This window comes from Podarcis filfolensis, assembly GCF_964270895.1.
Source record: "Podarcis filfolensis genome assembly, chromosome: 6".
Lineage (NCBI taxonomy): Eukaryota > Metazoa > Chordata > Lepidosauria > Squamata > Lacertidae > Podarcis > Podarcis filfolensis.
In genome coordinates this window covers 30,264,242-30,722,025 of record NC_139609.1, presented here as the reverse complement: position 1 = coordinate 30,722,025, position 457,784 = coordinate 30,264,242, and the positions used below count along the sequence as shown (strand labels likewise).

At 42.7% G+C, this 457,784-nt stretch overlaps 6 protein-coding genes and 1 long non-coding RNA gene across 12 annotated transcripts; 2 read left to right on the top strand and 5 right to left on the bottom strand.

The window, feature by feature from the left end:
• Positions 1–18,642: 18,642 nt before the first annotated feature.
• LOC310765580 (UPF0690 protein C1orf52 homolog) lies at positions 18,643–23,513 on the bottom strand. The gene is made up of 3 exons (XM_083620768.1): positions 22,893–23,513; positions 21,029–21,239; positions 18,643–19,219 (listed from the first exon to the last, which is right to left on the bottom strand). The coding sequence occupies exons 1-3, from the start codon at positions 23,181–23,183 to the stop codon at positions 19,140–19,142; spliced, it is 582 nt and encodes a 193-aa protein (XP_083476894.1). The 5' UTR covers positions 23,184–23,513; the 3' UTR covers positions 18,643–19,139.
• A 2,256-nt stretch (positions 23,514–25,769) lies between these two features.
• Positions 25,770–33,790, bottom strand: BCL10 (BCL10 immune signaling adaptor). 2 transcript variants are annotated; one of them, XM_083620761.1, is made up of 3 exons: positions 33,442–33,790; positions 30,854–31,142; positions 25,770–29,166 (listed from the first exon to the last, which is right to left on the bottom strand). In XM_083620761.1, the coding sequence occupies exons 1-3, from the start codon at positions 33,511–33,513 to the stop codon at positions 28,808–28,810; spliced, it is 720 nt and encodes a 239-aa protein (XP_083476887.1). In that variant the 5' UTR covers positions 33,514–33,790; the 3' UTR covers positions 25,770–28,807. The 2 variants fall into 2 exon arrangements, with proteins under 2 accessions (XP_083476887.1, XP_083476888.1); XM_083620762.1 differs by having other exon boundaries at positions 33,454–33,708.
• Positions 33,791–41,831: 8,041 nt separating this feature from the next.
• On the bottom strand, positions 41,832–169,705 carry DDAH1 (dimethylarginine dimethylaminohydrolase 1). Of its 5 annotated transcripts, none has more exons than XM_083620742.1 (8): positions 169,608–169,705; positions 162,644–162,741; positions 107,789–107,980; positions 67,023–67,122; positions 65,639–65,712; positions 63,450–63,569; positions 48,855–48,998; positions 41,832–47,894 (listed from the first exon to the last, which is right to left on the bottom strand). In XM_083620742.1, the coding sequence occupies exons 4-8, from the start codon at positions 67,111–67,113 to the stop codon at positions 47,778–47,780; spliced, it is 546 nt and encodes a 181-aa protein (XP_083476868.1). In that variant the 5' UTR covers positions 67,114–67,122; positions 107,789–107,980; positions 162,644–162,741; positions 169,608–169,705; the 3' UTR covers positions 41,832–47,777. The 5 variants fall into 5 exon arrangements, with proteins under 5 accessions (XP_083476868.1, XP_083476867.1, XP_083476869.1 ...); XM_083620741.1 differs by lacking the exon at positions 169,608–169,705 and adding an exon at positions 168,856–169,177; XM_083620743.1 differs by lacking the exon at positions 169,608–169,705 and adding an exon at positions 168,856–169,010 and having other exon boundaries at positions 107,789–107,974.
• On the top strand, positions 76,572–80,285 carry LOC310765607. Its single transcript, XR_014549669.1, has 2 exons — positions 76,572–77,468; positions 79,985–80,285. It is a non-coding gene; the product is annotated as an uncharacterized lncRNA (long non-coding RNA).
• A 587-nt stretch (positions 169,706–170,292) lies between the features above and the next one.
• CCN1 (cellular communication network factor 1) lies at positions 170,293–174,399 on the top strand. Its single transcript, XM_083620075.1, has 5 exons — positions 170,293–171,638; positions 172,000–172,216; positions 172,597–172,944; positions 173,148–173,350; positions 173,470–174,399. The coding sequence occupies exons 1-5, from the start codon at positions 171,576–171,578 to the stop codon at positions 173,767–173,769; spliced, it is 1,131 nt and encodes a 376-aa protein (XP_083476201.1). The 5' UTR covers positions 170,293–171,575; the 3' UTR covers positions 173,770–174,399.
• A 19,088-nt stretch (positions 174,400–193,487) lies between these two features.
• Positions 193,488–235,361, bottom strand: ZNHIT6 (zinc finger HIT-type containing 6). The gene is made up of 10 exons (XM_083620747.1): positions 235,208–235,361; positions 233,013–233,078; positions 232,811–232,917; positions 231,112–231,197; positions 227,138–227,241; positions 221,020–221,088; positions 220,160–220,240; positions 219,886–219,966; positions 198,673–198,797; positions 193,488–193,889 (listed from the first exon to the last, which is right to left on the bottom strand). Exons 1-10 carry the CDS (start codon positions 235,270–235,272, stop codon positions 193,825–193,827), a joined length of 849 nt encoding a protein of 282 aa, XP_083476873.1. The 5' UTR covers positions 235,273–235,361; the 3' UTR covers positions 193,488–193,824.
• A 4,463-nt stretch (positions 235,362–239,824) lies between these two features.
• COL24A1 (collagen type XXIV alpha 1 chain) lies at positions 239,825–407,909 on the bottom strand. The gene is made up of 60 exons (XM_083620538.1): positions 407,296–407,909; positions 391,434–391,498; positions 382,766–384,060; positions 379,044–379,097; positions 375,204–375,257; positions 371,865–371,918; positions 370,962–371,015; positions 365,415–365,459; positions 363,120–363,173; positions 358,957–359,001; positions 357,019–357,072; positions 355,752–355,796; positions 351,760–351,813; positions 348,216–348,260; positions 344,274–344,327; positions 344,123–344,167; positions 343,587–343,640; positions 342,419–342,472; positions 340,664–340,717; positions 336,279–336,332; positions 327,779–327,832; positions 326,920–326,964; positions 319,672–319,725; positions 317,942–317,986; positions 300,018–300,071; positions 297,114–297,167; positions 296,442–296,495; positions 295,232–295,285; positions 290,414–290,467; positions 289,694–289,738; positions 289,529–289,573; positions 286,990–287,043; positions 282,876–282,929; positions 282,014–282,067; positions 281,089–281,142; positions 278,557–278,610; positions 277,798–277,905; positions 273,258–273,311; positions 272,945–273,052; positions 271,856–271,909; positions 270,924–270,977; positions 267,187–267,243; positions 266,036–266,089; positions 264,660–264,713; positions 264,451–264,504; positions 261,176–261,229; positions 259,904–260,011; positions 257,731–257,838; positions 255,613–255,720; positions 255,470–255,523; positions 254,940–255,002; positions 253,667–253,720; positions 253,125–253,160; positions 248,843–248,878; positions 248,725–248,751; positions 246,891–246,956; positions 245,520–245,688; positions 244,628–244,737; positions 243,071–243,286; positions 239,825–240,952 (listed from the first exon to the last, which is right to left on the bottom strand). The coding sequence occupies exons 1-60, from the start codon at positions 407,349–407,351 to the stop codon at positions 240,806–240,808; spliced, it is 5,070 nt and encodes a 1,689-aa protein (XP_083476664.1). The 5' UTR covers positions 407,352–407,909; the 3' UTR covers positions 239,825–240,805.
• Between the last annotated feature and the right edge of the window lie 49,875 nt (positions 407,910–457,784).

Genomic DNA, 457,784 nt, shown 5'->3' with positions numbered 1-457,784 from the left:
AAAATACTGCATATTGAAGAAAAGGTAGCACAGATCAAAAGGGTTTCACAAGCCAGGATGTAGCCCAGAACCTATTTTCAGTGGCGGGACTGGAATACTTGATACAGCAACAAAGAAAAAAGTGCCTCTAAGCAAATAAAAAATATTTGCCATTCACATCTGAATAGCTACGATCGGTATTTTAGTTTTCGGCGTGGTGTTAGTTGAGGCAAATGAACAAAGTGGGATCAAGGAGAAAGGGGGATCCAATGCACAATAATTATTTTATAACTAGGGCGGGAAACAGTGTGGTATCTTGCTTTGCATAGCCAGTGCTTTCAACATGAGCTGGAGTCCAGCCTTGGAACACACGGCGCAAAACCAAGGAGGACCCGAGAGCATTATTTATGTGTCATTCAATGTCTTGCCTGCCTTCACCAGAATCTCACAGGGTGGGTTACAACAATTTTTAAATGCAATATTAAAATCAGTGGCTGGAATTCAGCGCCACGCTATGACAGATGCTCCATCTGCGCAAGCACAGCAGCTTGCCAGACAAAATGATCTGTTCTGCACACTGTTCTGGGGTTCTCCTGATATCCCCCACCTCAGAGCAGACATATGGCACATTCCTTCACTTAACTGAAGACAGTGGGAACAAATGACATGTTACTTCTTTTGCATCACTAGAGCATCAAGATATCACTTTACGATGATTTGGCATTAAACAAAATTTGAAAACCTTGTTGTGCAACCAATAGTCAATTGCTACCAATAGATAGCAACAAATGATTATTAAGAAATGATCCCATTGCAATAAAATGGAACTTCCCAGTAAGTTTGTTCAGCTATGGACTTTTTACATGGGCACAGGACAACAAGTGGTAACTTCAGTTTGCAAGCACAGCTTAATTTATAGGAGCATGATCCAAACACAAACATGTTTAAGTCCCTTTGATTCCAGTTGGAGAGTTCTGCAATCCTCTACACACCTGCCTGAGACGGAGAGCAAGTTTCATTGAATTCAGTGCAATTTACTTCTGAGTAGACATGAACAGGATTCCTTTGTGTAGCCTATGTTTATGAACTTTCATAGGATCGCTCTGTGACTTAGCAGATTGCTTCCAGCAAACTGGTGATAGCAGAAAACACTTAAAAAAATCACTACCCTATATTTGCAAATAAATTTAATTTTTAAAAAAATCAGATCCCATTGAGGTCCTGTGTTGAATGGACTGAAGCCAAGTATTCTAGAACTGTGTTAGTGTTTCCTTGTACAGGAACTGTAAAAATTAGGCTTCCAACAGCAATCTAGGAAATAATGCTTGCCCATTCTGAAATTCATCTCAGGACCTTGTGTTTTGATTCACTCATCGTTACGTTAAAATAATGCTGCTAAATGCCTCAGTACAGATTCAATCACATACTTCTCTAATAAGATGCAAGTAAGATTTCAGTCCCCGCTCGCTTGCATTTTTTGGGCGCCTCAGCTATCAGATATGGCACCAACGAAGTGAGAATATTAATGACTGCCATAGGCCTGAAATTCAAGACGCTTGCAGTGATAAAAGTCTTCGGCAAAGCACAACTCTGTGGCAAAGGAAGAACAACAAAAAGCTCACACGCAAACTGGTTTAAGTCTCTCGACCCACTGGCTTTGCTTCATTCCCAGCTGTAGGAATTACTCCAGCGTAAGTGGTTTTAAGTCCTGCAGCTGATATTGAACAGAAAGCAAGCACACCTGCCTGAGGGCTAATTTTGATTGAGGTAAGGAAAAATTAAAGTGGCTTGTTCAAGACGGCTGACAAACAACTCTGAGTGACCTTGCTTCTCCTTTTCCAGGGTCAATTCTGTCTCAGCATATTCCCTTATGCAAACTGAGCCTTTTTGAACTGGTGCACAACAACGAAATTTCAATGACACTGGTGTTCTGCTCTGTTTTTAAATTGATCTTGATTTTAAAATCACCCGTTGTGCTTTACTCAGCTATCTACAGCATATTACATTTAAAATAAAAATAGAAATTCTGCATACTATTAACAATGCCCCTGTATTTGCTGACCAGATTATAGTCAATATTAAATGGCCTTGGGACAAAAAGAGCAGGTTGTTGAAGGTTGATTCTCATATCTACTCAACCAGGTATGTGAGCTTGGCTGGCTGCCGATTCTTAGCTGGAGTTTTGCTTTTTAAGGTTTTCGCCGGTGCTGTTGCATTTAACCCAGAGTAGGGACATAGGAAGCTGCTTGAAAGCAGGTCGGGATGGAGAAGAGTCCTGCCTGAAACCCTGAAGAGCTAGCTTAGTATTATGTGCATCAGGAGTGGAGGACATTTTTTAGCCCACAGGTTGGCGCTGTGGGTTAAGCCACAGAGCCTAGGACTTGCCGATCAGTAGGTCAGCGGTTCGAATCCACATGACGGGGTGAGCTCCTGTTGCTCGGTCCCTGCTCCTGCCAACCTAGCAGTTCGAAAGCACGTCAAAGTGCAAGTAGATGAATAGGTACCGCTCCTGCGGGAAGGTAAACGGCGTTTCCATGTGCTGCTCTGGTTCGCCAGAAGCGGCTTAGTCATGCTGGCCACATGACCCGGAAGCTGTACGCCGGCTCCCTCGGCCAATAAAGCGAGATGAGCGCCGCAACCCCAGAGTCGGCCATGACTGGACCTAATGGTCAGGGGTCCCTTTACCTATCCTTCCAGGAACTGCATTCCAGTGATGGGAGGAGCCAACAGAAAAAGTGGGTGGGACCAAAACAGGAAGGACTGGAGCTGGCACGCATAGAGCAAACACCCCATGTACCCCCACTTTTTATATATACAGTGGATGCCCGGGTTGTGAATGTGATCCATGCAGAATGCACGTTCGCAACCCACAGCATTCACAACCTGCAGCGGCGCATCTGCGCACGCGCGGGTTGCAATTAGGCAATTTCGGTGGGTCCGTAACCCGTAAAAACGCAACCTGAAGCATCTGTAGCCCAAGGTTTGGCTGTATATATATAAAAAGTACCAAGGAGCTTGTACACCAGCAGTGACTGTGGATGCATACAAGGCTCTCTTGACTTCTCAGATTACCTTACTGAGCAATTTGGAATATGTTTATTCAGAAATAGGTCTTGCTAGGTGCAATGGCCTTTATTCCAACATTAGCATGTTCAGACCGGTAGCACTGGTGTCATTTACGCTTGCCTGTCTCCAAATCATCGTCATCAGTTTTTATTGGTCAGCCAAATACAGGTTATAGCAAGCAAGCAAACAAACAAAGAAACAAACAAACACAGACAGGTCTCAAAAACATATTATAGAATATGTGGTTCAAAATACATATATATAATACATATCACAGATATACACAAATAGTGGAAAACTCAGGGCGCAAGAAAGGATTCTTGGGCTTTCCTGAATTGAGAGTCTGTATTAAACATAACTGGTCTGTTTGAGGTATTACCACCATACCTTTTTAAAAATAGATTGATTTGAGGGGGAGCTCCTGCAACAAAATGTTGCAGTGCAGAGTGCTCCCAGGTTCCAGCCAACCACGGCCTTTTCTACCCTGCTCCCCCTTGTTTTCTGCGCTCACTCCTAAGAGTCAGCCAGCCTTCCATGGCCACTGAGCACGCAGAGTCCTCATTAGGATGTACTTGGGGTTCCTCCTGCCATGTTTTTCCTTTTCAAGTTTTGTGTAATTCTGGGGGGAGGGGGTTTCCCAAACCTATTGTGTGTGGATGGTGGTGCCATTTTGATTACATAAAGATAGGTACTTCGAGAGTGGATTCATTCTTAGGCTGCATATACACCATATATTGAAAGCACATTATTTCCTCAACAGAATCCTGGGAACTGTAGTTTCTTAAGGGTGTTGTAGATTCTAGCTCTGTGAGGAGCAAACTACAATTCCCAGAATTCTTCTCTCTCTCTCTCTCTCTCTCTGTGTGTGTGTGTGTGTGTGTGTTGGGGGGGGGGTTAACATGCTTCCAATGTGCTTTAAATGTATGATGTATGTGCAGCCTTAGTAGAAACTAGCTGGCAGACCACAACACAGTATTGCACTATATTCCTGCCATAGGAAGGGGTGTTACCTGAGCCTGTGGTTGGGGGCGGGGGATTAGCATCAAGGACAGGAGGCCCCTGCTCTAACTTGGATGTTAAGCCGTGTACAAAATGTATTTTTTATTTTATTTTTAAGGTTTTGACCGGTTAAAAGAGCAAGCAGTTTGCACGCAAGTCAACAGAGCCTGAGGTTTCAGCATGCAGCCTGAGGAGGCAATTTAAGTAACCTGACCTTTGCTGCAACCTGAGAGGTGTGGGGTGTTTTTTGACTGGGAATCCAAATCAGCCTCAGCTCCACCTCTGACCTGCAGCGTTAACAGTGGAGCGCAGTTGCCTGGCTAGTGGAAGCTACTTGCGGCACAGGCCTCCAGCCTGCCACAGGGGTGTAACAATAAACCGCCCTGCTGGATTGATGCACACTGGCTCAACGTGCAGCATGGGGATAAAAAAACAGCGGACAGCATTGCCAGATTTCTGGATTCTCCCAGTTTCTGCCCAACCTGCAACAGGGTACTGCAGAGTAACACTGCCAGGGTATTGTAAAGCACTCAGCATCTGCCCTGCAGTATTCAGTGTGAACTACACGGTTCGGGGTGGATAATGAACTGTATTTGCTTTGAAATGTGCATTAGCGAGGTTAAAAAAAAAAGAAATAACATTAAATAATCAGCGAGTTCGAAAAAGCAGGATTTTTACCCCTTTTGCTGCTACCTTAAGTTTTCGTTTAGTTTTGATTTATGAGGGGATGGGGGATACACACTGGGGCCCAATCCTGGGTACATCAATTTCTCAATTGATTTGTATGGACAGTTCTCGTTTCCATCCCCAGTGGCGTAGCGTGGGTTGTCAGCACCCGGGGCAAGGCAAGTAATTTGCGCCCCCTAACCTGTGGATTTGCTCCCCCTAACCCGTGGATTTGCGCCCCCTAACCCGTGGATTTGCGCCCCCTAACCCTAACCCCCAGATGTTGCGCCCGGTGCGGCCGGCCCCCCCTGCACCCCCCACGCTACGCCACTGTCCATCCCTCAGGACATTTGAAAACAACTTTTCACTGTGAGCCAGGAAACAATCTATTAGTAGAGATGGAGAGGGGGGGTGGTCATTCCACACTTTCTATCATCATCTCTTCCTTCTTCCGATCATCCCAGTCACTTCATTCTATTCCCACTTCAACCCAGATACCAGCTTTCCCTCCCCTACAGACATTATATTTATCCATATGGGGATGTTTTGGGATTCTAGCCCCAATTTATACTTTTTTCTCCTTATTTTGTGTCCCTACAAACTTTGGGCCTCCCCCAAATTTACTAATACCTCTCACTTCTGCACGGGTAACGTTTTTGCCCTATTCTTGTGTGTTTTTTAGTCTTGCACCCCGTGAGATGTGCATGACCACACAAACACACATTTGCTTGTCATAAAATCACAGAGTTTAGAGTTGCAAGGATCAACCCAGCAGATCAACTAGTCCAACCCCTTGCAATGCAGGGATATGCAGCTGTCCCATACAGGGACTGAACCTGCAACCTTGGCATTTATCATTACCACACACTAATCAACTGAGCTCTCCAGGCTTAGTTCTGTTTAATAAACAAAAAAGTAATTCAAAGCTGAACAAGAGAATGTAGCTATGGCGGCGAGAGCATCGCCTGGAGCATTTATACCGCCAAAAACCATATGCTGCTCTCTCTCTGTTTAGGTTAATGAGAAGGGTTATACTGCGGTATGAGCCAGAACAAGTCGTCGCCATCATCATCACCATGTTTCCAACCCCCCTCCCTTAAAAAAAAAAAAGTTTGTAAAAGTTGTACAAAAGACTGTGGGTTTTTCTTCGCAGTTTTATACGAGAGCTTGAAGGGGGAACCATTTCTGTGGCTGTATGTATTTCGTCATTTGCTAATTAGGGAGTATATTCATGAGCTGCATATGGGCAGTTTCAGTAATATACATCGAAAGGCTGTAAAGCCAACAGAAAGAGAGGAAGAGGCAGAGAGAAAAGAGAGAGAGAGAGAGAGAGAGAGAGAGAGAGAGAGAGAGAGAGAAGTAAAAAGCTAGCAAGCAAGCAAAGTCCAAAGCTTAAACTCAGACTGCCTGGAGGCATATGGAATTCTACGTCTGTTTACTCTGCCATGCAATTAAACAAATGAAATATTTCACATATGAGTCACAGCTATGTTAGACATACACATAGTGGTTTTAAAGCGGGGGGGGGGGGGAGTATTTCTTTACCGAAACCAGAATGGGCGGGGGGAACCCTTTATGAGCACATAAGTTCATTCCTTGCATATGCAATGCCAGTGCTTCTGTGCCACAGCAAAGGGCTGGAAAAGCATTTTCGGTATCAGAGTATAAATAGTTGCACAGAAAGTCTTTTGTGTGTGCAGCAGGGTAGCTTCTAAGAACAGATAGCCATTTGTATTGTACCTTTTTAGGGAGTTCACAGCTCTTCAAATACATTATCTCAGCTCTCTTTACGACAGCCCTGTCAGTAGGCCAATGTTATCACCTCCGTATCACAGAAGAGAAGCTACGAATGATAAAACATTTTGCTGCCAATACGGCCACCTTCTGAAGTGATGGCACAGTTGAGATTTGCAGTGGGGCTTCAGAGTAGGGTTAAAAGAGGACAGTGCTGACTTTATTAGTTTATGGCACGTGGCTCATTTGTGCTGACCTTTGAGGGGTTTGCTAAGGCTAGGTCTCTGCTACTGAGTTGCCAAATACAACACCGGAGAGTGTTCATGTGCTTTTGAAAGCTGCATTTAAAGGAAAAGACTGAACAGGGAAGCTTCTCCCATCACAGTGCCGCAGTGCTTTGCAAAGCAGCACCTGTCAGAAGTCTCCTCTTTGCAACCATTAAAAGCAATTGAGCTCCTGCTTCTTTTACTGAACCCCGTTACCCTAACACATGGCAATCAACTACCGGCAATTAAAGAGTTTCTGCCTAAGCAGCTCTCAAATCATAGAAATAAAAGAGTCACAATAGAACCACGCACACACACATTTCCCTTCCAACATTTCTTGGATGAAAATAGGGACATCCTATTAAACAACAACCATCACAACAACAATGGTGTTATTATTTATACCCTGTCCATGTGACTGGGTTGTCCCAGCCACTCTGGGCAGCTTCCAACATATATAAAAACAAAATGAAACATGAAATATTAAAAATTTCCCTATACAGGGCTGCCTTTGGATGTCTTTGAAAGGTTGTATAGTTAATTATCTCCTTGGGGGTTGAAAAACTCTCCAACATTTCTCTGGTAGAAATAGGGATATCCTAAGGACATTCCGGGATCAAATCAGAAACCGGGACGTCTTCTGTAAATCCGGGACTGTTCCTGGAAAATAGGACATTTGGAGGGTCTGCATGAGAAGCATGAAGCAACGACATTAAGATTTTCCATCCTGGATAAATATATTTAGCTGACTCTGTTGTATACATGCAATCAGGTCTGCAAAGCGTTCTGTACCCCCCGCCCCACCCTAACCTCACAGTAAGCCTGGTCTTCCGATGGTGATTGCTGTTGAGAATTTTTAGAGGTCAAAGATATTCAAAATATATGCATTCCTCCGATGGATAAAAGCACTGGTTTATTCTAATCTCTGCTCTAATAGTTTGATTTCCCAGACATCTCTCTTGGCATAATCTTTCCTATTCATTCCTAAAGCACTGGCAACATTTCAATAATTTTGGGGGTGGGGTGGGGAGGCAGGGAAATACCACATATGCACTAATCTCTGTTTATAAACTCATATGCCGTTTGGAAGATTAGGGTTGGAGTCCAGAAACCGCAAGCTCACAAACGGTCCACTTTGCCTCGCTGCTGAATAGCTTGTTTCAGGCTTGCAACAGCTGGAATATTTTTAGAACGTCTATTAATACTAATAATTAAAATCCATTTCTTAAGTTTTTCAAAAAAGCAGTTCTCCCTTTCTGCCAAAGATGGAAACAGATGGGTTAGGAAACGCTGACGGTCGTTTTTGAAAAATGGTTTGTCATCTGTGATCTGGAGTGCATATGGTTGCTTCTAGTGCTGTTTAACCCTTCAGCAGGCAGTGTATAATGCTGAACACAAACACGGTTCCACTGTATTGCCATTTGAGGAGGTGGTGGGGTGAAGCATTGCTTGATCTGAAAGCAAATAGAAACCCTAAGATACAGGAAACCTTCAGACTGAAGAATGCACCTGGGAATCACCCAGGGGTGTGGGTGTAAATTTCGCCCTGTAGGGACCCCCAACCAGCCACTTGCCTTCTTAATTTGCCCAAAGTCCTTTAAGTACTGTAGCAACACCCCTGCCTGTAACAGAAAATCATTTGCATGTTTGCTATAACTTGATCATGGATGTGGGTGCAAGAGATGTCCTGATCCCAAGACTGGCCTCTACGTTTGCTGACCACATCACCTTGTGGAGCATAGGAATGGGAAGGCTGGTCTTAAAAAAAAAATGCAATTACAGTGGTACCTCAGGTTAAGAACTTAATTCATTCTGGAGGTCAGTCCTTAACCTGAAACTGTTCTTAACCTGAGGTACCACTTTCGCTAATGGGGCCTCCTGCTGCCGCTGCACGATTTCTGTTCTCTTCCTGAAGCAAAGTTCTTAACCCGAGGTATTATTTCTGGGTTAGCGGAGTCTGTAACCTGAAGCGTCTGTAACCCGAGGTACCACTGTAGAGGATAGCATTACGGAAGGAAATCCCAAATGGAATCTGGGTGATACTTGTGACCTGAAGTCACAAAAGGAAAAGAATGTCACATAGGCCACTGTGGCACAAAACCTGATTTTTATTTTTATTTTTACTAAGGGTTGTCCCAGCTGCCTTTTTGTTTAGGAAGTTCAAAAAAACTTGCTGGGATGGAGCGCAGGTAAGAGCAGAGGCATGATACAAGAGAAATCAGAAGCTGCCTGGTTCTCCAAGAATGAGGGGGTGTTCTTAACACATCAGGTGTGTGTGTGTATTGGGCATCAGGTCTGAGAATTCCTGCAGTTTACAGAGCCGTAAGAAAAATACAGAACTCATTATATAATGTATATTGGGATATATCAGGCTTCCTCAACCTCGACCCTCCAGATGTTCTGGGACTACAACTCCCATGATCCCTACCTAGCAGGACCAGTGGTCAGGGATGATGGGAATTGTAGTCTCAAAACATCTGGCGGTCCGAGGTTGAGGAAGCCTGGGATATATGATATATTATGAGAATATAACTCTTTATATGATGTATACTGAAATTAAAAAGATTTTCAAGCTGATGATTCCCAAGAAACCCAAAGCTTTTCTTTTAGGAATTATAGATAACGATGTAGTAAAAAAGTTGGTTAATTTATTCATGTATATAATGACAGCGGCATGAATACTGTATGCCCAAAGAAAGGTGGACGGAGAAGTTGCAACAAAGAAAGACTGGCTTTTGACAAGGATGGAGTTCACGGAACTGGCAAGGTTAACAGCAGAGACCCAAATGATGAAAAATTCCTTGAGGACTAGAGACCTTTTATTGTGCATTTAAAGAACTACTATGGTGAGATGGGACCATAGGGGGACGCGGGTGGCGCTGTGGGTAAAACCTCAGCGCCTAGGACTTGCCGATCGTATGGTCGGCGGTTCGAATCCCCGCGGCGGGGTGAGCTCCCGTCTTTCGGTCCCAGCTCCTGCCCACCTAGCAGTTCGAAAGCACCCTTAAGTGCAAGTAGATAAATAGGTACCGCTTTATAGCGGGAAGGTAAACGGCGTTCCGTGTGCTGCGCTGGCTCGCCAGATGCAGCTTGTCACGCTGGCCACATGACCCGGAAGTGTCTGCGGACAGCGCTGGCTCCCGGCCTCTAGAGTGAGATGAGCGCACAACCCTAGAGTCGGACACGACTGGCCCGTACGGGCAGGGGTACCTTTACCTTTTATGGTGAGATGAAAACACGAGCAGGACTTGAAATATGAGCAATAGTGTGAATTATTAAGACAATTTGGTTAAATAGTACATGTGAAATATGCAGCATTCAAGGGTAATAAATATGGAAAGGGAGGATGGGAAGTCAATTGATAATGTAATTTACAGTCTATGTTAAAAAAGGGGGGGGGGAGACAAAGAAAAATACAGAACTTATTCCACGCTTGCCAGTTCTTGGGTTAACAACTCTAAACATGTTGTTCTAAGCATATTCCAGTTGTGTCACACAGGCTGAACTGTGCGATAAAAGAGGCAATCCCTACATTGCAAGTCTTTCTGACTTGATGTTGTTGCATATTTGTGTGATGGATAGGTCCCTGTTTGGGCACCTATTAGCAGGTCAAAGCCTGCAGGCCTTGAAAGGAAGAATCTTGGGAGACACACACAGACACACACAACTGTCTTAGGCAGCTGTAACCTGCCGGGCCTGTTTGGTAGCTTCCCTCCTCCTAACTGTTAGAGCAAGCAGAGAAAACTCCCCAGGAGAAGCCAACCACCTATGTCAACAACAAAAATCCCTGAAATAGTAAGTGTGGCTTTCGAAAACCTTTAAGCAACTGCCAGTTATTTATTTTTATTTTTTAAATGGCATATGTTCTAGGCAAATCCCTGCGGTGGTTTGAGGGGAAATGATATTGATAAACCATATCCCCCACCCCAAATGATTTGCTTTCAGCTGAAGAACACTCAGAGCAAGGAAACCATTTTATTTTTTTACAACTGACTCAGGCATGGTTTTCCAAGAATAAGGTTGCTCCTGCAACGATCTTCGGATAAACACATTACGCAAACGGATTCCCTAACAAGCCACACTCTCTTTTATCAGCCTGAGATTTGCTGATAAGAAGAAAGTGGTAAAGATAAATTTATTCTGCATAGAAATGTCCATTATGGGATATAGTCAGGCATTTTACAGGGCTTCAGGTAAAATGCAACATGCACACTGGCTCCTATTGCCATGTGAGCTGCTCTTTGACAGTAATAAATTATCTATCTATCTATCTATCTATCTATCTATCTATCTATCTATCTATCTGGCTCCTACTGCCAAAGGTTATATCATCCCTGCCCTGAAGGCAGAATCCAGCCTTCAGCAACCCAGTGTTACACCATACAATATGCCACATTGCCATGAGGACAGAGATGGGGTGGGTGGGAATCAATCATTAAACCCATCAAACTGCAGCATGCCAGAATCCAAAGAAAACCAGCGCTGTCTCATGCCAGAGAAGTAACACAATGCAATTCAAGGAGCAGCCACATGCTCGAAGAGAAGATGACAAGGGGATGGGTTTTTTTGTCACCCAAGCCAACCAGGGGAAGATGCCTTTATTATCCGACATTGTGATGAGTGTGGAGCGAAACTCTTCCGTGCCACAGAGAATCTTCTAGAGCAGCCTTCTCCAACCTGGGATCTTACAGATGTTTGGGGCTACAACTCACGACCACCAGCCTTAGCTGTGCTACGTGAGACGGACGGCAGTCGTAGTCCCAAAAAAGATCTGAAGAGTGTGAGGTTGGGGAAGGTGGCCTTAGAACAAATATTTTGAGGGCCTCTTGCATTCTACAACGTCCATATCTCATCTCAGAGGCTCTCTCAACCTCTTACTGCCAGAGATAAGAGGTAAACCAACCTAATACTAAGATGTTAACAGGGGGAGAAGAATCCTTCTTGGTATCAGGGAGACACCGATGAAAATGGAACCATAGCCATCACCTGTCCCAGTTCTGTATATATTGAAGGCTCTCTGCTTCTGTGACATCACCACTGTTCAGAAACCTCTTCCTATTCTCCACCTGAAGCTTATGAATGGACGGCTTGAAGTTACCATTTCCCATACCAATGTTCTTCATTCATACTGAGTGTTCTCTCCACTCTACTGAGTTTACAGAGTGCCGTCATGACCCTCTCTTTCTAATCAAACCCACTTGTTCCGCGCAAATAATTTATTTCAAGCATTGCCCTCCCTGTTCCACACCGTGATTCTGAAACAACCGAGAATAATCCAATGCACCTTCCAGGCTCTCAAGAAGCGAGCAAACACTATGGTCTTTTCTGGGCAATAAATGCTGATACAAATATGCAAAAATGCAGCGACACAGAAGTGGGGCTTAAGAGCATGATGTCCTGGTTATAATATTAATCCCAAGAGTAATTATACAAAGAAAACAATAGGAATAAGTCACCTCCCAAGAACTCTCAGCACCCTTGGCAAACTACAGTTCCCAGGATTCTTTGAGGGTAGCCTGCTTAAAGTGGTAGGATATGTATTTAGATGTTTAGTGATGGGGGGACCATACAGTTTTACTGTTTCTTCTTGAGGTGGGGAATCTTTCTTCCACAAAGGGGCAGGGAAGTGGTCAGCGGGGGGGGTACAAAGCCAGAACTCATTCACATATACATACGTGTGTCATGCCTCATTCTCTGACTCTCTCTCTCTCTAAACGCCCGCCCCCCCTTAGAGTACACAAACAGCTGCAGAAAAACTCAGTGAGGCTTCAAGTGGAGAGTTCACCTACACTAAGCATACACATGGTATTTCCTGTTTATCTTCTTTCTGGCCCACAGAGAGACTTGCAATTTTTCAATTCCCCGAATCCCACTAGCTTCCACTGTCTGGGTGAGGACTATCAGTCAAGTGAGAGGAGTGGAAGTTCTTTCCTCCCCTTGTATCCCAGTTCCCTCAACTTTTGATACTTCTCCCAAATTCCTTTCCCTCAGACCTCCCACCACAGACAGAAGACGTCTATAACTGCTTTCGGCCAAGTTTATCTTGTTCCAAGACTGCTCAAATAGCCCGACAGGGAATGCTTTGCGAGGGCAGTAGAAAGGGAACAAAAAGAGGCAGCGACTTGTTCATACTCTCTCCCTCAGGGCAGACACAGAGGGGACCATCATTACCATACTGTAATCACAGTGAAGTCTCTATATGTTGAGAAATGTGGAAAAGCGGTGCTGGAATCTAACGCAGAACACATAGCCTTGTGCTGATTGACAAAACCAAATGGACCCTTCGAGTTTTCCTGACGAATGCTGAAAAACAATTATCTCAACCTAGTGAGGACCTTTATGGGTCTTTATCTTTAAACTCAACTTGGACTCGGCAGCCCTTTAAACAGGGGACTGTCCTCTGTAAAACAGGACACATGGACACCCCACCAGTTAGTAGAGAGCCAGGAGGGGAAATAGAATTGAACACAGGAAAAAGGCTGGATGTCAAGAAGCAGGGCTTTCAGATATCAAACTGAAGCAACTATTTGGCTGAAAGCTTCTACTGTTGTTTCTGAAACTTCTGAAAACTGTATGGCAAATTCCCTACTCCCACAAAGAACTGAGAGGGCCAAAAAGACAACACATCCCAATTTAGTTTTAAATATAGATTCTGACTATATATATATACATACATGACAGCTTGGGCAACCAAATAAGTAATTGCCTGAATGAGAATATCCTTATGGATTTCTCAAGACACAGCATCCACTTCCCCATAAAGAATGAATCCAAGTTCTGTATGATAAAATATCTGTAGTATTCCCTGTAAGTTGCCCTCGGACAAAAAATAAAACAGTACAGTATTAAGGGTATTTTTATTGCCTGAAGTAAAAAAAGAGTCCCCTTGGAGGAACAGCAAGCTACGTCTAACTGTTAAATCCTTCACTCTTCAGAACAAATGGAGGGAAAGAATGCCCTGAGGTAGAACGAAGACTGCCACCGCAAGTGGAAGAGACTGGCAGATTTCCAGATATGGATGGACCACAGTTTATTTGCATAAAAATTAAGTCACTTCCAGCTGTCCTCCTCTTCGGTGGTGCAGGTGCAGACTCAGCATGCAGCCGCCTTTGATGAGCTCAATCAATGGCAATGGAGGTTTTCAAGGACTGGGAACTGTAAACTCTCCCAACAAAAATCAGATCAGGGCACCATGCGAAGGAACTGCAGAGTCATGTTTCTCAGATACAGAAAACAGTTTCAAAGCATCTGGGAGTCAAGGGAATTCCTGTCGCTGTGCACCTAGAGCACTGTTTGGGTGTGGACGCTTCATGTCTGAACCTCTGCTCACTTTGTGGCCTCGTCTCTCAGCCTAACCTACCCCTGAAGACCTTCAACTTGTCTGGGTAGCGCATTGGCGGCCAGTGCAGTTCTTTCGGCAGTGGCGTTGCACATTGTTCAAAGGACCACCGCTTCTGCGATCTCATTGCACCCTTCTGCATTGGCTGCAGCTTCCAGATCAGCCGCAAGGAGAGTCACACACAGTGTCCTGGGTGGAGGTAGATGTGCAGTTCTGCCCTAGAAAACTCCCAGCATGCTCGCTGCCCGCACACACCTGACTTCTGCAGGTTCTTAGGCTGTCCTGCACGCTGTACCAGGGTAACATCCTAGATGCTGGGATCGCAAGCCATGTCACTGTACCAGCCGCTGCAGCTGGTAACATTTGGCTTGTGGATGAGGCCGGACCATCCCAGGACGAGAGTATCTTGTGAGACCCAGGTAGTAGGATGTAGTTGGGAGCACGTGACCAGAAAACCAAGGACCCAGCATCAAAAACCAATTCCGCAGCCGGCGCCTGGTGCAATGACAGCGGAAAAGTAACTCGTCATGTTTTAAAAAGGAAATAATATGTACTAGGACACAGGATATGGTTCACCCCAAACCTCAATGTCCAGTAATCAAACCATGGTTATAATCAGATCGCCTCCTCTCTGCCATTTAATGAAATCATCAACAACATTGCTGAAATTTTAACGGTTGCATTTTCGTTGTGTTTACAAGCCGCCAAACAGCGAGAGAGGTGCAGAATAAAAATGCTCAGTTAATGAATGGATTTCTTTAGTCCTGACTTGTTTACATGAACCTCAGTACCTAAACCCATATGACTCAAATAACCTGATTAGAATTAAGTGCTAGTTTTATGGACTTTAAAAGGAAGCAGACCGGCTTAAATCTAAATCTAGTTCATGGTTCAGGAACATGCATAGATTTATCTAACATTCCACAGTTGCTTCCTGGGACATCTGGTGATGAGACATTTGCCCCGGGGGGGGGGTGAACTGCTTTGGTTAACCTTTGGCCTTTTAAGTAATAACACAGAGGCAATTTCTCTCATGCACATTTCTTCACATCGAGTGAGGCAATTTTACTCCAGGGTGAGAGAACCAGAATGTGCCAACTAAACATGCACAGCTGAGACACTGAGGAGGGGTGCTGCAGGAAATGCCCAAAAGAACAAAATTTGGAGCAAATATTTTGAAACAGTATAACAACAACTCTGAATTTAAAGCTATCCACAAATAGAATGTACCGTATTTTTTGCTCTATAAGACGCTCCAGACCACAAGACGCACCTAGTTTTTGGAGGAGGAAAACAAGGAAAAAAATATTTTGAATCTCAGAAGCCAGAACAGCAAGAGGTATCACTGTGCAGTGAAAGCAGCAATCCCTCTTGCTGTTCTGGCTTCTGGGATAGCTGCGCAGCCTGCATTCGCTCCATAAGACGCACACACATTTCCCCTTACTTTTTAGGAGGGAAAAAGTGAGTCTTATAGAGCAAAAAATGCGGTACGTTTCTATCTGGTATTTGCTCCACTTCAAACTTTGGATGCTCCAGTTGCACAAATAGTTTGTGCAGGACAAATTGTCAAGAGTGATACTTTGTGTGTGCGCCTCTTCTTTCCCCCCAGTGTTGGTTTTATGAGCCCCCAGCTGTGCCCTGACACTAAATAGAAGATGTAAATAAGGAGTTCAGGTCTGAAGCCCCAAAACACAGTTTTCAACCTCCACAAGTAGCCATAACTTAAGGCTGACATGGCTATTTAAACATATTTATTGGGTGAAGAAATACAAACACAGCCGCTTGAGACACACAAAAGCCATTTCAAGCAACTGGCTAGAGCAAACAAAAAAAACGGAACGTTGCAAAGACCGTTAAGCAGAAACAAAAGCTCCAGGTCAGAGGGAGCACAGATTCAAGACAGCAGGTGTGCAACCTTCAACAAGGAGTTAGTTGAGTGGAAAGTTATTTTCCTCCCCTCAGTCAAAACAAATTCCTGCCCTATTAAAAGCACCCCGCTTCAAATGGAAAAACATCAATTTAGCACCTCCTAGTGGACTCTCAAGGAAATGCAGAATTGTTTTCCTGGCCAAACTATTGATGATGATGATGATTATGATAACAACCACCCACCCTTCATCCAAAGGTCCCAGAGCATGTGATAGCAATTTAAAATGAAACATTAAAAAAAGAAACAGTTCAAAACAACTTAAACTCATGAAAATAGGGTGGGTCCTCCAATACATACCTCTCAGGGCCAGGTAAGTGGTACATCTTCAGCATTTGACAAAAACTGCATAGTGAAGTTGCTAGACTGACTTCTGTGGGGAAAGAGTTCTACAACTTAGGGGCTGTTTTTATTAGTCGCTTTTTTTCAGAAAGGTTTGCTTATTCAGTTCTCATATTTAATTGGGTGACTTGGTCTGCAACTTGCATCGTTATAACTCAAAGAGGATGATGCTTCAACACGCTACAATACATACTGCAGTCAGAACTGCAACAGGGAACAAGGGCTGAGGCCTCTGCCTTCTGCCAAGTGCGAAAATGGCTTATTTAGCTCAGAAAGTTAAAGGAACCCTGGACAGTTAAGACCAGCCAAATCTGTCTATGGGGTGTGGCGCTTGTCTCTGCTTTCAGGCCGAGGGAGCCGGCGTTAGTCCACAGACAGTTTTTCCAGGTCAAGTGGCCAGCATGACTAAACTGCTTCTGGCACAACAGGACACCGTGACGAGTGCCAGAGCGCACGGAAACACCATTTACCTTCCCGCCACAGTGGTACCTATTCATATACTTGCGCTGGTGTGCTTTCCAACTACTAGGTTGGCAGGAGCTGGGACAAAGCAATGGGAGCTCACTCCGTAGCAGGGATTCGAAGCACCAACCTTACGATCTGCAATCCCAAGAGGCTCAGTGGTTTAGACCACGGCACCACCCTCGTCCCCATAGAATTGTCTACTACTCAGAAGGAGAAAAACTCTCCAGGGCTTCAGATAGATTTCTCTGTTGGTTGTACCTGGAGATGCTGAGGACTGAACCTGGGACCTTTGGTAGGCAACTTTTGTCCAGAGCCTCCTTTTTGTGTCTGTGAGGGGAGAGACGTCTGCTTTCGAAGCTGATTGGTGATTCTCATTTGATGCCTGAAAGCACACAAGGATCTGGGTTATTTACTACACTCATTGTTCTCCGAGAACACAGACTGCTCCAGGAGAACATCTGTCACTTGCAAACACACTGAGCACAAGCAGTCAGCACTTTTTTGTGTAGGCGAAAGCTCCCAAGTTAGCTCTTAAAAGTCAGACCAACTTTTATCTATCCTTTTAGCCAGGGCATATGCTGCATGAATAAGCAGCACCTCTTAAGACAGGCTCCCAATTAGCATTTCTTCTTACTCCTGGATACCAGATGGAGGAGCAATTGTGGGTTCATCCTAACAAATGCTTGCAAGAAACTGCAACTCAAGTGAAGAATTTTAAAGTGTTAAAATGTCATAGGTACTAAGCAATAACCAAAAATAAAATAAAAATATTCAGAGCTTGCAGCTAAGTCTCTTGAAAAGACAAACTGGAGGAACGGTTTCCTGTCACTTTTTCTTCAAACCAAGGCCACAAGAGTAGAACATGGTCAGAATTGGCTTTCTGTTGGATCAGGGCCATCTCCTTGTCAATCTCCTGATGCTGTATGACACCAGGAGATTTTTATTTCAATCCGAAGCAGACAAAGCTTGAATGGAAATGAACTCAAGTGCCAAATTGGGAAGGTGGTGACTTCAAGCCATGGCTGCCAAAGAAGACTATTTCCTTTTGAATTCAGCTTCACCGTAGCTTTACCTATTCCGCACCTGAGATCAGGTGATGAGACAGGTAGGTGTGGCTTGGCCAAAGCAGCCTCGTGAGCCAAATGTGGAGGCCTAGCGGCTAGAGGTTCTCCACCACTGTACTACAAAGTATTATTTTTTATTCACTTTATCATCTTGTGTTAAAAAAAAATCCTTTAAAATCTGAATGACTGAGAGATGACAGAAATCTAAATACAAAAGGGTCATTGCTTTTTAAATGGTCCCTACACTACTCAGGATAAAGTGTAACTATTGTCTGATTCATATAATCTGCTTCACTTTCCTCGCTGTTCTCAGAAAAAAATATGCAGACATGTTATAAAAAAATTTGCTGCTGCTGCTGCAGAGATGCTTGATGGCTCTCAAAAGCTTGCAACACCATTTAAGGCAACTAGTTGGTTAAATTCAAAGAAAGCAAGGCGGGGCTAGACTTACAATTAGGCAGAGTGAGGCAACAGAGTTTGAGATAGCAAATGTCAGATATTTTGTGTTTGTCAAACATTCTGCTGTTTTCTTGCTTGCGTCCCAACAATGGCTTCTTGTAGACAAAGTCCTTTTCTGAGTCTGAGGAAGAAAAGTCAGATGGCACATCTATGGTGGTAAAAACAAAAAATGGCTAGAAAAGTACAACTCACCAGGGGGCAGGGGCATGGCGAAATCCTATCAAAAACATATACAAAGCTTTGTGTGACTCAACACAGATATTCTTGATTTATAGGGAATTATGGAGTTTTTTATTATGCGCATTTTTGTCAGTTTTGGAGTAAGGATACCAGATACACTTCCAAACATATAGTTTTATTTCAGTGACCTATTTACATATTTTACATACATTTCAAAATAGCATCACTATCATCACCACAATACATTGTTGAAAACTTCACCCCTTTAAAATGTCATTTCTTGATTTTAGAAACAAATATCTTCTACCCCAATGGTAGTTCAGTAAACAATTCTCACATTTTTTTCCAGTTTCATGAATGAACAGAACACTCTGAAATTCCATAGCCCGCACAAATATTTACCACAATATTCTAAAAGGTTGTGTTTTAATTAAAAGGGTTCTAATTGAAACATTGTGGGTTTATAGACATGACATCTAAAACAATACCAATCAATGCATTCTGTAATTTCGTGTATAATAATAGAGTCCATAAATGTGCTGTATGGTTGGCAATGCCTTTTGTTCCCTGGTCCAGTGGTGAAATAAAGGTTCAGCAGACGCTCTACGTGTTCAAGAACAACATTGTCAGCAGTCAAACTTTTGTTCAATTCATCACTGCTTCTTTTTTCTCATCTGCTCCTCAGGGTCTAGCTTGCGTTTCTTAAACGAAGCGGGTTCATCTTTTTCATCATCTTCAAATAAAAAAGTATTTATAAATGCAAATATATGCATAAGATGGAGGTTTTTAAAGCCCCATTTACAAAAGCTTGGCTTCAATTCATCTGGCATAATGTGTCCAGTTTTTGGCAACACACTTTGGAAGAAGGATATACAGTGGTACCTCGGGTTAAGTACTTAATTCGTTCCGGAGGTCCGTACTTAACCTGAAACTGTTCTTAAGCTGAAGCACCACTTTAGCTATTGGGGCCTCCTGCTGCTGCCGCGCCGCCGGAGCACGATTTCTGTTCTCATCCTGAAGCAAAGTTCTTAACCTGAAGCAATATTTCTGTAACCTGAAGCGTATGTAACCCGAGGTACCACTGTAGAATGGTTCAGAAGGTGGCAACAAAAATTATCAGGAGTATAGAAAAAAGTCCTATAAGGAAAGGTTGAGTGAAGGAATTTTATATTTTTAACCTGGAAAAAATTGAGGAGGGACTTGATATTCCTTGAAGTGTGTCTTTTCTGATTTAGCAGACTGTAGGATTACATCCAATGGGCTTAACTTACAGGAAAGTATATAGTTGAACATCAAGTGGGTATTAATGGTAAGAGCAGTTCAACAATTTTTAAAAATGAAGTGTTTGGTACAGGGACGATTGTGCTGGCACATCTCTGTGGCCAGTAACGGTCTACAGTCTAGTAGTTTCTGCTTGTGAGCATCACCCATTAAGCATGGGGTAGAATGGAGGTATATTTTTATATATTAAACATTCTAGTCAAAGCTTGCATCTTTAATAGGAATAGCAGTCAAACAAAAAGCACACACGGAAACAAGGGTCCAAAAGAAATCTAAAATAGCAAGTTAAAACATTTATTAGAAGCAGCAATATCCTCCAGTGATTTAAGCGATGAAAAACTCAGAGTTAGTATCAAAATATTCAGAGATTGTCCTGAAGAAGAAACTACTTAAAATACCTCAGAACATGAGACACACCTTCATTATCAAAACAGAGAGTCCCGCGCATCAGTAAAAGCCAACAGACAAAAGTGGCTTTGAACGTTAGGAAAGCGAAGGAGGAAGAAGAGAAATAGATATTATACAGTGGTACCTCAGGTTAAGAACTTAATTCGTTCCGGAGGTCTGTTCTTAACCCGAAACTGTTCTTAACCTGAAGCACCACTTTAGCTGATGGGGCCTCCCACTGATGCTCTGCTGTGCCACTGCTGCGAGATTTCTGTTCTCATCCTGAAGCAAAGTTCTTAACCCGAGGTACTATTTCTGGGTAAGCGGAGTCTGTAACCTGAAGAATCTGTAACCTGAAGCATATGCAACCCGAGATACCACTGTAGCCTGAAAATACATGAAGATACAGCCTTGCTGATGCTAAGCAAGTCTGGATCTGCTGCCTTGTGACTACCTGGAAACCACATGTATGCCATCTTGGATTCCATGATAATAGAAGAAAAGTTGGACATAAACATAATGAAAATGAATGTCTTGCACTCCCCCACCCTGTTTTTTCCTGCACTATTCAATCCCCATCTTGAGGGGGAGATGCAAAGATTCTGTTCTGGGTAAGCATGCAAAAACAGGAAGTGCCTTGTACTTCCTGTGCCCCCGCATTCCATGACAAACAACCCAAACTACTTTCAGGTGTAAAATTGTAACAGGAAAACTATGCTACTTTTACTATTACATCGCAGAAAAAGCCAAGGGATGTATTGCTGGCTAAAAGTATGCCTGGATTCAAAACTATGCTACACAAATTAGCATTGATGGAAGTATCTAACTGGCATGGGGGAGATTTAAATCAAATTATTTATATACAAAGGGTTACCTGATTCTATGTGCTCTTGCTCCTCTTCTGCTGGTAAGAAGTTAACTTTGTTTGGATTCCTTGGAGCATCATCACCATTATCTTCATACATATTGGACCATTTGATTGCCATATCGAGCTCAGGAGGTGGCGGCGGCTTTGTTTCCTTGACACTATAAGTTTCAGGGGGCGGAACAGCATGTGTCGTCCATGCCTTGAACTCCTTTGGAGGCTGTTGGAGGGAACACATTGGATTAAAATACTGTGCTGTCAGAAGACCAAGTGCAGGGACTACGTATCTTGTAATACATTTTAAAGGGATAGGTGCAATCATGGGCACAAGCTGTTTTGCTCTCACATCTGAAAATATACCCAACATCTAATGAATGAGCAGTATCACTGATGAATGAATAAAGCAGCAACATAGTATCATCAATGCCACAGCCGTTTAGAAATCAAAGTGGTTTAAGCAAATAAGCCAAGCCACTCATTACAAGGATAAATGGAGGAGGAATACAACAACATGTAACCCTGATCTAGGAGAAAGACTCCATCTTCATCCCAAACAGGATAAATAAGTTCCATATTTTGGATACAAACAAGAAAGCAAACCCCACTGACCAAGGAGTTCCGTATCTTTAATGCTAGGCTTTAAAGCAGCCTCTGGCTCTAGGGAAGGATTGGGGACCTGAAGCTCTCCAGATGTTCTTCGGTGTCAACTCCAACCAGCTCCAGACACCATGGCTAATGGTCAGGGACGATGGGAGCTGGAGTCCAATGTATCTGGAGGTCCACAGAATCCCCATCCCTTCCCCTAGAAGGATGGAAGGACCAACAAAGGATTTTCATTAACAAAATTAATTATTTTTATAATTAATTATAAAAAAATTAAAATATTTAACACTGAGAAATTGTAAAGAGACAAGTGCTGCTGGGGCAATTGCTATTGCCATAGGCTGGACCTTCAATGACAGCCCTTTCTGTTTCCAGACGAATAGTCAATACCAGAATATCTAGATCTGTGGTTCCCAACATGCGGCACACGCCCCACAGGGGGGCAATTTGAGAATGAGTTAAACCAAGTTAATGGCCTTTTAGGCTTCCTCCACATGAATAGGAGTTCACTTTTTGAATAATAAGAATTACCGTATATGTCACAGGATTTTAGAGATGCTTAGGTGGGGCACAGCCAAAAAAAGGTTGGGAACCACTGATCTAGATACTATATTTATGCATAGCCATGGATTATAATGTAATTAACATTACACACAACTTTTCAGCATTCCATATGCACCTGAAACTCAGGATAACACATATTTGATTAAGAAAACCAACACTTAAGATAGACAGATGTGTGTCCATGTGTGTCTATGCTCTAGGTAACTATAATGGGTCCTAAAAGTCTCAAATACCCTCTCCAGCCAGGGTCTCCAATAGCCCTAAACCAACCTTTTTAGGCCACAAGCCACCCCAATAAAATAAATTTAGGACACAAGAAACACAAATATAGACTGCCAGGGGCACACGCAGACAGAAAAGCTACAGGCCCCTGCAGCAAGCCACACGTAGGAGCCAACTCCTAGGGGCCAAAGTCCCTTCAGCCACCCCAATAAAATATGTGACCCCCCCTCCCAAGTTGCCTTTCAAATAGTGTGCGTTTATGCACTGTCTTGTGGTCAGTTATGGGGGGGGGTTTACCTGCCCCTCCAAAACATTTTATTTACCCCTGGATGCACATCATGTGTGTGTCCCTCCCGTATACAACTCCGCCCTTTAGGAATATATGATGTTAGGTCTTCCCAGCGTGGTCCTCCCCCCGTCGCCCGGCTCTTGCTGCTGCAGGAGAGCGACACCCTCCCCAGCCCCCCGCTTCTTCCCCACCCACCTCCTCGGGAGCTCGCAGGACCCGGCTCTCCCAGTCGATCTCCTTGTGCAGCGGGTTATAGAGGAAGGCCGGCCGGTGGACGCTGCGGAACAGCTCGTCGGGCCCGGGCAAGCGCGGCCTGCCCTCGGGGCTCCCCCTCGGCAGAGGAGGCGGCCCTTTGGCCTCCCCGCCGCGGCCCGAGCCGGGCCCTTCGTCGCCTTCCGAGTCCGAGCCCGCGCTGTCCGAGCTGTCGTCGCTGGCCCCGTAAGCGGCGAAAAAGCCCAGCGGATCCTTCCCTTCCGCAGCTGCCATGGCGGGGGACCGGTGCGGCAGAAACACCCGCCCGCGGAAACGGAGGCGCGAGGAGAGGGAAGTTCCGGAGAAGGGGGGGGCAAAACACCACCCCTCGCCCTCTCAGGCCTGGGGAAGGGAAGAGAGGGGACGGCCGAACTCAAGCTGCCACCTCGGCTGGGAAAGAACTCTCCTCCTCTCTGCTGCTGCCCCATTTGGGGGAAATATATACAGTATATATACGCAGTGTTAACATATAACTTGGGTTGAGGTCGATGGGGGCTCTCACGCCCAAATGAACGTGTAAGGGATTGCAGACCCTCCAAGTGTTCCTATTTTCCAGGGGCATCCCTGATTCAGAGAAGCTGTCCCGGTTTCTGATTTGATCCACTTTTCCTTAGGATGTCCCTACCTTTACCTTGGAAAAATGTTGGAGGGGATGGAATAGGACCTCCCTATTGTCGTTGGAGAAATGTTGGAGGGTATGGAGTTTATGCGACTCCCCCCCCCCCCCAGCGGTCTGAAGGCAATCCTGTATAGGCAAGTTGGTTTTTTAAAATGTTTTTATATATGTTGGAAGCTGCCCAGAGTAGCTAGGGCAACCCAGTAAGATGTGTGGGGCATAAATAGTAAAATTATTATGGGATGGAACACCCCTATTTTCATCGGAGAAATGTTGGAGGGTATGGGATTGTAGTCTAGGGAGTCACATCCACGCATTTAAAGCACATGGGCCCCCCTCCCCCAAATCCTGGGAACTTTAGTTTGTTAAAGGCACTAGGAATCGTTGCTGAGTGTGGAGTAAAATAGAGTTCCCAGGACTCTTTGGTGGCCGGGAACCATGTGCTTTAAATGCTTCCTTTATGGGCTGATGTTAATATGTGTTGAATTATTCGAAGTAGTTCTACTGGGCAGTGAAGTTGAGGATGCAATGGCAGAGAAAGTGGGTTGCTTTGCCGGTGACTGCTACACAATAGGCATGGTAACATGCTCAAAGGCATGTTCACTCTCCTTTGTAACAGATCTTGTCATGGGCATAGCCGGGGGGGGGGGGGGAGTGGGGGCAGCTGCCCCCCCAAATCAATAAAAATCAGTAGCCGAGGTTCTGCCCCCCTAACAAAAGGCATGCCCCCCCAACAAAAACCTGCTTACACCCATGGGTCCTGTATTATCAGCAAGCATTCTAGCTATTGTACATCTTGCTTCATTGCTCACAGCTACCTAGTTTTCCATGGCATTGTGATCTCTACTATGTTGGAGAGGGTGCTCAGCAGCAATAGCATTGATGTCCTATCACATCTCACCTCTCCACAGTGAGAGAAGGGCCTCAACACTTATCACCAGTTCTCCACTGCAGGAGAGTCTGCAGAAGACCATGCAGAAGACCTTGCTTCCAATCCCAAAGGGGGAACAGTCACAATGAGTCAAAACTTCACCAGGTAGTTAGCTGAAAGTTGTTTGGAATCTCCCTGCTGCATTCAGACCACTCACCTCTGCCCCTGCAGCAAAGGCCAAATCCAAAGTTGTCTCATTCTGTGCATTGGGTCCCTGACAGTCCCAAAGTTGCCACAAAGGCCAAGAGGTCCTACGGAAGCCTAGAATAGGCTCTTCTAATGCTCCTTCCAATGTAATCTCTGCCAATTTCGTCAGGGAGGCTGTAGTGCAGCAGGGTGGATGGTACACTGCAGGCATCCCCAATCTGCCTCTTTGGGCCAGGGGTCAGCAAACCTTTTCAGCAGGGGGCCAGTCCACTGTCCCTCAGACCTTGTGGGGGGCTGGACTATATTTGGGGGAGGGAAATGAACAAATTCCTATGCCCCACAAGTAACCTAGAGATGCATTTTAAATAAAAGCACACATTCTATTCATGTAAAAACACCAGGCAGGCCCCACAAATAACCCAGAGAAGCATTTTAAATAAAAGGACACATTCTACTCATGTAAAAACATGCTGATTCCCGGACTGTCTGCGGGCTCGATTTAGAAGGCGATTGGGCTGGATCCGGCCCCTGGGCCTTAGTTTGCCTACCCATGATCTAGGCCCACTCCAAGATACAGGGGTTTCTTTGTGATGGGAGTCTCTATGGACCACAGCAATGCCTCATCACACCAGTCTGTATTAGTATAGCACCAAGTACCTGGCTGAGCAGAACTACACTCAGCACAGCTCACAATGCTTTATAAAAACACATGCCAACCAAGGATCACACTGCATGCATCTGATGAAATGGGCTCTGGTCCACAACGGCTTGTGCTGTAATGAATTTGATGTGTAAAATGCTACAAGACTTTGCTATTCTGTGTGCAACAGGATATAAAAAGAGCACAGACCTGGTTACTCAAAATCCTGTAGTTAAAGGAAAAACTAAGCTTCAAAGAGCAGCACATTACTGGAGGCTTATAAAGCCTTGTACTAGCCATGTGGTCCAAAGTTATCCCAAAGCCTCTCTTTTCCAGCAACCATCAACAGCTGAGATTTTACTCTGGTCATCTATAGCAGATCCAAGCTTTGGCAGCCATCAATTTTCCAAAGCAACCACACATTCAAACACTAATATCTTCCACCCAAATATTTCTCACCTTATATTCCAACAGAGAAAGGCAGAGTATGGTCAAAACATTATTTCATTTTAAATTCATTCTTACATAATTGACTGCAAGGACAACAAAAGCCATTACAGGGAAGGAAGAAAATATTTTAACACTCACTGCCAAATTCATTGATGACCTATCCCAACAAGTATTCTGGTGCAAAATATATTTACAAACACATTAAATAACCTTTGAGTTAATGCCTTATGTAGCCATTTGGCCTTACTTGGATATAAAGCTTTTGTTATTTTATACCCTTGCATTACCATAACAATCTGCTAGAATGCATTTGTTAAGGCATTTGGCTAGCATCAACTGTGGTTTCTATAGTATTCATGAAAAGTTACAATGTTAGAATGAATTGTGACCAAACCAATGTCAGCCCACTCCTAAGAGTAATACCTTAGGCCGATAGTTATGGATAGAATTAAGCAGAAACAAATTATTATATTAGAAGAAAAATATTTTGCCCAGGGCACCAAAACATTAAGAATTGTGTGAGACCAGGGTCTCTCCTTCCAGCACTTTTTCCAACAGCAGGCAGCCAGATTCTTCCCAGAGGTCTATAAGCCAAGTATGAAAACAACTAGCCTATTGCTGTACACACACAAGCCTCTAATATGCAGAATACATGGGTTCTGAACATGGATGTTCCTTTTCATTATCATGGCTAATGTATCAGAGCCTAGTGCTGTAAAGGAACCTGTTGAAGGCTACAATGATCCTCCAATTCTGAAATACCACAAAGATATAACCTGCTCTAAATGTATTTTATTGTCAGGTGTCAACAAAGTCAAAATGGCAAAGCCATTAAGAACACAGCTGCCACTCAATAGAAAGCAAGCTTAGCACATGTGAGGTGTACTTTAAAAAAAAAAACCCCACCTAATGACAATTTATTATAAATTAATGCTTCTCAGATTGCTTGTTTCAAAAGTTAAACTCTACAAGAGAAATATTTTTGAAAAGTTGAGTTTAGAGTTTCCAAACAATTTTTTCAGTTCCGTATTGTTTTATACTGGTTGTACCTTTTTGGGAGGGGCGTAATACAGCAGTTGTGAACAGTCCACAATTTACATAGTAGAACACATTATGGTCAGAAATAGTCACAGAAATAACGGCAATTTCCACACAAGTAAATTTTGGTATATGGGATCACATGCTTGGGAGAGGAATAAACCCTAGTGCAATTTCAAAATCTAGAAAGCCATAAAGCTTTTCAGGGGAAAACATCACACAATATTAAATGTTAAGTTCACAGTTGTGTGAATACAAGGTTTTGTTTAACACAGCAACATCTAGAGTAGGTAATCATATAAAGGAACTTAATGCCCTGTAAATCACCAGCATGGAAGTTTGAGTTCAGGCAAGCTACATGACAAGCAAGTACTTAATACACTACGACAGAAACACCACCAGATCAGTTTGTGCTTAAGATCTACTGTGTTCTGCAGACAGTGACCAGTGTAATTGACCCATTACCATCAGATCAAATGTTCTTAAAATATTTGCCTGTAATTCTAATACAGTGGGACTTACTTCTGAGTGAACATGCATAGGAGCAGGCTGTAAATTAGTGTAATTTATTGCACGTTTTAATCCAAGGGCTTGTGAAAGAAAGATGCAGGCACATTTCAATACGTTGGTATTTCTGAGACAACTTTTTTTTGACTGGATATAAAAAAGGCACTGCTTCCCTGAGGTTTAGAGCAGACATACAGTTACTACAGAAGACAGCAAAAAACACACTACATCCCCGATAATGCCCAGAGCGCAAATACTTTTTAAAGTGTATACATCTGGAATTTAAAAGAATATCATGTTCGTTTACTTGTACGTTCACAAATGTTGAGAAGTACGCATCTTTAGTAAAGCTAAGCAACAATAGTATTAGAACAGAAAAGAGGTTTAGAAAAAATAGTATTACGAGTAGAAAAGAGGTTTAGAAAAAAGTTTAAAAATGGCAAATCCTGGAAGTTCACAGGAAAGCAAGGCCCCTCTTTACTGCCATTTTCTTTTGCTGCATCTTTCCCCTGTTATTTAGCAACAATAAATCCCTTTAGTAGCTTGCAGGGAATTCATATTCGTGACAACCTGTTTCACTTTGAGTAATTAAGCTGCTAATTTTAGATATATATTCAGTATTGTAAAGGAGCCCAGGGCATATATACTAAAACGAAGTAAAATGCCTAGAAAGTTAATGTTTTGATAGTGAATAAAAATGAATTTGATTTGTGAAGTGCACACTTAATTGCTTTTGAAGATCAGCAGCAATAGAGTATTACTCAGGTCTTACTCCAAAAGAAGGCACTTAACCCTACAGCCAGGAATTTGTTCATGTCACACAAAAACTGGATAAGGCAGGCACCCCATGATACATTACAAAACAATCATATACTTGGGTTGCAAACCAAAGAATACGTCTCCCTATGTTCCAAGGCTTCTTTACTTCCTGTCAATAGTAACCAAGCAGAACTTACCAATGTAATGCCAACACCAGTGAGATGTAAGACTCACCACCCTCATTCATGACTACTATGTTCATCTCAAAACTTTCCTCGGTGCAAGCTTCCCTCCTCATGACACTTCATCAGCACGAATTGATGTAAATTGGGAGAAAACAAGGAAGTTCTCAGGAATCAGCAAGCCCCCAAAAATCACCAGATTAAATTGCTCTTACGATGCAGAAGAGGATCAAATTATGCTTTCTCGGTATGAATTTTATGCAGACAGTGCATGTAGAAAACATTAGGAAAAACCTCCTTAAAATGTTCAATTGAGCATCATTTTGCCTATATTGTTTTTGAATAGAAAATACCATTTAAAAGTTTTTACACTGCAAAAAAAATCAATAAAAGCATACAAACGAACATTTAAAATATGAATTAATGGGGGAAACAGTTCAGATTTTTTTTAATAAAAAAAACTTATAAGATGCAGTGAGCTGTCAAGCTATTTCTTGATCTATTGTGACTTTACAGTTAGACACTTTCCCCCCACCACCCAAAACTGTTCAAGGCATCCAGCATGATAGTACTCAAGGAAAAATATTGCTACGGAAGAAGAGAGCGGGATCTTAAAGGAAGGAAAGGACTGTCACTCGAAGTCGTACATGTTTCCTCTTGTTCATTTTGCAATTGTGGCGGAAGAGGTGGGGCTCCAGAATCTCCAGGGCCGGGAAGCGTGGCTGAGAAAACAGAGTTTTCCGTACTTCCAACCTCAGTAATCGGCAAATTCATTGAATGAAGAGAAGCAGCGGATACAAAAGCAGATGTACTAAACTCTTCCGGATGAAGGTAGGTGGTTTCTCTGTCTTTTTGTTTCTCAAAGAGATTAGATTCATTCGACTGTGATCTAGAGAGATTGTTCGATTGGTCATACCCTGAAGCCATGCAGTTGCTACAGTTCAAGCCTGTAATAAAGACATAAAATGTATCATTTGCATACAATTTACATAGTGTGGTGGTTTGTTTGTTTTTTTAAGTCTACAACACTGCCTCTTGAGTCCATGCATGAGGTGTTACGAGTACTGGTTCTTACTTTTAAAAACTGGTGTTACATTGACCACTTTCCAATCCTCAAGTATAGAGGCATGTAGTTGACCACTGTGAGAACAGGATGCTGCAGTAGATGGGCCCTTGGCCTGATACAGCAGGTTCTTAAGAGGTAAAATTAAAAGGCAGAAACCAATTACCGTATTTTTCGCTCTATAGGACGCACTTTTCCCCTTCAAAAATGAAGGGAAAATGTGTGTGCGTCCTATGGAGCGAAGACGCCACAGCCCTGCGACCCTCTCCCGGCTGGAGAGGTGTCGCGCGGCTATGGCAGGAGCCTCCATAGCCGCGTGTCACCTCTCCACCCGGGAGAGCGTGCGCAGGGCTAAAGCAACCCCCCGCGACCCTCTCCCGGCTGGAGAGGTGACGCGCGCCTATGGCAGGAGCCTCCATAGGCGCGCGCCACCTCGCCACCCGGGAGAGCGCGAGCGGGGCTAAAGCAGCCCCCCGCGACCCTCTCCCGGCTGGAGAGGTGACGCGCGCCTATGGCAGGAGCCTCCATAGGCGCGCGTCACCTCTCCACCCGGGAGAGCGCGCGCGGGGCTAAAGCAGCCCCCCGCGATCCTCTCCCGGCTGGAGAGGTGACGCGCGCCTATGGCAGGAGCCTCCATAGGCGCGCGTCACCTCTCCACCCGGGAGAGCGCGCGCGGGGCTAAAGCAGCCCCCCGCGACCCTCTCCCGGCTGGAGAGGTGACGCGCGCCTATGGCAGGAGCCTCCATAGGCGCGCGTCACCTCTCCACAGAGCGCGCGCGGGGCTAAAGAAGCCATAGCCCCGCGACCCTCTCCCAGCTGGAGAAGTGACGCGTGACTATGGCAGCAGCCTCTCCGCTGCGCCTTTCCGCTGCTCCCTGACCTGCTCTTTGGGGCTGGTGGTGGGCTTCCCCCCGCCAGCCCCAAAGCGCAGGTCGAAAGGAACCTGAAGCCTGGAGAGCGAGAGGGGTCGGTGCGCACCGACCCCTCTCGCTCTCCAGGCTTCCAAGGTAGCCGCCTGAACGCACCTTAAACGGCACCTTGTTTTAGAGCGGGAAAACAAGAGGGGGGAAATTCTCCCACTCTCTGCGCAGCGCCTCCTGCCACTTCGCTGAAGGGGCGCTGGGCAGAGAGCGGAATAATTTTTTTCCCTTGTTCTCCCCCCTCTAAAACAAGGTGCGTCCTATTGTCCGGTGCGTCCTATGGTGCGAAAAATACGGTACCAATATAATCCAATGCAACTACCCAGGCCAGACATGAAACACTCAAATAGAAACATATTAAGTTCTTCCACATATCCCCTTTCCAAAGGACACCCCCACCCACACCCTAATGCTATCACCTGACTTTAACCAAACTAATTCTGGTCAGTAGCTTGTGCCTTAGGTTTATTCATCTTAAGTACGAAAAGAGGACCAAAACCCACGGCTGACAAATGAAGTTTTACCTGGCATAAGTCCCCCGAAATCAGTGGAGCACATTTTTGAGCAAACACGCACAGAAGCAGGTTGCATGAAAATTAATTTTTTACAAAACCTTTTGGAATAGATTCAAATGCATGTTATTCCATTTACCTTTGAGGCTTTCCAGTTTTTCATTTTTTGCCTTCAAGACAGCATCGGTTATCTTTTCTAACAGGAAGTTCTGTGTTTTTTCCCATCTAATAGATTCTATTAGTGCATCCAGTCCTTTGGGATGTTCTGCTAAGTAATCCAGCAGCTTCCCAGCTTTCTTCCTACTTGAAGATCGACAAGAGATTTCTTCAGTGTCCTCTCTGCTGAGTATTTTTTTTGAACGTAGATAATCAAAGTGTCTTTCTGCAATTATTTTGTCACACAGATAGCGGCGCAATCGTTCCAAAACCTAGCAAGAAGAAATGACAAAGTTAGCAACAGATGAATTTTTCATCTTGTATGTTGTGCTATGAATATATGTGTGGTAGTTCTTGGTGCACATTCAAATACTCATCCTAGCTTTCAAATTGTAACAAATTTCATTAATCGCTATCATTGACCAACACACACACACCAGAAAGGAATCAGATGTTTCAAGTTAAGGTAAAGTATCTGTATGTTGACTACAGAAACAAAAAGGAAATTGCCAGCAAGGGGTTACCAAAGGTGTTTCAGCTATTTCTCTCTTTAGTATTCTAGAGCTCCCCAATCAGCATGAAAGGGGATTTTTTTAGCCACTGAGAAGAGGTCTTCTCGCCCTTTGTGCACACTGGAGCCAATCCAATTGAAAGGAGGAAAGTCAGCCTGTGAAGATTGGCTCCTAGGGTCACTGGGTGAAGGTCCATGGAAATAAAGCTGAGGCGTATACTCCAAAGCTTAGCATTTAGGAACACTGAAAACACAAAGTGCTTCAGGTTCAAGAGAATGGTGCTTAAATTCTGTTAAGTACAATGGAACTTGGAGGAACGTCACTGTAAAATAAAATATTGCAGCACTGCAATCATTTATTTGTATACATGCACAGAAAAAATTGTATCTAGCTGAAAAGCAACAAATGGAGATCTGCATTGATGATTGCAATGCATCCCAAATTATTACTATATAATTACGTATATTATGGTGCAATCTAAGAAGAGGAGTGGCTGCGACATCATGAAGGGACCTGCACTTCCTAAATTTGTCATTACACTACAGCTGTGAACATAAACTGTTATTACCCTCTGGCCCAGCATAAAGTAATAACGTACTGAGAGAGATTTATGGTTCTGAACAAACATCGTATATTCCACACACAGTATGTGGACTTCATAGCAGGAAAAAATAGAACTAGCAAGAACTACTTTTATTGACTCATACATGTGTCAAGCTCAGAAACAAAAGAGGGGAATTCCTATAAACACTCCAAGAGAAACGCCTACGTAGAAATTTACAAACGGGGGCAGAATGCATGCGATTTAGTGGACCTCCCTCCCTCCTTTTTACTGTTCTTCTAGGACACGAAAGGGCACTCACCTAGAGACTTTTCTGCAATTCAGAGAACAACCTCCCCTGCCCCCCAACAGTGACATACCTGTGAGAACATGCCCCACTGCTAGGAACTGCGATTGTCATTACTCACAGCTCTCACCTAGTACAGTATATTTTACGTTCTAATACAGCCCTTCCGATGCAGGTTGAGCAGTGGGGTGGGTGCACAGAAGCAACCAACTCAAAGGGGCTGGGGTCTCTTCGCCCCTCCCCCAATAAAATATTTGAGGGGGCCAGCCCCCGCCAAGTTGATGGACATGGCCATTCAAGCAGTGTGTGAGACCACATCATGCGATCCATTGTGTGGGGGCGAGGCTTACCTGGCTCCCCCCACCTATTATTTTATTCAAGTCGGCCCCCCTCGGTGGGTGGTGCACTGGGGACCAAGAGTAGAAGGGTGGCGAAAGGAATACAGAAACCTCCATTATGCTTATTATTATTATTAACTGAATTTATATACCACACTATACCCAGAGGTCTCAGGGACAGGTGGTTCACAGAATAAAATCCAAAACTGCAAAATACACAATCAAAATAAAAACAACCCAATAACTACCCCACCCAAAAAAACCCCACATTTTAAAAGGGCATATGATCTTCACACTATTACCCCAGGACAATATCCATCTTACAGGCCAGAGCCAGGATCTTATCCAAGGCACCCGCAGGTATGCATTTCCTCCTTCTCACCCTCTTGCTACAGAGCATGGGGTTTTTGTTGGGAGTAGTGGGGGGGCAGACTTTGGTTAGTGGGGGTGGAGCAGGCCCTCCATGAGTTAAGTATTTATATTTATTTTTACTGATCTGGTGGCGGAGGGGGGAGGGGGGAGAGCAGCAGCTACTACGCCCATCCTACAGAGGCAGGAAAAGGCATCTCCCCTTTTCCAGGAGAGAAACAAACAAACAAAAAGGCGGGAATATTTGCACAGAGGAGCCATAAACAACCCAGCGCTTTTTGCTTTTAGAGAACACGGCAGCCTCGGCATTCACTGCATTATAAACAAGCACCCCGCCACACGACCCCTCCCCAAAAGCTTTACCCCTCCCCACCGCTCTCCCCATTTCCCACGACACGCTTTTCCATTCACACGATACGAACACCCCCCCCCCGTCCCGCTTTCCCTCCCGCCCCGCGTGTCTGGAGGGGCAGAGGCTCCTCTCTGCGTTCTCGCGGTCCTTACTTCCTTCTTCACCTCCGCCATTTCGTCGTCGGTGAGTGGCCGCCCGGCAGCCGGGAGCCCAGAGTCGGCCATGGCGGAAACGGCTTCGGAAGGCGACGGTGAGAGGGCGAGAGAGGGAAAGGAAGAAAGGGAGGGAGGGAGGAAGGAGGGGAAGAGAAGGGAGCCGCTGCCCCCCTCTTCCTCAGCGGCCCTTCAAGCCCGACTCCCCCGGGGAGATGCCGAAGCTTCCGGCGCCGGGGTGGGGAGAAGCCCCGCCCACCTCTCTCGAGGCCACGCCCACTCTCCGCCGGCCGTGGCGAGAGACCGCGCACAAGGCTTACAGTTGGCGCAGGCGCGCGCGCCCTTCCGGACGCTGCGGTCTTCCTCCCAAATCGCAGGATCATACCATTCGAAGGGACCGCCAGGGGCCATCCAAGTCCAACCCCCTGCAAACGCAGGAATCTTTTTGCCCGACGTGGATTTCGAGCCCATAACGCTGAGATAAAAGAGGCAACGCTGAGCTCTTAATCTTATCTATCTAGGCAACTGCCCCCCCTCCAAAAAAGTAAATCAATAAAAAATAATTAGCTGAAGTTCCGCTCCCTAGCATTAATCGTGGCAGCGCTCTTTAACTATTGCTAATCGTTTCTGCTTGGTCTTTTTGTGCTTATTTTGGCTGCGTTATTAATATTGTTGTTATTCTTCTTTCTATAGTTATCTACATCTCGCTTTTCTCACAGAACCAGGAAGGTTCTGTTTTACAATTTAGAATACTCATTTAAACATCCTTAAAATACTAGTGACTTCCCTTCTTCTCTTTCCATGGTTCATTTTGCACATCATGAATCCCTGCATATTTTACACAAACTAAGCCATTCAGTATTCCATTATGACATCCATCAAAACTTACACTGTTGAATTTATCTTAATGCTGCCAACGTTTTCAATCCCCCCCAGTCGGAACCAGGATTCAAGGTGGCTCAAAACAAATCTAGAGATAGAACACGCATAGCTTAAAACATATAAGGTTGTGGTTAACCATTGTTAACTTAAAAATGTAAAAAAAATAAATAAAAATCATTTGTTAATTTATTCACCATTAGTTTATATCTACATCAGGCTTCCTCAACCTCCAGATGTTTTTGGCCTACAACTCCCATGATCCCTAGCTAGCTGGACCAATGGTCAGGGATGATGGGAATTGTAGTCTCAAAAACATCTGGAGGGCCGAGGTTGAGGAAGCCTGATCTACATCCATAGACTTGCACAGTACAATCATGGATGTGCTGCTTTATGGCACAAAAACGTGAACCCAAGGCATAAATCCCTAAGAATTTGTGTTTGACAGACACACCCTCTGTATCAAACTGCATAATATACATGGACGCAGATGTGCTCTGTGATTTGATGGTGGTTTGCCGGAATCACATATAAAAATTCGGAGGATGTGTGAGGATCTGTCCTTAAGCTCCATACTGGTGCCATAGTGTTATTTTTACTGTACAGTCCGAGGACACAGGTGTAACCTTTTTCTTCACTCAGGTTTGGGGAGATGCCAGGAGAAAATCCCAAGTATTCCGTGAGGATCCACGCCCTGTAATCATGTTTTTGCACCATGACGGTGCCAGGAACCTGTGCCACACCTGTGATTTTCCCAGTCTGGTCTATCGATATGGAAACGACCTCTAATTTTATAGTGGTTTTGCTGGGAATCTGAACAAAATCATGCAAATTCTTTGGGATGCATGTCTTAGATTCGTGTTTTTGGGTGCAGTGAATCTCGGTAGTGGCACCCGCCCTGTGGAACGCCCTCCCACCAGATGTCAAAGAGAAAAACAACTAGTCATACCTCTTGTTACGTTTGGTTCAGGTTACATCTTTTCAGATTGCGTCTTGCGGTGACCCGGAAGTACCAGAAAGGGTTACTTCCGGGTTTTGCTGCTCACACATGCACACACACGCAAAATGACATCACGCGCATGCGCAGAAGTGGCAAATCACGACCTGTGTGTGCGCAGACGCGGGTTGCGTTCCTTTCAGGTTGCGAACAGGGCTCCGGAAAGGATCCCGTTCGCAACCAGAGGTACCACTGTACCAGACTTTTAGAAGGCATCTGAAGGTAGCCCTGTTTAGGGAGGCTTTTAATGTTTAATAGACTATTGTATTTTAATATTCTGTTGGAAGCCACCCAGAGTGGCTGGGGAAACCCAGCCAGATGGGCGGGGTATAAATAAATTATTATTATTATTATTATTATTATTATTATTATTATTATTATACAGTCCACAGGTACAAGCATGAACTATAATTTGAAGGTAATTTTAATAGGATCCCTTGTAAAAAATCTGTAAGAATTGTACTGTACTGTACGTACTTCATTCCACCTGAGACAACAAATCTCACAGACAACTCTCATCCCTCTGGCAGCAAATATACAACAATAAATTACATTATGAATTAAATACTGTAGCTAACCTTTTGTGACACCATCACACTTTATGCCTCTTATGGTTGATCTAGCCAGGCCCTGAAGCCATTTTTAAGAGAGACGTGTTTTTTAGTTTCTTCTTTCTTTGTTTCTTTCCTCCCTTTTTTACAGTCACATTCTATCATTCTATCAAAGTAATCACTTGTGAAAAGACCCTTTAAATAGATGTTCATTTTAGCTAGCTAATGTTAACAGATATGGGAAACACAGAACTACCTGAGGAAACTATTGTGGGATTTCCCTTTGTATGCCTACTTGTAAGGCCTTAATCCTGTATCCATTTAAGTCAGTTAGACTTATTTTTGAATAGTCATGTGAGTAGAATTGCACTGGTAATAATACTTTCTTCACTATAGTCTGAGGCTAGCAGTAATAATATAATATTGTCATATTATTATATTACAGTGAGTGAAAAAAGTATTTTAACCCCTGCTAAATTTGCCCGTTTGCCCCCTGACGAAGAAATGACCAGTCCATAATTTTAATGGTAGGTTTAGTGTAGCTGTGAGAGACAGAATAACAACAGGAAAAACCCCAGAAACCATTTTTTTAGTAGATGGTGGAGATTGTTTTTTCCACAAAAGTAAAACATGTTTTTGATAATGTCAACCTTCCTTCAAAATACTGACCGTTATACTAAACTATGGGAGATACAATGCTGAAGCAAATTTGAGGCAGTGCTAATTATTGAGTGCCCACTAGAGGTCTCTGCTGTTTAACACTTTCACCCCAACAAATCTCTCCCCCCCCCCCCAAATCATTTCCAGCATTACTTTAAATTCTTATAATTTATAGCTACTAGATTGAAATTTCCACCTACATTGTAGAGAAAGAGGCAACGGGATAGAAGTGTATGCATGGAGAAAGTGGCTAGAGAAGTTTCTCTCTCTCCTAGCACTGGAAGAAGAAGAAGAAGAGGAGTTTGGATTTGATATCCCGCCTTTCACTCCCCTTCAGGAGTCTCAAAGCGGCTAACATTCTCCTTTCCCTTCCTCCCCCACAACAAACACTCTGTGGGGTGAGTGGGGCTGAGAGACTTCAAAGAAGTGTGACTGGCCCAAGGTCACCCAGCAGCTGCATGTGGAGGAGCGGAGACGCGAACCCGGTTCACCAGATTACGAGACTACCGCTCTTAACCACTACACCACACTGGCTCTCACCACACTGGAACTCGTGGACATCATGAGTTCAAGTCCCAGGTTGGGCAAAAGATTCCTGCATTGCAGGACATCGGACTAGATGACCCCAGTGTCCTTTCCAACTCTACAGTTCTATGAATCCATGGCACAAAAACAAGTCTGGGGGTAGGAGACAACGCTGAAAGAGATATCCTCTCAAGTCATCATGTTCATGATTTGGTGCTGCTTGTGTTGTGTACCTCTGTGTTGAGTAAGGAACTAGGAACCAGGAACCACGTTCAGTCTTGTAACACACAGCCTCCCCCTGCCCCCTCCTTTGATACCATATCTGAGAAACTCTTTCTCTGTGTAAGCTGTCAGTTGATGAAATCAGTTTTCCTTATCAGGAAGAGGAAGATTTCTCTTCCTTCTGAAAGATCTCTGAAAGGAGATCGCTCAGAATGATTGCTGTATCCAGGTCATCTACATGTGACGTTCATAGCTCTTGACTCTTCAGCTCTCTTCCCAGCTCTCTCTGCTGTGCAGGTAGTGGTTTTATTACCACTCCTTTCCTCTTGCAGTCGCATGATTAATCCTTGACAATCTGAACTTCTGTTGGCTCGCAATCATCAAAGGTCACCTTGAAATAGGTGGCAGACTTTTAAGGAAAAAACACAGCATGCATGCAAATGTCTTCCTAAATGCATGTCACATTTATTACCTTTTACTGTTCTGCCAGAGATGTTTTCTTGGACATGTGGCAACAGCACTCATCCCTGCTTTTGCCATGGCTGTTGTCTGGTTCCTTCCACATTTAACTCGGCTTCTGCATCGTGAAATGGACCTTCTGTTTTTTATTTACTCCCTAATGCAAAACTCATCTTTCCACAAGGGAATTGTCTTTAGGCTTATGCATCTCCACAGGCCAAGATGGGAATTTGCAGAAAGTAATTTTGCAATCTTTTACCTCTCACCTTTTACCTTCTTCTTTACAATGTTATAGCGAACCCAGTAGAAGCCTCCTTGGCATAAGACTGCTTCATATGTTCTTATCAGTGGAAGAATGATACCTCACAGGTTGAGCCTGCCTAGATCAATCTCATCGATCAGACTGCATTGTGGCAGAGAACAGTTGCCATGCAGAAAAATGCTTGCAGGGCACCTCTCTCCAGGAAAGCCAAACCCATGTATTACTGCAGTGGTTAGGCCAGGATCTCTGGTCAGTTGGGATAAAATTTTGTTCCCTCCTTTAAATACCATTCTTAAATTGAGCAAAAAACCCTGCATATTGGATGGCAAGGGAACATGGCAATATACCAGTCCCCAACTGAAATCACCAATCTCCAAGTGTTTTTAGTTGTAGAGGGCAAAAACATTGCACCTGTGCAATATTAGCTGCAGTACTGCAGTCCCAATCCAACATATACATACCCAGCTACTATTTAACTTTAAAAAAATATATATGTGGGAGGTTCTGATCATGGGCCCTGTGTGTTACACCTGTTTGTGCCTTACATATTCATAAAACTGTGCCAAATTAGCTAAAATCACACATACGGTCAATCCATTGCATAGTGGTTAGAACAGAGCTTTCCAAACTTTACATGTTGGTGACACACTTTTTAGACATGCATCATTTCACGACACAGTAATTCAGTTTTACTAGCAAACCGGAGGTTAAACTAACCCCTTTCCAGCCCCAAGAGGAGCGTTCACGCAACACACCTACACACTGCAGCTGACACACTAATGTGTCGCGACACACAGTTTGGAAAGCTCTGGGTTAGCATTAAGGCTGGCAGACAGGATTAAAAAAACTACCATTCTGCCATGAAGCTAAAGTGATTAATTGATAAATAAATCTAAATATGAATAAAGCAGACATGAGAATAGCCTGCTGGATCAGGCCAGTGGCCCAGCTAATCCACATCCTGTTCTCACAACGGCCAACTAGATGCTTGTGAGAAACCCACAAGCAGGACCCAAGCACAAGAGCACTCTGCCCTCCTGCAGTTTCCAACAAATAGTTAATGCAACCTTTACTGTAATATATCAACTATTTGTATATGTGTCTCTGTGTATAGATAGATAGATGGACGGATAAATTCATTCATTCACACACACACACACACACACACACACACACACACACACACACACAAAATAAATACAAATTTATATATTGTATTACATAATGTGATTTATACTATAGTAAATGTTACATGTAATGTAGACTTTAATGTTGCATGTTAATAGTCATACCAGCCTCCAGCTGTCACTAGATGGTACTACACTGCTGTGAAAAACTCTTCTCTCTAAATATATCCTCTATATGCTGTTCTTTTTTAGACACACACACACACACACACGTTTTAATATTATCATATATAATCAAATGCAGGTATAAAAATATAAGCAATATACGTAGAACAATAATATAATTATTCTTTCTGTAACCTAAATGGTTTTGCTATTTTAAAAAATGTAAGAGCATTATCCTCTCTTTAAAGAAGCAATCCTACACACAGAGTAAGTTCAATCAATCACAGTGGGATTTACCTCCAAGTCAATATTTGTAGAGCTGAGCTGCAAAGTTCTCTGCACTTAGCACGAGATGCTGTCTCAGTTCAAAAGATATCACATGAAATCAAGCCACAGGGAAGCTGATGCTGACGAAACATTGCGACTTTAGGGCACCTCTTCATGGATGTTTCTCCTTCTCGACTCTCTGCTTCACAAGAGCTCCAGTTAGGTTCAAGTACTTACAAATGACACACCAGTGATTAGTGGTGGCCCACCTAGCAGTTCAAAAGCACGTCAAAGTGCAAGTAGATAAATAGGTACCACTCCGGCGGGAAGGTAAACTGCATTTCAGTGCGCTGCTCTGATTCACCAGAAGCGGCTTAGTCATGCTGGCCACATGACCCAGAAGTTGTCTGCGGACAAACGCTGGCTCCCTTGGCCAATAAAGCGAGATGAGCGCCGCAACCCCAGAGTCGTCCACAACTGGATCTAACCTTTTTAAAGTGTTAGAATAACTGGAAACAGGAGATGCGCAGGATCTGGGGATGAGGTGCTCATCATGATCTTGCAAATTATCTCCATCTGAGCACACCAAGGAAGATACAGTAGCCAGTTATTTCTGCTTTGCATTTTCCATATTGACCTGTGTTTTTTCTTTATTGAAAACAACAGCATTCACATTTATGTACTATTTTATATCAAAATATGATTCTAAGCTGCATTTTGCTCTGTTGTTTTAAATTAAGCACTGTGTTGCATAATTCAGAGAATGTGAAAACCAAAGGTAATAAATAATAATAATAATAATAATAATAATAATATAATATACCCCAGCCACTCTTGGTGGCTATGTTCTCTTCTGTACAGGTACAAGTCTGGGAGGCGCTGATCAAGTCAGTTCATAATCAGAATCTGAAATAATTCAAATTTATCAAACATCCCTACCTGCACCCTCACCTACAATAATAACACAGACCCATCTTACAGGATAGTTGTTAAGGACTGCAATAATGGTTTATTAAAGTAGTGTGGACATTGCTATATAAGCATTAAGTACTCAAATCATCTAAATAGCATTACTACTATAATAGTTGGGAATATTTTGCTTTTATGAACTATGGGTTGGGTCCATTGTTTGTTAGACTTAGGGAACCATCCTAACCCATCAAAGCTGATGGCCGGGGGGAGTTTAGGATGTAGTGCAGTCCACTCTCCACTGGTGGAGCAGATTGCTACTGATTCATGAGGACTCTGACCTCTCTCCAAATAGTTTGGAGGCTACCAAATGGTCCAAGCAAAGCTAAGCTAAGCTGGATCCTATGTTGGCCCCATTGCCAGGTGAGGGGGGCAATATGTTATATCAGCCTGGAGCTGGTGCAGGAAAACAACAACAACAAACCAAGAAAACCACCACCCCATTCTGCCTTGAGAAACTTCTGACGCAATGGTGGTTCTGCCACTCTGATCACCCCTGCCCTGCTCCATGCAGGGTTAGGATTGCTCTGCCCAGCGATCCTGTACAAACTTAATTTGGGACTAGGTGCTAATGAGCTCAAACAGACTCGATTCTGTATAGGACAGAGCCAGCCCTACTGTTGGGAGAGTGAGGCAATTGTATCAGGCAGCTAGTGCTGGGTGGGGGGCAACAGGAATGAACCTCCTCCTGGGTCATACCATCCTATTAAAGGACAGAGCTTTGTATGCCATATGGCCTGTTCTGCACCCCCTATAAGTAGACCATTACCTTCAGGTGCATTATTCCATTGCAATTATTGAAATAAGTTTCCATCGCCATTCTAGTCAGCTTCTGAATATAGAATTGGGGTGGAATCTTGTCCTTTGCCTCAGGCAGCCAAATTATTTGGGTCTCCCCTAGAGTAGACATATATAGAACTGCACTGCTAGCTCCCATTAAAATTAATGAGACTTAAGTCATGACTAATTTTTTCACATTGATTTCACTGTGACCTAAGACACAAATGAGATTTGTCAGTATGTTTTTTTTTAATGTTTCAGTTACGTTTATATCATGATGTTCTGTTATGTGTTTTTAATGTTGTACACTGCCTTGGGATCTTCTGATAAGAGGTGGTATATTATTATTATTATTATTATTATTATTATTATTATTATTATATCCAACCGAATGTTAAAAAGCAATGTCTGTTACTAAACTCCACTTCTCTAATTAGGCTGCATGGCTGGCAAAATAATGCAAACTTTTGTGTAAACCCAAACTAAGCAGAAAATTCAAGTCGTCTGCTGGAACAAAACACACATGGTCCAGGTACAACTGACACTTTATTCCATAGTGATATGTGTACATGAAGTACTGAAACTGCAGAAGACGAAACAAAATGGAAAATCTGGATCAACTTTTTCCAGTGTTAACAGACTATGGAATGCGTGGATGTTTGGCACAAAAAAGTGGGCAACAATATACTGGATTGTAATAAAGGTCTCTCAAAGGTAATAGAGTCTAAAATACTGTGGTAATTTAGTAGTCATATCTGTACATAGTAAAGCAACACAATGCACTTGATTCAAAGTAGATCTCATACAAGCTACACCATCAAGCATCCAGTGTCAAGCTTTCTGGGAGTTCAAGTAAGGTCCCTGATATTTTGCTCACAGCTTCTAACAGATGAAAAAATGCTCTTCAAAAAACAACAACACAGTCTCTCTTTTGTATGGATATGTACCAACTCCTGAGAAACATTTGATTACAGTATTACTCAAATGGATTCTGCCCTGCCTATATTTAAATAAGTGCCAAAGTTGTACCAGAGTTTGCTTTCAGTGAGGGAGAAGACAGGGAGGGGGAGATTTTGACAGTTCTTCACTAAGCTGAACATGATGTTCTGCCTGAGTTATGATCCCATCTTATGGGACTGCTGTGTTTCGCCTGTCCTTAACAAAAAAATGCCACAGTACACTTCTAAAACAGGGCATATCTGTGAAATATTTCAACTGAGTGTATACTTTGTGGTGTGGGTGGGAGTGGAAAAATGCCAAGTGTAGCAATGTAAGGTACATCATGTATACAAACTTCTTGTTGGCATAAGGAGGGGAACCTTAGATGACACCGATCACATTTTGTCCAACAAGGAAACCCACAAGTTGCATCACTTTATTCAGCCCCAAAATAAACTAAACAACACAAGGATAAAAAGGAATGAAATGGGAGAGCTTATCTGGGGCTTCCAATTTTGTAACCACCAAAGTGTTTGGGGGGAAAGTGTAAAGGTCTGGGCAGGTCATGGATGACAGAGGAAACAGTGGGACAAAGTAAGTTTCAGAATACAACAGTGCTAGGCTTGCCATCTTTTAATTTAAGCAGTTCCGAACATTGAATTGGGTAGTGCAAGGGAGGTCATTTTAGATTTTATCAGAAGTTAAGGGCCAGTTTATGTCGCTTTGTCCCAGCTCCTGCCAACCTAGCAGTTTGAACGCATACCAGCGTGAGAAAATACCTAGGTACCACTGCAGCGGGGAGATAAACGGCGTTTCCATGTGCTCTAGCTTCCGGCACGGTGTCCTGCTGCGCCAGAAGTGGTTTAGTCATGCTGGCTACATGACCCGAAAAAGCTGTCTGTAGACAGATGGCAGCTCCCTCAGCCTGAAAGCAGAGATGAACACCGTACCCCATAGTCAAATTTAACTGGACTAAACTGTCCAGGGGTCCTTTACTTTTACTTTACCAGCTGAATCAACAGGTAGTAAATGGACTCTTACCAATCTAGACTACACTTCAGGGAAAGGGTGTTGCATTTTTTTTTTTAAATGCCCCCAACATACACGCTGAAGAATTTTATAACATATCAGGACTGAGAGGAGGCCAGGCTGAACTACCCTCAATGGAAATAGCAGTTTTCTAAATACATGGTTATTTTCTATAATGGAATATTCAATAACAAAGTTCGAAGCAGTGGTGTGTAAGAAAGGTCTTACCATTTGAGTCTACTGATTGTACAACGGGCAATCAGATTGTACAACTGCCAAACACAGGCTTAAATAATTATTTAGATAAAGTTTCAGTGCTTCAGGCCAAAATTAGGAAGATGCGGGCAGTAGCTGAAAGCAACAGCTCCATACCCTTTTTCCTTTTCCCCAACCCCACCCATAACATATAAGGATACTCATTGTGATTATGTTACAAACCTCTAGATATTGAAGGGGAGAATTGGCTTTGGCAATAGCTCTGCATTAACTGTAGAGTTTAGTTCCAGCCTCAGAAAGAATTTGCTATGCTACAAAGTTGAACTGCAAACATTGATTCTGGAGCATAGATTTCCAAGTGTTTACATATGCTTCCATGTGGCACACAATAACAGAAGGGAAATGTACCTGCTGGAAGAATACAAAGTATGCACACATATAAAGATCTAAATGAGTCTCTCTCACTCTACATTAACACCCTTCAAATTCTGAAAATCCCCCCATTGTGGAGCGATGTTTCTTGATACTGGGGTGATAGTAATTTCCTGGACCATAATGATAAAAATCAGGAAAGCTGGCAATCCTAGAACTGTTGCATAATCAGGCATAGCAATCCATTTTTGTTTGTTTGTTTCGGAAACAATACAGAAACTGGTTTTGGAGTGCAACATACGAATTTATCCATAAATAAAATTAATTAAACTATGTGCCCAAAAAGCCTTCAATGAACTATCAAAAGCTCGGCAGAGGCAACCCATCACACAAATTTATACATAAAAAGCAGATGAGAAACATAATCTACAAGTCTTCAATTAGAAAGATATATGCCTGGCGTACTGACAACACAGCTGTGAAGCTGGAATGCAAGGCAAAAGAAAGCATCAAAGATGAAGACCCTTTCACAAGAATTTGCAGATTTTACTTCCATGGCAAGTGGTCCCTGCATGCCAGTAAAGGAGACTGATTGATTGACTGATTGACAGGGCGTCCACTGAAACATAACCGAGCGGAACTCTCATCCTTTGGGCTGTGGGGCTTGTGTTTGGGGAAGATGACTTCATAACTCTTCCTCTTTCCTCCTTCAGCTGGAGAGATGATGACTTCTTGAAGAGTGGGTTTCTGCAGCTGTTTTTATTTCATTTTTCCTTGCAGGGATATATTGTCACAAAAATCACTGCAATTCTTCCACCATTTTCTCTCTCTCTTATAAACTGAATTCCAAATGGTGAAAGAAATGCATTGCTTTCATATTAATTCCCTTTACCGCATAAAACCCTTCCCATATGAATCAGCTCTGCCTCTTTCATGAATGTTTATTTCACTTCACAAATTTCATGTAAACTCATTCTAAGGCTTCTGGCTTGATGGAACATGAGCAATACCTGACAAGTGAATAAGACGCAGTATAATTTCTCATCAAAAGGGAGAAATGAAAGGGCAAAAGAATCACGAACCAGAGAGTTTTTAAGTATACTTAATCCTTCTAAAAGGCAACAGGATGGTATTGGTAGCATTTTCCAGTTTACATTTCTTGGATTCCCTACATGGTTAAATAGTTTCAGAGATTCTTTCCTTATTACTTGGCTACCCAGTCTTCCTTCCTTCTATGACACCTCAGCAACTAGACAGAATTAGCATTGGAGAATAGTGGCCTTAACCAGGAAGTTGATAAAATACTCAGACCGTATGTCAGCCCTTGGAGAGTTCCTACCGCCACTTGAGCTAGATAGTATCTCCATACTTTGAAATGACATAACAGGTTTCAAGACAATGCAATTGTCTATATTCTTTGTGTGTGTGGTGAAAAAACATATGACTAAGGCCTTAAGCGTGTTGCAGAATTTACCATAAGAAATATTTCTTTCAGCTGAATTCCATAGTAAACAGTCACACAATTAAAAGTTAGAAAAATCATCCAAGATATTCATTGTTCCGAGCACAACAACCTGAAAGCTTAGACAGAGTAGTCATGGCAGCCTGCTGGAAGACAACTCTCTTCCTTATTTGAAGGAATACACCACAGTAAAAACCAAAGCAAAACTTCTGCAGCTAGAACTCCCGCAATCTCTTTCTCACTACCGAAACTTCCCAGGAAGTTCACTGTTGGCTCTCAGAAGAACTCTGATCAAATGAAAATTCAAAACAAAACAAAATTCCATGAAAAGTAAAGCAAAATAGGTGAAGGTGAGATGAAGAAGAAATTTGTTAACATCATTTGTTAAGACCGACTGTACGGATGTCAGAACATTAAGTTTGAGATTCACAAAAACACGTGGATTATTCTTAGAACAAGATTGATATAAGATTTATTTATGAGCTATCTGCCTATCCAGTGGATAAACAAAGAGACCATTGTCTCAGCTTCTAGGATACACTAGGATAAACTTACTAGTGGTTTAAGCCTTGCTGAAATTCAAGACTATCAGAATGAAATCCCCCTGAGAATCCTCCTCTGCAGTAACACTTTTTTCCCTCGGTGCCACCCGCCGTTTGCAATAGATTCTGCTCACGATTCTCTTCTAATGCACTTCCATGGCATGAGCAGCAACACAATACTGTGGAATAATAAAACACAGTACATTTCACACTGCAGCTGGTACTCTAAAAAGGACTACACAGAAGCCCAGGTTCATGATGCTATCGAATTTCTTTTGTTTTAGTTACCTATAATAGAGATTTCTGGAAGAGAGAAGACAAGAGAAATGGAGGCAAAGGTAGAAGGGGAAGGAGAAGGAGAAGAAAAAACGGGACACAGAACAAAAGAGAAAAAGTCAGGGATGAATAAAACCGAGGCTGATTTCTGCATTACTCTTAATGAGCACAGACGTCAGAACCAATGTCAGCTATAGATGTTCATTAGAGGCCTCTGCAACATGAGTATTGCGGCCAATGTAGATTTCACATTTACATTAAAAATGGATTGAAGCAAGAACTAATATAAGCCTCATGCGTGATGGCACGCTATGTAAATTTCAATCCCAACAGATGCCTTCAGCAAAGCACAAAAGCAACCCACCTAACACAGGCGCAAAGATCTTGCTTTAATGAGAAAGCATCCCAAAATTCAAGGGGAAATGACTAGAGGCCACCGAAGTGTAACAGTCTGATTTGAGGGCATGAAATCCATCTTAATGCATCCCCAGTTAAAGGCATTGGTATTACTCTGAGCCCTTTATGTCCCAGCTATCGCTCAAGCCTGAGGTTATAGAAGTTACATGGCAGAAGTTACATGGCAGTCACATGTAGTCCTTTTGTAAAGAAAAACAGCTGTGGATCTCTTCAAGTCCAAGTGGAGGAATAAGCAGGGGAGGGGTTGCTAAAGCCTTTCACATCTAACCATTCCCCTCCCCAAATCCTCCTCAAGCTCCTTTTTTACACACGGGAGAAAATATGCAGTACCATAACTTTTCCCCAGTAGGTAGAAAAGATGCTTGAAGACCAATATTTAGTTAAAAAGTGGTCAGGAGGGAGAAGAGATAATTAGCCCCTTCCTTCTGCCATATCTCTTTTCTAACAAGAAGATAACCCGTAGCTTTGTTGTTATTTCTAAAGGTCATTTTTTTGACCATGAATACCTGGGATGGAAGGTAGGCAGATCAATGGGGAAAGAAGACGAGAAAGCCCTTATGGGAACAAATTGGAAATTCCCATGACGAAGTCAACATCAGCAGAAGCAAAAAGTTGGACCATCAGCCCCTAACCCCTGTATTACATTGGGGTACAAGGTAGGCAGTCATCAGCATACTGCTGGACACAATACAACAATAAAGCTGGCTTGTGTGAAGGGAGGCTAAATTCTAAAAGTTATACTTTCTCTAGCACCTGTCCATATGTGCCGTTAAGGGGACTTGACTTGGTTCATACATTTGGAATCCTGCACCTAAAGCATGCCTTGGGAGTGAAATGTACACAATATGCACCTGAGCACTCTATAAAGTAGCATTTAAGACCTGGGTCATAAGGTTTGTGTCAGTTAAAAGTAATGTTAGATGTGGCCCCCTACGTCTGCTTTCTAGATCAGTTTCACACCAACTATATAAACCACTAATCATCATAATGGTCTTCAGTTAAGTCCAGACAAACATGCAGCAGAGTCCTTTTACATCAGAAAAAAGCAGATATATATATACACACACGCCTTAATTACCACCTGAAAGGGCACCATTGTAAACAAAGGTTAGTAGCACAGTGGTACAGTAGATTGTCAAGGGAACCAATAAAAAGTGGGTACAGATTTGTCTGCCTTGCATGTACGTTATTGCCAGTTACAAGGGAGGAAGTCTGTAAACTCATAATTGTGAAGTTTTATTAATAAGGACAGAACAACAAGTGAGCGCCCCATCTATTTTTTCAAGCTCTGTGTTCGCTATAGGGATCAACATGTGGTCCTTCAGTTTTTCGAAGACCTATTTAGGGGGGGAAAGAAACAAGAGGGAAAAGGTGTTATATTTGCAAATTTCTTACTCTCACAGAAACAGTTTCTAAGTATTTAAATAAGAGGTTGCGCTACTAAAATTGTGCTTTGGTTCCATATTCACTTATGCCTTCCCCCTCCCCCCCCCCCCGCTGTTCTGACTTGGAAATCTCTCTCTCTCACACACAAGTCTACAGCTCCCAGATCACACTGGGAGCACATATTTCAGTCTGACGAGGGCTAAAAAGAGGCCTTTAGGGGGAGCGCTTTCTGGAGGCCTGGTTAAAAACCTCTCTTGGTCCAACGAACTGTTAAAACTGGAAAGGGGATACAGGGAAATGATTCATCAGAGCAAAAAATGCAAGTGCGCTAATGGCGCAAACCAAGGAAAGACCTGCACAACTATCAGGTGGTTAAAAATCGCAGCATGTGTCGGCATCACTTATAGAACTGATTAAACCAAACAGTACTACAGTAGCAGCAAGTATCCCAAACCTGCACTCTGAATCCTTTACAGAGCAGAGATGATGGAAAACTTACAAGACCGATGAAGGATCAACTTAAGCATCAGGAGCTGTGACCAGGTCTCCTATGCTTAGTTATGAAAACACATGTGAATGATACAAAAATGCTCTGCACTCAGGTACATCCTTGGAAATGGCAACCTTTGTGCCATCACCTGGAGCAGCTAAGAAAAGCTGTTGGAATTCACAGCACAAGACCCATTGCTTAATTTTTTTTGCTAGCATCATGCACATAAAACTTTCACATTTCCACTCCTTTTTTCCTCTTTAACACACAGAAGCATTTCGGTGCAAGGGGGAGTGGAAATGGCTAGTATTTGAAGGCACGGCTAAAGTAACGTTCCGCACCTTCCCTTACACAGCCACTATTAGTTTAGCATTGATCGGCACCTTATAAGAAGGAGCTTTTATTCTATTTGCTTTTTTACCTTTGCACTTTCTGGATATTCCTCAGGGGCTCGGTGCAACAAGATGTGACCTTTGCCAGGAATGTTTAAATATATACAGTTTGCTGCAGCGTCATCAGGAACTGTAAGCTTGTCGTAGCGGTGGTCACTCATCTGCTGCATCGTCTGTTATGGAAAGTTAAGGTGGAGACCTTTAGAGCAAGATTTCATCAGCTGTAAGGGGGGGCTCTTCTGGGGGAGGGGATTACAAGAAATAATTGCACAAAGGTACTGTTTCCGCAGAGAGGTCTCTAATGCAAACCATGCACTTCCAAGTCCCAAACGTATTAGCACAAAGCAAAGTCACAATGAATTCCATTTGTACAATTTAGGACTGCATACTTTCCAAGATGGCGGAAGGATTTCTTAAAGCAAGTCTCTGAAAGTAAAGCCTGCTATTGTCTCTTGTGCATTTCCATCAGTTTCTAGGAAAGAGCTATGGCATTTACAGGGCAAGTCTGCTGTACATATTTACTCAGAAGTAAACCAGCTGAGTTCAGTGAGATTTACCAGTAGCTAAGTGTGTATAGGATTGCAGTTGACAATAGCGCATGCCCTCTATGGAAGTTTCAACCCTCAATTTCAGTTACTCAGAATGAAGTGATAAACTAAGCTGGTAGAAATTCTGGACTGTTTCACTTCAGACTGCAGGCAGAAGCAGTGATACTTTTGATTGCCACAGAGGGAGCAGGAGTATATGGTTGAGCACTATAGGATAGGGAACAGTGAACTAGATGATCCTTGCAACAGATTCATGCTCTTATATGCATTTAGCACCAATTAAATAGATAAATCTCAAGATCAAACAGGTGGCAGGAGGATGAGTTCTTTTGCAAATACTTTGCACAATATCTGGATTACCTTGGTTGAGAATTAATTTAGTTTGTGCTAGATCTGTTCATAGTAAACCTGTCTAGGTTCCATTTAAGGTATATAATTTATCATAGCATCATCTTCCTGGTATCAGTGCAAAAAGAACCTGTGATTGGATATGATCTGACACAAATTGGGTGCCTCACTCTTGAAGGGAAAAGGGAGATAAATCCCTGCTATTGTACTTTTTTATGGAAGCAGTTGCTCAGCTCTCAGGAATGTATTTTGAGTCAGTTGCAAACAATCATTTAAACAGAAGGCACAGAAACCAAACACCTTTTGATTTTGTTTACAGTATGCAACGAATCCTTGGAATATGTAATCTTATACTGAGCGATACTTTCTGAGAGATGTAAGACCCCCAAGTGAGACAGCAAATTAAACCAAGACCAAACTCTGGAATAACAGAAGGCATTTGGAAATCACATAGTAGATTACAAAACCAAAGATGTGAACCAAACACAAATATAGAAACAGCAAAGTCAATCTCTTGTGTTGTATACTATCCCATAGTTTGTGCACATAGTGTCTGTGGAAGAATATCAAACGAACCATTTTAAGCTCTTTTATTTACCTCAATAGTCTAAGTCAGAGGTTTTCAACCTTTTTGAGTCCACAGATCCCTTGCCCAACTACATTCTTTCTTCGGCACCCCTGTGGGGCTCAGGAGCTCAGATATGTCACCCCTTGCTTGCAGAGCTGGCAGCCTCTTACCCTTTTTATAAACACCATCCTTTGTGGAGTGTTCCCCCAGCCTCCTCTCCCCTCTCCTTGGGAGTCCTCCAGGCAGCCACTGCTGCTGCCCCTGGTCTCTGAGCTGCCCCCCTGCCACAAAGAGAGGTGCCTCCTCACACTGCCCTACAGGGGCCTGGGACTTTTCTGTCCATTCCCAACAGCAAGGGCTGGTGGAATGGCTGGCTGGGCTCCCTCGCCTGCTTGCTGACTCCGAGGCCACCTCTGCTCCTGGCAACCAGCACCCCCTGGCCAGCCCCAGAGGCACCATTTGCCTGGTGAGCTTGTAGCAGGGCTACTGCAACAAACAGCTGTGCAAGCCTTTGGGAGGCAGAGACGCGAGAGGACATCAGAGGAAGGGAGGGAAGGAAAGAGGGACAGAGGCCAATGTTGGTCCGTGGCACCCCTGACCATCATTCAAGGCACCCCAGGGTGCCACGACACATTGGTCTAAGTAACTAACATTTAAAAAGAGGGTATAAGGATGGGCCCACAGCTGTGATTTGAGGAATCACATAGGGACAATGGAATCTGACTTATACCAGATCACATTATTTCTCCATCCATACCCTCCGACATTCGTTAGATGAAAATAGGCCCAATAGAAAGAGACGAAACACTTTAGAATGACAAAATAGCAGTATTTTGTCTCTAATGTGACAACCTACAGGTCTATGCAAGAGGAGTCATAGCCATGTGGTGCAGGGATGGCTCTGCATTTGAAGTCAGCAATGAGCCAACTCCCATCAGCTTGACTGGGAATCAACCAGCAATTTAAAGCATTATTGGAGAATCTCTCTCTCTCTCTCTCTCTCTCTCTCTCTCTCTCTCGTGTTTATGTGTGTGTGTGTAATAGCTATTAATATTTATATTCATATAGTCTCAGGATACTTTTTTCATGTGACCCTCTATACAAGAAAGTTTAAAAGATACATGCATGTTCTTCAACACCATTAAGTGTGGGGGACAGAAAAGTCAGCACGGTCTCTGGCAAGAGGCTTCCCTCAGCCATACTGCCCACCTGCACACAAGCCCACCTGCATCTATTCCTTGCTCGTCTATTATTTGCTAAGATTGGGCTGCATGCAGGACATGTATGTTCTTGAGGCATACATGACTTTTTCAAACTTGGAAATTCCAGGTGCAGTTGACTGCTCACAACTGGAGCCAAGGTATTGCTCTGTAAATTACATTTCCATTTTTTAAAGTTTTAGTCTATAAACCAGAGTGCCATCAAGATAAGGATCAAAGCAATTATCTTCTGAACATGTACCAACATCGCTGCTGGCTTTGAGTGCCTAACCTAATGAATGTAAGACTGCACAAGCACAAACCTGGCACATAAACTCATAATACTTTTCATTTAAATTCAATGTAGACAAAGGATTTCAGGACAAGTGAGATCTTCTTGGAATACATCTGGGAACTGTGAGCTGGGAAAATGCATATTCAGAACCTTTAATTTTTTCAAATTTCAGCAGTATCAGTGATGCTGACAAAGTGCTCCAAACGAGACATCTTCTATAATGTATTGATAGCACAGCAAATTGCAAATTTATGCAGATAACTGAGAGAACCGTCTGATGAAATGCTGTTTCGTGGTGCCATAAAACTGCAAAACAAGTAGGATTTCATTCTGGGGCTACAAATGGGAAGAAGCTGCTCCATTTACCATTTAGATGCAAACCAGTTTTCACCACAATGCACCAAAAGGTCTTCCTGGAGCAAATGAAACCCTTCTCTTCCTAAACCTCTCTTTCAGCTAGCAGTTAAAAGATGGTAGTGATGGATTGGATTTTGCTGCAGAAAGGCCTTCTGAATATAAGATGATACAAGCATACAGTGGTACCTCGAGTTACAAATGCCTCAGGTTACAAACACTTCAGGTTACAAACTCTGCTAACCTGGAAGAGTTACCTCGAGTTGAGAACTTTGCCCCAGGATGAGAATGGAAATCGTGTGCAGCAGCAGCAAGAGGCCCCATTAGCGAAAGCACGCCTCTAGTTAAGAACAGTTTCAGGTTAAGAACGGACCTCCGGAACGAAATAAGTTTGTAACTAGAGGTACCACTGTATTTAACTCATTGCAAATGTCTGTATTATAGAAAATTTTACATCCATTTCGCCAGTGTGTGCTGTGTTTAAGATGTAGTACAGGGGGAAACTTCATTATTGACAAAGATTAAAACAGTCACAAATTCAGTATGTGTGAATCTGGATTCCTGCCCAGAAACCTTTGCATGGCCATCTACACTAAGAGCCTGGCATTTCCTTCATGCATAATTTTTCTGGGAATTCTGTCCTTCCTGTGCAGGGCAATTTTTGGTCCGCATTCTCCAAAGCCTGAGTCACGCTTTCCTGATGTCAAACAAAGAAATTTCCAAAGCCCCCAATCTCATTTTTTCCAGTTGTGTTTTACAAGGCATACTTTGCCAACTGAAGTCTAGGATAACAAGTATTGCAATTAAATGTGCCCAGCAAAGACCCTAAACAGACTGAGTATTCTTCATTCACATGCTGTCATCTCAGCTCTCATTGTTCCATTGTGCCTCGAACCCCATTCCAGTCAAATCTCTATATATTATTTTTTAATTTTTAAATGAGACATCACATATTTAGTTTGTTGTTCCTTTCAACTGCTGGAGACCTTATTTTAAACAGATGGTGTTCAGGGAAAGAGTGAATACAGAACAGCTAACTTAATATGTGGTAGATATGGGGAAGGCTTATTATGGGTGGCTAACCTTTCCCAGCAGGGACACGGGTGTCGCTGTGGGTTAAACCACAGAGCCTAGGACTTGCCGATCAGAAGGTCGGCGTTTTGAATCCCCGTGATGGGGTGGGCTCCCGTTGCTCGGTCCCTGCTTCTGTCAACCGAGCAGTTCGAAAGCATGTCAAAGTGCAAGTAGATAAATGGGTACCGCTCCGGCGGGAAGGTAAACGGCGTTTCCGTGCGCTGCTCTGGTTTGCCAGAAGCGGCTTAGTCATGCAGGCCACATGACCCGGAAGATGTATGCCGGCTCCCTCGGCCAGTAAAGCGAGATGAGTGCCGCAACCCCAGAGTCGGTCACGACTGGACCTAATGGTCAGGGGTCCCTTTCCCTTTACCTAACCTTTCCCAGCAGGCTTCCATCACTCGCACCCACATGTGCGTTCATCACACATACGGCAAATATACACTCACACCAGCACTATGCATGTTGCACACAACAAACACATATACAGCATGCACACTGACCACACATGCAGGCACAAGGCACACTCTCTTTAGCGCACCTCACCACCACCACTGCTTCCCCACCCCCGCAAGAAAACAGGTGTCGGAACTCACCATTAAGTTGTTACAGTAAGTCGCCAGGCTACTGGGGCAGCCCTGAACAGATGCCGGTTTGACAACAGCTGCATTCACCACTCACGGAGGTGCTAAAAACTACAGCTAGCTGGTTTAGGGGTTGCCCCTGATTCTGGTGTAGGTCGAATAAATGCACTCCCTCCTCATTCATTCTCTTAGATTCAGGCAGATGGCTAGGGCAGCTCGGAAGGGCCCTCGCGCAAACGTGCGCATGGGAAATGTTGGAGGCCTGGCCGAAAAGCTTAAAGCCTGCCGCCACTACATGGGAGACGGGTTGAAGAAAAGGAAATACAAATTGGCCCCTATCCGTAGGTTTACCAGTCACAGCTAGGAGTGGCTAGCAGCTAGGTGGAGTAATGGATATTAAAGAACACGCTGGCCAGTTGCGATTTTGACTTGAAATGTTCATCTGGGGCTTCTCAGAAGTATGTAAAGTCAAGAAGTGGCGGGGGGGGGGATGGAGTGCTGGCCTACAATGGCGCCAACCTGAGAGGTGCTGGAACTGCACTCTGGTGCGTTCTGGCTGAAAAAAAGCACAGGATACTCCCGCCATTATTTTACTTTGGCCTTTCAGAGGCAGTTAGGAATCTAACTGATTACCAGGCTGTAGATTTGCACTACTCTTGACATGGTGTCCCTGAGCTACTCTGCTGCGTCTTCTGATATAACCTTGAAACAAGACGGCACTGGGGGCATAGCTTCAGCCATTGCATAGGAACTCCTGCAGAAAGCAAAAAACATGTCCAGGAAATGGCTCAAACTGCTGTTGCATTCAAGAAATTTTGGAGAATGAACATCCTGTCTTTTGGAACACGAGCAGGGGAAGAGAAGGGAAGTTGGTCCTCAGAAAAGCAAAGGAAAGCAAACAAGAACAATAACAAGGGAAGCCAAGTTCCTATTTACGTAAGCCAAGCGGACAGCTTCCCCAGTCACAAGAGCTGGAAAGCTCCGGGTGGCCAGAGGTACATGATTAGAGGAGTCCCAAACTTTTAACACACATTTGTTTACTAGCTTAATTTCTCTGCTAACTTTTCTTTGCTATGGTTAATTGCTGTACTCTCAGCATTTCTGTGGTTAGCTGAACTCTTTCGCAATCACAGATTCGCCCAGTTTATTATGCAACAGCAGCAAAAGAGAGAGAGAAATCTGAAAAAAAAGTTTCAGAAAATGTATAAGGGGACAGCACTTCAGTGCCTGCTAGATGCTGGCGTAGCGAGGCAGCAACCTGGCTCACCCAGTAAAAATGGACCCCAAAGCCTGCCTAAAGTGACCTGCAGCTTAATAAACAATATCTCTGTGCTTGTGGTAGAATAGTGGAGAAAGGCAGAACTGATAACATGAGGTTTCAGCATACTTTAAAAGCTGAAGGTTCTAGGAATGCTGCAAGCTCTGAAAACAGCACCAGCCTTCATTAGCTGACTTAATTGTTTCAGGAGTTGTTGGAACTTTCAAATATTTTGATCCTAATACTGTCCACCCAACCAAAAGTGTTATACCGGTATATGTATGCTCTAGGGTTGCCCAATTCGGGAGATTAAGACCTTCAGCAGGTCTCCAATGTTCGATAATTGCCAAAAAATAAGCATGATGATACAAATTCCAGATCTGGAATTCCAAATCCGCCTTCCTTAATCTGCAATTGCATTTTCTGCAACAATATTCTCGGTACATCTGAACCCCCAAATACATTTCCTAAACAGGGAGTTTATCTCCTTCCAAGGAAGCCCCAATAACATTGGCAATGCTGACTAACGCAGCGAAGGGGAAGTTATTGCAACAACATTCATCATTTAAAGAGGAACTTAAAAGATTGCTGGGTGACAACGCTAGACAACAAGCCAGACGATCTGAGCAAGTGTGTGGATTCAGTCAAAAGCAACAACACTGAAATAGTGGAGAAGGTCAACCTGGCAGGAGAACAAATTAAACAAAAAACCTAGAATAACTTCATTTGAATAATAAACTTAAGCTGCAGGAACACAGTAGTAGACCAGGAGATCAAACCTGAGAATTCAAGGGGTGGAAGACAAATGGCTGACAATTCTCCAATAGCCCCAGGAGATGTGGAGCAGGTGCACTGAGCCGTGGGCCCAAGAAGGGCAGAAGATTCAGGTCCATGAGATGCTGTGTTGCATTTTAGCAGGTTCTCAGAAAAGGTGCAGCTTGGTCTTGGAAGCCAGGTGGGGGAAGCCTAGAGAGCCTAATTATGCATGAGTGCCAGTAGTTCTCCACACTCGCACTAAACTTTGGCTTGTTAGCTTGCTCCTAATTGCCCTTCTTAGAAAAGCAAACCTCAAGTCAGGGTACACTGTCACTCTTGGTTATACATACCTATGTGTGTTCCATCAGTGTGTATGTCTTGCATACACATATGTAGACAAGGACACATTGTGCCATCCTTGACTCTTTGTGGTTATACCCAATGCTAGTCGTACTCAGAGGACACCCACAGATGTTAATGAACATGACTAACTTAGGTTCACTCATTTCAATAGGTCTACTCTCAGCAGGACTAACATTGGATACAGCTCTCTATGTCTTGGGTTGTTGGGCTCGTACCCAATTGCCATCAGCACCAGTGCTAAAATTATTAAATGGCTGCTGTGCTCTCTCCTACAGTCAGAATGCTCTTGAGAAATTGTGCTAATTTGCTCTTTACAGATATACTTGCAGCTAATTAGTGTTATTTCAATTACTTTGATATCCCATGACAAATGTCTCACTAGGAGAGTAATGTGTCAACTACAGCTATGCAATTAACGATCAGCATTCACTATGCTGAAGTAGTAGAAAACTACCATTACTTCCAAAATTAACACAGCAATATGTTGGGAATACATATGAAACCCAAGATGAAAAGCATTTTCACCACATGCCATTTAGAACAGCATTTCCAAATGTTTCAGAGCACAATTCAAAGTGTTGGTGCTGACCTCTGAAGCCCTAAATGGCTTCAGCCCTGTATAGCTGAAGGAGTGTCTCCACCCCCATTATTCAGTCCGGACACTGAGATCCAGCTCTGAGGGCCTTCTGGCGGTTCCCTCCCTGAGAGAAGTGAGGTTACAGGCAGAGGGCTTTCTCGGTAGTGGCACCAACCTTGTGGAACACCCTCCTATCAGATGTCAAGGAGATGAGTAACTATAACCATAACCTTTAGAAGACACCTGAAGGCAGCCCTGCATTGGGAAGTTTATAAATATTTAATGTTTTATTATGTTTTTGTATATGCTGGAAGCTGCCCAGAGTGACTGGGGCAACTCAGTCTGATGGGTGGAGTACAAATAATAAAATTATTATTATCAAAAGCCAAACCATTTAGATCTCTGTGTAGCAGTCCTCACAGAATCTACCCAGGAAATGTTATATGGCTGTACCTATTTACTCCATTCTAATACCCTCAGATAGGGTTTTAGATGCTAGAGAAATCTGCAAGCTGCTGCAGTTCCACCAAACCTGTGGCTATCTGTGCCCCTTGCCGACCCTCCCTCCATCTCCCTCTCTCGCAGCTGCCGAACACACTAAGTTCTGTCCAATATACATCTGCACCAAGAACCCAACCCAATCAAGAGGAGAATTCAGTGGCACACAATGATCAGCACCAGCCAGAAGTCTCGAGTGTAAAGCATGTTACCTCTTCATTTCTCTGTAAACTCAGCAATTAGTGAACTGGAAAATAACTAGTATATAATATTCCAGAAAATATGCACAAAGTTTTGTGTTGTTTTTTTTTTTTGCTGGCGCATATGCAATAGTACTTAAGCCTGAATGGGAATACAGATTGTCATGTACAAAAGCCTTTTGGAACTAAGGGGAAAGCTCTGAAGTGCCTGAAAATGACAGATGGCTTGAAGCAGGACTCGATATTGAATAAGTCAGAGCCTCTGTCCACCTACGGCAAGCAGCACAGAAGTACGTTGCCTGGTAAAGTTGATACAAGCTCTAGAGGATTAGACAGAGCCTGGTAGCTGGACATTCATGTTTGCCCAGCCAGCTAAGTAAACAAGCAGAATCTTGGGATTTACATTTGAAGGAAGGGATGAGAAGGAGAGCATAATAGGAATAAAGTGGGTTTTTGTTCTTCCAGTAATTCCTAGTGGTGATTTTGTCTAGCCTGTGTCCCCAGGGCTAATGAAACTTTAACTGAATTACATCAGAAATAGGCATCCGTTCAAGTATTGCCTCAGCAGGACTCTAAGGGCTGCTAAAAAGTGACTCGAGAAACAAAACACAGGATAGTGAGGCCATTTAAAGCATAATACTTAGATAGATATCTATTGGCTGACGTGGAAATCTAAGTTACACGGAGCATGCTCCAGACTTCTCAGAGCTAAAGTTCCTGATGGAAGTCAGAAGCACTACTGGCCTACTGGAAGAGGATTTAGGAAGGGAGTGCAAGTTACCTCATTTTCTTTCTTTCTTTCTTTCTTTCTTTGTAACAACCAGCATTAGCCACTAAAATAAATCTTGGACGAAAGACCGTTACTTACTGATCCTATTAAACACTCTGTAGATGTTGGAAGACATGGATATTTATCGGGGCCAGACCATGCCATTTTGCTGTCTGAGGCAAAAGACAACATGTCATCCCTATTTTTTTAATCCTGTGCATTCCACCCCACTCCATTCCAGCTGGACAGATCATTGAATCTTACTTCAGCACTGGGGGCAGGAGCCTAGCCTAGCGGTGCAGGGCAGGCCACATGGAGTCCACAGCTCTGTCCTCTGGTGCTTCATTGTGGCCACCCTGTCCCCAGCATCTGCCACCTGAGGCAGCTGCTTCACTCTGCCCAATGGTAGCGCCAGCCCTTAACGTTCTCTCTCTTCTCTCTCTCTCTCTCTCTCTCGACTTTGGGTCTTAGTTTTGGATCCCATCCAGAAGAGGAAGAACTACTAGTTCTACCAGCAACCTGCATCAAGCAAGATGAATATTAAACTAAGCCTAGCAGCACCATCCTATGCATGATCAGTCAGAAATAAGTCCCAACCCATTCAATGGCACTTATACTTTTCCACAGGATTGCGGTCTAATAAATCTTAAAGAGTCTTACTACACCAGGAATGGGGAACCTATGACCATTCAGATGTTGCTAGACTACATCTCCTGTCGTATCTGACCACTGGTTATACTGGTGGAGGCTTAGTGGAGTCCAGCAACATCTGCAGAACCACATGTCCCCCATTCCTCTTCTATACCTTATGCAAAATAAGGTAGTAGATTCTGTACTATACCTCCTCAAGTCTTCAGTTTTCTCTCTTACCATCACAACCCATGTCGTTAAACCAGCAGATCAAGGAATTTGGGGGTAAAAACATTTCAAACAAACAAACAAACAAACAAACAAGTACAAACAATCTGAGCTACACAAAACCTCAGCAATTATAAACAGGAGGAAAAAGCAAAACAAGAGCCATTCACAATAGCCTTATTCAGTTTGATTCCCCCAGAAGCATCTGCTCATCTTAATATAAACCATTTTTCTCTTCTGTTTTCAAACAGAGAAAACGAGGAGGAAATCCTCTGGATCTTGCTAGGAAGTCACTAGATGGAGCTCTAGGTAGTAGATCCGATTTCAGTTACAGGCTGAGATGCAGTGTAACCTTTGCATCCTTAGGACCAAACTTCATTTCACTGAAAAGAGCTATTATTCAAGCCCTTTGGGTACAGCTTCTGCTCTGCTGTACATCAAAAGCAGCAAAAGAAAAACAGAACCTACTCAGGCTACAATGGGGGAATTCTACAAAGGGATCTAGTGTCAGAAATCTGGCCGTGACATCACCCTGATGATTGCAAACCTTTCAAGAAGCCCATGTCATGTAAGTGATGAAATGGACTCTTAGTCCGTGAAAGCGTACATCACAATATACTTGATAGTCCTTTAGGTGCCACATACTAATTCCACATACTAATACTTGATAGTCCTTTAGGTGCCACATACTAATTCCAGAATTTTTTAGTTTCCAGAATTTGTGGAGTGATTGCAAATTTAAGCCTGGGTTTCTTCATGCCCTGGGATATTCCTGTTATTCTTTTTCCCCTATCGTGGCAGGGAATGCAGTAATTAGGCCATATTTTCATCTTCCTTGCTTCTTCTTAGATGAGTTCAGAGCTCCCCAAAGGGTATCCACTTAAGTTTGCGTTTTCAGCAATGTCATTTGTCCTGATGTTAATTATGTGAATGCAATGAAGGTGTGTGTTTTTTGTTATGTAAAATAGAGGTCGCAGGGAAGCCTGAATCACCTTTGGCACACCCATTCTCTCTTCTATGGTTTGGACAAAACAAAACAAAAACCCCTGCTATTTGTGCTTCAGGTGAAGCCTCCGTTGGCTAGTCCCACCCAGAATGAAGGCTTTTTAATTTATTTATCTTTGATCATTCATGAAGTTTCTGATCAAATATATGGGGCAGCAAGACACATGCTTGGAGATGCACCTGATAGTTCTTGGTATCCCCTGGAGTCCTTCCTAGTCCTATGCTAGTCCTGTAGGAAAACTTTTTCTACTACAGCATAGGAGACAGAAACAAGTCTCCCCAGCTCAATAGATTTGCTAATCCAAAGCAGGCCAAAGCAGGGTAAAAAACAGAAACATTTACCGTATTTTTCGCCCCATAGGGCTCACCGGCCCATAGGGCGCACCTAGTTTTGGGGTGGGGAAATAAAGAAAAGAGCTTCCTCCGACCCCAACCCCCAGAACAGGCTGCTATCCGCAAGCCTAGGGAGCCCGGCGGGAAGTCACGCCGGTGCTTGCGGATATCTGCCCGAAGCCCGGGGCTTCGGGATGCAGGCTGCTGTCCGCAAGCCTTGGGAGCCCGGCGGGAACTCCCGCCGGGCTCCCAAGGCTTGCAGATAGCTTCCTGAAGCCTGGAGAGTGAGAGGGGTCGGTGCGCACCGACCCCTCTAGCTCTCCAGGCTTCAGCGAAAGCCTGCATTCGCCCCATAGGATGCACACACATTTCCCCTTCATTTTTGGAGGGGAAAAAGTGTGTCCTATAGGGCGAAAAATATAGTATATTAAAACTGTAATGAGGTAGAAGGAAGTCAACAATACAACAATGGAAAAGGGATTCAACCCAAAACGAATGTTATAATGCTGAATGTTATAATGTACAAAAAACATTAATATGGGTTCAAATTATATCAGGTATTACTTATCAATAGACAGGTATTTTTATTTTCTAAGTAGTTAAAATGATTTAATCCGGTTTTTTGTTTTTCTTTTTTACTTTTGTTTGTATTAGTATACAAATATTAGACTTCTAAATAATTTCACTATATATAAAGCCGGAGTTATATTTAAGTACAAACACTGAAAGACTATCTTATCATTTTCGATTTTCTTTTTTATGCATGTTTTTCTTTACTGTTTGTTTGTTTTTGTGTATTTTGTATGTATGTTTTTGCTAATAAAAGAGTTTTAAAAAAAGTCTTTCCGTACATAAAAACTGATGACATTTTGAAGAAATTTAATTAAGGCAACAATTTCTTCCAGTTAACACAGACAAATATGTAGTTATTGGTTGGGGAGGGTCAAATCATTCTTACTTAACACATTTCCTAAACCAAGAGATAAACATAACATTTACAACTCCCTCAGCAACAACAGTTATATTTTTAAAGTAGGCTGCTAACCATAGCACCGAGAGAAGGCATCTGCCAAAACAAAAGATCAGTAATTATGAGGGCATGCTCAACCAGAGGGAGTATTTTAAGCCATGTGTTTTCAAAAAACAGGTCGGGTGTAACAATAACTCAGGAAATGTTCAGTCTTTTACTACCCATGTAAGTTTTTGTACACAACCTCCTCCTTCAAGCTCACACCTCAGTACCAGAGGGCTCAAAATGTATGCAGTGGAATCCTGAATGTATGATTTATCTGTCCTCTGGGATTCTTGGTGTTGGCTGGATTCAAGTGATAGCAGCTAAAACTGCAGAATACCAAGTTGCCTTCAGGGAAGCCGTTCTATTGCTGGTTCAGTAACGCTCTCTCTCTTTTTCTCGCACACACTCAGCATATGAGGCACCCAAATTAAGTGACATAAAGTGATGGCAAAGATCCAAACAAGAGTCACCAACTTTCTCTGGACCTTCTTTCCAGCTTCCCTTACACTCTTTGCTGAACAGGTCCCCAGCGGACGAGAGCACACAGGAATTTGGAAAGAGATGCCACTGCTATTCTGATAAGGAATAGAAGCCACATTCCAGTCTTATTCTGAGTAATATACACTCCGTGACGGTGAGAGGGACTTTCAACCAATACCGCTTGTACCACTGAGCAAAATGCACTATAGCCAGATGAGCCCGTACAACACACCCCATAAACAGGTTAGTTAATTTACTTGAATAATAGCAAGGACCCGAAGATTTCTGACAAGGATGCCAACATTCCTACTTGCTTGCTCTCAAAAATCATAGCAGCACCCTTCCCCCCACCCCCAAACCTGATGAATACTTTAGCATGTGCATTTTGGCCTGGGTTCAGATATTATAACTGAACACAATGGCGGCCTGCAACTTATGCAGTGACTGGGAAGAACGATGAGCAGGGGAGTACGGAACAATAAGCATAAAGGTAAAGGTAAAAGGACCCCTGACCATTAGGTCCAGTCGTGGCCGACTCTGGGGTTGCGGCGCTCATCTCGCTTTATTGGCCGAGGGAGCCGGCGTACAGCTTCCGAGTCATGTGGCCAGCATGACTAAGCAGCTTCTGGCGAACCAGAGGAGCGCACGGAAATGCCGTTTACCTTCCCGCTGGAGTGGTACCTATTTATCTACTTGCACTTTGACGTGCTTTTGAACTGCTAGGTTAGCAGAAGCTGGGACCGAGCAACGGGAGCTCACCCTGTCGCGGGGATTCGAACCGCTGATTGGCAAGTCCTAGGCTCTGTGGTTTAACCCACAGCGCCACCCGCATCCCACTAACAATAAGCATAAAAAAGGTAAAGGTACCCCTGCCCGTACGTGTCCGACTCTAGGGTTGCGTGCTCATTTCGCTCTAGAGGCCGTGAGCCAGCGCCGTCCGAAGACACTTCCGGGTCATGTGGCCAGCGTGACGAAACAATAAGCATGCATAACTGCTATTTCCTTCTTAAAACACTGCTTACTTCACTTTTGGTTTCTGCTACATCTCTAACACAAGTGGGACCTGTAATAATAAAATGCTGCAGTGCAGAAGTGCAGTGCAGTGCAGTACAGTGTTCCAGTTAGCAGGCAATGCCTAGTTTAAGATACTCCATTTAATTCAGCTCCCCACAGTTTCCCGTTACCCCCATCTCTTAACATACATGCTGCTTATTTTACTCCATGTAAATGATAGCTGGGGGGGGGGGGCAGATTCTCTGCAGCACCAAAGAGGAGGAAAGTGTTAATTTGCTCCTGCACTTCTGCTGTGATCCCCAAAACTATCAACCCCTCAAGCTGACGTTACTGGCACTTTTTTTTTAAAGTGAATAACAAAGATGTATTTAATATCACAGCTGGAACGGTTCTTTATTTTGAAGTTGCTGAGGCTGTTGATGCTTGCAGCTTGCATAGGCCGGATTCCCCCTTACACGGAGTCTATAAGGAAACACGGAGTCTAAAAGCAATGTTTTTTAAGCACAGGCTATTTTTAGCATGCTTTACCTTGAGGGCTTTCTGTGCAGCTTCACTTGAACCAATAGCAATGAGGTTTGGCCCAGCCATACTGCAGAAACTCTTCAGATGCAAGGAGTCAGAAACAGGGACTGTAGAAACGGCATAATCCTGTACAGAAATTAGGCATTTGCAAAGGAAATGCATTAGATTGGTAATCTCGTAAACTAGCACAATTATAAATTGCATCCCCCACCCCCGTGCATTAATGAATTCATGTGTCTTGAAGATATATGTAGAGTTAACTCTTAGAACCACAGCAATTTTCTATGGAGAGTTTTGGGTCGTTCCGTGGACTTCAGTGCCATCATTGTTTCAGGAAACAAGTAGATAAAAAAATGCTTCATTAACATGCAAAAGAAGCCTCCATAAAATCGACAGTTTGACTTCAAGAGCCTCTAAAAAAAGAAATGTTGAGTGGCTAAGAGACACAACAGTTTCCTAGTAACAAGCACCCTTCTCCTGAATACTTTCCATGGAAGCAGGTTATGCTGAAGCCAGCGGATTGCCATTCTTACAATGTGGTTTGGATGGGAAATAATGCTCAAAATAATATTTCAATTATGATTTCAGAAGTTATTGATTTATTATACTTCACTCCATTCTTCCTCCAAAGAGCTTGAACATCTGATGTATGGCTCCTTGGAAGTCTCCCATCTAGGCTAGATAGTGGCGCCCTCCCATTAGATGTCAAAGAAATAAACAACTATCGGACTTTTAGAAGACATCTGAAGGCAGCCCTGTTTAGGGAAGCTTTTAATACTGGATGAATCATTGTATTTTAATATTCTGCTGGAAGCCGCCCAGAGTGGCTAGGGAAACCCAGCCAGATGGGTGGTATAAATAATAATATATTATTATTATTATTATTATTATTATTATTATTATTATTATTATTATTATTATTATCTGCTCCAAACATCCATGATCATTGGTCATACTGGCTAGAGCGGATGGAAGTTAATCTAATGACATCATTGGGGTTGCTCTGCGTTGGATCTGCTTAGCACCACTAATAGAACTGTTTCATGTGTAGGGACAGGATGGATCAGTTTATTCCCAGTCCATGTTAATTTTTCCATGTGTTTAGACCTAAGCCTCCTCCCATCCCATTTCCACACTGATCTGCAATTTACAACTTTCACCACCACCCATGCAAGAATTTGTATTCCAATACTCATGATTATTTAAATATGTAAATTATCACAAAATAAGTGTACTGTATATTATACAAAATAATTATTTAAAATAAGCATTTCTAAAATAGTCAATTAAAAAACAGCAACTTTGGAATGTTTCTGGATTGCAAAATTCAGAGCAGTCTGGAAATTAGAAGTATAATAATGTTCTAATTAGTTTATTAATCTGGGATGTGCAAATTAGGTCAGTCGGCTTAAAAATGCAGATTGAACAAAATTCTCTTTATTCCTTGTATGTATCTTCAAAACATTTTCCATCCATACTTTAAGGATGTTCAGTCAAAGAAGAAATATTGAAACATCAACTTTTCGGGAATGCCGACCACTTTTTAAATCAAAATGAAATCAAAATCAAAATCAAAGATGAGCTGTAACCTGCAAATCTTATGCATGTTTATTTGGACTTAAGTCCCACACTCCCAGTACCTTGTGCATATGATTGCAGCATAAGACATGTTTTTCAATTATATATTTTTTCTCACGTTTTCTCCAAGTTCTCATGGAACCATGCCTTGTCATCATGACTCACCAGAACCCAGTGAGTTTCATGGTGCGGTGGACCTTTGAACCCAGGTCACAGCAATTTAAGACAAGCACTCTGTCCTCTTTCCTACATTGACACTGTGTGCCTCAGCAGAATTTTATTTATAGTGTAAAAATGAAGTAAGAAAAGATGAACAATCCATTTTCCAGCCTCACATCCTCAGAATCAGGTAAGGTACAACATCATTCAGGCAATGTTGCCTCCCCCCCAAAAAAAATTGAAAGTGACTAACAAAAAATAAATATGTTATTATAGCACCGAACTGTAGTAATCTCTCTCATTTGTTTTTAGTTCTTGCACTGTGTTAATGCCTTGAATTCTCCACAGAAGATGCCTCAGTACTGGCATATATCTTGGCTCCTTCCTTTTACACAGTGTGCAAAACTTTACCACGCATTGGATCCCCCATCCGAAGGTCAATCTGCAACTCTGCTAACCTTAAAGGTGTCTGCCAGAATTTCTGCACCACGTCGATTGGTCCGCTTTGAAAGACCAACGAAAAATTCCCTGCCTGAGAAAAGAAAATATTAATAGGCGTGATTGAGTTCGTATGCAATAAGATAATCTACTGTTTTCGTCCAATCTTGTTGAAGTTAACATCATTTGAATACGTAAACTGAACAAAGAAATGTCCTTTGAAAACATGCACACACAATCTCGCAACATCAAGTTTAATTATAGTTATAATTTTTTTAGAAATAGTAACTTACAAGTATAACATCATCACCTCCTTCAGATAGACAAAGGAATAACTCCTACATAGAAATAAACACTGAACCCTTTGAATAGTACTATTGTTCTTGCCTGGTCTCCTGTCCTTTTGAGATCAGCACAGTAACCTATGCTACACCTAGGTTGTGTGGGCGCGATCATCTCAATGAGCTACTCATCTCAGAGTGAAGCCAATTTTTTCCCATCACTTTTGCTGCCCATTCACTTGACTCTCCCTCCGTGCCCTATCAGCATAATCTCCCAGTGATAGCAACTGAGAGAGAGCAAGGTTTCTGGAGGTTCCCATTCCTTCTTGTTCACCATCTCACTGCTCCCTAGCTCAAAAAGGGCAGGTGAACAAGCAGCAACGGCAATGAGAAGGAGCAGCGGGGCCTGGATAATTGACCTTTGATACAATCTTAATACAGTCGTACCTCGGAAGTCGAACAGAATCCATTCCAGAAGTTCGTTCAACTTCCAAAACATTTGGGAACCAAGGTGCGGCTTCCGATTGGCTGCAGCCAATTGGAAGTCGCAACAGACATTTGGGTTCCAAAGAATGTTTGCAAACCGGAACAATCACTTCCAGGTTTGCGGAGTTCGGGAGCCAAAACGTTCATCTCACAAGTCTTTCAAGGTATGACTGTACTAACATTATTTTTTCCAAGCAACCTATGAAATAAAGCAGACTGATAAACACATACAAAAACTCAGGGTACCTGTGTGATATGAGCAACTCCTGTTGATAGCACTTTAAAATTGTTTTTAGATACTATTAACGCTCTTATTTTGTTTGTAATTGTGTTGTCTTGCTGCTTTGCCATCTCAGACCCCTTTGGGAGGAAGGATGGGATAGAAATGAAATAAACAACAACAACAAACTTAGTTTACTTCTCCTAATTCACTTGTTATTCTGATGTCAGGAAATTTATTGCATTAGGAAATGATTTCCTGTGTTCAAAGTCTCATGTTACTGTTGGACAAGCAAATTAACTAATGAAAATGTAAAGAGAAACGGGAAATGGGTTTTTTAAATCAGTACCTTACCATCAAGCTGTCTGTGCAGCCGAAACATTAAGTGGCAAAATTTCGTATTTTATTTTACTGTACCTGTAAATAAAACATCTCCTCCATCTAAGGTTGCATGTTCATCTGTCATCTCTACAATATTCAGGTTAAGGCTTTCAAGCGCTCTCTTCATTACTTCAACCTGTTTGGAAAAGGACACATTTTAGAATTTCATTTAAAGGCTGAAGCCCTAGGCATAGTTTTTAACCATGCATATTGTTCAGCTTTGTATCTGCTGTACTGGAACATCCACAAATCAAACCAAAAAGAGATGTCTGGAAATTTATTTAAAGGTGATATGCTTTTTTAGCCAAGTTTAGAGAACCAACTTTCAATCTGGCATAATCACACTGATGGTTGGTGTTATTAGGAAAGTCTACTTATTTTTGTGAAGGTTGATTCAAATGAAAGACAAGCCCCACCTCAGCCGCCCCCCAAATCAATCAGTTGGGAGGGGTTAACCAAATAAAATATTTCAAGATTTAATGAACAGCTTGGACTTGTGAGTACCTCATTTGCTTTGTGATACTGGAAGAGTCCCCAAAATGCATTTCAAAGGCAGCACTTTGACATTAGTCATGCATGCCCTGCGAGACTGAATGTAAGTTTCTGGGAATCTGTTGTAAAGTCTTCTGGGCATCCACATAAAAGCACTTCAAGCATCTTAACTACAGCACCACTGCTGAACTAGAATACTTCTGTGCCCAGAAGCCGTCTTTAATCTTACAATTAAAAGTTGTCAATTGTGCTAATGCATGGGGGGGCAGGAAGTCCGCTCCACTTCATTGTGGGGAGGAGTTGCGGTGGATCGTGTGGCCACTCACTCACCTCCGGGGTGGGGGACAAAGTCCCGCGTTGCCCGGGGGATCCTGGCCACATCAATGAGCAGCCAGCCAATCCTCTGGCTAGTGGGGGCGTGGCCATTGAGGGGTCTGGTAGGAATTTTTCTACTTGGCAAAATTGGCATGGGGCCATTTGGTTTTCACCTACCTCGTAGCAATTGTCACAACTTTGTATGGTTTTGCGGTTAGGCATTGTTTGTCCTTATGATGGGGGAGGGGAGGTGTGGCCATCACCTGCTCCTCCAAGCTTAAGGGTATTCTGTTAAAGGAATCCGGGAGGTGTGGATCTTGTTCGAAGTCCGGCTGGGCTAGGGCCATGCCACGACCCCATCAGGAACACCTGGGGGAGCTCGAGTTGGTCTGCATCGACGGGGCTCCCCCTTCTGGTGGTTTACCCTTACCAAACTCCCTGCGCAACACAGGAGTCAGATACAGTCCGGTTCATTCAATGCCTAAGCCAATACCGCTCACATTCTGTAATCAATAAAGTTGTGGCCAAAATTTGCCCAATAACATTAACCTAATATTTGTGTCCTGTGTGTTTATTCTTCAACGAGGGGGTGGTTGCGGGGTCTTGACACGCAAATAGACCACCATAGTAAATTAACAACTTGGGTATTCTGAGTTTTCCACTCCTTGACAAACTTGCAATTGCTCTGCTCTGATTTCTACACTTATTCCTTGATAGACATTAAATATCTAATCTGGTGTGCCATGGGCATTTCCTATGCAAAAGTTGGCGTGATTGCGCACAGCTAACAAAATAGTCCTTGCTTGTTTGTAGCAAGTAGTTCAGGTGTTGGCAGTACAACTCTGTGTTACAAACGTGTCTGCAAAAGTGACATGCAGGCTGGGAACATTAACCCCGCCATATGGGAATCCCTTGCAGATGATCTCAGTGCCTGGGGACAGACAGTCAGGTTGTTTATCCACAGGAGTGACCAGAGAAGGAAAGACAGTTGGGAGAAGCGCAGAGAGAACACACACCATGGTGCACTTGTGGCAGCAAAACTGAATGCCACATCTAACTGCCCCATCTGCAATAAAACATGTCTCTCCCGTATTGGTCTCTACAGCCACAGCAAGCACTTCAACTCTCCAACGGTTTGACTTCACCCCTAAAGGCATGCTCTTTCATTTGTCTCCCGACGGATGCCAACAAAAATACTTTTAGACACCATAAGTCTAGCAATTTCACTGACCATTCTGAATCATGGATCTTGCTGCCGTTGCAAAATTCAAGTTACTGGTTCACTGCCATATGAGCTGCCCTCATGTGCGAAGACAAAACAAGTCACAAAGGTAACATGAGAACTGGTTGTAAGGTTCCATTGATTTTTCTGGATAACACTCAGTATACAGAACTCGCTGCCATGGGAAGAGGTCACATCAATATGATAAGGCAGGTGGAAGCAAAGCAAAAGGCAGGTTCTTAGGAGTACCGAGGCTTATGCCAGCCACAAAGAAAGCAAATGTCTCCGCTGCCTGTGATGGCATAGCAATACCAAGTGAATTGGCTGAGCTAAAGTGGAGATTCGTTTAACCTCGTGGTACAGAAGAGATGAGACAGATGAATTTAAGTAGTGAGAGAACTCATAAGCTAGGTCATAATTTCTTAAAAAATCTATTCGCCTGCAAGTGTCAAAGCTTAAATATTGAAGCAATATGAATCAGACTTAAAAATTATTTCACCCGTAAAAAAAAATGAGTGTAGTGGTACAAAACAGTGAATTCATTTAAAGAAACCATGAAGTCATGACCTGAGTTGATCATATTAGTTCAATGCCCATTAATAATATTATGAACTGTTTCAAACTTTAAAATCTCTCTCTCTCTTTCTGGGTGAAAGCTAGGTGCAGCACTGAGTAACTGTGACCAGATATAGATAGATAGATAGATAGATAGATAGATAGATGATAAATAGATAGATAGTAGATAGATAGATATGAAGAAGGTTAATTATTTCCTCCCTGCACCACTTCTTTCCTCTCAAAATGATCACCCCCAGTTGCCAATGGGCATAATGTAACCCCATTATACTTGTCTCCCCCCCCAACTGCCTGCAGTGGACTATTAGCATCTCCGGGGGGTTGGGAGAAGATTTCAACAGGAAAACCTCCATGACCTCAGATTCCAGCAGTGTCACAGCCAGAACAGAGTATTACCGAGAAGGCATTGAACCTGAGCCCTTTAACTGAGCCTGAACTTAACTTAGGTCCCCCTGTGCCCAGATCCAATATTGAAGCCCTTGAGTCAATTTAGCCTTCCTTAGAAGCATATAATCATAGAACTGTAGAGTCGGAAGGTAAGTCCAACCCTCTTATTTTATTTTATTTTATTTTTTTATTGTATAAAGGCTTGCTAAACTATTCGAGGAATTTTGTGATCGGTGCAGTGGGGAATGGGCTTATAATATCAGAAGCTCCGAACATCAGGTGCTCTCCACTGGTGTTCTGATGTCCGCTAAATTATATTATGTTAGACGTTCACAACTGTGTTTTTAAGCTCGCCCTAGAAAGCAAGTTGTATGTTTGCTTACAGAAGAAGAGAAAATGGCCTACATTTGTACACATGCCCTTTGAAAAAGAAAGATGCATGTAGAGTCAATTTTAAGTTTAACAGCACACAACAGAAGGCTTTTATAATAACTGCTACCCATTAATATATCAAGTGGCTGAATGCTTAAGCCTTTATTGCTCTGTGCTGCGATTCCCCCACCCCAAATAAGCACATTCCTGTTGTGAGATGGAATGCATCTAATCCATAATAAATCTGGTCGAGAGACTCTGGGCTTAAGCCAGCTGAGCTACGTTTGAAGAAAAAGGATATTAAATGTGTTTGATGGCATTTATAAGAATCCTATTTCCTTGGCCCCACCACTTTAAAATGGAACTCATTAGTCTTTGCATAGATGCAGTCCATCAACTGCCTCAGCTGCTATATGCAAAATATCTATCCCTTCCACAGTTGTGCCAATGTGCTTTAAATGAAAGCCATTTCTTAAAAAGTTATTTATTGGCACTTGGTTATCTCAACTCTGGCAACAAAACAAATGTTTTCAAAATGAGAACAGAAATGACAGATTGATGAGCAGAATGGAGGGAGGGAAAAGAAACAGGGAGACGAACCCTTTATTTTCTTAGCTGCCCGGTGCAAACAGCGTACAACATTTTATAAAATTGGCTTGAAAGCTGAAAACGCTGAACAAACGCCTGGATCTGTGTCAGGCATAGGCAAACTCGGCCCTCTGTATGTTTTGGGACTACAACTCCCATCATCCCCGACCACTGGTCCTGTTAGCTAGGGATGATGGGAGTTGTAGTCCCAAAACATATGGAGGGCTGAGTTTGCCTATGCCTGATCTATGTCAAAAAAAAAGCGCCATGGCTCTGTTGGTCTTTGCATACCCTCTAGAAAATGGCCAGCAAAGAAGTATTCTTAACTTAACCCAACACAGGAGCTGAAATGTCATTCGGTGGGAGCTGAATTTCTCCCACTGTGAATGCCTTGTTCAGAACTTGGTTCTATAGACTACATGAAAGTATGTAAAAATACACCCTTGTCCCCTAAACCCTGTTCTTTGAGAACAAATGGCAATGCTGAACAAGCCTATTAGCACCACCTCTAAAGAAATACCTGATGATATTAGTGAAACAAGCAAGCCAGCGGTACTGGATATCCTGAAGGCCCCATCACTGCTTTCCACAGGGATGCCCATTCCTTACTGCTCCAGGTCAAACAGATGTCCAAGCAACTCTGCGAGTTATGTTTTCAAGCTCTAAACATGAGCTTGCAGCATGCATCCAAATCTTAATTTCTTTCTCGTTTGTAAGTGAAACTCTTAATTTTCCTATGTGAGTGTTCAACTGTTTGCTTCTTCTTCTTCTTCTTCTTCTTCATCATATTATTTATACCCTGCCCATCTGGCTGGGTTGCTTCCATGAACAAAGCATGTTTGTGTACACATAACATTCAGGTGTTCTGCTTGGTTTAATTGACATATCTCTCTCCTTCAACCAATCCTAAGCATAAAGTCATAAGGATTCACAGTTCTGCTCACCACATCAGTTTCACTATCAGCAGCCCCCACCCCCACATGCTACAGTTTTTGACTGTTCCTTTAATTTGAAAAGCGCTTAATGCAAGAGCTATAAAACAGGCATGTGAAGGGCTCTTTAAACAACATCGTCACTTAGGTATACGTGTGTGCTATTTTTAGCCTGTGTGAATATTACATTAATGGATTACAGCTTTATACATGCATATTATTTAGAACAAGGGTAAAATTTTATTTTTAAAAAGTCTGAGGGCTAACGGTGAAGGAGGGTTAAGGGAGGGAGAATTCTGGTCAAAATGTACATGATGAAATACGGGAATAAGTTGCGGAGGCATGGAAAACTTTTGCCGATAATTAGCTGCAAAATACCAGTAAATATTTGGTTGGATAGAGACGATGACAGAAAATGTAAATCTTAGACAAGTATGCTGAGAAAGCAACATTCTAAATACTTTTCTGCTCACAATTACAAAATGGTCAATTGTTAGATGCTGGACTGAGAGAGGCACAGTCTATTCTGCCGGGACCTGCACGGTAGGCCAAGAATGCACCTGCATAAGCGAAGCATTCATTATCTTTGAGACACCCAATATCCCATAATACCCAGACTGACTGCTAGTTCCAAGTCCACCATTGACCACACGCCATGTGCCCCATTTCCCCCCTCCTTTTTTTTTGCAATGAAAAGTATTTAAAATTCATGAAGCTTGCTGAAAGCTCAGCTGTCACATTCTACTCATTCCAAAGTGCATGGGAAAAAGAGAGTATAATGGACATTTCAGCTGGAGCTACTATTGCCCTTGAATAACCAATATTCCATTAAATTGCTAATAAACCCACTTGAAGATGTAGATAACAATCAAGCCATACAGGAGCATTCCTTTCCCCTAACACTGAGATGTCAGATTTCACTTTGTACAGTACTGCTGTTTCTGTGCTATTTGTTCAGGGCTTGACGCAAGGTATTCAGAACGCTTGCTCCATTCCAGAGATCACAAGCTGCTCTGTTTTAAAGGGCCCAGAATATGCTTTAGGTGTAGATTACTGCCGAGTCCCTCCTTTTAATTATCATGGTTTTTGTTTTTTAAAAAGCACCTAAAATGAACGAGGTACTCTACAAAAATAGTTTAAAGAAAATATAAAAGGCTTTGCCTGAAGCCTTACTATCAAATTAATTAAAATACAAAGTGAGAAAGGAGGAGAATTAAATAATAATATAACAGCGAGAATGATGTGATTCTTCTTGCTTCATATACAGTATGAAAAGTTGGAAATGTAATGGCAATGTTTATTTAATATCGCAGGAGAAAAGGCAGCTTATATGGACTTGTGTGTATGTATGCCTGCAGGAATACCAAGAGTATTAGAGCAAGACTAAATGCTGTAAGTCTTATATTGGGGCCTCTTCAAATTGCCATCTAGACTCCATGTTTCCTAAAACATTTTTGCCCTAAACCAGAGTTTGAGAACCTTTGGCCACCCACTTGCTGTTGGACTACAGTGCCCATCATGCCTGGCCATTGGCTTTGCTGGCTGGGGCTGATGGGACTTGGGAGACTAACAACCTCTGGGAGACCTCAGGCTCTCCATCCCAGCTCTAAACTTTTTGAAATGTTCCTAACTTCTTCTGAATACATTAGTCTCCAAAAGGCTTCAGTTGGTCTGCCACAGTCCATATGCTTTGGGTTGACAATTCGAATCTGTGTGACAGGGTGAGCTCCCATTGCTCTGTCCCAGCTTCTGCCAACCTAGCAGTTCGAAAGCACACAGTGCAAGTAGATAAATAGGTACATGTTGTTGTTTTTTTAAAACACACATACACACACATTTTTTTAAAAAAACTTTCCTTTCTCAGTCCTTTACAACTCCCATTGCTGTACCATGGTGTTGAACAGGAATGGAAATGTTGCAAATTATGAAATCACACAAAGCAGAAAACAATAGCATCATGGAAAACTAGTAAATTCATTCAAGATGTGCAACAAACTAAACATGTGGTTATTACAAGGGGCATTTTTACAATGAAAGAAGCACTGGAATCCTCCATCCTTGAGAAAACCTAATGTTTTATATTTGCAGCCTTCACATAAGAAGGGACTGAAAGCAAAGCAACCAATGGCTCCAATAAGCATTTCATTCATTCTTTCAGAAACCTTCTCTCCGACATGCCGAACACTTCTAAGCGTGGGTTGGTGAGACCACCAGGGCAGAAGGTTCTGGGAATGGTTTTCACTCTGCCATCCCATCAGGCTGCAGACTCTTACCTGCATGGGCTGGCCAGGCCTGTGGACATTTTCTATCATCTTCTTTCTAAGTTCCAAGCTCTTACAGCAGCCTTATGCAAGCCCAATGGATAATCCACAGCAGACAACCACTGATGGAAGGGAAGGGCCAAGGTAGAGCCACAAGGTGTTGTTATCGTTCATTTATAAAGTGTCTAAAATTATTAGGGGCAGTTGAATATGAAAGCAGGCTCTGTTCATAGTCTAGATTTCAAGACATGGCACATCAGAAAGGAATGGAAAAGAATGGTCCTGTCTTCTATGTGTTCTTTCCTGCATGTTCCATTCATCATCTGCGACTTTGGTCCAGATTCCTCAGCCACAAGAGGCTCAGCAGGGACCAACAAGGAGTAAGACCTGGTTGGTGGTGACAACCACCCCTTTTAGTGGTTGTCCACTAAAGCCCCCCAGCACTACACAGCTTTAAGTATTTACCAAAACCTGGTTAAGAAGGCATTTAGCTGAAAAGAACACATTATCTCCTCATTATGAGTATGTTAAGGCTGTTTTGCTTTTTCTGTGCCTTCACATTGTTTTGGGGAGGTATTGTTTTTCTGATGTTGATATTTTCTGGTGGTAGTTTAGTGTGTTTTGTTGATTTGATTACATTGTATGTACAGGTGACTCCTCATTTATGCAGAGGTTATGTTCTGGCCCCCTGCACACATAAACAAGGAGCACACCACAGCCCCTCTGGCTTGCGAGGAGAACCTTCCAGGAGTGGGAAGAGGACTCCCCCTTTGGGCTTTAGGGAGAGTCTCCTTATAAGCTGGGGGTGCCGTGGGACTTCCTTGAAGCTTTTCAGGTTTCTTCCCCCACTTCTGGGTTTTTGGCACTGCACGTATGCGCAGTGGTACATGACTTGAATGCGTGTAAATGAAGGGAAGCCTGTATATTTTATTGTTGCCACTTTGAGTTTCTTTTGGGGGGATCTAAGTGGGATATGTTTTATAAATAAACAGCTGGTGATATCCTGCAATGATTATTCCCCTTACAAGAAAGAGGCTTTTTTTCTCAGGTACGCTGACTAGTTCTGACAATAAAAACAGTGCAAAGGAAACAAGACAACTACCTAACTACAGCAGAATCTTTACAGCACAAAAACATGACTGGCATCGTTCACCTCCACTATTGTGCGCACTAAAGCAAAGAGCGGCTTCAAACAAGTACATAGTAGAGATTGATAAGGACACTTGGATAGTGATTTAGTACTCTCAATTTAAGCTATACCCTGGCTCATGCTGTTCAAAGAGCATGAAAGGCAAGACCAGAATAACAGATATGTACATAATATACTTCCCATCTTTGTATCCCAATGGTTTGCAAGGGAGCAGAAGAACTGGAAAGAATATCTACATCTATACACCTTCATACCACTTGCTATTAGAGAATAATGTGTGATACCTTTTCACTGAGATTCCAGTGAACCTTTTGCTTTTTATCAATGGAAGCCAAGATTAAGTTCGAATAGCTTATTGCTAATTTAAATAATCTGGGACACGGGTGGTGCTGTGGTCTAAACCACTGAGCCTAGGGCTTACCGATCAGAAGGTCGGCGGTTCAAATCCCCACGACGGGGTGAGCTCCTGTTGCTTGGTCCCAGCTCCTGCCAACCTAGCAGTTTGAAAGCACACCAGTGCAAGTAGATAAATAGGTACCGCTCCGGCAGGAAGGTAAATGGCGTTTCTGTGCGCTGCTCTGGTTTCGCCAGAAGTGGTTTAGTCATGCTGGCCACATGACCCGGAAAAGCTGTCTGCAGAAGCGGACAAACGCTGGCTCCCTCAGCCTATAAAGTGAGATGAGAACCGCAACCCCAGAGTAGTTTGCAACTGGACTTAACTGTCAGGCGTCCTTTACCTTTTTAAAAAATTTAAATAAACACATGTAGGGAGGCTGCTAGAAACTTAACAAAAGGAAGGAAGGAGACACGGCAGGAAGCCTAAGGGTGGACTATAGTACTTTTCCCTATAGCACTTTCCCTTCTAAACATATATCAATAACCCCAAAGCTGTGTATTTTCATAAAACTTTTATTAAAGAAAATAGTGTGTGTTGTATAAAGTAAACCTAGACCTCTGCGTAAAGATGTGGGTTGTGGTGTGTCCCCCCCCCCCCAGCATTGAAGATAGCAAATTATTCTGTTGGCAACTTAGACAGATGCAAGCATAGTCCTGGCTTATTCAGAACGAAATTCTACTGGTTTCAATGTTGCATTTTCCTTTCTGTGTTTTAAGACTGTAGTCTAAATCTGCTTCTGTTACTATGTAGACGACCTCCCTGGTTAATGACAGATTTGGACACAGGAACATGGTTGCATTGGGTAGGGTAAAAAGTAGACCAACACAAGTTGTTCACAACCACCCATGAAAAATAGAAGGAACCAAAACCAGTCACGCTGGATGACGGGAGGGGTTGGCATTCTCTGACCAAAGCAAAACAAACAAAAAGGACTAACGGAGAAAAACTGCTTTTCCTTCGTTAAGGAGACTGTATTCATTTCAAGGGGCTATAGGGCTCTATAAAGAGGTTTCATTCTTTCCTACTATGATATACTCAGCTGTAATAAAAAAGGCAGTGGGGGAAAAATCTGATCAACACAGCAACAATTTCATATAGCTTTTAAGAGAAAGTCCAGGTTAGACACACTCTACACTGGAACTGCTACAGAAGCTCCTGTGAGTGGGAAGTGATGTCACAAGTGAAATAAATACTTCTGGTTGTGTGTCTAGACAATCTGATTCACAGTGACGTTTTCCAAAACGTGTGGCCTAGGGCAGCTTCAGGTGGCTTACGTGTAGCTTTTTAAAAAATGGTTGCGTTAATTTTTCTCCTCCCTAGCAAATCGTGAACTGTGAATCCCATGTAGCAAGAAATATCCCTGTTTGCCTATTTAATTAGCGACTTCGCTTTCCCCAACAGTTCAGCTTATAACAACAGAAAGGGAGTTGTTTGTTTAGAAAATAGGTGAAAAATCTTTCAGTTTTTACACATCTATCCTTCCTTGGAGCAAACACAGTCTTAAGCTTTTGTGAACATTTGATAAATCTCTTAGCAACTAGTCACTAGAGTGGATTCAGCCAACAATGGATGATTCACAGTTTTTAGCACAGGGTTGTCTGCCAAACGGCCTGAATAAACTCATTTTGCTAGACACTACGGCAAAATGTACCCTGATCTCTTCGAAACTATTATATCAGAGGAAAGCTAAGCTGCGTACATTCCTCCAACTCGGTTGACGCCTGGAGAAAAAACAAATGCCTTCTAATCCTACGTCTCTCTTCTCAATGCCTCATAGGACTTACACCCAGGTAACTCTTCTAAATCTTGCTTTTTTGACAAAGTAGTGATCTCTGTTCTTAATTAGAACAACTGTACTTCTGGCTGAAAATGCTTCAAAACTACTCTATGCAAATCGGGGAGTAGAATAAAATAAGGGTTCTGAAAGTGAGTCGTGAGATTGCAATGGAGACAGCCTTAAGGACCTGTTTATATGACAGGCACTGTAGTCATGAGATAGACAGGACTGCCATGTAACATGGAATGAAATAGTCATTCGAATGCTGATGCCAGATGCAGAATTCAGAGGAAACAGGGGCTTGCATTATTTATTTATTTTTGGATGCCATTATGAACACTCATTAAAGCTGCTCTCACAGCAGAATGCAAAAAAAAAGGCTGACTCATCCTCATTTTGCCAGTAGTGTCGCATTTCCAGAAGCGTCTCCATGAATGGCAACTGCAACTGGAAGTCAATGTGCAATGACTCAAAACGCAGACAGCTTTCCAGGTCATGTGGCCAGCATGAGTAAACCACTTCCGGCGCAACAGAAGCCAGAGCGCATGGAAACTCCGCTTACCATCCCAGCATGGCAATACCTATTTATCTACTTGCACTGGTGTACTTCTGAACCGCTAGGTTGGCAGGAGCTGGAACAGAGCAAAGGGATCTCACCTCATCACGCGGATTTGAACTGCCAACCTTGGAAATTCTAATCATTAAAAAAAATGTTGAGGGGGTGTGGGGAATAGCTACCTAATGAGATGATGCACTGAGAGTACAGATAATCACTCAGAGACGCTGCTTCATATCTTGACTGGGATCCCTTGTTGATATTTGCATGGGGGGCGGGAAATAACCTGCATTCCACAAAGCAGTAAATTTTGCCTTCACGGGCATGAGTGATTTCATTGGAAAATGCAGGCTAGCCTTAAATGATCTTACCTTCACATCTAGCTCTCTTCCAGATGTTATTCCTTTTACAAATATTGCAGCAACTTAATCTTAACTATGTCCCTTTAAAGAAAGAAGTTTGCATGGCCACCGGTAGATCTGGATGATCCGAGTGCAAATCGGCCAGGATTTTATTGGGCAAGCTGCTAACTTTTATTCTAATCTACATAAATGCAGATAATTTACACAACTGTTTCCTGTCCAATGCTTTAGGGATGTGGTATGTTGTATATCTAAAGAAAACCCATCAGAGGAAAAATGGGCTCAGCAGAATGGAGAGTGGCCTGTAGTTATGATGGGGTCCAATCCGTAGGTTTTTTAAAATGTTATTTGATACATACAAGATATATTGTGTTCTCTCTCAATGAATACAAACAAGAACTTTGGCTCAAAACAATGGTCTGGTTTGGATACACCCACCCCACAAAACAAATAATGGTTGCATTGTGGAAGGTAATGAAATTAAGTATGCCATTGGAAGCCTTTTGAGGAAGAGTAGGTGTTCAATTCAGAATGAATCTTGCTTATACAGATACCATTGGTGCCAAATAATATAATGCATTTGTAGTACCCACCTTTGTGGCTCAGCAAGACACGTTTGAAGTTGCTCCTAGCTCACTAGCTCTTTAATTGGTTGCCTCCTCCTTCCATCTTTTCTTCTGACGTGACTTTTGCTTCTTGGATTAATATCCTGATCAGTATTCTGGATTAATACCCTGATTAGTTAAGTAATGTAACATCCATGTGGGGTGTAGTGGGGAACTCTGGCTTTAAAACAAAGCAGGATCTCTGTACCAATGTGTCACGTGAGAGGGGAGGAGAGAGCGAGAACACAAGTCTGATGCTTGTTCCTGGCTTCACAAACCAGGTTTCTCATAAGCAACGACATTACTCCAAACCAGACCATTGTTTTGAGCCAAAGTTCAGTCTTTCATAATGGGACGTGGGTGGTGCTGTGGTCTAAACCACAGAGCCTAGGGCTTGCCGATCAGAAGGTCGGCAGTTCAAATCCCCGCGACGGGGTGAGCTCCCGTTGCTCGGTCCCCCTCAAGTGCAAGTAGATAAATAGGTACCGCTCCGGCAGGAAGGTAAATGGCGTTTCTGTGCGCTGCTCTGGTTCTCCAGAAGCGGCTTAGTCATGCTGGCCACATGACCCGGAAGCTGTCTGCAGACAAATGCCGTTTCCCTCAGCCTATAGAGCAAAATAAGCGCCGCAAACCCAGAGTTGTCCACAACTGGACTTAACGGTCAGGGGTTCTTTACTTTTACTCAGTCTTTCATAGATCATCTTGCAATATCAACAAGCCATGCTTAAAACAGTACCCCAATGTAATCCATTAATTTCAAAGCATGAACTGTTACTTTCGGGGTGGGGTCCTAAGCATTACAGGTTTGGGCTACGGCACACACCATAAACATGTTACACAATTAAAGAAACTTAATATGTGCTGCAAAAGTGGTAGATTTAAATGCTGATGAAATACTAGGAGCAGTTATACAGAGCAGGAAGAACCATTTACCTTTTCCTTAAACCTTTTAAGGGCATCGGAGGATAATTCTGTGAACCTGTCTCTTCACACATATTTCTTGCAGCTGCTGAGATGACTTCATAGCCAAACTCCGAATTTGGATTCCTACATGTTGTGATAATCAGCTGGGGTTTGGAAAATCATTCAAAAAATCAAAACGTTCTGGCAACTTAACAAGGCTTCTGAAAAAACAACAGTTTAACATCTGGAACTAACATTCTTCATGGAAGCTGAGATTTACAAAGCACAGAACATTTTCTCTTATAGTAACTTTTAGTTCAATAAACCTAATTGAACTTAAAGTATAAAACCACGACTGTTTGTATACAGATGTTGAAATGTTTCAATTAAAATAAAATATGCAACATGAGAGCTCCAGAGCTGTTTTATAATCTGAATGGGCAAGGACACTGAAAAGGAGCTTACAGACTTCATGTTTAGTTCCACCACATGAATTTCTTCTAAGAGTTCTTTAATACCACAGCCAAAGAACTGGCTGATTTATTTAATTCAAGATGTGAAATTCAGTCCCACCTTCCTTTTTAGCATTTGCCTTCTCCACCCATTTATCAGAGCCCCCCTTCGGCTTCTGTTTCTCAATCTGTTGTTTACTGTGAACCCTTGCTTCTGCCACCTTGCCTCACCGGGCAACCTGCCCCATAGCTCCCCTATTTTTCAGCATCTATTTCAAGCTCTCAGACAGCCCAATGAAATTTCTGCTACACCTAAAGTCTATGTATGGTTTTACTGTGAGTAAAACCATACATAGACCTTAGGTATAGCAGAAATTTCTGTTCCCTCGCAGATATTTTGCTAAGCACTCAGAATGGTCATGTACATTCTACAGCACCAGACCAGGCCAACCAATCAGAGGCTTCTTTGCTACAAGCACAATCAGGCACTTCCCTGTTGTTTCTTATTTTATTTGATAAGGCCTTTGACAGGGCTTGGATATACCCTAATTCAAAATGTGACAGCACCTGTTGGAATCAATTATAAACTTCTGTTAATTGTAACTAACTTGCTTCATCAATTTCAATAGTACTTACAGAAAACCAACTTCCCACTGTATTTTATTGCTTGGACACTATACCAATAACTAGCTGGCTATAATTAAAAGCTGTCATACGGCATCAATGCTAGAAAAAAATATTACAACAATGTTACATCTACCATTCCTTGGCATCTTCCTACTTAATTTTATTAGAACAAAAGAAGCAGTGGAGAAAAAAGACTGACAGCACTGTCAATCAGCAAAACAGCACAGCATCACAAAATAATGTTATATCATGGTTTTAGGAATGTTGCAATGGCAATAGCAATCAACATAAATGTTTAAGATCACTAGTCACTTGAGTAGGGCTCTCTCCAAGCCGAATATATTCCTGACCCCCACAAACCTGTTTTTAGGACTACCTTGGAGAAGTTATCTGGTCACTTCTGTTTCCTGCTCCCAGTCCGCTTCCCATAGTGGGGGAGAAATAGAGAAACACTACACTTTGCCATGGGATATATACGAAAACACATATAGCTTGAAGATGAAGTTGGAAAGGGTATTACTTCCAAATTTGTCCTTCACCTCTATGTGCTTTTCAATGGAAGGTAACCCCCACACCCACCTGTTGACCAAGGAGCCACTGAGGGAAGGATCAGAGCCTCTGTGGGCAACCAGGGGAAGAATGCCTATACGTGTCATTCTGGAAATTCCTACACAGTATGGGCTTTGGTGCTGCAGGAAGTGGTTATTAAATGAAGGATTCTGAGCAATATTCCTTCAGCAGAGGCAGTCTGGGAGACATAATTTTTTTAAAAAAGGGTTTGCCATAGCCTTCTGATAAACTGCATAACATAGTAACTCAAGAGGTATCAACCTGCCCCCAGTCTAAGCTAACACTCCATGTACATCACTGATGAAGAGTGTGGCACACCAAATCATGAGCATAAATGTGCTTTGTCCAGTGCCCATTTCCCCTATGGTTTCTCCTTTCCCATATATCCAGCTTCTGTGATGTAGTTTTGTATAATGTCTCCTGTGAAAATGCTCAGAAATAAAATGAAATCCCACTGGACAATTGTGTCACAGCTGCAGTTTTCGTACAAAACAAAAATTAATTCTGCTAATCTAATCCTTCTCAAGACACCATACCCTCCAACATTTCTCTGATGAAAATGGGGATGTCATATTCAATTATTATTAATATTAATAAATTATACCATGCCCATCTGACTGGGTTTCCCCAGCTGCTCTGGGCAGCTTCCAACATATATAAAAACATAATTAAACATTAAAAAAACCTTCCCTATACAGGGCTGACTTCAGATGGCTTGAGGGTCGGATAACTTCATAGCCTCCAACATTTATCTGATGAAAATAGGGACATCCTAAGGAAAAGCAGGACATTCTGGGATAAAATCAGAAACCAGGACAGCTTCTGTAAATCAGGGACTGTCACTGGAAAGCAGGGACATTTGGAGGGTCTGAGACACAAGTAGCATTTCAATCCCCATTGTTGTCCAACATTTAACATACAACACATCACATCCAGATTAAAATGTCCTACAAACAGGAGAGGAAGGAACAAGTGAAGTGGCTGCAGGATAAACAGTAGACGTTTTAATAAAACAAAGCCAGATGGCTCAGAACAAGCAAGCTGTGCCACATGCTATAGGGGAAAGCAAAAACCTAGAGGCCATTTCCTTAAAAATGCAAAAAAGATGTCCAGCGACCCACTGCTTTTTACATCTTCAGAGATGCTGCATTCAGCTACATTCCTTGCTCTCTAATAACTAGCAACAGGCAAGCCTCAGAGCTGGCTGACAATCTCAGGAGACAGGATCTTGCAAGAATTTCCTGCTTCTGGTTAGGCCAGACAACAGCAGACACTCTTGTGGTATTTTGGCACTTTCGTTCTGCTCCTTATTTGTCCAGGCCAAAACTCAGTTTCAGTGGAAAATTAAATAGCTTAATTTTTAGGATATTAGAATTTGCTTTCTTCTGCTCTTTTAGCCTTACTGGTTTACAATGTTATTAAAGGCTACTGTGTTATTAAATTTATGATTTCTGTTTATCATTAAAGACCAGGGAGATGTGTCGCTCGGAGTGCAAAAACACGGCAAATGTTACATAACTGTTATCCTGAATGAAGATACACCATGAGCTCTCAAAGCAAGATTTCTTAGACTTCAGTTAAAGTTAGTTATTTAAAGTTATTTAAATTTATTATTTATTTATTATTTAAATTTATTATTTAAAGTTATTTAAATTTAAATTTAAAGTTATTTACTTAAAGTTAGCTATTGGAACAAGTTAGTCATGACTACCTTAGGTTCCATTGCTTTCAGTGGGACTTCAGTCATAATTAACTTTTGCTGAATTGGGATCTAATGTATCTGAACCATACATTAGCACCTCCAACTACAGATGCCCTGGTCCGTATGCGTTTTTACAAACAGGCGTGAGATGCACTCTGTATAAGATCTTTGGCAGCAAGTAAAAGCGTTTTCTGCATATATATGCATTTGGCAAGGAAGCTAAACCATCAAAGATGGTTTTGTGTGCTGAAAACCCTTCAAAATGAACCACAGCCAGCACACACTCAGCATTCTTTATGTAATGGGAGCATCAGCAATGCAGATAACTTCCCTCCTATCTTCTGCTGTGGACATGATGTGATTCTGGGTCCGTTTGTGACCTCAATGTTTTGAGGACATGTGCATGCATGAAAGGGTGTGAGTGAGCATTTCTGTCTGGGATCCGGAAAAGAAATGCACATTGGGTGTTTTCTAAGTACTTAATTTGTTGACCATAGAATGCATATTGTGAACAGTTTCACTGATGGATCAACACCTGGTTAGGTGCTGCCACCTGCCCAGGTACCATAATTTCACTCTTCAAGAACTGGTGATGCTATACCAGCTATTTCTGGCAAGGGAAGGGAGAAAATCTGTATCAGAGGATGGGAACTGGAGGGAGCACACATCCTCAAGGATAGCAACTGCTCTGTAAAGCATCATTTGTAGGGAGTTATATGTAAGTGCCCACCAAAGGGAGTCGTCTGCCACGCTGCCAGCCCCAGGCTTCACTCCCCTCTCTGGGATATCTTGAAGAGCAGGAGCCATCCTTACCTAAAGCTTTGCAATCTTTTCCATGCTGGTTTTCCTAAGTGAATTAATTGGCAACTGAAGTGAGAGGGATGTAGGCTTTGATTTCATGTGTTTCTGGTTCTGAAAGTTCTAGCAACTTGCCTACTAGGGTCTGGCCTGGTCCACAGTCCAAGACATTGGGCCCTGAAAGTGTTCCTACAAGTTGGTGCCCTTTGTCATGTCTTGCATACCCTCCCAAACCCCGCTGTGATCAAAATTGGGACGTTTGTTATTTGGTCCTCAGCCAACTGATTCATGAGAGGCAAAAAATTGCAGCTTTTGGTTGGGTGCTCTGGCGCGAGCCACCTGACTCATACCAGAATGCCCAAACACCCAAACAGAGGGACATTCCAGAATCCAATCAGAAGCCAGGATGGCTTCTGCAATTCTGGAATGTCCCACTCAAATCAGGACTGTTAAGAGGTATGGGCTTGGGGCCGCCAGGGTCACATCACTAGAGCTTGCACAATTACAGAGGGAAGAGTATTCTATGCACACATTGTGTAAATGTAGTTTATTTATTCTTTTCCTATACATGAGGAAAGAGCTAAGAGGTCCCTCTTCCTTCCCCCCACCCCCATTCTACTCTTCTGCTTCAAACTGCAACTTCAGCGACCTGGTGTTTCGTAGTCTGGAACATTTGGATGTGATTTTCCAGCACAAAGTCCCAAAGCATTGCTTGTTTTATAATGCAGTAGCAATCATTAACAAAACGAACTTTGAATCTTGAATTAGGGTTGCCTTATTTCAAAATGTGAAAAGCCGGACACAAAAGTTTTTGAGCCAAAGATCTGCCCTTCGCCTAAATCTACACTTCCGGCATGGGATTTTCCTGGACATTCAGCGATTTCCGCCCGGACACAGTTTCTGACAGCCAAATTCCGGCTGTGTCCAGGAAATTCCGGATGTATGGCAACCCTACCTGAATACAACAGATTTGCAGATAGCAATGAGAATTAGGTGCAAACATTATAACAGACTCCTTTAAACATATTTCATACATCACTCTGGAAGGCATAATAATGTTTTATTTAAAATCATATCCCCGTTCTTAGTTTTTCCATTTCAGGTCTCAGGCAAAATGAGTAAGGATATGTTTGTTTTGTTTCCTCCCCCGCCCCCCAATCAGGGTCTTCTGTTGCCCCCTCCACAAGCTTTCACTTATCTAGCTCCCTTTTTTTGTAGAGATTGGTTATGCAAAGCTTTGCCACAGTCAAATGTCCCATAGCTTTTGTTAGATCAATGTTTTATGAAGAAACCCTTGGACATCTAATAAAATATTTAACATTATGCCAGAAAGCATAATTAACATGGTTACTTGTACAAATTATTTTCTTTCCTCCACAAACATGACAGAAACTCATTACTTAATTACCTTTTTAAAAAGCTTCTGGCTCAGGCAGCTCCATTTTTGCTGAATTTTCCCTTTCTCCTGAATGCTAGTCTTTCACTTCATACCAGAGATTCAACCACAAAATAGGCCTGATATCTGATGACACATTTTCTTAAGCAGATAACCTTGAGCGCCCCGAGGTTAGTAACCTTGATTGCGCTATTCATATAGTCCATTGTCAAAACGCCTTGCCAAATGTTCATATTTCATGGGTGAATAAATACAGGCTAACTTAGAAGGGTGAAATGGCTAATAGACTGTATCATGTTAACCATATTCTTGCTACTTTTTCTTCTTCTTTACAAGGTGCTCAAAATGCAATTTTTAACACAATAAACAGTTACTTCTCAGTCACATTTTTAAAAGGTGCACAGCCCACTCAGTACAAAATTCAGGATGTCATCAATCACATACTACCTTTAAAAAATAAAATAAAACCTCTTGCCTAAAATCTTTGTTACAAAACCAAACTAGATAAGGCATATGTCGTCATGTTAAGTCTGCAATCTTCAAATCAAATTAATGGTATACTCAATCAACTATTGATTTAAACATAGATTAACCTCCTACACAGTAATTACAGGAGCTGAGAACAAGTGGACTTGTAGCATCAAACTTTGCAAGCTACATGGCCAGTTGTACTACCTTCATTGCACCAAACTGGATGAGAAGAAACTCAAAGACAACACATTTTCTGAGAATGAACCGCATTGAATTCAGCAGGACTTACTCCTGGGTAGACTTGGTTAGGATTATATATATAGGCAGCATAGCTCTATCAGTCTAGAATGGCATTGGACCAGTGCACTTAGGTCCAAATTACATCGCAGAAGGCCTGGATATGGGTTTCAGTTGACATGTTTACTGAAAGCTGGATGTTATTTATTATGCACTGGAAGAGTAAATGTTAGAATAAGGTGAAATCCGATGTTCTCTTTTCCATGCTATAGCTACTCTTTCCTGCATATTTTCCTTCTGTATTATTATTGAACAACAATGGATAGAATTCATTGTACTGTAGCACTATGACAATCACTCCATCAATGCAAGAAATTCAGCTTGCAACAATGTCTCTTCTTCTCCTTCCTGCTGTAGTGGGGGTTCCCCCACCCTGAGCCAATTTTTTGGGGGCGCATGGGGAGGATAGGGTGGAAACCTTGTTGCTCTGGTGACTAGTCCTTGTGCAAGTTTCCACCAGTGGGGCTTGTTAGTTTAATGGGTTCAACATACAAAGCCACACACCTATTTTGTTTCCAATTTCAACAGCTCTGCTCACAAAGACCAACGAACAAAAAAACTTTATGTAGAAAATCTCAGTTTCACCATGTATGATGGCCTGAGAATGCTCACAGTTCGTTAAAGTAATTATAATTACGTTGGCCTTCTCTGAGAGAAGAGCAGAAGAAACATTGCTTCAAAATCAGGTTGCATATCAATGAGCTGTTCTTCATTTTCCCTTTTTGTATCCAGGGATTCATAGCACGTTATCAAAAAAACCAACCCCACGTACCTTGTCAAATGTGATGAGTGTGTGTATGTAGAATTAGGTGTGCAAAAAAATATCAGCTGGGCTTTGTGGAGACAGGTACCTAATTCTACACACACACACACACACACACACACACACACACACACACACACTGCATCCAAAAGGATGCACCATAGGTATACATATTCAAGTACAAAAATAAAGGGAACCAACCAAGTAAATATTAGATGGAAGACACATAGATATTCAAGCACATCACTGTTTCCACTGTTCTAAACAAAAAACAAAAAACCCATCATCCCACTGCAGCTATTTAGCACTTTTCCTTCTACGCTTTATCTCCAAGCTCCTGGCATGTGCTACTTAACAACCGGTGTCCAAACTCTCTTTCCTGCAGCTGTCCTTTGACACACAGCCCTTCAAAATAGCTTTTCACCCCTGCACCCCACAAAAAACTGCCCTCATGGAAATTACAGAGGATCTGTTCATCTGTTCACCATAAGCCATAAGCCCCTGGTAGTGGGGACCTATGATACTTGTTCTTTCTAAAGAGAGAATATAGATGATGCTATGTAAATGCAAACAAGTGAATTAGACACTCAGTCCTCCCTTGCTATGAATGAACAACACTCAAACACAAACCTGCGCAAAACACACACAGGATCAATAACTCCCATAAGGACAAATAAGAGATACAAAGCCTGAAGGAAGTGTGAAGCAAGCCCAAAGACCAATAAGGGAGACAGAGTTCAGTTAACACATGGATAGGCAAACTAAGGCCTCAGGGCTGGATCCGGCCCAATCACCTTCTAAATCCGGCCCGCAGATGGTCCGGGAATCTGAGTGCTTTTACATGAGTAGAATGTGTCCTTTTATTTAAAATGCATCTCTGGGTTATTTGTGGGGCATAGGAATTGGTTCATTTTTTCCCAAAATATAGTCTGGCCCACCACAAAGTCTGAGGGACAGTGGACTAGCTCCCCTGCTGAAAAAGTCTGCTGACTCTGATGTTAATAATTAGTTAGCCAGAGCCAACAGCCACATAGCACAAAGGCATTGTTCTAGCATTCGGTTGCTAGAGAGGAAGGCTTTTAAGCCTGAGGAGTGGCGGAGCTTCATGCTCTGGCACTGGGGGGGGGGCGGAGAGCAGGTGGGGGCGGGGCTGGCGCGAATCCTGGGGGTGGGGCATGCCGCCCGCAGGGGTGTGGCACGTTGCCTGTGGGAGCGGGGCACCCAGCACGGGCGGGAGGGAAGCCGCGATGGCACCCTGTCGTGATCATGCTGCTGGGGGCAGGGCACTCCCCCCACACTCTTCTTCATCCACCAGTGAGCCTGAGCCTCTCCAGCCCCACACAGAACATAGCTGTAAGGCCATCAATGTTACCTCAGGAATTGGTCTACTTGTCAGGGATAGCTTACGTACAGGTATCCTTTTCTCCATGCAGAGGACTTCTGCATCTTGTAGGTTGAGGGGAAAGTGAGACTCTGTTACACTCCTGATTATATCATAGGGAGTGTGACAGGGTCTGAATTGGATTTGGAATGAACTGAGCTATTTTCCAAGGTTCCCTCTGCCTTGCAGGTTTTTCTAGGCTGGTATGTTCCATTACTGCTTTTTAAATGGTTTTAGAAGCCTGCCTCCTAGCTGAGACAGGGAAAAGAGCAAAAGCAAATGCAACAGAGGGGAAAATGGAGACACACACATTCCACCAAGTGTACATACTGGTATACTTAAGCTTGGACATAAATACTGCAAAGTGATAATAGAAAATTTCAGCCTGAGTTTGCATCTCTTGGGTTTGATCTACTGTAAAGTGCTAATTCCCCATGGAACTACTGATGGACCACAGCCAATTGTGCAGCAGAGAGTCTATTTTAAATGATCTGCCAGTGACTGGAGTTACTGCTGCTACTAATGTGCAATGTAAAGAAGTTAATTATTCTAATTAATGATATGGAAGTTAGCATATGGCCAACACTTTCATTAGTTTTTTTTTCTTATTAACAACCTTATTCTTATTCATTTCTTGGCACAGAGCTTTCAGGACATATGATAAATTTCACAAACTGCATCACACGTATCACAGTTCTGAGTAGTACTACTTAATCTATTTAAAGCTGTCCTCAGAATGGATGCTTCCTAGTACAACATCAAAAGAAAGGCTGCAGAGCCTGAGTGAGGTGCTTGGGTGCACTTCTTCTTCTCTTTTCCTTCATGGGACCCTACTAGCACTCAAAAAAACCCTAAATGTTAAAGGCACACGCAATTTAAGCTTGCAGCTCACCTAAGAATCTCCATCTTCAGTAAAGGCTAATAGAACAGAAACAGAGCACCCTGGTCCCACCAGGTGAGTTCAAATCTGGAACCAGTTTATCTGGACCTGCAGCCTCAAAAGGATTGAAGTTAGGTGGGACCTGATGAGATCTGCCTCTCAAATTACATAAACGATCATGTAAAACTTATAATCTGCATTATATTGAACTGTTTTCTTTAGAACATGTTATAATACAAATTATGTTAACACCATCCACTTGAAGTCAACTCTACTGTTTCCCCCCTCTTTGCACCCCTCTTCTTCACAAAACCAGGTAAGAAGTCCAACACATTATGGGGGAAAGGAGGAAAAAACCCCATGTTTTTAGCAGTCACCCAATGTTTCAAATAACATATCCAGTTATACAATACAAATAATGTGTGTATATAGCAGGATAATGAAATTGTCATCTACCAATTCGGGTCTCTCACCCAGAATCGCTTAATACATTGTTTGTGTCACACTTAAATAAGGTTTGCTATATTTCAAAAAGTAAAAACCAGGACACCCCGAAAGTTGTTGAGCATTTTTAAGGAGCTTTTCTTTAGACAAACCCCAAAGCTTCTCTCTCTCTCTTTCTTTTTTACAAAAATGCCCCCCCCCCCCACGATTTTTTGATTGACTATCCTAAGATTCAGGACAAAGCACCACCTTTTGGAAATCCCGCCCCCCGCCTCAAACGTCAAGTCCGCCTTTGAAATCCCAGTGTTGTAACCACAGGCAGACTAACTTGAGAGTAAGCACCACTGAACTCAATAGGCCTTGCTTCTGAGTAGGATCAGGCTGTAAAAGTGTTAACAGCATGGGGGCTGGGCTTCAACCCTTTGGAGTGCTTAGCTTTTCCATAGGTTATTGGACATTTTGGAATTGGGCTGCTGTTCAAATTAACAGAGAACCAAAGGTGTAACAGTGCATATATGATGGAAACAGAATATCCTGTTTCCTTTTTTAGTGAGACTCCTTGATATTGAACTGATATTGCATCTGTATATACGGTACATATACAGAGCTGCCAACCAATCACAGAATTTTAAGCTGATAAATCATCTTCCTTGAAACAGATTAAATCAACTGATTTCATTTAAAATAAAATCTGCAGATTTCAGAACTCAAAAACATAGACAAATTTTTACAGGAATTGCTGTAAAATTGCTGCCTTTGATCAACATGACAACCTAAACCACAGGACTCATCAGGGTTTGGCTCCAAGCTGGACTATCTGTTGTCTATCCCAAGAACTATCAATTAATTCATTTACTTTAAATATTTATACCTGCCTTTTGACCAAATAATCTCCAAGTGGCTTAAACAATGCCAAAACTCCTCTGTGGACTGGACTCTTTTTCTTTTACATCACCCCTCACCATCACTATAGTTGTTGCTCTCTCCAGTTGCAACGGTTGAAAACAAGACCTTCAGTCTCAGTACTACAGCAGAATTGTCATGAATTGTGGGTAAAAAACCCCTTGGTGTAAATTCAGACAAACAGATTTCCCTTTCTCCAATGGACACAGACTATTTATATTGTCCAGACAACCTGTTTCCACTAGAATCGTTCAGCTTGGTGATTGCAACCTGTGTCCCACTGTGGGCAAAATGTTTGTTTGAGAATGCCCTAAGGAAAGCAGGTGGGTGCTTCTGTCGCAAGCACAAACTGAATTTCAGCACACCCTCCATTCAACCTTCTTTGCAGAGCAAGTTTCTATTGTCAACTGTTTCACAGATGAGAAGGTAAGTAGAATGGAGACAGCAACATTCCCAAATAACTCTGACCCAAGAAAATGCTTAAAAGGGATTTTGAAGCCTTTGATTTCTAGGTCCAAGTCCATCACTTGGTCCGATGAATACGCTTTAGCACTTAGCCAGCAGTTTGCTTTCCATTAATTTATTACCTAAAAGTTAGCCTTTAAAAGAAAGCAGCAACTTCACTAACTGAACTTGTTACACACTGAACTTTATGCATGTTACTATTTGCGTGGTTCTTTTCAATTTGTTACCAACATCTCCCTTCTCCACTGGACACCCATAAGCAGTGGGAAGTTTCAGGAGATATATGAGGGAACTGAGAGAGATCTATCGCCAAGCAGGTTTGGCAAAAGCCAAATGCCAGATAAGATTTAAAGTTTTAAATCAGTCGTTTCCGAACATAAGGCTCCCACTGCAACAATAAATCTCTTGCAACTGTTTATTAAATACCAGTCTGATAATAATAATTAAAAAAAAAGTCTCATTTCCCCACTGTGCAGGAACTTGGTGGGATGCAGAACGGACTGAAATACCCTTGAATATCCTAGTTGCGCTAATCTAATCAAACATAAATCTAATACTCCTAATTTACATTTTAAACATGAAAAATAATGAATCTCTTACTACAATATATGCATGTTCTGCTATCTTACAAAGAAACTAGGTTAATATATTACAGCAATTTAATTACAGGAAGGTTATTCTTAATGCTCTGGAAAACTCATTGCTCCTCCCTCCTTTTCACTCGCTTCGCTCTGGTTTGTGGCAACAATAGGCGAGAAGAGGGAGCCACAATTTTTTTGTTGTTGCTTCTCTTTGCTGCTCAGTTATAAGCACCACTGTCCAACTTATTCCCTAGTATTGTTTGAGTTGCTGTTGTTGTTACATTTATATCCTAGCTTTTCTCCAAAGAGCTCAAGGTGGCACATACACAATTCTCCCCACTTCCATTTTTCTCCTCACAACAACTCTGAGGTAGGTTAGGCTGAGAGAGAGAGAGAGAGACTGACTGACTGGCTAACGTCACCCAGTGAGCTTCACAGCTGAGTGGGGATTTGAACCCTGGTCTCCCAGGTCCTAGTCCAGCACTCTAACCACTACACCACACCGGTGAGTAGACGAGGGAGGTCAGTAACAGATACAGGAAATCTGCACCCTTTAACAGATCTTACATGCTCCAGAGAACTATATCCAAACCTACGATGGAATCCAGTGCTTCCTGAAAATTCTCAGATCTGAGGAAAACTTTCTGACCTGTTATTGGATGCAGATTCTTTACCCCCACACCTAAAAATGTTTACATTTAGTATGTTGATGAGTGAACATAGTAAAGGTAAAGGGACCCCTGACCATTAGGTCCAGTCGTGACTGACTCTGGGGTTGCGGTGCTCATCTCGCTTTATTGGGCGAGGGAGCCGGCATACAGCTTCCGGGTCATGTGGCCAGCATGACTAAGCCGCTTCTGGCGAACCAGAGCAGCGCACGGAAACGCCATTTACCTTCCCGCCGGAGCGGTACCTATTTATCTACTTGCACTTTGATGTGCTTTCGAACTGCTAGGTTGGCAGGAGCAGGGACCGAGCAACAGGAGCTCATCCTGTCACAGGGATTCGAACCGCTGACCTTCTGATTGGCAAGTCCTAGGCTCTGTGGTTTAACCCACAGCACCACCCACATCCGATGAGTGAACATATCCCACCTTAAATGGAGTTAATCTAACCTTCGCATTTCTGCATGAATCACATTTCTGGGGTACCTGCTGATCGGAAGAAGGAAAACCCAAGATCAGTGACTCATGCAGAGGTGTAGCAGGCAGCCCCTCATGGCAATGAGAATTCTACCACTTTGTGCTTTAGTAGTGAATGAATGACCCAATATGATATGGCAAAATTACCTACTCCTAGTGGAGGCTGTTGGAATATAGGCAAGCAAAGAACAGAAATGCAGCGGACAGCATTGTATGTGTTGGGGGCTGTTGTTGTGGTGGTGGTGTATTTTGGGTTCAGAGGAGCATTTAATTATATAATTAATGTATTTCTCACTGCAACTACTTCCTTTTATTTATTTATTCCAAGCAGTCTCCTGAAACATATTGCTATGCACCAGGACACAGTTTGGAAATTACTGATATAACCACATCCTACTAAAATCACAGACACATTCATGCAAATATGTGCTGAAGATTTCCATAGTACCTAAGCGCATTTAACTTCATACATGCAATACATTTATTTCCCAATATACAGTAATCAGTACTCCATGGTAGATTTTTGTTGCATTTAGCAGCCTGGTTCCACCCCCCCCCCCCTTTAGCTGCTAATCCATTTCAGCCATTTCCCAAATCAGACTCTGCTGACTGCTTTTATTTCATTTTCTGGCTCACTGATCTTATCCCTGCCTGTCTGAATGGATTGCAGAGGTGGTTCTTGACATGACTGTCTTCCGTCCTGGAAACCAATTACAACTCATGGGCTATATGAGAAAATTTAACAGGGCAGAATATAATGTACTTGGATTTCATGTTAATAAAACATTGCTGAAAACAAAAGCAAACTTTAGGTCGCGTATTATCATCATCATTTAAAACTTAGAACTCAGGTTCTGCCCAAACTGTCTACTCCAGTGGCTCTGAAACTGAGGTCTAAAAATCACACATCTCCACAAGATTATGGAAGAAGAAATGGAAATATGTATTTGTATATACAAACAAATCAACAAAGCTTATATAGAGGGGGGCGCAGTTTGTAAATATATATATCTCAATAGTTTGAGCATTCTTCCTATATAAAGTGCAAATATACATTTGAAGATTACACATTGGAAGAACACTGACTTTTTCTTTGTTTGTGGCTAAGGTAGAGGAAAGAGACTGGGAGAGAAAAAAATATTGCCAGCCCCCACACTTGGGCTCCCAATAGTCTCTCATCTGTCTGCAAAGTTCTACAGCTGCAGCAGAACCAGCTGGAAGCGTGGTGGTGGTGGCTGAGAGGGCTCTGGGCAGCCAAGCACCATCTGCCCATAGATCTAAAAAAAGCAAGATTGCTGCAGTGCAGTGAACGGCACCGCAGGAAAACACCAAAGAGGTCCGTCCCTTTTGGATTTCCACTTCAGAGTCCTCACACCTGCTTATTTATTCAGTGTTCCTGAGGCATTGTTAAAAGAGATTTGTCTTTGTTTTTGTCTGGCTGATAGGGATGCTCTCTGTGAAGTGGTGAGCATCAAGAGTGTTGGTGGCTGCATCTGCCTCCCTACTGGGTGAGCATCTGCCTGTGGGAAGGGATTGGGCTCTCTAGGTTAAGAAGGTGGCAAAGAGTGTTTGTATTGCTCCAGGTGAGAGATGGGGTTGAAATGTGTAAGTTATTAGTTTGCTTTTTTCTGCTGTTATTGCGCTGTTCTTATTGAGTGGACCTAATTCTTTGCACAGGACTCTTGGTGAGTTGAAGGTTGGGAGGGTTTTTTTAATTTATTGAAGTGTGAATTGAATGGATAGAATGATGTTGGGGTTGTTACATGGTTGATGAGTTATTGGATATGTGGAGGTTGTATGGTTAGATTAGCGTTGTGTAATTACTGTGCAGGTGAATAATTTTGGAGACTGTGGGATGGATTCAACTAACCCGGTACACTAGTGGATGTCAGTTGCAAGGTCTTCCTCGATGGCAATGGGGCTTTCCTCCCCTCTCCCACGCTGGAAGGTCAGGAGAACCCCCAGAAGAGTATGCAGGAAGGAGAGGAAGGATCATTCTAACAGCAGCAGAAATGCCAAAACAACGAGAAGTGTGTGCTGCTGAAATCCTCCCAGTACAGTGGTACCTTGGGTTACAGACGCTTCAGGTTACAGACTCTGCTAACCCAGAAGTAGTACCTCGGGTTAAGAACTTTACTTCAGGATGAGAACAGAAATCGCATGCCGGTGGCGCGGCAGCAGTGGGAGGCCCCATTAGCTAAAGTGGTACCTCAGGTTAAGAACAGTTTCAGGTTAAGAACGGACCTCCAGAACAAATTAAGTTCTTAACCAGAGGTACCACTGTATTATTTTGTATTACCATTCAAATTTTCTAGACAATACATGCTGCAATTAAGTTTCATAAATAATTTACTTTTGTGATTATTTATTCATGCATATAGTTTTATTTGTTGTTGCTTAATTATGTTATTTAAAATGTGGGATTATTATTATTAGTGGTAGCTGCAGGATGGTTTAGATTTGAATGTGGACTATATACCGGGGCATTTTACACCAATACTTTTTTGTTGGGATATGTTGAAATAGCAAACTGTATGTAAAGTAGAGAGCAACTGAAACTATTGCTGAGCTGGTAGAGAGAAGGTTGGATTAGGTGGAGATATACCCTTGCTCAGCTTTCTTTAATGAACTGGCCTTCTGCCACGTCACGACTGTGAAGGTGAGTGGAAGAGTTGTCAGTGGACAAAAGACCCCAAAACGGGACATTTCAAAGGTGGGGAGAGATGGGACTGAGCTGGCCCAGGATCCACTGGATTCCCAAGCCAGTCTCACCACCATTGGGCAATGCCATCAGGTCCACATCAGGCTTGGTCATCTTGCCCCTGACCTTCTGCTGCTGGTTATGTGAGCTGTAGAGCTGCAGATGCAGCAATAGCTCTGCCGCTTTGCAAAGCCCTGGCAGCACGATGTGCATGTGCGAGTTTGGATTGTGCCCTAAATAAAAACGGATGGAACTTATGCATGGAATGTGGAATGTTTACATGTGGAATTCACCACTTTGTCCAGGATAAATTCAATTTCTATTAGAGTCTTTTCGCAACAGAAAGAAATGTCCAAGAGCTTGTGGTCTCTCACCTGAAAGAGAGCAGAACATGGCAGCCCTGCACTCACCTGAGAGCAAGACCCACTGAACACAATGGGACTCTCTCCAAAGTAATCATGCGCTGACTTGTGCTGTAAGATGCCATTTAAATTACCAGTTAAACCTGTTGGGAAAACTGCACCAAGCTACAGATTTTTAGGAAGAAACACCAAAAGGAAATATATACTGGTGTGGAAGACTAAGCAACTGTTCACCTAATGAAGTGAATGGGGATATTTTGCTCCCCACAAAGATGCCTATACATCAATGTGAAAGATGTCGTCTACATTCTGCTGTTCTTCCAAAGGCACATGCACCTGTGCTTTAAATAACCTACTCGGAATACAAAGATATCTCTTCAAGCAATATTCATGGCCAACTTTTCCACAGTGCATGGAAGTGTACCTTTTATTCCTTGCATCTGTGAAGTTTCCTGTGGTTGCTGTTTCTAATTATTCCTGGCAAACGTGATGAGCATCACTCTTGATCTGGCTTCATTAAAAAGAAACCTGCTGTGGTTTCATTTGGAGCCATTACTACTTCCGAAAAGAACCTGCCCATGTATAAAAGAAAAAAAAGCTGTCCCTTCTAAAATTGCGGGCAGGGTAGAAGACACAAAGAAAGGAACGAGATTATCTTTTCAGTCCAGCCCAGCCAATTATTTCTAAAGCAAGCACCCTGCCAGAACGCATGTGTGCCCCACGACTGAAAACTGATTCATGCCTCCCCCCCAAAAAAAAACCTCATTCAGATCTACTTTTTCTCCCAATCTGCAATATTGTGCTGGCTTGGTGAAAGACGGGCGAGGATGGGAAGATGGGAAGGCTTCAGAGTTCACGAGGAACGAGAGAGGAGACTGCCTTGGTGCTGAGCATCTTCTTCCTCCAGCATCTCTCCCTCCTCCCAGCACAGCCGGCCACGCCTTACAGTACCGCACTCCCCACACCCAGCGCGCGCGGAGGCGGCGGCGGCAGCAGCAGCAGCAGCAGCAGCCTGCTGAGCCCAGGAGCCCCTCGCTCCTCTCAGGGAGCGCTTCCCACCCCGACCTTCCCCTTCAGGTCCGGCTGAGAGGAAAGCGTAGCCTGCCAACGCTCTGCCGGCCCATCCCAAGATGCTGCCGCCCCCACCAAGGCGCTTCTTCTCCCACCCAACCGGCTTTCCCGCTCTCCACACTCCTTCGGCCACGGTGGGAAGTTGCAGCGGCCCCCGCCCTAGAGGTGGCGGTGGCGTGGGGGAGTCACACTCACACATACACGGGGAGAGAGAGAGAGAGAGAGGCGCCCCCTCCCTCCTCAGTCGCCCCCTCACAGCGGGCCCCGCCCCGGTACCTCTTTCCTCCTGCTGGGCGCGCCCGGGCGCGTGAGGAGAGCCGTCTCCTCGCACACGACGGCCACGTCCTCGACGAAGACGCAGTCGGGCAGGCTCTCGTCGGCGGGCAGCTCGAGCACCTGCAGCCCCAGCTTGCTCTTCAGCACCCCGACGTAGAGCTGGTGCTCGCGCTCGGCGCGCGCCAAGTCCACCTCCTTGCCCTTCTCGCGCCTCAGCGCCTGCTGGCACAGGGACTCGGGCAGAGCCCGCACCAAGGCGTGCGTGCAGCGCCCGAAGGCGGAGGCTCCGCCGCCGCCGCTGCCCAGCCCTGCCATGTTGGGGAGAGAGAGGAAGAGGAGGAAGAAGAGGGCAGCCGCGGCAAGAGCAGGAGGCACCACCACAGCCCGCCTTCTCGTCTGGCTCCGGCGCTGCCAAGCTTCCCCCACCTCTCCTCCGCTTTCCCTCCCACCACCAGCTGAAGCGCCCTCCCCACCGCCTCAGAATAGGAGGAGGTGGGCGAGCGCCAGTAGCCGAAACCGCTTCGGATTGGCCACGCTAGCCTCATCGCAGTCCTGCATCCCGGGGACCGTCCATTGGCTGGGCGCTTTGGTCGGGGCATCCGATTGGCTCGAGGCGGCAGAAATTACCTGTGCGCTGATTTACAACCTTGGGGAAACCTTGGCCTTGGACATACCCGCCAACCGCCTCTGTCCAAGGGATCCGTTCTTAACACCAGCAACAGCAATAAGAGAGTGTGAGCGCGGAATAAGCTTCTACCTGATAACCGGGTACAGAATGCAGAAAACGTTAGGTATGTTTTCCCCACCAAGTTTTCACATAGGTTCTCCAGCAGAAGACAGCTTAGGCTGGAACCAGACTTAGTAGTGTTCTGCTTCTTCTCTCTGAGGGCTGCAGGTGAGTTGAGAAGAAGGCAGTTTCTTGTGATGCCTGCACACACCTCACTTTCCCTCTAGTAAGGAGAGTCTGGTGATTAGGTTGAGCTAAAATAAATTTGCTCTGCAAAGTGGGATGAAGTAACTTTCAAGATTTTCTAGGTGATCTTTCCTCTTTATAAAATTCTATGGCAGAGGATGTCAGCTAACAGATACCCCATAATTCTAGCATCTGGCTCTCTAGTCCCTCAGTGTAAGAGAACTTTTCTTTCACATAATGCAAAACAAAATACACCTATTTTCAACTGAGGGATGATGAAAAATATATGTCCTACAGTATGGCTGGCTACAAGTTATGCATAACTGGACTTGTGACTGTTGAGTCCCCTAGCTCATAAAGGTGTTTCAGTGCATGCCTTTTTAAGGGATGTTGGTGGTGGTATTGCCTAGCTAGAAAAGAGGTGAAAGAAAGTTGATAAGTGTGTTTCAATATATAAAATATTGCAGAAGAGACCTTTTGCACTGTGACTAGAAGAAAATGATTTCAATTGTGGGGGACAATTGGATCTCACAACTTCCTTGCACATTGACCTCAACGATCTGCAGTATCGCCTCCTGGATAAAGTGTTAGGCTTTGTTATATTAGCCACAATCCATATGTATCCTGCAGCTGTCTGATATGCTTTCCTTGAAACCTGTTTCCATCCAATTAGAAAATGGAAGCCCCAGTTAAGCTGAGGTGTGTACATTTCAGTCAGGCATTGCACATGTGCAGGAGAGTCAGGTAAGGGACATGAGTACAGCAATGTAAGAATGCAACTTGAAACACAACGGGGGGTCAGGGGTGGGATGAGCTCATCTCATTTCAAGCTGCTAATGTGCACATAGTCTTAAATACGGGCTGGAGAGACGTGGATTGACCATTTACCCAAAGCCATGGACTCTGGACTCAGAGGATGGGTTTGACAAAGCCTGAACTTCATGTCCCCATGTGTAAACACATAATAATTATTTTGTTCCAAAGTGCCTGCATTAATTAGACACCGTAATAAGGAGTGACCTAATTCAGAGAGTTGGTGAGAGTAAGAACTGCAAGCACTCTGCACAGCAAATAAGTTAAAACAAAGTGCATATTGTGACTTCCATTGGCTGTGAACAAGTAGATTTCATTCATTAATTCAACCATTCATTCATTCATTCATTCAGCAATCTATGAAATCTCCCCCTCCTGCAGATTTAAATTTGAAAACAAATGTTTAGAATTTTGTCAAGGAGCTGCCCGGGTACAAGAGTTTAAAGCTTGGATGTGAGATTTCAAGTTATACTTTACAGGCTACTTTCTAACTTTGGATATCTAAGGAGATAGCCATGCTATCTGTGTATTAGACAAACAGTCTGACTTAAAAGCAAAGGTGAGGAGCACCAATTCTTATATCAAAAGGCCAAGCAAGACATCATGTTGGAAACATGCATTTTCCAATCCTATGATTCCTTCATAACCATATTGTGGGGACTGAGGGGGGCACTTGCAGAGATGAACCAGTAGGTGAGAGGAGGTGCTCAACCCTCCCCCCACAATGCCCTTTCAGTATTCAATTATTTTCCCCAAACTGAGCTTTTCAGAAATGGGGGGGGGGGTAATTGCTTGAAAGAACAACTTATAGAAAATTCGCAGCTGAGTTTTCTACTGCAAGTGACCCCAAAGATAATGCACAGTTTCCTTTGGGCTGCAAAGGCAGCCTTGTTACTTAGAATCCCAGTTATGGTTTAAATATATGTGAGATCCATGACTAAGATTTCCCAAGTTTCTTTCAAAACATTGGTATCAGGAAAGAAGACCCTCCCCCAACTAAAATCAGGACTAGGTAGAGGGATAGTTTAACTCTTTCTACTGTATAATTTTTATGTTTGAAAACCACACACCCACAGCACTGGTAACCTGCTGTTTGCCCTACATGAACTTTGCATGAATTATGGTGCAACCTCAAACAATCACTTCTTTCTCCCAAAATTAGTGGGACAACATATTCCCACCACCATTTAATCCCAGATAGGCAGCATAGATGAAATAATAATTGCCTGTGTGAGCAGTCTTAAATATCCCCACATTTATGCTCATGAGGGCAGACAGAATGTGTGGACCAAGTAATCCTGGACAATCACAACAGAAGCTGGAAGCAACACAAGCACAACCATGGGCATGGCCATTACCTACAAACAAATGTGGACAGTTAACATTGCTGTCTGAACCAGCTCCCAGATATTACAGATTGAAGCTGGAAGATCCTTCAGGAAGAACTGAAACTATCACCGCAACTAGAAACTGTCTGTCATTCTGTGGCACAGCCATTTCTAGGCGCACTTCCAGGCAGAAATAATTTGCAAGTGTCACATTACAGAATCAGCTTTACTATCACCTTCAAATGATATAGTGGATCTGCATTCCAATTGTTTCCAGTTCAAATGAACTTGCAGGATCAAAGCTACCACCCTAGCACCAGCCTTCCTCTGAGGCGCACCCTGTTCACCTTCCTGTTCTAACAATTCAGGTGATAAAAAGTTGTCACATGAAAAGATCCTTGGAAGATGCATGGGGTATGTCTATGTCACCCAATGCGGTTAAATTAACCTGGCATTTTGTCTGCCGCCGTTTTCTACATTCAGATGAATAGCAGTGTCAGCAAAACTGACAGCTAGGCAGAGAAGAAGGGGAGGGGGACCGGCTGCCAATGGTGATTGTTTAGAAACCAGTTTTGACAGCAAATCCTGTGTATCCTATGTAACTAGAGAGAACAGGCAATGTTCAGAGGCACTGTGAATGCACAGAGTCTAGCACGATAAGATATACTTATATTCCAAATGTGGCTTGGCATGATGTTGTCATCTAAGGCTTTGTATGTATTTCCACAAATCTCTTCAAAGGCGCAATAACTCTTGGAAGTTTTGTTTTCAATCCCTTTCCCAAATATTTCCAAGGCTGAATTCGACATTTTTACCGCAGCAGGAAACTAACCTGACACTGTCAATAAGCTTTCTGCTATGACTGACTCTTTTTAAACAGACCTCACCTGACACATGAGGGGAAAGTAATATTTATTCCTCTTGAACGGTCCACCTTGGAAAATGTTGATTTATTTCCTGAAAATTGCTAATGACTAAATCCCAACTAAACGTGTTGCACAGCGAATCCCAACAAAACGTGTTGCACAGCAAAGAGTCAACCTTTTCTGCAGGCGAAGTAGAAAGGAAAAATCTAGTGGACGGCAAGATGTCAGCCAACTCTGAAACACTGCTTTGTTTGTGCTTGCTTGCCATGACAAATATGGATTTCTAATGGTTAGTATGAGCCTGTTCTGGTCACTTGGTAAGACATGGAGTCAGAACCAAGTTGCTCTTTATTTACTTAAAAATATGTATATCCTATAGCAGCACAAGGTGGCTTACAACCGCAGTTAAAATCATAGCAACCATCAGTAATAAAAACAAATTTTCAAACAAGAAAAAAGTCCAAACGGCTGACAAATTCAGCTCACAAATTCATTTATCAGGGATGCACTTTAATAAGCGTCCAAGAAGTCATTCCATAGCCCCATTGCCATCACCAAAAACCCTTGCTCCTTGCCAAGGTCAGCTTACCTTAAACAAGGGTGTAAATAATTTTCCCCCACATTTGTAACCACCCTTCCATTACCCTTGATTCATCCCCATCCTTTGTAAGCTTTAAAATGGGACTGATAAGGAATTAACACCTTCTGTGCCACCAGATTTTGGTGGAAAAAGAAGAAGAAGAGTTTGGATTTGATATCCCACTTTATCACTACCCGAAGGAGTCTCAAAGTGGCTAACATTCTCCTTTCCCTTCCTCCCCCACAACAAACACACTGTGAGGTGAGTGGGGCTGAGACTTCAGAGAAGTGTGACTAGCCCAAGGTCACCCAGCAGCTGCATGTGGGGGAGCGGAGACGCGAACCCGGTTCACCAGATTACGAGTCTACTGCTCTTAACCACTACACCACGCTGGAAGCAGACACCAGACCTGGAGTGAGCAATGGGCTGGACCTTACTATTGGGACTGTGACAATGAATAAAGTGGTACCTCTGGTTGCGAACGGGATCCATTCCGGAGCCCCGTTCGCAACCAGAAAGGAACGCAACCCGCATCTGTGCACACACGGGTCGCAATTCGCTGCTTCTGCACATGTGTGTGACATCATTTTGTTCATCTGCGCATGCACGAGTGGCGAAACCTGGAAGTAACGCTTTCCGGTACTTTCGGGTCGCCGCAGGACGCAACCTGAAAAAACGTACAGTGGTACCTCGAGTTAGGTATGCTTCAGGTTACAGACTCCGCTAACCCAGAAATAGTACCTCGGGTTAAGAACTTTGCTTCAGGATGAGAACAGAAATCGTGCTCTGGCTGCGCGGCAGCAGCGGGAGGCCGCATTAGCTAAAGTGGTGCTTCAGGTTAAGAACATTTTCAGGTTAAGAACGGACCTCCGGAACAAATTAAGTACTTAACCCGAGGTGCCACTGTATCATGAAGCAAACGTAACAAGAGGTTTGACTGTACTAAACCTAGACTGAGCCCTTAGCAGATGTGTTTTCTGCGAGAGAGTTATGAGTTCTTGAGAAGCCATTACATTTTGACACAAATCTGAAATAAATAAAATGTTACTTGAAAAATGTAAACCATCCCAGTATATCCTCAATTTGTGCTTGCTGTTTTCACAGGCAAGTGTGTGGGTGAGCAAGGGAAAGGATCATTGGACAAATCAGTCAATTCACAACTAAGCTGATAAAAAAACCCAAACTACCTCCCTTCAGTAATACACAACTTTTTGATTACATTTCGTTTCAGTGGGCCAATTTGGGAGAATCTTGAGTGAAAATAGTTTGTTTAACTGATGGTTTCTCAGATAACTAGAATGAATAACAGTATGGTTTTTATTCTCCCAAATATTTGGTGTTCTTCAGCAGGGCCAGCAATACCATTCGGCAGAGTGAGATAACTGCTTCAGGTGGCTCTTCCTCCTGAACTCTCAACCATTCCCCTTGGGCCACATGGTTTCTCCTGGGCCCCCTAATCTGGCCCTCTACCTCAGGTACAGTGGTGTGGGGATTACTGGGTTGCCTTTTTAATTTTTTTATTATGTATTTAGTGTTTTTCATATTGTGATTTTATGTTGTGAACCCCTTGAGATCTATGCGTATAGGGTGGTATACAAATTTAATAAAGAATAATAAAAAATAAATATCCCATTACAGCAAGATTCAGCTGCCAGTCCAGTCAGCTTCTGTATATAGCATGGGGAGGGAGCACCATTTTGTCTTTCACCTCAAGCAGCAAAAGCCCTATACACTTCAGCTGTGATATGAAATATATCACATATTAATATGTTAATGCTGCTGCTGAAACCTTTTTCCAGATCACTGTTACAGTACCGTGGTACCTCTGGTTAAGAACTTAATTCGTTCTGGAGGTCCGTTCTTAACCTGTTCTTAACCTGAAGCACCACTTTAGCTAATGGGGCCTCCCGCTGCTCCCGTGCCGCCGCACGATTTCTGTTCTCATCCTGAAGCAAAGTTCTTAACCCGAAGTACTATTTCTGGGTTAACGGAGTCTGTAACCTGAAGAGTCTGTAACCTGAAGCTTATGTAACCCGAGGTACCACTATATAATTAGGAAACACAGTGGTTATTTTCTGTTTTGGCTCCATATTTCTTCGCTCAATTTGCAGCAACCTTCTAAAGCACAAAAGGGTAATTATTCTTTTCCTGATTAACTAGAATTAAGCTTAGTTTCTAATAATTGGACTGATTAAGCTGCTAAAGACTGCATCGCTATTTCAGTGAAATTAATAGTACTTATTTCACTGTTAATATGTTTTGGACGATGGCTGTTGGTTAAGTTAAATGAAAGTCAATTCTAAACGTGTTTATGAGTAATGCAATTATTTTCCCAGGATAAAGTCCCCACCCCCCACCCCAGTTAGTTACTTCCTACAATATTTTCCTACTAGGCTGCTTTACTCAAGACCTGTACTATATTTCAGTACCTGCCCCTGATAAATCCTTACACTGGCTATCTTCACACAAACAAATCAAATAATGAAGGTGGGGCGTTGTGTGTTTTGAGCCAGTTTCAAACTAAAAGGTGAGATGAGAAGAGGCAAGTGGATAGCAATGCAGGGGGGACCTGCAGGAAACTTTACTGTTCAAGAAGCTCTACTGGAATCCTTCTTTCCTCTGATCTCTGCCTGAAATCTCACTTGCAGCAGAAAAAGGGAGTTAGATTTGTGTGGGCTGTACCCCACGATAAGACACATTTTTGAGTGTTCCCTGCCAAACAACAACAAACAAACCAATAACCTAGCCTATCCAGGTGCACAGCTTTCAGCTCAGCCAACTGATCGTTGTGCTGCTTTTCTGTTTTTCAGGTTTTAACATTTGAGGAGAGATTTCAAAAATAGAACAACCCAATTTCTGTAGTCTGAAGCAGGACATCACATACCTCGGGGCCCTGATACCTCGGTTTCCATTCCATTCTGCTCCAGTGCAAACTACTGCTCTTGCAGTGTTAAGCTGGCACCATGCACACTCCTCCTCCACTCCTTTCACAGCCTCTAAAAGCCTTCGGGGAATGCATGTGCTGCACAAGGGCTCCCCCCCCCCCAGAGCTTGTACATAATTTCCCGTGGCTCCTGCTGCTACCCTGGTGCAAGGGGAGAGAGATCAGCTCTCAGCGCTAAAGCATGTGGATGAGGTTTGTTCCTCTGTGCCACTGCTGGGAGCGCAGCATCAAAGCAAAAACAAAGAACCGAAACACTCAAGCAAATAAACAGAAGGCTCATCTGCCCCAGCTTACTGTTGCATGACAGGACAATTAATTCAGCTGTACGAGTGAACACATTTTCAGTTTTGTACAATGTGCAGTTTTACGCAGGAGAGACAATCAGCCATACTCAGTGGACTCTAGGTGTCTTCATTGCCTTTAAAATTGTATCCAGTACAGTCTGTTTAACCACAGGCTTAAATGTTAAGGATCTACAGAACTTCTGTTTCCCCTCTTCATCTGACTTTAATCCAGGTAAGATTGTAATTATTTATAATTCCTGCAGCACTCTGGGCACTCAGATTGTTATAGAAACAAGAACAGGACCTTCATTCCTAATCACAACTGTATTAAGCAAGGTAAGTTTCAGTAAAGTCAACGAGACTTTCTTTTGTGCATGAGACTTCTCTAGAACAAATAGGGATGTCCTATTCATCAATAATCATAATTTTACTATTTATACCCCACCCATCTGACTGGGTTGCCTCAGTCGCTCTGGGTTGCTTCCAGCATATATAAAAACATAATAAAACATTAAACATTAAAAAAGCTTGCCTATTCAGGGCTGCCTTCAGATGGCTCAGGGGTCAGATAATTCCATACCCTCCATTTCTCAGATGAAAACAGGGACGTCCTAAGGGAAAGCGGGTCATTCCGAGGTAAAATTAGAAACTGGGATGGCTTCTGTAAATTTGGGCTTTCCCTAGAAAATAGGGACACTTGGAGAGTCTGTAGTACAATACCAGGGGACAGGCCTGGTTCACAGGACTTGAGCAAGAAAACATTGCTTTGCTCCCTTTGCTCTATTGGAACCCCTGGCGCCAGATCTTGTGTCCCACAGACAGTGCAGAGCAGAAGACAGAAAGGTTCTGACCAAGCCCCTGAGTGTTATTCTGCAAACCAGATTCTATCAAGCACAGCTTAATGGAAGACCAACAAGAGCACTGGATTTCCTGACTAAATTATTCAAACGATCCCTCTAGATTAGAAGCTGAAAGTCAAAACTGGCAGCAGCACCAAAAACTGATAGGTTTGCCAGAAATGTGGAAGATTATCTGTATTATTTTCTGCAAAGCAAACACCACTCTCTGTGGAGGCAGAAGCAAAAAATAAATTATGGTCTCTGTCAGCTGGTGTTAATGGCTTCCAGTAACACTACTACAGTGACTTTGGCCAAGGTGACGCCATTCTGAATAAGCCTAGAATCCATTGTGAATTAGTTAATTTGTCTAAAGCTCTCTGGAGACGAAAGCCACTAAAAGCGAGGAATTATTTAAATGTCATGGAGATTAAAGTAATGTGAGAAAGTAAATTTGCACATTCATATTTTTTTTTAAAAAAAAGCCTATCCAAATTTCAGGGAATCAGTCTTATGTTTTTACCAGTAACGTTTTCCAGAGCCATGTTCGTCTGGTGCAACAAAACAGGAGACTTGTGGCACCTTAAAGACTAACCAATTTATTGTGGCGTAAACAGGGCTGGATTAAACATTAAGCAAAATGAGCATGTGCTTAGGGCGTCAAGGAAAGGGGGACACCACAGAAATTTTCCATTGCCAGATTTTTAACATTAATGTTCACAAATTGCTCAGCTGAGCGTGCATTTTCTCAGTTGAAGTATATTTAAAATCCGAATAGGAGAACTATGCAACAAGGCACCACAGAGCAGCAGTGCCGGCAGCAAGAGATATGGTAGGTAGCAGAGGCAGGGCAAGGTGTCCCTTCCCATTTCACCTCAAGCAGTGAAACAGAACACACCACCCCTGAATTATGATGGATACGAATAGTTGAGAGTGAATTTTCTATGAGGGAGAGTGCTAAGGATGTGTTTGGCAGGTGTTACTGAGTGGGGGGGGGATAGTGGGGGTGCACCTTCTACCTTAATTATTTTGTTTAACCACTAATGATGTGGGGGTCTTTTTTATTGCATTTCTAAGTTTGAGTCTTATTCACATTTTAAAAAAAATATACAGTATATGTTTGTTTTCTTGTTAATAATGCTGCTTTAAATGTGGGTCTTTGTTGTATTTTGTAATGTTTCACATTGATATATTTTAATGTTTCATTTCATGTTTCAATTTATGTTGTAAACCGCTTGGAGATATAGGTAGGTGTGTGTGTGTGTGTGTGTGTGTGTGTGAGAGAGAGAGAGAGAGAGAGAGAGAGAGAAATGTACCATATTTTTCCATGTATAAGACTAGTTCCCCCCCTAAAAAATAATGTCCAAAATTCGGGGGCGTCTTATGCATGGGGGCCATCTCTCCCCATTTTCTTAAATTGGAGTCCCCAAAAGTATGGGGCTTCTTATACATAGGGGGCATCTTATAGATGGATAAATACGGTAAGTTGCTACTGAAATGGTCTAGATCAGGGTTTCCCAAACTTGGGTCTCCAGCTGTTTTTGGACTACAATTCCCATCATCCTGACCACTGGTCCTGCTAACTAGGGATGATGGGAGTTGTAGTCCAAAAACTGCTAAAGACCCACGTTTGGGAAACCCTGGTCTAAATAAATTATCACAATTAAAGAAACCAGCCACCCCTGACTACTGGCCATGCTGGCTGGGGCTGATGGGAGTTAAGAGTCCAACAATAATTGCAGGGCCTCTGATTCCCCATCCTTCCCCTTCCTCTTTGTATACCAAACACTTTGAATCGCTCTTCATGTAAATGAGACCAGACTCACGGCTGACAAGAAGAAAGGCTCGTCAGGGAGAAACTGTCTGGTATACTTACAAAATGTTACTAATTGCAACAAAAATAAGTAAGCGGGGGAGGGGGGAATCACACGCAAAGAGTTATTCAAAGGAAACATGTGGGCATTCACATCCAGAGAGAACGACGCCATCTGTTCGACACCACCATCATTTTTTTAATGTTCTGTCTTAATAACACCTCTCAAAATAGGTATAGAAGATTACCTTTCACAATGTGCAGTATGTCTTCATCTATGTTGGTGAAGCACTGCAGATTTTAATCTACGATGTTCTATGGAAGTTCCACAGTCATTTCCAAGAGCTGGTTTCGGGCGGTTAATTCTGGCATTTGCAAGCAAATAGAGGCTTCGGGATAGAGTGCGATGCAAATCCTGTTTGGCGTTCCATGACCTAAAACTTAAAGGAAAAGTGGAGGGAACTCAATTGCTTAGGCATTTCAGTTAAAACAAACAATGGCATTAGGTATTTTTCGGCCCTCTTGGCAAGGGGCTACACGTGTTGCTTTATTTTTGCCCGATTTAATGCTTTAGTCACAGTAAGTACTATTACTGGCATTTTGCGCTGCTTAAAATATCTCAGCAATATTTATCTGAGGGTGGGCTGTTGCTAAGTGTACAATCCTATCTCCTGGCCGGCAGCAGAGCAGATTTACAGAGTGGTGGAGCCACCACTTGCACCCGCAGCTCCTCTGATTCCACTGTCCAGGGTGGAAGGTGAGAAGGCAGGAGAGGTCTACAAGTTTGCAGTGAAAGTTCCAGGCTGATACAGGAAACAAGCCTGAATTGGGCCCCTTGCCACAGCTTGCAGGTACCTGGACTGGCTTAGGATCCAGCAGACCCTTGGCTAGCACAACTGCACCCACTCCCCACTCTGAAAACAGCTAATAGGACCTTGACTCCTTCTGTTCTCTTTGAATGCATAAACACTTGGGACATCAGAATTTGATACACCAGTCTTCTTCCTCTGCATGCACCAGGAACTTCCAAGCAACAGAGTCCAGGATTAAGGCAATCAAGATGGGGCTGTGCAGACAGGAGTTATGCAGAGCTCGCTAAGATGGCGGGCAAGAGCTGAATAGGACTGCAGAAAGGAAGCAGCGGATGCAGGTGAATCAGGCAATGAGTAGAAGCAACAGTCATAGAATTACAGAATTGTAGAGTTGTAAGGGATGAAGGTCATCTGGTCCAAACACGGGTGGCACTGTGGGTTAAACCACAGAGCCTAGGGCTTGCTGATCAGAAGGTCAGCGGTTCGAATCCCCACGACGGGGTGAGCTCCCATTGCTCAGTCCCTGCTCCTGCCCACCTAGCAGTTCGAAAGCCCGTCAAGTGCATGTAGATAAATAGGCAGGAAGGTAAGCGGTGTAGAGTTCCTTGCGCTGCTCTGGTTCACCAGAAGTGGCTTAGTCATGCTGACCACACGACCTGGAAGCTGTACGCCGGCTCCCTCGGCCAGTAAAGCGATACGAGCACCACAACTCCAGAGTCATCCACGACTGGACCTAATGGTCAGGGGTCCCTTTACCTTTACCTAAGGGTCATCTAGTCCAAACTTTTGCCCAACGTGGGTCTCAAACCCACAACCCTGAGATTAAGAGTCCCATGCTCTACCAACAGAGCTATTCAAGCTCATTTTCCAAAGTGATCTTAACCTGGTACCATGGAGGGGCAAGAGATCTGGGGCCAGTGCAGCTGGAGAAGGAAGTAGACGTCATTACCCAAAAACCCACTCAGCCACTGTGCAGCCTTATGGCTATGCTTCCATGCACATTCCCACCATTTGCTGGGCATCTTGCTTTCTCAGAAACTTAGCCGGGCTGTTCTCAGCACAAAGCACTTCCTGAATTGCTATGCATGTCCAGGCTTCCGCTAGGAAATCTTTTCACATCTAGAATGCCTCATTTTGGGCTTGCATATGAAGCCCACACTGCTAAAGAGAAAGACAAAAGAGGGGGGAAAGAGTGCAGTATTTTCTGCTCCCCTTCTTTCCACCAAACAAGTTTGTTTTGGTTATACGTACGCAAGGGCAAAAGGTACAAAAAGTCATAAAAGGAGCGAATAATTTGTATCTCATTTAAGGGACTGTTCTTTCGTTAGTTGGACTACTTTAGTAAGTTTCAGAGCCTTGCATAAATTCTGTCACAAAGGTTTACTTAAGAGCCAAACTCATTTGCTTTAGCCACAACGCACAACGGATTTTCTCCAGAACAGCCTAATTAAAGCAATTGGGCCTGATCCAAAGTTAATGGGTTGCAATTCTATTGCACCCTTTTCACCTGCACAGACACTGTATTTATGTGGTACTTACTCCATTGTAAATTCGGTAATTGCCATCTGTCCCCAGTGACATTTTAGGCAAGCTGCAGTCAACCTCTGGCTGATCCTCTCTCACTTGTAGCAAATCCCCTTTCACTTTTGGCAAGACACTCAAGAGAGTGGTACGTAATGAGTGTGATCCAAAGCTGTGCACGTGAGCAGAACTCGCACCGTCGACTCTGGAATGCGAGAGCCCCACAGGAACACAGATAGCATAACTGGCCATAAATGAGCATAGAGAAAGCTGTCACTCCCAGCTGCCTTCCTCTTTGTTAGATCATCATGGCAATGTTTGGAACTAGCTCAAGTGATGTAACTAAGACAGTTATGCCAAGTCAGACCATTGGTCCATCTAGGTCATGAACTGACAGTGGGTCTCCGGGGTCTCAGGCAGGATCCTATTTGAGTCCTACCTGAAGATGTCAGAAACTAAACATGGAACCTTGCTCTTCCACTGAATGACCCCAAATCTTAGTATTATGAGAGAGGAAGTGCAAGGGATGCTTATCTCCACATTCTCCATGCCATGCACAATTCGACAAACACCTCTTGCATCTCCCACATCATCATCATCATCATCATCATTATTATTATTAAACCTAAAGAGCCCCAAATGCTTTTCCTTGCAGGGAAGTTGCTCCTGGGTCTCTTGTCCTGCAGCTTTTCCAACTCTACAATGCTGACACTTGAACTTTGGGCTAAAAAATGTGGCACTGAGAATCTCCCCCTTTTATTAATTAAGCTTTTTAACAACAACAAACAACAACAACTTGACCAAATATTTGGGAAATATCTGTGACTATTCAGGGCATGTGTGTTTACCACAAAATTTGCATGTGAGAAGCGTAAGAATGAACATGTCCGAGCAATGTTGTACTAGAGTGCACAACAAGCTATGTTCGAATCAGGAACCAAGGTGTCGAATCAGGAACCAAGGTGATCTCTCTCTCTCTTTCTCATACACACACACACACACAGAGAGAGAGAGAGAGAGAGAGAGAGAGAGAGAGAGATTAGATCTCTAAATATCTTGCAAGGTCATTTAACATAACAAAAAAACTAACGCAACGCAATATGAGAAAAACAGAGGGAAACTTCTGAAACAGAAGCTCAGCTAGGAAGGAAGAGTAGGAATTATCCACTGCCCAAGCTAATGGGAGAGAAGCAGCCGGTATGATGCAGACAATTGGCAAAGTTCCTAAGAAAAGGTTTCTTCCTATACACAGGAAAGTGAAATGTAATTTGGCAGAGATTTATGAAAATTTTGATTTTGAAGGGGGCTTACTTCAACAGTTCCAAAGCAAATGAATATCGTCCAAAGCATTTTTTTTTAACTTGCTCAGGGTACATAAGGGTAAAAAAAGGTAAAGGACCCCTGGATGGTTAAGTCCAGTCAAATTCGACTATGGGGTGCTGTTGGTTTTGCCATCATTCCAAAATCCAAAGCAACATGCTTCTCTTTCAGTCCTCATCCTGTCCTGAAATTGGCACACTCCATCACTGGACATGGAAAACAGAAAAAGAGTAGCTGATAGATTTTCCTTTCCTTTCCTCCCTCTTTTACATGTGTGATGTAAAAAGTAACTATCAATTTTGATTCTGAAAGCATGCTCATGTTTAGGAATATGGATGAGAAATTACCATTTTCCTGAGCATTAATGATTACCGCTGTTTGCTGCTGAACACACATTCAGTAATACGCAGTTTCAAGCTGATGACTCACAGCCCCACTCTCAAAGCTTTATCGAGCACAAGAGTAGTTCAGTGCAACACAGGTGATTCATTAACATAATTGTGGGGCTACAAATAAAACAAATGGTGGTTAAATTCCTTAAGTGTTCGCAGATATACAGTATTTGGCTTTCTGTATTATTGTGCCAAATGGGAGGAAACAGAGCTAATTCAACAGAAACAACTACATTGCAAGAGTCAGGGCTGCGACGTTTCCAAGCTTGCTATCATGTACTTAATGCAACGTCTTCTGCCTCTACACAAAACATATAGTATTTCAAGTCATTTTGGAGAAGCTGAATCCAGTTTTCTTTCTTTTCAGAACAGAATGCCCAAGTTTACAATTGGCATTTCATTAAATTTACTGCCGTAGTCTGATGACGTAAGCCCTTGATTTTAATTTAATATAATATATATCCCCACCTCCACTGCCTTTATGGGAGAGAAAAGGGGATACAGATTTTTGGTCCTAATTCTCAGCCATGATTTTTGAAAGTGTGGCACTGGGACAAATGTAGGATTCTGGAGGTGCCCCCCCTGCAACTAAAGGCAGTTTGGTGGGGGGCATAAGCAGCTAAGGGGAGATGGAATGCAGCATGCAAACAACGCTTTTCCTAAATCATCTTCTCAGCTGAATCACATAATCAGACTAACCCACATGGCTTTTTAAAAGTCATCTTTTAAACTGCCCACAGTGTATCTAAAAGGATAGCGCCACCATCCTTCATAAAAGTGCCCCCAATAACATTTTTCTCACACTCCAGTTTATACAAGATCACACCTTATGAATATGGATCTAGCCTGTTATTCTAATTACTTGGTAGAGCTTAGAATGATCAATTCACTTATAGATTATCTATTAAAAGTATGTTAAAAAAAATATATCCCTACGTGGGTGAACTTAATTAAGCACAACGGGATGATTAATAGAAAGCTAAGTTAAGACCAAGGGGAATTCAAAAGACCATGTTGGGCTTTTGTTGGGCTTCCAACAAGCTCCTCTGTTGACTGCTGTTCACCTTCTTGTATACCTCACTGTTCTCTGGAGCTGCCCCCTGGCTGAAGATCTGTAGCATGGACAACCACACGCCTATGTTTTTCCTTTGTGCATCAGGTTGCCTACTAGGGGCAATTGCAGACTGTCACTATTTTGCAGGTAAGATTCAATCGCATACTGTTGCATCTAGGTAAAGGTAAAGGGACCCCTGACCATTAGGTCCAGTCGTGGCCGACTCTGGGGTTGCAGCGCTCATATCGCTTTATTGGCTGAGGGAGCCGGCTTGCATCTTCCGGGTCATGTGGCCAGCATGACTAAGCCGCTTCTGGCGAACCAGAGCAGTGCACGGAAACGCCGTTTACCTTCCCGCTGGAGCGGTACCTATTTATCTACTTGCACTTTGATGTGCTTTCAAACTGCTAGGGAGCTGGGACAGAGCAACGGGAGCTCACCCCGTCGCGGGGATTCAAACCGCTGATCTTCTGATCGGCAAGTCCTAGGCTCAGTGGTTTAGACCACAGCGCCACCCGCGTCCCTCATAAAAGAGTACCAGACTGCAAAATAAAATAAAAATAAATCCTTTGGTTTTGCTTTCCCCCTTAAAAGTAAAAAAAGCCAGTTTTTCTGCCATGAAGACATTCCAGATTCTATGGAGCCATCCTTCAAATGTAAAGTTACTCCCAGTTCCCAGTGCTTAGCTATCTCTAGTCTAGCTGCCATTAGTTCTTGCCCCTTCCTAAGCAGGATTAAGAAATTGCAAATCCTGAAGGTTTTCCTGCAATGGACTTCCGGTTAGCGCCAGCGCTTAATGGTGGATCTCACCCGGAGCTCCGGGAGAGATCTGCTTCGTGGGTTCGGGTCCTGTCAGCTACGGCGGAGCGGGGACCCTCAAAAATCACAGGCGCGTTGCCTGTGAACCGGAGACTCGGCGGGCACCTTTGCGCCCCCCCCGACGCTGTGAAATAGCCTTTTTAAAGGCTGCGGATCAGCGGAGGGGTTTTGGAGCGGTGCTGAGAGTCGTCTTCACCCAGCCTGCGAAGCGAAGCCGCGTCGCCATTAGCGGAGAGCGCTGATTTCTTCCGGTGAAATTGGATTAAAAGAACAACTACCCGTGAGTAGGATTGACCGCTAAAATATAATTGGACACTAAAAGTAAAGAAATTGGGCACCGAGACGGACAAGCACTAAAAAGGAAGTCTGCTTTCCGTTCTGTAGCAAGATCAAAGCGAAAGGCACTCTAGCTGTAACTGCTTGAGAGGAAATTTGTGGGAATTAAGAAATCCACCACCAAAGCAAAGAACTCCCTCCCCGAAGGCAGGAGGGGGGGAAAGAAGATTTTAAAGTGTTTTCCTGCCAATTTAAAAGAACTGAGTTAAGTACCGCTGCTCTTATACCTGGGATCGGACTGCCGGAGAAAAGGAACCGGCTAAGGACTGTTGCTATAAGAAGGTTAAAAAGTATCTTTAATTGACTTTGGCTACTCCCAACTTGAAACATTTATTTTGTTGCATTGTAAAGTTACTTACAGGACATTATTGACTGGGATCCCCTAGAAAGAGAAAAGAATAATTGGAAGGGACTAGGAAAACTTTTGTTTATTTTTTGAAGAGTGTGGGACTATTTTGAGAAGTAAAGAATTGACTCTACGCCCTCTAGAGGACTTACAAATTGTTTCAGCAACAAGTGGAGTTTAAAATCTGAGAACTTTTGTCTGATAGCTCAAGAGTGTGGGAATGACCTTGACTAAAAGACTTTGTTATGGCAGATGGTAAAGAGAAAGGGGATTCACAAGAAACAACCTTGAGATCTGGCAGACAATACAAAATTGACCCTTCCATGCAAAGAAGGGCTTCTGTAACAGGAGCCTCTGGAACTACAGTTGTCGCAAAGGCAAAAGTGAAAACAATGTCTACAGAAGAATCATTTGCTAAGGTACTGGAGAAAATAAATGACTCTTTGGAGGAACTAAAAAAGCAAGGTGCAGAAACTAAAGTACAAGTTGCAGAAACTAAAGTACAAGTTGCTGAAACAAATAAAAAAATTGAAGAAATCTCTGGGAAAATTGACTTAAATACAAAAAGTATAACTGACCTTGGGAACAAAGTGAACTCAAATGCAGAAGCAATTGGGAAATTATTGGAAGATTCATCTACAACACGAAAGATAGCCGAGGAAGCTAAGGAAATTGCAACTGCTGCGGAGGAAAAATTTCCACCAGTTTACAAGAAACTAGATGAGTATGAGCTGGCACTCTCTATGCAGGATATGCAACGTAAGGAGAGGAATCTAAGGATTAGACTTGTGCCGGAAAAGGAAGGAGACAACCTGGTGGACTATTTGACAAAAGAATTTTCTGATTTTTGGAAGCAGGAGTTGGAGAAAGAAGATTTTAAGATAGAAAGTGCATTTAGATTGGGAACAAGGCAGAGGAGGAATCGACCCAGAGATTGTCTTATAACTCTAAGATCAAAGGAGGAGCGAGATAAAATATTGAACCTGCATTACCAAACAACCCTTCGAATTGAAGACTTTCATATTGAGATCTTCAAAGACATTCCTAAGAGTATTTTGGACGCAAGAGGACACTATAAGGACCTGGTGATATTGCTGAAAAGGAACTACATACCATTCAGGTGGGAGTTTCCCCAAGGCTTGTCTTTTAAATACAAGGGGAAGAAGAGAAGAATAAAGACTGTGAGTGATAAAGACAAGTTCCTGGGAGAACACGAAGAAGACCTACAGAAAGAGACATTTCCAGGACAAGGGCATCCGTCACTGGACACGGACACGGTACCACCGACAGACGAGGAACAAAAACAGGGAGCTGTAGGAGGAAGGAGTAAATAATCCCATCATGGTTCTGAAACTTCTAACCTGGAATTGTAACGGTTTGAACATTCCCAGAAAGAGAAAAAATATATTTCACGCTTTAAAGAAAGACCAATTGGACTTGATTTGTCTACAAGAGACTCATGTGACAAGAGCACATAGAAAATTATTAATAAACAAAAGATTGGGACAGGAATTTATATCTTCAGACAGAGTAAAAAAGAGAGGAGTGGTGATCTATGCAAAAGAAAAGTTGCAACCGAAACAAATTTTTAAAGATGATCAAGGAAGATATTTGGCAATTGAAATCCAATCCCAAGGAGAGAAGTATCTGATAGTGGGAATCTATGCACCAAATGAAGGGAAAGCTGAATTTTTTAAGAAGTTGCATGAAATTTTGATGGACCATATGGACTACAATTTAATTTTGATGGGAGATATGAATGGAGTAGTTTCAACAAATATGGACAAAGCACAAAGACAGGTAATAACAAAAGATGGAAGACTTTGGTAAAGACTTTTTTCGAAATGACTGACAATATGGACTTGATTGACATTTGGAGAACAAAACACCCATTAGAAAGAGAGGGAACCTTCTTTTCTGAAGCCAAAATGACATGGACAAGGATTGACCAAATTTGGGTGACTAGCAGTATGGCGCCGAACATAAAGAAAGTAGAAATCTGCCCAAAAACTTTCTCCGACCACAATGCAGTAAAGATGGTGATGAGGCAAACAACAACTGGTTACTTCAGATGGAGAATGAATGACACCTTATTCAGAGATGAGGAGATTTGCAAGAAGGCCCAAAAAACTTTGAAAGACTACTTTGAAATCAACTTAAGGTCTAAAGTAGAAAAAAGAATAGTATGGGACGCAAGCAAAGCCGTGATGAGAGGGTTTTTGATTCAGCAAAATACATTAAAGAAAAGAAAGCAAAACGAGAGGAAGGAGAGAATTTTGGAAAAGATAAAAGAAGGGGAAAAACAATTAAGATCGAAGCCAAAATCCCAAGAGATTTTAAGAGAAATTAAATTTCATCAAACACAATATATGGAACTGATGAATCAAGAATTAGAGTGGAAAATTAAACAAATGAGACAAAAGACTTTTGAATCTGCTGATAAATGTGGTAAGTTATTGGCTTGGCAAATAAAGAAGAGACAAAAACTCAACACGGTAACAAATATAGAGGTGGAAGGAAAGAATATAAGCAACCCAGCGGAAATTAGGAACTGTTTTCAGAACTACTTTAGACAACTCTACACACAAGGGCCGCAGAAAGAAATGGATATACAACAATTCCTCGAGAAAAATGGGCTGAAAAAGGTTTCGCAGGAAAGTAAAACAATTTTGAACCAGGAGATATCAGCACAAGAAATAGAAGATGCCATTCAAGGCATGACGCTGGGCAAATCCCCCGGGCCGGATGGATTGACTTCTAAATATTATAAAGTTTTGAAGGAAGGACTGATACAACCTTTGAAGGAAGTCTGTAATGAGATTATGGAGGGGAGAAGGGCACCTGATACGTGGAGTGAGGCCTATATCACACTTATACCAAAGACAGAGACTGAAAAGACTCAACTTAAAAACTACCGACCCATCTCGTTATTGAATGTGGATTATAAAATCTTTGCTGATATTTTAGCAAAGAGACTGAAAAGAGTTTTGATGGAGGAGATTCATGGGGACCAAGCGGGCTTTCTCCCGAAAAGGCATTTGTCGGACAATGTAAGGAATATAATTGACATTTTGGAAAAGTTGGAAGTGAATATAAACACTAAGGCGGTTTTGATTTTTGTGGACGCCGAGAAAGCCTTTGATAACATTTCTTGGAGTTTTATGTTGAAGAACCTCCGGGGGATGGGGGTAGGCCAAGGGTTTGAGAATGGTATAGGTGCAATATACTCTGAACAGAAAGCAAAATTAATTGTAAATAATGTGGTTACAGAAGAGTTCAAGATTGAAAAAGGGACACGTCAGGGGTGCCCTATCTCCCCACTACTTTTTATATCGGTCCTGGAGGTTTTGCTTAATATGATTAGGAGGGACCAGTTGGTTAAAGGGATTCAGGTCGGAGCTAAACAATATAAATTGAGAGCATTTGCAGATGATTTAGTACTTACATTGCAAGAGCCAGAAGCTAGCACGAAAAGAGTTTTGGAAATAATTCAAGAGTTTGGTCAAATGGCAGGATTTAAATTGAATAAGTCAAAGACAAAGGTTTTGGAGAAAAACTTGACACAGGTAGAAAAAGAAAGGTTTCAGAACGAGACAGGGTTGACTGTGGTTAAAAAAGTGAAATATTTGGGTATAAATATGACAGCTAAAAATGTGAATCTGTTTAAAGATAATTATGAAAAAACTTGGAGAGAAGTGAAAAAAGATTTGGAGATTTGGTCCAATTTAAAGCTTTCCTTGTTAGGCCGAATTGCAGTTATAAAAATGAATGTATTGCCAAGAATGTTGTTTTTGTTCCAAGCATTGCAAATAATGGATAAAATGGATTGTTTCAAGAAGTGGCAAAAAGACATATCTAAATTTGTCTGGCAGGGCAAAAAGCCCAGAATTAAATTTAAGATATTAACGGATTCAAAGGAAAGAGGGGGGTTTGCCCTGCCAGACTTTAAATTGTACTATGAAGCGGCAGCTTTCTGCTGGCTGAAAGAATGGCTGCTTCTTGAAAACACAGACATTTTGGATTTGGAAGGTTTTAACAATATTTTTGGGTGGCATGCATATTTGTGGTATGACAAGGTTAAAGCACACAAAAGTTTTAAAAATCATATTGTCAGAAAAGCACTATTAAATGTCTGGGTTAGATATAAAGACTTGCTGGAAAATAAAACTCCAAGGTGGCTGTCGCCAATGGAAGCTAAGGCAGTTAAAAAGTTAAATATGGAGTCCAAGTGGCCAAGATACTGGGAAATTTTGGAAAAGGAAGGGGACAAACTGAGATTGCAGAGCTTTGAGAAATTAAAAGGGAAGGTGAGAGATTGGTTGCACTATCATCAAATAAGTGAAGCGTTTAAACTGGACAGTAAAATTGGCTTCCAGGTGGAAAAATCAAAATTGGAGACAGAACTGTTAGAACCCAGTACTAAGAACTTGTCAAAAATGTACAATTTGCTGCTGAAATGGAATACACAAGATGAAACGGTTAAATCAGCCATGATTAAATGGGCTCAGGACATTGGTCATAATATTTTGTTTGCTGATTGGGAAAAGTTGTGGACCATCGGGATGAAATTTACGGCATGTAATGCCTTAAGAGAAAATATTATGAAAATGATATATAGGTGGTACATAACCCCAGTCAAGCTTGCAAAGATTTACCATGCCTGACAATAAATGTTGGAAATGTAAAGAAACTGAAGGTACATTTTTTCATCTTTGGTGGACTTGCCCGAAGATTAAGGCATTCTGGGAAATGATCTATAATGAACTTAAAAAGGTATTTAAATATACTTTCTCCAAGAAACCAGAGGCCTTTCTCTTGGGTATTGTCGGCCAAGGGGTGTTAAAGACGAATATAACTTTCTTTATGTATGCTACAACAGCAGCTAGAATACTCATTGCGAAGTACTGGAAGACGCAAGAGCTACCCACACTGGAAGAATGGCAGATGAAGGTGATAGACTACATGGGCTTGGCAGAAATGACGAGCAGAATCCGAAACCAGGGAAGAGAAGCAGCGCAAGAAGAATGGAAAAAATTCAAGGACTATTTAAAGAAATATTACAAAGTTAATGAAAGTTAGAAGGATGTTGGACTGGAAAGTAAATGGTTACTATTAGCAATGGTTAAGACAAGGAGAATAAGGAAGATTAGTTTAAATCTAAATTAAAATAAGGGAAGATTTGCTGAGTAATCGATAAGAATTTGGAATACAGAAAAGGGAGGCATGAGGAAGTCGGGGAAGAAAGGTACAAGAAATTAGGATATGAAATGGTACATGTTTTTTTGTTTTGTTTTTGTCTTTGTATGTTTATGTATGTTATGTTTATATGGAAAAAATTCTCGAATAAAAATATTTAAAAAAAAAAAAGGTTTTCCTGCAATGCAGCAGTCGTAAGATCTTTCTATAGTGTGGCTCTGCAAACTTTAGAAAAAAAACACCACCACCCATATCTGTCGCAGAACAAGTGGTTCAAAAATCCCCCCTCCCCACTCACTCTCCTCCCTTGCATAACCTCACAGTTCATTACTAGGAAGGTAGAGAATGGAACATCCCCCCACCCCAACCCCCGCAAGGAAAAAAAAAGTCAAATGTCAAAAGGACATGCTGTTTTCCAGAATGGAAACTCCAAGAGTTGGACTGAAATAACTGAAAAGTTGCTGAAACAGGAGACTTGCAGTTAATCCTGAAGATGGAGCTAAACCTTCCTGGAAAAGCTACTGCACTTGGTATTCTGCACTGTGGTAAACCAGAGTATTCAAGGGTCATTACTAATTACCATAACATCCCACCACTTACTGTGTCATGCACACAACCCATTCAACAAAAGCCACACTTAAAGGCCGAATGTTTAGCTTTAAGTTTTAAGTAGTTTGAAATACATTTTCCAACCACCAGTTCATTGCGAGTTGTTTTTCCCGCAAACTACCTTCCAGTCCAACACTAAAAATAAAAAATATATATAAATACCCCAACCGGCCACCTTATATAATTTCAGGTTGGATAAGAAAGGACCTGTGCTTTGACTGTTACATACATTTTTTTTTTATTTAAATGAGGCATTTCATTCAGCTTGCTACTTCCCAATCTAAGGACATGCTTCTTTATTCCACTTTCCACAATTCTGATTTTCTCTGGTTATGCAAACAGCTCTTGGGAATAGTGTTAGAACTAACGTTAGCTAACCAGTTACCAGTTAGGACCAAGCTGCTGGTACAGGAGCTTGCATTCATCCTGTGCAGCAAAGTCATTTCCGATAAACCAGCCAAACTAGGCTATATATTCTGGTGCGCACACCTCTCTACCAGAATATTTCTACCACCACCTCATGCACCCATTCAAGGGAAGTGCATTCTGTTTCGCAGACAAAATAGGAAATGCTGCCCCACCCACCCCCGCCACGCCTCCCTTGCCAGAGGGTCTCTTATTTAGGTTGTGTGGCAGCAGCAGCTTCCAGTGAGATCTCTTGAGGTTTGGGTGAGATCTCACCAGAATTAGGCACCAGTGCTGGCACCGCTTCTCCATCAACAGCAGAGGCAGTGGGGTGTCTCAGGGTGGGGTGGGGCAGGTCTTCTACCTCCTGAGCAGGCTGCTTCGCTCCGTCCCATGGGTGGGCCGGCCTTGCATCCACTTACCCAGAAACATCATACAAGTTGGGCATAAGAAGCCAAATTCTGGAACAGGCCAAATTCTGATCTAGTCCAACATTCTGTTCTCATAGTGGCCACCCACATTATTGTTGTTGTTGTTGTTGTTGTTGTTGTTGTTGTTGTTGTTATATTTATACCCCACCCATCTGGCTCAGTTTCCCCAGCCACTCTGCGCAGCCTACAGCATATACGAAAACACAGTAAAACATCAAACATTAAAAACTTCCTGATTGAGCTGCATTCAACACAGCACTCCACTACCCCACCCACAAGCCCCTAAATCTCCAGGGCAGGTTTTGGGACAGCACAGAGTATTGCCGTAGCCCCCAAACAGAATGTAAGAGTCTCTGAGATACGCTTGCCTGGAGACAGATTCAGCACACAAAGTTAGGTCCGTTTCGAGGGTTGGGCCAACAGCAATCCACATAGTCAGACAACCCGGAGGGGTCAGGGAATCCGATGATCATGAAGCCAAGGGACCAGATGGGAAACAGGAAGCAGCAAGGTAGGGCTGGGAACCACAGGCATTGTTTCCAGCATCTCAATGTTGCTGAGAGCTCTTTTTAAAGTTGAAGCCAGCTTGGTTCTCATCAGTGCCTTCTTCTCAGTGTCCTTGAAAGCTGATCAGCTGCAGGTGGTCCCTCTGCCTTCTCCCCCTTCAGGCTGCTGTTCAGCAGGTAAAGATGACTCTTGGCCCATGACAAGTATATGCAGGGGAAGGGGGGAATCGCTCTGTAGTATCGCTAGCCCTTGCACTGCTGCAGGAACTTAAATACAACCCAATCTTCCCATACAATGTGACACAGGAAATGAGCAGAGTATGCCCAACTGACTGATCCTTGCAATACTTTCACCACTTAACATGGGGCTAGGGAACCTGTGGCCTTGGAGAAACCCTCACATGCCAACTTCCCTTAGCCACAGCTAGTGTTGCCAAAAGTCAGGGGGTTGAATCCAGCATCTGGAGAGCCACAGGTTTCTTAGCTCTGTCTTCAAAGATGCAAGCACAGTATATTTGTGAAGACATGCGTGTCCAAGTTCTCATTAAACACAGAGAGAAACAGCGGTTGCATCTGGCTTGATCATAACATTGCTTAATAAACTGAGATACGAATGAGCCTCCTGCGCCTGCATGTGCCCTTTGTGCAAGCGAGAAAACAAGCCAGGAAGCTGCAGTTGATCATAGCTTCCTGCTACATCCAAACCAGGAAACTGTGGTTAATGGCTTCCACACAAGCCAGGATATTAAGCCAACTTGAAATCATGACTTTATATCCTGCCTTGTATGGAAGCCATTAACTGTAATGTAGGTGCGGGAGGCTCATTCGTATATCCGTTTAACGGGCAGCCATTGTTCATTGCTGCTTCCTGGCTTGTTTACCTGCCCAAATGAAGGGGAGGAGCAAAACCATTGTATGCGGTTGCATGAAGCTCATTTGTATTTTGGCTTATCAAACTGAAATACGATCATCCGAATGCTGCCAGTGGGAAGAGTGTGCAAGTTCAATGTGACAGCCCAATTCATTATCCATTAGGCATATGCCCAGTGTCAGGGGGACAATCTGTCCTGAACGATACGCTAAGTATTTGCAAAACGGGTGGTTGGTGTCAGGAGCTCATCCTACTCTCGAGTAGGACCCTGGCAGAGACACATGCCCAACTGGCATGTTGCCTCCCTCCTGGTCGATCGTTCGGGAGCTTCAAAAGCTTTCTTTTGACCGAACATCACAGCGACCGATGCCAACAGACATCAGTACACTTTGGGATCTGCAGAGTCTTTGCAGTTGCATGACAGACCTCAGCAACTCAGCATTTGGGCTAATCTACTTTGTTTACATATAAACACACACGGAGTACTGCAACATGGCTCCCTCTCTCTCTAGCATCAGACAGCAAAGAGAAAAAGAACAAAGGACAATAGTCCCACTTCACGGAACACAGTACACAAACATCCTGTCTCCGTCACTTCCCACTCTGTGGAGTCAAAACACACACCATCATGTGATAGACAAAAATCCCATGGCTGCAATCATGGAGCAGGAATTCTAATAGTTGGATGGGTTGGTGGGCAAAGGAGACACTGAGGCACCATGCAGAAAGTGGTGACTTGTGAAGTGTAATCCAATAGGTGGATTCTCAGTCAAGAGAAGAATTCCATTGGTGAGTCATCTTGGAGAAATATCTTGACAACCACAAACTTTAGATGGCAAATGGAATAGAGTATCTGTTTGTGGCCACATTCCTCTCCAAAGTCACTTTGTCATTGCCACTAGTATGAGCGACAACAAAGCACGCCTGTCCAAACAAGGTTATGTGCTGAGACCCAAAGAGTTATTTTTAAATAAGGTAAAGGTAAAGGTACCCCTGCCCGTATGGGCCAGTCGTGTCCGACTCTAGGGTTGTGCGCCCATCTCACTTAAGAGGCCGGGGGCCAGCGCTCTCCGGAGACACTTCCGGGTCACGTGGCCAGTGTGACGAAGCTGCTCTGGTGAGCCAGCACCAGCGCAGCACACGGAAATGCCGTTTACCTTCCCGCTATAAAGCGGTACCTATTTATCTACTTGCACTTAAGGGTGCTTTCGAACTGCTAGGTGGGCAGGAGCTGGGACCGAAAGACGGGAGCTCACCCCGCCGTGGGGATTCGAACTGCCGACCATGCGATCGGCAAGCCCTAGGCACTGAGGTTTTACCCACAGCGCCACCCGCGTCCCTTATTTTTTTTTAAAATTTTTTTTAAAGTATTTTTAAATACTTGTGCACAAATACCAAACTTCATGTGCTGGATGGACACCTGCCACCTCCTCCTCAACTGTGTCCACCTCCCATTTAGAGTGGTACCTTGGTTCTCAAACAACTTGGTTCTCAAATGCTGAAAACCCGGAAGTGTTCCGGTTTTCAAACGATTTTCGGAAACCAAACATTAGATGCGGCTGTCGGCTATTGTTTCCGGGGCACCTGCACCAATCAGAAGCTGCGCCTTGGTTTTCGAACATTTTGGAAGTCAAACAGGCTTCTGGAACGGATTAAGTTTGGTGCTTTTGTTTTTGCTATTTATTTTGCATTTTTGTTTTTGAGGTTTTTTTCGGTTAATTTGTTTTTGTGACTGTGTGGAACCCAGTTCAGCTACTGATTGATTGATTGATTGATTGATTGATTGATTGTGTGACTGTGGAAATGGATAAAAGCCCCCCATCCAAACAGTGACTATTATCAGTGCAGCTAAAAAAAAAATTACTTTCAATTTTTATCATCTACAATACTGCTTTATTTATTTTATAGTACAGTACATTGCTTTCATTTCATGGCTCAATGGTCTCGTTAGATAGTAAAATTCATGTTAAATTGCTGTTTTAGGGGTTGTTTTCAAAAGTCTACAATGGATTGATCCGTTTTGCATTACTTTCTATGGGAAAGCGCACCTTGGTTTTGGAATGCTTTGGTTTTGGGACGGATTAAGTTTGAGAACCAAGGTACCACTGTACTCGACTCTGCCAGGCTCCATCAGCACCAACTCCTAGAGGAAGAAGGCAAGGTTGGTGGAGATTATTGCTCCTCCTCCTCGCTTCTCCTACTGCTCTCTTGCTCAGAGAGGGCAGGTAAACAGGCAACAAAAACAAGGAGGGGGACCAAAAGAGCCAGGAGGCTCCAAGAATTGGCAGTGCCCCACCCTTTTAGAGGCACCTCGGCCTGGAGATCAAACGCAGCCTTCCCAGAAGTCTCCTCAGGCCACACCTTTTCTCCTCAGCCTACACTCTTGTTAATAAGTGCATCTGCCTTGAAATGGTGTATTATAGAAAAGTGACAAATGCGGGGGGAAATTGTATGTGAACTCAAGTGTACTTTGGGAAAAGACAGATTGTCTCAATCAACAAATGGCAGACAAATCGTGTAATAGTTAAACTAAACTTTAGCAGAACGTATGCCGGAAATAAACTGTTTCCAGCCCTGCCTTGTCATATAGCACAACTCAACAATCCAAAATTGAATCCTGACCTACACAAAAAAGGTGTGTGGCTTGACTATTCATCTTTTCACCACTTACTGCAAAATTACTCCTTTCAGTACATAAATTAGCCCATTAATTTTTTTTCACACCTCCCTCCCCCCTTTTGTTTATATATTTACATTTTTAATCCATTTAAAACATGTATATACTGCATATACAACATATTCTATATAAAGTTCAACAACAAATTAGTTAGTATAAAACAGTAATCCACTCTGACAGGTTACATCTTATGTTTTTTTGTTTCTCAGGGTTCAGAAATGAACCCATTCCCCTTGCCATCCAAATTGTGTTAATTTGGTATGGAGCACCCCTGTATCTCTGATCTGACCAAATCTCCAAATCTATACCCATAGCTTTAGAAAAACAGGCAGAGGGTGTTGCTTGGGTAAAAGGAAAGCAACACAGTCACCAAATGACCCATGCAGTGTGCTGAATAGATAATTGGAGGGTGTCTTCTCACATTTTGTACTCAAGTAAAAATATACCAGTACAAAATATGTGTTCTCCACAACAGTTGCCAAGGGCACACAAGCATTTTTCCATTTGAAATACACAGAAGTTGCCTCCAGCTTTCTGATTCCAGCATACTTGTAAGTCTTGGTCGCATTGATCTATGTGGGGCTCTGATATTTTGTGTGGATCGGCACTGGCAGGTGATAGAGGCCTTATGAAACAGCTTTCTATCTTAGATGAACATTATCCATCTTATTACTCAGGACACGTGCCATGTCTCCTCAGACATCCACAATGGTTTCCCATTCCCTTCCACACCAGCGCTTTGCCTCAGACTTTTTTACTGTCACTTATTTTCTGTTATATCTATGGCCTCAGGTCACCAACTCTGCCATCCTCAGTTGTCCAACTACCTCAGCCTTGTCTCTTTCTCTGTACTTAGAATTACATCCCAGAACATCTACGGAGATACATCTCTCTTGTTTAAAATTCCTCCTCAAATCCTACCTCTTCCAGGAAGGATCTGACTTAACCATTGAACCCTCACTACCCCAACTGAAACGAAACGTGGATAGCTCAGCCGGTAGAGTGTGAGACTCTTAATCTCAGGGCGGTGGGTTCGAGTCCCATGTTGGGCAAAAGATTCCCGCATTGCAGGGGGTTGGACTAGATGACCCCCGCGGTACCTTCCAGCTCTCTAGTTCTATTCTGTGATCTGTACTGATTCACATGGTGAAAACACAGCTAGTAGTTTACTGTGAATGCACCAAACTGGGTTCTTTTGCACCTCCCTGATAGTATGCAGGAGAAACAAACCATGATCCCTGGCTTAGCATTGCGTCCAAATGAGGAATTGTGGTTTGCTTTGCTTAAAAAAAAACTCCATGATGATAAACTATGGAACTCACTCCCACAGGAGACGATGGTGGCCACTAACTTGGTTGGTTTTAAAATAGAATTAGACAGATTCATGGAGAATAAGCCTATCAATGGCTACTAGCCAACTGGGCAACGCTCTGTCTCCCTGCCCATATATTTCTGAACACCACTTGCTGGAAACCACAGGAGGAGGGGGGATGCTCTTGTGTTTGGCTCTTGCTTGTGGGCATCTGCTTGGCCAATGTGGAAGCAGGATGCTGGACAAAATGGGTCATTGGTCTGATCCAGCATGCTCCTCTTATGTTCTTAGAATAACACATCTTACTTGCTAGAACTGAAGGTGGCAATTAGGAGATGTATGGAAATCTTTAAATTTCAGTACGGCTGGAATTTAGCCTACTGTACAAAGCAAGATTCACATCCATCCATTCCTCTTCCCACTTTTGTCCTTGCCCGTCACTGGCCTATGGATTGTTCTAAGAAGGGTTCCCCACCATGCTGGGAAAATGCTGCACTTGCATCTCTATCCCTCCCTTCAGTTCATCCCCTTAGTTTTCTTCTCCACTATCCAATTTCTGTGTACATTGATGATGCTGTCTTATTAATGATTCTTAATCAATTTAAAAAAACAAAGACTTTATCAAGAAGAGTACAGTGGTACCTCGGGTTAAGAACTTAATTCGTTCTGGAGGTCTGTTCTTAACCTGAAACTGTTCTTAACCTGAAGCACCACTTTAGCTAATGGGGCCTCCCGCTGCCACGCGATTTCTGTTCTCGCCCTGAAGCAAAGTTCTTAACCCAAGGTACTATTTCTGGGTTAGCGGAATCTGTAACCTGAAGCGTCTGTAACCTGAAGCGTCTGTAACCCGAGGTACCACTGTAAAGGGATCCGGTGCTAATCTGTAAACAGAATATCTAAACTGGTTTTGCTCCGGTTTAGGCTATGTTTCCACTTCAGTGAGGTAAGTGAATAGTGTTAATAGCTCTAATCAAACGAGGGGTTATTGGGTGCAAATGCATTAGCCAGAAAGGGGCTCAAAGTGCACGCTACTTCCAGAAATCAGTTCTGCAACAATCACATTTATTTTTGGAAACTTTATAGTGTGTGGTACTTTCTCCAGCTGAGGTGGTTTCTATTTTAAGCCTCTAAGTGGCTGGTCAGGATGAGCCAGAGCGATGAGCTCAAAACACTGTATCGTGCACATCCCCATCTTAAGTTAGCGGCTGGTGATGCTGTCAAGCAGCCATTAGTCATCTGCATCATTTTTGCAAGCATGACCTGTCCCTGGCCAGCTGCATGTCTGATGAGCAAACCAATCCTGACTTGACAGACACATATGGTGAATTTTGGAGACCACACACGCATATTTAGCCCAACAGACTCTGTCACATATCACATTTTGATTTCTTATAAATTACTATAAATCTTGCAAATTACAGCTCTGTTACTGTGTAACAACAGAGCTACATGTTTTTGAAATATTACTGAAAATGCTCATTTGTTGGAGCATGAAGGAAGACCATGAACTGGAAAAGGCTAGGCAACTTGCTTTTGTTTTCCAAATAAATTATATCGTATGATGGTCCAAGAAACTAAAGATTCAGAAACACACCCACCACATGTTCCACCCTGCCTTCTTCTCCCTAACCCCTGCTCTTTTTTTCTTTTTCTTTTGATTGTTTTGCATGTGATGTATGTATTATTGAAAAATTATGTGAAATATGGATTTTGTTGTTTTGATGGCAGAACTGTTTCTTTTTTAAAGACTTCTGAGACTGGCAATGTTGCTGTTCTGCTTGTGAAGCAGACTTTCACTTGTGCAATGGAACTTCTCTCTCCTCTCCTCTCCTGTGAAGCCCCCTCTGCACCCTCAAAATCTGCTCTAGAAAGTTGGAAGACCCCCCCTGGAGCAGATTTTAAAGGCACACAGCAAGAGGAAGGGAAAGGAAAGTCCTGTTGTGCAAGCGGAATTTCATATGTGGAGCAGTGGATACAATCCAATTTCTTTACTGTTTTCAATTCTTAATGTATGGCTTACATTAGACATGGTACGGTCCTGGATACCACTGAAGAAAGGTGGAGTATAAATATAACAAGTAAGTAAATGAAGAGAATTAAAGTGTTAAGTGAAATTAAACTAGGCATGTTTACAGATTCATTCGCTTAAGAATGGGGAAATGGGGGTGCGAACAGATATAACAATATACCCAAATAAGGCAACCCACAGTTTGTCCACATGTCAGAACTGGAAACTGTATTCAAGCTGTAGTTGCAAACCACAGTTTCCCCAGTTTGGATGTGACAGCAAACAATGGTTTTGCTGTGAACTAAGAGGTCAGGGAGAGAACCAGACCTCCCTGTGAGAAGAAGAGAGGAGGAAGTGTGAAACTGAGGCCAGACAGCCAAACCATTGTTTGATTGTTATATCCGAACCAGCTGTGTTGACAGTATTTTTACTCTTGCTATTGTAAGGTTTAAACAAAAGTTTACACAATATAAGTTGATATAGTGCATTACTCCTTCGCAATTTTATCCTGCATATATCCAAGAGCAGCCCTTCAAGGCTAAACTTCACATGCACTGAAATTTCTTTGCCCACCCAACAGAAATTGGAGCTGGATTCCTTAAGCCAACATGGGACTGTGGTGCTGTGTTCCTTTAAGTGATACTGCCATGGTTGGTAGGAACAGTGCCAGCTTCCAAAAGCCTGCCTCACATGTTTATTGTTATTGCAGAGTCTACAGAGGCCAGGAGGAGGCACCCTTGGGGTAGGGATGGGCGGATCAGTCGGTTTTTGATCTGTGTTGTGTTCATTCCTAACCGTGTTCTGTCCTGGTTCCACATTAGTCCGTGCTTTTTAAAATTTGTATGAAAATCTGTATGTATATAAAAAAATACTAAAATGTGCATTGATCTACACCTGCACATCAAGGCCAAGTTGCAACTATGGGCAGCCCTACCTATGACCACAGCATCTGCTTTGCATGCATGCAGAAGGTCCCAGGTTCCATTCTTGACATCTCCAGGTAGAGATGGGAATAATATCATCCGAAACCTGGACATCCACTGCCATGCAGTGTTATAACACTGAACTACATGGGCCAATAGCCCAACTCACTATAAGGCATATTCCTGTGTACTTATACCCAGTCTAGACCTGGAGGGTATGATCCCCAGCTGAGGATCCCAGGAGCTTACTTCAAAGGACAGAAATTTTGTCCCATTGATCCGGCCGGGCTCCCAGTATTTCAACCAGACCTGGCCAATTCAGAGGCTGCATAGTACCAGCCAATTACAGGTACTGGTGTTACACACGCGGCTCCATTCTGTCACTCAAGAACATGACCTCGGTCCAGTATACCTGAAGGAACGTCTCCACCTCCATTGTTCTACCCGGACACTGAAGTCGAGTGCCGAGGGCCTTTTGGTGGCTCCCTCGCTGTGAGAAGCCAAGTTACAGGGATCCAGGCAAAGGGCCTTCTCGGTAGTGGCGCCCGCCCTGTGGAACGCCCTCCCACCAGATCTCAAAGAGAAAAATAACTACCAAACTTTTAGAAGACATCTGAAGGCAGCCCTGTTTAGGGAAGCTTTTAATGTTTAATAGGTTATTGTATTTGAGTGTTTTATTGGAAGCCGCCCAGAGTGGCTGGGGAATCCCAGCCAGATGGGCGGGGTATAAATAATAAATTATTATTATTATTATTATTATTATTAGAGGCTTGACAGAAGGCTACCAAGGTAGGCTAAAGATACAGACCGTGTGGCATGCTGCTTGAGCCCCTGCCAGCACAATATAATCTGAACTGGACATCATAGCTCAGCTGGTAGAGCATGAGACTCTTTAATCTCAGGGTCGTGGGTTTGAGCCCCCTATTGGGCAAAATATTCCTGCATCATGGGAGATTGGACTAGATGACCCTGGTGGCTCCTTCCAATCCTGTACAATTCTGCGGTCGTCATCCTGCATGGAACACATCTGCAGCAGAATCCATGCACAGTTGTTGCATCGTGATCCCTTGTAAATTTTGCTCCGTCCATAGCCGTGCACGAAGAATAACGGTCAACTAGTAAAGCCACACTTTGTCCTTCCAGTATTTTTAGGCACTTTCAAAATTTATAGTGACAACAACAGACGTGGGTCAGGGTAACCATTCTTAACAGGGCTTTGTTATTACAGCTTGCAGGACTTGACCCAAATCCCTAGCCAAGAGGTTCACCCGATATAGTGAGACCTTGAGCTGAGTTCTTGTGTTACTTGAGAAGACGCTGTTCTTGGCTGCATTTTATGGGATGGAAGGGGAAGGTGCAAAGGGGAAAGATTCCAGACAAGTTAACATCCTTGCTGTCATCAAAGGCTTCTGCTCTGACCATGAAAAGCTCAAGAATGTGAAGGACTTCAGCTGTATATGGAAGAAATTTTTATTTCCTCTTCCATGGGAAATAATGGTGCTGCTATGTGCCAAGGCTATTTCCTTCCCTTCCTCTTGCAACGATTTGTGTCCCACCAACCATAAAATGTACTGAAAATAAGGTGCACAATCTCCTTTGTGGAACATCATCATCATCAACAACAACAACATTATTATTATTCTCTGGGTGACTTCCAATCAATATAAAAGCATAAAACATCAAACATTAAAAACTTCCCAAGACAGGGCTGCCTTCCAATGTCTTCTAAAAGTTGTAGTGTTATTTATCTCCTTGACATCTGATGGGAGGGCGTTCCACGGGGCGGGTGCCACTACCTAGAAGGCCCTCTGCCTGGTTCTCTGCCATTTCATTTCTCACAGTGAAGGAGCTGCCAGAAGGCCCTTGGAGCTGGGCCTCAGTGTCCAGGCTGAATGATGGGGGTGGAGACGCTCCTTCAGGTATCTTGGGCCAAGGCCATTTAGGGCTTTAAAGGTCAGCATCAACACTTTGAATTGTGCTTGGAAATGTACTGGGAGCCAGTGTAGATCCTTAAGGACCAGTGTTATATGGTCCCGGTGGCCGCTCCCAGTCAACAGCTTAGCTGCCGCATTCTGGATTAGTTGTAGTTTCTGAGTCACCTTCAAAGGTAGCTCCACTTGAAGCGCATTCACCCCGCTCTGATTTGACTGTGGTGTTTTCTGCATGATCAACTAAATATTTTAGCTTTCAAACCACACTCTTGAATATCACTTATTGAGACATGGCATACAATGAATGGGGATGGGTGAAGAAAGTGTTCTGCTGGGATGGAAGAAGAGACTTGAGCTGTCAGCCAAGACTGACAGCATCACTTAAAGGCCTGTCACTGGATATACTGAAGATTAAACAGGAAAGAGTGATGTCTTTCAGGAGCATTCGTATCCCGCATAATAAACACGTGCTTCTGAGGAATTATCGTATGTGGGTCAGGGGTGGACTTCTTCACCTGCCTCAAACAGCATTCCTAGTAATGAAAGATGGCCTGTTTAAAGTTTTCACATTGTTCAGAAGTTTCTAGCTAGTCCAATCCATTCTTCACATTCTGGGTAAGTATATGGAGCTTACTCCTGTCAAACTCAACCTAAAGCAGATGTAGCAGTCAGTGCTAGCTCCAGGTTGGAGGAAACTGCCTTCTGTCTTTCTCAGTATTATCCACAATGACCGGAGAGCCAGTGTGGTGTAGTGGTTAAGAGCAGTAGACTTGTAATCTGGGGAACCGGGTTCGATTCCCTGCTCCTCCACATGCAGCTGCTGGGTGACCTTGGGCTAGTCACACTTCTCTGAAGTCTCTCAGCCCCACTCACCTCACAGGGTGTTTGTTGTGGGAGAGGAAGGGAAAAGGAGAATGTTAGGCGCTTTGAGACTCCTTCAGGTAGTGATAAAGTGGGATATCGAATCCAAACCCTTCTTCTTCTTCTTCCTCTAGGGCTTCAGTGAAGGGGCGTTCCCAGCCTTATCTGGACTTGCCGGGGATTGAACCTGAGACCTTCTGCATGCCAAGCAGACACTCTGCCCCTGAACTACAGCACTTTCAGATGCCAGCTGTCCTAGCCGGCCCTTTTCCAGGAGGCAAACCTCACCCTCACTGCTGTTGCCACTGCCCATTTGCCTGCCCCTTCCTTTGGAGCTCAGTCCAGATAGAGAAAGAGAGACACGAAATGAGCCAAGGACGCCTCAGGCGGCAAAAGGGGATGCGTCACTCAGGGGCGGCGCATCCCCTTTTGCCGCCTGAGGCGAAACAGGAAGTGCCACACTGCCCTGTGCTGCCTGGCCCAAGACCTGCATGGCTGCTGGAGAAGTCAGTGCCGATTTCGGGTGAGATCTCTCACTTTCCATAAGATCTTACCCCAAATCAGTGCTGATGTCAGTGGTGGGGCATGTAAGGCACCACAAGGGATGTCGGCTCGGGGGGCTTCTGCTCCTGAGGCAGAGTCCTCACCCCGTTTAATGGCCGCGCCAGCCCTGCTGTCACTGTTTACTTGCTTAGAGGTGCCAAGTGAGCATTCTGCAACAGCAAGAAGAAGTGGCAGAGCCACAGGGCATCAGGAATTGGCAGTGACCCACCTGCTAGGGCTTGAGCCTTGGCACAGGCCCCATTGTGCTGATTCCTGCTTCTGGCCATGAACTAAGCCCACAACCCCTTACTCTCCAACCCTGGCCACAAGTTATCCCATTTCAAAAAGTCCTCCGTTTAAAGTGCTAAGAAGGATGCTCCAGAATTGGGTCATGAGAAAAGAGCTCATGGTCGTGGAGAAGCTGCTAAAAATGTTTCTCTTCGCATTGCTATCTGAACATGATTTAGCATTTTCCAATAAAATGTTATGCGTATATTTTGCTTATGGAACAACAAGCACAACAACAAAAACCCTTGATTGCCATTTTCTTCCTCTTGCATATCAATGTTTGACCCAAAGTGCTCTTGAAGTCTCAGGTTTGTCCCCAGCTTTGCCCAGACAAGCATGCTTCAGACGCTTACACTGCAAGCTATTTGGTCTGCGTTTTTAGTATTATTATTATTATTATTACGTCTTGACCTCTCAGAGTTCCCATTTGACATGCATTTTTGCACAGCGGAAGAACTCATCTCAACAGAGGCAGCTCTGCAGGCGTCCAGTTCAGTAATGTACCCCGCAAATGGGACAGCATAGCATCACATATCAGCCGTCAGGGGGGGAAAGATGGCTTTGTGATAACGAAACTCTCACACACATCTGGTATTATGCTTCAAAGAGAAAAGAAAAATACTTTTTTGTGGGGTGGGCGGGGGAGACACGAACTCCCAACTAGTACTTGCAACCTTTTGTCAAGTTTTGCCAACCTTGTGATTATTAAAATATGTCAGCACAGTCATACCTTGGTTCTCAAACGGAATCCATTCCAGAAGTCCATTTGGCTTCCGAAAACGTTAGAAAACCAAGGTGCGGCTTCCGATTGGCTGCAGGAGCTTCCTGCACTAAATCAGAAGCCGCGTCAGACATTCAGCTTCCAAAAAACGTTCGGAAACTAGAACACTCACTTCCGGGTTTGCAGCGTTTGGGAGCCAAAATGTTCAAGTCACAAGGCGTTCAAGAGCCAAGGTATGACTGTACTAAAATGTCAGTACCACTTTTGCATGCCAAAAACCACAAGTGGCTACAGTGCATATTATGCTGCCCCAAATGCTATTTTCAAGAAGAAGCATCATTGAAGAGGAGGAAACTTTGAGTGAAAAGCTATCAACACTCCCCCTTGCCCACTGTTGCTCTGCTCAAAATTAACCACCCCAGCGGGTTCAAAATGCAGCAAAGCACAGTTGCCGGGGGTCATTGGAGAGGGAAATTAGGAAAAGAAAAACGCCAGAAGGGGAAAGAATTAAGCACTCCCTTCCTAAGCTATCCCTTTCCATCATCACCACCACCGCCATTTAACACAGGGGTCAGCAAACTTTTTCAGCAGGGGGCTGGTCCACTGTCCCTCAGACCTTGTGGGGGGCCGGACTATATTTGGGGGGGGATTAACGAATTCCTATGCCCCACAAATAACCCATTTTAAATAAAACCACGCATTCTACTCATGTAAATACACGCCGATTCCCGGACCGTCTGCGTGCCGGATTTAGAAGGCGATTGGGCCGGATCCTGCCCCCGGGCCTTAGTTTGCCCATGATTTAACATCTGTACAGCACTTCCAAGTGTTCAAAGCACTTTGCGTACTTTATCTAGCTGTAATCCTTACCAGCAACCCTGTAAGCGAAGTCAGGATTATCATCCCCATAATGCAGGCTGAGAGAGCGTGCTTTGCTGAAGGCCACCTGAAGGCCACAAAAACAGAAGAAGCACTGGGTATCATTACATGCATTTGCATGTATTATTTAGTTGGCCTTTGAGAAATGATAACAGCACCATGTACATACAGAGTAGATTTCCCTCAGCACCGATTCACTCCAGGTCACTGGCCATGTGTCAAAACAGGGCTTCCACGTCAGATGCTGCAGCTGACAGAGAAGTCTGAGCTCACAAATTATCCTTTTAGAAACTAATATTTTGCTTCCCCCACCCCCACCCCGAACAGGACAGAAATTATACATGGCACATTACCCAGAGTGCTAGGATTGTTCTGTCCATGTCCTATATTTCAGCCCCGGCTTCAGTCTCAGATGCTGCCTCTGTGGCATCCTTCATTGTATAAGGCAATTCACAGTTGTTTCCAAGGCCCTTCCCTTGGCAAAGGCCCACCTGCTAGTACAATCAATGTCTCCTGAAATGCATTCAGGAGGGCAACTGAGAAGTGGGCAGGGCAGCTCTTACGCTTGGAGATGGGGGTTTGTTCATCTGAATTGTCAGTGGCTGAACAAAGCCAAATATTCCCCCCAAACAAATGCTTCTCTTTTTCAGTTAACAAATGGTGGGAACCAAGTAGAAATCTGAAGAGATTCAAGAAGTGACGCCTTCTGCTGCTAGCCTGCTTGTCTAGTGAATTCATAAGCTCCCTCTGGTGACATAGATTTGTCCTGGCAAGTGGGGACTTGTGTTAATTGTGCTGCTGTGGAAACCTACCTAGGGTTGCCATATTTCAAAAAGTGAAATTCCTGACACCCGCAAAGTTGTTGAGCTTTTTTGGGGAAACCTCCCTCCAAAATAGTGATTTTAAGTTTTTTGAGCTGTTTCCACTACTATTTCCATCGCGTTACCATACATCCGGGTTTTCCATGACATTTTGCCATTTCGGCAAAATTCTCCCCAACACCATTTTTACGCATAAAAACCAGGACATGTCAGGAATTTTTCTGATGTATGGCAAGCCTAACATAACCTAGTCAGTGCTGTTTATATTCCATGATTACACATTTGCAGAAAAAGTAATTTATTTGATAACGGGCACAGAAGTCTGCATTTTAAGAACCTTCCTTCCTTCCTTCCTTCCTTCCTTCCTTCCTTCCTTCCTTCCTTCCAAAAAAGCAAGTTTTTAGCCCTTAGGACTACCAAAAAGGGTTTGAAAGCGTTTGGGCAATGCCAGGTAAAATCCCTAGAGCCAGATGCCTCATGGACATGTCTCTGTTCTTCCCCATTAATAGCAGACGAGGGATAAGTTATGCAAAATGTATACGAAGCAATACATTTGCATAATGTATACCAGCTGTATAATTTTATTTTTCTTGGCACATACAACCAGCTGGGCTGCTGAATGTATCATAGAACTCTCAAAAAACACTTGCCATCTTTTAAAGATTTCCCCAGCACTTTATAACCCATTTGCTTTCTCAGTAGAGTGGCATTACAGTATACCTATAGGGCAGCATACAAAACTTGCTCTAAGCAATGTAACTCGCCCCGTGTAAGTTCCCCACTCCTAAGACCGGCATTGTAGTTTATACATATTCCACCTTTCTTCCGTCATGAACTCAAGAAAATGTACATGTTTTTTCTCAGGTGGTTACCCAACCCAGGCATTGCCCAGCCCCAGACTGGCTTAGCTGTTGCAAGGTAGTGGTCTCATGGGTCTTGCTAACTTGCTAACTGTTGTGGTCAGGCTCCCTGGAGCTCTAGGTATTGTATGCACACCCTACCCCAGTAGTGCTGTTTATACACTTGCAAAGCGTTGAGTAGCTTCGGTGAAATGTCTCTGGATTTGAAACGAAGTGAGAGAATGATGAAGCCCTTGTGCCAGCTCCCCAGGGTCATAGAATTTCAGTTGTCCTCAGCCTCAGGGGTTCATGGCTATACAGTAGTACCTCGGGTTACAGACGCTTCAGGTTACATACGCTTCAAGTTACAGACTCCGCTAACCCAGAAATAGTACCTCTGGTTAAGAACTTTGCTTCAGGATGAGAACAGAAATTGTGCAGCGGCGGCACAGTGGCAGTGGGAGGCCCCATTAGCTAAAGTGGTGCTTCAGGTTAAGAACAGTTTCAGGTTAAGAACGGACCTCTGGAACGAATTAAGTTCTTAACCCGAGGTACCACAAGTAGCAGCATAGAGGATTTCACTCATCAGGCTTCCGAGACACAAGAAACAAAGGAACATGGGGAACTGCCCTACTCTTGAGTCAGATTATTGGACCATCTGGTTTAGGATTGCCCACACACTCAAGTTTTCAGATAGAGGACACCCCCAGCCTGTCTTGAAGATGCTAAGGACTGAACCTGGGACCGAATACTCTCTACCACTCAGCTACAGCCTTCCCTTAGGAGGAAGGTATGCTGGGTGCCATAGGCACCAGCTCTATAGGGCTGAGGCATTTTCAGCCTCCCAATGTTTGTTGGGGTGGGGCTGAGCCCCCTCCAATCTTGAGGAGGCAGAGCCCTTCCTCGCCCACCAGCCTCCTCCAGCCTCCCTTTGTCCACTGTCCTCTGCCATCTTGGGAGATGCTGTTTCAGACAGGTGTGGCTTGGCCACCCCACCTGTCGCAGCCCTCCCAAGTGTCTGTGGTGTGTCTCCCAATGCTGCATGGCCCCAGGTGACCTTGCGGCGTTGGGAGACACAGCACAGACACTTGGGAGGGCTGCGACAGTCGTGCAACATCGCAACGCGTGTGATGTCGTGTGTGTGACGTCACACACACAAGGGATTGAGCTACCTAATGTTGGGTGCAACTCATTGCTTCTGCCAGGTGCCTATGGAGTCTCATATTTGCACCCTGCAAGATGCTTGGCTCATTATTTGAAAGTTTCAACTTGTATTTTATTTCACCCCTGAAGCTGTTGGGAAAAAAGAAAAGCAATTGCAGCCGAGTTACTGTTTAAATGAAACTTACTAACAAAGCCATTGTTATCAAAGTATTGCTACAGGATATATAGATCTAGATATAGTGCTTTTTTCTAAAAAAAAAAATGTTTAGGGGTACTCTCATTTTCCTACTCATATTGAAATATTGCCCCTCAGTGAGGCCAAACTTAGATTCACAAAATGTTTAGGGGTATGCGTACCCCTGTGTCCCCCCAGAAAAAAGCACTAGATACAGATATATTCATAAACTTAAAAAGAATCCTAGTGTCTTGTTCACAGAACTGAAATCATTATTCTCCTCTACAAGTGACCATTAAGGATTGTTTGAGTCAATCCACACCCAGCGGCTGAGCATGTGAAAGGCAAATGTCACCGCAGAACCACATAAATTGGCAGAAGATTTAGGAACACCTGAATATCTTTTTATTTCTATTCACAGGCAGGTATTCCAAACTGATGCGACCTTTTAGTTCTCATAAAGACAGCAACAAAAGTCCTGTAGCGCCTTAAAGCCTATTTTATGATGGGCTAGAGCTTTTGTCGACTGCTGGAGACCATTTGATCAGAGCCCAGGCAATCTTGAAAGAAAGATAAGGCAGGTGGGGGACATGTGTGGCCCAGAAATTGCCTACAACGGCTCAGAAGGCAGGTAGCCAGAAATGAAGGTTCCCAGAGTTCCTCAAGTGCTAGCCATGGAGGATTGAATCCAATGCTACTCCCACTAAGAGTAGGACATGTTACAGATAGGTAGCCGTGTTGGTCTGCCATAGTCAAAACAAAACAAAATTTCAGAAATAGACTGGAAAGAGAAGCTGCTGAATTGCAACTCATTGCCAAACTTAAAACCATGGAGAGACCTGGTCTGAACAAAGACATTGGATTCTTATCTCATTATACATGACAAAGCCATTTTTCACCTTCTCACCCCTTGCTTTTTCCTGTAAGACCTATTGCAGTCGTTAAGAGTCGTCAACAGGCTCATCACAGCTATCTGCCAATCACCCATTCCCACCACCCTTCTGAGTAATACCCCTCCCCACCTTCTCACTATATAGAAGGATCTGGCTACTTCTGTTTCAGTGTATATGAAGAAGTGTGCATGCACACGAAAGCTCATACCAAGAACTAACTTAGTTGGTCTTTAAGGTGCTACTGGAAGGAAATTTTTTTTGTTTTGTTTTAAGAGTAGGACATGTTGAAGATGAAATGCAACAGGTCTACTGTGACCAGGACTAGCATTGCATACAAGCTGGAGCTTGGAGAGAAGGAGAAGGCATCTGAGCTACCAGAGAGCTCATTTCTCTCCAGCTGAGGTCACAGAGGGAGAGGAAAAATCTGCAGCTGCAGCTGGGAAGGGGTGGGGGCACCTTCCTACCCAGACAAGGACTTAAAAGTGCTTAACTGTGGCTGGTCTGTGCCATTTGTTTCTCATTCTAGTTGGGCCGTTCCAGGATTACATGAGTCTGCAAGAGCACAATGTTTGAAAGGATTTCTTTTTTTTAAAAGGTCAACCTGGGAGGATGACAGACAAGCAAGGGACAGCCAAGTATAACTTTATGCATGCTGGCGAAGTGGGGGAAATAATGTGTGCACCAGCTATGGAAGCATGTCAATGAGGGCATTGCAAGCAACGTGAACGAAAAACCACACAAAACTATTTTGAGCCGGATACATCTTACATTGCAGTCTAACCGCACATAATCTGGACAAAGTCAGAGCCCGTCAGCTGGTGAGACTTCTTGAGAAACGCCACAATATTATTATTTTTAATTAATAAAAGCTTTTAAGAACTGTGAGACCTTCAAGATGCATTTAGGTGTAACAAGAAAGACACAAGGATGATGCACAATATATAGTATTGGCAAACAAAATTGCATCCAACTGAGTTTGATTCAGAAACAGACCCAATGATATTAAACGGGCCTAAGCTAGCCATTTTCCATAGGTCTACTCTGAATAGGTCCGGCACTTGCTACAATCTATTATAAAACCTTTAAGCTTTCATCTTTCTGAATCCAAAGGTAGCCAGAGATTCAGAAACCAACCTAGGAGCATTCAGTGGAAATGCTGCCTAGAGCACATGGGTCGTTAATCCAGATATAAAATTTTAGCAGAACAAAAATGGTGCAGCTGTAATGTAGCTGTGTATCCTCGGAAGTAGCGGAACATTCCATTTTGGTTTAGCAGCCTAATTCTGGGGTCACCAACGTGCCACTGAGGACTCCCCCAGCGCCAACAAAACCTCTAAGCCTCTCTCCCCCTCCCCTGTTTCCAGCTCCCTTCACTATGAGGTGAGAAAGGTAAGCTACTTTTTGACACGTGGAAAAATTAATAGAGCCAAAGGAAGTTGGAAGGGCCAAGATTTTCCCCACTTCTTCTTTCAGCAATGTGCTTTTTAAGGCTCAGTTCTACTCAGACCTGAGCAGCTCGAGAGAAAGCAGAATGACCAAGAGAGCAGGAAGGAAAGGGGAGCAATCTGGAAGACTGAGGGACAGGGGAGGGAAATAGAGAAGCCAAGGGGAGCTTTGTAACCTCAAAGGTGTTGCCTCATTGGCTGAGCTCCCTGCCACTCCCTGCAATAATATCTTCTCTGATGTCTGCACATCACCAAAGGGGAGGCTTGGACCTTAAGGCTGCAAGCGTCAACTGCTGCTCTCTGGGCTGCTTAGCTATTGTATTAGGTGTGTTGTGGACCCTTCCTGGCAGAACTGCATTCTGGTCATCATCATAAGGTTGCTTTTGACACAGCTAGTGTAGGGGTGTTGTCAGTAGCAACAATGCGATTGATGGGTTGTGATGAAGTTGTTAGGGGCTCAGTGGGAGTGGCTTTTGCTACATTGCCTCTGTTATTATTGTGCTTTCAGTTACGTTCCCAGAAGATAATAGGATCCCAACCAGGTACAGGGGCATAAACATCAACCTAGTATTGGCCATCTTAACTGGACCAATGGTATTGGCCCCATCTAATTTCAGTTAGATGGGGCCAATAACATACCCTCCAACATTTCTCTGATGAAAATAGGGACATCCTACCATACCCTCCAACACTTATCTTGATTAAAATAGGGATGTCCTAAGGAAAAGCGGGACATTCCAGAATCAAATCAAAAGCCGGGATAGCTTCTGTAAATCCAGGACTGTCCCTGGAAAATAGGGACACTTGGAGGGTCTGCAATAAGCTCTATGATCGTTTTAGTAATAGATAGGATGGATTATTTTATGATACAGAGACATTAGTAATATAAGTCTCCGCTGGTGCTTTCATGATTATTGTCCCCACTGTTTTGTAGCAATAGAACCCTTTTATCAACCAATATAAGGGACGCAGGTGGCGCTGTGGGTTAAACCACAGAGCCTAGGACTTGCCGATCAGAAGGTTGGCGGTTCGAATCCCCGCGACGGGGTGAGCTCCCGTTGCTCGGTCCCTGCTCCTGCCAACCTAGTAGTTCGAAAGCACATCAAAGTGCAAGTAGATAAATAGGTACCGCTCCGGCAGGAAGGTAAATGGAGTTTCCGTGTGCTGCTCTGGTTCGCCAGAAGCGGCTTAGTCATGCTGGCCACATGACCCGGAAGCTGTACGCCAGCTCCCTCGGCCAGTAAAGCGAGATGAGCGCCACAACCCCAGAGTTGGCCACGACTGGACCTAATGGTCGGGGGTCCCTTTACCTTATCAACCAATATACTAACTAAAACCAGGGTGTGTGTTTTTCAGCCAGAATCTCAGTTCCGGCACCTCTCAGGTGGGCGCCATTGAGAAAGAAGGGAAGCATGTGTGGTGAGTTCCAGAACCTTTTTCTTAAACAAAACAAAACAAAAAACAGCACTGACTAAAACCAATTCATTGTGGAATGCTTCCCCTTACTCCACCCCACCTTCCAGTACCAGCCTTTTCACCCTCACTTTTTAAGGGCTATTAAGGATAGCAAGGGAAAGGAGTAAGGGGTGGACCAGTTTGGAGAAGCGGATGCAGCGACCTCAAGACTTGCCAAGCAGCAAGGGTAGCTAAATGGATCTAAGCAGCCTCAAGTCAATACTCTCAACCTGTCATTAATTTTAGCAGTGCAGAATCGGGTTCAGGATGTCCTTTTGCCTTTGTTTACTCTTGTCAATCTGCCTTGACACTGCTAGCCTTCCTTACCCTTGGTTTTTCCTTTCTTTTCTTTTTTCTTTTCGGTCTGCATACAGTTCGAAGGTATCTATTCATCTCAATTATTTAACAATGTGTAAAATTACAAACACGTTCAGCGGCAATATGTTCCTCTTGCGTAAACCTCTCCGCTTGGCCACATGCATAATGAAAACCCTGTTGAGCCCATAATAAAATCCAGAAATCTTTCAAGTCTCAGAACTGAATGTTCAGATGTTGTTGCTCGCTTCCTTTTCTAACCAGACAGCGGGAGCTGCCAAGAGACTTTCTGGGCGTTCAGCCCCTTTCCATATTAATATAGGCGTGTATATATTTATAGCACTTTACCAGAGTAGCCGAGGACCAGATCAGATGTTGATTGTTTTCAACCTAATTAGTTATATACGTATGTGATTTCCCCCTAATTTATATGCACACATATTCTCCGTCTCTGTCTTTGTCTGTCTGTCTCTGTCTCTCTCTCACACACATATACACACATGTGTATGTACACATGTGAATGTATCCTCTACCTTCAAAGACGATGAAGTAAAAAGAAAACAAGCAGCTCAGTTCATCGATAAACAGTGTATTAAAATTTCACTTTTCATAAAAAGTTATGGGGGCCATCTTGCTAAACATTGCCTTCATTCACATGGTCAGACGCCCGTTCTGCTAACAGAGTGCGTGCAGCTTGCAAATGAGCAAACCATTCGCTTTTCACATGGTTTGTTGAACTCGGTAGGCTGCTGCAAGAACACTTTCCACAACACAGCGGCATGCTCTTACGAGCATAAATATATTAACAATATTTCCTTTTCCTGAATCAGCTGTTTATAGTTTCTCAAGAAGTCAGCACTGAAAGCAGTTAGGCTGTTTCTTCGTTTTACCTTCTTGCCATTCCAACGTGGTCAAAAGCGTGTGTGTGTGTGTGTGTGTGTGTGTGTGCGTGATAGCTGCAAATTGGACCTACACCCAGGAGCAAATGCAGCTCATTACACAGATTGCACAGAGTGCCGACAATTGCCTTTAAAAAAAAAAAGAGCAATCAAATGTGCACACACATAACAAGCCTATCTTAAAAACAAACAAACCCTCAGAACCGTTTTTTGAGGCAGTTTTCTGAGGCTGAGCTATCGCCAGCACTTGTGTCATTGCAAGAAGGAAGATTCTGCGCAAGAGCATGAACTAGTCCCTTTGCTCTTTCTAGGAGTCCGGTGCTCGCTTTGTCTACACGTAATAAGACACAAATCCCTTTGCTTCAAAAGAAAAGGGTGTCTGTATGTAACTGACCTGCGCTAACAACATCACTATAGCTATTACAATTTTTTTTTTTGGAAAATGATATTTATTGAAATTTTACAGACAGAAAAGAGTTACAGAATTAAAAAAGAGAAAATAAAAAATAAAAATAAAAGAAAAAGAAAAAAGGCACAAAAATACAAAGAAAAAATACAAAATACATGAAAAGTAAAAAACAATTAAAAACAGATCAATATTTTCATGTCTTATATTTCATTTATTTGTTTCCTGACCTCCTCATACCTCCCTTTTTTGTATTCCAGTTCACATGGTTAATTCAGCAAATCCTTTCCCTCTTTGTTTCTATCTTAATTCTATATCTTAACGTATTATAATTTCGTATTTTCATCTAATTATCAATCCATTTTTACATATTCTTTTTAACCTTGTTGCTAAAGCCATTTCATTTCAATCCAACATCATTTTAACATTCATTAATTTTACAATATTTCTGCAAATAGTCTTTAAATTTCTTCCAATCTTCTTCCACCAACTCTTCTCCCTGGTCTCAGATTCTGCCAGACATTTCCGCCAGTTCCATATAGTCTATCACTTTCATCTGCCATTCTTCCAAGGTGGGTAGATGTTGTGTCTTCCAATACTTTGTGATGAGTATTCTTGCTGCTGTTGTAGCGTACATAAAGAAAGTTCTATCCTTCTTTAACACCAATTGGCCGACCATGCCCAGGAGGAAGGCCTCTGGTTTCTTCAAGAAGGTATATTTAAATACCTTTTTCAATTCATTATAGATCATCTCCCAGAAGGCCTTAATCCTTGGGCACGTCCACCAAAGATGAAAGAATGTACCTTCATTTTCTTTACATTTCCAACACTTGTTATCGGGCAAATGATATACTTTTGCAAGCTTGACTGGTGTCATGTACTACCTGTATATCATTTTCATAATATTCTCTCTTAAGGCATTACATGCTGTAAATTTCATAGCTGTGGTCCACAACTGTTCCCAGTCAGCAAACATTATATTATGTCCAACATCTTATGCCCATTTAATCATAGCAGATTTAACCGTTTCATCCTGAGTATTCCATTTCAACAGCAAGTTATACATTCTTGATAATATCCTAGTTTTGGGATCTAACAGTTCTGTTTCCAATTTTGATTTTTCCACCTGGAAACCAATTTTTTTGTCCAAATTGTAAGCCTCCCTTATTTGATAATAATGAAGCCAATCTCGCACTTCGTCTTTTAATTTCTCAAAACTCTGCAATTTCAGTTTGTCACCCTCCTGTTCCAAAATCTCCCAATATTTTGGCCATTTGGCCTCCATATTGAGTTTTTTCTGAGCCTTCACCTCCATCGGTGATAGCCACCTTGGGGTTTTATTTTCAAGTAAGTCTTTATATCTTATCCAGAAATTAAACAATGCTCTTCTGACAATATGGTTTTTAAATGCTTTATGTGCTTTAACCTTGTCATACCACAAATATGCATGCCACCCAAAAACATTATTAAAACCTTCTAAATCCAAAATGTCTGTGTTCTCAAGAAGCAGCCATTCTTTCAACCAGCAAAATGCTGCTGATTCATAATAAAGTTTAAGGTCTGGCAGGGCAAATCCACCTCTGTCCTTTGCATCAGTTAATATTTTAAATTTTATTCTGGGCTTCTTGCCCTGCCAGACAAATCTAGAAATGTCTCTCTGCCACTTCTTGAAACAGTCCATTTTGTCCAAAATTTGCAATGATTGAAACAAAAATAACATTCTTGGCAATACATTCATTTTTATCACAGCAATTCGACCAAACAAGGAAAGCTTCAAGTTTGACCATATTTCAAGATCCTTTTTCACTTCTGATCAGCATTTCTCATAGTTATCTTTAAATAAATTCAAGTTCTTAGCAGTCATGTTAACCCCCAGGTATTTTACTTTCTTAACTAGTGTTAAACCCGTCTCCTAAATACAATATTTAGAAGGGACAACAAATATTTAGAAGGGACTGCAACAAATGATACCAAAACACACTATTTTTAATTTCATGATACAATCTTGAAAATATCAATTACTGGACTTTTTAAAATAGCACTGGGAATCTTGTGTCACATGTAGCGAAACTGAAAATGGTGCATTACTTATACCCCTGCATGTAGGCACTTAAGCAAACAAACCAGGGTGGTATACAGTGGTACCTCGGGTTATGTACTTAATTCGTTCCGGAGGTCCGTTCTTAACCTGAAACTGTTCTTAACCTGAAGCACCACTTTAGCTAATGGGACCTCCCACTGGTGCCACGCCGCCGGAGCACGATTTCTGTTCTCATCCTGAAGCAAAGTTCTTAACCCAAGGTACTATTTCTGGGTTAGCGGAGTCTGTAACCTGAAGCATATGTAACCTGAAGCGTATGTAACCCGAGGTACCACTGTAGATCCTTTAGGCTTGTGCTGTCAATCATGAAGTGTGGCTGTGTATACTGTAAAGTGGTACTTCGGGTTACAAACGCTTCGGGTTACAAACTCTGCTAACCCGGAAGTAGTACCTCAGGTTGCGAACTTTGCCCCAGGATGAGAATGGAAATCACGCGGCGGCGTCAGGAAGCCCCATTAGTGAAATGCGCCTCAGGTCAGGTTAAGAATGGTTTCAGGTTAAGAACGGACCTCTGGAATGAATTAAGTTCATAACCCGAGGTACCACTGTACAGGCATGAAGGTGAGGACCTTACCTTGTGAAGAAAGTGCAAACACAATCCAAGGCAATCCTAAACACACTTATCTGGGAGCAAGCCCCTTTATATTCAATAGGTAAACATGGTAAGGTGTGTGTATTAATTTTTTAAAAATATTTAAATTACTATTAAAACAATAGTTTATTTAAATCAAATTCATGCTCTAGTGTTAAGGACTAAGGCCATAATCTCTGCAGTTATATTGGACTAAAATGAATAATTTGAGCAGCATGATTCTTATTTGCTCTTTCTTCTGTCTGCTTTTTCATTTATGCTAAAAGACGTGTTTTACAAGGATGAAATAGACTTGACAGATGCTACAGCAAAAGATGCTTCATGAGAGCAGGGAAAGTCCAAATAAAGGGAAGGACAAATATTCCAGAGTTCGAAATGACACAGAAGACAAGAAGTGAAGTTCAGTTTGAAGGCTTTCCCCCCCACACTTCAGCTCAGAGCTTCACCAAAAAATCTCAGCGAAGTTGGATGCCAGAAAGATTGCAAATGACACGCCAAAGTGGATTTCTCTATTGGATTTCTTTTAAAACACTGATTTGTATCAGAGTCGGAGAGAATGTTCAACCACTCTTGACTCTAAGTCTCAACAAGCAATAAAGCTACGCTTTATTTGTATTATTATTTTATTATCCAGATGAAGACCCGCAGCATTTTGCTAAGATATTTGTGGAACATATGTGTGGGGAAAGGAGAACTTCCCAATGACCAACGCCGGAAACGAGACAATCCTTTCAAACTTGTATAGTGCTCAGGCCTGGGAAGGAGGGCTTACTATGGGTGCAGATATGGTTGCACGGGTGCCATTTTGGAAGGGGAAATGACCACACTCTAAAGCCCAGCCTTTCTCAACCTTGGGTCTCCAGATGTTTTTGGCCTACAACTCCCATCATTCCTAGCTAGCAAGGCCAGTGCTCAGGGATGATGGGAGTTGTAGTCCAACAACATCTGGGGACCCAAGGTTGAGAAACACTGTGTCTAAGCCAAGAACCACAGGAAAGCTTTAAAATGGAAAGCTACAAAACACACTCTCTCTCTTTGGCTGCCATTGGGCCCTAAGAAATAAAGCCCCTCACATTTCAAATGGGGGGGGGGATATTTCAGGGTAGTGGGGAGGAAGTTTCCAGCATTATTTAAAACGGGTCATTCCACGCCAAATCACCTGATTTTAATAGTCAACTGTGCTCTCAAGACTCAGATTTTCTTCAAATTTTGAAATTTTCAAAATATTCTCCTGTGCCCAATTTTGGACCAAAAAATTTTAAAATATTATTTTGAGCTTATCTCATAGGTATCTACACATAATTTTTTTTGAAGAAAATCTGAGTTGTGAGAGCACATGGCACCAGGTGCTTTGGTGTGGAATGACCCAAGGAGCACTTTGCTGTACCTCATACTATAGCAATGTTATCAACACAGGCCAAAAGGTCTCCGTTTTATGAAGCAATGGAATATGTGCCTTTGGCATGCGTACTTAGCACATAGTTTATTGCTTTTTATTTGAATACTGTTTATTACAGTAGTCAATCAGAGTGCAGAATGAGAGACATAGATGCCCCTTGCCCTCCCTAAATGATACCCATGGCTGGAGGGTGGGCCCTTTCTGCTTGTGTTTGTGAAAAGACGGCAAGTGCCTTGTTGTTTACTTATTGCCCCCACAGTGGGCATCCATTCATGTGTAGTTCCACCCTCTCTGAATCTTAGCCTGTAATATAATCGCCTGGAGCAAAACATCACCAACCTATATGGAGACTGTGAGCGAAATAAATCAGAAACATGAATGGACAGCAGGCAGGAGGACCACAGAGAGGAAGACAAAACATGGGGATCCGTAGAGGGAGGCAGAGCTCTAGGGAAAGATTGCAGTGGCACCAGTAGGGTACAAAACATTGAGGAGCCAAGGAAAGAAAAGCATCTTCTAAGCCTCTTTTATATATAATCTGTTGGTGGATGGCATTTTCAGTTGGGCTTTTGTCACCCCTGATGCTGGTATTTGTGAATTGCTGGATTCTGAGAGAAGTTGTAGGGGGATACACTCTTTGTAGAGAAGTTGTAGGAGGATTAAGTGGAAGATAATGGAAGGAAAAAGAAAAGTTTGGATGAGAAATGCCCTGTTTTGCAGTTCTACTTTAAACAGGTCACGAAACCGTAACTTGACTCACAGTAAAAAAAAGGGCAATCAAATATTTTGAAACAAATATACTCTGAAGTTTCCATCACAGTAAGGATAAACAATTATCGGTCCATCCCTAGTGGAGATTTGAAGACTCGCTCCACACTCTCCCTTTTTGTTCATCCTAGCTTTAGAACCATTAGCTACATCAAGGGAGCCCAAATTGGAAAACAAAACTACACGACCAGGCTATTTGCTGATGATTTAATGATTTTGATACCTGGCCTGCCAAACAGGGAAGCAGCAATACTTCAATTGCTCAGCAACTTTGCAACATTACCAGGTGTTCAAGTTAGCTTCTCAAAATCTGGAGCTTTATGCTTCAGTGTACCACCTAAGATCCAAGAAGTATTTGCAGAACTCACAGGCGTTAGACTCCATCACACGAAGTTTAAGATACTTAAGAAGAATTATCACAAGAAACCTTAACACACTCTATTCACTATCCCCCTGTATGGCAAACAATTCTAAGAAATTTGAAGGGGGAAAATAGAGCAAACCCTCCCAGGCAGATCAACAATGGTTAAAATGAGGGTCTTATCAAAATTGCTGTTTCTATTCCAATCACTCCCAACTTGGATTCCACTCAAACAGATATGAAAGTGGCAGAAATGTGGGTTCCCCCCCCACTGCAAAAGACCCAGAATAAATGCCAAACTTCTGTACCTCCTCACAGTGTAAGGAGGCTGGGTCATCCCAAAACTGAAGCTATATTTTATTGCTAACTAAGTAAGATGTAAAAAGGTAAAGGTAAAGGGACCCCTGACCATTAGGTCCAGTCGTGACCGACTCTGGGGTTGCGGCGCTCATCTCGCTTTATTGGCCGAGGGAGCCGGCGTACAGCTTCCAGGTCATGTGGCCAGCATGACTAAGCCGCCTCTGGAGAACCAGAGCAGCACACGGAAACGCCATTTACCTTCCCGCCGGAGTGGTACCTATTTATCTACTTGCATTTTGACATGCTTTCGAACTGCTAGGTTGGCAGGAGCAGGGACCGAGCAACAGGAGCTCATCCCGTCGTGGGGATTCGAACCGCCAACCTTCTGATCAGCAAATCCTAGGTTCTGTGGTTTAACCCACAGCGCCACCCGCATCCCTAAGTAAGATGTACCATCCCTTTTATTTTAGACCAGGCACGTCCAGCTCCCAAGAGATTGCAATATACTCTCAGTATAAAAAAACTGAAAGTGATCTACCCATTGTCATTGGAGGGAGGAGGAGCATGCGTGGGGATTGCCCAGAGTTGTTGAGCTTTTCGGGGAGGACTCAGAGTGGTCCACCTTTTTGGGGGGAGGGGGGAGGATTGCCCAGACTTCTTGAGATTTTTTTAGGGTAGAGGGCCCACAGTTGTTCAGCTTTCTTTGGGGAGGGATCAATAAGGATCCCGTGATGTATCAGGATCACAAGGGATCATGACAATCTGATACGACCAGCTGGAGGGTCTATTTATTTGTATCATTTGCTATTCCTATGATCCTTGTTTACAAAATCCAGTAAGAAGTTATTCGAGGGGGGAAAGGGCAAGCAACCGGTAAGTGGTGTGTCAGCTAAGATGGCCAACAGTATATCCTTTCAGATGGAATTACCAAAGTAGAAGAAAGGGGGGGGGAGAGAAGAAAGTAGAAGAAACGGGGGGGAGAGAGAAATGTCCTATAGCAGAGCTATGTGTCTCCCAAAAAGGGGGGTCATTAAAATTTGGCAGTTTCTCAGAAGAACAATGTGCTGCACTCATGTGTTCAGTATGTGGTACTATTACTAATCTGCTGCGATTCAGGATGCATAATAGTCAAAACTGCAAACAGTATCATCCTAAGAGTTCAAAATGTTAAATAAAAAAAGAGAGGAGAGAAAAAACTCTCAGTAAAAGGAAGGCATGGTACTTGAGGATGTAGCTGACTCCAACTGGCAAATTCTTTGCCATCCCATCTTCCGAGTCCTAGAAATACAGTTGACCTCGGCTAATAAATTTCCCTAAAACCTAGACATACTCTTGGCCTTAATCCCAAATTCACATAAGAAGCCATTTCATAGGCAAGAGTCTTATTTATACTTACTTGACTCCTGTAATATTTTATCTGAGGTGGCACTTTCAGCAAACCCCCACTACTGAATGAACTGCCTCTTTTACTTTAAAGTTTTTTGGGGGGGTTGTTTTTTTAAAAAAGCTAATCTAGTAAAATCCCATAAATATCAGGAGGCTTTAGTTCCCTACATTCAGATGGGAAAAAGACTGAGGAGAAACCACATTAGCATTAAAATAATGGTAGCATCCAGACGGAGGCTGACAAAGCATTCATTTTTTACATCTCCTGTCATCATGCCAGCTGTCCCTGACTCTATCGAGATGCAGAGCCTTCAAAAAGAATGAGAAATTCAGGGAAGAGGAAACTGCTAAGTCTGAAAGATTACAGACACACTTTTTTATCCAGCTTCAAGAGGCCTCCTGGTCCCCATCTCTACCCTCAACTGCACTTCAGCCTACAACCTCGCCACCAATATTAATTATTTTCTATCCTATTTCATGAGGAATGTATTTGTAACATTTTAACCTGCAATGCAAACTAGTCAAGTATCTATATAATCCAAAGATTGCTCCTACTACTTTTGCTTTATGGCTAGTAAGAGATCTAATAAATAGTATTCCAGTAATTAAATTAAATAATAACCGATGTCTCCCCTCATCCAAAGCCACCCCCCCAGCAAACACACTTGGTGGCTCTTTCCACGTGACACAGTTCAATATGGCCACCTAAGCATTGCATTCTGTAAGAAGTTGGCCCTTTTCCACAGAAATAGATATAACGGAACTCCCCTATCCAAATCTCTTGGATGTACTGTATGGACTTTTGTTACACGTATTCAGCGTGAAGAAAACAAAGGATCATAGGCTCGCTGCCATGTGGAGGTAAGGAAAAGGTGAGTCAGACAACAAAATGAATATCCACATGGCTCTGAGTTTGTAGGAGTCCAGTATATAGAAGGCTGTGTATCAGGCAAAAGCATCAACTTGGAATCTGAAAGCCATCAATCATAGAGGGCTGACCTGCAAATCACAACTGGTGATGGACCTGGGAATCGGGGATGGGGATTGGGGGAGAAGGTCAAGAGCAAAGCTCAGTAAGCTGCAGAGTTGGAGGGATAGAGATGGAGGAGTGCCCACATCCTCTAGCATTCAACTTGGTGCTTACTAAGCAGGTATGTAAGTAGTGCTGAATTTACTAAGTAGTGCTTATGGAGTAGGGCTTCATGGAATTAAGACTATAAAGATTTGTTACCATTCTGCTGGTTCAAGTCGTACAAAGCTCAAGTGGTGTTCATGTGAACCACAATGACACGTGATTCGGTCCAATGATGTCCCCCCATACCTGTGCATTACTTTTCAAAATGGCACCAACACTGACCACTCCCTCGCCATTGAAGAGTTTATATCTTTAATCTATTCCGGCATTTGAGTGTTACTGTTCTTTAATGATTCAGCTCAACACTGGTTGCAGGGCAACAGGAAACATTCAAGGTGCCTTGAAATCAATGGGAAGAACAAAGACTCTTATTTCCTCTATAGCGGATTGATTATTCTGTGGTAGCAGAAGACAATCCACAGGGTTTTCTGGGGACAGCTGAAAGTTAGCCACACTTCCACCTAGCTTTCTCCTTTACCCCCATCATTCCGGTGGTTATGCAGGTATGCAGGAATAATATTTGGACATTAGCTCTGTGCTCCATTAAGTTTAAGGGTTGCTATTCTGACTGCCTGCTACACAGGATATGTTAAGGAGACAGAGAGGAATTTCCTCTTACTGCATCCTCGATCCAGCCCTTCTGAACACTATTAGACCTACTCTAACAACATTCTAGCCTTTTCCCTTGTGTCAACAGTTCAAGCCTCATATATAGGACTGAGTTGCTATTTTTCTTAAAAGGAAGCTTTTCCACCAGCTAATATTAACAGCAATGTTTTCCCGAATTAAGGAAGAAGAAGAAGAAAGTCAATGGAACCATTTTATATTTTTAAAACATTCCCCTCCAGAGCCCACAAGCCAAACAGTACAGCATTGTGCTAGCACATGGAACCGGCTATAAACAGACTGTCTGCCTTTGCTGTTAAGCTGAGAAAAGTCAGCATAAAAGGTGGACAAGGAAATCTGTACGTTACACATTTGCTGTTTACAAGGCATATGTTGAAAAAGTTTTGCCAGTAGAAGAAGGTGACATTTTTTTCGAACTGGGATGGTTCCCTTGCCATTGCAGAGCCCAGGATTCTATATCCAACATGTTCTGAAAATGCAAACCCTTCCTAATTTAAGTTATGTCAGTTACTACCAGGTATAGACAGTATTTACTTATCTCCCCGTTACCTGGCATGAAAGGGCAATATCACTTCTCATGCTGCCATCAGTTCTCCATACACCACAAAGTGCTGTATTCCAGCAAGGGAGATTGCTGGAACAGCAAACACCCTACAGTTAAAAAGAGAGGTAGGCAAAAAGACAGTGCTGGAGGTGAAGAAGCAAAACCGAAAGAAAGGTCAAAAGTGTAATGGCATATAAAAGTCAACTGCTCTACAGGCGGATAGCTTTGCGTCAATTCATAATTTTATTGTATACCTAACAGACGCAGGAGCTGGATTTTTACTGTTTGCTGGAGGAAATACTTGTCAGTAAGTATCCTGGATAATTTAATGTTCTGGCACGATGTTAACACTTCACACTAGGAATCTCGGCTTCTCTAACTATATTAAATAACTATGTTAATGCAGTATTTGAAGGTGCTTCCTGGCACAGTCTTTACCTTATGCCAGGAATGGGGAACTGGTGAACCCCCAAATGTTATCGGATTGCAATGTCTACTGTTCCTGATGACTGGCCTTGCTTTTTGGAGTTGATGGGAGTTGAGAGTCCAGAAAACATCTAGAGGCCACAGGTTCTGCATCTCTACCATGTGCTATTGACAATACTGATAAGAAAAAACAACACCTTTCCGAAACAACACAAAAAATGCCCATGGAACATGGCCATGCTTTCTTTCCATTGCCATCGGCGGTGGCATATGTACCGACAAACATTTCTACCACAGTCTTACTGCACTTCCTGCTTATGCGTCCCAGAGCTATTATGAAAGTGTCTAGACATGTCCAAATATGTAGAATCCAGTCTCTTTTCTGTGATCCTAGGGAAACTGCTTAGCACTTTATGGTATAATCTAGGAAGCCAGATGCGGCCAGGAATCCCTCACAGGGAAACCACCGTTGACGTTGCCACGATAAAACAAAAAAGGCTCCTTAAGCAAGCACCGCGAATGAATGGATTTTACGTCACCAGTATAAAAGCCGGTCATCTTCCACAATTAAAGATGTAGTTACACCCCACAAGCTGCATAACATGGAAATGTACTTTTATTCCCAGGGATGTGTGATCTACACTGCTTTAAAATTCTGGCTGGCTCAACAGGACATCCTTTGCTGAAGTTGGCTTGGGCTGACAAAGCAGGATGTCAAAGTAAGAATTATGAATTGCACATGCCGCGATAGAATCACAGAACTGTAGGGTAGGAAGGGACAGGGGTCGAGGTTGTTTTTTGGAGAGCACAGTTCCAAACCTTGCTCTTCTCTTTCCTAAAATCTGTTTCTAGTCTCATGGAGAAATAAAAGAATTACGAAATTTCACTCCTCCCACCAGCCCGAACCCATCACTCCACTCCGTTTAGATGAACCAGGAACATCAGGTATGAAATAACATCAAGTTTTGGAAACCAGTTGTGCTAAGAGGTTAGCTTCACATGCCACCATTTGCTTTATTCACAAGCGTGTAATATTGGGGTGGGCAGGTCCTTGTGCATTCCTAAATAGAAACGCTGGGTCAACCATCACTCTTAAAGCACATGCATGATTTCTTGGCTGCCAGCAAGTCTTCCCTATCGGTAGGAAAATATGACATCGTGTCTGCTTACATTTTCTCCTTCTCAAAGGCTTTTCCTCCCAGGAACACAAAGCTGCCTAAATGTGGAGGTCCCATGACATTGTAAATGCCCACTCTTCCGCAGGAAGGCCTTATCTCCAAGAGCAATGCCATGCGTGGCTAAGGATGGACAGGATGCCAAACAGAAACTGATATAGACAACTTTGCAAGGAAGAAGAACAGAGAGTGACTGTCGATAATTTCCTGGAGCGAAAAGACTTCCAGCCACGATGAGACACGATGGGGTCCCTCATCCCGAAGCACCAAGTGGTATTGCACTTGGGCAAAAAAAATGAGAGGCACAAATACAAAATGGGTGACACCTGGCTTGAGAGCAGTACATGTGAAAAGGATCTAGGAGTCTTGGTTGACCACAAACTTGACATGAGCCAACAGTGTGACGCGGCAGCTAAAAAAGCCAATGCAATTCTGGGCTGCATCAATAGGAGTATAGCATCTAGATCAAGGGAAGTAATAGTGCCACTGTATTCTGCTCTGGTCAGACCTCACCTGGAGTACTGTGTCCTGTTCTGGGCACCACAGTTCAAGAAGGACACTGACAAACTGGAACGTGTCCAGAGGAGGGAAACCAAAATGGTCAAAGGCCTGGAAACGATGCCTTATGAGGAACAGCTAAGGGAGCTGGGCATGTTTAGCCTGGAGAAGAGGAGGTTAAGGGGTGATATGATAGCCATGTTCAAATATATAAAAGGATGTCACATAGAGGAGGGAGAAAGGTTGTTTTCTGCTGCTCCAGAGAAGCGGACACGGAGCAATGGTTCCAAACTACAAGAAAGAAGATTCCACCTAAACATTAGGAAGAACTTCCTGACAGTAAGAGCTGTTCGACAGTGGAATTTGCTGCCAAGGAGTGTGGTGGAGTCTCCTTTTTTGGAGGTCTTTAAGCAGAGGCTTGACAACCATATGTCAGGAGTGCTCTGATGGTGTTTCCTGCTTGGCAGGGGGTTGGACTCGATGGCCCTTGTGGTCTCTTCCAACTCTATGATTCTATGATTCTATGACTTGCATGTGTGAATGTGACATCAGAAAGCAAATGACACAGAATAAACACTCATATCATCTCACCAGCATCTGACACGCTCAGCGAATTCCAGTGGGCTCAGTTCATGAAGGAAGAAAAGTCAAGAGATTGCTGTGCATTTGTGACCTACAGATTTTGCACATTATATATGACTTGGAAGAGAATGCAGCTGTGCAGCTGACACAGTCACCTGCTTCTCACACAACATCCAAAAGGGAATTCTTGCCTCTCTCCCGTAGTAAAATGTGTGCACTGGGCACCAGATGTGACTACTGGGCATGTATCTCACTGTGAGCAAGAGGGACTTCGGTACATCGAACTCCGTTAAAATTTAATGCAGAATGTTTTCTGCTTATAGTACAATCATGCATGTAGAAGTTTGCATTATTATTATTATTATTTCAGAGTCAGATCACAGTTATCTGCATTCCAAAAGTGAGAGGGCTTCAATCTTTTAAAGGACTGTGAATGTTAGCATAAATTTATGGAACTCATTGCAACAGGATGTAGTATCAGCCATTTGTTTTAACTTTGCAAGGCAATTAGACAAATGGATGGAGGCGGGGAAGCTGAGAAGCAACTACAGTGGTACCTCAGGTTAAGTACTTAATTTGTTCCGGGGGTCCATTCTTAACCTGAAACTGTTCTTAACCTGAAGCACCACTTTAGCTAATGGGGCCTCCTGCTGCCGTAGCGCCACCGGAGCACGATTTCTGTTCTCATCCTGAAGCAAAGTTCTTAACCTGAAGCACTATTTATGGGTTGGCGGAGTGTGTAACCTGAAGCATATGTAACCTGAAGCGTATGTAACCTGAAGCGTATGTAACCCAAGGTACCACTGTACAGAGGGTACAGAGGAACTGAGCCCACAGCCAGTAGGGGGATGAACTATGTTATTTGTTTGTTTGTTTGTTTGTTTGATAGGCCTCCTGGAAAGGAAGGTAAGGTAAAGGGGTAAAGGGACCCCTGACCATTAGGTCCAGTCGCGGACGACTCTGGGGTTGCGGCGCTCATCTCGCTTCACTGGCCGAGGGAGCCGGCGTACAGCTTCCGGGTCATGTGGCCAGCATGACTAAGCAGCTTCTGGCGAACCAGAGCAGGACACGGAAACGTCGTTTACCTTCCCACCGGAGCGGTACCTATTTATCTACTTGCACTTTGACGTGCTTTCGAACTGCTAGGTTGGCAGGAGCTGGGACCGAGCAACGGGAGCTCACCCCGTCACAGGGATTCGAACCGCCGACCTTCTGATCGGCAAGCCCTAGGCTCTGTGGTTTAACCCACAGTGCCACCCGCGTCCCTCGGAAAGGAAGGTAATGAAGCATAAAATACAAGCTTCTAAGTGATTTCTGCTTCAGTCTGTGATGGGAAAAGCTGCACTGACAGCAACATCCCCTTTCTTTTTGAAATAAGGTTACTCCATAAAAAAAGTGATATGTGCAACTCCTTCCAAAAGTTTGGTGAACCCATTGCCCATATCAAAAGAAATACGACAAATTAATAGACACAGTCATAAGTGACATCCAGTTTTGCGCGAGTGGACTTCCATTTGCATAATGGGACTTAATAGCTCATTCAGTAGAGAATGAGACTCTTCATCTCAGGGTCATGGGTATGAGCCTCATGTTGGACAAAAGATTCCTGGACTGCAGGGGGTTGGACTAGATCAGTGTTTCCCAAACTTGGGTCTCCAGATGTTTTTGGACTACAATTCCCATCATCCCCGACCACTGGTCTTGCTAGCTAGGGGTGATAGGAGTTGTAGTCCAAAAAGAGCTGGAGACCCAAGTTTGGGAACCAGGGACTAGATGAACCTCAGGGTCCCTTCCAACTCTTATGATTCTACAATTCCCTTTGCCTCTTTCCCCTGCGCTTAAACTCTGCTGCTGGGGACAATACAGTGGTACCTCTGGTTACGAACTTAATTTGTTCCGGAGGTCTGTTCTTAAGCTGAAACCGTTCATAACCCAAGGCGCGCTTTCGCTAATAGCACCTCCCGCTGCTGCCGCGCTGCCGGCGTGCGACTTCCGCTCACATCCCGGGGCAAAGTTCACAACCGGGAGCATCTACTTCTGGGTTAGCGGAGCTCGTAACCTGCAGCGTTCGCAAGGAGGACGGTACGTAACACGAGGTTCCATTGTATTGCTATGCTAAGGTGCCATGCAAAGAGCTTAGGCAAGGATCAGCGACTCTACAATCACTACATCCAGCATGACAACATAAGGAGGACTACATATTTAGTTTATCTGCACATGGTTTATACTCTCACTGAAATAAAACCAGAAGGCATAATTTAAATACTAATTTAAATGGGGGTCTTTGTGGTCGGTGTGTGTGTTAAAAAAAAATCATTCGTCAATAAGTCAGGTATGTTGACCCCAAGGTTTCCTGGAATGCCTCCATGAATATAAGAGTGACATCATGTCTGTTCACTTGTCTCCTGTTGATAAATTAGCCAAACCACATAGGTAAGAGGAGCTTTTTTTCTGAATTAGGACAGCAGCAGTTTGATCATCCTATATGTTTGTTCAGTCGACTGCTTGAATGACCAAATTCTATTTGTAGTCATTGTGACAACGAAAGCTATGTCGGTTTAGGTGACATCTGCGTCAGTGGATTCCCTCCCCCCTTCCTGACTGGAACTTATATGGCCTGGGAGAGAAACTAACTCATAGGATATGAGGTCAGCAGAATCCTCTGGAAATTTCCCCACAAATATGTGGACCTCCATGTTCAGTGAGATGTATGCTTCTGCATTCCAGTTCCTGGAAATGAGGGACCAGATATGAGGTAGCTAACCTTTTTTGAGCCAAGAGCCACATTGTCCCATAGACTATGTCTGTAAATTACCTTGAGACGTACATGTAAAAGCACTTTCCCAGCTTTGGGAAGGAGCGGGGGAGGGGTTCCCAGGACCCTGCCAGCGCCCCGTGCTTCCTTCCTAAAGCCCAGCGCCACACTTAGCCAGCTTTGGGAAGGCAACATGAGGGCTGGTGTGTGTGTGTGTGTGTTCACTTTTGGTCTTGTTCCCCACACAGCCTCCACGAGGCAGTGTGTGGGCCCACGAGTTCCCTGTTGAAGTACCCTTGCAAGCCACTTGGCATGAAAAGTTGGACCGCTCTGTTCCACATAGACCTCCATTGATCATCATCCCAGGCTGTACTGATGTGGAAGCAGGAGACTAGTTCTCTGCCAGTTTTGACGCAGTTAAGGTATCCCACAAAATATGGATGAATGTATTTCTCAATCTTGAAAGAGCTTTATTGGTTCCCACTTTCTTTTCAGGCACAATTCGCGATGCTGGCTCTTACCTTTAACATACTAAATGGCATTAGTAAAAGGTAAAGGTAAATGACCCCTGGACAGTTAAGTCCAGTCAAAGGCAACTATGGGGTTGTGGCACTCATCTCATTTTTCAGACCAAGGGAACCATTGTTGTCCGCAGACAGCTTTCCAGGTCACGTGGCCAGCATGACGAAACCACTTCTGGCGCAACAGAAGCCAGAGCGCATGGAAATGCCATTTACCTTCCCGCCACAGTGGTATCTATTGTATCTACTTGCACCGCCATACTTCCGAACTGCTAGGTTGGCAGGAGCTGGGACAGAGCAACGGGAGCTCACCCCATCTCATGGATTCAAACTGCCAACCTTCTGATTGGCAAGCCCAAGAGGCTCAGTGGTTTAGACCACAGTGCCACCTGCTCCCAATAAAATGGCACTGGACCAAGGACTTGACCACCAATTAATACTGGCAGTTGAGGCCCTTCTCTGAGTTCTCCCACATCACAAGTTACGCAGGTGTTACCAGAAAGAGTACCTAGTTTTTAAACTCCTTTCCTAGAGAAGTTCACCTGGAGCCTTTCACTGGGCACCAAACCAAAACCATCCAATTTTCCTGAATTTATAGTTGACATCATAGCTTTTAAGGCATTTTTTTCTATTGTTCTATTTTTTTAGTTGCTGTTTTTAGTACAGTTATGTATTGCTTTTATAATCTATCCAGTGGATTCTATGAATACGAAGGGAGGATAAAGGGGGGACGTCTATATAAATAACATTGACACAAGTGATAATTTTATTAAAGCTAGAATTATTCTCAGACTTTCAGCTTTGACTAACTTGCACATTCTTCGGATTGCGATATTAAATCTAAAATTCACGCAGACCTCTTTCCGCACAAGGGGTGCTCATTAATTCTTTGCTCTGGCTATGTGGCTTTTATTTTGCGAGCAGGCGGTCACCTAAGTTACATGGTGATATTTTGCTCTTTGAATGGATGACTGAAGCTTACCTAGCGTGCTGGATCTTTTGTTCTTTTTCACCCCATCTCTCCTATTGTTTGCCATGGCCTTGTTGTTCCGTCATGTGTAAAATTAGATTCTAAGCTCCTTGGAGAAAGGACAGCACCTTTCTCGCTTTGTTCTCTAAATGCCTAACACGCTTTTGGGTCATATAGAAGTGGGAAAAATATTAATGTAAGCATTATATGAACTTCAGAAGATGATGAAAACATTTAAGATATAGCACATTGCAAGAACCTTTAAGGGAAAATACAAGAAAAGGAGTACTGGAGCTGGCAACTAGCTCACATATTCACGAAAGAATCTGGAATCCTGACTGCAAGCAAAATCTGTTAACAGGTTTGCGGAAGTTATGTGCAAAATGTAGAGAAGAAAAGTGTGCTTCCACTTCCATTATCCAAACCCCAACAGTGACTTTTTGCAGAAAGTCAAATTAAAATTCAATGTGCACTCTTCTGGCGTTTTACCTTTGTTCAAAGCAATTTAGGACCAAGATACTACTTAGGCTCATGGCTGCATGTATTAATGGTTTTGAATCACTCGCAATCATGCATATTTTCTCCAGCATCAGACTGCATCATGGAATTGGTAGCCTTGCAATGCATCTGATGGCACAATGGCACTTTCCTACCCTCTCCTTCTTGCTGCACCTCCCGTGCCCTCTTAAAGAGCCATTTCTAAGGATTTGGGAGACCCTCTGGAACAGTGTGGCACAGGTAGCGGCTCTGGGAGGAGGCAATGAGTGGAAACTAGGGTGTAGCCTTGCATTAACAAACCAAAAACAAGTTCAGATCCAAGCCACTGAGTCATTCTCGAGCAAACATGATTGACTTTGGCATAAAACAGGACAAAGGGATTTGGTGAGATTGTAGGAGATAGTTTGGTGCAAAAGGGTTTGATGATCATGAGAAGGCAACTATCACAAGAACACCTTCTGTCACAGGTAAAAGCATAACAGAAACACACATTACAGGAACATGTGGCCAGCAGCACACTTGCTGCTATACAGGGGCACAACCTCGTGGGGGCTCAGCTATGTTTCCCTCCCAAAAAATATTTGGGGGGCACAGGTCCTCCAATACCCTGAATGATCGGGGGAGGGGGGAGAGGAGGCTAAGTGTGGAGCCGTGGCCAGCTCCTCCTCCTCCTCCTGATGTGAAAGGAGGCCCCAGCTGTTCCTGAAGCTGCCACATGATGTCACGTGCATGACGTCGCTCTCACACGCGTGACATCACGCATACACACCATATGTGCTCTGCCGGCCCCCCAATCTTCAGCACCTCCTCCGCTGCTATACATGTTGCAGTCTTTACTGATTGCTACCAAGCCATGAAGAGGACAGCCAGTTTGTTTCCTGGCCTCTGCAGCCTAGTGGACGTAACAAAAGTTCAACAAAAAGTTACGCATACTGCAAGCTCGCTGAACTGATCTGTGATTTGATCGATATTTACTGTTTGCTATTTGTTTTAGAATTGGTTCGTTGTTTATTTATTGTGTCCATGATTATAGTCCTCAACATATGCTGTGATATTGTTTCCGCTGCAGGATTTATTTTAACAAAGAGGGAGCTAAAAGTACCCTAGATAAAATAAGGCATAATAATAAAGGGAAAGGACCACACATTCCATATGCTGCTTCCTTCTGCAAATAACCATGCGAAACAATTACGTCACTAACACCATGCATGGACTCAGCCATTATTTGCCTCTACATCCTTGGCGGCTGCTCACAAATGCACTAGATGATCTCTCCACACACACCAGCCATCATCAGCCCTGGCATATCTTTCTGCATATAGAAGCTTTGCCTGTGGCAAGTATGGGGGAGATGAAAGCATGAATCAACCTTTTGCTTTTCATGTTCCCCATGTTTTTAATGAAAGGGGAACTTGAACATCTGCCACAGACAGATCACACGTCTTTTTGCGGGGAAGAAGCCTGAGTTCCTCCTTCGCACATCAACCTGAAGTGCAGAAGACTAAGAGTGCTCCCGCTTCCTTTCAAAGCCTCTGCATAATGCACAAAGCCACATCCCAAGGTAGCATGTTACTTGCACATTGGAGCTAAATTGAAACTAGTTCATACTGAGGCTGTAACTAAAATTTAGCAGTTATAGCAGAACTCGTTTTGTGTTTCCTTTGCATTTATTTGGTCTCTTGATTTCGTCTCAACCGGTTCTGGTGATTTGAGTCTTGCACGCTTGTGTCCAATAATTTGGATATCCAAATTATTAGAAAAGTTCCCAAGGATCTAGAGCTCTGAAACTTGGCACATATGTAATCCAAAGCTAAAAACACTATTCTGTCAAAACAGGGGGCTCAAAAGTTCACCCCAAATGGTTAAGGTACTTATTGACAACAAAGAAGGTGAATATTTGGCACTCAGGTTGCCCAAAACATGCAGATTACTCAAAAAGTCCAAAAGGGAGACAACTACAAGGGTGTTCCTGAAAATGAGGGATAAAACTGTTCCTCCCAAATAGCTAAGACGCTTCTAGGCACTCAAGAAAGTTGAAATTTGGTGTGTATATACTTAGTAGCAGCAAGGAACAGAATGCTACTTTCATTAATGAGTAAATGTGTATAAGAACAGGCTAGGTGCTTCAATTACCGTATTTTTCGCACCATAGGACGCATCGGACAATTGGATGAACCTTGTTTTAGAGGGGGGAGAACAAGAAAAAAAAAATCTCCCCCTCTCTGCCCAGCGCCCCTTCAGCGAAGCGGCAGGAGGCGCTGCACAGAGAGGGGGAGAATTTCCCCCCCGTTTTCCCACTCTAAAACAAGGTGCCGTTTAAGGTGTGTTCAGGCAGCTACCTTGGAAGCCTGGAGAGCGAGAGGGGTCGGTGCGCACCGACCCCTCTCGCTCTCCAGGCTTCAGGTTCCTTTCGACCTGCTCTTTGGGGCTGCCGGGGGGAAGCCCACCACCAGCCCCAAAGAGCAGGTCAGGGAGCAGCGGAAAGGCGCAGCGGAGAGGCTGCTGCCATAGTCGCGCGTCACTTCTCCAGCCGGGAGAGGGTCGCGGGGCTATGGCTTCTTTAGCCCCGCACGCGCTCTCCCAGCTGGAGAGGTGGCGCGCGGCTAAAGAGGCTCCTGCCATAGCCGCGTGTCACCTCTCCAGCCGGGAGAGGGTCACGGGGCTATGGCTTCTTTAGCCCCGCGCGCGCTCTCCCGGCTGGAGACGTGACGCGCAGCTATAGAGGTTCCTGCCATAGCCGCGCGTTACCTCTCCAGCCGGGAGAGGGTCGCGGGCCTATGGCTTCTTTAGCCCCATGCACGCTCTCCCGGCTGGAGAGGTGACGCGCGTCTATAGAGGCTCCTGCCATAGCCGCGCATCACCTCTGCAGCCGGGAGAGGGTCGCGGGGCTATGGCTTCTTTAGCCCCACGCGCGCTCTCCCGGCTGGAGAGGTGATGCGCGGCTATAGAGGCTCCTGCCATAGCCGCGCGTCACCTCTCCAGCCACGAGAGGGTCATGGGGCTATGGCGTCTTCGCTCCATAGGACGCACACACATTTCCCCTTCATTTTTGAAGGGGAAAAAGTGCGTCCTATAGAGTGAAAAATACGGTAAGATTGTCATGCTATGCAGCAAAGAAATGCTCATATCAAATGTAATTGCTCAGTGATCTCATCATCATCGCCCAGCTATGCTCCTTCTATCTGATTTCAGAAGAGTTTCAGAACACAGAAACACACATCAGACAGAAATTCCCATGCCAGAACTTGTGATAAGGAAGTCAATAACCTTTCAAAAAGCTGAGTAGTCTCACCTTCTTGTTTAGCTTGCAATTGTCCCTCCAATGTCCCTCGTTGTCCAGTCATTTTACGGGTTATTAAAAGTTCACAGGTCAGTCACAATAGCCTTCTCCTGTTCAGATGAAAAACAGCATAAAGATTTCATGAGGTTTTTTTCACCACCACACATAAATGTTTTCACCACCACATGAAAACGTTTTGTCTGTTCTGGCTCTTAGAAATCTGCCTTTATTTTTATTTGGATTCCACATTATTGGAAAAAAGTTGCACAATTTAGTACATATTTTCTTCACTTCCAATATATGGTTCAGGGCTGATTAGGGCTTGGCTTGGCCTCTGAAGTGGTTTGAAATGCCAGCACCATCCGCACTGGTTACAATAAAAAGTGAGTATTGTTGAGCAAGTACCAAGGACCTTTTCCTCACCACTAAGTAACCACAACCACATTAGGGGATGGGGCTTCTTCTAGGAAAAGCAACACAGCTTTTCCTGCTCAAGCCCCTGCACCTCTTCTATTTGAAATGAAACATTTTTCAACATCCACCTTCAGTCCTGAAGCCCCAATTCTGAATAACGCCAGGGTAACTGTTAGATTTCCACCCCCCTCTCTTTAATTCCCTAAAGAAAAATAAGCAAATGAGACAGGAAGTTCCAAAAGGCTCTGTAGGTAAGATGAACCATGAGATCTGCAAAGATACAGCAGAAGAAGAAAGGAGAGGCACAGGAATGAAAGAACATCTTTATTCCAAAGGACTGAAAAAGCACCCAGAACCTGTTCTTAGCAGGCCTTGTTTATACAGTTGTTGCACAAGGAATGTAGACTTGTCTATTTGTTCCTGAAGAATACTGCGTTAACTTTGTGCAAACCAAGGAAGCAAAAACCTGAAACCACTTGAACATTAAACATTGAGGTCATACTTCAGTTCCGCTTTCTTCTCTATGCATTTCCATGTTTAGCTGGCCCCCTCCCCAGCTTTTCACCTCCCTTGTGAGTCACGGAACCAAGACATTTACTACTGAAGGGATGATTTAGGGCTGCAGGAACCAGTGGTCTGGCAAAGGCAGCAGGAGAGGCCCATTCGAAGGTAAGCACAAACATTAAATGCAGAAAAGTGTAGGGCTGAGGGAAGAAACCAAAAGTGGAGAAAAGGAGAAGAATGAAAGACATAGGAAGGAGAAACTCGAATCTGGAAACATTAAGAACACCACAAAAGGTGTTTCCATTGAGCAAAAGCTTTCCTAAGAGAACATTTAGACAGCCTTTGGACATGACTGCCATCCATCTCCATTCTCAATATATATTTTCAGGGCATTCATGCAGAATGAAACCTTGGCCCCAATAGATGCTCCTTGGTTGAGTTACTGTCCTTAAATGAACACAGGAAACTCAGACGAGCCAGTAGGGCACAATAGGGTCAAGTTCTGCTCTCTCCCATTGTAGCCTGTACTAGAAGTTCAAGCTTCAATTCCTGGCATGTCAAGGAAGGGGCAACTTTATCTGATAGTTTCTGAAGTCCACGTGCCATATTGCTGTGTTTATGCTGTGGTCTGTAGTCAGCTCCTGCTGCTGATGTTGTCATGTCTTTGCAAGCTACTCCAGGAAGTCAGTGCAGCACGGCAGAAACCCACAGCACACAACACTGCCTCATGAGCCCTGGCTGACCAAGAAGACCGGCTGGAATTCTGGTTTCCACCTCCAGCCAAAGCATCATAAACCAGGCATGCAACTGGTGCTAGCAAGCCAAACATTAGGATTTCCTTCCATGACGAGAATTATGAATTATTATTTGGGGAAGAGGGGTGTGTGTGAAGGGGCAAAGTCACCTTCATGCTATAGGAGCAAAGATGTTCTGTGTTGAACTTCTGAAATCTATTTAAAGTTTGTTCCCAAGAAGTGTACAGTTAATCTGTGGACCGACAAATGGTAGTAGATTGCAACTCCCATCATTGGTGATGCTGACTGGGGCTGATGGGGGCTAGAGTCTAGCACAGGGTTTCCCAAACTTGTGTCTCCAGCTGTTTTTGGATTACAGTTCCCATCATCCCTGACCACTGGTCCTGCTAGCTAGGGATGATGGGAGTTGTAGTCCAAAAACAGCTGGAGGGCCAAGTTTGGCAAACTCTGGTCTAGCAGGATCTGGAGGGCCACAGGTTAGTCATCCCTATACTATGGGATGGAGGAGGAGAAGCAGAGGCAAGAAGTGACTGGGCTCATGGGAGATAAATGTAGGAATAGATGGGTGAAGGACTGAGGAAGAAGAAACGTTGATGGAGATCGCCCACTGCCTCAGGATAACAAGGCCTGGGATGTGGAAGAGAAGAAAAGCCACCCCTCCAACTGATTGGTTCCTACAATTGCAGATCCTACCCCTCTCCTCTACACAATTCAGCGGAGCACTATTTGCTCCATTGATCAAAGAGAATATTGAAAGGCTGGTCCTGAATTCACCATGCATGGCCTGTGGCAGCACCTGTAGTTGCAGCTGAATCACCTTAGGAACCACTGCTATAGAAGCCCTGGCATATGCTTACAATACACGAATGCAAGGCTTTTCCTCGGGCAGAAATGTTCAGATCAAAACAGAATGCAATTGATTGTGTTCAACATTGCCTCCTGTCTGGGAGGAATTGTACGGCTTTCATTTAGAAACAAACAGAATCATTCCAATCTTCTTTTACACTCTTTCTCTCTGTGGGACAAACCCCCTTAACGACATAACGGCAATCAGCAATCTTGAAGGAAAATATATATACATGTATGCTACCCTAATGTGTCTAGAGAGAAGCAGATTCATTCTCTAAGGTACAGACTGCAGAAAAGACTGCAACAGAAAAGCATCTGAGAAATGCTCACAGGGAAATCTGAATTCAAAAGTCATTTACGTAGCTGCGGGATTCAACTCCTTAAAATTCAGCTCAGGACTGTAAAATGGCACGGACTAGCCCCTGCTTTAGAGGCTCCCAATGGGACCGTGTGAAGTGTGTGGGTTTGATATCACATTTACTGGGATAGAGCCAGGGGGCAAACCAAGAGGGAAAGAAATTATGAGCTCCCTTAGGGGAAGAAAATATGTGGGAATAGGTTTGGTAAGGTGAGCTTTATCAGTTTTATCTCGTCTTTCCTTTCGCTCTCATCCCATCCTGCTGCCATATAAAGGATTCTCCTGGAAGGGTGCCCTTAGACCTGGAGCTCCCAGGAGTTCCTTTGGTGTGAGGGATGTTTGAATGATCATTGACTAGGGTGAATACCAACCCTGCCAGGTAATATGGCCATCAAACCTGTAGCTCCGCAAGCTGAGCCAGGGGAAACTCAGGCTCTTATCTTGACAACCTTGGGAGTCACAAAAACAGGAGCCAAACAGTCCCATTCATTGTCTTTTGAGCCTCAAGCCCACACATTTTATCCAGTCGCATGGAGCCGAGCATCCAGATTCAGAGCCAAGTTTACTCCAAAAAGCCACAGCAGCAAAAATGCAATGCTTCATTAAGGAGGTTATAAACCCAGGACCAAGAAAGGGCAATTGAAAAAGGGCCAGCAGTGTAGAGATAATTTTAGGAAGTCAGGTACAGAATAGAAAATAACAGAACTAGATTGCTCCCACCCTAATACTAACTAATCATTAAGATTAGCTACTGAACCAACAAGCTGTATCCAGGCACATGTGGGTTTTGCAACTGGGGGCCATCAAACCAAAGCCAGATACCAACTTTTATTACAAAAAGGCCTGTATTTCCTGTAGCTAATCAGGACCTAGGGACATTTTTTCACAGCACTAGAGGGTCTATGCCTCGGTGCACCATGCAGTCATTTCTGCAGTTACAGTGACCTTGACACAGTCTTGCAACAGATGCTCACAGGAGACAATATGAAACGAGTTAACAGTGCTACAATTCCAAGCACCCACAACAACCCACAGTTCCCAGGATACTCCAGGGGAAATGGATGGTGCAGACATGGCAAAAGAGCATCCACAGGAAACACTGAGGGTAAAGTGCCGGGCTAGATGTGGGCGAAAGGACCCATGCGCACATAGGACTGCACCGGCTTCCGGGAATGCAGCTTTCCAGTTCTTAAGCAAATGAATAGGACGTGCAGGTAAATGTCTTAGGCTAGACTTCAGTAAAAGGCTTGGGAAGTGCTGCTCTATGGCTTGAACAGAGCCAACAAATAGATTGTGCTGGCAACCAAATGATCTAAGAGCGGTGCACCGAAGCGCCACAGAGAAAATACTGGGGCCTACTCTCGGATTCTCTGCAGTGGTGTACGGCCCTAGAAACAGGCCTTAGCACCCTCCGTAATATTGCAAGGCTTCCTCAGATGCACCTCTCAGGTTGGCCACCGCTTGGCCAGTGACCTTATCTATAGCGACGCTCCCATGCGCTTCCTCTTGGTCGCATGTGAAGCCAGTCTGGCAATTTTAGAATCTGTGCCTTTTAACCTAACCTTAAGAAAGGAAGTTAAACCACCACACTCCTACCACCCACCTCTGGCCAGTAAGGACTGCCAAATCCAGCTAAAGTTGCCTGCATGGCTAATCTCTCCCTCTCCCCCCACCTCAAGCATCCCTTGCCAGGGATGCCAACTTGAATAAAATATTCGGGGGGGGGGGAGGCCTCAGGTAATCCACCCTCCACATTAATTGATCACATGAAGCGGCACACACACCCCATTTGAATGGCAGTGCCTGTTAACTTTGCCCCACCCTTCGAATATTTTATTGGGTGGGGTGAGTGAGGCAAAAGGACCTCGTCCTCTAGGAGTTGGTTCCTATGTCCCTTGCAGGAAGGGCCCCGAGGTACCAAGTCCTTAACCCGGTTTGCTGCTGGCTTAGCAAAGCGAGGCAGAGCGCACGCAGAGCTGCGCGGGGAGGATCTTCGACGGCGCGGAAGGGAGGAAAAACCCCTCTCTAGGAAAGGCTCGGGACACGTGCCCAGAGATTCCCGAGTGATCCGGATCTCTGGAACGCTGCAGGGTCAACGACCCCAAATGAGCTCGCCTTGCTAAAAGGAGAGCCGGACGCGCCTTACGCCTACCCTTTCGGCTACATCATCGTCGTCCTCCTGCGGGGTGGGGGGTGGCTAGCGGATGACGACACTCCTCAAGACTTTCACCAAATATGGATCGGGGTTGGAAACCTCGGGAGTTTGTTTAGCTCGAGCCGGAAATCACTTTGGCAATTATCTCCTCTCTCTCTCCATCCACCCCAAGCCCCCACCTCTGCTACGTCGGTTTCCCAAAGCAAAGGCCAGGCAGCAAGGGAAGGGATCCGACCCCACCACCCCGGCTGCAGAGGGCAAAGAGAGAGGAGGGGTGGGGGAGGGAAACCCCACTCTCCCTAACAGTGACGAGGCAGCTTCCCTGGCTGCCCCACTCAGCACTTTCTTCCTGAGATCCGACGAGGAGCAAATGGGAGGCGGCGCCACAACACACCTCGGCTCCTCTCTGGCCCCCACGCGCACCCCCCATCGGTTATGACAGGTGTGGGTTTTTTTATTTTTTAGGGGTGGGGGGAGCCACGAGCTACTGAAACAAGTTTTCTGCCTTTCCGGTGAACAGTCACTGGGGAACGCAATCGTCGTAACCCTGGACTCAATTCCTTTTTGGACAGATGGTTACCTCATGTTGTCTTCTGATGAGGTGGGGATAGAGGGATGGAGAATTCCCTCCTGAAGGATGCACAAAAGACGGGTCTTTTATGCTACCCCAACCCCGTGTTTATTCCTTCTTCTTTTTTTGAGGGGGGGGGGAGGTGTCTGGAGCTAGTCAGAAAATATTCCCATATTTGGCCGGAAGGGAGGATGAGGACCACCGAGAGTCCAACCCCCCTGCAATGTGGGGCTCGAACCCACGGCCCTCAGATTAAGAGCCTCACGCTGTACCAACTGAGCTACATGTGTAGTCCTTTAGTCAAAGGGGAGAGACAGGGAAACCGTATATGTGCGTGGAAACTGCTTCTGCAAGCTGGTGCTTCAACCCGCCGCCCCCCCTCAGAGGACACAGGGCTCCATTATATTGGTTCTACCTCCCTGGCTGCAGAGACACCCAACCCCTTTTCCCTTGGAAAAAAAACACCTAACAACAACAGCCACTCTGTCATTTCTGAAGTTCCCTGCAGGATTTAACAAAGCTGCTTATTATTCCTCGAACATTGCCCCCAACTTCTCACTTAGACTCACACTCGCACCCCGCACCTCCAATTAGGACCCAGGAGCAGCAACAACTTACCCTGGAAACACGCGCCCAGCCCCTCTGAAACGCCTCCCTGTGTGCGGACCCGGCGACGAGCCGTCTGGGTTTGCCCTGCTCCAAAGCAGCAGCGGGGCTGGCGAGGGGTCCGCTCCCCTCCCCGCCACGGGCCACCCTCTGTGCGTCGAATAGCGCATATAAGACACAACCCGTATGGCCATGGGAGGCGGCCAGGTCGATCACATTGCTTTCCCCCCCTTCGCATCGCCTCCAACAACCTCTCTCTCCCCCCCTACCCCCCGCCCCCCACTGCTACATGGTCTCTCTGCTTGGGAGCAGCACGTTTCTGTGGTTGGAAATCAGACGGAATCGATAGTTGCTTTATTAAAAGTTAAGCGCAGCAACAACCCCCCCTCTCCCCTCCCCAGAGGAATAAGATATCCAGCAAGGGATATTTCTTCTAAGTTATGTATTTGTCACTAACAGGCCAGCAAAGCCACAATGCAATTCCTCCTAAACCATAATAGGTAGATTGCGTGAAGGATGGGGGGGGGGGGAGAGAGAAAAGGGGGGTGTAGAGAGGAGAAGAAAAACACCCCACCAAGAATTCCGAAGAATTTCCTGCCCTGGGAACAAAAGTGAAGTCTATATTTAACAACATCTGAAGCTGTCAAGAATGCTTTGTGGTTGGGTAACAGTGCAGAAAAATGTGGAAAATGCGGACTACTGCTCGACCAAATATGGAAATATTGTTACGTCTGGTGTCTGAATCGCCATCTGGAAATACTTACGGCGATGAAGGAGGGTTGAAAGACGCCACAACAGAAGCTAGGAACACCTCTGTGTCGTCGTCGTGCCCTTCACGATAATAATAAAAAAAAACCCAAATCCTAAAACCAGAGAAGATGCATTAGGAAAGAAACTTAACCGAAGAGGAAAATACTATAAGCAAACAAACAAACCCCCAAAACCCATAAACAACAGGCTTGCAAAGGAAGGCGTGTTCTGAAGGCCCGCCATCGCTTTTAAATGACTTATTATGGGAGCCCACGTTCACCAAAGTGTTTGCCTTTCGCGTAATTAAAGCGCCAATAAGGAACATTCGGATTTATTTATTTTTTACGCATTTTGAACAGAACGCCGTAGGTGTATTGCAATATATGGTTTATCATCTGTATAGCTTTCAAAACATTCTCCACATTATAGTAAAAAAAACAAAAAACAAAAACATTATTTGAATACTGCTAAGCCGGGACGTGCAGGGTAGGCGCTGCTTTATTCTAATTGCTTATCATTCCACGCTAGAGGGGAAGGTCACGGAGAGTTCATTGTTCCATAGGAACCACTTTCAATTTTGCTTTTATTGAAGCAGATTTCACACACACACACAATCACAGCCCCCTTCAAGACGGACCAAGAATCAAGAATCATAAAAGGGACCTTTAGAAAGGGTGTGTGTGTGTGTTTACTCTCAGCGTCCCGAAATTCTTGCAGCAACATCCCAAGTTTAAAGATTATCGGCTTAAAAGGTAGAGAGAGAGATAAGAAAAGCCGACCCTTTTCCCTGAAAAGCTGGAAACATTTGCAGCGTGGAGGTCTGGCTAGCTGCTTTTCGAGCCATCGAAATGTGCCAATTAAACCCAGAAAAGTTAATTAATAGCTGCAGGGCGAGGGAGCTGCTGGAGACGACGTTCTGCTTGATATGACCTCAAATAGCGGAAACGGAGCTTCCGAGATCAAGGTAACCGAAGGTAAAAATAATAATCCATAACCCAAAAACTTAAGGGCACAAGAGGACCCACCCCCGCTCCCTGGAACCGGTCCAAACAACGGGGAGTAATTTCTTTTGCCCATGCCCCATTCAAAAAAAATATATACAAATTTAAACGACGCCATCTGGGTCTTAGTTAAGGGATACACCTTTTCATTCCACTATTAGATCAAATCCGAGTGTCTTAAGAAATTTGCATGTCTCTTCCCCTTCCCCCTCAACCCCCCCTCCTCTTTAATCTTCAATAGCATATAAGCTATTTAGCAAACACACCGGGACAATACGTCTAACGCACTTGTTTCCTAGGCTGCAAATGGGGAAAGTTTCGGGGGGGGGTGGCAAAGAGAAGAAATCTTTATAGCCAAGCAAAATATTTTCTACCACCCACCCACCAAAAAAAAAGGAGAGGAGTGCGTGTTGCGATATTACAATCTATAACTCCGCGATTGTTTAAAAGCGTTGGAAAGGGGAGGGGAGGGAGAACCTGTTTTCTTGCTTGTGAGACGGCGAGGGGGAAAAAGTGCAGCTTAGACAGGGCGGAGCTTGGATGCAAACCGCGCCAAGGAAACATTCCTGAGATGCCTTACAATTCCTGGTGCTTTAGAATTCTGGAACGCTCAACGTCAGTGCAGCTGCAGCACGCGGCGCCTGCACACTATATAAGGCTGCTCCCTCTCGGAGCCTCCTCAGACGGCAAAGGGATCCCCGGGAAAGTGCGCGGCGCCACGAGCAGCGGGAGCCAAGAGAAAGCAGCCGGGTCCTCCTCTCCGCCTTCCCCGCAAGAGAAGCAAGGCGAGCCCCCGAGGCTTTCCAGGACTCGCGACTCTCTCTTTAAAACAAAAAGTCACCGCCACTTCGCTCAGACAAACACCGAGAAATTGTTTAGGTCCTACTTTCCCTCCCTCTCTCTCTGTTCAAGTTTGCTTCTGGCTGAAGAAGGGAGAAAAGAGACCCGAAATCCTTCGCCTTAAAAAAAAGGGAACCGAAGATGAACTCTCAGAGAACCAGCTGTTTCGTCCTGGCTTTTGCACTCCTTCAGTTAGTAAACAGGGTAGGTGTGGACGTTTCTTTCTCATTTGCTGTGGATTCTTGCCTTCTCTGGTCTGCTGTGGGCAGAAAGGTTTTTATTTTTTTAAAAAAGATATAGTGTGGCTTTGGGGAGGCATATACTTAAGTTGGGAGAAGGCAGAGGCAGCCGGCACGCCTGTTGCGAGGGAAGTGAGGACAATGTATTCTTGCCAGTTCACAGAAATATAAGGAACTTGAGCTCTGAAGTGGCAATGATCAAAGGTGACGTGCCTGTGTTTTTGGTCTGCATTTATGGCAGGGAGGCCAGGCCGACTGTTTCCTGCTTTGCTTAGTTGTACCTGTTTGTGTCTCACCAAACGTTTTTATCCGTCTCTCCTCCCCAGGTGCTTTCTTCTTCTTGCCCAGCTGCTTGCCAATGCCCCCTGGAGGTCCCCAGATGTGCCCCAGGAGTCGGTCTGGTCCTGGACGGCTGTGGATGTTGTAAAGTCTGTGCTAAGCAGCTCAACGAGGACTGCAGCAAGACGCAGCCTTGCGATCACACCAAGGGACTGGAATGCAATTTCGGCGCCAGCTCCACAGCTCCGAAGGGGATCTGCAGAGGTAAAAAGCTTGTGGCTTTGGCTCCCTTTGAAGTGTATATATATAAATATATATATTACCAACCAGTCCTTGTAGCGGTGAAGTTTAGTAATTTTCAGTCCATGTATGGTTATGCTTTGTTGTTGGTAGATTGGCAAAAGGGCATATGACTTCAACAGTCTGGAATGCAATTCACTATGTCTGGGCTGCACTAACAGCGCATAAGGAAAAGTGATTCCTGACTAACTTATTGTTCTAGCCTAGAGCTCTTGGGGATTGCAGGGAACTTTACCATAAATCGAATTTAACAGAGCAGAAAGAAAGGGGGGGAGAAACACACACCCTGCTTCAGCAGACTGAGCCCCCATTTACAATTCTCTCCTCTTTCCTAATCTTTACAGCACAATCAGAAGGGAGACCCTGTGAGTACAACTCCAAAATCTACCAGAACGGAGAAAGTTTCCAGCCCAACTGCAAGCACCAGTGCACATGCATCGATGGAGCGGTTGGCTGTATCCCGCTGTGCCCCCAAGAACTCTCCCTTCCTAACTTGGGCTGCCCTAACCCAAGGCTAGTGAAAGTCCCTGGCCAGTGCTGCGAGGAATGGGTCTGTGATGACTCCAAAGATAACCTGGATGACCTGCAAGGTTTCATGGACAAAGAGTTTGGTCGGGATGCTTCCGAAGGAGAGCTAACCAGGAACAATGAGCTCATAGCCATCGTGAAAGGAGGGCTGAAAATGTTACCCGGTGAGTTTTAAGATGACCAGGGTCATGTTGTTCTTCTGCCAGGAAGGGGGAGGGGGGATTACCACTGGAAATTCTTTAGTGTGGGGGATTATCTGTCTACAGTGTTTTGCTATGCATGTTGATGAGAAGAGAAACAAAGAGCTCGTAAGAATGAGAAATTTATACTGTTCTTTTCTCTCCCCCCCCCGCTCCTTTTTTTTTAGTCTTTGAATCTGAGCCACGCACTCACTTCTTTGAGAACCCAAAGTGCATTGTGCAGACAACCTCCTGGTCCCAGTGCTCAAAGACCTGTGGGACGGGCGTCTCCACCCGAGTCACCAACGATAATCCCGACTGCAGACTAGTCAAAGAGACCAGGATATGTGAAGTGAGACCCTGCGGACAACCCAGCTACGACTCCTTAAAGGTAAAAACAATAGAACCCCCTTTACCGTCCCACAACAATTCCCAAGTCGTTTTTTGGGTGGAGGGAGCCTTTTGGCTGGAATTGCAACCTAACTTACGCTGTTGATCTCTTCCTTCCAGAAGGGGAAGAAATGCACAAAGACCAAGAAGTCCCAAGAGCCAGTCAAGTTCACTTACGCAGGTTGCTCCAGCGTAAAGAAGTACCGGCCCAAGTACTGTGGCTCATGTGTGGACAGCAGATGCTGCACGCCTCAGCAGACCAGGACTGTCAAGATCCGTTTCCGCTGCGACGACGGAGAGACCTTCACTAAGAACGTCATGATGATCCAGTCTTGCAGATGCAACTACAACTGCCCCCATGCAAACGAGGCCTATCCTAATTACCGGCTATTCAATGACATCCACAAATTTAGGGACTAGGTTGTGATTTGTGCAGGCTTGAGCAGAAGGCTTGCTCCAATTTTTTTTTTTTTTAAAGTAACAGTGGAGAAATGAACTCTTACGGAAGTGGTGCGTTTGTCCATTGGAGGGCAACACTGAGACACACACAAAATGCACTGTGCAACTGGATACTAATGCAACAGTTTGAGCATACTTAAAGCTTCATAGTACTGGAGCAATCTTATTGCTTCATTTTGGAGCACTTTCATGATGACCGATTTCTGTTTGTAACTGATCTGTTTATACTTTGTCCGTCTGTTCCGGTTATGAAAACCTTCATTTTCTTACTGTTCAACATAATATCATGCTTTAATTGTTGTTCCAAACTCTTGTTCGAGGTTACATTCCTTCCTATGGTGGGCACTTTTGGAGTCCTCGCCTATGGCAGCTATAGGCACCAGCTATATATTTCATACCCACAAACAGAAATCGGTTCTTTTTAAAGCTGAATATTTTATTTATCAAAATGTAGCTTTTTTGTTTTTGTTTTTTTGGAGGAAAAAAAATCCCTAATACTGGAATAAGTTGTAAATGATTTAATTTTATATTCAATGAATTAAGAGAATTTATTTATGAAATTAATCATTTAATAAAGAAATATTTACCTAATTTCATTTTTAATATGGTGTGTTGATTTAGGGAAGCAGGAGATGCTTATGGAATTTTAGATGGCTATGGGAAGCAATTTCTAAGAAAAGTTAAAGTCTCACTAAACCTATTAGCACTAGAGGGCTTCCTTTCAACTAAACATGTTCAGCATTGGCTTTTGAGGCTGCAGTCTTATACACACGTATTACCTGGGAGTAAGTTCCATCGAACTCAGTGCGGTTTATAAATAGACATGTATAGCATTGCATTGTTAGACTTACTTTAGTTCTGCCATCATTTTACCAAAGAAGTTAGTAACTCTTGCTCGATTAAATTATACATATCTTTGTACTTGTAATCTTTAAACACAGCATTGTGCTTATTCCAGGTCAGTTCTTAAGGATTCTAAATCAAATCATATACTGATTCTTAAGTACACCGTGAAGCCAAAGTATTTTTTCATTATTGATGGCATTTCTCTAAAATGCAAAGTACTCACTCTGCAGCTAAATAGGTTGTTGCTAGTGTTTTTAAGGATTTCTGCTGCTGCTGCTGCTTCTTGCAGATGAATACATTTCTTTGTTTGTGGGGGAAAGGAGGTAGTTTGCTTTCACTAAATTCAAACTTAAATGAGCTTGAAGCAATTACTTGTGTTAATCCTAAATAACATGGTGATTAAAAGTAAACATGTTGTTAAAAAGGAAAAGAATGCTAGGAATTCATAGTATTTTTCCAGCAGGCCAAGAACTAGCCTCTCCTTTTGCCTCTGCTTCTCTCCCCACCCCCCTACAATGTAATGTCAAAGAGAGTAAAGGAAACAGAACTATTCAAAACGAACAGAAAGCGCAAACTTATATTTACTGGTCTCAACTGAGTTTAATGAGGCTTCCTCCCAAGGAAGTGGATCTAGGTGTGTAGCCAAGGTCTAAACAATTTCAATCCTATTTTCTGGTGTTCAGAGTGCTTCAGTCCATAATTTATCAATCCTCAACAATCCAGCAACAAAGCTAATTTATATTTCCATTCATAGTTAGGGGGCTTAGAGCTGATGGACTGGGACTCGTGCAAGGCCATTCGGCGAGCAGAGCTCACACTAATGCTATATACCTAGTCTTAGGTAAAGGGACCCCTGACCATTAGGTCCAGTCATGGCCAACTCTGCGGTTGCGGTGCTCATCTCGCTTTATTGACCGAGGGAGCCGGCGTACATGCATGTGGCCAGCATGACTAAGCCACTTCTGGCAAACCAGAGCAGCGCACAGAAACGCCGTTTACCTTCTTGCCAGAGTGGTACCTATTTATCTACTTGCATTTTGATGTGCTTTCGAACTGCTAGGTTGGCAGGAGCAGGGGCCGAGCAACGGGAGCTCACCCTGTTGTGGGGATTTGAACCCCCGACCTTCTGATCGGCGAGTCCTAGGCTCTGTGGTTTAACCCACAAATTGGGCCAAATTGGCATTAAGAGCATGAGGCTCTTAATCTCAGGGTTGTGGGTTCAAGCCCCACGCCGGGTGAAAGATTCCTGCACTGCATGCCCCTTCCGACTCTACAATTCTTTGGAAACCCTTTGGCTCAAGCTGTATCATCCTTTCGGTTTCTGATGTTCAGCTATGAGTGCTGATGCCTCAATGCAGCCAAATGGTACCACCCACATACAAGTGGGAAGTAGAATAGAAGGCTTGGGTGAACCTTGAAGTTTACAGAAACACACACACACACACACACACAGAGAGAGAGAGAGAGAGAGAGAGAGAGAGAGAGAGAGAGAGAGAGGGAGGGCCTGGTATTCAAAAACAAACTAGAAGGTGGGGAAACCCCAAAGCAGCTGTTGGGGGCAGGGTTGTATAAAAATGTCCGGTAGGAGGGGAAATAGAAGAGAACATTCTGAAGAATGGCATGGCTGGCTGACTGGAATGCTGAACTGGAATGCATTCCACACTAACACTTTCCTGAAGGGCCCACTTGTTCATATTTCTCTTCGCACCTACGTTATAGAAAACTCTGCTAAAAGGGATTCAATGGCTGCTTTTAGATCCAGCCAGGTGGAGACACTTTCCCAAGGGATTATAAGAGCACCGTGCGCAGCCTCAACACACCCACTGCTAATCATCCATTTTGTAGGTCTACAGTAATGCCTTGAGGGTTTGAGGTCCTGACTGGTTGGTTAGCTCCTAGATGGCTTTAAAACGGGGGGGAGGGGAGACAAGACAAATTCATGGACGACAGAGCTACCGATGGTTATTATTAGCCATGGCAGCTAAATTAAACCTTCCCGTACGGAGGTAGCATACCTGTGAACACCAGGCATTCAGGAAGCACAGTAAGGAAAGACTTTTGTTTGTTTGCGGCATTTCTGAGTCTCCCCGGAGCCAGGGCTCTCTGGGTGATGTACACAATCTTCCTTAAAAGCTTCCAGATGCATTTAACTGTTCTCTTTTGGAAATGAGCTGGCCTGATTTGCCAAGACAGGTCTTGTGAGTCTATATGTACAAGAGGCTCTTGAGGTGGAGCAATTGTTAAACACAAGGCTGGTGTCAAGAGTTTGGCATGGCTGGGCGTCTGCCAAGGCCCATGGCGAAGTGGGAAGGCCCACTGCCAATTCCTGGAGTCTCCTGCTCTTGCAGCTCTAACTACCTGTTCACCTGCACTTTCTAAGTGAACAATCAGGGAGAGGAATGATGAGAAGGAAAATAAATATTTGCTTGCCTTGTCCTCTTTTCTCTGGAAGGTGGGGCAGGCTGGGGCCAGAGGGAGATGTAGCAAATGGGCCGTAGTGACAAGGAACAGGTGGGAACATCAGTGGGAGGTCCACCGAGAGCATCTTGCCCTAAGGTGCCCCCAAAATAAAAGGGGTGTGGGTCATGCAAGCACTTCTTATATGGATAAGCCATCAGCTGAACACTGCAGCTTGATCAAGCAGGTCTAATTTGATCCCTGGGCAACGTGGAGTTGTTATTCTTTTAAAATAACAGTCCAGTGAGGAAGTTTTGGCAGAGGCAGACAGCTGGTTAAAAAAGCTCAGCGGATATTTGAACCCAGGATTCCCTTTCAAATCTAGCATTCCTCACAGCTTCACATCTGTCATCATATGCACATGGGGGAGCTGTGTTGCTACAGTTTCGCAACCGTCCTGGAGACATCAGCTATGGTTTCCAGCACCACGCATGCATTCATTCATACATTCATTTTCTACGAAGGTCTAAGGCAAGAACGGACCACCAAATTGCTGGTGTGCGTTCGACTAATAAATGTAACACGTCACAATCAAATGACTAGCCAAGGGTCTCGATAAGCATAGCTTCCACTTCACTTTTTTATTTTATTCTAATGGCAGCTCTCCTTATCTCTGCTCAGTCATGTTCCTCTCCCCGCAAGGCATTCGAATCTTGAGCTGGTTTGGAATTTAAGTACCACCTGGCCACCAGTCGCAGCTACATCTGAACTTGTCTGTACAATATTTTTGTTGACAAGGGAGGTTTGAAACTAACTGAAGCATGTTTGGCCAGGCTCCTATTTAATCCCGGGAAGGAGCAATGTACTAGTTAAAAGAGGACTAAATGTTGTTTTTCCTCATGGAGCAGGGCGGTGGGTATATGGACAATGAACTGCTTTTTTGATACACCTGCCAGCTGATTTCCTGTGACTGTGCGGAGACGTTCCTGTGCTCAAATGAGTGGCGAGTTTGCAACCAGCAGTTCCTTGAAAAGTTACAGGAATTCACCAGGTATTTCTGTTCGGTGTTTCACCTGAGCAGTGCATCACATTGAATCAAGCCCCTTCTAGCTCAGGGGCAGCTGACAGTATTTCTCCTTGTCCTTCTGCTCTTTTCCTGGATGTTAACAGAGGCAGCATGACTGTTTCTTAAATAAGAAAGAATTATTATACACAGGTAGGAATCTGCAGTTGGGGGCTCAGAGTTGAGGCTTGTTCTCTCACAGTCTAAGGGCCACCACAGAACGCTGCTGCAGACTGCAGAGGGGAAGGAGTCTGTAGAAATATGTGGAAAATCCTGTAAGCTGATGCCAGCAGGAATTTGGCATGCAAAACTGCCTTAGTTTATTAGACTAACTGGTTGATCTCAAGCACAGCACTGTTTGCACAGATTGAAAGTAACTCTGGGAGGTTTCAGGTAGAAGCATTTCCAAGCCCTGCTTGCTACCTGATGGACTGGAGATGAAAGAGACTGAGGCTGGGCTGTTCTCCATCCAAGGCGAGGGCCCCTGAACTATGGCTCCTCTCCCCTTTAAAGGTTGCCCCATGGAAAATCCACGTGGATGACACACACACACCAACAAAGCATTCTTGGAATGCCTCCCTCCGTGGGGTTACTAAGTCCAAAGACATTACACTGGAAAAGGCAGAATGTTTCAGGACGATCCAATGGCTTACAGAAATTGCAGTTTGCCGAACTTTGGTTGTTCAAGCTCTTTCGTAACCTCTCGTCGGGAAAATTCTCACAATTGCCATTCCTGAAGTCTTCTATGCAGCCAAAGACCCAGCAGTGTCAATATCTTCAGTGGCTTCCAGATGGGTTACAGATATCAAAAATTCCCTGCCTTTTTATATCCCCCTACACCATGGGCAACCCCGGCTAATGAGATAAGGAGTGAAAGCAACATAACTGTGGGCAGAAGATCCTATTAATCTTCCAGTTGCCTGACAAATTGCAAGGTCCCATTTTCAATGGTAAAACTGAGAATGGAGAAAAGAGAAAGGAAAAAGCAATCTATTCTGAGCTAGGACTGTGACTGCAGATAATTATTTATACAGCAGTTTTAGACTGCACAACACTTCACAGTGTTTAACTGAGCTGGCCCACACAACAGTCTGTGTTGTAGGGGATTATTACTCCCATTTTACAGATGAGAGACATGATGCTACTTCTGCTCTCACGGTGCCTAAATGATCCCTTAGCTCTACTAGCGCTCTGTCCCTTCCGAGGTCAGCTGTGAATACGCAGAGAACATTGTGGAGTCCCAGAGAGACATTTCATTTACATTCATCACTGGGCTTAAAATACCATCCAAAATTAAGGGACTTTCCAGTGAAATATGCAGTCCCCTCCCATCATTTGTTTCTCCCCACCCGCCTCCAGCCACCACAGAGGCACCTCCTCCATCCCAGCCGGGGTACACCATAAAAGGCAGTATAGAAGCCCCAAACGTCTGCCTCCACAGCCACAGGGGGATATCTCTGTCTTTATTCAAGGAAACGGCAACACTTCCCAGCAAGTCTTGCCCCTGTGGAGCAGTTGCCAGGACTGAAGGTTCCCGCTTTCCACTCTTTCTAAGGCTCCTCCTCTCCTGAATGTTTCCCAAGCAGTTTCAATCTGTGTCTGCACACCTCTGGTCTCTGTTCTGCCCTCCTCATTATTCTGCATGTTCTTGGAGACCGGGGGGAAAGGGAGCTTGTTGCAACAGGAGCAAGAGAGTCCCTGGCTTCTTCAGCGGCCTCTTAAGCCCCCTCCTCTGCTTCAGCCTCGGAGTCTGAACTGCTCCCTTTCACCAGCTCTTCCTGCTCACTAAACCCCGTTGCCCCTTCAGCACCTTCTCCCAATCCTCTTCCTCTGACCTCTCCTCAGTGTCCCACCACCAATCCCCTGGCTCTGAGCCTTCCTCCTCTAGGGTTTCCCTTGGGGGTTCCCCGACTGGTGTCTCCCTCCACTCCTCTTCGTCCACCCAGTCCCTGACATTATATCATCAGCTTCACCCAACTACAATTTCCCGGGTTTGTTTGTGTGTGTTTTTAAGTGAGCGTGTATATTTTTTACTTTTTATCCATGGTTGATTAAGGCCTTTCACATTTACCGTATTACAATAGAACAGTATACCAAGTCCCTTAGCCTCCCTCCCTCCAACCTGATTCATGCCTTTAAAAAAAAAATAGCTACAGTATTATCACATCTGATATTGGGTTGCTTGGCATGCTTTACGGTCCTCGGATTTGCATGCTCAGAGGTTATCCCCAGATTTCATGTCAGTTAACTTGGCATAGTCTATGACTCTGTAAATGGTTGATAGAAAGGATGCAGAAGACTACAACTTCCACCAGCCCCCGCCAGAATGGCCAATATCAAGGGATGATGGGAGTTGTAGTCCAAAACCGCCTGAATTAAAATAATATGAACATTACTTCACCCATCTTTCTTGTGATCTTCTATTCCCTTTACTGAATTGGCTGGAAGTCACAAGGAGCCACCCTTGTGCTACAGCAAAACAGGCAAGCCTGGAAACATTCTCAAGAGAGCATGCTAGATTATGTCAGCTCAAGAAGCACAATGATTTATTACTGGGTGTCAATCTGGTATCCATAAGTAAATAACAAGGATGCTCCCCACTCCCTGCAGTTTCCTTCTTCCGAGATTACAAATTACACGAAGAATTTTATGTTGTCATAAACAGGAAAAAACATGAAGCCCAGCCTTCGCCCACCCTGGTTTCGGCAATGCAGTAATTATCTTAAACGTCTTGCTCACAAACATGACAACTCTCTGTGTGCACATATTAAACCTTGCAATACTTGTAATATTCCACACTCTGAAATATTTCGCATACCCTCCAACTGCCCCCAAAATACCAGGATCGTCACAAAGAGTCCCGAATTCCCAAGGGATAGCGTTTTAGTGTGTTACTGGAAGTTCAGATCTAACACCTTTCTTAGCTCTATCCCTCCCACTCCATTCCCTGCCCCACTCAATATGGCGTCACTTCCTGTTTCTATCAGTTTTATAGATGATGATGATACTACTGAGTTTGACTAGATGGTCCAACTCAAGTGTAGTCAATATGGTGGTGCCTTTCAGTCTTTAGACCACAACTCCCATTGAGCATGGACAATGGCCAGGAATGATGGGAGCTGTAGTCTCCTAATTCATTATTTTAGCAGATGGGGAGGATTACAGCCTTGCCGCCCTGTTCCACGCAACTCTAAATTGCACAACTGAACCCCGGAACAGAATGCAAGGAGGAAGACTAAGGAACACAGAGAACTTGGGAAGTTTGCTATGACCAGCCTGCAAAGCACTTCCCAGATAACGGCTTGCATCTCTTCCGGCTTTGGCTGTTTACAAAGTGTGCCGGTGGTATTTATTGCTCTCTGTTATCAGGTTTCTATTCATATCTTTCAGCTTGTTTCGCCTGAGAATGCGGACAAGATTCTTGTTGGAGTGCAGCCAACTATGTGTGTGTTTGACCCTTATTCATCCCAGCTGATTAGGACGGCAAGGCTGGAAAGGACCGACGGGTCGCCAGAGGTTGTTAATGCATCACTGAGGGAGGGTCATGTTCCAAGTGTTTTAAAGAAAGTGGCAATACATCCCTTCTCGGAAAAGTAATTGCTCAGAATGTCCTGATTGGGGTAAGTATAATCCATTCTTCAATATTTTACCCTTGGGCCAAGGGTCTGGTTTTAGGTGCAACACAGCAACACCACGAGGCATCATGACACCAATTTGGAAGCTGGTTAAAGCAGTTGTCTCCACATGGAGATCTCTTTTCAATTAGCTGATACTCTGCTGAAGGAATTAATAAAGCTATGTTGCACAGTTCCTTCTGTCAGCTTAGAAATATAGAATAAAGTTGTCTAGATGAGCAGGGCTGGCTTGTTTCCTGCTGCCTCTGGGACTGCTGTGGTGGTGAAGGCCTAGAATTGAGGGAGTTTCTACAAAGGAGTTGTCTGTATCTGGTGTACCTAGCTGCACATTATGCATCAGAATGAGGGCACCAACTGGCAACAATGCCATCATCCAAAATATATTAGGGAGCGGTTACCAGGCCTTAGCTTCCCCAATATACTATGTGTTGCTTTGAGCAAATACTAACATTATATTTCTACTGGCAGTAGGGGAAGCCATAAGGCATCCGTGTTTATAGAAATCATGGGTGAGAAGTCTACTCTTAGGCATCTGATGAGCTATGATGTTGCTATTACTGCTGATGTTATCTGCATTAATTTTCTATCAGCTGGGATGAATTTATTACTATATGAATGACTGGTGTTTTTATCACCTTGTTTTAAATCCTGTATATCTTATATTTGTGGAAGTTGCTCTGAGACGTCCTGAAAAAGGTGTCTCGAGAAATTTAAAACGATGAGGATAATTATAAATGCAGGCGATTGAACTCTCACCAAATGAACAATATGGCATATGGTAGGGAAGCCGCTTTGGAAATGAATGAAAAAGAGGAGAAATGCTCTAATTCGTTGGAAGTGTTGGAGAAACAGAATTAAAACTGGCAGTACTCCACACAATCAGATGATTTCTGGGAACAGCAAGGATTGGTGGCATCTGCAATACAGATGTAGGAAGAAATCAACGTGGAGGACCAAAGCCAGTTGAACCTAGTAAGGAGGTACGATTCCTAGTAATGGTGACTGATGATTAATAAATGCTGAGTATGTATTAGGATTTCTGAGCTTTATGACATTAACATTCCTAACATTTTGAGTCCGGTCGTTGACAACTTTATAGGCTCATCAAGGGGTTGATGAAGTCAGAATCTGGTGGAACTCTGCATGGACAACCAGGTTTGGCTTAATGACTAGTCTAAAGGTCATTTGTGCCAAAAGTGGGTCTTGCCCCACCGTGTAGGAATCACTGGTGCAAAGTGTGTGCTACAGCCCCTGCATCACACATTCCATTGGAGACAAGGTGAGAGGAGACCAAAGAAACATCACACATAAGGGCAGCAACAGACTGCATAGGATTTTGTGTGTGTTTGTGTTTGTACATTGACCGAATTAGTCACACAAACCACCTGGGAAACTCAAGTGCCTGGCTTTTGAATTCCTTTTCTATTTGGGTTTTTATAGCAACCTGGTGGCATGTCCAAAGCATAATTAGGCAAGCAGGCATGTAGCAAGGACAGTAGCAATAGGTTTCCCAACCTTAAAGTTTGTGCTTTTGGATTGTTCTTGACCCCGAATACAGAAGTCAAACTGCTATGCCTTGCCGACTACCTTCCCCTCAAAAGAGAGCAGCAACACAAATTCAAGTGATGGAAATGAGGGCAAGGAAAATGTTTCTTCCCTGCCAAGGCAATCCGCTCACTGCAATCCTTTTAAACTCAGGTGACTACTGACATTTCAACATCTCCTGGACGAGAACATGCATTTCCTGTAGAGAAGCCTTCTCCAAGCTGGTGTCCTCCAGATGTTTCAGGCTACAAACTCCCATTGGCTTCAGCTAGCACAGCTGTGCTAGCAGAAGCTGAAAGGAGTTGAAATTTGAGGCATCGACTTGGAGGCAGCAAGTTGGGAATGGCTGCTAGAGGCAGTTGTTTCCTCCACTCTCCTGAATCAGTACTCCCATCATCATCATAAAAATATATTTATGAAAATTATTGGTACACTACCTTTGATAGGGACGCGGGTGGCGCTGTGGGTTAAACCACAGAGCCTAGGACTTGCCGACCAGAAGGTCGGCAGTTCAAATCCCCGCAAAGGGGTGAGCTCCCGTTGCTCGGTCCCTGCTCCTGCCAACCTAGCAGTTTGAAAGCACGTCCAAGTGCAAGTAGATAAATAGGTACCGCTCTGGTGGGAAGGTAAATGGCATTTCCGTGCGCTGCTCTGGTTCGCCAGAAGCAGCTTAGTCATGCTGGCCACATGACCCAGAAGCTGTACGCCGGCTCCCTTGGCCAATAAAGCGAGATGAGCGCCGCAACCCCAGAGTCGGCCACGACTGGACATAATGGTCAAGGGTCCCTTTACCTTTACCTTATCTTTGATTTAAAAAAAAAATCCACATAGAATAGCCAACAACACCGAACAATAAAAACACTATCTGTAAAACAGCATAACATTAGTTGCAATAACACCCAGAAATGCCAGGAGCAGGTAACAATAATCAGGCAAAGTCTGGATGAAGAGGTATGCTTTCAATTTCTGGAGGAAGCACCCAACGACCTGTGCCCACTTGATCTCTGGGATAAGGGATATCATTCTACAAAATAGGCACCACCAGAAATAAAGCCTGTTCTTTTAACGCTTCAGGCCAATTTCCATATCAAGAAGATATCCCCCTTCCAAACCCCCAAATCAACAAGGTTTGCTTAATCACCCTTCTGTAACCCCAGCAAGTGTTTTGTAACTGTGCACACACAGGAGAGTCCTGAGCTGCTCAGAACCAAAGAAGCCACGATGGTATGAAACAAACAAACAAAACCCCACGGAAAGGCCAAGCAAAGTCCCATCCAATTTGCTCACAAGGCAGCTAATGCAGTTTGTCAGCGTTATAAATCTCTGGATTTCTATGAAGACCCAGATTGCCAAGAAGAGTCCAAGTTAGCAGCGGGGCTCGTTTTATCTTCTGCTCTCATCATAAACGCCACACAGAGGCACAGTCCAAAAGACTGCAAAAAGGCACAATCATAACCATACTTACTGGTAAAAGAAAAAGTAAGCAACACAGTGATCTGATTTTTAAAAAATATTTTAAAATCAAGGCCTGGCTGGCTGCTAATCCTCTTTGCGTCAAGGCCTCAAAAGCAGACAGTCAATCAGCCATCCTTCTAAACAGAGGGCAGACAAGGTTATAGGTAGGCAGGCCAGGGGAACTCCGCCTGCCCCTGAACATTGTTCCATGGAATTTGCACAGCAGGGTAGATGGGAATTTGGAGGCTAGCCAACGCTGGGAAGCCATACAAGTCCCTGAGCCAAGCCTTTCACCTTCCTGCATTTCTGAAGCATCAGGAAGCTCCTGGCCAGCATCCCAGCTTGGTAGAACCCATAGAAAACCCCCAGTATTGTAGTATAGGAGAAAGGGCTTGAGCAGAGGGGGGCGGGCAGGAAAGATGCTCATTCAAGATATTGCACATAACATCTGTGGAAAATTATTAGAGGCAACATCAAGTTCATTGCTTGCATTCTCTGAAAGCAGTTGTCTTGATACGGGTGGGGTGGGGGGACACTGTACAATGCTGCTATCTGCCGGTTAGGGTTGGCAACCTTTAAGATGTTTTTTCTGCCCAGTTGGGACTTTTGCCTCAACTTCAGATTAAGGTTTTTAAAGAAAAAAATTAATATTTATTTTAATAAGTGATCCCCTCCTACTCTCATCCACCTTCAGGGGAAGGGCCAGAGCTCAGTGATAGAGAATCTACTTTGCATACTGAAGGTTCTCAGAATCAGTCCCAGGTATCTCCAAGTAGGACTAAGAATGTCCCGTCTCAAACTCTGGAAAGTCATTGCCGGTGATTGCAGATAGCCCTGAGTTAGATGGACCATTAGGCCACTTCCTATACCTCCCTTTGATCTGACTAGCGCCCTCTCTCTGGTCTTATCTACCAAAAAACCCCAAAAGCAAACCCCAGGCTGTACCCTAACCTGCCAAAATCCCACCAAGCTCCCCGTAACTGCACCCCCTTATCTCAGTATCTTTCAAAACACACCTAAGAACAATACATGAGTGCTTCGCTGTTCCTCAAAGCTAGAAATACCTGCTTCCTCTCTGGTCCCACTAACCACCACAGCTATCTTATTTGTGTCATCCTTTCCACATCCAAAAGGTGTGCCAATCAAGGGATGTAGTAGTCAGACCACACGTGGAGTCCCGTGTGCAGTTCTGGGCACCACAATTTAAGATTGGCAAGCTGGAACGTGTGCAGAGGAGGGCAGCCAAGATGATCAAGGGCCTGGAAACCAAGCCTTATGAGGAACAAATTGGGTATGTTTAGCCTGGAAAAGAGGAGACTGAGAGGAAGAATGATAGCCAAATATCTTAAGGGCTTCTACAGGGAGCATGGAGCAAGCTCGCTTTCTCCTGCTCCAGAGGGTAGGACTTGAACCAATGGTTTTACATTATAAGAAAGGACATTCCACTAAACACCAGGAAGAACTTTCTGACAGTAAGAATTGTTTGACAGTGGAAGAGACTCCCACAAGCAGAGGTGGATTTAGGGGAGCACGACCACTTTGGTCACGCTGGGTCTTGAAGGCACCACAGAGGATGCTGCAACTATTATTTAGAATGGAGTACGAGAGGCAGTGGGGCACCGAATTTTGGCATCACACATGCTGGTCACCACTGAAATTTGAGCCCCTAAGGTCTTCCACTGCCAGGAGAGGTGGTGGACTCTTTCCTTGGAGGTTTTTAAGCAGAGATTGGATGGCCATCTGTCATGCAAGATCTACTTGAGATTCCTTTTTTTAAAAAAAGAATGACTATGCAATACCGTCTCCACAGAGAAAAGAACATAGCATTAAGTTTATGGCATTAATAGATTCCTTCATTGCAAGGGGTTGGACTAGATGATCCTTGGGTAGGAAGAGTGTTGGCTTCCTACCAAATAATACAGCTGGACAGGAAAGAAGTCTACCTAACACGTCCAGCAATTACCTTACCTTTCTCATCTGTGACTACCCATTCAACTTGTGCATGTATGTGGAGCTGTATTTGTTGCAATTTCTTGTTTGTTTGTCTTGCATGCATCCGATTTCCTTCCATTTCACTGCAAACGTCCACGAAATAAAACCATATGCTCTGCCATAGCAACATTCTAATACAAACACAGACTAATCTTTGTTCACTAGAGTACACAGTACTTTTTTATTTCTTATTAACACAATCTGCATCTGCATACAGTTCACCCAAATTCCATAGCAACCACACAAATACAAATTAATGTTTTTGGGGGTTTTAGAAAAAAGTTTTCCGGGAAATAGCTTGGAACTTAAAAGGGCAGAATGCAATGTTTGTAAGCAAACGCAGCTTGAATTGGGTAGCACTACTGACTTTAAATTTTTTCTGTGTCTGTCTTCTTGCAAGTTGAGGACTTCTATAAACTAGAAATATGTTGAAAAAGAGTGTCTCTTATACTAATATACCTTATACTTGTTATTAGAAGCAGCAGAGGCAGAAGGAAAATGCTACACAAATAAAGCTCTATTTCTGAAATTACTTGCAAATCCCACTGCAACTAGTGGGATTTGTTAAGTTGCATGTGGCTTGAAGAACTGAAACTAGATGCTTTGGATGCTAAAGCTTCCCTTACCTTTGCCTTTATATGCAGTTGAGAGAAGAAGGCAAAACCAGTCAGAGGCAGCAGCACCAAGCGTTAAATCTGGCAGACCTTTCCTATGACAAGGAAGCACCTGAAACATTCCTGAAGGCTATCTGGAGCATTTAAAAAGACTCAAGAGTATATTGCCTTTGAAAGCATCCTTTCCATGCCTATTCATCCATATTCCCAACTGCATTTGAAAATTTAGCTTCCACTGATTATGCTTGCCAAATACCTAGGGCATGTTGGTTGTTTTCAGAAGGTGGTGGTAGTAATATATTGTACCAGACAGCACTGTGTACGATTGTCATGTAGGGATGCGGGTGACGCTCTGGTCTAAACCACTGAGCCTCTTGGGCTTGCCGATCAGAAGGTTGGCGGTTTGAATCCACAAGACGGGGTGAGCTCCCGTTGCTCTGTCCCAGCTCCTGCCAACAGTGGTGTAGCAAGGTCAGGTGGTACCCGGTGCAGAACATTTCTTGTCATACCGCCCCCATCAAAATCTACTTGGACTCCCAAGAGACTGTGATCTACTCACAGTATAAAAAGACTGCCTGTGATCTATCCATTTTTTTAAGGGGAGGGTTGGCCACAGTTGTTGAGCTTTTTGGGGGGCAGCCCGGGAGCACGGGCCTGTCAAAAACGAAGGGGGAAGGGCGCAGCTCCCCCTTCCCCCAACAACTTGGGGTAGGCACGCCCTTGGAGATGACATCACCCCCCTCGGAGATGACACCAGGGTGGTCCGCACCCACCTTGCTCTGCCCCTGCCTGCCAATCCGGCAGTTCAAAAGCATGTCAGTGCAAGTAGATAAATAGGTGCCACTGTGGCAGGAAGGTAAACGTTTCCGTGCGCTCTGGTTTCCGTCACCGTGTTACGTTGCACCAGAAGCGGTTTAGTCATGTTGGCCACATGACTCTGAAAAGCTGTCTACCGACAAACGCTGGTCCCATCTCAAGCTCTAGTGGTTCACTATAGAGCAGACTTCAGGAATTGTTCATCAGTTCCCACATTCCCTTCTGTTCTGCCGCAGCTGTCATTGCTTACAACCTGCCACACCTTTTCCTGGAAGGGTGCAATACAGATTCATGTAGAAGTGTTTTTAGAATTGCCTCTTTGTGCACTTTCAGGAAGCTGGAAAAGCAAACAGGGTGTTTTAAAAGGTTGCTGAGTCACACCTGGCATCTTGCCAGGTATGGCTCACCCTTTAAATGTGGATCTTTCATGGCCTGGTAAGACATTTTGTTTGGGTGGGCATGTGCAAAATATGACTAAGCCCCACCTACTAGCCCTTCTCCAAGTTCTGCCTATGGCTCCTGAGCTTTTATCACTACAGTCGTGAACCTACATGATTGAATCTATATCCAGCCACAGTGCCAATCCTTATTGATATGTAACATACAATGGTACCTTGGTTCTCAAATGCCTTGGTAGTCAAACAACTTGGAACCCAAACAATGCAAACCCAGAAGTGAGTGTTCCGGTTCACGAACTTTTTTTGGAAGCCGAACGTGCTCCATTTTGAATGCTACGGTTCCGATTTGAGTGCCACACTTCCATTTTGAGTGTTACGCTGAGGTCTGTCTGTTTTTGCTATTTGTTTTGCGTTTTTGTGGCTCTTTTTTTGTTTTGTTTTTGTGACAATCTATCAGTTCAGCTACTGATAGATAGATAGATTGATTGATTGTGTGACTGCAGTAAATTGTTTATTGTTTTCATTTTATGGCTCAATGCTCTTGTTAGATAGTAAAATTCATGTTAAATTGCTGTTTTAGAGGTTGTTTTTAAAAGTCTGGAACGGATTAATCCATTTTGCATTACTTTCTATGGGAAAGCGCGTCTTGGTTTTGGAATGCTTTGGTTTTGGAACGGATTTCTGGAACAGATTAATTTTGAGAACCAAGGTACCACTGTATTATTTTGCTCCCAAGTATAAAACAGATCATGCTATAGGTTAAGGCAGATATTACATGAGGAGATATAATTTTGTGACCCAATTTTCAGCCAATTTATATCGGACCATTAATTATTTTCTCATTGTCAATGAAAAAGTAGTTTTCAGAAACAGATGTATCAATTTATTCGCTTGTTCAGGAAGTAGGCTTGAGACAGAGTAACAATGTCAATCTTCCTTCCCTGTCCTGCTAGCGCCCCCCACCCCACTAGGAAAGACTACTAGTTAAAATCTTGGGCAGCTATCTGCAGTCAGTTGCAGAGAGTACTTGGCCAGCCAGGCTGTTGGTCTCTCTCAGTATAAGTCAGCTTCTCATAGACTACTCCTTGGGGTCCTCTGAACAGGCAGTTAATCTAGTAAACAGACCACATGAATTGTTTGGCTGTCGCTTTGGTATTGCACCAATTTTCTATGTGCCCTGAAACAATTATGAGGTTTGCTACACCGCCCCACCTCCTGTGGGTTGTGTTTTTTTTTGGTAAAACAAAGACAATAAAGTCATTGTAATAAATACTTACTCACTCTTTCATGCGAGGACAATGAGCTAATGTTTATTTAGTACTTTGAAGCTGCAAATGTACCAACACATGAGCTGAAGTTGCTATTGCCACAGCACTTTTTCCAGTGCTTTGTCCAATCTAGCTTTAAATGACTCAGTTAATGAGATGCTCACCATTTCCTCAGGGAGATCATTGCGCAGTGCAGTTGAACAAGTTGTCAAGACTTTTAGGGTACTCATCCAAAATCTGTCAACTGCTTGATTTTGTTGTGTTTTCTTATTAAAACTGAAGTCCATCCCGATCCACCTGGTCTATTTGGCTGATGCAGTTATGGCACACCACTGTCTACAGCTTCCTTATAGCTTGTTGTTGTTGTTGTTGTTTAGTCGTTTAGTCGTGTCCGACTCTTCGTGACCCCATGGACCAGAGCACGCCAGGCACTCCTGTCTTCCACTGCCTCCCGCAGTTTGGTCAGACTCATGTTTGTAGCTTCGAAGACACTATCCAACCATCTCGTCCTCTGTCGTCCCCTTCTCCTTGTGCCCTCCATCTTTCCCAACATCAGGGTCTTTTCCAGGGAGTCTTCTCTTCTCATGAGGTGGCCAAAGTATTGGAGCCTCAGCTTCACGATCTGTCCTTCCAGTGAGCACTCAGGGCTGGTTTCCTTAAGAATGGATAGGTTTGATCTTCTTGCAGTCCATGGGACTCTCAAGAGTCTCCTCCAGCACCAGAATTCAAAAGCATCAATTCTTCGACGATCAGCCTTCTTTATGGTCCAGCTCTCACTTCCATACATCACTACTGGGAAAACCATAGCTTTAACTATACGGACCTTTGTTGGCAAGGTGATGTCTCTACTTTTTAAGATGCTGTCTAGGTTGGTCATTGCTTTCCTCCCAAGAAGCAGGCGTCTCTTAATTTCGTGGCTGCTGTCACCATCTGCAGTGATCATGGAGCCCAAGAAAGTAAAATCTCTCACTGCCTCCATTTCTTCTCCTTCTATTTGCCAGGAGGTGATGGGACCAGTGGCCATGATCTTCGTTTTTTTGATGTTGAGCTTCAGACCATATTTTGCGCTCTCCTCTTTTACCCTCAATAAAAGGTTCTTTAATTCCTCCTCACTTTCTGCCATCAAGGTTGTGTCATCTGCATATCTGAGGTTGTTGATATTTCTTCCAGCAATCTTAATTCCGGCTAGGGATTCATCCAGCCCAGCCTTTCGCATGATGAATTCTGCATATAAGTTAAATAACCAGGGAGACAATATACAGCCTTGTCGTACTCCTTTCCCAATTTTGAACCAATCAGTTGTTCCATATCCAGTTCTAACTGTAGCTTCTTGTCCCACATAGAGATTTCTCAGGAGACAGATGAGGTGATCAGGCACTCCCATTTCTTTAAGAACTTGCCATAGTTTGCTGTGGTCGACACAGTCAAAGGCTTTTGCATAGTCAATGAAGCAGAAGTAGATGTCTTTCTGGAACTCTCTGGCTTTCTCCATAATCCAGCGCATGTTTGCAATTTGGTCTCTGGTTCCTCTGCCTCTTCTAAATCCAGCTTGCACTTCTGGGAGTTCTCGGTCCACATACTGCTTGAGCCTTCCTTGTAGAATTTTAAGCATAACCTTGCTAGCGTGTGAAATGAGTGCAATTGTGCGGTAGTTGGAGCATTCTTTAGCACTGCCCTTCTTTGGGATTGGGATGTAGACTGATCTTCTCCAATCCTCTGGCCACTGCTGAGTTTTCCAAACTTGCTGGCATATTGAGTGTAGCACCTTAACAGCATCATCTTTTAAAATTTTAAATAGTTCAGCTGGAATACCATCACTTCCACTGGCCTTGTTATTTGCAGTGCTTTCTAAGGCCCATTTGACTTCACTCTCCAGGATGTCTGGCTCAAGGTCAGCAACCCCACTACCTGGGGTGTACGAGGCATCCATTTCTTTCTGGTATAATTCCTCTGTGTATCCTTGCCACCTCTTCTTAATGTCTTCTGCTTCCTTATAGCTTAAAAGGAGGCAAAACGTCAGCCCAATGGATCAGGTAGCTAACAATATTCAAGTTCAGGCGATTATCCATGGCCAAATATTATACTGAACAGCTTCAAATGCATATACTGATTGGCTTCTATCTAATAAATTAGCTCATTTCAGAACCACAAATTAGCATGGGCAGAAACTGAAGTCTTAATGAACCATTAAGGCTGTTGATGGGCATAACCCAGCCAAAGTAAGACTGACTTCAGATACTGATCTCACTTCACGTTTCAACTTTCATCACCAATCCACTATGGAGTGTTATTTTGAGGGCACACAGCAGCTGATCCTTCAGGTGCTTTGTATAAATCAAGAGAGAAACAAAAAGATTGCTGTTCACCACCTTATAAAAGCTAGTTGGGCTGTGATCTTACCACATATGCACACAGCACGGGAAGAGACCACTTACAATGTAAAAAGAAGGGCAATCAACCTATAGGGTCTTCCTGATATCAAAAGCTTGTTTGAATTACCTATGAACCCGACTCCACGTCATCAGTTACATTAAGGTAAGTTCTTGCCAGTTTGGTCCTTGATAACAGCATCTTGCCAGACAGGTGCTCTTCTAAGCACATGATGGGGCAAAATTTTTCTAGATTCCATCCACTTCTGCTGCATCATGAGCAACAGATTTGGCTCACTATGTGGTAAAATCTTTCAATAGCATGTTAGAGTAGGGCTGGATCTAGACCCATAAAAGAAGCATTTCAGTTAAATGGGTTGCGAACTTTGTATGAGAAATTGGGTTAGCAAAAATGGAACTCCACAGCACCATCTTGTGTCATAGTGTTAGAATGCATAAACAATGCATATAAAGTGTTTTTTCTTTGCGAATGTAGCTGAGTCCTGGATGCCCTGGCTTTTTCTCATTTTCTTGTTTTCAATAAACTCACTAAGAGAAATTCAACACTAATCTCTCCTTAATATTTACATTGCCTGCATTGTTTTTTTAAAAGCTAAATCAATTACGCACACATTTTAAGGTAGCTTAACACTGAGTCAGACCACTGGTCCATCTAGTTCTCTGACTTCAACATGGATTGACAGCTACTTTCCAAGGGCTCAGTGGCCTCACCGTGCCAAGCTACCTGAAATTCTTTTACCGAGATGTGCCCTGGGCTGAACCTTGCACAATTCTTTCTAACAATGGCCTGGTTCGTGCATCACAAAGACTGGTTTAGAATGAGCAGGCATGCTCAAGATCAGAGGAGCTCTGCTTCTCCCTGGTCATTCTGCTGCTGCACTGCACTAAGCCTCAGTACGTTATCCAAACCCAGGTTTGTGGTTTAGCTCTCCTTTGCAAACCATGAGCAGTAGAACATAGACCAAACCTTGGCTGCAGCTCATGATTGGTTTGGAAAGAACTAAACTGGAAGCCCAGATTTGGAAGACATGTTAAGCCTAATGATGTCTAAGCACAGCGTAGCAGCAGAACAACTGGGAAGGAGCAAGTGGCTGCGATCTCTCTAGGAGCCCACAAACTCACCCCAAGCTGTTGCTTATGTGCAATCCAGATCAATATATTAAAGCAGGGATTTATTCCAACAAATATTTGTTTCTTTTATGAGTTGGTTGCTTCTGTTTCATGTTCTTTACCACACCCAGATATTTGTACAGATGAAAGGAGAGTTAGGTGTTTTATTAAAAGTATTTATAGCTTTCTACTTCAATAAGTGGAAAAAACAGCCAAGCGTACAAAGATTGGCAACAGAGTCCTGTAAAACTGTAATTGTTACATCAGTGATTTTCACAAAAGAAAGCTAGAGCTAGGCACCTTCATCTATAAACATAGATTAGAACATAATGTAGAACATACATTAACAGATTGCAGTGCTTTTTAATAGCTGTAGGTTTTGGATACTATTAATAAAAAGCAATGCTCAAAACTAATTTTCTGAATATATGTTCAACAAGTCAGGTGCAAAGCAAGTTGCTCCAACTCCACATCCGATTTTGCTTTGTCAGGAGCTATCATGGATTTCCCCTTCTTCCTCAGACGAGTTTTCCTGATTGGATTTACTGGCATCTAAAGGAGAGAAGGGGAAAGAAATACAATATTTATATATTTACTAAGCTAACCCCAGCCCTGGTTTTGCACCCTCCACAAATGTTTCCTATTATTCTCTTCAGTTTAAATGGATTCTTATCTACTACAGTATATGCTTTTTTGTATTTTTATTTATACCACTTACAACTTTGGTGATTAAGTGGTATAAAAATAGGTGGAATAAATGAATAATAAATGCACATTTCCACAGTACATAGTTACTTGCAAAGTAACTATCATTCATTCATTCATTTATAAATTGTATACTGCCCATCTGTAGGTCTCAGGGGTGGTTCACAATATAAAAACACAATAGAAAACTACAAAATACACAATAAAAAACAAGAACAAAAATAATAATCCCACGAACCAATAAACCTCCTCCCCCCAAACACATTTAAAAGGGTTATAAGATGTTCATCATTAATAGGTGGAAGTTCTACCAATTGTTCATGGAGTTACTCCCAAACCAATCCCTAATCAGAATCCAAGAAGGACTGCCATGTGGTGTTGGACTTCTTGCCTGAGCATTGTGTTTATTGACTAGACCTGGTCTTATAGTTCTGGAGGTGCAGCCACATAGGCTTGCAATTTCTGTTTGGAAGTGTAGGAGGGCTTTGTATGGGCAAAAGATTGCTTGGCTGATTTCTTCTCCATCTCCCTTAGACAGAGCAGTCAGGCTTTTTTTCTTGCCCCTAGTTCCAATGAGGATGGCTTCCAAGTGGTGTTCAGAGAGCTACCTTCTTTAAAATGGGATGCCTGTGACTGCTGCCTCACATCTACCACAAAAACTGCACAGCAATAGACTTTTTTCTTTTAAAAAAATTGTATACCTTCCTTTCTACTGTACAAGGCGGCTCACAACAACTCAAATCACAATCTGAAAACATAATAAAAGTGTTCCTTTCTGATGTGCTGTCGGAGACCATGGGCGCAGTTTCAAGTGAGTGCTTCTAGCAATTCGTTGGCCAGGAAGACCACCGAGAGAGAATTTTCCTGAGTGAGTTTCTTTTCTATTTCATTAAACATTTCTTTCGCAGGACAAAAGGATGCATTTTTTCTATATTCAATATAACACCTAACTGATGGAACAATACTACAGTATCTATTATCTAGCCTTTCCTTCAAGGAATAAAGGCAGCATATATCCCCCCCCCCCCCCGTGAGAAAAGTGAGGCTGAGATAGCGACTGGGTCAAGGTCACCCGGTGAGCTTTAAAACTGAACCCGGGTATTCCCAACCTTAGTCTGGCACTCTCAGCATACTGGCTCTCATAAGAAACCGTATTTATAAAGCAAAACTGGATTCGTGGAACACAGGGTGTGGTGATGTATCACTAGGTGGAAAGACTCAACATGACAGCCATCATTTGTAATGTCAGGCAGAACAGAATTTGGCATTTCGTTCAAACTTCTGATTTACACAGAGCACTACTGAGAATTGGTCTTGTTTCATGTTGGAACCCTTTCAACGAAACTAAGACATGACGCATACATGTTGCCTTTTTGTATAGTTCAACATTTCAACATAGCGTTTGCAAGTCTGAGCCAAAGCGAAGATGTTACAGATTCAAGCTGTCCAGAGTTCCAGGACTGACTGATGTCATCATTTCCTGAAGTCTTTGTCAATTTCCCCTCCCTCTCCCACCCTCCAGATCACCCCAATTCTCCTGCCACAGCCCTACCAACCCCTCCTCAGATGAGGTCAACAGATATATATACACACACATATAAAATGCATGTTTGCAAAGGAAATACACATAATCTTTCTTATGGGTATTTTCACTTAACTAACATTGCTTAACACCAATGTGCCTTTTTGTACATATGAGGCCAAGGGCTTCTTATTAGAGAAATATTACTAAGATGGAGTTAATAGGGAATTGCTACGTAATCATGAAATGCTGAGCAGATGGTCAGCAGGGGTAACACTGGGATCAAGTGTGCACCTGTATAACTTCAATGGAATCTAGACAAGAAAATAAAAGCACTTCACCCAGAAACGGCTGAGGTCACATTTTGTCTACATTAAATCTAGTGTATAATCAATTAACATCTATATGCCAGATATGTACTGAGTACTGAGATAGAAAGAAATGTTTTTGTCCCTAAGTCTTGTAATAACTTCTATAATCCTTTAGTAATTCTAGCCGTGACTATGCTTGCAGACAGAATGGCGAACACCTGTACTTTTTTTAAACAAGACCAACCATACTAACCCCATTAAGCAGCGTAAACAATCTGATTTAAAATTACTTTTAATTTGAAGGCTAGGGCCCTTTTTCTATTATGCTTTCATCGCAGAACACTGCCTGCTTTTTAAGTGGAATACTGTATTTTATTGTGTATGCATATATAAATTCAGGTTGTGTCTTTTGTCAATTTGTGCAGAGAAAAACACATACTTTCTAACATATTGCTCAGTTACAAACGTAACTAATGAAATATCAATCTTATTCAAAGACAAGAATATAAATCCAGAATTTTGGTGATCTCATTGCAAGGCTCATTGTAAGAACTTTCCAAGGTGACCAGAACAGAAAGAATCTGCTGTTTCAATAGGCTCATGAATGTTTTCAAAGTTTTTGGGTCTCATAAGGAAAAACATTCCAGATATTTCAATTCTAGAAGTGTTTGGTTGTGACCTGCACTTATATCCACATTACTACTGACTATCTATCTATGTAAAATAAATTAGAAAAATTCTATATAGGCAGCAACTAAAATACCATGGGAACGCAAAAGCTTGCTAAAAAACGGCCAATCAAGCACAATTCACAGCAGCTTCTTAGCAAGAAGGTTTTGTAAGGTTCAGTTTCCCATTCAGATTAGCTAGTGCTCACATGTTCTACAAATGGTAAAGTGTGATCCACATTATGCTATTAGCAACTAGATTAATTTTTTTTTTTGTTTGTTCAAGCTACTGAACACACTTATAGAGCAAGCTTTTTGAAAAAGGTTATTTTGATGTAAACCACCTTGCACTCTGGTTATATATAGAAGGCATATGTATACATAGAAACATAAGCAAGCGAAGTGGGATATCAGAAAAACTCCCTTAGCCCCAAACTTATTCCAGAAGACAACAATGGCATCTTCCCTTTTTAAGATGTATGCCGTTACTGTGTCTGCTCAGCACTGCCAGTGCAACACTGTAGCCATTTACCACTGAAACCTACCCTGATGTGTTTGATCTTTGTTATTTGTTAATTATTATTTGTATTTATAACCTCCTCTTCCATCAAATAGTTGCAGGGTGGGTTGCAAAAGCGTTACCATTGCAAGTACCACACACAATTAAAAACCAGGAACAAAAAACTGCCGCACAGAAAAGAGCTACAATAAAATACCACGATATACAACTAAAATACAATGCAAGGGATTAAAACATTGTGTCAGCTGCATTTAAAAGCTCATCTTCCATTAAGTACAGCACCCTCAACTCCTGAAAACATAGCAAAATTCCTTCCAAAGGAGAAAAGGAGTCTGCAGGTAGCATATGATGCTGCCTTTTCTGTGTGGTATCTAGGTATAACATGGAGTCAGCTTATGGTAGGAAAATATGTTACTATGCACACTGGAAAGTTACTGCAGCAACTAGAGAGGTAAGCTTGTGTAGAGCCCCCCCCCCCCACAACTTTTTGGTACTTTTCACGTCGCCCTTGATTCTTAATTCAATTTGGACTCCAAGCAACATTTCTGTGCCAATTACTAATATGTCTGGCTGCAAAACAGCTGGCCACCCAGATGCCACTGGGTTCTTTAAAGCTGCACTTGATAAGCAGGTAGCATTTTGAGATGCATTCGTTGTTTTTTCTTTCGCATCCACTCTACCCAGAAATATTGGCCAAATGTATGGGCTATAAAACTCGAAAACACTCTGGCATGTTCAGATCTGTGCAGTTTGCAAAGCAGATGCCTTATTTGTCAGAAGAATGTAAGAGAGCCTTGCTAGATCAGGCTTAAGGCCCATCAAGTTCAGAATCCTGTTTCTCACAGTGGCCAACCAGATGCTATGGGAAATCCACAAGCTGCATATGCATGAAATAGCCCTTTTATGCCTTAGCAACTGATATCTGGACCATGCGTCCTCTGAGCCTGGAGGTAGCATATAGCCATCATGTCCAATATAAACATTAACATATTTATGTGGCAGAATATTAAAATATTATTTCTTCCTAGCATACTGACTCTGGAATATAGGATATGACCAGGAAAAAGAAATGGAATAATTCTGTTCCAAGGTATTTTGAAGGTTTCACAGTAGAGGAAGCAAACTTTTCTCAGTTATGTAACCAACCATAATTTATAAGATATATTCAAGCATTGCCTGGTGCCTTCAAACTTCCAGTTACCAAGCAGGCATTTGATCTGGTAAAACAAATCAGCTGCAGATGTTAACAAACGCTACGCTGCAAAATTGTCTGGAAGGTTATTCATCTAGCAGGTATGTGTTTATCTACCCTATCAAATTTGATGGCTCAAAAACCCTGAACTATGGTTTTGACGCATTTTAGATATATTTTACATCATCATAAACTGGTAAATAAAATGCTAAAATAAAATACAGTGATTAAATTACTTGAAACCTAACTAGAAAAGATCAACATATACACTGATAATATATATGATCCAAGTAATTGCAACAGGGCAAAATGCTTTATTATTTACAAGCTGATGCTCATTCCTGGTTTTAACAGGATAAAGAGCCTTAATTCTTGTTGGCATAAAATGTTATTGCATTGTAATGTACAGTTTCTTACCGTGGCCAAGAATCACCATATCCGTCTGGAATTTCTTCAAAACAATATGCAAAGTTGGGTATTCTATGACAACCTTCCCTTTCAAATTGTCTCGAAGGCCTTTGCTGACATCCAGTTCTTCGTACCTTTGAAAAAGTAATTGCAAAAGTTTATCGGCAAGCAGATATTTGAAAGCGTTAGCAAATCAAACTTATTCACAGGCATCACGACAAATCTCTCCTCCTCCAAATCCAGTAGCGGCCGGTAGGCGGTGTGGCACACCTGTTTTGCCGACAGGAATGACTGCTGCTATTTACCAAGAGGGACGATGTCAGAAGCACAGAGATGCTGGATTGGCTTCACTATGGCACCCACGCTGTGCTGCGCTCTGCACTGGTCAAATCCAAGAAAGGAAAGGGCAGTTCTGCAATCTAACATTGTGTCCAAAGTGTGGCTAGTTTGTGCTGGAATACGAGCCTATAGAAGTAATTCCAGGCCTCGTTTTGTTGATTACGTCATAAAAACCTCCCATTTCAGACTTCCCTTCCCTTGATAGTGCTGAAGTACCATGGCCATTGGGACGCGGGTGGCGCTGTGGGTAAAACCTCAGCGCCTAGGACTTGCCGATCGCATGGTCGGCGGTTCGAATCCCTGCGGCAGGGTGAGCTCCCGTCGTTCAGTCCCAGCTCCTGCCCACCTAGCAGTTCGAAAGCACCCTTAAGTGCAAGTAGATAAATAGGTACCGCTTTATAGCGGGAAGGTAAACGGCGTTTCCGTGTGCTGCTCTGGTGCCGGTTCGCCCGAGCAGCTTCGTCACACTGGCCACGTGACCCGGAAGTGTCTGCGGACAGCGCTGGCTCCCGGCCTCTAGAGTGAGATGAGCGCACAACCCTAGAGTCTGTCAAGACTGGCCCGTACGGGCAGGGGTACCTTTACCTTTTACCATGGCCATTGAGGATTAGGTCCACCATTTTAAGGGACAGAGTTAGAAAACAAAAATCTGAAAGGGAGGCTATCAGTGTACTCTGGGATAGATGTGAACCAAATTTCAGCTTCCTGGAAATAAAGCAAACATTTCATAACCTGTTGAGCCAGTCAACCGAAACCACTGTTTATATATCTATATATATATACTCTCTCTCCCTCTCTAGTAATTCAGTTTGTATGCTGTGCTGTACACATGGAAGCACATTCCAGGCTGCCACTGGAAATCCCCCAAAGCTCATTCAAGTATTTGAAGCAGCAATTGCATGCCCACAGCTCAACATTCCGTACCAATGTGCAGTTCTCTGCTGGGTTGTTGGCCTCTGCCTCGAGACACAAACAGAAAAAAATGGTTCATTTTTAGGCTCTTCGATATAACTTGGGATGCAGGCATGTATCAAACTTTGGTTTTGCAAGTGATGTGGATATATATCACTTGCAACCCCTTTATGATTCTTTCGTTTTCATATTCCTCTAGTAACAAGAGTGACTTGATTAAACTCAATAAATAATACAATCATTTTAGGCACGTCCAAGCAACGTGAGAGTCCTTTGGGACCTGGAAAAATGGGGGTATATTGGGGGCGGGGAATAACAGGGGGCGATAATGCATGCTGCACTGATGCGCACAGGGACCAGATTCCCTGTGCTGGTCCTGTGGGATAATCGTGAGGCGTGGTCCGAGTCCAGTCCTAGGTCGAGGGTGCAGTATGGAGGCTCAAGCCCCAGCCCTGGGCTCAGCTGGTTCTGGAGGCGGAGAATCCTGTGCAGGCTGGGATTCCTCAGGTTCAGCCTCCAAGTTCAAATCCCAGGCCATCACATTCCCTGTGCAAAATGGCTGCAGCCTATATAAAATTGCAACTTCTCAGCCATGGCACCCATACACCTTCCTTTGCTGCCCACCAAGGCTCTCCCATTTTCTATTTTAAAAAATTGGGGGGGGGGATGTTACCAGTTTTGGGGAATGCTGCCTTCTTTGTTCATTTTATTTGTTTTAGTGGGATGCAGGTATTTTGCGTGATCTGGGCATTACAAGTTTTTCTTCTGTGAAGAAATGTATCCTGGGCTCAAAAAGGTTGGGAACACATGTTTACAAATAGCTCAGTCATTTGAGGGAGATATATAAATGCTTCCTTTAAAAAAAAATAATCCAGTAATCGGGGTACCTTCTATCTGACTTTAGTGTACACGGCATTAATTAAGAACTATCGTAGTTAGATGGCAAAGGTAGGATAAAATTATATCAATATACATGTGCAAAACTTTGAAAGTCACAGAACGGCAGAATTATGTAGCAAAACAAAACCAGAAATCTAGTTGACGAAATTAAGAACTATTTGTTTGTGGAAATAGAATTTAAAATGTCATAACTTCATAGTATAATCCATAGCTACTCACACCAGCAGCTCCAAACTAAACTCCCAAAAGAAAACCTCATTTTATTTGTGTGTTCTGGCTCATCCATGTGACTTGGATCAGCCAGCCAATTCCATATAAGGGAGACTTTCTCCTTCTTAGGAGGAGGCATTCAAAGCCAGGAGCAGGCATCATCATAGCATTTCTAAATAACTGAAGTAATCCTAAGAACTTAACTGTGCCTATTCCTAATAATTATTACATAAGCAAGCTACGGTCCTTCCAGACCTATACATTTCAAGAGCAAAAAAAGCAGAGAAAACTTCAACTCCTAAGGCTATTAATAGCCAACACTATCTCAGCAATTATTACAAAAAAAGCAAAGTGAGCTGTAATTCCTCAATTGCCACCAATGTACTAAATCCAGTGAATAAAAAGTTTAGATATAAAGTATTTGCCTGAAATAGATTCCCAGTATGTTGCCTAGCCTTGACTTCCACCAACTGTATTATCTATTGTACAATTCCTTACCAGTTACCACAATATTTTAAATTGATATTACTGGTATACCTCACTGCTTATTGCATAACACTGTATCAGGAGTCAGATTTTTAAAAGTCAAGATGTTAAAAATTTGCAACTTGCTTTTTCTGGTTCTGGAAGAAACAACTTTAAGCAATGGTTATGTCCCTCAAATCCAACTTCAATCATCATGAAAATATTTGGTTTCATGTTTCTTTCAACCCAGAGTAATTATGACCAGCTCTTTCTGAAACCTTTTAAAAAGGATAACAGTATATTGCGTTTCTTATTCAATGAATGCATTCATAAGTTGTGGATTAACACATGAACAGAACCATATTTACTGATTTATTTACAGTACTTTAATGCAAAATATGGCAATACCTTTCTATTGGCAAGAGTCTCAACACATTCTTTTCTGGTTAAGCAAACATCTACCACCAAAAGGCTAAAGTCATTCACATGCCACAATACACTTTCCATTATCTCATGTTTTAGACAAAACATCTTTAGCGTCCAGCTTGGCATAGCATAAAACATTTGTACTTTAAACTATTTTATGATAGTAAATTATTCAAGTGTTAGATCACCAAGGCATAGCTTTAAGTAAACTTTATTGGTTGACAGACAGTGACAGCTTTTGGCAAACAGCCAAGACTTTGGTGCAGTACGAAGAGCAAAAGAATCTTTAGAGAATAGTTTTTTCCTGTAGTGATCTAATTAAATCTCTGGAACTTACTATTCTATTTTGCTTTTACCTTCTTGGCTTCCCTCTCCCCATTAAAAAAAACAAACTGTTAACTGTATTCTGCTCTCTCTCAAATACAGCTTTGATTTGCTTTGCTTTCATAAATTAAAAAGTGTCCCATTTATAAAATCTATCAACACATTTCACTGCACTTCAAACACCCCTCCCCAAAAAACTGTTGCAAATATTAAGTGTTTAAAAGTGAATGACAATGTTAGACCAATATTTTACCATTAATATTATTTTTGTTATTACTTCTATCGATCGCATTTTTGCACAAAGCAACTTAATATTTTAAAAAATCCCATATAAACAAACCGCATATAAAAACCAGCAATAAACAAAAACAAAAAGACTCATAGAATCGTAGAGTTGGAAGGGACCCAAGGGCCATCTACCCCCTGCAATGCAGAAGTCTCAGCTAAAGCATCCATGACAGATGACCATCCAACCTCTGCTTATAAAACCTCCAAGGGGAAGCAGAGCCCACAACCTTCCATGGAAGACTATCAAAAGCCTCTTACTGTCAGAAATTTTTCCCCGTATGTTTAGTCAGAATCTCCTTTCTTGTAACTTGAAGCCACTGGCTCAAGCCCTACCCCCCAGAGCAGGAGAAAACAAACTTGTTCCCTCACCCAAAGTATGTATTTCAAGGAACAAATCCCACCCCATCTTAAGTCCATTTTTGGACCTGTCCTTGGAACAAGTTGCACTCTCTCAGCCTAACTCACCAATGGTTACTGTTAATGATGGCCGTGTACTGGCTCCAGAATCAGAGGCAACACACCTCTCAATGGCAGTCACTGGGGGAGAACAGTGGGAGAAGGCAGTTGTGCTCCTGTCATTGCTTGTGGGATTCCTACAGGCACCTGTGCTTGTCAAAATGGGCCCTTGGTCTGTGGTCCATCAGGGCTTGCGATTAAGAGGGTGCAATTGTAATTGGCGTTCTTTTTATCCTTGAGGGTGGGAGGTTTTAAGACAGATCAATTGTGAAGATAGCTTCTCACAAGTCTGAGGCTGTGGTCTCCTTAGCGACACGTTCAGGAGCTCTTCTTTTAGTGGAATTTGTAGTCCACCTGGTACCTTTGGTGACATTGTTTTAGCACCAGGTGAAACATTGATGGACTGAGATTATGCTGTTTTGCTTGTGTGGCTGTTGCATGTTTTAAAATGGGTATTAATTGCCTGGAGACCTTTAGATCACAAGTCTAATGATAAGCAATAATAATAATAAGGTGAAGGACCCCTGGATGGTTAAGTCCAGTCAAACGCGACTATGGGGTTGCGGCGCTCATCTAACTTTCAGAACGAGGGAGCCAGCGTTTGTCCACAGACAGCCTTCCGGGTCATGTGCCTAGCAGGACTAAACCACTTCTGGCACAACGGAACATGGTGACGGAAGCCAGAGCACACGGAAATGCTGCTTACCTTCCCGCTGGAGCGGTACCTATTTATCTACTTGCACTGGTATGCTTTTGAACTGCTAGGTTGGCAGGAGCTGGGACCAAGCAATGGGAGCTCATACTTTCACGGGGATTCGAACAGCTGACCTTCTGATTGGTAAGCCCAAGAGGCTCAGTGGTTTAGACCACAGCACCACCCTCGCAATTAAGCAATAATACCATTGTAAGGAATATGAGGCTATAGTGCCTTGATACAGGGGACAGTCTGCTGGAATCATCAAGGGCAAGCTCTCCCCTGCTCAGCATTCCCACCAACTGGGGTTGGTGGTATCGCTTTTGCTGCTATTTGGATGTTTTGTACTTTATCGTTAGGCATTATTTCAGTGTTTATTAACATGAGATGTTTGTTTGCCCTTATTGATATTAGCGTGACTTTGTGTTCTGCTTTGTAACTGTTAAGGCATCATCACGAAATATTGCATTTATTCTGTGCGTTGTTGTGAGCCACTCTTTTCCAGCATGGTTCTAGTGCCATACAAATACGATCACGATGTACACACCTGCAATTTATGTGTGTGTGTGTAAAAGGATTGCATTTTTTAGAATTATCCTGGGATGACTACCATATTAAAGGATTTCAGACAGCATCTGAACAAGTATCATCAGTGCAACATGATGGAATGGATTTACCTGTTGTGCCCCAAGAAAAACGATGATGCTGAAGAGAGACAATATTGGCAAGAGCTTTGCGCCTGCATTTTAATGCTTTAATTTTGTCCATTATGACTGACCAGAAGCCGCATAAGCTCCGAAAGAGCCTACTGGCTTGCAAGAAGGCCAAAAAGGCAGCCAACTAATCCTTCTGAAAACTGCTGCATTCTACAGAACCCTCCATCATAAATGTATACCTCTCCAATGGAGCCTCCAGCTATTATCTTAGTGGTGAACTCAGTCATCCCTGCCAGCTCAGACAGCAGGAAATTCCCTGCTAAGATCAGTCCTTCCTGCATGTCATCTGCACTGCCTTTCATTTTAATAATGGCATTTTTGTAGTCTGTGATTAAAGATAAAAACGAAAATCCCGTTGAGTCTACTCTCCTGTGATAAAGCATGACTGCTCCATTGAAGCATCTTCACTGGAACAATGTATTCGTACTTCGTGAGGAAAAAAACTCTTTTAACACAGGCTTTGAAATCCCCCCACAAAACATGCTGACATCAGCATACAATGAAAAATGGAAGTACTTCCTGAAGCAGCTATGGGCACCATCCCATTTTATTGAAGCATTCCTTGACAGAAATATTACTGCCAAAACACAAAATATAAATGAATTTTGGTACTGCTGCTACTAATAGTGCAGAAGGTTTAACCCCATTTCAGGAAGGGGAGTTAGAACAGAGGAGATGTCCACTGCACTTAAGAATCCTTTCAAGTACTAAGTTTTGAGGGGCTGCAGTGCTGCAGAGATAATAACTAACAGATGGACATTCATTCCTAAGTGGTGAATAACTCTTCCTTGTGGTTATGATTTGTGAACGGGAAAATAGTGAAATGCTCTTCTCTGTTATACAGCAAGGGGGGAAACTACATTCTGGATTATAAAATTCAGTTCCACCTACAACTGTAGCATACCTTAAACTTTGCACTTATGTTTGTCTCGTTACTAATGTGATCATTCAGATTTGTGAAGTATTAAGGGAGCTAATGTTTTCCGAAAGGATTTATAAAGAGCTTTGGCACTTGAACTAGAACTTGGTTTAAGTCCCCATAAAAAGGATTACAACACTGCAATAAAATGCAACTTCCTGAAAATAGATATGCTTTGCACACTGAAATTATCAAATATTCCACCTCAGCTAACCAAAAGTGTCTGTGCGTACCAGTCACTTGTGTATTTGCCAGCTGAAGATCAAGATGCTGCTTCAGATGCATTTTTAGGAAGGATAGCAATTATCTTCCCTTCACTGCTACTTAGCTCCAATTAAGACATTTTGCCCAGCTAACAAAAAATAATTGGTTTCAATTGTTTGCCTCATGAAGCATATTTCACCATGAAAGCCTGACTTTTAATAGGATATATCCTTTACATTTAATACTCCATTACATAAACGTTTGTTTACTTATAGGCAGCCACCTTCCACCTTTTGGAATATGGCTGACCCAAAGTGGCTTACAATTTCAGCCTAAAACTAGCAATGGAAGCACTAGCTGCACAAGAGAATGGGTGTTGTTTAGGAGAAAGGATTCTGAAAAAGATGGGTTTTTAAGGTCTACTCAAAAATAAGTGGCATGGAGGCCACACATACCTCTGTGGGGGATAAGTTCCACTATTTAGAGGCCAGGATATACAACTATAATCATTTGAATTGTAAACCGGCATTGTATATCTTTGCCTATGTAAACCAAAATGGGGGACATGACAATATATGCAGAGAAAGTCCCTAGAGTCTGTGTCTGACATCTGAAGAACATTTTTGTCTTAAAAACATGCCACTTGTAGTCACTTAGGACAGCTCTGCCACATGGCAGATGCAACAACTGGAAAGAAGTACCTTCACCACAATCACTGCTATGCAGTAGGGTCAAAGATCAGATCTCATCTGTGATTAACTGGTCAGGTCTGGTCTAGCCTAGCATCTTTGTTCTAGTCACCATTCCTGTCACTTCATTACACAAGCTCTTAATAGGCCAAGGATTTCCCTAGCTTCTAGCTTGCAGTAGGAAAACCCCAAGACCTTTCAGGAAACCACCGGGATCCACCTGGCGATGGACTATCTTAATAGATTCCCCCATGCTATACAGTTTTAGATTCTCTGTAAGTCCTGCCACATAAAGATCTGTCCATGATAAAGGAGCCGCACAAAGCTGCCAATCATTCCTGATCATCTTCGTATCCTGGATAAAATACCAGATCAAGAGCATGCCCTGCCACAAATATGACTGATCCACAATTGCTGTAGAAATCATGAAATTCTAAGCCACACCCGAGAAAGAGATCTTGGTATCAATGTTAAATGATGGCTGCCCCTTACACAGCTAAGTGCTTGAGCTGACTGTGGAGTTGGAATTACATCAAAGGAACATCGATTCTGTCTCAAGAACCCAGTACTAGGAGCACACTCTCAAAATTACATGGCTTTGGGGCAGCTTATCCTGAAAGGGAAACAGAACCCATGACAGATCATGAAAGTCCTCCTCCCACCCCCGACCCTCATCATGTCCAGGCAACTGATGAATCAAAAACTGAGGCGATTAAATCACCTGATATGTAGAAATCATGACTGCCTGAATCCTGCACTGATCAAGGAGAAACAGCCAAGAGAATGATGAGGATGATAAAAAGAAGGTATGACACTCAAAGCAGGAGAGCACTTTTGATGCAGCAGTAGACAGAAGCCACTTTCCCTTCCCAGGACTCTTCTCTTTTCTGCCGTACTCATGTAACACAGGAAAAAGGACTGCAGGCAAGAAGTAGATAATAGCCCACTGAGGCTCATGGGGTTAAGTTATGTATCAAGACCCAGGTTTTAGTGACAAGCCTGGAACGGAAACCAATGAGCCGGTGGTTGTTTGCTAGCTTGATGTAGGAACAGACTACAGACTCCGGCAAACGTTAAGACATTATTCTTATTCTTATTATTCTTATTCCCTACATCTGTAGATTTCAAGGCAGTTCACAACACAGCATTACAATATACAAGCCACAAAATACATAATAAAAATAAGAACAACCCAAACTAGGAACTAGGAGGGATAGATGTATAGGGGCTACAGGCCACAAGGCAAGGGCCCTGATTTCTACTGAAAGGACTCCCTGGATGTAAAGGTACTGTGCCCAGTGCAAACATTTCAGAGCCTAATCCAACAAACAGCCATTCACTTAGCAACAATCAGTGTTTGTCCTGCAAGTGCAGCCGCATTGCGTCTCTGTAAGTTTACAGAAGGCAGCAGCACAATGGCAGTCAAATCTCAGGAAAGCAGATGGTAGGAAAATATGCAACAAGTGAGGCACAATAGGAGGAAATATGAAAGGTAGTTAGGGAATCCCCGAAAACAAGCGCACCCCCCTACAGTTTCCAAGTGTAACACTGTTAAGTGACGCTCCATAGCGCAATAATCCAAAGGAAAAGGCTTGAAAAGCTAGTCTAGAACTTAAAAGGGGGAAAGATAGGTGGTTAAAGTTACCACAGCCTCCAGAACTCAAAATGTCCCCCCAAAAGTTGGTGATTCCTGGTCTATTACAAAACACCAACATTGAGGGAATTTAAGATATTAACTTAAACATAAATGAAATTCATAAATATCTGTTAATTTTGTAGCTAAGAGATCTAATTTAATACACAGATGTTCAAAGAGTACAAACGCAGAACTTAACTATGAAGCGGGAACCGTGTAGCACATACAGAATCATCATGTTAAATATTCTCTCCTGCACTATACGAGAACTTTAGTTTTAAAATGGAAGTTCAAAACATATCTTTTTGCTGTATAATGGTGTTACATGCTGATGAAGCTGCATGTTGTACAAACGAATTACCATGGCAAAAGATACATGCAAAACTTTGACATAATTGTTTTGCTATGCACTGGTAATTTATGCGCAGGAAAGATGACACATGTGCCACAAATGTTATCTGGATTTATATCAACCAAAAAATGTTTGAAGCATACACTCAGGAGCTTAAACTCTGGCAGCTAATCATCACTACTGATGGAAAATTGATTGGGAGCAGCAGGGCTGCTGGTCAATGGAAGTCTCCACCAAATTACTTAATCAAAAGTATTTGCCACAAACCCTGTATCTGCCAATTTCCTAAACAGGAGTTCAGGAAAATGGGTCAAAATTATTAAATTCTGATTTGGGCAAAGATGTTCCATCTATGAAATACCTCGTAACTGTTTTGCTTCAAACAGTGCAGCCCCAGCAGTTTTTCTCTTATACCTTAGAACGAAGCTTTCCAAACTTTTCGTGTTGGTGACACACTTTTGAGACATGCATCATTTTGCAACACAGTAATTCAGTTTTACTAGCAAACCGGAGGTTAAACTAACCCCTTTCCAGCCCCGGGAGGAGCGTGGGGAGTGTTCACACAGCACACCTACACACTGCAGCCAACACACGAACGTGTCACGATATAGCATGGAAAGCTCTGCCTTAGAATTTTGTCCAGAGATTTTGATGAAGCTTGTTACAGAGCAAACTAGGGCACTGTTTCAAACCACAGCATACAAATTCTCACCTTGCTTACACAATGATGTCTTTTAAACAGAGTCCACGCCACTTCTGGATTCATATTATGAAATTTTAAGCTGCCCTGGAAATGTGAATGTGGCCCTGAAGGCACATAGTACAAATCTCACATATATAAACAAAAATAAGTATCGATTAAGCACAGCTTATTGTTGAAGAGTTGTCCTTGTTACTTATACCAATTCCCATGCAGATTCATTCCATCAGGTCCAACATCAGATGTACGTGGTATATTATTGATAACTGGCCAGTCCATGATCTTGATATAATTGGGACATTTCTGTGATGCGAACAAATAGATTCTGTTGTGCTACATAATGTACAACTTTGCCCAAACTAAATCACACCAGTATGGGATGCCTGCTGCAAAATATCCCAATGGGATCATCTGGCCAATAGATGAAAGACATAGAAAAACCTTGAATGCGAAAGCTATATTGATTGAGCACTATACCTTAGTCAATGATAGTCTAGAACCATGTTTCCCAACATGGGGCATACGCCCCACAGGAGGCGGGCAATTTGATTTTTAAGGAGGGCAATTAGAGAATGAGTTATTAACAGTGAATGGCATTTTAGGCTTCCTCCACGTGAATAGGAGTTCACTTTTTGAATAATAAGAATTATATGTAACCGGGGTGGAGTGGGGCATCAGGATTTTAGAGATGCTTAGGTGGCGCATGGCCAAAAAAAGTTGGGAAGCACTGGTCTGGAATCATATTACCTCTTTTTTTAGGGGTATGTGAAGATCAATGAGTAGCTTCAGGGACAGTCGAAGACACTGATGGTGCAATTATATAGAGTTCTATCTGAGCACTGGCTGACATATTGACCCTTGTTGGTTTCTGCAGCTGGCCAATTCTGAGCAACCATGAGCCTCCCATGAGATTTGGATCCAGGTCATGGATTTCAGATCTGCAAATGCCATATAAGCTCCACTTGACCCACCACTATGTCCTCCAAACCCCCCAAAATAAGGTCCTCTGTGTGTGTGTGTGTGTGTGTGTGTGTGTGCACGCGCGCTTATGTGTGTGTATGTATATACACACACACAGACAAACAATAGTGCTCTTCTTGCCTAACTATATTATGACAAAACCTAGTGGGAATAAATAGCTGATGCAACAAGCATTACATAACTCTATGTAGTCATTTGTGGTTCTGGACAAGGCCATTGGGAACAGAAACACGGACTCTTTAATCTACTGTGGAGAGAATGAAACTTTACGAAAAGGAATAGTTACTTCTATGTACTGTATTCATTTTATTTGGCATGTTTTCTTCCATGAATAAGAGAAAGTTGAGGTTATTCTCCCAATTAACACACACTGAGTTATAAAACACAAGTATCTTAATCTCCGTACTTTTAACATTCCCATCACAGGTCTTCACATTCTTACAAAGGTTGTATTTGCTGCCTGCCAAAAATTCACTAACCCTTGCAAAACAAACATGTTCCCTCTTCTCTGCCAAGGAAGGAAGGTCAAAACTCTCCTGACAAGGTCAGAGGAACAGTTCTAGTTCATTACTGTCGGAAAGAGATAAACAGAGGGATTCCCTTTTGGCAACATAAAATGGAAAATCATTCTGGGGATTCTTTTCGACAGCAACATGTAAGATTCCCATCTCAAAACCAGTGAAAGAAGCAATCCTAAGAATACTATTCCCAGCTATGCCTTTATCCCCTTTTCACCTCAAAACACCAGCCCATATTCAGCTACATCCGTATACTATGACGTATGTATTTATTGCTCCATTCTAAAGTTTCTAGAATGTCTGTGGGTTGTATGAACTTTTACAAAACAGTTACAGGTCACAACGGTTAAAGTGATTTCAACAAGATGGTTACAGAATAGACCCTTGAGTTAAGGCACTATCAACACCCTATAAACGCACTGTTTGCTCTGTGCAACTCTTCAGATATACAGCATTTTTCTTTATACTTTTGAAAATTCTGGAGCTGTTAACCAGAGATAAGAACTGACTAGACACAGGCTAATTCCTTTAAGGTGGTGCTGGCAGACTGAATCACAAGTAAATGGAGATAATCAGTGAACTAATGAAAACGTTACAATGCTGGAATGCGAACATTCAAAGTGGGACACGTTTCGATATTAAGGTCCCCCATATTTATTTGAGGATCTATTGCATTTAGCAACATTTTGATTGCTCCCTAATTGACTGCTTCTATACTACAAGAAATAACTTGGCAAACTTTTTGATTCATTTCTAGTCCATAAGGGGCAAATTAAACTGGGATGGTTGTTTTGGAAGGTGATTAATAAAGCAATGATGAGCATCATCATCATCATAATGGCAACTAAATTGCTGCACTATCAACACCAGCACAAGGAGTCCTTAATAGTATAACGGGGCTTCCCACCCTCTCCTCTTCCCGTGCCCCCAATCTGAGCACTAGGAGAAAGTGATTGAACCTGGGACTTTCTGAATGAATAGCAGATGCTCTGAATGGCACTGAGCTGCAGCCACAGAAGGAGATGTCCACACACAGATTATTTGCTGGATCAGGAACTTCAGAGGCAAATCCGATTTATATCTGAAGGTAAGTGTTGCCTATTTACATCCATTCACTTTTGATGGAGTGCATGGGCATACAGAAAGGCACCCCTATTAGTTACAGGTAGATACTTCTTAAATATGCAACTAGACCTGGAACAGAGCCAGTGTTGATCTACTAACCAATTCGCTAAAGGTTGGCCAGGTTTTCGATACAATGACAAAAGTCATCCTTGCTAACATACTACAGTGGTACCTTGGGTAACATACGCTTCAGGTTACAGACGCTTCAGGTTACAGACTCCGCTAACCCAGAAACAGTACCTTGGGTTAAGAACTTTGCTTCAGGATGAGAACAGAAATCGTGCAGTGGCGGCGTAGCAGCAGCGGGAGGCCCCATTAGCTAAAGTGGTGTTTCAGGTTAAGAAGAGTTTCAGGTTAAGAACAGACCTCCAGAACGAATTAAGTTCTTAACCCGAGGTACCACTGTATTCATGGTTATTTCAAAGTGTATTAATGTAAGCAGGAGTTTTCTTACTAAGCATGTGAGACAAAGCCAGCTTGTTTTTCAGCAGAATGTAAATACCCACAGGAAACCGACATAACATGAGAAACAAAAGCTGATTTTACAGCAATGACTCTTAAACCCTTTTCGACTTTTAGGTATGCAAAGCTTTGTCAAGATCACACAAATATGACGTACTTAAAGAGTAATTCATTTCACCAAAAGTTTACTTTCCCTTGGAACAGTGGTGAGGGAACAGGAGGTAGAAAGCTTCTCAAGAACTCTCCTCATAGACCACAAGTTTTCTAAGCCACAGCTATAAACTAAGCTGTTATGCTTGGATGAAGTTCAACAGATCATGGTTACATTTTTAAAAGCAAATTTATTTTGTTGAGGACTGTCCACTTGATTGCAGCTACTGGGTCTATAATCCATGCAAGTGCTAAAATGAATGGTAGCAAGTTGCAATCCTTAAAATACTTGCCTTCCATCCCTGGTTTCTCCAGCTGCAAAGGAACTGGAAGTGTGCTCTTCAGTGTACCTGATTCTTTCTCCTTTACAGCAGCCGCTTCAAGTTTTGAGCCATGGCTTTAACTTTCCCATGCCTAACTTCTTATGGCACCACGCCAGGGAAATGTGGGCATGGCTCACCCAAAACGGCCTGACAGGCCTACCTCCATGGCCTCATGGGCCTAAATTTGGCCCACAGTCTGGAAGATCCCCACCAATGCCATAAAAATAGTTAGCAACTTTTAAGTTATATAGGAAAATAGCATTGATAGAACTTAAGGCACTGACAAAACTGAAAGGTAACCATCATCTTTACATATCCTTAAACTGAACTAGAAAATGTTTATTTGGCACAAAAATGGATATCACACAGCTGAAATAAGTATCTGTTCTGAAAGTAAAACTTAAGACTGATGTTTTATTGCAGATTTCCCATAAGGAGAAAGACTATACTACCTCAACAAAGAACAAAGACTTCAAACAGAGAGCGCATTAAGCACAAAAGTCTTACAAGACTCACTAGCAGTCTGTCTCTTTCCCACACTATGCTTGAAACAAGTCGCCAAATACATCTGTTCTACCATTAGCTTTGAAGAAAGTAAGGTCATCTTGAGATATCATTATTGGTACACAATGGCCTGGTTTGTGCATAAACCATGGTTTATTGCTTTAGCACCATATGCCTCAATAAGCACAAATGAAGCACTGCACTTGCTGCTCCCCTGCAGCTGAGAGGCTGACTGATGCTTTCTTCAGTTTCAGTTTTACTGCACCCTTAGCATTACATTTAAGCCTGGGATCCAAGTTTAAAACAAATTCTAGTACATTTTGTAACAAGTCAACATCAGACATGGGTTATGAAACCTTGGTTCAAATACAGTGGTACCTCGGTTTACGAACTTTATCCGTTCTGGAAGTCTGTTCTTAAACCAAAACTGTTCTTAAACCGAGGTGCACTTTCCCTAATGAGGCATTCCATTCTTAGACCGAGGTAAAGTTCGCAAACTGGGACACTACTTCGGATTTTGCGGAGTTCGTAAACTGAATCGTTCGCAAACAGGACTGTTCTTAAACTGAGGGACCACTGTATAATGTGAAGATCAGATTCATAAAAATTAAATTCAGTGCAAAAGGAGCAGGAGGAGGATATGCATAAGCCCACAGCTTCACTTGGACCAGACTTGTTCATGCCTGCCCACAGTGCTAAAAACATGGTTTAGCATTATGTGTGAACCAGGCCAATTAGTGCTTTTGATATGCAACCATCAAAGTAGATTCTGCAACAAAAGAAAAATATGTAAGCTAGAATTTAATGGGTGTTGCTCTGCTGATGAAAGACATCTATCAGCAGAACGGACAAAGAGACGCTTTTCAGCAACTTCTCTTCCTCCATGGAGCCTCTGCACTGAAGGGTTAGGGAACTGTCCCTGCAGAAGAGAAGATGAATGGCTGATAATTGCTTCCTTCCCTATTCTGCTGACGTATGCCTTCTACCAGTGAAGTTACACCCACTGAATTCTCATATGCTCCGATACTAGCTTTCAGGCTGGAGTCTACTACACTGGGATCAGCAGAAGTACAGCACTAAACCAGCAGTCAATTGATGGGGTCCCCACCATACAAGGAGCAAAACCCTAGAACAGTGTTTAGGTCCTAAGAACATAAAGCAGAGACTCTTCACAAAAGAAAAAATATATATCATTAATGGCTAGCGCAGGTGTCATGCTAGTCAACTGTTTAAGGATCTAGCACAGGCCACATGGTTTAACATCTGCACTGATATTAACCAGACTTAACTGTACCCTCGAGACACACCTAACTGAGCATTTGAAACCAGGTAATGCTGGCTTTCTATGAGAAATAGCTCGAGGGAAAAGTTGTCCTGCAATAAAACTTTGTCACAGTCAAGTGTCAGAAAGTCATACCAGTCATTCATGAATTATCACCAGGGTAGTGTTATACTTTGAATTAAAATAATTAATTAAGTATCTCAAATGCTCATTTTGTCAATTAATATCAACTTCTTTGGTTACAAAGACTTGTCTGACCACTCTCCTGGGAAGAGGAGAAGGTGAACTTCCCTAACCAGATTGTATAATTTGGCAGCAGTTTCTTTCCTTCCTTTACTGGAAAAAGCAATATCCCCTACTGCATGAAGTCATTCTGAAGGCATCCCAAACATAAAGCACTAGACAAAGTTATTAATTTATTCTGAAGAGGACAAATAGATATTTGTAAAAGGAACGCAATGAACTGCAAAAAAAAACCATTGAGTATGCATCAGCTAAGCCTCACTTGGAACTGACTGCCCCCCAAAACAACAGAAAAAAAGAAAAAAATCACCTACTGCGTTACCAGATGGCAAATTTGTTTTAGAGATTTATCCAGATTTTGATCATTGGCTTTTGCATCTTACTGTGAGTCAAGAATTTAGAATATTCAGCAAGCCTGTTGTCATTTTTTTACGACATAGTATTTCTTTACTGATACCTAGCTGTTATCACCCTGAACACCTATATCTGATTTGTACAATATGATTGTATTATCTGCATTTCAGATATTATATTTTTGGAATTCTGGGTAACACACAATTCAGATACCCTCACAGAACTAGAGCCAGTCATGCTTACGCAGAAGCAGATCCTAATGCTTTCAATGGAACTTACTCTAAAGTAAGGGCAACACTATGTAACCATTTCCTAACCTCTCTGAGCAATTTACAATCCCGCTTTCTTCTCCTTTTCACATTCCACCCTCTCTTTTGCCTGGGACTTAATTAGTTCAGCTCCCATGCTGCATCTGTTGTTTCTGAGGTAGGCGAGTCTATTTATGGAATTCTTTGTGGATGCTGTTAAGCACGTAGATCTGTGGATCTCTCTTTGTCACCAAACCCAGAGCAAGAAAGAAAGGTAGGACTGGAAACCTGCTTGGACTGAAAAGGACTAAAAGCTCGACCAAATATGGGTAACTAGTGGGATGGCATCAAAGATTAAGAAAGTGGAAATCTGCCCAAAGACTTGCTCCGACCATAATGCTGTAAAGATGGAGATGAACCCAACAACAGCTGGCTCCTTTAGATGGAGGATGAATGACTCCCTATTTAGAGACGAAGAGGTCTATAAAAAGGCCCAGAAAGTGGTAAAGGACTACTTTGAGATAAATCTGCGAACAGAAGTGGAAAAAAGAGTAATTTGGGACGCAAGTAAAGCTGTCATGCGAGGATTTTTAATACAACAGAATGCCATAAAAAGAAAGAGACAGAATGAGAAGAAGGATAAGATCCTGGAAAAGATAAAAGAAGGAGAAAAAAGATTGAGATCTAAACCAAAATCACACGAAATCTTGAGAGAAATCAAGTTCTACCAGAGACAATATATGGAACTGATGAATCAAGAGATAGAATGGAAAATAAAACAAATGAGACAAAAGACATTTGAATCGGCAGACAAATGTGGGAAACTTTTGGCATGGCAATTGAAGAAGAGACAAAAACAGAATACGGTTACAAATTTAGAAGTGGAAGGAAAGAACATTTGTAAACCAAATGAGATTAGAAACTGTTTTCAGAGTTATTTCAGGAGGATTTATGCACAAGGGCCGGTGAATGAAAAAGAAATAGAAGAATTTCTTAAAAAATATGGATTACAAAAAATTTCTGAACAAAGTAAAGTGATTTTGAACCAGAAGATAACTGATCAAGAAATTGAGGGAGCCATTCAAAATATGCAATTGGGAAAATCTCCAGGACCTGATGGACTGACCTCCAGATATTATAAAGCTTTGAAAGATTGGCTTATACAACCATTGAAGGAGGTCTGTAATGAAATCTTAGAGGGGAAGAAGGCACCTGAAACGTGGAAAGAAGCATATATTACACTTATACCAAAGTCAGAGACTGAGAAGAACCAGGTTAAGAACTACCGCCCTATATCATTACTTAATGTGGATTACAAAATTTTTGCAGACATTTTGGCAAAAAGATTGAAAAGAGTTTTGGTGGGGGAGATTCATAAAGACCAAGCGGGCTTTCTTCCAGGAAGACATTTGTCAGACAATGTGAGAAACATAATAGATATTATGGAGTTGCTGGAAGTTAATATTAATACTAAGGCAGTATTAATATTTGTGGATGCGGAGAAAGCCTTTGACAATATTTCTTGGAGTTTTATGAAAAAAAATCTCCAAGGGATGGGGGTAGGCCAAGGTTTTGAGAATGGTATAGGTGCAATTTATTCTGAACAAAAAGCAAAACTGATTGTAAATAATGTAGCAACAGAAGAATTTGCTATTGAAAAAGGGACACGACAGGGGTGCCCAATATCCCCATTACTCTTTATATATGTCTTGGAGGTCTTATTAAACATGATCAGAGGGGACCAGCTGGTTAAAGGGATTCAGGTCGGAGCTAAACAATATAAACTGAGAGCGTTTGCAGATGATCTAGTACTAACTTTACAAGAGCCAGACACTAGTACGAGAAGAGTTTTAGAGCTAATACAAGTATTTGGTCAAGAAGCAGGATTTAAGTTGAACAAACAGAAAACGAAAGTATTGGATAAAAATTTAACAGTGGTTGAAAGAGAGAGGTTTCAGAGTGAAACTGGTTTAATGGTAGCAAAGAAGGTGAAATACCCTGGGATTAATTTGACATCTAAGAATGTGAATTTATTCAAAGATAACTATGAGAAATGTTGGTCAGAAGTTAAGAAAGATTTAGAAGTATGGTCAAATTTGAGACTTTCCTTGTTAGGCCGAATCGCTGTTATTAAGATGAATGTCTTGCCGAGAATGTTGTTTTTGTTTCAAACATTGCAGATTTTGGACAAAATGGATTGTTTCAAGAGGTGGCAAAAAGATATATCTAGATTTGTCTGGCAGGGCAAAAAGCCCAGAATAAAATTTAAGATACTAACTGATGCAAAAGAAAGAGGGGGGTTTGCCCTGCCGGACTTAAAGTTGTATTATGAATCAGCGGCTTTCTGCTGGCTGAAAAGTTGGCTGCTTCTTGAAAACAGAGACATTTTGGATTTGGAAGGGTTCAATAACAGATTTGGCTGGCATGCATATATATGGTATGACAAGGTTAAAATTCATCAAGGTTTCAAAAACCATATTGTTAGGAAAGCATTATATAATGTTTGGATTCGGTATAAAGATTTGCTGGAGAACAAAACCCCCAGGTGGCTGTCACCAATGGAAGCTAAGGAAGTGAAAAAACTTAATATGGAACCCAAATGGCCAAAATATTGGGAAATTATAGAACATGAGGAGGGAAAAGTGAAATTGCAGAGCTATGAGAAATTGAAGTCAAAAGTAAGAGATTGGCTTCATTACTATCAGATAAATGAAGTTTTCAAACTGGACAGGAAAATTGGCTTCCAGGTGGAGAGGTCAAAATTAGAAACGGAGTTATTGGAACCCAATACTAAGAATCTGTCAAGAATGTATAACTTGCTGTTGAAATGGAATACACAGGATGAGACGGTTAAATCAGCTATGATTAAATGGGCACAAGACATTGGACATGATATTATGTTTGCTGACTGGGAACAGTTATGGACCACCGGTATAAAGTTCACGGCATGTAATGCCTTAAGAGAGAACATTATGAAAATGATATATAGGTGGTACATGACCCCAGTCAAGCTGGCAAAAATCTACCATACGCCCAATAACAAATGTTGGAAATGTAAGGAAACTGAAGGTACCTTTTACCACCTTTGGTGGACGTGCCCTAGGATTAAGGTCTTCTGGGAAATGATTTATAATGAAATGAAAAAGGTGCTTAAATGCACTTTCGTGAAGAAACCAGAAGCTTTCCTCCTGGGCATGGTAGGTCAATTGGTGTCAAGGAAAGATAGGACGTTTTTTATGTATGCTACAACAGCAGCAAGAGTACTCCTAGCAAAGTACTGGAAGACACAAGAACTACCCACACTGGAAGAATGGCAGACCAAGGTGATCGACTATATGGGACTGGCGGAGATGACTGGCAGAATCCGTGACCAAGGGAAAGAGACGGTGGAAGAAGATTGGAAGAAATTTAAAGTTTATCTTAAGAATTGTTGTAAAATTAATGAATGTTAAAATGTCTTGGGTAATGCAAAATAGAATTGCAGTGACAAACAATTGGATATGAGAAAAAAGATTTAAAGAAAGTGCTATAAGTAATTGAAATTAGGGGTTGCTGAAAAGATTTAAAACAGGGATGCAGAAAGGGGAGGTATGGGGAAGTCGCTGAAAGAAGGTTTAAGGAAAAAAAGGTCAAGAAATTATACGTGTTTATATGTTTGTTTGTTTATGTATTGTGTTGTATTGTCTTTTTAATATGTGTTGAAAAACCAATAAAAATTTATAAAAAAAAAAGAAAGAAAAGGACTAAAAGCCAGAGCAAGAAAGAAAGGTAGGTGAGTCTATTTATGGAATTCCTTTGTGGATGCTGTTAAGCATGTAGATCTGTGGATTTCTCTTTGTCACCAAACCCAGAGCAAGAAAGAAAGGTAGGACTGGAAACCTGCTTCGACTGAAAAGGACTAAAAGCCAGAGCAAGAAAGAAAGGTAGGTGAGTCTATTTATGGAATTCCTTTGTGGATGCTGTTAAGCATGTAGATCTGTGGATTTCTCTTTGTCACCAAACCCAGAGCAAGAAAGAAAGGTAGGACTGGAAACCTGCTTGGACTGAAAAGGACTAAAAGCCACTGAGTGGGCTGGTGCTGTAGTGGGTGATACAGGATTGTGGTGCAGATTCCCCATTCTCGGTCTACATCTACCACAGTGGCTCTCCAGGGGTTCCGACAGTGGTCTTACCCTCAGTCCTACCTGGAGATGCTAGGGAATGAATGTGGGCTCTTTCACACACAAAACATGTGCTGCATCACTGAGCAGCAGCTCTTCCCTAAAGTAAAGGTAAAGGGACCCCTGACCATTAGGTCCAGTCGTGGCCGACTCTGGGGTTGCGGCGTTCATCTCGCTTTATTGGCCGAGGGAGCCAGCGTACAGCTTCCGGGTCATGTGGCCAGCATGACTAAGCCGCTTCTGGCGAACCAGAGCAGCGCACGGAAAGGCCATTTACCTTCCCGCCAGAGCGGTACCTATTTATCTACTTGCACTTTGATGTGCTTTCGAACTGCTAGGTTGGCAGGAGCTGGGACCGAGCAACGGGAGCTCACCCTGTCACGGGGATTCGAACCGCCGACCTTCTGATCAGCAAGCCCTAGGCTCTGTGGTTTAACCCACAGCGCCACTCGCGTCCGTAAAGTACCACAAGTGAAAAGAAAGTAACTGCGTTCTTCCATGCATGTCTTGCGTTTTGGACCTAAGGGACAACATTTCGCTCCACATTCTTCTAAGCTGGCCATTTTATAGCTGCCTTACTACTCAAAAGGTATATGGAGATACAGAGTTTGCTGCTTTGTAAAACAAAACTAAATCTCTTACCTGATGGAGTTTTGTGGTCTGTTTTCCACTTTCATTAAAATTCGTATGTCTGACTGAGGGGACATTGCATAGGTTTTTAATCTGAAATGAAAGGCGTAACATTAGATAAACCTTGCCACGTAACAAGAAATCTGTTTCATTCAAAACAAACCAGACCAAGTAATGTGCTTGTTGAGTGTAAGCCACGATGCATCACAAGACTGCCCAATATGCTTTAATGACTGATTTGTATCTCAACAGAACGTTAGAATGCTAAATATTTAGAAGCACGTACCTTTGATGAATGACAGGATCAGACTCTTGAGGATCAACATACCGCTTTAGAATGTCATACAGCGGCTTATCATCTGCGACCCTTTACACAAAAAGACAAAAGTGTATCAATCACGAAGCTTAATACTGGCAAGAACTAGAATAATCAGGTTAACATGTGTGAAACTGTAGTTATATAAGCCCCAGTGTCAGAGCTGTGGAAAAGGCTATAGCACAAGAGCACATTCAAGAAGAAAAGAGTACCTGACTTCTCTGACACTGGTCCAAGAATACCAAGGGCCTTTGGGGAAAGGTTTTCCTGTTCTAAATGTCTCATTTCCATAACACAGAGATGAGCTGGTGCTTTAATTTTAAAGAAATCTTCCACATCTTTCAATCTGTTCTATGGGAAGACAAACTTTCTCCCACCTTTTCTAGATAAGAAACTATACCTGGGAGAGTGCCTAACTGAGCAATGGTAGTCACCAAGCAAGACACAAAACGGATGGTAATAATTCAAGAAACATCTATGTGTTGCAACAGGGTCAGCAAAATATAATGATCAGACCCGCCCTTGACTGCATGGTGAATGGATAAATAAAACCTAAAAACTATGGAACACATTCAGTTTTATAACAGATCAGTTACACCTCTCAGTGGTAAAGATGGACATTTTAAAAGAATAGGTTTTAAACCAAACCACAGAAACAGTATTTTCAAAACAAGATTTAAATTTTATGCTATGAATTCAGTTTATTGTTTAGCCAAGAAGGCTGCAATAATCATTTTTATGAAACAAAAAGCAGAACAAGCTGTGATACAATACAACGGTAGTTGTTTACATTTCATGGTAAGCAAAGGCTAACAAAAACATTTGGGTACCTTTTTTCTGTGAATTTAGCATGACTATGAGGAAATAGAAGCTTCAAGTGCCAGTAGAACTTTTGTTCCCTGAAACAAAACCAGCGAGGACTATTAACACTTCATTATGTGAACTATTAATCACAAATGCAATTGCCTGAGCTCTGTGGCAGAGAGTCCAAAATAAACAAGGTGGTAGGAAAAGGCAGATCAATATCATCACGAAAGGATTGTTCACATGATCACTTATGCAGGTAACAAACTTCTTAAAATCACTTCCACCTTGGGTTGTTTATACAAATCAATTCAACCCAACACTGAACAGAACTAATGACTACTGCGTCATTCAAAGCACAATGGTGCCTTTACATTCTGTATAGCTTAAAATGTATGAACTGCTGCTTCCCTGATATTTAAGATGTGATAATACTTCTTTTATTATACAAGGCTATATATATATAAATACAAGTATCAAGTTTAAGAGGCTCTGATATCAGTGACTGGAAACAATGCACTGTTGCCATAGCAAAGTTACTTTGACTATTGGGCAGATAAAACATTCAGCTGAGTCCAACTTGCTACAGAAACATGCACAGTAGCAAAACAGTAGACAAATCTGTTGCTATGTACAATTAAATATTCACTTGAGATATTGTTGGATTGATCAGTATAGTAATGAGCAAAGCAATTTGCAATATTTACACAGAAAGCAAGATGCAAGTTTCGCTAGCGTGAAGATGCCATGTTTTAGAAGCTGACCAGGCAGAAAACGAGTATGCTGTAAAACATATTCTGGATGGGATTTGCAGTCCAATGATGGGATTTTGAGGTCCACAGGATAGCCACCCTTGCTGTACAAGGGATCCACTCGATTACAGAATAAATGGCAGCTGAAAGTGGATTTCCTGAGGCTATCTGTTTTCATGTCCAGGGCCCTATTCTCCCTTACCCCTGAGGAATCCCACTCCATGAATGTAGGAAAATTAATCTGAATTATCTTACTAGAATTCACAAGATTACAGAACAGGCTTAGCTGTAGGTCTTTGCTTTTTTTTTTAGAGGTAAGAGTAATCAAAAGGCAAGTTATGAGAAAGAAAAACGGGCTAAGGTTTTGGAAACATTAACCACAGGTTATATAAACCACTTGTTGCATTGACATGGATGTCAAGTGGGGCAAAATTAAGCCAAAGTAATTATGAAAAGGTTTATTCTTCTTTAACTAGTGGTTACTTGTTTGTCCATTGGATAGGGGCCACCACATGCTAAGCTTCTGCTTTTTAGCCAGTCTAATCATGAGTCCTTGAGGGGGTCTGTCCACAAGGCTGCAAAAAATAACGCTGAGGTATGTTAAGAGGAACAGTGGAACCACAGGCATGGGAGGGCAATAGCTACTACCCAAACATAATTATACGTAAGTGCATTACTTCATTCTGTTCAGAACTAGACATTAAGGAGGGGAATGAGAACCGGGATATGCAATAGCATTTTCAAACGACCCAACTGCTGCTTTAATATAGACCTTAAACTTAAAGAAATTTATATCCCACCTTTCTCACAGAGCCTCCAAGATGGCTTGTCCTGCACCAGTAAAATGGGGGGGGGCCTAGAGGAGGTCTGCAAAGGTGAAGCAGCATTCATTCCTGAACCTTAATGCATGTACAGCCAGGCTTAATTCACTTTTCAGTAAATGAGGTCCCTGCAGTGTTATATATGTCTCATAAGCTTCTGTAAACAACACAGATCCAGACTAATTAAGTGATTATAGTCTCCTGTGAACCCCCACCCCCACCTAGAAATCTCATTAAAGTACATGAATGCTGAGCCTTTTATGACACACCGACCACTGAAGCGCCAGTGTGACATAGTTGAGGTCCTAAACCACGTACGGCACCAGAGGAGCCTCTGTTTCACTGAAGCTTAGCTAAGCATCAGTAACAACCCAGTAGAGATTTGATATATAAGCAAGAAAGTTGTGCTAACTTTACTGCAAGCTCAACTATTTTTTGATCCCTATAATTTGTATAACAAGACAATTCACCTAGAACTGACTGAAGTCCATTTTCATGGTACACAAATGGCTTACCAGAAAGGCCTCACAAGAGCAGGAAAACTACCTTGCTAGGTGCATAATAATAATAATACTAATAATTTATTACTTATACCCTGCCCATCTGGCTGGGTTTCGCCAGCCACTCTGGGCGGCTTCCAACAAAATATTAAAATACAATAATTAATCAAATATTAAAAGCTTCCCTAAACAGGGCTGCCTTCATTGTCTTCAGATGTCTTCTAAAAGTCCAATAGTTGTTTATTTCTTTGAGATCTGATGGGAGAGTGTTCCACAGGACGGGTGCCACTACGGAAAAGGCCCTCTGCCTGGTTCCCTGTAACTTCGCTTCTTGCATTGAGGGAACTGCCAGAAGGCCCTCTTGCTGAAGCATGATGCAGCAGATTTAAAATTTGCAAGAAGGATAATTCCAAGGTGACTAAACATGTAACAATTTTAAAATTCTCAAGATTCTGCATTGATTGAAAACAATGTCTGCTATATTGGCTACATTTGCACATAAACCTTGGCTTACTACTACACACAAGCAAACTGCTCCCTGCTTCAATCCATCTGCTTTAGTGTTGCATCTGAAGGACTAATCACGGGCTGCTTTGCTCCCATTACTCTCAACAAACAACGACACAATAAAGTTTGGTCTTGGCTTACTGACCATGGAAAACATCACAAACCCCTTGTTCGGACATAACATTAAGCTAGGGATCATGGTTGCTTTCTCCCAGCACAAGCTCAAAGGAACGAAGCGAGCACAATTTTCTTGTGCATGGTAAGCCAATGTTTACAGCTTACCATGACATGCAACTGCTATTGTTCTTTCAGTTCATTTTTATGATCAGAATGGAAAAGCTACATTACTGTTCTCAATACATGGAAGACAAATAGCATTGCAGTACACAATTCTGACAGTCTGTCTTAACTGTATTGTTAACATGTATCTACATCAACATAAATTTTACACGTCGGGCCTTGGAGCTTAATGTGGATTCTGAAACATGAGTTCAACCATCACTGTGTCAAGACATCATAGCTTGACAACCACTGAATAATGCATTTTAAAGCTACACTTTACATGTTTCTGTTTCCCCTGACTGCTTTGCACCTGTACTGCTTGATTTGCACTACATGCGTCTGTTAGCATAATGAGTGTGTTTTTAAATGGCTGCTGTTGATAGTATTTTGTCTGCATTCTGCTGACTGGAGGACAAACCCAAATGAACAGAGACCATGATTATATTGGTTTACAGCTTGTGGCCAAGCTAAATCTATTTTTGTTAAGGGGCGGAACAAAAATGGGTCAAAGTGTATGCAAGAAATCTCAATGTACCCAAAGCTTAATTCTAGACAAAAACTTGATCTGATCTGCCTAGTCTATATGCCATACAGCTGGGGAGTGATATAATCTAAAAGGCAGGGAGGCTCTGGCCCACATGCCAAACTAGGACCACCAGGCCTTCACACTTGTCCCACAATGCCATTTTGACCAAGCCATGGCAACGTGCACTACAGCTGAAGGGACAGGTCTTGGATGCAAGGGGCTTTGCAGGCACTACCAACCAGCTCACCAGAGGTTCTTGCAAGCATCTGACAATCAGCTGAACTTGGTGCTTTGGACATACTGCACTAGGTGTTTTGCAAGCTTTCAGGACAGGGGGAATGCAGTTTTTAAAAGAAGCATTTCCCCCTCTGCAGGGACTTCAAAGCAGTTTCCCCTAACCAACAATCAGTTCAAGGGATGAAAATTTAAAGTAAGCCTTTTTGAAAGCCTGTTCCTAGTGCCAATCAGCTGACTGCAGTTGAAAATGCATCTTCAAAGGAGGCTGGTCTAATTGACAGTCAACTGATTGGGGGTTACAACTACCTCCTTTGATCTGTGTCAGGTGTCAGTTACCTGATCACATTAAGATGCCGGGTGGGTGACATGCTGGCAGTCCTACGCACCTGTCAACATTGGCCCACTCTGGTGGGAAACATAAGGATCTAGCATGCTGGCAGGTTCCAGTTCTCCACCGCGAACTAAGGCTTGGAAATATTTTATATTTTTGGCAGTCTTATGTTAAGGGGTCAACACCAGTTTTTGGAACCTCATTCTGCATCTGAAAGAATATTCCCGGGTTTTTTGCTACCCAAATACCAGCCAGGCACCTGCAATTTTTTTCCGCCTTGGAATGGTGACCCAAACAGAACCATACATAGTAGAGTGCTATAGTGCAGAGTGCTGGAAAAAAATGTTAAGGAAACCCAGGTTCAAATCCGCAGTCATCCATGAAGTTCATTAGGTGACCTTGTGCCTGTCATTATCTCTTAGCTTAACTTACCTCACTGAGTTGATGTGAGAATAAAATGGGATGGAGGAAACAGGGAACTCCTTGCAGGAAGGGTGGGTAGCTTATTAAAAAACAACAACTGCACATACCAAGTGGTTACATGCACATCATTGTAAATTATTACTGGCCAAATGGCTTTCTGGATTTACTTAGGGTAAAATTGCTGGAAGCTAAAAGGTTGTCAGACTTAATAATTATTTGAGTCCTGTTGCTAGGAAAAAAAGATGCAGCATTGTAATTTTTGGAAGAAAGAAAAATTGCATTTGCTTTGCAAAGCTGAATACAGGCACTATCTTTTATATCCCAGACGTAAGTGTTAGGTAACTTTTTTGCAAATTCCTGTGATACTTTGCTGCTTAGTTCAGAAAATACATACTCAATAGAGAACTATTTGGGCTGGTTTCATAATTACTCCTTGCAAGCACATCAGTGTTGGAGAATCTGTTTGCTAATATGCTGCAAGAGAGACATCTACTGGTTTATAGCGAAACGTCACATTTCCCCTCCATCACTATCTGTCAATGAGAGATGATTTTCTAGTGTTCCTTCCAAGGTATTACTCTAGGGTTTCTCACCTTCCATTTCTATCATTGTTTTCTGAGGACTTTCTCTTTGCCAGAAACAAAAACAATTCCTTTGGCATAAACCACACACATAAACACGTGACCCATAAGTACCTGGTCACTAGTAAACAGAAAACCTCTACCTACCACTAACAGAAACACAAGTGGATTCATTAAAAGGTCCCAAAATTCTTGATTGCCCCATACAGAACAAAACAAAAATATTGCAAAGTAACATCTGAACCCACGTCCCTGAGATTAAGTGTCTCATGCTCTACGGACTATAGGTGCATTATGTTACTGAAAGCATATTTCTAATTTCACTTGACAATTAACATGCTGCCCAATTCACATCCTTTCGAAAAATCCCAGTATTTCCTAAAATGTGCATTGTAGTTCAGAAATACTATGGGATGGAATTCAATGTTGAACTTCAGCTTGCAGATGGAATGAGCCCCCTCTCCTCTCCCCAGGCACACTGTTAGTGCAGTGGACATCCCCCGGAGCCAACTGCAAGGGAGGAGAGAAAGTGGGTGGGGAGTCCCATTGTGCAAGCAGAAGTCTTTGTCCCGGGCTTAAGTTGATGGGGTTACTTAGGTGAATCCTACCCTATATTCTCCCAAAAAGAAGAAATGCAAGTTATTTTCTACTCCCTCCGTCAAAATTTTGCTTCATCAAATATTCATTAGAATGTACGGAAACTGTTTGGTGAAGACATTGCATTAATGTCAACTATATTGTTTATATAACCTAAATATCCATCAAGGGATTGTTCCTATTGTCCAACTATCGCCATGGCATAAGTTTAGCACACAGTAAAGGAATTAATTAAAGAAAAAAATCTGTAAAACACCATGGGCTATAATCAAGCACAAAGTTAAGCATACAGAAGCCTTTTTATTTCAGTGGGCTTAATACTAAATTGTGACGTATAGGCTTAAATTTAATGCATAAGAATGACATTTAGAACAGGTCTCTGTAACTTGAGACCTTTCAACTTAGCACAGTTCAAACCTATTTTTGAAGTCCTAGCAAACCTTGACCAAAAAACAGGTATCACTGAGTTTCTGGTCAAGTCACCCTTTCTGGCTGACGGGCTAGCTTTAACTTGGTGGGCCACAAGTTATTCAAAATGACAACTTTTGATAACATTATCCCCACAGTAATATTAACTAGAAACTTACCTGTTGTTAAAGAACGTAGAATTCTCTCGTCTCTTTGTGAATCCAATTGGCAAAGTTCGTAGGCAGATGTCGTACCTTCGAGCTCGGTTTCTCAAAAAATTCACCTGATTGAGTGTTTCAAAAGACAGAAAAAATAATTACTGACAATTTTAAAGTCCAGGCTAATGGTCTTGCTTTTATGCAATGCTAAGCCATGGTTTAGTAAGTGTTACAAGAATGAGCTGCAGTAAGCTTTGCACTTGCATGCTGTGACCATAAGGAGAAGTTTGGAAACTGCTGCTTTGGTTTTTGATTTACTGTTGCTTGTTAAATACCTGAACATGGATGAAACATAGCTTATTGTAATGATTGTTTACTGAAACAACCCAAATGCAAACCAGTTTATGAAGCTGGCTTGTTTCAACAAAGCATAGTTAAGATTAACCACCGTTTATCTAGGTTTGCATATATGTAGTTAATTTAAAACAGAAGTGGAAACTTCTGATCTCCTCCTTACAGATATACCAAAGGAAGAGAGGGCGGAATGTTTGAGTCCAAGGCCCAGTGCAGCTTGTTCGTGAAACACTAAACTGTGGTTTAACATTACATCCAAACACAGCCAATGAAACAGAGCAGTGGCTAAAGAGCAAGTACAATTTCTACATGAGGACCTAAACCCCGCTGGCTCAGATAGGTATTGGGCTTAATTTCCAGGAGTTAACATTATTATTGATTTATACTATTTTAGTATAGTAGCCTTTACAGAGATCACATAAATAACCAAAAGTGCAATTCACAAGCTACACAAGTAGTTGCTCTCATTAATGGCTTAATATAAAACATATATAGCTGGAAGTAAATCTCATCAATTTCATTTGGATTTATGTCTCAATAAGATGTACTAAAAGCATAATTATACTTAAAGCTGTAGTTTAAAGGCCCATCAATGTACATTTTTAGTAGTACATAAATGCCATTACTTGATGAAGAACTATTTATGCATTACTGTATAAATAATATATCAGAACTCTAAATTTCACCCATGCTGTCCCCTTAAGATTCAGAAGATGTTTGATTGGTTTTATACACAACTAAAATAAAAACTATTACTTCTGCATTAATAATCCAGACCATGATATGAGATCCTCCTGCTTTAAATTCAGGTACCAACAACCATATATTACAGCCTCCAGGTCTCATCACAACTCTGAAGACATTTGCTAAGGTGTGCATGCATATATACATTCTATATGCTATAATTTTGTTACCAGCAACAATTCTATTGTGTATATTGGTGTACAAAATGCTTCTCTCATAGCACCACAAATTCTTAAGTGTACAGCCAGGTTGAGAGTGGCGAGTTGCCAATTTCCCTCCCTTTGCAGGGTTCCTCTTCCTTAACAGTAACCCAGCAGGAAGTAATTCAACAGGTGGCATTTCCCATCACTGCGTATTTGTGCTAGAAAGTAATCTACCTGTATGACCAAATGGAGAGAGGGAAAGAGAGAGAGGAAATACTTTTTCTCACCTTGGCTCAGTGACACCCTCTCACAGATGAGTGGGCAGAGAAGATAGGCAATTTCTAAACTGGGCAAATGTTTTCCGCTGGCATCACCTTTGAATCCCACTCCCATATTTCTCATGTGAGGAACAGAAATTTATATGCCCATGTTTATTAGCAAATGAGCTGCACAGTAAAGCACTCTTCTGTGGTGTCAAAGGTTGCAGACGTTCTGCAATGTTCCTGGATATTACTCACTATATTCAATACTTGGGCCCATTAATAACTAAAACTCTATCCCACAATGCACAGTATATGCACTCTATAACAGCTACAATACTGATATGGTGCTGCAAATACAGTGCTAAGTAGTAATGTGATTTTGTTAAAGCAAAAACAAGCACCCAGGAACACACCTAAGCTTATGTGTTAAAGTAAAGGGACCCCTGACCATTAGGTCCAGTCATGGCCGACTCTGGGGTTGCGGCACTCATCTCGCTTTATTGGCCGAGGGAGCCGGTGTACAACTTCCGGATCATGTGGCCCGCATGACTAAGCCGCTTCTGGCGAACCAGAGCAGCACACGGAAACGCCATTTACCTATTTATCTACTTGCACTTTGACATGCTTTCTAACTGCTAGGTTGGCAGGAGCAGGGACTGAGCAACAGGAGCTCACCCTGTCATGGGGATTCGAACCCCCGACCTTCTGATCGGCAAGTCCTAGGTTCTGTGGTTTAACCCACAGCGCCACCTGTGTCCCAGCTTATGTGTTACATGTGTTCTATTTCTTTTCAGATACTGTATATTTTAATCACCTTCTGCATATTTTTAAATACTTGTCTTTAGCAATAATTTTAATGTTTCATATTTATGTAAGCCACATATACCAATCTATTGGTATATAAGTTCTGTTAAATAAAAATAAACAAATAAAAATGTTCCGACCCTCTAGCAACCAAGAGGCTGAGATGAGATTCTTTCACGTTGCAGGGATAGAAACATGGGCACATTCCTTCTAAATGAGTAGAGAAAGTTTTTACCAAAATTGTTCCTGCACTCTTTTAGACCCATGAAACTCAGTTCCCTGATCCAACCCATAAAATTTGGACATTATCAAGCTATCAGGACATAATGTAATAAGCTGGATTGGATCTTGTTCCCGCTTATACAGGCAAATGCTGTAGTTTTGTTCCTCGCATTCTTTTCAATCTGACTTGAAGGACAAATATTTTAAAACTGCTATTAAAAAGAGTTATTAGTGCTGTTTTTGAAAGCACAAGACTGAGATGATCTTGATAGTGGAGTTAGCGTGCCATTACTCACTAAATGTGTTATCTCTGGAGGAAAACTAAGTGTGAACAACACTTAATCTATCATTGTATCATACACTGCAACCTTTAAGTGTCAAGAGGAACTAAATGAAAAATGCCATTAGATTACATTATAATGCCCAAAGGCTGCCCTCCACTTTGTGGGTATATGGATGTACCGTATGTATCACACTCCCCAAACCTGCACAATTGTCCTTGTCAACCCTGACGCAGGTCATTATATTTGGCCAACCCAGGTGCACAGCTCATTTTGGACCAGTCTCCAGAGGAGGTTTCATTGGGGCTACTTTGCAGCTGCAGAGATCCAGATGGGGAGGCAGGCTTGGCAAGAGATGGAAAGTGAACAGTTTCCCAAACCCCTACTAAAGTTAATGTAACTTATCAAGGTGGACAGGGGAGGGGGCGGAATGGAAGAAGCCAATGTTCTACAAAAGCTGGCTTGAGATGCCATTCTATCTGGCCAATCTCTCCAACCTCTTAAAATACAGTAACATCTGGAGGACAACACCTTGGCTACTACGGGGGGGGGGGGCATGTTGACACACAGAAAAGCAGCCAAACTGTCTGACTACAAACAAAATTAAGCCCTGTCACCAATTAATATCGCTACATTTACAAATGACAAAATTCAGAAGAGATGGGTTTTTAAAAAACGCATCCTCTGAGCTAATGAGGTTTTGTTTATTTACTATGCTTTTAGAAAATCTGCCACCAATAGGGGTGACTGAAAGTGAAGAAGCAATGGGGAAAAGGGGCACTTAAATCTTTTCCCCACTCATTTCTCTGCTCCAAACAGCTGGATATCATTTTTGTTGTTCTTGTGGGTTTTTAAATGAACACAAACCTTTGCACACATCAGAGGTGTGTGTGTGTTAAATACACACATTTGTGTATAATTTGTACTTAAGTGATTTTCTTTGACAAATTTCTTTAAAACATTAACCTTCAATTAGAGGGATCACATTTTGAATCTGGTTCAGTATGTTTCTCAGTTTGAAGGATATTAAGCAACTACTGTGACTGAATCAAATTCTTCCTTCCACCCCCATCTGCCCCATCTGGTATTTGTCATTTAAGTTTCTAATACCACCCTTTTGTTTTTAAAAAAGGCAATGAACAATTGTTTTCTGTAGTATGCTCAAGGTAGCTAGAAAGACTTACAAATTTATTGCTTTTTGGTCTATGTGAAGTGTCATCTCGAGCAGCGCCATCAGCTGTTCTTCCCACATCTTCCAGAAACCGGTAATCTGAAATTGAGAAGGGCAGCGGGGAAAAGGCTCAAATGAAATTAGCTCCCAACACCCTTTACAACGTGATTCTTAAGGGATCGTACGAAAGTGATGGGTTTTAGCATAAGTTCACAGCAAATAAGAGAGGGTGTGCATCAAAAATTTGTCGTTTGGTTGCTGTGCTTTCTAAAGCTTAAATATGTGATATTATTGATGGGGTTTTAAAAATGTGAACCACCATATCTGAAGCAGCAAGGCAGGACAAAAATGTTTTAAATGAAATAAATGCCTGTGCTAATACCATCCTAACTACCGTATTTTTTGCTCTATAAGACTCACTTTTTCCCTCCTAAAAAGTAAGGGGAAATGTGTGTGTGTCTTATGGAGCAAATGCAGGCTGCGCAGCTATCCCAAAAGCCAGAACAGCAAGAGGGATTGCTGCTTTCACTGCGCAGCGATCCCTCTTGCTGTTCTGGCTTCTGAGATTCAGAATATTTTTTTTCTTGTTTTCCTCCTCCAAAAACTAGGTGCGTCTTGTGGTCTGGTGCGTCTTATAGAGCAAAAAATACGGTACTTACCTACTGTGCATTACTCACTTGCTTCATACAGGGCCAGATTTCTCTAAGGTGGACAAAGTTTGTAGGGTAGCAAGGAGCAGAAGAACCTGTTTTCTTTCATTCAACCCACAAGCTGTATTTAATGTGCCATTTAACAGCTTTGTGCAACTATACATTTGCTGATGGTGGCTATACTTAGGCTGCAGTCCTAAACCCTGAGTTCAAAGCAACTTATTTATATGTAAACACACTAAGGATTGCATTATTACTTCAGTAGTGCCACCCAAGGCCTTGTGCCTGCTGGCAATGCAGATAGGAAACTCCAACACTATATACCGTATTTTTGCTCCATAAGACGCACCTAGTTTTTAGAGGAGGAAAACAAGAAAAAAAATATTCTGAACGAAACAGTGGATGTATGATTTTTGTGGTTCATGCTGTGGCCACAGACATGTGATCTGATGGTGTATTTGGGGCGACCCAATGTAAAATTCCTGAGAATCCACGGGCTTTTACCTCCCCACTCCCAGGCAGCCTCCGTTAGCGTCCCTTATCTCTCTTCCAATCCCACCGATCAGCTGTTTCCTTTCAACACTCCCTTCCCTCTTGTTTGCCTTAGTGTCTTTTCCTTAGCTGGAGAAGTTTTTTGCTCCTCCTTTTCTTCCAATTTCTCTCCTTATTGCTTTAGTTTTCCTGTTTCCCCCCTTTGCAAGTTTGCTGTCTTTACCTCCCCCCTCCCAGGCAGCCTCCTTTATCTCTAGCGTCCCTTATCTCTCTCCCTGGCAAACGATCAGCGGCTTTGTTTCAACACCCACTTCCCTCTTTCAAAAAAAAAGGGGGGGAAAGGCATGCACTGCTTTTTGCCCCCGGGCAATTCGGATCCAGGGACCACACATTCGCTCAGACATTTCCCCTTACTTTTTAGGAAGAAAAAAGTGTGTCTTATGGAGCGAAAAATACGGCAATGGTAGGTATAGAACATTGTAGGTGTAGAACACTGCCTCCTCCATACCCACCCATCGCAATAACACCCTGGAGCTTTAGAACAATTGAGATTTTTAGAGACTCTCTTACCACTTAGAAGATTTAAATCACTGAACTCATTTATGGAAACGAATGCTGTCTTTTCTCTTACTCCATTACAACTGAATGCAGTCTTATGTTGCTTCACGCAAGCCAAACTGAAAGCACACAGAGAAAGCAAAGCAATCTTGTCACTCTCTTTTCAGTACACAAGAAAAATATAAGCAAGGGATGCCCATCAGTTTATATCTACCTGCATGAGTATTTCATACAACGGGGGCATCGATATTTTGCTTCTTCTGTATTGCAGATTTCACAACTGAAAGGAGAGAAAAATGAAGGGACATCTTTACATTGCAACAACATGGGTGAGTGCTAAAACACCATTTTGAGAAAGCGTCCCTTCATGCTAATAAGCAGTAAAAGCAATAAATGTATTTGGTAAGTGTGTGTGTGTGTGTGTGTGTGTGTACACACACAGTGGTACCTCGGGTTACAGACGCTTCAGGTTACAGACTCCGCTAACCCAGAAATAGTACCTCGGGTTAAGAACTTTGCTTCAGGATGAGAACAGAAATTGGGTGGCGGCAGCAGGAGGCCCCATTATCTAAAGTGGTACCTCAGGTTAAGAATAGTTTCAGGTTACGAATTGACCTCCAGAACGAATTAAGTTCTTAACCCAAGGTACCACTGTGTGTGTATATCTATCTATCTATCTATCTATCTATCTATCTATCTATCTAATCTCCAGAATGTTTTTGTTGCATACAAATAGTATTTAAGAACCCATCTTATATTAGTGGCCTAGAACATCTCTCAATAACAAGGATTAAGTAGTATCGATATGCTTCCAGCAAAAGGCTCTGGAATTCAGACACAAGTAATATGAGTAGCTCAGAGCCTTCAGTCAGAAACAACAAAACATGAACTAACGCTCCTCTAATGAGCTGCCACTATTCTGAAAAGGTTGGACAAGTATTTCCCCAACACCAAGCTTGCACTTGCTTTTTACTTCTCCTCTTCTATTCATTAGCAAGTGATCTTCCTGCCCTATGATGGATGATGGTAACATCTTAATAGCAAAGTCAGTGATTTAATATCAGAGTTCCTATTTTAATGGGGGGAAAGTCTGATCGGAGCATGTGTGCTCTGAAATGAATCCTTTGGGGAGAGAATGTGCCCGATCGCAAGAAGTATCTATGATCCACAAAGTTCTTCACATACTCCCATCAGAGCACAATGACCTTATTTACGAACAGTCATCTCAACTTCTGGTTTAACTGCTGTCCCTCTTTTTCTCGCAAAAACATTTTTAGAAATTTAATTTGAAATATAGGTCAGACTGACCCAGGCTATGGTTTAACACAGTAAATTTGAGGAAATGGTTTACAGATCAGCCAAAAGGAAACAGTGAGCTAATAACTCTGGGACTTTGGTTTGGGGCTGCCATTTTTTTTCTCTCCTGACAGGGTTTCTATGCCCTTCACAGCTAATCACTAAAGTGTCTTAGTTAGTGCTGTCTACTTTATTGTACTCTATATGGAACAAGTCAAAATACACAAAAATCATGCATTGTTTGAGTGTAGATTACGCATTGTTTGAGCATAGACCACCTCAGAAACAGCAGCGGTTTCACCCCAGCGCCTTGCGGGACCGGGGCTAATACAGCTTGGGTCTTCCCTCCACATGCCAGGCACTGGTGGCAGAGAGAGTCAGGCGCAGGCAAGCCCTATACCCGCGATATACTTACCGCCAGGTGAAAATGCCATCACGCTCTGACCCTCAAACCCGTCCTGGGCGATGTATCGTTACATTGCCCAGGCCTATGTACAAATTTAATAAAGATGTAACAAATAAGGTGGTGTTGTTTTTTAAATCCATATTAAGAAAGGCGTGGGCTATCTGCTATCCCTTTTAGAATAAGTTGCCCTGCCCCAAAGTTAAGAGGAAGGCTAATTTAGCCCTAGATTATCTTCCACAGAAGAAAACTTCTGGAAAACTACAATCCGCTGCCTGCAAGGACATCGCAACATATTGCCCCCGCCCCCACACAATAATAATAATAATAATAATAATAATAATAATATATGATAAATTTTATTTTATTATACACACACTACTACTACTACTACTACTACTAATAATAATAATAATAATAACGCCGCTCCTTAAATATTATCCTGTTAACTTTGCTCGCCTTCCCGTCCTTCCAGACACGTTTCTCTCCACGCCGCGAGGAGCCCTCTGGCTTTGCGCGCGCGCCCCGCATCGCCTCCAGGGTGCGCGTGTGAATGTGTGGACGCATGTGTCGGATTCCCCATTTTCCCGCTTTCCTCCCGGCTTGAGCCTCTCCCCTCCCAAGCCAACCTAATAATATTAACTCTGGGGCAGGAGGGCAGAGGGGAAAGAGGCCAAGGAGACATTCCTCCCCGCCTCACACACACACACCTTCGCAGCGACATCTTCCGCCTCGCGCTCCCTTCGGTCTCTGCCGCCGCCGCCGCCGCCGCCATGCTCAGCAAACGGCCTGCCCGTCGAGGTGGCTCCCCTTCCTCTTTTTTCGAAGTCCTAGACAGTCGCCTCGCGTCGGCGGCGCGTGGGGGAAAGGGAGGTTGCTGACCCCTGGCGGGAGCTCGGGGAACTGCAGCGAAAAAGATGCCTTCGAGGTTGGGCGGTGGGAGGAGGAGGCAGGGAACATCCTCGCTCCGCGGGGCTAAAGCGCCAGCCTTGGGGATGCTGTGCGCAGTTTGGAGGAGCGCAGTCCCGCGCGCAGGCGGATCCCCAAACTTTCCCCGTTTGAAAACGGCTGAGGGGAGCTTGGCGGACCTATTTGAATCGGTGTTTTGAGGGTTTCCCCCCCCCTCCCTGCCCTTGCCAGGCAGTGCCAGGTTTGGGTTTTGGTTGTTTTAAAACTGTGTTTTTTGTTGTTTTAAAATTTTCCACGGCGCCTCCTTTCATTTATTTTTGTCACACTTCGAATTCCATAGACGGTACAAAAAAATGCAACAGAAGGAAAGCAGTTAAAGCTCAGCATTAAAATATGGGTGGGAATGGGAGTGTTTTATTATGCATTTTGTTAGGCATTTTGTTGTGTTTTTAGGTTCCATCTTCCGAGGAAGGGTGGTGTACAAGTTTAATAAATAAAACGATATAATCGGTAATGCGGATGCACCGCACAGGCCACCCGAATGAAGCTTGTGGACCTCCGGCAAATTGTTCAGTCGGTTAGTTAAGAGGGTGGTGCTGAGAACGCCAAGGTCGCAGGTTCGATCCCCGTAGCTGCAAATTTCTTCATTGTAGGGGGTTGGACTAGATGATCCTCAGGGTCCCTTTAAACTCTACAGATCTAAAATTCTATGATCTACGGACCGCTATCTGGAGGCCTTATCTGGGAGTAAGTCCTGTTGGACCTAATGGAACTTTGTTCTTCTGAGCCGACGTGTGGGACTCCAGCATCCTTAGGCTTGCCCTACGTCAGGAAAATTCCCGACATGTTCTGGTTTCTGGGTGTAAAAATGGCATCCATTTTGCCGATTTTTTGCTCCAAAAGCTTAAGGTTTCCCCAACAATTTGGGTTTGTTCCAAAAAAAAAAAGCTCAAGAGAAAGCTCAGGAATTTTACTTTTTGAAATATGGCAACCCTAAGCATCTTCTTCTTCTTCTTCGTTGTTGTTTATGTATATTCTGCCCATTCCCCTGACAGGTAAAATAGATCCTATTCCTTCAACTGGGCAGGAAGTCCCCTTCCATTTCTCGGGAGCTCTCCTAGTTAATGGCAGCAGAAGGAAAGAGCCTCCCATCAGATACTGTCTGTGTGGTAATGTAGACCCGACTTTTCACTATATAGTGGCTGGAAGGGACTTCCCCTTCCCCTGGCCTTTGTCTATAACCCACACCTGCTAAGGCTGCTTCACATGTTACACAATTCCGGTCTGGGAAATAAACAGGCAACCATGTGTAAAGGTGCAACAGATGAGCTGTGGCCTTCAGGGAGACATATTCTGAACTCCTCACCATAAGTGTACACTTGGGACTGTTCCTTATGAGTGGTAACCCTAACTATGGCTATGTAAGATATCTGAGATGTCCTTTGCAGCCTGAAAGAAGGAAGTGTTGCTGGCTACACAAAATTGTTTTGAGACAACAATCTCTTTGAGTAGTGCTCCCAGTGTATTCTAAATAACCTGTCCTGGGCTGCAAGCCTAAATGCTCTTTCTAGTGAATAAGCCCCATTGAAGATACTGGGACTTATTTATGAGCAAACAAGTATAGGGTTGTATTAATTTGCTGTAGCTTCTTCCAGATCTACTCTCAAAAATCCTAAAAACACATCCTACAACCATAAAAAACAATTGTTTCTAGGCGAATCAAGGGATGACTATGTGTGTACATGTGTTTTTAATATTCCTGATGCTTCCACCATGTATACACTCACACATCTACACATACTAATGTGTAGAGTACAGTACCTGGAGAAGCTTAGGATATGAAAGGAAACCCCTCCTTTCTTTTTCTGCTTTCTCATTATACCCAGGATGGTTCATAACATGTAGCACAAGATGGCAGCTGCTGTCTAGAATTTATAAGCCACCTCCTCTGCCATGGACACCCTTCTAGGAAATTAAAAATTAAAAAATTAAAATTTTAAAAGCTATACTGTTACTTGCCCAGGAAAGGCACTCTGCACCTGTGCAAATGTATTTTCTTTTTTCCTATGTTACATTGTGGAGGCCTGGTGTTGACAACAGGTTTTAGAGCTGAATTCTCATGAGCTTGTCTCGGATTAACCTCAGTTATCACATCTGTGTAGCAGGGCAGAGCAATCCAGTGGTCCAGCTATCGCCAGCATAACATTATACAGTGGTACCTCGGTTACAAACTTAATTCATTTCGGAAGTCCATTCTTAAACCGAAACCATTCTTAAACCGAGGTGTGCTTTCCCTAATGAGGCCTCCTGCCACCGGTGGCCTTCCACTGTTCGGATTCTGTTCTTAGACCGAGGTAAAGTTCGCAAACCAGGACACTACTTCTGGTTTTGCGGAGTCCGTAAACCAAATCGTTTGTAAACAGGACTGTTCTTAACCCAAGGTACCACTGTACATATATAATGGTAGTAAATTTTCAGGATCTGTTGAAACAGAGCACTAAGCACTTCAGTAGAAATCCTTAAACTCTTCAGCAGATAGAAATTACAATGCAGTATAAGCAAACTACATTTTCCAAGTCATTTTACGCTAGAATGATCCCTTTGATGAGACTCTCAAGTAACAGACTTGACCCTAGAGTTCGGGTTGTTTACAATGCAATCCTCTTTTTTTTTGGACAGCAACTGACAAATTTATGAGGCGTTGGTTTGGGTGGATCTGTGAAACAGTGACACTTTACTTGTTTGCTTCCTAACCCTGGTATATTTCCTAGGAAACATCTGCAATAATGATGTTACTAACCAATGGATGAAGCATTAAATCCAGGAAGGGTGTAGATTTCTTTAAACAAATGCAGTAGCTGTATTTTGAGATCCAGATGCATAAAAAAATATGAACCAGGTCCCAAACTCCATCTTTACCACTTAAATCACAACAAATAAGAATCATTTTAAACATCTGTGGGGGGTTTTTTTGCTTCTGAACATTTAAGCCACAAAGCCCTATGTGTATGACTTTTTCTGTAGCCAAACCTTTACATCTCCTTTTATAGATGTCAGATCTTACAATTGAAGCTTTGGGAGTAGGGCTACATTAATGAGTTGACAAGCTTGCAGAACACCAAGCAAAGGCTTTCTGCTGCTGGTGGGCATACTCGAGGTATATGCTTCGTAAGTTTTACAATTCTGATTCATGAAACTAGACGTCAAATCTTAGACTTCATAGGATCTAACAGTTGCAGGGCAAGACATCTTGTAACCTGGAAGAACTGCATAAATTGTTTAATGCCTGTCCAAAAAGCATCCATCAGGTTTTAATGGTCATGTTGAGGAGATTTTTAAGAAGGTAATTGACAAATGTGTGCACCTAGTGGAGAAAAACCAGATGGTGAGGAGTCAATAAAGTAAGATCTACGAGGAATGGTTGAAAGAGATTGGTACAATTAAGCCTGGAAAAGGCTTGCATAAGCCTATTATGCAAAAGATGGCACAGACTTGTTCTCTTTGCTCCAGAGGGAAGGCCTGGAACTGATAGACTGTTTAAAAACAACTACTTTCCCTCCCCAAATACAAGGAGGTGCAGATAATATTGGATTAAACCTTGTTGACAACAGAAAGGAACTTTTAAAGGGTAAGATGCTAGACTGTTTCTGACAGTTTGATGGATAAAATATATTATGATTAGAATTTATATACCACCCTGTACCAGGGGGTTCTCAGGGCGGTTCACAGAATAAAATCAAGATATAAAACCACAAAATACCTAATAAAGATAAAAACAACAACTCAACAGCCTCCTCCCCCAAAGACATTTTTAAAAGGGCATAGGATGTAAATCAAATCACCCAAAGGCCTGGTTAAAAAGGAACGTTTTTGCCTGGCGCGTAAAGGTGTACAGTGGTACCTCAGGTTAAGTACTTAATTCGTTCCGGAGGTCCGTTCTTAACCTGAAACTGTTCTTAACCTGAAGCACCACTTTAGATAATGGGGCCTCCCATTGCTGCCGTGCCGCTGGAGCACAATTTCTGTTCTCATCCTGAAGCAAAGTTATTAACCCGAGGTAATATTTCTGGGTTAGTGGAGTCTGTAACCTGAAGCGTATGCAACCTGAAGCATATGTAACCCGAGGTACCACTGTATAATGAAGGCGCCTGGTGAACTTCCCTGGGGAGAGCATTCCACAGACGGGGAGTCACTGCAGAGAAGGCCCGTTCTCGTGCTGCCACCCTCTGGACCTCTCGAGGAGGCGGCACACGAAGGAGGGCCTCAGATGATGACCACAACGTCTGGGTCGGTTCATATGGGAAGAGGTGGTCCTTGAGGTATTGCGGTCCTGAGCCACAAAATATTTGGGCTGAAATAAATATATATGTGAAACAGTATAACATTACTGGGATAGAATGCCCCTGAGGCTGAAGTAATTAAGATTATTATAATTTAATAGCAGCCATTTAAATATATGCTGTATTAACATTTTCAACAAGTTACAAAATATTTACACAATACATCATTGTAGATGGCCTTTGATAGATAAAATCTTTAACTGCAGTCCAAAAACTTCTTAAAAGACTACTGTGTGTAGTCGTCCTACAACTACAAAATCCTGTTCTTCTTATAAGCACCAGATACTGTTCTGCCTCATGTACCATTTCCATGTCTACAGACATTTTAAACATTTTAAACAAGGTTTTCACATAAATAATGTTTTCACTCATAATGAAGTATGTGACCAAATATTTTTTTAAAGACACAATTTTACAATGAATGCAACCAGCACATACAGTCTAAAAAAAAAGTAATAAAAAAATGATCCAAATAATCTTGACCAAGGCCACAAAGACTTTTGAGTTGTACAGAGAGCACCAGGCAACACAAACAGGAAACACATAAGAGGTAGTGTATCATCTGTTAAGATGTCTGTGTCCACAAAGGACTGTAATACAACTTAAGTGTCTAAGGGAACCATTTGTTTTACGGTGGCATAACTCATTGTCATACAATTATAATACAAGCTATTGCACATTAGGGAGCGTTAGCCAGAGTTGCTCCTAGTACTGCATGCCTCTATCTTTCCTTAAGGTGTCCCGGGACAATGCTGTTACGAAGGTTAAAAAACACTGGGTTTTCTGAAGAATTTCCAGATATATGTAGTGTTTTCAGTTCCAGCGAATAATATAAAAAGCACCAATGGAAAATTAAATACTTTATTAAGGTTGTCAAGGTCTCTCTCTTCTTCTTCTTCTTTATTTAAGAGCAATATCTCCTTCTTAGGAGGAAGTCTTTTTCTTCCTGAGATTCATTTAGAAAGCACCAACGTTTTTCTTTATATTTCTTCTGCAGTTTTTTTTTTAAACCACTACTTGCAGCAATTCCATGTGAGAAACTCCACTCCATTCAGAAGTCTAGAGAAAACACACCGGGCCACTTTCTATGTAACGCTGTTGTCCTTGTTTGAGATGAGGAAATTTCTGCACTTGAACAACTGGAAGCTGAGTGGTGTCTTGAGTGTGAAAAAGGAACTGGGTTTTATGCCAGCTGCCATCTTGAATCTGCAATGCATATAACAAGAGTGTTAATTAACACACATTAACAATCAGCCCCTATGCTGTTTTTTTTATTTTAATATTCCTAGGCCTTTGAGAGAAAAACAATAACGAAGGACAATTATTTATTCATTACACTTGGTCTTGTATATTAATGTGTTCAGGATTTGGTACATTATTTTATGACATGGGTAGGCAAACTAAGGCCCGGGGGGCCGGATCTGGCCCAATCGCCTTCTAAATCTGGCCCGCGGATGGTCCGGGAATCAGCGTACTTTTACATGAGTAGAATCTCCTTTTATTTAAAATGCATCTCTGGGTTATTTGTGGGGCCTGCCTGGTGTTTTTACATGAGTAGAATGTGTGCTTTTATTTAAAATACACCTCTGGGTTATTTGTGGGGCATAGGAATTCGTTCATTTTTTTGTTCTTCAAAATATAGTCCGCCCCCCCCCCAAGGTCTGAGGGACAGTGGACCGGCCCCCTGCTGAAAAAGTTTGCTGACCCCTGTTTTATGCTTTCTTAATGTTGTGTGGAAAACAGCACCATGGAGAAAATCCAGGAAGGATTTGGAAAGTGAGCTTTTTGTGTAACATGCTCAGTTCTAAAAATGCTCTTTTAAAAAAAGGTTATGAATAAATTAAAAGCTACATCTTAGTACACACTTCAGGATTGATAACGTTTGAATCAAAACTTTGTGCAATCTATAAATATATCAAAAAAACAACAACAGTGTCTTGGGTTGACGAGGGCTTTGGAAGTTTGCAATTTTTGTATTTGCCCAACCAGTCAAAGATGTGAGCACAGTGGAAGCCATTGAAAAGTGAAGTCCCTGCAGACAGGCATCTGTGAAATTCTGCAGGATCTCAGAGAATCTCACAGAAAAACTGCACTTTTCAGTAACTTCACAGCACCACCTTTATCATATATTTCCAGCCTGCATTCACCACAGTTTCATAAAGAGCCAGTTTTAGTGGATAGATTGGGGAACTGCAGAAATCTGTTTTCAGATTCCTTTGTACTTACTAAATTTATTGACACTGGACTAACACATTATCATTCAATCCCACCTCACAGGACTATTATGAGAATAAAATGGGATGCCCTTGTGTAGACTAACCTGAGCTGTTTGGCTCAAGGGTAGAATATAAATATAGTACATAATATGTTTAGTAGCTGTGAGCGGAAAGAGCTAGAAAACTAACCAAATGGAAAATGCTGATTTGATAGCATTTTAGCACCTACTTTGCACAGCTTCCAGTTCTTTAAGGGTTTGTCATGCTGACATTTATTCTGCTCTTTGAGGTCAGGGAGAGCAAATGATGACAAGACCAGATCATGTGTAAATGGATACTTCTTGGCCTTCGCAAATAAAAAAACATGAAGTATTTGGATTGCAACATCTTGCTCATAAATTCAATAGCGATTGGGAGCGGAAAGGAGCTCTTTCAAGTTTTCATCAAATAGTCCGAAACATTCTGACTTTTTGAGTTCTGTCATCCGTTTAGGACAGTGTTTCCCAAACTTGAGTCTCCCAACTGTTTTTGGACTACAACTCCCATCATCCCTAGCGAACAGAACCAGTGGTCAAGGATGTTGGGAATTGTAGTCCAAAAACAGCTGGAGACCCAAGTTTGGAAAACTCTGATTTAGGACATGGGTGACCTATCTTTGGCATGGGTACCAGTAGTGCAGACAGAGGGATTTGTGGCACTTGTGCACTGTTGCAGAAGGGCTCTCGGCGTCCACATCCCTCCTTATCATCCTATGAAGCACTATTGCTTTCTCCCTAGCAGAAGCTTCTAAATACAGTTTGATAGAAATGTTGTAACCTGCCCAGTGAGTAATTAAGAACACCAAGGCTAGCAACTCTGTGGTTACATGGAGTCTGATGCTAAGCACTACAGCTGCATGCAACTTTGGGAGAGACGTACGTTTGGATTTTGCATGAGTGCTAGGTGTGTCTCTGTGTTGGTATCCTTAAGAAATAAGAATCTCTGAAGTAAAATCTTAAATGTTAACAGTCGTGGGTAAAGTAAATGTCCAGAATTTCAACTCTCATCTGTATTAATTCAAACTAAATACTTTCGCTGCAAATTTTAACAATGCAAGCAGATGGCTTACCATGCATTCATCTAGAAGCACTTTTGGTTCAAGTGGAGCATTTGCTTCAAACATTTGGCCATTCCATCCTTTGAAGCTGACGGAGGGCCTCTGAGCACGTAGGTCATTGGTTCCCCACACCGGGGTGTTTAGACAGTGGACTGTGATGGTATGGATTGCTTCTGAACTCAGTAAATGAAGGAAGTTCATCTGCACTTTTCCAGTGCCAAACTCCAACTGTTTTAACAAAAACACACGTTAGTGCAGAAAGTCAGATTGCACTTTATAGCCACAAAAGCACAGTGATCCCATGCAATTTAGACATACCTTTACAAAGGCTTCATAAACATTTCTTTCCACTGGTATAACAAACTATTGCCATTTAATCTGCTAATGTAAACTATTTAGACAAAACATGCATACCGCTCTCCACAGAAATATGTCCTCCTTACAGAAAACTTGCACTACATAAATATGAGGAGGAAGATGACAGTGTGCAGTTCATAATGTTAATGGGGGGAAAAGAAGACGACATTCTTTGAAGCAATGCCTGCTCTTCCATATGTCACTCCCATATGACACTTTGCTAGTGTTTTCCAATGTTTCTTCAGCTGTGTACAACATGGTCTTTTACATTAGTCTACGTCCCAGGGTGTAACAGCATTTTAAGACACTCCTGTTCTTGTTTTTTCAAATTTTCCATTAAATCCACCAAATGTTCCGGGAGCCAGGGTACAGTGCCACATCGAACAACAGAAATTACTGTGTGATAACTGTCATTTTATCAGTAAGAAAAGAGTTTTGTCTTCTGAGAACTTGAGAACTCAAATTAACCACTTGCATTTCAATGTTACGACTGCTGGATATGACGGTAAGTGGAGCTTACTATCATGCAGTCACTCAGAAATACCTTTTTTTTTTCCCTTTTATTTTTGGACATCCAGCCTAAGGAACAAGCCCGTAATTGATGACTGAACTAACACTTCACTGCAGCTACGTATAACATTAGCCTAAGAGTTCACTGCTGATTGAACCAACTTCTCCCTCCTCCCTTTGCTAGGGTTCTGAACCTGATTAATCTTGCAAACATGAGCCTGCAACCCTGCATGGAGAAAAGCAGCTGATGGGGGATGGTTAAACACACATTTCTCCTGCCCCTTCTCAGCTGCAAAGCACCCTCTTTTGGGGACGGGCTGTAGCTCAGTGGTACAGCATCTGCCTTGAATGCAGAAGAGCCCAAGTTCAATTCCTAGCATCTCTTGATAGGGGTGAGAAAGACGTACTGCCTGAAACCCTGGAAAGCTGCCTGCCGGTCAGTGCAGACAACGATATTGAGCAAGTGGAACCGATGGTCTGACTCTGCACGGCAGCTTCCTAAGTATATATTGCAAATATTCATTGGCCCTAATGTGGAGTTGAAGTTTACTGATTTTCAGAAAACTATCTCATCCAGTGCTAACAAAGACTATCGGGGTATTTTCCTGTTCTTAGGTGCGTACAGTGAGGTTTCGTTAAAAAAAAGGCATAAGTGGAATCCAAAAGACTGTACTGTGGGTCTTTCAGAAGAGAACAATATACCTTAGTTACAGAGACAGGTGATAAGCATGTCTGGCCACCAGCGCTGAAGTTGCAGAAAACCTCAATGGCATCAGAAGGACATCCAATATTCGGATCAATCCAGTATTTTCCTACCAGTTGAGGAAAATTAGGAAAGAAAATAGAATTTTCCTTATGTTTCCAGTTTCCAAGATGGAGAGGGAGGGGGGGAAATAGGTGCGAGTTTAGGCTCAAATATGTTCAACGGAGAAATCCAGAAGTGGGAAAAGGTGTAACAAAGTGTTTTACACTTTTTACTCCTTTTTAAAATTCGCTCCATAGTGACAACAGCCAAAGGATTGTACAACCATCTTGTGAGAGTAGCGAGAGTAACTTTTCTCTTGGTGATATGTTTATGCTAGCCGAATCCTACAGCAGCGATAGGAGACTAAAGAGAACACTCAAGGAGTGTGAGAAGAAGAAGAAGAAGAAGAAGAAGAGGAGGAGGAGGAGGAGGAGGAGGAGGAGTTTGGATTTGATATCCAGCTTTATCACTACTCTAAGGAGTCTCAAAGCGGCTAACATTCTCCTTTCCCTTCCTCCCCCACAACAAACACTCTGTGAGGTGAGTGGGGCTGAGAGACTTCAGAGAAGTGTGACTGGCCCAAGGTCACCCAGCAGCTGCATGTGGAGGAGCAGGGAATCAAACCCAGTTCACCAGATTATGAGTCCACCACTCTTAACCACTACACCACACTGGCTCTCCAACCATAGTCACCATCCAACCTAGAAACAGTACCTCAAACTGGCCAAAAATGCCCAGATAGCTGAATTAAACCCAAAACCAACTGCACTGTAGATTGTGTACAGTTGCTACAGATATGATTAGGATTCATTTCAGAGCAATTAATAACAATGGGGGGTGGGGACTTACCATCAGACACCTTACGTTCACAGTTAAGCAAATCCCTGCAGATACGTGCTGGGTTATCTCGAGTTCCCAGAGGGTTCTTAATACTGTGCAGTAAATTGCTAAGGTAATGTAATGTTTTGAATATCTCGGCACTGTGATCCAGTAATGTTACTTCAGTGTTTTGGTAGCTCTGCCAAGGGGAAAAAAACAACAACAATTGACATTTTATGGCATCACCAAAAAAATGCCTTAGTACTGAGACAGGGCCAAATGGCAAACTGGATCATAAAGCTGGATTTTCAACTGAAAGGGCAACATATTCACGTGAGATACTGAAAGTTACACTGAGGTAAAAGATACGTAATAAAGAGGGAATTTAAATTTTTAAGTGAAAGTGATTCATATATGCAGAAAATCTACACATGCTACCCCCAAAAAAATCCAAACAAGTATACCCCAATGACATTTTTGTCTTTGAAAGACAAAATAGCTAATCACTATTCTAAGGCAATAGTATGAGATCCTTCCCATACATAATGGTGCATGGAAGGAAACAAGAGACTGGATGCTGCTGCTGCAGTAAATAGGAATACTGCTTTCCCTTTCAAGGAAAAGAATAATAACATTAATAATGCAGATTTGCATTCCTATCCTAGAGAGGACAATAAGAATTGTGAAATGAAGAAGGGAAAGAAACCACCACTTCTTCAAAGGTTAGATGGGTGCTTTGTCCCTTAAAGTAAAGTTGTTGAATTAAAAACAACAACCATCAAATGGCTGAGGAATGACACAGGCACAGAGGTTGAGATATTTATTTAACTATTTCACACAGCGATCGTAATGGTGTGGACGTGTTTGGAAGAACAGCGTTTCCCAGTAACTGTACCTTGTGGTCTGATTTCTGACAAACTGGGAACTCTCTGCAGAAGAACACCATTTCAGCCCCCTACAACGATGACTGACCCCACAAGCACATTTATTACATGAATGGCAGCGACGAAACAAGTTCTGATGGAGTGGTAAGGTCCGAAGAAAATCCATCAGTACATTTTATAAATTACACTTTGCGCTGTGTGCATATCTCAAGTTGCAGCCTCACAAAAAACACAATACTTCATTCATATAATGTGTTTCCAATTAAGCAGACCGCTATTGCATAACGTTCTGAGCATTAAGGCCAATGGTCTCAAAGACTCAGCTGCAAAACTTATTCTCTATATTCTGCGGTGTTTATATGTACAGTTTCCCCCTCATTATTCCCGCCCCTGCCAAGTAGTATGATATTTGTAAATGTGTGGTGAATTAAATATTTGTGAAGACATACAGCTTATCAGTGAAGCGACTTTTATAACATGTATACATGTGACAAGCTAAACATGCAAATATTTTTACCTCCATCTGTAATGCAGTATTGGAATCAATCAAGGCTTGAATAGCAACACTGATGTCAATCTGCTTCTGTATATAATCAAACATTTTAATATCAGCAGCATAACAAACAAACCATCAGAACATCATAAATTAATTACGCACATTCTTTGGCTCCTGCCACATAATTAAAATACTTATTGCCAAAGAGTATTAATATTGCTGTTGTTGTAAAAGGGATTATTATTATGACCGGAATGCAATTCAAATTAAAAAGATTTTGGAATGCAGGAATAAAGAAAATCATCAAACCAGCAAATCTAGCATGCCACTTTATCTAAATTATATAATTTGGTATTTGAACGACTGGTATTAATAATTGTATTAGAAATTGTTATAATGAGGCTATCATTTGACTGTAATTGAAAACTAATTTAAAAATATTATAAAAAAAATAGATGGCTCTTTGGGGGAGGGAGTGCAGAGAGTGTGCTAATTTTACTATAATCTTCCAGGCTTGCTTGCAATTCCTACAATTGCCATTTCTATGCTTCAAGGTGGTTTGTGCCTTGCAATGCAGGGAACTGCCATAAATCACACATTAAGGCTTGTGGTGAAGTTGTGACTGAGGACTAGTGGATATTGGTTAAAAAGAGCAAAACGTGGCAAGGAAGGGAGAAGGGTTTTTTAAAAGCATGAAATACTTTGGGTGGACACACTTCCGCAATACTCGGAGCAAATGAAATTGACTTAAGTCAGCCATGATTCACTTAAATCCATTGGCTTCAATGGATCTATCCTTAGCATGGCTTAGTCAGATATTGCCTTTGAGGAAGGATCCCTAGGAACAGCATGATGTGTAATATTTTATAAAGACTCAATAAATTGCTTATACACAGAACATGAACCAAGTGAAAGGCAAACCTTTCTAAGCCCTGATGCGGCTTGAGGCTGCAATCCTAAATGCAGCCCCACGAAAGTAAACATGCCTAGGAGGAGAAAGGTAAAAAAAAAAAGGTAAAGGACCCCTGGATGGTTAAGTCCAGTTAAAGGCAACTATGGGGTTGTGGCGCTCATCTCTGCTTTCAGGCCGAGGGAGCCGGCATTTGTCCACAGACAGCTTTCCGGGTCATGTGGCCAGTGTGACTAAACCACTTCTGGCACAATGGAACACCCTGACAGAAGCCAGAGCACACGGAAACACCGTTTACCTTCCTGCTGCAGTGGTACCTACTTATCTACTCACACCAATGTGCTTTTGAACTGCTAGGTTGGCAGGGGCTGGGACAGAGCAACAGGAGCTCACTCTGTTGCGGGGATTCAAACCTCCAACTACACTGCATTGCCCCTGCTCAGTGGGCAGAGTCCTCCAGAATCTCCTCCTAGGCATGCTCCATTGAAAAGGATGGCGGCTGGGCATGGTTACTCTTGTCCACCTCCCATTCATTGTTCTTATTATTTATTAAATTTGTATACAGCCCTTCATCCGAAGATCACAGGGCGGTTTGCAACATAAAAAATACAAAACCGAGAACACAAAATACATCCCTCTCCCCAGGGAAAGTTTGTCTGGCATTTGCAGTACCAGGCCTTTGGGTGATTAATATTCTACAGCCCTTTAAATGTGTTTTGGGGGGTATTTTGTTTTTTTAAACTATTTATTTGTGTTTTATCTGTATTTTTATCTGGTCAACCACCCTGAGATCTTTTAATGAAGGACGGTATATAAATCTTACAACAACAACCAACTAATACCACCACCCCTTCTTAATAGTGACTACAAAAGTTCTAGAGGATAGTGCCCCAACTCTTTTACAATTCAATGCTGAAACCATCATAGAAAACATATCCAACTTACTCTTGGACCAGGTGGCCCTGGTGGACCCTAAAAGGTGGGAGAGAGGGGAACACCATATCAGAGTGGTTCATATAATTATGCAGCTATGCTAACTTTAAAATAATGTATATTCACTTACAGGTGGACCTGGATGGCCTCGTGATCCTTGAGGTCCCTGAGTAAAAAGAGATGATAAAAATGCATGAAATAAAGTTTTTCTTTTTTAAAAAAAGTAAAATAAATCTCTATATACCACCTTGGAATGAAATGCAGTTTACAAAGAAGACTGACATGTTTAATGCATATATTAAACAAGCTGTAAAATGCACCAGGACGACAAAGGCTATTCTCTACTAGTTATGATCTACACAAAGATTTCTTAGTGCACTGTAGACCATTTGCCTGAGTTGCTGTGTACTTTTTAAGGCGAGTCTGTGTACTTTTAAAAAACTGAGTAAGCTTTCTGTCAAAGGTGTCAGCCCAACACGACTCAATTATTGAAGTTCTCTGTTTATCCAGTCCTACCCCCCTGTGAATACTGTGGGTGCATTTAGCATTTTAAAATGGTTTAATAAAGGATTTAAAGCATCTCACGAGCAAGCAATTCTGCGTGTTTTTCGACCAGCCAACCCATTAGTCAAAAAAATATCATTTATTAAAATTTGTATTATTAATTTATTAGTCATGTATAATGTACACTGTGTGTGTTTTTCAGAAAATTAAATAAGCATGTCATATAGAGAAGCAACACCTCCCCATATAATGTCTACATGCTGTGCCATGGGATGGATTGAATCCATTGGTTTGGGTCCTAGCCTCCAGTGCAGGAGAAAACCAGCTTGCTCCATCTTCCCGGAGACAGATATTGGAAGATGACTGTCATATCTCATCTCACTCTCCTGTTTTCCAGGCCATTGTGGTTTAGTCGTGTCCGACTCTTCGTGACCCCATGGACCAGAGCACGCCAGGCACTTCTGTCTTCCACTGCCTCCCGCAGTTTAGTCAAACTCATGCTGGTAGCGTCGAGAACACTGTTCAACCAGTTTTCCAGGCTAAACATACCCAATCCCTTCAACTGTTCCTCAAAAGGCTTGGTTTCCAGACCAAGACCAAGATCATCTTGGTTGCCCTCCTCTGCACACGTTCCAGCTTGTCAATATCTTTCTTAGACTGTGGTGCCCAGAATTGGACACAGTATTTCAAGTGTGGCCAGACCAACACAGAATAGAGCAGGACTATGACTTCCCTTGTTTGGGACACTATATGTCAGTTGATGGAGCCTGGAATAGCATTAGTTGTTTTTTGCTGCTGTATCACACTGTTGGCTCATAAAACCATAGAATTGTAGAGTTGGAAGGGACCCTGAGAATCATCTAATTCAATCTCCTGCAATGCAGAAATATGCAGCTGTTCCATACCTGTCCCAAACCTGAAACCTTGGCGTCATCAGCACCACACTTTAATGTTAAACTTGTGGTCCATACTAAGACCCCTAGATACTTTAGCTGAAATTCTTGCATAGCAGGGGGTTAAACTAGATGACTCTTGGGGTCCCTTCCAATTCTACAGTTCTTTGATACTTCCCCTCAAGTCTCCCCCTTTTCTCTTCCTCCTCTGTCAGTCTTATTTTCTCTGTTTATCTATCGCCTTCCCTGCTACACCAGTTTCCCTTATCTGCTCTGCCTCACTGTTTACGCTGCAGAAACCCAAAAATGATTGTCTGTACAAGCATCGCAAGGCTTCAGAAGCCTCAGTGTCACTCTGCGGTCTCATTTCTGGTCTGTCCAACCCTATTATTGGGTAGGACCACCCAGGATGCAGCACAGCAGTTGGCTGCAGTCTCTGTGCTCTCCAGACATAGATACAAACCATAAAACAAAAACCACAGAGAATATTTAATAAAATTAAAACAATAAAACCACAATACTGCAGGTCAGTAGGTGGCAGCAATAGGGCCTTTCCTCTGGCCTTGCAATGCCACTGAACTCAAGAGAAGAATAACTGCCATAGCTTTGCTTTGCAGGCTCTTCCACAGGTCCAGAACAGGATAGCTATGTGATGCTGAGTAAGCAGCATAAATGTAAAGAACATGACTTTCCCCTAAAGAATCATGGGAATTGTAGCTTGTTAGGGGTGCTGGGAACTGTAGCTCTGCAAGGAGGTTAACTATAGTTCCCAAGATTATTTGGAGGAAGTCAAATGTATGTTTTAAATGTATATTGTGTATGCAGCCTGACTTTCTGAGAAGAAGAGAGATAGGTTTGAGATATATTATACCTCTTATAGAACTCTTGGGACCTCCATTATAGTTTGTTCCCCTCATCCTTGTATCCAGCCTTTTCAGAATCAGTTACTATTTTCTGACTATTGATGTACTTGGTCCCCGTCCCCCCGCAAAATGTGAGCAGAAGACTATAATCCTGAAACTCAGAAAAGCATGATCTTGCTGTTTCTGCACTGCATATTTTTTGCTGTACACTCTCCTTGTCAGTACTGAACTGACAAAAAATATTGTTTCCAGGAAACACAGTATACTTTTGACTTCTTGTTTATTCATAGGAAAAGAAGGCTACCCATTTCTTATTTATTGTTTTTAATTGCTCTGCTCAGAAATCCTAATACTATTCTGTGTTAAAAGTAATCGGGCATCTAGGAAGGATGCCAACAGTTTCCTGTGCTTCAAAGGAATGTGTTCAGACTCAGTACACAGCTGAATGAAAATTATTTGATGTCTGTGAAAATACATGGAAATAGAACTTTCACCCTGGCTGTAAAGGCAAAGCTAATTGCTTTGTGCTGCCAACAGTCGCATTCCCCTTTTCTGACAAGTGGCTCACGCAATGAATTCGTGATGGAAGGAAATTGCTAATTGCCAGCAGTGCACAATTTCAAAGGCAAAAAGAGTACTTAAATGACACAGAGACGCCTATTTTCCACTGAAACGCCCTGGAAAGATCCATTAACAGGAAGATGTGTTTATGTGACAGCAAAGTAGACTATCAGGCAAAAAATAAGAGGAGGAGGAGCATCTTCGGACACTGAACATCCATAAAAATATCAAGAACACAGAAGAATTTACTTCTGGTAACCATGCATGGAACATGTCTGCTGCCGAAAACGCAAACAATAACGATCACAGAAACCAGTGATTGTTTTGAAGGTTACCCACGAACTTGAAAGTTATTAGGACCAGACTACTGCGGGTTCTTATATGGGAAAGACATTGGGATGTACCATGGTTCCAAAAGGTCTCTGATAATTCCTTTGCTCTTAAGTAAGATTGAGCTGCAAGGATTTGGCGTTGAAGATGACATTTCTGAGAAAGGAAAAAGTCTGTACTCTCTGGCCTATGTTGCTCCATCCCTTAGTACTAAAATAAATCTCAATAAGGTCGCTTGACCAGGGTTGGCCCAAGACATTTTGCTGCTCTAGTCATCTATGCTATGATCCGAGATAAGTGTCTCAAGACCCCTGAACAAATCTTGAATTTCACGGGTTGCTTTTAAAGTTGGGCTGGTCCTGATCATCACTCAAGTCACTGCAGTGACAACAGAGTTCAGGATTAGTCCGAGTGCTGCTGGCTGCTTGACTTAGCTACCATTCTGTGAACGTATTAACAGGCGTCACCTAAAGACGCTCTCAACAAAAAGCCCATATTACTACACTGCAGCTGCAAGCATAACTAATGTTTCTGGTGACATTCTACAATTCCTAGTTACGCAGAGGCACATCTATCTACCACTTGCACTTCTGTCCCCAGAAGCTATGTAATCATGATGTTGCAGGAAGCACTGTAGGTGAGTGGTAGAGTACAGTCATACCTCTTGTTATGTTCGGTTCAGGTTACGTCTTTTCAGGTTGCATCCCGTGGCAACCCGGAAGTACCGGAAAGGGTTACTTCCGGGTTTCGCTGCTTGCGCATGTGCATACGCTCAAAATGATGTCACGCGCATGTGCAGAAGCAGCAAATCACAACCCACACATGCGCAGACGTGGGTTGTGTTCTGCTCATGTTGCAAACGGGGCTCCGGAACGGATCCCGTTCGCAGCCAGAAGTACCACTGTATATCCTTTGCACGCAAAATTCTCAGGTTCAATTTGTGGCATCCAGGTAAGAGCCTTGCCTAAAACCCTAGAAGGCTATGGCCGATCAGTGTGGAGAATACTGAACCAGACAGGCTGGAGATCTGACTCACTGTAAGTGCATAGATTTCTTTCACTTGAGCAGCTGGAAAGATGCAGATAAACACAGCCCACAACTTCTTGAAAACAAGGAATTAGTAAGGAAGTTATGATCCCTCCCCCCAACTTGGTACTTTTGCAGGATGTGGGTGGGGCAGAAATCACCCCCAAACATGCCGTGTCCCATATATTGTGAATCCTACCCTAGTTTTAACATTACAAACTTTAGTTTCACATACCATTTCGCCTCTGGATCCCTTTTCACCCCTGGGTCCCTGAAATTAAAAGAAATACATGTCATCTTAAAAACCCCCAAAGACAGTGAATTATAGTCACACAGAAACCATTTATTTCAATGTGTTTTACACTGTGAACAAACCATTCATTTCTACAGAACAGAAGGATATCTAACTTTATTTCACTTATGCATAACATTTGTGCAGATATATTGGAATGGCTCAATACCACCTGAACTAACCGAGCAGCAATACTTACGGATTATAGCAGCCCTTGCCAACCTGGTGCGCCCTCCAGATGTTTTGGACTACAACTCCCATCATCCCTTGCTGTTGTCCATTTAGGCTGGGGCTGTCCAGAGGACATCAGGTTGGCAAAGGTTGGATTATTAAGGGAAATCAGTGCTCTTGTGTTCTTGTCTACAAAACAAGTCTTTTATCTTGCATGCATGTTACAATGCAAAAGAGTTCTCATCTATTTCTTGTTCAAAGTGTGGAAACCTTCATGCGATGAAAAGCAATGCTGGGAAAGACCAAGCACTTACAGGTTTGCCTGCTGGACCTATGATGCCTTCATTACCAACAGGGCCAATGTTTCCCTAAAAACAAAATGCAAATAAATTTTCGGAGCAATAAATGAACGACAGTACTGTGCTGTGTGACATTTGACTATTTAAAGAACATACAATTGCGTGCCCGGTGAAAATTAAACAATAGTGAAATGATATGAGATTAAATTCATGTTCAAAGAAGGCCAGTTCTGTTTCTTGATATAAGAAGGGCAAATAGACAAGGTAAGTTTGCATCCCTTTCATTTGCACACCAAATCTATTGTATTTCTGAACATGCATTTCTGAACACCTGAATACTGAAAGGAACTTGACCTCTGCTGTGTATCTAAGAGCCCTATCTAGGTAAAGGTAAAGGGACCCCCAACCATTAGGTCCAGTCGTGGCCAACTCTGGGGTTGCGGTGTTCATCTCGCTTTATTGGCCGAGGGAGCCGGCGTACAGCTTCTGGGTCATGTGGCCAGCATGACTAAGCCGCTTCTGGCGAACCAGAGCAGCGCACGGAAACGCCGTTTACCTTCCTGCCGGAGTGGTACCTATTTATCTACTTGCACTTTTTGGCGTGCTTTCGAACTGCTAGGTTGGCAGGAGCAGGGACCAAGCAACGGTAGCTCACCCCGTCGCAGGGATTCGAGCTGCGACCTTCTGATCAGCAAGTCCTAGGCTCTGTGGTTTAACCCACAGCGCCACCCGCATCCCTAAGAGCCCTATCTATATGTGACATAATTTTCAGCTTAACAGACAAACAATACCATTACTTGTAATAAGATAAAAGTGATCCTTAACTGGTATGCTTGTGCAGATTGCACAGCGATCCATTCGGCAAGTTCTGAAATGTTATGGCTAGTTAATTGCTGGGGATTGTGTGGGGGAACAGGATTATCTATGGTTAAAGCTTCAATGGTGCTGATTAATTCATTAAATCTCGCAGAAAAGCAAATTTTGCCTCCATGGTGATTAGGATTAAAGTATATAACTGGCAATGTGCTACTCTCCCTTGGTAACCCCCCAATTTGCTGTCAGAAGCAGGTCACCTGACCCTGCCTCAAGCAGGGTCAACCAAGGTGTTAAGTACAACTCTCACAAATTCTGCTCTGGGCCACCTGTCCTCAAATTCAGTTGTTCCTACTTATCTGCTGGCATAAGAGGGAAGTGGCCTGAGTTTTCACTATAAACCCATGGGAACTGCAGAGATGTCAGTTAGATTGAACAGTGAACAGTAAGTTTATTAATAGACCGAATCACTTACTATTTGTCCTACTGGGCCTTTAGGTCCCAAAATTCCAATTAAACCAAGGTCACCTTCGGGACCCTAAAAAATGAAAAGAAAAAGCTTAGTCATAGTACATCTGATACACTTTTTAAAAAAGCATTTGTCTAAAAAAAGAAAAAGCTAAAGTAAATGAAAGTGAAACTAATATAAAATATGAAATGTTATGTACTGCAATCTTCTTCTTTAGATCTCTGATACAGTGAAAAAGCCTCAACAGACAATGCACTTCCAGTCAAATTACTGTAGTTATTTCATAAAGTGAAATATTATTTCCTTTGCTCTCCAATCTCAGGGCAATTAAGAAGTGCTCGCTGAAGATCTTTCATGCACGACAGATGGCTTACAGTTCAGCTTTTAAAAAAGGACATGATCCAGCCACACAAAGTTTAAGAACGTGTTAGTTCCATTCACTCCAATGCGAGGTTTAAGGACATGTTTAACTATTTCCCATTTAATGGGATGTAAAGATGCTTAGCTTTGGGACTGGGCTCAAAGTGAGCACATACCTTTGGACCTGGGAATCCCTGAAATCCCATCAAGCCATGATCTCCAGATTGTCCCTGGAATAATAGCAGATAGGAAGATTAATATATGAAACTGCACCTGAATGGTACTAAGAATTGTTTTACATACAACAGGCGGTACATACAGCATGACCCTTGAGGCCAGGATCTCCCGGGGGGCCTTGATCGCCTTGGGTCCCAGGATGACCTCTTTTACCTTGCTTTCCTGGATGACCCCGAAGCCCTTGTTCACCCTGCAACAAGAGGGAAAGTATGCATTCATTATTATTCTTATACAGGAGAAGCATACGGTGCCTTGGAATTTCTTCATGAAGAAATCATAAATAATGATTGCTGATGCAGAATTCACCCTGATTCTTTTTTAAAAAAATGTATTTCTATTAAAGATTTTTTTGATTTACAAAGGTATGTGCAATGTCTCTCTCTCTCTCTCATATTTTTTTCCACGTAACACTTTTTTTAAAAACAACAACAACAAATCGGTTTCATTTGTTGAGACATTAGGAAGAATAGGGGGAAAGAGGTGGAGGGGGGAGAGGTGAGTGGGGGTGGGGTGGCGATATTTCTATTTTACTTAATATATGTGGGGTTTTGTGTCAGCGTTGCTTGTGCAGGTTCTCTGCTGTTCACTTGTGTTCCTTTGGTGGTGAGAGAGGTTGGGGTTGGCCTAGGGTGTGGCTGTTCATTTGTGATTGGCTGTGGTGATCTTTGTTTTCATGTGTGAGTGGGGTGGGTGGGTGTTTTGGATCAGGTTAGCCATATTGATTTGTATGCTGTTGGTGGATTTTTGTCATTGTCTTGTTAGGCTGTGTATGTGATAAAGGGGAGCCATACCGGGGTGAAGGCATCTTCTTCTATTTGTCCCTGTGTCAGTTTATTGGTTAATTTTTCTAGTAAGGCTGTTTCCCATACTATTTGGTACCATTGGTCCATGCTTACTCCTGACAGGAATTCACCCTGATACTGAGGTTCAGCGATTAAAGGATTATTTCAAAACTGTGCTTAGGATTTGAATACGTTATCAGCTTATCAGCCTGATCTTGGCAATGGTGGCGGGCATCTGTTGTTGCTTGTGTGATGTCATTAATTTTGGCCCCTCGTTTTCTGTTGGTGAATTTTGAAAAAAAGCAAAAAATTATCAGCTAATTTAGACTGAATGGTGAGACTTCTTGCATTGTGTGTTCATAGAAGCAAAGCCAACGCTGCTGAAATAAAATAAAAACTCCTTCTTTCAAACCTGGAAGAAGAACACCCTAATACCCAGTCTACCAGGCATGTAAACTCAGTAGGAATATCCCTTCCCACCAACCCCAGCTTGATCTTTACTGCTGGAGGGGGTTGGGATGTGGTGGAATCGACATGCCTCTGGCCTGGGGAACTGGGTGGGCTTCACTGCTGCAGAGACCCTTATATGGGAAGCAAACACTGTTGGGTTTTCTGCCGCTGATGGAAGCCAGCAAAGAACCCTGATATGGGGCGTTTCAGGGTGGGGAGCAGTGGTGCCATTCAGTCCAAAGGATCCAAAGTTCCATGAATCCCCTAAGCAGGGAGCTAGGGTTACTCTGCTGTTTTAATGTGCTCCTAGCTGGCAATATAGCAACCAATAAACTGACAACCCCACATTCCTCCACAGTATTAACAAATGCAATTATAATGACAGCTATAATTACCCCCTCCCCTCTCCAGTAGTTCGCTTTAAGCTTGATTCACTTATCATAAAAACAGAAAGCAGTCTCTTTCAAGGCAGTTAGTACAAACTAATTGGCCTTCCCTTCGGTACAGAGAGCAGGCTGTGCCTATCTTTCTTTCCAAACCACTGGGAAATTAAATGCTCTCCCCCCCCCCTCTTTTTTTTCACCCTTTCAAAAAGCCTTGTCTTGCTCCTGAAGTAAATTCAGAGAGATAGCTCAGTTTGCACTGGAGCTGAAGAAATGCCTGTACCACTCCTAGACTAATTAGGGCTTTCAAATTTCACAGGTCGCCTTTGTGATCCTATAAAATGCAAAAGTTTGTAAAGAGCCTAAAAATAAATAAATGGGAAGCCCTATAAGAAAAACCCTTTTGTTTTAAGGCAGCTCACATACATGCATTTTCAGAGAGGGAAGGAGCATACTTCCACAATACCAGGTGCGTAAGCTTTGGTAGAAGCTGCAGTTCTGCCTTTGAGATTACTTCCGAATGAGCGGGCAGAAAGATTTCAAACACAGTGCCAGCTGGCTTGAGAAGCTCCCCATTCGAAGTACCTTTAGTCCTGGTGGTCCAGTGTTTCCTGGCATACCTGGTAACCCCTTTGGTCCCTGAGTTCCAGGATATCCTGCCAGTCCAGCTAGTCCCACGCTTCCTCTGTTACCCTTGACAAGCAAGTTATACATAGTCACATCAACCACTGGTTCTATTTTTCTTAAGCAATATGCCAAACACATGCTTTTGTTTCTTCAAAGTAGCCATGCTCGTTACACACACCTTCATACATCTATCTGCATGCACACTCTTACACAACATCAGTACAATGATGGCATCCTATAAATTGTTATCTAAATAATTATGGTATTTATTATTATTATTATTATTATTATTATTATTATTATTATTATTATACCCTGCCCATCTGGCTGGGTTTCTCCAGCCACTCTGGGCAGCTCCCAACAGAATATTAAAAACATCATAAAACATCAAACATTAAAAACTTCCCTAAACAGGGGTGCCTTCAGATGTCTTCTGAAAGTCAGATATTTCTTTGACACCTAATGGGAGGGCATTCCACAGGGCGGGTGCCACTATCAAAAAGGCCCTCTGCCTGGTTCCCTGTAACCTCTCTTCTCGCAAGGAGGGTACCACCACAAGGCCCCTGGAGCTGGGCCTCAGTGTCTGGGCTGAACAATGGGGGTGGAGATGCTCCATCAGCACCAACACTTTGAATTGTGCTCGGAAAAGTGATTAAATGATGGTGATATTAACAATACTATTTAAAATGAGAACATGCTGTCTATTGAAAAACACTGTTACTTAGAAATTAACTTTTAACATTTCATAAATAAGCACTAAGTTCGCAACCCCCAATGACTTAGAGAAATAAGGCCCTAAATCAAAGCAGACTAGGGTGATCGGGTATAAAATCGGCCAGAGTTCCTGCATACATAGAAAGTGGTGTTTCAGCAGTTGTATCCCACCCTGGTATCTCTGTTGATGAAAAGTGGGTTGCAAATATGCAGGAATATGCAACTGTCCCATACGGGGATTAAACCTGCAACCCGGACATTATCACCAGCATGCTCTAACCAGCTGAGCTATCCAAGTGTTGTGAAGCTACAGAAGCTCTGTGTCTTTTGCACCTAAAACAGACTGGGGCTCCTGGAACTGATTTGCTATTGCAGAAAAAAAACCCACTAAGGTTGTGCAGAAAGGTGGCCGAATCTGATTAATATGTTCCCATTGCAGGATGTGAGATGCTTCTGCATAATAATATAATATAATAATAATTTATTATTTATACCCCGCCCATCTGGCTGGGTTTCCCCAGCCACTCTGGGAGGCTTCCAATAGAATACTAAAATACAATAACCTATTAAACATTAAAAGCTTCCCGGTATACCTGTAGGAGCGTCTCCACCCCCATCATTCTGCCCGGACACTGAGATCCAGCACCGAGGGCCTTCTGGCGGTTCCCTCACTGCGAGAAGTGAGGTTACAAGGAACCAGACAGAGGGCCTTCTCAGTAGTGGCACCCGCCCTGTGGAATGCCCTCCCTTCAGATGTGAAGGAAATAAGTAGCTATCTCATCTTTAAAAGACATCTCAAGGCAGCCCTGTTTAGGGAGGTTTTTTAATATTTAATGCTGTATTGTTTTTAACACTCGATTGGAAGCCGCCCAGAGTGGCTGGGGAAACTCAGCCAAATGGGCGGGGTATAAACAATAAATTATTATTATTATTATTATTATTATTATTATTATTATTATTATTAATTTATTATTATTATTATTATTACAACAAGGCTGCCTTCAGATGTATTCTAAAAGTCTGGTAGTTGTTTTCTCTTTGACATCTGGTGGGAGGGCGTTCCACAGGGCGGGTGCCACTACCGAGAAGGCCCTCTGCCTGGTTCCCTGTAACTTGGCTTCTCGTAGCGAGGGAACCGCCAGAAGGCCCTCGGCACTGGACCTCAGTGTCCGGGCAGAACAATGAGGGTGGAGACATAGTTGGGCCTACACCACAATGGCATGGAACAAGAACCATACTGGCAAACAAATGATGTAGCTACTTCTCAAACAAGTGCTGCTGGCCCTCAGGGAGAGGTGGCAACAGGGCAGGAGGAAATTATGGAATTCCCTTCTTCCATATGGTTCTTGCTTACAGGTGCACTGAGAATATTTAAAGACCTTTTCAAGTGGAAAACAACCACGCAAGTACTACTCACAGGAAGGCCCTGTTGTCCAGGTAAGCCAGCCTTTCCAGGATTCCCAAGAATGCCCTCTGGTCCAGGATAGCCTTGTACACCCTTTTGACCCAAAGGACCAGGCATACCCTGAAATAAATTTGAGATGTATTAGGACAGCCCTGAACAGCAGACTATTTGCAACTAAGCTATGCTAAACATGATTTTACACAATTAAAAAAAGTACAGTTACTTAAGAGAAAGTTACTTAAGTTTGAGAGCAGACAACTTTAATTTGTTTTTAGGTATGCTTCCTCTCTGGATGGAGACACTTTATATTCTGGATTTTCCTTCTTTTGTTTTAGGGAAATAATACTGGCTAATGCCTTTTTTTTAAGCAGTAGGACTGCTAAAGTGCAACACCTAGCAAGAACAACTACAACCACTCTTTCCATCCAGGCCATTCAGCTGCCGTAGCAGAAGAACAAACATGTTGTACACAACTATGCAACTATGGAAAAAATCAGAAAAGAGGAAAGATCTATATTAGAGGACTTTCCGGGGGGGGGGGTGTACTTGAAAATGTGCCAGGGAGATCTCCCCCCTCCCGCCCCACTTGTGGGTTTCATTACAAATCACCATTGAAATCATAGGGCTTCCTTTTGTATCTAGGAACAGGTTCATGCTTTAAAGCACTGTGTCCAAGCATGCTAAAAAAAAATTTGGGCCCTAGTGTTTTTCCTGCACTTTACCACTGAATCAGAGCAAACGGCAATTTGAGGGAAACCTTAACTGCCATTTGTTCCGATTCAGTGATAAAGAGTGGGCTTTTGCAGGAAAAATTGCAGGGGCAGGGAAAAAAGCCTTTGTAGGCATGTCTAGGACTACAATAGAGACTTTATGAAGTGTGGCTTTATAATGCTCTATTAGACTGCAATCCCCAAAACACTAACTAGACAGAAATCCCCATTAAGCACAGTCCAAGTAAACATGCATAGAACTGAGATATAAAGGTGAAATATGTACATGTTACAATTTATACCAATTTTTCTACTTTGCATGTTAGTGAATATAATTCCATCTGATTAGCTGTTTTTCATCGCTACATGTCATTGCCTTCTTCTTCCTCTTCTTTTTATACCCCACCCATCTGACTGAGTTTCCCCAGCCACTCTGGGTGACTTCCAACACATATAAAAACATAATAAAATGTCAAACACTTAAAACTTCCCATTATAGGGATACTTGCATTTGCGGTGTGTACCTGATACCTGAAATCTAGTGTGTGATTAATAAAACATTTTGCTTACTTACAGACATCCCAGGTTTCCCAGCTTGACCACTCATTCCTTTTTTCCCAGTGGGACCCTAGAAATTTCAAAACATGTGTTCACTGACAAAGCCAATGAAACATAAAAGCAGAATAGAAGCTAGGAGCATATTTATTATCTAGCACTGGGGTCAAAGAACACAAGAATCACTTCAGTTTCAGGGGAATCTAAGATCATAAACCGGCTGGATATTCTTTCTACTTGAGTACAAAATCTGCCAAAGCACCACATTCATTCACAAAAGCACATTATCATTTCCCCGAGGTTTTTCTGTTTCAGCAACATGTCATTTATGAGAAAGAATGAATGGGCTGGACAGAATTGCATCCACGTCGCTCACAGGTCAGTTAGAATGGATTTTGTTTTTGTTTTTTAAAAAAGTCTCCTATTTATAGGATTTGTGGTATTTCCTATTAATAAATGAAACATCACTGGAGTACTTTCAGCTTTTAACTGCTCTATATTAGCCCAAGAACAGATTGTGCCCCCGCCAGAATACATACTGCTTCAGTAGTGCTTAAGACTGCATAAAATAAGAGTTCTTATTTTAAGAGATAAGAGATCCAAGTCAGGAAAACTGGTTCAATATCTGCTTACTAACCAGGGCTGAAATCATGGCTCATTCAGTCTGAACCAGGACAATATCATTTTACTTAACGATCATTAATTTCTACAGCAGCTTCTTTGTTATAAATGTAAGCTATATTATTATGCATCATTGTCTTTTGAATCACACCTGCTGCCCGCCCAACGTTAAAAATGCAATATCCATAAACAGAAGATAAAGCGTGCTGGGCTGGGTCACACAATCTCATTTCTAAATCTGTGTGTATGTTTATAGAGGGGGAAACAGAATTATACACATGTCCCTCCCTGCTTTGGAGGTAATGCTAAACCCCAGTGCATTCTAAGGACAAACCTAGGTGAGCCTCATGGCTGTGAGTTTGCAAGCTTCTGCTTCCATTTTTGACTGGCCACAGTTTGCTGGGTCATCTGAACCCAACAAACTGTGGTTAATATTAACTAGGGTTTGATGGAACAAGCCAACTTTAAAACCAGAGATTAAGAAAATGATTTGTTTCAATAAAACACTGCAATGGTTAACTTTGGGTTAAATGCAAATCTGCAGTTTTTTGGTTTTTTTTAAAAAAGAAGCAAATGCTCCTATCTCTTCTTCGTGGCTGCACTGATAAGAGGAAGGAGGAATTTGCAAGGTTTGCTGAACCAAGTTTATAAACCATGGAACTTGCTCTCACAGGAGGCAGGGATGTCAACCAACCTAGACGGCTTTAAAAAAAGGATTAGACAAATTAATGGAGGAGAAGTCTATCCATGGCTATGAGCCATAGTTGGAGGAACTAATGTTTCTGAATACCAGTCACTGGAGAGTACTCTTGTGCTTGGGTCTCGCTTGCAGGTTTTCCATAGGCCACTGGGAGAACAGGGTGCTGGACTAGATGGGCTATTAACCAGATCAAGTAGGCTCTTATGAACACTGGATATGAACCCTCCTACACAATTTTACATTTGTTACCAATTTGGAGTCCATGTGAAAGAAAAGCAGTTCATTTATTATTTGGATTCCTGTTCTACGTGATGCATTTTGCAGAAATTAGCAGCACAGTATGGTTCAAGTTATGGACACAGATTTAACTGCAGTCTTAAGATGTGCATTTTTCACTAGGCTTCTGGTTGTTAAAACTATTTTTAGGAATAAAACTCTGATATAAAATTTCAGCCTAAGGGACATCATAGAAAGTTTGAAAGAAGCCCAAAGAGGCTGTGGATTTGGGGTTCTATATTACGCACACCCTGCCAAAGCGGCTTGTGATCACAGTGTAGGCTTTACAGAACTACTGAGATATGCAAGTTAATAAAATGTGGTTTTGCTTTGAGTCACAGATTATCACATACCCTTCAGAAAACAACTTTATTGCAGCAAGACTTGGTGGAAAGTGGAAGTATGAAGGTGCAATGGGGATATTAAAAGCCGTTCCTTATGTAATCCTTTAAAAACATATTAAAAGTCACTCTGTGGCAGAACATAGCATTTCTTTGGCAGCTTTCACTGTAGCCTCAATTCAAAGTATTATTCAGAAGTGGAACATTTATACTTGGCGCTCTGGGACTTGCCCAATACACATTACGCCAAACATGTATGTGCTGGACCTTCTTTACAAATGAGTTCAAATGGATTTGTACCATGGCCAGAATCCAGAGAGCTCCTATGGATCTCGTGCATGTTCAGTGGGATAGCAAACTCCCCGTGCCCAAGAGTAGCAGCCCCCAAATGCCACATCACTGCTCTTGAAATTAACCTTATTTCCAAATGTGCTGGAGGGCAGAGGAAGGGGGAACTGCTGGTAAAAACCAGACAAGGCAAAAGTTCTGCAAGGTATGCAGAGTTTGTTGTGTGGTTCTTTTGATGATGGCCTTTATCAGCCCAAATGCTTATTCAGATCTGGCTTCCTGAGTTTACTTTTAAAGTCACAAAATAAAAGGATTCCCCCCCTCCCAAAGGAAGAAGCATATTTTCACAACAAAAAATATAAAGAATGGTTAAAAATATCATCAGAGATGAAGCCAGAAAGGCAACTGTTCATAAATGCTGCTGCCCTTTGTATCATTGATGTCAGCACTTAAGATCTTCATCTGCTTATTTTCTAACAGCTTCATTCTAGGAACTGCCTCTCAAGATATCACAGCACAATGAAAATTAAGCTCGCTGCACTTGAGATCAACACCTGGAGTTCTTGTTCCAGCACCCAACCCTAGACCTCTGCAGGTTGCCACTGTCTGTTGAAGAGTGCAGCAGGTACCATCTAATGGGAAAAGCTGGAGTCTTGATGACCACAGGTTCCTCATCCCAGACATAATGAGATATGCAAAGCTAATGGGGTTAATAAGAACTGCCTTGTTGCATCATCTTGCCCAAGCCTTTTTCACCAACAGTGGCCGAAGAGTTGCCTCTGAAAACTCACAGGTACCTCTTTCAAAATGCCCTTTTTATGTAAAATTAGACAGATGGGGTTAAGGAGAAGGACTTTCCAGCAAATGACACCCTCCTTATGAATACATATCCCACTTTCAGAGCAGCTTCAGCAATATATTATATTTCTTTTAGAGTTAATGGGTTCTGGAGACAGAAACAAGCTAACAAAACAAGCAAGCTTATAAATGAAACTGCTGGTCTGTCTAGTGTTGCAGAGTTCTAATTTCAAATATCACAAAAAATGTGTCTTGCTCTTTTCTACCTACTTGAGATCCTTTCTCTCCTTTTAGTCCTGGTTCACCTCGTTCACCTGGCTCACCCTTTGGAAAAAGCAAAAAAAAGTAATATGAATAAAGCCTAGAAGACATCAAGGCAAAGGAACAGGGATTTCCCAGCTTGTAACAAATATAGTAGTACCATTCATTTTATTATATTTATCAAAGCACAAAGTCAACCTACTTCACAAGAGACTTACTGGTGGCCCTTGTTGTCCAACAGCACCTCTAAGTCCTGGAAGCCCCATGTGACCCTAGAAATAGGAAGTGCAATATATTATTGGGCAGGCAACTAATGCTATCAGTTTCTGGTGAGACGACAAGCCTGAGAGGAGCCAAGGTGTACTCCAACATGTTTGTTTCAATATATTTCAGTATATTAATCACCTTATTGGAACTTGGTCTTCAAGATATAGTCCATCTCCCCAGGTGTTGTGGACTCCCATAATCCCTGACCACCAGCCATGCTGGCTGGGGATGATGTGAGCTGTTGCCCATAGCATTAGGTACCCCATATACACCCCAATCAACCTGTTTTGTCCTAAAGCATCTATAGCAACATATTGCATTAATCTGTTAATCCTTTGCTCCACCTATTGGCTCATAGCCTGGTAAATCTTGCCCTTGCCTTCTGTACAACCACCTGGTCATCCATCTGGCTTTTGCCAGTGGAAAAATGCTCACATGCCTTTATGCATCCTTATTTCTGGTCTGTATCTGCACTACCCCTATACTGTATCCAAGTCTTAAAGCCATGCTACTGCCCACAATCTCGAGGCGTTGTTGTCAGATAGCATTTGGCCTGGGCTTTGATCTTATTCATCCTATTGGCTCCTGCCCAACGCATACAGGCAGAGGCTCTAACCTGTAAGAAAGGGTCAGGAGCAAACAAAGCGGTTCAGGATCAGGGCAAGGCAGTTAGAAATGACACAGATGTCCCAACAAGTTTTAACCCTATTCATCCAGCCAGTTCCCAAATCTTTACCCAGTTTTCCAGTGGTGACCCTGATACAGTTGAACCTGAATTCTGATTAGCTTCTAGTATCAGATCCTGTCCATAATTTCTTTGGCAGTAGTCAACTCTAGCCCTGTCTTTTGCAATATCACTGACACTGAAATTCTATTCATATCTAGACACAGAGCCATAGCTAGGTGATATTGCACCCCTGGCAAAACTATCCAGATTGCACCCCCTAGCCACAGACAAATTAGCTCTTCTTTCCGCCTCTCCTCCAACCCACTCCTCCACCCACTCAATTCATCCTCTATTTAAAACAATTTCTTATGAGGCAATAATAAATATTTATGAACATATTTTTTAGCCGATTTTGCGCCCCCCAATAGCCTGCGCCCCTGGCGAGGGCCCACCTCGCCACCCCCTAGCTACAGCCCTTTCTAGACAGAACAAAGATTCATTGAGTTTAACGGAATTTACTCCCCGGTAAGTTAGTATAATGTTAGTGATATTGTACTTAACATGCATTCACATGTACGAAAGAGTGTTTTTTTCTATTGCTGTTTTAGAATAAACTATAGAGTACGCCCCATATCAATACAAATGGAAGCAGAATTCTACCTTGTAACCAAAATCACCAGGTTCTCCTCTCTCTCCACGTTCACCAATAGGGCCCTAGAGAAATAACCACAAGAAGTCCAGATGGTTTAAAATTTCTTTGAAATATGGCTGCTTTAGAATAAAAAAAGAAAGGGGAACTTATATTCAAAAGTAACTTTGAGCAGGCCGGGGGAGCAGGAAGAGAGAGAAGAGAAAAAAAGAAAGGAAAAAGAAAGCAAAGCAAACATAGTCAATACAATAAATGATGTCTAAAATTATTTTTACTATGGCTAGTTGAGGTTTTGAATCACATATATGTTAAACCAAAAACAAACAAACTGAAAATGTAATTTCAAGAAATTAGGACTAATCATACTTTAGTTATTGATAAGAATATTTTAAAACTGCAAACTCATTAAAAAAATAACATTCTGTTTACAATAAATTATCAAAATGCAAAACCGATTATCATCATGGAACCAGATTAATTGTCTAAAAACAGAGGCAAAACAAAATCGTTTTGAGCAAGTGATGAAATAGAATTGTAGGTACCTGCCTGATTTCTATAGTAACAATGTTTTAAATTACTGATGCTACTGACACTAAAAATCTTTGTCGGAATTAGCATTTATACAGAAGTTCGAACGCTCTAAAATGTTACATTTAACCTTACATTTGACCTTTGGGTCAAACTAGATGAGATACTAAAAGTGTTAAAAACTATGACAGAGTTTTGGGTTTGTTTGTTTGTTTGTTTTACTTTGAAAATAGGTCTGATTTTTATCAGAACTGTGACTGGGGAGGAAAACATTAAACCTCATCTCCCTGTGTCCTGCTATCTCTACCCCTGCCCCTGCCCTCACACCCCTATTATTAAATGTCTTACAAACCCTGACACAGTTTCTAATTACACATTTAGTGCCATTTCTAGTTTAGCCCCTTGATACCCCTTATGTTTGCTGCTTTCCAAAAAAACACACATGCAATTGCTGGTAGCAATGAAAAAGCTGGAACCTGTACAAATCTAAACATAACGTATTTCAAAGCAACTACACCAATTCCACACATCTTTGCACAACATGAGTGTAGTCTCTGGAGGCAACTGTATAATTTTTGGGAACACTTTCAATTCTGAATCACGTATATAGTTTTCTGGATAAAGAAAGACCTACTGGTTCACCTATGGGCCCAGGTGGTCCCAGCACTGTGCTGTCTTCCCCCGGGTAACCCTGAAATAGAGACAAATCAATGGTTTATTGGCCATGAAGCCTCAGGGTATTGTTAGTAAACTATGCATGAAAAATCTAAATATATTCCCTATGCAGGCCATACGTACGCAAAGAGGTACTGAGCCATTTACATAAAAGACTTAGTAGTTTGTGATAGTTATACTTGTAGCATCCCCTCAGCAAACAGATTTTATAACTTATTATTCTGAAGAATCATATACAGTCGTACCTTGGAAGTCGGACGGAATCCGTTCCGGAAGTCCGTTCGACTTCTAAAATGTTCGGAAACCAAAGCGCAGCTTCTGATTGGCTGCAGGCAGCTCCTGCAGCCAATCAGAAGCCACAGAAGCCGAATCGGACATTCAGCTTCCAAAAAGCGTTTGAAAACTGGAACGCTCACTTCCGGGTTTCGAACGTGATTTGTTCAGGAGCCAAGGCGTTTGAGATCTAAGGTACAACTGTACTTGCTGCTTCACAGCAAATCTATTGGCTGACCAGTAGTAAGTTCAGTTTCCAAACAGACAGCCCCCCAGAAATAAGTACCACTCCCAGGTAGATGAGTATGAGATTGTGTGTCCATTCTTAGTATTGTATAAATTGTTTTTCCATTCTTTTTCTTTCCATAAACAGATATAAACCAAAATGTACAAATTACTACTGTTACAAACAGACATGCAATCTAATTATATAGGCACAGCAAAGTAAAACAGCTAATATCTGAAGCACAATTTAATAATAAAATCAGTTGCCATTACGCAAGCTACATTGCATAGAACAATAATTTATTAAAATTAAAAGTTTAAGCATATTTTGTAAGGGCACAATCACCAAACACAAACATGTAAAATTAGATATTTTCAGCATCAGTTGGATGCTATCCTGTGAGTGTACAAAAAAGAAGTAGAATTGCACACAGAAAACCATCTATTTGAGCCACAGCTCCATGTGCTCTCCAATGCACAAATGGAACACCTGGGAGTTTCAGAATTAAGACTTTCCCACCAACTGCAGTGTAGAGAGACAGGTCTGAAAGTACATCCCTTTGGACCTAATAAGCTGCCCACTTATTGAAAGATGTACTGTATTTTTCGCTCTATAGGGCGCACCTTTCGATAGGGCGCACCTAGTTTTCAGAGGGGGAAATCAAGGGAAAAAATTTGATCCCCCCCCAGCTCTGGGAACAGCAGACAGGCTGCACGCAGCCTGTGCACTTCTCCCAGACCTCCCTGCTATTGCGGGAGGTGGGGGAATTCCCACAGGAGGTGGGGGAAAGCCCACAGGAGGAAGAAGGTACTGACTCGGCCAGTCAGTCCCTTCTCCCTCCTTGGGAAAAGCCCCCAAGAGCGGCACGGTCTTTAAAGGCTGCGCGGCTCCTGCGGGCTTTGTCAGGAGGTGGGGTAATTCCCCCAACTCCTGCAAAGGCTCACAGGAGCCGCGCACCCTTTAAAGAGCGCATGGCTCCTGCGGGCTTTTCCACCGAGCTTGTGGGGCTGGCGGTGGGGGGAAGTGCTGCTTTCCCCCACCGCCAGCCTCCAAACCAGGTAGGAGAGTAGCGTGAAGGCGTCGCGCGCTTTCCCTCTGCCCCCGAGCCTCTGGGGCTGGCAGTGGGAGGAAGCGCTGCTTTCCCCCACCGCCAGCCTCAAAGACCAGACTCTCCTGGCTTCAGCGAAAGCAACGTGAAGCCTCCGGAGCGCAGGCTTCGGAGGCTTCGCGTTGCTGTCGCTGAAGCCAGGGAGCCTGCATTCACTCCATAGGACGCACACACATTTCCCCTTCATTTTTGGAGGGGAAAAAGTGCGTCCTATAGAGTGAAAAATATGGTATTTTACATTTTATTTGCAAGTGTCATCAGTATCCACCAAAATTAATGGAAAAGCTGTTGAATACTGGAGAGCTGTATGTGTTGTGCATACTGGAAATCGCATGCCTGCAAGCAACCTCTGGCTGTTACCGGGCCTGCTTCCCCCTTTTTCTGCCAGGGGACAAGGAAGGAGAAGACAAGCTGCAATTGCTACAAACCATGGGGGAAATCCCCTATATTGTGTAAAGCCCTGCCCCCTTTCACAGTGAACAAAGAGATAGTCATGTACCCTAAGGACAAATTAGAACAGTAGAAGTGCCTAGCAAGTACAAGAAGCGTAGAATCTTATATGATGAACTCTTAAGAAGTGTCTGCACTGCTGGGAGCCAAAGGTATTGTTATAAGAATTTTAAGGTCTCAAATCAGAATATTCATAAATGCACACATATCTAAATATATGAATCATGTGTCTAAAATAGTATGGGAGAGCAATCCTGAAGCCATTTTAACTATCCCAATGGCCTCAAATATTCCTTTGCAGTAAAGGAGGCAAATGGGGAAAGCCTTCCCATTGCCTTTTTACTTGCAAATCCTGTCTTAAGGGCATATTTGTGTATGAATAGGGTGAGCCTGTGACGTGGATTCAGGAACTAAAGTATTATCCATCACAAAAGAATGGCCAGACTGCCCAGGTAATGCAATCGGTGACCATTATCAGCTATTCTGGCAGACAGGATTTCTGCTGTAGACCGCCTCCTTCTGTGATGTATGTATGGTGGTTTGAGGGGTGGTCTTGGGCTACAAGATGGGCAATTTCAAAAGTCTATGTAAGGGCTTGCACACCATTGTCCAGCATTTTCCTCCCTCCTGTGTGTAGTGAACGGGGACCGTGTTGCAACATTTCCTTTAATAAAGATCAGGCTTACTAGTCGCTTAGCTTCTCAATATACTCTGCTTGGCCTGTGTTTTCCCCTACCGATAGGGAAGCCACTTAAGGACTCCAGAATACCCCATAAGTGAAAGGGAGCAGTTTTTCTTTTAAGAGTTTGATGTGACAGGAAGAATCAAACCTCACACAGCATATGCTACATCAGGGATGAAATATACTGAAGAGTCGAGAATGGATTTCATGCTCTTTATTCAGCTCATAGTGGTGAGGAGGAATGGAAGTTCCCCCAGAATGTCTGCTTTATATACATTATTTACACAATGGGCCCCACGTGATTGGCTAATTCCGGGATTCTCCTGTAGGCCAATCAGGTTGTGGATACATTTCCACCTGGAGCTGGATTGGGTGGCTCCTGTGGACCAATCAGACTGCTGCATTCTGGGTCCTATTGTTCTTGGACCAGTCAGACTGCTGTATTTTGGATCCTATTCAACTCAGTACATAACAAGGGACAACACGGATTAGAAAAATCAGCACATGCCCTGCTCCCAGCACAATGTCATCAGTCACGCAAAATGGCTGAGCATCAGTGCATCTGTGCTATAAACCGAACCTGAGGATTTATGCTTTGGCATAAATGTGTGCAACCCAACCCAAGTCATTTCATTAATAATATTCAGAGGTTTCTCCTCACACAATATTATTCCCTCAGAGCTTTAAAATAAGAATGTGTAAAAATCAGGGATAGCCCAATCAGTAGAGCATGAGACACTTAATCTCAGGGCTGTGGGTTCGAGGTCCATGTTGGGCAAAAGATTTCTGCATTGCAGAAGGTTGGACAAGACGACTATCATGGTGCTTTCCAACTCTACAATTCTAAGTGGATGGAGGGGCATGTGTAAAATATATGCTTATTTTGTGAGCCTCTGAGACTTCTAGCCAACAGCAACCACCTCTGTCAACTACAGTATTTGCTACCACTCTTCATACCTTCTCTCCTTTGGCTCCTGGTGGGCCAGGAGCGCCTGGCTGACCCTGGTGACCCTAGGAAAAGAAACAAACATAAACGCCATGCCATGTGTGCAACCTGTTTGCATTGTTATGTATTCAATATGCAGTCAAAGGTGACATGTCGGGCAAACAGCGTAGTTGGACAATTGAAGACAATAGATCACAACATTTGGGAACAGAAACCTGTTTGCAACAGGCCCAGATTCAGTTTTAGTTACCACATGTGTTTTCTGGTCTTGTTGGGATTGATGGAGGATGCCCTTTGATCCGTGACGGAAGAAAGGTAAGATATATATATATATATATGTAAAAAAAAAAAATCACAACAAGAAGTAAATAAAATCTAACATGTGTTTGGCAGTTTGCCTTTTTGATAATTTTCTTGAAAAATGAAAGTTTCCCAACAATAAATAAATAAAACGGAGCTATCTAATGTGTGTGTATCAGTTTGATTATTTAAAATATAATTTCCTTGAAAAATGGAAATTTGATGCATTAATTCAAATAACTTATTTATTTTTTAAAAAGAGAGACTTGAGTATAGCTGTGGGAAGAATGGCAGCTTTCAATAGGCTTCGTTCAGAATGGCCATCTTGAAGCAGACAAGGGACAAATGGGCAGAGCAATCCACACACATGCCTTGATACCAGGCTGCGTGTGCGAATTATGTGGCGGTGTAGTTCTGTCCGGCTCTCCTGGCTAAGCTGGCCTCCTGCCAATGGCAACCAACCTCCCCTTTCTGACTAATGAATGGGCAAGTGGCCCCCACCAGCGGGAGACAGCAAAGCTCCCAAATGGGGGGGGGGAGGGTGTATAAGATTTTTTTGCACAAGTCAATGGGCCATAACAAATGTAGCGCAATGTACAAAGATGGTACACAGTCAACAAACTCAACAGAAAATACAGCCTACCCCATAACCTGGAATTCCTGGCTCTCCTGCAGATCCCATTGACCCTAAATGTCCCTGTATGTATAAACAGCAGTAAACACAATTTAATTTCTAATTACTTAAGCTCTCAATCGACCTTCTGATCAGAAAAACACAAAGGGCATAACCCTCACCCAAGTTAAGCAGACATAAATCCCGTTGATTTCAAATTGCGAGAGTCAAACACATACTGTCAACATAACATATGTTCATAGTGGCTGGCTCATGCCAAAGGATTTTTTTTCCTTTTAATGTAGTAATATTTATATAACCAAATGCCTTGGGAACCCATGTGTTTGAAGGTGTAGGATATATACATTTAAAAAGTTAATAAATCATACAATTAAAAAAATGCAAGCATGAGGTTGGATGGTGTTCTCTCCTGAAACGCACCTAAAAAGGTATAAGCATGCAGATTCTCCTAACTACTTTTTAAAATAAAAAAAAAAATAGCCTAAAAGGGAACAAGAATAAATGCAGCTTAGATTAAAAAGTCTACCTTCAGCATGTTTGAACCAGAAATAGAACTTTTACATAAAAATAATGCTGTAAGGAACATTAATGTCTCACAACAAATGAAACTCATCTGTAGAAAACAAAACTTGAAAAAAGAGACAATGCATGTATTTCTGTAAATGACAAAATCTTTAATAAACATATATTTACAAAATAAAATAAAAATAATGAAAACACATATAATATAGATATAAATAATTGGTGAAAGTAGATGCAGATTGCTTCTTTGAATACACCATTTCAGAATATATCTCTGCAAATAGGTACAGCACAATGTTGTTGTTTAAAAAATGCACATGCATTAAAAAAAACCCCTATATCCTAATGAACTAAAAATATAGGCAAACAAGTTCTATAAGAGTTTAGATAAACAAATGAACAGAGAGTCAGTGTGGCATCGTGGAGCAGGAAGATCAAGGTTCAAATTCCCACTCAGCCATTAAACCGACTGGGGGTTCTTCAGCCAGTCACATTCTCTGTCTCTCTCTCTGTGTGTGTCTAACCTATTTTACAGGGTTGTCGTGAAGGTAATAGGGAGAACAACTGTATACCAACCATTGGGCCTCTAGTTCCTCTTGAACCCTTTGGACCAATTTCTCCAGGCTGCCCGCGGTCACCTGTGGCGCCAATCTCTCCTGGGGGGCCATGCTGTCCCTTTGCCCCCTTTTGGGGAGGTTAAGAGTCAAAGATAAGATAATACAAGATGTTATTCCAAATGCAAACTGCACTGGAGAGCCAGACAAGAGTCCCAAAATCCTGTTAACATTCCGTTTCAAAACTGTTTGTTTACGACCTGTCCATTATTAATAAATAAATGCTAGGCCCTCAATTAATACAAATACATGACAGAAGAACAAAGATGAATTACCTTTTTTCCTGGGCGGCCCCTTTGACCTAGATTTCCTGGAGCTCCTTCGGGCCCCTGAAATATTTGTTATGAAGGAAGAGAGCTTTGAGAACATGTTTAAACTTTGGTGTGAACTGCATAATCTTAGCAAGGTCTTATAACGAGGGTTATGGGAAACTCTTATTAAACATTAGTACGACTGTTCTATTTTGGAGAAGAGTGATATAATGCTGGTGATTTTTATCAAGCCAGTGAAAATGCCACAAAAATCTAACATGTCTGAACAGAAAACAACAGCTGGAGACTAAAATAAATTTTGTGCTCAAGCCAAACACTTCATTTAGTAGGGATCTATATTCAACCAGGGAAGGACTAAAGAATGTCAGATTCAGGCCAGAGAAGTATCTCCAGTGAAAGTAGATGTATTTGCATTACTACGGTTCCTGACTAGGCCAGTTACTCACTAAGGTAGGGATCAAGACCACTGGGGCAGACACATGTCCAGGCTTCAAGTTTTCCTCTTAAGCAACACAGGACATGTTCAATCATCCCTACATGTACTTGATCGGGAAAACTTTTGGGATACAAGAAGATATTCTGGATTTGCATTGGCACGGTGCAAATCAAAGGCTTAGGAACCACCACAACTGAAGCAATATGTAGTCCACTAATACTAAATATATTATGTAGCCACCGTCCCCATATTCCCAGTGTTTTGAAAGAGCGCAGAGGTCAACAAGTGTCCTCTCATTGAGCAAGTTAGTGCTCCCCTTTTATGTGGCAGTCAGGGATAGAAGCCCCAACTACCACTTGGCACAATGGAAAGAGAACTTTCCCCTCTGGTCCTGAAAACTCTCCTTCTCTGTGTCCCACCCAGCGCTTTCAAACACCTTCCATGTTACTAATATGCACCTATATTAAATGTAGGAGGAAATTAGGGTTGCCATATTTCAAAAAGTTGTTGAGGGTTTTTTGGAGAGGGGAGCAGGCCAAGTTGTTCAGCTTTTTTTGCAAAATCTCCGGGGGGAAAATGAAGTTCTCTTAGGAAATTTGCCTAAAAAATCCCAGATATGCCCAGGAAATTCTGGACGTATGACAGCCCTAAAACAGTTCTAGCAAGATTGTTCTCTCATCCTGGAAATTATAGCTCAATTATCACTGACAAACTACAGCTTAAAACTGGAAGCCACAGTTCCTGGCCTAGGCGTGAACAGTATTGTGTACCTGTTCTCAACCGCATGGCAGGACTTGGTGGAGGAGCCATAGCTCAGCCGTAGAGTATCTGCTTTGCTTCTAAAATCCAAGGAAGTCACTGCTACACAGTGTTGATATTATTGAGCAAGAAAGACCACTGTGTCTGACTCAGTAGAAGACAGTTTCCTTTCCTGTGTTTCTAACAATTTTGTTGTTGTTTTGTCTCACTGATTTTCTTCGCATACATTAAGTGGATGTTTCATCACTCTGTTTAATTTCCCAGCCCCATCACCAATGTTTTTTATGGCTACAAGAAACAGTAATTTAGGAATAGAGGAAAGCTGTTGATTGCCACACTACAAAAAAACAAACAGCACATCCAAAGTAAGAAGATTTCAGCAGGCATTTTCATCAACAGCTGACTTCCGGATTAGACTCATTAACTGATAACACTTTGGATATGCTTGGTGACTAAGAAAAATAACTAGAGGACAACGTGTTGCAGTTGACCAGATTTTGTTTGTCTCGTTCTTGGCTTTTCTAGCCAATGCATTATGCAAAGCAAAAGCATTTCTGGTTTGTTCCAAACCGTGTGGTTATCTTGAAAGATCAGCAGCATTGAAGGCCAAGCTAGCCGAGATGCCAATCATGCAATTAGCAGCTCCTGAATAACATCTGTGACCTCACAGACCATGCCAGAGTCCCAATTAAGATTGCTGCTCCCTCCCTGTGCCCACTATTTACTTTTCGAAAGCCGCTCATGCAATAATTGCTAGCCGAATGAACAGCATGCATCTCGTTTTTATCAGCCAGGTTTCCTTCAGGAGGATGGACGGAACAGAAATTTAACAACAGCAACAATCTCATTTAGTTTGGTCCCTGGACAAAATGGCCCGTGCATATGTTCTAGAGCTTAAGGGAAATATATATTATAAATGGCATCTTAAATGGATAGTGGCAAACAAGTGTTCTGATTATACCATGTTGTTGATATGTCCTGCAAAATTTGAGACAGAATAGGGGCTGCATGGAGCATCTTTGGAATACACTGTGCCTTCTTATGATATAAAAATATACAGTGAAATGGTATGTGTCAGAGCTGCCCGAGGTCCCAGCTCACAAAGGACCAACGCCGCTTCATTGTTAAGTACGAAAGTCTTTATTGAAGTTCAGTTCCACTTCCAGAGCCACAGCGTGCAGCTCTACGTCTCAAACTCTAGATCGCTGATGCTCCGTCTGAATCTCCTCCCCCCAGACACCAGTTTAAGACTCTAGCCTTGCTCCACCTCTTCCTCTGTTCTTTCCGCCTCTGGTTCCGCCTGTCCGTCGGGGTCTCGCCCTTTCTAGACTCTTCTGACGCTGAATCCCCTGAGCCTTCCCCCTCCCTCCGGCGGGCTTTAGGAGCTGGTTCCCAATCCGGGTCTCCTGCTGTCCCCCGCGCCTGTACATTTGAACTTGGCGCGCGCGCCCAGCCAGCAACTTTCCTCCTGACCGTTTCACTGCTGCTGTCACTGCTTCCCCCTTCGGGGAGGCTAGCTGCAACTGGCCTCCCCTCCGTTCCCCCACTCTCCGATGGAGGCGTGGTCAGCCCTGACTCATCTTCTCTCCCCGCTGGAGGAGACGCTGGTCCTGACACATGTGACTCTTCCCCCCCACTACGCCATGGTGGGGAAACTGGTCCTGATCCCCCGCTGCTGCTTTGGGGTTCCCCACTGGCTCCTTGTTTCTGGTGCGTCCCCCCTGGGACCCCCCTTGCCCTGACCATCGGCGCCCCCTTCTGGGAATCTTCTGATTCGCTGGAGAAGCTCATGGAATCTCTCGGGTCACTGTCATACTCCCCTACGCTGCCCTCGGATTCTTCCCCTTCGCTCTCCATTTCCTCTCTCCCCTGTGCTCCTGCTCCCGAGCCCCTGACAGTATGTGACATGCTAAATCTATCTCATGGTCCAATAAAAAATACTGGCATTAATATCTGTTGGGATGTACTTAAAACGAAACTCTGAGTAATCAGGATAGGGTTGCCATATGAACTGGAAAATTCTGGTAATGTCCAGGGTAGCAATGGGTGGGGTCTCTAAACCTACTATTCACGTACGAAGTTACTATGTGATAATGTGTGAATAATAATAATGTGAAGGAAGTGGATATGATTTACTACATTTTACCTAGATATATGCAAAGAATGAATAGCAGAGCTGACACCAACATCAAACATTTGGTTTTAACAAACCTTGAAGATACATGCTACATAATAAAAAGAAGAGTTAAATCAGGGAGAAATAGCACCAGAACATTTTACAGCAAAACAATAATCATACCGCAAGGAAGAGACGCTTATAATGTAAGCTACACGTCTTACTCAGAAGTGAACATGACTTAATTAAGTGAGACTTAATCCCAAGTAAATATGTATAGAATTGCAGTCTCAAATCTTCTGATTTTATGCATTGTCTGTTGAAGATCTACATCTCTGAAGCATATATTTTTTTAAAGAAGTCAACATGTTGAAAGCTCTGATTTTGAGCAGGATTTCCACACTTCATTTCATTCTAAGACAAACAACTCCATGCAATGAGTAATGTTCTGCTGGATTAAACCATTGGGATGAAAGTCTGTTTTGAGACCAGAGTCTTCCCATAGGATTAGGTGGGGCTTTGAACAAGCATTCAACAAGCAATGGAAACAGGAAGGAGAAGTGAACACGCGCTTTCTGTTTTCATGCTTCTGTGTAATGTCTGAAGCGGGAGCACAGATGTGTAGAAACGAAAACTGGGAGGATAAGTGCCACTGCTTATTACGTGAAGTCAATCTGAGACACAGTTAATTCTCCACAACCATCCACAGTGGTGGTCCCATTACTGTGCTTGCCAGCAGAAGTGATAATTAGTGCTAGCTGTGAGACAGAAACCTATCCAAATTGAGTTGGACTGGAATCAACAACTCCCCCCCCCCCCATATGAGCCACTCAGCTGTTGCAACTTTTGGCCATGGCTTCCAAGGCCTATATCGACAATTTCTGTACACTAAATGTGTAGTTCTGATTGGGTAGTCATTGGAGAGGATCCCAACATTTCCCCCTAAAGCAGTGTTTCTGATGTGTAGGAAATCATATTTTCTAGGACTCAAACCACATTTTGTTCCTGGGAAAATGCAGTCGTCCCCTCGCAGTGTCATAGGAGGCACCTAGTGGGATCAAAGGCAATAAGCAATATAACTCCCCTCCCACCTGTTTCATGGGTTTTGTATTTAACTCTTTATATACCACTCGCACAAGAGACCACTCATATAACGTGCTTACCTGCCAAGTTCCCTTGGAGTGAATAGGTCACATCGCTATTATTTGCACTATAATTCCAAGATTACTTACTGGAATGCCCCTTATGCCGGGTGCACCTGAAGGGCCTGGGATTCCTGGGATTCCGGTCTCTCCTTTTTCACCATCTTCTCCAGGAAGCCCTCGGTCTCCTACACTGCCCTAAAACAGTCACATGCATAAGCAAAGGTCAAGAGGGGATGGGATCTGTTTATCAAGTTCAACCACCTTGGAAGTGTTTACATGATTCTGATCAAACTAAGCCCCTTAAAGCAAAATATACATAGGAGGCTTAGTTTGGTCAGAAACGAGTATACACTTACAGAGCTAACACTAACCATACTACTTCTGGTACACGAGCCACCATAGCTGCTAGAGGGCCATGAAAATTTCTGCCCCAGGCTTTTTAGACTCGTCTACCCATGTACTATCTGAAACCAAAGGGTCAAATCAGTTGCCAGATGTGAATTTTTTTTCCCAACTCTCCTACCCCTCTAAATCACCATCTTACTCCTTCCGTTTTGTTGCAATGTCTGCATGAAGCCTGCTTTACCAATCACAGGAAACCAGCTTGAAATACATTCCGCAATACAGTGAAGGAGTGGTGACAACAGCTCTTTCGGACAGGAATTGTGCAAAGATGCAAATTCTCTGTGCCTTTTGTCTCTGTGATTTCTTATTGCAGCATCAGTGTGACATTGCTGGACAACTTCTATGCACACAAATGCGGCAATGCTGTATTCTGTTATATATTTTGTTTAAAGAAACACGGTACAAAGACAACGCTGGGGCTGTTCAGTTGTTAAAACGTACCTTTGGTCCATCCTTCCCTTGGACACCATCTTCCCCCGGTGGTCCTGGTACACCCTATTTTTCAGAAGAAATAAATCCAAATGTTGTCACCTTCAAAAACTGTGGTGTACAAATACCTAAAATCGAGGTACATTAGCCCGGGGAACAACAGTAGAAGGAACACCATGTGAGGGGTTAGAACAAACAACATATTAAGGAGGGTTGCCACTGTCTTCCCACAACACCAAGACCTGCCTGAAAAGGAGAGGGGATAAACAGGGACAAACTTCCTGAGCATATCTTGGCAGAGTGAGCTGTGAATGACAGTTCAATAGGGATTTCAGCTCCCTATACCTGAGATGTGTGTAGCTGGAGGAGGTGAGCAGGAGGCAAGGAGGGGGTTACAGGGGTCTGAACTTTTAAAGCAAGGCTTAGCACCCTCTGCAAAATGGGAAATTTCTATGGGCTTACATCATAATTTGAAATACGTCTGAACCGAAAGAGCTAATGTGTTTATTGGCAAGCAGCATATTCCTTTCACTTATTCAAAACAACTTAACATTCTGGAAGAAATGGTTTTAGGTTGATGACAACAGACTGCTGGCTTTCGTATTTTCGAAAGCGCGATTGGTATTTGCCTCTTTTTCACAGAATGCCCTGGTGCAACCTGAGATTGTTAAGATATATATAAAATCAGGCCCATTAATCAGCAAAGCTATGCTTTCATTATCATTCTAAGATTGTAGTTGGGTTTCAATAATAATAATAATAATAATAATAATAATTATTATTATTTATTTATACCCCGCCCATCTGGCTGGGTTTCCTCAGCCACTCTGGGTGGCTTCCAACCGAATATTAAAAACAATATAGCATCAGACATTAAAAACTTCCCTAAACAGGGCCGCCTTAAGTTGTCTTTTAAAAGTAAAATAGTTGTTTATTCTATCATGTCTTCTACCAGAAATGTCTTTTTCTAGCCTGAAGATGAGTTCATTGTTTTTGCTTGGATTGAATAACAACATTATTTTAGTGTCTCCACTGATGACCATGTATTTTTGTTGCCTTCATGTTGAAGAGAAATCAGAATTATAGAAGTCTAGAATGCAGCAAAACTGTCAAATGCCTACATAATTGAAAATGAGCTATAATAAACATACCATGCCACACCACGAGGCAGCGATCGCCACCATATCTTGCCATTAGGTTTCCCTCCTCTTTGTCCTTTTTATACTCTATCTATGGGTCTCTTGCTGTGATGCCATGATTCCAAAAAGATTTTGTGCCCCACAAAATATTTACATTATTTTAAAAGCTATTTTTAATGACAAAATGTCCTTGTAACCCCATCAAAACCCATCCAAATGTGCACTTTTATACTTTGGCCACACTCATTTTTACATGCAGCCCTTGAAGGGTTAACCAAAGGGGCCAAACGGGCCCTTATGCCGAAAAAGGTTAGCCACTGCTGCCTTGGATTTATGTCTCTTCCTCTTACTCAATCCGATCCAACCCACAGTTTGCCACTGCATACAAATCATCAAACTATGGTTTGCGCTTGACCTCCAAACCATAAGCGAAAGCCAATATTTTGACTGTGATTTCCAGTTCTGGTTTGGAGGCAAGCACAAGCAATAGTTTGCTGTAATTATGAACTATGGTTTGCCCTAAACAAGCAGATGTGAATGGAATTACAGTAGACAAGGAAAGGAGGGAGGGGAGGAAACAAACATGCAAATCTAATTCATGTAACACTAAGTTTGACAAGTGAACCATTGTGTTCAGGTTTCTTGGACCAATATTAATATCTTTTTCAAAGAGGAACAAGGCCCAACCGTGCTCTTTGACTCACATTAGCCAAGACTGAAAATAAAACAAACTCTGATATGAATTAAAATGCCTATTGCAGTTATTCCCAAAACTGTGTTCAAGGCCGCATTGGCATAAGTATGCTACAAGGAAAAAGAAATACGATTAATTAAGGTTTCTTGTGAACCTGTTTCTCTGCAGGATTTACTGTTCTAGCCTTCCTTGCTTCCAATGCATCTCTACTGGGAACAAGTTATTCTTATATCACCAGGTGTGACTGGATCTTGTCATCCATTGCTATGGGCTTACCTTCTTCCAATAAAGAGGCACACCCAGATCACTGATGTAGAAACTGATGGGGGAAGGAGGTAAATCTTACTCAAGAATGCTCTAAAAAGTAATCCTATTCAGATGTAAGAATGAAGTGTGTTTCCATTTTTCATTCCGGAAAGAAACATGTCTCCGTTATGAGAAGTTTAGATAAGGCTGACCTAAAACCTTCTTATACCTACTGTGGTCCTATTAACATAAGTTTATTGTCTTTTTCAAAAATAAGATACCTACACTAATCATAACTAGTCATATTTAAGCCTCTGCTTCTGATGATGCTGAGAATTTTCCAGGCATAGGAGTCCAAGAGTCTCCTTCATCCCTTCTCTGGTTTCATAATTTGCATACCGCTTTGCATTTCTAAAATTCAGGGCTCTCTTTAGTTCCAAAATATGTTTCATATTTACCACTTACTCTTAAACCTTGTTCTCCTGATTCTCCAGCATTGCCAACAGGTCCAGCATCTCCCTGTGACATACAACACAAAAACATGAAGCCGATGGACTACATAACAGGAGCAACAGAACAAAACATTATATCTAACATGGCAGAAGTCTTGTAACAAAATAAACTCAAGCAGCAACAACATTTTGTTTTGCATGCAAACAGTAAACATATATTGTTTGGTTGGAGAACTAAATTGCAAAAATCAGAGAACTGAATTTTGAAGTGTTTTAGTTTGTTGGTTCAAGAAGTGAAAATCAGGCAGCATTTTATTAAAATGGTAACAAATCAATTTTATCCTTCATCCTTACTTAGAAGTGTGTCTGTTTCCCACATTGCTGGGCTTCAGACATCAATCTGAAACGTTTTAAATTTGCCCAGGCTTTCAAAAATTAATAAGGGGTACATCAATAATGTACATCAATAATGAACATATTTCTTTTTAAATTAAACTATTACAAATGAGGTGTGTGTGTTTAGTGCTGGTTTATTGCATTTTGTTTGTATGCTTGATTTACATTGCCCTGGGCTCTTACTGAGAAAAGAAAGAAAAATTATTTTGCAGCGAGACAAGCAGGTAGATTTGCAACAAGTACTTTAGAATTTTGCAAGCATGTCTATTTGTTTGTCTTATTTATAACTCGCTCAATTAATTATATCAATAGAGAAATTGGCAGCCTTTCTTCTTTCTTTGAACCACAGGGATTTGGGTTCCAGGCATGCATACCTAGCACACAGGCCCATTTTATTTTTAACAATAGCCATTCAGCTCAGCAAGAACATGCCATACTCAGGTGCACCTGAGATGTAATCTAATGTGGCCTGAGAGGCAACTCCCCACCTCTTTCTCCCCATATCCCAGAAGGTCTCCCTGAAACAGAATGCCAACAATTACCTTTGTGCCTGGTTCTCCTTGTGGCCCTGGGTCCCCCTCTGGGCCAGGTGGTCCCTGAATTGAAAACATAAGCAAGCTTATTCACTATCTACCACTAAATGCTTCCCACCATAAAAGCAAGATGGAGCACACAAAGAGGATCATACAGCTAGAGGGGGAGGGATTAAAACTGGAGGTACACTTCTCCCAACAGGTTTGTGCGTTAACAGGGGACTTCTACAATGTCCCATAAAAACCTTTCTAAGGTGCTTGAATGCCATCTCTTCTACAGGTCTTGGAGCTTCTTACCTTGTCCAGGTCAACAATGGCCACTGATGATCCCCTACACCTGCTTTCCTTCCAGACATGTGTCCTGTTCACATCCCAACATCCTTCCCTATGTATTGCATCCTGCTTGGGTTGCATAGCTGAACATCTGATAACACACTTCCAACCTCTTTCCAAGCAAAACTATTTCCCTGTGTGATAGCCAATGGGCACACTTAATCGGCATCATCCTAATTCACACACCTGTGACCTTGGAACGCTCAGTTTTGCTGAAGGTGGCTATCCTAAAATTGTATGCATTTCCTCCCCTTTTTTCAATAAACTCATGCCAGACTCCTGGCACTTCTTTGTCCTTAGACCGTTGGGGCAAATTATGACCCAGCCTTTTTTCCTTCTTTTTTAACACATATACAGAATTCACACATTATGAAGTGTACGATAACGCTAGCCAGCTCCCCTCCCAGGGCCAGAAGAGGGGCAGCGAGTGACCGGGCTGCTTGCAGCCAGCCACACCCATGTCTTTGTAAGGAGCAGTATCTGCAGAGCGCAGTAACTCGAAGCGCAATAAAACAAGGTGTTCCTGTGCAATACTCACTTCAAAGCCTGGTTCTCCTACAGGACCAGCATCACCTTGTTGTCCCCTTGGTCCCTAGTATTAAACAAAAGTTTATGTATGCATGCCATTCAGTTATCTTTTGTAGAAACTAGTACAATTACTTACTACAGCAGCTCTTCTCATAAGAAATGAATGGAAGGATTGCTTTTATAGACCTATACCTGTAGTATTAGCACATATCAGAATATATACGAGAATCAGTCTGCTCTGTCTAAGGATTATTCTCTTCCAACTTGGACCAGAAATAAGCTTTCTGTCTCTGTTACCCTGTCCTCCTTTTGACTAATATAGACTTTGTTTAGATAGGACATAATTTGTTTCCTGCTTTGTTTTGTTAAGGCAGCCTGGAATTTAATTAAGTGAAAGTAACTACGAATAACAGCCTTGTTAGTCGTTAGTTCAAAGAAAAGAGTGAGCATTTATTATTATTGTATTATTATTATTATTATTATTATTATTATTATTATTATTATTATTATATATACTGCTGACTGTAAAAACAAACAAACCTCAAAGCAATTTACAAAAAAAAGAGGGACTCCCTTTATGCTGCAAAACAAGTACATGTTAGCCTAGTGGGAGTTTGGAAACTTTTACATGCAAATTGACTAGTGCTAGTCTTTCACCTGAGTTTGGAAGCTTTTTTTTTTTTTTTAATAACATGGGAGGGTGATCTTGTGGAAGAACCCCTGCCTTTCCCTGTCATCTGCATACTTCCCCCCCTTATTCTCTTCACCATCCCTCCTCTCTGATTCCCAATAAAACATACAAGATGGGGAAGGGAATCCTTATCAGTTTTATCTGCATATTTACAAAAACTATGCAAACCACCAAGCGTGAATGAAACCCTGTATCTTATTTATTAATTGTTATTTACAATTTTACCCCACCTTTCCTCCCAAGGGTTCAAGGTGGCATTTTATGGTTTTCCCCTTCTCTCATTTTATACCCATAATAAGCCTGTGAAGTAAGCTAGCTTAAAAGGCTGTGGCTGCCCCAAGATTACCTAGTGAGCATCCTGACTGATGTGAACTATGGTCTCCCAGAGGTGCCATCGTCTCAAGACAATTGAGGGGGCCCAACACTGTATCCCGATGTCACAAGGAGCCAGACGGCAGAGCCTAACACCCTCTGAAGAGTGAGGGTGCCCAGACCCCTCAAAAAAATATTGGGGCTGGAGGGCCGAAACTGCTTGGCCCCTAGGAGTTGGCACGCCTGTTCTAGTCTAACCAGTAGGCCACATTGGAGCAGGAGGAGAAGGAAAGCCTATGTCGCAAAGTGGGGAAAGCAAATGAGCCCATGGAAAAGCTGACAGAAGGCAGAGAGACAGGCAGGGTAGCAATCACAGACAAAGTTGAAGTGGTGGGGGAGGAAATTCCTCTCCCCTAGCACTACAGTAAACAGGATACTGCTGAGAACTTATCAACAGGTGCCTTCCTGAATTTTAAAACAAGGTCCAAATTACTTCAAGGAATTGGAATTTCACCATTAGGCAGAAATCCATATGGCAACCTAAGCGCTTTGAGCACCTCCGCTGTATTCTGCTGCTTCGGGTGTCATGAAGATTAGGGTTTGATCGAACAGTCGAATGTTTTTTCCATACTATTCCCACGGAGCTCAGACAGGCTTGGCACAGACACCTTTTTCTCATGACTCCGGTAGAAAACCAGAAGTCAAAGCATGTAAGTGAACAATACTGGAAAGCGCAGGTAAAACCAAGAACACAAGTGGTCACCAGCACAGATTTTAATGAGGCGGTGTGACACTGAGGTGAAATCCCTTTCAAAGTATAGCCAGTACTACCTTGCAACCTCAATGGAAGGATCTTTGTTATGCACTAAAAAGGGCATAGAATTCCAGAGCAAATGCCCATCGGTCACGTATGATCTAGTTGAGATTCCTGCATTGCAGGGAGTTTGACTAGATGATCCTCAGAGTCCCTTCCAATCCCACAATTCTATGATTCTATGACTGGTTGCTTAGACGCTGGGTTTCTCTAACTTGGGTCTCCAATTGTTGTTGGACTACAATTCCCATCATCCCTGGCCACTGGTGCTGCTAGCTAGGGATGATGGGAGCTGTAGTCCAACAACAGGTGAAGAGCTAAGTCTAGAACCCTGGGCTTAGAGCATCTTGCCCAAGTTTTTAAGAACACAGAACAAGCACGTCTTTGCTTTTTGTGTCCATCTGCAACGTGCAATTTCCCTAGCAAAGCCATTTCAACCTTTTGACACTGGGATAGGGAACCTGTAGCTCCCTAGATGCTGCTGGACTGCAATTCCCATCAGCCCCAGGCCAGCATGGCCAATGGTCAGGGATGATGGGAGTTGGAGTCCAACATTCATCTGGAAGGCCTCACGGTCCTCATCCCTTTAGCTGCTCACATTTTCCTCCTGAGCTCATGCAGTGAAAATATGCGTGAGGGATTGTCCCACATGATATATAGATAACACGCTCTCTCACACACATTTATCTGTGTTTCCCCCCACTATGCTGTGAGATATGATTTTTCTCACCCTCTGCTTTCTAGATTTATATTGTATTTCTAGCCAAAAAAAGGTTATGCAACAAATGCCTGCAGGCACACTTCTGAGATAAGTAGGCGCAAAGCCAGACCTTGAAAAATTCACAGTGGTGTAAATCTTAGAACTATATTGCTGATGTAAAGAAACATAGCAGTATATTTTTACATCACTTACAGGGAAGGGTACTTTTTCAGAACAATGAGATCCCAGAAGTAATGTTGACTTTTTGACATGTGAAATAATAGCTCCAGTGCTGCCTCAATCAAGAAGCAACATATTACTGCATGACATATGTTCGTTTTTTTCTGGATTTCATTGCGTTTACACCTTTCAATTGATTCTACATTATATTGCATTTTCAGTAGTTTTAAACATAAATGAAGATCCGTACAGAGAAGAGAACAAGAAGACATTCTTCAGCAAAAGAATGTCTGGTGTTTACAGCACGGTACTTTTTGATAAAGTACCAACAGGCCAATTGCATGCAGCTCTAACATTACAGAATGTCTAGAGACAGAGAGCAACACAGAAGCCACTAACATTAGTATTTAAAAACTATTTATAAGAAGAGGAATAGGATTGTACCAACCTAACTTCTGTTGGGTAAGTTTTGCCAAAGCGATGCTCTTAAACTCAGAACAACTGCTTATGCATGCTGACAACTTCACACAACAATGTGGGTGAACAGCATAATAACACAAACAGTATTTTATACAGCAGCATCAATGCACACAAACATATGACAGGTGAGCGGGGAGGAAGGGAAGAGGAGAGAACACTGATATTGCCTACTTCAGGGAGGAGGAAGCTGTAGCCCTCTAATTCCCATCATCCCCAGCCAATATGGCCAATTGCCAAAGATGATGGGATCTGCAGTCCAGCCATATATGGAAAGTCACAGTTTCCCTATCTGTGATCTAAGTGTTCTAGGAGAGAGTTCCCATAAGGGGCACTGCTGGAATAGAGATGCAGTCATTTAAGGATACCATGGAATTTGGGGAGCGTGAGAAAGGTAGAGTTGAAGAAACAGAGGGCATGAGCAGGGATGCACAGCAGCGATGTGAAAATCCTCAATTGTATTGCTCTTCCATTTGCCTGAGTTGTATGTATCTTCCAACCACAAACAACATTAGGTGTCTGTAACATTACTGCAGGCACTGCAAAGTTATATGTGGGGGTGCCAGAAAAAGCTGACTGCTTCATCTGGTGGTGGGTGCAAACGATTAGACTACTACAAGCTCATGTAGCTAAGCACCAACATGAGCAGATTTTTCTCATGCACTACCACAGGCTAAAATAATCATGTAAACAGACTGCAAGTACAAATTAGTATATGGGGGTACATGACAGGTTTAGCAGCACAAGCCTATACATGCTTACTCAGAAGCAAGTCCTATTGGATACAATGGGACTTACTCCAAGGTAAGGGTGTGCAAAGGGCTGAAGCCTTAGCGTAGCTCCTTTTACAAGGTCTACTTAATTACAGTGCAAAATACAACATCTGTTTTCCAAGGAATTCGGCATGGCACGGGAAAGTGTTATAGGAGAAATCATAGAAATCAACTTACTGGTTCACCCATAGGACCACTGTCTCCTGTGTTTCCTGGAGGACCAGGCAAGCCCTAAAAGCAGAAAGCCAACAGAGGGAAAAAAAGGTTGCTTCAAATTCCATTTAAAAGGCATTACATTCCTTGGCCTACACAATCAAAACACTGCTTACAAAATCCCTTCAGTGACATTTATGGTTTTCTTCCCAGCTCTTAACAAATTAACTCTTGTGGTTAATTGGTTAGCTGCTTTGCCAATTAAAAACAGAAAAAAGCTGGATCCTTAATAGTATTTGAAGAAATGAACATACACAATAACTAAGTTGGTCCATTAAGTTCAACGGGTCTATTTGAGTCAAATACTATCCATGATAACTGATAATAAAATGATGGTTTTTGCCAAATCAAACCTGGTTATGCCTGCTGTAGCTTGATTTTAAAAAGGTAAAGGGACCCCTGACCAATAGGTCCAGTCGTGACCGACTCTGGGATTGCAGCGCTCATCTCGCTTTACTGGCCGAGGGAGCCGGCGTACATCTTCCGGGTCATGTGGCCAGCATGACTAAACCACTTCTGGTGAACCAGAGCAGCGCACGGAAACGCAGTTTACCTTCCCTATTTATCTACTTGCACTTTGACGTGCTTTCAAACTGCTAGGTTGGCAGGAGCAGGGACTGAGCAACAGGAGCTCACCCCGTCGCGGGGATTTGAACTGCCAATCTTCTGATCGGCAAGCCCTAGGCTCTGTGGTTTAACCCACAGCGCCACCCGCGTCCCTTGTTTGATTTTACATCGCATTAAAAGTTCAAAATGAAAGCAATAATATCCTAAAGCAGGTGGGCACAGCAACGAATTTAGAAGGCAAAACAATGCACCTCTTTTATCCTGCTGAAAAGTGTTTCTTCTCAGGTGTTTCTTCTCTGTAGGTTTTCTTACTTTCTAGAAAACTGTGTATTTCAAATGTTCTTCAAATGAATACAATAAAGACCATGCTTGTGGCACTTTAGAAAGCAGCAGGAAGGGGGCAGTAGATTTCCAAATTAAACAACAACAACAACAAAACAGCAGGCAAACGTGTCAAGTAGATCAATGGCAATGTTAATCAGGATGACTGAAGTATAACAGTGCATTGCAAACACACCAGCTTTTCCCAAGAAATTTTGAGTTTCTCTAGATTTTTATTTCCCCCTTTTAAAAAAACCTATATTCTTTGGAAGTTCTCTCATCTTTTTAAAATGATTCTCCAAGAAAACCCATGTTTCCATGTGTGACTTTCCCATACTCTCTTAAGAAAGACAATTGGTCAAAAAAATACAAGCTACTTTGCTCGATCAAGCCAAGGTCCAGCATTCTCCTTACAACGATAATCAGCCACAGATATTCACAAGCGTAGAACGGTGGAGTGCCTATCCATAGGGTACTCAACAGCCAGTTTAGATCCTACACTGCAGAATTGGCTCTTCAGATAGGGTGGATTTGCTACACAAGCTTCTCTGCTGGTGGGCCCCTGTTGCTGACCAGGAGGTGGAGGAGGTCAGTACAGTGCAAACGCACTGGAAGGAGTGCAAGATTGGCTGCATCTGTGTGTTTGCACCATGCCTACCTCCCTGCCGCTCACCTTCCAGTCAACCACAATGACCCTCCTGCCAGAAAAACAGCTGCTTCTGCTAACATTGCCTCTTGTTTGCCATTCTGTCACCCATTCAATCAGCAACAAATTATTTCCCCTGTCTGCTCCTTCTGCCACTTTTATAACATTTCAAAATCAAATCTCTTGGGAAAATAAATTTATATGCCTCTTTATTATTATTTTGAGCAAACCACTTGAACCAACCTCACAACTGTCGCCTCCTGTTCCCAAGGTTTTCTTTTACAGTGCAAAGTAGCATTTCATGGCTTCAGTGTGAGCAGAGGATTGGCAGGAGAGGGGAAGTGGTTGTTCAACTCTTTCTTTGCCAAATGCTTATTTGCTCAAACCTGCTGCTTTTCTTCCGGGGGGTGGGGGGAGAGAGAATATGCTGCTCCAATGCTCTTGCTGTACAGTGGTACCTCAGGTTACAGACGCTTCAGGTTACAGACTCTGCTAACCCAGAAATAGTACCTTGGGTTAAGAACTTTGCTTCAGGATGAGAACAGAAATTGCGCGGTGGCAGTAGGAGGCCCCATTAGCTAAAGTGGTACCTCAGGTTAAGAACAGTTTCAGGTTAAGAATGGACCTCCAGAACGAATTAAATTCTTAACCTGAAGTACCACTGTACTGGGGAAAGTGTTGTTGGAAGTCTGAAGGGGATTAACTGATGTCAATGAAAGCTTTAAATAGTCCCCTACCCTCCTGTGAAGTCTCTGCTCAATGTGAAGCCAGCAGCCACACACACCAAAAAGGAACAATTATTCTGTCCTCAACAGCAGATAATAATATAGACGGGAAGCTCAGTTAGATCATAACTGATCAGCTGAAGTCCTTCAGATGAAAAAGGCAAAATAATACAGGCACACATAATTAGGTTTTGGGCACAATGGCAATATAAAGAATTCTTCTGCCTAAGTATGAAGAACTTACTGCTGTTCCTGGGCTACCTCTTTCTCCAGGGTTTCCAGCTTTGCCCTGCTCAGACAAAATTAAGAGAATGGTAATGTCAAAAAAAATAATAATCTAAGAAGCATCTTGCTACAATTGCAACTGTAAATATAAATGCTGAAAGAACACTACTTCTCTGGCACGTACAATGAGTCCAGGGATGCCTTTCTTCCCTGTGTCACCACTCTCTCCCTGGGGGGAAAAAAGTCAATTTATTGTAAATTTACAATGAGAAGTTGACAGTTTCTTCAGTTCGTCTTTTAAATCCCAAACCAGGCATAGGCAAACTCCAGCCCTCCAATGTTTGGGACTACAATTCCCATCATCCCTGACCACTGGTCCTGTTAGCTAGGGATGATGGGAATTGTAGTCCCAAACATCTGGAGTGCCGGAAATTTGCCTATGCCTGTCCGAAACTATGGGCCATTTGTCACCATGTACATAGACAGAGAAATGCAGAGATCAATATTCTACTAATAAGTCCCATCAGCACAAGGAATTCTGCTTGAGCCATCGGACCTTCCCTCTCCTGCTTTTGTATGTGGGAACCCCAGAACAGATTTAGGGGAGTGTAGGGGGGAGGTAATGGAAACACATTCTTGTGCACAAAGAAAAATCCTTGCACTGGTGAAATGTTCACCTTAGTGCTATGCTGAATTCCACCAAGTTTTATTTTATTTTACATTTTATTTTAAAATGTATACATCACTTCCACGCTAGTTCACACGAGCAGCTGACAAGAATGCTTATCACAGGAACCACACAGAGCTGAAAGCAACAACATCTCAACAGCCTTCGCTTTCATTCACCTTCTAGCAGCATGATGACAAACTTTCTGAAGTGCAAAAAAGAACAAGTTAATATTACCTTAATACCTTGTGTCCCTTGCTCTCCCAGAGGACCATCCTGGCCTCTTGGTCCCTACAAATTAAGAAACAAATTTCTGGTATATAAAGGGGGCATTTCAGTACTGGTTAAATATTGTGTTTGTGTTTGTGTGTGTGAAACGAACCTGCCTTATGTGTACTTTCTGAAACAATATGAGAACTGAAATTCACACATCTTTGAATTTTGCAATGCAGTTCTGCAACCAAGTAATGCGTACAAAAATTATATAGTAGGGAAAGTATGCATAAAATGCATATACTCAAGAAAATAACATTACAAATGCATTATATTGGGGGAAAGAGTTTTGTAAAAATGTGTATACAGTGGTACCTCGGGTTACATACGCTTCAGGTTACATACACTTCAGGTTGCATACTCTGCTAACCCAGAAATAGTGCTTCAGGTTAAGAACTTTGCTTCAGGATGAGAACAGAAATCAGGCTCCGGTGGTGCGGCGGCAGCAGGAGGCCCCATTAGCTAAAATGGTGCTTCAGGTTAAGAACAGTTTCAGGTTAAGAATGGACCTCCGGAACGAATTAAGTATGTAACTCGAGGTACCACTGTATCAGACAACAAATCAACACTAATATGCTGATGAATTTTCATAATGACTTTTTAAAAATAAAAAAATAGCAAATTAATGTGGAAATGTGGAAAGGAATATGCAGGAAAGGGTAAGGCGTTCCGTTGCAATTACATTATCCCTCTTGGTATTTGCTATGGCCCAAATTTCAATTCATTTACATGGAAGGGAAATGTCAAAAGCAAGGCAGAAGATAATGTAATTATTTATACAATGTATATGGACTAAAGAAAACAAGAACAATCAATGCCACAATACCATTTTTTTGTACATGCAGATGGATAGCATCCTTCTGTCCCCCCCACCCCATTCAAAGCAACTGCACTGTGGCTAAAACTATACCCACACACTCACAAAGAATTTAATATAAATAAAAGGCTCACAAAATGGCATAGCACTGCTGCTTTTCACTTTAAAAAAAGCGAAGCACTTCTGTACAGGAGCTGTATAGCAATGAAGTGTACATCCTCCAAAAACAAATAATTAACAAAAAACACAAATTCCATCATGGGTCAGAAATACTTCTGTAACCACATTATAAACAGTAGCCATAACTGCAATGATTGCACTATGTAGTAAGCACAGTATTTTCCCTGGTGCAAAACATTATTCCTTATAAAACTGGGGGGTGGGGTGGGGGAAGTGATCTCATATCCACAAAAATGCAGGCTTGAGGGAACACGTGGACAATGCGTATACTAGATCAGAAACATGTATTGTGCGAAAAGCAAAAACCTGTTTATTTGGAAAGACCCAAGGATAGGATATTCTGGGGTGGATGAAAAGGGTAGAGAGAAAATGCAAGATGGCAGCAACACACCGGCTGCACCTCCTAGGTTTCGGCATACTTTCTCCCAGAGGTTCTATAAAATATTCATATTAAAAAAGAAAGGTGGCAAAAAGATATTTACTCATAAAAATATTTATATATTGCTATTTCATTTCAAAATATCAAAGTGGTTTACAACAGTATAGAGAAAACATACAATAAACACCCTACAAATAGTTAAAATCAGATATCAATTAACTGTTGTATTGGAAAAAATGTATTCTTAATTGCCTGCATAAGCTTGGCAGAATGGAAAGGCTTTCAGCAAGTGTTAAAAGTTGAAATAGAAGGAGCCTGCTGAATCTCTGTAGACAAAGTGTTCCACAATACAGTCGTACCTTGGTTCTTGAACGCCTTGGCTCCCAAACAAATTGGCTCCCGAGCTATCAAAACCTGGATGTGAGTGTTGAGGTTTTTGAATGGTTTTCGGAAGCTGAATGTCTGGCGTGGCTTCCAATTGGCTGCAGGACCTTCCTGCAGCCAACCGAAAGCCGCACTTTGGTTTCCAAATGTTCTGGAAGTCGAACGGACTTCCAGAATGGATTCCGTTCAACTTCCAAGGTACGACTGTGCTGGGATGATAATGCTAAAGGCTGTTTCTTGCTGTTATCAAGTGAGTCTTGCCAACTCAGGAACAACTAATGAGGCTCTTCCATAACATTATAGAGGAAATATCCTGAAGAGATAGTTAAACCATCAGCCATCACCGCTGCCTGGGAATTCTCTACGGAGAGTGAGGAGAGTCACTCCAAATCAGTTCTCAAGAGCCACAATCACAGACAGTATTTCTAAACCTTTCAGGTGCAATGGGAAGAGGCCCCACATATTCGTTCTAAAACAAACATGCTGGTTATGTACACCAGGAGGTACCAGGAATTTGAAACTGAGTATAAACCCCTTTGCTATAACAGACCAAAATAATAATAGGCCTATATTTGGAGTGGACTCTTGGACTTCCCTAAAAAAAAAAGCAAAAAGCAGAGTTGTAGTATTTCTATAAATAGCACAGTGTGACTCACTGCTGGCATCCTGCATTTTCAGGGAGTGCACAATGGATGCACTAAGCTACTTGGCTGTGGTCACTTCTGCTGGGCTGTCTGCTGTACGATTCCATATAAACAAAGAAGTCAAAAGCATAACTTTGCCAAACGGCAGCTACTGCCTGCCCCGCCCAGTGCCATTGAGTCAGCTTTGTTTCGAAGAAAAGTTAACAGGATATGCATACTTAAATCTAGTGATTATATAGAGTTGTAAGAAGAATTCACATATCTAATATCCAAAAATGTTGCAACAATCTTCTAGGGTAGATTGACTTCACTGCTCCCATACTGCAAATGAGGGGCTGAGAGATACCACACTACCTAAAGTTGCCTTAGTGAGTCCAACAACACCTTCCCCTCTGTCCCATTTTTCCATTCCCTCCCCACCTCCACCAAACAGATGCTCAGTGTATTTTGGCCACTAAGGGTAGCCCACTCTAATAAAGAGAAGTCAGAAGTCTGAATGCCTTTCAGTTTAGAAGGGAAACAGAGCCACTAAAAACAATACTGTGTTTTCTACGTGCTCAGAGGACCCTCAAGGTATGCAGAAACATATACAGTGGTACCTCGAGTTACAAACGCCTAAGGTTACAAATGCTTCAGGTTACAAACTCCGCTAACTTGGAGGAGTTACCTCGAGTTGAAAACTTTGCCCCAGGATGAGAACGGAAATAGTGTGCTGGCGGTGCAGTGGCAGCAAGAGGCCCCATTAGCGAAAGCACGTCTCTAGTTAAGAACAGTTTCAGGTTAAGAACGGACCTCCAGAATGAATTAAGTTCGTAACTAGAGGTACCACTGAAGCACAATAATGGTTATTTCATTTATTTATGCTTTTTGCAGAAAAACAAATCATTTGAATTAACAGCTGTATCTTTATGTAAGCCCCATCTATGCATATATACACCAAACCTATTATTTTCATCTACATTCAGTATACTAAATGAATATATAGAATTGTAAATTAAAACATAAAAACCCCACTTCAGGATGGCCTGACAAACACTTGTGAGCTTATACTCTTGGTGGCAATTGAGAATACTGAAAGGCAAGGGGGACAGCGGGGGTCTAAAGAAGGAATAGGTATATTTCTAGTGCTCCAGATGTTTCTGAACTGCAACTTGCACCATCCTTGACTCCTGGCCATGATGGCTCAGGCTGATGGCAAAGGAGTCCTGGTCTAAGGGAACCAGAAATCAGGCAAACCATGGTTCCATGGATGACAACAACTGAAATACAGAATATTAGGTTAACAGTATCCTCTCTGTATCATCTCTCTATCTTTTCTGTATACTAAATGAGGTCAAGTGGTTCTTAAAGTTTGGCAAAAGAGTTCTGAATGTTAACACCAGCTCCTATGTGTGCAAAAGCTTATTAGATTGCACTATACTAGTATTAGTGACTTGGAAGCAATAGCACTGTAAAATAAATAAAACTTACATAATAAATTATTTCCTTCTGATCCTGTTCAGATTACTTAACTTCAGAGTAACCAACATCCAGATGTAAGCTTTTCCGCTACATTTCCGACATGAATTGCAAAACTGGATTTGATAGTACAATCTTTCGGCTCACTCAAATTCCTATTGTTTTCAAAAGTTCTCAACGACTGCATGAGTTTCGTTCTCCACAGCTTTCTCATATGGAGGATAGTATTAACTAGTTTGCATGTAATGCAAAGCCAAGTCATGGCTTAGCATGAACATGCAAAGATAAAGATAATGTGCTAGTGTATCATTCTTTATAAGTGAAAGAACAATTCCTCTTTCTTGCAGTTTTTTCTAGTTTAGGAAAACTGTGTTCAGGCAGCTTCTTGCATTTTCATTTTCTTAAAGCCAGATAGCCCATCTAACCATTGAGCAGCCCACCAAAATCTCAGAACGTATGACAACTGGATGCGCAGAGTGCAGCTTAATGGAACACAGCTATGGGCAGGGCAGCTTGAGGAAGTGTCACCTATCTTGGGCTTGCTCATAAAAGCTTTAAAATCACTTAAATACTCTTTAAAAAGCTCACACAGCTGTATTACTGGTCCTTTATCCATACCCAGGAAGGAAATCTGCATGTGGAAACAGACCTTCACCTGTGATTTGCCTTGCATAGTGTATTCTATGTGTAATAGAAAAAAGTGTGGATTCAGAACCCAGGAGTATCCAGTGTGTTTATCCTACCTAGATTATTGGCCTGAGCTCCTTTCAAAACACCAATTACAGCTGTAGGGACTGGAATCATATTCCAGAGCTCTTCTCCTTTACCTTGACAGATGATCAGCTGACTATATCTTCAGATGATCTGAGATATTGTAGGGTACAAATCTATCTTATGACAAATAAAATCCTACTACTCACTCTTTGACCTTTGGGGCCCTGTAGTCCAGGAGGTCCTCTTGCCCCTGGAGGACCCTAGAAATTAAAAAAAAAAGATTTTCAACGTTAATAATTTCAGAAGGCCAGTTGAGGCAGCTAGTGAATACAATTTAATTTTTAGCATAGATAAGTGCATTCCAAAGTGCTTCAACACCAGCCAATGGCAATCAACCAACCAATCAATTAAACAATAATCCTCCCATGCCTATTCCAAGTTGCTTTTATATATATATATTTTCCTACATGGGAAGTGATGATGATGTAAACACATTAATATGTTGTTTATAATTTTATCCAAATAGCATTGCAAGAAGTGGGTTCTCAAGAACCATGTTGCTAAACGAAAGAAAACTGATTAGATTGCCTTTAGGTCACTTAAGTACAAAGTCATTTATCGTTAACTGAGTAGGAGACTGCATTTATTATTATATTTTCTTCCAACCTTTCCTATAAAAAACTCACTTTATAGCAGCCCTGATATGAGGGCTCTCTCTAGCTTAGGTTAAGACTTATGTAAAGCTGCCCATTTTTTTTAATGGCTGAACAAATACACACACACACACACACACACACACCGGATTTCCCAAGGAAAATCATCTATCCACCACACAGCTTTTTAGTGATGTAAGTTCTATCACCTTCTAAAGATTTGTTGATGTTGGTTGAACAAGCAGATTATGGAAAGCTTCTTGTATGAGAGTCAAGTTGTTATTATTTTAATATGTTCTGTGAATTTTCTTTAACATTTTTTAAAAGAAGCACAATACAATAACATATCAGTCCTGCTGTTCCCACTTGACTGAAAGGTCAAGAAATTTAAACGAGGTACTAACAGGTACATACATTTCTAAGTCACTATCAGGTCATCATGGCAAAGGATAAAATCTATCAGGCTGGATGTAATGGTGCCCTTCATTTCATGGAAGAAGCTCAAATTCAAATGAAACTTTCATATAACAGAAATGAGGAATGTGATTTTGGCCAATTCCCCCTTCAGCCCATCCCACAAACCTCTCACACTGTTCCAGGGCATCCCCCAGTGCTTGAGAGGAAAAGCGCAGGGAGAATAATTTTCATCAGCCTTCTGCAAGGATACACAGTATACTAACAAAGCTAGGGTTAATATGTAATTGTGGGGCGATTTGTATGTGTAATACACTGCACCCAACAAACAAAAATAAGTTTCACTTACAGGCAATCCTTGTGGCCCTATACCCCCAGAGCCACCTGGAGGACCTGGATATCCCTGAAATGGAAGGAAATGGTTAGACTGGTTGAATGGCAGTCACCGAAATGCTCGCAACTTACCAGCACTATGTTCATTCTGTAGGTCAGGAAAACCCAACAGACTCAAGGCTTTAACCTTCGGGTCTTCACAAACACATGAGAATATTCACATGAGGGAGGAGAATGGCTATTATCAGAAACAATTATTGCCAATTGCTCTGGCCAGATGCTTATTTTTGAAGTAGGAGAGTTGGCTTTCTCAGAGCTTCAGATACAAGTTGTAAATTGCTTCTTGAAAAATCAGGCCACAACAGGTTTTGTTTTTTCAAAAATACATGTGTCTAATATTTTCTTTGATATGACAGCTTCTCATTTTGTATTAGGTAGAGGCTATTTCACACAAATGCCTCTCCAAGCAATCATGACTTTAACACCTTGAAGTTAACATGTGACTTGGTCCTAAAACACTTCTTAAAAAAGGATTAACTAATACCGCTTTTCCTTCTTTTTCTTGCAAGAGTTCTTTCCAAAGCAGAAAATTTCCAGTAAGTTTCTAAGTAATAGGTTTCTCACTGTTCATGCCATAAATAACATAAAATAAATATGCATATAAAGTTGCTCCCCATTAATTACTTACCATGATACCTTTTTCGCCAGGAGGGCCCATTGGGCCCGGACTACCCCTCTCTCCCTAAAAGGTAAACAACAACAAAAATGAAACTTTGTGATATGTTGTCATTGCATTTTTCTTTCTCTGTGAGAAAATACAAGGTTAGTTGTGGGAGAATGGGGCCTGGTCATATAATTCTTCTGCCAGGGTGGAGAACATATGGTCCTCCAGATGTTGTTGGACTCCTGCTAGTTTTCTGGAAAATTTTGCTTACGAAAAGTTATAGGTCCTGAAGCTGAAGCGCTCAGTTTGTCAATGTATTCCTGAGTTGGTTCCTGTGTGGCTCAGAATACTGTTTGGAAGACAGAACCACCTGCTTGTTGGCTGGAAGAAAAATGCTGCTATGAGGGGACATCTTTATTGCTGTATGGTCTTCTGGCTAGCGGAAGTTCTCTTCCTGCTACTGCTTTTCTCTTTTCTTTTGGCTTAAACTGAGCTCTGCCTGCCTCCAATGAAGAGAAGAAGGAATCTGGGGTTCCCTCCTCCAAAATAGGCAAACTGGAAACTGTCTTCTTGGCCTTGGACGAAGGACCCTTTTCCTACTAACTGTCTTCCTCTACTTGAAGAGAGAAGTGATGATTTTATGGAACAAGGCGCCAATCATAGTTATCTACATGGCAATATTATGAAGGATAACATAGCATGGGGCAGCCATATTTTCCATAAATTGCTCCTGCTAATGATGCCGTATTATTAGGTATCATCGTTCCTGGATCATTAGTAGGTCTATTTCCCAAGGGCACTGCAGATCTGTTGCTGTGTACTCTGCTGCCGAACCAATAATTTTAATTTAGAAGTTAAGGGGGGAAACAAAATTAAAAACACAGCCCTTGGATGGTAGGTAAAGTACTATAACCTTGCATCATCTGATTTCCCTGCCTTGGAAACAAACCTCTGACCCTGCTCTCAGTCTTTGGGAGTGGTTTCATACTTCTGGCTGACCACTGCCCCCCAAGGATTAAAAAACTCTTATGTTGTGAAACATCGTGAGATCTACAGGTATAGGGCGGTGCACCAATCTAAATAACAACAACAACAACAACAACAACATTGGCATACAAACACTTTGTGTAGCCCTAATGGAATGTGTATTGAAATAGCACAATTATCAACAACAGACCAAAAAAAAGTGTTACACTATTAAAATACACCTTACAATATATCATGTGTGTAAAATAGTTTTATGAGAAAAATTATTTCAGCACTCTATGTAAAATGATATGTTACAGAGAAATAAGCAAATGGTGTGATAATGATAAGTGCCTCTTAAGGGTTTCATTCCATTTCAAAACTGATTAATTACCCCAATATTTTATTCTCTTGATTCAAAACTTTGGTTTTAATCTGAAAATAATCTTGTCAGTTTATCCTTAAGTAGCAACCAATTGCAATTACTGTGTCATACTGCTTGGCATTATTAAAATCCATCTCTTAGTTATATCCTGAAGAGAGGAAATAAGTTTATTTTTCAGTTATTTTACTTTGATGTTAACATATAACGAAAGTGACTTTTCACATTTTTCATGTCAGATACAATACCATCATAGAATAAAATTTTGGGGTGGGATGCCACTAAGTTGTTGTGTGCACAGAACAAAGTCCACTTGCGCAACAGGACTTCCCCCCATCTTCCTCCCAAATCTGCTCTGATTTAGGGGGTGAGTGGTGGGAGGAGAGATAGGGGACAGCCCCATTGCGTGAGCAAACCTCATTCCCTGCATACATTGCCCACTTAGCGCTATGCTGAATCCCTCTCTTTCTCTAGAATTTCCTTTTGAATTCCTGCCATTAAACTGGCTGAAATAATTTTTCCCTTCAGGGTAGAAATAACAAATATGCTAGATCACACTGAAAAATATTTAGGTTTCTAGCATAATGAAACCAGACATCCATTTAAATAATAGTTTCCTGTTTTCAATTTTAAGAAAAGGAATAATAGAGAATTCTTCAGAACATTAAAGGGTTGTAGTAATAAGGACATTTGGAAATATAACTTAACCCTACTGTGTATTCTAAAATTAGATAAGGCTATTAATCTCCCAGATGTTCCAAATGCTCTTGAATAAAACTTCTTGCTTTGCCAGTCTTTGATTTCCATGCAGTTCTCTTCTCCGCCTACCTTATACTGTATACAACATTTAAGTCTCACGTTGAGTATGACTGTTCTACAGAAATGAATTTATGATCTGAAAATTGAGATGATGTACGTACTCTTGTAACCAAAGAAAAATCTTTAATAAAATATAATAATAATAATAATAATAATAATAATAATAATAATGACTTTACAATTCAACAGACACCATAGGCAAACACCACTAATATGTGTGCATGTTTGAAATCTGTCTAGTTTGTAACTTAGGACCAAACTTGACAAGACAGCAAAGATCAAGGGTGTAGATTTCCATTTTTCAATTGTTAGCAGAAAGCAGCTGCTGTAGCCTTATAATCTCAATTGGGGTCACACGGGCATTGGACAATGCCCTCCAAAACACACCCTCCCTCCTACACATTTTTGATGAATGTCAACTCTCAAAGGTGCTATTTGCCCCATTAAGGAAAACTTTCAAATAAATGTAAGCTTCCCCTAACAAGAAAATTAACTGCTCCAGGGGAAGGGTTATTTATAATTGGGGAAATGGCACAAGGGGAACTCCTGTTCTCCATACTGGAAGGAGGCTGCAGCTGATTTTAGAGAAAAAGATAAAGAGGTGGGAGGCCCAAGCACAGGTCTTCATCATCTTGTCAAGTTTGGCAAGATTAACCAAGATCAAAACCCTCACATACAGCTTTTGCAATTTTACTGTATTTGGAACATTACGTGTGCCAGAGTGATTATTACATTATCAGTACTAGCATCTCATTATACACCTTCTCGCCGGGTCCTCCGGATGATCCAGTTTCACCAGGTAAGCCGATGGGACCCTACAGGGAAAACAAAAGTAGATGGGTTTCTAATTTCGTATCTTCATATTTGAGCATCAACTCATGCTAATGGTGTTACCAGAATCATCGATGTAAGTGCTTTTCCCTACACCCAAAGATACAGAGTTTGGTCCACTGGGGTTTAGTGGGAGCTAATTATTATTTTCTCATGTCTTCTAGTGATTTCATCCGTATACATTTCAACTTTGAGATTAATGTTGGAAGAGCATGAATCCTAATGGCACAGCTGTTTTAATATCACTTTAATCCTAGCCCCAGTCAAGCTACCATAAATTCATCACAAATGTGTCACTGGAATGACGCAACAATGAATGGGTCCAATCTTTATTTTAAACGAGCTCATGGAACTCATTAGTGTTCCCTGTGGGGGGTGGGGGGAGCTTAGCCCAAATTAATTTTGTCAAACTGTCACACATTATCCGATTTTCTGGCCTAGGAGTGGGGAACTTAGGGCTGCCAACACTATATTAATATAACTAATAACTCCAATCAGTTTGGACAATTATTCAGCTTGGTGAGTGAAGACTGTTTACTACTTTAAACTGTGCTTTCTTATTATTGTATTATTGTTTATTTTGTTGGAAGGTGCCTCAAGACTTTGGAAGGGGAGAATACCAATGTCTCAAACCATAAAAAATATGAGCGAGAGAGACTCTCAAGATTACAAAAAGCTTATTTGCATGGTGCCTTTAAGGCAATCCTTATGAACCACAAGCAACTATTTATAAGCCTCACCCAAGACTAATTTGGCTAACGAAAGCACAGAGCTTTCTGCCTGCCCCATAAACTGTTTGCATGCTATATTTCTACAGAGGAAGTTTAGCAACTGCCAAATAAGTATTCTGGAGGTCATAATTCTGGCTATCTTCAGAGCAGAAGGAAAGGACAAGAGCAAAAAAAAGCGCAAGTTCTGAAGCTTCTTGCTTAGGTACTGGGAGTCTCATCCAAGAATAAAGGGTAGTTGCGATACAGATGTGTTTCTGTGTATAAATGGCTCTCAGCTGCAAGATTTTCCTCCCTGGGAAAATACCTTCGAGACTTCAAACAATAGCAGTACACAAACTTTAGGAGACTCAAGATGCTGTAATTGTAAAGCAAGCATTATTGGAAACATCCAGTCTTTCTAAGAGCTTATAAAATTGGTGTTTGATGAAACAGCGTTAAGAGCCCGGGATCACAAATACCGCTAACAGAAGCTGACAATCTTCAAAAGATTAAAACAAGGTATTAGAAGTGCAATGTAGCAGACAGATATGCAGGGCTTTTTTTCAGCCAGAACTCACTGGAACTCAGATCTGGCACCTCTCAGATGGGCACCATTGCCATGATAAGAGAAAAGGGGAGGCATTCATGGTGAGTTCCGGCACCTCTTTTTCTGGAAAAATAGCACTGCTGATATTTAATTTAAAAAAACTCATAAATTGGCTATTGGCTCTGTATATTGGAAAATAGGAACAAACCAATTTCACCTCGTATCAAATTAGCTTTATTGATTCATCAGTATCAAACTATTGAAGCACTGGCCATCAAACTATGAATCCCCAGGCAATAAGAAGAATTAAAAAGACCAGTTCAAACATGGAAATGCTGGGGTGAGGCTTCAATGATACAGACCTAACAATATGGGCCTTCATTTTAGGACTGATTTGTAGCATAGACCATCCTTCAACGAGTATCTATCATGGCAGCGCAGAATCTGGCAATGGAATATGTGACTTCTGGGCTTTCGTCCTGTAGTAATAGGGAGATGTTGTGTTGTTCTGAACGCCCTGGGAATTTTTATAGGATGGGCTGCATAAACCTGGCTCGAATGTCTATATAAGACTGGCAATGAAGAAGGGCATGCTCCATTGTTTCCAGCTGCCCAGAGCCACATGGGCATTTCCTCTCCTCATACGGTATCCTCCTATAACGGCCTTCCTGAATTGCTGAAGGGAGGGCCTGACAACGGGCCAAGGTGAAAGCCCTTCACTGTTTTGGTATTCAAGATTAGCTATGTATGGCATTTGGGAAGTCAAGTATCTTCTAGTTTCACTAATTAAAATTTTTGGGGACTCAAAGACCATGCTTGGGTGATCTCAGAATCATGGAAAACAGACAGCTTTGTTGGTTGTGGCACTGATTTTTATTATCAGGGTGCCAATATATTGGGATATATATTTATCGGGAGCGGCTGGCGCGGTGGTCTAAACCACTGAGCCTCTTGGGCTTGTCGATTGGAAGGTTGGTGGTTCAAGTCAGCGTGACGGGGTGAGCTCCCGTTGCTCTGTCCCAGCTTCTGCCAACCTAGCAGTTCGAAAGCACACCAGCGCAAGTAGATAAATAGGCACTGCTGTAGTAGGAAGGCAAACAGCATTTCCATGGGCTCTGGCTACCACTGCGCCAGAAGTGATTTATTCATGCTGGCCACATGACCTGGAAAGCTGTCTGTGGACAAACGCTGGCTCCCTCGGCCTGAAGCGAGATGAGCACCACACCCCAGTCACCTTTGACTGGACTTAACCATCCAGGGGTCCTTAACATTTTACCTTTACCTATATTGGGATAATCAGTCTATCTGAATATTATTTTTATTCCTTTGTTCTTGTAGATTATTGAAAATAGGACCAGTATATACCGTATTTTTCCCTCTATAACACGCAGATTTTTTCTCCTAAAAAGGAAGGGGAAATGTCTGTGCGTGTTATTGAGCGAATGTGTGGTCCCTGGAGCCAAATGGCAAAAAAAATCAGGCAAAAATCAAATCGCGCGTCTCGGAGAAGGGAAACCTGAAAAGAGGAAGTGGCTGCTTTCCTGCATTCTGCCTCAGGGTCTTACTGCCCACCCTCCTCTGTTTCCTTGCTGTGTTTGCTCAAACGGAACAAAGAGCAGGGAAAGCCCCTCCCCTCCAGGCAAGCAGAGGGGAAAGCTGTGCTCCGGTGCTGCTGAAAACATGCAGGAGGGAGAGAGAGAGAGAGAGAGAGAGAGAGAGAGAGCGCGCGCGAGCTGGCTGGCTTGGGTGGGTAGGTGAGGGAAAACTTTTGCCTTCCTTTCCTCCCTCCCGTTATACCCCTCTCCTGCATTCTTAGCCAGCTGCTTCTCTGCACACCCCTCTCGTGCTCCTTGTCCATTCTGTATTTTTCCTTCCTTCCCCACTTAAAATGTGGTTAAAAAGCATGGATCCACATGGATCCTCAGGATCTTTGCATTGGGTCACCCCAAATTCACCATCAGATCACATAGCATGTCCATGGCTACAGCCTGCCCCCAAAAAATCACACACGCACTGTTGCCTGGGGCTGCAATGGTGCAAAAATGTGGTTAAAAAGCATGGATCCACATGGATCCTCAGGATCTTTGCATTGGGTCACCCCAAATTCACCATCAGATCACATAGCATGTCCATGGCTACAGCCTGCCCCCCAAAAATCACACACGCACTGTTGCCTGGGGCTGCAATGGTGCAAAAATGTGGTTAAAAAGCATGGATCCACATGGATCCTCAGGATCTTTGCATTGGGTCACCCCAAATTCACCATCAGATCACATAGCATGTCCATGGCTACAGCCTGCCCCCCCAAATCACGCACCCACTGTTGCCTGGGGCTGCAATGGTGCAAAAACGTGGTTACAAAACATGGATCCTCAGGATCTTTGCATTGGGTCACCCCAAATTCACCATCAGAGCACATAGCATGTCCATGGCTACAGCCTGCCCCCCCCAAAATCACACACCCACTGTTGCCTGGGGCTGCAATGGTGCAAAAACGTGGTTACAAAGCATGGATCCACAGGGATTCTCAGGATTTTTGCATTGGGTCACCCCAAATTCACCATCAGATCACATGTCTGTGGCCACAGCATGAAGCACAAAAATGATACATCCACTGTTTCATTCAGAATGTTTTTTCCCTTGTTTTCCTCCTCTAAAAACGATGTGCGTGTTATGGTCAGGTGCGTGTTATCGAGCGAAAAATACGGTACCTGCCCTCAAAGGCTCATGCATGGGTGGAGAAGGGGGTAACCACAGATTCTCCTTGCTCACAGTCAGGGTGTGCATGTGGTGAACCAGTCAACTGCCTGCTTATCGATGGCACATAATGGACACTTATCCCTTCCTCCAGATGGGCGGTTGTTGCGGACCCTCAAGCTCAGTCGCCATCCCCGGGCAGTGAGAAACATGGCCAGGCGGCCACAGGGGAAATTCTCATTGGCCGCCTGGGTAGCTAGCGTTGAGTTCCCACCAGCTGCTGCATTTCAAGTTGGCCAATAAATGGCCTCTTCTGGGGGGTGGTGTGTGTGTGCCTTGCAGGCTGAAAAGGCATTGGTTGCACACATGTCCTGGCAACCAGGGAGGCATAAAAGCCTGTGCAGCACCATCCTGCCTCAGCACATTTAATGCCCATTTAATAGGCATCACAAAACCAATTGGGGTATATTTTCACATCCATCTTAACACGCGCAGCAAGCCTAATCTTTTTATTCATCATCTGGACTTCTAAAAAGTGCTACTCTCAGATGTTTTCCTGAGAACATTTTAATTAGAGGGTGAGGGTTTTTTTCTTCTTCCATAGTGGAGAAGTTGGAGATTGGTACTGCATTATGCACTCTATATTTATAAAGGCTGAAAGCCAAGTTGTTTTCCTCTGCTTGAAAAAATATTCCCAAGGCCCATGAGTGCCAAAGACTGACTGGCATGGTCCAGCCCCCAGGGCAAGTGACAAGCTATAAATTAAACTAGGGGGGAAAAGGAATTAAAAAGTTCAGGATGTAATGTATCCAGAAAATGTCTAATTAAAAGGCAGTTGACAAAATACCCTAATGAAACCCCATCCAGGACAAGCAGAGATTCAGATCAGGTAGGTTTGAAGCTAGAAATTAGGCTTTTTAATAGAATTAAGACTGGAGCACAGACAAATCAGAGAGCCAGGAACAAAGCTGAGAAATAACAAGCACAAAAAGGCAAAACTTTAGGGTTGGAACACAAAAATATACAAGCCAGCATCTGAGTCAGAAACAATGGGCTACCTAAAGATAAAAGGGATCATTTCAGCACTCCCAAAGGCTATCACAATTTAAGCACAGGGTGAAAACCAGAACCTACTGGATGATGGTTAAGTCACTGTCCCCTGAAACTAACAGATTTTCTGTGCGATATCATACTAAAGAAAATGTCACACCATCAATACACTAAACAGCATACAGTGGTACCTCGGGTTAAGAACTTAATTCGTTCTGGAGGTCCATTCTTAACCGGAAACTGTTCTTAACCTGAGGTATCACTTTAGCTAATGGGGCCTCCCGCTGCTGCTGCGCCGCTGGAGCACGATTTCTGTTTTCATCCTGAAGCAAAATTCTTAACCTGAGGTACTATTTCTGGGTTAGCAGAGTCTGTAACCTGAAGTGTATGTAACCTGAGGTACCACTGTACATGCAAACGAAAACGAAGGACAATCTCAAACTGAAGTGGAATGCGCTTTTAAAACAACTACAGAAAATATTGTGCTGTGGTTTCTGTTTGTCTCTCTCTAACGGCAAAGATGACTTTTTAGAAGCCTCCTTGACACATGCGTTCTTCTGGAAAATTAATCAGAGGGTAGATCCCACATCTAACACATGCTTAAGGCAGGCAAAGCTTCTCCCAGGGCATCTGCTGTGTGTTAAAAAGTTGGACTACAGTAAAATAATTGGAAACATGATGTGCTTAGTTGGGGGGGGGGACACTTGAGCATGTAATAGCAATGATAATAATCCTTCAGTAGACCCTTTTAGAAAGAAGATTATAACTAGGTAGCTCCATGAATTCCCTGCACAAGCAGTTACTTATCGCATATATTTATATACACTTTACTTCTTCCTGTACCTCCAACCAGTTTTCTGAAGGGATGCTCAAAACAATTACCTCATCTACATTTATCTTATCATTTCCCCACTACTGCTATGCACACTTCTCATTTGAGAAAGCTGATTCATTGGCTGAAGTTTGTGCCTTCCTTTCTGGCATGATATGTTTAGCAAAGTGCAATTTTCACATACGGTTGCTTCCAACAGATTAGCAATGGAAGAAAATGCCTACAGGCACAAAATACCTCAAATTCAGGGAGTTTAAGGGGTGGAGCACTAAGAATAGGAAGAGTTAGGAACTAGCAGATGGACAGTGTTGCCTCTTTGGTGGAAAGCCATACTGGTAGTTAGCTATTTCATCCCCAAATTAATAAAGCCTGTGTTTCAGTTGTATCTTGCTATGCTAATGTTGCATCCAAACAAGTCTTAGTGTTGCAGAGGCATTACTTTTCTGTAACTAGCTGGAAGTGGAATTAAACAAGAGAGTCCATACAGTCAGAAAGAGAACCACCATGGTCCCCCGAAATGCCCTTCCCTGTGGCCAACATTTTTCTATAATGCTTATTTACAATCACAGCTTGTTGGGCAAAGGTCCTTCACAAAGTCAATTAATACTTTCCCGATTCAGCTTTTTCCTTCCTTATTTACGTTTATTACAGCTGGGGATTACTAATCATCGGCCTGCTAATGGCACCATTGTTGGTTTCTGCTCCTGCAAGGGTGGGGAGCTTTAATTATTGGTTTTCTTTCCATTTTTATGTCAATGTTTCACTGTATAAAAAAGAAAAATATATATATGAGAAGGTAAACCCTTCCATTACCCCGCAGCACGAATAGAAAGCAATGCTGGGGCTATCAGGGCTAAACAGCCCTGTTTAGGGAAGATTTTAAGGATTGATGTTTTTATAATGTTTTTAGATATGTTGTAAGCCACTCAGAGTGGCTGGGGAAACCCAGCCAGATGAGTGGGATATAAATAATGAAATTATTATATATCAAGTAAAGCTGTTAATCACTAATCCCCCAACTAAGATGTATCGCTATTCTCCTTGTTGTAAAGGTGGCATACAATTATGACGAAACATTATCAACAGGAAACAATTAAATGGATGGGATCTGCAAGTAAGAAACTTTAATTAAACACACAGGGGCCACGAAAAGCCTTGATAGTACTTTGCCTGTCCACACTGGACAGTGTTTTATTGCCAAAATGTGGGGAGGGGTGGGGATCATCACGCATCAGGCCTGGAGGGGGGGAGAGGACAACACATGAAGCACCAGACTGCAACAATTTGACATTACATGGATCCTCTGCAAAAAAGTAAGTGAACAGATGGTAATTCCAGAGAACACGACTAGCATGGAATTAAGGACATATGTAACAGAACCCTGATAACTTTCTTTTCTTTTCTTTTTTGGTAAAAGAAAAAGAAACACAGATTTCCTTGAGGCAGCGGAGTTATAAAAGTATTTCAGACAGCTTGTTCTGTATACTGAAGCACAAGACGTAATTTTCCTATAAAAGGAGATCTATCAAATTTGAAGAATTGCAACACACAACTATTCTGGAGAGACTAGTGCATTTCATCATTCCAGATGGAATCAATGAATCAGGAACAACTGTTCGTTTATAGGAACTTTAATTTGTTGTTGTTGTTGAAACTGATGTTTCACAGGTGATTTGTAGTATGTACCGTGATTTTCCTATATGGATAAAAACTCACAGTAGTACAGTACAGTACTATTTGGATATAATTTGAGTCTCCTTATCTGCTGTCCAGCCTATTGTTTTCAAAAGAAGAGCTGAAGTCTTTTGTAATCGCTACCTCTGAAACTACTAGTGAGGCCTGTAACAAAATACTGCAGTATCTCTTCCCTCCTATTCAGAGTTCTGGTCACCCATTCTCTCCAAGAAGGGCATTCCAATCATCCCATACTGTCGCCCCATTCCGTTTTTCCTTTTCCAACACCCCATGGTACATTTCATGGCTACTGGTCGTTCTCAGTCCTCATTGGGCTGCTTTAAATTTAAATACACAAGAATGAACATGCATGTGAGTGCCCACCCCAACAAACCCCATTAAGGTAGCAGTCATATACAGAATTTCTAGAGAGTAAGCAAACTACAGGTCGTACTTCTGTGTAAAGTAGCTATTTGCCACAAGCATTTCATCTTAAGATAGTAGAGTTTTCCAGACCTAACAAAACCAGGATGGAACATGGTTCATTTGGCACTGAGTTATAACCAAACCCAATACTCAATTCACAGAGTAAGAGCTGCTTCACTCCATCAGACTAGCAAGCCGGAATTTTTGTGTGTGGTCTTTGGGTTGATGCCTCACCTTCATACTTCAAACTCAATTTCCTGCCACTTAGCTGAAGTACTAAGAATGTTATGGCAGGAGCACCAGGATCCACAGAAACTCACTCACGTTGGGAATATGATTATAAAGGTGTGTTTTCCTTCTAAAAGTTCCCAAAGAATTGAGTCTGGTTGATGTAACATTTCTGACTTGTGAAATCTTAACCGGGTAGCAAATCAAAGGTTCGTAAGTCAGGGTAAAAACCTGTGTCGTTAACCCACCGCTGGGTTAAGTACATTTTGCAAGATGAACCACACGGCGTCCACATTTCAAATGTGCATTTGAAATAATATAGGATTAGCCAAGGATTCTCAAGCAGGGATTCTCATTTCGTTCCAGAGCCAACCTAAGCAAATGAAAAGATGGTTCAAGTCTCCCCAAACGCAAACAACTAAGATTTCTTTGGGGGGGAGAGTGTGGGTTCCTGGTTTATTTTGTTCTTGTTTGGTAGTAGCAATAGTTGAGAGCTGGGAGGAGGAAGGAAAATAGAACTTCTATGTCTCCTTTTCTGCAGTTGCTGCCACAATCCCTGGAAACAGCTACAGGAAGGGAAAAGAAGGAAAGGGTGCTTTGGGGGCTGGCAGGGAGAAGCAAGGGGTTTGTGGAAGCAATGCTCCCATCTCTAATCCAGGTATTGCTCTGATCCAAATGAGGCTGTGAGTTGCTCAGGAGAGTTCATAAAAGCTTGCCTCTCCCGCAAGGAAGTGTTTTAGGAGCCCTGAAAGGCACTCCAAGTGAGGAGTGGCTGAATTTCTGGAACAACCATAGGAATTAACATATGGCACTTAATACATAGAAATTATATAGCTCTCTAGGCTTAATTCCCTCAGTGTCATTTCCTCCAGTTTCTCCCGCCACCTTCAGTATTGAAATAAATCATCACAGACTACCACTTACTTTTCAGGCATGGATCAAAGTGCTGATTTTTACCTATAAATCTTAAATAGTCTGGGCTCAGGGCACCTGAAGGATTGCCTATTCTCACCCAAACTTGCCCAGTTCTTTGTTGGTGTTCTGAGGTGAGGTGATGGTGAAGCCAAGGCCTACTTAGTTGTTCCAAGTCTGAGGAACGCCTTTCTCTTGTCCGCGTCATTAGCACGCTCTTTGATGGCATTTAAAGGTCAGCTAAAAATGCAGTTGCTTTTCCAGCCATTTAATGAGATTAAAAAAATAAAAAAGTCTTCTGTTTTAAATTGGATTTGCTCCTGCTGCTTTAATTGTAAATTTAATTTGTTGAGGCCTGTTTCTGATGTAATGTCGTTTGGACGGAACACTGAAATATGACAAATGGACAGGATCAAGCTTTAGGTCAAGCAATCACCCCATTTCTCTGGCAGACGTCACCAGCATTTGCTCCTGGGTTTAACCTGTTTCTTTAAACAAACCAAGATACACTGTGGTCTGTGATCCTGGCTAGTTCGAATAAACTGTAGTTTAAACTAACCACAGATCCCGGTTCAGACATAACAAACTGTGGTTAGTTTAAACCAGGAAACAGATGCTTCCTGTCTCCTCCTCCAGATGATGCAAATAGACAGGTATGTGCTCAACCACAAGGCCGCACATTTGAACTGCCCCTATGTGTTTTGTTGCAATTCTTTTTTCCTGTTGTGAGTTACCTTGGAAAGCATGGCTCAGAGACTTATGACCCTTGTGATGCTACAAGCTCACAGCTCTTGCAACACAGATGTTAATTTTGAAAACTGGCTGAGATAGTTACATCTTGTGCTAATGAAACATTAGCAGTCCAGTTCTTCTGCAATCATATTGCAGATTTATTGCCTTGTCTTCTGTTTTTTGGCTCCTTATCTCCAAACCTGAGGCATTTCTACAAAGTTCGAAGAATTTGTTCTACTCAGCATCTTCAAGTCCTCAATCATTTAAAGCAATTTCAATTTTCCTTTTAATTTTGGGCATAGGCAATTATGATTTCCTCTCCTAGATAAATTAGGTATCCTCAAGGCCTAAAACAAGTTTAGCAACGAGGCAGTTAAGTGCAAAGCTTCCAAGCAGGCAGGTCTATACAAAAAAGATTGGCTATGCTTTTTCTTAAATGTGAGCCTGTAATAGCTCAACCAGGCATATCATTTCTAGCAGAACTCCCATACATTGTTTTAGTTACCCTCTGTGTGTTTGTTGCTAGAACAGAATACATATACTTGTAATGAATACCTGTCAACCAACAGACACATGTATTTAAATACAGTTTTGCATTGGTGGTATCCCATACTATAACATCGGACCACATGCTTTGAATGCAAAAGATCCCAGGGTTGATCCTGGGTTTTATCTCCAGTTTAAATAACTCACTGGGTTAGCAAGGGCCACTGCTTCAGGCTTGAAAGAGCAAATCAGAAAAGGCAGTACTGGGCTGTAGAGACCAATAGGAAGCTTCATATGCTCACATGACATTCTTATTTGCCCTTCTGACAACAGCTCAACATTCTGTTTATGGTCCTTTGGTCTGCTGCTGACATTTTCTATCTTGGTCTGACTGTCTACAGACTGAATTTTATATTGGGCTTCTCTGCGAGGAACCCACATCCATATAAATCAAATATTCAGAGGGTGTTTCCTCCGCCCCTTGGCAATGAGTTATGTTTCCAAGTAATAATGGCAGCCAAGAAACATAACGCTTTTGTAGGTCACAAAAGTTTTCATGTGTGAAAGAATGTCATCTTTCAATCATCTTTTTCAAATGTCTAAAGCCATTCATGCAGTGGATTATGCTCAGCGATGGACAAGACAGGTTACATGCGTCTGTGCGTAATACAATGTGGTTTCAAAGTTCTGCCAGCTAGTAATTTAAAAATCTGAAACTCAACTGTACATGCCAGCACAGTTGAGACTTTTCTCCCTCTAATCCAGGGGCAATTTTCTCAGTAGCTGAAGCCAATGTTTTTCTTGGCATCACTTTCCAAAAAAACACACCAAAAAAAAAACCAACCCAAAAAACACTTTGTCTCATCAGCATTGTAAATCTGCTCTGGCTGAACTCCTTTAGTTCTCATTAAATTAATCAAATGCTGTCTAAAGGGATCTGCTGATTCTGTAAGAGGTGGCTAATCTTACCAGCCAGGGAAAGCTGCAGAATTCCACTTCAGGTTTTAAATTCTATTCTGTCAAAGTCATGGATCTAATAAGGATCTTAAACAAATTAGCTTCCCCTTATATAAAAAAGCCTGTTGCATTCCAAGGCTCACAACAACAATGAACGGAGGGGGGAACCAAGATACTGGCTTGCTTGGAAGTGTCTACAGACTCATTGTAAGCAATAACTGTGGCAAACACAACTTACATGGGTAGCCTTCACACAGGAAAGAACTATGGCCAGCTGTGCCTGTTCAAATCCCATTATAGCAAGGCATTCCCATTATTCCTGTAGAATTTCCCGCAACTTTTCTCTGCTGCTTCAAAAGTGTCATGATTTTCAGCACATCAGATACCCATTTTATAAAGCTTCCTTGATGCTCTTTCACTCTGGAAAAACCAGAGAGAGGTAACTGTGCACACATTTAATGCTATTCCTTTGGGAATTATTATTATTATTATTATTATTATTATTATTATTATTATTATTATTATTATTATTTATACCCCGCCCATCTGGCTGGGTTTCCCCAGTAACCAACATCTATTTTGTATGTGCTAATTTTATTTCCTTGTTGGCTATTGTTCTCTCTCTTGTTGAGTTTTAAGATGTTAAATTTGGTTAGCTTATTTCCATTGTTTCTGTGTGGATTTTCTGTATTCACTGACATTATGATTATTTCTAATTGTTCTTAATGTGTGTATTTTTTTTTATGTTCATTATTGTTCATTTGCTGTGTTGTAAGCCACCACTGTGGAAATGTGGAGTATAAATAAACTGATGTTTGCCAAGGGCACATGGAGATCCTGCATAACAAAGAACTGTACAAGTAACAGGAAAAAAAACCCAGACATTATAGCTATCAATCTAATCATTCTCCCCACCTGTAATGAGGACACTGTTGGACAGCTTTAGAGCATATTGTCTAAATTGCTTCAGGAATTTCTATTACCATATATGTGTGTTTCTACACATCCCTGCTAAAACTTCTAAACAAGTTCAGGGAGATGAATATAGCTTGTTAAAAAAGTGTCATCAACAATGGACAGATCTAGAACTCAGATATAATTTAACAGGCAAAACTGTTATCAGATTTAAACTGATCTATGACTGTAATGAACTGACTGAGGTTGTTACCAAGTTTTTATTACTTTTGTGAGTACAGTGGTACCTCTGTTTAAGAACTTAATTCGTTCCGGAGGTCCGTTCTTAACCTGAAACTGTTCTTAACCTGAGGTACCACTTTAGCTAATGGGGCCTCCTCCTGCTGCTGCCCCGCGATTTCTGTTCTCAGCCTGAAGCAAAGTTCTTAACCTGAGATACTATTTCTGGGTTAGCGGAGTCTTTAACCTGAAACGTCTGTAACCCAAGGTACCACTGTATTGCTCATACTCATAAATCCAAATAAGGAGCATTAAATACATTTATCTTCTATTCAAATGTATAACTATTCCTGTATACCTGAAGGAACCCAGACTCTGAGGTCTAGCATCGAGGGCATTCCGGCGGTTCTCTCACTGCGAGAAGTGAAGTTACAGGGAACCAGGCAGAGGGCTTCTTGGTAGTGGCGCCTGCCCTGTAGAACGCCCTCCCATCAGATGTTAAAGAAATAAACAACTACAGTGGTACCTCGGGTTAAGTACTTCATTCGTTCCAGAGGTCCGTACTTAACCTGAAACTGTTCTTAACCTGAAGCACCACTTTAGCTAATGGGACCTGCTGCTGCTGCTGCGCTGCCAGAGCCCGATTTCTGTTCTTATCCTGAAGCAAAGTTCTTAACCTGAAGCACTATTTCTGGGTTAGCAGAGTGTGTAACCTGAAGCGTATGTAACCTGAAGCGTATGTAACCTGAGGTACCACTGTTTATGACATTTAGAAGACATCTGAAGGCAGCCCTGTTTAGGGAAGTTTTTAACGACTGATGTTTTAATGTATTTTTAACCTTCTGTTGGAAGCTGCCCAGAGTGGCTGGGGAAACCCAGCCAGATGGGCGGGATAGAAATAAATTATTATTATTATTATTATTATTATTATTATTATTATTATTATTCCTAAGTAGGGTACCACCAGCAGTATTTTCTGCATGAAGAGGAGGGCAGTTTGGAACTCCAACATGAATGTAGGATAAAAATGTTCAGACTGTGGGAAAACTATGACCTAATAATCTCCAATCAATGGGACTATAGATACCATCCACATTCATGCATGCATCACTTATAAAAGCCAAGAAAGGATTTCAAAATCCAAATATACTATTTCAGTCTACCCTTGGTCTGGAAGCTGCACCTGGTACAGAATTTGGCCAGGAGGGCTGTAAACAGAATGAGGAGGCTCAGTTGTTCAGGTCCATGGATTCGTCAAGTTTATGCACTTAGGATAATACTGAACCAAAGCCAAAAAGTTCTTTCCATTACTATTCTATGTTATCATCTACCTCAAAAAATATTCCTTAAATTCAGTAATTGCAACATTTGGTCCAAATTTACAATTAAGTGCTATGTACACAATTCACCATAGTCCACTACTCCTACTTTTGTTTTTTTAAAAGCATTTTTCTTTTTTGGCTACTGCACCATATAGGCCAAATGTGCTGTTTATTTATTTGATCATTTCTAATGAAGTAAAGTTGCAAGATGCGTTTTTACAATAAATATACGTCTGGTTATATATTTGATTGTGTAAATACAGCTTTGCTTCATGAAAAGAAACCAAACAAACAATACATTTGACATACATTGTATACAATATTGTTAATATTTTTAGAGGGAATTAAGGCCGCTTCTGTACATAATACTTATTTGCAAGTAGGGACAAAGGTTACACAAATATATCTGTGGTTTGGAAGCAAATAACCAGGGATTCTATTTTAAAGTGAGTTATCCCTCTCTCTTTGTATTTCATCCTACGGACCACTGTTCCAATATTCTGTATTAGTGTCTATGTGTTCCTAAGGGGATGACTATTATTTTGTCTCTAGTAGGACAGCACAAACATTTAAGACTCAACTAAACAATTCAAAAGTAGAGACATCAACTTGCCAACAAAAGTCTGTATAGTAAAAGCTATGGTTTTCCCAGCAGCGATGTATGGAAGTAAAAGCTGGACCATAAAGAAGGCTGATCGCCGAAGAATTGATGCTTTTGAATTATGGTGCTGGAGGAGACTCTTGAGAGTCCCATGGACTGCAAGAAGATCAAACCTATCCATTCTTAAGGAAATCAGCCCTGAGTGCTCACTGGAAGGACAGATCCTGAAGCTGAGGCTCCAATACTTTGGCCACCTCATGAGAAGAGAAGACTCCCTGGAAAAGACCCTGATGTTGGGAAAGATGGAGGGCACAAGGAGAAGGGGACGACAGAGGACGAGATGGTTGGATAGTGTTCTCAAAGCTACCAGCATGAGATTGACCAAACTGCGGGAGGCAGTGGAAGACAGAAGTGCCTGGCGTGCTCTGGTCCATGGGGTCACAAAGAGTCGGACACGACTAAACGACTAAACAACAACAAACAATTCATTTAGTTATACTTTCACATTCAATTCTGTTGAAAAATTCTCAAATTTTAGCAAGATTAATCTTGTCACCAGCACCTGGGAGATAGCTGTCAATCAGTTCATGCACATGAATCATATGCCTCAGCTGTCCTGATTCCATTTTTTATTGTGAGAGCATGGCAGCCATTTTGGGCACCGTGCTCTCACACAATTTCTGGCCACAATCTCTCCCCCCCCCCCGCACTTTTTCAGGGCTGTGATCTCACATGGTGCCCCGAAACAAATGCATTTGGCCACTGTGCCCCCCAAGTGTTTTTGGAGGGCCACAATCTCACATGGGTCATGTGACTCACATGGGAGTGCAGCCCTGGAAGACGGGGTCCCAGATTGTCCCTGAGTCATATATGGAATCACAGTTTAAGAACCTTGTGAACAACCACCATAGAATTATTTTTAAAGCTCCAGGAAACTGCAATCACTGACATAGGCTACACAACATAGCTCAAGGAAACACTGAAATGCCACAAACTGAGTGAGATGCAACACAGAGACAGCTGTTTTTTTAAAAAAAAGCTCAGTAGTTCCACTAGGCCGAGAGACAACTTTGGGATTACCTATACAAAATATCCGTAAAATTTAATTACAGTGGATTCAATAAACAGGCTCAGACCAGATGCTAAACTTTAACCCCGTTTTGCTTTATATTGCAAGGCATACAGTTTCTTACAAAAGAATACCAATGAATCCATGAACATTTCTCCCTAATTCTTTCCAGATAGTATGCCACACTGGTATTTTGGATTGGACCTCCCCTGTTCATCTTGGTTAATGTCTACCTCAGATTCTTGATTTGTAAAATGAAGGGCAATAATATTTACCTATGTCTTTACAAGAAGCAGGGATGAATGTCTGCCAATATTTTGAAGAATGAAATGATAAAGTGTATGTGTGTGTTTGTGTGTAACCACTATTCCAAAATTTATTTCACTTGTGGTGATATTCTCCAACATCTGTTTCAAAGTATTGCAAGGCATGCCATCTAAAATACTTTTCTCCATATTTTATTAGCTCCAATGCAAAATCTGTGCCCCAGCAGATGAACATGTTTAGTAGTGTCTTGTGTTAATATTTTTAGAGTTTGTAACTAGATCTCCTCTTTATTGCATATGAAATATAGGCATTGCCCTAAAAATTATTTATGGAAAAACATAAGCACCAACGGCAACTTGAAAAAAAATCCAAATTCAGTAAACTTCATTGTGTGCACATGACCATGCGCTTAAGTTTTTGTTTTTTATATATATATATATATATATATATAGGAATTCCTTTGAGCCACACTTGAAGCTACATTTTCACACTGTTATCAAGAAGCTTGGTTTAGCTGAAACTCTGTGCATGTCTAGCACCCATGTGTTTGATTTTGCTTTTCTCAGAGTTATAGCATTAGAGCCCACTATGGTGGACAAAGGAAGAAATAGAGTGAATGTGAGCAAATAATGATATTCATATTGAGTAGCAAGATGCAATATGATCTAATTATTTCCAAACCCCAATACCAGAGCTAATGCAGAATAGCATCTATAATCAGCATACCCACCCAGTCTTAAATTAATCAAGACTTCCTTCCTTCCTTCCTTCCTTCCTTCCTTCCTTCCTTCCTTCCTTTCTTTCTTTCTCTTTTTGTGTCCCCAGAGAAATACAAGCTCCTTCCCCTCAGTGGAGCAGAGGCACATTACACATAGTCAGTACTAATTATTCTGTTTTGTGTTCCTTCCAGAGAATATGCGGCGCAGGGGTGCAAAGATCTGCCCGGTGGCCCCGCCCCTCCGGTTACCCAGTCCCAGGCATGCAGGAGGGCGGAGCCAGCCGGCCACCTCAGCATCTCACTGGCTTGGTCGCCCCTGAACTAGTGGTGCAGCTGCCCGCAGCAGAAGAGCCTTTTGCGGCTCTCCAACCGATGGGCGGGCTCTTCCCCGGACTCAACTCTTAGCCTGGTGTCCCTGAGAGCCCGGCGCCCGAGTGCCCCGCAACCCTACTGCCTATGGGTAAGACGGCCCTGGTTCCTTTCAAACTTCAGCCCTTGGCTGAAACAGGAAGAATCTGAAGCAAGAAACCATTACGGGGATCTGAGGGCCCTTAGTAGGAGTTGTTGGGAACAAGAAAACTGATATTGTTTATGGACACCATAAAGGTGAACTTAAGCATGTCTACAATGAAGTTAGGTTTGTAGGTCAACTATTGAAAGAAAGTGCTCCTACAGATTCTGTGAAAAGATGTCAAGGAGGTCCTAATACCAACAGTGAGCACCTTTGTACCATTTTATACAAACCAATTTAATGTGATATTGCATGCATCTTTGCATGTAAAATGCAGGTTTTTAAAAACGCAAATAGCAGCCCCTGAGAGGGGCTGATAATTACTGAGACTGCAGCAGATTGGGAGCAGGAGTTTAATACTATTTAAGAAAACAGAAGAAAATTGCTCTTCCTAAGCTGCTATTTGCATTGCAATCAAAGCAACCAATGTAAGTGAATGCTTATCTGATAGGCTATATGCAAACCTATTTGAGATAGTTAATTAGATATTCTATGCTAAAGTCTAGACACAAGTTAATTCCTTTTTTCTTCTTCATTTGGAACCCAGCCTGCTCAAACTTTGGAGCAGCCCAAAGATAAATGAGGATCTCAACAGAAGCAGCTGTGCTGAAGGTTGAATTTATTATTTAGAAGACATCTGAAGGCAGCCCTGTATCGGGAAGTTTTTAATGTCTGATGTTTTATTACATTATTATATAGGCTGTAAGCTGCCCAGAGTGGCTGGGGAAATCCAGCCAGATGGGCGGGGTATAAATAATAAATTTATTAATATTAATCTATTTGATAAAGTTTAATTTTTTGCTGAGGGTGGAACAATATACTTGGTGTTGGGATGCCACTGAAAACTGCAGCCGCATGCCAGGTTCTTCCCCTGCCCCCAGCACCACTATTTATCATAAGTTGTAAGTTTTCCCATTCCAAATCACTGGCTATCATTACAAAATATACCATATTGTGAATAAAACATAAATTTATCCTTACTGTTTCACCAGTTTTCCCAATAATTCCTTGATCTCCTGTTTCTCCCTGTGAATTTAAAAATTGATTTAGTAATTTAGCACACAATTTCATTTTAACAGAGAGGAAGTTTTCAATCCTTACTTACTTCTAACAGCTTAGTGCATTTCCTCTCCCTAAGGCAGTTTTATCAATGCACAGAATAATTTTTTTTTTGCCTTTCCAGTACAAGTTTGCCATGCTAAAATAAATTGGCTATATTTTGCATTTTGTAATAATGTTACTTGGCCAGAGCCCCTTTTTAAAAGCACAATATATTCATTGATTATTTGTCGGATGAGGCTAATTAGCTCAGGAAGAAGTAATGCATACACATTACTCAAAAACTGATGCAATTGTGCACTTGGCAGGAGGCCTTTTCACTCCATCTTCCACGGCCCATAGGTGAACGAACACACACTGCGCCACACCAGATGCTACTCACAAACAGGCCTATGTGCACCTTCAATATACCTATTCCAGGTAAAACTGTAAGGTCATTTGTGGGGAAGCTTTCAGAGACATTCAGAGGCTTCAACTGGTGCAAAATGACTTGCCTCCTGAAGGAGTGGGTCATAAGGAGCAGACTGCACCATCGTTCCCAACCTGACTCCCAACTACATTCCAAGTTCAAGCAGAGGTAATTTTGATGACCCATAAACCACTAAAAAACCAAGCATATTGGGCAGATTTCCCCCTACCTATGTTCCACCATGTCTAGGGACACCTTTTTTTCTTTTCTTTTTTTAAAGTGACCATCAATGCACCAGGTCAGATCTACAATGGCATCTCTTGTGGGCATCGATATGTTCTTCTCTTAGACACCTGCCATAGCCGAAGCCTGTATATTTTTGAGAAGCGGTGTAAGTTCTTTTTACTCAAAGTGGTCTAGATAGTGGTTTGCTGGTCTGCATAGGGTATAATAATTGGCAAATGGTTGCCTGCCTTGAAGTCCTGGGTTGGGGACAGCCAAAGCAATACAAGCAATCCCCTGCCTTAAACATTTCATCATATTAACCCTCAACCCAAAGCTTGCTGGGGTGGGCTAGAGTGACACAAAGGGACATCTGTGGGCAGGATTCCTGCATTGCCATGGGTGATGACCCTTGGGGTCCCTTCCAACTCAACAATTCTACGATTATATGATTTGTTCCTGCTGACTATGGTCTCTTAATTATGGGTGGCTTCACCATTTGGACTTTCTTTATAAGAGTAGACACTGCTGTGTGTTTTATGGGCAGGGAAGGGGTGGCTAACATGTGCACAAAGTCCTTCACACTTGGAGCTTATGGCTTGGAGCCACAGAAGGGAAATTTCCTATCATCTTCTCCCTCAGGTGCCCATAATATCCCAAAAAGCCTCTCGGGTGGATCAAGGGGCATACTGAAAATGGTGGTGGAGATAGGAAAGGCTGCTGGAGAAGAGAAGGTGGGGATCTTCTGCTCATCCTTGGGTATGTTGGGGTGAAGTTGAATCAGAGAGAGTGGGAAGAGAGAGAAAGAATTTTTGGTTGATTTATCCTTGTTCTGAATGCTCATTTTTGTAAGTCGCTTTGAGTTTCATTTTTTTGAAAAAAGGATCAATAAGTAAAAATAAAAATTGATATATTTTCTACTAGCTTTCAGTTTTCATCTGTGAACCTAGTATTAGCTATACAATAAATACTTTATATATATATATTTACAACAATAAATTCAGAAAAAAGTCAACCCTACCTTCAGGCCTTCTGGTCCCGGTTCACCTGCATAACCTTTTCGACCAGGCTTTCCCTGCATTCAAATAAAAAAACACCTCTGCTTTTGAATGGCTTTGGAATCATGAAATGCACCAGAGTTGCATCATGCCTGACACAAAATACCTGTCCATGCTTCAATAGACTGAGCTGAGTTACACTGACACAGTAAAAGCAATGCTTAGCTAAACTTTGCCACTGTTGATTAGCTAGAATTGAAAATTGAACATATAGAGGCTCTTGTATTTATATGAACAAAAGAAGCTTAAACTAACACAGAATATGCTGTATTACACACAGTAACAACCTGGGCAATTTGATGTGTGCCAGGTTTGGGAACAGAACAAATAATGTGCAGAAGGACCTCAAATATTACTTTTACAAAAAGGTCGTATTAGCAGAGTATTTTAATGGATTAAAAATTAATAAACATAATAAAAACTTGAATTTATTCCTTAAAATTATTCCTTAAAATTCATTGAATTTATTTCTGAAAATCATACTGAATTCTGGGATGTTCTTACAGTGAAAGACAAGAAATGGAATATGGGAAATTTGTTGCCATGAAAGGTGCACAGACAAATTTTAAGAGAATGAATTTCCAGCAATTGCACCATTAATATCAACTTATTAGATAACAGAGGAACATGTTTAGCGTCCTCATCAAGCAAGGTTCCAAAAATAATATAAAGGTGTCTTCTTGTCAAGCTCTAGAAAAACGTCTAATCAGCAGATGCAAAAAGTGTTATGAGATTCTGGCAAGTTGTATGTGCAGAAGAGATTAAACTGGGGATATATTCCTTTATATTATTGGTGAAAGCATTTGCTTGGGCCTCTTCTTTTTTTTAACTCCACATCTATCCTGGGTCTTCAGAGGAAAAAGCAAACAAGCACTGTATTTTGAATATAAAACTTGTTTAATTAATTAAGTGTATATACATTTCGGTAGAGCATATATTTTCAAAAAATAATAAAAAGCAAATAAATAAAAACAGATGAACCAAGACAGAGTGATATCATTCAGCTTTCATAAACCTTGATGTTTTACATATTGTTTTCCATCTGGTGCCTTGTCAGAGCCAAACCAGAAGTGACACGGTGTTATGTACTGAGTTGAATAGGATCCAAACTGCAGCAGTCTGATTGGCCCTAGAACAATAGGATCCAAAAGGCAGCAGTCTGATTGGTCCTAGAACAATAGGATTCAGAATGCAGCAGTCTGATTGGTCCTAGAACAATGCAGCAGTATGATTGGTTGGCAGGATCCACCCAATCATGCTCCAGATAGAAGTGAATCCACAACCTGATTGGCTTACAGTAGAATTCTGGAATTAGCCAATCATGTGCAGCCCATTGTGTAAATAATGTATATAAAGCAGATACTTTGAGGGGACATGCATTCATTCCTCCTCACCACTATGAGCTGAATAAAGAGCATGAAATCACTTTGCGACTCTGAGTATATTTCACTGGCGACGAAGGTGGGATCCCGCTGAGCTGACTGCCACACACAGCACCGCAGCACCGCCACCTGCCGCACCGCTGCCTCGCACCGTGTATCCAGGCTTCAGCTCCGGGACACAAGGAACTCAGAATGGCAACCGACAGCAGCTTCTCGCCGTTCAACCCAGCATCTGGAGACTGGGAAGCGTACGCCTCCCGCTTCACCTTCCTCCTAGAAGCCAAAGGGGTCACCGAGGAAGAAGACGCCAAGAAGAGGGCAATATTCTTCAGCGTCTGCGGAGAGGAGACGTTTGAAATCGCCCGGGCTCTCCTTGCGCCTGAAGACGTTGCTACTGTTCCATACAAAACAATAATGGAACAGCTGAAGGGGCACTTTTCGCCACAGCCCTCAGTGGTGGCTCGTCGAAATGCCTTCTACGCAAAGCGGCAAGCCCCTGGGGAAACCATAACTGGGTTTGTGACCTCTCTCCGCCAAGCTGCCCGGTTCTGCAACTTCTCAGAGCTGGAGAACATGCTTCGTGACCGCCTCGTCGGTGGCCTGAAGGATGAGAAGCTGCAACGACGCCTCTACGCTAAGAAGGACCTAACGTTCCAGGTCGCTCTGGAGGAGGCCCTGGCAACGGAAGCTGCCGAGAGGTCGACGCAAGAGGCACGGCCGAGCCAGCCGTCCCAACAGAGGGTCCACCATGAAGACCTCACCGACGACTCAGGATCTGACAAGGAGGAGGTGCACCGAGTACAGCAGCGCACTCAAGCAGCCCACATACCACAGCTGCCTCGACGAGAAGGAGGGAACTGCGCAAGCTGCGGGGAAAGTCACGAGAGGAGGACCTGCCGTTTCCGCAACGCAGAGTGCAGGCAGTGCAGAAAATTGGGACACATCGCCCGGGTGTGTCGAGCTCGGCCCGCCCGACGCCAGGCATCAGATGACCAATCCAAGAGCCCCAGGTCCCGGGGCCCAACGCACCAAGGCAACTCGACGGAGCTCACGGACTTCCAGGTATACCAGTTGCCCCACCCCAACGTAGAGAAAATTTATGTAGAGGTACAGATAGAGGGGGCCCCATGCCGCATGGAGCTTGACACGGGTTCAACTCTATCCATAATCTCGGCAAGGACCTTAAGGAAACTGTGTCCTACTGGGGGTCCCAAACTCAGGCCGGCGCCATTCACCCTCCGGGACTTCCAGAAACGTAAGGTCCCCACAATGGGGGTGGGGACCTTCAGGGTGCAATACCGAGGGCGGACGCGGCAACTGGACTTGCTTGTGGTCAAGGGCCCCTACATTAGCTTACTGGGATTGGCATGGTTTGGACCACTGGGGCTAGCCGTCACCGGGGTGAACCACACAAGCTTACAAGTGGACGTGGACGCCATATGCAAGGAATTTCCGGGGGTTTTCGATGGGAAATTGGGACAGTATACGGGCCCCCCCATTGCTCTACAGCTTGACCCCGCAGTACGACCAGTCAGGCTCAAGGCCCGCCGGGTCCCGTTCGCTCTGAAACCCCGTATAGACGAGGAATTGGACCGACTCGTGGAGCAAGGAGTGCTGGAGCCGGTGCCTAATGCCCCCTGGGAAACCCCAATCGTCACACCCGTCAAGCCTAATGGTTCGGTCCGCATCTGCGCAGACTACAAATGTACCATAAACAAGGCCCTCACGGCCCATGCATACCCAGTGCCAGTGGTCAGCCATGTCCTTGCCACCCTGGCTGGGTCGAAAATTTTTGGCAAGCTGGACTTGGCCCAAGCATATCAACAGCTGCCAGTAGATGAGGCCACAGCAGAGGCACAGACGATTGTGACGCACAGAGGAGCGTTCAGGGTAAAGCGGCTGCAATTTGGTGTCAGCGTGGCACCAGGCATATTCCAGAATCTAATGGACTCTCTCCTTAAAGGGATTCCTGGTGTCACCCCCTTCTTCGATGATGTGTTGATTGCCGGGCCCACACCAGAGGAGTTTGAGGACCGCCTCCGCACCGTTCTGCACCGTTTCCAGACGGCGGGTCTCAAGGTGAAGCGGGAAAAATGTCTACTAGGAGTGCCTCAGGTGGACTTTCTGGGATTTATGGTGGACGCAGAAGGGGTCCACCCAACTGGGGACAAGGTGCGGGCCATTTGTGATGCCCCAGCGCCCAAGAACAAGACTGAACTTCAGGCCTTCTTGGGACTATTGAACTTTTACCATTCCTTCCTTCCCCACAAGGCGGCGGTAGCGGAGCCCCTACACAGACTCCTGGACAAGCGGGCCCCTTGGGTGTGGGGCCAGCGCCAGGAGGCCGCATTCCAGGCAGTCAAGGACTTGCTGGTCTCAAACTCGGTCTTGGCACACTTCGACGAGAGGCTGCCAGTGGTGCTAGCATGCGACGCCTCGCCCTATGGCATTGGCGCTGTCCTGGGACACCAACTCCCGGATGGAAGAGAGGTACCGGTGGCATACTTTTCCCAGACACTCAACGCAACCGAGCGGAACTACTCGCAAATCGACAAGGAGGGTCTGGCAATCGTGAAGGGAGTAAAAAAATTCCATGATTTCTTGTACGGGCGGCCCTTCACCGTGGTGACTGACCACAAGCCGTTGCTTGGCTTGTTTGCCCCCGAAAAGCAGACCCCCCAAGTGCTGTCTCCTCGCGTCCTCAGGTGGTCAATTTTCCTTGCCAGCTACCAGTATGCACTGATTCACCGCCCTGGGAAGGCGATGGGCCATGCAGATGCCCTCAGCAGGCTACCACTACCGGAAACAGGCCCTGACCCAGCACCTGCACAAGAAGTTATGAGCCTGGAGCTGCTTCCTGACCGCCCCATTCAGGCACAAGAAGTTGCACACCATTCCAAGAAAGATAGGGTCATCTCCCGGGTCCTGGACTGGGTGTGGAGGGGATGGCCCAGCAGCAGCCCCGGGCCAGAATTCGCCGGCTACACAACCCGCAAACATGAACTGTCGGCCCACAAGGGGTGCCTGTTATGGGGAAGCAGGGTCGTTGTTCCCCAGCCCCTCCGCAAAAGGGTCCTCACAGCCCTACACGAGACACATCCAGGGGTAGTAAGAATGAAGGCCCTTGCCAGGAGTTATGTGTGGTGGCCGGGGATCGACGGAGAGATAGAGGCCTGGGTCAAACACTGCCAGGCCTGCCAAGAATCCCGCCCAGATCCCCCAAGGGCCCCAGTCCAGTCCTGGGAGTCCGCCCGAGCACCATGGTCACGCCTGCATGTGGACTTCGCTGGCCCCTTTCAGGGGAAAACATTCTTCATCGTGGTGGACTCCTACACCAAATGGCTGGAAGTCGCACTGGTACCGTCCACTTCTACGTCCACAGCCATCCGAGTACTACGCAGGCTGTTTGCAACCCACGGGCTCCCTGACACTCTCGTCTCAGACAACGGGACTGCATTTACGTCAGGAGAATTCCAAACCTTCACAGCGCAGAACGCCATCCGCCACATCCGTTCGGCGCCATTCCACCCTGCCACCAATGGCCAAGCAGAACGCATGGTGCGGACCACCAAGGACACCCTTCGCCGCATGACGCAAGGGGATTGGGAGTACCGCCTTGCCACATTCCTTCTAGCACAGCACAGCACCCCCAGCTCAACGACTGGCCGGAGCCCCGCTGAACTACTAATGGGTCGGCGCCTTGCAATCAGATTGGACCGCCTTCACCCCGATAGAGCTCAGGATGAGGTAGTGGTGGGGGAAGGCAGGAACCCCCGGACCTTCGAGGCCCAGGACCCAGTGTACGCAAAGAATTTTGGGGCAGGCCCTGCATGGGTACCCGCCACAGTCACCAGGGTCACTGGCCCCGTGTCGTACGAGGTGCTAACAGATGGGGGGCAATGCTGGCGCCGCCACTGCGACCAGATACGGCGACGATTCCCGGGAGAAAACCAGGAGGAGGAGGACAGGTCAGGGAACAGTGGGGCAGGGAGGCCCATAGAGCAGCAGGGGCAAGCAGGAGAGGCAGAATCAGTAAATACAGAGGGGACCCGTGAGGCCGAAAGGACACCGGAACCAGAACCACGACTGAGCGAGCCGGTTGCGCCAGACCAAACAGCCCTATCACAGCCAGCATCCTTGGAACACGAGCCAGAACCTGAACCCCGGACCAGGGAACACCCCAGGCCGCAACGCACACGTCGGCCGCCGGCGTACCTCGAGGACTATGAATGCGACCTCCCGGGCAGGACTGGAACTTAGAGGGGAGGGGTGTTATGTACTGAGTTGAATAGGATCCAAACTGCAGCAGTCTGATTGGCCCTAGAACAATAGGATCCAAAAGGCAGCAGTCTGATTGGTCCTAGAACAATAGGATTCAGAATGCAGCAGTCTGATTGGTCCTAGAACAATGCAGCAGTATGATTGGTTGGCAGGATCCACCCAATCATGCTCCAGATAGAAGTGAATCCACAACCTGATTGGCTTACAGTAGAATTCTGGAATTAGCCAATCATGTGCAGCCCATTGTGTAAATAATGTATATAAAGCAGATACTTTGAGGGGACATGCATTCATTCCTCCTCACCACTATGAGCTGAATAAAGAGCATGAAATCACTTTGCGACTCTGAGTATATTTCAGACACCATTCATGCAGTTAACAACTATGCAATGAGTTGTTTAAAGGTAAATAGAAATTTGATGTGTGTCGGCCTGGACCACAGAGAGGTGAAAAGGAATAAAGCCCTACCCATGTCGCAGACCTACCAATTGATAAGTTATGTGAACACTGTCCTGTCAACTTTGGCCCTCAGATAAGAGGCAGGAAGGCGAAGAGCAGAAAACATGAACTACTGCTGCTTGCAATAATACCATTCTCATTTCAGTGCAACTTTCATATCCAGATGCAGTACACCTTTGATGACCAGATGGTGGCAACAAACATCAAGTGATGGCTGCTTCCATTATCCCCAACTTCTCTGAGCTTCTCTGAGGGTCAAGCTACATGTCATGCTTGATGTGTTGGGATCAAAACACACAGAGAAGGTACGATTATCCCTTCTTCCCAACTGCAACCTCCTAAAATTGCCTCCCCAAAGTGGTGATGAGTCTTTATAAAAAAGAAGAAAAGGAAGTAACCTTTGATGCCAATAAGAACTTCTCTTCTCTTTCTTCTCTTTTTACTTTTCTTTTCCTCTTCTCTTCTCTAGGCCTCCTGGTGTAATATTGTTTTTAAAGCTTTTTCATGTTTTACTGTTTGCCTATTGTTGAACGGCACCCTGATGTTTCATGAGATGGAATTATATAAATAAAACAGGGTGTGTGAAGGGGTGGTTTTCAGAAGGATCACAGCTGAGCAGCAAAGGGATAACCCTCCCCTCCCTGCACACTGCAATCCAGTAACAATGGGGGACATGGCTGTAACTAATCTAAGAAAGACAAAGAGACAGCTGCATGTGGTGCAGTAAGTGCATCACGCAGTTTGACCCTGAGGCACCTGGCAGGTCACTGATGGAAGCAGAAAACTGGACAACACTGACTACGTTTCCACCCCAGCTTTTATCTGAACTTCTCAGAGCCCTATGAGGCAGGAATGTCAAAAGAGAGTTTCATGCCCAAGACTACCTAGCAAGCATCACAACCAAGCAGGGAACTGAAGAAGGGTTTCCTATGCCCTATTGATTCACTTAGCCGCAGGGTGACCTCTCTAAAAAGTCAGTGACAGAAATACAAAGCCAGCTCATGTCCACTAGCCCACAATGGCAAACAGTTGGAGAATTTCACTTTCAACAGGTCTTCTACTGCAGTTCTAAAATATGAAGTTACTTACCCTTGGTCCAGCTCCCCCAATAGGTCCAGCAGGTCCTTCTTCTCCCTGAAATAAAAACAGGTTAGCCATTCTTCTCCATTCTTGAATGCTGTGTTTATTTTAAGCACATGGTGTACTATTCTCTTAAATACCCAAATGGGTCTGTGTGCAGTTAAACATGAAAGAGTTAAAAATAATAATTAATAGCCAGCAGTCAGAGATCTAGAAACAGAATGGATGGAAGCCTGTGGCCTTCCAATTGTTGTTGGACTACAACTCCCATCAGCCCCAGCCAGAGTGGCCAATTGTTAGGGTTGATGGAAGTTGTAGTCAAACAACATTTAGAAGGCAATAGGTTCTCCATCTCTATCTCACCCACCATCTAGAATTCACATACCAAGTATTTGATTGGCTGTATTCACTGGAATTCCCAAGGTAAAGAGATATTCATTAAACCCTATGTTGATGCTGCTTATACCTATGTTTCTGATGGTCACAATGTTAAGATATCTCCACGGTCTCCACAGCAAGTGAAATATCTTTTAACATTAATACCTCTTAAAACTAACCTTACAAAGAAAAAAAATGTATGCACTCAACAACTTCATTCAATTTATTTAGGCATCCAGATCATTCTTCTTCAGAATGTGAAACTTAATTCTTCAGTATATCAGCAAGCTGCCAGATTCAGCTCATTTAAACAGTGCATAGGAATCAAAAGAAATAAATAGCACAGCGATGTGTAACAATTTCTATTCAGCACCTGCCAAAACAGAAGGTCGATATCTTTGCAAACAAAAGCAACCACGTTAGTGAAAATGGAGTCCAATTTCAAGAAAAAAAATGGTGTGAAATTAAGGGAACAATGTAGCTTTCTTACCTCAACACCTTTGGGGCCTGGTGGTCCTGGAGGTCCTCTGTCACCTAGAAATCCCTAAGTAACACACACACACAAAATATTTAGATTAATGAATGAGCATGTTAGTCTAGACAACCTAGAAAGAGTGATGCCATAAAAGCTAATAAACTCTATTTTATTCTTTTAAGTGTTTCCTTAGGAAGCACACTTGTGACCATTTGAATTTCTTAGTAAAACTACAATATGTATACAATTATCTGCATATGCATTTCAGTTGCGCAGAACAAGGCAGCTTACAATGGGAAACTAACTGGTTATAGCGAGGGAAAGCTGATAAGCATTTCCTGCTGAAGGCACTGATCTGAATGAATCCATATTTTCCTATTTTAGGTGAGAAAGAAACTGGGGAAAGGAGTTTCGGACACAAACATAGCTCCATGGTAAGGGTCTCCAACAGTTTTGATGTAGCAATCAAATTGATAACTCCACAAGACTGCAGTATCAATTCACTAACAGCCTGGAATGAGAGGAGTACATTGCACAATTTATTTAAAGTTGGTCTTACTCAACCATAACTCAACCATAAAATATCCAGTTGTGTGTCTGATTTAAGAATCATAAAATAGCCTTTGCTATATATTCTGTATGCATTCAGTTATTAAAACGCTACTTAAATAATACACAAACAACCCACCCTCTATGGTTACCCACCACCGGAGAAACCCTGTTCCATGTTGTTTTCTGTAAGCAACTGCTCTGAGCATAAGTCATGATCAAAAGGAGACAAGTCCAGAGATGCAGAGATGCAAGAGGCAGCTACCTCTAGACCTGGATAATTACGCTGCATTTGTGCATTGCAAACTGCTGAACAATCCAGTAATACTTGCCAGAGACATGGAAGTACTGCTACAGAAGAAAGGTATAGGAATGAGGCAAGGCTGGAGCAGTTAATCATACAGAGACACAAGGAGAAACCTCTTTTGATGCATTAGAAGTAACTGAGTTAGATGCCTGATCTCAACAAATGTAGATATGTGGCACGTCTGCCAGCTGACAGGAAGCAGGAAAGCCCTGAGCACTGAATCATGCAAAAATGCAAATCTCCTCCTCCTCCAGAGAGTACTCCAGGGAGATGGGTACTTGCAGGTGCCTTACTTAATTAATGTTCTTCTTATAACATATCAGTTCTCTCAGAGTAGACCAGTGTGCCCCTGTGTACAATTTGGAAACTGCTGTTTTATATAATCCAGCATCGCAATATAGCATAGCCAATAATGTGACTTCTTAAGGGGAAATTGTTATATTGTTCCGGGATACTTCAGGATAGAAAACAAGGGTTGAGGAACAAGTTCAGCACTGTGAGGATGTCTGGATCTAGTGAAGCACTACTGCTTGTACAGTAAATGGCAACAGCTTTGCCATTTCATATTACACCATAATCAAGCTGTAGATGGAGGCCAGATGTTTAGCTTCGCCACTTTCACCACTGTTCTGCAGGGCTACCCTAATATTCAGGGATGTATTCAGAGGTAAGTCCCACCCTCACACATTTCTGATTGGGTTCAGGTGTTACAAAACTGCTCAAATAATTACACGCACAACCATAACTGTACTAAGTTACTACTCAGTAAGTGGTCAACTGCATTCACCACAGGGGAAGTCTACTTTAAAACCACTAACAGTAATTACTACAATCAGTTTTTCACGTGATTTTTCAGTATGGAAACTGGCTTACAACTTCCTTCATCAAGCTACATTTCCAAAAATTTCTTACGATAGGAAGACATGTGATTTCAAGAAGCGTTTATAAGGCTAGAACCGAATTCAACCAATCGTTAGCTCGCCACGTTGCTTGCTCCCTTGTGCAAAGTAGGTTGTGTGAGCCACCCCAAAAATCATGAATGTTCACTGAGAAACACAACGATGGCATGAGCGGTGCTGGCCCGTCTAGTTCTGTATTGTCTACCTTGATTGGCAGCGGCTCTCCAGAGTTTCAGACAGAGAACATCCCCATCCCTACATGGAGATGCCACAGATTGAACCAGTCCTTCTGCATGCAAAGCAGTTGTTCTGCCACTGAGACACAGTCCTTTTCTTCATAGGCAGGGCTATTATCTAGGAACAACAACCACTGTTATAACAGCTGTGAAAATTCTGATCCTAAATCTCTGCTGCCTTGCGCCTATACTCAATCATAAGCAAGGGTTCGGGAGTAAACCCTGAGGAAGAATCCATACTCACTCCCTTGCAGGAAATCTTCGTTCTCAAGAAAAGGCTAAGGAGTAAACCCTACACAAATCCCGAGTCGAGTCCCTAAGACAGTTGGATGGCTTCTCCTTCTGGCAACTCCTGCAGCCAATTTGGTGCAAAATGTATTGCTCTACTTTCCTTTGGACCACATCAGCTAGGCCCAGAGGGAGGGCTTATTGTCTGGGCAGCACAAGACCTCCAGACACACTGCCCAGGCTTGCGCCCCAGAGAGGTCTATACAGTGCTGCTAACGCAGCCAAAACAATGTGGGATGCAGCAGTCACAAGTTACCAGTCTCTGCAGCCCACAGTGCTGTGATTCTCCAGCAGTGTGAACTTCTCCCCCAGAGGTGCCCTCAACTGTCTGTTGAGACAGATGGGTGCTAGCATATACTTCTTTTTTTAATTGAACACATCTCCAGTTTCCAGCCTAGTGGAGTTTGGCTGCCCTGCCTCTGTTGCCACTTCATCCTTTCTCCTTGGAACCACTCTCAAGCCAACCCTCCACACTCCCTGGTCTTGGACTGTGTTTTATCCTGCTGACCCAGCTAAACCACCCATCTAGTGGATTACCAGTTTATTCCTCTTGGACCAAATGATCCTGCAAACATACATTAAACCCAGTCATGCAAGGTGTAGGTAAAAGGACAAACAGATCCTCAGGTCCTACATGACCCTTTGAGTTAATGAACCACATTGCCAATGAGATCTGCTAGACTGTGGTTTGTACAGTGCAGCCTCTGCTTCTACATTCAGCATAATTTTAAAATAATTTCTGAATGGCTTGAAGAGGGCCAGAAATGGCACATACCGGATCCAAAATTCTTGGAAAGGGCCAAAAAACACATTCAAACATTGACGTTGTACTGGGGAAATATAAATATTACTAAACGGCTGTTGGTTTTCTTTCCTGTATGCCTGTCAACGAACACGATATACTTTTCACAATTAATTAATTAATGTGATGCAGATGGGCAGCAACTTTCTTTGCTACTGCGGATCTTGAGACATGACTTATCCAGTTTGCAAAAAGTGTTTCCAGACACTATCAGGATAATTAACTGAAGTTTCCATTCCTTATAGGAGTTTCAACTAAAAAAAGAAAGTGAAGGTCTTTCAGAGATTTATCAAACATGCCAGGAAAGAATCTAGAGAGTCTACAAAGAGTCATATATACTTCACATTGCTATGTAACTTCCCCATTAGCTTTCTCTTACAGGATTAGTGAAGTTCTTAATATCATGTAAGCAGTCCAAACAAAACACCAGAAAGTAATGGAAAGAAGCTACCAGCTATTTCCATTCTACAGCATGCGTGGCAGTTAATTCTCAAATAAGTGCGCTGAAAGACATAAATGAATTAAAAAATTAAAGGCTCCCATGAGCCACGGATGAAAGGCCCTGCTCTGATTATCTGAATGTATACTTGATATAGGCTCGCTCCCTTCTAAATACAACTCTGCTAGAAGGTAGATACCACTGCATTGGGCATACTTGGATCATTCAATCATAAAATTGTGTAATCAATAAAATCTCCAGAGGGGGCTGCATGTTGCATTATTGGCCTGAGTTAGTGCTCTGGGCCTGCCCATTTTCAATCAGGAGGCATGTCCTAAACGGCCTCGGTCCAGTATACCTGAAGGAGTATCTCCACCCCTATTGTTCTGCCTGGACACTGAGGTCCAGCACTGAGGGCCTTCTGGCGGTTCCCTCTCTGTGAGAAGTCACGTTACAGGGAACCATGCAGAAAGCCTTCTAAGTAGTGGCACCCGCCCTGTGGAACGCCCTCCCACTAGATGTCAAAGAGAAAAACAACTACCAGACTTTTAGAAGACATCTGAAGGCAGCCCTGTTTAGGGAAGCTTTTAAAGTTTAATAGATTATTGTATTTTAATATTCTGTTGGAAGCCGCCCAGAGTGGCTGGGGAAACCCAGCCAGATGGGTGAGGTATAAATAATAAATTATTATTATTATATTATTATTATTATGTCCAGATCGCTGACATGTAGAAACCTGAGTGGCAGCCTCCTCTGAGGACAGGCGGTTCTTACTTTTACAATACACTTTTCGGGTGGAAAAGAAAGCATCTTTCCAGGTTTACATTGGAAATAAGACAGCCTTGCCTTTCAGCAGCTTGTGGAAAGCGCAGTGGCAATGCATGCAGTGGGCACAGCCATGGAGTTGCCCTCCCAACACTGCTTTATGGGACAGGAGTAGGATGGCAGCAAGGTCGGGGACATACAATTGAACCAGTAGGACTAACAATCTGGTACTGCTGTTGGCACAGCTACGTGGCCCCAAGCTCACCATGGCCTTGCCCATTCTGGTCCAGGTTGGCCACAGAGATGCCAACATCAGAAAGGGTGCTCTGGTGCTCTGCCCCATCACAAACTCTGCTTTTGGGTGTATGGTTAAATGGGACTGGATGCCCATAATGGCAAATGCTGTTTCCCACATCCCCACCAAGTGCACTTTTGTCAGAGTCAACAGGAGGGGCTTCAGAACCTGAGCCAAGTTATTGTGCAGGTTCATATGGGAATAGACAATTTGTAGACCATTAATCATATCAATATGAGCTGATTAACTGATTTATCAGTCTATTAAATTTGCATAAATCTTCAGACGGGGGAAAAACATTCTCTCTTTGTTCTGAGGGTTGCGGCATCCAAGGCCAAACTAGCTGTGATGAGCATGCAGCTAAAGTTGCACATACTTTGATCCTTAGACGACACATTGCCACTTTTAGTACACATAGGATGAAATGCCTCTTCGAAGATAGCATTTGCTACCTGCAGGTTTTTTTAAGTATAGTAATTAATATTAATTATCAAAAATCGCTTGAGATAAAATCTGCTTAAATCTGTTAATTGTGGAGGCACCTTTATATTCAAAATGTTTTTAATTGATTCATCTAACCAATTAGCATCCTTACGTCAGCTGCTCTTGTGATGCAGAGGCCAGAGATATAATCAGCAAACACAACTCAAGGGAAAGCACACATACAAAAATCAACCACCAATAGGTTCTTCTAAAACTAATGAAATGAAAATACTTCCAGCAATGTTTGGATGTTGATCACATCCAAAGGTCAAAAGAAAAATGTTGTTTACAAGCTGAACTGTATGTTCAGATCATGGTCCATAATAACACAATTAAAATATACCAGGGAATTACATTGGTTGATTACTGTAGGGATTTGGAAAAAGAAATAGAAAAAATAATAATGAACCAGCCAGTCTAGTGTTTGCAGACAGTATGAAACGCAGATATCTTAAACTAGTGTTAACACAAAAGTTCTGTAATGCTTTCTTGGCAGTTAGCATACATTTAACTTCTGTGGAAGCATAAAAACAGAAGAATGAGGAAAAGAGAGGCTTAGCAAAGCTTTCTTCCAAAAATAAAAGAGAGAGGGAACTCCTCAAAACCGCAGTCAGCACAAAGCAGCTGGGAGTGCTAAAGCTGAACATTTCCAGTGTCATGTAGGCCTCGACTCTTGGTCTTATAGACTGTGTAAAAGCTTTTCCATTTTGTCTAACGCTCATCTCAAATGTAAGACACCAATTTTCTCTGATTAGAGATGGCTGTTTGAGCTCTCCATGTACAAGAGCCAAAAAAATCTATGGAGACCATAAAGTCTCTTCGTAAAAGTTATTATTATAGCAAACAACATTTGAAGTTTCCAACTAACTAATCAGCATTTTGGCAGGGATCTGAGCGAATAGCAATAAACTAGAGCAGTGAGGGTTGTGACAGCATATTTTACTAGGGAGAAATGTGAACATACTTCCCGATCGCAGATATTTGTACCCAAATAAATGGCTGAAATGTTGACATAACATCAACATTAATATCAACATGTGTCATTGGACTTGGACAATGATTGCAATCAAAGTTGTTGCTGCAGGAGAGGTGCTTTTTCTAGGTCTTAGGCTTGGGAGAATGTCATAGTCCACACAAGGTGTATTTAGAGTTGATAGGCGTTTTAGCAGAAACTTGGGGCATAGTCATACAAAAATTTCAACCAATGGCGACCATGTTTTAAAGCAGCATCTGCCAACTTCTAAACAAGTCATATGGTATTCAAATGGCATTCAGAAGCATACAGCTGCAAATCACGGAGGCAGACCATAGCTGTCATAAGTAATAGCCACTGATAATCTTCTCCTCCATGGATTTTGCCTAAACCTCTTTTAAAGCCATCCAAGTTGATGGACATCACTGCCTTCTGTGGGAGCAAGCTCCATAGTTTATGCACTGCATGAAGAAGTCCCTTTTTAAAAATCTGTCATGAAATCTTCCAACATTCAGCTTTATTGGATATCAACAAGCTTTAGTGAAAAATAAAAAAAAGTCCCAAATGCTGCAACCTTTCCTCATGGATTGAGTCACTCCAACCTCTTAATCATTTGGGTTGCCCTTTTCTGAATCTTCTCCAGCTCTACAGTATCGGCTTTGACGTGAAGTGACAAGAACTCCACACAGTATTCCAAATGCAGTCGCACCAATAGCTTTGCCTAACAGCATTATGATATTGGCAGTTTTATTTCTGATTCCTTTCCTAATGATCCCCAGCATGGAATTTGCATTTTTCACAGCTGTGGAACATAAGTCGACATCTTCATTGAGCTGTCCACTTTGACCCCAAAGTCTTGTTCCTGGTAAGTCACCACCAGTTCAGACCCCATTAACATATATGTGAAGTTAATAAATTTTTGTTCCAACATACATCACTACACACTTGTTTATACTGAACTGCATTTGCCATTTGACCGCCCACTCAGTTTGGAGTGGTCCTTTTGGACCTCTTCACAATCTTTTTTTGTCTGAATGACCCTGAACAATTTAGTATGATGAACAAATGTAGCCATGTCACTGCTCATCCCTAACTCTAGATCGTTAAAAAATACAGGCAACAGCACTGGTCTTTGGGGTACTCCACTTTCTTCCATCCTTCCATTAGGAACTGTCCATTTACAGTATTCCTACAGTTTGCTTCCTGCTACTTAAGCAATTCCTGATCCACCAGAGGACCTATCCTCTTACTACATGGCTGCTAAGCTTACTCAGGTGTGTTTGGTGAGGTACCTGAAACTCCAAGCACACTAAGTCAACCGGATCACCTTTCTCTATACGCTTGCTGACGCTCTTGAAGAACTGTCATGAGTTCGTGAGACAGGACTTGCCCTTGTATAATCCATGCTGACTCTGTTTCAGCAAAGCTTGTTCTTCACCATGCCCTAGGTGGTCCACATGCATGCTGACACTATACATTCAGTTCATCTTTGGGCATTTGATTGCAACCACTTGAAAATTCAAAGTCCCTTTGAGGCAGCTTCAGAGAGTACCCTCAAAATTCAGTGGACTTTGTGCCACTGGACCCTCCCAACTGACCTTTATCAAGATACAACTAGCATTACCTTGGTTTCCCTATCCACACTGGATCCAGTGTTCCAGAAGCCTATCCAAGAAGCAGGAAGAAGCTGCTGAGAACAAGGTGTTTTGTCACCTGAACCCAACTCTGTCACAGTTCTGATAGCGCTGTCTGTTTATGATTCAATGTGTTAGTCATCCAGCCACAAAGCAAGGATACTAGATCATGGCTGGGGAAACCACGTTCTTGCCCTTGTTCTAGACAGCCTGTTTTAATTAAGAGTCCAAAATTATTGGTAACAGTGGATTAGGAAATGTTAACAGCTGAATCAGAGAATTTAGGATTCAGGCTTACAGCTCCCCTGCATAATCATCTTACTGTTGTCTTCATCATCCATGAATGATGAAGAGATCTGGCCCTGCCTATGACTAGGTAGTCAAAGACTCACGGTCTCAATTGTAAGCTGAACATTGACCATGCCTAGAACAGCATCAGAAACTATGGAGTCTCCCTTCTAGCTTCAGGGATCCCTTGATAAGGGAAGTGTGAAAACAACTGAGGCAGGATCTGTTCCTACAAACTCCTGCCTATTTTTTTTACCCTTGCTTCCCTCATACATCCAACTGGTAGGATCCAACAACTGTGCCTATTTTTCTTCCATTTTCTTCTCCTACTGTGCTTTTGAGAGAGAACTACACAATTGGATTTTAAAGAGCAGCAAGTTTACCTACATCAAGATCTAAAAGATTTCTCACAGACCGACCTCTGTATAAAAGTTATTAGAAGCAAATGGATAGTGACTTCAAAGTAAAAAAAAATAGGTACACTTTTTCTAAGCAAGAAATACTGATATTATCCTGCACTCTGAAAGAGCTTACAACAGTACTTCACATATGCTTACCTTTGGGCCTTCAGGGCCATTCAAACCAGGAACACCAATATCCCCTGGAAAACCCTAGAAACCAAGAAATAAATAACGCTTTTATTCTGCTTATTCAGTTCTAAAATCCAACAGGCGTATGGAGAAAATGTTGGTGTGGGTGATGCATTTGAGAAAGACTTTACTAATTTCACGTTTTCTAGATCAAGTTAATACAACAATTTATCATATTATTTATTTATCTAATAATAACTTAATTTATATCAAACCATTCACTCTTAGACATAAATACCTATGAAATGTAAAAGTCACCCTGGAAATATTTTCACATTCTGTTTCCCAGCCCATATTGTAATGTTTTTTTTCTATTTTGCTACAAGAGCAACCTACCTCAAAAGACTCAAAACGATGTTATGTGCTTAACTGCTCTGCCACGTTATGCAAGCCGTATGCAAAGCTATTGAAAATAACAATTTCGGAAATGAAAATATTCCTCCAAAGAATCTGTAGATTTTGCATTTTTAGTAGTTCGTAAAGTTCTGTGGCAGGTTAGGCACAAGTAAAAGGAAGGAACTACTTCGAGGAACAAAGTTATCTCCAATGCTATTTTTCTAGAAAAAGAGGTGCCAGGACTCACCACGAACACCCCCCTTGTTCTCTGAAAATGGCAATGCCGCCCACCAGAGAGGTGCTGGAACTGAGTTCTGGTGAGTTCTGACTGAAAAAAGGCCCTGGTTATCTCCACCCTTTCTTTTTTTGTTCACAAGCCACCTCAAGTTTATCATTGACTATCTTCCTCTGCAGAACCAACAGCTCTGTTATAGGAAACATGGGATGCCTCCTTCAACGTTGGGTGAGACCACTGGTGTTCTATAGGTCAGCAGCAGTGACTGGCAACAAACATTTCAGATGGATATTTTTCTTAGTTCTACTTGGATTGAACCTAGGAAATTTTGCAGGCAAATCACATGCCGTTACTTTAGTAAAAGGTGACAGATTAATACATTCTGAAGCAAAATCAAGAGGATGTGCTCTAATACAGTGCTATGGCCATTTTGTATAAATACAAAATATCTCAACATTCTAGGAGTTCCAAACCACAGAAGAATCAGTGAAATTTCAGAATGGTAACGCCACTGCTTTGTGTCTAAACAAACATCAGCTAATTTCCCCATTAACTAAATAAAGCTTCACACACACACAGCCTAAAAACCAAAGAGCTGTTTAGGCTCACATGTTAGCCTAGCTGAGTGTTTGCTGTTCTTTGAACAGCAGGCCTCTTATATCATAACAAGATGCTTTAAAAACTTCCCTCAGTTTTAAAAGTGGTTCGTACTGTGGCATTTAAAAGGACAAAGGAAGTTACTGTTTGAGGAAAAACAAGTCTAAAGCCTCCAAGTGTATGTGTGTAATTGTTATAATCCTAGTTTCACACTTCAGTCACTGCTTTTCTGCAAGTCTTTATTTTCACTTCTGCAAGTCAACATTAAAATATTCCATTAATGTACATGTCATTAATTTTACTAGAGCTGCTCTGCAAAAGAAAATCTTCAGGTGTTCTGAATGTCAAACACAAAACTTAAGCGATGCTAGCACATTTCTGTTGGAAATATGAAAGCCCCGGAACACGTCGTGTTTCTTGTGACCAGGTCTGGAATTAATGAAAAGTTCATACAGTGGTACCTCGGGTTAAGAACTTAATTCGTTCCGGAGGTCCGTTCTTAACCTGAAACTGTTCTTAAGCTGAAGCACCACTTTAGCTAATGGGGCCTCCTGCTGCCGTCATCCCACTGGAGGACGATTTCTGTTCTTATCCTGAAGCAAAGTTCTTAACCCTAGGTACTATTTCTGGGTTAGCGGAGTCTGTAACCTGAAGTGTATGTAACCTGAAGCGTATGTAACCCGAGGTACCACTATATATCCAATAATGGTTCATATATTCAAAATCCCCCATGCTATGCAGTTCTGTCACTGTAGCTGCATGGAGGAAATAATATATGTGCTAAATGTTCCGCAATGAAATCTTGCTTTTACAATTTCTGTTACCAAAAAAAAAAGGGGGGGTTGGGACATCTTATCCCTGGGACCTTGTCATGTGCAGATATTGTCATGGAAAGCCCAGATCACATTTTACCAGCACCAGGCCGTTGGAGCATATGAAATAGGGCAACAAGTCCTGAATGGTAAAACAGACTCTTCCTGTCAACACAAAAGGCTCAGTGCTTCTGCGCATGTGCGTGACATCATTTTGCCCTTCTGAGCATGCACTGAAACCCGGAAGTAACCCGTTCCGGTACTTCTGTGTTCAGTGCGGTCCACAGCCTGAAAATGCGCAACCCGCAGCGTTTGCAACCTGAGGTATGACTGTATAGTGGCCAGATATCTCTTATTTTAAGAGTATCTGTCTAATTTCAGATAACTGCTCCATGGTTCCCTTGGTGTCTCTTATGATTGGAATTTCCACCTGGCAACCCTGAAATAACAAGCCTTGCTTTGGAAATATAGGTCAAAGCACCTTAATTAATTAAATTACTCTTGGCCAAAGGCACTTGAGAATCAAGAGATTCAAAGCACTCTCATGTTGCAGGAAATTATGCAGAAGCACTGATAGCTAACTACCAGCTGTTATGAGGTTGGTTTTTTAAAAAAATATAAGTAATAGTAAACAGAAGTTATTGGATACCCCAGTGCTTACAGCATCGTCTGCAGAACCTCAAAACGTCACAGTTTGAGATGAAACATGGTTTGAAAGTAGACTTTTGGGAGCACGATCAGGGATTCGTGCATAAGAAACTTGCACTTTGCTGCCACCAAAGCATGATTCAAATCAAACGTGCCCCTTTTCCTTTGTAATTCCCAAGCTCTGTGCACAAAACATATGGCAGCCGACTCCCATATGGCTGACCGTCCTGAAAAAAATTAAGTGCGCAATTTCAGATCAAAACAATTTATGGATACAATGAAGTATCTATTGAAAGAAATGACTTATGTTTTCTTTACTCCAGATGCAGTCTGGAGTAAAGCCCCTTGAGGAAACAATAAATTCTGCTTTGAAAGAAGTTTGCAATGCAAGGACTTCCCCACCAAAGGGGGAAGAACCCCACGAAGACACAGAGAAGTTCAGTCTGCCGGAGTTGGCAAGGAATCCTTTTTCCATACACAGGATAGTGGTTTCAATCAGATGGCTTTCCAATGGAGATAATAGTAACAATGCTCCTGTTCTCATGAAATTCCATTTTCACAGCAAAAATAAAAATAAAGTCTTTAAACTCAGATTCAAAAATATACTGTAGCTAGGCCCAAGAGAATGGGTGCGCCTGTTGGGATTATTATTTTTTACTTCTCCCTCTCCCTGCTTTCGGTCAGCTGACCCTCATTACCCACCACCGAACACAAGCTACATGAGAACATGCTTGTTGAAGTACACTGTGGTTTGCCATGCAACACAAGCCTTAGATTATATTTATGAGCCTTAGATTATAGTTATGAACTTTTGAACGTATTTCTGCAATACAGCGGAAGCTCAGTTTTCGAATGTAATCCGTTCTGGAAGACGGTTCAACTTCCGAAACATTCGAAAACCAAGGTTCAATGGATAGTCAGCAAAATCCATTGAAAAAATGGAAAAACATGCAGCAGAAGCCATTCAACTTGCTAGGCGTATTCAAAAATGGAAGCAATTACCGTATTTTTCTGTGTATAAGATGCCCCGTGTATAAGACGCCCCCTATTTTTGGGGACTCAAAATTAAGAAAATGCACTATACACTATCCGTGTATAAGATGACCCCTTATTTCAAACTTCAAAAATTTAGGAAAAAATGTAGTCTTATAAATGGAAAAATACGGTACTTCTGGGTTTTTGACGTTTGGGTTCCGAATCATTCGTCAACAGAGATGTTTGAGAACTGAGGTTGTAATGCAGCAATGTATTAACCAAATATGACACCTGGTTAAGGCAAATAAACCAGTTTTAAAGGGTTTTCTTCTTCTAAACAACTTGTTGGCTCTTAAGCAATTACGTTCCTAACTTAAATATATTTATGTATTGCAAAACATGAATGTAGATTCTTATTGAGGATCTTAAAAGGATCCCAGCTTACCGGATCAGAGCCAAACTGTATATCCTGCTTTCTAAGCAGGTACTGAAAAACATCTGCATTAAACGAAGAATCAGCAATGGCTATTTATTTATTACATGTATACACCTCCTTTCTTCTGGGGCATCCAAAGTTCCCAAGTGGTCTCCCATTCAGGCACTGACCAAATCCAGCCCTTCTCAGCTTCAGTACAGTTACTGAATCATGAGCCAAATCAGCCATGCATGAGCAGCGGAAGCTTGGCCTAATTGCGCTGTTTTCAGTGCAAAATAGGATGCATTATTTACTTCTTTAAATAGTTCCTTACCTCAGGTCCAATAGGTCCCAGTGGTCCCCGGGGTCCTGGATCTCCTGTTTTACCCTAAAATTAGAGCATCCATTATAAATTCAGGTTTTTCTGCATAAGACGTTTCCTATTTCTTAACAAAAACGTACATCTGAACAATTATCAAAAGAAAAGTTTATATCTATCTATCTATCTATCTATCTATCTATCTATCTATCTATCTATCTTGATTTTAAGGGTTTCATGGTGAAATGGCTCCCGTTTTTGGTAAATTTTAAATTTCAAAATAGAGGTGTATTAAAGGCTCTACTGAGGGACGCGGGTGGCGCTGTGGGTTAAACCCCAGAGCCTAGGACTTGCCGATCAGAAGGTCGGCGGTTCGAATCCCCGCGATGGGGTGAGTTCCCGTTGCTCGGTCCCTGCTCCTGCCAACCTAGCAGTTCGAAAGCACGTCCAAGTGCAAGTAGATAAATAGGTGCCGCTCCAGCGGGAAGGTAAATGGCGTTTCTGTGCGCTGCTCTGGTTTGCCAGAAGTGGCTTAGTCATGCTGGCCACATGACCTGGAAGCTGTACGCCGGCTCCCTTGGCCAATAAAGTGAGATGAGTGCCACAACCCCAGAGTCGGCCACGACTGGACCTAATGGTCAGGGGTCCCTTTACCTTTACCTAAAGGCTCTACTCTAAGTATGACTAGTCTTGGATACAAACCCTTTATCTATTATCTATCTGGAGTGATTTTTAATATACCATTTATTATATTTTCACCAACAGACAGTCCAAGGAATATAAAGTTCCCTATTATCAATTTGGATATTACCAATGTTCACTCTATACTGGTTATTTATTTTTTGTGATTAAAATAATGTCAATGCATGCATATTGGAAAATACAACTAGGATGCATCGTATCCCTGCAATTTGAAAAGCAGTTCAGTTCCTGTCACATGACAACCCCCCCCACACACTTTTGGACTGTCCTTTCTCTTATATGAATCAAATAGGTTAATGGTTTCATATCCATTGGGTTCTTATTTTGCTCAACGAATCAGATTCTGTAGGTGTTTCTCTTTCTCCCTGGTTTCTTGATGTTATTAATTTGGTTGGAAAGAATCCCCCCCCCCCACAATTTAAGGTAAAGGTAAAGGGTAAAGGGACCCCTGACCGACTCTGGGGTTGCGGCGCTCATCTCGCTCTATAGGCCGAGGGAGCCGGTGTACAGCTTCCGGGTCATGTGGCCAGCATGACTAAGCCGCTTCTGGCAAACCAGAGCAGCACACGGAAATGGTGTTTACCTTCCCGCTGGAGCGGTACCTATTTATCTACTTGCACTTTCACGTGCTTTCGAACTGCTAGGTTGGCAGGAGCAGGGACCGAGCAACGGAAGCTGACCCAGTAGCGGGGAATAGAACCGCCGACCTTCTGATTGGCAAGTCCTAGGCTCTGTGGTTTAACCCACAGCACCCCCACCCCCGCCCCCATTTACATTCTTCAAATTTATAAACAATCCTTGCTTGCTTGAAATAAGAAACACACATTACCAGTATCTGGACTTTAGATTATGGAAGCTGAACATTTGAAAATGCCCCCCAACCACATACACACCCAAATATATTGTTGCCCAATGATTTATTTCCTTACTTCTTATAAATAACATACATTGTATGGCAATGTGCCGGATAAGATTTGGTCAGCAACCCTTTTAGATATTATTGGATACCAAACTCAAATAAATGCTACTACTGTCAAAGTGCAAATGAAGCTAAGTGTTAAGGCATACCGGGGGTCCTGGTTTTCCTCTGATTCCTGGTGGTCCCGGCAAACCAGCTGTGCCCTTTGAGAAATACAGTTAAGAGTGGCTAGAATTTAAGTGAAAATTATGGCAGCACATTCCCATTAAAAATAGAAGGAGGGAGGAGATGGTTTTATAAATTATCTGTCAGAGGACTTGTTATGCTTCCATTCTGGGGATAAAGCATTCTTATAGAAATATAGGAAAATCCTATCCACATACAGCTTAACTCTGCAGCTCAGCTAAAATAATGATTATTTTGCTTGTGCCCATAGATATTTTGCATTACAAAGCTACGTGGGGGCTGAAAAGAATAAAAGACAGACATTTACATTTAATTCTTTTTCTTTCTTTCTTTTTGCCACTGCGACGAAACATTTTTCTTTGAAAACCAATCCACCTAGATGGGTTTTAAAGCAAAACAAAACCTCTTGCTTCCCTCCTGTTAATTATCCTTCCCCATTCTGTCAGAGAAACATAGGTTGCTTCCAGACAACCTGTTAATTGAGCAACCCTCCTGATTCATCTGCACAAAGTTTGCAGGGAGCTTATCTAGAGGACATACGGGGAAGGGGAGAACATTCTGTTGAGCAAAGAAAAATCCTTGCACTAACGCAACGTTAGCCTTAGTACTATGTTGAATCCACCAAGGATGTTGTTTTCCGGAAGGCAGCAACATACACTTTGGAATCAATCTGCTTCAAAAAATATCACAAGCAAAATGCTCCTTGGCCCCGAATATAGTGATTGAAGGCATCCATAGCAAGCTCTTATGCATGGCATGCCCACGGGCAGTCCTGAACACAGAGTGCTGAGTGGGTGCGGATACCAAACACCGATTTGCCCAGTGCCTGGGCGTGGGTGGCTTATACAGCTAAGGAGAGGATCAGACGGAAGTCAGAGATGGTCTACCCCCCAGATCATGCCCCCAAGCTCGCCCACAATTGGATGAAACCACGGGCGAGCCCCAGCAGTCAGTGCAGCCAGAGGAAGAGGAAGTGACGTCAGCAGAGCTGAGAATGAGTTATTTGGATACCACCCATGACTAATAAACACAACAGTGCAGAACACAAGACCACTCTGTATAAAGTGTAGCACATTTCCAAGAAGACTAAGACTTATGTAAGTTGGTCAAAACAGAGCTGTTATGAGTTACCTTGTCTCCTGGGTATCCCAGCTCCCCCATCTCTCCTGAAATGCCTTGTTCACCCTGAACAATGTATTAGTATATTCAGAAACATTGGGGGGGGGGAGAGAAAGAGAGAGAGAGAGAGAGACAGAGAGAGAGAGAGAGAGAGAGAGAGAAGGGACACTTTAATAGAAAGTTTTATGAAGTCCAACAGACATAGAAATGTGTCAGTATGGCTTGTTATTCACAGCCCAAGTGCATTGCACTGCTGCACAAATGAATATGATTTCAGAGCCTCTAATGGCTAAAACAGGTCTCAGCATTTGATGAGATTATTCACAGTAGTAATAGCTACAGCAGCAGGAAGTGTGTGTTGGCAGAGATTCTTAGCCCTGAGCAGCTTGTACAAAACAAAGCGGCGGGTAAAATGCAGAACCTTAATACAGGTGCTTGCCCCCCCCAAAAAAAGAAAAGTAAGAAAGGGTTCTTTGTAGAATCACATTAGGAGATGTAGATAAGGTTCAAAGTTAAAAGAGCACCGATAATGAAACTATTTAGATCACCTTATCACCTTTCAATCCAGGTTGCCCCATACTCCCCGGAAGACCCTATGCAGAAGAAAGATAAAAGAAATTACAAAACACAATTGTTCAACTGTCTGGCAGAAAAGGGCTTTCAGCAAAACACTTGGGTATGAGCTATGAAACACTGTACCAGAGGTCCAGGAATCCCAGGTGCGCCAGATGGTCCGGCTGGTCCTACAACACCCTAAAAGACAATAAATAACATGACTGCTCTTTGTCTTTACTCTTCAAAGGGAACTAAGTCATACAGAGAGCCTGTATAACAGGAGTATCCAACATATGCATTTGACCTACAAATCCTGTCAGCCCCAGTCAGCACGGCTAATAACCAGGGAAGATGTGGGTTGTAATCCAACAACACCTGGAAAACAACATGTTGGCCACCTCTGTCATAAGACAGTATAGTATATTTGCTGCTTGAGTGCTGGTTTTCTTCTGACCCATCCACGCTAACCTGTCTGAGAGCTAATTAAACAACAATAAAACATCCAAGATGTGCATGTAATTACGATATTGCTGTTCTCTTTCCTCAGCTGGAAAATACATTGCAAGGATATCCTGCCTGCCTGATAGACTGGAAAAAGGCTGAACAACACAGCCAGGTAGAACTTTTCTGCTCTTTCCAGATGGGGAAATGTCTATGCTGAAGGACGGGATGAAAAATGAAGTAACAGGAAGTGCCACTCATTTGCTCGCAAGTGTGGAAGGTCAGGCTAACCGATTTCACACCCTATTAGCGTGCATTTGGGAGAATGCACATAAGGTTATCTGCAGGTGGTACCTATCCCCCCATGCCCTGAGCAGAATTACTAAAACAACAAGCTCAGTTTGCTGGAGGGGATGGGTACATACAACCATATGCAGTGGCCTTGCCCCATTATTCAGTCTTTCAAGTCTTTATTAAATAAGCCTATCTTACATTCCAAACGTTAATCTATGGACCTAGTGATGGCCCTTTTTTCCTTATTTGATAATTCAGAAGCAGAGTTTTCCAATAAAGAACTACTTTGATTCCTTTGGTTCACAGCTGCCAGGCTTATAGTGGCCAGACAATGGAAGTCAGCTACAGGGGACATGTAAGACTATTGGTATGGCATCCGAAAACGAAGGACAACTTTTCTAAAGTTTGGCATCCATTTACTAAATGTATTAAAGTAAAGGAAAAGCCTTCTTCTCATGAAAAAAAACCACACATTCTGGGATAATATGCCAGTAAAGGACAATTGTCTGGAACTATAACGCTTTTTTTTTTAGAATAGTACCACTCCTACCTTTCTTCCTTTCTTCCCCTCATCTTGCTTTGGCAGTTTCTCTTTATTGTTGTTATTTTTGCTTTTTGTGTATCAGAAAATGAAAACAATTACAAAATAAATAAATAATGACCAACACTTTGAACTAAGCTCAAAATATGACATGGAGTTAGTGAAGTTGGTAAAAAACAACAACACAGTTGAATGTTTTCGTTTCGTTTCTTATTTTTTTAAAAAAACTGGCCTTGGTCTGAAGTGTAGCTGCAGCATTTTGTACTAGCTGAAATTTCTGCACACACTTCAAAGACAGCCCTAGTACAGCCTGTAACAGCAAACTAGCCTTGATAAAATTAAAGTATGAGTGACCCAGGCCGTGTCCTCTTTCTGCAGTGGCCGCTGGGACACAAGCTTATGTTATACTAAAGCTCTCCTAGCACAGCCAAAATACGGTTTTCCCATGGGAAGTCGAAGTCCAGGGGTACTCATAGGTTATGAACCTGATTCTTCAAGGGCAATGCAACTTTGTCCAAAACAGGCTATATCTCTATGCTACATCAACCATCCTACCAACAAGAGCATTTCTGTCTTGTCTCAGTCTCAGCTTGCTCTCCTACATCTGATTTCAAACATCAGTTCAGGATCTGAATGTTTTGGAGGGCTAGCTTTCTAAACACGAGGCATTCATAGGGAACACTGGGAACATATAGAACTTTTAGAACAATTTAAAGCGGGTCACTTCTGAATAACTCATACCTCGTGATTATTATGAGGGTGTAGATCAACTCTGAGTAATCACCCGGGCCAAAACTCCTCTAAAGAATGGGTTGTGTCTCAGCACAGGCAAAGGGAAGAATGCTACTTAAATGGATTGTGTATTTTTCAAAACAGAAATGGACTAAGTAAACCGACAGTAAAGTAAGTAAATATTCCCCTGAAAATGAGTGCAGATAACTTTTTTAAAAGCCTTTTTTACTTTAGGTTTTGAAGCAGACATTTGGACTAGATTGCTCTGATGTGTAATTGACCCTTTCATTTAAATGTGCATACATGTTCTGTCACATCATTTATTCCTAGAAATCAAAAGCAGCCACCATACCATTAGTCTTAGTATTTTCTGGCAAAGTCCACCTTGGTTTCGTTTCCAGTTACAGTTTTTTTTGGAGTTTGTTTGGGTCTTTTTTTAAACAGTAGAATATTGGGACCTTATTTTAACCACAACTTGGAACTGATTTCATCACTGATTTCACTGGGACTTGCTTCCAAGCAAGTGTGCTTAGGATCTCAGCCATAGCCTGGAAGCCTTGATCTGGCAATGGCTAAATGTACTTTTGTCTAGAAACAGCCAAGCCAATGTTGATGTTATGGAAATATCCATATGGCAAAGTCCTGCGCCGACTTGAAAGCCAGCTGAAACTATTCCAGCTATAAGAAAGAGAAAATAACTAAGGACCGGTGTGTTGATCTAGAGTAGACTCACATGTGAGCTTGGATGGAAACGAAGGCTTTCTACAAGCACAGAATGGGAATATGTTTCCACTGAAGGGAAGAAATACTTGTGCTACTTGCTCCTTAGCAACATCCAAGAAAAACACATTAAAAAAAAAAATCTGTTTTAGGAAGCAAAATAAAAGAATGCTGTGAAGAATCAAAATTATGGCACTGAAAGGCAGATCATGTAACATGATGACTAAAGAATACAAGTGTGGCTGTGCATAAGAACTCATTTTGCTACTTAGAAAGTAAGAAAAGAGACTACTTTTAATTTGTAAGGAGCTTTGTCAAAAGTCTGAGCAGGCTTTATGAACTCAAAACGTAAACAATATACTTGAATCAACATCCTATCATTTTTGTGTCACTGCCTATGTTTCAGGATGGATGGCCAAACAGCATACATGAACAAATTTGCAACAAATGTGCAGCTACTTTTGCCACTGGTGTGAAATGGCTATGGATCTCGCGCACGAAAAGAGTTTCTGGCTGAGAGAGCATCTTTTCACATAACTAAACATGCATTGGAGCTTTCCACTGTCTTTCTCAAATGCATTAAGATGCAAAAAGACTTTTGCAATCAAGAATCAAATTTTAAAAGCTGCTTCTAATGGCAGAGCAGTTAATTTTGTCCAGGGGCCAGAGACAGAGCACACAAGTTTGGCAGTGAACCAGCACTGCCAGATGCTACACATGTGCTATAGCCTTGCATTCTGATAAGCACATACTCCTATCATGCATCTGCCTGGGTGGTTGTGGCACAGAGGATGGGGTGGTTGGCCACAAAATGCCAACACAATCCCTCCCTCCTTATTGATTGCTTGATGCATGTTTCCTCTGGAGAGAATTAGCGCTGCCATGCATCTGTGTAGGTGGCTCATGTTTTCAGTTACATGCTAAAAGACTGCAGTTCACTTCTTCCTATTCAGTAAATAGCATATAGGCATATATCTCCAAGCCATGTTTTCTCTATTCCAACTCATTTAAGCACTGGTATTTTTCCCGGAATTAAAAAAAAAGAAAGCTTCTCTAATAAACATGCATAGTTTGTGTTGCAGCATGACCTACTTTGCTCTTTATTTCAAGTTCATTCATCCTGGCTGCAAACCTCCCCCACCCCACAACCTTTTGCTTTCTGTTCCATTTCCATCTTGCCCCAGCTCCCATTCAGCCAAATCACTATCCCTAAAATCCCCTCAAAATTTGTGCAAATCACTATCCCTAAAATCCCCTCAAAATTTAGCAGAAACTTCTGTGAATGAATGGCACAACACCCATGAGTAATTAATTGAACTTTTGAAAAAAGGTCTATGGGATGAAGCATATCTACTCACTCGAAGTCCAGGAAATCCAGGAGGACCAACACCACCAACAATTCCCTTTGAAAAATTAAAAAAAATGGGCGTAAAACAATTAGAATTGCATGTTTCTAAGCAAAAGTTCAGATGTGACAAATACAGGGCACAGGTTGCAGGATATGAGTTCGGCATAGGGAAAAAGAATGTAAGAGCCCCGTTGGATCAGAACTGTGGCCAGATGGCTACAAGATGCTCACAACATCCAGAGGCATGTTGCCTCTGTTCCTGCAGGTGACAGACAGCACTCATGATCACAAGCAGCTGATTCTCCATGAATCTGTGTAATTACCATGCAAAGCAGAGGGTTGGCTCCCAGCTCCCCAATGGGGATCTCCCACAATAAGGGATTAAGAGAGTCTGCCTTCTAACAGCCAACCCAACCAGGGGGCTGCTGCTTGGCAACGCTCACAGGTTTCCTAAGGAGCCCACCAGGACTGGTCCATGCTTGTAAGTAGGCTTCTAAGTTCAGGCCAACACCCTGTGGACAGACGCCAGCACATGGGCAAGGGGTCTTGGACTGCAATGAGCTGCATGAATAGGACCTGCCCTGTACCATACAGCCACCCAGGTTGCTGTAACCCAAAATAAAAATTGTGGCCTTGTCTCTGTGCCATTTCTTGCTCTGACACCCCACCTTTCATGCATCTGGGCATGTGATTTTTGTGGCAGCAAATTCCACACTCTGTGCAAAAAGGTGCTTTGCTCTGTTTTTTACATTTATATGCTGCTTTATCTGTTCAGTATGCAACGGAATTGAGGTTATTGATTCACATATTTCCATTTTGCAGCTCTGAGGATTCGCTGTTAATGTGTGAAATATATCATTTTATTTATTTATCATCATGCAGACCACTGCTGCACTCAAGGATCTGTGATGGTGGTGGGGGTTTACCTGTAGGGGGGCTGACAATTCTGCTGCACAGTTACAATAATTCCTACTTCACAATCAACATTATTTTTCAAATAATGATAGTTCACATTCACTTTAAGTGTTCAAAGCATTCCACACACACCCTGCCACCACCCTGCAGGAAAAACCAATAGTATTATTCCTATATGGCAGATGGTTGACGTGGGGGCATGTTTTAGAGGGGGACTTAATAAGATCTAAAAGGATTAAGTGACATCAAAAGTTGAAGCGTGATTCGAACCAGGGACTTCTTGATTTGCAGCCTCACGTGCTATTAAGCCACAAAGAACCACAGAGAGGGTTTTCGTTTTGTTTGTTTCCTCCATTCATGTCAGTCATTGGCACTTTAAACAGCTACTCAGGTGGCCAAATCTGTATCATGGAGTTTGTATACCCTCATTTCCAGTTCCTATTTTTAAAATGGTGATGTAGAAAAGCAACTATACCTAAAACTATTCTTTAGACTATTCTATTCTATTATAGCAGAATAGAGGAGAGCATATGGCAAGGGTTGCCAATGTTTTCGGCCTGTGGGCACATTTGCAAATGGTACAAGGAGAGATCTGTAGTTGCCTTTATCTGTGTCTTATCCAAAGTGCTGGGTATACGTATGACATCTAGGTATGTTTTAAACAGAGGTTTCTCTTCATTACCAGCTGCTCAAGTTCTAATGTCAGAGTTTGGAGGAAACCTGAATTAGCTTCTGAGCCACATTTTTCCTACAGTAGGTGCAATAACTATCTTATTAGCATCTGCAACCCTCCCCACCGCAGCAGCTGCAGGTTTGGCAGCTTGCCTGAACCAACCCTGCGGGGCAGGCTTGACTGGTTGTTCGATAGCAGCAGCTGTCACAGACAATTAGAAGGAACTCCTTTGCAAACGGATTTATTGACTTTTCTTCTTCTTCCTCTTCTTCTTCTATATAAACGTTCTCAGTTGCACTGAATAGTTTTTGTGTGTCTCTCTCTTTCTCAGAATCCAGGTTCTGCCAAGTTTGATTCTATAATTAAACTGTTTATTCTGCAGCAGCATTTGCAAAATATTTTATTTGAGCATTTATAAAGAAGCAGCTGCTAGCAGTTAGCTCAGGCTTCTTACACAGCCGAAGGTCCAAGGTATTTTCTTTACTTATCAAAACGAACCCCACAACAAACTAATTCTGATATAAGCAATTCTTAAGAAGCCCCCATAAAATGCTCTGACGGTGTCCGGCGCTTGCAGCATCCCAGACTACAAACTCAGATTGCTGTGAATTCCTAGCCATCCAGGACGACATTCTTCCTAAGTCCTAGTTCAAGTGTTCAGCTGGTACAGAGCTGCAGCGGCTGGTTTGGTGGAGCCGAGTGACAGAGATGCCCTCCCAACATCAGCACTGCTGCACCTTCCCTGGGTGGGACCGAAGTGGGGTAACACTGAGGTCAGGCAGTGGCAGGAGTGGCGGATTGGCTCTGCAATGATGCCGCGATCAGGAGCGTGGGTCCACAGCTCCACAACAGCAGTTACTGTTATAAGGGTCTATCATGAATACAACCAAGGAACCACTTGCCTTCTTTCTGATGACATCCCTAAGAAGTAAAATGTTTGACCTAATCTGTCTATCTGTATTATTATTATTATTATTATTAATAATAATAATAAAACAATCAAGGGAAGCCCTGATTTGGACTGGGACGGCAACATAAGAGAAAAGGATGAATACATCTACATAATATTGTTCTCCTGAAGAAAAACACTGCCATTCACCTTCAGCAGTTATGTAGCTTTCAGATGCTTAAAATAATCTGCACACAGACTCATGACACAAATGTGCATATGTTAATATATATATATATACGCACGTATGTGGAAATTTAGGATGAGAGGACAAATGAACTCTGGCTACCAGGGCTATCTCCGAGCTATGCAATGCCAGCAGGATTTTCTGAGCCTTGTACACTGTATGTAAATTGGACCTTCCTAGGAATTTCTGGACCCCTAAGAACTGCTGCTAACGTACATATTAAAGCGGAAATAAGTGGCTCTGGGCAAATTAAGATGATGGGTGGCTGGGATCACACTAGCTCTGCTCTTTGCAGTGTGCATGTATGTAAAGTTGTTATTGTTGTTATTATTATTAATGGGTTTTCATAAAAGCTGGGGGAAAGACATGAGATGTGGGGCACAAAACAAAACATTTGGGGCATTTGGGGGGGGATTCTGCTATTTGCATCCCCAGTAGCTCACCCATGCCCCCACCACAAGGCACATAGCAAAAAAAAAAATAAGAATAAGAATGGCATGAGGAATGAGGTGAAGTTCCCTTTCTCCTCCTATACTGCATGCCAATTACTCCAAGGCTGTTATTAGGTTAAAGATACACAAACAAAATCATGCATTTAACTTGGCATTTAGCTTGACCTTAAAATGTCGTTCTGAAAACACAGGGACCTAGGATGCTCAATCTCTCCAACCCAGATACTGAGAGAGGTTAACCTCGTATTAGGTAAATGTAACCTCTTATAGATAGGAATGTGTTATAATCCTGGAGCAACGCCTCTTACAGGTTGTCAGACACTGAATAAGCTCGAAAATTCCACCTTATTGTTTTCCGTCGCATTACATCATACTTACAGGACTTCCATCAGGACCAGGGGGGCCTCTATTTCCAATATCACCTGGTAATCCCTGGTTAAAACATCACCAATAGTTTTGTTAGGAGTCACAGCATACATGAGTGCATATTTAACATTATATGTTGAGAGTAAGCTGGGGGGGGGGAGGGACTTGCTCTTAGGAATCTTCAAACCAAATAGTGTTTGGGGGTTATTCATTGATTTACTAATTTAGTCTCTTATCGGCTTCCCAGCTCTAACAGCCTGATTCCCACATAAAGAACGTAAGAGCCCCAGCATATCAGGCCATCTTGTCTAATCCTGTTCTCACAGTAGCCAATCAGATGCCTGTGGGAGACCTGCGAGCAAGACCTGAACACAACAGGACTCTCCTCTCCTGTGGTTTCCAGCCACTGCTACTCAGAAGCATGCAGCCTACGACGCCTCTGACCGCCTTATCCCCCATGAGTTTGCCTAACACTCTTCTAAAGCTGTCCAGATTTGTGGCCACCACCACTTCTTGTGACAGCAAATTCCATAGTGTTAACTATGAACTATGTGAATAAGTACTTTCTGCCACCTGGCTTGAACCTTTCAATGTTCAGCTCCATTGGCCCTTGATGTTAGCATTTCAAGATAGAGAAGTTTCTCCCTAGCCGCATCTTCCACATGAAGCATCATTTTATATCCCTCTGCTCCCTCGTGCTCACCGTTTTTCTAGACTTTAAACTCCTAAACGTTGCCACCTTTCCTCACAGGGGAGTTCTACAACTGCTTGATCGTTTGGGTTGCCCTTTGACAAACTTTTTTCAGCTCTGCCGTATCATTCTTGAAGTGAGGAAAACCAAAACTATACGCAAGTAGGGTTGGACCACAGATTTGAACAACAGCATTATGACATAGGCATTTCCGCCCACAAAAAACCTTTTCCTAACGATCCCCAATGTCGAATTAATCTTTTTTCACAGCTGCTGCATACTGAGTCAACACCATCAGGATGGCAGCTTCATGTGATGACTTGCATGGACTGCTACCACATTTCCCCACACACAGTGGCGGAGCTTCATGCTCCGGCACTGGGGGAGCGGAGAGCAGGTGGGGACGGGGCTGGTGCACGTCCTAGGGGCATGGCGTGCCACCTGCAGGTATGTGGCGCGAGTCCTGGGGGTGTGGCGCACCGCTTGCAGAGGCATGGCGCCCAGTGCGGGCAGGGGGGCAACCGCGATGGCACCCCACCAGGATCACACTGCCGGGGGCGGTGTGCTCCCCCTGCACCCCTCTTCCTCCGCCAGTGTCCCCACATCCACATGTTCAAAATTGGAATGGGGTTCCTCCTCATGTGGAGGAGCACTACATGAGTGGTTCTCCTTCTGATGTAACTTGAATGCACAAACCTTATTTCGGTGCATTGAGGGGGTTGCATGAATCCTCCTCAAGTGTACAGTCTTCAAGAGTAATCAAACAATCCGCATACATGCATGAACAAGCAACCCATGCATATTATATCCGTTTGTGCCACATTGACCTCACCACTGCCTCACCCCTTCCCCTCTACCTCCTGGTAACCAGTAGTGACACAACCAACTAGAGGTCAGGTGACTGCCAAACCACAGCATTTGCTACTGGAAGCAAGTGGTGAAGTACGAACTCCTTTTGAGTGTTTCTCTGGATAAATATCTGTATCCCTATTGTGTTAATGACCCCCTGGGAATCAACTTTTACTGTGACAGCAATCGGTCAACCACTGCAACTCCACACCATGCCTATTTAAAACAAGTCAGCATTATATATAAAAAAGCAAGACAAAACAAAGCTAAGAACAGAACAGAGCACAATTCTATTCATACTGCTATGAACTGCTACAGCAAGGCAATTCTTTAATTCTCAAATATCGGTCGGCGTTGTTTTAAATCCAACACTGTTCAGAAAACTGAGAAGTCCTAAAAATCAGGATCCAAAGAATTACATTGCTAGCTCTGCGTTCCCAGGGGTACTTTCAAGTTGTGTTCCTTGAACGATACTCTACTATAGCCATTCTCTTTTGACACCTGAGGCTGCTTTCAAAAGCAGTATCTGATAAGGCAAAGAGACAGTCCTCTGCTTTAAAAAATAATAACAATAACAGTCCAAAAACTTTTGGAGATACGAAAATAACTCTTCAGATGCCAGTCTAAATCTCCTATAAGCCACTGTCAGAATTTGTCTTTTTTAAAAGCGTTATCTCCCATTACATTTTAAACATCCCTGTAAGAATTCAGGTGGTACACTGTTCTTTAGCATTAAATAGTACCAGTTGCTGGGCTTCTGTAGAACATCCCTAGGAGGAAGTCTATTAATATTTTACTAGGAACTATGATTGATTGTTCTTGCAGCTACAGTGAGTTAAACTGGAAAACTGTAAATCCAATTTATGAAGTGTCCTACATCAGATTGACTTCTAGCTGTATAGAATAATTCCATGTATAAGAAAGCCCTCATGTAATTTATTCTCCCGACCAAATATAACGTTTGCAAAAATTCTGTGTATCAAATATAATACGATTGGCAATAACTTTCAAATACAGTAAAACATGCCAGTTTTCATATAATATACATAATGTGGAAAAGAAACTTAATACATATGTTTTGAATAACAGAGTGTTTCTTATTTAAACATACTATACATTCAGAATATTAAAAACGCTTGTAGCCCAAACCCTATAATTTTCTTAATAATAAAGCTAACCAGTTTAATATTTTGTTCCACTTCACGTATGCCAAGAATATTTGAAGTACTAATCACGACTGCTTTCTTAGCAGAATCCCTTTTTTCTCTCCTAAAGTCTGACGTTCTAATGCTACTGCCTATGAAACGGTAGCAAAAGAGTAACCAAGATGGAGCCAAGACCATTTTGAAAGCAGTACATCAGCCTATATAATGGTGGGGAGTGGAAATCAGATCTAACTCAGGAGCTATTACGGCCCAGGTGGGCAAGCCAGGCACCACAAAACCACTACAGCTGCTTTTTGGATTTCAAGGAGTGTAATTCACACATGGAGAAAGGTGCATGGGAATGGCTCTCCCCATCATTTAAACTAGCCTGATGCATTTCAAATGCTGAATCTTTCTTTAGGAGCAACCCTACGGCCTCAGTCCAGTATATCTGAAGGAGCGTCTCCACCCCATCGTTCTACCTGGACACTGAGGTCCAGCACTGAGCGCCGAGGGCCTTCTGGCGGTTCCCTCACTGCAAGAAGCCAAGTTACAGGAAACCAGGCAGAGGGCCTTCTCAGTAGTGGCACCAGCCCTGTGGAACGCCTTCCCACCAGATGTCAAAGAGAACAGCAGCTACCAGACTTTTAGAAGACATCTAAAGGCAGCCCTGTTTAGGGAAGCTTTTAATGTTTGATGCATTACTGTATTTTAATATTTTGTTGGAAGCCGCCCAGAGTGGCTGGGGAAGCCCAGCCAGATGGGCGGGGTATAAATAATAATAATAATAATAATAATAATAATTATTATTATTATTATTATTATTATTATTATTATTATTATTATTTCACAGAGCACTACCTCTCATGTTGTCTCTCACTGCATAGGTCTATGAGACAGCAAGAAGCACTACTCTGATTAAGCTAAGTTGTTCTCGAAGCAAGGTTTTACAACTAAAGTGAGGAGGTTAAAACGTTATTTCCTCTTTCCAAAATCCTACTGAGGTCCCCTCCATTCTGTCTGCGCCCTCCTACTCTTTGATACGGTCCTCTACTCCCCTCCCCTCCCCTCCCCTTTCTTTTTCTTTTTCAGGTCTCTGTACAGAACATCCTTTTAATAAGAAACCTTTCCTTTCCTCCAGAACAAAACTTAAAAAAAAAAAGCTGAGCATTTTAACATTGTTAAGACAGAATATAAAAGGGAACAACCAATTAAACTAAATAAGCAGCAAACTAAGTACAGAATACATTAGAATACATTGGCCCATTATGCCGATAAAGGCTGAATGAATTAATGAATGAAACATTGAGGCACTTTACCTGTCTCCCTTTAGGACCTCTTTTTCCAGGTAAACCTGGGATGCCCTGAAACAAAAACGTCACAGAATGGAATCCTTGAATTAAAGTTGCAGGCTCTTGTTAGTGCAGTTTGTTTCTATTACTGTTCTTGTTATTTGTTTACAATCTTTAATTAATAAATCAGTTAATTCCATAACGTTTATAGCCTGCTTATTTTTTTTAAACAAAATCTAAGTGGCATATATGAAACAGCACAATAATTTTCAATAATATGCAGCTAAAATTAGCAAAATTTAAAAACAAGTATGAGTAACTAAACTATACGTCCTGCTGAAATAAAGTTTTTTTAGTAGACATCTAAAACATTATATTAAAAGGGGCCTACCTAACGTTAATAGGCAAGCCGTTTCAAAGCATAGGTGCTGACCCACTGAAAGAATGACTCCACACAGATTTAGAACATGAGGCTGCTGGCAAATACTGACCCCAAAAGCCAAATTAGTAAACTGTGCACAAAATGATAGCTATGTTTTGGGGGGTGGGGTGGCATAGGGGTGGGATATACACCTGTGGGTACTATTGGCTCCTAATTGACTCCATTTGTATTGATGTCAAAAAAAAATTGAGTAATTTGTCTATTGCAAAAATAGACAAAGTCTTGTCTCTGTGCTCAAGGGACAATGAAAGACCAGATATCTAAGTATATGTAGACATGTTGGCATCTGTCTGTCCCGAAAGACGATGGAGTTCGCCTCCAGAGTTGAAGTTAAACTGCTGGAGAATCACAGCACCCACTGTGGCTACAGAGACTGGTAACTCATAAGTGCTGCCTCCTGTGTTGTTGTTTTTGCTGCATTAGCAGCACTGAAGTGACCTTTCTGGGGCACAAGCATGGGCAGTGTGCACGGCAGTAATAAATTTAAACAGCATCCAAAGGGATTACTTGAACCAAAGCATCTCACATTCATTTCTCACTTGTTTCGGTCAATAGCGTTAGAATAGACCCCAAAACCCATAAGAATAAACACATTTTTTGTTGTTGTTGTTGTTGTTAAATTAAGGAAGGAGAGGACATGACAAATTACACTTCCTGGAGAACTGAGTTCCCTTGCAGCAGCTGTTTACATTTTATGAAATGTGCACATTAAGAGAAATGACCCATTTAATGCCATGTCTAGTTTGGCCCTCTGTTTGGTGTATGTGAGGCAGAGTCCTATGAAATGCATGTCACATTTAGATTTCATGGCACTTTCTTATCATAAATGCGCGAAAATTCCATAAAACCTACTCTTTCTCCCTCGGGTCCAGGCAGTCCTGCCACACCAGGGGGCCCAATGAAACCCTTGATAAACATAAGAAATAAGCAGATCAGAAATTGTTTTTCCAGCACAAAGTCACTTACGATTTGCTACGCTCATAGATGACCAGCACCAAATGCTATATGCAATTTAACTAAGCAGGAAAACATGATGCAGAGAAAACCCTATTGTTGAAATTAAAGGAACTGATCAAAAGAATAAACAGTCACTTGTCTGGTTGCCCATGGCAAGAAAGATTCAAGAACTGGGGTTGTTTAAAAAAGAAAATTAAGACACAACTGAGTGACTAACATGAGGAGAGATTGATCCTAAAATCTGTCATTGGCTAGTAACTTTTGTATACCTATTTCCAAGGCTGAACAATCGAATAAAGTTATTTTAATTCAAATATTGAAGAAACACCTAGCTTTAATTGCATAATTTTCACTTTGTGAATTGTTCTTCCAAACTAATTTTCCCCCAATCAGCCTATTGTCTTTTAAAGATAACTAAATTTCCCCCACCAATTTAACAGCCAATTGTATCAATTCTGATACATTTTTCAAACATGGCATCAGAACAGGAACTGAATCTGTATGTCCAAGTAGTCTATACTTATAGTGTCAAAATACAGAAAACTATAACTTAAAGACAACTGTTCTCAATTGTGCACATGATACATATACACACAAAGAAAACCCACAAAGGAAAACAAAATCTGTGCAGTAGTAACCAAGGTGACAAGCAAATGTTTATTGAGAAAAAGAGTCATATTTCTCAGATGTTGCCACAAAATATTCCACTAATTGGCAATTAAAATGAATAATCTTAGTGGTAGAAGGATCCCACGTTCTATTCCCAGCATCTCCAGTTAAAAATAAACTTCATGCACACCAGAAAACGATGCTGGGAACCCAAAATACAGGATGGATAATGCTGAGTAAGTTGGGCCACTGACTTAAATTTAGTGTAAAACAGCACTTAAGTCCTTTAACTTTACAGAGCTTGTTGTCCTGGCTTGACTAGCTGTTCAACTAGTTCAGCAGTGACTCGTTAGAATCTGAAGTAACCTCTTCCATTTAAAAGAAATGAGCAAACTAGTTCCTAGATCAAGTGGCAGGCGTAGCTAACCCATGGCCCTTAAGATATTGAACTACAGCTCCCATCATCCCTCATCACCAGCCATGCTGGCTGGGCCCAATGGGAGTTGTGGTTCAGCAATGCTTGAGGGACACAGATTAGCCACCATTGCCTTGTGGTAACAGACTGAACGCTGATCATGTCCCTGGACTGTTACACCTTTCTGCTAAAACTGCTATTCTAAACAGAACAATGGATTGCTTCACTTTTCGATGGCATACACATAACTCTTTTAAACCTTTTCTGCTTAGCAAGTTCAATATCCAAGATCAAAGGAGATTTCACTCTCTTCTGGGTCAGTTACAAAGGGAATGGGTGGAAGCACACAAGCCCAAGACCTCCTCACAATCTTACTGCGTTCAGAGGAGAAATCAGGAAAGTATCGTCCAAACACACCTTTAGTTTTGCAAACCTGATAATTGTGGGGAAAGTCTGTTTTATTCTTCCATCCTGTCTTCTTAACAACACAAAACCTATTGTTTCAGGCACAAAATGCCCAGCATCCATACATGCACATCCACACAATGCTATTTCCCTCTGGGGTCTGTCTCTTTCTCTTTGTATTCCAATCAAAGATGGAGCACTAGAATGGATAGACTGTAGACTGTGAGCACAATGAAACAAACCCTTCCATGAACTTCAATGAAACACAGTTTGTGAATAACTCACAGTGAACGGAAAAAATAGTAAATCTGAATGAAGTATATGCAGTTCCATGCTACATTGTGAATGGGCAAAAAATAAAATAAAGTCATGCATGTCATAATCCTTTAAAAATGCTTACTTACTCTTACACCTTTAGGGCCTGGGTTACCTTCTGGTCCTGCTAAACCCTAGCACAAGAAGAAATGCCTTTTACTTCATTTTTAATACACAGAGATACTATATTTTAAAATGCCATAGCTATTCATTTGCAAAACTGGCAAAACGCTTTTTCAAAAATTATGACTGTGTAAGTCAGAACTCTCTATATGTGATCAAATACGCAGAGGGTTTTTTTTAAAACAACAACATATAGTTCCCTTGGTATGGGTGCAACTTTCTTTCCTTTTCTTTCAGTTAATTATTTGCAGGGATTGCACCTCACCCCATTTCAATTAGAGACTTGGCTTGATATGACTTCACAACCATTTTTTAATAAACTTTTAAGCTCGGATGCAATTCCAGACATTTCCCAGAACAACATGCTGATTCCAGTCATTCAAAGTGCTTGATAGTTGGGAAGAGCTGGCAGGCTATTACCCTGTTGCTATAGCCCCTATTCATGACTGTGAGTTATTAGAAACCAATTAGCAGACACAGAATCACTGCAAAAGCCAAAACTAAGGGATAAAACTGACCCCTTCGTATGTGTACATTGGAATTCAACTTTGTTCCTGATATTAAGTGTATTAAGGAAATCCTGTGTCTATGACGATGGATGTTTTAGTTGGTTCTCTCTCTGTATGTACTGACTTAATGGAAAGAGTCGTTTAACATATTAACGAGCTTATGAAAGTTCCAGTGGTTAAAAACAATTAAGAAACCAACACAAATATTGAAGGGAAAGTACAGTGCATTTGAAGTAGTATTTTTTCTTGTTGTTGTTCCAGGGCTGGTTCTCAGCAGGCTCTTCAGTTCTTGACTTGTTCCATATTAATAACCCTTTGTTCCCTATTGCTAACTTTTGGCAGTAGCCCAACCGTGAGGATACCAACCATCACCAACCATTAACTCTTCATATCTAATTGGCGAGCCACTTTGTGCCTCTCTACTAAACTCTGAGGACCACTGTGAGGGACCTCAGTCTGTGCTATTCATGGTGATTAATATTTAACCTCCTTGACCTGAATGACCAACACTTTAAAAAGTACATAACACATTCTTAAAGGTAAAGGGACCCCTGACCAGTAGGTCCAGTCATGGCCAACTCTGGGGTTGCGGCGCTCATCTCGCTTTATTGGCCGAGGGAGCCGGCGTACAGCTTCTGGGTCATGTGGCCAGCATGACAAAGCCGCTTCTGGCGAACCAGAGCAGCACACGGAAACGCTGTTTACCTTCCCGCTGGAGCGGTACCTATTTATCTACTTGCACTTTGATGTGCTTTCGAACTGCTAGGTTGGCAGGAGCAGGGACCGAGCAACGGGAACTTACCCCGTCGCGGGGATTTGAACCGCCGACCTTCTGATCGGCAAGTCCTAGGCTCTGTGGTTTAACCCACAGCGCCACCCACATCCCAACACCTTCTAAGGTGGACAGAATTCAAGCTCGTTGGGTGAACTTTTGTTTTCTGATAGAATACTGAGATTCACCAAAAGAAACCAGGAGCTAAGGAGCGACTCAAGAGCGTGGGCCCATTTAACAGTTGAGCATACACTCAGCCTAGGAATTTGTTTTCAATACCAGAACAAAGTTCACACAAAATCCTAGTCCTGAACCACACCATCCCCCAAAGCTTTCTTCATCTCAGCAGTCTCTTATTCATTATTATTTTTGTGGCAAGGAAGGCCTTTTTCTTATTGGAAGTCAGAGAGCCTTGTGGATTCATTGAAAACTACCCAGAGATCTACAAGTGGATCCAGATCTACTTCCTGTACACACCCCATGAGCCTGCAAAGACAGTTGCAACTGATATTATTCATTTAATTCAGCTTCCTTTGCAGTTAATGACTGTGCTTCTGAAAAGTACAGCCCCAATCTTGGTTCTTCCTGTTGACACCCGTAATTAAGATGTTAACAACATGGAGGATGCATGGTTAGCTGGCTCTAACACCTGATAACGAGTCACTGGATTTCAGCTGGCCAATAGCAGTGGCGTGTGGAGGACTGATCTGGTTGTTGAGGTGGTTTAGGTTTGAAGAATTGGCAGGACCTGTTTGTCTTTATAGGAACTGGCCCCAAGCAAAGAGTTGTGGAAAATGTAATGCAGAAGCATCCATTTTGGATATTTTTGACCATAGCTTGAACTGGAGACAGATAACATAACTGTATGCTGTAACTACTTTGCTTACTTTCTACAATCTGGGCACTTCGCATGACAAACACAACTGGTGTTTCCCACAGGGAACACCGACACTATCGATGCCTTAATCTTGTGTTTTACAAAGGGTGTTCATGGGCTTGGAAGTCAGTATTCTCAGATGTGCTTAAGGATTTGGGTATGTCATCCACAGGGCACTTATTTTCTGCACATGTTACTTATTTGGTACACCTTCAGTGTACACACAGTAAATGGGTTTGCCAAAGAAGACCTGGAGCCAATTTTAAGTCGGCAGCGCAACAGGCCAGCTTAAAAAAGTAAGCCATTATTTTGCCAGATGTTCTTGCCATGTAATGTCTTTTGCTCTCTTTTAATCATGAAACTCCTTTTTGAGAGAAGATTCAGTCAGTGAGAACCAAGACTCCCTTACAGTTTAAAAATAGGCTTTTATGCTTTCTTGGAATTAAAGCCACAGAGCCTGGGGGAAGAAGTTGACAGGGGTGGCACAGAACCTAACAAAAAAGTTTTTGGTTCATGCTTGTTTCAGGCTTTCAGCTTGGCCAGAATTGAGAATCTGACTCAAGTTTTGCCTCTTTGCTTTTATATAAATAAAACTAAGCTAGTGGCAGCTGTTAATATCATACTCCCAGATTCAGATTCTGGATCGACTCTGGTGCTGATAAATATACTCCCATCAGAACTGGGGTTGAAAACCAGCAGGTGCTTCTTACTGTCCTAAAGTGGCTTATCACATAATTATTCCTCCACAAGAATCAATACAGATGTTGGGGAAAGTGGGGGAGAAGGAGTTTTTGTAACTTCTGAGTGTCTACTGAGCTGGTTATTTGGTTTCTAACATTTCTGATAGAAGGCAAGTGTGTCTCAGAATAATACAGAAACAAAAACATAAAAGGAGCATGAGAAAGAGCTGTAAACAAAAGAAAAGGAGAGCAGGAAACAAATATTAACATGGTTGTTGCTCCAATGGGGGAAATATACCAAAGCCTATCATCTACATATCTCTTTATTCATAGAAGTTTAAGACAAATGTTGCATAGGACAAACCAAAAAATTAAAACAAAAAACAGAGCGACCAGCCTAATTTATATCAATAAACTTTACCAGAACACAAAACTTCTAGATTTGTAAACACAAATGCACACACAATATCCTGACACAAAACTCCGCATCTCTTCAATATGTACTTTACCTAGTATAATATCTCTTTCAAGGATCTTTGCAATACACCAAAGCCAGAATCATACTTTGCTTTGCTCCTTACAAAACATGGTGATATGCCAAGATTTGTTATTGGTTAATTGTCTGTGTCTTGTGATCCCTGGTTTGGGCATATTGCTAATCCAAGGATCACGGTTTGTTTCTACCAAGGGCAAGCTGGACTGAGTGTGATCACCTTGAGCATGATTAAACCATTAACTGTGATTTTACCATGACGTGTCCCTGCCGCCATAGTGAACAAATGGCACACCACTCACTATATTGCATGTTGCCTTTAATCTCCACTTATGGAACAAATTCGACCATACTCAGGTGCAGACAACTTACATCCCCAGGTGGCAAACCAGAACAAAGACTTCTCCAGTCGAGTCTACCGCCCAGACTCCACACACACACATTCCTGCCCATAATTGGGCAGTTTAAATTCGAGAGGGGCAGGATTTCCCACCATCCCTTGCAGACAGCCAGGAAAATTCCCCAACAGCTGGCCGCCATGTTGGGAGTGTTTCACCCCAGGGAGCTAGGGGGTGATGGGCCGCAACCACCGTCCATTCTTTTATAACTGCTCTGTGAATAAACTGTGCAAAGAAACCAACAAACTTAAACAGAATAGAGCAAAAGACAAATTATTGTGGGATTGTATTCGTGACTGTATTATTATTATTATTTTTAAAAAAGAAGAAAATCTGATTATTTGGGTATGTAGTAAAAAAAATAATGTGATAGTTTAGGTTTGAAGTATAGTTACTGCACCTGCCTGCCAGGGTAACCTGGAGCCCCAGGGTTGCCAGCCAATCCTAGAATTCCCTGAATTGAAGAAAAGGGGTGGGGGAAAGAAGAATTAATGCATTTTCTCACTTGTAGGTAAGGCCTAAATGTTCAATTCAAGACTGCCTATCACGTAACTTACAGAAAATGTCAATCCTGTGCATCAACATGATAACTCAACCAAGCAATGGAACATGTATCTCAACAGTTAGTGGGCGGAAGAGGAGGGCCGTGACATTCAGTGGTGAAATGCGAGACACAGGCTGATTCATGAGGGAAACTGTTAGACCACTTTTCGGAAAAAGTGAAACATGGAAGATTCCCTCAGGGGACAGTGATTTATAATGCAGATTACAGAAACTGAGCCTGAGCTTGGTCATACAATTGCTATTTACACTGGGGTGGGGAACCATGTGAGAAGGTTTTCAGTATCTACATAAGAATTTACTCAACGCTGTCTGCTATCAGGTACCGTGGTGCAATAGTTCAGAAGCCAAGCTAAATGGCTATTTTGCGGCTCAAAACCCTACTAGTTGGTAGGATTTGAGGTGATCTGAGAAGATTTCTGCATGGGAGCAGCTAAGCGGACAAGGATGTCAGGGAGGTAGGGAAATGAACCTGCAATAAATTCTGGCAAAAGTACCACCACCGCCCGTCACAGTTCAGAACAGAACACAGTCTGCATTTTTTCAAATCATTCTAAATACACAGGGTGCAGATTATGTAAATTTGGAATAAATGAAAATCGGCCAGGGTGGGGGGTGGGCAACATGGCTCGGCTGCACCATTCACCTGGCCTGCATCCAGGTGAGTCACTGCAGCATCCTGAGACCAAGAGGGGGAGAGACACAGCGGTTATACCATAATAGTTTGCTGACTTTGCTGAGCCCCTCTCCTCTATCCTGCTACACTGCAGTGACTCAGCTGAACAGAGATCATGTGAGTGATGCAGCCACAGAACACTGTCTGCCGCTGATGAAAATGCTGTTTCAGAAGATTGTAAAATGCTTAAAGACAGGAAAATATTCTAACTTGACTAACTGGGGATAGAAGCTGCCTGCTAGATAGATGCTCCCTGCATCCAGTCTAGCACTGCGAAGGGAACCTAGGTAATATGTAATAGTTGCAGGTGATCTCGCCTGTTTCACACACAGTGACGTCTCCCAGATACATCCTTACCAATTTTCCACATATGAACCTATTCTCATACAGATAACACAGCTGATTCTCAGGCAACCATTTGTTGCAAAAAGAATGTCTGGTCTGCAAATAATAATAATAATAGCCCACCCTTGCAGAATAAAGCATAATTTACAACCAGCTCATTCACCACCTTCATCCAGGGCAGGGCTAATTAATCTCTGGTCTGCAGGCAAACTTGGCCCACCAGGCAGCTTTTCCCCAACTAACCACACTTGCCATCGTACATGACATCAGATCTGGCACAGGAAGAGGCATGTCTGACAAGGCAAACTTGGGAGGCTTAAAGTGTGCTCCCAATGGAGCAGTGGCTAGGGAAACCATCTGATGGGCAGCAGAGACAAAACCTGATGGACTGAGTGCATATCCCAAATTTGGGATTTCAAAGCACCCAGTCACATCAGATATGTGACAGGTGGGCAGCCCTGCCCAACTGTCCTATTTGGCCTGACGGCCAAAAAAAATGTTCCCCACCCCCCAATTGAGGACAAAACAGCAACAAATAAACAACACCATAACTAATCCCTGTCTCCAATCCAAGTAAGGCCTTACTCTTCACCGGTACAGCCTTTCACATTGAGTGGCATTTCATGGTATTCCAGTTACCACCCAACAATACATCATCTGCTACATCAATGGTGGCCAAACTTGGCCCTCCAGCTGTTTTGGGACTACAGTTCCCATCATCTCTGACCACTGGTCCTGTTAGCTAGGGATGATGGGAGTTGTAGTCCAAAAAGAGCTGTTTGGCCACCACTGTGCTACATCATATATTCCTAAAATGTCTCTGAAGTATCTGAAGGTTGGTCCAACTAGCTCAAAATTATCTACTGTGACTAGCAGTGGTGCTCAGATGCTAGAATCTTCCCCAGTCCCGTTTTTCTGAAATCCTTCTAGCTGGCATTGCCAGAGATTGAAACTAGTCCCTTACTCATGCAAAGGATGCTCTACCACTGAACTTTGATTCCTCCAAAAATTGCCTAAGGTATCAGCCTCACTTTCCCAAACTCTGGCACAAAGTGCTTATTAAATGAGAGATGCATTATAAGAGATGCATCAGATTGCGACTGGACTACTTACTTGCTCCCCACGTGGCCCCGGTGGTCCTGGATACCCCATGGGACCCTACAGGTATGAAAGATAAATGTTTCAATGAATGCTGAAATGATCATACACACACATCAGGTATCGGCACTCTGCTTCCTCCTCCCCTCCGCACCCTTAAGCAAAGAAAATTTTGCCAAGCCTATTTTCATCTGATATCAATATAGCTTAGTTTTAACAGCTGGCGTCTGAAAAGACAAGTATACTGGTGAGAAATGGGGAGAGACTTGTATCTCCATACTCTTTATCAACTTCTTGATATGCCAACCTGAAATCAAGCAGAGGTTTGCATTAAGTAACACGTAGATGAAAAAGACCTCCAGGAACAATCTGCTTGTAATTACTGAATGCTGGATCCAGTCCAGGCAGTTTCCCCCCATTCCAAATCCTTTTCGCAACACTCTGAGTAATACTGTGAGGTAGCTATGAAGAAGTTTTTCACAGACAGCTCCAAGAAGCTATCTAGGAAAAAAGATTAATTAAGATAATTTTACACACATAAAAGAAAACATCAATATTCCAATAAATTTGGAATATTCAACAAGCCAGTTTATGCAAGCTGTTGTCTCACTACTTAAACAGCATTGTCCTAAACTGTATTATAGAGAATTACTGCTGTTTAAGAAAGTGAACTAAACCTGTAAATTTTACTGTCTGGCTTTGGGAAAATAATGCGAGTTGAGAAAGTTTATGATCACCCAAAAAACCAAAATTACACTCTGATCAATACTTTGCTATTTCTATTCTTATAAGAGGCGAGGAATTCAGTCCGTTGTAGGGTCCACCTGCTCATCTCACCAATTTCCCTCTTCTTCCATACAAAAGAGCCCAAGGTATGTTGCGGCAGTTGTACCCCAAAAAGCACAAAATCCTTGGCATTCTGTTTGTAAGCACCTTTCAAACCGTGGGTAGAAAAATGACCTTGTGTTATGCGCGCACACATGTGCACGCACACACGCGGGTAGCTTTGGGATGGTGGGCAAAATGGCTGTTGGATGTACCCCTCTCCCCTCTATTGGTGACCCTGGCAGGCATACCTGGCAGCACTGGTAGGCAGCAGAAACAGCACCATCTCACTGGGGCTGGGCCACTTTCATGTCTCATGATACCCTGGAGCTACATGCTACATTGGGAGACACTGTGGAAAATCAAAATGGCAGCTGCCCAGTGCTCCTTGAAAAAATGTAGCAAGGGGCCCAGAGCAGGCATCAGGAGTGGGACCTGCCAGGTGCCCTGACAGACACCCAAGGATTCCAGGTGCTGACAACCAGTCCTTACACACACACATGAAGTGAGGACACATGAAGCCAGCCACAATATAAAAAAGGCTAGTTCCTTTTTTAGAGCAATAGGTAAAAAATAAAAATAAAAATGTGAGTGGTCTAGGTTTCAGCTCCTTCTCATTGGAGTCCCCCCAAGGAAACAAAACCAGGAAACATATGCAAATAAGTGTGAACGCAAAGCGGATTACATAAAATGAGGTATATTTTGCACATCCGCTGAACTTTTCTATTCTATTCAGGCACAGAAGTGTCCCTGAAACTCGATAATCTGGGCTGTAATTTTCTGGACTTTAAAAACACACACACAACCAAACAACTCTATGTATGCAACTGATAGTGAACATTTTATTTCTATTTCATGATTATTTTATTTAAAAAAAATATCTAAATTACATTAAAATGTTTTACTTACAAGATAATGTACAAATTGAACATTTCCCCCACCATGTAACAATTGCACATTAAGCTTCCGTCTTGTAATATTTCAAGTTGCTAACTCATCTCTTGCTCACAGTTCTGCTTAATTAAGCATATTATATTTGTTCTGTGTCTGGAATAGATTCTAGAAGCAACAGTGAGGAGCGGTACGTTTGAATTGCTGCTTTATGGCTTCCATAGAATTGATTCAGATGCTTCTTACAGTCAAACCAGCCCAACTTTGTCTATAGAGTCCAGACTTCACATCCAGCATGAGGAAAAGTGCACCCAAATTATATCCAAAGAACCCCAAATGCATGCCTTCCACATATACTGTAGAACTTCAGCTGCTGCCCTTAATGCAGCACTGAATTCCTCTCTGGGAATGTCTCCTCTATGACTCTCACGGCTAGCTTTTGGAGAGGCAGGGGAAAGCTGCTTTGAGGAGACAGATTTTAAATTTACTTTAGGTTCTTTAAGAGAACTATTTTGGTCAGCAAAGAAAGGAGCACGTGCTGACAAATATGATCATATCAATTTGCATTATGTCTGCAACCTTTAAAATAAACTAATTGCAACGTGGTTAATTAATTTCACAGTTTACTGCAGCTGTAATCATGAAAAAGTAGGTTGGTTTTTGCCAAAATATAGACCAGATGTATTGGCTTAAGCAATATAAAGAAGTATTGAAGGATACTTTTGTCTGTGTGCGTTTTCTTGCATCACTCTGAATGGAAAATGAACTCTATTTATGTATATACATTTCATCAACATGTCATCAACAGCTCATCCACATTTTCCATTTGCAACTAGAAATGGGCATGTTAGGATTTTGGAGGGGGAAAAATCTGTCCATGTGGAGTACATTTTTAGGTTCTGAAACTGACTGAAAGATAGGACGACACTATAGAGAAGTGTTCACATAAAATCACATTTGTGACTATTGCAGTCTGTACCTCAATCTGGCAGAGATGATATAAAATTTCTCTTTAAGATCACTTAAAGAGTCTTAGTCAGCGCACACCATTTTGGGATAATCTACATGCGTCGTTGTCAGAGCTACCCTAGGTCCCAGCTCACAAAGGACCAACGCTGCTTCGTTGTTAAGTATAAAAGTCTTTATTGAAGTTCAGTTTCACTTCCAGAGCCGCAGCGCGCAGCTCTACGTCTCAAGTGTCAGACCGCTGATGCTCCGTCTGAGTCTCCTCCCCCTTGACACCAATTTAAGATTCTAGCCTTGCTCCACCTTCTCCGCTGCTCCTTCCTCCTCTGGGTCCGCCTGCCCGCCGGGGTTCCGCCCTTTCTAGCCTCTTCTCCCGCTGATTCCCCTGAGCCTTCTCCCTCCCTCCGGCGGGCTTTAGGAGCTGGTTCCCCATCCGGGTCTCCTGCTGTTCCGCGCGCCTGCACATTTGAACTTGGCGCGCGCGCCCAGCCAGCAGCTTTCCTCCTGACCATTTCACTGCTGCTGTCACTGCTTCCCCCTTCGGGGGGGCTAGCTGCAACTGACCTCCCCTCCGTTGGAGGCGTGGTCAGCCCTGACTCCCTCTCTGGAGGAGACACTGCCCCTGACACATGTGACTCTTCCCCCCCACTACGCTCTGGTGGGGAAACTGGTCCCGATCCTCCACTGCTGCTTTGGGGTTCCCCTCTGGCTCCTTGTTTCTGGTGCGTCCCCCCTGGGACCCCCCTTGCCCTGACCATCGGCGCCCCCTTCTGGGAATCTTCTGATTCGCTGGAGAAGCTCATGGAATCTCTCGGGCCACTGTCATACTCCCCTATGCTGCCCTCGGATTCTTCCCCTTCGCTCTCCCAATCCTCTCTCCCCAGTGCTCCTGCTCCTGATTCCCTGACAGTCGTTTTTGGAAGTGAGGAAGTTTTGAAATTATGTCTCAAAATAAAAAGCAGACTAACAGATCTTGAGACAAAAGCATGGTCACCAACATGTTTTAATTGGATTCATTAAGCCTAACAATAAGAACATATTTCCTTGTACGACACGTTATTTTTGTTTAGCCCAGGGGTGCCCAAACTTTTTTCAAAGAGGGCCAGAAGTGAACATGTGTGAGGGCCGACCAAAGTTTGTGAGCTTTTTTAGGATTTGACACCAATAAATAAACTGCCACAAGACCCGGATAAAACCAGTCAGATTAGGCCCCTGAAATGGACTTTGGACATGTTTGGTTTAGCCAATAACTTTTTCCTCATCTTCCCATCACCCCTCATATTTGAACTTCATAATTTTTTTTTCTACAGTAGCCAAGGCACCATGAAAAAAATTTACTACAGAAATTACTGCTCAAACTCTATGGTAAAGTGAATAAAAGCACATTTAAAAGATTTTGGTTCTTGTGATGTATGAAAGCTATTTCGATGGATAAACATGCATCACCCCTGTGGTTTTAGAACATAACTTACATTGGAACTTTTAAAGGACCACTGCAGCACGTAATTCCAGTAAATCTACAGGCGGCCCTGCTATTTTCTACTCAGATGGTAGAGGAAATGGGAAAGGACAGAACTGTAGTTTTGTTCAGTTCAAAATGCTTCACTTTTTACAAGCAGCTCCTCATAGCAAGGTTGATGGATATAATTTGCTAAATTAGCACACAGATGTGGCAAAGATCTCTATGCTGCCAGCCTAGAAAGCATGTCAACTGTGGCACAAAGCGAATGACCATAGCACTAAATTTCAGCGCCGAGAAATTAAAACAACTGCGATTCCATTTCTTGTTTGCTGACGCGTACAGTGGAGAAACTGCCTTCCATAAGCGTTCATTTAGCTAACCTCTGTGACAAGAGCTAAAACAGTAGAAGCTTGAGTTTCCCATGGCAATCAGTCACAGAAGGGACATTAGATCCCCGCAAAATCAAATATTACAACAAAATTCCACTTGCTGAATTCCCACAATCTTATGATTTCCGAAGTTGGTGCATTCAAAAAATTGACATTTCTGTAGATTGGGTTTTGTGGAAAATTATTTTTTTAAAGGCTTCTGGAAAAAGATATCGATCAAGACTTGAGAGCCACAATCGTCACTGAACAATTACGCTCTGATCCAAAATTAAAAAATTCCTTCCAGTAGCACCTTAGAGACCAACTAAGTTTGTTATTGGGACGTGGGTGGCGCTGTGGGTTAAACCACAGAGCCTAGGACTTGCCAATCAGAAGGTCAGCAGTTCAAATCCCCATGACGGGGTAAGCTCCCGTTGCTCGGTCCCTGCTCCTGCCAACCTAGCAGTTTGAAAGCACGTCAAATTGCAAGTAATAAATAGGTTTCTCCAGTGGAAAGGTAAATGGCATTTCCGTGCACTGCTCTGGTTCGCCAGAAGCGGCTTAGTCATGCTGGCCACATGACCCAGAAGCTGTACGCTGGCTCCCTCGGCCAGTAAAGTGAGATGAGCGCCGCAACACCAGAGTCGGCCACGACTGGACCTAATGATCAGGGGTCCCTTTACCTTTACCTTTAAGTTTGTTATTGGTATGAGCTTTTGTGTGCATGCACACTTCTTCAGATACACACCAATAACAAACTTAGTTGGACTCTAAGGTGCTATTGGAAGGAATTTTAAAATTTTGTTTCAACTATGGCAGACCAACACGGCTACCTACCTGTAACTAGAGCTCTGATCCAAAGCTCTGTTTGCTCACTAGCAATCTTATTCATGGGCAGCTTTGCACTGGTCTGAAAGGAAACCCTTCCACACACTGAAACTCTGTGTGTACATAAAGCCTCAAGCGTTCTCTGTTTGTAGACTTCCAGTAATAGCACTGAAAGTTAATAATAATAATAATAATAATAATAATAATAATAATAAACCTTACCTTTTCACCTTTGATGCCTACAAGGCCTGGCAAGCCTATTAGTCCTGTATCGCCCTGTAATTTCAGAATTCAAACAATTATTGTAACCTGTCACAATATTGGGGAGGGATGAAATCATAGCATGTCTAAGGCTGGAAGACATGATAAAGGCCACTATGTTCCCCTCCCTAAAGATAAAGCCATTCAGTCACCACAGGAGTCTCCCACCTCCCCAGCCATTTCAACACAAGCAAACCCACACAACACAATTCGGCATACACAGAACCGGTGTAAATCATCAGCAATATCTCCAAAAGACAAGACAGGAGCCATATTTCCATGGCACAGCACATGCCTTGCATGCAGAAGGTTCAGGGTTCAATCCTTGGCATTCCCAGTGAGGAAAAAATTCTTTTCTATTGCTACCAGGATACTTTTTCAAGCAAGAGACTACCAATTGAACCTGGAGCTTTTCTGCACATGAAGAATGTATTCTATGACTTAGCTAGATTGCCCACCATCCCATCTTATTTTCTCAGAACTCTGATTTACACGAGCACCGTTGAACATATTGAAACGAGATTTGTGTTGATCTAGCACCATTTTCTGAACAATGTAGCTAGGGTTATTAGGCTTTCCAGATACAGATTCAGATGGAGCTTCAAGCCAAGAAAGGGTATTTCCACACTTGCTTTTGATGTCTGCTTTAACACAACTCTGACTTTGGCACAGTTCTGATTTGTATCCAACAATAAAACATAAATCTTTTCCTCCAATCTGCAAATCCCCCAGTATAAACAAGCTACCTGTAGTTTATTACTGAAAACATTCAGGAGAGACTTAAATTTTATGTCACGAGTACAAGAATATCGGCAAGATTTCAAACATTTGTGGAGAGGGCTCTCAAAAAATTAAACTAGTTACCTTTTCCCCACGTTTTGCTTGTCCTGGGGAGAATCCTGGATCACCTTTGGGACCCTGTGGTTGAGAAATTAAAAAAAGAGTTAAAAACAACAACAACATATGATTGCTATCATTACTTAGGAGATACAAATAATTTGCTTCAACATGGTATAATGTCTAAAACGTGCCCAGGATTTTAACTGCTTTTATATCTACTTTGTTTGTATGTTTACTGTTGCTACGATAATTGTTTTTGATCTGTTTTATATTTGTTTCATGTTCTCTTTTGTAAGATACCTTGAAAATCTAATTAATAAAATTACGATTTTTTTAAAAAAAATGGTATAATGGAAATCAACTAATTAAGTAGGCCATTGTGTCCCAAAATTAATGCCATACATCAATGGTTTTACACATGCATTTACCATGTCAGAACCTCTGGAGTTTTTTTTTTTTAATGGATGACTTGGGTTTCACATCTACAAGAATGCAGCAAAGTATATATTTCTGGCCTCTGCAAACTAGTTTAAGCTTAACCAATATAGTACCAGAAATTATCTGAAACACACATTTCGTCATAGTTGTTGAATAGGCAACATGGTAAAAGAACATGCAAAATGGTTCTGTGGCTGCAATCCCAAACACAGTTGCAAGGAAATAGGCCCCATTGAACACAATAAGCAAATCTGAATAAGACTACACCATTAAGTCTCTACATATTATTACAATTGGAAGAACAGGGGTGATTAAAAAGTGTTCAGCACCCTGAATCAGTATGTCAAGACCTACAAATTATTAGTAGTAATTTGAGCAGCAACTGGCACTGAGGCAACACTAGCTCTCCATGGAGCTACAACTTTCTCAATGTGAGTTTTGGTGATACAGTCACCAGTTACCAGGCAGAAGCAACATCTGATAAACAACAGGCACAATGCCTGCACTACATTCAATGATGTTTGGTCCGAATTCTAATTCTCATTGGGTATTTTTATTTTATTTTTAAGATGCCACTACTCATATATTGATAAAAGTGCTGTGGGTGCCAGCCCAAAATGGCTGCCATGGGCAACCAAACTAGAGGTGCTGACAGTGACTACTGTCACAAAAAAGCACTGCCTATTCTGGATGTCTCTGGTGTTTTTTCCCCATTCCTTCTCTCATTCACTAACTAACTCAAATCACCATTCTTCACTTTTTCTTCTTCTGTTATTTCCTGGGTTTGGGTCATAGAAGGAGAAGTATATGTAGCTTTGTTTTGCATTCTAATAATATATATATGCCATGACATGTTCCGTTTTGTATACGTCCAAATCCTGAAAAAAGGCAGCTGATGGATTTTGTCAGTACTAAAGAGGGGAAAAACCCCTGAAGGATATAGTAATAATGTCAATCAAAAAACAGTAAAGGATGAGAAGGAACATCACAACTTGCTTCCTGCTCCCTCCTATAGCAGGCAAAGTGCCAACATCCAGGTTTCAACCTCGCATTAACCAGTTTATTTATTTTAGGCAACAGACCAGAAATAAGACCAAAAATAAAACTATACAATGCACCATAATCTTACACGCATGATAGCAAATGACCTAAGTAACCCCTGAAAGTTTTAACCTCAGTCAGCTGTCAATAAACAGGGGGCAGCAATGAAATGGAAGGTAATGGGACTCGGCTCTTTGTACATTTAGTTTGCCCTAGAATGGTTTGTTCAGATGAGAGGAACTATGTGTGTCTGCCTGAGCAACAGCTAGTCTCTGAACTCCATTCACGATTTGCAGTATCTCATAGCTTGCAAACTGACAGTTTGCTCCAGTCAAAGGGAAGCGGCATTAAACAGATGTCTCTAAAACAATAGCTATCACCTCTCATTGCCTTCACACAGAAGGGGGGCGGGCGATGCTTGTACAAATGAAATGAAAATACTGAGCTTTCACAAATGTTGGATTTTTTGCAGTAGAAGAAAAAACAGGGGTGGTGGTGTTTTTCAGCACATTAATAGTAGCTGAATAATGATGATGTTGTGTGGCACCATGCCAATAAACTCCCAAAAATCAACAACCAGCAACTATACCATTATAAATTATTATAATTTTTATTATTGGTAAGTGCAGAAAGGCCTAGTGTGTAGGTTCTTCTTCCAATTCTTTGCTAATGAATCATCCATGTAATCTACCACCCAGCTGCTATTTTGCCATTATTTATTTATTTATTAGATTTGTATACTGACCCTTATCGAAAGATTTGCCATGCATATAAGATATATAGCCACTGAAGACTAATGTGTTAAATAATTAATGTGTGAATGATTAATAAATAACTACCCTTGGACTAAGAATTCAGCAGGAATTGGGATTTCAAAAGACACAAAAACCCCATGGAGCAAGTACAAAGCAATTCTTGCTTTCTGAACTAATTAAGTACAAAAAAACAAACAAACACACGGTAATGTTAGAACCAACAAAGCCTTAAACACTGGTTTTGGTGAAGCCAACGTTTCGCCTCAAAATAAGAGCGACCTTGTCACTGAAAAAGAACGTCATAGCATATGTCCAACAAGCAGCTTGCAACGGCTTCTGATTGGTCTGTCTATATTTTAACTCACCGTATAACCCACACAGATAGAACTAGTGAACTTTACATATTCCACTTACCTGCTCTTAAAACACCAGATGCTAATAAGAGGGCGCCCCAACAATCATGGGCTACTTTGTTTTACAATGTCAAACTGTGAGAGCCTTATTTGATATATTTTCTTGGCCCGGGGCAATTTTTAACACCTGTCACTACAGGTCAGATTCCTGCCATGAGGAATCACACTAAAACAAATCATGGTTGGGGCTGCGTTTCCCCCCACCCCACCCCCTCCAACGTATCTATCAAACTGTTATAACTAAATATGAGCTGAAGGCATTCCACAACGGCACAAATCTGTCCAAAACTATTTACATAGCTTGCGCTCCTCTGGTTTGAGTTCGGAGTCGCTTACTAGGCCTTAATCCATCAAAGCTTAATATTGTCTTTCCAGTTTAACCACCACTGAATCTTTGACGCAATTTGGTGACGTTTTCCATCTGAAACGGTTCTCACTTACAAAAATTAATGATGACTTAAAGGAGCAAAATCCATATCAATATTTAATTCTTTGGGCATTTTTAAAAATTCTACAGTACTGTCTGCTTGCACTCAGTCTTGCACTTCTGTTTACAAGCTATATTTGCTGAGAACCATTTATAGTCAGGACTTCATTTATAAACCAAATACATGACTCTCATTAATTTCTGTGCAAGCAGGTTTTAACCATTCCAAACTTGGACATATCAAAAGAGCATTGGATTCACACAGTATTTTGTTTATGTGTTAGCATACCTTGGGACCAGGCAGCCCCGGCAGCCCTGGGTTCCCATGTGGACCTGGAATACCCTACAGAAAGTGAGAGGAAAGGTTACACAAAATAGTAAGAGTAAAGGAGTGCTTTGTGTAAAAAATAACAAACAGCCGTTCTGAAAGATCATTAGTTCAATAGTCAATAGTGTAGGGGGGGTTTCTCCAAAAAAAGCCCCAAACAAGTTAATAACCCGCTAACGGCCTTATTCCCTATATTATTTAGTTGCTATTACTGTGATTATTATGGTTAAGATTATCCTCCCTTTCTCCATTGAACAGACCCAATAAAACAGTTCTCAATAAAAAAAAATCATTTAAACTATCTCTACTTTACCTTTCTACCTGAAATACCCAGCCAGCCAATGAAACGTACTCAAATAAAAATGCAGTAATAATAAAAAATTTAAAAAGAAAAATCCTAATAAAACACATCAGGTGAACTGCAGCAAAATAATAGTTATCGAAAGTTTCTCCCTTCTCCCCTCTCAGACTGAATGCCAACTCAAAACTAGTTAAACGTTGAAAGAACATAGGACATCTAGCAAATGTCTCTGGAGAGGGAAGCCTGAGAGATACCACTGAGAAATAGTTGTTCCTATACACCATTCACAGAGCTTCTTACAGCACGAGCAACTGATTCAGGGCCTTGTTTGATAAGCATAGTAAAATGGACATGCTGAATATTTGCAATATTTCATGTATTAAAGCAATACAAATAGATGAAGAAAATAAAAAAATATATAGCAGCATATCCACAGAGGTCTTCTCTGGAATATGATTCAGCAATATATGATTTCTTTACCGCTGCCTGATTGGGTTGGATTTTTATACAATGAAGTTTGTTTGTTTGTTTTAGACTGTTGCTTTCCCCTGTTTAGCTATTCTTTGTTTAACTGGTGAATAGAGTTGTACAATAAATAAAAGAAAAACAGGCAAAGCAGGGTTATTCCATTCACACAATTGGCCCTCCTTGACTAACAAAGTAGGGCCTAAGTGAGGCCGCCATGTTTATGGCACCCTCAACTGTCAAGTCAGTAGAGAGACCAACCTCTTGCTCAGCCCTTGTTTCAGTCTCTCAGTCTACCCTCAGCTATTTCTACATATTCTCTTCCAATACGCAAATGGCTGGTTTATGTGGCCCTGCATCATCACCCTGCTCAGCAAGATCCTAGTGATTTATTTAACTTTCAACTTGGCCCCCACCGCGTTAAGTAATAGATAATGAAGTAGCAGCAGTAGTGGGTGGGAGGGTAGGATTGCTAAGTCGCCGCTGAAAGCTGGATAGAAAAGGGGGCAACAGTGAAGTGCAAAAGTGCCTGAGGAGCCAACCTGCCATTCTTACTGGCACGGTGGCACTGAGACACCCCCTCCCCTTCTCTGCCCAAGTAGTACCAACTCAGTCAGAGAGCGGTCAGATGAATGGCACAGCCCCACCACACTAGCCGGGACTGAGTAATAGTAATGTAATATATTATCATTATCATTATCGTTATCATACCGCTTTATATTTTTCAAGGGGGGAAAAACCTCAAAGGGGCTCACAATCTACATTAAAACATCAAATGGAAGAAGCCGAAATAAAACATCAATGAAGAAAGTCAAACACAAAGCAACACAAGTTAACGAAAAATATATTTTAACATTTCAGAGAAAACCTTGCTAAAGGAAGTCAAATGTAAGATGTGCACTTAAAACACAATTAGCAAGAGAATGATAAATTATCAGAGGTTCAACATGTTGTATATTTCCCCCCAGTAAAAATAAAATATAAATATAGAGAGAGGGGTCAGCAGGAAGTGTTCTGCTCCTACCCAAATAGAAGTGTGTGGATGAAAAGTAGAACCCCATAGTTCTATTGGTAATGTATATAAATATAAGTATATGTTTGAACAGAGGTGCTATTCAAACATATTCAATTCAGTTTCTGGATATGTTTCACTTATGCTAGTTCAAGTAACTTTCCACACACTCGTGCAAGTCTTGATTTATGAAAATGAGATGAAATAATCAAGTCCCAGTGATTTCAGCAACACCAAATTCCAGATCATTATGCTAATCCAGAAAGATTAATTAATCCATGTGCAGAAACACGCTCCTTTGTATAGAGGCCACCTGTTAGGAATGGGTCCAAATGCAATGGGAGTGCTGTGGAGTTCTGCGCCATGTGCGTTTCTGCACCACATATGCTCAGCCCAAATAATCAGTCAGTGCAGCCAACTCTGATACTGCTGAACCTTGTTGGAATCTTTTTTCTCTTCCCTCTCCTTACAGCAGTTAATAAGGGCTGCCAAAATTGACACCTTCAGTCATTTGGCAAGGAGATCTTCACATGCAGCTTGCCAATACACATGGGAATCTCTGCATCAGTGCCATTGTTTACTTGATGAGTTAGTTTTTGCTAATTATAACATGCTGAAAGGTACTTCTTAAATATGTCAACACATTTGCAACTAACGGTCTTGCCATTGGAACGTCAAAATGTTGGTCACACCATTTGTGACATATTCAGGTAAATTTTAGGGATTTTTAAAGGAAATTTCAGGGATAACCCAGGGATGTACAAGAGAAAAAGCACTGGTGGAAAAAGTTCATAAAGTGCTATAACTTGCAGTTTCAGAAGTGGGGAGTGTTATTCTAAAATAAAGTAACCTTGGAGTTTGTAACATACTCAGAACTGCATTGTTAAAAACAGCCACTCTTGAATAGGCAAAAAACAAGATCAAGTAAACAGCTGTCAAATGCTTCAGAATTTTTTGACTTGTCTTGCTTTGTGTGAAATCATCAAAGCGTCCTTTAACTTCATTTTCATGTGAGAAATTCCATAAACCGGTGAGGTTTTATTTTAGGTTAGAAATGGACAGAAATACGTAACTTTAACTAAAGGCATCTCCACAATGACTGGACTACTAAAGTGGCTGCATATTGACCCAACTGGGCAAAGGATACAAATCAAAGATTAATGTTTAATGGATAAGCAGGATACTTATTTAATGGATCTCCTTTCCCCACATTTTAGGTCCTCATTCCCTCCTTCTCCACTTAAGAGCATAAGTTTATAAGAGGGCGCTTCCAATCCAGTATCCTTTTCTCACAGTAGCAAACCAGATGCCCATGGAAAATGTATTTCATTAAGAGCCTACTTCCTCTAATAATTTGACCACTGCCCCAAGAGTTGCCCAAATATTCAAAGCTCTCAGAGACAAAAACTACCAAATATTGCATTAGGTCAGGTAGGCCACATTATGTGCTTTAATGGAACTTTGCTTAATTTCTATAATTGCAAAATGAGCTGCACTGAAACAGAATTTAGGCTTTTCTTTTGAAAGGGTGCAATCCTGGGTATTTCAAGGGGTATTTAGAAGGGGTAGAATTTTCTTGCAGTCGTTCAAAGTATGACTGCATTATCCTGCTAAGAAGGTACACTATATATTCCTAAAGCAGCTTTTCCTCTCTCCAGCTGTGGATAATTCCTCCTTCATTGTTTTTTACTCTCTAGCTCTGGAATGCAGTGATCTAGGAAGCCCACTCCCCTTCATTCCAACAACCAAATGAACATGACCTTTAGGTTGCAGAGTCACAGACGATGAGAAGACTGAAAAACATAAGGATTAGTGTAGCAGCAAACCAACGTTCAGTGGAAGTGCAAAGCAAAAAGTACTGCTTTGTCTATTTCTTATTTCAACACATGCCATATCATGATAATTAACAACAAAGCTTTCTGCACTTAATTTGTTATGAGCGTATGAGAAGAGTCAGAGTTATTGCGTCCCATTTGATCATTAACGATCATGTTTTAGGAACAACAGATCAGCCTTTACTTACCCTCGGACCTCTTTTCCCTGCTGGACCAGGTAATCCTGGAGAACCTTGGGGTCCCTAGAGGCAAACAAACAAACAAACAAACAAACAGGTTAAAGCTAACATCAAACAAATGAGTGAACTCTGGTGACAAGTGTAACTAAACACATCCTATTTCGACAACATTTAGACACATTGAATTGCATGAGATTATTTTTACTGTGTGTTCTTTGAAAGAGGAAAAGGCATTGCTGGACATAACCACTGCAGTGTTTCTCACCATCCCTAGCTATTGGCCATGATGGCTGGGACTGATGAGAGTTGTAGTCCAAAACATCTGGACGCCACCATATGGAGATTAAGATTGTGAAATGTTTAATCATAGAATCACAGAACTGAGTTGGAAGGGATCCTGAGCATCATCTAGTCCAACCCCTGCAATGCAGGAAACTCAACTAGATTATACATGGCAGGTCGCTATTCAACCTCTGCTTAAAAGGTCCATTTGCAGCTTTTAAATCTGTGAACATCTACCCCCCTTTTAAAGATGCCACAGGGATAAGAAAAACCAAATTTCTGAATTGTGAAAGTTAGTACAGAACCACAGAATGAAGATCACATTCTTCTCTCATCCCAACCCAAATCCCACTCTTGCAAAACAAGGACCAATGACTGGAAGCTGCCCAAGAACAACTGTGCATATACATCTGCATTATCAGTCTTTGTGTCCCTTCTTTAAGAGGGATATTGTCATTTTCTGCCCAGGACTCTTGGTCACTTCTTACTCTTGTGGAGATCTATCCCTGAGCAGCAGCAGCAGCAGCTCTATGCAAGATGAAGCAGAGATTAAGAGCCCCAACTGGGAATGGGGAGCAGGTGGCAATTCAACAGTACAGCAGTGCCTGCATAAGGTTCCAAGTTCAAATCCCTGACATCTTCAACAAAAAGGATTAGGTAGCTGGAACTACCCAAGGGAGGGCACTCCATAGGGGAGATGCTACTACCAAGAAGATGCGTTTCTGTGCAGTCACCAAGTGACAATCCAGTGGTCGTCAAATGACCACAAAGTTTTCTCAGAAGGTCTTATGAATTGCCAGGGAGGTGTGTCTGCAAGGTCCCTGGTGGTTCAGGGTTTCAGCAGCAAAACAAGCCCATCAGTAGTGGGTTAGATGGACCAAATGGTTTGACTTGCTCTAGGGCAGCTTTCTCCTAGTTGAAACGCCTGCTTGATCCTGCAAGAATCTACCCTGCAGCAGCAGAGAGCGGGCATCTACTCTCCTGCTCCATCCCTTCCATTCTAGTACATATGTGATCTGGTTTAGAACAGAGGACAAGAGCCTATAACAATACCAGGCAAACTGCTTCCTTCTCCCACTCCCCCCGCCCCCCAATTGCTGCTCCTGGCATGGCTACGTGTCTGCACAACTAGCTTCAGGTACTAGGGCAGCCTTGGTGGTCTCTGCTAGAATGCATATACCAGTAACAGGTCTCTTACAAAGCCAACTTGAATCTTCCTCAGTGGGATGCCCAGGCAACAGATTTTAGGCAAAGACTAGTGTTACAAACGTTTGGTAAAGATGTTGACAGAGTAGGAGGAAGGTGAACTGAATTAGCTATGCTACTTTAACTCAATAGCGGAACAGAAAGGGAGCTGAAATTCATTTTTGGCCATCAACAATCACGTACTATTGCTATGTACACTATAAATCTCAGCGAAACATCTGGTTTCTCCATTAGTTTGTTTGCTTTTAATTTTTCGAACATCTCTGATCATGCTTTCTGCACGTGGCTGCAAGAAGTAACACTGCTATGCAGAATTCCGCCGTCTGGATTTCTAGCAAATACACATTACATACAAAACAAAAGCTATAGTTGCAAGCTGCCTTAAAACGTTTCTGTTTTCAGTGTTCCTGAATAAACTAAAGCCCTAGAGCTGAAACAAACATTCTTCACATCTCTCTCTCTCATATTTAGAGATACATTGCTACACTTTAAAATGATTCTGTCGAGAAATTCAAATAACACAAAAAACATAATTACATGTAGAATATATCACAAAAGCTTTCTGAAAATGATTATTTAAATAGCTGCTGTTCATTTAACATTGACTTTTAAATAGTCACTTTTCTGGTTGCCTGTGGATCAAATTAGAGATTTCATCCTGTGGTTGTAAAGTGACATGATGCTAAAAAGACTTAACTGAAAAGCAGCTTCTGTCCCTTAAATTTATTCAGTCTGCATGCATAAAAACACAGGGAAACCATTGGGGATATCCACTTTCTGTACTTTTCCCAGTACATAAACGCACACATCATCTTGCACTGCAGATTAATAAGGTGTGCTCTTCTGACATAGGTATTAATAGGAAACTGGTACACAGGAAGGAGCACTCAGTGACTTAGGAGTGACAGAGTTGTATCTTCGTAAAACGGAGATGGACTGCATTGTTGGCAACAACAAAAAGTGTATTGTGTAACACTTAAAGCCTAACAAATGTATTTTGGCATAAGCTTTCACAAACTAGAGTCCAGTTTGTCAAAGGTTGATACACTGTTAGCAGTCTAGAAACCACATGAATCAGCAAAAAGGAGTGAAAACAGAAGGACTCATTTATTGGCAATTGTAGAATGGGAAGCAATTTATTGTAGGCCAGTAGGCCATGGAACTAAATATATTTAGCAACTGTCCTGATATCAAACAATGCAGACTTCTGACAAGTGGCTCAAAAGCCGCACAAAGTACCTGAACACAAAACTAGAGAATCAGAAACCTAGAATATGTGTGGGGTATCTTGGCCCCCACCAAACTACAACTCTCAGCCCCAGCCAGCATTGCCAATGTGATAGGGATGTTGAGATCTGTAGTTCAGCAACATGGGGAGGGGGGCAAAAGACTCCCTATACATGATCTAGCAGACTCCTGTAAGTTACATATCTATCTCAGAAATGATCCAATAAGGAGGGATCATGTGTACTGAATTGTCCTTATGCCTAAAATAACTTTCATTCCCAACACCAACTACAGGCAAATTAGGCAACCATGTCTCTGTGCCCTGTTTCGGCTCTCACCTTGCATCTAACTTTGGGCAACCACATTCACCTTTACAACAGCACTTTCATCCTCCATAGAAAATAACAAAAAAGGGTTCCCTGCCTATTTTCTGCCTTGTTCCCTATAGTGATAGCTCCTTGCACCTCCTTGAATGGGACAACTTCATTAGGATGAAGCAACTTCATCAGTTGGAAGAAGAAAAGACTACTCAAAGAAGAGTGGAATAACCTCATTATAGGTGTTACTTCATTAAGAATGTAATGAACCAGCCCTTAGAGCAGGTACCCTCTGCGTATTAAACCATGTTATAGATTAAACAACATTATCAAGATTAAGTTGGCAGATTCCCAGTGCCAAGTAAGTGTCTTATTTGGCATTGGCTATAAGGCTTCTAGCATTCAAACAGTGGAATGTCATAAATGAGAAAAGGTTCTAGCCTCTTCCTCTAACCTTCAGTTTAGTTCTCTGCCTCAACGTGTTTTTTCTGCAACCACAGTAACAAACCCTACTTTTATCAGAGACCACAATTTCAAGGTTATTTCTTATACCTCCAGCTTAAAGTACCAAACTGAAACCACAGGAAATTCCTGCGTTAATCTGTTGAGTCGCTATGGCTCAATTTGTTGAGTCAATATGGTGTATAACCTGCGAACTCCTGCTGCATTTTATTAAGGAACATAAACAAGACAACTTACCGGCGGCCCGGGGTCTCCTTTAGGCCCTCTCAGATTCTCGAGTTCAAACATCCTTTCCAATTCTTCATAGTCGTAATCGTAACCGTCAATATCAAGTTCATAACTGGTTTCTGCGTTGTAAGTGTCATCAATCGGAAATGTCCCTTCGTCCCTTGAACCAAGCTGGTTATCGAAAGGTGTGGAATCAGAAGCTCTATATGATGTTGTGTTTAAAACTTGCTGCAGCTCCACAGGTTCGTATGGATACTGCTTTGATGTGCCAGTTTTGGTTTTAGTCTGCTTTATGGAAAACAGCAGATCGGGATAGGTTTTCCTGCTTGTATCACCCGTGGCATTATCTGTAAGGTTTGGAGGCAATTTTGTGAGAGCCTGGAAGCCATCTTTCTTTTTGCTGGCATCTTGCTGAGGAATTTTCGATGCTTTCACAATTCCCTGGTCATCTGGTTCCGGTATAATTTCCAATGCAGTACCATTTCCTAATAAACGAGGTGTCAGGGGAGAGGTTGTCTCTAGGGGTTCTGGTGGCATGTGGACTGATGCACCATTGCTGCTACGAAGGTTTGATTCTCCTTTCCTTGTACTCAATGGCATGGAAACCGGTTGGGTTTCTTCATCCAACTGTTTGCTTGGCGGCACCCCAAGGGATGTGTCTGGAGGAATCGTTTGAGACCGGTATGTGTCAGCTTGACGACACTGTTGTTTCACATATTTACAATAGTTTGCCAAGGCTTGTGCGGAGGGGATAATGTCCAGCTGACAAATTATTCCTTCAAAGTTGACTGAATGGGAGTTCATCCTTCCTAAAGTAAACAAACTCTGCGAATTGAACGGCTGTACTTTAGAAATAGTCTCCCTGCTGAAGTGCTTTCTTCCACACTGAGTATACAGGGACACGGCTTTTTCCGTAACGTCAATAGCAAATGTGTGCCACTGCTCATCATGAACAGTGTAATCAAAATATACAGACTGCTTCCCTCCAGTATGCACCATTATCTTCCTTGGGAGCAACTGGACACCAAACTGCAGTCTATTTTTATTTCTAACACTGAAAAGAAAGGCATTGTTTACTGCGTAAGAACGTAAGCTAACCAAAACGGTGAACTGGGAGCCTATGTGTGATGCTATCACTTGAGAGACAGGCACCTCAATGGCTGCATTTGTGGACAAAACAACTCCTGAGGCACTTAGGTGAACCCCCTGAGGTAATGAAGTACGTGACAAAGGCTGTGCAGTCCCTGTTGATGGTTGATGAAGAGCTTGCCCACTTAGGCCTAAATGATGAAGAATATCTATGCCTAGGGGAGGAAAGAGAAAGGAAGGGGTGAGACAACTTCATTCTTAATTTTACTCAAATGCTTTATATTAACTCTGCGCTTATCCACACCTTCTTTTCCTCCACACTTTCCAGGCATGGTCCACACTTGAAGCACCACAAAAACCCACTCTTTAAAGCTGAATTGGAGCAAACAGAATTGCCATTTGTTCCAAGTGAGCAGCAAAGAGAGGGTTTTCCTAGCTCAAACACAGGATAGGAGAATGGCAGGTGTGGTATGAATTCATATGAATAATGTATGCCTAACAGTATTTCATAACAATATTTCATATGTATAACGAAGGCATCTCTCCTGGTTCTGTGGATGCCACCACAATATGTTATTTCCACATGGTTGACCATAACCTTGACCCTTGCACAAGGCTAACAATTCTACTAAGTGATCTTCCCAACTAGTTTCAAACATTAAAATTTCATCTAAGTCAATTTTGTTTTTGTTTTAAACAGGGCAACCCGCCCTCAAAATTTCAGAATTCTGCTGGTCTTACGACAACATTTTTCATCTGACTTCATAACTAGAAAGGCCTGCATTTGGTGAATATTAAACTGACAGGCAATTTTGGATTCTAAACCCTAGGAAAACAACAACAACAATGCAAGAATAGCTTTGACCAGGCATCCCCAAATTCGGCCCTCCAGCTGTTATAGGACTACAACTCCCATCATCCCTAGCTAACAGGACCAGTGATCAGGGATGATGGAAACTGTAGTCCAAAAACAGCTGGAGGGCTGAGTTTAGGGATGCCTGGCTTTGCCAGATCAGGCTTGTAGCCCACCTAGTCCAGCATCTTGGGCTCACAGCAGCCAACCAGATGCCCATGGAGAGCTCACAAGCAGGATGTGAGCGCAACTGCACTCCCCCCTCCTGTGGTTTCCAGCAACAACTATTAAGAAGCATACCGTCTCCGAGTGTGAAGGCAGAGTATAGCCATTGTGTCTGGTAACTATTGATAATCTTGTCCTCCAAGAATTTGTCTAATCCTCTTTTAAACCCATCTAAGTTGGTGGCCATAATTGCCCCCAGTGGGAGCCCATTTCTTACTACAACTAAGCACTGTGTGAATAAGTACTTCCTTTTGACTGTCCTGAATCTTCCAACCTTGCGCTTCCTTAGATGCCCAAGAGTTCTATGGTTCTCCATGCCATACGTAATTTCAAACCACCTCTTACTAACCTTTTCTCTAGGATGTTCTCAACAATATTTTTACTACTAAAGACAGATTTCAATACAGTGGTACCTCGGGTTAAGTACTTAATTCGTTCCGGAGGTCCGTTCTTAACCTGAAACTGTTCTTAACCTGAAGCACCACTTTAGCTAATGGGGCCTCCTGCTGCCGCCGGAGCCCAATTTCTGTTCTTATCCTGAAGCAAAGTTCTTAACCTGAAGCACTATTTCTGGGTTAGCGGAGTCTGTAACCTGAAGCGTATGTAACCTGAAGCATATGTAACCCGAGGTACCACTGTACTGCATTAAGAATTCCACAAAATATGCATCATAGTTTCTTTCACTGACACTGAATGAGAAGCTGTGAAACGATGTAAGATTTCTCACCACCACAAAAAAATAAGGTACACCCTCTCCCCCCCCCCCAAGAAAAATCTCAGGAAGAAAATTTTCTCTCTCGTGCCCAGTAGTTTCTTATCAGAGAACTTTATTTCTATAGCAACCCAGTATGAGTTTGTACTACATGTTTAAACAAACTGAAAAGCTAAAGGGGTGAATGGCCATCTGTCATGCTTTAGTTGAGATTCCTACATTGCAGGGGGTTGGACTAGATGGCCCTCGGGGGGGGGTAGGTCACTTCCAACTCTAATCCAGCTCCCCCACCTCTTGCTCACTGATCTTGTGTTTGACACCTTCTATCTCCAACCTAGTTCATAGAAAAGAAATGGCCACCTACTTCTGACACATGGATCTGCCATTCTCACAACTAGTTTGGACCTGACATATTAAATGTTGCTTGGACTAATGTTAGCAGAATAGCAGCTCTGTGTTTAAGTCCCAAAAATGGCATTGCATCCTCATACACCTGGCGCCTAATCCTAAAAGCTGCTACGCCATCTCACAGTGTCAAAGCAGGAAGGGTATTTACATGATCAATTCCTCTTTGAGTTCTGAGAACAGCAGAATGTTACCTCAGGATTAAAGTGCTGATGAACGGTCAAGTCTCTGTCAGCATGAAAGCAAGTCGAAGCCAAAGCTAAGTCAAGAGAGTCCTTGAAACATAAGGATTTCCACAGACTTTACCAAGAAATTAGGTTTCATTTCCCAACTTGCCTTCCCTCTGTTTACCAAAGATATTACTAGCAAATGTTAAGAGCAGACACATCTTGGCTCCGGTTCCAGCAAAAGTGCTGGACATATGCACACAAATATCGAAGACATTTCTGGAAAGGTTTTTAAAAATTGGCACAGAATGCATACGTTTGACCGTGCTATGCATCTTGAAAATTAGTTACACACCTTGCAGTGGTTCTAGTCATGTTAGGGAGTGCACAATGGTGCCAAGTTTACAAATGGCAAGCAGCCGGCATGGCCTGAGGCACAGGAAGTCCTATCATTTGGGGTGGGGGGGTTAAACATCTGCCAACTCTTTTGGATGTCCAGCTGCAAAACAATTCACTTATTTAAGCTATAGTCTAATCTGCGGTAATTGTAGACTTGGTTATGGTACAGTGAGAAATCAATGTTACAAATTGAAGGCCAAAATCTTCCATGCATGATCATGGCTTAGCTGCAATTTTTTTTGTGTGTTTTTTTTTGTTTTTTTTTTTTTTTTGCTTTACAGAGGCCAAATCAAGCATAGATTGGGTTTTTCTGGGGCACAGTAGAAGTTTTGTTCCAAGTCTGATATGGTATTTTCCACTCTGTGGGGTGAGGGTAACCCTAATAAATGCTAAATTTAACATATCAATCTCTCCCTCTTCCAGGTAGCAAATTGCACTAGTAAGTGCTGACAGGATTCAAGACTAAACAAAATGAGAAACGTGTTGGGATGAGGGGACCAAACTTTGCAGAAATAAGTACAAAAAAGGGACATCGCTGGTTAGTAGCTGGCTGGCATCGTGAGAAAGAGTGTCCCACGCTGCAACATTTTGTTTTATTATGTATTTCATTTTTCAATCACTTATTATGACTCTCAAAGTGATTTCACAATATAATATTAAACAACTGCCTTTTCCTTTTATCTATTTTTTAAAAACCCAATTACATGCATAAAAGCCAATTTTAAATCCAATAAAGATATTGACTAGATACTTACTAAGATATTTTCATACTACTCTGCACCACAACTAGTCAGAGGACAGTTTACAAAAAATAATAATAATAAGGTAAACCAAAAACATAATACATAATAAGCAAAAGAATTAAAATTATTACGTAAACAATTACATATGGTTAAATTTAAGTTTTAAACTGAAAATGTTATTTTCAGAAGGGTCAGGAATACATTTATACAGGGTTCCACCCCCCGGAAAATGTTTCCAGAAAATTTTCATATACAAATTAGGGTAACTTGCACAGGAAAATTTTCTGATGGCCTGATCCACCCTGTTTATTTTTAGTTGTATTTAGTCAACAAAGCTAAAAACTATCAAACTGACCAGCTAGCCTAGCATTTATTTGCAACTGGCATCTATTCATTGTTACTGATGGACTTATGAAACAGATTTTTCTCCACCTCACATCACTGTGAGATCAGCAGTGGAGGCAAACAGAGGTTTCCTGAAGAATTAAGATATAGTCCTCTCTGAAGGTGGAAGGTGTTTCTCTGAAACAAACGTGGGAGCTGAGTGCAGGGTGGGGATCAAAGGTGGGCAAGCTACCCCAGAAGGAGCATGATGTGCCCCCCACTAGAGGTACTACCCGTCCCCTAACACCCCATACACCCCACTAAAGGTATGTTTCTGATTAAGAGCACAGTGTTTCGATCCCGCAAAAGCAGAAAGCAGATTATTCCTCCATGTGGCCAGCTATGAATGTGCAAGCAAGCTTTGGGATGTGAGGGCAATCACCTCAAAGCAACGACCCACACTGCTTCGGGCAGGCCTTTGAGCCTGAGGCAAATGTGCGGAAAGCTATAACCACGTCATCCGCACTGCTCAAAAGCTCCTTCTAAATATAACAGTGTTCAAAGACACTTAACAGAATGCATTCTTTTGGAGCGCATGTAATCCACTTGCTTTCTCCTCATTCCAGCGGCCATTCCCCCCCCCCCGCCCCCCATTAATGATCAGTTATTCCTTCCCGCACACAGATGTCGGCATCTGATTTCATTTACTCTCTAAATTAAAAAAAGAAGAAAGAAATCAAAGGATAGGCAATCTCCTTGCAACATATATTTATGATTTGTCATCTTGAAAATGGCTTGTTTCAAGTCCAGGAGAGACTTTCTTCTATGCTTGCCTGCAGACTCCCATTAATCATTCCCCTAAATCATAGGGGGATAAGGATAAGAGGGCTGCATCTTATCCCTCAAACACCCCATGCATTGTCAAGGAAGCATAGTCAGGGAAGCCATCAAACTCTTTTTCTCCCTATATGTGCCACATGTCTCCAGTTTTTCCTGTATTTTGAAAGTTTTCTATTCCAAATAACCTAAGAAATCCAGATGCCCAATGACAGAACAGGTTTTCAGCCCATCACATCTAAAGGGCTTGAGGTAAGCAATAATGCTTTGAACAACACAGGTGCGTGTGATAAATTCAAGAGCGGCAGAACAATTCAAGAGCGGCAGAAGGAATACAAAGAACGATGAAGCTACTCCGCTGTTTCTTCAGGTTTCTTAAATGGCATCCCTACCATCACCACAATGCAAGTCACTTTTGAAACACAGAGAAGTCTACTGTTCAGTTTTAGAAAAACAACAAATTGCATAAGCCCAAATCCTTGGTGTTGCTAAACCAGCCTTCCGCATCTTGGCCAAATACTAACTACAGCCATTGCCAGCAGATATGATGGGTAAAATCTTCAGAAGAACGTAACTTAAGAGTCAGTGAGTTGAAATACCTGTTCGGTCATGAAGCCCACCAGGTGAGCCTGAACCACTCACAATTTCTCAGGTTGGTCTACCTCAACAGGGTTATTGTGAGGATAAAATGGAAGGGGGCATTGGAGGAAGGGCATGATGAAAAGAAGCAAAATTTTGTACTCTCCATAGTGTGTGTCAGACGACTGTAAACTGGCTCAGGATCTCATTGGCTAATATTGCAAATGAATGATCAATCTCGATAGGGGTCAGATTCCCAGGAACAGCAAGTTTCACAAACTTTTTGTAAGTCTTGTGAAGAAGCAGGAGATGGGAAGGTGGTGACATCATCGCCCTAAGATGGCACCTTGAGCCAATTCTCTGTCACCCTGAGCTATACACATAAATATAAACACGAACGCGCGCGCACACACACTTCCCAATACTTAAAACTTTTAAATCTGCTAGCTTTTGATTTGCAATGCTTGCTGGAGTGTGAATATCCAAAACCAACTACCTTTCTTAGGTGCCCTGACTTAAAAAACCTGGAGCTGCCAAGCTGCAAAAAGCGATGACAAAATTTGCAGTTGAATAGTCTCCCAGAGCAGCTTCAAGATATCAACAAGACAGTCCTCAAGTTTAAAATCCAGAAGCTATGGCACAAAAGGAAATGAGATTGGTAGGGATGGTTGGGGGAAAGGAACTTCCTAAATGTAGAAAGCTAACCGTCAGGGAGAAAGGTTCTAGCTTAGTTGTTGTGTCTCCCTGACATGAAACTTTTCAGTGAGCAGGATGTTTGTCCTCCATACAACAAAACTACAGTGGTACCTCGGGTTACAAACGCTTCAGGTTATAGACTCCGTTAACCCAGAAATAGTACCTCAGGTTAAGAACTTTGCTTCAGGGTGAGAACAGAAATCGCGCAACAAAGGTGCGGCAGCAGCGGGAGGCCCCATTAGCTAAAGTGGTGCTTCAGGTTAAGAACAGTTTCAGGTTAAGAACGGACCTCCAGAACGAATTAAGTTCTTAACCCGAGGTACCACTGTACTAGAAGACCAGTGTGGTAAAGGCCAGGATCAGTTTTATCATGTGAACTGTAGTCTTTCTCGGTCACCTCTAAAATTCTTCATATTTCTTCATGCGACTATAACCTGAGTAGCTACCACAAAATAGCAGAAGCGTCACAATGAGCTGGTTTGGATGAAACACTAAGTCAAACTAGGATATTGCAAATTTGTAAGCTCTGAGAGAGAGAGATTGCAACCACTTTTCTCCTCCTCTGGTCCTGCTGCTGATTGAAGCCATGGTTTGGCTTTACGGTGTCAGAATCTGGGCTTATGGTTTGTTTCCTCCAGATAAACATGAGTTACTTCTAGTGGTTTATCTGGAGTGAGACAAACCATGAGTCTGGGATCAGACAACATGATAAGACAAACCATGGCAGGGCAGCTGCAGCTAGACTAGAGAAGGAATGCAGCAGCCACAATCCTCATTCCTAGAAGTCTCACACTCAAACATTCAAATGAAATTACAGCTTGGCTTAGTATAGATTTGGGGAACCTGTGGTCCTCCAGAGGTTGCTAGATTACAAGTCCCATAATTCCAACCCATTGTCCCTGCTGACTAGGGCTGATGCAAGTTGGAATTCATGAACATCTGGATGGTCACAGGTTCCCCGTCCTTGGCTTAGTGTTCCATGCAAACCAGCTCATTTGTTTCAAAGATGACAACCCCAGCACAGGTTTTAACTGCTGCTAAAATAGATACAGATGCTAACTTCAGATGCTAGCATCCCAGAACAAGTGCCCAGCCATCTGTCCCATTCATCAGTCCTCTGAATAAACACAAACAACAACAAAAGCACAATCAGTTGCTTTTTAGCCAACAGCTGCGTCTGAAAATTTGTGGGTGGAGGGAATAAGCCAAAAAAGCAAGTTTACTTTTTTGGCCTTAAAAATGCAAGTTGAGACTAAGTACTTATTATGTGAACTAGTTTGTTTTGGAGAGTCCCAAGAAGTGCAAAGGTAATCCGGCTTCAGTTTGCCACCCCCAAAAACACCCACGTGCAATGAAGTCACAATCAAAGCCTTTACAATGTACAAAACTTCCTTTTTGCAAGGAGTCTGCCTAAATATGTAAGCAATTTCACAGACAGAAAATCTGAGTAATTTTGAAAAGGTCAGCCTTCCTAAACTGGTTTCTTTAAACTTTTGCTCCTATTGTAACTATCTGGCATTAGAGGCCTTTGAAAAACTGAATTTCACGTCATTACTACCAGAATCCTTTATATAATTTTTTTTCTCTCTCTCTCTTTTAAAGGAAGATCATTCAAATATTCTATAATAAAATCAGGAACATGTCTCACCTTCTTCTCGTATTTGTGTAGCACCCACAGCTATACATGTTGCAAAAAAAAGGAGGAGGGTTTTCCTAAAAGAAAAAAGAAAATATCAAGTTAAACACAGAGAAAAATATATGTTTTATCCCTAATAAATGATGCACAATGCTTAGGTATGAAACAATTTATTCACCACCCAATTCTCAGATTTTATTAGGCTTTTCCAGGTCAGTGTCCAGTTTTGCCAGAAGACCACATGTTGGTTTAGTGATGGGTAAACATGTTACGTCTCCACCACCATTCCTGGCTGTCCCCACTCTCACAGGTGTCATTTTATCCGTCACCACCTGCATCTCTTATTCTTATATTTCTTCTCTTTGGAATTCCTCATTTGGAACAAGCACAGTGAACAGCAGAATTGTGAGGTTGTGTGCGATATATCCATAGTTACACACTGTGTCAGGGCTTTTTTTCAATCCCGCAGCCATCATACCATTAAATACAAGGGCCCCCAATCTTTTTGGGCCCGGGACACATTTGGAAATCTAAGAAACAGTTCTGCGTGTCACACAATGCCCATTTCATTGAAGAAACATGGGCGAAGCTCAGAATTCCACTCAGATAAAAGACCTAGGTGGCACCGCAAGACGAACCATAATGATAAAGCAGTAAGCACCACAAACAGATAAGCCCCCAAACCTTCAATCTCTTTAAAGAGATATACAGTATAAAATTGTCAGGGACAGAGGCCTTAGTGGATGCCAAAGAAGGTGTTTGTCTGAGGCTGAGGACATTGGGGACCCCAGCTGTGATATGCATTAGTGTTTGTGTTACACAAAATGTTAACGTTTAGCCAAAGAGTCAGAGGTAGAAGGGGTTGAAAAGGCCATTAGTCCACCTTCTAGAAATCCAGTATTAGAGTATCCCCAATAGATGGGTGTCTGGCCTCTGACTGAAGGCCTCCAGTGAGGGAGAGACCACCACCCATTGACGTAATTGGTTCCACTGGATTGGAAACAGGTTTCCTCTAATGTTCAACTGAAATCTATTGTCAGGGGACTGCCATCAGAACAGGGGAGGGAAGCAGGGGGGCTGTTGGGATACGGGGAGCCTCCAAAACTCCTGAGGAGCAGTTCCTCTTTCAGCGGTGGGAAAAGCCACACCTCCAGTGGAGAAGAGAGGGAAGGGGCCAGCCAAGAGAGGAAAGGGCTCGAGGATGCTGCTGAGAGCCCCAGCACCTCACCTCGCCAGGTTGGCCAGGAGGGATGCATGCCACTTCTGTCGCCCAGCTTGTACAGAGGGGTGAAACACAAGGAGGGGAGGAGGAGGCTTGGGGTGCCAAAGTTCTTATGTTGGGGGAGAAGCCGGAAGGGGCCACTCCCGGATTCTGCGAGTAACTAAGACGGACATGAACTTTGTAGATCTGCACTGTAAATAGTTTGCACAATAAAACCTATAAAAGACAGGTCGGATTCCTGCCTGGTTACTCACAAGCAACCACCATCAGGATCTGACAGCTATTCTCCAGTCACTTGATGCCATCGGGTTTATCCCTGACCCCTGTAGGTGCAGAGAACAAGTCTTTGCCCTCTTCTGTGTGACAGCCCTTCAGTCCACAAATCATTATTATTATATTTTCATTTCAAAACCTTAATTTACCCTATCCCTTCATAGAATTATTATTCTTTTAATGCTCCTATAAGGAAGAAGGAGATGGTGGCAGCTAGATGTGCAAACACTTACATATAATGATCCAAGAAGGAGAAGAAAGAGACCAGCACTTGGAAGTGTCACCTCTTGCTTATGCTATGTTCCGTGTGGATGAGCATCAGCAAGGCAAAATACCCTGACCATTTTCCAGCCTGGTCGATTAACATCACCCAAGGCAACTGATACCATGGAAAGTACAAAGCAAACTATAATGAACACACATGGTCTGCTACACACACAGCATGGAGATCTGCGGGAAAGAATTTGCACAAAGCATTTCATAGAATCATAGGATTGTAGAGTTGGAAGGTACCCAAGGTTCGGTTCTCAACCTGTGGGTCCCCAGATGTTGTTGGACTACAACTCCCATCATCCCTGACCACTGGTCATGCTGGCTAGGCATGATGGGAGTTGTAGTCCAACAACATCTGGGGAACCACAGGTTGAGAAACACTGATCTAGTCCAACCCTCCGCAATGCAGGAATCTTTTGCCTACAGCCATCCATGGGTGGGCTTGAACCACCAACCTTCCAGTTAACAGCCAGACGCACTGACCCATTTGCTCCATGTTGCTGTGGACCCTTCCCAAAAGCCCCTTGACTCTGCACCCACTGGGTGCCAACCACAGTCTGGCACTATCCTTGGGAATGCTGCCTTTTCAACTGTCTCCACCACCACCACCCGCCCCCGTCAAACTGATTTTGATCCAAATGGAGAAAAAGAACAACGAGCTGCGTTTTTAAGACAGCAATGTGCTCCAAGGCAGAATCCAGCCCCCCACCCCCCGTTTGCTCTGGGTCTTGCAGAAGACAAATAAAAATAGGGGAGGTACTGTTGTGATGATTAATTTGTTATTTACGTTGTCTGTTATGGTTTTTTATTAGGTTTTTATTCTTGATGCTCTGTAAAACATGTTCTTAATGTTGTACACCGCCCTAGGATTTTTGGATGAAAGGCAGTATATAAATCAAATTAATAAATAACAACAACAGCTGTATAATAATAATAATAATAATAATAATAATAACAACAACAACAACAACAACAATAATAACAATAATAACAATAATAATAATAATAATTTATAGCCTGCCCATCTGGCTGGGTTTCTCCAGCCAGATGGGCAGCTTCCAACTGAATATTAAAAACAATACAGCATCAGACATTAAAAACTTCCCTAAACAGGGCTGCCTTCAGTTGTCTTTTAAAAGTAAAATAGTTGTTTATTGCCTTGACATCTGCTGGGAGGCCATTCCAAGGGCAGGCGCCACTACCGAGAAGGCCCTCTACCTGGTTCCCTGTAACCTCACTTCTCGTAGCGAGGGAACCGCCAGAAGGCCCTCGGCGCTGGACCACAGTGTCTGGGTTGGGTGTTAGGGGTGGAGAACGCTCCTTCAGGTATAAAGGACCTTCAGGTATAATGTAAATAAGCTCCTTGTTCACACCTCACACCAATCCTATAGAAGTCAAGGGGTGGAGCCAGCAAGGATAATAATGTTGGGAGTGAAGCAGGCAGTGGGGGAGGCATTTCAGACGAGGGCTTATGTCCCATAAAAATCCATGAACAAAAGGTCTACAGAGTAAAAAATTTCCTGTATCTATTGCCTGCGCAGATGGTTACCTGAATAGTGAACAGGCTCTGAATTTATCTATCCTGTTATTTTTCAATCAGTGCGGATTCTAATCCCCTTGTCCTAAGATATGTATCAACGTTATTTTTGCATGACCAAGTCACTATTAATTTCGTATTATTTGTCTTTCAGACTGACTTGAGTGAAAGAAATGCACTCTCCAAAAATGAACACCTGTGAGGGGGAGTGAAATTGACATCAAACAAAAATGCATCCAGCTGTTCACAAGAGAGAGGCTATTCTGAATCTTATACTAGTGTTAGTAGTCAAGGAAGGTGAAATGTAATACATGAATCAGCCCTGAGTGAAGAGAAAAATAGTTGGCTGAAAACTATACTTACCTACCTAACTCTGCATGAAATCAGGCTGCACATATATTGCGTTTTGTAATTATCTTTGCTTCCATTCTGAATAAAAACAACTTTTAAACTGGCTTTGCCCCTACATCTTTAACAGCAGCAAGAGTGCAGATGGTTCGGTTCAAATGCATTAAATGCACGAGGCATGGGCTTGCATGATAGTTTTCCCTCCCCACTCCCAAGAAGGTGGGGAGACAGGAAGTATCCGCTTCCACTGTGAAGCTAACAATAGTTCCTTGTTACAGCAAAACCTGGGAAACTCTGGTTACTTGAAATTTCCGTTTGAGAACAAGTCGGGATCATAAACAACAACTTGATAGCGGCTAGCTTGAAGAAATCACATTTTAAAGTAACAACAAGCAAAAACAAAAGTGTCCAATCTTGAAAAGAGGAGCAGTCTATGAGTGAAGCTCCTGCTGACTTGTGTGCGTAATTCTGAATGACAAGTGGCTAAGCTGTGGCCCCGCAGATGTTGCTGGACTACAGCTCCCATCATTCCTGTTCACAGCTTGGTCTGATTGTATTTGGGAGTCCGGCAACAACCTGGAGAGCCACAGGTTAGCCACTCTGCAATAAACCATAGTTTAGCATTCCATTCAAACAGGGTATTTCCATGCCAAGGCAAGATTCGCCTTCTAATCTTTTGCCAACATAATTTTATAAGTGTTTACCCCAAACAAATAACAATTTGAGACTTCTACAGAAAAAGTTTTGCTGTTTGCTTCTATACAATATTCACCACCACCACCTCTGTCTAAATACAAGAAGTATTAGCATTTTTTTCAAGCAGGGGCGTTGAGGGCTCTGGTAGTTATCCCTGTTAATGCAAGTTCACCTTTCTATTTCTCACACAGCTTTAAAAAAAAACTTTCCGAAAAACTGTTGGCAACCTGAAATATAAAAAAATCATTCTTGTACTGTAAATAATTCACTTTTACTATACAAGTTCTTCCTGAGAGGCTGCTCCAGCTGACTTCATTCTGTCTGGTTTCCCTTCGACATCTGATATGAGAAAACACACCTGCTGCAGATGTTATACTTCAGAGGGAACTTTTTACAAATTACCAAGGCATAGGCTCTGAATAATGTTTCATTCGACATTGCTTTGTCTCTAGTCAACATTAAAAGGTTTTTTTAAAGAAGAAAATAAAAGAAAGAAAATGTGCAGCACCAAGTGTGTAGCTCCTCTTTTGGCTGCAAAAGTCGTCCTACTAAAATCCAGGAGAGAAAGCAACACTGATAATGATATTTTATGCTCAGCGGCCAATTCTCAATTCAGAAAACAGGAAGAAAAGGAACTGTTCATTTTATGCTAAAAATGGCACTAGATAGATATATTTCTGAGTCTTCCAAAAATGAATATAATGAGAATGTTTTATACCTGAAAACCAGTCTGACGGGAGCAGACTGATGTTGTTTTTGCCTGTCTCCCTCACTCTTTTCTTCCTTCTCAAATGGCAACTGGTGTCTGTTGGCCAATCTGTGGGGCCCTGGCTAGAGAAGGATGCATTAGCCTGACAGGATGCTTGACTCAACTCCCAGAATCCTTTGCTTCTCTCTTGCAAACTGTTATATGAACTTTGCTTGTCCTTACTAGGTGAAATATTAATAAATGGCATGTGATTTAGAATAAAGCCCAGGGTCGGAAGCTACTGTAATCAACGTATTTTTCCGGAAATAAAGAAGGTGGGCCAGTGGAGAAGCAGCTATTAAAAAATAAGTTATCAAGATATGGCAGGGAAGGAAAAATGTATTATCCTTGTATAATGATAGACCGTAACATCAGAACTTCTAAAGAACAAGACTACAGTAAGGAAATTATGAAATCTGGTACAGTACTTCAAAATTGGCAACGGCACCCGCTAAAATGTGCCTCTTAAAAACAAACAAGCATAATACTGATTACCCTGTAATTAAGATTCAGTCCTGGTTAATAACTCATACTTTGCTTGGCAGTCTAAATCAAACAATCCCAAAAGCCCATGCCAGATTTAAGAATGACTGAATATTAGTAATGCTACATTTTGCATTACAAAATAAACCAATCAAAGAGATCTGATAAACAAACCCCACAAAATCCTAATGTCCTATTGTAACTGATATATTGATCTGTTTCCTGTTGTCAGAGTTATCTTCATCAGAAAAAAAATTGATTTTCTATATCTATATCTATCTATCCCTCATAAGGTTTCTGAAAATTCACTTGGCCATGAGTTATTCAACTCTAGCCTAAAGGAAGATAGGGAAATGGCTGTTCGAGGTCTGCAGTTCTTTCTGCCTAATATAAAGAACAGAGGTAAAGCTTACAAGAAACCACAAACAAAAGGTAGCCAGTTCAGGGATTTCTAAAGATTGGCAATCCATTCCTTAAGCTGCAGAAGGTGAATCAATTTAGAAAACTGATCTCTTCCCATGAATACATGTATTATTTCTTTTTCCACAGTTGTAAGTTGGGAATGAAGAGAAGGAAAAAATAAGTCCCTTTCATGTTGATAGCTTGAATGAAACTTGAACGCAATTACTGTGACACATTGCAAAACAGTTCCTTCATTTTCTATAGTCTTATATCTGTGCAGATTTGTCTGATAGTCTGCCACCTGATCTCAGAAGGTAATTTCAGAGATAATTTCAGCTGATGGCCATATCCATGTGTGGAAAGTGGTCCTAGTTTAGATCAGACTTAGACACTAAGGTCTCAGGATCTTTAAATCTTCAAGGTCAAGACAAGCACTTTGAACTGAGCCCAGAAAAAAACTGGGAAGCAGGGGATGACGACCACACATCAACAATGGGATAATATGCTTAGGGTGGTCCAGATTAACCTTTCACAAACTCGGCTTCATGGTTTCCCTGCCTGGAATCTGCAAATTGTTTGCAGCCTCTCAGAAGCCCACCTCACCCGCTTACCCAAAAGCCAAACTTCATCCTGGCCATTTCTTTCACAGTTCTGATAAACACGCTTGTGATTATTCCTCTCCCCACCACCAGCACCACACACACACAAACACACACACATCCTTTTGCTCACCAACTTCAAAATCTTTTCCTCATCTGGACCCAATTTGCAAGGCCCCAAAACCAGCCAGGAAACTATCAGAGGGTCTCTGGAGAAAGATGTACGCAGAAAGACAAATGATGAGCAAATCCCATCACAGCTACTCAAGTAGTGAGCAGTTGCTCAAACCCCACTACCTACAGAACATTTTTTTCCATCAGGCTCTAAAGCACAGGGGGAGGGGAATGCAATTTGAAGCAAGATTGTATAGGAAAGGATACTCACTTCATCTTTCACGTCATATGCATTTGCAGTTTAGCCTCTTTGCGTTTTTGCTTAAAGTGATAAACTCTTAATATTTCCCCCCGGAATTGGCTGGAAAAGTTGTAGAGAGCATTTCCCTAATATTCCATACAGGCTCTTATTCCCCCCCCCCCACACACACACACATGGTTAGCTGTCAACATTCGTGTGCAAAACACAGGTGGGTAGTATGCAGCCCTAGAAACCCTCCTGTGCAGCGCATAGTTTTTTGCTAGCAACCTAAGAGTCTGGGTTTTGGTTTTAATCGGTTATTGCTGCAGATATGTGCTTTAAAATGCTTTAGCCTAAATGCTAAAACTAGAAAACAAGAATGCAGGTAAAACAAGGCTACAACCCAGTCACTAGGAAGCAGAAGTAGGAGGAGTGATGTTGCACTCGTGTCCTGCTTTTTGGCTTCCCTTAGGTACTTGGTTGGCCACTGTGATAACGGGAATTTTTTGATGAAATTCTGACGCCAGGGCTTATGGATTTTTATGAATTTTTTTTTCTGCCGGTTAAGTTGGCGAGGGCTGATTTCTTTTCCTGTGATAAAAAGCCTTCTGTTTCGACAGCCAATCCTCTCAGGGGAGCATTTCCAACCGTTTGGCACCATTTTTGACTGAATTGCCAAAAGTCAGATGTTTTATGAAATTGTGACCCCGGGGCTTCGGGATTTTTTTGAATTTTTTTTTCTGCCGGTTAAGTTGTCGAGGGCTGATTTCTTTTCCTGTGATAAAAAGCCTTCTCTTTCGTCCGCCAAACCTCTCAGTGGAGCATTTGCAACCGTTTGGCTCCATTTTTGAGTGAATTGCCAAAAGTCAGATTTTTGATGAAATTCTGACGCCAGGGCTTATGGATTTTTACAAAAAAAAATTCTGCCGGTTAGCCTGTCGAGGGCTGATTTCTTTTCCTGCGATAAAAAGCCTTCTCTTTCGACCGCCAAACCTCTCAGAGGAGCATTTGCAACTGTTTGGCACCATTTTTGAGTGAATTGCCGAAAGTCAGATTTTTCATGAAATTGTGACCCCGGGGCTTAGGGATTCAGCAGGGCTCTTCCTATGTTCTCAGTTACTTGAGAGAAAGCTCCAGTGAACACAGTGGATGGAACCTATTTCTGAGTAAGCATGAACAAGCTGGCACAGTATGGCTGCAATGGCATTTGGAAACAAGCCCGAATGAATACAGCACAACTTGCTTAGGAGCAAACATGCCTAGTAATGTGGTGTAGTGGTTAAGAGCGGTAGACTCGTAATCTGGGGAACCGGGTTCGCATCCCCGCTCCTCCACATGCAGCTGCTGGGTGATTTTGGGCTAGTCACACTTCTCTGAAGTCTCTCAGCCTCATTCACCTCACAGAGTGTTTGTTGTGGGGGAGGAAGGGAAAGGAGATTGTTAGCCGCTTTGAGACTCCTTAGGGTAGTGATAAAGCGGGATATCAAATCCAAACTTTTCTAGTACTGTGCTGCCAATTCACTGTGATTTCCAAATGCTTTCTCTTTGTGAAAGTAGGTAAGGCTCCTGCGCCATTAATAGTCATGCAGAAAAACGGAATTCAGCTGCTAGGAGTTTAGAAGCCCTGTCCTCTTGTGCATCTAGCCACATTATTTCTCAATGAAAAGCTTAAAAGCAACACTGCCACAAACGGTAGCTGGTCATATGCCATGTTCATGAAGCTATACGGAAACATTATTGAACCAAGCTTTATATGCTTTCACTCTTTGTTTGGACTTACGATATGGCTCTGAGGTGACGGATAGTGTTTATTCAACCCTCAGATGGACAGGGGCGTAGCGTGGGTTGCCAGTGTCCGGGGCCGTGGAAAGAGGGGGGAGGGAAACAGACAGAGTACATTCAACTGCCTACGGCATCCACATCACCCAGGAGATCGCAGCCGCAGAGCTAAGAAGAGTTGTTCCGTTGTTTGGAGAGGTCACTTCCTGGTTTGAATGGAGAAGCTGTTTTCAACAGAGCCCAGCGATGGAAGTATGTAGCTGTATGGAGGCAGCACCGGGTGTTTGAAATTTTGCGCCCCTAACAAATTTTGCCCCCAGGGCCAACCTGTGGGCACTCCCAGGCTATGCCACTGGATGAACATACTCGTTCTGAGAAGTGTATGCACAGTCATTACTGCAACATCAAATCACAAGCTGTATGTACGAAACAATAATCATGGATCAAAGGCCATAGAGAGATAGCAAATTTCAAAAAGCCACCTCTTTTTTTTAATAATGGAGGTAGCGTGCACATTTCAGTTGCAAGTTATGAGATACTGAACTGCATGGTGTCAACTTAGATGATAGATGTACATATGAAAAATCCCCTGGATGAGAACTGCGTAGTATTTTGCCTCTTTGTGACTCTATAAGGGAGGAGGCCCCTCCCCCTAATAAATATTGCAGACAAGAGAGCCTGCTTCAGCACTTGCCTACTCCTGCTTTCTCCATGCTCCTAGTAAAAAATAAATAAAAAATATCCACCTTCCATTGCTACACCTCTGTGATCTCCTGCCATCATGAAACAATGCTCATTCTGGCAGGAACAGGGTGCTCAGAGGACAGGTAGCAAGTCAGAAGGAGCAATGAAGAGCTTCTGCAGTGAGCATTTAGCAGAAGGCTAGCAGCATGTGTTGCATGTGGAAACCCTACATAGGACATGGGACAGGAAAGGATAAGCAGGTGTCTGAAGCAGGCTGTCCAGACCCTGATGCCTTTAATGGCTGCAGGCTGTGACTGCATGCTCCCTATTATGACCCTAAGCCAGGGGCTTATCATATGTGCACCTTACTAACAGGATGTAAAGTAAAGGGTAAAGGAGACCCCTGACCATTAGGTCCAGTCGGGGCTGACTCTGGGGTTGCGGCGCTCATCTCGCTTTATTGGCCGAGGGAGCCGGCGTACAGCTTCCGGGTCATGTGGCCAGCATGACTAAGCCACTTCTGGTGAATCAGAGCAGCTCACAGAAACGCTTTTTACCTTCCCGCTGGAGCAGTACCTATTTATCTACTTGCACTTGGACGTGCTTTCGAACTGCTAGGTGGGCAGGAGCTGGGACGGAGCAACAGGAGCTCACCCCGTTGCAGGGTTTCAAACCGCCGACCTTCTGATCGGCAAGTCCTAGGCTCTGTGGTTTAACCCACAGCGCCACCCACGTCCTAAGAGGATGACATGGGAACAAAAAGTAGAAACTGAGCTAGTGCTTGCTGAGATGGTTTTACTCATTGACTCACTCCTGCACAAGCTCAATGATTTTTTAACACCCTCACTCCTCACATAGGGCTATGTTATTCACAAGGCAAGGAGATTGCTTCTTTTGTTTTGTTGTAAAGCTCTCAGCTTGCACTGCAGTGGGGTGGGGTGGGTCCAGTATTGGCAGTGTGATGGAAAACTTTGAGAGCTCCCAAGCCACCAATTACCCAAGTTTCTGTTAGCTCTTGTTTTGTTTTTTAAATAATGCATTTGTTAATGTAACCCAAAACAGTACAGTAGGTCAGCAACTTATGTCGGGGTTGCGTTCCAGGGATTGCACCTAAAGCCAAAATCATGTACAGTGGTACCTCGGGTTAAGAACTTAATTCGTTCTGGAGGTCTGTTCTTAACCTGAAACTGTTCTTAACCTGAGGTACCACTTTAGCTAATGGGGCCTCCCGCTGCCACCGCCTCACGATTTCTGTTCTCATCCTGAAGCAAAGTTCTTAACCCGAGGTACTATTTCTGAGTTAATGGAGTCTGTAACCTGAAGCGACTGTAACCTGAGGTACCACTGTATTGTCAAAACTCACTGGGTTCACGAGGGGGGGCGTAGATCACCACATTCATTTTCCCCAATACCTTGCCACCTTTTAATCCCCCCCCCCATTTTTTTGGCCAAGTGCCTAAAGCTGAATGTGCACAAGTTAAATGCATGCAAATTGCAGGGGCTTACTGCATTGCCATTTTTTTTCGCTGTAGCAACCGCATTCATATATTCAGTCTTCGGTCCACAATGGCTCCTAGGTTTTAGGACTGTTACTGTCTAAACAACATCCTGCATATAGAAAGCTATAACATAAACAGTATTTTACTATTTTTATAGCAGTGCCAATATTTTTAGCCACTGCCAAAAACGTAAACAGTCATTTACATGACCAAATCCTTCAGTAATTCTCAGGGCTGGCAATATATGCTGCAGAAAGCGTGAGAAACAGATTTTCTTGGTATCTGCTGACAATACACCCTGCCCCATAGATCTGGGGGTGTTTCCAGATGGAAGCTTAAAACTGCAAAAAGTTGGACAGATATCACAAGCCGGTCAATGGCAAAAGCTTTTTTGTTAACCAATCAGCTTTCCCTCAGAAATGTTAAATCCAGATTAAATAAGGGCAAAGTGAGGTAAAGGTAGAGGGACCCCTGACCACTAGGTCCAGTCTTGACCGACTCTGGGGTTGTGGGGCTCATCTCACTTTATTGGCCGAGGGAGCCGGCGTACAGCTTCCAGGTCATGTGGCCAGCATGACTAAGCCGCTTCTGGCGAACCAGAGCAGCGCACGGAAACGCCGTTTACCTTCCCACCGGAGCAGTACCTATTTATCTACTTGCTCTTTGACGTGCTTTCGAACTGCTAGGTTGGCAGGAGCTGGGACCGAACAACGGGAGCTCACCCTGTTGCAGGGATTCGAACCGCCGACCTTCTGATCGGCAAGTCCTAGGCTCTGTGGTTTAATCCACAGCGCCACCCGCGTCCCTTAAAGGCAAAGTAAGGGTTGGCATTTTGATGCCAATGATGTTATGTTGATGTTATAGAAAAAAGGTAAGCATGATGAGCTCCCATCCCATAATAAAGGCCTATCTGGAAGCATCCATTAATCACAATCATCAGGACAGACACATTTTGTGACCTGAGGCAAAGGACAAGATAGCAACTCCTCCTAGTTCCACATGCAGAAGCCAAATAAATTAGCAGCTGAATCTTACTTCAACACTAGTGACAGGACAGCTCCACCACCACATCTGGGGCAGCAGACCAGCTTAGGGAGCCCAGACAAAGCCATGTAGCAGAACAGCTGGAGGTGCAGAAGGATCTGCCAAGGACTGTAGCTGCCTCGGATGGCTGTCCAACTCCCTAATGGTAAGGCCAGCCCTGACAAGCACTTATACAGGGTTAGCCGACGTTGTGCCCTCTAGGTGTTTTGGGCTACAATTCCCATCAGCCTCAGGCAGCAAGGTCAAAGGTCAGGGATAATGGCAGTTGTAGACCAAAACATCTGGAGGGCACCATGTTAGCTATCCCTCCTGTATTGTGTGGATACATACAGGTTTTTTTAAGTGGGGGTAAATTTTACCATCATTGGTGAAATTCACAAGGGCTGAAACAACACACATATAAAAAACACTGTGCAAATGTTTTTTTAAATAACCATTCTTAAAAACCTGTGGAATTTGTCGTTAGCTCATCAGCGCCATCTGGTGTCCCATTTGTATAATGCACTTAAAACACACTTAAAACATTATATTTGCAGCTGTATAGCTGAGTCCAAGGTTTTCTCCCAAAACCTTGGGAGGGTTCAGACAGACCCCCACATGGCCATGAGAACAAGATCTAAGTGCATACCGATGTTGCCCCATGCATGCAGGATACTGACCGACCAGGGAACCCCTCTCTCAGGCAGAGGAGCCCTACGTGCATGCATGCATGCATACATACATACATGCATACACATGTATGGCTCCCTCTCATGGCAGCTGAACCTGCGCCCTGCACGTGCATCAGCTGGGGCTAACACGATCCCCTCGCATTTACTCATCATCTGAAATCCCTGCCCTGCTGTCACTAGCCTTTGTGGGATAAGACTGCATCCAAATCCTATCATAACCATCATCTGCTGGGCCCATGCACTATCTGCAGGCAATGAGCCAGTGTGGCATAATGGTTAGAGTGTGGGACTATGACTTGGGAGTCCAAGATTTGATTCTGCACTCAGCCATGAAGCTCATCGGGTGACCATGGGCCAGTCACCATCTCTTAGCCTAACACCGGATTAGGCTAGTCAAGTATTCAATCTAAAGTTCATTTTGGAAGACTGGCTCGTAGAAAATTAGACATCTAGCTCCTAAGGGGCAGGTACTCAGGTAAAGGTAAAGGGACCCCTGACCATTAGGTCCAGTCGTGACCAACCCTGGGGTTGCGGCGCTCATCTCGCTTTATTGGCCAAGGGAGTCAGCGTACAGCTTCCAGGTCATGTGGCCGCATGACTAAGCCCCACGTAAGTCTAAAGGTAAAGGTAAAGGGACACCTGACCATTAGGTCCAGTCATGACCGACTCTGGGGTTGCGGCACTCATCTCGCTTTATTGGCCGAGGGAGCCAGCATTTGTCCGCAGACAGCTTCTGGGTCATGTGGCCAGCATGACTAAGCCGCTTCTGGCGAACCAGAGCAGCGCACGGAAACGCAGTTTACCTTCCCGTCAGAGCGGTACCTATTTATCTACTTGCACTTTGACGTGCTTTCGAACTGCTAGGTTGGCAGGAGCAGGGACCGAGCAACCAGAGCTCACCCCGTTGCGGGGATTCGAACCGCCAACCTTCTGATCGGCAAGTCCTAGGCTCTATGGTTTAACCCACAGCGCCACCCGCGTCCCTAAGGGGCAGGTACTTATTTGGGCTGAAATGCTTATGCTTATGGAATGATTGCCAGAGCTCTCTGCTAAAATTATTGCTCCCATAATTTTTTATTTTTCTGGTTGAAAGGACATTCAATCATTTGAAGTGCTCCTCTCCAGATCCATGTTTAACTACCTCAATGAGAACTGGGCCTTAAAGAACAGACACATCTGATGAAGAATAAATTCAGACCAGCGAAGCATAAAACAAAAGGAGTCAGCCTTGCAAATCTCAACAAAGCAAATTGCTCTCCAGCTCTTCCGTGGAAAGACTACCTCGCACGCCAAGGGATTTGTTTACAGAGAGCTGCCCCAAGAGACTCTGCTGTATTAAATTAAAAGAATTGGCTGCTTGGCAGAGCCTGTTGATTTTCTAAGCAGAAAATGAGCAAAAGCCCAGGGCAAATCAAACTGCATCCAGGAAGATCACCTTGATTTCTCATGCCTGTAAGTCAAACCTAACTAAGTAGTCCTATCCATCACAAGTAACAACAAATGCCTCTTTGCTCCTGGTTGCCTTCAGGGAAAGAGAAAGATTATTACTAAAGATGAACTAGAGGGAAGCGGAATGAAGCTAAGTTTTGGCAACCTGACCTCTCAATGCAGCACTTGCCTGTGAATTGAGCAAAAGAGGGTGGGAGAGAGGTTTTCCAGTCAGCTGCCTCCCTACCCCCTCCTCTCTTCCCCTCTCTCTCACACACATGTACAAACAAGCAACCCTTCTCCAAACCTCTCCTTCCTCTCCCAATAACAGTCATCTTGGGTGCCCTTTTGCTTCCTTCCCAAAACCGGGCTGCACAGATGGGAAAGCAAGTGCTTTTCTGTCATGCTTCATGAACACAGGAACTTTAAATAGCCCCAGATCACCAGTAAAAAAATAAAAATAATGATTGGTTTAAAACAAGGGTTTTGTTTCTTTCTTAAAAGAAAGAAAGACGGGTGTCTGCAGGCAGCTAAGTCTTTGCAGCAGCTCCCTCCTAGAACGCAGCCAAATCTGCTTGGAACCCAAATGGTTCCTTCTCTAAAAATACCGGTAACACACGTGAACTGTGCCCTTCCAGGAAGGAAAGGCACAACTTCACCCTTATTATGTCTTATACCATGAACATCTCACACATGCACAGGGATGTGCAGCTTCCCCACATGGGTTGCATGTTGTCCTTATAACCTGATAGGCCCTTCCTCATCAGACTGGGCAAGAAAGGGCAATTTTTTGCTCCTAGGTAGGTACAAAGTCCAAAGATAAAAAGATTTTTCTTTAAAAAAATTCATGTGTTGGCTCTAGGGAGCATCAATGTTCAGAAATCAGGGGACAATCATTATGCTCCATTGTAGTGACTGGGACAGATCTGCTAATCTAATGGTTCACAGGATCAACGTAAGCAAGGTCTTGCCAGAGTGGTAGATGTTGAGTGGGGGTGGGGGGAGGTGGCTTTTCGATCTTGGTTGTGGAGCTGGAATCCACACACACAAGTCAGGAGAGCTGGCAAACTGCGGAGAAGAATGCTGTGGTTAGGGCAACCAGAGACATCTCTGGTTAAAAGAGATGCTTCCTCCCTCAGTCTGCTCTCAGCAAACCCAAACAAACTTGCCAGTTCATCATTAATCAATCAACTGCTTCCCAACTCAGGCCAGCCCATCTGGTGCTAGAAATAAAACAGAATTAATATTTTTAAAAAAATAAAATGCAAAAAAAAAAAAAGGACCTATGTTTCCTTCTGGTTTAACGAGGGAAAAGGTCAACCGAGAAAGCTAGAGTCTCCTTGCAGATGAGCGGACCTGGTAACTCCCAGGGACAGCTGGGGGAAACCTGGGAGTCCCGGCATCCTGTCCCTCCCAGGAATGGGAAACGCGCCAACCACCTTCCCCCACGAGGGCTTTAAAACATCAAGTCCAGAAACAGCCTCGCCGGGCAGGGAGAACGGAGATCTTCCAACAAACGAGCATCTTGCAGTTGACCATTGTCAACTCCTTCGTGCCAACTTGAATAAAATAAAGCCCCGCCCCCACACAACCATCGCAAGTTGTGCACGCGCGCACACCGTGTGAATGGCCATGCCAATGGCCATCAACTTTTGGGGGGAGGGCCCTCAAAATATTTCATTGGGGGGACTTGGCTCCTCTGTCCACACACCCCCCCATCATAAGCAGGCACCCCCCAACCCCTCGTCGCTGCAACAGCCGGGACCCGCAGCTCGGCCACCGCGTTGACAAGCGGCCGCCCCCCCCCCCCGCTCCCCCCTGCCTGAAACTCACGTTTTCGCGGTGGGAGAGATGCTTCCACTCCTTGTCCTTTGAGCTCCTAAAGGCATTTGTATGCATTTGTCCGGGCAGCGAAGTTCTAACCGAAAACAGAAGGCGGCTGTCTTCTTCTTCTTCTTCCCCCCGGGGCGCCCCCTCTCCTCCTCAAGCGCTTCCTCACAGCCAGGGGCTTCAGGTACTGTCCATGAAACGCCGACGCCGCTCCTCGGCTCCGCTCCTCCCAGAGAGGAGCTGCTGCTGCTGCTGCTGCTTGCGCGAAGGTCGCCCTAGCGGGTCTCGCTCCGCATGGCGGGGAAGCGCCAGCTCGGCAAAGGCGCGAGAGGGGGCGCCTCGCGCGTGCCTCGCCGGCGGCCGCCCGGGCGCTGTTGTTTGGGTGTCGCGTGGTGGTTGGCGTGAGGGGCTTCGGCCGGGTGGGTTTTTGCACGAGTTCTGGGCCAACGGAAGGGGGGGAACAGCTGCAGCAAAGGTCCAGACTGGCAAAAAAAAAGGGGGGGAGCTCTGCAACGCGCAGGCAAAAAAAACACCAACCCACCAAACTTTTTAAATTGCTCTCTCTGCAGCTTCTAATGGCAACAGCGCAGGCATCCGGAGCTGAAAAGGAGACTCTGCCTCTGGCTGCGGAGCAGAGCAGAGCGAGCAGCCAACCCCAAAGCAAAGCGAATCCTCCCCACCGCGGCTCGGTGTTAAATTTCACCGCTCACTGACTGGCGATTACATCATCAAACGCATCTCTCTTTTCTTCCCCCGGCCTCCCGGCAGCCGCCAAGCAGAGGAGGCAGAGCGAGAGACAAGAGCCTGACTCGGGATGGCTTGGGTGGGCGGCCCGACGCCGCCGCTGAGGGGAGCCCGGGAGCTGCTGCTGCTGCTGCTTGCTTTGGGCTCCCCCATTGCAGCGCCCGAAGAGGGTTGGACGCACGCGCTCTCACGGCGGCGGTTTTGTGTCCCGCTTTGGAGGGAAAGCGCTTTTGCAAGCGAAGCAGACCAGGCCTGCTTCTGCTTGCTGCCTTGATATGGCTCGCACCCCCTTTTTAAGGCTGCAATCCCCCAAAGCGCTTTTTCACCGAGTTCAGTCAGTGGGTCTTAACTGCTAAGGAATCCAGTGCCGGATTTACCTATAAGCTAGACAAGCTGTAGCTTAGGGCCCCACTCTCTTTGGGGGCCCCAAAAAATTAAAGGGAAAAAAAAACCATGGACGTACCGCATTTTTCGCCCTATAGGGCACACTGGCCCATAGGGTGCACCTCGTTTTTTGGGGGGGAAATGAATTTTAAAAAAGTATTTTCCCCCCCCCCCCGCCGCGGGGCTGGGGTGGGGGAAGCCTGAGCTTCCCCCGACCCCAGCCCCCAGAACAGGCTGCTATCCGCAAGCCTTGCAAGCCTGGCGGCAACTCCCACCGGGCTCCCAAGGCTTGCGGACATCTGCGCGAAATACGGGGCGCCCTCTGGAGGGCGCCCCGTGCTTCGGGCTGCAGGCTGCTGCAAACCTTGCAAGCCCACGGGAACTCCCGCCGGGCTTGCAAGGCTTGCGGATGTCTTCCTGAAGCCTGGAGAGCGAGAGGGGTCGGTGTTCACTGACGCCTCTCGCTCTCCAGGCTTCAGCGAAAGCCTGCATTCACCCCATAGGACGCACTTCATTTTTGGAGGGGGGAAAATGCGTCCTATAGGGCGAAAAATACGGTACATTTCCAAAATATAAGATGAAAAACAAATAAAATAAAACCTACATACAGCAACATGTGCAAATCGCTTTAGATACCTATTAGGTCCATAAAGTACCATATAGCATATATTCAACACAAAAAAAGTGACAATTTGTTGTTGACAAAGGACAGCTGGACACATAAAAAGCCCCATTACCTTCAGTAGCTTAGGGCCTCATCAAACCTAAATACAGCCCTGAATATGTGTGAGCATGGTTGCACTTTTATTGCCTGGGTGCAATTACCATTAATTAGTTTGTTCTCTTTCTAGCCTCCCTTCCACCTTACATTTTGTACCTCACGTTTGTTTGTTTTTTACTGAAAAGGACTTTTTAAAGGCCACCCTCTTTAAGGAAAAATGTCCATTTGAGGGCTCTCCTCACAGCACTGTGTGTCAACACAGGGTTCCCCACCCCCCTCTCAGCTTGGGTGGTTGAGGTAAATATGCACATAAACCATCCATATTTCAAGTCAGACTCAGCATGTTAAGATTTTACGTCTCTAAAAGACAAAGACAAAAATTATGGTAAACTGTACTGTATTCACTTTCAATGTATACAAGGGGTACTTCTACCTTAGAGTGTGGTGTTTGCAAATGCCACAATACTATAAAGGTGTCAGCAAATCTAACAAGAATTTGCATTGCAGCTGTTGGAACTCCAGCATAGAGGGAGATGAGAAGATGGTTCTTCTCGATGTGTTTTGAGTCAGAGATTTTAAAAGGTTCAGTGCACTCACTGCAACACCTCCGAAACGTTCCGATTCACACAAAAGTGGGATGGTTAAAAAGATGAGCTATATACTGTGTTGTAAAATTTATCATTAAATGTTGGAGAAGAAACTTCTTGGATTTCTGCATCATCTGCAATGAATAAACGAAATATTGTGAAGGAACTCACAATAAGGTGCAACATTTTTGTTTCAATTGTTTTTACCCCACTCTGAAGCTGAAAAGCCCCCCAGAGTGGTCTACTTACAGTGCTTGCCTTCAGATTTATGATCTAAAAGCAAGGCACAAAAGGAAAGAGGGAAGAGTGACAAAGAGGGAAACATGCAAACTGAGGCATTGGTTTTAAAGTTATACAGTTCTTGGCTGACTGGGAACGGTTATGGACCACAGGTATGAAGTTCACGGCATGTAATGCCCTAAGAGAGAATATAATGAAAATGATTTACAGGTGGTACATGACACCAGTCAAGCTTGCAAAAATATATCACATGCCTGATAATAAATGCTGGAAATGTAAAGAGACTGAAGGTACATTCTTTCACCTTTGGTGGACGTGCCCAAGGATTAAGACTTTCTGGGAGATGATCTATAATGAAATGAAAAAGGTATTTAAATATACCTTTCTGAAGAAACCAGAGGCCTTTCTCCTGGGCATGGTCGGCCAATCGGTGTTAAAGAAGGACAGAACTTTTTTTATGTATGCTACAACAGCAGCAAGAATACTTATTGCAAAGTATTGGAAGACACAAGATCTACCCACTCGGGAAGAATGGCAGATGAAGGTGATGGACTACATGGAACTGGCGGAAATGACTGGCAGAATCCGAAACCAGGGAGAAGAGTCGGTGGAAGAAGATTGGAAGAAATTTAAAGCTTATTTACAGAAACATTGTAAAATTAAGGAATGTTAGAAGGATGTTGGAATGAAGTTACGTGGTTTTAGCAGAAATGTTATAAAAGATTAAGAAAAAAATAGATTGTTAATTGGTGAGAATGTAAGTTACATTATATTAAGATAAATTATTAGGATAAAAATAAAGAGGCAAAGGATTTGCTGAAATAGCTAACTGAACTAGAATACAAAAAAGGGAGGTGTGAGGAGGTCAAGGAAACAAGCAAATGAAAGATAAGTTATGGAAGGATTGATTTGTTTTTTTTCTCTTTCGTCTTAATTGTTTCTATTTTCCTGTGTTTTTGCACTTTTTCTCTTTTCCTTTTTTTCAATTTTGTAATCTTCCAAAACCTTAATAAATATTATTTTTTTAAAAAAAAATAAAGTTATACAGTTCTTATAATAACCAGCTTGAACTGAAGTCATTTAGGGATAGAAGGAACCACTTAGAAGAGATATTCCCACAGTGCTAATGAAATATCCCTGCTTTCTACCACTCCTCTCCTGAGAAATTCAAAGCAGCCTTTACAAATTCAACCACCTTTTGAAGAAGACAGTGCTCGAAATTAATGATAGCTCTGTACCAATCTTTTTACTTCCAAATCTAGAAGTTTGAGCAAGCACTGCAGAGATGGATAAGCAAGCACATAGGAATTGATGATGCTGATGATGTTCTGGGACTAATGATAATGTTCAAATCAATTATCTCCTGGCTGAATCCAAAAATGGCTCCCATACAAGTAGCGCTTTGCACATTCTGTCCACTCTGGGCATTACAATCCCATTTCAGCACCCTAGTAGCCTAGTAGCAGCTTTAGGTAAAAAGCAGCCTAATACACTCTCAGGGTCCTCTGGCCCTCATCAGTGGCCAGGACATGCTTTTGTAAGCCTAGGGAACCAACTTTATGTTCTGGTTAATTTACAAACATAACTTGTACAATATGCAAACTAGGCCTTTTTTCAGTGTTGTAAAAAAAGAAGTCTGAAGGTCATATTGCTTAATTCTTATTTGAACCCACATATAGAGTTGTTTGGGACGGGGGTGGTGCTGTGGTCTAAACCACTGAGCCTTGGGTTTGCTGATCGGAAGGTTGGCAGTTCCAATTCCCATGACAGGGTGAGCTCCCGTTGCTCGGTCCCAGCTCCTGCCAACCTAGCAGTTCGAAAACGCACCAGTGCAAGTAGATGAATAGGGTACCGTTTCGGCGGGAAGGTAAACGGCGTTTCTGTATGCTGCTCTGCTTTTGACAGAAGCAGCTTAGTCATGTGGGCCACATGACCCGGAAAAACTGTCTGCGGACAAATGTTGGCTCCCTCAGCCAGTAAAGCAAGATGAGCGCCGCAACCCTAGAGTCATTCGCAACTGGACTTAACTGTCAGGGGGTACTTTACCTTTACCTGTTTATAGAGTTGTTGAAAGCAAATAGTTAATTTTTTGAAACTCACGGAGCATTTTTTTTCTGTCTAGTGTTGCCCATTTGTATAGAATTACCAGAAAGGTTTTTAGAGGGGCAAAAAGTTCCTGAAAGTAGTGAATTGCCTTTTCTTTTTGTTGCCTATTAAAATATTCTCAGAAGTCCAAAAATAAAACTAGAGTTGAAAAATAGTCACAGAAGCGAACTTCACAGAATTGCCACTTTGGGGTGAAGCTTGATGGTCTCTGTGAAGGTTTCCCAGATTTAAACCCCCTTTTTTGACAGGTAATCATTTTGTTGCCTCTTTAAAAGCTGCAGAACGGGAGATTCAGTCGCTCTCGACGTAATTCGGAGCCAATTTTCTGGTATGCCAAGAAGTGGACTGACATTATTGCAGGGGTAATTTTGGTTTGAGCATTTCACCATAAAACTATATCACATGTCAACATAGCATCATTCAAGATACTTTCAGAAGTTTTTAACTGGCATTCAGACCAACAAATTACAATCATGACTACCTCACTTCAAGCAAAATGGCAACCAAGGCCTCTTCAAATTGCTCATCTAATACACTAAAAGAACCATATGGACAGGCTCCTACTATACTGGTTCAGCCTTTCCTAAAATTAGAAAATGTATATCCAACCTATGTTTTCGTTGTGACCCATTGGTACTTGGCACAGCCTCTGCTTTGATAGTTTTTAGATTTTCGAAAACAATACGCAAAACGTATTGTCCCACCAACACGAAGAAAACAAAATACCACAGCGGTGAGCGGCGTAAGATCATCAACAAGTTTACATTAATAAAACAAGTACAAAATACATCACAGATCAGTAGATTAGATTAATACATCAACGTAGCTAGATCACCCCTTAGGGAAAGTCTGGGTTGTCAATGTCCACACAGGTCCATCTTTTCCCCAAAGCTAAACATGCCAATTTCCTTCCACCTTGCTTGCATTCGCAACACTTTCAGACATTCATGAAGATAATGACCAAGGGATGAATGCTGTAAGAACGCTTTACCACAGAAATTCAAAGAGAAACATACATCCATTCCCAAACACCTGCCAGCCCCTTACCATATTCACATGGGTTTGAACATACCCTGATACTGGCAGCATTAAAGGACAAGAAATAACACTGCTCTTGCTCCTAAGTTTTGCAAATCTGAAGGGACCCCTTTTCCCCCAAGGAACTGCAGAGGCAGATTTAGGGGAGCACAACCAGTTCGTTCACACTGGGTGCGGAGTCTCAGGGGTGACGCAACTATGATGTAGAATGGAAGACAAAAGGCGGGGGACAGGGACGACCAACTTTTGGCCTTGCACAGGGTGTTGCTGAAATTTGAGATCCCAAGGGAACTGGAAGGAGCAATCTTAAAAAGCAGAGACATCACCTTGCCAACAAAGGTCCATATAGTTAAAGCTATGGTTTCCCCAGTAGTGATGTATGGAAGTAAGAGCTGGACCATAAAGAAGGCTGATCGCCGAAGAATTGATGCTTTCGAATTATAGTGCTGGAGGAGACTCTTGAGAGTCCCATGGATTGCAAGAAGATCAAACCTATCCATTCTTAAGGAAATCAGCCCTGAGTGCTCACTGGAAGGACAGATCCTGAAGCTGAGGCTCCAATACTTTGGCCACCTCATGAGAAGAGAAGACTCCCTGGAAAAGACCCTGATGTTGGGAAAGATGGAGGGCACAAAGAGAAGGGGATGACAGAGGACGAGATGGTTGGACAGTGTTCTCGAAGCTACCAGCATGAGTTTGACCAAACTGCGGGAGGCAGTGGAAGACAGGAGTGCCTGGTGTGCTCTGGTCCATGGGGTCACGAAGAGTCAGACACGACTAAACGACTAAACAACAACAACAAAATCTCTATACCCGGAGCAGGGAACCTGTGGCCTTTCGGATGTTGTCAAACTATAACTCCATTATCCCTAACCATTGGCCATATGGGCAGGGGCTGATGGGAACTGGAGTCTTGAAGGCCGCAAGTTATCCATCCCTGCTCTACAGATATTTAGTATCTCTATGTGCTCACTTCCCAGGACTGGCCCAAAATTTATTTATTTGTTTTGCAGGTTTCACCTTTCTGCATTTTAAATCAGTGTTTAATATTTCTTATTTTCCCTTATTCCTTTTTTCAGTTTTCAGTGTACCAGCACCAGCAGCATTTTCCGCTCTCCATAAATAGAACAATCTGTTTGTAAGTTGCTGATCTCGATCAGCGATGCTGCACTCAGCCAAGAAACAGAGACAAGAGGCCTAAAAATGTGGGCTTCTTTATTTAGTGTGATTCCAAAGGACTGGCAGCTTCTATTCTTTCTGGGCTATGCCAGAAAAGCTCGGCGCTAAAATGTAGAGAAGAATTTAAAAGATGATGGAATGGAGGTTTTTTACTGAATACAATTAGGGTACGATCTAAGAACCTTCCTTCTGGAAAATGTTCGAAGAACAGATGCAATTTGGGAGTAACACTGTGCCAAAAGAAACACAATACTCTTCTTTCCCTTTCTGCTGCTTTAACTTCAGTTGATTTTTCCAGTGCTTCTATCTTTACTGTGAAACTCTGTATAATTCTGTCTCAGAGGCTTCATCCAAGCTGTCCCCTGAAACATGCACAGTAAAAAGTTAAACAATACAAGCGAGGGCCCTGTGTACATTATAAAAGGAGTAGTGACAAAAAGATTGCCAAATCCACAGACATTATATTCATAACAAACCCTTATTAATACAATACTCCCACTGACTTCAGCATATTTTCCTGCATGAGGGATTTTATGTGCATGGTGAACATTAAAAAATGTCCTCTGCATGCAACGCAGTTATTTTTCCCACTGCAAAATATTTCTACCACATACATACTAAATTCTTTATCTATATAAACAGAACCTCCGATACTAATAACGTTACAAGAGTTATGAGAACAGCTGTTTCTCAAAGCAGCTGAAACACAGGAAGGAAAAGGAAAAAAATGGTGCACCCAAGTTTAATCCCCACTAGTTTTTATGGGAGAGAATTAAATACATCCTGAAGGTTGCAATCATAAATACACTTCCTGGTTTGACATGCTTCCTGCTGAATGGGCATAGGATTGAGCTGTACATCTCCTTGAAATCAGTATGGTTTAAAAGTGCTTAGCATGGCAGATCATGGTTTAGGGCAAGGTGGCGCTGTGGGTTAAACCACAGAGCCTAGGACTTGCCGATCAGAAGGTCGGCGGTTCGAATCCCCACGACGGGGTGAGCTCCCGTTGCTCGGTCCCTGCTCCTGCCCACCTAGCAATTCGAAAGCACATCAAAGTGCAAGTAGATAAATAGGTACCCGCTCTGGCGAGAAGGTAAACGGTGTTTCTGTGTGCTGCTCTGGTTCGCCAGAAGCGGCTTAGTCATGCTGGCCACATGACCCGGAAGCTGTACGCCGGCTCCCTCGGCCAGTAAAGCGAGATGAGCGCCACAACCCCAGAGTCAGCCACGACTGGACCTAATGGTCAGGAGTCCCTTTACCTTTACCTACTAGGAAGACCTCCTCTACGCACCCTAGTTAAATGCAACAGCAGCAGTGAAACAATGGGGATGTAAAAAAGCAGCTGAGGAAGCCCCATGAAGCCCTTGCTGGTGGACATTACTGAGTCAGCATGCTGTAAAAACACAAGTACTTACAGGATTTAGTTTAGGTGTGCATCTGCACTGTGCTAGTTCCAAGCACACCCTGATTTGCAGTGACTATCAGCAGTACTTTTTTTCTAAAATAAAAACAAAAATGTTTAGGGGTACTCTCATTTTGACTCAAGAAAATCACCATTTTATAGTTCAAATCAGGGGGAAATAAATACAGTAAATGGACAAAAGTACAAAGAACATGCACAACACCGTTGTCCCATCTTTTATTTTTACAGAGTTATCATTAACTTTACACTTCTTTGCTGACTGTGATGATGAAAAACAGTTAATAATTTTCCTACTCATACTGAAATACTGCCCCTCAATGAGGCCAAACTTTCATCAGTAAAACTCCACACATCCACATTCCACACTGCTTCACATATTAAATGCTTGCTTCCGTCTGAGACTCAGGAAACACCATGACAGGAAATGAAGCCGCCATCAGGGGTGGTAACAACAAAACTGACCAATCACCATGCTAGATTTCAACTCTTACTTCACACATTAAACGCTCGCTTCCGTCTGAGACTCAGGAAACGCCTGGAAAGGAAATGAAGCTGCCTTTGGGGGTGGTAACAAAAAAACTGACCAATCCCCATGCTAGATTTCAACTCCTACTTCACACATTAAACGCTCGCTTCCGTCTGAAACTCAGGAAACACCATGACAGGAAATGAGACTGCCATCGGGGGTAGCAACGGAACTGACGATTCACCGTGCTAGAGAAGAAACTACAGTGGTGCCTCGCAAGACGAAATTAATTCATTCTGCGAGTTTTTTCGTCTTGCGAATTTTTCGTCTTGCGAAGCACGGAACTGCACCTCTTCAAGCAATGCACCCTGGGTATTAACAGTTTTAAGAAAAAGGAAACAAACTTGCAAGACGTTTTCGTCTTGCGAAGCAAGCCCATAGGGTTTTTCGTCTTACGAGGCATTCGTCTTGCGAGGTACCACTGTATTTTTTAAAAAAGAGATTCTTCTCCCGTTAGAGTCACAAAATGTTTAGGGGTATATGCACCAATGTGTCCCCGCAGAAAAAAAGCACAGAAAAAAGGGTCTAGGGACCCCACAACTAGGGCAGCCATTCAACAGTTCCGGGCACTACCACTTACCTTGCTGGCTGCCACTGAAAGCATGGTAGCAACCAGAAGTTCCATTGTGGCTTGCCCTGACAAAATTTTTGGTGGATGTTCCCATAGAAAAAAAAGCAACAACCAAGTCAGAAATTCAATAAGGGACTATTATTGCCCATTTCCACATACCGGAATTTAAGATATGTCTCTACGAGCATCCTGTGTCTCATATATTTTAGTTTCATTTGTTTGGTTGATTTCCTTTCCGCCCCCAGTGTCATTGTGCCATTCTTAGTACTTCTTCTTTATGAGAAATGATCCCTTTTCTTGGGATTGCAATTTTTTCTTTCAATGGAAAAGAAAGAATGCTGAATTTGCATATACATATATCATATATTTTTGAAGAGTTGTGGAAACACGAGCTATCTACCTGGGATTGCAAAGCAGCCAAGGCAGTACCAATATTCTCTTCAAGCAGCATTGTAAGTAATTAGATTTTTAAGGTGCGATGGTTCGTGGAAAAGTATTATCACTGAGATGAGAAACTACAGTAGGAAATTATAGTCAGAATCATTGCAAGTTCCCTAAATAAGGCAAAAATATAATGCACCTTTGGGAATGGAATGGTAGAGCCCATCAGTCCAAGAAGCATGTAATAAATATTTGACTTCTATATAGACATGTATGGGGTTTTTTTTTTGCTGTAGTTCCTGTGTCTGGGAGAAGAATCCTAAGGAAAATGAAGCTACTTCAAAAAAAGTATTTCCTCTGAATATACAGGGCTAGGCCATATACCAAGATTTATGGAATGTAACGCAGCACAATATTTATTTTAAGTTATGTAAGGGAAAGCCAAAAATTATATTTGATTGCTTTGGTTAAAGAAAATATTACCAGTCTATCAAATATGGATTGAGGAAATCCAAGAAATGGAAAGCTTTACACCATGTCTTTTATGACAACTCGCTAAGCTTATATGGGTTCCTAAAATATTTCTCGTACTCACTGCTTTGTGGAAATAAGAAAACTGCAACAAAGTGGTCTGCACATTCAGAATAATCTGGCTGGACACCTTTAGTGGGACTGCACCATGTTAGGCTGCTGTTTAATGGATCTGAATGTTTTCAGTTTTACAAAAAAGAAACCACCCTGTGTATTGGGGGTTGAATTGAGCCAACTGCAAAAGGAAACGATTAGAAAAACCTTAGCTGGAGGAAGATAATGTTCTCCCTACAGTCAAGGAAGTGCCATTGGGATGGATTTATTTTATTCATTTATTTATGAAAGTATTTCTATACTACCATATCATAAAATATAAGGTCAGTGTACAAACCCTCCCCAATAAAAATAGAATTTTTAAAGTGACTGGCTAATTAAACAGTTGCAAAGGCCTATCGGCATTAAAAAAACCAAAACCTATCAACTTCCCTTTGGCCTCTTTCAGCTAAATTTTCATATACGTTGCACAGCTATGCATTTTATCTCTCCCCCCCACCCAACCCAAACTTTGCAGAACTTCCACTTCATCCTGTCATGGCAGCTGTTCCAGTGTTCCTTACACTGCCACGGTTGAGACTTCTTCTGGGGTGCATAAACAAAACACAGGAAACCAATACATCAGGGAGAGTGCTTGAGCTAGACCAATTCTCTCTGGTTTGTTAGTTATGAACTGCAGGATGGATGTTTTGCAAGAGCCACAGAATCCATCATTTGATTCTGCTGAGGTGCAGCCCTAACATGACTGCACTGTATCAGTCCACATGGGTTAGACCAGCTCTGATGGATTACATCAGCTCGTATTAGTATTAGTATTTCATAGAATGAAGGGAAAGGCAGTGCTTTCAAACAGTTGCATTTTCCTATTATTCCTAAATCCAGAAAGGTTGCAAGTTAGGGTGACTGCGTATCCTACTTTACAAAGGACAGTCCTCAGTTTGAAATAGCTGTTTATTTGAAAGGCTGCCTGGTCCAAGTCCAATAAGATGGAGAACCATCAGAAGAGGAGAGCAGAGGATGTGGTGTTGCCTAGCAACAGTGACCATCTATAGAGCAGACTGAGCAGTCATAGTCTTCCCAACAATGGTGCAGACATACTGTATTTCTATTTAATGTTTTATTTCTAGATTCCCATCTTTAAAGATAAGCGAACATGTACAAATTGGTCTCATAGTTTGGCCTATTTTTTGCACTCCTAATTCCTTTCTGGAGCGCTAGGTTTAATGCTGCAAATGATCACTGATTTTATCAGCTTTCTTAGCTTTCTGCCTTACCATTTTTAAAGCAGACTTTTGCACCATTATCAGTTCAGATGAAAAGCAATTAGTAACTTTACTTCATTGGGGCACAAAGGAGAAGCATTCTGCAGATATTTTAACACTTCATGCATTGACAGCCATAGCTACATGGCGTTGACTTGTTAACATGCTCACAGAAGCTGAACAGAATACCAGATCCCAGTGGAAGAAGCCCACTGCTCTCTATATAATTGCACTGTGGCTCTTGTATTTAGGGAAATGAGAAAACTACGTTTATTACAGGAGCACATCCTTCATAGGAAATATCCTAGTTCTATCTATCTAAGGAGAAAATACAAAGAGCCATCTTTCATCTCAGCCGGAGGCACACACAAATATTTCTCTTCTGCCCAGGTAAGATGAAGAAGGAAGTAGGAAAGGAGGTCAGATAACTTGAAAGTTATCAGTCTAATACTGAAAGAAGACCAATAGCTTGGCAAAAGAAGCAGCATCTAGGAAGGTTGGTGGTTCCTCACTAGCTATGCATCTCAAGACTTCCAACAACTTCTCCATCTGATCTGCCTATAGTGCCCACCCAGGCCTTGGCTGGTCTCTGTGTGTATGGATATTATTTAGGGATCAAGTGGCATGTGGGTGTGGCTCTAATTTAGAGATCAAGTGAGCCTTGGCTTCAATTTGGAGACCAGCCGGCACCTGGGGGAACATACTGTAAGTGGTTGCAGTAAGGCAAAAAGCTGTTGCCTCAATTGAGCTCCAACCATTCAACCGATCACCTAGTTGCCCGATAACTTGCATGGCCAACCCGCCTGGGCAGTAGAACATCTTGAAAACCCAAATATAGAAGTCGTCTATAGGCCTGAACTTGAGGTGGCGTATAGCTCGCAAGAAAAAGGCCAAGCCACAAATAACTATGCAGTCTTGAAATGTTGTAAGATGAGCAGCTACAGTAAACGAAGGAATGTAGACAGGGAGCGAAATGGGAAAGCGTAGGGGGGAGATGGGTAAGTAAACCGTGAGGTGGAATGAAGGCTTTATACCACAAGGCTTCTCAGGCTGAGGAAGAAGAAGTGCTGTGTTTCAGGAAGCCAGAATGTGCTGCCCCCAAAACGCATTCAGAAAGCTGCTCCTGAAGGAGAAGTCCATGACAAAGCTACAAGCAAAATCTTTGCTGGAAGACTGAGGCGCCCTTAATGCAAACCATCCCATGGAAGCAGCTCTGCGCTTGAGTGGGAAACCTGTCAGATCTCATTTGAGAGATGACATAGTATGTGCCTTACGAGGCACCATGAGAAACCTAGGCAAACACCCAACGAGTTACGCAGAAGAAGAAGAAGAAAGAAGTCGGTCAAGGGTATTTGCCAGATGATAAACTGATGAATCTTGATGAGGCAGGAGAGCATGGATTTATCTAGCCAATTCATGTCCCAATCACATTTCAGTCCTTCCATAGAAATACCCATTGAATTTTTCAGAGGCAACAGCATGATATCTAATTAACATCTAATGGAGAGGGAATGCAGCTGGCAAAACACCAACACCACCCAAATATAGATTTCTAGGAAGAACTGAATAATCAGCCTATTAGATTTATATCCTGCCTTCTCTTCAGTGAACCCAAGGTATTGTTTTTCCTTATTATCCTTACAACAAACATTGTGTGGTTATGTTAGACTTAGGGCTCATCCACACAGAGAGTTGAAAGGGACGCTGCTTTTCCATATACCAAAGTCTCTCATGAAACATTTAACTCGTTCAAAACAAGTCATTTATTATCTTTTCTACCCCCAGTTTGCTGTGAACTTACCTCACATACACTGCCAAGTTTCAAATTAGTCTGCTAAACCATTTCCCAGCTATAAGCCATGGAGACTACTCCCCGGTTTTTCATTTATAATGCCAACTCATCCTTAAGATGACTGTGACTCCATTATATGCCACTGTAGATTTTCCATCCAAAAAAAATATTACTATCAAGAAACAAGTTTGCAGACTCTGTTCAAAGAGCATACATGGTAAAAATTCAAAGAACATATATGAGAATGCACCTAGGAGCTCTGGCCATTCTTTGCAAACCTGCTGAGGGTTCCTCAATCAGATCAGCAATGGCAGGCCCGCTACTCCGAAAGACATCCTGATCAGCGTTCGATATCCCTTCCTTCTCTTACGGAGCCAGCAAAGAGCGCTGGGGACAGTGGTAAAGTCTAACAGACCTGGTTAGTGCCTCACAAATCGCCTACAGCTCAAAGATTACTGTCAAGATACCTCGCAAGGTTTCTGAGGAGACACATGGATGGAGGCAAGTTTGGGAACCACAACTAATTGACGTGACAGCCCTTTTTACGACAAGGCTGGGTACCACAAATGAAGGCATCCATCATGTAACCACATTTGCTCGCTCAACTAGCAGCTCACTATGAGGGGTGCTCGTGGTTACCACATTGAAGCCGGTTGTGAAGAGGGGTACTATGAAAAGATAATTAAGGAACTAAAGCGGTGCACATTTTTTTAAAAAAAATTAAAATCTTTTTTTTTTTTTTTTAAGCCCGTGTTTCTCTGTGCCTTAGTCTCACCATTCAGGACAATTAGGCCTGATTACAGTTGCTAGTAATGCAAATAATAATAATAATAATAATAATAATAACCCACATCACAACTGCAATGAGTAAATACAGCAAACATTCTGCTTTTATGGATGTCATGTTTTATTTTTAAGTTGCCTTTCCATGTGTTTCCCATTATCAATTAATTGCTTTTGGGATTTTTCTGGGACAAAGGTTCTCCCCCCCTTTTTTTTTAAGCGTAATACCAGACAGACAATTGGAAGTTTGTGAATAATAATAATCATCTCAAATCCTAGACTTCCTAGGCAGCCCTTTTAATAAAAAGTCTGAAAAGCCAATACATTTCTAAGGGCAGAAATACACATTCCACTTCCAGTCCATTCTGTGTCCTCAGTGACAGACCAGACATTTAAAAAGTGGGGCTGAGGGGGGCGCAACTGGCAGTTGAAAAGGCCTAAGTGGGAGGAGGGCACTTGCCCCCCCCAACAACTGTCAACCGGGTTGTTCCTAGCTCATACCCCAGGCCATGTTTGCAACAGAAGGATGGTTCTGGAACTCCAGATGTGGGGAGCTATAGAGGAAAATTGGCCTTCCCCCTCTTTGCTGGAACTCATGCTATTCCAGCCTCACTTTGCAAAGGAAAAGCTCTAACCAGCCTTTGAAGCCTCAAGGTGGAAGCCAAATATGTTGACATTCTGCCTTTGCATCACACCCCCTAACAGCAAGCTCAGATGGTGAGTGGCAGCAGAAATGGATCAAAACAGGGCCACTGAGAAACAAAATAGACATATTGGCATGCTCAATAGTAACTTTGAGGTTTACATAAATAATGATAATAATAAAACTTTTTTTAAGAAACCCAAGGGGCAAACTGAGCTTGCTGAGTACTCATGGAATGTTGACTGTGAGTAAGAAAACAAAAATCGGGAAAACAAGGGGATTTTCAGTGGAATAGTTGGCTGGAACTGCGAACAGAAACACTCCTTTTAGCGTAGGATACACTGGAACATTTTGCTGCAAACCCTACTCGTCTGCACCAGTGATACTGATTCTGTCCAAAAGTACACTTCAAAAAGTTTTGATGAGCATTTTCATGCTAAACAAATAGGAGTAAGCAAGTGTTAAGTAACTTTGGAGCACATACACAAACTGAGGGACTGAAATTTAAACCCCCCTTTTTTTAAATGTGACCTTTTAATAGTCACGAACTATCGGTTCAAGCAAAGTGTGGCATTGTTGAAACAAAGTCTTTGCGTAGGTGTGATGCCAAATTTAGGCAAGACAAGCATGTTCTATTAGTGGGTCTGAATTTCTTCCTGGCTGCGACTCCGTGGCATTCACTTTTTGTGCCAGGGTGTTGTCCTGGTAGCCATACTAGGAAATTCAGAAACAATTCCCGGCTCACACAAAGAAGGAAATCATACTATGAAAATATGGGTGGCCAACTCCAGTACTATAATTTTAAGAGCATTCTGCTTTACCACCATGACCCTTCATAGTGTATGACAGATAGTAAGCAAAAATAAAATAAAATTGTGTCCTTGCCCTGAGGAACTTGCAAATTTAAATTTTGCATAACTTTTGAAAATTGCAAAACAACAGGGCAACAATATAGGCTGCAAAGTTGCTACAGTTGATTAGCCATGCTCATATATCAGCTCCACAGGGTTTGCCTCTGTTATTTCCATTTGGCAGATTGAAAACTAGGGCTCAGAGTCAGTTGCTACACAATGGTCCCGGTTACACTTATCACTAAACCATGGTTTAGCATTACATGGGCAAGCTGAGCTTTAGACTCCCACACTTCCCCTCCCCTTTTTTCGTGCAGCCACATGGAAATATTCAGAAGCTTTCCTTTCTGTTTTAGATTACCCTCAGTCTGCTGTTTCATCAAAGCACGGACAAATAGTGGTTTTGTTAAAAGCCACTCAGGTTCTTAAACTATGGTTTGAAGTTGGCTTTCCCCCAACAAACCATAGCTGAGATTAACCACTGTTCCTCCAGGTTCAGATCACACAGCCAGCTGTGGTTAATCTAAAACAGAAGTGGAAGCCGAACTTCTTGCAGGCATGTGAAGAGGATCTGGAAGTTGTCCTGAAACAACTGTTCAGTGTGATGTCTACAGCAGACAAATGACTCCACTGGCTTACTGTATGGAGTTGAGTTTGCATTATCACAGACAATTTGCTGAATTTCTGTCTTTGCGAGTCAGTTTGCTGAGCAGAGGAAAAGGAACAAACCTTTTCAGAAGGCCATGCAGAAACCGGGCTCCCTGGTTTACCGAGGAGCTTCAGAAAATGAAGCGGGACCTCAGACGGCTAGAGCGAGTATGGCGGGGTGCCCGTGATGGAGCCTCAAGAACATCTTATAGGGTTTTTATGAAAACCTACGAGACGGCAGTGAAGGCCGCTAAGAAGTCCTACTTCTCGGCCTCCATTGCCTCCGCTAGCTCTCGCCCGGCACAATTATTTAGTATAATTAGGTCTTTAACGTCCCTTGAAGGTCAGCCAAATTTAAATAACAATTTGACACACAGCTGTGAGGCATTTGCGAGCTTTTTTGCGGAGAAGGTCCTGTTGCTCCGCCATGACCTCCCTGCCAATTTGGATACAATAAAGGAACTGGAGGCCCCTCGACTGTCCTCGGGTCCAGTATTGGACCACTTTGACCGGATATCCCCAGCCGATGTGGACAGACTCCTCCGAGGTGGAAAGCCCACCACCTGTCCTCTTGACCCGTGCCCGTCTTGGCTGATTAGAGCGTGTACAGGCGAGGTGCGGGCCCCCCTGGGTGATATCATCAATTTGTCCCTTGGCACCAGGATATTCCCAGGGGAACTGAAGGAGGCAGTGGTGCGTCCGCTCTTAAAGAAAACATCATTAGATCCCTTAGATCTATCCAATTACCGCCCGGTTTCCAATCTTCCATTCCTGGGTAAGGTGATTGAGAGAGCGGTTGCTGAACAGCTTGGTAGGTTTCTGGATGAAACATCGGCTCTCGATCCATTCCAGTCCGGCTTCCGCGCTGGTCATGGGACCGAGACGGCTCTGGTCGCCCTAACAGATGATCTCCGCAGGCAGCTGGATCGAGGTGGGTCGGGGCTGCTGATTCTTCTAGACCTGTCAGCAGCCTTCGACATGGTCGATCACGAACTCCTGGACCACCGCCTTGCCGACGTGGGGATCCAGGGCACAGTCCTTCAATGGCTGCGCTCGTTTCTCTCTGGTCGGGGACAGAGGGTGGCGCTTGGGGGGGAATTGTCATCGCGCCACTCCTTGGTGTGTGGAGTGCCTCAGGGTGCGATTCTCTCCCCGATGCTTTTTAACATCTTTATAAGCCCCCTCGTCCAGCTTGTCCGGAGTTTTGGGCTGGGTTGCCATCAGTATGCCAATGACACCCAACTCTATCTGTTGATGGATGGCCATCCTGACTCGGCCCCAGACACACTGACCAGATGTCTGGAAGCTGTGGCTGGATGGTTACATGGGAGCCGGCTGAAGTTAAATCCTTCGAAGACAGAGGTCCTCTGGCTGGGACGGAGCGATACGGGATTGAGGGGGCAACTCCCATCTCTTGCGGGGGTGCAATTAGTGCCAGCATCGTCCGTTAAGAGTTTGGGTGTAATCTTTGATACCTCCCTCTCTATGGAGGCGCAGATTACAGCTATAACAAAGGCGGCATTTTTTCATCTCCGCCAAGCTAAGCAGTTGGCTCCTTATCTCTCTCACCCTGACCTAGCCACTGTGATCCACGCGACGGTCACCTCCAGACTGGATTATTGTAACTCGATCTACGTGGGGCTGCCCTTGAGACTGACCCAGAAACTCCAGCGGGTGCAGAATGCCGCGGCGAGACTCCTTATGGGGTCTTCGCTGCGAGATCATATTCATCCGGTACTATACCAGCTGCACTGGCTCCCGGTGGAGTACAGGATCAGGTTTAAGGTGCTGGTTTTAACCTTTAAAGCCCTATACGGCCTAGGACCCTCGTACCTACGGGACCACCTCTCCTGGTATGTCCCACAGAGAAATTTACGGTCTGCAAATAAAAACATCCTGAAGATCCCAGGCCACAGAGAGGTTAGGCTGGCCTCAACTAGAGCCAGGGCTTTCTCGGCCGCGGCTCCAATCTGGTGGAACGCTCTGTCACAAGAGACTAGGGCCCTGCGGGACCTGACATCTTTCCGCAGGGCCTGCAAGACAGAGCTGTTCCACCAGGCCTTTGGTCAGGGCGCAGCCTGACCCCCTCCTCTGGCAATCTGCACAGAATTTTGCTTAATGGTTGCCATCAATTTGATTTTAATTTGATTTTAATTAATTTTATAATGAATGTTTTTAGAATGTTGGATTATTTTGATTGTTGATAGCCGCCCTGAGCCCAGCTTCGGCTGGGGAGGGCGGGATATAAATAACATTTATTATTATTATTATTATTATTATTATGCGACTGAGACTAAGTACGATCGTACTGTGGAAATTACTGAGGGAAGCCCATTGGCCTCTGGTTGGCCACTGGGAGAACAGAATATTTGAGTAGATGGGTCTTAGGTCTGCCTCACTTCTTTCTGCAGAAAAGCCAACTGAAGCAGAGAGAGAGAGAGAGAGAGAGAGCGCTAACAAATATGGGGATAAAGCACAGCATTTCTAAGCATGTTTACTTGGCAGTAAGTGGCTTAGAACACCAATGACATGCACTTCCAATTAAGCATGGTTTTAACATTGGCTGTATTTAAAGCCACTTAACAATTATCTTCAATTCTAAGCATTGCAGAGCCTCTTAGTTTTAAGGCTGGTGGAACTGATCCCGAAAACAAGTTTCTGTATTATGCATTTCAGGTAGGTATATTCATAAACTCCTATAGAGGATTTGCCCATTCACTGACCTCAAAGGAGAGGAAACTCTAGCCACACATTGTAATGCTTAATGAGTTTTCCATCTTTTACAAAGTTTGTTGCTGCCAGGAAGCAAAAGGAAAATGTTTTAAACCTTATATTTAGAAAACTAGGAAGCTTTTGAGATACCAAGGAGATAAGGAGAGGGCTTCTCACTTCTATAGTCGAAAGCAAGCAAAGAGTTTGCACTTCAGTGCTCTTTAGGTAAATATGTAATGTAAGGCATGCCGAGGGGAAAATGTTTAATCATAACAATCTGTAAATCATCACATAATTTTCCTAGATGCTACTACTATCCATTAGTCAATTTATCTTCTGTCTTGTAATATGATTTCTTCCTAAGTTCACCATAATTTATAGAAATTATGCCTCCAGCACTAGAGCAGCTTACAAAGACATTGCAAGCATTGGGTTTTTCCAGTCTGTGCTCTTAACAGCAAAAACAAACCCTTGCAGCACGTAGGAAGATACCATGTACCGAAGTCCATCTAGCTCACTATCATCTATCCTGGCCATTCACAGCTCACCATAGCTTCCAGCAGGAGTCTCCTGAACCCCACTTGGAGATGTCAGGGGTTGTTCCTCAAACCATTTGCATGCCAAGCTTGTCCTTTTCCACCGAGATATGACCCTTCCCTACTATTCAAAACTATTCGCGGAGCATGCTTTTTTTCACGTGGAAGAATAAACATGTGCTGTGGCTCAGGTTCCCCCACCCCACAGATCTCTTCAGGGATTCAGTCTTCAAATTAACTTAACAAGTAAAAGGAACCACAGGAATGAGCATGTTAGCTCTGCCCACCATTGTCATCCCAATGGCTCTTCGTGGCTTGGTGTGAGACAATAATCTTTAAATGGGGAGCACCTTGTATTCACAAAGGACCCCTATGCATTTGAGAACATAGGCAAAACAGGATTCTAAACACATTGGCAGCCTTCATGTGTATCAGAGGCTGCCTATTCCAGAAAGTCAAGAATAGCAACAGGGAGCAGAGCTGGTGTGCTCACCCCCCACCTCCAGCAATCTGTTTGTGACTTAAATTAATACGGACACTCCGCCTGAAGAGGGCTCATGTCCTCGTGGTGTTTACAGTCACTGGCTGATGTCATTCCCAACAGGATTCCTGCAAATTGTTGGAAGTATGTTGCTAATAGAATCCATTCTTCAGATTTAGCAGAAGCAGCAATTTCTGTTCCAAAAAGACTCACAGTGCAACACCACAATCCCATGTGTGTTTCCTTCAAAGCAAATGCCATAGTCTTCAGTAGGATTTACTCCCTAGGAAATATTCAAGTTTACGTGGAAATAATCTTCAGTGAATACCAAAAATGTAAGAAGATCTCTACTGAGTTGGACCAAAAGCCATCTAAATGCAATGTATTACGCTTCGTAAATATAGTAGTTATATTAACATTAGCAAACTAACAAAAATTTGGTCGGCCAGGACTCCATCTTCCCCAAGCCAGGTGGAAATGGGCCAGATATAAGACTACATTTTGAGAACTCACAGGCAGATGAACTCCATCCATTCCTATATGCAGTTAACAACATACAATGGCCCTGATTCTGGGATCATATAGCCCACATGCTCACTATTAGCCCATATCACTTACAAATGCATTTGGGATGGGGAATAAAATTCTTTTTTTTATTAAATAATTTTTATTAACTGGCCAATCAAATCAAATTAAATCACATCACATAAATTCCGAATTACAAAGCCAAATTTTGAATTTTGTTGGGGGGACCCATACTTCAAGATCCAAAGGGGGATTCTAATCATCTTCTTGCTACTGCGTTAATGTCCAAATCAGTCCCAATCAGTCCAAACAAAGTTCATAATTCTATCCAGTCTTATCTTGCTGTTTCCACATCATATCTTGTTCATATAATTTCTCTTTTTTGTTTATGATCTCTTCTGATAGTTTCCTTAAGCCGATAAACACAAATATAATAATCCTGTATGAATTTCCCGTTCTTCCAATCCAAGTCCAGATGGTTTCCATATATCATCTCCTTCATAGATAACATCGCTCTTTCCATCATAATTTTACGAAGTTGTCGCTCTAAAGTCCCACTGAGGAATTTAATCCATGATATATAAACAGCTTTGTTTCTCTCTTTCTCCTCCCAGACTCAAGACCTCCGACAGAGCTTCCCAAAATGGCGACGGCATTTTTAACTGCGTCATTCCAAAACTCTTATGCCTTCCAGATTCGTCTTGAAACATTGCTTTGGTTCGAAAGTTTATCTCCACACAGCGTTAAATCCACAGCTTAAGTCCTTAAAATGACATTTCTGACTCATTCGGGGAGGGGATTCTTGTTTAATCACATAAAAAGAAAGGAAAGCTTTTTTCCCTCTCCCCCCTCAGTCATTTGCCGTACCGTATCTTGACGTATCTTCTCATGTTTTATTCTTGTCTTGTTTTATCAGAGATCTCTTCTGTCAGCAGTCTTTACTCCCCCTCCTTCCTTGAAGTATGTGCAATTCATCTCGTCCAAATTGTTTCTTTTGAAGTTCTTGCAGCTAGTGGCGCGAATCAGAGACGGCGTCCAGGAGTGCCGAAATCCCACAGGAGGGCTTTGTGCCTAGTGCCCCATCCCCACAATTTCGGGGGTGGTATAGGGCACAGCAGGCAAGGGCCCTCCCCCCCCACAATCCTGGGGGGGTTAAGGAGGCTAATTACCCCCATCATAGCCTCCAAATTACCTTGTGTGGGTCGGAGAGATGTTATTGTCAGGCATCTTCCGATGCGCCCCCTAGATTTAGCAGAAGCAGCAATTTCTGTTCCATACAATGGCCCTGATTCTGGGATCATATAGCCCACATGCTCACTATTAGCCCATATCACTTACACATGCATTTGGGATGGGGAATAAAATTCAATTCTGTTTGCATTTAAAGGAATATCTACTTAATTCATGCTTTCTGAAACAATGTGTGTGATCAGTAACACAGCCACCTTTCAAAAGCCACACTTTTCCGAATTTTGCAACATAGTGCTCCAGCCAAGTAACGTGTACAAAAAATGCATATACGAAAATAAAGTGTGCGATTAAAATGCGTAGTTGGGTGAAATAGCATTTAAAAATGCATCATAGTAGGAGGAACCTATTTGCAAAAATGTGTGTATTGGGCAAAATTGCAAACATATATGCATACTATGAGTAAGCTACTGATGAATTTTCATGCGACTTTTGAAATAAAAAATAAAAATTGCAAACTTGATGTGGAAATGTGGAGAACTGAAGATTAGGAAATGAGAAATGGAGAAAGGGCTCATCCAAACTTCCACACGTCCTGCCACTTTCCTCTGGGAAAACCGTCTCTTTCCTGCTGAATTGAACCAAATGTCAACTGGGTTTTCCATAGACTGATGTTTGCTCAAATTTAGCATTAAATCAGGAAGTGGTGGGACAAGCAGAAAACTGCTCAGACCCATGTTTTCTAGGAGCGGGATTGTGGAAGTGTGGGTGAGCCAAAACTGAAACTGAGGATCGGGCCACACTTCCATTTTCCCTGTGCCTAGAAAACATGAGTTTGTGCAGTTTTCCACTTGCCCCTGTTTTCTCAGCACAGGTCCAGGTAGTTTCCCCCTTCCCTGCTCCTTTCCCAGGGAAAACCCACTCTTTAGTGCTTAATCAGAGAAAACATCAATCTGGAGAAAACCCAACTTGCTGTTTGTTCCAACTGAGTGCTAAAGAGCTGTTTTCTCTGGGGGAAAGCAGAGGCATAAGAGGAATGCGGATAAGCCCACATAGACCCAACCATCTCTATTGTGGTTCTGGGCATATGCAACAGGTCAGGATAGTTTTCAGGCTTTCTAATGCAGCTATCCTGCATGTAACTAACTTCTTGCCCTTTTACGGGCCTTAAAAGTAGCCGTGTGGCACAGAAATCTAATACTGTAGTCGAAGAAGTCCCTGACACCTAGATGTAAGAGATGGGAAAAGATTAGGCTGTTTTCTTTCTTCTTGTCGAGCTACTGTTAAGGACACAGGAGCACAAGCAGGCTTTGTTGTTGTTGTTTTAAAGCTGACAACCCAGGCAACTCACTATTAGATTTGAAGGCAGCAGACTGCAGACAGCTCCAACAGATGATTGCTATTTTTACCTCTCTTATATTATTAGTTAGAATGCTTTTGTTCTAAACTTGCACTATCTTTAAAAATCCCGGTTGTATTCATGAGATTTAAATAAATGCTAAGAACGAAGCAGCTGCGCAGAAAAATGGTCCTTTGGCACCATCTTGGTTTTTTGTTTTTAAATTGCTATCGTAAGTCAAAGTTATTATAACTGCTCATTTAAGGCAAGGTCATGTAGCACAAGCTGGCATGCAGAGTAAACCCAGAATCAGCATCAGGATGCACAGCTACAGAACTTTCTGTAGCTTTCAACATCACCAGCAACAGCATTGGGTTTTCATTGTGATAGACAGAAAGTGTGTGAGAGGAGGGCCCGAATAGTGTGAGGTCCCTCAGACGTTATAGATGGTATCCTAGAACCATAGAGCTGGAGGACCTTATGGGTCAGCTAGTCTGACCCCGGCCCCTCAGCTTCCTGCAGGAAATCCAGAGCTAGACCATTCCTCCCAAGAGACGGCTGCCCAGGCTCTGCTTGAAGATCACCAGTGAGAGACAGAAAAGACCACAACCACCCCCTCTAGACAACTGGTTCTGTCATCAAATTGTTCTGACCATCAAGGCATTTATCCTAATCCTCAACCAAAGTCTCGTGCCCTGTCAATCATTCCCATCAGATCTAGTCCTGCCCTCTGGAACAGCAGAGAGAAACTTATTGGCTTCTCATCTGTGGCAGGCATTTGAAGAGTGGCACATTGAGTGTATGCCTCTGTGAGATTTCTATCAGTAAAGGAACATCTGGTTCGAGGAGAGGGGAGGCAGATTTTGTCCTTACGGTAGCAGTTCCCCACCTTCCCCCCATTACTTTCCCTTGCAGAACAGAAAGCAACCAGGGCTTTTTTTTCCATCGGGAACTCACCAGAACTCAGTTCCGGCACCTCTATTATAAGGGGTGTGTGTGGTTTGCAGCACCTCTTTTTCTAGAAATATAGAAACCATTCACTTATATGGAAGAAAGTAAAGGGTAATACCCTGAGGAACACAGCTGAGATGGGGGATAAACTTGCTCCCTCACCATGGTAACTCCAGCATCTAAGATCAGGGGACATCTGGGCTTGTAGCTGATGTGGAGTAATGGTCTGGACCTTTATTAGCTGATTTACAAAATAGGACGGGGTAAGAAGGGAAGGGACGCGGGTGGCGCTGTGAGTTAAACCACAGAGCCTAGGACTTGCCGATCAGAAGGTTGGCAGTTCGAATCCCCATGACGGGGTGAACTCCCGTTGCTCGATCCCTGCTCCTGCCAACCTAGCAGTTCGAAAGCACGTAAAAGTGCAAGTAGATAAATAGGTACTGCTCTACTGGGAAGGTAAATGGCGTTTCCGTGCGCTGCTCTGGTTCACCAGAAGTGGCTTAGTCGTGGTGGCCACATGACCCAGAAGCTGTACGCCAGCTCCCTCGGCCAATAAAGCGAGATGAGTGCCGCAACCCAAGAGTCAGTCACGACTGGACCTAATGGTCAGGGGTACCTTTACCTTTAAGAAGGTAAGAGGCATCGTTACCAAGAAATGCAAATACTTTCATTGCACTTGTTCTCAACACAATATAGTCCTACTCCCAAACATTTATCATTCAGTCCTATGCACACTTACATGGGAGATTCAGTCCATTGTGCTCAGGACTTCCTTGGGAATAAACACGTATAGGATCAGGCTGCTGCTGAGCCCTTGGGTTGCCACATCTGCTCACCACCATCGCTGTAAGACGGAGAACCTGTTATCAAGGAAGAGCCCCAAAATAGCACAGCGTTTGCTCCTAACATTTACTTTGCAGATAAAATGCCATAATTTAAGCAAAAGAGCTTTCATTCGCCAGTGCAAAATACAGCCACGGCTTCAAATGAATTCCATATGGCGGGTTCATAAGAATGGATAAATATGGCTTCAAGTAATCATTCAGCATGAAAAAAACAAGAACTTCTGGCCAAAAGATGGGAAATAGCTGGTGTTTAGGGGGAATGCCTTGGGTGAAAATTACAAGGATCGAGTTAAGATGCTGTGTGTCCCCCCCCCCATTATATTCTTATGAGCCGCAGTATGGAACAGGAAAACCCCACCCACATCTATCTATCAGTTGCTTGGTTTCTTGCTCAGCACCAAGACTCAATCCAGAAAGGTGATCTGAAAGTTTCATATGCCTAGTGCCTCCTGCCTGGGCATTCATATACTTTTTCTATAATCCAAGGCTGTGTTTGCTACACAAAACTTTGCACCAAATAGCGCAAGTGCTGCCCTTGAAATGCTCATTTTTGAGACGTGAATGTCCGATGTCAATCAAGCATTTATTTTTCATGTTTCTGCTCTCATTGGCTTCTTTAGCTCCATAGCATGGGGGGGGGGGAGAGATAATACAGGTAAGCTGTGGAGAGCAGTTCCATGCTGACACTGGCAAGCTGAATCTCTTGTTTCTAAGCTTTCGCTAGGCACTGCCATGCACACATTTTTAAACCCCTCTTTACAACCAAAAGACTTGAAACAGGCTTTTGAAAACAAACAAACTGGAAATCAAGATTCTCATGAAGCTGAAGTTTTCCCCAATACCACAGTCTTCAGATTTCTGCGCAGAATACCGTATACCACAGTCTTGCCTACAGTACTTCTGTTATTAAGTGTTCATAATATTCTGAAGATAGGGTGTTTGCTTGTTAAAATGCCTGTTTTCCCATCATATGTGGGCTGGTCTCTTAAGATCGCTTTCACATTTATGACACAGGCAGATATTTTAACCACAACCTTGACGCAGATGTCCTCATTTCCATGTCTCTTCGGTTTGCTCCATTAAAAGTACCTCTGCAAATAGATGCTGTAGAGCGTACAAGATAGATCATAGGCTTTGGAAGAGGCAACCCTAGCAATGCCTGACTAGGTGTGCCATATTCTTTTTGCAGAGCCTGTCTTAGGTTTCTTGGCCTTTGCTTGCCTTGCTGTTTTGTTCGAGTTATTTTCTTGGCTCCCACGACTGCGTTTTTCAACTTGGTCATTTGTACAGCGCAAGCGTTCGGAATGCTGATGTGGCTGGACCGATCTATCAAAGGAAGCTACAACAAAGGGGCCACTTGTGAATTGTGGGTGGTATATCTCTTCGTTATGAACTCATCTGGAAGCTTTTGGTAAGCAAGCGGCTCTTGAAGCATATTAGGACATTGCTACTGAATGTCTTAACAGCTGAGCTAAGCAGCAGTTGCTAAGAGGCAATCCTTCTACTTTCATTCAGGCACCTTATACCCATTCCATGTTCCTTGACACTTGGAACTGCCTCTGCTCCAAGGCTGCCAACTTTTTAGCTGGCTCCCCCGCCTACGTCTTTAAAACAGCAGCTTGATCTGGAGTCATTATCGGGCAATCCTTTTCATCACCCTGCTGTACGAAGCTCCAGCGGTTGGTGGCTGTAGATCAAGGTACTAATAAAGGACCAAGCCAATTTATTAATTTTTTTCTTGTCAGTTGGCAATCTTACTTTGCTCTTATGCTATGGCGGGTCTTTGCATTAAACAGGAAGCTCTTTCAGAGTGTTCCCTTTGACGTGCTCTGGCTGTGAAGCCAAGTATGCTCAGATAGAACTTACTCTCATTAAACTCGCTGGGATATACTTTGAAATGCACAAGCATAGACTGAAGGTTGTCAATATCAGGCAAGGTTGGGGAACCTGTGGCCCTCCAGGAGTTGTAGAATTCCAGCTCCCATCAACCACAGCCCATGTGGTAACAGCATCTGTAGTCTAACAATATCCTGATATAAGGGCTTCCTTTTGTCATGTGGAACTTACAGTGGCATCCTGGTTTCCTCTATTTAAAGCCAAAAAAAGAACTTACAGTAACAATTACCTTGCAGTGTTCAGAATCAATATTCTTCACTTCACAATTTTAAAATTAGTTTGTCAACATAGCAGAATGGACAGGCTGGCTTTCTTGCAAGTGATGTATTTTTTGGCTTTCCCAAAAGCTGTTTTCTCTTTACATATTTTCCATGCCATTGCTGTATTTGAAGCGAAACACAACTGATGTGGGAACTTTTTGACTTGAAATTAATGGTTCATATTCTGCTTCTTATATACTGATTAACTTATTTATAAAGCTGAACTTTGAATGAGAAACTCTGGTTTTGTAGAAGCCAATGAGAATACTGCATCATGTTCTTCTTCCAAAAATACAAGGAGCTAACTTTGCCACGTAGCTCCGAAACCAAAATCATTTTTTTCCATGCTTGTGTTATGAAGCACTGGTCCTTTGGCATTTCAATCCAAAATGTGCTTATTAGAATTGTGGAGCTACAACAACTTTAATCTTGTGAGGTTACCCTGATTATTATTATTATTAATGTCATTTCTATACCACTTTGTTTTTAAGAAAAAAAAAATCTCAAAAGCAGTTTGTAACACTAAAACATCAAATAAAACAATCCAGCATACAACTTTACAGAAGAAAGTCAAAGTAAACATTCAAAGCAACATATTTAACAGGAAACTAAATTTTTATCTTAAATATTTCAGTATAAAACATTACACTTGAGGTCAACTACAGAATACACATTTAAAACAGCACAACTAACAACTGGAAAAGATATTACCATAAGCACTGAACATACCTGCTGCTGCTGCTGCCAGTTCTGCCAAGGGTGGTTCATGGTGGTTGGTGGTTGTGGAAGCTCAGGCTGGATGACCTGGGTCTGCGCTAAGAGACAGCCAAGGTGGTCTCTGGCCTCTTCAGCAGCCTCACCTTTTATAGCTGGAGTCAGTCAGCCACCTGCCTTTGAGGCCAAGTGGAAAACGGCCTACAAGGCAGGCAGCAAGTCTTCCAGGACTCACAGCCAAGATGGTCTTTAGAACTGGGCACTGCTTTCTGTATGTTACAATGCTTTCCTGCATTTCTTTAATTTTCACTGCTGTTCTTAGCAGTTTGCATTGATTGTTTTGCTGTATGCGTCTGTAATATTTGCGGGTTTTGTTCCACACAGCTTTTTAATGTTTCTGCACACCGCTTTAGACATCATTCTATTTATCAAGTGGTATAAAAATGGTCTTAATAAATAAGCCCTGAAATATAAAATTAAGGTGAGAAAGGATTATTAATGTTGAATGCCCCCATAGTACAGGACTGCAAATAATTAGGAAGTATTGTCAACATCTTATAATGTCTCAATAATGCGCACTGGTGAAACAAAGGCAACAATCCCACCTAGGCACAGCTGCTGAAATAAGACCTATTGGACAGAGTTGGTTTTACCTCTGAATAAATATGCCCGATTGGGGCATATTTGATTGGGCTGCATATCTCCAAGATTCAGTTATAAATGGAAAGCATGCCACTAATTTTCATGATCATTTCCCAAGGATAAGCTTGATTAAAGAAGTCCACAAGATGATTTTAGACCATTGATTTGTATATCTGGTTCCAAAAGTGTTGAACCAGAGTGAACTACCGTATTTTCGCTCTATAGGACGCACTTTTCCCCCTCCAAACATTAAGGGGAAATGTGTGTGCGTCCTATGGAGCGAATGCAGGCTCCTTGGCTTCAGCGATAACAAAGCGAAGCCTCCGAAGCGCAGAGGGAGCGCTCCCTCCGTGCTCCGGAGGCTTTGCGTTGCTTTCGCTGAAGCCTGGAGAGCGAGAGGGGTCAGTGTGCACCGACCCCTCTCGCTCTCCAGGCTTCAGGGATAGCCGCCTGAAGCCTCCGGAGTGCAGCAGGAGGTCCTGCTGTGCTCCGGAGGCATTGAGTTCCTTTTGCTGAAGCCAGGAGAGCAAGACTCTCCTGGCTTCAGCAGAGAGGGAGAGCTGCACAGCACCCCTTCAGCGAAGCGGGAGGAGAAATGGAAGGGGCTCCGTTTCTCTTGCAGCTTCGCTGAAGGGGCGCTGAGCAGAGAGGGGGATAATCTTTTTTTCTTGTTCTCTGCCTCTAAAACAAGGTGCGTCCTATGGTCAGGTGCGTCCTATACAGCAAAAAATACGGTAAGTTTCGTACCTCTCCTGCTCTCAGGCAGGAGTTTCTCCCAGCCCTGCTGACCTGCACTTCTAACTGCAGTGATGAAGGAGAGAGCCGAAGCTTAGGGCTTCACACATGGTTAAGTGACATTAAGCTGAAGTAGCCCAATTCAGACATGATGGGGGACTGGTTTTACACTTGCCAGGAAAGAAGTCCCAAAGTTGACATGGGAGGGAAGGAGCCCTCGCTCAGTCCTGGCTTCATATAAACCATGGTTTACAAAGCTGGTGAAGATCATCCAAAACCATGAGTTAATGAGTTTGGCCATGGTTTAGAACTGTGTCACAAAGGACAAACATTCAGAACCCAGGTACTGATATCAAAGTTGCTTAGCAAGGTACACACACATATATAGTTACAGACGATATAAACAAACAGCTAAGCTGGCTGAATAATTGAGAAATAATATATTGCAGCAATAAACAAAGGCAGAATGAATTATTGTAATAGCCCAAATTATTACCGAATTTGAAATAATTTTCCCTTGACGTTATAAAGTGCTTTTGGAGTTCACTTTTCTTCCCTTTCACTCTTCCATCATAATTGAAGCTAAATCTAAGTGAACTGAATAAGCACATCCACTTTCCACAGGTATTTCAACCTGCAATAACCTGCCCTATGCTTTGATGCATAGAAGATCTTTCAAAGCCTACGGCATTTATTTATATGTATATTTTAAAAGAGGCTGACGTTTCAAGATTTTCTGCACAGGCGTGTCATATCTGTTTGCATCTGGACTGCTCAGCGTTCATAAACTAAACTAAACTAAACTAAAAACTGATGGACTCCTACAGTGGGAAGTGAATGGGTCACAGCATAACAATTTTTTGTAGGTCCGGAGACTACAAAGACTCATGCGTTGCTGAAATCTTGTTTTCCGTTGTGATATATTTTTGCATAGTTCAAAATCAGTAGCTGATTTTGCATACAGTTTGGTTTCGGATTCCTCCTTCAAAAGAAAGAACCAATGAGGAATCACACAGAGCTTCACTAGATTGCCTGGAGAATTCTAGCCAAATGGCAGAAAAGGAAGTTGACCCCAAAACCCTGTGGCCCCATTTTATGCCCTACTGGGTCCAGATTCTATCCTACTGCAGCCCTTAAGTTATTTATTTGAAATGATCCAACCCATCAAAAATAATGTTTCCTCCCAGGTTTGCTACAAGTTTGTTTGTTTTTTAAGTCCACAACGGTAACAATATAAACACAGTTTAAACGACACTTTATTACAAGATGGTTAAGTATGTAGCCCTATACTTGAGATCTGCTTCCTGAAAAGAAGAAGGAGGAGGAGGAAGAGGAGGAGGAGGAGGAGGAGGAGTAGGAGAATCTGGCTGGGTTTCCCCAGCCACTCTGGGCAGATTCCAGCAAAATATAACAAATAATAAAATGTAAAACATTAAACATTAGGATTCTTCTGCTGTTATGCCAGCAGAATATCAGGTACACTTTTGCCATTAGAGACATGTCAGAAAACCACCGGCAATGTCCTCTGGCTACAGCCATCTCCAATCACATCCTGAGGCCATCTTGGGCGATGACATAATCAGGGTACACCCAGAATAGTGCGCTTGACCATGCCCTCTTAGACTATCTGGAGGTATGTGGTAGCTGTTGCCATGCCCCGAGTATTGCAGTGTGGCAAGTTTTCATGGGCTGCCATTTTCAGTACAGCCAGTCGTTTCACAACAAGAACTTGCCCCGTGATGTCTTGGAGATGTCTCCAGTGTGGCCCCTGTCTGCAAATGTCTTGACCCCTGCCTCTGGCATGGATCCCTAACTGGCACAGGACGGGAACCAGTTTGCATCTCCAAGAGAGAGAGATCCCTGCTGATACATTTCTGGACCATGATGCCACACAGATTCTGGACCTTGGTGCAGTGCTGGCTCCTCTTCAACATCCAGCAAGACCTCAGGAGCATCACGTTCCAGACCTTCTCAGCCAACATCTGGATGTGCTTTCCCCTTGGGACAGTTGAACTAGTGCTCTGGGTACATGTGTGCATTGACTTGTGTGTCTCCATGTACTCAGAGTAGACCCATTGACTAGCATGTTGATTTCATTGGATCTACTTTGAGTATGTTTTGTTGGCCATCACCCCAAACCAGCTGATCTTCTAGAAAGGAACTGGGGTTTCTTTCGTACTTGAAAAGGAGGAGGTGAAAGCAAATAGAGTGGTACCTCTGGTTACATACGCTTCAGGTTACAGACTCCGCTAACCCAGAAATAGTACCTTGGGTTAAGAACTTTGCTTCAGGATGAGAACAGAAATTGTGTGGCGGTAGTACGGCAGCAGTGGGAGGCCCCATTAGCTAAAGTGGTACCTCAGGTTAAGAACAGTTTCAGGTTAAGAACGGACCTCCGGAACGAATTAAGTACTTAACCCGAGGTACCACAGTACAGAGTTCAGAGCCTTCTTTTCAAAAGGCTAATTTTGCTCTACATGTCTCCTGGGGGTTGTTGCCTTAAGTCACTGGAAACAAAGGAGGGATGAGTAAATGGGGAAAGGATGGGTTGTGCACATCTTGTACATTTCTCATTTTATTAGCTTCAACTGCATTTCAATAGGACATTAACTCATTGCTGGGCTGAGCCCTATGTCATGAGAATCCTAGGGAAAGCATAACACTTGCACATGGTTTTCCTACTTGTTGGTTTCAAAGTTGACAGGAGCAGCAAATCTGCCTTATGCAGGAGGTGAGAAAAATTAGTATATGTATGTTGACACACACATACTTCCCTTGTTGTTTTTGACACCTTCTTCTGGACTCAGAGCAGGTTCTAGCGCTAGGTTTTCTTCACTGAGCATCCTTTTTCTTTTTGAAAGCCCTTGCGAATGGAAAATAACTGAGTAATTTACTTACAACCAGGACAAGATATAGCAGGCCTTTATGTACAAGCAAGACATTCAGTTAAATAAAACTATATGAGTATGAGAGAACCATAATTAAATGACAAAGGATGCAGTGACAGGAATGTACTCTACAATGTCCTTATGCTGCAGTCCCGTACACACTTACTTGGGAGTAAACTCAATGAAATTAATGAGGCTTGTACAGTGGTATCTCGGGTTACATACACTTCAGGTTACAGACACTTCAGGTTACAGACTCCACTAACCCAGAAATAGTACCTCGGGTTAAGAACTTTGCTTCAGGATGAGAACAGAAATCGTGCTTGGGCAGCGCAGTGGCAGCAGGAGGCCCCATTAGCTAAAGCAGTGCTTCAGGTTAAGAACAGTTTCAGGTTAAGAACGGACCTCTGGAACGAATTAAGTACTTAACCCGAGGTACCACTGTATTGTCTTCTGCAGTTTATGCATGAACTCACAAGCAGCTGAGTTAAGGGTAAATCAAATGTTATTCTTGATCTTCATGAGACCTGGGAGGCTGCTCAGAGTCATAATTAACTCCTCCAGCCAGGCCACACCTCTGATTTGGTTCTCCAAAGCCTGGCCTCCTGAGTCATAGCTGTTTCTTTTAAAGGAGTTTCATGCAAGCTGATAATATGTACAAGATTTACTTCAAATTAAATGTGAGTAACATACCCTCCAACATTAGGATCAAATCAGAAACCAGGCGGATTCTGTAAATCCAGGACTGTCCATGGAAAACAGGGACACTTGGAGGGTCTGGCATAGGATTACACTATTAGCACAAGGTCTGATTCAGTCCTGCCACAAATATTTACTAAAATTCATTTGGAACACACATTCAAAATACACATATTCACGCTATCTCAAACACAGTAACAAAATGGAGGGGTGGTCTCTTAAGAAAAGCCTGCTTGGCCCTACATTAAAGGTGTTGTTAACCTTATAGATTTACAAGTGAGGATTGTTAAATAAAAAGAGAGTTTCGTGGGTTAAGTATAAACATGGAGATAAGAAAGCAGGGGCTGGCCTCCTCTCCAACAGTAAGCATAGTTGTTAAATCAGGAGTTTGAAATCAAAGCCTAGAATACCCTTCTCTAGAAAAGTCACAAGAAGAAAATATCGTCATTAATTTTAAAACATGTTATTTGATATTCTAGTTAATTTCACATATATGTATAATATAACATAGTTAGAAACTATACAGATATAGCATTTTGTGCGTAACTTTACAGGTATTCAGAACATTTCCCCAACAATTATTTTGACAGACACTATCAGTAAAAATAAAATAAAATGCAATGTTCCCTTTCCAGCGATGCACAAATCTTTTTTCAGTGGGTTGGGATTACATTTCCAAATTGTAGTTCTTACTTAATGCATTTTACAGTGGCTTGTATTGTAATCCATGTGGATAATGGATGCCACATAAAACCTGCTTCTGTTTTCTTCCTAAGCACTAGTGATACATATAAACAATACTGTTTTACATGCCTGCTTGGAAACGTTTGTTTCAGCAAGCCTATTCAGGCACCTGATTTTAAAACATTTAATACACATGTCACTAAATCTGGTGTCTGAAAAGCCTTGCTGAAACTGAAATGCTACATTTGTATTCAATATTTTATTTATTTATTATTTGACACACAGAGAGAAAGAGAGATACAGAGAGAGAGAGAACAAACAGCTGAGAGGGTGTGCTTACACACTATGAAAATTCTCTATTAGTATTTGATGGACAAATCATGCTTTCACAACTGATTTTGCTAAGGAAAGCATCCAGTGTTAAGAAGGGATTTAGGCTGGCTGGCAACATCATGGGACAGGGGATTTGTCTCAAACTCCCATATGCCTTGGTCAACTTGGCCAATGATCAGGGAAGATGGGAGTTGTACTCCAAAGATGGGGTAGGCTGTTTTATAAAATGCAAATATAGCTCACTTACTTGAAGCATCCCATTTTGCTTCTCCATATGTGTAATTCAACCTAAAAACATATCTGGCATAGTGTACCTAATGCATTATGATGTGCACAACCAAGGTCTAAAATGCCATGTCTTTCCCAAATGCCAGGAACTCAACTGGCTGACCTTGAGGCTCCTGCATATGGAACTTATATACACCTGCAACTTCAACCCAAAACTGACCTACTGTATTTGTAACAGCAAATTACCAATGCAGCACAAAACATTTCCAACTATATACGCTTGCTGGAGTTTCACAAGTGAAACAAGGCTGCAAAACCAATAAAACATACAAAACAATAGTCCACTGGAATGTTCAACTGCAGAACTGCCCGCACAACGTCTTTCATACACTCGGCAAAATTACTTTTCCATCTTATTTCCCCGCTTGAACAACACTTCTAAAACGAATGAATTTATCTTCCTGATGTATTTTCCAGCTTTCGCTTAAAAGAGGAAATGGAAAAGACTGCGGTTCGTCCATTGAAACAAAAGAAACAACAAGGCAGCTTCTGTTTTTCTCTCACATATTTTTTTTTTAAATGCTGTCCAAGTAAACTCTGCCTCTTGCCAGGCAGCTCTTTGGGGAAGAATTTTTCTACCACCGTCCAAAAGGTGAACATTTACACACACACACACACACACACACACACACACACACACACACACCATGAAACAAATAATTTGGGCCAATTGATTCTTTTGGAACACTACAACACAGTCTTCAGTGTTAAAGTGGTGATCAACTTTTCTCTCTCGTACATTTCAAAATGCAATAATCCTTGACTTCCGTCCCTTGTGTTTTTGTCGTTTGGCACATGGAGTGGGGTGGGAAGAAGAAGCATGTCATACACACTTCTCAGGAACGCACCATGACAGAACACGGGTTGAAGACCGCAAGGTGGGATAAATCTCCATGTCAAAAACTGTGGGAAAGCTAGCAGCTCAAAGAGAAGGGTTCTCTGACATCGCTTTCTCTTTGACATCAAGATTTCTGTGTAGAGAGGTTTGATTTTTTAAACATGTGAGTGAGCATTTGGACATACAGATGACTCCTCAACCTGCATTTTGACCTGGAACAGCTCAGGAGGCATATACCATATGTTCCCTTCTCCAGGGTACTGGTCAGTTCCCAGGCCAAACAAACTGAAGCAACAGGTGGCATCCGTGACTTTTGCCTCAAAGAGAAGCAAAGTCATGAATGTAGCTCATTGGTGGGGAACCTCAGGTTCAGCATGTGGCAAATACATCCCGCAGGCCTCACTATCCAGCTGTTGGGACTTTACTCAGACTACACCCTTCACCAGACTTACTTTTATGTCCTCCTTGAGTGTTTTTGCCTGGCTGGAATATGTCCATAATTCTGATGATGTCTTTCGATTACCTGGGCAGAGGACGGTGCAGGAGTGTGTCTAGAAACCAGCCCAAATGAGAATGCAGATTTGGGTTTGAAAAAAAATATTCCTACCTCTGCTGTAGATAAATGCAGCAGACTATGATAGTTTCTCATAAAGGTAAAGGGACCCCTGACCATTAGGTCCAGTCGTGACCGACTCTGGGGTTGTGGCTCTCATCTCGCTTTACTGGCCGAGGGAGCTGGCGTACAGCTTCCGGGTCATGTGGCCAGCATAACTAAGCCGCTTCTGGCGAACCAGAGCAGCATGGAAACGCCATGTACCTTCCTGCCGGAGAGGTACCTATTTATCTACTGGCACTTTGACGTGCTTTGAGCTGCTAGGTTGGCAGGAGCAGGGACCGAGCAACAGGAGCTCACCCTGTTGCAGGGATTCAAACCGCAGACCTTCTGATCAGCAAGTCCTAGGCTCTGTGGTTTAACCCACAGTGCCACCCGCGTCCCATGATAGTTTCTCATACTACATAATAAATCTAGTAGTCCGGCTGCCTCAAAGCACAGTGATGGGGATAATGGTAAGCCGACTTTCTTGATGTTTTGCTGCTTGCAGGGCCAACCCAAGACATTTGGGCACCTGAAGCAAACCACAAAATGGTGCGCACCCCCTGCCAGGGAAAAAGCGGTGTGGTGTGTGAAGATCTACATCAGGAAAAAGGCGGGAAATCAAATTTACCAGATGAGCTGAAGTGAGAATCAAAGGCCATCAAGGGCGGGGGGGGGGGCACTCTGAATCATGCAGGGTGGGTGCAGAGCCCAGAAGTCCCCATAGGGCAGCCCCTGGCAATTTCTGCCTTAGGGGTGGAAGGAGACCAGCAGCTCCTCCTATCCGCCAAGAGGTCGCAGTAGAGGCAGCATTTGGGAGTGCACAGCTGCCACTGCTGCAGTAGCTGTGGGTGATGCATTCCTCAGTGGCTGGACCCACTGTCCCTAAGGATGCCGCTGCTCAAGGCAGTTGCCTCACCTTGCCTCGTGAGTGGCTCCTTGAGGTGGACAGGATGGCAACACCCGCCTGCAATTCCATGTACAGAGTGTCTGCCATACCTGACAACAGCAGGCTAGCAGGACAAGCTGCAAAATGCACAAGGCTCTCTCCTCCACACTATTCCCCAACCTTCAGCATCTGCTGTTTTTAGTGGTCACCTCTCTCTGCCAAATGGAAGGCCTTGCCTGAAATAAGCCCCAAATAAGAAGGAAAGACAGCTGGGAGAAACTAGATTCTGGTGGTGGCGGCAGTGGTTATTTATTAAATTTCTATAGCACCCTTTATGCGAGGATCACAGAGCAATTTACAATATAGAAACAAAGAAACAAAAAATACTGTACATAGATTCATGGAACTGTAGCGTTGGAAGGGACCATGAAAGTGTGGATTTTTTTTTGCATTGAATCGGGTTAAATACTATAAAACTAATTAATAACTTGAGCTAAAGCATTTACCCTGGGGGGGGGGGAGGAATATGCACACAATCTAGCCAAGTACTATATATGCATTTTTTAAAAATTATCAGTAGCGTCAGCATGTTCTTAAACCACTCCCACAAACACAGAACAATGTGGTCATTCTGACATTCATGAGTTTCACTGAGTTCAATATAACATATTCACAAATAAGCAGCCCTCAGTGTTTTCACTTCAGCAGAGTAATGCCTTATGTGTGCTATTGATGAAAATGATACGGCACACTTTGAACACCCATAGATAGGCAAACTTCAAAGTAGATCTCAGTGACTGAAGTAGAACACATTTCCAATAAACAGAAAGTGGAATCACAGCTTGAAAACATGAACAGTTAGTTACTGGGTACGGGTCTGCCACTAAGAAGGTGACCATAAGACTTTACATAAAGCAGATCATCATGCAGGTATGAGTATATTCTATATACTTTTCAGTCTCTCTTTCAAAACAATCAAACTCCTTTCCTGCCTCGTTGTGGGTGGTCATGCCAAATTTGTATGCCAAAACTGTGGAGATTGGCTCACGAAATAAAATATCTTGCTGTGTATTGTGTTGGTTGATTATAATATATAAACAGACCTTGGTAATACAATATGTTACCGAGTCTGGGGGTTGGTTGATTATAACGTATAAACAAGCCTTTGTTTTATTTTTCATGGCTGAAATAAGACAGTACTTTGGATTCAAAAGAGGTATGATATTCATGCTACTTCTGTGTCCTACTAGATGTTTGGTTTTATTTTTAAGGTTTTCAAATGTTGCACCTACAGAGAACCTTTTCTGCATTGTCTGAAATTCTACTGAGCTGAAATTGTGCCTAGAACAGGAGTAGGAAACCTCCAGATGCTGCTGAACTACAAATCCCATCACCACTGGCCATGCTTGCTGGAGCTGATGGGAGTTGTAGTTCAGGGCCAAAGGTTTCCCACACCTGGCCTAGAACACATCCAGCAACTACCCATCCATGCATGTTTGTATGAGAAGCCCCATAGTGGTGTGCAAGTCATCTTTCAGGGATGCTTCCCCACTGCTGTGGGGATCTTAATTGAAGATCTTGAGATAAGCTTCCAAGGAATCCCAGGCCTTCCTGGGAATAAAGTGTGAAAACTACTGCACCATAAGCAGCAAGTGGGAAACATCATTAACTTTTCTAATAAAATTGCAATACCGTCAACGTCTCCATGTAATAAAAGTCAATTATAACCTATTCAGGGGGGGATTCATAAATACAGCTCTTATTAAGCATAGTTCAATATTGATCAGATACAAGTCTATTTCTTGCTGTCATTTCCATGTGTGCACATAATGAGTGGAGATTGCACTTGCTCGCTATCCCCCCCCCCCAATTCACATTCAGCTGCAGGTGAGCCCAAACTCTATATGCATACAACTGTACACACAAAGGATCTGTATTAGGGCTGGGGTAAGTCCATTCCAAACCACTGTCTTGCCTAAAACAGGTGCAATTTTCAGTGGCAGAGGCTGGAGTGAAACAGGCCGTCTCATTTTGCCGATGCTACCATCATTCTGGGACGCGGGTGGCACTGTGGGTTAAACCACAGAGCCTAGGACTTGCTGATCAGAAGGTCGGCGGTTTGAATCCCCACGACGGGGTGAGCTCCCGTTGTTCGGTCCCAGCTCCTGCCCACCTAGCAGTTCGAAAGCACATCAAAGTGCAAGTAGATAAATAGGTACCACTCTGGCAGGAAGGTAAACAGCGTTTCCGTGAGCTGCTCAAAGCGGCTTAGTCATGCTGGCCACATGACCCGGAAGCTGTACACCGGCTCCCTCGGCCAGTAAAGCGAGATGAGCGCCGCAACCCCAGAGTCGGTCACGACTGGACATAATGGTCAAGGGTCCCTTTACCTTTACCTTACCATCATTCTGCAGAGGACTGAGTCGTTCTTGTGGAGCGGCGGACCTTGAAGTCTCAAAATTCAGCACCCCTGCCTCTCACGCTCCATTCTAAATAATAGTTACAGTGCCCCCAAGGCTCCACGCCTAGTGGGACTGAACCGGTCGCTCTCCCCTAAATCCACCTCTGGTGGGGAGAATAGTGGCCGAAGTTCTGCTCTGGCTACTACTACCACTCTGAAAGTGTGGTAGATCTGCAGATGCTATGTTATAATAAGATCTGCAGATGCTATGTTAAGTAAGCCCCCTTAATTGCCCCCCTCCCTCCCTCTGCCACGCTGAAATGAGATACTGTTTTGCTCCAATACTCCTCCACCACCACCACCTCAAACCATTGGCATGTTCCCTTTGCCATTTGTCAACGGAGTGGGTGAGCTGGGTGGCTGTTTGGGGCATGCCCTACTGTGTGCTTACTCTGTGTTTAGAGCCCCTCCTGTGTACAGCTGGAGATGCGTAGAGCCCCTTCTCACATCTGGCTGAACATGTGGGAGTTGGGGGCAGGGCAACTGGGCACAATCCTGCTCTTCCTCCACACAGTCAGAATATGAATTCAGAAGGGGGTTTGTATCCTTGCCTTGAAAAGCTGACAAGGGAAGAGCATCAAAATAGATTTGCAATGCCTCATCCGTATGAAATGTGTGAGCCTTGCCAATTTATCTGTCCCACAATTTTCTTAACAACTTACTCACTTATGACAATTCTCCATTTCACAGCAGCTAACTTTCTGCGGATGTAAGAAGATTCTCTACTGGCAAGCAGGACGCGTTTTTATTAGCGACTGAGCGAGCTCAGGAATGGGCGGTTATGAATGACTGGCAGCAGTCAATGACAAGGAAAGTAAATATTAGCCAACTAAAATCCCCATAAATGAATATTTTAATGCATCTGATATACTAGGTCTATGGCATCCTTGGCTATAAATCCAATAGCCCAATCTAATCATCTTTTCAGTGAATGAAGTCTATTCATGACTGAAATGGAGAATCCGAGCATAAATCTCCCATGGGTTGTAGCGTGGCGTTGATTTATTGGACTTCACTTAATCTGAGCGTATTTGATATGAATGTCCTACAGTGTCTTTTACTGGCATACGCACCTCATAACAATAAATCAGAATAGGATTCATCCATCATAAAAAAATGCTGCTGACTGTTATGGAGCGGGGTTATCTCAGTTCATTTTAGCTCCCTGAGTAGGCTAACGGCATATTGATGAAAATAATACTCCCATTTATCTTTATCCTGGCCCCTGTCCAAGCATTAGCTAACATAGATAGCACCATGTACCATTTCTGGATATTTTGTGAAGAGTCCAAATGCGGTGTGTTGGCATAGGTGCTGGCGCATAAAAATCAAAAGCAGAGAAATATGTAGCACATGAACAACTGAGCATACTATAGCTAGGTGCGATCTATTGCCCCATAGCTCAACAATAAATGCCCTAGTCTGTGTAAAAATGAGTGTACCCTGAAGCTAACAGAGGACTACTGCTTGCTGATCATTTACTTAGGGATCTGCCCTAAGGGCACCATTGACCTTCAGAGGAGATCTGTTCTCTTAGTTTTACCTTAAAGCCAAATTATGCAGAGCCTTATTGCATCAAAAGCAAAGGGCCGTCAGTGCCCAGCCAGACAGTCCAGGGCAACTTACAAGCAAGGCATGAAGGCAATACCCCAGAGGTCAGCTGTTTCCCCATTGGTGGCTCCAGTGATGCCCGCAAAATAACCATCTCAGTAAATATTCCCTTCAAAAATCAACAATGCACAAGCAGCTGTTTGCTCTTCCTGCTCAGTTCCCGCTTGGATTGCCTCAGCCTCTTGTATATTGAATACACCCCCTTTACTTTCCCCAAGTTTCACTGGGTGCCAGGATTTGACACCCACCCTCCCATCTGTTGGGAACAATGGGGCGGTTCAAAGAGCTTCTCTCAGTGAGCGAGCACAGCAGTGGCTGACGCAAGTCCATTTCCCCCCTTATGAATGGGTGGCTGATGTGGGAGGGCTGTGTTCCCACACCTGTCTGTTGTCCTGCCTCTCATATGGCAGCCATTTTGCATTATGCCATGCTCCAATGGCAGCCATTTTGGGACTGGTACTCATGGCATTTCTGAAAATTCCATATGGACCCATGGTACCAAAAGTAATGCCTAGATCCTTTCTTTTTTTTTCTAAACACAACTAGCTCCAGCATTTTCCTGTTTTCTCTCGCCTGTTTTTTTTCCTACTGCAAAGTTTATGGTGGATATTTTTGTTGCTGTTCTGAAAACGGGAACGCTGTTTCCCAAAGCCCACCATCCACAATGGCAGCCTTGTAGCACAGGAAGCATTTGAGAAAGAACACTGAGAAATACTTACTTTTCCAACTCCATCCCCAGACAGTCATCTGAAGAGTTAGAATCCCACACTGGGCGTTTGCATATTCAAGCACCAAATTTATGCTCCAGGGTGAAGATAGACTTGTACCCTATGTGGGAGGACATGGCTGGTTTAAACTTATGTCCACCTGGAGGAATTATGCAGCTATTCCACTGAGTTCAAAAAGTTGGGTTGTTTTTTTAAGTTGTGTGCAAGAGAAAAAGAAGCTGAACAGAGAAAATATGATCACTTATTGTGTTTCTAAAGCCCCGTCCTTCATTCCATTGGATCCCACTGTGGCCTACAAGTAGGACAGATTCCGCAACAAAACTGACACAAAAGATGAATGGCTTGCTTATGACATCATGCAGATGCCCTGTAAAAACTGAGTGAGGAAACTGCGGCTATTCTGCAGTAAATAGAGTGGAAGCATTCTCAGAAGCTTCTGCTGTTTCAGAGTAGCTACACACTTTCTGAAAAACACTGGTGATTCAGGACCACGAACTTGACACACTGCCAATTTATCTTCATATCCCATTTTAAAACCATTTGAAATCTATTTAATTTGCTTTTATTATGCACTGTTTTGCAAATGTTTTGGTTTTTAAAAGGCATCTTTACCCCAATTCAATGCTCATTTTTAAAAAAATAATAAACTGATAAAAGATGCCACCAGGAAAAGTATTAATGAAGGTGTTTACCGGCCTGATAGATTACAGCCAAGTACAATAAAACTATAGCTGCTTCCCACAAAAAGCCCTAAATCCAACACCATCCATAACTGAGGGCAAGAGGGAAATTCAGATGATTTTTTTGAATGCGTGCATGAATCAGCCAAATATTTTCCCACCAAATTAGCTTCAGCTATAATTATAACAGGGACGCGGGTGGCGCTGTGGGTTAAGCCACAGAGCCTAGGACTTGCTGATCGAAAGGTCGGCGGTTCGAAACCCTGCGGCGGGGTGAGCTCCCGTCGTTCGGTCCCAGCTCCTGCCCACCTAGCAGTTCGAAAGCACCCTTAAGTGCAAGCAGATAAATAGGGACCGCTTTCTAGCGGGAAGGTAAACGGCGTTTCCGTGTGCGGTGCTGGCTCGCCAGATGCAGCTTCATCACGCTGGCCACGTGACCTGGAAGTGTCTTCAGACAGCGCCGGCTCCCAGCCTCTTGAGTGAGATGAGCGCACAACCATAGAGTCAGTCAAGACTGGCCCGGACGGGCAGGGATACCTTTACCTTTACCTTTACCTTTATAATTATAACCCGAGACATTAGCCTGTTCTCCATCTAGATATAAGTTAAAAGAACTACATTTTCATTGGCATGTGTTCATAAGATCTAATTTTCACTAATGGTGGTATATTATATAACTTATAATTCCGACGTTTAAGAGATGCAGTTAATTTAGGCCCCACAAATCTACATCTTGGATCACATATCTGACCAAGGGCCAAACTTAACATAACATTAAATGTATGATCGCATGTAATCTTACACATGGGGGCGTCTTATAGCCAGAAAAATACGGTATTTGTTCGAGTGTGTTAACAAAAGTTGCAGAGGGGCGGGGATAGAGTGAGAATTGGGACAATGCCAAATGGGGAGGGAAGATTTAGCCTTTCCTAAGCTACAGTTCCAATTAAAACTGCCCCCCCCCCCCGCAAAGCCGCTAATTTTTCCAGGAGGGAAGCAGCCAGCTACTATTTTTTTAAAAAAACACTAAAGCAGACCAGATAAATTGAGGATTGTTTTGAATGTCAACATGTAGTTTGGCCCTGTTAGAACTGAGTTTCAGGTTCTGACGAAGAGTCAAAAGTCACTGTAGTTGCTGCTCCAGAGCCCATGTGGATGTGAAGGGAACTCCGGTCACTGGTAGATTAATTGCCCCTTTCCCCTTCTGAAATACTATCATAGTTTCGTTTGCTGGTGGTTATCTGGCTAAAAGTGGCTGAACTCTAAAACAGTAACTTGCCAGCAGCTGTTCCTTAACTCTTTTTCCATTCCTTTCTTACACATTCAGAAGTCATTAACCTATTTCACCATGGGAACTAGATGTACTTTTGCTTGTCTTTAGGGCTTCTTCCGGGAGGGACAACAACCCCTAGATATCATTTCTTCTTCTTCAGCACTGTGGATTTCTAATGCTGGGGAAGGAATAGATTACATTTACTGTCACCTGACCCAACCAACTCCCAGACAACAGAGCCCTCCATCAGGTTATCTACTTGATCGGTGCTTTACACGTGGTAAATATTAAAAGCCAGTCGCAGAGCCGAAAATGCTCCAACACCCACTTTTCACATCTTCAAAGTAACATGTGGAAGTCCCATAGGATGTACGTGTGTGTTTATAGATATTATGAATTTGTATATACCAGATGTGAGGGACAAGTGGATTTACTTAAGCTGTTGAACAGAATAGGGGGGAAATGACATTTCGTTTTGACCTGGGTTTTTCAGATGCTTTCTCTTTTTGCTTCTGCTTGGGGAACATTGATGCAATTACTTAATTCCTTTGTTGTTGCTGCTGCTACTGTGGCGGAAAAAATAGGAGAGAACCCAGGGACATACTTTCGGATCAGCTAGTAACAGCCCTTTATCCAGAACAGCACATTCATCTTGCTGAATTAATGAGCTGTTCTATATATTTACACACACTCTCTCTCTCTCTCAATTGATAATTTTATGCCATTATTTCTGTAAAAGTAGGTCCTCAGGCTGTGGCTGTAGAACAGATGTAAACTAGGGAAATTGGGTTTATATTTGATGCTTCTGTTATTCTACCTATTTATCTAAACCGCTAGTTCTTAAACTGGGATGTACAGATTATAACTGGTGAATGGTTTGCTTCTAGGTAGATCTGTGAAACTGAGGTGAACAATACTAAGAGCTTTCTCCTCAAGACGCTTTCTCGTGCATGGAGTTTTTATGTTGCAAAAGCATTCAAATGTGCCATTTTACCGCCTGCTGAAGTGATCAATAGGACGTATCAACTTTCTGTTTACAGAAGCCTAATGAAAATATCCAGGTTGTGAAACCTGATTTGTAAATGCTTTTTGTCTAATGCAAAATATACTTTGTGAAGCAAACACAGCAGAACTCACAGATATTTCAGCTCATTCTGGGCTCTGTTGCAGATAGTTCCTGAACAGTGATGAGTAAGGCTATAGACCACAAGTTTACAGTAAGGTAAAATCGGATTAGGTTGCATTTTCCATGTAGGTTCACACATACATCAGTTGGGGATGCATGAATCCAATCAATGAGAGTCTTGCATGTGAAAGCTCATGCTACTATAAATTTGTTACCCTTCTAAGTGCCACAGGATTTCCCCCTCAGTCAATTACAGCATTTCATTAATGCATACGCATCAATATCACATCACACTTTACAAAACAATATGCAAACAAAAGCACAATATTTCCACACTTCTCCAAATGTTGCAATGCAGTTCTCCAGGCAGGTAATGGGTACAAAAGTGCATATACTAGCGTAAAGTGTGCATAAAAAAGCATATATTGGTGAAAACAGCATACAAAATGTAACCTATAAAGCTAATGGCTTTGCAAAAATGTGTATATTGGGCAAAATATATATGAGGATAAATTTGAACCAAAATCGTGCTAAATTATCATGAGGCCTTAAAAAGCCCTTGGAAATATAGACAACTGAAGTCGAGCGGAAAAAGTAAGAAACTGAGACAAAACAAAACTGACCATTTCACTCATCCCTAATATGCATGCTTGACACGGGTGGCGCTGTAGGTTAAACCACAGAGCCTAGGACTTGCCGATCAGAAGGTCGGCGGTTCGAATCCCCGCAACAGGGTGAGCTCCCGTTGCTCGGTCCCTGCTCCTGCCAACCTAGCAGTTCGAAAGCACGTCAAAGTGTAAGTAGATAAATAGGTACCACTCCAGTGGGAAGGTAAACGGTGTTTCCGTGCGCTGCTCTGGTTCGCCAGAAGCGGCTTAGTCATGCTGGCCACGTGACCCGGAAGCTGTACACCAGCTCCCACAGCCAAGAAAGCGAGATGAGCGCCGCAACCCCAGAGTCGGCCGCGACTGGACCTAATGGTCAGGGGTCCCTTTACCTTTACCTTAATATGCATGCAGTCTTCACATGTTACAATGCACATGGAATGATCCCTTCCCCCCACCCCCACCAACAGATAAGTGATTAGAAATATGTAATACTTCAAGTGAATCTTATCCATGTCACAGGTGCAATGATTTATGCAACACAACCTTGTCTCCGCAGAGCTAGTAAAAATGCCACTTCTTACAGAAACCTTTTTGAAGGCATAGCTCCTCTCGTTGTAAAGTAACGTGTTTAGTGGAGACATCAGACTAAGGCAGAAACATCAGACCATCTCTAAAGTGAAGGTCTGACCCCAGTAGATTTAAAAATGTAAGAGTGGTTTCGGGCTTGTGGTATAATTTATACCATATGTTCTCTAATGTACCATTTTCAGACCAAACAATTTATGTGATTAGACCTTTTGCACAGGAACAATCCACTAGTGCAGCAGGCCTGCCCTCTCCTTCAGTAAGACATGCCCTTTTATTGCATCTGGGATTTGATTAATAACTGGAGAACCCATAGCTTGGAATTATCCAGCTAAGAGGCAGGGAGTAGAAAGGATAACGCAGCATGCAACTCCAGGTTTGAAAGGCGAGTAAGTTGTTAGAATTCATTTTCTGTTATGCACATTTCTTCAAACAGAGGCATTGCTTGTGACATTCAAATTTATTTCTAAAAGGAAAGGTATTTTCCCGAGATTGATGGGAAATGGGATTGCAACCTCAAACATGGCAGTCCTCCTTTATTCACTCAAATGTAATAAATATGGAACAGTTCCAATTCCAATTTCATACGTCAGTCTTTGGGCTATAATTATTCCACCTTGCTATGTGTGGAAAAAGTTATATAGACTCACAAAGGCACACATCATTTTAAGGGACAGGGCCAAGAGAAGGAAACTCCTAAACTCGTATATTTACAAAGCTAAATTGTTCGTCTTCCATTCAAAATTAGTTTTTAATATTCAGGACTGGAGAGACCAGAGCCCATATTTTCCCTCAGCCTTGGACCTCGGTAAGCAGAAAGGATTACACTAGATCAGTCACAACCTAACTTATCTCACAGGGTTGTTGTTAGGGCGATAAAATCAGGTGGAAACTATATTCTGTAGAAATTGATAGAATATACAGAATTAGTAACAACAACCACAGAATTAAGAAATAAAGATCAGTCACGGATAAGAGATGAGTGGAAGTGTTTTGGAGAGTATCTTAGAGGGTGGAATAAGTCAATTTAACCTACAAGTAGGCATGAACATATGAGCACTGAATAAAGTAAGATTTGAGACCAAAATGTGTGGAAGAATAGAATATGCAGCCCTCAAAAGACTACCTAGAATGCCAAGGAGAGCTGGACTGGGAAGTCTGAGGATGAGGGGTAAATGATGAATATTGCATGATGTATGTGGCATAAACATGCATAAACAATTAAAAAATAATAATCAGGTGGAAACTGAAGAGAATCAGAACCACACAAAAGCCATTTTAGGCCAGCAGCCACTACTCCGAGGCAAGAGGGTCATGTATTGCTTGCTCTGCTTTTTGTACCACTCCCTTTAGAATGTACTGTTGAGGAACGGCAAGGAGAACACCCCACCCCCCTGTAAAAATAGTGAAGATAAGGAAGTAATACACCACAGAAATGAAGAACAAGTTCCATTCCCGGCCCCCATGTGAGTCGGCGGGGAGGCTATCTGGAGATACCAAGGACTGAACCTGTGACCTTCCACATGCCAAAGGTGCTCTAGCCACTGAGCTATGACCCTACCCTTAAACAACCTTCACAGGTTAGTGAGACAGGGCTCACACTCGCAAAAGCCGTGGTGGTTGTGCTTCAGCAAAAATGATAGAATATTTCTTCAGTACTGCCAACAGGACAGCATCCTGGATTGCACCTGAGGGAAGCAGGCTAGTTTGGTGGTACAGGGCAAGCCACATGCCACACGCAAGTCTGCTCTCCAGTTCCTTACTGCTGCTTACTACCCAGCAGCATCTGCTGCCTGAGGCAGTTGCCTCATTCTACCTAAGGTAAGGGCCTGCCCTAGTCCTGTAATACCCATCCTTGGTGGTTCTCCAGATGTTTTTAGTTGTTGACACACAACAACCAAATATTGTTCGCTTGGGTGACCAAGTATGCTCAGTGTTTTATAATTCACCTGATGTTCTTCATAGCTCCATCCATCCTTGGGGACTTTCCACTGAGTAATAAAGGAAGATCACGAATGAAGAGCTTTAGTTTGAAAATGGGCACTTTGCCAAACTGAGAAAATTATCTCCAGCTGCAGGAGCTACACTGATGTTTATATCTTGCATATACTGCTGCTGCATTGTCGGTTTGTTTGTTTGTGTGTGTGTGTGTGTGTGTGCGCGTGCGTGCGTGCGCGCGCGTGTGTGTGTGTGTACCCTTTATCTACCAGCATGATTTTCAGCTTAAATGTGAAGGGAAGAAATATTCATTTGGGGCTTTGCAAGTTCTCTTTTCCTCCAAGTCTTGCTTTCCAAAGTTGGAACAATACATTTAAAGATCTATGGAAATTCAAAACTGAATTGTTTCAATTTAGAACAATGCAACATTTTTAAGTGCACAATTTTGCTCAGAAAAAAACTACTCCACTATAGAAACCGAGTTAAGTTCACCAATAAGAGTGAACTTAACACACAAAAATATGCATCTACGATCCTGGGAAAGACGAGACAATACAACCTGGATCTGAAACAAAATGCTGCAGTGCTGAGGGATTTTCTGCCTAGGATTCCAGCCACTTCATTCCTTTCCCCCTCATTTTCCTGGTTTTGTCTTGCCACCAACCGGAGTCAGGTAGCTGTGGCCTCTGAACATGCACAGTCCTCATTGGGCTGTTGCAGTTCTTCCCCATTTAAGGTTGTCTTTTCCTTCCAGTGTGGTGTAGTGGTTAAGAGCAGTAGTCTCGTAACCTGGGGAACCGGGTTCGCGCCTGCGCTCCTCCATATGCAGCTGCTGGGTGACCTTGGGCTAGTCACACTTCTCTGAAGTCTCTCAGCCTCACTCACCTCACAGAGTGTTTGTTGTGGGGGAGGAAGGGAAAGGAGAATGTTAGCCGCTTTGAGACTCCTTAAAGGGAGTGAAAGGCGGGATATCAAATCCAAACTCCTCTTCTACTTCTTCTTCCTTCTAAATAATTGCAGTTCTGCAACCTTTAGGCGTCCCCCAAACTTTATGATACTTCTGTTTTGAAAATGGGTGATATTAGCAGCAGCACCCTAATCCTGACCACCAGAAATGGAGGGAACAATATGGTTACAGGTGCAAAATCCGAGAGAAAAAAGAATACCCTCCAAAATTTCCCATTCCATAATGATCATTTTACTATTTATACCCCACACCTCTTACTAGGTTGTCCCAGCCTCTCTGTGCGGCTTCCAACATATATAGAAACATAATAAAACATTAAACATTTTTAAAAACTTCCACATACAGGATTGCCTTCAGATGGCTCAGATAACTCCATACCCTCCAACATTTCACCAATGAAAATAGAGACATCCTAAGGGAAAGCGGGACATTCCAGGATCAAATCAGGAACCGGGACTTCTCTAAATCAGGGGCATCCCTGGAAAATAGGGACACTTGGAAGGTCTGAGAGAGAGGTCCAGTAGTATTATACTATAGAGCAGAAGGTGGTAAATGATTATCAATCTGTAACTAAGCAAGCCATGTGTTTTTAACAGCAGCAGTTCCTCACTGGCCTGACTCCTCTACACAGAAAAGATCAACCCAGGGTGTGCCCTATGCCTTGCCACTTGTCAATAAAGGCCCTTGAAGAGGGAAATATATTTCCAGTAGACATTTATTTACTGCTACAGCAGGTTAACAAAAAGTCAATAAGTTTCAATTCAGTAAACATAAATTAGTATGAATAATATACAGGTGGCTGCAGCTTTGAGCAGGATGCGAGATTTTATTTTCCCCAACCCTGTAACTTGTTACACTCTGTAACAAGAGTGTAATTTCCAAGAGGAATATCTCTAACTTCCTAAAGCACATTGTGTATATAATATACATTTTAATGCACCTCACTTAAAAGGTTGATGAGGATGCTAGGCTTACTTTTAAACACAGCCCATCGGACAGCTCATCCCTTTGAAGTAAGCGCCGTAAGGATTTTGGTGCTGTCAAAGTAACTCACTTAACTGTTAATTTAAGCTTTTCAGTCTATGGCTCCCAGAACATAGAATGAAAAGCTTGGATAACAAAATGAAGGGAACATGAAAAGGCTTTCTTTGATCTGGAGTTCTTCCCAGTAGTATGAGATCACAACCTCTTCATTATGCTTTATTGACTGGAAGAAGTTGAAAGCTCAGAGAAGGCAGAAATTGGCACTAGCCACCAGATTAAAATGCTGCTATTATTGGGTACAGTAGTTCCTGGAGAGCTATGAAACCTGGGTCCTGAGAGCGCTTCCTTAAAATATGGCTCAACTGGCATCGTGAAGATTTACATGAATGAAGTTTCAGCATCTAAGATTAGGTATGTCCATTCATCTACACACAGAGAGAGCACACTCTTCAATAAAAGCTAATCTTTAGTGCTGAATCGGAACAAACAGCAATTAGGTTTGCTGCTCGGCCCCGTATTTTCTAGATACAGATCAGCGGAAGTGTGGACAAACCCATGGATGCAACTGTATCCCTGGCCCCTACATGATAAGGAGGGGAGGGACTAGTCTTGATGGTGGGGAAAAACTTTGCTCATGTTGGAGAAATAGCCGTTTGTGTGTTGAGGCAGAATCTAATTCTTAGGAGCTGGTCTCCTATTTTGTACTTTAAAAAAAAATCCTAATGTGAAATTGTCAGCCCATTTTAGACTCTCCAAAATAACATGTGTGAGATCACTTATTTTCAAAAACAGATGTATAGGGAGAGTCTGCAATTTCATCCTGTGCTGATGAGTATGTTTAGATATTACGGATCACTTCAGGCTTGCCTTCTGGCAATCACCGCAACCATTGTTCAAGTTTGGGAAGCACATAAATGAGTTTCAGGACAAGACACAAATCAGTGTCTCTAATTGTGCATAATGGCTGCCTGAAGTCTGGAGGAATTGGGTGTCGATAATAATCAAACGAGGAATTTCTTTAAAGGCATC

Bases quoted from the DNA above. Each gene is read 5' to 3' on its own strand.
- LOC310765580 (XM_083620768.1), bottom strand. From the start codon at position 23,183: ATGGCAGCTGCGGAAGGGAAGGATCCGCTGGGCTTTTTCGCCGCTTAC. The intron at 21,240-22,892 runs GTGGGTGGGGAA...TCCCTCCAACAG, and splicing joins TCCTGCGAGCTCCCGAGGAG to CCTCCAAAGGAGTTCAAGGC. The intron at 19,220-21,028 runs GTAACCCTTTGT...TTTTATTTGAAG, and splicing joins GCAAGAGCACATAGAATCAG to ATGATGAAAAAGATGAACCC.
- BCL10 (XM_083620761.1), bottom strand. From the start codon at position 33,513: ATGGCCGACTCTGGGCTCCCGGCTGCCGGGCGGCCACTCACCGACGAC. The intron at 31,143-33,441 runs GTAAGGACCGCG...TCTTCTTGCTAG, and splicing joins TGGCGGAGGTGAAGAAGGAA to GTTTTGGAACGATTGCGCCG. The intron at 29,167-30,853 runs GTAAATGGAATA...TCTTTATTACAG, and splicing joins AAAACTGGAAAGCCTCAAAG to GCTTGAACTGTAGCAACTGC.
- DDAH1 (XM_083620740.1), bottom strand. From the start codon at position 97,478: ATGGCAGGGCTGGGCAGCGGCGGCGGCGGAGCCTCCGCCTTCGGGCGC. The intron at 67,123-97,163 runs GTACCGGGGCGG...TTTTCCAAACAG, and splicing joins CGCCCAGCAGGAGGAAAGAG to GTTGAAGTAATGAAGAGAGC. The intron at 47,895-48,854 runs GTAAAAAAGCAA...CCCCCTAAATAG, and splicing joins AATATCCAGAAAGTGCAAAG to GTCTTCGAAAAACTGAAGGA.
- CCN1 (XM_083620075.1), top strand. From the start codon at position 171,576: ATGAACTCTCAGAGAACCAGCTGTTTCGTCCTGGCTTTTGCACTCCTT. The intron at 171,639-171,999 runs GTAGGTGTGGAC...TCTCCTCCCCAG, and splicing joins TCCTTCAGTTAGTAAACAGG to GTGCTTTCTTCTTCTTGCCC. The intron at 172,945-173,147 runs GTGAGTTTTAAG...CTTTTTTTTTAG, and splicing joins AGGGCTGAAAATGTTACCCG to TCTTTGAATCTGAGCCACGC.
- ZNHIT6 (XM_083620747.1), bottom strand. From the start codon at position 235,272: ATGGCGGCGGCGGCGGCGGCGGCAGAGACCGAAGGGAGCGCGAGGCGG. The intron at 232,918-233,012 runs GTAGATATAAAC...GTGTGCTTTCAG, and splicing joins TGTATGAAATACTCATGCAG to TTTGGCTTGCGTGAAGCAAC. The intron at 227,242-231,111 runs GTAAGTCTTTCT...ACACTCAATCAG, and splicing joins GACCAAAAAGCAATAAATTT to GTGAATTTTTTGAGAAACCG.
- COL24A1 (XM_083620538.1), bottom strand. From the start codon at position 407,351: ATGCCTTTAGGAGCTCAAAGGACAAGGAGTGGAAGCATCTCTCCCACC. The intron at 355,797-357,018 runs GTAGGTTTTATG...TTTTTGTTTCAG, and splicing joins CTGGACCCGAGGGAGAAAGA to GGCATCCCAGGTTTACCTGG. The intron at 260,012-261,175 runs GTAAGTAAGCAA...AATTTATTTCAG, and splicing joins CTGGGAAACCTGGGATGTCT to GGTATGCCTGGTCCTTTGGG.